This window comes from Phacochoerus africanus, chromosome 15 (assembly GCF_016906955.1).
Source record: "Phacochoerus africanus isolate WHEZ1 chromosome 15, ROS_Pafr_v1, whole genome shotgun sequence".
Taxonomy (NCBI): Eukaryota; Metazoa; Chordata; class Mammalia; order Artiodactyla; family Suidae; genus Phacochoerus; species Phacochoerus africanus.
The window spans coordinates 134,587,191-135,163,906 of record NC_062558.1 but is presented as its reverse complement, the minus strand read 5'-3'; the positions used below and the strand labels follow the sequence as shown (position 1 = coordinate 135,163,906).

The 576,716-nt window shown below is 47.4% G+C and overlaps 3 protein-coding genes and 1 pseudogene across 14 annotated transcripts; 2 read left to right on the top strand and 2 right to left on the bottom strand.

Moving 5' to 3' along the window:
- Window positions 1–288,234: 288,234 nt before the first annotated feature.
- On the top strand, window positions 288,235–289,185 carry LOC125116825 (UMP-CMP kinase-like; annotated as a pseudogene).
- A 48,518-nt stretch (window positions 289,186–337,703) lies between these two features.
- LOC125115484 (transcription initiation factor TFIID subunit 4-like) lies at window positions 337,704–339,815 on the bottom strand. Its single transcript, XM_047759508.1, has one exon. It carries the CDS (start codon window positions 339,803–339,805, stop codon window positions 338,780–338,782), a length of 1,026 nt encoding a protein of 341 aa, XP_047615464.1. The 5' UTR covers window positions 339,806–339,815; the 3' UTR covers window positions 337,704–338,779.
- Window positions 339,816–339,904: 89 nt separating this feature from the next.
- Window positions 339,905–498,859, top strand: CTBP2 (C-terminal binding protein 2). 5 transcript variants are annotated; one of them, XM_047759496.1, is made up of 12 exons: window positions 339,905–340,131; window positions 340,437–340,654; window positions 390,452–390,555; window positions 451,648–451,807; window positions 485,738–485,892; window positions 486,274–486,418; window positions 491,142–491,348; window positions 494,313–494,527; window positions 494,918–495,048; window positions 495,557–495,684; window positions 496,071–496,188; window positions 498,280–498,859. In XM_047759496.1, exons 4-12 carry the CDS (start codon window positions 451,750–451,752, stop codon window positions 498,458–498,460), a joined length of 1,338 nt encoding a protein of 445 aa, XP_047615452.1. In that variant the 5' UTR covers window positions 339,905–340,131; window positions 340,437–340,654; window positions 390,452–390,555; window positions 451,648–451,749; the 3' UTR covers window positions 498,461–498,859. The 5 variants fall into 5 exon arrangements, with proteins under 5 accessions (XP_047615452.1, XP_047615453.1, XP_047615454.1 ...); XM_047759497.1 differs by lacking the exon at window positions 340,437–340,654; XM_047759498.1 differs by lacking the exons at window positions 339,905–340,131; window positions 340,437–340,654 and adding an exon at window positions 341,065–341,122.
- Window positions 498,860–502,289: 3,430 nt separating this feature from the next.
- ZRANB1 (zinc finger RANBP2-type containing 1) lies at window positions 502,290–574,171 on the bottom strand. 8 transcript variants are annotated; one of them, XM_047759502.1, is made up of 10 exons: window positions 573,873–574,171; window positions 545,666–546,516; window positions 520,754–520,941; window positions 518,248–518,401; window positions 516,038–516,109; window positions 515,346–515,544; window positions 506,047–506,167; window positions 504,835–504,964; window positions 504,499–504,728; window positions 502,290–503,052 (listed from the first exon to the last, which is right to left on the bottom strand). In XM_047759502.1, the coding sequence occupies exons 2-10, from the start codon at window positions 546,477–546,479 to the stop codon at window positions 502,834–502,836; spliced, it is 2,127 nt and encodes a 708-aa protein (XP_047615458.1). In that variant the 5' UTR covers window positions 546,480–546,516; window positions 573,873–574,171; the 3' UTR covers window positions 502,290–502,833. The 8 variants fall into 8 exon arrangements, with proteins under 8 accessions (XP_047615458.1, XP_047615457.1, XP_047615460.1 ...); XM_047759501.1 differs by lacking the exon at window positions 573,873–574,171 and adding an exon at window positions 573,673–573,760; XM_047759504.1 differs by lacking the exon at window positions 573,873–574,171 and adding an exon at window positions 552,742–552,760.
- Between the last annotated feature and the right edge of the window lie 2,545 nt (window positions 574,172–576,716).

The following is a 576,716-nucleotide window of genomic DNA, read 5'->3' as shown; positions in this document are numbered from 1 at the left end:
GCCAGAGCAATGCTAGATCCAAGCTGCATCTGCGACCTACACCACAGCTCACGACAATGCCAGACCCTTGACCCATGGAGAGAGGCCAGGGATCAAACCTGCATCCTCATGGATCCTAGTCGGTCAGGTTCGTTAACTGCTGAGCCATGAAGAGGACTCCCCGAAAACAGTTTTTAAATCTTCATTTCTCAATTTAGAAAAATGAAACGTTATGATGAAATTAATGCCCTTACCTTTCTTTTGCTTGTTTTGCTTCTTTTCTTCCTTTTAATTGGTACATTCTGGTATATTTAATTGGTACTTATTTTAAATTCCAGTCTGTTATCATTATGTTTTTATTTTTGCACAAAACATTTACATTCTCTTTGTAATAGTACTTTTTTCATAATAGTTTTAAATTTTTTCATTAAAAATTTTAATTTTTTGCATACATATTTACCTTTTTTTTTTTTTGTCTTTTTAGAGCTGCACCCATGGCATATGGAGGTCCCCAGGCTAGGGGTCTAATTGGAGCTGTTACTGCCAGCCTACAGCAGAGCCACAGCGACACCAGATCTGAGCCACATCTTCCACCTTCACCACAGCTCATGGCAACGCTGGATGCTTAACCCACTGAGTGAGGCCAGGGATCAAACCCAACCCACAACCTCATGGTTCCTAGTCAGATTCGTTTCCTCTGCGCCGCAACAGCAACTCCTGCCTTCTGTTTTTAATAACACGGCTCCCATGATTATTTAACTGTATTCATGTGAATTCGGTGCCCACTCTAACCCTTTAGAGCTATGACTTCCTATTTTACCTCTCACTTCGTTAAGCAGACTTTTCTGATTCACGTATAAGGACAATGCAGCTCTTTCGTCCTGGCACACTTGCGAATGTCTTTGTGTTGTCATAACATGTGAATGACAGATTGGCTGCACTTCGAGACTTGGGTCCTTTTCCTCAGACTCTATAGAGGATGCCCCACTGTCTGTTGGCATTGACTCTCGCCACCCTGAACGCCAAGGCCGCCTTAACTTTTCGCATTCAGCGTCTCGTCCTATCTTTCTCTATGCTGAGTGTTCTTTATTTCTAAAGTTGAACAGGCTCCCCACACTATGTCTTCCTGTTGTTGATCATTGTTTTTGCATTTAACTTGGTGAGCCAGTTTGACCGCAGTGTGGCAGTTAACTTTATGCGTCAACTTGTCTTGATAGCTGGTGAAACATGTCTGAGTGTGTCTGTGAGTGTCTTTCCGAAAGAGATCAGCATTTGAATCAGACTGAGTAGGTAAGACCATCCTCAGCCGAGCCAGTGGGCCTCATCCAGTGGGCCTCATCCAGTCCTCCGGGAACCCGAAGAGACCCAAAAGGTGAGTGGGAGGGCAGACTGGTCCTCTTTGCTTCGGCTGAGGCATCCGTTTTCTCCTGCCCTCCAACACCAGCGGTCTTGATTCTCAGGCCTTTGGACTGAATCGTACCACCAGCTTTCTTGCTTCTCCAGCGTGCAGATAGCACATCATAGGAAGGTACAAGGTGGAAGACGACTTGGAACATGTATGGAACATGTGGATAAAAGTGATGGTTGTGGTGAGTGAGGGAAAGAACAGCATAACCTGAGGCTTGAGAGGTAAGCAGGAGACAGGGGCTTAGAGATCACACTCAGCGGTTGTGTTTTGTTTGGGTTTTAAGTTCAGTAGGAAATCATTGAATGGTTTTTATTCAAGGGACATGATCTGATGTTCGTTCAAAAAAATTCACCCTTGGAGTTCCTGACATGGCTCAGTGGACAACAAATCCGACTAGGAACCATGAGGTTGCAGCTTTGATCTCTGGCCTTGCTCAGTGGGTTAAGGATCTGGCGTTGCCGTGAGCTGTGGTGCCGTGAGCTGTAGGTCACTGTAGTGACCTACAGTCGCAGATGAGGCTCGGATCCCGAGTTGCTGTGGCTGTGGTGGAGGCCGGCGTCTACAGCTCCGATTAGACCCCTAGCTTGGGAACCTCCCTATGCTACTGGTGCGGCCCTAAAAAGACAGAAAAAAAAAAAATTCATCCTTGCTGAACATTGAGGAGGGACGGGACAGGACAGTGAGAATGAGTGGAACCAGTTGAGCTGCAAGTACAAGGGAAGCAAACCACATCTTCAGTCTTACACCGAAGGAGAATAGTCCAGTGTTTTTAGGTTAAATGTACCAGACGTGTTCACAACTACCAGCTAAATAGCTCTTCCTGCCTTTAAATCCCGAACAAGTCAATTAACAAGTTGTCTGAGTCTTTTTATGTTCGGTGTTTGTTTCCTTTCACGCCAGTGCTTTGTTAACTTCAAGCAGGAGTATTGTCCGGGTGGAAGATGATAAATAAATCACGAGCCCCTCTGCAGACACAGGTTGTGAAGCCTTTAACTTCAGCTTTAGCCAGTCAGCACGCATGGCCGTGTGCATCCCCATGGTTTGTTGACATCCCAGGCTAGTTCCAGAAGGGAAACCGCCCCAGGGTCCTTGCAGCTCCCTTGTGTTCCCCAGCTCCCCCTCGGTTATTACCAAGGTCACTGTGTCCTCACTTGCTCTGAGACTCTTTTCAGTTTTTCTTCCTCATTCTGCAGTCTCCGTTCCCTTTTTCCCGACCACCCACTCTGAATGTTGGGTCCTTCCATGTTTCCTGGGCCAGCTCTTTGCCAGGAAGGTAAACTTAAGTGGTTCAGCCTCCTCCCACACCCTGGCTGTTCTACGTCCCGCCTGCACCAAGTCCCAGGCTCCCACTTGCCCAGAAGTCAGGGGCACACTCAGGAACGATGCACGATGCACCGTGAGTCCTAAGGTAAGAGCCATACACATACTGCAACTTTGGGGTGACTCTTGGTTTTGATATTGTTGTGGTCTATGGAATTGAAAGACTTTGAGAGGTGTTTGAAAGCATTTCCTGACACTCATCTCTAGGTGTCTTGATTTCCAGTCATGGATAGAGAGAAAAGTGAGCCTGAGCCACGTGGGGAGGTAGACTGATCAGGAGGGACACAGTCTGCCTGACACGGGAGGACGGCATCGAGGACGCAGATTGTTCCGAAATAGGGGGAAACGCACCATCAAGTGCCCAATGAAACAAAATACAGTCTTCCCTCCATTTTTGTCATTGTCGCATTCTTGGACATTTCATTGTGTATGAAAACCGAGCAAAAGTATCTTGTGCTTACGTATTGAGCAGGGTTAGGCTCTAGGATTAGATAACCATGAGTGGGGTGTTTTCCTACCCGAATGTGCAATGGGACTTTTAGCGCTTATACCAAGTTGATGATGCTTTGTAAGTGGGACCATCCCACCCACTGCAGGACCTCGTAACCAAAAACCTGCCAGTGGTGCCAACCAATCACTGTAATGGCCCAAAATCACCAGTGCACATTTTCAAAATGCCCCCTAGGGGGTGGTACAACTCCCTCAAGAACTGCTGATTAAATAAGCTGAGTCCTCCTTGAGGACACCCTTCATAGATCGCAGGACGGATGAGCATCAAATGAGTTAATACCTATAAAGAGTTGGCAGCGATGCATGGCATGTCGTAAGCTCTGTACCTGTGTTTACTATATACATAGACGGTCAATGACCGTCTGCATGTGCCAAGTTTGTCTTGAGTTAATAAGCAGACGATTATGAGGGCGGGGCCCGTGTGACCTGCGGATTTTTTAATGGTGTTAAATATACACAACTTATGATGTGTCATTGATAAACAAAAGAGAGGAAGAATATATATTTAACCCATATCTTTGGTTTTATGTATAGGGACATTTAGGAAATTGGTCGTGTTTGCCCCTTCGGAGGGGACTGCATGCCTGAGGGATGGCCTCAGAGGAAGACTTCACACGGCACACATTTCGCAACCGGGGTATTTTGAACAACGTGAATGAAATGCCTCCTTCAAAATACGTAACAGAGGAGTTCCCATTGTGGCTCAGCAGAAACGAGTCCGACTAGGAACCATGCGGTTACAGGTTGATCCCGGGCCTCGCTCACTGGGTTAAGCATCTGGCGTTGCTGAGGCTGTGGTGTAGGTGGCTGTAGCTCCAATTTGACCCTTAGCCTGGAAACCTCCATATGCTGCGAGTGTGGCCCTAAAAAGAAGCAAAGAATAATAATAATAATTAATGATACATGCATACATTAAAAAAAAATTAAACAATTTCATTTAACACGTACTTCAGGATAACGAGATTCTGTGTGGTGATGAGACATGGATAGAATTTCCATCAGTGACAGTATCGTGTCCTTTATAACCAAACCAACCTTCTGTCGTTTTTCTGTTGCCTACTTGGTTCTCCATTCTCTGTTATTAAAGTCAGCGGCAACAATATTCCCTGATACACAATTTTCATTAAACTAGGATGGCACTTGTCTCATTGACATTCAAACCCAGCTCACTTCCTCCAATGCTTGGGTGTCTGGGACTTCGGAGGCTTGTAGGGAGTGAAAATTCAGAATACTGATCTTAACTCGTGGACCCGCCTGGAGAGCAGGACCACGGCCGCCGTGTAGCCCACAGATGGGAGAGCTGAGGCTGGCAGCACACGTGCCCAGTATAGCGGGCATAGCAAACGAGGGTTGAAGTATCTGGGAGTCTCAGGACCACAGACTCTCATGGGAAGGAAGCTTCAGAGAATATCCAGGTCACTCCTCTTCTCCTTCCCCGGCCCTGTTCCCCCTCTTCTGTCCTTCCGCGTCTGTTCCCTCTCCCTTCCTGCCCTCCTTCCTTCTTTAAGAGATAATGAAACAGAAGTTCAAAGAGAAGAACTTTGTTCCACGTCACCCAGCAAGTGAGTGGCAGAACTGGAATTCAGACCGACATCGTTCTCAGAAGGGTACAGGCTCTTTCCCCTCTGTCTTCTAGACCTTTCCAGGGGTCTGCTTTATTTCCCTTCCAGGGTGGAGGGCAGGGAGGGAGGGGAAGGGGGAGAGGGTGGGCGCAGAGGCTTTTCTGTCCTGCATCAAATTTTTAAAAACACTTGAGTGCATCTGAAGGACCCTCGTTTTCAAGCTGTGGCAATGTGACTGCAGGCTGGGGTTGAGATACAGGACTGAACCCTGTCCTGGCGTGAAGCATGATGCGGATGGGCTGAGAAGGGAGCCTTCAGGGCCCACCCGTGCTTGCCAAGCGCAAACAGGAAACACCATCTCAGCTCGGGTGTAAAGCCTCCTCTCCACGTTAACGTGTCGGAAGACTCAAGTCTGCCATTGTGCTCTGCAGCCCTTCTGTAACTCAAAGAACCTTTCCTACACATAACCTGTAAAAACCCTTATCTGCACAAGGGTCTTTGCCACAAAGAGTGAAGTGTAGGAGTTCCCCTTGTGGCTCAGTCGTTAACCAACCTGACTGGTATCCATGAAGGTGCATGTTCGATCCCTGGCCTTGCTTGTTGGGTTAAGGATCCAGCGTTGCCTTGAGCTGTGGGGTGGGTTGCAGACACGGCTCGGATCCCGAGCTGCTGTGGCTGTGGTGTAGGCCTGCAGCTGTAGCTCCAATTCGACCCCTAGCCTGGGGACCTCCCTATGCTGCGGGTGCAGCCCTAAAAAGACAAAAGATGAAAAACAAAACAAAAGAGTGAAGTCTAAACTGATACCCCAGGACCAAACTCATCATGGATTTGGGAAGCCCATAGGCCTCCCTTTCCGGCTGGGGGAGTGGAGACATCAGAAATTATCCCACGTTACTTCCAACCATTACTTACTTCCTGTAGGGCTTCCCTTTTTGGTCTCTTTTCTCTCTCCACTAAAAAGGATAAGATGATTAAAAAGATTCCCACGTCTATTTTCAAATTATGTCAGAAAAGTAGATTAAAGGTTTTGTGCCGAGGAAAACGGGGATAAATATTCAAACATAAATTATGGCAGTATTAATAATTGCACATTTGTGCTAAGTAACTAGAAAATTATTTGAGCATTAATTCCATTTACATATGTTCATTCAGATTTGTATCCCTGAAGCATGCACGTATTTGGGGTTTGGAACATTTAATCACTTAGTAAGCAGCCCTCAATGGGATTGCCATTTATTTATTGTCTTTATTGATTTTCCTACACAGGAGAACGCTTGTGGTGAATAGAAACTGACTGCTGAAGTGAAAGAACTCTATTTTTTCTAGTGCAGAACAAAAGTGTCTTTTTTTTTTAAAGAGCAACCTGTTCCCTTCAGATCATCCCAGCTCAGGGCCAGAATGCTGCTTCATTCATTTTTAGAAACTCTTTCCCATTATTATGGCATTGTGTTGTTTCTAGACAGACACATTACTATCTTGGTTTTCTGTTCAAGTTGAATTTTCAAAGGAAGTTTCTATCTGGAGCTCGGTGGAATCCCTAGGATCCCAGAAGCACATTTGGTTCTTAGCTGATACAGGGGACCCTCCCACAGGATGCCTGGAAGAACCTGGAACTCCCTTCATCCATCAGGCATACTGTCTTCCTTAATCTGTTTCCTGGATGACTTGTCTGTGAAGTTTTCTTTAAGCAAAGGACCTGGGAGTTCCTGTTGCGGCTCAGGGGGTCGAGAACCTGACTAGGGTCCATACCGACGCAGGTTCAATCCCTGGCCTTGCTCGGTGGATTAAGCTTTGCCGTGAGCTGTGGCGTAGGTTCCAGAGGTGGCTCAGATCTGGCATTGCTGTGGCTGTGGTGTAGTCCAGAGGCTGCAGCTCTGATTCGACCCCTAGCCTGGGAACTTCCATATGCCACAGGTACAGCCCTAAATAAATAAATACATAAATAAGAGGCCTGAAATAAGCCCAAAGTCCGAATACGGAAAACCCTGAGGCCTGAGAACACTCACTAAAACAGTCTGGGGTTCCCCAAGCCAGCTTAAGTGGAAAACGATTTCAAAGTTCAAGGATAACCTCTCAACTCCCACCCTTTAAACGTCAGCTATTCGTCCTTCCAAAGAACACAGGGTGGAAGGATGGGGGAGGTAATGGCGCAGGGGAGAGGCTTGGCCAGCGTAGGTGACAGAGATGAGTACTGACCAGGAGAAGGCACCTGACAGTCAGAGCTCCGTCTGGCTCTCCCAGACCATACGTTTCTTTGATGAAACCCAATCTCACCGAACACCAAACTCAATTATTCCAAGACCACCATTACATGAGACAAAGCCACGTTACACTTTTGTCTAAGCACAGGCAAAAAACGAGGTCCCTATGCCATCCACAAAATACCACACCCGCCCTCTCTCAGCCAATCTGAGTGACGGCGCCTCGTCACCATCACTGTGACAAGCCCCCCACAGGTGAGAATTAGATAGCTTTGTCTACGTAGGAAGATAACTGTAGATAAGGATCAATAGCCTTTGGCTAGAGATTTAGCATATCCTCCCTTGGAAGAGAGAGAAAAAAAAACGTAACAAGAAATAGCTAATTCAAAATCCAAATTCTGATTTTATAGGTGTAAAATATCCAGGCTGCTCCCAGATAAATACGACTTCCAGCCGTACTCAGCCAGCCGTGCTTTGTGCAGGATGTTCAGCGGCACTGCGCCTGTGAACAGGGGGAAAGGCCAGCCTTGAGGAAGGCTGTTTGCTTAGAAGAAAGCAGCACTAGTCATCTCCACCCCTTCCTGCTGTGTGCTGTCACCGAGAGCTTCAAGAGTTCAGTAATGACAGCTAGTCTAATCAGATAATGTAATTATGTTTTATTCTATAAGGTATCACCAGTGATCTATTTTGTTATCAGTTTTTCAACAAAGTTTTAATTATAGGAAGGAAAAATTTGTGTTAGAATCCTCTCCCTGTAGATACCAATCATAGAATGGTCCTGCCTTCTGACCCTCTAGTGTTTACAGTGCAGAGGAAACCCTGGATTCCTTAGCCCCACCCCCACACCATCCATCCAAAGTCCATAACAGGTTGTTTCCTGCGCCCTCTACTGAGACAGCCCCGCCCCCGGGTGTGGTCCCTCCATGCAGGGATAATAAACCTAACTCGTTCGGCCGCATCAGCATTCTTGGTGGGTTTTGATTGAAGGATATTGACAGCATCATCAGGGACAAATCATGTACCCTTGATGTAAAGTGATGATGTGTAGTCTTCCTCCCCAAACCCCATGACCCAGTAATAATGGTGAGAAAAGATCTGACAAACCACAATGGAGGGATGTATTACAAAATTCCTGACCAGTCCTCAACACGGTCAAAGTCAGAAAAACGAGGAAAGGCTGAGAAACTCACAGCCCAGAGAGGTCCAAGACCTAAAGGCTAAATGTAACGGGGTATCTTGGATGGGAAAAAGGCTGTGAAGGGAAAACGGATGAAATTGTGACGGAGAATAGAACTTAGTTAACAACCACACACGTGTTTTTGAGCTAGAGCTGCCTCCAGGGGACAATTTCAGTGAACCCTGATGATGGTCACGTTTCTCTCGCCATCCCTCCATGGTTTCCCTGAGTTGGCCATGTCCCGAAATTACCCTACCCAAAGCAATGAGGCGGATGCACCTGGGGCCTGTGCGGTCCTGTGGCTTGAGAAGCCAGGGAATAGATTCTCATCCTGCCAAGCGTTTCTTCCTAGAAAAGGATCCAGCCTTCAGCTACCCTCAAACCCCATGGACCAGGAAGATAATTAGGAATTGAGAGAGAGCTGGTTTCTCGGGGCACATTATGACACAACACAGCTGTAGCCCAGTGAGAACACGGCTTGATGGTCATCTGCATGTACCTACGGAAAGACACATCACCACCCCCCCCCCCCACTGCCTTGTTTGTAGGATGGGAGGTCTGCAGCAGGGGTCCTTCTGCCCAAGGTCACTCGTGGCAATAGAATGAGACCAAGTTTGGTTCAAAAGCAAAGGAAGGCTTTATTCTTTGATCAGAGAACAGGGAGGTGCAGGCCGTCCTCCACGGCTTGGTGGGCGGGGCTGCGGTAGGGCTCTCTGGGGGAGGAGGGAAGGGGGCGGGGTTCCCGTGGGGCGGGGCTCTCACAAGACGCGCCTCTTGAGGGGCGGGGCCGGGCAGCCGCACTGCTCATGCTCCGGACCTCAGTCCCGCGCAGCCTCCCTGCGCCTCCGCCATCTTGGGTCAAGGGGCGTGCGGTGTCCGCGCAGGCGTCTTGCTCTGGGAACTCTGGTCTGAAGCTCCAAGTGTGAGGCCTCTGCACCTGGCCTCCTATGAGCAAGTGACACCGGACTGAGCACCGAGGAGGAAAAAAGGTTAGACTTGACTTTGCTACCCAGACTGTTTTCATTTCCCAGGGACGCTTAATGGTCTTTGCTGGTGAGATACGCACGTAGACGCAAGGGAAAGATGGGATGAGTTAGCTTTTGTCCAGGTGCCTAAGACGGGTGATGCTCAGTGCGTGTGCGTTTGCTCTGCGCCTTTCCTACTTAGAGAATTAGCATGAGTGGTTCCATCTCGTGAAGAGTTAAGCATTTGTAAGAAGGCCGCATTCGTGCACTTATAGAACCGCATTGCTGCCATGAGGAGTGAAGAATCTTTTATGCTATTAACCTGTGTAAATTTTAGAGTTTTTAAAAATAGTAAGTTATATAGGTCACTGCGTTGTACCTGTAACTAATTGCAACATTAGCTATCAAATTCTCATTGTTGGGCTAATTTATCTTTAAGGACTCAAGAATGCAATCCGAGTAATTGCTACCTGTGCCGTATTTCATTTACGGTCTCTGAGTCATGCATCTTCTTTCTATAACTGAAAACATTTAATGCAATTAACTCAAGAGGTCTGCCACATATGTTGTATAACTAAACTTAACTCAGATTGCATAAATGTGTGCTGTATTTTATGACTGCATCCTGGAATTCTCACACAAAATATGACATCTCCTAGTAACACTGGTTGGTGGGGGAGGATCAAGAAGAATTATGCTTTTCTTTTCTTCATCCTAATGAAGGTTTCATTAAGTTTTTTCTTCAGCTGGAGGTAGAAACCCTTGAAATAGCTTTGCAATGTGTCTCTTAATTTTTTTGGAACTCCTGAATTATATAAACACACCTTGCTTCTACTTGATTTTGATTGCGTTCTTGGCCTAGTTTTCCTGCAAGCATTTGGTAAGATCGAATAGTTTTTAGTTGTGTTTTCTCGCTGTGTCTGTGCTAATCTACTAATGGTTGGTTTTTGAAGCATTGCTACAGTCTACCGTCTTTATCTTTGGCTGGATTTTTAAAGGGGTATTTTATTGCCTTTCATTACCATTCACAGTAGCTTCTGGGCACTGTCATTCCAGCAGCCTAATGCATATCCCCGCGTGCCCCTCGCTGGGCCCTCTGTTCTTAGAATCTCCTGCCTTCCCCAGGAGCCACATCTTATTCCTCCAACAGCTCTGTGTTTTGGCACACTCTCGATTTTTCATTTTAGGCAAGTTGTTAAAGTTTCAGTGTGAGAGATAATGCCTATTAAGGTGGGGATAAACTCCTCGATGCCTGTGATGATTTAATTTGCACAGTACGTTCCCAGCCTTTGCCTAGACTGCAGCATGACCAGTGATGTCACATCCCATGTGTGTGGCTATTGTGGAGTTGAGGCTTTCTCTAGTCATGACACCGTGATGCCCACCTCCTCACCTGTCAGGGGGCGGCAGTGTCCTTTTGCAAGGCATGTACTGAAGTTACACAGATGCGTTGTTTCTCATGGTGGACGTCTTTGTGTTGTTCTTGGACAGAACTGAATGGAAGCCCATGGTCACTAGATGTAGGCAGCGCACCTGCCTTAGCTTTGTGCTGCCCAGATTGGCTTAGCTGCAGGAAGAGACCTCACGTTCAGATGAGTGCCACAAATATTCCTTGACTGTCTGTAATGCACCCACCACCAACCACTGAGATGGCTGTGGCACAGAAGTAAGAAAAGCCCCGTGTCGTTAAGGAACTGGTATTCTCGTATATTCATTTGCTTGAAAGTTGCCATTTCTGTCCTCGTTCATTCATTCAAGAAATGTGTGTTGTGGAGTTGTCACTGTGGCGCAATGGGGATTGGTGGCATCTTGGAAATGATGGGATGCTGATTTGATCCCTGGCCCAGCACAGTGAGTTAAGGATCTGCGGCTTAGGACACAACTGTGGCTCGGATCTGATCCCTGGCCCAGGAACACCAGATGCCACGGAGGTGACCAAAAAAAGAAAAGAGAAACATTCCAGGAGTTCCCTGGTGGTGCAGCGGGTTAAGGATTTGGTATTGTCACTGCTGTGGCACAGTTTCAATCCCTGGCCTGAGAACTTCCATATGCTGTTGGTGTGGCCAAAAACAAGAAAGGAAGCCTATGTTTTGTGCCTACTGTAGGCCAAGCACTGAGCTTGGTGCTGTGGATACAGAGGTGAGCAGGGCCCAAGAGACATCATTCCTGCCCTCATGGAATTTAAATTGAGCCCTCTTTCTCGGGAAAAGACCCAGCAGAAAGCAGCTTAACTTATATCACTAGCCCTGCAGGCAGCATGCAGTTTTAAAGAATAGCATTCAAGGAAAAATCGAAATGCCTCCTTCATATCTGATAGCCTGATGACCACGGGACTGTTGCGGCTGCTTCAGTGTCTGATGGTAAATGCAGACTTCTCTCCCTCACTCTCATATGTACACTGTACCTGGCTTTCTCTGTATAGCTCATCAAGTGGAGAAAGCGTTGAACTATTTAGTTGCCATGTCCTAGAAGGGGGCTGGCCTGTGGTTTTATTTTGAGACAAAAAAGCGTGGCTTGCTACATGAATGGATAGGGAACGGAACACTTTCCCAGTTGTTTTAGGGTAGATGGAGAGAGAAAGCAGCAAAGAGATTTTGTAGAACTCTTGGAAACTGGTTATTTTAAACTACTCTCAGGCTACCCTCCAGATTAATTTGGTGTGCGATAAGACTTTTTGACCAAAATTAGCATTTGGTTATAATTAATGCTCTTTAAAAGGTGAAGTGCATATGATTACAGGGGGAACTAATTCCCTGGAGTGGTTTGTACTGTCACTTTCCTTTGTGGTAGCAGTTCTCACACAGGGGCAATTCTCCCCTCAGGGGGCTTTGGCAATGTCTGGAGACTTTTTTGGTTGTCACAGCCGAGGGAGCAGGTGCTAGCAGCAACTGATGGATAGAGGCCAGGGGTGCTGCTAAACATCCCTTGATGCATAGGACAGCCCCCACAACAAATAACTATCTGGCCTCAGATTTCACCAGTTCCAAGGCTGAGAGAGCCTCTCGTAAAATAATCCCACTGTAGACACGTGCTACCTGTGATGTGTGGGCGACGTTGCCAAAGCCAGAGGAATTTTGTGAAAGCGAGTCCGGCTTTCTCCTCCTGCTCTCTGATTATCTTCTTTGTCTATTTGGCCATCATTTAGTTCCCTTGTGTTATAAGGCTTTCTGTGTTTTTTTATGGACTCTGTACTTAACTATGTGAGCCTTTCATTGCCCATTCTACAGTCGTGACTGGTTGTAATGTAAATTGTATAAACCATCTCTCTGCAGCTTCAGATTCTGCAACTTAAACCTCCTAGGCTGCTTATCTGTCTTCCACCACCTACCTACGTTTTATGCACTGCACTTGGCATTCTTGATTGTTCCTTTCATATTAATTTCAATGGTGCCCGGAGGGTACCTCTCACCATATAATAGGTTGCTTTGTGAACAATTCCAGTAAGAGAACCATTCTGCCCAAAACGTGAGATTCTCTGGAATGTAAAAAAGATACCCCTCAGTGTATCATGCAGTTGCTAGTGTAGCACTGTATTCTGCAATTGTATTGAAATGAAAATGAAGATGAATTATTTGTCTCCCCTTTCACTTTAAAAGTGCCCCCAGGGTTCCAGGTAATGCTCTCCTCGTGCACATGGTTAGAGCTTGAAAGTTACCAGTTGGACATGGATGAATATTTATTTTGTACTTAAATTTGCAAATCATCACGTATCCCTTGTCCTGAGATCATTATTTTCATCATAATAGACTTCTGTTACATTCAAGTTGTTCCAGCTTCTGATTGACCATTTGGAATATGACAGTTGTTTGTTGCATTTCGTTTGGCTGCAGCTTCCCTTAGTTCATTTGCAATTGTCCCTCGAGCGCAGTTTGCTTTATGTGATGTCTAAAGGAGCTTGCCTCTGTCTTTTCAGAAACCTTTGTCCTGATGGGAAAACTAAAACGACTTTCTGAAAATGGTGATTTAAAAAAAAAAATGCAGTGCCTTTAGCTGGCAGGGAAAGTGGGACATTTCAGATTTTCAGAGATGCTGGACTGGGGTCGTTCACTTGAAAATCAAGTCTGTTACAGAACAGGAACTGGGTGGCATCACTGTCGTATCTGTGGATTAAGAAGAAGCACAGTGAAACACTACTTTAAAACTCAATAGTCTGATATCTTTAAGTTGGGTCTTTCTTAGCAGAAATGGTGTATTGCCATAGTATTCTGTCATCCTTGAGTTTAAGCCTTTACAATAAAGCTGGACACTGGTGGCATCATGGACTCCTCATCTTCTGGTTGCCCAGCACCCCACTGAGTGTCTGAGAAGAGCCATCTTCCCATCCCCCTCCGTGTCTGACCTGCTTTCCCATGCTGCCCTGGCTGGGCTGGCTCCTGCCTGTTCTTCCGTCCTAATGCCAAGCCTCTAAACTATCCTGTGTCGGTGAAGGCTTGAGTGGTCATCCCAAGATTTTAATTGTCTCACTCCCTGCACAATTTCAGAAAAACAAAGACCAAAATCTCTAGCCTGTCCATTCAGACCTTCTGTATTTGGGCCCTAGGACTGATTCTCTCCCCACATTTCATTTACCCATGCAAGCATCTTTCTTCTCTGTCCTACAGAAATGCCTTTTCCTTTCTTATCATTTCCCCCAACCAGCAATGGTTTTCTTTATGAAAATCCTGTGGCAATTCAAATGTGACCTTCTTCATGAGCCTCCCTTGACCACTCCAGTTAAAAGGGGGATCTCTTCCTTTGAAATTAATTTATAGGTCACTTGTTCTTACTACTAGCTTCGTTGAATTCAGGTCTCCAGTCCAACGTCCCTGCTTCACAAAGCCTTTCCCTTTTAAAATAGCACCCCAGTCATTCTCTGTCCCTTTCCCTGTTAAATCTTCCACTAAAAAGTAAGCTTCATTAAAAAGAAAAAGAAAAAAAGGAGTTCCTATTGTGGCTCAGTGGGTTAAGGACCTGATGTTGTCTCCCTCAGAGTGCAGGTTTGACTCCTGGCCTTGCTCAGTGGGTTAAGGATCCAGCATTGCTGCAAGATGCAGCATAGGTCACAGATGTGGCTCAGATCCAGTGTTGCTGTGGCTATGGGCGTAGGCTGGCAGCTGCAGCTCTGATTCAACCGCTAGACCGGGAACTTCCATATGCCACAGGTGTGGCCTTAAAAAAAGGTAAGCTTCATGGGAGGAAAGGTTTTGTGTCTGTCTGGTTCACCATGCAGCTTCACAGCAAGCAGAATAGGCCCTCAATATGTATTTATTGAATAAATACATTTCTGGGTCCTTATCTTCTTTGCAGTGTTAGTTGTCTTTACTCTGACTGTGACTGTATCTTCCTCGCTAGACTGTGAATTTCTTTGGAGGGGAGTGGCGTGATCAGGTCTTACTGCTTTTGCATTCTACACTCTTTCCTTCCACACTGCCCTTCCTGGGGGGCAGGGGAAAAGAGGGGGAGAGAGAGAAACAAAACCAAACCTCATGGGACCGAAAACATAGTAGGCAGAGTGCCTGGTACATGGTGGATGTTGAAAAAAACTGTTGTAGGAAGAGTCTTTTCAAAAGAATATTAATCAGATGTCTGCTTCTGGCCAACATGAAGTAACAGGTTTTAGGGATTTACTGTTTCACTAGAAACAACTAAAAAAGCAAGACAGACTATGAGAAACAATGGCTTTTAAGACATTGGACATGAAGCAATTAAGGAAAGAGATTCCTGAGAGATGAGGAACTAATGAGATGAGTCCTATAATTGCCCCAGCTTTCTGCCTGGAAAAAGTTTCCAGGCCACAGCACTGGAGGGGGAAATCTAGGTAGAATAGAGTGGACTTCCTGCCCTGTGATGCCAAGGCAACCGAGAATCAGTCAGGGAGGAGTATTGTAGATGCAAGAGCTACATGAATAGAGAGCTCTAGAGCTCTGCAGAGGGCCCCACTTGAATTTTCTTTTTTTTCTTTTTTCTTTTGTCTTTTTTTTCTGCCATTTTCTAGGACCACTCCCGCGGCATATGGAGGTTCCCAGGCTAGGGGTCAAATTGGAGCTGTAGCCACCGGCCTACGCCAGAGCCACAGCAATGAGAGATCCGAGCCACGTCTGCAACCTACGTCACAGCTCACGGCAGTGCCGGATTCTTAACCCATTAAGCAAGGCCAGGGATCAAACCCACAACCTCATGGTTCCTAGTCGGATTCATTAACCACTGCGCTACGACGGGAACTCCCCGCTTGAATTTTCAAATGAGAACCGATCAGGAAGGAAGTACTTGGGAGTTCCCCTATGGCTCAGCAGTAACAAACCCATGAGGATGTGGGTTTGATTCCTGACCTCGCTCAGTGGGTTAAGGATCTGGCATTACTGTGAGCTGCAGTGTAAGTTGCAGACACGACTCAGATCCCTTGTTGCTGTGGCTGTGGTGTAGACCAGCAGCTGCAATTCACCACCTAGCCTGAGAACTTCTGTATGCCACAGGTGCAGCCCTAAAAAGCAAAGAAGAAAAAAAAGAAAGAAACTACTCAAGGCAAGACATGTGAAAGGGTCAGAGAGAATAGTGCCTAAGGTTAATAAAGGGTGGAAAACAGTGCCTACTCCAAATAGCAATAGTGGAAAAACCTATAATTCATGGAGAATTAGTTAGAGTATTAAGAAGAGTCTTGACTCAATAGTGGGTTTATCAACCCTGGATTACATCTCTGGTTCTACCTAATAAAGCTTCAAAGCAAGACCCAAAAAGATCAGAGTTTTTCCAGATACCTATAAGTGCTCAAATGCTTTAAAGCTCAAGAATATTTTTAGGAATGAATACATAAATAATAAAAAAAATTTCCAACCATACAAAGAGACTGAAAAATACAATCCATATAAAGAGAAAAACCAATCAATTAAAACTGATGCAGAAGAGTTCCCACTGTGGTTCAGTGGGTTAAGAAACTGACAAGTATCCATGAACATGCGGGTTCGATCCCAGGCTTCGCTCAGTGGGTTAAGAATCCACTGTTACCATGAGCTGTGGTGTAGATCACAGACATGGCTCTGATCTGGTGTTGCTATGGCTGTGGTGTAAGCTGGCAGCTGCAGCTCTGATTCAACTCCTAGCCTGGAACTTCCATATGTTGCAGGTAAGGTCCTAAAAAGAAAAAAAAAAAACTGATGGAGAAATGACAGTGATAGAATTGGTAGACAAGGACATTAAAACAACTATTGTGACTATATTCTATACTCTATGTAAAGAAGCTAGAGGAAGACTGAATATGTTAAAAAGAAACATGGGGAAAAAAGGAAACAAGTCAAACTTCTAGATTCAAAAACTACAATTTTAAGGATAAAAATTACACTAGATGGGATTAATGCAGATTGAACATCAAAAGAAAAGATTAGTAAACTTGAAGACATAGCAACAGAAACTATCCAAAATGAAATATACATGGGAGGAAAAAAAAAAAAACCCTGACAAGAAAATGAATGAGCATCTGTGAACTGTGGGACAACCTCAAGTGGCTTAATTTTCCTATAATTGGAGTTTCTAAAGGAGAAGAGAGAGCAGGAAAGGAAAAAAAATGTTTGAAACAGTAATGACTAGAATCTTTCTGAATTTGGTGAAAACTATAAACCCATAGACAGAAGCTCAGCAAACCCAAGCTCAAGAAACATAAAACAAGTACATCATAACCAAACCATTAAATGATAAGAAAAACTCTTAAATAAGAAATAGGAGTTCCCGTCATGGCGCAGTGGTTAACAAATCTGACTAGGAACTATGAGGTTGTGGGTTCGATCCCTGGCCTTGCTCAGTGGGTTAAGGATCCAGCATTGCCTTGAGCTGTGGTGTAGGTCGCAGATGTGGCTTGGATCTGGCATTGCTATGGTTCTGGTGTAGGCTGGCGGCTACAGCTCTGATTAGACCCCTGGCCTGGGAACCTCCATATGCTGTGAGTGCGGCCCTAGAAAAGACAAAAAAAAAAGAAACAGAGAAAGACATATCACATGCAGAGAAACAAAGATACGGATGACAGCAGACTTCTTGGTGGAAATAATGCCAACTCTAAGACAATGAGGTAACATTTTTAAAGTACTGATAAAAGAGAGAGAGAGGAAGACTCAATCTAGAATCTTTACCCAGCAAAACTATCTTTTAAAATAAAGGCAGCACATACTTACACATACAAAAGCTGAAACAGTTCACCACCAGCAGACCTGAACAACAAGAAATGTTAAAGGAAGTCCTTCTGGCAGAACAGAAATGATGCAAGATGGAAATACGGATCCTTACAAGGAGATGAAGTATAACAGAAATGGTTACTACATAAATAAAGATTTTTTTCATATTATTTAGACCTCTTTAAAAGACAATCTACTGTTTAAATAAAAAATAGCAAAGTGTTATGGGCTTATAATACCTGCAGCTGTGAAAGGTATGACAACAATAGCACAAAGTCCAGGAGGAGAGAAATGGAAGTATATTCTTGTAGGCTTCCTATGACAAATGTGATACAGTATAATCCCATTGGAAGATTGACTGTGAAAAGTTAAATATGTATAATATAAACCCTAAAGCAAACATTCAAATAACACAATGAAGAGTAATAGCTAATAAACCAACAAAGATAAAATAAAAATTTTAAAAATCCAAAAGAAGCATAAAAGGAGAAAAAAAGAGAAGCAAGAACTGATGGGACAAATAAAAAATGAAAAACAGCCAAGTGGAAGTTTTAGACCCATAAATAGTTAAATGAGGGTCTCAGCAAATCCTCTCTCCCCCAAACAACATAAAACTAGAAAAATGGTCATGAACAATCATTTTGGGGCTCTAGGAATTAACCAAAAGCAGACCAAAAAATTGAGAAGTTATTAAAACGAAACAGGAGTTCTTGTTATGGCTCAGCAGGTTATGAACCTGACTAGTATCCAAGGATGCAGGTTCAATCCTTGGCCTCACTCAGTGGGTTAGGGAATCCAGCAGTGCCGTAAGTTTGTGGCATGGGCCAGCAGCTGCAGCTCTGATCCACCCCCTAGCCCAGGAATTTCCATATGCCGCAGGTATGGCCCTAAAAAGCAAAAAGCAAAAAAAAAAAAAAAAAAAAGAAAGAAAAGAAAAGAAAACAAGCAAACAAACTCTGAACCTTGACAGGAACAGTGGGGGGCCTCTGAAAATTTTAGCCTAGGACCACTGCCTTTCTCCCTTCCCTCCCAGCCCCACTGTGTGGTAGCTCTACCAGGCAGAGAGGCTGGCTTCATTTGAAGCAGAGTACAGAAAAATCTATGCTCAAGAAATATTGAAGGACGTTCTTCAGAAAATAATAACTCTAACTGAAATCCACACAAAGGAGTAAAGAGACCCAGTAAAGGTCATTATAAAAGTATAAATAAATACTCTCTGGTTAATTGATTTAAAAGCCAGTTACACAAACAGCCATTATAAAGCTGTGTTACTGAGCTTACAACATAAAGTCGTGTAACACACATGACAGTAACAGCACAAGGGAGGGGTAGAGAATGGAGGTGCCTTGGAGCAAGGCAATGACTCCAAACGATGAGTCCAACTGGTGAGAAGAAATGAAGAGCCACCTGCATGGTAATAATGTAGGTTAATCGCAAAGGCCATACATGCATTTTCTAGCCACGTCTTTAAAAGACATAAGACTGTGAAAAAGACAATACTTAAAAAAACTGTATGTTGCATCTGTAGCATAAGTAGGTAAAATTATGTGTTGACAGTGGCACAGAGAAGGGAGGAGGGAAAGGAGCTCTGTTGGAGAAAAGTGTTTCCGTTTCCATGGAATTAAGTTAGTATTAGTCGTAAGTAAATTGTGATAAATTAAGGCGTGCATTGTAATCCTCAGAGAAACCTTTGGCAAAATAATTCAAGAACAGTTAAAAAAACCAACAAAGGAATTAATAGAGTGTACTAGGAGATACCTATGTAATAAAAAGGAGCGCAGTAAAGAACCACCAGAGGGACCAGAAGGCTGTGAGACACGTAGAAAACAAATAACAAAATGGCAGATGTACACTCAACCGCATCAGTAATTACATTAAATATGAAAGGATTAAACTTTCCAATGAAACAGATTACTCGACTGGATTAAAAGCAAATACAAAAAACAACAAAAAATAGGATCCAGCTATATACATGTCTTTCTGTTCTTCAAAAGACTGGTAAGAGAGTGAAAAAATAATCTGTGGACTTGGAAGAAATATTTGCAAATCACACATGGCTAAAATGAAAAAGACTGACCATAAGAAATGTTGGACAGAATAAGGAACAACTGCTTCTCTCGCTGCTGGTAGGAATGCAGCGTGGTGCAACCAGTTTGGAAAACAGTTCAGCAGTTTTCTTACAGAGTTAAACATACATCTACCACATAAATCAATCATTACACTTCTGTGTATTTAAGAGAAATGAAAACTTAAATCTACACTAAAACTTGAACACAGATATTCACAGCTTTATTTGTAGTAGGCTAAAACTGGAAACAGCACAAATGTCTCTTGACAAGTGTATGGAAAAATAAATTATATGTCCTCACCATGGAATACTACTTAGAAATAAAAGGAATACATTATCGATACATGTAACAACATGGATGAATCTTCAAATAATTATACTAAGTTTGAAAAGCCAGACCAAAAAAATAAAAGAGTGCATACTGCATGATCCCAATTATATGAAATTATACAAAATACACATTAATCTGCAGTGACAGAAGTAGATCAGTGCTTGCCTTGGGGACTGAGGGGGTGGGGCTGGTAGAGAGAGATGGGAGAACAAGATTATAAAGGGGCGCATGGAAAATTTTTGGGTGATAGTTATGCCCATCATCTTAACTGGGATTATGATTTCACAGTTGTATATAAATGTCAAAATATACCTTAATTGTACTCTTTAAACATGTGCAGCTTATTGTTTGTCAGTTATTTCTCAAAGTTTTCTTTTAAAGGAGCACTAATCCATGAAGTATGCTGCCTCCAGTTTACCTACATCTTCCCCAAAATAATTAGCCTGAAGGTTTCTAGTAGTATCTAGTAGTTATCCATAAATGCTCCTTGAACTTGTGGATGGTGAACAAATGAATAAATGAGCCGAGTTACCAAGCTTATGTTATTTATCCTAACATAAGTTCCTCTATATTTTCGTCTCCCTTTGAAAAAATAGGAACACACAGTTTACTCTTTCAGGACAATTTTCATGTGTAGCTGGACATTGATTCCAGTTTCAAAACACTTCAACTATGGAACACGAAATAGCTTTATAATTTATGGCTTTGAAATTTGTAGCAAACACAAAGTGGGTGGCACGCTCAGTAATTAATTAGTGCTGTTCATTTTACTGTATGAAGCTATCCAAGAATTGCTTCTGTCTCCAAACCTGTTTCTTAGATCAATAAATTGATATCTTTTAGACTACAGTTCACATAAAATTAATCCAGATGATCTGTGCCTTTATAATATTGTTGTAGTTACTTATCAGAATTTAAGGTTCTAGCCCAGATAGTCCCTTAAAAATATGATGACTATAAAAACCAGAACTCTAGGACACATAGCTATTGAGCCTATGAAATATTTATAAACCACCTTTTCCACTGGACTCTAATATGCATCATGCTATCATTTGTCCAGCTTCTTCCAGATATTGGGCTCTTGCTCTTTAAAGAGTAATTTAAAGAGCAAGATTTGTGTTCAGGGTAATTTATGTAGCAGCTATTAAGCAATCAATAGTATTTCGATTTCTCAAACAGTTCCTCAGCTTAGTTTCATAAAGTATTGCTTTCATATTACAAAAATAGCGTCCTCCTTGAGAAAAGATCCAGGTCGGAATTAAATCGCCTTGAAATTTTTAACGGTGAAGTTGAATCCATGGGGTCCAATGAGAGGCAGTGTGCCTTTGGAAAAGAGCGTGAGCCTTGAACCCTGGTCCTGGGTTCAAAGTGAGACTCCGCTACTTGTGATCCTGGGCAGAGCCCCACTCTGGCTTCCTCCTTAGTTTAGAAAATGGATGTTTATTATAAGTACCTTGCAAAGTTCTTTTGAGGACAAAATAATAATTATTAAAAAGCACCTGCATGGTGCTTAGCACATTGTAGGCACTTGGCAAATCAGTAAATGTTAGCTTATTTGCTTATTTTCGTAGACGATTCAATTTTCACTTAGAGTAACCAAGTTCAAATATTAGCTCTGCTGCTTGCCAGCTGTGACTTTGGATGAGCTGCGTCTCAATTTCAGCATCTGAAAAATGAGAATAATCTTGTTCTAAGGATCAAAACTGAATAATTTACACTGAAGAGTTCTGTCACTTGTGGAGTGTTTGTAAAGGTGAGATGGTCTTTATTTCTCAAAGCTGAGGCCAGGCATGGTATTTGCTGGAGATGGGAGATGATTTTATAATGTCAGTGGCCTCTTTAGGTGGGATTCTGTGCTGAATGGACAGGCCTAAAAAAGATTGTCCCCAAAAATATGTGAATCGTTTGGCTTGGATTTGGGTCTGTGCTAGGACCTGGGATCCAGTGCTGAACAAACTGGACAAAGGCTTGTTCAGACAAAGCAAGGCTGGACCCCAGGCAGCAAAAGGCTGACCGAGGACCAGTCAAATCTATTTCCAAGATCTGTTGGTTCTGCTTCTAAGTGGCTCCTCAGTCCACTCTGTTTTTTCCACCTCCACCAACCACCCCAGTAAAACTGCCCTCACTGTATCTTTGCTACTGTTTATACACATGGCAGTTGCCATTCATTTCTAAATAATTATAAATAATAAGAACAAATTAAAAGGCTGTATTTTAACCCTCATTTCCAAAGTTTTTTTTTTCTTTTCTATCTTTTATTGCTAGTTTTAGATTTTTATGCCATATGGGCAGCAGAGATGGCCTCTGAAATGTATACGTTTTGGGATTTCTTAAGATTTTATTTTTAGCATAATTCATGTTTAATTTTTGTGAGTGCTTTACGGATGTTTGAAGAGAATGATGATTCTCTATTTTTGTTTAGAAAATTCTAGATAGCTATTAGATCAAGCTTACAAGTGGTGGTGTTGCAGTAACCCCTGGGCTCGTTTTTATTTTTGTCAACTTGATCTGTAGATTTCTGAGGACTGTCTCCCGCAGCCATGATTTCCTCTGCTCTCATTCCTCCTTAAATCCTACCCCAGCTGCTTCCTCTTAGCCAGGAAATCACTGACATTTCTTTTTCTTCTCAACGTCACAGAGAAGGAGAATAGAGAATGTTACAGAGTTAATATTTAAGAATTATTTTTCTACTATGTCTAGGCCTTGTGGACAGGAGGAAAAAAAGACACCTATTCCCAACAAACCTTCCCATCTGTTCTTAATGTGTGTGTCCAAAATTCCTATTGTGGAAAGTGCCTGTGGTGGGGGTGAGGGGGTCTTCCCGGGAATTCCAGCGTGTTCCCTTCGCTGCAGGTCCACTGTGCGCACATGCCGTGTGTAGAAGGCAGGCAGGTCTGGAGAGTGGCTCTTAGCCAAGTCCACGTTTCCCAGCTGGGTCACCTTAGCAGGTGTTCCGTCTCCTCTGCTCAGTTTCCTGATCTGTCAGATGGGCATCCCAATAGGAATGGCACAGAGGGTTGTTGTGGGGTTGCGTGAAATAGTAGGCATGAGGCACTCAGAAGGCTCTGGCACAGTGGAACCCTCAGCCCATGCTTCGCAGAGACAGTCGTGGTTCTCCAGAGCCTTTCACCCAGCTGAGCCTCCTCAGAGACCACAGGAGTGAGAGGCAAAGTCAAGCTCGGAAATCTCTTCCTATTTGCCTAGCTCAACACTGGATACAATTAGCGGCTGAATAAATACGTCCGATTATTAGGCTGAGTAGAAACATGGTTCCCATACTTGAGAAATTTCCACTCCAAGGGAGAAAAGAGAACAAACAAACACCCAAATTCCCAAGAACACAAGTTAGATTTACATAAATAGGCACAAATATATCTTACAAGTTGCAGGCTGAGGAGTTGCTAGAATAATTAGAGTTATCCACACAAGGGGGTTGTTTCCGTAAATTCACCTCCAACGTAGAATCGGTTACAGGTTCTTTGAAAGTATAAAGGTGAAAGAAGGCCTGCACATAGAATAGAGTTTAGGGAGTTCCCTTTGTGGCTCAGCGGAAACAAATCCAACTATCAAACCTGGGGATGCGGGTTCGATCCCTGGCCTAGCTCAGTGGATTAAGGATCTGGTGTTGCTGTGAGCTGTGGTGTAGGTCGCGGAGGCAGCTCACATCCCACATTGCTGTGGCTGTGGTGTAGGCCAGCAGCTGCAGTCCCGATCCAGCCCCCAGCCTGGGAACTTCCATGTGCCATAGGTGCGGCCCTTAAAAAAAAAAAATTATATATATATATATAATTTAACATGTATGTTTATTTAAAACTTTCTTTTATGAGTATGAGAGAGAAGACACCAAAAGGGTGCAAATAAATATATTAGAATGAATTCATCATGAGTCAGCACTCACTCGGTGTCACCTGAAGGTACACTTTGTTCAGTCACTGTTACTTTAAACTGTTTTCCTATTGTCTTACGTCAGGTTACTTCTCGATTTCATACAATCTGCCTGGAGACATTTGAATCTACGGCCCCTTCAGAATATTCCAGCCACCTCCACTGCCTTTAGAACGTGGGGAGTCATTCTGTTAAATGTATTCAGCTTATCTTAGTGGATATATTTTAAATATTTTTTTTAGACCAGAGACCTTTCAGAGTAGATGTGGTGAATCATAAGCATGATCAAGACGCGTGATTCATCCCATTTGGGGTCAAAATGAGATGCGAATATAGTCTGATCGTAAGAGCTACTGCTTATATAGTGTTCACCACTCACTAAGTGTAGATATTTATCAGAACACCATCGGTTATCTAACTATTAATTTAATGAATCCCCTTATAAAAGAACTCCGTGAATAAGCAGTAGAACTGGGATTAAAACAGAAGTAACGTGGAATTCCCATCATGGCTCAGCAGAAACGAATCTGACTGGTGTCCATGAGGACATGGGTTCGATCCCTGGTCTCGCTCGGGGGATGAAGGATCTGGCATTGCCGTGAGCTGTGGTGTGGGTCACAGACATGGCTCGGATCTGGTGTTGCTGTGGCTATGGCATAGGGCGGCAGCTACAGCTCCGATTGGACCCCTAGCCTGGAACCTCCATATGCTACTGGTGCAGCCCGAATTTAAAAAAACCAAGAAGACAAAACAAAAAACAGAAGCAATGTGACACAGATTCCGTGGCCTTACCCACTGCAGCACGTGGCCATTTGTAAGGAATTGGACTGCTTTCAGAGTGTGACTCAAAAACAGATTCCGTCTTGAGACGGTGCTGGGATTCCCAACAGCAGATACTGTGAAACAGATAGGCCAAGCGACTGCCTTAGATCCATGGACATGTGAGATGGAGATTTATGCTGACATCTCAAGTGCATCACAACTGGGTTTCAAGATTATTGGGGTTCATTCTACTTTCTAGTGGTGGTTTCCTTCCGAAAAATTATTTGGCTTTTTCCGGTTTCCTTATTTATAAGAGGCAGCTAGCGTCTGCCCACTGCCTACGTCGTGATGACGTGAGGAATAATTACACTCCGTGAGCTGGGGTTTGAAGAGCGCTGTGTTGGAGACATGATGTTCATTAATCCTGCTTCAGCCTTTATTGCACACTTTATGCTCCTTCTGAGACTACAGTCTTGACTTCCTTCACTGACGTTGCAACAAACATGGTGGAATTAGTTTTCTTTGATCCTTGCCTGTAGTGATCAGATAAAATTCTTTTCTGAAATATTCTTCAAGGGATCCTTGTCAGAGATGCAGCAGCATGCAGGGTTGAATGGAGACTTGCTCCCTTCCCAGAAGGAGATGGAAGCCAGGTCGAAGATCCCAGTCACCCCTGGGGGAGGAGTTGGGGGCGGACGCATGAAGAGAACAGCCAGGCAACTTCAAACAATACGTCTTGGGGGACAGCCGTTCCTGCTCATCCCAGATTTTGGAATTTGGGGATATCCAGTCAGGATGAGACAAATCAGGAGTCTGGCAGGCAGTGGTCATTGTTCCAGGTCTGCCCGTGAGCTGGGGTAGGATTAGGGCAGGATGTAGGCCCTGTGGACTGGAGCTTAGCTGGAGATAGATGAGGCCAGTGCACCAGGGTCCCGCCCCAGAGTGAAGAACTGGGGTACGGAGCAGGGCGGCTGTCCTGAGTCCGTAGCCTGTTCAGAGAGCCCTGAGCCAACCATAGCCACGGTGGCAGGAGTGCTGTGGTTCAGAAGCTACATGAACTCAGAGTTCAACTCAGGGGCAAAGGACCCTGGGGCTGGATACCATAACGTCACCTTTGTACCCCTGGGACCAGGGGAGACAGGAGCTGCAGGCCAGCCAGAGAGAGGATGGGTAACACTTTGCCTCCAGGGGGTGGGTCTGGAGAATGGGGTGTGCCACCTCAGTGCAGCACTCTGGGGGCCCATTCTCACTGCAGGCTGTGTGTCCCTGCCCCCCCCCCCCGCCCCGTCCCCAACCCCTGCTGTTGTGCAGTGCACAGCCTGCTAGGCTTTAGACAGCATTCCTGAGCCACGGTTCTTGCTGGGGGAAGCCATCTGCAGACCTCATTGCTGGCAACTGAAGGAGCAAGTCAGGGGCCAGCACTGCCCCTCCATCCCCAGGCACTGCCGTGCCAAGGTGCCAGACACTGTACTCACTCATCTTTCACTTTGTCTTCTTTAGCCGTAGAGTGGGGGAGGAGAACTAGGTAACAGGAAGAATGAATGTGGGGGCAGGAAAGGAGGTGCACAGAGATGCCATGCCTTGCCCACGGATTTTCCTGCAGACCAGGTTGGCGGTCTTCTGCTGCACCTTTCTTGTTATGTTGATTTCTGATACACAGATGTAACCCTGTTACACGGATATGACAGAGGTGTAAAGGACACTTTTTAGTCTGGTCCTGTTTGGTCTTATATGGTTCTGTTTATTCTGTACTTAGGCTTTCCATTTATTTTTAAAATAAGTCCTTGAACATGAATGGTCATGGAAAATTTACTGTAGCATAATTGCATATAATCCCCAAACTTCATCCAAAAACAATTCCTGGGTAGCAGAGAACTGTCATATTCAATTGTGTTTCTTCATCACAACAACCTTTGGGGGGAAAAGCAATTTCATTTGCTTCATTTTCCTACAGAGTAGAAGTCCAATTGTGCTTTTGTAATTAAGTTCCCTCACATCCAGAGAAAAGGATATGTCTACAAAATGTGCATTGAACCCAAATGGAAAAGTTAATTCAAAATAAAAAGCAGTGATTATCTTGTGTTTATTAATGAGATAAATATTTAATAAACTATCTCTGTTTTCATCTTTCTATTTAAAACATGGCAATTTAAAAGCATTTTTGGATCTAATAGCACATTAAGGGCGTGAGTTACTAATTGGATTAAGTACTCTGAATTTCTCAACCAAGTGCCTCTTGGCCATATCTTCACGGAAATAATGTGGGAGTTTGAGTGACAACAATCTCATCAATACCCTTTTGCCTGTCTTGGGATAAGGCCTTAGCTGAGCATCAGATCCTTAGGTGGAGGCTTCACAGGTTGGGTGGGGAAATCATAGGTAATGGGATACCAGGTTTCATCAATTTGTGATCTGACGTTTTAAAACATTCAGGTTTTGGCAAAGGTATTTTAAGCCTACTTGCACCTCCGCCAGAAATCATCCCTCACCCCCCCCCCCCTTTTTTTTTTTTTTGTCTTTTGTCTTTTTGTGTTTTCTACAGCCGAAATCGTCCCTCTCTTGACACCATCAGCCCTCGGCAGGCTCAGGAATTCTCTTGTCGGGAACTTGACTGGCATATCGGGTCCAGGGAAGGGCGAAGCCTGGTCCCTAGTCATTGCCACTGTGGCAAGACAGATTCACTCCTGGTTTGAGCCTCTGCACACCTTTATGTCGCTCATGCTCACGTGCACATTTCCCTCCCCCCCCCCCCGAAGCATCTCAGCCCAATGGAGAAAACATAGGTTCTGAAATACTATAAGCCAGATTCAGATCCTGTTTCCCTTCAGATGGGGTAGGCCAACAAGCTGGAGACTCAGGGAAGAGTTGCAGATCAGGTCCAAAGACAATCTGCTGGCAGAATTCCCTCTTGCTTGGGGCACATCAGTCTTTGTTCTGTGCAGGTCTTCAGCTGATTAGAAGAGGCCCTTATGTGTGGAGGGCAATCTGTTGTATTCCGTGTCTACCAGATTAAATGTTAATTTCATCCAAAAACGCATTCACAGAAGAATGTTCGACCAATTGTCTGGGCACTGTGACCCAGCCAACTTGTCACACAAAATCAACCATCACGGCATGACAGTCAGATATCCCATAGCTGCGAGGTCATAGGCATCTGGGTCAGAAGGGGACTCAGTACAGCTGCCCTATGGGACCCTCGGCAAATCATTCAGTCACTATGAGCCTCAGATTCCTCATTTTAACAATGGGGGTAACAGTCTCTACTTCTCAGAGTCATCAAGAGCCTTATATAATACAGCTGGCTCAGAGCTGAAATACATTTGAGTTCCTTTTCAGGGCACAGAACATGTGTTTTCCCTTCTGCCTGTTGCAGTTTTTGAAGCTATGGTTGTTACAGTTATTTCGGTTTCTGCTGGATTCATTTGTTATTAAACACATCATTCTTGAGCACATACTATGTGCCAGGCACGGTTGTGGATGGGGAACCTAGCATCGTGAATGAACAGAGCGGAGCTCTGCTCTCTGCAGCATCCGGGCCAGTGGGGCAGGGAGGGCAGACAAGACAAACAGCAAACAAGTAAACAAACAAAATAAAGTGTCATGAGGAAGGTACTTCCAGGCAGTGGAATAGAGCAGGAGTAGGTGAGCTGGTTGGGGAGGGACTCAGGGAAAAGGCAACATCTGAGCTGTCCTGCAAGCAGAAGGGGGGATCCAGCCTAGGGGCTGCATTCCCAGCAGAGGGAACCACAGGGGCAGAGGCCCTGAGACGGTCAGTGGACGTGAGGAAGAAGAGAAAGGCTGGTGTGTGGCTGGAATATGGTCAGCTGAGGGGAGAATTTTGGAAGCTGCGGTCAGAAACACGGGTGCTGTAGGGGGAAGGGGAGGCTGGGCTGTTCATGTTCGGTCTTGTAGGTCAGACTAAAGGGCTAGGTTTTAGTCTCACTACACTGAAACTTAGTTTGGTGCAGGGTTTAGCCCAAGGCAGTGATACAGAAAGATTTTTAACAAATCACACATGCTCAATCCATGTGGGTCTAGCCCATGCGTTGTAATGTACTGCAAGGAGCAAGAACAGGCTCAGGAGGACTGGTTAGGGGGCTACTGCCCCCATCTGCCTAAGGAATAAAGGTAGCTGGGACCAGGAGGGGCCATTGAAATAGAAAGATGTGCATGGATTGAGGATGTGATTTGGAGGTTGAGCCATTGGTGTCGGAGAGGCAGGTGAAAGAGGAGCAGAGAAGGAATGAGTGGGTTTAACCTGAGCAGGTGGCAGATGGTGCTGGTAAAGGCAGAAGCAGCACATGTGCTTCTCTCCTTGTACATGATTGGGTGTGTGGGTTGAGAAAGGGAGGTGCGGAATCAAGAGTGTTGTTTGGCTGTGCTAAGTGTGGGAGGCCTAGAAACGCCAAGCCCAATGCATGATGCCAAGACAGAGGTCAGGACTGGACAGTAAAAACCTGGCATCTCAATGGCCCACATGTAGCATTGAACGCTATGAAGCAGGATGAAGTTAACCAGGGAGAGGTAGTTAAAGAAGACAGTCTGCTGAAACTGGGGTCCACACACGTTTAGACTCGAATGGAGGAGGAGCCAGGAAAGGAGACTGGGGAGAAGCCATCACCGATTGAGGTGACCTTGAAGCCAAGAGGAGACAGAGTGAGGGGTGAACTACAGATGCTGCTAACAGATTAGCTGAAATGAGGAGAGAAAAAGACCGTTGTGTTGGATGGCTTGTTGGGTCATTGGTGACCCTGGCAACAACAGCCTTAGGGGAATGTTGGGGCAAGAGCCCAGTTGAGGGATGGCCAGGGAGAGGATGGGATGGGAGGGAGTGCAACACCCGTCAAACTTCCCAGAGCTTTAATGTGAGGGGAGCAGCGCAAGGGGTCTCTGGGGTCGGGGGAGGGTGTAGGTGGTGGCGTTTACCACGGGGGATAATCAGACATGCTCATGGGGTGTCCCGCCAGAGAGAAGCTGGCCCCACTGGAGTGAAGGAGTGGAATCACGTGATGAGGCAAGAGGGGCTGGAGGGCAGAACACGAGGAGGAGGACTGCTTTCCTGTCAAGCAGGGGCACTTCTTTCAGTGCCGGAAGGGCAGCTCAGAGTGTGGGGCCCAGTGCTGGTAACTGGGTAAACGGGCGGACGGGAGGAGAAGGGCGTCTCTTTAATCGTGGAGGTAGGAGGCAATTAGGAGCTTCGTGCATTTAAGGAACGGGAGAAAAACCAGTACAACCAGGATATGGTCAGCAAGTGGGAGAGTGTTGGTAGCCGAGGTCGAAGATGTGGAGGGAAGCAGCCAGCGAAGAGTTGCTGTTGAACAGAGAGGACCACTGAGGGCTGGGAGAAAAGAGGAAGCACCTGAGGTGGTTATTTTGGAGGTGAGGGAAGACAAAATGCTGAAGAAGTGTAGAAGAGTCCTCAGGTCGTGTTAGGTGCTGATTTTGAGGATGGAACCCAATCCAAAAACATATTCCTTGGTGTTGCTTGGTTGTTGGCTTGAGGCGAGCTGATGGCTGAGCATCGCTAGAGTTTGTGACTGGCCGGTCAGGTGAAAAGGTGTGGGGTTGGGGCAGGTGAGCAAGTGGAGTCTAAGCTGGGTGAGGAGGTGTATCTGCTCTGAAAGCAAACAGATGGAGCTTGGAGAATTTAACTGGAGGAGAGCTGGATGAAGGTACTATTTGTAGAGACAGGATGGTCAAAGCAACAACAAGGAATGGTGATGCTTTCAGGGACCAGCTGCAGTAAAAATCCATTCCCACTCCTAAATCTTATGGGGCAAAGGGAGGGAGTGGTGCCACCAGGGCCCAGCAAGGGCTTGGAAGAGGGACTTCCTACACCAGCTGCAACCTCAGAAGCCACCAGAGCTGTGATGAACAGGGGATGGGGTAAGACCTCTCCTACCCCTACCTCTCTCTGATCTCCTGTCCATGCTGTCCGTTGACCCACCAGGAAACCTGAGTGCAAGGAAACCAGGTGTGTGGTCCCCAGAGGTCAGACCCTTGGGCCACAGAGCAGGAGGTGGCAGAGAGCGTAAGGAAAAGAACCAGCCCAGGAGGAGAGAAGGGGCATGAGGAAGATGACGGAGGATGCGGAAATAGTCTAGTGACACCCCCCGGCTAATAGAAGGGTTGCTTGAGGCTTCGAAGGACGTCATCAGTTCTTTTTCTCCTGCCAAGTTTAGCACAGGGCGCTCCATGTAAAGACCCAGCAAGTGTTGGACCCAGTCGGGTGGTTGATGGGATGAAGGGCTTCTGGCTGCCTCAACTACCTCTGGTTAGTGATTTATGAGATCAGCATCCTCTAAATATACTGTAAGTTTCAAGAGCCCTGCATTCTTACCTGCTTTAAACCCAATAATTCCATAGCTCATGTTGAGTCAAAAAATAATTTAAAGCATATATTTAAAACCCCTTGGAGTTGCCTCATGGCTCAGCAGGTTAAGGATCCAGGATTGTCACTGCTGTGGCATGGGTTTGATACCTGGCCTGGGAATTTCTACATGCCACAGGTATGGCCAAAAAAATTAAAAAATAAAATAAAACCCCTTAACGCACAAGTTGCCATGCAGTTTGTAATGGGGAAAAAAGGCAACACCCGGAGACTCAAGCAGTGGGAGGATGGCCGAATAAACTAATGGCCACCACCGCTAAATGGAGTTTTCTGGAGAAGTGCAAAAGGATATCTGTGAACGATGTATCAGAGCAACAGCAAGGGTGTGTCCCGTGATGTTTAATGAAAATGCAAACTCGCATACACAACAAAATCTAAATTATGAAGGAAAAGAAGACAAAAACTATATACAGGAAATGGAATGGGGAAAACCCACAAAACTGAGATTATATGAGTGTTTTTCCTTTTTATTTTATTTCATTGAATATTTCGAATCTTCAGTAATTTTATTATCGTATGTCCTTAAGGAACCAGTGGTAGTCTGGAAGTAATGACGCCTTTTGCAAAAGTGTCCATGGAATTTGGCAAGTGGGACTCTTTCAGCATTTTCTCTCTCTGCCTCAGTTGCTCATGTATATACCTTATCTTTTTGTACCTGGGATCTCAGTTCAGAAAGATGTCTCATATGCACTGGAACTTGGTTGAAATAGTATTTAACATTTGAGATTCCAATGTTTTGTAGCTCCAAACATGCCTCTACCCCCATTGGTAATATCTAGTGAAAAATCTAGAAGAATTCAGGTGGCCACTAGAGTATGTGAAATTCTGGAAGTTCCCTGGTGGTGCAGCAGGTTAAGGATCTGGTATTGCTGAAGCTGCAGCTCAGGTTCATCCCTGACCCAGGAACTTCCGATGCCAGGAGGTGGCAAAGGGAGGGAGGGAAGGAAGGAAGGAAGGAAGGAAAAAGAACGAGAGAGAGAGAAAGAAAGAAAAGAAGGAACGTGAAATCCATATTCATGAGTTTCAGGGATAATGCCACTGCATATTTTAAATATGACCTAAATTGAGATGAAACAGGGAGGAGGTGTTTGGCCTGTTTTTAAAAACCTCCTCTGTTGAGTCTTGATTCTGGAAGAGACTATTAGTTCAGGCTGCTAGAACAGAGTACCATTAACCAGGTGGCTCATAAACAACAGATGTTTATTTCTCACCATTTTTGAGGCTGGAAAGTCCAAGATCAAAGGCACCAACAGATTCAGTGTCTGGTGCAACTTTGCTTCCTGGTTCATAGCTGGTGTCTTCTTGCTGTGTCTTCACATGGCAGAGGGATGAAGATTGATGCACAAGCTGCCATGCAATTTGTAATAGGGGAAAAAAGCAAACAACTGAAGTCTGAAGCAATGGGAGGGCACTAACCCCATTAGTGATTAGGTGACCTCGTCGCCTCCCAAAAGCCTACCTCCTATGCCATCTCACCGGGGGTTAGGTTTCAACATACAGATTTGGGGGGAACGCAAACTCTCAGTCCATAACAGAGACTGTCTTCCAGGAAGCACTGAGTGGGTCACACATGGAACTGCAGGGAAGGGGCTCCTTCTTAATCTGTCGGCCCTTCACAGGCTGAGAAACATACGAACTCCAGGGAGCTCGACAGTTTACTCGGGAGATGCCCAACAACCTCAAGTCTCCAGGTGGCTCCAGCTTCTTTTCACTTTGGGTTTTGAGGGACAATTGGAACCTGTGTCAGGTTGTACTGAGCTCTCATAAGTTGTTCCGTGCCATGTATGTTAAGGTGGATGCAACTTTTTATTATTACTTATTTGACGTAATATTTGAAGGCGCGCAATAGCATCTGGAAGGGTTTTTCCAGGAGGTAGTGATTGAGCACCCAGGAATTCAGCCATTAAAAAAAAGGCATTGCTTTAATGTTCAGCTTTGTCTCTCAGGCTTGACAAGAATACCCCTCATTCTGTCTGTCCTGCGCTGCTCTCTCCTGTATCAGTCTTAAAGAATAAGTCTCTTGAGGTGAATGTTTCCTACGCTTCCAGAAACTTCCACTCATGCAGACTCCAGACTAACACCTGGGAAAATCGCCAGCTTTATTCATCCTGAGTAGCTTTACTTCAGAGTCACAGTAGGTCTGAGGGAGCGTCCAGTGTGATGTCCGTATAACTGCCACTCACTGAGCACAGCTGCCCTGCTAGGAGCCATGTGCTAAACTCTGCATTTGACTTACAGCATTTTGCCCTTATTAACAATCCCATGTAGAAGGTATCACCCTTGTTTTACAGATGAGGAGGCTGAAATTTGCGGAGGTCAAATAACTCAGCTAGTAAGTAGCAAAAGCTGACCCCCAAACCCTGCGTGCTACCCTGATTCCTCAGCATCCATCCCCTGGGGTGCTACGAGCTCTAGACCACCAAGGACACACCCCCTCTTAACGAGGCTAGGTCTAGGTCTGTTCTGCCTGATGCAGCAAGGGAAGATGTCCCTCCCACCCCGCCCAAATTTGGGGACTGTCTCAGCAGGGAAAGATGCGTTTACGCTGGATGATTCTGAGGATGAATTAGAAAAGGGGAGTCTAGCCCCAGCTTGTTGACAAGATGTGGCGCAGCAGACAGCTGGTACCTCACTCATCTTTGTTCAGAGGAGGAGGACTGAAGGGGCCCGGGGCTGCCATTAGCAAGAGAGCAGCCACCACCCAGAACCATCCTGCAGAACACTGAACCGGCTGAAATACGGCCCCAGAGAGAAACCTTGTCTATGCAGCCGTGTCATGACTAGCTGGCCACTGGCTTTTATTTTGTTAGGAGCCTCACAGTCTTCCCATCAAAGCTGAGCTTCATTGTCTTACATAAAAATTACATGTTGACTGTACTAGGGGTTGGTGATGCAATAGTGAACATGGCGTGTCCCCCCAAAAAAGCCTGGCAGCCAGCAAGTCTTCTAAGGAACCAGGGAAGTGGGGTCCGTTGCTGAGGGCTCTCTGCCCCCACTTCGCAACCAGGCTTTGTGCTGTTTGTTAACTCTGCCCCTTCCTACCATTGGTGATGTTTGTGATGGTGACATTAAAGAGGCAGACACCTCCACTCCAGCCCTGGTCGCTGCCCTGGTTAGCCACTGGCATGGCCTCCCCGCAGAACCAATGGAGCAGCCCAGCCCCGGGCTCCTCCCCTTCTCCTTGTTACCCCGCCCCTGGCCCCTGCTGAGTGCGCTTTCTCACGACTCAAACCTGCTCACCAAGCCTGAATCCTCCATCCCTTCAAGGAGCATTCGGACTCTGCTTTCCTCTCACTCCCCTGCCTGATCAGCCTTAGTTCCCCGTGCTCCCCCAGGTATGGGGGTGACACCACCCCAAGTCACCTCTCGTGCCCCCAGAGATGTGGGCTCACATCCTTCTCCTGCTGTTTGGAAAGCCCTGCCCCAGACCATCCTCCGGCAAAGTAATTAATTATTTATCCTTCACACGGAGCAGCGCCTCCTGCCTGCACCCACCTCGGGCCTTTTCCTGCCGCCAAGGAGCAGGGCTTCCTGTCCGCTCCCGCTGGCCCGCGCTCAGAGGAAGTGTCCCCAAGTGGCAGTTCATTATTAGCATTTTTGTGGCGCCTTCTCACCAGACCCCTTGCATTTTCTCTCCTCTCCCACCATCAACCCTAAACACACAGAAGAGAAAGGGGCCTTAAAAATGCCAAGCTGGCCGCACCCTCAGCCACCAAAAATTCCCTTGCTCCTAGAGCAACCCTCAGAATCCTTAAGCTGGTCCCTCCCCAGAACCAGTCCAGAACGGGAACAAGGCTTTCAGCAGCCTGAAGTGCAGGCATGGGAATGGTGCCCGTCTACAAAATGGGACGAAAACGCAGATGACAAACCTTACAATAAGTGTTCAGCCACGCAGTAAAATTCTGATTTTTCAGTGCTTTAAACGTTATTTTTTCAAATATAATTCTTAAAAAAATTCTTTCTTGGGAGTACCCATCGTGGCTCAGCAGAAACAAATCCAACTAAGAACCATGAGGTTGCAGGTTCGATCCCTGGCCTCGCTCAGTGGGTTGAGGATCCCGAGTTGCCGTGAGCTGTGGTGTAGGTCGCAGATGCAGCTTGGATCTGACATTGCTGTGGCTGTGGTGTAGGCCGGCGGCCACAGCTCCAATTTGACCCCTTAGCCTGGGAACTTCCATATGCTGTGGGGCGGCCCTAAAAAGACAAAAAAAATTTCTTTCTTTGGTGGCCCCGCTTTGCTGGCACTGCATCAGCTCCTCGTGGTTCCTTGCATGTCTCCCCACCCAGGGGCTCATAGCACCGGCCACGCTCCACCGTAAAGAGCTGTGGACACATTTGTTTCCTGTCGTGTCTCATGCAGGACACCTGCACCCCTGAAGACAGAGATGGTCTGTCTTGTCCACCTCGGTCCCCTGCTGCCTAGCAGGCTGGGGACGCTGGCCCCCAGTGGATGTGTGTGGTAGATGAGGGTCTTCCTGACTGCATGCTCATCTCCTCGCTGAGACGTCTGCCCCTTAAGACGCAAGCCTGTGAATATCCATCGTGATGTCCGGCAGTTAGCACGGGACTTGTCACATGGTAGGTCCTCAGTCACTGTGTCCCATGAAATGAACGAGCGAGTGAACATTTTCCCTTTGATCGCATGGCAAATCATTTTAAAACCACGAAAAGGAAATAAAATAATCCTGTGTTCTTTTATTTGACTTGAATAGACAATTATAATCTCTCCGGAATTTCACCGTTTTCAAGTCTCAGTAGGCGTACGGAATTTTTGGAAGCGCTGCACTTTGAGTTTTCATCACAGTTCAAATCCCCGTGCTCCGTGTAAAATGGCATTTGTATTCCTTGATCCGTATGGGGCCTTAGGCTCTCAAAAGACAAACAGCGTCTCACTGAAGACGCTTTAACTCTGCATCTGAGCAGAACCACTTCTCTCCTCTCCGAAGGAAGTCTTTGAAAAGAAGGCATTGAAATGACTGACCTAGCAGATAAACAGAGCTACCCTAGACTTAACCTTCATTACTGGGCGCTTGAAGCCCGCGTCCCCCATTGTCAGGGAAGGCTCCGGGGATGAAAATGCCCTTCCAGCTGTGAGCCCTCCCAGGAGCAGGCCTTCAGCTGTTAATCTGTGCTCTCAGCCTCCTGTCTCCAGCATCAAAACACAGCCTCCGGCACATCTTGAACAAGGAAATTACTGGGGAGCTGGAGTGCGTTCTTTAACAACTACTTGCATGAGAGAGGCTGACAGTTTTAAACGGGTGCATTTCCAAGTGACCTTGTCAGATGTTTGGACACGATGTGGGATGAAGATGTAAGCGGCCCTGGGTCCAAGGAGCGCACAGAGCAGGCGTGAGAAGCACCCAGGCAGCCACGCCGGGGACACAGAGCTGACACACACCTGAAGGGAGCCCCACAGGCAGAGAAAATTGCTCTTTTGAAGATTTTTGCCTTTAAGTTTCTCGGAGATTTTGTAGAACCCTGGCCTTTCCTTATCTGAAAAGTTGAGATTGCTCCTAGTCAGACGTTTTAAAAAAGTGATAAAATGAGCTTTCAAAACAGTGACGTCTTCAGGTTCTTTCTCATTTCCTCTGCTTTCCTTGTGCTGCTTGAGCTGCTTGGGGCTGAGTGGTAAAGATCCCAGCAGAGGCGCAGAGCAAGAGAGGGCATTTCACACACCTGGGAAAACCCAGGCCCTGTCTCCAGTCTTTAAAAAGAAAACTCCTCTGGAGTTCCCGTCGTGGCTCAGTGGAAATGAATCTGACTAGCATCCGTGAGGATGCAGGTTCGATCCCTGGCCTCGCTCAGTGGATGAAGGATCTGACATTGCCGTGAGCTGTGGTGCAGGTTGCAGACACAGCTGAGATCTGGCGTTGCCGTAGCTGTGGTGTAGGCTGGCAGCTACAGCTCCGATTCGACCCTTTGCCTGGGACTCTCCATATGCCGCAGGCAGGCCCTAAAAAGACCAAAAATAAATGAATAAATAAATAATTTAAAAAATAAGTAAAAAGAAAACTCAAAACTGCTAAGGGCAGAAAAGCCGGCAATGTCTCATCCTGGTTTAATGACCAGGACAACTTGGTTTATTCCCATTCAGATCTGGTTAACATTCTCAACCCAGATCACATTGAAAACAAGCACCCGGTGGGCCAGTCACTAACTGAGCCTGCCTTCTCTCTCCCTTAGTAGAAGGTTAACTGCGCATCTGCCAGGTTGCTGACTAACTGGCGGTCGTTAAGGTCGTTATAGCTTGGCCCAGCAGAAGGCCCAAATGGAGAGACGAAAGCCCATCCCAAATCTGAGAGATGAAGCCAGGGTAACTGCATATGTGCAGCTGTGAGTCTCCAAGCTGTGTCTGTTGGTCCAGGCAATCCGTGGGCTATTTTGATGCTTCATAGTTTGATGAGACTTTGTAGAGTATTTTGCAATATCAGTTCCTCCAGTCATTTTTTCAGCACTGAGTACGGGGAAAAGAGTCATCCTATAGCATTGCTTTGAAGTCATACAAACACAATATTTATGAATTGATTATTTATTTATTCTACTGTCTTTTTAGGGCCACACCCACAGCATAGGGGGGTTCCCAGGCTAGGGGTAGAATTGGAGCTGCAGCCGCTGGCCTATACCACAGGCACAGCAACACTGGATCCTTAATCCACTGAGCAAGGCCAGGGATCGAACCTGAGTCCTCATGGATGCTAGTCAGATTCGTTTCCACTGAGCCATGACAGGAACTCCAATATTTGTGGATTTCTGGGTACAGTGCTTCTCAAACACGCTGATGGTCAAGGGCAACTTAAAAATAAATTGCTATTGGCCCAGTCTTACCCTTGGAAGGGGATAGTACAGCAGATGGGGGAGGGCATGATATTCATGAGCACACTTCAAGGCTATGGAATCGCAGGCTATCATAGCTTGTTACAAGGCCGCTGCTGGACCCAGAGGAGCCATTCAGTAAATACTTGTGGACTTGGCACTGATCAGATAGATGCAGGTCGCAGCCTGTCCTGTGGCACCTGTTGTGTTCGGAACAAGCCTCAAATACAGTTCTCCCAGGAGGCGGGGTCTGGGGCAGCCCACCAGGGTTAAGGCCCATTTAGTCTCCCACGCCAAATTTTCGTCAGCAAATATTCTATTCCCCACCCACTGGAGCTACACAAATTAAGGACTTTAAATACAAATAGAAGGTTATATGTTATACTTGAATAATGGACAAAGTGACTGAATAACACATTATCTCTTAATAAATATGTTCAATTAAAACTTCAAGCATTATTCTTATTTACTAAAAATATTAATAACGACAAAATTCATGTTAACTTGAATGGAGCACAATAAAGGGTTGTATTTTTATTGTCATGCATGCCCTTGCATCTGTTCAAAAAGTTAATCTCCTGCCCAGGATGTATAAAATTAATAGACCTTAAGGGCGAAGGTTATTAGTATCTAACTCATATGATGCAAGAAATATCACCAGTTGAATATAATGACCAAATGCCAGATGCTGGTTAAAAACAAAATATAAAAAAGACACTTGCAACATTTAGATGTCAAACAAAATAAGATATGCTGGCTGTATTTTCATTTAGTTTATCTTAAACTCATCAGTTTAAAAGTCAATGGTGCGAGGGTGGGCAGAAACAATTTAAGAAAATCAACATATTAAAAGGCGTGAATGTATTAAATACATTATTCAGCAGCAAAATTGAGCGAGGCTGTATTTGCTCCTGAAGTTCTTACCACCACCAGAAAGGAATTCTTTCTCCCTTAATCTGTTTTCTGCTGCCTGATGTTACCGAGCCGTTCTGACTTATTTTACAGATCAAACAGGCTGAGCAAGATAATTACCTATGCATGGATGCTCTGGTGTAAGAGACATCTCAGGAGCAGTTCAACTTTTCTAATTTTTAAAAACAAAAGGGGCAAAAGAGAGGGGGAAAGGAGCAAGAGTGCTTAATGCACAGCAAATGAAATGCTAATGTGCACAAATGAATTTTGAAAGAACACAAACATTGCTTTGAAATTAATTATACCTCTTCCATTGTCTTAAAAAATGGAAGATTGAAACCTGTGTATCACGATGTTTACTATGGTTAATTTTCAGTTGTTTCCTTGATGTTTCAGATAGAAAGATTTGCACCTGCAAAGAAAAAAGGCTCTGAACAGACTGCAAACACTTCATCAGGAATGTTAGTTGTCAGCCTGCCCCCAGCACAAGGGAGCCTTGATGATATCTTGTGTGCCTTTGACTCCTTTTGATTAATAAATGCAAACAATTTTTCTCAGTAACCTCTGTGGCATTGTGTGCATGACAATTAGGGACAACCTCTGGTGAAGGGATGCTCTGAAGTCTGTTTCTGCTTCCTCTGCTGCAAAATAAATAGTTGATGTTTAATGCTTTTTGACAATTAGAGAATGAAATCTCTGCAGCTATGCAATTTCAGCAACTATTTATTATTTCTGTTCCCTGCAACGAGGGATCAATGTTTATGACAATTTTAACTCCACTCTGGACAGACAACTTGATTATTTCTTTCCCCGAGTTTCGTGTCCTATTATTGAATTCTTGGGTGCAGATATCATTGGCTTTTCACAAAATGGATTTGTGATGTTCCCATCAAAACAGTGTGTTGAATGGGTATTGTAAGGAAGCCAAGTGTGACTCTCATGGAATATTCCATGTTACCCCCCAGGGCAGAGACAGCAACTGGAATTTGTGGGAGAGTCAAGTTTAGTCCTGCTCAAATCCCCGGGGCCTTCCCTTTGGACTGGCTAGCTGTACCTTAGCAAGCTATGTCCTTGTAGCTGTCAGGGCACTGGGGCATGTCTAGCCTTCTGGAATTGCAGTGGTTAGACTCTGCTGCTGCCAGGGAGCCTCCCTAAAATGTGGAGCTGTCAGAGGGAGGGCAGGGCTGGGGCACTGCCCAGCTCCAGGAGGCACCATCCCCAGGGAATCCAGAATGGACAGTGGCCCAAGGCTGTGCAATGCAGTCAGAACTCCGGTATGTTTCTGTGCAGCCCAAGAGGTCATGGCCTGCCGAGGACGCCTGAGCACAGAGAAAGAGCCTGAACCTTAGTGGCACTGGCAGACATGGGTTTGCATCCAGGGTTGGTGATCCGTGGCTTCTGCTGCTTATCCATTCGTCTTTCCATCACTTGGTGATTCATTCAGTGATTGAGTACGTGTTCACTGGGCCCTTCCAATAACCAAGTCCCCCAGGGGCGACTGTGCAGAGCTGGTGGCCCAGTGGAAAAGAGGATGGGTTGGCGCATGTCTGAGTACGGGCTCCTGTCACAAAAGAGCACCAACAGGTAACTTAGAAGCGACGCAGATTATTTCTCACAGTTCTGGAGGTTGTGCGTAGGGGCTCATGGTGCCAGTGTGGTCGGTGTAGGGCCCTCTTCTGGCTTGCAGACAGACGTTCTCTCATGTTCTCACACGGAGAAAGGGGCGAGGAGGCTCTGGGGTCTCACTTGTAAGGACATGAATCCCATTCCTAAGGGCTCCATCCTCATGACCGAATCACTCCCGAAGGCCCCACCTCCTAATATCGTCACACTAGGGGCTTGTATTTCAACATGTGAATTTGGGGAGAGTGCATTCAGTCCATAACATCAGGCTGTGGCTGGGCAGCGGGTTAAGGACTAGGTCAAGATCTGCTCAGGGCAGGGGGGCCAACAGGAGGCTTGGTCTGAGTGCTGGGAGGCAGCGCTGGGACATGCTGGGCAGAGCTGTCCAAAGGAGTGGCCAAAGGAGGCAGCGCCAGCTTTGAGGCCAGGCCAGGCCAGGAAGTGTGTTCGTCTAGGAAAGGGTAAGTCCAGAGGAAGGGGTGGAAGGTAAGCAAGGGATCCGAGGGGAGGGGGTAGCCAACAAGAACACGCAGAGGAAGGGAGCAGGTGGTCCAGCAGGCAAAGTCTGGAAAGAGAGATTTCCTGGGATGTGGAGGGCAGGACTGCTGGGGGTTATTTTGTGCAGCTTGTGTGAGCTGATCCTGCCGGGAGACACAGCCTTCCTAGGGCCTGCAGAAGTTGAAGCACGGCCATGTTACTGTAACCACGGGACTGTCACTCTGTCTTGAAGCGTTATGGTCCTGGTAGAATAATAATACCTTCCAAGAGGCTGGTTGGGTGGCTTTAATGAAACAGTGTGTATAAAGCAGCGGGAGCAGAGGATGCTCTGACAAATGGTAGATAGAATGACCAATACTGTTGTGATTAATCTCGCCTGGACATAGCACTTCGGTGAGGGTCTCCCTTGGCTGAAAACCGTATGTTCCTCTCCAGCGCAACCGTCCGTAATTTTAAAAATTTGTCTTCATGATCTTGGCATCTGTGTATTTGTTACCATAACTCACCACAGATAATTTTTAGAAATCGATGGGGGTATGTTATAAGTAAATACAGTTATCCGGGATAATAAGTAGATTTCGTGTCCTACTGATGAATCGACCCATTCATCTTGTTTTCAAAGTGCTTTCTATTCAGAAAAGGATAAAATATCTGGGTGAAAAATAAGATGGACGCGAGAAGAATCTCAATTTTAGGTTATTTTTTTAGTTAAATGAATGGATGGGAAAAAGTACCCAAATTTTGTGCAAAACGAGATTTATGTGATATGAATGTACTGCTGTCATTGGATAGAGCCATATTATGCTCCAGCCAGCAGTCAGTATGGCAGGAGTTCAATGTGAAGAATGACGGCAGGTAATAAATACCCCATCCTTCATATCAGAGCTGATGTTCTGGACCCACCAGCTCTGATCCTCGAGCACTTGCTGACCCATGGTATGGGCACTGCACGCAGCTGGGAAATGAGGGCCAGCCTGTGTGAGCCCACGTGGGGCCAGCTGGGGCCTGAGAGGTGCCGTCCTCTCCCAGAGGGCACATTTGGGGGGGAGCAGCCGAGAGCAGGACTCGGGCAAGCTTGGGCTTGCATCTCATCTTCCACTTGCTTCCCAGTGGCCTGGCCTCACAGAAGGCAGGGAGACACTCTCAGTCTCAGTTTCCTTATCTGCAAAATGGGTGAAAATAACACCCACCTCAAAAGGTTTTACAAGTTAAGCATGCTTGCTGAGCACTTACCCTTAGTCTAGTATACATTTAATATGTAATAAAAATAATCTGCTTAGGAGTTCTCTTGTGGTTCATCGGGTTAAAGATACGGCGTTTTCATTGCGGTGACTCCAGTCGCAGCTGTGGTGCAGGTTTGATCCCTGGCCCAGAAACTTCCTCATGTCACAGGTGTGGCAAAAAAATAATAATAATAGTAAAAAAGGAAAAAACAGTTCTTTTAAAGAAAGCGGCATCCTCATCGTGGCTCAGCAGAAAACAAATCTGACTAGTAACCATGAGCATTGCAAGTTCAACCCCTGGCCTCGCTCAGTAGGTTAAGGATCCGGTGTGACCGTGAGCTGTGGTGTAGGTTGCAGATGTGGCTCAGATCTGGTGTTGCTGTGGCTGTGGTGTAGGCCAGCAGCTGTAGCTCCAATTCGACCCCTGGCCTGTGAACTACCATATGCTGCAGGTGTGGCCCTGAAAAAAGAAGGAAAGGAAGGAAAGAAGGAAGGAAAATACTTTTGAATTTGGCCTGGTTGATACCAGATTTCACTGATATTATAAACCCTTAAGATGTTTTTAGAAAATAAAGGGTTTTTTTTTTTTTTTTTATTGTATGTGTGTGTGTGTGTGTCTTTTTAGGGCCGCACCCATGGCATATGGAAGGTCCCAGGCTAGGGGTCAAATTGGAGCCACTGCTGCTGACCTACGCCACAGCCACAGCAACACGGGATCCTTAAGCAACTGAATGCGGCCAGGGATGGAATCTGCCTCCTTGTGGGTACTAGTCGAGTTCGTTAGCACTGAGCCACCATGGGAACTCCAAAAATAAACTTTAGAACAAATTTGGAATATTGAAATGAAGTGCTAGAAGCCTTCTGGTTGTCTTGGATCTGCGTTAGTGAGTGGATGGCCATGCTTCCTAATGCCAAAGAGAATTCCGCAGGACTGTTTGGCTGACGCGGGTTTGGCCTTGGCCTGGGCAGCGGCAGTGGTGAATTTTGAATTTTGACTGGGCCACTCTTGGTGGAGACTGAGGCAAGAAGAGGATTGGCAAGGACCGTGTTCTTCTAGAAAATGTGTCCCCAGGGGAGGGGGATGTTCCATCCCCCCCGGTAGGAAGACCTGTGGGCACCCGCAGCCGACACGACTCATCTCCTTCTGGCCTCAGGACAGCTCCCCACGGAGGAAGGCTTACCGTTCCCGTCTCAGGGATGCCGTGGGAAACAGTCTCGGGCTCAGGGACCCAGACGAGTGAGGGTCGGCCCCAGTGGCGGCGGGGGGGGGAGGTCTCTTAGCCATCGTCCCTCCCCAGGTGGTGCCGAGCCTGTGCAGCTGTGCTCTGAAGCCACAGGCAAAGGTGGCCCCGCCAGCGAGGACCTTCCCCAGGGATGAGCGCCGTCACGGGTTCACTGCAGAGTTATCAATTCCAGTGTGGAGAGAAACAATATGAAATGTACCACAATAGATAAAAAATACCTTTCGAGGAGAAAGATAATTAAGAATTAGCAAGGGTGGAAAAGGCTGGATTATTTAAAGGAAAAATTGTTCGTCTGAAAGGCGATCCCCTCAGAGCAGCCAGCACGGGAGTAAGGAAATGGGTTCTCCGGGTAGGAGGAGAGCGTGCGGCCTTTTGGAAGCGTTGATTTGGGGCACGTCTAATGGAAGAGTCTGCGGTCATTATGGATGGAGCCCGCCGTGGGCTCCTGGTGTGAACTTGTTATCGGAGTATTTTATAGTCCACCTGACCGAAAAGAGCAACTGGACTGTGAAATGATAGAGCAAATAAAAAAAGCCGTAAAAGAGCCAGAGTGATAGTAATGGGAGATTTTAAGTACCTGAGCACAGAGCAGAGTGCATTAAGTGGATGAAATAAAGCTTGAAGCGTGCTTGGAAGAGGCTTTGGGGATGGGAGAGTGGGAGGGTGGGGAGGAGGGTGGGGGATTTCTCTGGAGGGACTGTTTAACTCAGCATCTAACATATTAGCACCTAACACAGAAGGCATAATTAAAATGAGCATCTGCATTAGCGTGCTTGTTCATTAGCTGCAGGGCCAGCCCAGTCCTTTCTCTTTTGCTCTGTGCCCAAGAAAAGTCTTCCATACCCAGCATCCTGCATCCTTCAGAGGTTTCTGCACAACCTCCAATTCATCCAGCCCACAGTCCCGGCTCTTGGAGAAGGGAACTGGAATTCCAAGATCAGTGTCTGCATCGGTTCCTAAATCCACCGCGTTGCAGCCTTGTGCAAATTGCACTGTCCGTGTATTTATTTAAAATTTAAATTACGTGTCTGGATTATAGTTTTCAAACATATTTCTGAATAAGTCCCAGAGCGAGTGCTTCTTGTACCAGTAAATTAATAAATGCATTACTTCAGGATGACTGCCAGGCCAGGGATCTTCAGCTCAGTCATGTGCCAAGTACGCATGTGCTGCCCCGAGGCGCTACGGCTGCAGGGTGGGACGCCCAGCACTCACACGTACAGAGCAAAGGTGGGCCCAGGAAGCCCCACCGCAGATCCTCGGTGATCCGCGAGGCAGCGAGCGTGGGGTAGTGAGGGAACTCTGGCAGGAAGTTCATTCGCTCTGTCATCGGCTCTGTTTTCAAGATGGCTCATGAACCGAGCTCCCCTGGGGTAAGCCCGATCTAAACGCTCAGTCTGGGTGGTGAGAAATCCCAAACCATTTGCCAGCCAAAGGTCCAGAAAACAGGACAGTATGGGGAGGTGCTCGGTCCCGCCGCGGCTGAGAGTGCCGTGCGTTATGGGGGTTGAGTGTTTCAGGGTGTAACCGAGAGGTGCCACATTCTGAGCTTGCAGATGCAGGAGGTGGCGCGAGTGGGGAACAGTCCAGCTGCCAGACCACCGCTCAGAGCGCCAGGCAAGGAGCTGGAGGCTGAGGTCTCCTGGGCGGGGCAGAGGGTCTCCCTTCTCTGCTGGCTCACTGTCCCCTCTCTGAGGCTGTCGCAGCTGGACTCAAAGATCATGAGGAGTGAAGTCTCCCCCTCCCACCCCATTCGGTTGTTTCCTTTGTTTCTCGAGCACTTTGTTCTAATGCAGCAAACTCCAAAGGGCTGCTTAGCGTACCCCCTTCACCACGTGGAAATAAAACCCTGGCAAAATATTATTTTAGCTGTTTGCTCTGAGATGATGCTTCCATTTTCAGGATGTTAATAATGGGCTCTGGGGGCATTTTTTTCTGGGCCCAATAGCAATATTAGAAAATTAAACATCCATGTGAGTGAAGGAAATTGAAGTAATTATCCTGCAGGGGAGGAAAAGCCTCTTCTACTCCAGAGCACCTCAGCCTGAGCGCTGCACAGTGACTGGTAACAGCCTCGCTCCAAAAGCATAATTCCTCCTCAGCATTAGGCACCCACACCATTTTGAAGCTTCATCCCTCTAAATTATGTCCCCACCAAGCACTCTGCCTTTCCTCGTGGCCCTTCTGGGTTCTAAGAGGCAGAAGCAAGAGCAGCGCGGGGGCTTGTGTGATGGACACCTCATCCCTGCAGGCATCACCCGAGGTCGACCCTGGCCCCCCCGCCTGGTGTGCACCGCTTCCCCGACCACAGTGGCTCAAGACTTCTGTTTTTGGCGTTTTAGAGTCGCACCCATGGCATATGGAGCTTCCCAGGCTAGGGGTCGAATCGGAGCTCCAGCTGCCGGCCTCCACCACAGCCATAGCAGTGCCAGATGCGAGCCACATCTGTGACCTACACCACAGCTCATGGCAACGCCGGATCCTTAACCCACTGAGCAAGGCTAAGGATCGAACCCGTATCCTCATGGATACTAGTCAGATTATTTTCCGCTGAGCCACAATGCGAACTCTGAGTCTGAGGGGGTTTTTTTTAAGTTTTATTGAAGTTTAGTTAATTTATAAGGTTGTGATAATTTCTGCTGTACAACAGAGTGACCCAGTCATACCTATACACACATCCATTCTCTCTCAGATTCTCTTCCCACATGGATTATCACAGAATACTGGGTAGAGCTCTCTGTCCCCGTTGGTCAGCCGTTCCATACACCTCAGTGTATGGAATGGTGGGGTGGGGAGGGTGATTTTCTAGGCAGAGGAAACACACAGACAAGCGGCCAGAGGAGGGAAGAATTTGGTAGGATTGGTCTGCTGCTAGGTCCAGAGCTGAGAGGAGATGTATGTGGCTTCTGTCCAGATCATCTTTGACCCTGGGCCACCAAGGGCAAGTGGACCTTCCTGAAGGGTCAGTTTTCTATCTTGACAGAGGACAGTATCTGCTTCACTCTCCTCCCGGAGACACTCTGTGTACAAATGAAATAATGGATAGAAGTACTTTTTCAAAGCACCATACAAATGCAAAGTAGCGATACCATTGTCTAGAGCTCAGATCAATCTGATGTTTTATCACAGTACAAGGGGTCACATTGGAAAAGTCCATTAGTAGAGTGTTCTGGGCTAGAAGATTCCAGTCTGGATTTTGGCCCAACCATGACAATTGTAAGCTGTCCAGCTAGTACATATTAAACGGTTCCATTTGCTGACTAAGGGTCATTTCCATCGCTGGCTTTCTGTTGCCACAATTGCTAATCCTTCGGCATAAAAATAGCTGCAGCAGCCCTACTCCCAAACAAAGCCCTATATTTATTTGCTTCATGTAGGTTGATTTTGTCATGTTTCTGTTAAGAAGGACAATTTAGGGTTTTTTAATAACTTTTTTTTTTTTTTTTTTGCTTTTTAGGGCCGCACTCATGGCATTGGAGGTTCCCAGGCTAGGGGTCAAATGGGAGCTACAGCTGCCGACTTACACCACAGCCACAGCAACATCAGATCTGAGCCCCATCTGTCACCTACATCGCAGCTCACAGCAATGCCGGATCTTTAACCCACTGAGCAAAACCAGGAATTGAACCTGCAACCTCATGGTTCCTAGTCAGATTCATTTCCGCTTTGCCACAATAGGAACTCCTATAACTTTATTTTTTAATTTTTTTTTTCGGGCCACACCTGCAGCATATGAAAGTTCGTTCCCAGGCTAGGAGTTGAATTGGAGCTGCAGCTTCTGGCCTACACCACAGCCACAGCAACACAGGATCCAAGCCACATCCACAAGCTGCACCCTTAACCTACTGAGTGAGGCCAGGGATTGAACCCACATCCTCTTGGATTCTAGTTGGGTTTGTTACCACTGAGCCACAGCAGGAACTCCAGGAAGGACAATTTGAGGAATACTGTGGGGTGCTTTGCTCTACTGCATGGTAGGTCTGTTCTTGGAGTCTGGGTTCACCATTCGTTCATGCGTTTGTTCAGTAAATACTTGAATCCTCATTATGTGTCAGCACAAATTCTGAGTTACGATTCTTTCTGAATAAATCTTATAGGGTTTATATCTCAAAATATTTTCTTAGATTCACATTTAAAAAAACTCTTCAAATTTATCAAAGAAAATTGGGGGACCAACCGTTAGTTTTCAATCTCAGCACCGCTGATGGATCTGCTGGGTAATTTCCAGCACGTCCTCAGGAGTACCATCTGTGTTCGGGGTTTCGTGCTCACTCTTCAGCCTCATTGGTCCCCACGCCAGGCAAGTTTGGTTTTGCAGCATCTTGGGAGGGCTTCACTCCCTGGGGACAGTGGCCAGCGGCCAGCGAGTGGGTGGTACCTGTGAACCTTACTTCCCACGTGACCAATGAGTTTTGAGCTATGGAGGGATGGCTGAGAATGGAGAGCAGGTTAAGTGGGGGAAGGTCATTGCTAGATTTTACCAAGAAGGATTGAAACCAAAGAATATTGTCAAGTGGCCGTATCCCCAGGAGAAACCCAGGGCGGAGGATGGAGAGGGGTCCAGCGTTTACCACCAAGGGCTCAAGCAGCGAGGTTTAGAGCCAAATACATAGAGCCTGCTCTCCATCCGTAGGACACAAGTTAATGAGGGGTGTTGATTTTATTTACTGCCATGTCCCAAGCCTTTTACGGCCACCCCACACATATCTTAATGTGCCAGCGGTCCCCGCCTGAGTACCTCCTGACATTTAATGCATCCCGATGACATTTTTCCCAGCAGTCACCAGATCCTGAATTGTGTTAATGAACCATTCCGTTGTACCCACCAGGCTGGTGCCTTACCTGAGTGGTAACCCGGATGCAGCACCCGCTCATCCTTTCGGCTCAGTGGGGACCAGTCAGCACCGCAAGGCTCTTTGTTTTCCTGGACCCATGGTTGGGGCGTCCGCAGATTAGCTAATGGAGGGTGTTCTGTCTTGCCAAATGTTAATGGCGTGGATGTGATCATTTTGCAGACAAATGTAAACAGGGTTCATTCCGACTTGCAGTAGAAATAATCCCTCAATTTTGCAACCTGGGAACAATAGATTTTGTTGATGTTGATGACTCCATTTCTAGCTCCTTCCAGTGGTACAGGGAGTCTTTCAATTGCAGCTTTCAGGTGATGTGTGTGTGATGTTTTCTCATTAGCATCCTAATGATAGATACGACAAATCCCGTGTCTACAGTGCACCATTTTATAACCGCAAATGAATGTGCTAGAGCAGTTGCTGCAAACACATTTCCTGTCTCCCTCTTGTTTTCTTTGAGAAGTTTCTTTTCCCTCCTCCAAAGTCACGAAGAGCTCAGAGGTCTGTGAGACGATGCCCCACCCTCGTGTGCTACGTTACACTTCAGTGCAACTCACCGGGGAAATGACTTTTCCGTTTAACCTTGGGTTAATATTAATAGTCTGGGAATTTTTCCAAAGAGTGTCATTTTTACACACATCTCCACTTCTGCAAATATGTGCAGAGTACCCCCCATGTGGCTCTCATTATGACATTTCTCCCCAAATTTTAGTGAAAGAACTGTATAAAATTACATAGGAATTTGGCATTAAATTCCATGCTTAAGGAGCCCACTGGTAGGACTCTGCTCGATGGCCTCTAAATTAATAACGAGGAATTCATTAATTTATATTGCGTTTCTACCAGTGTCCTAGGCCCTGGAGAGACCGACTGGAACGAAAACCCTCCTCAGGGAACCCATGAGTGGGTGGAAGAGAGGGAGTAACTGTGCTGATTGCAGAGATGAAGGAGGAGGAAACCCTGGTGAGGCCCGGCAGGAACAGGGGCTCCGAGAACCGGTGACCGGGCACCTGAGGTTGCCGGGGATGTCAGGGCAGGTTTCCCTGAGAGAATTCCCCTCGGGCTGCGTTCTGACGATGCTTCCGAGGGAAAGGGAGGGTGAAGACGCTCCCAGGTAGAAGGTGAGCCGAGGCCCAGGAGATGGGGGGAGGAAGGGGCAGAGGACGTGTATGTGGCGGCGGGAGGCCGGGATCATGCAAGCACTGCTGGTCCTGGTGAGAACGCAGGTCTCCATTCCAGCCGCCGAGGGAGGCGGAGCATGGACCACGGAGACACGACCGGATTGCCCCTAGTTTGCAAACAGTCACACTGCTCTTGACTGGAAAGGTTTGGGACATTTGAGATGGCATGTGGGTGGCCTGGAGCTTTCTTAGGAGTCCAGGAAGGAAGTGGTGGTACCTTGAACTTGGGGTTTCGGTGAAGAGGAAAGATGCACGCGGATTGGTTTCACCTTTGACAGGGAAGAGGGCAGGACCAGGTCGTGGACGTGAGAGGTGTTCGGGGCGGTTCTGTCGTGCTTGGCTGCTGCAGTGACTGATTGAGACAGGTGACACTGAAAGAGGACCTGCCTGTAGAGAAGGACCGAGTTTGAGGTGCCTTCAAGGTGTTTCAGTGCATCATTGGGTTTTCTTTATAGACTTCTGACTTGGAAATTAATGCAGATAGCATCAAACATGCATGTCTGCTCCTGATACACAGCAGTGGACCCTGTATTCAGGATTCTGGCTCCCAGCATTGGCAGGACAGGCAGGAGTTCCTCGTGTAGACGACAGAGCTGGTACAGAGGGGTGAGCCCTGGCTCCCCACGCAGCGGGGGGACGGCATTGTGGAGCACAGCGGGGGACGGTGGGTCCCATTATTGCAGGCCCACCTCTCCCCTCCTCCGCTTCCCAGAGAGAAGCCATGTGGCAGCAGCGGGGTGGGAACAGGGAGAGGGGATGACACTGACACGGTCCCTCTGGATCTGTCTCATCCTTGAAGCTCTTCTGCTCGCCTGTGTCATGTGACACCTGGGCAGCTTTTACCCCAGGGAGGAGGCCAGCAGTTTGGTATGGGGGGGTGAGTTTCTTGGGGAGTGGGTGTATTAGGGAGCCAGCCTGGGCCTGAGCATCAAGCCGTGTTCTCCAGGAGGGTTTTTATCAGCGGTCAAGCTGGTATTCTGATGGATCTCAGTCTGAGTCATGGCCTTCTGCCCTCGCTCCCACCTGCCTTAGTTCTGGGCTTCCGTCGAATCATTCCCTCTGCCTGGCCTGCACTCTCTCCTCCCCCACTGGTCCTGCTCCAAGGCCCTAAGCAGCATCAGGGCCTTTGGGGCCCTCTGTGACCTTCACTTCCGCCTCCTCCCCAGGAGGGTCGTGTGTCCATCCTTAGGGCTGACCCCCCTCATTCAGTTTTTGAGGCTCCGTGTATGTACCTGTCACCACCACCTTCCCACTCTGTGTCACCTCACCCTGTGCCAGGCTCACCGAGTCGGTCGAGTGGCTGATGGGGGCCGCTTTGGAGGTACAAAGTCTGGAGGGGCCAGTCTCAGTCGAATTGCTCAGCCGTGGTGGCAGCCTGGGCCGCGTCCTCTGACGCGTCATGTGCCACCAGCTCGGGAGGCACACCAGGGCAGCCGGTGGTCCTGCTCTGCTGGCACAGCTCCTCCTTGGGGCTCCCAGTGGCTCAGCCAAGCAAACGGCAGCAATTAGACAGCATGGAAAGACTTTCTGCTTGTGGTTGGAGTGTCAGCAACGTGGACTGGGAACGTTGTGACTTGGCTCTAAACACTAAGCATCCCAAAGGGTGTTGTCTCACTTGATCCTCATGACAACTCTGTGATAGGTCAGAGCCGTTATCCCGGAGGCACAGACGAGGCACAGAGAGGTTAAGTAACATGCCCCGGGTTCCACAGCTAAAGACTAGGAGAGCAGGATTCAAACCCAGCCTGTCTGGTGCCAGCGCCTGCACTCTGGTGTGACTTTAACAGAAGGGCAGGGGCTGAGGCATGTTTTAAAATGGGAAAAGCCTTCCCTCCAAGACTGGAAGCCCCTGTGTTGTTGAAATCAGATTATGACTGTGCACAGGCTTTTCATTATAAAGGCGGGCGTGGTTCCCGAACAATGCAAGGCAGGCTGAGCACAGATCTTCCCTGGAGAGAGAGCTGGGGTGGACTAGAGGGGAAGGAAGGAGTAAGCCCTTCAGGGAGCCTGGGCTGGGGTGGGGTGGGGTGGGGTCAGGCGGCACCGGGACAGCGCTCTCGGGATGAGGCAGTGAAACAGCAGGAGGGGGTCCGAGGAGAGAAGAAACGCGAGGAGTCTGATACGAAGAGGGTGCCAAGGAGCAGGCTGCCGAGGGAGGGTGTGCGTGGGGGGCATGGGGGGCGCCTGCCAACAAAGGGATGTGTCATAAAGGGAAGGCCCTGCACAGTGGGACAGGCATGGCACAGAGTGTCTCCTGTCTTAATCCCCAGCTACCCCCATTCATGCTGGACTCAGTGCCAGCCAGGCAGGTGCGAGGCCCAGGGATGAGGCAGGGGAGGCAAGGTCCTTCCCCGGGAACATGCCGTCCAGACACTGGATGATGGTCACCTCGTGGCTCAGACCTCATGTGTGCTAGCACATCACTTCCCGCAGCGAGTTAGATACCGTGAAGCCCCCTTCACTTTACAGAGGAGGAAGCCGAGGCTCATGGAGGCTGAGTTACCTTCCCAAGCTCACGGAGCTAAGAGCAGCAAGCGTTTAATGGAGGGCTTAGACCTGCATGTCTGCTTGGGGCCACATCTTGAACTGTGATGCCGAGCTGCCTCCCTGCCCCAGTGCAGCAGGACCATCCCATCAGATTCACCATCCCAGGAAGTCGGCTGGGGACCAGAACCAATAAAAGGCAGGGCAGAGGTCAAAATCATCTCATGGAACTGAAAGGCTAATGTGCCTAAATGCCAAGGTGATGAAAAGGCAGGGAGTTTAGCCCGATGATGGAGAAGGACTGGGAAACTGAAACTTGATATTTAAAAGACAAATAGTTAAATCAACGTAGCTAAATCGGGGGGGGGGGGAGCATTTTATTCTGGTAAAATATACATAACGTAAAGTTTACCTTTTAAGCATTTTAAAATGCGAAGTTGGCATTGCCGTTGTGGCTCAGCAGAAACGAATCTGACTAGCATCCATGAGGGTACAGGTTCAATCCCTGGCCTCGCTCAGTGGGTTAAGGATCCGGTGTTGCCAGGAGCTGTGGTGTAGGTCACAGACACAGATTGGATCTGCTGTTGCTGTGGCTGTGGTGTAGGCCAGCAGCTGCAGCTCCAATTGGACCCTTGGCCTGGGACCCTCCATATGCTGTGGGTGCGGCCCTAAAAAGACAAAAAAATAAAATAAAAAAATAAAATATGAAGTGGAATCAAGTGTGTTCACACCGTTGTGTAAGCATCACCATTATCCATCTCCACAATTTTTCATTCTCCCAAACCGAACCCCGGTGCCCATTAAATAGGCCTCCTCTTCCCACATCCCTGGGAGCCTCTGTTCTACTTTCTGTCTCTGTAAATTTGATTTTTCCAAGTACCTCCCATCCCAGGATTTGTCCTTTTGTGTCTGGCTAATTTCACTTTAATGTCCTCCAGTCTCACCCATGTCAGAATTTCATTCCTTCTTAGAGCTGAATGGTTCCATCCTGTGGCTAGGATACATGTGTTTATCTGTTGCCATCTTTTGCCTGGTGTGAACTGTGCTCTTATGATCATTGGTTGACAAATATCTGTTTAAGTCCTTACTTTTGATTCTTTTGGGTAGATATCCAGATGTGGCATTTCTGGGTCATACGGTAATTGTGCTTAATTTCTTGAAAGAATCACCATGCTGTTTTCCACAGCAGCTGCACCATTTTGTATTCCCACCAGCCATACACAAAGGCCCCTGTTTCTCAACATCCTCGTCCATATTTATTGTTTTCTAGGCTAAAAAATTTTTAAATAATAGCCATCCTAATAGATGTGAAGTGGAAACTTCTGGAAAAGCACAGAATTTACGTCTTTTAAAATTATTAGAGGAATTTCATATTCAGATTATACCACACTCAGTTCCAGTCTGGGAATCTAGATATCCATGTTACCATAAAATCTGGAAGCAATAACCAGCCAGGGACAGAATTTTGCTGTTTTCAAATACATGATTTTCATGCCTAGAAAATATAAAGTGCAAGATTGGAGGGACCAGCAGACTTATTATTGTGTTGCTCTGGTTCTCACTTTAGGGAGGAGGAAGCCGGGACAGTGGAGGCACAGTGACCTCACAACGTTACACAACTAGCGAATGTTAGAGGCAGAACTTGTTCTCAGAGTTGTTCTACTAAGTGTCATGTTCCTTCACCTACATCACACGTAGGTGAGTCTCAACGTCTAAGCAAATCCGGAAAATACAGTTTGTACACATGGCACCGTGTAAATATTTATAAATGACGTACACTGGCACGTGAGCACACACACGCACACAACACCTGTCCATTCTGGGTGCAGCCTGGGCTTTCAGACAGGTAAGCAGCCCCTCTGCCCTCAACTTGGGCCACATTCCGCTAGATATTTAAATGTAAACCGATTCTGAAACAGATTTGAAGAGGAAATCTGCGAGGACGAGGGTGAGGGGAGCTAGAAGTAAAGCATGTTTAGCTTTATCCAAGGCACCTGCAAGATCGTGTGAACTCAAGCGTGTGTGGACACCAAATATTACTACTCATTTAAGTCACCAAATCGCAGACACCACCAGGCCCGGTAGCATAAGTGAGAACAGGGAAATGGATCGTGGATGCAGCACACAGTCCGAGTCTGATCGACAAGTCAGTGGGTCCTTTAGGTGAGTGCTTTCACATCTTTCGTTCTCTCTCCGCCTCTGCCACCCCCTCCTTTCCCCTCCTCTGGAAGCATGGGTATATACTAATGGAAAGACAACCAATTGGGAAGTTGGTGACAAGACTAAAAAGTAGGAGATAAAAAGAAAAAAGGAGCATGATCGTCATTTGCAGGCGTTGTCTCAAGCACCCTGCAATGGGCTCCCGCCCCTCAACGACTTCTTATTTCCTTCTTCTTGGTTCTTAGTTCACGCCAGGTCCCAGACATGAGGCTGATTTCAGCAGAGTGTTGGCTGAAAATTGAGGGTTAATTCAGTTGCACATCAACAGCATAAGTGACACTGGGTCCTGCAAATTCAGGAAGAGTTTTCTTTAGTTCACTGTACCTGATTTATAAAGGCTCTCCTTTGCTTCCAGGAGTATAATAAATATTAATTAACTTGCGGTAGTCTTACTTAACAGTTTTATAGTAGCTTCATAAAGCATAATTAAGATAACAGACCAAAGACTATTATCAATACTAGGTATTATTATATTGCTTCATTAATTTTCAAAAATACAGTGTCTAAGCAATATCTTAATCACCTAGTTAAGTAGAGTTCAGTCACAGCACTTGCTGAGGGTCCCTTTCCAAGGTACAGGGGGAGTTAGCAGATCCTGGATTGGGGAGCAAGGCTGGAGAAGGGAAGTGAGCATTGCCTCATCACCAGCACCTCTCATAGATATTATGATGAAGAAACTGAGATTCATAGAGGCCGCTAGTCCCAAGGTTATACAGTGAATAAGTAGCAGAGCCCACTCCCCCACTTCCTGGGAACACCAGATCCTGGGCTCCTGGAAAGCAATACCTTTTCTCACAGTGAATTCTCAACCAGAGGCCCGGGAAGCCTCTTTCTGGGGAGACGTATGGGGACATGTGAAAAGCACAAACATAAGGATTATTTAGCTCAGTGTGCAAGGATGGAGTGTGATTGAATGATCCTGTCTCGGGGGGAATGAGTGGTTATTTTACAGAAGATGGTGATAAGCTTTGCTTCACTGGCTTTCAGGGAAGAAAAGGAAGAGAATGAGAGAAAGTGGAAACATTAGGGACTTGGAGTAGATAAGGAGGAATTGGCAGTGAAATCAGGTACCAGGGAAGTTCAAACGCCCCTTGGTAAACTGTGAAAATGAAATAGTCTCGTTGGGTTGGTCCTGCCTGAAGCTGTGCCAGACGAGAGGGAAAAGATGCAGGTGCACAATTCATTCTGAGCCAGGTCCTCTGAGATTTGAGGCTTTTGGAGGAAACAGGGAAAAGATAGCCACCATTTCTGTGTAGGGGTGTTCAAGATCCATGGGAAAAGCCCTCTGATCGCCCATGTATGGTGGGATTCATAAACTCTGCCTCATATCTCTTAATCCTAATCAAGAATCAGCTCATCACTTCCCAAGTATGTATATACAAGGATGGAGAATATGTCATGTTTTTCGAATTTCCTATTTACTTAAGTCCCTCTTTGTCCAAGAAATTATGCTTGCTTTTAGGGGGACACCTTTGGGGAGTATAATTTACATACACTGAAATTCACTCTTGTTAAGTGCATAGTTGGATGAGTTCAGGCAAATGCACACAGTTGCACAACCTCGACCACAATCATGACATAGAATATTATCCTCACCCTTGTGCATCCTCTCTGCTGCAGTCGACCCCTTCCCCCAGCCCTCCTGGCAACCTATTTATTTGATGTCGTTATAGTTTCACCTTTTCTAGAATTTTATATAAATGGAATTGTCAGCTGATAGTCTTCTGTGTCTGGCTGCTTTCATTTAGCATGATGTTTTCTGAGATAAATCTGCATTGTTATATCAGTAGCTAGTTTCCTTTTCATTGCTGAGTAATATTCCATTGAAAGGATAAATAGTGATATGTTTTTATTTCCACCAGCAACATATTGAAGTTCTACTTGTTCCACATCCTTCCTGACACTTGATACCATCAGTTGTTTAGCAATTCAGATGGTTGCTTGGTGGTCTCATGGTGGTTTTAATTTGTCTCTGTGAGCATCTTTTCATTTTCTTTTTTTCTTTTTATGGAATTTCTTTTCAAATCTTTTGCTCTTTTAAAAAAAATGGATCATTTATCTTTTTAAAATTAAATGAGTTGTAAGAATTCTCTTTATAGTAACACCAGCCACTGGTCACATTTGTTTTGCAAATATGTTCTCCTGGGCTGTGGTTACCTTTTCATTTTCTTAATTTTGAGGAAGAGCAAAAGGATTTTTTTGTGGTTTCAGTTGTTTGTTTACTTTTCTTTTGCTTTTTAAGAGATCTTTTAAATCCAACAGATAGAAGGGTTTTCTCTGGTGTTCATTTACAAAGGTTTTATCGTTTTAAGGGCAGGCAATTATGTCTATGATCTTATTTCACAGTAATTTTTGTATATGGTGAGAGAGCAGGATTGAGGTTCATTTTTTTGTTTGGCTATCCCGTTCTTTTGAAAAGACCAAAAGTTCACATTGACCTTGTGCAAATCATTTAACCATATAAGTAAGTCTTGGCCTATATATCTGCCCTAATGCCAAATACCATACTGTCTTGACTGTCGTGACGTTATACCAAACCATAAGATCAGACAGCGTGAGGTCTTGGGTCAGTCCCTGGCCTCGCTCAGTGGCTTAAAGATCTGGCGTTGCCGTGAGCTGTGGTATAGGTTGCAGATGTGGCTTGAGTCCTGCGTGGCTGTGGCTGTGGCTGTGGTGTAGGCTAGAAGCTGCAGGTCCGATTCGACCCCTAGCCTGGACCTTCCATGTGCTGCAAAAAAAAAAAAAAAAAAAAAAAATGAGATAGTGTGTGTCCTCCAACTTTTGTTCTTTTTAAATAACTATTTTGGTTGCCCTAGGTCCTTTCAATTTCCATATAAATTTTAGTTAGATTAGTTTGGCTTGCCAGTTTCTACAAAAAGAACTGCTAAGAGTTTGATGAGAAGTCTGCTGGATCCACAGAACACTGACAGTTTAAGGAACATTCACCTCTTCACGATGTTGGATCTTCTCATCCGCGCTTATATTATATATCGCGTGTCTCTTTAGGTTTTAAAATCTCACCTCTCCTTATGTTTTAAATTTTATCTCACCAATACTCTGAAGTGTAGAGTCTTTGCAACATTTGATTAAATTTATCCGTAATATCTTCATACTTTTATACTATAGTAAATGGTATTTTAAAATTTTATTTTCTGATTGTTCACTACTAGTACATAAAAATATCATCGGATATTATACTGACCTTATATTTGGGGATCTTACTAAAACCACTGATTAGTTCTAGTAACTTGATGGAGATTCCTTGTATTGTTTTCTGTGTACACGATTGTATGTCCTAAGAATAAAAATGGTTTTACTTCTTCCTTTTCAGTGTGTGTGTGTGTGTGTGTGTGTACACCTATTGCTTTTGCTAGAATTTCCATTATAAGACTGAATAGATGTGGTGAGAATGGATATGCTTTGACCATTCCTGATCTCAGAGAAGAAAGTGTTCACTGTGTCAACATTAAGTATGAGATTTGCTGTAGGTTTCTTCCATAAATCCTCTTTGATAGTTTGGGGGCGTTATATTCTATTGCTGGTTTGCAGAGTGTTTTCAGGAACAGGTGTTATATTTTGCCAAATGCTTTTTTGCTTTTATTGAGGTGAATATATGGTTAATATAATGATTTGTACTGATTAATTTTCTAATGATAGACCCACCTTGCATTCATGATACATGCATTATTATGGTTGTTGTTGCCTTAATGGATTTGATTTTCTAATATTTTTTCTTCTGGTATCTTTGGCATTTGTATAAAGATAATTCTAGCTTCACAAAGCAAGTTGTATGTGTTCCCTATTCTGTATTTCCTGAAAGACTTTCTTCAGGATTGATAGTATTTCTGCCCTAAATATTTGATAGAATTTGCCAGTAAAGTTATGACTGTGTAGACTCATCTTTGCAGGACTGATTTTAATAGAGATTTCAGTTTCGTGATCTGTGTTTTTCTTTCTCCTTGAGTTCATTTTGGTAAATCTGTGTCTTTCAAGGGATTTGTACATTTCATCTAAGTTATCGCATTCATTGGCAAAAAGTTGTTCATAATAATTCTTCATTCTTTTAAATACCTGTAGAATCCCTTCTCTCACGCATCATGGTACTGGTACATTTTGTCTTCTTTCTTTCTTGATCAATAAGATAGAGGTTTATTAAATTTGTTGATTTTTTTTTAAAAGCATTTGGTTTAAATTATCTTGCCTATATTTTTGTTGTCATTGATTTTCACTCTTCATTATTTCCTGCTTTTTACTTTCTTTGGGTTTAACTTGCTAATATATTTCTAGCTTTTTAAAGTAGATGCTTAGATGATGGATTTGAAAACATTTTCCTTTCTCACACAAGCCTTTAAAGATATTCATTATAGTTTATGCACTGCTTTTACTGCATCTCACTAAGTCTGATAAATTTTGTTTTCATTTTCATTCAGCCCAAAATATTGTCTAGTTTCTCTTAAAACGTTTTACGTAATCCATGGGTTATTTAGAAGCGTTTGCTTTAATTTCCAAATACTTGTAGATATTCCAGAGATAATTCTGTTATTGATTGCTGTTTTAATTCTGTTGTGATTAGAGTATTGTTTTAAGATTTTTAAATTTATCGAAACTTTTTTAGTTTATCTAAGTGAATGTTCCACATGTCCTTGAAAAAAAAAGTTTTCTGTTCTTATTAGATGGAATAAATGTCAACAGTTCCAATTGGCTGATAGTGTTATTCAAGCCTTCTATAGCTTTACTGTTTGTTGTTTGTTTTTGTTTGTTTGTTTGTTTGTCTTTTTGCCATTTCTTGGGCCACTCCCGTGGCATATGGAGGTTCCCAGGCTAGGGGTCGAATTGGAGTCGTAGCTGCTGGCCACAGCAACGCCAGATCCGAGCCCTGTCTGTGACCCACGCCACAGCTCACGGCAACATCAGATCCTTAACCCACTGAGCAAGTACAGGGCTGGAACCCGCAACCTCATGGTTCCTAGTCGGATTCGTTAACCACTGAGCCACAGCGGGAACTCCTCTTTACTGTTTTTTTAAATCATTACTAAAATAGAAGTACTGACATCTCCAACTATAATCCTGAATTAGTCTATTTCTCCTTTTAGTTCTGTCCATTTCATTTTGTGTATTTTGTAATTGTAACTGTTGTTACCTGTACCCACATTTAGCATAGCTGTACATTCCTGCTGTATTAAACTTTTGCCATTATGAATTATCCATCTTGGTCTCTAATAATTCTCTTTGGCTTAAAATTTGCTTCATCTAGGGAGTTCCTATTGTGGCTCAGCAGTAACGAACCCAGCCAGTACCCATGAGGATGCAGGTTTGATCCCTGGCCTCACTCAGTGGGTTAATGATCTGGCGTTTCCATGAGCTGTGGAGTAGGTCACAGACACGGCTTGGATCTGATGCTGCTGTGGCTGTGGCCTAGGCCAGCAGATGTAGCTCCGATTTGACCCCTAGCCTGGGAACTTTCATATGCCACGAGTGTGGCCCTGAAAAGAAAAGACAAAAAGTTAAAAAAAGAATCAATAAATAAAATTTGTTTCATCTAGCATTAATGTAGTCACTGCAGCTTTTTTAAAAATGATTTTTTTTCCATGATAACTGCTTTACAGTGTTCCATCAATTTTCTACTGTACACCAAGGTGACCCAGTCACACATACACATATACATTCCTTTTTCTCACGTTTTCGTGCTCCATCGTAAGTGACTAAATATAGTTCAACAGGATCTCATTGCTTATCCACTCCAAAGGCAATAGTTTGTGTCTATTAACCCCAAGTTCCGAATCCATCCCACTCCCTCCCCCTCCCCCTTGGCAACCATAAGTCTGTTCTCCAAGTCCATGAGTTTTTTTTCTGTGGAAAGGTTCATTTGTACCATATATTAGATTCCAGATATAAGTGATATCATATGGTATTTTTCTCTTTCTGACTTGCTTCACTTAGTATGAGAGTCTCTAGTTCCATCCATGTTGCTACAAATGGCATTATTTTGTTCTTTTTTATGGCTGAGTAGTATTCCATTGTGTATATATATACCACATCTTCTTAATGCATTCATCTGTTGATGGGCATTTAGGTTGTTTCCATATCTTGGCTATTGTGAATAGTGCTGCACTGAACATGCGGGTGCATATGGCTTTTTCGAGGAGAGTTTTGTCTGGATACATGCCCAAGAGTAGGATTGCTGGGTCATATGGTAGTCCTATGTATAGTTTTCTAAGGTACCCCCATACTGTTTTCCACAGTGGCTGTACCAGCTTACATTCCCACCAACAGTGCCCGAGGCTTCCCTTTTCCCCACACTCCCTCCAGCTTTTGTCATTTGTGGACTTATTATGATGGCCATTCTGACTGGTGTGAGGTGGTATCTCATGGTAGTTTTGATATACATTTCTCTAAGAATCAGGGATGTTGAGCATTTTTTCATGTGCTTGTTGGCCATCTGTATATCTTCTTTGGAGAAATGTCTATTCAGGTCTTTTGCCTATTTTTCCATTGGGTTTTTGGATTTTCTGCTGTTGAGCTGTGTAAGTTGTTTGTATATTTTAGAGATTAGGCCTTTATCAGTTGCGTCATTTAAAAGTATTTTCTCCCATTCTGTAAGTTGCCTTTTTGTTTGTTTTATGGTTTCCTTTGCTATGCAAAAGCTTGTCAATTTGATTAGGTCCCATTGGTTTATTTTTGCTTTTATTTCTGTTGCCTTGGGAGACTGACCTGAGAAAACATTTGTAAGGTTGACATCAGAGAATATTTTGCCAATGTTCTCTTCTTGGAGTTTGATGGTGTCTTATCTTACATTTAAGTCTTTAAGCCATTTTGAGTTTATTTTTGTGCATGGTGTGAGGGTGTGTTCCAGTTTCATTGATTTGCATGTGGCTGTCCAGGTTTCCCAGCACCACAAAGAATAGACTCTTTGTCCCATTTTATGCTCTTGCCTCCTTTGTCGAAGATTAATTGACCGTAGGTGTCTGGACTTATTTCTGGGTTCTCTCTTCTGTTCCATTGGTCTGTAGGTCTGTTTTGATACCAGTATTACACTGTCTTGATGACTGTGGCTTTGTAATATTGCCTGAAGTCTGGGAGAGTGATGCCTCCTGCCTTTTTTCTTGGTCCTCAGGATTGCTCTGGCAATTCCTGGTCTTTTGTGGTTCCATATAAATTTTTGGATTGTTTGTTCTAGTTCTGTGAAAAATGTCCTGGGTAGTTTGATAGGGATTGCATTGAATCTGTACATTGCTTTGGATAGTATGACTATTTTTTTTGGCAAGAAATAGATTTATTAGAATAAGACACTTATGAGAGATGCAAGTGGGCAGGCAAGGAAGTTCTGCTTTATGGCCATTTTTGTAATATTAATTTTTCCAACCCAGGAGCATGGAATATCTTTCCATTTCTTTGAATCCTCTTTAATTTCCTTGATCAATGTTTTTTAGTTCTCAGCATTTCACCTCCTTGATCAGGTTTATTCCCAGGTATTTGATTTGGGGGGGGGGGGCAATTTTAAAGGTATTGTACTTTTAGATTCCTTTTCGTTTTTTTTCTTTTTCTTTTTTTTTTTTTTTTTTGCCTTTTCTGGGGCCGCTCAGCGGCAGCATCTAGAGGTTCCCAGGCTAGGAGTCCAATTGGAGCCGTAGCTGCTGGCCTATGCCAGAGCCACAGCAATGCAGGATCTGAGCCACGTCTGCAACCTACACCACAGCTCACAGCAACGCCGGATCGTTAACCCACTGAGCAAGGCCAGGGATCGAACCCACAACCTCATGTTTCTAGTCGGATTCACCGACCACTGAGCCACAATGGGAACTCCTGTATTCCTTTTCCAATATCTCATTGTTAGTATACAGAAATACTCTGATTTCTGAATGTTAACCTTGTATCCGGCTGCTTTGCTGAATTTGATGATCAGTTCAGGTAGTTTTTGGGTTGAGTCCTTGGGGTTTTCTATACATATAGTATCATATCATCTGCATACAGTGACAATTTTACCTCTTCTCTTCCAATTTTGGTGCCTTTGATTTCTTTCGTTTGTCTGATTGCTGTGGCCAGGAGTTCCAATACTATGTTGAATAGCAGTGGTGAGAGTGGGCATCCTTGTCTTGTTCCAGATTTTAGTGGGAAGGCATTCAGCTTTTCTCCATTGAGTATTATATTTGCTGTGGGTTTGTCATAAGTGGCTTTGATTATGTTCAGGAATGTTCCCTCTATACCCACTTTGGTAAGAGTTTTTATCATGAATGTATGTTGGACTTTGTCAAATGCTTTTTCTGCGTCTATTGAGATGATCATATGATTTTTGACTTTTCTTTTGTTAATGTGGTGTATGACGTTGATTGATTTGTGTATGTTGAGCCATCCTTGTGAACCTGGGATGAACCCCACCTGGTCATTGTGTATGATCTTTTTGATATATTGTTGGGTTCGGTTGGCTAAAATTTTGTTGAGAATTTTTGCATCTATATTCATCAAATATATTGGCTGATAGTTTTCTTTTTTGGTGGTATCTTTGTCTGGTTTTAGTATTGGGGTGATGTGATGGTGGCATCATAGAATGTCTTTGGGAGTGTTCCTTCTTCAACCTTTTGGAAAAGTTTAAGGGGGATGGGTATAATTTCCTCTTTGTATGTTTGATAGAATTCACCTGTGAAACCATCTGGTCCTGGACTTTTATTTGTAGGGAGTGTTTTTATGACATATTCAATTTCATTTCTAGTGATCAGTCTGTTCAGTTGGTCTATTTCTTCTTGATTCAGTTTTGGCAGGCTGTAAGCCTCTAGAAAGTTGTCCATTTCTTCCAGGTTGTCAAATTTGTTGGCATACAATTGTTCATAGTATTCTCTCATGGTTTTTTTGTTTGTTTGTTTCTGCAGTATCCCATGTGATTTCTCCTTTTTCATGTCATTTGTTTATTTGGGTTTTTTCTCCCCTCTTCTTGGTGAGTCTGGCCAGGGGTTTGCCAATTTTGTTGACCTTTTCAAAGAACCAGCTCTTGGTTTTATTGATTTTTTTTCTATTGTTTTTTGAATCTCTATTTTATTGATTTCCTTTTTGTTCTTTATAATTTCTTTCCTTCTGCTGACCTTAGGTTTTGTTTGTTCTTCTTTTCCTAATTCATTTTAGGTGGTGGGTTAGGTTGTCGATTTGAGATTTTTCTTTTCTTTTGAGCACTGCAGCTTTCTTTTTTTCTTTTCTTTTCTTTTTCTTTTTTTTTTTTTTGTCTTTTTAGGGCCACATATGCAGCATGTGGAGGTTCCCAGGCCAGGCATCTAATCGGAGCTGTTGCTGCTGGCCTACGCCAGGGCCATGGCAACACCAGATCTGAGCTGCGTCTGCAATCTACACCACAGCTCAGGGCAACACCGGATCCTTAACCCACTGAGCAAGGCCAGGGACCGAACCCGCAACCTCATGGTTCCTAGTCGGATTCGTTTCCTCTGTGCCATGAAAGGAACTCCACTGCAGCTTTCTTAATCTTTCTGTTCAAATGCTGTATCACTCAGCGTATGATTTTAAAACAACAACAATAAGAACCACTAGGGATGATAGAGAATATGCAGTTTTTCTAAAGGCTTTGACTTTGAGCCATTTTGGGAGATCATTAGACAGTTTATGTCTGCTTGCTGCCTCTGCATCTCAGCACTGGCTTGGACAAGAGAAGTTGTAGAGACCTGGCAGGACTGCCAGAACTGCAGACCTAGCTGCGCCCACCCCATCAGCAAGGAGGGCTGGTAAATTAGCCACAGCACGCAGGCACTTCAGCAGTGCCCAGGGCCCTTGCACCCACAAAAAGAATGCACTTGCCATAGTTCAGCAAGTAGTCAAGAATTTATGCACAGTTTGTGCTCAGACTTTGGGACCCTTCCTCTTCATGGGCACTAACCTTCCGGTTTCTGCCAAGTTCAAGTTCTCCCCTGTGATAAATACTGTACCTCTCAGGAGACTCACATCAAGCTCATTTCTCCCTCTGAACAGCTGGTAACTTGCTGACACCCTGGCCCTCAGATTCCCCATTTGTAAAGTCAGGCCCTGGGGGAGGGACCAGGTGAGCCCCAGAGCCCTTCCAGTTCTGAATAAGCACTAAGGAAGCTAAATAAACAGGTATCCCCTCCAGATCAAGAAAGGTCTCATTTCACCACCTGACATCTTAAAGACCACCTCACCCTGCAGCATCTTATTTTTAACATGCAGTCCCTTCATATTCAAACAGCTCATAGTCAGAATGCAGATGGCTTCACTTACCCACATGGATTAAGAAGACTGTGGAGACGAGAGGAGGAGATGAGCCTGAAAGGTCCTTCAGGTTCTCGCACAGGATCCAAACTCCTTGGCTGTTTTACTCCCTCAGCTGTGTGTGCTATGCAGATTTGGTCAGTTAACCTGCTCTTGCAGGTCAAAAACACCCACACATCTTCCAGAAAAGAAATTCAGTCCTGACATTCTGCACGCTACTGTTTTTCTCATGGCTGCTGCGTAGCTGACTTTATAAATGAGCCAGGAGTAGTACTGTCTTATCATAAACAATACAAATTCCAGGAATCGTGTTAAGAAAAACATTGCTATGGTGCACTGAGCCTTTGTTATTTTTTATATGGAGCAAGGACTTCTTTATTCCACCAGCCTTCATTCTTGCATTCAGTAGAATAGAACAAAAATATCTTGTATGGTTCTGCTGAATCTAGTGGTTTATAAACAAATATACCTGGAGGCAAATGATTTTGAGCCCTTCATGCTTGTTTGGTAATTTTTTTTTTTTTGGTCTTTTTGCCATTTCTTGGCCCACTCCTGCAGCATATGGAAGTTCCCAGGCTAGGAGCTGAATCGGAGCTGTAGCCGCCAGCCTACACCAGAGCCACAGCAAAACGGGATCCGAGCCGCATCTGCAACCCACACCACAGCTCACAGCAACGCTGGATCCTTAACCCACTGAGCAAGGCCAGGGATCGAACCCGCAGCCTCATGGTTCCTAGTCGGATTCATTAACCACTGAGCCACGACGGGAACTCCTTGTTTGGTAATTTATATGTAGTATTTGTGTATGTCAGGGACTCGTAACTCAAAAATTCCCAAACAATTCAGAAGGACATCCACCCAGTCTTCTCAAAGGTTGCAGTGACCTTTTTTGTGGTGCATTGAAGGCAGGGTTTTCTTAAGTTTCTTGGGCTGAGAATGAGTGAAGGGGAGAGTGAAAGAGAGTCCTGGGCTATGTGAAGCTCGCCTCCTCTTTAACGGACTCTCTGAGGAAGAGAGATTTTTTGTTCCAGGCTTTTGTAAACTTTGTTGATAAAAGTAAAAATATTGGGAGTTCCCATCATGGCTCAGTGGTAATGAACCCAACTAGTATCCATGAGGACGCAGGTTCAATCGCTGGCCTCACTCAGTGGGGTAAGGATCCGGCATTGCATATGAGTTGTGGTGTAGGTTGCAGACATGGCTCAGATCCTGCATTGCTGTGGCTGTGGTATAAGCTGGCAGATGCAGCTCTGATTTGACCCTTAGCCTGGAGGCTTCCATGTGCCGTAATTTCCACTCTAAAAAGCAAAAAAAAAAAAAAAAGAAAAGAAAAAGAAAAAAGAAAAGCTAAAAAGCCCAGGGCTTGGGGGGATAGTTTTTATTTTCAGTTGCAAACCAATTTTTGCAAATGACAGTGCATTTTGATATCTTTTCTTTTTGCTTTCTGAGCTACACCCATGGCATATGGAAGTTCCCAGGCTAGGGATCGAATCAGAGGTACAGCTGCCGGTCTACACCACAGGCACAGAAATGCAGGATCCAAGCTGTGTCTGCAGCCTACACCACAGCTCACTGAGAGAAGCCAGGGATCACACCTGAATCCTCATAGATACTAGTCACATTCCTTTCTGCTGAGCCACAACGGGAACTCCCTTGATACCTTTTCTGATTTAGCCAGTAATTTGGGCCCATAGCTCTTTACTGGGATACAGTTTCATCCAAGGAATGTATTAGCTCTAGTCACCAACATGTTATTTATGTGGCAGAGGTTTATAGTGTTACATGAACAGACAGAACATCCAGACACTGGATGTAGCACACAGCTGCTAAAAAGCACAAGGAAGAGCTATATGTATGACCTGGGAAATGATAGAATTTAGAAAGACAAAAGCGATTTGCAGAGCAGTGTATATATATAGTGTTTTATATACTCGTTTTATTTTTTCAAAGGTATGCATGTCTGCATTCATATCCTTTCAGAAAAATAACTAGGAGCGTACACTCCAAACCACCATCAGTGCTTTTCTCTCAGGGGTGACATGGGACCGAAAGGGCTTTTTAGCTCACATGTCAAGTGTGAGATTGTGAGGATTGTTTTCCTTTGTGTGTGGTTATGGATTTTTCAAATTAAAGAAGGTGATCTTCCAGAAGAAGAAAAACATGATGGAGAGAGGAGGGAGTCTTAGCCCAAACAAGCTTCCGCTGAGGCAGTGGCTGAAGAGGCGGCTGGGAAGTTGCCTGGATGACCCAGGTGTGAGGGGCACAGCTTGGAAAGGAAGGTTCTCACTTGGGAGGCAGAAAGACAGGGACACGTGCAGGCAAGATGTGGCCACAGTTCCTCAACCTCAGTGCTGTTGACTCTGGGGGCTGGAGACTTCCGTGCCTTGCAGGATGTTTAGCAGCCAGCACTAGATGCCAGGAGCAGCCTCGCCCCAGCTGGGATGACTGAAGGCATCTCCAGACGTTGCCAAATGCCCCCGGGAGGCAGGGTTGTCCCCAGGTAAGAGTGACCGATGTAGGCAACACAAGTGATGGGACGGGGAGATGGGGGCACCTCTGGAGACGGATGAGATCACTCAGGATAAGGCAGTGGCGGCAGAGGAGCCCCAGGAGCCTGAACATGTAAGAAGCAAATTAAAAAGGGGTGGGAGGGAGCAAGCTAGAGAAGAAACAGCAGAGAGGTGGGCAGGCGTGGAAGGGCACGGCGCCGGGAACGCAGCATGGCCCGCCTCACCCGGAAAGAAAGGGTGTGCACCGTCACGCCACCACCGAGACAGCCTCTGATGGGCACGCGGGCTGGACACGGTGCCCTCTGGGGAAGCCCCGCCCCCGCCCCGGACAGCGCGCCCCGTGGAAACTCAGGTTCAGGCCCCAGCTGCGGTGCATATCAAAGAAACGATCCCAATGAGCCCAGGCTCTGGCTCTTCCCCAGCCCAGAAAAGCGCTACATTCCTTAACTTGAGATGTCTGGTTTTCTTGAATTAATAGCAGTATTTTTGATGTTCTGACGACCTGGTCTTTGTGGCAAAAACCCCTATACATCCTGGCGCCCCCGTCGCCTCTTCAGAGCCGTCTCTCAGAGCTGTCTGAGATGCTTTGTCCCAGGCTTACGTGCTCTGGTTTGCCCACCCAATAAAACAAAACTCTCAACTTCTAGGCTAGGTTTGTTTTTTCCCCCCATCAACAGTACCTAGAAGCTAAATAGAAGGTGGTGGACACAGAGCTGTCAGTGTTGGCAGGATGGTATCATGGCCTGGATTTTGTCCTCTCCAGTCTGCAGTGTGGATCCATCTGGAGATAGGGCCTTGCAGGAGGTGAAGTTAAATGGGGCCGTAAGGGCGGGGTGCCGACCCAGTAGGACTGGCGTCCGTTTAAGGGGAGGAAGAGCCGCAGAGAGGGTGCGTGCAGAGGAGGGGCCGTGGGAGGACCCGGCAAGGTGCCCATTCCTAGGCCAGGGAGAGGCCTCACCAGAAACCAACCCTGCCAGCACCTGATCCTGAACTTGCAGCCTCCAAAACAGTGAGAACACATGTCTGCTGGTTAAAGCAGCCAGGCCGGGCGTGCCCATCATGGCTCAGCATATAACAAACCTGACTAGCATCCATGAGGACACGTGTTTGATCCCTGGCCTCACTCAGTGGGTTAAGGATCCGGCGTTGCTGTGGCTGTGGTGTAGGCTGGCAGCTGTAGCTCCAATTTGATCCCTAGCTTAGGAACCTCCATGTACTGCAGGTGCGGCCCCAAAAGACAAAAAAAAAAAGCAGCCAGGCTGTGGCATTCTGCAGCCCTTATTGACTACAACAAAGAGGATTCAAACAGGAGGAGGTCACTGGGGATCTAACCTAGGACACTGTCCCTGGAGCTGAGGACTGGAAGTCAAATCATTGTCAGGACAGAGGAGCGGAGGTGCAGGGAGAAGGCACTCGTGGGAAACTCAAGAAAGCTGGGCATGAAAAGGGGGAAGACAGAAGTTTGCAGTCATCAGCAAGAGGCACAGTAAAGGGAAGCATTTTAGAATCGGGAAGGCTTGATTTTTTTCTTTCCCCACAGCTCAATGAGGATTCCCAGGGTAGCTGTCCAAGCTCTTAATCTACCTCGTAGCCCCAATATCTAGTTCCCGTTATTCTGAATATCTTCAAAATTGCCTTCTGATTATAAATGTGATGCATACATGATATTTGTATCACATGGCATATGCATCATATATAAAGATTCATTTGCAAAAAGTATGTAAAGAAAACATAGGCGTTCTCGTTGTGGCTCAGCAGGTTAAGAACCTGACACAGCGTCCCTGAGGATGTGGGTTCAATCCCTGGCCTCGCTCAGCGGGTTAAGGATCCGGCATTGCCACAAGCTGCATAGGTCGCATATGCAGCTCGGATCCTGTGTGGCTGTGGTGTAGGCTGGCAACTGCAGCCCCGATTTGACCACTAGCCTGGGAACTTCCATATGCTGCAGGTGCAGCCGTAAAGAGAAAGAAAAAAAAAAAAGGAAAGAAAACGAAGAAAGAAGAAGAATACCACCAGTCTCACCACCCAGTCTTTTTTCTGTAGATTTTAACACAAAATATATACAGTTTTAAACTCTCTTTTTTAAAAACTGGGCATGAAGTCATAGATGTTTACCTATCATTAAATATTTTCCAATATGATTTTAGTAACTACATTAAAGGTCAGCATGTGAAAATAACATGATTTAACTGTCTTCCTATTTTAGGAAGTTAGATCGTTTCCCAATTATCAGCACTCTGAGTGCACGGGGATAAACCTTCTTTACATAAAAGCTGGGGCACATCAATGATTATACCCTTCCATTTTTATCCTGGTTATGAATCAGACGGTCCTGAGAAGGCATCACTGCACATTCCTTTTTGCAGTTTGATCTTTAAAATGATCCTCAGTTCTTCATGCTACAAAATCCTTAGATTGCCTATCAGAAAGAACCCTGCCATTAAAAAAAAAGCAAAAAACGCTGCCTCTTGTGCTTGCGGCCCCCTCACCAATTTATCCCCTGCATTTCCTTTTCAAGGTTTTTAATTGAATTTTCAACATGGGCTTGAATTAGAATCCGCTCTAGAAAAGCAAAACTTGTAGCAGAATGTGCGGGGCATCTAAGTCTCACACACACACACACACACACACACACACACAGTCTCACGCACACACAGTCACACACACAGTCTCACACACACACACAGAGTCAGTCCCTAACACACACACAGTCTCACACACAGAGTCAGTCTCACATACACACACAGAGTCAGTCTCACACACATAGAATCTCACAGTCACACACACACAGAGTCAGTCTCTCTCTCTCTCTCACACACACACACACACACACACAGAGTCCCCAGGATTCAGAACTTGGTGCTGGGGAGCCGGGCAGGCCAGGTATTTCCACAGAGCGGAGGCAGGTGTGGCGGGGGCTGGCAGAGCTTTTGCTGCTTGTTTTGGTTTTGGTTTGGGGCCCTTCCCACTCACTTCATTCCCTGAATGGCACAGCCGGGTCCCACCAGAGTTGCAGAGAAAACAGAGGAATTCCTGCTACTCCACTGCCCGTTGATACTCGTATTTCCATCTCCTACTGACGCACACATCCTCTCCAGGTGCTTCCATCTAAGGGACAGTTTTATACCTGGGGTCCTCCTGGTTCTCGAACCCAAGTCAATAGCAGCGAAAGTGAAGATTCCCCAAGGGAGAAAGCTGAGGCCGGGGTGGGGGGGACCCTGAGCCACACCTGTGCCTCTGGCAGTTGCCGGGGTGCACAAGCTCCTGTCCCCACAGACCACCTGAACTCTGCTGTCCTCTGAGCTGCATGGTTCCGACCCCAGGCTGGGTCTGGGGACCTCAGATCACTGTTCAGATCCCCCCCCACATACACACACATCCATGTACTCACTTAGACACATGTTCCACACACATGCACACACACACATGTCCGTATGCTCACACGTGTTCCGCACACATGCACACATTGTGCTGACACAGGACATCTGTGAACCTACACTTGTCCACTTTTAAGGACACTTTGCCACCAGCCCCACGTTGTGATTGAATTATCACAGGTTTACAGTGTTGTTTTCAATTCAGGTGTACAACACAGTGATTCAGTATTTTTATAAGTTATCCTCCACTTAAAGTTATTACGAAGTAATGGCTGTATTTCCCCTTGCTGTGCCGTACATCCTTGTTGTTTATCTAATTTATACATAATATTTTATATCTCTTAACCCCATACCCTATCTTTTTCCTTCCTCTTCTCGCTTCCCACCAGAAGCTGCTAGTTTGTTCTCTCTATCTCTGAGCCTGTTTATGCTTTGTAATATATATTTGTTTGTCTTATTTTGTAGATTCCACATCTAAATGATCACAATGAGTATTTGTCTTTCTCAGATTTATTTCACTGAGCATAATCTTCTGTAGGTCCATTGATGTTGTTGCAAATGGCAGAATTTCAGTTTTTATGGCTGAATGATGTTCCATTGTATAGCTATACCAGATATACCACATCTTCTTTATTCATTCATCTGTTGGTGGATACTTAGTTTTCTTCCATATCTCGGCTATTGTAAATAGTGCTGCTATGAACACTGGGATGCAAAAATGAAATGGAGTTTTCATTTTCTTTGACTGTATACCCAGGAGTGGACTTGCTGGATTATATGTAGTTCTATTTTTAGTTTTTTGAGGAACCTGCATTCCGTTTTCCGTGTTGGCTGCCCAGATGTAGAATCCCACCGACAGTGTAGGAATCACCCTCTTCGCCACACCTTCACCAACACTTGTTATTTGTAGACTTCTTGATGATAGCCTTTCTGACAGGGGTGGGGTGATATCTCATTATGGTTTTGATTTGCATTTCTCTCATGGTTAGTAATGTTGAGCATTTTTCATGTGCTTATTGGCCATCTGTATGTCGTTTTTTGGAAAAATATCTATTCGGGTCTTCTGCCTATTTTTTTAATCAGGATTTTTTGGATATTGAGCTGTATGAGTTTTTATATACTTTGGATATTAACACTTTATTGGCCATATCATTTGCAAATGTTTTCTCCCATTCAGTAGGGTGTCTTTTCATTTTGTTGATGATTTCCTTTGTTGTGCAAAATCTTTTCAGTTTAATTAAATCTCATTTGTTTTATTCCACCAACCCCCTTTTTAAGAGGTTTTGTGACTATAGGATGAGCCAGGGATATTTATCCTAAACAAGCATAGTTCTTTCCCTGGCAAGTCCTGGAGCAGCCCCCTCCCTCCCCCTTGGACATCATTTTCCTCACTGTTTACCTCTGTGTTTTGGGAGTAGGTTAAAAACTGATGTGAATAACACCTAACATGTGATGAGGACTTCTGTTTCTCAGATGCCGGACCAACCACTTTACATGTATTATCTGATTTAATTTTTTACTTTGCTCCTAAAAACACTAAGATGTAGATATTGTCATGATCCCCATTTGACAGCTGAGGACTTTGAGGTCCTGAGAGGTCAAGCAACTGCTCAAGGTCACACAGTGAGAAAAGTGGTACAGTTGGGATAAAAACTCAGAAAAGAGCTTGCGTGTGTCTATCCTCTGTTTACTCTTTTCTCAGTGACTTCACCCAGTTTTCCTCTGGGAAATGCCACCCCAGGCCATGCCCTTCTGGTGGTGTTGGCCACACCCCTGGCTCTGAGGAGAGCATGTAACCTAGATGTCTAGGGATGCTTTGGGGATGGGCATCCAGCCGGTGGGAGCCAAGAGGATGCGGGCTTTCCTCTAGGCTGCTATGTTGCCACTGGGCTTGAGTGCAGATGTTCCGAGCCTGGGGAGCTGGTGGTGGCCATCCTGGGACCCGGGGGGAGAGGTGACCTGAGAAATAGTAAATGGGTCGGGGGAGCTAAGAGGAAGAGATAACCCACATCCTGGCCACGGATCAGAACCCTGGACCAAAACCAGCCCAAAGTACGTTTTTACTCCTGATCTACTTAGTAACAGGCACCAGTGCGGTCCTTTTAAGTTTTCAGCTGTTTGAATTGAGTTTTCTGCCCCTTACTGCGTGGAGCCCTGACCAGTGGGTGGGGCCTCTGAGCTCTCCTACAAACCACCTGTGGACATCACTCGCTCACTTACCTGCCTTCCTGGAGACCAGGTGTCTCCCCCGACAGCGAGAGCACGTCGTCCTAGGTGGGGGCGGGCAGGAGTGACACCGGAAGGCGAGAGAGAGTAGAGGCTGGCTTTCCTCCAACTAGAGCAAAACTTCATGAATTCCTTGGGTTGACCATAATTCTTTTTATCATAATATTACTCAAATATGTGCAAACATGAATTAAGTATAATTTCCTCGTGCTTACAGCTCCTATACATCTACAGAAACCAAATCTAAAGATTAAAATACAAACAAAACCATAAAACCTATGAAAGTCCAATTAAAAGCATGGATTTCGGAGTTCCCGTCATTGGTTAATGAATGGTTAATGGTTCAGTGGTTAACGAATCCGACTAGGATCCATGAGGTTGCAGGTTCAATCCCTGGCCTCGCTCAGTGGGTTAAGGATCTGGCGTTGCTGTGAGCTGTGGTGTAGGTTGCAGATGCAGTTCGGATCCCGCGTTGCTGTGGCTGTGGTGTAGGCTGGCGGTTACAGCTCCATTTAGACCCTTAGCCTGGGAACCTCCATATGCTGCGGCTACAGTCCTAGAAAAGACAAAAATAAATCAATAAGTAAAATAAAAATAAAAGCATGGGCTGAACGTGACAGATGATGTTATTGCGCCAGAACCAAATCACGGCTCGCAACGTGCCTCTCCTCAGGGTGCCCCCAGGGTCTCCCCTCCCTGCCGCCTCCTCACCTTCCTCTGTCCCAGGATCTGTTCCAAATTCACCCCCCAGGGATCCTCCGCTTGCCCTGCATCATGCTGTCACCTGGGGAGGGGTGCTCTTTATATCTGCCATCCTCTGTTTGCTCAAGGGTGGCCCTGACCCCAGCCCCATCCTACACACAGTTACAAGGGTGGGCTCTGGACACATTTGGTTACCTGGCAAGGTTCCATAATATGCTGACATGGATTTTTAGGAGAGTATTGTCAGAACAAAAGAACAAAAATTTTAACTTATCATTGAGACTTAGAGAGGAATCCCGAGAATATGACCTTGAACCCCAGGTCGAGAATACTGGGGTAGTGGTGAAGAAATGGAGCTTGAGAGACCAGGTTTGCACATGGCCACCTAAAACTGTTGGTCTTTGGGCAAGTGACCTACCTTTCTAAGCCTTAGTTTTTCGGTCTATAAATTGAGAGTAATAAAAGCATCTGCCTTGTAAAGTTGATGAGTCATACGGAATGAGTGCATGAATGAGAGCTCTATTCTCGGTTGACTAGTGTCCCCTTAAAATTCAGGCCCACCCAGAACCTGGGAATGTGCCCTTGTTTGAAAATAGGTCTTTGCAGATATGATGAAGAAGAGGTCATACTGGCTAAGGCTGGACGCTATTCCAGTGCCTGGTGTTCTTAGAAGGAGTGGGAAATTCAGACACAGAGACACACGGAAAGAATACACACACACACACACACACACACACATCTGTGATGACAGAAGCAAAGCTTGGAATGATGCTTCCACAATCCAAAAAATGCCAGGGATTTCTGGCAACCCCCAGAAGCTAGAAGAGAGACAGAACAGATTCTCCCTCAGAACCACGGAAAATGATCCAGCGCTACCGACACCTTCGTTTTTGGACGTCTGCCTCCAGAACTGGGAGACAATAAACCTGTGCTACTTTAAGCTACTCAGTTTGTGGTACTTTGTTAACAGCAGCCTCAGGAAACTAATGTACACACGCCACGGTGCTTGACATATGCAATAAACCACCTATGGAAGCTTTTTATTAGCAGGTGAGGCTTTCGGGCGCTTAGAAAAACAGGAGATGGTGTGCACATTCCCTTCCATTTCAGCCCCCGGGTTTCGCCCCCGGGTGACGTGGGTATCATCATCGTTCTTCAGTGTAGTGTCACACTTTTCAGTGTACAAAGCTTTTTCCTACAGATTTTCTCAGTTAATTCTCACAGTGACACTATGGAGTAGATAAAATTAACAATTTTTGCACATTGGCCAAGGACTCTTTTGGAGCTAACTCGCTAAATGCAGTGTGGTTTCCCAGATTAGCCCCTGGAAGAGAAAAAGGATGTTAGTGGGAAACCCAGTGAAATTCAGTTACAGTCTGTGACTTGGTGTGTAGTCATGGGCCAGCGCTCACTTCTTAATTTCGACAAATGTCGCACGTTGATGATGTAAGATGCTGCCAGTTGATGAAATTTGGGTGAATGGTACATGGAAACTATCTTTGCAACTTTTCTTTAAATCTCACATTACACAAAATAAAAACGTTGACTTTTAAAAAGTGAATGGGAAGTACTCTCCAGCGGATTTGACTCTTTTGGCGGATGGCACTGAGCAACCTTGGCAGATAAAAATATCTGACCTATAGGGAGTCGTGACCACACTCACCTCTGCATCCATATTTTTCTCTTTTTAAAACCATCATTGTTTTTGCCACAATTATTAAGGCTCCATTAGGGAAATTTGGAAGATGTCTGCAATTGAGGAGAAAAGAAATCTTGCCATGATCTTGTATCCAGAAGACGCCCACCACGAGCCTTTTGGTCTGTGTGCTCACCATCTTTTTGTTTGAGCTTTAGGGATATGTGAGCATCCTGACTCCCCCGCCACGCCCACCGAGCAGCTGGACATTGTTAGAGAGAAGCTCACAGTCACCCTGGGGTGGGGGGCTTCAAAATTCACCACCTGAAACTTAATGGACACCCAACACGTCCCTACTTTATAACTCCTTCCTTTGGAATCACACACACACACCCTCCTATCTCACCTGGTAGCTATTCTTAGTTAAGGAGATAGGAGCAGTGAGAGGAATGGCTCATCGTCCCACATCCAGCACCTCCAGCCTAGTGGCCCTGCCCCCACCCTGCGCATCCAGGACTGTCCTGCTCCCACCAGAGCACCTTCTCCGAGGCTTGCTTCTCCCCTCCTGAATCATCAGCATCCCCTCCGTACTCCCAACTGCTCCGCTCATGCTTCCATTGGGAGTAAGCCCTCCCTGGGCCCCCCAGTGCCTCTAGCTATCACCCCTCTCTCTCCCCCATCTCATCAAAGTCCTTGGAAGAACTGACTGCAGTCTATGTCTCCAGGTCCTTGTCCTGCTCCAGCCAGGCTGCTTCTGACCTGGTGTCGGGAGATACCTGCCTCTTCTTTGTATCCCCATCGATCTGTATGTTGTAAAAACCTGCTCTCCTCTGTCCCTACCGTCCTTACCCCTTGCTGCATGGTCCTCAGCCAAGGACTCAGTCCCGGCCTTGGGGTCCCACACACCACTCTCTCCTGGGGTCCCATCTTCATCTCAGCCTCCTGGCTGACTCCTGGACTTGCCAGGCCTCAGAATCTAGCCCTGCTCGCCTTTCCATCCTTCTCTCATAGCTGTTTCCCTGGCCCTTGGACCAAGCCCCCGTCTCTCCCTCAAATGAGCCACCTTGTTCCCACCTCAGGACCTTTGTACTGGTTCTTTCCTCTGCCTGGAGTGCTCATCCCTTTGCTCTTCTCACAGGTGTTTCCATCTTGTAGTTCAGACCTCAGCCTAGATATGTCATCCACAGAGAGGCTTTCCACAGTGGCCCTCTCTCTCTCCATCCTCTCCATGCAGCCCTCTTACACCCAACATTTCTCTTGTTTATTTATTTGCTGGCTTATTATATTATAATAGTTCTTCATGTTCCCTGCCACCTGGTGTGTTTGTTCCACTAGACCGTGGAGCCCACTTGCCTGGTGCACTGCTCTACCTCTGGGTCTGCAGCAATGCCTGGTATGTGGCACCTGCTCCAGAGGCATGTGCTGAATAAGTGAACTGGGGGGAGTCTACAATTGTGCACTGTTTTTCTCCCGCTGGGATGTGCAACTGAAGCACTTCCAGTCTTTTGGATACCGTTTCCAATACCCATAATATAATCTGCTTAGTTGAGACACTCAAATTTCTTTACTCTTTTTCCTCTTTGGGACATTGTTATTAGTCAAAACTTTCCCTTATTACAAGTAACTCTTCAGTGAACATCTTTACATAGAAAACTTTTGATGTATTTCAGACTGTATGTTAGGGTAGAGTCCAGCAATGAAAATGTTCATCAAAAGGTTCTTTTGTTCTTTGGAAGATGACTCATCCACAGGGAAAAACCACTTTGTATTTGGTATAGAATCTATACTTGCTTAGTGTCAAATGACCCAGACATATATAAAGTACTATAATTATGGAGCCCTTTCTGCCCAGCACTGTGGATGGTTCTGTGAGTGGAAAGGAGGACAGACAAAGGCTAATCTGCAAGAGAAGCCTGGCAGAGGAACATGGCACAACGTAACCATGACCTAACCCGAATACAGCAGGTGCAGCGGCAGTGGCGGGAGGGGGCCTGCAGGGGGGACAGACAGAAGCCGGCAGCCTGTGGAGTCGTAGAGGGAGGTGCGCGCGCGTCTGCTCCAGTTTTTCTGTAATGCATGTATTGCTCGTTAGAGCTTACAAGTGATTCCACCCTATTTTACCAGGTGGTCCTCAGATCCTCCTAGAGAGATGTTTGGGGGCAGACAAGGGTGTTCTCACGTGTAGACAGAAACTTGGAAGGGACTGCCCAGGGTCACAGAGCTGGACACCAAGCCCATAAAGTCTACTGCAAGCCCGGGGCTGGGACCCTCCCGCAGCCCCTGCAGCCCCCGCAGCCTTGATGCTCTCAACATCCCACAGAAGTGGCTGGATGGATTGTCCCGGGTGGGAGGGCGTGTTAGAGACAGACTCCTGTAAGACACTGGCAGAGTAGCCCACACGAGGAAGGAAATAAGGGTTTCATTTGACCTTCCCCCTCTTCGCTCCCAAACATGCTTATTCCTGGGCGTGGAAACTCATTCTGTGGCAAAATTATTAAAATCATAATGAACTAGAGGGAGACACTCCGAGTTGTTGGCCTGGTGGGCAGAGTTTTGGTGACACAGTTCCTTTTTTGTCTTCCCTCCATCCATTCGGTCCCAAATGACAGCCTTGAAGATTCCTCTCTGATATTCACCATGTTCTAAAGCATGACAACCACCATAATTCACATTTACGGCTGGGTGTGTGTGTGTGTGTGTCTGTGTGCTTTCTTTTTTTAAACTAGTAATGAAGTTGTAAATGCAGCATTTCTTTCATTACCTATTCATTAAAGATATGACATGAAAACAGAGTTTCCATGGAAATGGCTTTGTGGATTCTGAGTACATAATAAGAATTTCATTGTTTACACTACTGCACAGATAACTGATGGGTGTTATTGTTGCTGGTAAAGTCTTCTTTAGCTCCATGAATGCATGTAAGGGCAAAGGGGTGCTGTGGTGGTCCCCACTGCACGCCCATGTGCGAGCATGTGTGAGCAGAAGCCTCGTGATCATCAGGGCACCCGAGCTTTAGGGTGGAAAGTATGCGTTAGCTGTGCCTTTTCAACACACTTAAATGTTAAAACATTGCCAGTTAAAAAGCTGAAAAAGTTCCACTCAACAGTTAATGTGAGCCCATTTAACATAAAGATTTTTCTCTGCTAACCTTTGGGCTCTGACATGAGAGTTCCTGGGTTCAAGTCTTGGCTCTTGGATTTATTAGCTGCTAATAGTAATAAACCTCAACTAAGTGATTTAGTCTCTCTCCAAGCCTTAGTCTTCTTATCTGTGAAATGGGGGCAATATACATGCACAATACATTATATGTAGTATTTATGTATATGCATGTGTATATATATATCTATGTTCATACACATATACATATACACCAGGTTTTTGCAGAAATTAAAGGAGAAAATGCCAAAAAGCACTTAGCAGATACCTGGCTCCTCTAAAGTGCTCCCTAACTGAATGTGGTGTTGTCACCATTTGGCATTAAACGGGTGATAAAACCTGACAGGTACCAACCTTCAGGCCCAGCTAAAACACCTCCCCTTCCCCAAGGCTCTCCCTGGAGACAGGAATGCTGCCTCCTTGCCCCGAGCAGCCACAGAAGGCACTGGCCCTCTCTTGTAGCATCTTCCAGCCCCTTTTTGCCTTTAAGGATTTACGGGTTTATTCCTCTCCCCAGGGGGTCATGCTCTCCTGGAAAGCAGGGGCCACCCAGCCTGCTTCCTGTCATGGACCAGGGCCTGGCACAAAGAAGAAAACCCCTGGAAACAGAGGATTGATTTATGAAAAAATAAATTAATTAAAACCCACTATGTGACCTCAATTCAGGGAATGAGTTGTGTCTTCTTCTCTTTTGGTTCATTTGGTTTGGGAGATGGGAGTAGCAGAAGGAGGCCAAGTTTGTTTGTTTTTTTTAATTTAAAAGAATATAGAAAATGCTGAAAACAGTGTCCTTGATGACTAAGATCCTCTGCAGTTTTCAAAACATTCCCCAGCCAACTGTCCTGCCAGATCAGGACTAGGGTGAGGAGGGGGAGGCATGCAGGGTGCAGACTTTGATGTGGTTCTTGCTCTCAGACCACCCGGTGGCTATTACAGCGTATGCTCTAGGCTCCTCACGTCTTGACTCTAGACCCAGCCCTGCGTCCTGTGGTCAGTGGGGCGGGATTCTGTGTTTGTTAGCGCCAGGCTATGATACAAAACTCTCTTGGACTCAGTCACCTAAAGTCCTTTCCCTGTACTTCAGAGAGAAAAATAAAACAGTAAGGACAAGAATGCTTCCTAACACAGCAGACGGAGATGTAACCGGATGACACTGGCTGTTACACTTTGCAGACAAAGTGATACCATTTGGGTTTTATTTATAAAACAGACATTAATCCAGTTCTGCATGACTGTAGCACAATTTACTCAAAACATGGCAGGAAGCCTTCTAGCCTATTAAAATAAGTGTTCCACTGTCTTCATCTGTACCATGAATCCTGATTGCTGGCATCCAGATGAGAGGAAAAGATTCAACCATAAAGACATGCTTGACATAGACTATGACTGTATAACAAGAGTTTTACTTGCCAGAAGTCTTCCTGGCATGATTATGGAAGTCAGGGATAGGGGAGCAGGGAAGGAGAGAGAGAGACACAGACATTTCCCCCTGCCCATAGTTTTATGCAACAGAGGGACTGCACTCGCCAGCTTACCTAGGCGCCCAAGGAAACTGAAAGTCCCCAGATCCTTCATCATGCAGGAAGGCAAGCTGAAACTGGAAAACTGACTCTAAAATTTACATGGAAATGCAAAGGACCCAGAATATCCAAGACAATTTTGAAAAAGAATAAAGTTAAAGAATGTGATTACTCCTGGATTATAAGACTCATTAAAAACTCAGTTGGAGAGGAAGGCAAGATGGCAGAAGAGTAGGGGGATGTGCTCACCCTCTCCCACAAACACAACAAAAAAACCACATCTACATGTTAAACAACTCACACAGAACAGCAACTAAACACTGGCAAAAGAACTTAAGCCTCCATAATGGCAAGAATCTCGTGACACAGCCGGGTAAAACAAGAAAAAAGAGGAGAGTAAAAGAAGGGGAATCAGGACCGGACAGGTGCTCCCGAGAGGGACCTATGAAGGAGAAAGGGAACCTACACCCTGGAAAGTCACCAAGTCGACGGAAAGATCAACCCAGTTGGAGGGATCTCCAGACGCAGAGAAGAGCACAGCAGTAGGCCTTGAGATCTGGAAAGCAGAGTGAGAGCCGAACAGATCATCTGAACTACTGACGCAGTCACCAAAACCCGAGATGCTCGGGTGGGAGCTGGGCACTGAGACTGTGGCTTTGAAAGTTAGTCCCCAGGAGCGGGCTGGGGGTGGCGGTGCGGAGACCGCCTGAGGGGTTAGGAAGCAGTGTTTCACGGGTGGCGGGACCAATATGCTAAGGACTGGGGAGTGGAAAGCCACAACAGAGGAAACCTGGGAGAAGAGCTGGACCCGCAGGAGAGACAAGGTGCCACTGTTGGGGAGGGGAGAGGAGGGGGGTGGGCCGCCATAGAATACTTGTGCCCCAGCGAGCGTGCTTGCCCGCCAGCTAGCAGAGAGCAGTGCTTCCCAGTGCATCCCCACCTCCCCTCCCCTGCACGCCCCTGATGTGAGGCTGCCTTCCATCCCAGAGGGCTGGCCTCACCACTCACAGGAAGCTGACCACCTCAGGGGCTTTCCATTCCCTGGCCTACCCACCCCCTGGAAGAGCTCCATGGCCCAGAAACACCAGAGCAAGCTCTACCCAGCCCTGGGAAGTCTGCCTCCATCGTGGGGTGGTCCAGCCAGTTCCGGCTGCCCTGGGGAAATGCTCCCTTGTCTCCCAGCAGCCCGACTGGCTGCTCCCGCTCTCAGGAAATGCCCCGCTGCCTCAAAGAAGACTGGCCAACACTGCCAGCCCTCAGGAAACACTCCACAGCAGTGCCAGGGCAAACCCTGCTCGGCCACGGGGAGTATACCTCCACCAAGAAAAAGAAAATAACAAGCAAGATGAAGAAGCTCAGAAACCATTCCCAGTTAAACCAACAGGAAAACTCACCTAAAGCAGTCAACAATGAACCAGAATTCTGCAGTCTGACAGACTTGGAGTTGAAAAGGGAGATAGTGAAAATACTGAAGGAATTAAGAGAATATATGAACAGTAATGCAGCCTCCCTCAGAAAGGAAATAGAAAATATAAGGAGGAGCCAAGAAAAACTAGAAAATTCATGTGCAGAGCTACAAACTAAGCTAAGAGCAGTAAAAACCAGAATGAATAATGCAGAAGAACGAATTAGTGATGTGGAAGATAGAATAATGGAAATCACCCAGACAGTACAGCAGACATAAAACCAAATGAAAAAAACGTGAAAGCAAGATAAGAGACCTATGGGATAATACAAAGTGGGCCAATCTATGTATAAGAGGAATTCCAGAAGAAGTAGAAAAAGATAAGGGGATGGAAAATATATTTGAAGAAATTATCCTTGGAAACTTCCCAAATCTAAAGTATACTGATTTCAAGATACAGGAATCACAGAGGGCCCCAAACAAGTTGAACCCAAATAGACCCATACCAAGACACATTGTAATAAAAATGGCAAAAGTTAATGATAAAGAGAGGATCCTAAAGGCAGCAAGAGGAAAGCAGAGTGTCACTTATAAGGAAACCCCCACAAGGTTATCAGATGATTTCTCTGCAGAAACTCTACAGGCCAGGAGGGAATGGCAAGAGATATTTAAAGCACTGAAAGGAAAAAAAAGTGCAACCTAGAATACTCTATCCAGCAATAATATCATTAAAAATAGAAGGGGAAATAAAAAATTTTTCCAGCAAACAAAAGCTTAAAGAATACAGCAATACAAAACCCATTCTAAAAGAAATATTGAAAGGACTTCTCTAAATAAAAAAAAAGAGAGAGAGAGAGAGAGGAAGAACTAGGATTGAGGAAACCACAATCAGAGAGCACTCAAATAAGCCAGCATACAGATCTAATGATGAACATATTTAAAACAAAATAAAATTAAAAAGAAAAAAAAAGACATCAAAATCATAGAATGTGGGCAAGGGAAGTAAGGAAATAAATAGATTCTTTTTTATTTTCTTTTTTTTTAATTTTAGTGTAGTAATGAAGTGTTTGAACCTACAGGACTATTAGGCTAAAACACACAATTATAGGAAGGGGTTAACATACTTAAAAAAACAGGGCAACCACAAATCAAAACCAAACATTACATTCACAAAAAATGAAAAGAAAAACACTCAAGCAGAAAATAATTGGAGACCATCAAACCAAAAAAAGGAAGAATGGAGAATCATAGAATCAACTGGAAAACGAGGTTTTAAATGGCAATAAATAATCATCTATTATTTATCACCTTAAATATCAATGGACTGAGTGCTCCAATCAAAAGATTCAGAGTGGCTGATTGGATGAAAAAGCAAAAACCTTCAATCCGCTGCCTATGACAAACTCACCTTAGGACAAAGGACGCATATAGATTCAAAGTGAGGGGGTGGGGAAAAATACTTCATGCCAATGGACATGACAAGGAAGCAGGAGTGAGTAGCAATACTCATATCAGACAAAGTAGACTTTAAAATTAAAGCCATAAAGGCAAAGAAGGACACTATTTAATGATTAAAGGATCCATTCAAGAAGAGGATATTACTGTTGTCAACATATATGCTCCAAATACAGGAGCACCCAGATACATACAACAAATATTAACAGACATAAAGGGAGAAATCGATGGGAATACAATCATAGTAGGAGACTTTAATACCCCCCTCACATCAATGGACAGATCCCCTCTAGACACAAAACCAATAAAGCAACAGAGATCCTAAAGGAAACAATAGAAAAGTTAGACTTAATTGACATCTTCAGGACACTACATCCAAAAAAATAAGAATACACATTCTTCTCAGGTGCACATGGAACATTCTCAAGAATTGATCACATACTGGGGCACAAAGCTAACCTCAACAAATTTAGGAGCACAGAAATTGTTTCAAGTATCTTCTCTGACCACAATGATATGAAACTAGAAATCAACTACAGGAAAAGAAGTGAGAAAAGAGCTACTACATGGAGACTAAACAACATGCTACTAAAAAAAACCAATGGGTCAATGAGGAAATCAAGAAGGAAATTAAAAAATACCTTGAAACAAATGATAATGAAGGCACAACTGCTCAAAATCTATGGGACACTGCAAAGGCAGTGCTCAGAGGGAAATTCATAGCAATACAGGCCTTCCTCAAAAAAAAAAAAAAAAGAAGGAAATCATAAAGAACAAAGAGGAAATCAATAAAATAGAGATTCAAAAAACAATAGAGTAAAATCAATAAAACCAAGAGCTGGATCTTTGAAAAGGTCAACAAAACTGACAGTCCCCTGTCTAGACTCACTAAGAAGAGAGAAAGAACCCAAATAAACAAAATTCGAAATGAAAAAGGAGAAATAACAAGGGATACTGCAGAAATAAAAAAAAAAAGTAAGAGAATACTATGAACAACAATATGCCAACAAATTTGACAACCTGGAAGAAATGGACAACTTTCTAGAGACTTACAGCCTGCCAAAACTGGATCAAGAAGAAATAGACCAACTGAACAGACTGATCACTAGAAATGAAATTGAATATGTCATAAAAACACTCCCTACAAATAAAAAGTCCAGGACCAAATGGTTTCATGGGTGAATTCTACCAAACATGCAAAGAGGATCTGGTGCCCATCCTCCTTAAACTTTTCCAAAAGGTTGAAGAAGAAGGAACACTCCCAAAGACATTCTATGATGCCACCATCACATCACCACAATACCAAAACCAGACAAAGATACCACCAAAAAAGAAAACTATCGGCCAATATATTTGATGAATATAGATGCAAAAATTCTCAACAAAATTTTAGCCAACCGAACCCAACAATATATCAAAAAGATCATACACAATGACCAGGTGGGGTTCATCCCAGGTTCACAAAGGTGTTTCAACATATGCAAATCAATCAACGTCATATACCACATTAACAAAAGAAAAGTCAAAAACCACATGATCGTCTCAATATATGCAGAAAAAGCATTTGACAAAGTCCAACGTCCATTTATGATAAAAAAAAAAAAACTCTCGCCAGAGGGAGTATAGAGGGAACATTCCTGAACATTTCCATAATCAAAGCCATTTATGACAAACCCACAGCAAATATAATACTCAATGGAGAAAAATTGAAAGCCTTCTCACTCAAATCCGGAGCAAGACAGGGATGCCTACTCTCACCACTGCTATTCAACATAGTTCTGGAAGACCTAGCCACAACAGTTAGATAAACAAAAGAAATAAAAGGCATCCAAATAGAAAGAGAAGAGTCAAAACTGTCACTGTATGCAGATGAAATGATACTATACATAGAAAACCATAGGACTCCACACAAAAGCTACTTGAACCGATCAACAAATTCAGCAGAGTAGCAGGATATAAGGTTAACATTCAGAAATCAGTCACATTGCTGTATACTAACAATTAAATATTAGAAAAGGAATACAAAAGTATAATACCTTTTAAAATTACACCCCCAAAAATCAAACACCTGGGAATACACTGACCAAGGAGGTAAAAGACTTATATGCTGAGAGGTACAAACCCTTAATCAAGGAAATTAAAGAGGATGTAAAGAAATGGAAAGATATTCCATGCTCCTGGGTTGGAAAAATTAACATTGTAAAAATGGCCATACTACCCAAAGCAATCTACAGATTCAATGAAATCCCTATCAAATTACACAGGACATTTTTCACAGAATTAGAACAAATAATCCAAACATGTATATAGAACCACAAAAGACCCAGAATTGCCAAAGCAATCCTGAGGACCAAGAAAAAAAGCAGAGGGCATAACGCTCCCAGACTTCAGGCAATAATATTACAAAGCCACAGTCATCAAGACAGTGTGGTACTGGTATCAAAACAGACCTACAGACCAATGGAACAGAAGAGAGAACCCAGAAATAAGCCCAGACACCTACGGTCAATTAATCTTCGACAAAGGAGGCAAGAGCATAAAATGGGAAAAAGAAAGTCTTTTCAGCAAGTGGTGCTGGGAAATCTGAACCGCTGCATGCAAAGCAATGAAACTAGAACACACCCTCACACCATGCACAAAAATAAACTCAGACTGGCTGTAAAACGTAAATGTTGAGACAAGACACAATCAAACTCCTGGACGAGAACATAGGCAAAACATTCTCTGACACCAACCTCATGAATATTTTCTCAGGTCAGTCTCCCAAGGCAACAGAAATAAAAGCAAAAATAAACCAATGGGACCTAATCAAATTGACAAGCTTTTGCACAGCAAAGGAAACCACAAAAACAAACAAAAAGACAACTTACAGAATGGGAGAAAATACTTTCAAATGATGCAATGGACAAGGGCTTAATCGCTGGGATATACAAACAACTTATACAGCTCAACAGCAAAAAAGCCAACAACCCAATGGAAAAATGGGCAAAAGACCTGAATAGATATTTCTCCAAGGAAGATGCACAGATGGCCAACAAGCACATGAAAAAATGCTCAACACCCCTGATTCTTAGAGAAATGCATGTCAAAACTACCATGAGATACCACCTCATACAAATCAGAATGGCCATCACTAATAAGTCCACAAATAACAAAAGCTGGAGGGAGTGTGGGGAAAAGGGAAGCCTTGGGCACTGTTGGTGGGAATGTAAGCTGGTACGACCACTGTGGAAAACAGTATGGAGGTACCTTAGAAAACTATACATAGAACTACCATATGACCCAGAAATCCCACTCTTGGGCATATATCCAGACAAAACCTTCCTTGAAAAAGCCACATGCACCCACATGTTCAGTGCTGCACTATTCACAATAGTCAAGACATGGCAACAACCTAAATGTCCATCAACGGATGATTGGATGAGGAAGATGTGGTATATATACACAATGGAATGCTACTCAGCCATAATAAAGAATGAAATAATGCCATTTGCAGCAACATGGATGGAACTAGAGACTCTCATACTGAGTGAAGTATGTCAGAAAGAGAAAGACAAATACCATATGACATCACTTATAACTGGAATCTAATATACAGTACAAATGAACCTTTCCACAGAAAAGAAAATCAAGGACCCAGAGAACAGACCTGTGGTTGCCAAGGGGGAGGGGGAGAGAGTGGGAGGGATTGGGAGCTTGGGGTTAACAGTTGCAAACTATTGCCTTTGGAATGGAGAAGCAATGGGATCCTGCTGTATAGCACTGGGAACTATGTCTGGTCACTTTTTTTTGTATTTTGTCCTTTTACGGCCACACCCACAGCATATAGAGTTGCCCAGGCTAGGGGTCTAATCCGAGCTGTTGCTGCCGGCCTGCACCAGAGTCACGGCAATGTCAGATCTGAGCCGCATCTGTGACCTACACCACAGGTCACGGCAATGCTGGATCCTTAACCCACTGAGCGAGGCCAGGGATCAAACCTGCAGCCTCATGGTTCCTACTTAGATTCGTTTCCACTGCACTATGACGGGAACTCCTGTTTGTCCGCTTGTGATGGAGCATGATAATGTGAGAAAAAAGAATGTATACACTTGAAAAAAATTTTAAATATTGTCAAAATGACTATATTATCCATGGCAATCTAAATATTCAATACAACTTCTATAAATCACCAATGACATTCTTCACAGAACTAGAACAAAAAGTTTTTAAATTTGTATGGAAACACAAAGGACCCCAAATAGCCAAAGCAAACTTGATAAAGGAAAAAAAATTGCTGAAGGAGTCAGGCTCCCTGACTTCAGACTATACTATAAAGCCACTGGCAAGTAAAAACAGAAATATAGATCAGTGGAACATGATAGAAAGTCCAGAGATAAACCCACCCACCTGTGGTCAACTAATCTATGACAAAGGAGGTAAGAATATGCAATGGAGGAAAGACAGTCTCTTCAATAGGTGGTAATGGGAAAACAGGACAGCTACATGAAAAGAATGAAATTAGAACATTCCCTAACACCATATGCAAAAATTAACTCAAAATGGATTAAATACCTAAAAGTAAGGCCAGACACTATAAAACTCCTAGAGGAAAACATAGCAGAATACTCTTTGACATTAATTGCAGCAGTATTTTTTTGATCCACCTCCTAGAGTAATGAAAATAAAAACAAAAATAAATAGGATCTAATTAAGCTTAAAAGCTTTGAACAGCAAAGGAAACCATAAACAAAATGAAAGGCAACCCACAGAATGGGAGAAAACCTTTGCAAATGAGGTGAATGAGAAAGGATTAATCTCCAAAATATACACACATCTCATGCAGCTCAGTATCAAAAAACAAACAAACCCATCAAAAAAATGGTCAGAGTATCTAAACAGACATTTCTCCAAAGACAGATGGCCAGAAGGCACGTGAAAAGATGTTCAACATCACTAATTATTAGAGAAATGCAAATCAAAACTATATTGCAGTATCATCTCACACCAGCCAGAATGACCCTCATCAAAGTCTGCAAATAATAAATGCTGGAGGGTATGGAGAAAAGGGAACCTCCCTAAACTGTTGGTGGGGATGTAAACTGGTGTAACCACTGCGGAAAACAGTATGGAGTTTTCCTAAAAAACTAAATATAGAAATATTTTATTTTACAGTTATTTTATTTTATGGATCCAGCAATCCCACTCTTGGGTATCTATCCAGAGAAAACCATAAAGAGATGCATGCACCCCAATGTTCATTGCAACATCATTTACAATAGCCAAGACACAGAAGCAACCTCAATGTTGCATTCCATCGACGGAGGAATGGATAAAGAAGATATGGTGCATACATACAATGGAATATTACTCAGCCATTAAAAAGAATGAAATAACGCCTTTTGCAGCAACATCGATGGCCCAAGAAACTATTATACTAAGTGAAGTTAGACAGTGAAAGATAAACATCATATGATATCACCTATAAGAGGAATCTTAAAAAAAAAAAAACTATACAAGTGAATTTTTTGCAGAACAGAAACAGACTGACAGACTTTGAAAAATTTGTAGTTACCAAAGTGGACAGGTGAAGGGGTGGGAGGGATGGACTCGGGGTTTGGGATCGGCATATGCACACTGAGGTATATGGAATGATTGGTCAAATGGGACCTGCTGCATAGCGCAGAGAACTCTACCCAGTACTCTATAATAATCTAGGTGGGAAAAAAATCTGAGAGAGAATGGATATGTGTATATGTACGATTGGGTCACTTTGTTGTACATCAGAAAATTATCACAATCTTGTAAATTAACTATACTTCAATAAAACTTAAAAAAAGAAAAAATAATACGCATGCACCCCTATGTTCACTGAAGCACTACTCACAATAGCCAAGACATGGACACAACTTAAATGCGCACTGTCAGAGGCGTGGATAAAGAAGACGTGGTACAAATATACTCAGTCATAAAAAGAATGAAATAATGCCATATTGAGTGAAGTGTGACAGAGAAAGACAAATATCATATATCATTTATCTGTGGAACTTAATACAAATGATACAAAAGGACTTATTTATAAAACAGGAATAAACTCACAGATTTCAAAATCAAACTTATGGTTCCCACAGGGGAAACCACGGGGGAAGGGATGAATTAGGAAGACGGGAATAACATATACACACTACTGTTTAAAACAGATAATTAACGGGAACCTACTGTGTAGTACAAGAAAGTCTACTCAATAGTTTGTAATACCCTACATGGGGAAAAAAGAACGGATAGATGTATACGTATAACTGACTCAGTGTACTGTACACTGGAAACTAATACAACATTGTAAGTAAACTATACGCCAATAAAAATTTTTTAAAAAGAATGAATACTATCATAACACACACACACACTCACACACACGCACACTGGTCAGAAGATCTAAACAGACATTTCTCCAAAGAAGATAGACAAATGGCCAAAAAACCCATGAAAAGATGCTCAATGTCACTAATTTTTAGAGAAATAATAAACCACCATGAAGTATCACCTGACACCAGTCAAATGGCCATCATCAAAGTCTACAAACAATAAGTGCTGGAGAGGGTGTGGAGAAAAGTTGGTGGGAATGTAAATTGGTGCAACCACTGTGGAGGACAGTATGGAGGTTCTGAAAAAAAAAGAAAAAAATGTTCTGTATGGTGACAGATATTAACTAGACTTACTATGGTGCTAATTTCACAACATATAAATATGGCAAATCATTACGTTGGACACCTGAAACTAATATGCTACATCAATTATATCTCAATAAAGTGTTTTAATCTTAATAAAAATATACTATTTTATAAAAGGTAATCAATTTAAAGAAAAATATTAATTAATTAAGACGACAAGTGGTGCACAAAGTTCACCAAGATCTAGAGAACACTGGTACAAGACCTAGGGTGCAATCTTGGATTTGAACTCTGGCTCTGCTGTTCCCTAATCATGCAGGCCTGTGCAGATGATTTAATTTCTGTTAAATAAAAAGAGAATGGAAACAGAGTTCTCCTTGGAGTGTAAAAAAATAATCAATTATTATTTATTGTTATTTGTGTTGAATAGGTATCTTTAAATATGAGTATCGTATCTCAGTCATGCTTGTAGTTGTCATTTGTTGCTATGACAACTATGAGTGAACAAGGGGTGTCCAGAGAGCACTCAGATACTGCAGGATGCTGGATGGATGCCTGACAGCTAAGACCTGGGCAGGGAGGGAAGAGATGATTGTCCTGCTCGGGGGTAGGAATGGCAGAGCTGTTCATCAGGGAACAGCTTCATGGTGGCATCACGAGGACAATAGGATATTTGTCAGCTGGGCCAGGGACATAAACTCCTACTCTCCTGGGAAATGAAAGGGTCTCTGCCCATGGAGGATCCAGAGAGGGGCTCCAGGGCAACCCAGAGCTGGATGCCCGTCACTGTTACAGAGGGACCACCCCAGCCACCAGCACTGCCCACAGCAGAGAAGCCAGCCCCTCACTGAGGGGGGATCCCAGTGGCCATCAGGGTCCACCCTGAGGTGCTTGGACCCACTTCTGGTGCCTCTGGGAGGTGCTCCAGCAGGATTCCTGTTGGCCTCATCCTGGGGAAAACTTAGAAAAGGAAGGTTTCTGGGCTATTGTAAAGCTCATCCCATTTGGGGGCTATGACTAATACAATTTTTCTCATTCATCTACTACTTTGTTTCACCTTTAAAAAAAACAACACAACTTTTTGAATTAAAATCAACATACAGGAGTTCCCGTCGTGGCGCAGTGGTTAACGAATCCGACTGGGAACCATGAGGTTGCGGGTTCGGTCCCTGCCCTTGCTCAGTGGGTTAACGATCCGGTGTTGCCGTGAGCTGTGGTGTAGATTGCAGACGCGGCTCAGATCCCGCGTTGCTGTGGCTCTGGAGTAGGCCAGTGGCTACAGCTCCGATTCAACCCCTGGCCTGGGAACCTCCACATGCCATGGGAGCAGCCCAAGAAATAGCAACAACAACAACAACAACAACAACAACAACATCAACATACAACAAACTACTCATATTTAAAGTGTAGAATCTGAGGTATGGTGGCATGTGTATACACCCATGAAGCCCTCCCTGGGGTCAAGACAACGAACATATCTGTTCTCTCCAAAGTTCCTTTTAGTAATCTGTTCCCCCCAATCCTCTCTGCAGCCCTGTCCCAAGACAGATCAGCTTCCTGTCATTATAGATGAGTGTGCACTTCACAGAATTTCACATACACAGACTCACACAGTATACATTCTTTATCTCCTTTCTTTCAGCACAGTCATCAATGTTGTTGTAACGGTTATTCTATTATACCACATTGTATTACATTACAGCATATTCCATTATACTGCTGAGTCTGCCACATCTTGATCATACATTCACCTGATGATAGACATTTGTATTTTTTTCCAGTTTTTGACTATTACAAAAAAAACTGTTATGAATGTTGGAGTACAGTCTTTGTATGAACACATGCATTCATTTCTTTGGGGTAAATACTTAGGAATGGAATGGTAGGTTTATATGGTAGATTAGCTTTTTAAGAAACGGCCACAATGTTTTCAAAAGTAGTTGTATTATTTTATATTCCAACTGACACTGTACGAGAATGCGTTCCAGTTCTTCCAAATCCTCCACGGGACTTGGTATGGTCAGTCTTTTCCTGTGAGCCATCCTAGTGGATGTGTAATGATATCACATCGTGGTTTTAGTTTGTGTATTTCCCTAAATGAGTACTGATGCTAAAAGCATTTTTCATATGCATATTTGTCTCTTGCTTATTTGTCATCTTCTTTCATAAAATGTCAGTTGAAATAGTTTCCTGTTTTAAATTGGGTTATCTTATTATTCAGTTATAAAGGTTCTTTATGTATTCTAGATACGAGTCCTTTGTCAGATAAATTTTACAAATATTTACTCCCAGTTTATGGGTTGCCTTTTCCTTTTCAAAACAGAGGCTTTTGAAGAGCAAAAGTTTTAATTTTAATGAAAGTCATTATAACCATATTTTATTATATAATTTGGGCTTTTTGTTTATTTTTTGTTATGTTTAAGAAACCTCTGCCAAATCTGCATCATTAGGATTTTCACTTATGTTTTCTCTAGAAGTTTATAATCTTAGCTCTTACATTTAGATATATGATCTATTTCATGTTAATTCTTATATACGGTGTGAGGTAAGGATTGGGGTTTGTTTTTTTTTGTATATAAATCTAATTGTTCCAGCACCATTATCCTTTCCCTATTAAATTGCCTTAGCCCCTTTGTTGAAAAGCAATTGACCACATATATGTGGGTTGATTTCTGGACTCCTATTCTGTTGAGCTCTGGCTAGCTTTCTGATAGTACCACACTGTCTTGATGACTGCATGAAGCTTTTTTTTTAACATCATTTTATAGGTAGAATATGCTTAGGGATCTAAAAAAATATATTTTTTTTAATTTTTAAATTTTTAATTTTTTTATTTTTTCCACTATACAGCATGGGGACCAAGTTACACATACATGTATACATACTTTTTCCTCCCATTTTTGTGTTGTAAGTATCTAGATATAGTTCTCAATGCTACACAGCAGGATCTCATTGTAAATCCACTCCAAGAGCAATACTTTGCATCTGTTAACCCCAAGTTCCCGATCTCTCCCACTCCCTCCCTCTCCCTCCAGGCAGCCACAAGTCTATTCTCCAAGTCTATGATTTTCTTTTCTGTGGAAAGGTTCATTTGTACTGTATATTAGATTCCAGTTATAAGTGATGTCATATGGTATTTGTCTTTCTCTTTCTGACATACTTCACTCAGTATGAGAGTCTCTAGTTCCATCCATGTTGCTGCAAATGGCATTATTTCATTCTTTATTATGGCTGAGTAGCATTCCATTGTGTATATATACCACATCTTCCTCATCCAATCATCCGTTGATGGACATTTAGGTTGTTGCCATGTCTTGACTATTGTGAATAGTGCAGCACTGAACATGTGGGTGCATGTGGCTTTTTCAAGGAAGGTTTTGTCTGGATATATGCCCAAGAGTGGGATTTCTGGGTCATATGGTAGTTCTATGTATAGTTTTCTAAGGTACCTCCATACTGTTTTCCACAGTGGTCGTACCAGCTTACATTCCCACCAGCAGTGCCCAAGGCTTCCCTTTTCCCCACACTCCCTCCAGCTTTTGTTATTTGTGGACTTATTAGTGATGGCCATTCTGATTTGTATGAGGTGGTATCTCATGGTAGTTTTGACATGCATTTCTCTAAGAATCAGGGGTGTTGAGCATTTTTTCATGTGCTTGTTGGCCATCTGTGCATCTTCCTTGGAGAAATATCTATTCAGGTCTTTTGCCCATTTTTCCATTGGGTTGTTGGCTTTTTTGCTGTTGAGCTGTATAAGTTGTTTGTATATCCCAGCGATTAAGCCCTTGTCCATTGCATCATTTGAAAGTATTTTCTCCCATTCTGTAAGTTGTCTTTTTGTTTGTTTTTGTGGTTTCCTTTGCTGTGCAAAAGCTTGTCAATTTGATTAGGTCCCATTGGTTTATTTTTGCTTTTATTTCTGTTGCCTTGGGAGACTGACCTGAGAAAATATTCATGAGGTTGGTGTCAGAGAATGTTTTGCCTATGTTCTCGTCCAGGAGTTTGATTGTGTCTTGTCTCAACATTTACGTTTTACAGCCAGTCTGAGTTTATTTTTGTGCATGGTGTGAGGGTGTGTTCTAGTTTCATTGCTTTGCATGCAGCGGTTCAGATTTCCCAGCACCACTTGCTGAAAAGACTTTCTTTTTCCCATTTTATGCTCTTGCCTCCTTTGTCGAAGATTAATTGACCGTAGGTGTCTGGGCTTATTTCTGGGTTCTCTCTTCTGTTCCATTGGTCTGTAGGTCTGTTTTGATACCAGTACCACACTGTCTTGATGACTGTGGCTTTGTAATATTATTGCCTGAAGTCTGGGAGCGTTATGCCCTCTGCTTTTTTTCTTGGTCCTCAGGATTGCTTTGGCAATTCTGGGTCTTTTGTGGTTCTATATACATGTTTGGATTATTTGTTCTAATTCTGTGAAAAATGTCCTGTGTAATTTGATAGGGATTTCATTGAATCTGTAGATTGCTTTGGGTAGTATGGCCATTTTCATAATATTAATTTTTCCAACCCAGGAGCATGGACTATCTTTCCATTTCTTTGTACATTTTCACAATATTGATTCTTCCAATCCAAGATCATGGTATATCTTTTCATCTGTTTGTGTCAGCTTTTATTTCTTTGATCAGTATTTTACATTCTCAGCACAGGGGTGCTTTATCTCTTTAGGTAGGTTTATTCCTAGGTATTTTTTCTTTTTGATGAAATGGTAAATGAGATTGTTTCCTTCATTTCTCATTCTGATCTTTTGTCGCTAATGTATAGAAATGCAAGTGATTTCTAGCTATTAGTTTTGTAGCTGCCAACTTTACTCCATTCATTGAGCTATAAATGCTTTCTGGTAGCATCTTTAGTATTTTCTATGTATAGTAGTATCATGTCATCTGCAAACAGTGACAGTTTTATTCTTTTCCAATTTGGGTTCCTTTTATTTCTTTTTCTTCTCTTATTGCTATGGCTATGACTTCTAAAACCATGCTGAATAAAAGTGGTGAGAATGGGAGATGGGATTAAGATGGCAGAACAGAAGGACTCTAGCTCAACTTCCCTCCTAAAAACAACAAAATTCATAACTAAAGGCTGAGCAGTCTAAACCCAAATGGACCGGAAACGTTAAAAAAGATATCCTACTCCAGAGGAAAAAGAGGAGGCCACATCAAGAGGTAGGAGGGGCGATTTCATGATATAAAAAACCCCATACCTCCCGGGTGGGAAGCCCTGCAGACTGGAAACTAACTGGTTCACAGAGACTCATCTACAGGAGTGAACGTTCTGAGCCCCACATTAAGCTCTCACATGTGGGGACCTGGCACTGGGAGAAAGAGCCCCTGGAGCATCTAGCATTGAAGGCCAGTGGGGCTTGTGCGCAGGAGCTCCACGGGACTGGGGGAAATGGAAACCCCATTATAGAGGGGCACACAGACTTTCATGTGCACTGTGTCCCAGGGCAAAACAAAGTCTCCATGGGAATCTGGGTCAAACCTGACTGCAGTTCTTGGAGGCCATCCTGGGAAAACAGGGGTGAATGTGGCTTGTTCTGAGGGAAGAACATTGAAAGCAAAGTTCTTGGGAATATTCAGCAGCTGCCTTTCTCTGGAGGGGGCCATTTTGGGAAAATCTGGCCCCACCCGTCAGTCAGTGCTGAGAAGCCCCAGGCCAAACAACAATCCAGGTGGGATCACAGCCCTGCCCCTCAGTAAACAGGCTCCCTAAAGACCCCTCAGGCACACAGCTGCCTCTAATCCCATCCAGAGACTAAGCCCCACCACCAGAGGGATTAGAATCAGCTCCACCTACCAGTGGGAAGGCATCAGCCCCTCCCATCAGGAAACCTACAGCAAGCCCCCATACTGACTTTGGCCACAGGGGGGCACACACCAGAAGTAAGAGAGGCTACAAGTCTATTATCTGTAAAAAGGTCACCACACCAAAAACCTATAAAAATGAAAAGACAGAGAACTATAACTCAGATGAGGGAGAAAGGAAAAACCCCAGAAATCAGCTAAGTGATGAGGAGATTCACAGCCTCCAGGAAAAAGTCTTCAGACTGTTGATGCTGGAGATGATGCAAGACATTGGAAAGAAACTGGAGGCAAAGATGGATAACATACAGGAAACACTGAGCAAAGAGATACAAGATACAAAACTTAAGAAGAGATGCAAAATACAATAACAAAAAATTCACTAGAAGCAGCCACAGCAGAATACAGGAGGCAGAAGAACGAATAAGCGAGGTGGTGGACAGATTAGTGGAAATTACGGATGCAGAACAGAAAAGAGAAAAAAATTGAAGAGAAATGAAGAGAGTCTCAGAGAATTCTGTAACAACATTAAACGCACCAACGTCCATATTATAGGGGTTCCAGAAGGAGAAGAGAGAGAGAAGGGGAGAGAAAAAAATATTCCAAGAGATAACAGCCAAAAACTTCCCCAACATGGGAAAGGAATCATTCACTCAAATCCAGGAAGCACAACGAGTACCATATAAAATAAACCCAAGGAGGAGCACCCTGAGACACATATTAATCAAACTGACCAAAATTAAAGACAAAGAGAAAATCTTGAAAGCAGCTAGGGAAAAGAAACCAATAACATACAAGGGAACCCCAATAAGGTTATTGGCAGATTTTTCAGCAGAAACTCTGCAGGCCAGAAGGGAGTGGCATGACATACTTAACGTGATGAAAGGAAAAAACCTCCAACCAAGATTACTTTACCCAGCAAGGCTCTCCTTCAGATTTGAAGGAGAAATCAAAACCTTCACAAATAAGCAAAAGTTGAGAGAATTCAGCACCACTAAACCAGCCTTACAACAAATACTAAAGGAACTTCTCTAGGCAGAAAAGAACAAGAGGAGAAGGAAAGAAAAAAGAGCAGCAAAAGCAAATCCAAAGCAATTAATAAAATGGCAGTAAGAACATACATATCAATAATTACCTTAAATGTTAATGGACTAAACGCCCCAACCAAAAGACATAGACTGGTTGAATGGATACAAAAACAAAACCCTTATATATGCTGTCTTCAAGAGACCCACTTCACTTCTAGGGACACATACAAATTGAAAGTGAGAGGATGGAAGACAATATTTCATGCAAACGGGGATCAAAAGAAAGCTGGAGTAGCAATACTCATAACAGACAAAATAGACTTTAAAATGAAGAATATTTTAAGGGACAAAGAAGGGACACTACATAATGATCAAAGGATCAATCCAAGAAGATGATATAGCAATTTTAAATATCTACGCACCCAACATAGGTTCACCACAATATATAAGGCAACTGCTAACAACCTTAAAAGGAGAAATCGACAATAACACAACCATAGTGGGGGACTTTAACACCCCACTTACAGCAATGGACACATCATCCAGACAGAAAATCAATAAGGAAACACAGGCCCTGAATGAAGCATTAAACCAGATGGACTTAATAGATATTTATAGGACATTCCATCCAAAAGCAACAGAATACACGTTCTTCTCAAGTGCACATGAAACATTCTCTAAGATTGATCACATCCTGGGCTACAAATCCAACCTCAGTAACTTTAAGAAAATTGAAATCATATCAAGCATCTTTTTCAACCACAACGCTATACGACTGAAAATCAACAACAAGGAAAAAACTGCAAAAAACACAAACACGTGGAGACTAAACAATATGCTACTAAACGACGAGTGGATCACTGAAGAAATCAAAGAGGAAATTGAAAAATACCTAGAAGCAAATGACAACGAAGATACGACACTCCAAAACCTATGGGATGCAGCAAAAGCCATTCTAAGAGGAAAGTTTATAGCAACGCAAGCCCACCTCAGGAAACAAGAAAAAGCTCAAATCAACAAGCTAACTTCACATCTAAAGCAGCTCCAGAGAGAAGAACAGACAAGACCTAAAGTTAGTAGAAGGAAAGAAATCATTAAGATCAGAGCAGAAATCAATGAAATATAAACAAAGAAAACCATAGAAAAGATCAATGAAATGAAAAGCTGGTTCTTTGAAAAGACCAACAAAATTGATAAACCCCTAGCCAGACTTCTCAAGCAAAAAAGAGAGAGGACTCAAATCAATAAAATTAGAAATGTAAAAGGAGAAGCAACAACGGACATCACAGAAATACAAAGGATCATAAGAGACTACTATATGCAACTATATGCCAATAAAACGGAAAACCTAGAAGAAATGGACAAATTCTTAGAAAAGTACAATCTTCCAAGACTAAACCAAGATGAAATAGGAAAGATGAATGGACCCATCACAAGAACTGAAATTGAAACTGGGATTAAAAAACTTCCAACAAACAAAAGTCCAGGTCCAGATGGCTTCACAGGTGAAGTCTATCAAACATTTAGAGAAGAGCTAACACCTCTCCTTCTGAAACTATTTCAAAAAAATTGCAGAGGAAGGGATGCTCCCAAACTCATTCTATGAGGCCACCATTACCCTGATACCAAAACCAGACATAGATACCACAAAAAAAAAAACCACAGGCCAATTTCACTGATGAACATCGATGCAAAAATCCCCACCAAATACTAGCAAACTGCATCCAACAATACATTAAAAGGATTGTACATCATGATCAAGTGGGATTTATCCCAGAGATGCACGGATTCTTCAATATCCGCAAATCCATCAGTGTGATACACCACATTAACAAAACTGAAGAATAAAAACCATATGATCCTCTCAATAGACGCAGAAAAAGCCTTTGACAAAATCCAACACCCATTTCTGATAAAAACCCTTCAGAAAGTGGGCATAGAGGGAACCTACCTCAACATGATAAAGGCCATATACCACAAACCCACAGTGAACATCATTCTCAATGGTGAAAAGCTGAAAGAATTCCCGCTGAGATCAGGAACAAGACAAGGATGTCTGCTCATGCCACTACTCTCCAACATAGTTCTGGAAGTCCTGCCACAGCAATCAGAGAAGTAAAAGAAATAAAAGGAATCCAAATTGGAAAGGTAGAAGTAAAATTATCCCTATTTGCAGATGACACGATACTATACCTAAAGAATCCTAAAGACTCTACCAGAAAACTGTTAGATCTCATCCACGAATTTGGCAAAGTTGCAGGATACAAAATTAATACACAGAAATCAACGGCATTTCTATACACTAACAATGAAAGAGCAGAAAAGAAATTAGGGAAGCAATCCCGTTTACCATCACATCCAAAAGAATAAAATACCTAGGAGTAAACCTACCTAAAGAGACAAAAGACCTGTACTCTGAAAACTACAAGCCACTGATGAAAGAAATCAAAGATGACACAAATAGATGGAAAGGTATACCATGCTCGTGGATTGGAAGAGTTATTATCAAAATGACTATACGACCGAAGGCAATCTACAGATTCAATGCAATCCCTATCAAATTACCAAGGACATTTTTCACAGAACTCCAACAAAATATTCTAAAGTTTGTTTGGAAGCACAAAAGACCCAGAATAGCCAAAGACATCCTGAAAAAGAAAAATGGAGCTGGAGGAATCAGGCTCCCAGACTTCGGACTATACTACAAAGCAACAGTCATCAAAACTGTATGGTACTGGCACAAAGACAGAAATATAGATCCGTGGAACAGGACAGAAAGGCCAGAATTAAACCCACACACCTACAGCCAACTAATCTATGACAAAGGAGGCAAGAATATACAATGGAGGAAAGACGGCCCCTTCAATAAGTAGTGCTAGGAAAACTGGACAGCCACATGGAAAAGAATGAAATTAGAACACTCCCTAACACCATACACAAAAATAAACTCCAAATGGATTAAAGACCTAGATATAAGACCAGACGCTATCAAACTCTTAGTGGAAAACATAGGCCAAACACTCTCTGACATAAACCACAGCAACATCTTCTCAGATCCACCTCTTAGAGTAATGACAGTAAAAACAAAAATAAACAAATGGGACCTAATCAGACTTCAGAGTTTCTGCACAGCAAATGAAACCCTAAACAAAACGAAAAGATAAACCACAGAATGGGAGAAAATCTTTGCAAGTGAATCAACTGACAAGGGATTGATCTTCAAAATTTACAAACACCTTCTGCAGCTCCATGCCAAAAAACAAACAACCCCATCGAAAAATGGGCAGAAGATCTAAACAGACAGTTCTCCAAAGACATACAGATGGCCAAAAAACACATGAAAAGATGTTCAACGTCACTCATTCTTAGAGAAATGCAAATCAAAACCACTCTGAGGTACCACCTCACACCAGCCAGAATGGCCATCATCAAAAAGTCTACAAACAGTAAGTGCTGGAGAGGGTGTGGAGAAAAAGGAACCCTAGTACACTGTTGGTGGGATTGTAAATGGGTGCAACCACTGTGGAAAGCAGTATGGAGATGCCTCAGAAAACTAAACATAGAACTACCATTTGATCCAGCAATCCCACTCCTGGGCATCTACCCAGAGAAAACCACAACTTGCAAAGACACATGTACTCCGATGTTCATTGCAGCACTATTTGCAATAGCCAAGACATGGAAACAGCCTAAATGTCCATCGACAGAGGAGTGGATCAAGAAGATGTGGTCCATATACACAATGGAATATTACTCAGCCATTAAAAAGTACGAAATACCAGCATTTTTAGCAACATGGATGGACCTAGAAATTATCATGCTAAGTGAGGTCAGTCAGACAATGAGACACCAACATCCAATGCTTTCACTGACATGTGGAATCTGAAAAACAGGACAGAATGAACTTCTTTGCAGAACAGATGCTGACTCACAGACATTGAAAAACTTACGGTCTCCAGAGGAGACAGTTTGGGGGGGTGGGGGGATGTGCTTGAGTTATGGGATGGAAATCCTGTGAAATCAGATTGTTATGATCATTATACAACTACAGATGTGATAAATCCATTTGAGTAATAAATATATATATATATATATAAGTGGTTAGAACGGACATCCTTGTGTTGCTCCTGAACTTAGTGGAAATGCTTTCAGCTTTTCACCCTTGAGAATGATGTTAACTCTGGGTTCATCGTATACGGCCCTTAATATGTTGAGGTAGGTTCCCTCTATGCCCACTTTCCAACGAGTTTTTATCAAAAAATGTGTGTGTAAAATAATACATTGAAATTTCATGTCACTTCTGTAGACGGAAAATAAATATTGCTTGTCACAAATGGGAAAAAATAACTACAAAACAAATGCAGTGAATACAAAACAATGTTATTAACGGACAGCTTAAAGCTGTTGCCTATAGAAGGCTCTGGGCCTGGAACATTGGACAGGCGGTAAAGACTAACACCCAACTGGGGGTGTGTTTGTAGCTGGAATCAGAGTGATTCAAAGGGAATTGGAAAGAGGACAGCTGTCACTAAGTGAGTGCATTGGTAGTCATTGCCCCTCTGGATGCCACCAAAACCATTTCAGGGGCTTTGCACATCAGGCTCAGCCCCCTCTCTAGACATCTCAGAGCCCTGAGGGTAGGTGGGAGAGATCATCCTGTTGGGATTATCACCATCTTTCTGGCTCGGAGGGTCAGTCAGAAGAGGTCTGGCTTTGTGTTTTGAAGACCCAGGTCTGAGCCCTGACTCTGGAAATAGTCCTGTGGCCTCAGTCCTCTGTGTTACTCAGAGTCTCCAGAGAAACAGAAGCAGCAAGAGGTTATCTGTCCTCCCTCTCCCTCTCCCTCTCCCTCTCTCTCCCTCTCTCTCTCTGTCTATCTTCTATCCATCTACCTATTGTGAGGAGTTGGCTTAGATGATTATGGAGGCTGAGAAATCCCACGATCTGACATCTGCAGCTGGAGACCCAGGAAAGCTGGCAGTGTAATTCCAGCCTGAGCCCCAAAGCCTGAGACCTGGAGGAGCCAAAGGTATAAATTCTGGTGCCTCAGCAGGAGAAGATGGGTATCCCTCCACAGTCAGTGAGGCAGGAGGCAAAGGGGGTGAGTTCCTCCTTCCTCTGCCTTTTTGCTCTTCCACCCATGCCCTCAGTGGATTAGAAGATGCCCACCCTCATTGGGGAGGGCAATCTGCTTTACTGAGTCCACTGATTCAAATGCTAACCTCACCCAGAAACACCTTCACAGACACACACAGCAATTATATTTAATCTGGGCACCCCCTGGCCCAATCAAGTTGACGTAAAATAAACCATCTTGTCCTCTAAGCCTCAGGAGTCATCTCTAGCAGAAATCTAGTTCAAAGAAGCACTGTGTGTGGCAACCCGGGAGCTGGTACCTCTGGACAGTGGGCGATGTGAGATGTGCCCAAGGCCACAGGCTGGCCGTGAGCAGGATCCTGTCCTGGATCCACCCATGACCCACTTTTATCTGTCTTCCTGAGAGGAGACCCACGTCAACCAGAGTGTCCTGCACTGTGTAGGATGAAGCTGGGCAGGCCCTTAACAGGCAAAGCACAGTGACCCTCAGAGTCTCTGCAACAGGCCCTGGTGGCTTGGTTTCTGCCTGATGGGCACATGTGCTGCTCAGGCGTCCTCCTCATGTGACCCCAAGCTGTTTGAAGAGGCTGAATAGCAGCACACAGGGGCACTCACTCTCTGGCCATCCTAAGAGGCCTCTCTGGGGTAAGATTCAATTTGCTATAGAGCTTTCCAGCACAAAATCTGAACGACCAGTGCTCCTTCCTTACCAAGAATGGCCTGCACCTCTTGAAGCCCCCAGTGGTGGCAAGGAAAATAGTTCCCTGCATTTTCAAGGTCAGAAAAGAAAATGAAGAGCATAAATATGGAGCAGGCATTGCCATAGTCAGACAGACACTGGCATCAGATGCCCAAACAGAGAGATTAGCTACACAAAGCTGGTCACTAGCCCAGTGCATCTCCTCTTGTGAGTTTTTTGTTGTTGCTTTTTTCTCTAAGGAGTTCTCTGGAGCTGGCTGGCATCCTCATACTTCTTGGGTGGGGCCAGAAGCAAGACATGATTTCCTGAGGACTTTGTTTCTGTTAGATGTTATCCAGCCTCTGAACAAAATCTCAGGAAAGGCCACTTGTTCTCCCCAAGCTGAGGGTCAAGCAGACCCCTCCCCACAAGGGACGGCGTGGCCTCCTTCCACGGGTCACCTTCCCTTGCAAAGGCTGCTCCTCCCCTCCGCTCATCCCTGGTTCCTCTGGAACCAGCAGTAAAGGATTCACTCCTGGGGCTTCAAACCCACCTGCGTGTGAAGTCACTGCCTTAGACGAGTGAGGTTTGGGGAGCCTGGGATAGGACGCTTTTCATTCTATTTTAATGAGATTATTGTCCAGCTCACTGGGTTAGGAGGTGGGAGTTGGCTTGTGTGGATGAAAGAGCTGGGTGGGGTACCGGGCAGGCCAGCCAGCCGGGTCCTGGACACGACACCTCTGCGACTCTGAACAAGTGGCTCGTCTTCTCAGAGGCTTGGTCTCCCATCTATAAACGGAGAATGAAATTGTTCCTTACTCGGTACTGCGAGGCTGTGGCACCCCTGCTGTTCATTCTACAGCTTGAGTGCTTCTGATGGAGCGCTTCTGATGACAGTGGCCATGCGACAGGAAGGATGGTGATAGGAAGGGAGCGCTCCCAGGCACCGGGGCCTCCTGCCAGGTCAGTGTGATGCTGCCCATGCCCACGCTCCCCAGGGAAATGGGACATCACACGCAGCAGCCGTCACAGTCAGTTCCTCAGCAGAGCCCCCGCCCTCAGTGAGCCAAGGCTCATCTGCAGGCAGTTCTTCACACAGAACACCCCAGTGCCAACGGTTCTGTTGAGAAGAGTCAAAATAAAAACAGATGTCCCGGTATACCCGGTGCCCAGTGTTCCCTCAGTGGGTCACTCCCCTCTCAGAGCTCCATGCCCAGAGCGTGGATGCTCCCATGACCCTGGGGACACCCCCTTGAGACCCAGCAGTTCCCGACCTGCGCTCCTGCCGCCCCTGGGATGTCTGTCCATTTTTCAGGGCACGTGCACATGTCTATTCGCTTTAGGAAGCCCAAGGGAGGCAGCTTGCACCTAGTTTTCCAAGGGAACAATGATCCCAACAAGGCGGAGAGGTGTTTTTGCTCCCTTTGCTCTGCTTTCCAAGGGAGAGCGTGAGAAACCCTCTTTAGGCTGGAGGTGCTGGAATCCCCTCTGCCAAGGTTGAGGGGTCCTCCTGTGAAAGCTGCTCTCCGTCGTTAAAGAGGATGTGGTCCCACCGAGGCATGTATGTCACAGAGAGGGGCCTTCCGTGGCATCGAGGAAGATTGTCTATCACAGGGAGGGACATGTGGGTCTCGGAGAAGGTTCGGGTGGCTTCTGGGTGGCTACTTGTCTGGAATGGTTTTTTTCTACAAGAAATTCCTGCCTCGAGGGGTACCCTCGGTGGTCCCACCCTGCTCGAGTGTTTTAAGACTTGGAAATTGACAGACAAAAAAAATATTTTTTGAAAATGCGTCTCAGTTACAACTGGCGTATCCAGCATTCATCAGTAGAAAGCAAAAATAGGTACAATCTTCCTTCAGAATATAGATGACTAGTTTTTTTGAACTTTCTTTCTCTACAATTTAATTTTCCAAAGATTCCCTTCACCTCTGATAAATATTCCTCTACACATTCACAAATGCATGTGGAAATAAAAACGTCACTTCCCTAAATATAACTAACTTATGGACCCTGTATATTCTCGTGGCCATTTATTTTAGGGTTTAGAAACCACACTCAAATACAGGAGTGCCCAGAGTATAAAAGAACTTGAGGTCACATTATCTCCTTGATGGTGATGGGTACCATTTTTACCTGCCAGTTAGTCTCATCCAGCCCATTGATAACCGTGTGAAATCTGACTTCATGAATAATTTCCAAAGAAAAGAACCATACATTTTTTTCCCGAAGAACCATAAATTGAAGTGATGTGGTATTATGTATAATCATTTTCCTAGAAGGTGAGCTTTAAAAATTTATGCAGCACATTTCATATATGTTATCACAAAATGCTTAAATGTTTGGAAGGCAGGCATCACAGACTAATGGGAAAATTATTCCAAGCCCGAATTTTCAGCTCCGACCCCTGATTTGTATTCATATCGAATAGTAAAAGGTGAAATTCCACACTGTCAAGATAAAGCACAGTTCACTCCTAAACTGAAAACATACCTAAATCAACCTTCTCCCCAAGTTTCTCAGCCTATCCCATCCAAGAGAGTAGGGCTGTAGATGGTATTGATTTCTGGGGTTTTCTCTTTGCACAGTTAAATAACGCTGCTTCTTTGTTTTTCACTTTGGCGGAAATTCTTTGGGCAGCATAGCCAGCAAGAAAATAGTCCTAGAGCCAGCTTCCCATGACAGTCTTCTTTCCAGAAGGGAGCCTCTGCTTGCCCCACCCCCACCCCCACCCCCCGCAGCGTCTCAGGAGAATGGCTTTGCTCCTCAGCATCTGACAAATAAGGCCAGCGTGATAGATCTCTCGGCTTAAGGACATCTGACGTATTTATGCAACGACATCTTTTTCCATCGAGATTCATGATCTAGATTCTCAGCTACCAAGCAGGGCCTCGGCCCTTGTCCTAGGGAGTGTCACATTAAGATGGCCTTTGCGTTTTCCACATTCAGAGAGGAGAGTGAATCAAAATCAGAGGTCTCCAAATATATAGTCAGAGGGCCACAAAGACCACAACATCTTCCTCTTTCAGGCTTCAAAGGGAGCAAGGCATAGACCCTATTTCATCAAGCAAACTTTAATACAGTTCAGGGAGAGTTTTGTAAATAGGACTTCAATTTAGGATGCAGTATGTTTCTTAAATCCTGAATTAAAAGTGACTGTTCTTCTATTTAGCAAACTCCTTCAAAAAGATCAGTCTGTACTGTGTTATAATTACGAATTTTAAAAACATGATTGAGAGCTGAGAAACTAAATCGTGAGGTTAAAATTAAAATATTGGATATATAAGAGTTCTAAGATAAGCCTTCATTGTGCAACTAGGCATGTTGTAGCAAGCACATGCTGTAAATAGCAAACCGTATCTCTTACATGAAGGTTAGCACTTAGTAGATCTCAGGATTTGTATCAGGAGATGACTATTTTTAATGCAAATTATAGCTTACAAACAACTGTTGAGTGGCTGAGTCTGGGAGACTTCTTTGGTCTTATAACTGTTATTAGTAATTCATGGAAATTGATTACCTGAACAGCAGTCACATATTTAGTATTTTGTGGCAGAGATGATAAACACAAACTGTTTGTTGTCAGAGTGATTTTTTTTTTCTTTAAAAAAAAAAAAAACATTCATTAAAACTGCTGGAAATCATGTTGGTTAAAACAGGAGTTTGCCATTTTTCCAAGTGCTTTATTGCCTCTTGGAGGAGAATTCATTATAATAACAGAGTCCTAGGCTGACTCTGTTTGTGTGAAACAATGGCCTCTTTGGAAATGCTAGATGTGTAGCAAAACAAATGTACACTCTGCCCTCACAGAGGTAAAAATATTGATTGTCAGAAGGACCACAGCCTAGAGACTACAGCTTATTGGAAAATAATGAAATCTTGTCTTTCTCTTCCAGCATCTTAACGCCCCAGTAATGGGCAGAATTCTAGGGAGGAACAATCAAAAATTTCTTATTTGATTTTTTTTTCCTTGTTTTTTCCCCTAAGAGGTTGAAATTAAGTGCCTTCCTCCCTCCTATAATACATTCTTGGATCAGAGTTGTCAAGAAAACATGAAACTAGAGGTTAAGAGATATCTTAGTAAATTCAGGCCCACCTGGATAATTGGGTTTAAAATATTCTTCCTTTCATAGTAACCAGACACTTTCTTGGTTATAGAAACAGTTACCACTTTCACACGAGTTTTCTGGACCCATCTTGGTGTGATGTAATCTCTATTCTTAGTTGACTTTATTTAGCCTAATTCCATTGTATTTTTTTTTTAAAAAAGCAAGACCTAACTATTTGCTCTTTACTGAAGTTTCACCTTAAATATAAAGGTTATAAAGACATCACTAGGTTAAAAGTAAAAGGATAGAGAAATATATATCAAGATCTTAACTATGAATTATAAATTACAGAAAAACTCCATTAAGATTAGACACAGAACTGAAGACAAGGAGTAATATGAGATAAAAAGGGAGATTTTTTTTTAATTGAAAAAAGGGCCACTAATCAGGAAGACCTAGCATTTCTAAATACGTATTCCCCCAATCACAGAGCACAAGAACACATTAGAAAAGAAAATAACTGTAGTGAGAAGAAAGGGGGGAAAGTATAGTTAATGATCTTAACACTCCGCTCTTGGTCATTAGTGGACAGTAGACAAAATGAGCTGAATGGAGAAGACCGTTATCAACAAGCGTAAATTAGTGAATGTTTAAGACAGAGTTCTCCCAGCACCTACAAAATACAAGTTCATTTTAAGTGGACCTAAAGTACAAAATAAGCCTTGCTAAATTTGAAATTATACATAGCATGTTCTCTAACCACTGTAGAATTATATTGGAAATCAATATAAATAATATCTTCAAAATGCTCTGGAGTTACTGTCGTGGCTCAGTGGAAATGAATCTGACTAATATCCGTGAGAACACAGGTTCAATCCCTGGCCTTGCTCAGTGGGTTAAGGATCTGGCATTGCTGTGAGCTGTGGTGTATGTCACAGACACAGCTCGGATCCCACGTTGCTGTGGCTGTGGCATAGGCCAGCAGCTGTAGCTCCACTTCGACCCCTAGCCTGGGAACCTCCATATGCCGCAGATACAGCCCTAAAAAGACAAAAAAAAAAAAAAACTTTAAAAAATAAAATGCTCAAACATTTTAAATTCAGTGATACATTTCTGAATAACCCGTGAGACAAAGAAATACTCACAAGAAAAATTTTAAAAATTTCAAACTGAGTGATAATGAAAATGCAACATATCAGACTTTTGGGGTTGAAGTTAAAGTAGTGGTTAAAGGAAAATGTATAAGTTTAAATGCTTGTTTTAGAAAAGGAATCATAGTCTTATCTTAATGATCTATGATTCCCATTTAAGAATATAGAGAAAAGAAAAATTAAATACAAAGCAATGGAAGGAAATAATAAAGATATAGATAGAAATCAATAAAATACTAAACAAATAGTGGAAAGAAGTCAATGAGCCTAAAATCTACTTCTTTGAAAATATCAATAAAGTCATTTAAAAAAAAAAACCTGTCTGAATTTATCAAGCAAAAAGAGAGACGGCAAACATTGTCAATACCAGGAATGAAAGAAAAGACATCACCACAGATCCTACAGATATTAAAAATAGAATAAGGGATTATTATGAAAAATATGAACAACTTTAAGCCATTAATAAACTATTAAAAGACAAAAATGACCAAAAGTATAAAAAAAAGATAATCTGCACAGTTCCTTATCAATTTTAAAAACTGAATTTGTAATAAAATAATTCACAAGCAAAACTCCAAGTTTATATGGCTTCCCTTGTGAGTTTTATCAAACTTTAAAAAAGAAAAAGGAATAATACCTCTTTTACACAGTAAAAGAGACAAAGAAATAATATCCTCCAATTCATTGTATGAGGCTGGAATTACATTGATATCAAAATTTTAAAAAAATTTACCTAAAAAACCCAAATCCAGCATACCTCATTAATATGGATGCAAAAATTTTTAACAAAATATTAATGAGGAGTTCCCGTCGTGGCGCAGTGGTTAACGAATCCGACTAGGAACCATGAGGTTGCGGGTTCAGTCCCTGCCCTTGCTCAGTGGGTTAACGATCCGGCGTTGCCGTGAGCTGTGGTGTAGGTTGCAGACGCGGCTCGGATCCCACGTTGCTGTGGCTCTGGTGTAGGCCGGTGGCTACAGCTCCGATTGGACCCCTAGCCTGGGAACCTCCATATGCCGCGGGAGCGTCCCAAGAAATAGCAAAAAAAAACAAACAAACAAACCAAAAAAAACCCAAAATGTTAATGAATCTAGCAATATTCAGTGAATAATCCAATAATAAGTAAACAAATAAACAACAAACAGTTTACTTGAGTTATGCAAGGTTGATATAACATTCAAAAATTAATGTCTTCACCAAATCAAATGAAGAAACTATATGATCACTTCCGTATGTTTAGAAAAATCATTTAAGGAAATCAAAGATCTATTCATAAAGAAAGCTTTTAGCAAACCATGCATTTAAGGGAAAGTTCTCAACCTGATAAAGAGCATTTACAAAAACCCACAGCTAATATTGTACCTAATGGTGAAATATCAAGCATCATCTGATCTCACCACTTCTGTTTTACTCAGCATTATACTGGATGTCTTAGCCAGTACAATAAAGTAATAAAAATAACAATAGGAAAAAAATGATAGGCATATAGTTCAGAAAAAAAGAAGTGAAGCTGTCTTTAGGAAAGGGACCAGATGTAAATCAACTATAATGGAAAAAAAATTATTTTTAAAAAAATGAAAGGAGTTCCTACTGTGGCTCAGTGGTAATGAACCAGACTGGTATTCATGAGGACTCGGGCTTGATCCCTGGCCCTGCTCAGGGGTAAAGGACCCAACATTGCCATGAGCTGTGGTATACGTCACAGATGCAGCTCATATCCAGTGTTGCTGTGGCTGTGGTATAGGCCGGCAGCTGCAGCTCTGATTCAGCCCTTAGCCTGGGAACTTCCATATGTGGCTGGTGCAGCCCTAAAAAGCAAAAAAAAAAAAGGGGGGGGGGGGCGGGGTGGAGTTCCCATGTGGCTCAGCGGTTAACCAACCCAACTAGGATCCATGAGGATGTGGGTTTAATCCCTGACCTTGATCAGTGGGTCAAGGATCCGGTGTTGCCATGAGCTGTGGTGTAGGTATCAGATACAGTTCAGATCTGGCATTGCTGTGGCTGTGGCATAGGCTGGCAGCTGTAGTTCTGATTCGACCCCTAGCCTCAGAACTTCCATATGCAGAAAAGCAGAAAAGAAAGGGAAAAAGAAAGGGCCAAACTACAAAAGAAAAAACGATAAATTGCACTTCATCAAAATTTAAAGCTTCTGGAGTTCCCGTCGTGGCGCAGTGGTTAACGAATCCGACTAGGCACCATGAGGTTGCGGGTTCGGTCCCTGCCCTTGCTCAGTGGGTTAGCGATCCGGCGTTGCCGTGAGCTGTGGTGTAGGTTGCAGACGCGGCTCGAATCCCGCGTTGCTGTGGCTCTGGCGTAGGCCGGTGGCTACAGCTCTGATTGGACCCCTAGCCTGGGAACCTCCATATGCCACGGGATCGGCCCAAGAAATAGCAACAACAACAACAACAACAACAACAAAAAGACAACAACAACAAAAAATTTTAAGCTTCTGGTCATCAAAAGATACTATCAAGAAAATAATCTTAATACATATATCTGGCAGAAGATTTGAATCCAGAATGTGCAGATAATTTCCACAATGTAATAATAAAAAGATAATCCAACCAAAAATAGTCAAAAGACTTAAACAGCTATTTAATAAAAGATACATGAATGATCCCTAAGCACACAACGTATACACATCATTAATTATGTGGGAAATTCAGATTGAAACCACAGTAGGAAACCACTTCACACTCACTAGCTTGACTAAAATAAAAAACGTTAAATGTTAACAAGTATACAGAGTAATTCAAACTCTCCTACACTGGTGGTGGAAATGGTATAAATACTTTGGAAAACACATCAGTAGTTTCTTATAAATTAAACATGCGTCTCATCTCTGACTCAGTATTTTTTAGGGATTTACCCAGGAAAAATGAAAATACATGTCCACAAAAAGACTTGTGCTGAAATGTTCTTGGAAGATTTATTCATGATGATCTGGGGGGAAACTCTAAATATCCCTTAGCAGGTGAATGAATAAAGAAATCATGGTTTGGGAGTTCCCGTTGTAGTGCAGTGGAAATGAATCCGACGAGGAACCATGAAGTTGCGGGTTCAATCCCTGGCCTTGCTCAGTGGGTTAAGGATCTGGCGTTGCCATGAGCTGTGGCGTAGGTTGCAGACGCAGCTTGGATCTGGCGTTGCTATGGCTGTGGGATAGGCCGGCAGCTGTAGCTCCTATTTGACCCCTAACCTGGGAACCTCCATGTGCCATGGGTGCAGTCCTAAAAAAAAAAAAAAAAAAAAAAGTGAAATAAATAGATAAAAATTAAAAATCGTTGCAGTTCTCACTTTAAAAACACACACAAAAAAATTTAAAGATGTTCAAAGACCTCATCTCCCCTCTAGGAAAAAAAAAAAAGTGCCCTGATGGCTTTATAAAGTGTGTTGTACCAGTCTTTCATAGAATAATTTATTGGTATCTTAAAGAATTTGTTCCAGAAGTCAGTAAAATCTTCCTATATTACTTGATGAGGCTAATGTATTCTTGATTCCCAAACTAGATAAGAAAAACACAGGAAAAGAAAATTGCATGTTCATTTCACTATGAACGTAGATGGACAAGTAAAATATGAACTGAACCAAAGCTAATGAATACATTATCATCAGGTGAGGTTTCTGTCAGGACTGCAAGGATGGTTCATCCTCAGAATATCTATCAGTGTAATTCATCACATTCATGGATTAAAGGAGAAACAGCAAATGGTTATCAAAACTGATTCCTAAAAATTATGCTTATTTATGGTTTTTAGCAAACTAGCAACAGATTTTAACTTAGTAGAGGTAATATATCAAAAACCTACACAAAAACTTATACCCAATGAAGAAACATTACAGTTGTTCCATTTAAAAATAGAAACAAGGAGTTCTCTTGTGGCACAGTGGGTTAAGGATCTGGAATTGTCACTGAAGTAGCTTGGGTCACTGCTTTGGCAAAGGTTTGATCCCTGGCCCGGGAACTTCCACATGTAGCAGGCACAGCCAAAAACAAAAAAAGAAGAAAAGAATAAAGAAAACAGAAACAAGATAAAAAAAAAAAGCCCACTCTCACCAGTATTGTTTGATATAGCAATAGAGACAGGATTGAAAGAGGAGAGATTTATCTGCCATTATTTACGGTGATACATTAATCTCCTTAAGAAAAGAGCAGAATCAGTGAGCAAAATATCAAATTATTTCTGACATAATGAAAATTTTAAATGTAATAAAGGAATATTATGAATAATTGCATGAAACTGAACTTTTAAACTTAGAGGAAATAGGAGTTCCCATCATGGCTCAGAAGAAATGAATCTGACTAGCATCCATGAGGACGCAGGTTCGATCCCTGGCCTTGCTCAGTGGGTTAAGGATCTGGCATTGCTGTGGCTGTGGCATAGGCCAACAGCTACAGCTCTGATTTGACCCTTAGCCTGGGAACATTCACATGCCACAAGTGTGGCCCTAAAAAGACCAAAAAAGGAAAAAAAAAAAAAAAAACCTTAGATGAAATAAACATTAGGTATTAAATAAATATTTTTATTTAAAAATAATAAAAAGAACTAATAAAAGAGTTCAGCAAGGTTGCCAGATTAGGAGACACCAGCATTAACTCACTAGAAGACATAACTTAAAAAATAAGAGACTGTTTGCAATAGGAAAACTACAGTGTGTCTAGGAATTAACAAAGAGCATACAAGAGTTTTCTGGAGGAAATATTAACACACCAATAAAGTACTAGACCATAAATTGCAAAAATGGAGTGATTTTCATGCTCTTGGGTAAGATGATTTAATATTATAAAAATGTCAACTATTCCAAATTACTGTATAAATTCAGAGTAATATCAACCAGAGTTCCCTCCGGAATTTTTTAGGAACTCAATACACTTACCCTGATATGTAAATAGGGGGGAAAATCCATGATTAGCTAAATGAACTGTGAAAAAGAAGAGTTAACATTTGTCCAGACATATTACAAAGAAATAAAATGTGATATTGGTATAAAAGCCAGTAACAGCCTGACTTATGCAATGGAGACAGATCCATGTATATATAAGAACCTAATAGATGACAAAGGTGACACCACAAATCAACATGAACAGGACAAGTTATTTTATTGGCTAGGATTATGAAAACTTGTTCACTATATGGAGAAAAAATCAGGTTCCTATCTATTATCTATTACCATATTCAAAAATGAACTAGAGATGACTCAAACATAATTGTAAATAGAAATCGTAAGGTCCATAAAGTCAGGTATAGAACAGTGATGTATGATCTAGGAGAAGGGAAAGATTTTCTAAATGAAACTTCAATAGCCTAAATCATAAAGCATAAAACGAATACATTTAATTACATCAAAAGAGAGGGTTTCTGGTCCATAAAAGACACTATAGGTAGAGATTGAAGTAAGACGATAGACTTTCAGTGTCTAAAACCAACAAGAGATATCTGGGATAGTGAAGAAAGTCCGCAAGTCAAAAGAAGAAGCCCCAACAGAAAACTGGGAGAAAGATAATGGAAATGCAGTTTATAGAAAAGGAATCTCAAAAGGCTAGCAGGCCACCTAAAAGACCCTTGAGTTTATTAGTAATCAGAGAGCAACATTTAAACCTGCAATGAGGTATCACTTTACATCTATGAGACTGGCAAAATTGAGAAAGTGAGATGACTTCAAGTGTTGGGAGGAACATGGGAATAGGAAGAAATTTTCTTTTTTCTTTTTGTCTTTTTGGCATTTCTTGGGCCGCTCCCACGGCATGTGGAGGTTCCCAGGCCAGGGATGCAATCGGAGCTGTAGCCGCCGGCCTACACCAGAGCCACAACAACGCGGGATCCGAGCCGCGTCTGCAACCTACACCACAGCTCACGGCAACGCCGGATCCTTAACCCACTGAGCAAGGGCAGGGATCGAACCCGCAACCTCATGGTTCCTAGTCGGATTCGTTAACCACTGCGCCACGACGGGAACTCCGGAAGAAATTTTCATGTACCACTGGTGAGAATGTAAAATGTTACCACCAGTCTGAGAACAACCTCAGCTGTTCTTAGCATTAATAGTTCAAGCCCTAGGATCCAGCAGTCTCACCCTGAACATACCTGCTCAAGAAATCCTCCCACAGATCCAGGAAGAGATTTACACAAGTATTTTCTCAAAAGGACAGGGAGATGTTTTGGTAGGAGGGGAGTTGGAGGTCATCCAGGGTCTCTCAGTGGAGAGTGGACAGCTCACACAGGGTGAGGTGATTGCAAACTGGAACGTTTACGGCAGCCAGAGGTAAACCCACCAGTGTGGATGGCACTTAACCTTAGTGCTCAGTGAAGAAAGTAAGAAACGGGAACTGGGAGTTAGGGATAAAAGAAAACAAAGATGAAAAACCAGGAAACAGAAGAAGAAGAAAAAGAAAAACAGTATGCATGAAGGCATTCTGTACACACACAAAATTTAGACACAAGATGCACTTACGGTCATAAGGGAATAATTAGGTATGGTACATCCACTAAATGCATTGTTGAAGTTGGGTAGGAACTTTGTGAGTGCTAATGATACTAAATGCTACATTTAAAAAACAAGATACAAATTATATCACAATATGAATATAGCCATTTAAAAAAAGAGGAGTTCCCGTCGTGGTTCAGAGGAAGTGAATCTGACTAGCGTCCATGAGGATGCACGTTCAATCCCTGGCCTCACTCAATGGGTTAAGGATCCAGTGTTGCTGTGAGCTGTGGTGTAGGTCGCAGACGCGGCTCCAACCTGGTGTGGCTGTGGCTGTGGCATAGGCTGGCAGCTACAGCTCTGATTCACCTCCTAGCCTGGGAATCTCCATATGCTGCAGGTGCGGCCCTAAAAAGACAAAAACTGAAAATGAAAAAAAGAGAGAGGGGTGTGTGTACACACATAAGCATGTAGGAAAAAGGACCAGAAGGGAAAAAAAATTAAAATGCTACAAATAGGAGTGTTAAGATGCTGAAATTATGGATAATTGTTTCCTTTTTCTTTATTTATTCTGTTATATTTATGTTTGTTTTTATGTGCTTTTATAATTTCTTCATAAGCTTTTCTTCAAATAGTATACATCATTTATAAATAAACACAGAAAAAGAACAAATTTTTTCCTGAACTTAAAGTGTATCTAGAAAATTCCCAGATCTTACAAACTGACTTGAGAAGCTGGTCAGTTTGTCACTTAAGAGGAGCATGAAAACTGCTTTTGATATCGTAGCATGGCCTGCTTCTTTCTTAATGATCTTGATGGTGAGAGGGGTCTTACCTATTCTCCTCAACTGGGGAAAGGTCTGAAATTGGCTTTATGGGAACCTTAAGGTTAGGCCTTGAAATAATTCCATTAAAAAAGCATACAAATGAATTTACAAAACAGAAGCAGACTCCAAGATTTAGAAACCAAACCTATGGCTACCAAAGGGGATACGTGGGGGGAGGGGGGAATAAATCAGGAGGCTGGGGTTAGCATATATACACTACTGTACATAAAGCAGGTAACTAACAAGGTCCTGCTGTACAGCACAGGGAACTCAGCTCAATACCCTGTAATAACCTATATGGGAAGGGGTTTGAAAAAAAAACGGATGGGAGTTCCCGTTTTGGCTCAGTTGTATTCATGAGGATGTGGGTGCCATCCTGGCCTCACTCAGTGGTTTAAGGATCCGGCGTTGCCCTGAGGTCACAGACATGGCTCCGATCTGGCGTTGCCATGGCAGTGCTGTCAGCCGGGAGCTGCAGCCCCGATTCAACCCCTAGCCTAGGAACTTCATATGTCGCATCTGCAGCCCTAAAAAGAGAGGGGAAAAAAGGAATCGATATATGTATAACTGATTCACTTTGCTGTGCACCTAAAACTAATACATTGTTAAGTCAACTATACTCTAATAAATTTTTTTTAAGTCGAATCTTCCCACAGCTACTTGTCATTATTTATAAAGGACTTTGACCGTGTTCTCCAGGCCAGGCCAGGCCAATGTGGACAGGGAGTGCGAGTAGTTTGCATTTTTCCTTTCTCCTTTCCTTTCCAATGTTTATAGTGGTTTTCTTCCTATTTTCATGTGGATGGTGTTAGCCTAAAGACTTATTTTGAGAAATTGTGCGGTAGCATCTCTGTTTTCATTCTTCACTGTTGATCATTCTAAAAGCCAGAAAGAACCATTTCATTTTTGTTATTATTATTATTTTTTTTTGTCTTTTGTCTTTTTTGTTGTTGTTGTTGTTGCTATTTCTTGGGCCGCTCCCGCAGCATATGGAGGTTCCCAGGCTAGGGGTGGAATCGGAGCTGTGGCCGCCAGCCTACGCCAGAGCCACAGCAACGCGGGATCCGAGCCGCATCTGTGACCTACACCACAGCTCACGGCAACGCCGGATCGTTAACCCACCGAGCAAGGGCAGGGACTGAACCCGCAACCTCATGGTTCCTAGTCGGATTCGTTAACCACTGCGCCACGATGGGAACTCCAGAAAGAACCATTTCAGTGGGGGAAAGATTTGCCTAGTGTTAAGAAGAGACTAATCAGGGATGACTTCAGAATCTTTATATGTTCCAGTTTCGTTTAGACCCACAACCAAGACTCTTTCGTCACTTTCTAGTTTAAATTCCAAGGGTTATTTGCAGAGATGTATAAAGATGTATGAAGTATGTATTATAAATGAAGACAAAACTGTAGAATTTAATTTGCCAAGGGATCCTTTCACAGAAGCTATGCATAGCTCCAGACGTCAACTTCAGACCAGCAAGGAATCCCCTGAGAGAAGAAATAAATCTCAAATGTTGTCTGCAGATGTGCAGTAATCAGAAACCACCCATATAATACAGGACCATTCTGGTTTTTTCTTTATCCTCCTAATTTTTTTCCTATGTCTCTTTCTCCTCTCCTCTCACTTGTTCCTGTCTCTTAAGACACATAATGAAAGGATGTCTCTGGGTCTTATCAGACATCTGCGGTTTTCCTTTCCCTCCATAACTGTCAGAGAAAGGAAGGTGAATAGTAGTTATCTGCAACATATCCTGTATTTCACCTTTATTATCTGCATGCTACACTATCCTAGATCTAACCCCTTGACAGTAATAAAGAGAAAATCTTTTTAAGAAATTGATCTACCACCGCTGCCTATTCTTCATGAGAGGATGTGATTCTTTCATTGACTACATTATAGCCGTCCTCACGCCAGCGCGTGTGATGCAGTCTGCTAACCAACCGTGTTCCGAGCCATTCGTCAGAATTAGTGGCAGCGAAGCATGTGAAGGAGTTTGGTTGTCCTGCGTGGGTAGTGGCCAGGGGAGGGCTTAGGTCCATGTAGGTCCTGGCCACAGGAAGAGCCATAACAGTGTGTTGCCTTTAAACAGAGCACTCAGGAGTTCCCGTCGTGGCGCATCAGAAACGAATCCGACCAGGAACCATGAGGTCGCAGGTTCGATCCCTGGCCCCACTCAGTGGGTTGAGGATCTGGCATTGCCGTAAGCTGTGGTGTAGGTCGAAGATGCAGTTTGGATCCTGTGTGGCTGTGGCTGTGGTGTAGGCCAGCAGCTGTAGCTCTGATTTGACCCCTAGCCTGGGAACCTCCTTATGCCATGGGTGCGGCCCCAAAAAGCCAAATAAATAAATAAACAAACAGAGCACTCAGGGAAGAGACCAAAGAAATTGTTGTCATTTAATTCACCTAAATATAGTGTTTTTAATGAAATAGAATGATGGAAAGAGTTTGAGCTTTGAAGTCAGGAAGATGGATTTGAATTCTAGTACCATTATCAGCCAGTGTGTGGCTTTGGAGAAATGGTTGCGTCTCGGTGTCTCAGTTTGCTCATCTCTAAATTGGGGAGAGGAAGTGGGGATGGGAGGTAACCATGCCTACCCTATGGATACTGAGGGCTGACTGGGCCTTGGAACCTTCAATAGAGGGTCTGGTACAAAGTAGGCACAAAGTAGGCATTGTTGTGTACCTATAAATGTAATAAAATTCATGAAGTAATTTAAAAAAAGAGAGAAAGCAACTGACATCTTGACCAGTAGTGGCTAAAATATATTCCTTTTGCAAATTAAAAAAAAAAAAATGAGAGAAGAAAATCTTAGTAATCACTTAGTCAACTAATCATTCTAGTAATATTTATCAAGAGCGTCTCATGGACCAGATCCTGTGCCTGAGCCTGCATGTTTAAACTCATTTAATTCTCAAAATCACCATCCGGGGTAGGTACTATTACTACCTCCATTTTTGGGGCCTTGGCTTAGGAGGCAGGACTAGCTGACTAGGCCAGCTAGTAAGTGACGGAGTCAGGATGCAAATGCAGGCAACCTGGCTCCAGAGTCTACACCATTAACCACCACTCTATTTCTACCTCATCATCTTTATACTGGACTAGAAGCTTGTCATTAGCATTGAGTGACAACTATCTAAATACCTCCTTTATACTTAGTAATCTGCTAGGTATGATTGTTGTTCCAAGAAGTATAGGCAGATCGCTGCCCTTGGGAATTTATAGTTTTTGTGGAAATCAAGGAAAATGTACATAAAACAATTATTTCAAGCACCATCGAACAAACCTACAGACTAACCTACCACAGCCTGGCTGGTAGATGATGGGTAAGTGACAGTCTAGGCAAGACTCCTTTCAGTGGTCCCCCCACATTTGTTTTTCTAGGGAGCTGCAGATCCTGAGGGCTGACTGGGCTTTTCTCTGGCAAGGTCAGTATTTGCAGCTCTGCATTCCCTTTCCTGCTTGTTTGTCACTGCCCGAGACTGTCTTCTGCGGGGACTTTAGGTCTTTGTGCAAACCAGAGCCCTCCCGCAGTTGTTCTGAATTGGGCAAAAGAGATCATTTTGATTCATTTGGGGTTTAAGTCCTAACAAAGCAGTTCATTATTGGAGGTTTGGGGGGAGTTGGGGGGAAGGCATGTTCCTGGTTAGATATAAAAATAATGACTTTGAGTCTCAAAAAAGAAAAAGTAGAATTGGAGTTCCCGTCGTGGTGCAGTGGTTAACGAATCCGACTAGGAACCATGAGGTTGCGGGTTCGATCCCTGCCCTTGCTCAGTGGGTTAAGGATCCAGCGTTGCCGTGAGCTGTGGTGTAGGTCGCAGACATGGCTGGGATCCTGCGTTGCTGTGGCTCTGGCGTAGGCTGGCAGCTACAGCTCCGATTTGACCCCTAGCCTGGGAACCTCCATATGCTGTGGGGCGGCCCAAGAAATGGCAAAAAGACCAAAAAAAAAAAAAAAGTAGAATTTTTTTAAAAATTATATTTTATAGCCTGCGTAAATAATATTAATAATAATAGTCAGGAGCAGTGGTCCTCAGAGTGTTTTTTGGGGACCCCTGGAGATCCCTGAGAATATTATAATAATAAAGATGTTATTTGATTTTATTCACTCTCATTCTTTTACTAACATATAATACAGAGTTTTCCAGAGGCCACCTGATATGTGCAATACAATAGATTGAATGCAGAAGCGGATAAGAGAATAAGCCATCTTGCATTAAGCCACACATTAAAGAGCTTTGCAAGAATGTAAAATAATGCCATTCTATTGGTTATAATAAATATTTTAGTCAATATAGTTATATTTCATAATACTGTGTTATCTATATTACCTTGTAGGTTACAAATTAAAATTAATACACAGTTAGCGTTTAATAAATAATCAAAAAGCAGTTTCAAAATATGATTTAAAGATATATAATGGAAAATCCATGGCAGTAGCCAAAATATGATAACATCTAAGAATAAAGTTAGTGAAGAATATATAGGATGTACATGGATAAAATTATAAAAGGCCATCGAGGGACATAAAAAGTGATTTTTAAGATAGAGAAACATATTTCACTCTTAGGTAAAAATGCTCAGTACTTCTTTCTAAATCAAACTAGAATTCCATAGAGTCTCAGTCGTAATACCAACAGAACTGTTTTTGGAACTTGAAAAAATAATTATTAGAGCTCACCTGGAAGAACTAACTTTTGAAAAATAACGAGAAAAAAAACCTGAAATACAAGAATAATGGAGCACTTGCTCCGGCAAATACTAGAACTGATAATGCTGGTTTCCAAAACAATACGTACTGGCAGAGCAGTAATCAGACAAGGGGAACATACACAAGCAAACCTGAGGTGACAAAAGCAAACAGTGTTTAAGGACGGTGCCTGAAATCAATGAGGAAACGATCAATTACCTATTGGGTAGAAATGGGAAAACTTGCTATAGCTCTTGCAGCCTTGCCTCCATCCTAACACCAAAATAAATTACAGTTGGTTCAGAGGGTTCTGTGTAGAATTGTAACTGTAACTATAAAACTGTTAGAAGAAAACAGTGGGGAGTATTTTTATGCTCTTGGAAGAGATCCTTTCTCAATATAACACCAAGGCCAAAAACCTTTTAGGGATGATTGAATATTTTATTACATGAAACACTTAAATGTCTTCCTGTCAAAGATGTCAACAAGACTAAAGACAAACGGAGACCATTATCTGTAAGCTATATGACAAAGGATTAATATTGTCAATTTACAAATACGACAACACCTAACAGAATACCAAACAGAAAAATGGGCAAAGGACTTGAATAGTTTTCTCACAAAGGTACAAAGGTAAAAATTCAGCTTACTAACACTTAAGGAAATGATCATTAAAACTACTGTAAGATATGCTTTTCTACATCAGGTTGACAAAGATTTAAAAGGCTGTTGATACCTAGTGTACACAAGAGGAGGTTAGCCAGCACTTTCATATTCAGTGGATGGGAGAATAAAGTGTTACAAGCTTGTTACATGGGAATTTAGGGATAACTCTCAAATTGTAATAATGGTAATAATAACCAGCACGCTTGTCGTTTATTGACTTTCATGGGCATTACGTCTAGTGGTTATTAGTGAGCAGGATATGGGCTATTTTTTTAATTTTATTGGACTCTAGTTGATTTACAATGTTGTGTTAGTTTCAGGTGTACAGCAAATTGATTCAGTTATACACACATATATATCAATTGTTTTTCAGATTCTTTTCCCATATAGGTTATTACAGAAAATTGAGTAGATTTCCCTGTGCCATGCAGTAGGTCCTTGTTAGTTACCTGTTTTATATATAGTAGTACGTATATGTTAACCCCAAACTGCTGATTTAGTCCCCTCATTTCGCCTTTGGTAACCATACGTTTGATCTCAAAATCTGAATCTGTTTTTCTTTTGTAAAGAAGTATTTTTGTATCATTTTATCAGATTTCACATATAAGTGATATCATATTTGTCTTTGATTTATTTCACTTAATATGATCACGTCTAGGTCCATCCCTATTGCTGCAAATGGCAGTATTTTATTTTCTTTCTCATGGCTGGGTAGTATTCTATTGTATATATATTTACCATATCTCCTTTATCCATTTCTCTGTTGATGGACATTTAGGTTGCTTCCATGTCTTGGCTATTGTAAATAGTGTTGCAATGAACATTGAGGTACATGTATCTTTTCAAATTATGGTTTTCTCCAGATATATGCCCAGGGGGCTGTTTTGTGTTATAAAATACCCACACATAAAATTATATCTAGGAAACAGCCATTTATTTCTATTTTACCATGGGCTTTTTAAAAATAGAGTGGCAATCAAAATGTATCTAGTGAATTTTGGGTTTCTACTGACAATACATGGTGGGATATATTACTAGATTTCATAGTATTGAACCATCTTTGCTCTTCTGCTGAGAACTCTTGGTCATAAATCCTTTAATATCCCACAGACTTTATACTTCAATGGAAGATTCTGATTTTTATCCGGGTATTGCGTGAAATTGTCCTGTTTGTCTGTTGGTTGGCTGGTTGGTTTGTTGCAGGCTCTCTTTTACAAATTCTGGCTTCCTAACCAGATTTTAGAGGTTTTTCTTGTTTCTCTGTGCTCTGAAATTGCTAACAAAGTGTAGGAATTATCTTGAAGATCTGAGTGAGTGGCCCATGAAACCCTCCGGGGCTGGAAACTTGTAGGCTACAACTTTGAAACTACTTCCTCAGCCCTCTTGTTGGTTTTCAGCCCATTTAGATTTTCTGTCTTTCCATTGATTGGGGACTTGGGAATTGTCCTCAGAAATCATTTATTTCATTCTTATGTGTAAGTAGAGAAGCATAAAATTAAGCAAAGTATTATCTTAGAATCCTTCAAAGGTTTATGTTTCGTTTCCCCTTGTGATTCCTAGTTTTGTACACATGGGCTTTCTCTCCTAGTTTTTGACGAAGCTAGTTAGTAGATGAATACAATGCATTGACCCCCACCTCGCAAGAACTATCTCTTGTGTTTTTTGTCAGTGATAGTGAGATAGGCTGGCACTTGGGATCTGGGACGCTTTGCTGCCCTCCCTGTACCTGGACAAACATCTCCTGGAGCAACAAAACACCAAGAAACTATAAGGGACTCAAAATAGCTGTGCATGCGCAGTTGGGGCAAATTATGGGCAACAGATCCAAAGAAGACCAAAAGCCCAACTGCCAATTCTGAGGAGCCAGGAGCAAAAGCATTGATCCCCAAGGTACTGTGCATGCGCCCTACACCCAACACCACTAAAGGGCTGGGCAGACCATTAAGCCACCCCTCCAGCCAGACCCTGAGACCCAGCCCAGTTCTCACCCCATATAAGGAACCAGCTTATCCGCCGTCAGGGAGGGAGCAAGGGAAACTGTTATTGTTTTCACTCCCTGCTGCTGCAGCAGGAGCCCCATAAAGCCTTGCCTGAATTTCCTGTCTGGCCTCTTGTCAACTTTTATTGATTAAGAAGGCCAAGAACCCTAGTCAATAACAATATTGTTTTATAATCTATCAATATTTAATTTTATGTCTTTTTTTACTTCCATTTTCCTAAGACTTACAAAATCTTTATTTAATAGATTTTGGCTTTTTAAAGCAGTTTCAGATTCACAACAAAATGGAGCAAAAAGTATAGATTCTTTTTATTACTTGACCCGGATAGTTGAGTTTTATATATGTATGTATTTTTTTAATGACTTTTTTTCCCCACTACTGCTGGTTTACAGTGTTCTGTCAATGTTCTACTGTACAGCAAGGTCACCCAGTTACACATACAGGTATACATTCTTTTTTCTCACGTTAGCATGCTCCATCATAAGTGACTAAATATAGTTCCCAGTGCTACACAACAGGATCTCATTGCTTATCCACTCCAAAGGCAATAGTTTGCATCTATTAACCCCAAGCTCCCAGTCCATCTCACTCCCTCCCCCTCCCCTTGGCCACCATAAGTCTGTTCTCCAAGTCCACGAGTTTCTTTTCTGTGTAAAGGTTCATTTGTGCCATATATTAGATTCCAGATATAAGTGATATCATATGGTATTTGTCTTTCTCTTTCTGACTTGCTTCACTTAGTATGAGAGTCTCTAGTTCCATCCATGTTGCTACAAATGGCATTACTTTGTTCTTTTTTATGGCTGAGTAGTATTCCTTTGTATATATATACCACATCTTCTTAATCCATTCATCTATTGATGGACATGTAGATTGTTTCCAAGTCCTGGCTACTGTGAATAGTTCTTCAATGAATATGTGGGTGCATGTGTCTTTTTCAAGGAAAGTTTTACCGTAAGAGTGGGATTGCTGGGTCATATGGTAGTTCTATGTATAGTTTTCTAAGGTACCTCCATACTGTTTTCATAGTGGTTGTACCAATATATATTTTCATTTAATAAAGTGCTTAATAGAAAATGCCCTTAGAGTCCAACTGCAGCTGTATCTCAAAGGTTTTAAAGTCATATTTTTACTGTAGTTATTTCCCAGATATTTTATAGTTACAAGTCTAGTTCCTTTTTGGTTCAAAAAATGGGTTGGAAAGGAGGGTTCTTGTTTGGCTTAGAGGTTGGGTGGTGGGGGGGGTTGTTTCTTGTCCATCTTTGTTCTCAGCTCCCAGAATATTTGGCAGAGACTATGGTACTTTTTCTTTAGGGGACACATTAAGTTTTGTTGCAGTTTAATTGTAAAAAATCTATAAATGGCACCTGCAAAGGTATATACTGTGTAAAGTTAATACGTCTATTAGATCTGCCTTGTTAATTATACTATTCACATTTCCACATACTCACTTTTGTTTCCTGTTTGGTCCCTAAAGAGGAGTTTTAAAGACTTCCATTGCAGTTTATTTCTCCTTCATTACCTTTTTCTTTTTCTTTCTTTCTTTTTTTTTTTTTTTAAGGACACACCTGTGGCATATGGAAGTTCCCAGGCCAGGGGTTAAATTGGAGCTGCAGCTGCTGGCCACAGCCATAGCCATGCCAGATCCAAGCTACCTCTGAGACCCACACTGCAGCTCATGGCAACACCGATCCTTAACCCATTGAGCAGGGCCAGGGATCGAACCGCATCTTCATGGATAGTAATTGGGTTTGTTCCTGGTGAGCCACAACAAGAACTCCACTCCTGCATTTCTTGAGTTTTTCTTTATATATTTATTTCAGGTTTTATTTAGTTGATAAAGATTATGACAAGTTTATCTTAATTGTATCCTATACTCTTTGTATTAATAAAAACTGTTTATATTGCAAGAGATAGAAAACCCAACTAGGGAGTTCCTGTTGTGGCACAGTGGTTAATGAATCCTACTAGGAACCAGTAGGTTGCAGGTTCGATCCCTGGCCTTGCTCAGTGGGTTAAGGATCCGGCGTTGCCGTGAGCTGTGGTGTAGGTCGCAGACGCGGCTCGGATCCCGCGTTGCTGTGGCTGTGGCATAGGCCAGTGGCTACGGCTCTGATTAGACCCCAGCCTGGGAACCTCCACATGCCGTGGGAGCGGCCCAAGAAATGGCAAAAAGACAAAAAATAAAAAATAAATAAAAAGAAAACCCAACTAGAACTTTTTTAAACAATAAATGGAATGTACTGGTTCTTGTAACAAATCAAAAACGGGAGGCTTGGTCTAGCAGCCCCAAATGGTGCTAAAACAGCACATAAAAATTGACCAGCTTAAACTGGTTTTTCATCCTTAAAGCAGGTGGTTGCCTAATCAAACCTGGAGTTATTTCACAGAGACAGCACTGCGCATGTGCAAGAGGCAGCGGGCCGTCTCCAGGACGATCCTGAAACCGAGAATCTTCAGTCTAGGGAATTGGAGGAATGGAAATGTTGCCACTGGAAACCTGTATGAAGAGAGATGGCAGGGAAGTCCTCCGATAAGGAAAATCTGGCTTCCAGCGGTGGGAGTAGCTGACACAGACTGATTTGAGACTAGCCAATCAGCTTCTGCCCCCCTCTCCTTAAATTTCACCCTGAAGCCTGGACTCACCCCCAGGCCTGGTGACAGGTTTGAGGTCTTTGCTGCCTCTCTCTCTTGCTGGTTGACCTGGCGATGTAGGGCTTTCTTTTTGCAAAAGCTTGTGCCATAGCACTGGCTTCAGTGCCCATCACAGCAGGGTAAGGATGCCACCAAAGTCTGGTTTCTCTCCCTCTTTCTGCTTTCTGGGAATGTCTATTCTATGGGGGCCCATCCCCCACCTGAAAGTAGGCCATTCCCACCTTAAGACACACGGCTAATAATGGAAAACTGATAAACTGCTCAGGGGGGAGGGAACTGGGATAATACTGGCGAAACAGATTCCAGAAGAGCAAACAACAAATGGCCCTTCATTCACGGCCTTCCTAACAATCGCCTGACTCAGTGCCTCTTACCTTGAAGTCTTCTTTATTTGATGTTCATACTGTCATCTGCTTTTTAAAATTCTGCTTGCCATTTCTTTGTCTATCTGAATTAGTATGTTCCTACACAGTTGCCCATGTCCTGTGGAGATGAACCCCCATGCACTGGTTTGCCCCTTCGGAATAAAACGCCTAAATCATCTCTCCTCACATCTGCCCTGCGTGAGCAGCTTAACCTTTTTCCAGGGTAACTCCAGTGCTCCCTGTTGATCTTTTTACCCTTGCCATGTGTAGATTGCTCACGCTTGTAATGCCCCTGATTCTCTACCGCTGTGTCCAGACAAGTCCCAGTTACTGTCACAGCCGTCACCGTCCAAGCTATACACCTGTGCACCCCTGGCCACTTACTGCCACTGAGACCATATTTACTTATTGCAGTTGCCCTCCTGTTCTTTCCCCAAACCTTTTTACTATCTCAGGGCTTCTTTTCTCTAACTTAATTCCTCAAAGCTAAGTTCTACCACTTCTGCCTACGCTCCCATATTGCCGCTTCCTACCCACAGGCCTCTCATGCATGCTCTAGTGGATTCTGGAGGTGTCCCGGTTTCACCTCTACAAGCCGAAGGAGGCTTACCTGGATCGCTGCAACTCTCTGCCAAAGGGCTTTATCCCAGTCGGGGAGAGGCCTGGGCTGTGCACCAGACAAGTCAGAAGTTTTGAAAAGGGAGTGCTCGAGAAGCAGCGTCACCTGGTGATGTGGCAGGTGATATAAATGCCCAGGTGCCAAGCCCTGGTGTTGGGTTAACACAGAGGCTTGCTGCTCCCTTCCTACTAAAAGGTCACAGAGGGACTAAACCCACCCCAGTGACTGGCTCCATAAATCCTGCTTTTTATCTTCCTTCCCATCCCCAGCTCACTTCCCCACGCCTCTGCCAGTATTTCCTGGGATTACCTCCCAAATAAACTACTTATCCCTTGAGTCCTGATCTCAGGATCTGCTTCTGGGGGAACCCAAATCAGCGCAGCCCCCTAAAGAGATGAAAGCACTATTTAAGCCTTGCTATGAAGACCTTTGTAAAAATAATTTGATGACTAATAGTGTCCCCTTAACGTGAAAGCACGGTCATCCTGCTTCTCTTATCTAAGCGGCAACGCAACAGCACGTGCTGAACTCCTCCTGCGTGCCGGCGTGCTGAGTGAGGAGTTGACAAGGACTGGGAGGGGTCCTGTCTGCCCACAAGGGGCTTAGGGGAGAGAGCAGAGCCGTTTACACAGATGCCTGACTCCTGAGAATGAGTAGTGTTTACAGAAAGTGGGGGGGGGGGGAAGAGTTGTTGTCATGGCTCAATGGTAACAAAGCCGACTAGGATCCGTGAGGATGCTCATGGCTGCAGCTCTGATTCAGCCCCTAGCCTGGGAACCGCCACATGCCACAGGTGCAGCAATAACAAGCCAAAAAACAAAAAAAAAAAGTGGAAATGTTTGGGAGGATATTTTTCCTTTTCTTCTGAAAACCTGTAATCAAGTTTGAGTAGATACAAAAAATTACTGCTGTTATTAACAACTATTCAGGGATCATGTACCCACTACCCAGTTTAAGAAAAAAAATTCATACAGCACAGGGAACTAGTCACCTGTGATGGAACATGATGGAGGATAATGTGAGAAAAACAAGGTATGCATATGTGTGACTTGGTCACTTTGCTGTTATGGTAGAAATCAACAGACCTTTGTAAACCAACTATAATGGAAAAGATAAAAAAGCATGTAAACAAACAAAAAAAAAATTCAGTGACGTTTAAAATCAGTGCCCCCTCCCCCCGAATGCTCCACCCTAGTCTTCTGACTCCTGCCAAGGGACCATGGCCCTGACTTCTGTGTTTATAGTTCTTATTTTTTAATAATTTTATTGTGCATTTGTATCCCTAAACACAGTATATTTTAGTTTTGTTTTTAAACTTTTTATACATGGGTTCTTCCCTTTTTTCCCTGTATTAGTTTAGCAAGTATGAATCCCATTTTCATTATTTTAATCGTTATCCGAGAGATTTTCACACAGGCACTTAATTTACCAAAATGTATAATTAATGATTGTCCTTACTCTTTTCTCAGACAATACAAGACTTAACAACACTTTAATTCTGATCACCCCTCCAGACATTAGTGCTGTTTTATGTGTTCTTATTTATCTTTTTTCAATGCCGGGGGTGGGGGGGGTGTTAATATTGTTTTATTCCGTCCATGCCTGTTAAACTACAGATACTTTCTTCACTCTTTGTTCCCGCTCTCTCTCTTTTTTTTTTTTTTTTTTGTCTTTTGTCTCTTGTCTTTTTAGGGCTGCACCCGCAGCATATGGAGGCTCCCAGGCTGGGGGTCTAATCCGAGCTGTAGCCGCCGGCCTACACCAGAGCCACAGCAATGTCAGATCCAAGCCATGTCTGCAACCTACACCACAGCCCACAGCAATGCCGGATCCTTAACCCACTGAGCAAGGCCAGGGATCGAACCTGCAGCCTACTGGTTCCTCGTCGGATTCATTTCCACTGAGCCACAACGGGAACTCCTCTCTTGGATTTTAATACTAATCATTCTGTTTTTCATTTTTAAAGTTCGTCTGTTTCTTCATACCTGCTTTGTCATTATTTATAATCTCTTGTTCTTTAATCATATTTTCTCTCATTTTTTTCCTTAAACATTTATCTACCCTTATTTTGTATCCTTTAGGTGTTAATTTCACAACCAACGTCTTTGGGAAGCTGATTCTCTTCTCTCTCTCTGCTGGCATTCACTATGGATAAATTCCTTTCTTGTGTCCTTTACTATGTGTCTATTTCTCCAAAATTTGTATGTGTGAGTTATTGGAGGCCCAGGCTGTTGGTGGATTTGCCAAGAGATGAGAGAGGAGCTTTGCTTCTGCAAAGCGCCTGGGAGGACAGCAGATCTGTAACCACTTTAAATTAGCCTCAGGTAAATGGGAGAAATCAGCCTTGATTGGAAGGAATTTGAGGGGCTAATCTATATGGGGGCAGCTTGTGCTTATGAATTCTCACGGAGGTGTACCACCCCAGCACTACTGCTCAAAAACATAATTTTGCTCACATTTTGGGGCCTAGGAGAAAGGCGGTTTGATTTCTAGTTTATTCTTATTCTGATGAGGTAAAGCTTTCAGAGCGGGGTTTCTCGACCTTGACACTATTGACATTTTGCACCAGATACTTCTTTGTTGTGGGAGGTTGTCCCTGCGCATTGCAGGGCGTTTAGCAGCATCCCTGGCTTCTGCCAGTAGGTACCAATAGCAGCTGTCCAGCCATAACAATCAAACCTGTCTCCAGAGTTTGCCCAATGTGCCTTGGTAGGTAAAATCACCCTCAGTTGAGAAAGAACTCCTGGAGTTCCCGTCGTGGCGCAGTGGTTAACGAATCCGACTAGGAACCATGAGGTTGCAGGTTCGATCCCTGACCTTGCTCAGTGGGTTAAGGATCTGGCGTTGCCGTGAGCTGTGGTATAGGTTGCAGATGCGGCTCAGATCCCGCGTTGCTGTGGCTCTGGCATATGTCGGCAGCTGTAGCTCTGATTAGCCCCCTAGCCTGGGAACCTCCATATGCCACCGGAGCAGCCCAAGAAATGGCAAAAAGACAAAAAAAAAAAAAACCTCTTACTTTAGGATGCCAGCAAGGAGTCTTCTCCTGGACCCCATCCTTACATAGATCTTGAGCTTTGTCCCCTGTTCTCATGGAGCTATGAAAATCAAAGTTCAAGGTTATCTTGCTCAACAAGTGCTCTCAAGTAGAAAGCCAACCTGCTTCCGTGCCCTATGTTTTTTGTCACTGGGATTCTTAAAAGGGATGTGTGGAGTGGAGTGGGTGTGGGTGTGTGTCTCAGGATTCCTAGTCTGCCACATGACCAGAAATGGGAGCTGTTAACATTTTTTAAAACTGTAATCTTTTTTCACCCATCCCTCACTCTTTCTTTCTATTTCCATAACATTCTTACCATTAACAAGAAAATAAGAGCAAAATGAAAATTATAGATAATTTATTTTAATCAGCATTTTTAAACCTCCTCAGATTACAAAAACGGAGCTTCGGTTTCTTCCCCTTTACTTTTCTGTCTTGGTTCCTGAAATCAGTGGTGTTCTGGAGCCGGGTTATACCTGCTCTGGGGGGCTGACTCTGCAGACTTCCTCTCAAATCCCCGTCCCGTGAAGTCCCTTCACTATGCGGGACATTGGCCATGTTGGGAATATTTACACCATGGAAACCAGCAAATGCCACAAATCAGGTTTCTTATCTCTCAGAGTTGTTTGCCCATCCTTCACCAGCCCACCAATTACGGAAATGGACCCCAAAAACAGTGTAAGCAAAACAAGAGTGCTCATTTTATTCTTTGTCATGAACTATGTATCAACTCCAGCCTTGTCTTCTATTATGGGTAAGTTGTGTTCCCCCCCGCCCCACCCCGCAAATTGATATGTTGTGGTCCTAACCCCAGGACCTCAGAATGTGACTGTTTGGAGACAGAATCTTTAAAGAGGTAATGAAGTTAAAATGAGGTCATTGGGATGGGCCCTCATCCAATCCGTCGGATGTCCTTCTCACACACACAGAGGGAGGGCCAGGTGAAGACACAGGGAGAACATGGCCCCCCGAAAGCCCAGGACCGAGGCCTCAGGAGACCCCACCCCTGCAGACACCTTGATCCCAGACTTCCAGCCTCCAGAATAGTGAGAAAATAAACTTCTGCCCGTTAAGCCACCCAGTCTGCAGTACTTGTTATGGCTGCCCTGGCAAACTGATACATCTCTGCATCTTGGTTTTCTTATATTCATAGTGTATTTCTTAGTGTAGCCAGTATGCAAATCTGGACCAGTTGGTACCTGTGGTCAGAACATAATGCCAGTGAGACCAGGGTCACAGACTCAGTTATAGGATGGAAAGCATCTGCCACTGCAGAACCCTCTGATGCCAACTGTCGGCTAGGCCTATGTGTTTGCCCGATCACAAGACCAACCCAAGAGAAAGCTGGCCAGCCCATCAGTACTTCCTCTAAAAGTGCCTCTAAATTCCAGGCCCTGCTGGTGGTAATTTCCTCTTGTCGGAGTCAGCATATTCCATTTTTCATAACTGTTAACCTGACACTTCCTGGCTAGAATCCAAAAAGCCAGTTTTCCTGCTACTGTCCTTCTCAAACCTCCATCTTGAGGACAAGATTCTAATCTGTTGCAATGGTGAAGAAGAGACTTTCTCAAAACCTTTATTGTCCATGAGAAACTTCGAAATTCTTAATGTTCATGCTCATTGACAACTAATTTGGATAAATCCTCCCTTTCCTCACCTAGATGGGAAGCTGAACCTTGACTCCACTTATCACAGCAGAGACGGAGGAAACAGATGTAAGAGGGGCTCCCTCCCAGCCCGCACGCCTCAGCCAGTGGATCTTATTTCCATTTGACACTCTCCCGAGGCTCTGGCTTTTTTCTTTCTCTGATTTTTCCTTTCTTTATTATTTCTGTTCTAATCAATAACTCATGGAGCACAAAAGCAGACTTGCACTGGCTCTTTGATTTGCTGTATACATCACTTGAAGTGTTACACTTTAGAACCCAATTTTTAAAAATCATTTACACTTCAGAGTAGAAAAATAGCAACGTTCCTAGAAGATTCAATTAAATTATCCCAGGTTAATGTGTTCACTGTCAGCAGTGAATCACCACAAGAGTATAGCCAATGAATAGACTATAAAGCTCCATTTCTTTCACAGATCTATAGTCTATTTTGTGAGCATATTAAAATATATTTTCTAATAGGAAAAAAAAAATGAGATGCCCTTTTGTTTACTCCTTTTTACAGCAAGTTAGTGCCTATATTCCCAGGACAATGGTTTCCTTAAAACTACAATAGCTTTTATCTCTTCAAGCCCCAGAGGACACTGGGAAAATCTCTCACTTGGGTTAACTTTGCTGAATATATTTAACCAGTAAATTATTTGCCTTCCCAACTGGAAGAACCAATATACATTTATGTTCTAGGAATGGTTTGTTTTACTAACTTTATGAGTGAAGACCTCAAGAGTAGCAAAGCCAAGGGACATTTAATTAAGTTATATTTGCTTTTTCATGATCTTTAGCTCTAGCTTATAAATCAAGAATCAATGAGTACTTAATTTCCTCTTATAGCATTAAAAGTAATTGCTTCATAAATTCACTTTAGTAATCCAAATATTTGCACACAGTGCAGCACAAAGAGAAGTTGTTTCACTGATGAGATCCTAACTTTTATTTTATTAGTATAAAATGGAGCTTGCTCATTTTATAGCTTATGATTTTCCTGGCTGCCTCAAATTCCTTTTTGAAGCAGACAGGATATAAATTTAAAATAAATACAATTATGACTTTGCTTGAGAAAAAAGAAACCAGTCTACATACTTAAAATATAAAAAGAAATCATAGTTGTAGATATATTTCTGCTTAGTAGAATATAGCTATAATGAGTAAATTCTCTCCTACCAAATTGTGTATGCTCAAAAAGCAACAAAAATATTTTCAAGGCTGGTTTAACCTTTCCTTTACCTGTGTATTTTATTGTGGGGAAGGGGAAAAGGTATTAGTAAAATTGTTACCTGCACTGCTAAGGTGTTGACTATTGCTTGGTACCGGAGGCTGAAATTGTTTTGTATTCTTCAACTGCTCTGTTCACAATAGTTTCCTAAATGTAGACATGGCGTTAAGATTTACACAATAACTTACAACCCCTGCATCATGCAAGTTTTCATGAACCAGAGACCAATTTGCTGGCAGTGGAGATGAGGGCTGAAGTGACACGGAGTAAGAGCGCAAGGTCATAGAGCAAGATGGTGGCTGGGAAGAAACCCAGGTCTTCACACAGCAAGGCCAGGGCTGTGACTGTCCCACGGCTACTGTAATTTGCATGTTATTTCATTCAAAATGTACGTGTCAGCACCTACCGTGTGTCACATACCTAAGAAGGTTATAGCTACAGCATGAATGCAGGCTAGAAAACCTTATGCGGAAAGACGCCAACACGTGGACCACATAGTGTGATCCCGCATATATGAAAGGTTCAGAATGGGCAAATCTGTGAAGACAAAGTAGATTAGGAGTTGCCTGTGGCTGGGAGAATGGAGAAATGGAGAAGGATGGGAGGGAGCGCGGGGAGCAGTGTGGGGCTTCTTAGGGAGGTAGTAAAAAATGGTCAAAAATTGATTGCGGTGGTGGAGACCCAGCTCTGTGAGTACAAACCATTGAACTGTGCACTGTAAATGGGTATGTTGTGTGGCATTTTTTAAGAAAATAGACACAGTGGCTTGAGAAGCCACGCCTCCCACCGAAAGGTGGTGGGCGGGGGAAGGGGTCCTGACCTGCCCTTCCCCAACTGCACCCTGTGCCCTGGCCACCTCTGTGCCCACAGCCAATTTCCCCAAAGGCAGGACCCGCCCTGGCTCCAGAAACAGCCCTGGGGACAATGTGAACAACAGAGGTGCGCCCCCCTCCTGCCTCTGCCACCCCACAGTGTCCGCCACTCCAACTTTGATGAGGGTGTGGGGCACGCTGGGGTACGCATGCGCCAGCTAAGCGCGAGCATCACTTTAGCATTGCCAGACTCCCTTGGGACCAATGACGGCAACCCCAGACGGAGGGCGGGCAGCCATGGGCCCTTGCAAGAGCGCCCCCACTCGGACCAATGGCTTTCAGTGCCCCAGATCCTGTTCCCTGGCATGCAGATACACTTGGCTGATGCATGGTTTAAACGATCTCATTCTAAATATTTAGAATAGGGGTTCTCATCGTGGCGCAGTGGAAACGAATCCAACTAGGAACCATGAGGTTGAAGGTTCAATCCCTGGCCTCCCTCAGTGGGTTAAGGATCCGGCGTTGCTATGAGCTGTGGTCGCAGATGTGGCGCAGATCTGGCGTTGCTGTGGCTCTGCTGTAGGCTAGAGCTACAGCTTCTATTCGACCCCTAGCCTGGGAACCTCCGTATGCCACCGGTGTGGCCCTAAAAAGACCAAAAAAAAAAAAAACCCCTTAGAATAATGGCCGCTACAATTTGTCTTGCATAAATGAACCACACTCTTTCCGCCTCACTATTTTGTGCAGTCAAGTGTTTATGCCCTCAGCCTGCCTCCTGCCACCTGGTGAAATCTCATTTACATCTTCCAGGTACTGCTCAGGGTCACCTCCTCCCCAAACCCATCAGTGAGTCCCTTCTGAGGTCTCAAGAGTCCAGGGTCACTGAGGTTGTGATATGATCTGTCTTTGATGAGCCTGGGGCTCCAGGGCCAGGGTTCAAGTTGCCTGCTTCAACTTCCTGTGGCCCCAGCCCAGGGCCCTGCCGAGGCGCCATCCTGCTGGGATTATTCAACTTGAACTGAGTTCAGTCATTTACAAGCAGAGACTTGGATGGGGGGCATGTAGGCAGAAGCATCAGAGTGCTACTTCCAAAAGCCTGAAAAGAAAAGCAAGCATGTTTAGTGATGTATCAAATGAGACGAAGGAAGGAAGAAACCGCCTGAGGTCACGGACAGCCGTCAGAGGGGAAGACTTCCATCAGAGTGCGATGGAATACTCAAGATTTATTTTTAAAATATTGTTATTAAATAAACATTACAGAAACTTTTGCATATCCAACTTATTTATAGCTTAGGGCACGAAAACCCACATTAGTATGTTGAATTATAAGAATTCACTGCAGCCTGCTAGCTGACAGCACGTCAAATTATTTGCAAATATTTTCTGGAACAGTAACCTTGAAGGATGCCAGCCCCATTCAGTGTAACCTTATCACAAGATAGGAACCGAGCGTGGAGAAGGCAAAGGACAGGACGCTTTCGTTCCTGCAGCCTCTGTCACCTCTTTGAACAAGGCCTTTATCCCCCATCTCAGCTGCACGCCTGGCTTCTGTCTCTTGGGCATTTGCATCTCTCTCCCTTGCACTTTAAAAAGATGGTAGGCAGAAGGCCCCCTTGAGAAACCATGCTCTGGGCAGGAATTTGCGAGTGCATTAGTCACATTTAAGAGGCTTTCTCTCCTCCATCTGCAATGACATAGTTCTGCGAAAATTATGTCATCATTTTAACAAAGAGTCTCTAATTGACATGAAAAGGCAAAATCAAAATAAAAATGAATTTCGGGCTGAGCCGTACAGGCTCTTCCATTTTACTTGCAACCCTGTGGAGCATGGTCTGGGCGAGCAGCAAACCAGGACCTCATTCCTAGCTCCCGGTCTTGGGAAGACCACAGTGGCAGATTACTCCAGGGAGTGATTTTTCTTAAATATCCAATATCTCTACCTTACAAATGCCTCAAATGTGTTTCTTTTCTTCTAATATTCAACATTATCTTCAGTACTTTAAATATCTTTCTTTTCACCAAGGAAAATACCATTCTTTGGATGAAAAGCTATTATGGCCCATTTAAACAATCGTGAAGTGGCTGGGTAGTTTAAGAATTATATCTAGATCATTTAGCAAGGTTGGCACAACATCCGACTTCTAAAATCAGCTTTTTGCCAAATATTTTAGCCATATCACAGTTGCTTAGCTAACGAGAAAATGCTAATCGCTTGGCATAAATGTGGCCATGTTAAAATTAAACAAAATGGATTGCCTTCAAAATAACCTTTTGTTTTTGTCTCCAAAACACATTTGGTATAGGTAAGACCTCATTGCTCATCATGACACTAGCATCTTTCACGTCCTATACAGGTTCTGTGTGTTCCTTTGTTCTCCCGTCAATAACAGGGAGTCCATATCACACCACTATTCAGTGAATTCAACAGTTGTTTAAGCACCTACTGTGCACTCAGTGCTATGCTATTCGCTGTAACTGTACTCTGCTCAAGCACTACCATCATTTTAAATTAAGTGCCACCGAGGAAAAAAGCATCGAGGAGTTCCCGTTATGGCACAATGGTTAACGAATCCGACTAGGAACCATGAGGTTGAGGGTTCGACCCCTGCCCTTGCTCAGTGGGTTAATGATCCAGCGTTGCCGTGAGCTGTGGTGTAGGTCGCAGACGCGGCTCGGATCCTGCGTTGCTGTGGCTCTGGCGTAGGCCAGCAGCAAAAAGCTCCGATTGGACCCCTAGCCTGGGAACCTCCATATGCCGCAGGAGCAGCCCAAGAAATGGCAAAAAGACAAAAAAAAAAAAAAAGAAAAAAGCATCGAGTGATTCTAGTGCATTTTTGCTAGATTATAACCTTACCAAAAAAACTTACAGTTTAAAAGAACAAATTGTTTATTTAGCTAATCAGTTCTAATATGGTCTCAACAATGTATTTTTTAAAAGCAAATCTACACGCTTGCTATGCAGGTCCCGTGGTGAGCATGAAAGTGTCAGAAGACATGGGCCCTCCTCCAAAGGAGTTCACACGCTAGTGCAAGAGACAAAGTGTCCAGTTCACAACAACATGAATAATAATGAGCACCACAGAAATCACACCAGAGGCGCAAAGAATGCACCCAGAGAAGCGGGACTAAAATTCTTTGAACACCTACTGTGTGCCAGGATGTTTCGCACCTGTTAATGAATATCAGCCCTCGCAAATGTGGCTCCCAGGGGAAGGGGAAAATGTTCATGCCACAGAAAATGTCTGAAACTGTTCGCCACCAGAAGAGGACTTTTATCATATATGTCTTTGTAATTTTGTACTTTAGTGCATATATTTTCTTTTCACCTAAATTTTGTTGTTTTTTGTTTCTTTGCTCTTTAGGGCTGCACCTGCAGCATATGGAAGTTCCCAGGTAAGGGGTCGAATTGGAGCCACAGCTGCTGGCCTACACCACAGCCCCAGCAATGTGCAGGATCCCAGCTGCATTTGTGACCTACACCACAGCTCAAGGCAGCACCAGATCCTTAACCCACTGAGCCAGGCCAGGGATCGAACCCTCATCCTCATGGATTCTAGTTGGATTCGTTTTTGCTGCACCACAACAGGAATTCCTCAACTAAAGCTTCTTAATCAAAGGCATATCCACATACCTGAGCCTACTTCTGGTCTTCTGCATTGGAATCGCTCACATTCTGCAGTAAGAATTACTCGCATCTACTGATTATGCTGGTTATAGTGATTTAATTCTTTACTCTTCAGGAGAGTGCGGCTCAGAGTTGTCAAGGCATTAGCTCAAGACAACAAAGTTAGCAAGTGGCCGAGATGGGATTTGGGTACAGGGTCTGTCTTCATCAATGGAGATGATCATGGGGTTTGGCCTTTATTCCATTAATAGGGTGTTTTACATTGATTTTTCACATGTTGAGCCAACTTTTCATTCCTAAGATAAATCCCACCTGGGAGTTCTCTTGTGGTGCAGTGGGTTAAGGATCTGGCATTGTCATTGCAGCAACTTGGGTCACTGCTGTCGTGCACGATTGAACCCTGGCCCCAGGGAACTTCCACATGTTGTGGATGCAACAAAAACAAAACAAAGCAAAACAAACAATCCCATTGGACATGGAATATAATCCTTTTCATATGTTGATGGATTCTGTTTACTAGTATTTTGTTGAGAACTTTTGTACCTGTGTTTAAAGGGGATATTGGTGTGTAGTTTTTTCTTGGGATGTCTTTGTCTGATTTTGCTATTAGAGAAATACTAACCTCTAGAATGATTTGGGAGTTCCCGTCATGGCTCAGTGGTTAACGAATCCGACTAGGAGCCATAAGGTTGTGGGTCCGATCCCTGGCCTTGCTCAGTGGGTCAGGGATCCGGTATTGCCATGAGCTGTGGTGTACGTTGCAGACGCGGCTCGGATCCCGAGTTGCTGTGGCTCTGGCGTAGGCCGGTGGCTACAGGTCCAAATTGACCCCTAGCCTAGGAACTTCCATATGCCACCAGAGCGGCCCTAGAAATGGCAAAAAGACAGACAAAAAAAAAAAATAGATTTGGACAATAGTCCCCCCTCTTCTATGTTCAGAAAATTTAGTAAAGAATTAATGTTAATCCTTCTTTAAGATTTGGTAGAAATAACCAGTGAAGCCATCTGGTCCAGGGTTTTTCTTGGTGGGAAGCTTTTGGATTGCTAATTCAATCTCTTTACTTCTATTCAGATGTTCTATTTCTTCCTGAGTCAGTTTTGATAATTGCTGTCTTTATAGGAACTTGCGCATTTTATCTAGGTTCTCTGGTTTGTCGGTGCGCAGTTATTCATAGTATGACAGTATCATCCTTTGTATTTAGCAGCGGTGTCCCCTCTCTCGATCCCGCTTTTATCGAGTCTTCTCTTTTTTCTGATCAGTCTAAAGATTTTTCAGATTTTTTATCTTACTGGTTTTCATTGATTTTCTCTGTTTTTATATTCTCTATTTCATTTGTTTCCATTCGAATCTTTTTGTATCCTTTCTTCACTCTTTGCTAGCCATCTATTTATTGAGTGTTCCCTGCGTGACAGACTCTGTGCCAGGCGCATGGAGGTACAAGATATGGCCCCTCCTGTTGTGGAGCTCGCCTTCTTGATAAAGTTCCGCAAGCAATATGGGCAGAATAACATCAGGACCTGGGGAAGCCAAGGGAGAGACATTCAGTGATGTTTGGGGTAGGGAAGGGATTCTCAGAGAGGATGGTGTCTTACTTGAGCTTTAAAGGGACAGTAGTCTTGCTAAGAAGTTAGTAGGGGAGGGGTCTGCTCAGGGTGTCATAACAAAATAGCACAGACTGGGTAGTTTATTTTTTTTATTTTTTATTTTTTTGCCTCTATGCCTTTTCTTGGGCTGCTCCCGCAGCATATGGAGGTTCCCAGGTTAGGGGTCAAATAGGAGCTACAGCTGCCAGCCTATACCACAGCCACAGCAACACAGGATCCAAGCCGTGTCTGCAAACTACACCTCAGCTCACGGCAACGCCGGGTCCTTAACCCACTGAGCAAGGCCAGGGACCTTTCTCAGGTGGGTTAACCTTATGGTTCCTAGTTGGATTCATTAGCCACTGCGCCACGACGGGAACTCCCCAGACTGGGTGTTTAAACAAATTTATTTTCTCACAATTCTGGAGGCTGGAAGTCCAAGATCAAGGTATCAGCAGGTTGGTTTCTCCTGAGCACTCTCTTCCTGGCTTGCAGACAGCCACCTTCTCACTAAGTCATCACAAAGCCATGAGCCGAAAGCAGCCCCAGGACCTGAGTACCTGTACTGGACTTGCTGTGAGCAAAAATCCACCTCTAGTGCATTAAACCGCTGGGGTTTCAGGCTTTCTCTTTTACGACTACCTGTGTTGCCTTAACAAATACAATCACCTTAATCTCAAAGTTGTTTGTATTTTTTACAGACTTCCTTCCAGTTCTTATCAATATACATTCTTTTTACATGGCTGTAAGCAGAGTAGACAGACCGTTTTATTTATTTTTCAACATACGTACAGAAACAGTCTCCATGTTTACCTATTATCTTCATAACTGTCATATTTAGGGCCTAGATAATATTTCACTAAACACACTAAACCTGTCCCCAGTGATTGAACATTTGGTTATTTCCAATTATTCTGATCTTTAAAAAAAAAAAAAATCCACCATAGTGTCCTCTTGGGCAGAGGGGTGGAAGACCCCGTCATCAAACGGCTGTAGCATCAGTTTCACAGGGGACTGGGAAGCATGGTGCAGATGACCTACCCAGGCCAGGGCCCCAGGGCTTGGCACTGGCTCATCTTCTCTTCAGTTCACCTGAAACTCCTCGCCAGGCGCCAGCCTTTGGCTTGAGCTCTCAGGCCCCTTCCCCGCCTCCCTTTGGAGTCACTGGGGACTGGGACCCACCTTCTCCCTCCTCCTCTCTGCTTCTCACCCCGGGGGCTTCTCAGTCTAGCTTCCATTCTATCCAGTGCCATCAGGAGAACCCAAGGTACCCACCACGATCCCTCACCTCGTGCAGACGCGACACACACTTCGATTTCGGCTCGAAGCCTGGACGAAGCAATCAGACAACCCCCCACACCACCGCATCAGTCAGGGGCTTGGCAGGAAACAAAAGGGGCAGACTTTAATTACTTTACCCAGGAGAGTTTATCAAAGGGATGGCATAGAAGGTGTGAGCGCAGAGTAATAAAACCACAGCAAATCATTCAAAACCCAGGGGCTTGTAACAGCAGGGACAGGAGTAGATTTTGGAAATTGAAGCAAGGGTCTCACCCTTCGCCGTCTCTCACCTGACCATCTCCTTCAAAGCCCACCTGGAGGGTCTTCTCTGTGGGAAGCCTCCCATGCCCCCACTTCCTCCTCTGTGATGGCTCCTTGAGGGTAGACTCTGTGTCAGCAGAAGCCCCTGGGACATAGTAGCTGCCCAATAAATATCTGTCCAATGAATGACTTCGCAAGCGATTGAATGGGTAAAGAAGAAGAGGGAGAGGTACAGGGAAAACTAGGAAAATAAATATTCACTTTCGATGCTGTGTTTGCCAGTCTTTGTACTTTTACAACCTAAAAAGGGACCTTAAGGAGTCCCCACTGTGCTGCAGTGGGTTATAATCTGGCTTGTCTCTATGGAAGCACCAGCCCGGTGCAGTGGGTTAAGGATCTTGCTGCAGCTGTGGCATAGGTTGCAGCTGTTGCTCAGATTTGATCCCTGGCTCAGGAATTCCCATATGCTGCAGGGGCAGCCAAATAAGAAAAAAAAAAAAAATGACCTTAATTTGTCATAATCCTTAAAATGAGAAACTAGCTTATTGTACCTATTGGAAGACCAAATTTTGGCACCTTCCAAATGTGTTAAGCTGCCACTACCAGTATAAATATGTGCATTTAACAACCAGAGAAATGCAGGAAGACTTTTCCGGCAATTAAAGAGAATTTCTAACCCAACCTCTCAAATAAACATTGAAATCAGTTAGTGAAATTTGCTCAAAAAAAGGAGGGAAAAAAACCCAAAACATGACTTTATAATCCACGTATACACAAATACATATCATTTACTTAACGTAAAAGTATTTCTCTATGAAGTAATTGGATGATTGTATATTTTTAGCAGCTTTGGAAAAATCCATTTTGGGGACCCAGGACCTTATGATTTTTGTCTGTAAAATTTTCGTTTGCAGCAGTAAGTGTATTACTTAGCATCTCATGTTTGAGTGGAGGACAAAAGATGGCGGGGGCCTCCAGGCGAGGCTGCAGGTGCCCTCTTCAGCCTGGCATGGACAGGAGCGTGTGGCCCTTCCCCGGGACGAGCACCCAGGAGAGCTGAATGGGAGGGAGGCAAGTCAGGAGAAGACTGCCACTTCCACCACCTCACCCAGCCAGAGAGGACACAGCAGGCCAGGGGCAGGTCCCCAGGAGCCAGCCACAGAGGTGGAAGGGACGGGGTGAACGTGCTGGGTTCCCTGTGCTGGCAGAGTGAAAGGTTCCGAACTCAGGTGGAATTAGGGCTTTGGAAAGAAGTGAACTCCCAGTGTATGGGACGTGATCATCTTCATGCATCCCAATTTGTCACCGAGTAATGTGCCTGCAGTACCTGAAAATACAAGGATGCTGTGGGGCTTTGCATTTTGCAAGTTGTAATACAAATGTTTACCACGTAATATTAAATTGCTACAATCAAGCCACACTCCGTACACATTTACTGTGGACTACGTGCCAGATGCTGATGAAGGCGCTCAAAGTGCTGAAGGGGGGAAAGCAGTGAAGTCCTTGCCCACGAGGGGCTCACAGTCTGGCCTGGGGAGACCAACACAAGCAAACCCACAGGCGAGGTGCCAAGCATATCAGCTGGTGTAAGTGCAATGGAGGAAATAAGACAGGGGTCCCTCAGACAGTCAGGAAAGCCCTCCCAGAGAGAGGGTGACATCTGAGCCAAGCTCGGGAGATGAGGGACCACACGGCTTTGGGAACCAGCAAGTGCTGAGTCAGGTACACAGCACAGGTGTCTACAAAGAGGGGTCACCTAGGTGTGTATGGGAAGCAGGAGAGAGGGAGGGGCCGCAAAGGGGGTGAGGAAACCCTGCGGTAAGAGGTGGGGGGGGGCAAATCCGTGGGGGGCCCAGGCCACTCTGGGGACCTCTTTGATCCTGCATGAGATGAGGGCCACTGGAGAGTTTCAAGCAGAGGGACAGGACATGAAATGAATTCAGGAAGTGGCTGGGGGCTTCCCGCAAGGGTGCAGGTGAGGAGGAGGGTGTGGAGATGAGCCCTTCTTCAGAACACAGTGAACTTCCGTCCTGATTTGGTCTTTCCAATTTGTTACATTAGGGAAAAACCAAAGATGCGGCCTGACATCGCTATGGGAAAGCAGGGGCCACCGTAATTTGTTCATTTTATAGCTCAGGACACACAAAAGAGCCTGAAAGATTTGCCCGCAGCCATAAAATGGAACAGTGGGGGAGAGAGGGCCAGAAGCCAGGGCCGGTATTTCCATCCCTGCCACACTCACCTGACAGGTGCCACCTCCAGGGTGGGAGGGTCCTTCGGAGGGAAGGGGGGTGGCTGGGACTGAGTCCTTCGTCTCTACCCTCCTGCAGACAGCGGATGAGAACAGCCAACCTCAGGAGAGTGAGAAATAACCAACAAACGCAGGGAAGTGCTTTAGGGACGGCGGATGGATGCTAAATAACGTAATGCAGCAGGGAAGGTGCGGCGTAAGCGATGATGGGAAGAAGGCTGTCACTGTGACTCAGGCGTTTCAAGGCCAGCGGGGAGCTCTCGCCCGCACCACCCCGCCCGCCCGCCTCCAGGTGATGGGGCGCATCCTCGGCGCCCAGCCTGAGCAGAGAGTGGGGGCTGGGGGCGGAGGGTCGGGGGGCTCCGCCAGGACACCCCGCGGACGGAACCGCATAGCATCATCAGCAACCGCTCAGAGCAGAATTACGGGGCCCGGGCCATCTCCTCCCAGACGACGGCTCTCTGGTGGCTCTCCCCTCGCTCCTGAGGAAGCAACCCCACGCAGGACATCGATGTCCAGGGCTGGGACCACGGGCCGCCTTTCCTCCCTGTCTGCCCCTGCCAAGGCTGAGCACCGCCAACCAAGTGGCTAGTTCATCGATGGGGAAATGCCCGCCCGGGTGGAGCAGCGGTCCCTTCCTTTTACTTTGTTACCCTTGCGAAGTGCTCTGTGCGCCCCCACCGCCTGACCCTTCCCCGCCAGCCTGTTTTCACACGGATCCCTCGCCTGACCCTCATTCTCTCTCCCTTCACGTCCCTGCCCGCAGCCAGCTAATTTATTGATTGGCTTCTACCGAAGGCCAAATGAAGTTCTCCTTTATTGAGACAATTCCTCAAAGTCTGTAACTTGCAGACAACGGCTTCACCTCACGTTCTCTTTAATTAAAGGAGAGCCACTCACCAAGCCGGTCCACCGGCCACATGCGCCTCGCATCTTAATAGCCTCTCACCCCACCGGCTGCTCCGCGCAAGTTCTTGCCAAAAGGTAAGGACACAAAGCCTTGTTCACTCAGTTATTCCCTCAGGAAGTGCACGTTGCATGAAGTCCAACACTCCGTGTCCTTGAAAAGAGGGTAGGTGGGGAGTTGCCGTTGTGGTGCAGCAGAAACGAATCTGACTAGTATCCACGAGGATGAGGGTTCGATCCCTGGCCTTGCTCAGTGGGTAAAGGATCCAGCATTGCCATGAGCTGTGGTGTAGGTCGCAGATGCGGCTTGGATCCCAGGTGGCTGTGGCTGAGGCTGTGGCTGGCAGCTGCAGCTCTGACTCAGTCCCTAGCCTAGGAACTTCCATATGCAGCAAGTTTGGCCCTAAAAAGCAACAACAACAAAAAAAGGAATTCTCTTGTAGAAAATGAAGGTTTTCCTACTTTGCATCTAAATCTTTGATTCATTTAGAATTTATCCTGATGTACAGTGTTAAGTTTAGACTATTATTTATCCTTCCAGATGGATACCCTCCATCTCATCTGGTGACAAGCATTTTTGCTGTGTCATCCAGAAGAGAAAACAAGTGGTTCCCGTCAGAGGTTTTGTTTTTCATCCCTAGATCCATGTAGAGATTTAGTGATTTGTTATTGATGGTTCCCTTAATTGCTTCCCTGCTTTTTTTTTTTTTTTTTTAAGGCCACAACTGCAGCATATAGAAGTTCCCAGGCCAGGGACTGAATCCATGAGGCAGCTTCGGCAAAGATCACAGCTGCAGCACAGCCAGATCCTTTAACCCGGTATGCTGGACTGGGAATTGAACCTGAGCCTCTTCAGGTACCGGAGCTACCTCAGTCGGGGTCTTAACCCACTGCGTCATGATGGGAACTCTCCCAGCAACTTTTTTTTTTTGGAGGGGAGTGGGCTGTGCTCACAGCACGTGGAAATCCCCAGGCCAGGGAATGGACCCACGCCATAGTTGTGGCCAGAGCCACAGCAGTGACAAAGCCAGATCCTTAACCCTCTGAGCCACCAGGGAGCTCCTGCTTCCCTGCATCTCTGCTACAGACTCAAACATGGAGAATTCCTCGTCCCTGTTTTGTCAAATCCATCCTTCCCTCACTCGGCCGGTTTTGCCTTTTATCTTTTTAATAAAGCTTCTTATTGGAGTGTGACGTCATACAGAAAAGTGCACCGGTCATAAACAGCTTTGTGAAGTTTTACAAAGTGAGCACACCCAGACCCCCACCTGGTTGAAGATCGAGGCCATCGCAGGAGGCCAGAGCCCCTCCAGATCCCGCCCAGTGTCTGCACCCAACGACGACCACTCACCGTCCCTATCACCATGGTTGAAGTTCGTCTCCGTTGGATGCACTGTGGCTGCTCTTTTGCACCTGATTTCTTTCCCTGAGGTTGTGCTGATGAGACTGAACCATTGTTTTTCCATTGCAGTTCAGTGTTCTCCTTGCCGTGTAGTAGTCTGTTGTGTGAATGTAACACAGTGGACCTATATCTAATCTAATACTGACATGTGGATGTTTCCAGTTTGGGACTGTTATGATTACAGGTGGTGTCAGCGTTCTTGGCGTGTCTTTTAAAGCATCTGTGTGAGCTTTTCTGTCAGGTAAAGATCTAGGAGTGGGATTCCTGGGTTTAGGATACGCATATGGTTAGCTCTGGCCTCTATAGCTAGAGTTTCTTTTTTTTTTTTACACCCGCAGCATGTGGAAGTTCCTGGGCCAGGGATCGAACCTTACGCCACAGCAGCAATCCAAGCCACTGCCCTAACAACGCCAAGTCCTTAACCCGCTGCAGCACCAGAGAACTCCAGTTTTTAAATTCAATTTATCAAAAGTATAATCAGTTCATTCTTTGGGTATCCTCTGTGTTCTGATCCCTCATGTAAATAATCTCTCTAAATTGCCCATGACCCTGGATGCCAGTTCTATTATTGCACCATTTTACAACTGAGGAAACTGAGGAGCACGTGTTGTCTCAGTTAAGAAGTCTCACTGATGAATCTGTAAAATAGTGAGGCTGTCGTATTAAATCAAGCTATTTATCTATTCAACAATTTGAGTTTCACTCCAGTTTTTGAGACAGTTTTTAGAAGAGAAATGGGCTTTATTTATGAATACAAGAAGAAATTGCTAAGCATTAAAAGAGTGAGTGTTGTAACTCAATATATATTATACTTCAGGTATTTAAATCACAAGTCTTTACATCTTCAACTGGTTGAGTAAGAAGTATCAAAAAGACAAGAGGTGATAAGTGCCCTTTCACTTTTCAACAGTGTTACTGAGCCCATTCCAAGTATCAGAACAGGAATGAATCTATGTCAAAGTAGTAAAGTGAAAATATGGTGAAAGATTATGAATGTCGTAGACATTGAAAGCTAAGATTCTACAGGTTCCACGGACACCAAAGCAAAAAAAAAATTCCAAAGCATCTTGATCAGTACTATCAAAAACCATGCACAAAGAGCTATTAGAATAAAGGAGGGAGTTGAGGAAGACTTCCCAGGGATGGGTCATTTGGGCTGGGTTTTGAGGGATAAATAGGAGTCTCTAGATGACCAACCAGAAGAAAGAGCTCGTAAAAAAGGCACATGTTGCACACTCAGGAAAGGTGATTCGTGTGATTCAAGGTAAGTGAAGAGAAGAAGAGACAGGGAATGAGACAGATGTTGATCAGGTCTGAGAGAGCCCTGGAAAACTACGCCAGGGATTTCATTTTATTCTGTTTATGTACTTGGGGGCAGGGTAATGATTCAAGTAAATGGGCAGCCATGTATAAAATGTACAATTTTGTGTACTTTAACATATTAAGTTGATGTTTTGAGTAACAAATTACTTTTTAGGCCATTGAGGGATCCTCAGTAGAATTCCTAGTTTCTACCTTCCTGGCTGGGGAAAAAACTGCTTTAGGACAGAAAGATTCATAGTGGAAGCTATGGACATTCTCCCATTCACCTGGATTCTGAAAAGTCAGTTGATCAAAATAGTGCAAGTAGAGAATCAGAAAAAATCATAATTTCCATAAACTTTATATTTAAATTAAACCAAATAAATATGTATGTATTTGACGACATTCTACTATAAGTGCAAGACCTCTTCTCTGGGTGTAAAGTCCGCAGGGACATTTCAGATGTACTTTTTACATAGACCACACTGTTGATATACTGGCATACATTTTTATTTTGAGATACTTTTAATGGAGCAAGAACTAAAAGCTATTTGCAAATAATCTTTTTGAATAATATTCCAGATTACTGTGGTAATTTTCAATTATTGTGATTCTTCAGCCATTGTCTTGACCACTCCTAATTTTGTAGCAATTTTGTGTGTGTGTCTTTTGTCCTTTCTAGGCTGCACCCGCAGCGTATATAGGTTCCCAAGCTAGGGGTCTAATCAGACCTGTTGCTGCCAGCCTACACCACAGCCACAGCAATGCCAGATCCGAGCCGTGGCTGCGACCTACACCACAGCTCATGGCAATGCCAGATCCTTAATCCACTGAGCGAGGCCAGGGATTGAACCTGAAACCTCATGGTTCCTAGTCGGATTCGTTTCTGCTGTGCCACGATGGGAATTCCTGTAGCAATTTTTCAGTGACTCAACTGTGTTGAACCTTTTCAATAGCATTCAGCTCGTATTCTACAGACGCATGTATTTTCTCTACCTCTTCACATTTAATCAGGTCATTCAACATTTAATTAAATTACCTGGTGACAGTAACAAGGACGACTGAGCTAAACAGGTTTGGGAACTAACACTATAGACCTGGGTAATCACACAACCCAGATGGTGGGGAAATGCACAGGTGTTCTAGATGAGGAATTTCTAGACCAGCAATACTGGCATCACCCGAGAACTTGTAGGAACTGCGAATTCTCCAGCCCACCCCAGACCTATTAAATTAGACACCTTGGGGTGGAGCCCAGAACTCTGTGCTTTAACAAACCTTCCAGGTGATTTTGATGCTTCCTTCCATTTGAGAACTTCTGCTCTAGAGAGTAACCCACCAGTCTCAAGTGTTCTGACACAAGCATGGTCCATGTTTCATCAAGGGAGTAGAAGGCATCCATTAATCTGATCATAGTAGAAGCTTCTCGTGCATGACTTTATGTATATGTCAACTCTTTCTCTTAACCAAATTGAATCAGTCCGTAGTGTCCTCCTCTGGTACCCTAGATCACATCCCCTGGACCAACTCTGATTTCAGACCTGATTGACATGGGCAGGTCTGCGTGAGAGCCACCTCCTCTCACCTGTGCCATCCATCTTTTCATCTTTCCTCCCAGAGACTCTGTCGCCCGTCTTGCGATCGGGATAATTCTGGAACGATTCCATACTCTTCTTTTGAATCACGCCCCTGCTGCCTGTGTTATGTTATGATGTGCCCCTTCTGCTTTTCCTTCTCCCCGTCTTGCTCGCCCTGCTCCTCTTACTTCCTGGGACCTCATCCCAAGTAAAGTACATGCACCCGCATCCTTGTCTCAGGCTCTCCTTCCAGGGAAACTCACATTAAGACAAACCTTTCTTCTCTTATTAATATATCTTTGATACTTTTCATCTCAGCCCATGTATTTTATCTCATTGTATAAGGGTGACTGATACTGTATTTCGTCATATGCATCCACTGCCATTTAACTAGTCATCTACTGATAGACATTTAGAGTGTTTCAAATTACAGTGTGGTGAAAATTGTTTTTAAGAAGTCTTTGTGCTCCTAGACAAACATATCTATAGGGAAATTTTCAAGTGTAAAATTGCTGGATTTATATATTTAAATTTTAATTACTACTGCCAGATTTCCCACCAAAAAAGCCATGCTATTGAACTCATACCCAGCGTGAGTGATATTGCCGGATTCATCATCTCTTTCCTATCACTTAGCCTTATCAATCTTTTTAATGTCACGGGGGAAAAAATTGGTACCATATGGATGGCCAAAAAGCACATGAAAAGATGTTCAACATCACTCATTCTTAGAGAAATGCAAATCAAAACCACTCTGAGGTACCACCTTACACCAGCCAGAATGGCCATCATCCAAAAGTCTACAAACAGTAAGTGGTGGAGAGGGTGTGGAGAAAAAGGAACCCTAGTACACTGTTGGTGGGATTGTAAATGGGTGCAACCACTGTGGAAAGCAGTATGGAGATGCCTCAGAAAACTAAACATAGAACTACCATTTGATCCAGCAATCCCATTCTATCCAGAGAAAACCACGACTCACAAAGACACATGTACTCCGATGTTCATTGCAGCACTATTTGCAATAGCCAAGACATGGAAACAGCCTAAATGTCCATCGACAGAGGAGTGGATCAAGAAGATGTGGTCCATATACACAATGGAATATGACTCAGCCATTAAAAGGAATGAAATACCAGCATTTTTAGCAGCGTGGATGGACCTGGAAATTATCATGCTAAGTGAGGTCAGTCAGACAATGAGACACCAAATGTTTTCACTGACATGTGGAATCTGAAAAAAGGACAAACTGAACTTCTTTGCAGAACAGATACTGACTCACAGACTTTGAAAAACTTATGGTTTCCAAAGGAGACAGTTTGGGGGTTGGGGCGATGCGTTGGGGTTGTGGGATGGAAATCCTAAAAAATTGGATTGTGGTGATCATTGTACAACTATAAAGGTAATAAATTCATTGAGTAATTTTAAAAAATAAATAAATAATTTAAAAAAGGCCAACCCCTGGAAAAAAAATTTGATACCATGCGGTTGTTTAATTTTATACGAATTTATGAGCTTGTTTGAACATGAAAAATACTTGTTTTTATGATAGTCCTTCCAATTTTATTTTTTGTATTTTGTTTTTGTTTCCAGTCTTGTCCTATTATAAATCATGATATAGTAAACATTGTTCCTTGTAAACTTTGAAATTTCTAATTGTTTTCAGCATGGATTTTAAAAGTTGAGTTATTTGGTAAAAAGTATGAACATTTTAAAGTTTTTTGATACATACTAACAAATTGCTTCCCGGAAATGTCGAATTATTCTACACACCCAGCTTCAGTAGATAAGAATGACTATCTCACTCATTTGAGCATAATCATCCTTAGCATCTTCAGAAATGGAAAAATGTTATTTCATTGTTTTATTTATTTTGATTGCTAGTAAGAAAAAGCATTTTTATGTTTATTCTTCATTTGTATTTTCTTCATCAAGTTCTCAGCCTTAGCTTATTTTTCTATTGCGCTGAGTACTGTTCTTATTGGGCAGGAAGAACTATTTCTACATTAATTTTTTTAACATTTGGTCTTGGTCTTTTTTTTTTTTTTTTTGCTTTTTAGGGCCTCTCCCATGGCATATGGAAGTTCCTAGGCTAGGGATCAAATTGGAGCTACAGCTGCCAGCCTCCACCATTAGCCACAGCAATGCCAGATCCAGACTGCCTCTGCGACCTACACCCCAGCACACAGCAATGTTGGATCCCAGACCCACTGAGTGAGGCCAGGGATTAAACCCACATCCTCATGGATACTACTCAGATTCATTTCCACTGAGCCACAACAGGAACTCCAACATTTGGCCTTTTTAAAGTTTTATCTTTAAAGGGAAATCTGCTAGAAATGTGTGTGATCTAAACATGAAAAACATTAAAAAGCCTTTTAAGGAAGATAGTAAAGAATATCCAAATGAAGAGAAAGCATATGCTCAGAGATAAGACATCCTCTTTTAATTTTCTCTTTTATTTTTGGTAATATCATTAGAATATGCCTTTTTATCACACAAGAATAACAGTTTTGCTATGCAAATATAAAAACATTTCTATTGGGTTGATATCTTTTTTAAAGGATTTATAGGAGTTTTTAATATTTTCTTGACATTCGTACTTTATCATTTATCTCGTCTGAAGATATCTTCCGTTTGTTGGCTTTCCATTTCACTTTTCTCAAAGCATTGTTTTGATGAGAAAGGAGAGGGATTGGGGGAAGAGGAGGAGGAGAGAGGAGACTTTCATTTTCAGTTAGTCAAATTCAACAATCTCCCCTACTATGATTGTTTGGGTTTTGCTTAAGGCGTACATCCTGGTTCTAGATCGGAATGATATTCACCTATATTTTGAAGTTTCACTTTTGACAGTTAAGACTTTAATTTTTTTTTTTTTGAAGTTTACAAAGACTCAGTTTGAGTTTTCATCTGAATAGCCAACTTTTCAACTTCCTTTATGGCGTAGTCACTCTTTCCCCAGGAATTTCTCCTGGCCCCTCTGTTTTTTTTTGAAGTTCCTCACATGCAAGGGTCTGTTCTTGGTCTCTGTTCTGTTCCCTTCACAACTTAACGCCTCCCTGCCCTGATGTCACTGTCTTAATTACCATATGTTTAAAATAAGACATTAGATCTGCTAGGGCAAATATTCCTGTCTTCTCTTCTGAAGTGTCCTAACTGTTCATAGTCCTGCTGCTCTTACTGCTCCATATACATAGAATAAGCTTGTCAAGTTTCACAGAAAACACAGAATAGAGTTGTGCTGATTCTGCAGATCCGACTGGGTTGGTGGGGGGAGGAATGGAAATTCTACCCATGAACATAAAATTTCTATCAATTTACGTAGTTCCTGCAGATATGTCTTGTTGAAGAATTTTCTGTTTTTAAGATTTCGTCTTGCATCTTTTACAGATGTAAGTGAAGGTACTATGTTGTATTATTCTGCTGTTATAATGATGACCGTGATATTACATTTTCTAACTTTACTGCTGACATATACAAATGCCAGTGGCCTTTGTCTATTGCTTTCATATTTCCTACTCAACCCCCTTGCCAAAGTCACCCTCAATTCCAAAAATTTGTAGACTCTTTGGGGTTTTCTATGTACTCAGTAGTAACATCTACAAATCATGACAGTCGTATAGTTCTTCCTTTCCAATCCTAATGTTTGTATTTTTCACGTCATTGTTATTCCTTGATGGGAACCTCCAGGACAGTACTGAATAGCGGTGGCGTTATTGTCTTATTCCTACAAATCAATATGACAAAAACAACCTCGTTGAAAAGTGGAAAAGACACAAGCCTGTAAGTTCACAGGGGAGTAAACAGAAACAACCTATAAATATATGAAGAGATGTTCAGTTTCATTAATACTAAGGAAAATGCACATCAAGACTATAACACGATGCTATTTTATTCCCATCCAGTTGGCAAAACCAAGAAGACTGACATCTTAGGTGTCGGGCAGGATATAGACCAGTGGGGTCCCTTGGGCCTTGCTGGTAGGACCCAGGAGACATTGGGGGGGGGTGCAGGACCCAAGAAATGTAAGCTTATATTCTTGTTCAAGCGCTTGGGTTAGATGGTGGGCGATAGATGCTGACTGCAATCATCACGTAATTATTCAAATAAGCAAACAAAAGGGTAAATAAAAGGGACCAATTGTGAGTGTGTATCATGAACTCAGGCTTATAATTAATCCTATTCTGGGCATCGAAAGTCAAAAAAATAACAAAGGGGAAATGAAACATACAAAGGAAACTTTCGCTCATCATCCCATTGCGGAGGGTCAGCTACGTCAACCTTTTCTGAACATTCTTTCAGTCCATTTTAATGCACATTTGTAGACCGATTCAGTGGGCAGGTGAGAGAGACACAAACAACTGGAATAACACTGGGATCGTACTATATATGCTGCTTTGTAAGTTTATCGGTTTCTTTCATTTATTTTACAGGTTTTTAAAATTGCTGTTGTCTTTCATGACTTAATCGAATGCTTTTCGGCTCAGAAACGTTTTGAAAGAAGAGTCAATAAAAATGGTATAAGTACATGAAAAAGCAGTTCAAGAAAAGAAAAAAGTAGATGTGACTCTAATATTTCCTTTGCAGATAATTGAGAAAATGTGTTACTGACCGGGGCGGGGGGGAGGGAAATTCTAGTAGGGAGTTGGTTTAGGAGGAAAGATGATGTGTGTAACATCAGAGACTGAATTGAGGGCAGACATCCAAGCTGGCTATTTGGTTGAAGACTCCCGCTGAAAGTTTGGATGTGAAAATAGCAAAGATGTCCATTTGGAGTCATCAGAGGGAGGATGATGACTGAGGCCAGGAAAACGGACATTCGTGATGCCTAAAGAACAAGATGGATTTGGAGAGATGCTCGAAGAACGCTATTATTAGAGGATAAATGAGCAGAGACTTTGTGAAAATCCACTATTTGAAAAAGAGAAAAAAAGAGCAAGGGCCCTGGGCCGGGGGCGGGGGGAGATCAGAGAGATAACAAGAAAACACGGCAGTTTAAGGGGAGGGAAGGCAAGACTTAGAGGTCAGTAGGGTCCAGAATAGCAGCGAATGTGGTGGAAGATTAGAAAAGCTCATGGGTGGAGTGTGTGGAGAAGAAACCCAATCGAAAAGGGTCGGGGGGAGGACAAGAAATGGAAATAAACCAGAGGTGTCCTGGGGGCTACCCCTCTGTGTCTTGAGCCAGCTGTGGGGAAAGCAGTCAACCCCCAGCTTCTTGGGCTGTATACTGCCATCCCTGCTGAAGCATGGTTTGGTGAGGGGGCCAGTTGGAGGCTGTGCCCTTGCGGGTAAATACAGGATTCTGATCAAGCCCTTTCCTCTCTGCCATCCCACCAGGCTCGAGGACCTCCAGCTCCGACACTTCCTATTTCCCCAGGGCCACCTGCAAACCTGGCAGTAGTGGTAGGTGCTTAATCACTGCTTGCTGGGTGAAGGGAAGAATGAAGACATTTTAAGGAAAGTTCTCAGAGGCTCCTGGTTACACCCTGGGGAACGGTGTGTCTTTCACCAGCGCATATTAGCATACTGTCAGAGCTTGAACACTGGGCTACTCTGGCTTTGCTTAGAAAATAAACAAATGTATATTGGCATTCAGGGAGCAAACCGCTAGTGGCTAAATATTTTTTAATTTTAAATAAGTACCATGGGACTTTAGGGCTGGAGGATGAAGGCTCTTTAATTTGAACGTTAGCATCTTCATAGTTGTTATTTTTCTCCAATCTACAGTGCAGAAAATACCAAATGCATATGTATTTGCTAACGTTCCTGAAATGATTTGAAAATGAAAAGCCTTAAGAAATCGCATTTGCTGTTTTCCAAAAGAAATGGAAAAAATGTGATATCTGTAGCCTAGATTACACAAGAGAGTTATGTTTCTTTCTTTTTTTAATCTGTTTACTGACAGGAAGAAAAAAATAGCAATAATGGGGGAAAAAAATCTGCTTTCTGCCTAACACATGATTTGGCTGACAGCACAAAGAATCAGATAATTCTGCAGAAAACTGACAAGCTAGTGATTGGGATGGAGCCGTAGAGTTCTCTGAATATCCACAAATATTACTGTCTGATGCTTAACATTCACAAACCATTAGATCCAACACGTATATTTATGGTTTGATAATCAGCTGTCATTAACAGATGAATAAACAACATAATGCTCGTGTTGAGAAGGAAATGTACAAACGGAGACAGCGCCAACAACCCAAGAGCATTTACCTTGCTCCTCTCCGTGAAAAATGGAGAGAAATGAATCTCTATAATTTCAGTAGTTAAATCATATCTGATATTCTGTCTTATCTTAGCTGGCAGAGCTTCAGACAGATTTCTTTTTTACGATGTCAACCTGTCTCATCAGTTGGGAAAAGCTGCATTAAATTTACTAGATTAGAGATAATCATTCTATGGCTGCGTCGACGTCGTCACCCCACCACAGGGTCTATGCGAATACAACACTTGGACCACGTCTTTCAGGCCGACAGGATTATTCAGTAGTTGTCCTTGTAGCTCTCACTAGCTTGGGCAAGTCACTTAGCCTCTCGGTAGCTCAAACTCTTCAACTGTAGTGTAGACATAATGCCATCTGCATGGCCCACCCCCTAGAAGAGATGCATTGAGTAGAACTCTGTACACTGGCATATTACGTAGATGACAGTGTGATCCCATCCCAGGGCACAAATTACATCTCATTTGGAGCTGACCGATGGGGACCTCCTGCAGAGCAGCCCTTTCAAACCTCAGCAGTATGTGCACACCGTGTTCACAACAGCATTCTTCACGAGGGCCAGAAAGGTAGATGCAACCCAAGTGTCCATTGATGGATAAATGGATGCATGTGATACGTACATGAAACAGAATATTATTGAGCCTTAAAAAGGAAGAGATTGTGACATATGCGAAAACACAGGTGCATCTTGAGAACATTACGCGAAGTGAAATAAGCCTGTTACAAAGAGATGATGACAGTATGATTCCACTTATGTGAGGCACCTAGAGTGGACAAATACTTAGAGACGGAAAGGAGAACGTGGCTTCCAAGGAGTGGGAGGAGGGAATGGGAGTTGTTTAAGGCGTATGGAGGTGCAGTTTTGGAAGATGGAAAGAGGCCAGGAGAGGGATGGTTGGGGTGGTTGCACAATGTAAAGATACTTACCACTACCACACACTTAAAAATGGCTACGATGGGAAATTTCATGCTATATGTATTTTGCCACAATTTAAAACTTTTTTAAAAAACTTTAAGCAATGAAGCTATCAAAAAACACCGGGAGTTTCCATTGTGGCGCAGCGGAAACAAATCCAACTAGGAACCATGAGGTTGCGGGTTTGATCCCTGGCCTCGATCAGTGGGTTAAGGATCTGGTGTTGCCGTGAGCTGTGGTGTAGGTCACAGACGCAGCTCGGATCTGGCGTTGCTGTGGCTCTGGCGTAGGCCGGCGGCTATAGCTCTGATTGGACCCCTAGCCTGGGAACCTCCATATGCTACGGGTGTGGCCCTAAAAGGACAAAAGACAAACAAACAAAAAAACAACAACCAAAAAAACAAAAACAAACAGGAAGCCTCCACAGTAGCTTTCCAGGTCAAGAGTGAGCCCTGTCTTTCTCCTTTCTCTTGAGATTCCATTAAAATAATATTGAAAAAATTTTTAAATGTAGGATCCCACACCCATAAAGGGAACTAAAGAGAACCGTCAGAGAATAAGTAATTTAAACAAATTCCTAGATGCTGTAAGGGGGATGGGAGGGTCCTGGGTGAACAGAGCGGGGCTGAACCTGGACGTGAGTGGTGAGCAGGAGAGTTGCGTCGGCAGAGGTTCCCAGTCTTGAGACTTGAAAGGTGCGGACCTCCAGGGGGCGGCAGAGAGAGGTGGGGCTGAAAACAGGCTCTCGTTAACGATGTCTCTCTACTCTGCACGCTCACAAACCCCTTCTCGTCAGACCCCTTAGGGGTCTGCCAGGCGTTGTTACCTAAGGGGAGGAAAACAGAGAGCTCGCCACTCAATCAGTTTGTTCCCTAAAACTCAAGGGCGGCTGGTGAGCGTGCTCTTGGCCCAAAGGCAGCACTCACTCTGGCACGTGGGGCCATCTCATCCTGGAAGCTGACTCTCTGGCCTAAGGAACGCTACACCTGCAGGTCAGCAAACCCCAAACAAAGCCTCAGGCCCTCAAGCAGGCAGCAGGCATCTTTATCCTTCTTTCTTTTTCTTTCTTTCCTTTCTTCCTTCCTTGCTTTCTCTTTCTTTCTGTGTGGCGCCCATGGCATGTGGAAGTTTCTGGGCCAGGGATCAAACCCAAGCCTCAGGGAATGAATTCTAATTGGTCTTAACCAACTCTAATAAATTACATTCTCTTTCACCAATGAGTGTTACCTTCATTCAGGCTGCTATAACAAAATATCACAGAGTTTGGGGTTATAAGCAACGAACATTTATTTGGCACAGTTCCCAAGGCTGGAAGTCCAAGATCAGGGTGGCAGCATGATCAGATTCTGTTGAAGGCCCTCTTCCAGGCTGCAGATGGCCGGCTTGCTGCTGTGTCCTCAGTGGTGGAAGGCACGGTGGAGCTCCGTGGGCTGTCTTTTATAAGGGCGCCAGTCTCCTTCGTGAGAGCTCCACCCTCATGAGCTAGCCACCTGCCAAAGGCCCCATCTGCTGATACCTAATCATATCCTAATCATCTTGGGGGTTAGGATTCAACATGAATTTGTGCGGACACAAACATTCAGATCATAGCAGGTGTCCAGGGGTCAACATGTGACCAGACTCTGACCAGAGATGTTGAGGCCGTGTCTTGGGGATGGAGTGGGGCTGTTCTTTCATAACCAGACCCAGAGCCTCATAAAGAGAAGTGATTTTCCTCTGCTTAGTGCAAGGGTGGAATGTGGAAGCTGTCTCTCTCTCTCTCTTTTTTTTTTTGCATTATTTAAGTTTCTTTCCTTTTTTAACTTATTAACCATGCAAGAGCCTCTATATTGTGAAAAACACCCAAATGTTATAACTTCGTATGAGAATCGTCGTTAAATCAGCACCGCCTAAGTGTTAGAAACATCCCATGGAAGAAATACAGGCATGCGTTAGAGAGATGTAGGAAGCTGTCTCTCAGCCATGAAGTGACAGGCACAGGGATGAGAAGGTTCCTTTCCTTCCACCCTTTGTAAAGCAGGATAGGTAGAAAGGGCCCTTTGTGATACCACTGGATCGGTGTCTCCAACCTGGGACCGGATACCTCTTAAGTGTATTTCCTAAGCCATTGTTAATTGCTTTTTTTTATTATTATTTTTTTAGGGGGAGGCAGTTTTACTTAGAGCTAACAGTATCCCTAATGGATATAATATATTTTTGTAAAAATTCATAGCAGGAATTAACAAAAGAGCCTAATGGCTTCCAGAGAGACCAAAAAATACCTATAAAGGAACAAGAATTGGATTTTGGCATCAGACTTGTCATCTCCAAAAACAGATACCAGAAGGCAAGAAAGCCAGCTCTTCAGAATTCTGCAGGTGTAACGTTCTGAACCCAGCGCACTGATTGAGGTCCTGGCTGGAAGCAGACTGCACACTCAAGAGGGATCCTGGAAAAGCGTTCAGTGGAGTTGTTCAGATACCAGGTGGAGAGCGTTTATTCCTAATCTACCCTTCTGTGGAATTGATACGTAACTTCAGAAGAAGAAAAGGGCAGCCCTTCAGAGTGGATGCAAGAGGCCCAGACTTTTGTACCCCCACAATGACCACCCTCTGGATGTATGCTACTCTTAAGAGGGAGAGACTCCCAGAAAGGCAACACCTTTTGCCAAGGAGAGGCCTGAGAGCGACACACTGAGCATCCAGAGCCAACTCCTCCTGCAGCTGCAGGGGTAAGTGCTTTGTTCCTAACGGGGAGCTGGGCATGGCCCCATGGATCCACTCCACTCCATCCCTTTCCCACTGCCTAGAAATGTGTCTGACGTATAACATGCAGTTGGTAACCACCTTTGTTGAATGAATGAACAAACGAAGGAACAAATAGCAAACGAGGAGGCGGCCGCCACACCGGGCAGGCCCCTGCGCTTAAAGGTTCTTGCAGTTCCACGAGAAAGGGAGACTGGAAAGACTCTTCTCTTGGCTTTCTTGGCACCGCGAAACTGTCAGAGATTTAAGGCAGGGAAGCACCCTTAGCAATGACTAACCTGGTGTTTCCTGCCGGCATGGCGAAAAGGGGGAATTAGAATTCCATTTAAGGGGGAATTAGAATTCCATTTAAGGAGGAAAAAGAAAGTAATGGGTCACGTGCCTTCTAGACTGATCATCTTGCTTCATACTTACAGAGATTGTGAAACCGGTGTGTGTCCTCATGTGATTTACAGGGAAGGTGAGGCTCAGAGATGTTAGGTCGTCGTACGTGGCAGAGCCGGGCGTGGGACTTGCACCTGACTCCAAGCTCTGCTGCCTCTCACCTAACACCCTGCTAAGTTCCATTCTAGATTCAACAGAACTTATTATTTATTATTATTTATTAAACAGGCTCTTAGGGGCACCCTGGGAATATCTCACAAAGATAACATTGTTTGGCAAGGGAAGTGAGTTTGAAACACTGAGGTTTTTTTAAGTGTTTTGGCTCCCAAGACATGGTGACCTGTACAAAAGTTGGCAAAACTGATTCTATGGGGTCCTGAGATCTGGCTGGAGAGCCAGTGTCCTCTGACCTGGGTCAGCTGGAAATGGAAAGTAAGGGCAGCAGAGACCCAGAAAGCAGGATGTTCACACTACAGCACAAAAATTCCCAAACGTCACCGAAAAAGGACAGGAAAGGAAATGCCCTTTCTTTTGCTGATCAGCACTTGCTTTGCCAAGATGGCAATTCCTCATCTGCTGGTCCCTGGCACAAGGAGTCTGAAGTTCCCAGCAGCTGAAGCTTCTGGCTCAGTGAGCCCCTTGCTGTGTCCCCTAGCAAGAGTGGGTTCCCTCAAAAAGCAAAAACTTTCTTTTAATAAACTTTGTTTTAAATTTACAGAACAATTGTGAAAATAGGTCAAAGCCTTCCTGAAGACCCACACCCTGTTTTCCCTGTGTCGATGTCGTTCATTAATATGGCCCACTTATCGCAATTAATAAACCAATGCTCATACAGTATTATTAACTAAAGAAAAACGCATTATTTTGAATGATAACTAAAATATAGTTAACTAAATTCTTCAAAACAGTTACTCACATCGCCTTGGTTTTTCCCTAATGCCCTTTCGTTGTTCCAGGATGCCACATCTTGTCCCCTTAGGCTCTTCTGAGTTGTGATCATTTCTTAGACTTCCCTTGTTTCTGTTGACCTTGACAGTTTTAAGAAGTACTAGGTCAAGGATCTTGTAGGATGTCGCTCTATTGGAATTTGCCCAATGGTTTCTCATCTTAGACTTCGGTGTGTGTTTTGACGGAAGGAAAGTGTCATTCTCATCACGTCATTTCAAGGGTATGTGCTGTCAGTACCACATCACCATTGAGGTTAACCTTGATTCCCTGACCAAAGTGGTATTTGGCAGATTAACAGAGTCCAGAGCTGTGAAGACAGGAAGTACAAAATCCCCCAGGCAGTCACTGGGCATGATGGTCAACAGGGCTACACCCGCTTCCACGCCTTAGATCCTGGAAACATGCTTTCTCCCGCAGCAGGGCCGGCCATAAAGGGGTCTCTTATATAAGGCACATCCTGTGGCCTGAAGGCTGGTACAGCAGCCTTTCAAGAAGGCAACATCCTTTAGAAAGCTGTCCCTGCATTCACTGAGGCCAGCTGCTTCCGGGTGGTACAGAATAGGATGCAAGCAGTGGATCCCCTGGTCAGGGGCTCAGTCCCACGCTTCCCTCACTAAGAAGTGGGCCCCCACTTGAGTGCTGTGGTACATGTGATTTCATACCTACAGATCAGGCATTCCATAAACCACCAGTTAATGGGGCTGGCTTGAGCTTCTGTAGCAGAAAAGGTAAGCCCATACCTGGAACAGGTATCCTATCCCATGGAGGATGAGCCACTGGCCATCCCAGAATGCAAGGGCCCAATGACTTTGATGTGCCACCAAGCGACCAGTTGGCCTCTTCGAGGAATGGTGCCATAGCAAAGGTTTGGCCTGGGTCTCTGCAGCTGCAGGGTAGACATTCAGAGGCAACCATAGCTAGACCGACCCCGGTAAGTGGGAGTCCACAGTGCTGAGTCCATGTATAGCCTCCACCTCCACCATCATGGCCCCTCCACTCCTATGCCTATATTGTCACTACTGCATGGCCAGTGATGAAGTCCGGTTAATGGCACCTGTCTGAGTCATTCTGCCTACTTGGTTGTCCAGCTCTTTGTGGTAGATGCTCTCCAGGAAGCATTAATATGTGATATAAACATCGCCACACGTTGTGCCCACCACGTTTGTCACACATGTGCCTCGACACCACCACCTTGTCTCTGACCTTCTAATCCCAGGTGCCCAAGTCAGTGGCCACTGCCCAGAAATCCACAGATATTCTCACTCACGCCACTTTTCTTTGCCCATAAAGTATGACACTAGTCCCTTCGTAAATAGTCCTTTGTCACCCACCCAGAAGTTAACAAGAGGACTCAAGATGACGGTTGTTGTCTCAGAGTTGCTAGCTGTGGGAACTGTTGGGTTTTGTTTGGTTGGTTGGGTTTTTTGAGGTAGTGGTGGTGGGAGGTGAGGGGTTGGGGGTCTCCTAATGGCCCCCTCATGGGTCAATGTAAGACACATTTGTAGGAGTTTCCGTTGCGGCTCAGTGGTTAACGAATCCGACTAGGAACCATGAGGTTGCGGGTTCGGTCCCTGCCCTTGCTCAGTGGGTTCACGATCCGGCGTTGCCGTGAGCTGTGGTGTAGGTTGCAGACGCGGCTCGGATCCCGCGTTGCTGTGGCTCTGGTGTAGGCCGGTGGCTACAGCTCCGATTCGACCCCCAGCCTGGGAACCTCCATATGCTGCGGGAGTGGCCCAAGAAATGGCAAAAAGACAAAAAAAAAAGACACATTTGTACCAGAGCCAGCTGAATCTCTCTCCACGTACCTGCCCTTGGGTCTGCTATAGCCATGACACAAAAGGCAGTGGTCATGGTGAGCCACCATATTTAAAGTAACTCACCAACTTGACCCTACAGCACACCATGTGTTATGTATCGACCACTCCTATCATTCGTTGAGGCTTCTCTATGTACCAGGCACTGGGCCAAGCACTTAGCACATTTAATACTCATGGAAACCTTCTGAGGTTGGCAGTTTATTATTATTTTCATTTTACACATGAGAAAACAGAAGCTCCAAGAAGTTGCCCAAGTCGGTCTGAATCCATACTCTTAACTTTAAATAATACCCAAGCCTGTCTGACTCCATACTTTTAACCACTATACTACTGGGTTTCCATAGGTTCTCTTGAGAACAATTATGTTACATAGAAATATACATATGTGTGCAACTGTAGATACCTGATACAGATATCTACCCAAATAGGGATAATGGGCTAGATACTTGAGGAGCTGGAGGAATAAAAACCCTTCTTGCCTGTGCCTTCCATGGGCTGGACCCAATGGGAGGAAGTTGGAAACAAGAGTGTATTGAGGCAGCCCAGGTGGGTCACGGGAGCACAGAGCATCTCTGGTTGGGGTGAAGAAGGTGGGGAGTATGTGTATAAAAGGGAACTGTGACAGTGGGGTCTTGTGTGTCTCCCCAACCAAGATGTAAGTTCTAAGAGCACAGAGTTGTAGGAACTGTTGTTCACTGATATACCCCAAACACCTAGAACTGCTTCTGGTACAGAGTAGATGCACAGTAAACATCTGTCAAACAAATGAAAGATTTCTCGCCAGAGCCAGCTGACCAACCAACATCATCTAGGGTAGGACTCAGCAAACCACAGCAGGGAGCCAAATCCTGCCCGCTTCCTATTTTTGTAAATAAAGTTTTATTGACACAGAGCCACGCCCCCCCTTTTTTTTTTCCTATTGTCTATGGCTACTTTCACGCAGCGACAGGGGAACTGAGCCAGGTTCTGTGAGACCAGATGGCCTGCAAAACTGAAAATATTTACTATCTGGTCCTTTCTGGGAAAAGTCTGCTGAACCCCCTCCGGTTGTAGGACTGGGAGCCAGGGAAATAGTAAGGACCCAGGGGTCAGGAGCTGTTGGGTCTCAAGACCCGAGGGATGCACAGAGGGAAACAGCTCCTGAGCCCAGAATTCTGTGTGGTGCCTGACCTCTGCACAAGCCCCAAGGTGATCCTGGAGAAGCAAGTCTTCTTAGAGAGAAGGAAACTCCTTCCCAAGGACACCTCATCCATCGGCGAAAATAATGATGCTGTCAGTGACTAGGTGTTTTATCCGAAGATTTCTCACCTCGTGTATCCTGGCGACTTACCTACTAAAGAGGTGCCAGTAGATGGTTCTACCCAAAGAGCTTCCATTTGCCAAGCTTCTCAGGTCAAGCAGCCTAAGCCAATGGCAGACCTGCCCTCCTGATGCCCTCTGCTCACAGAATCCTCTCCTTCTAGTCTCCTTAGGGCTTAACCTCACCGTGAACCATATCTTCCCCCTTGGTTTTGGACCTAGAACCAAAAACTCTAGCTATGTAACCTTGGGGCATGGCGAGCTGAGGGACATGGAGCATAGGGCAGTTTAAATTTCCAAAGGACCCTCAACAGGGCAGGATGAGGTAGGGGAAAATTCTAACTGCCCTAAGCCACCAAAGCCTGTTGGAGTGGCTGCTTCTACACTGCTCATCCCCCTGCTGGTCCTTCATCAGCCGTCCTCTTAGTCTCCCTCCCAAAAAGCCATCTGTAATCATCCCTTTCCATTATGAACCGAATGTGTCTCCTTACAATCCACAGGTCGAAGCCCTAACCGCTGATGTAATGGTATCTGGAGATTGAGCTTTGGGGAAATAATTAGGTCATAACAGTGGACCCTCTGGATTGGAATCAGTGCTGCAAGACTGTATGGCCCACAAGACAGAAAATACTTACCACGTGGTCTCTGCCACATGAGGATACAAGAAGGTGACTGTCAACCAGCCAGGCAGGAGACCCTCCCCAGCACCTGACCATGCTAGAACCCTGATATTAGACTTCCAGCTCTAGAACTCTGAAAAATAAATGTCTATTATTTAAGCCCCAGCCCCCCACCCCTAGTCTAGGGTATTTATTATAGCAGCCCGAGCTGACTCATCTTCTCCATCTCAGTGGGGTTCCTCCTGACTCTAAACTCCAAAACGACGTGCAGCCCTCCTACAAAGCCCACCAGAATAACCGCCAACATCATCAGACTGTCATGGTGTGTGCTCAGAACTGTTCTTTGCATTCATAAAGTGGCTTCTTTATACCTGTTGACTCAATGAATCTATGACAAAGGAAGAAGGATATACAATGGAGGAAAGACAGTCTCTTCGAGTAAGTGGTGCTGGGAAAACTGGACAGCTACATGCAAAAGCACGAAATTAGACCACTCTCTACCACTATTCACAAAAATCGACTCAAAATGGATTAAAGACCTAAATGTAAGACCAGATACGATAAGGCTCCTAGAGGACAGCGTGGGCCAAACATTCTCTGACGTAAACCGCAGCAATGTCTCCTCAGATCTACTTCCTAGCGCAACAACAACAAAAACAAAAATAAACAAGCGGGACCTGATTAAACCTCAAAGTTTTTGCACAGCAAAGGAAACCATAAACAAAACAAAAAGACAACCCACAGAATGGGAGAAAATATTGGCAAATGAAGCCACTGACAAGGGATTAATCTCCAAAATGCACCCACCGACGGCCTGGACGTCAACAGTAAGTCACTTGCATCTGAGATCATCCAGCCAAAATGAATAACTGCGTTCTGACTCATGGGAGGAAGGTTCTGCTGACACAGCACTTTCCTCACATCTCCTGGCAGGCCTTCATTGGGGTGAGTGAATTATCCTCAAGGGTTTCCAACTCCCGGATCAATTTACGAGCATGGGGAATACACACCTACTATGTCACATGCATCGTGCTTCGGCAAACCTGCAGTGAACACAAACATTTTTGTAAGCACAACGGATTACTGAAAGCCTCCTACATTGCCAAAGGTAGCAGTAGTAATATTATTAATATTTCATTTGGAGGAGCCAAAACTACGAATATAGAAGACTCATTCCACCCACCGCTTCTCAGCACACGCTTTCAGAATATACGCAAGAGTTCAGAGAGACACTTGGGTAATTTGGGGTGACTTCATTGTAACCTGCACCAAGAGTCCTCTTGCTGTATTTTATCGCACTCTATTTTTGAGAGCCTTTGAAGAACGAGGCCCACGAAAAGGTATTTCTGGCGCCGTGGGGGTTGTCTATTTGGTTGTTTGTTGTGGTAAGTGCTTAAAGACAGTTGGGATGAAAGCTTAAATACTTATGTAATCTAGAGAGAAAGGCACTCACATCTGTGTGTGTAAAATAAGCAAGATAAAACGGTGCGCAAATGAGATCTGATTCTCCCCCTAGAATTGGCAGTGTGTAAATGAGGCTGGCAAGTGACGGCAGGCATCAGATGACAGCCGAGCGGCAATGGCAAAACTGCAGCGCCAGCTTGGTCCAGGCAGCTACTGTCAGGTGGCTTGCCCATCCATAAAGAAGCAAATGGAAAAGATGGCAACAGAGGGGATGCTGATGGCAGAACAGTGATCTGACGGCCAGCAGTCGTGTTCCAACCACATGGGTGTTTGTCTCAAGTGCAGTGGAACTGTCGGTCCAACACTGAATCACTTACCCCAAGTCCACGCGCCATTCCAGGCAGACTTAGTATAAACAAGATTGCCCTGTTCAAACGTGTCTCTCAGAAAAGAAAATGATCATTCTTACGGGTTCCATTTTACCAGTCACTGGGGAAATTGATATTTCTGGTACCATTTTGAGAAGATGAATCCAGCATAGGCCACACTGAAATGAAAACAAAAATGACTTCCTGAAGGTCCACCTTGGGAAAAAAATAAACAACTAAGGAAAAAGCATGAATGCTGTGTATTTATGAGCTAACGCATATACTCAGCCTTGCCCAGGCTTGGAGGTGGGGTTTGTTTGTTTTTTTCACACTGACATCTTGGCCCCAAAGACAAATGTTTGTTCAATTGTTTAGAATAAGAAATGAGATATGTTAGGCTGGTTTGGAAACTCAGAATGCAGTGGGGGGTTTTTTGTTTTGTTTTGTTTTTTTAGGGCAGAATGTATTACCTACCAGTGGGATTTGACGGGGAGCAGGGGTCTGGTTGAAAGTAAAAATAAGCTTCTTGCAAGGCCAGCTCAATGGCCTTCTTATGTACACACAGACAGATAAGAGAATTGCAAAGAAGTAGGTCCATTTAGCTTTCTCACTGTTCAGAAAACAAAGCACAGTTTCCTCTTCAGTTTTCTATTTTGTAAACAATTTGGTATAATCATACTGCCTCCTGTTTTCATTCGACTGACTCACAGCATGAGGTCAAATTGAAGAGCTAAAAGGATGTCTTTGGGAGGGATGGCACTGAAAAAAGTTCAGAATCCAAGGCTCTTCCAGGAGGGGTGGGGGGAGCTGTGGGGGAGGCGGGAGGAAGGGCTGGTTGACCATGGACTTGGAGCGCCAGGCCTCGCAGGCCCTGCACAGGCAGCGCGGGGAGCCATCTGCAGTCAAGCTTCCCCATGGCAAAGGACCGGGCTGCTGTGCCCTCGGTGGTTCCTGAAAGCAGATCCCCCGAGCGAGGAGGCCTTTCTAAGGCATTCTCCAGGAGGGCTGCCTGCCTGCCAAGGAAGCGCTGCCTCCCAGCCCAGGGTTCGAATTTGAAGCAAGGCTGACAGGGAGCCGAGAGGAACCTCTCTCTGCCAAAGTCGCTTCTGTGGCAGCGCCTCCGCTCTGCTGATACCTGCGTCCAGATGGACACTTTGACCTTGGCCGCAGCCACTCAGGACCTCTCCTGTCCATGCCCGGCCTGGGCTTGGCTGGACTGCATGGAGGGCAGGAGGGGGCGGCCATCTGGTGCGGGAGGTGTTGGCTGACAGGTGGCTCAGCGGCAGGAGAACAAACCAGGTTGAAACAAATCCGAGGACGCTGTGAAGCTCACAGAAACCTCCCAGGTCAAGGGAGATGGCAGAGGGAAAAAGCCGGTGACCAGGAACTGGGTCACCCCCACGCTACTGCCCTGGTGTGGCCCTGGGTGGAATCCCTGGACCACAGCCTGCCAGCACCCCATGGGGGGACGAGAGGACCCGGGGCCACGAACCAAGAAGGGGTTCTGTGCGCCGGACCCTATACATGGGCCACCGCCCACAAGCTTTTGTGTCCAAGCCATGTGCAGGGTGACCTCTGATAACCATTCCAGTGGCTTCTTTTGGAGGTGACTGTGGCTTGGTTTGATCCAAAGTGACTCTTGGGTCACTTGCTGCTGTAGGGAAGACATTATCACAGCATTGTAAATCAACTATATTTCAATTAAAAACAAAAACAAAAAACAGGAGTTTCTGTTGTGGCTCAGCAGATTGAGAACCCAACATAGTGTCCGTGAGGATGCAGGTTCAATCCCTAGCCTCGCTCAGTGGGTTAAGGAGCCAGCATTGCTGCAAGCTGCAGTGTAGGTTGCAGATGCAATTGGAACTGGTGTTGCTGTAGCTGTAGCATAGGCTGCAGATGTAGCTTCACTTCAACCCCTAGCCCAGAAACTTCCAGTGCCGCAGGTGTGGACCTGAGAAGAAGAAGGAAAAGACCAAAGAGTCTCTTGGGGTTGAGGATGCCATGAAGAGGGGGCAGGGGCACTAGGGTTTCTATACCCGGTGCTTGGGGACCTGCCCACCAACCTGGCATCACCCAGAGCCGGATGCAGTGCCAATGAATTCCAGCTGGCCACACCCTGACATGGCAAACACCTGGGGCAGGAGCAGCGCAACACTCTCCATCTTCAGCCATGGCCTCGAGCTCAGATCTATTCACCTGTCAGGCAGGTTATCGCCAGACTCCTCGGGAGGAATGAGGACTTTGGAGCCAGATAATCCTGAGTTGAGTCCAGGCTCCACCACTTGCACGTGACATGATCTTGGGGGAATCCCTTTCCCCACCTGTTTTCGCTCGTCAGTCAAGTGCTACCGCGGTGCCTCATTTAAGCTGAGCAGCGTGTGAACTGGAGCTCTCAGGCGAGCGGGGGCCACGTCGTCAGTTAGCCTCTTTTTCTGGTTGTCTTTTTTCCTAAGATCCCTTCTGTTGAAAAATTCCGTGATTCCACATGCCCCGGAGAACGCATCTTAATCTGCCCCGCCTTCGGGGGCCAGTTTCATTCGGGCTGACTTCATTTGCACAGGTAAGGAACCCGTAAGGAGCACGTGCCAGCGCCGTGCAGTCCACCTGGACAGGCTGCGCTTGGGGCGGTCACCTGGCCTTCTGTCGTCGCAGATGAAGCGCATCCGTGATTTCCCTTCTGGCTACAGAGCTGCTAAAGGCATCCCACAGACCCAGAATCCTGCTTGGCCCTAGGGCTGCTCCTTCAGGGGAGCCCAGCTCTCTTAGCTCACCTATCTGACGTGGGAGGGTGTGGCCGTCGCATCAGTGGCCCTTGATCTCGGGAGCACAGCAGGATCAGCCCGGGAGCTTTGCCGAGGGGAAGGTGGCTACCCGACCCCAAGCTCTTCTACCAGAGATGGGCAGAGAGGCCTGGGGGGTCTGCTTTTCCGAAAGCTAAGGTTTCATAGAAAAATGAAACTGCGAAGTGGAGGGCCAACAGCATTAAATGAAGATTTTAGAAAACAACAGAGGATTCGCTAAGACAGAGGAGGAGCTTGTCTAAGACTTTATTCTGAGGTTATCGTTGCAAAACGGCCAGATGGAGAATTCACTCGTATTAATTCCACGTCAATTTACTGATCACCTAGTAGGATATTTGTCACACCATGTGTGGGAGGCTCAAAATCCTAAAGCTGAACCACTCTTTGGAGATGGAAGGTTCCAGCCCCATGACTCTCCAGATGAGGAAAACGAGACCCAAGTAGGGAAGTGACTTGGCCAGGGTCCCACAGCCAGTGGCTTGAGAAACTAGAGGCCAAAGTCCACCCCTCCCCCAGCCCCTGTCCAACAGGGGACCACAGACAGGGTTTGTCTGTCAGCGTTCTTCTGCCAATTTCAAGGAAAATCCAGAGGTCCATTTTCTCCGAAGATCTGACCAAGTAGGAGTTCCTGTTGTGGCGCAGCAGAAATGAATCTGACTTGTAAACGTGAGGTTGCAGGTCAGATCCCAGGCCTCACTCAGTGGGTTAAGGATCTGGTGTTGCTGTGGCTGTGGTATAGGCTGGCAGCTGTAGCTCTGATTCAGCCCCTAGCCTGGGAACCTCCATGTGCCGCGGGTGCCGCCCTAAACAAACAACAAAAAAGATCTGACCAAGTAGGACGCTGGGCGTGTCTCCCACAGGCAGATCGGCGAGCCCTGCCTCCCTTCACAGGCAGCCAGGGCCTGGCTTGGCCACGGGCCTGCCCTCCACCAGGCCTTTATCTGCATCACCTGCCAGGCCCCTGCCACCTAAGAAATACACCACTGACCACTCTGCCCAGATCTGAGAGTGGGGAGGGGCAGCCAGCCAGGTCCACGGGCAGCCAGCCAGGTCCACATTCAGCCCTGTGGGACACACCTCGATTGGACATTCCATCAAAGAAGGGATGTTTTGTCAACATAAAAGTGAAGAGGTGCGATTGACATAATCACATTTACATTAGGAACAGCAGAGGTGGTCCTGGGATTTTCCATCGGCCAGTCGATGCCGTGAGTCCCAGGGTTCAGGGATTCTTTCCCAGAGAACCTGAGACCCCCAGTGGGACACAGTGGTTTAAGGGGGTTCTCTTGACCTTTTCCCTAACCCCACACAGCCTGCACTTCCCTTTCCTCCCTGCTGCCCCAGGCTGCAGGGACCTGCTACCTTATTGCCAGATGCTGAACCCACCAGCTTCTCCCCGCCCCGCTTCCCCGCCCTCGCCCCGCCCTGTTCCGCCCCCGCAAGAGTCCGTTGCAGCCCAGGGCCTGGAGCGTTCCGGGCGCTTTCTTTGGAAGTTTGGACAGGAATTTATCCGGATGCTGTCCACGAGGAAAGGGCGTTCATTCTGCAAGTTAACCGTGTTCGCAGAACAGAAGGTAAATGTTGAATCGGCAGAGAAGAGCGCTCTGAAAACACTTAGCCGTGCTTTTCTGCAGACAGTCCACGTGCTGAGTGTAAAGTTACATTAAAATGGCCCTGCCGTCCGCGTGGCCCCTGGCCTTGAACACCCACAGGCTTTCCCGAGTTTGCTCGGAATGAGTTGGGTTTTAAAGAACATCTGAAAATAAAAGCACAAGCTTCAAGACTGTTGAGGTCATTGCATTGAAAGGACGATGGAGTGGAACTGGGGCCGCGGAGACCTGCTGCCAGCCTTGACCGGAAACCATCACGGTCCTGCCCAGAAGGGCAGCGGCCCTGGAGCCAGCCCGAAGGACCATGGAGGTAAGACCTCCGTAAACACCCTTTCTACTAGTTCCTTCCAACAAGGTGGGGGAGGGGCTGCAACCAGAGAACAGAAGGACAAAACAGTGTCCTCTTGCTCTTTGAGTGTCTCCAATGACAAGATCACCGCTGTGCACGAGGTGATCTTTCTGCCCTGGCCCCTCGTTGCTGACCATCCTTCAGGCTCACGCAGACTGGCTCCCCCACATCTGCCCCCGCCCCCGCTCCGCTCCCGCCATCCACAGAGAGCTGCCTTGTGCTGGGCTCAGCTCCTGGAAGGCGGGGACCACATCTTGCTTATTGGCTCCCTGTTCCTCTCCCCACACTTCCCTGAGCGCCTTGGACAGGGCTGAGCCCCAAGCAGATGCTCAGAAGTGTCTGCTGAGGGAGTTCCCTGGTGGCTTAGCAGGTTAAGGATCCAATGTTGTCACTGCTATGGCATGGGTTCAGTCTCTGGCCTGGGAACTTCCACGTGCTATGGGCACGGCCAAAAAAGAAAGTTTCCTGAAGTGGAGAAAATGACAGAGTTTAGAACAATAGGGAAAGACGTGTGGAAATAAAGAATGATGTACCGAAGAAGGTTGGATAAAAAATATTCAGGGAGTTCCCGTTGTGGCTCAATGGTTATCGAATCCGACTAGGAACCATGAGGTTTCGGCTTCCATCCCTGGCCTCTTTCAGTGGGTTAAGGATCTGCTGTTGCTGTGAGCTGTGGTGTAGGCCCACAGCTACAGCCCTGATTAGACCCCTAGCCTGGGAACCTCCGTATACTGCAGGTGCAGCACTAGAAGAGGCAAAAAGATAAAAAACAAACAAAAATATTCAGGACCAGGGATTCCTATGGAAATTACCTTATTTGGAAGTAGTGAATTCTAACGTAATTGATCCAATTACCGTGGCTCTCTGAGCACCTGCTCTGTGCCAGGTACAAGTGTCTCAATTCTCTAGGGCTGGGTGAAAACCACCCAAACCGAATGGCTGAAAACCAGGGTCCAGGACTAAGTGAGTGAGTGAACCCTACGGCACTGGGTTTAAGCGGATGTTCATTTTTGAGGTCCAGCAAGCACAGGATGGGCACCTCCTTATATTTAGTGCCCTACCCGCCTTCTTGCCTCACCCCAGTCCTCACCCTGCTTAAACAACAGCCACGTTCTCTCGTGGTGCTGTGGGCTAACAGGCTCGGCCGGGAGGTTCTTCTGTTGGTTTCACCTGAGATCTCCTGAAGTTGCATCCGAGTGGCACCTGGGGCTGACATCATCCAGAGGCTCTACTGAAATGCTGGAACCGCTGAGCCATCTTGCTCCCCACATGGTCTTGCTATGCGGTCTCTCCAGAAGTGTGGTCGGTCTCCTGTGGTAGTTCTGACACCCAAGAGAAGTGTTCCAAGAGGGAGGAGTCAGGGTCACCAGTCCCTGGGAAGGCCCAGCCCAGAACAGGTGCGTGGCTTCACTTCTGTAGCATCCTCGTCCTCAATTCGGGACCAGCCAGGAGCAGAGGAGTGGGATAGATGTACCACCTCTCAGTGTGATAAAGAATTTGTGGACATTTTAACCCACCAGGATGAATTAGAGAATAAGCCACTCCCTCATTCCAGGAGGGATTATGCAAATAGGAGGGTACGGTGACCCGGGCTGGCATCCAGCTTCACCACCTTTTCTTTCATTTTTGTCTTTGTGAAACGGAGATACTATTACCTGCAAAGATAGATGCCTGCGCTGTGGTTGATAGTGGAAATACGGTGGCGAATAAGACATTGTTCCTAGGGAAACGATGTTCTAATCAAGGGAAGCGATTATTTTAAAACTAAGCATATCAGTAAATTGGTTACGAATTGGAGTCGTTCTGTGATGGAAAAGCAGAGGGTGATGAAATAAAGAGATTAAGGAATGGGGGGGTGGGGGGGGGGAAATCATCCAGGACAATTGCACTCAGCTGAGGCTGGAATGCTCAGAGTGGCTTAGGGTCAAAGGCTGCTGAGCCCCAGGGGAGGGACAGGGAAGGGGTGGGAGATAGAAGTGCTTAGAAGCTGGAGAAGGCTTTGTGGAGGGAACACCTTTGTGTGTTGGCTCACCACTAACCCTGAGAAGTGAAGTAAAACAAAACCCTGAACAATCAATTTGGACAGAATATTATGAGTGCAGAATGCCAAGTAGTAACAGCTCTGGGACTGCAAAGTAATTGGTGTTGACTGTTTTATTGAAGGCTCAAATGATGGACACAAATAATCCCCCTAATGTTCATAAGAGTAATAAAGCCAAAGCCTTGCCAACCCCCAAGTCCTGATCTCTTGGGCATGTTCATGCCCCATGTGCCAACATCACAGGGACAAGGATGTGGGGTAAGACTTCAAAGCCATCACTCTTTTACCTCCATGAACGCTCTTGTGGGTCCCTCACCACCAGCTGTACCAGCCCATCCCACGTCCTCTCACTGTCACCTTCTTATCCCCATGCTCATCCAGTGCTGACAACTGGTTCCAGTCTTTCTCTCCACCCCAGACCTTTCCAACCTGTGGATGAACTTGCTCATCCGCATTCGTGCTTGTCCATCTCAGGCTTTAGGACTTCTCTGCTCCCTTGGCTCCACTCACCTCCATCCACTTTTAGTGTCCTCTCCCACGGCTACATTCCAGAACTTTTCATCACACCAAACTGCTCCACTGTGGAAATCCTAAATGGCAGGGTACCACTCTGACTGCTATCACCTTCCCTCCTCCTGACCTGCTTCCTGCTTCATCCCACCTGATAGTTTCTTCCACACTTTAAGAACCTGGAGGCTAATTGCACTTTTACCTTTGGGTCTCATCTGGCTTCCCTTTTACCCTAATAATTCCAAGCATCATGTGCTTTTAAGCACCGCCCTGAAAATGCCCTCATCCTTACAATACACTCCTGATGAACCACTTCTAAATAAACCCTTGAATACCCCTAATCCTAATTTCTAATTTTGAAACCCACTGGAGTCAGGTGTTCACCACCAGCACTCCATCAAAAAGGCTCTCATCAGGACCAGCAATGACCTCCATGCGACTAAACCAGTTCTCAGTACCCATCCTACTTGACCTCTTAGAAGCATTTCCTCCTCTGTGATACATTTTCTTTGTATGGCCTGCAGGATACCACTCTGTCTCTCTTGGTTTCCCTCCCATACTCTTTGCTTTTTCTTAGTCTTTTGCTGGTTCTTCTCCCAAGTTGATGTTGGAGCCCAGAGGTCTGTCCTTGATGGTCTCCGCTGTGTCCACACTCACTCTCTCAATTATCTCACGCAGTCCCATGATTTTAAATAAAATTTGTTTGCTGAAAATCTCAAAACTATACATGCTTCTAGTCCAGCTGTATATCCTCAACTCAGAACTTGCACATCTAATGGCCAACTCTGCAGACATCTCAGACTCAACATGTCCAAAACCAAACTTCTGCTCTTCCCTCCCAAATCTGCATTATGCCCAGTCTTCCCTAGTTCAATTGGTACTGAATCTATCTTACAGATTTCTAGTTGAAACTCCTTGGAGGAAAACATTTCTCTCAATCCCCACATTCTAACTTCAAAATACATCCAGTTATGGTTACTGCTGAGAAGTTCCAATCAAATAGACTTGTGCAGATAATAAAATATAAAAATAAAATTAGGCATTCCCATTGTGGCTCAGTGGGTTAAGAACTCAGCACAGTATCCCTGAGGAGGCAGGTTCCATTTCCTGGACTCGCTCAGTGTGTTATAGATCTGGCGTGCCCAACACAGATGAGGTCCCATGTTGCTGTGGCATGGACTGGTAGCTGCAGCTCTGATGCTGCCCTTAGCCCAGGAACTTCCAGGTGCCACAGGTGCAGCCCTAAAAAAAAAAAAAAAAAAGTATATTTCTTATGTGTGTATATGTGTGTATATATATATTTCTTATGTATATATATTTTTTTCTTTTATCGAAAAGCACTGGAGAGCAACCCAGAGCAGACAGATTCTGGAAGAGAGGGAACACCTAGAAGAAGGGAGGGACCCTGGGCGACTTTCCCTCTATTGATGGGTGTTATCCAAGGGAGGGCTCCAATGTACACCCTATGGAGCAGTTAAAATGCAGTAGAAAACCTCTCGTCTTTCCCATTTGAAGAACTAGGAGAGTTCAGGGTGATTATGTCTGATAGAAAATGAGAGGAGAAAGATTGGAGGGAATCATAAAAATGAAGCCCCAAATTCTAGATGTAAACTCAACCCAGAGCCCTGGCTGATGCCAAACCACACATGAGAAGGCAGATTCGAGAGGCCCAGCTGAAGCTGAAAGAACTGCAGTGATATTTGAGCAGCTGTCCACCACGGGGCAGGCAGTTACACTTGGAATCGAGCCAGGCTGAGGGCCTGCTTACAAAAACATGTACTCTTTGGGAGTTCCCACTGTGGCGCACGGAAACGATTCTGACCAGTATCCATAAGGATGCAGGTTTGATCCCTGGCCTTGCTCGGTGGGTCAGGGATCTGGTGTCACCATGAGCTGTGGTGTGGGTCGCAGACACAGCTCAGATCATGCATGGCTGTGGCTGAGGCGCAGGCCAGCAGCTGCAGCTCTGATCTGACCCCTAGCCTGGGAGTTCTGGAAACTTCCATATGCCATGGATGTGGCTGTAAAAAGCAAAAGAAAATGTACTCCTCAAAGGAGTGTAATGAAACCCAGTGTCTCCACAACACAACATTCTCAATATGTACAATCGAAAATTACTCAACATCCAAAGGGAAAATGTGACCCGTTTTTTGAAGAAAAAAGATAATTTTTATTTGTTTTCTTTTTTTAAAAAAAGATACTTTTGTATTTTAAAAATGTTTGTAAACATATTGGAAAATGTGAGCAATATGCATTTCCAGAATCTGATCACATCTTCCCACCTCCATTGTCATTACGCTATGAAAATGGCAGGACACAACCAGTACACAAGCCTCCAAATGGATCTTCTGTTCTCATCTTTGCCCCCCTAGAGTCTCCTTCAACACAGCACCAGAGAAACCCTCTCAAAATGTAACTTAGATCATAGTGGTCCTCTGCTCAGAACCCTCCAGTGGCTCCTGTCTCACTCAGTCCATTCTGGTTGCTCTAACACAATATCGCAGACTGGGTGGCTTAAAGAGCAGAGATTTATTTCTCACAGTTCTGGAGACTGGAAGTCCCAGATCAAGGTGTCGGTAGACTCTGTGATAACCCACTTTCTGGCTCATGGATAGTCATCGTCTGGCTCTCTCCTCCCAGGGGATGTGGGAGCTCTCCAGGGTCTCTCTTCTGAGGGCACTAATCCCATTCAAGGTGGCCCCATCCTCATGACCTAATCACCTCCTAAAAGCTCCACTTTTTTTTTTTTTGTCTTTTTGCCATTTCTTGGGCCACTCCTGTGGCATATGGAGGTTCCCAGGCTAGGGGTCCAATCAGAGCTGTAGCCACCAGCCTATGCCAGAGCCACAGCAACGCGGGATCTGAGCCGTGTCTGCAACCTACACCATAGCTCCTGGCCACGCCGGATCCTTAACCCACTGAGCAAGGCCAGGGATCGAACCTGCAACCTCATGGCTCCTAGTCAGATTCATTAACCATTGAGCCAAGATGGGAACTCCAAAGCTCCACTTTCTATTAACATCAATTAGGGCTCAGGATCCCAACATAGGAATTTGAAGGGACACTCACATTCAGTCTATAGCAACAGCCCTGTGTGTTCTGGCCTTCTGACCCTCTTTAACCTCTTCTATCATCTCTCTCCCCTTTGCTCTGTGCCTATCACATCAGCTCCTTTGTTCCTCAAACACTCCAGACAGGCTCCCACCTTAAAGCCTCATATTCCTTCTGCCTGGACACTCTTCTTCCAGATACCTACTTGGTTAACTCTCTCCCCCTTCAAGTCTTTGCTCAGATTTCACCTTTTTACTTCCCTGATGCCCTTAGCAAATACTGCAACCTGCTTTCACCTCTGCCCACTACCTCCAGCCCCCTCAGCCTGTTCTAATTCTTTTTTCCATATGACTTATCATCTTCTGATGTACTATATAGCTTTTCTCTTTGTATGTTAATTATTTATTGTCAGTCTTCCTAGCTTCAAGGACAGGAATCTTTGTTTTGTTTCCCCAGAATGGTCCAAGTGCCTGTTCACAGTAAGCTCTCAATAACTAGCAAAATGCATACATACTTTAAATAGTGCCAGAGAAAACCATGTGACCATGAGGACTGAAACCACTGAAATCATGGCCAGGGTAACTACACACATCTGTCTCTCTTTCCTTGCAAGGTTCAGTTGAAATGAAAAAGAGGAATATTTTTTAAGCTTTGAAAAAGTAGTCTTGGAAAACCAGAAAGGGCATTTGCAGCCATGCAGAGGGTTTGAGAAAACTCTGGAAAATAAGTGGCAGGTGGAACTATATTGATGGTTACGCAGAAAAGATTATCAACAGACATGCCTCCAGCACCCTCTAGGATCAGGCACCGTCCAGAGTGCTGGGGTGGGCCATCAGCAATGTCCAGCTCTCGGGGAGTGGGGGAAAGACAGGCAGGAAATAACCAGGGCACAAACTCATATGGTTGTATACAGCTGAGGCTATAAAGAGAATAACATCTGGTCATTTGAGTATTTAGGAGCTTGGATCCTAGTAATAAGAGACATAGGAGGAGGAAATTAGATTTACAAGGTAGACAAAGGCTGCCTCCTATTTGAAACCCCATAACAAGGCTGGATTTTATTCTAGTTGCAACAGAAACCCAGTGGATGGATAAAAGCGGAGAACTGACATCATTAGATACATATGTTAAAAGATTTCTCTGGTGTCTGAGTGTAGGATGGATTATGGGGGCAGAAGGCAGGAGTGAGGCCAGGAGATGAGTTCAGAGACGGTTACAGTAATCCAGGCAAAGGAAGACGGTGGCAAGGACAGCATGTGGCAGTGAAGATACGAGAAGTGCTTTGACTTTTGAATACGTGTGGAGGTACCACCAATAGGAATTGCTAATATATTGGGTGCCAAGTGTGAGGTAAATAGAAGAACCAGTAGTGAATACTGTTTGGGGCCTGACCCACCAATGGTTGGTGATACAGTTTACCGGTACATGGAAGACGTGGGTGGACTTAAACACATACTGACTGGTCTTCCAGAAGGTTAGGTGTTCTCCCCAGAATCAAATATGTGGGGTTTATACATGGGCAGGTCTCCCTCTAAGAAATACTTGTGTGGCATTCCCGTTGTGGCACAGTAGTTAACGAATCTGACTAGGAACCATGAGGTTGAAGGTTCGATCCCTGGCCTTGCTCAGTGGGTTAAGGATCTGGCATTGCCGTGAGCTGTGGTGTAGGTCACAGATGCGGCTCGGATCCCGCATTGCTGTGGCTGTGGCATAGGGCGGTAGCTACAGTTCTGATTCGACCCCTAGCCTGGGAACCTCCATATACTACGGGAAGCAGCCCTAGAAAAGGCAAAAAGACAAAAAAAAAGAAAAGAAAAGAAAGAAAGAAAAGAAACACTAGTGTAAGCAGGCTGTGTTGGAATCCACAGTTAGCTAGGAATGGAAATCACAGGTCAATATCCTTCATCAACATAGATGCAAAAGACCTTAAAAAATGTGAGTGAATCAAATTCAGTGGTAACATCCAGCTTCTGGTTCTGCATGTCAAGAGTTTGGAAGTGGTCGCTCTATCCCAACAATAAGTAAAAATTTGAATAGAATGAAAAATCAACAAGTCTTCTGGGATCCATAAGAGAAGGGGTAACTCAGGGCAAACCTCTGCCCTCAAGATGGGAGATAAAGACAGGCAAATATAGATGGCTTACCCGAGCAGGGACTCAGAGCAGAAACCACCAAGGGAACCAGTGTCAGGGTAAGAAAACCTGAATCATAACTCACGGATTGCTGGAGGCTCAAAGGACAATAAAACACTTCCTCTCCCCTCATATCTCACCACCACATTACTAAAGGCCCATGTTCAGCAATTCCTTTTACCCAATACAACATGTTCAATTAAAAATTACAAGGCATATTATCCTGCTGTATAGCACAGGGAACTGTGTCCAGTCTCTTGGGCTAGAACATGAAGGGGGATGATATGAAAAAAATATGTGTGTGTGTGTGTACATATATATGTATAAATAAAACTGGGTCACTTTGCTGAACCGCAGACATTGGTACAACACTGTAAATCAACTATAGTTTAAAAAAATACAAAAAATTATAAGGCATACTAAAAGGCAAAAAACACAATTTGGAGAGAAAGCATCAAAGCAGACATGGCAGGGATGTTGGCATGATCAGGCTGGGCATTTAAAACTATTCTGATTAATATGCTCAGGGCTCTAATGGATAAAGCAGACAGCAGGCCAGAACAGATGGCCGTGCAAGCAGAGAGATGGAAATCCTAAGAAAGAACCGAAAAGAAATGCTAGAGATCAAGAACACTGTAACAGAAATGAAGAAAGCCTTGGATAGGCTGACTAGTAGACTGGACACAGCTAAGGAAAGAACCTCTGAGCTAGAGAATCTATCTGTAGAGTCCCCAGAAAGTTAAAAGCAGAATGTACGAAAGACAATATCCAAGAGCAGTGGGACAACTACAAAAGGTATAATATATGTGTAATGGGAGCACCAGAAGAGACAAGAAGAAACAGAATAAGTGTTTGAAGCAAAAATGACTGAGAATTTCCTTAAATAAATATCAGATCCTAAACCACAGATCCAAGAAGCTCAGAGAACACCAAGCTTGGTAAATACCCAAAAATCTACGTTTAAGCATCTCATCTTCAAACTATAGAAAAGATTAAAAAATCCTGCAAGAAGTCAGAGGGGGAAAAGAACTTTACCTGTAGAGGAACAAAGATAAGAATTATATCCAACTTCTCTTCAGAAATCATGCAAACAAGAAGAGAGTGGGGTGAAATATTTAAAATGTTGAGAGAGAAAAGCCATCAGCCTGGAATTCTGTACCCTGTGAAGGAGAAATAATGGCTTCAGACAAACAAAAGTCAAGGGAATTTATTGCAGTAGTCCTGCCTTGCAAAAAAATACTAAAAGTAGATCTTTAAAGAGAAGAAAAAGTATATAGGTTAGTTAGAAACTCGGAGCTTCATTAAGAAAAGAAGAATATCAAAGAGGGAATAAGTGAAGAACAAGTAAAAACTTACTTTTGTTATTCTTTTCTTTTAGGGCTGCAGGTGCAGCATATGGAAGTTCCCAGGCTACAGGTCAAATTGGAGCTGCAACTGCCGGCCTACACCACAGCCACGGCAATGCCAGATTCGGTCTGTGTCTGTGACTTACACCATCGCTGTGTCAAAGCCAGATCCTTAACCCACCAAGTAGGGTCAGGGATTGAACCCACATCCTCATAGATACTAGTTGGGTTCATTTCCTCTGAGCCATGATGGGAACTCTGTATTTTCCTTATTCTTTTTTTTTTAACTCAATGAATTTTATTATATTTATAGTTGTACAACCATCATCACAACCTAATTTTACAACCTTTCCATTCCAAAACCTCCAGCCCATCCCTCCCCCTGCAACCTGTCTCCTTTCATAACCATAGGTTTTTCAAAGTCTGTGTTCAGTTTCTATTCTGCAAATAAGTTCATTGTATCCTTTTTGGATTCCACATATAAATGATAGCATGTGACATTCATGTCTCACTGTCTGACTAACTTAGCATGATAATTTCTAGGTCCATTCATGTTGCTGCAAATGCCATTATTTCTTTCCTTTTTATGGCTGAGTAATATTCCATTGTGTAGAAGTACTACATCTTCTTTATCCACTCCTCAATGGACATTTAGGTTGCTTCCATGTTTTGGCTCTTGTATGTAGTGCTGCAATGAAAACTGGGGTACCTGTATTTTTTCAAGTCATGGTTTTCTCGGGATAGATGCCCAGGAGTGGGATTGCTGGATCAAATGGTAATTCTATTTTTAGTTTTTTGAGGAATCACCATACTATTTTCCATAATGGTTTCACCAATTTACATTCCCACTGACAGTGTAAGAAGGTTCCCTTTCCTCCATACCCTCCCCAACATTTATTGTTTGTAGACTTTTTGATGATGGCCGTTCCAGCTGGTATAAGGTGGTACCTCATAGTAATTTTGATTTTCATTTCTCTAATAATCAGTGATGCTAAACATCTTTTCATGTATTTTTTGGCTATCTGCATGTCTTCTTTGGAAAATTGTCTGTTTAGATATTCTGCCCATTTTTTGAGGGTTTTTTTTTTTTTTTGGTATTGAGCTGCAGGAGGTATTTATATATTTTGGAGATTAATCCCTTGTCAGTGGCTTCATTTGCAAATATTTTCTCCCCCTATTCTGTGGGTTGTCTTTTTGTTTTGCTTAGGGTTTCCTTTGCTATGCAAAAACTTTTAAGTTTAATTAGGTCTCATTTGTTTATTTTTGTTTTTATTGTCATTACTCTAGGAGGTGGATCTGAAAAGATATTGCTATAGTTTATGTCAAGTGTTTTCAGTCTCTTTTCCTCTAAGAGTTTAATAGTATCTGGTCTTACATTTAGGTCTTTAATCCATTTTGAGTTTATTTTTGTGTAAGGTGTTAGGGAGTGTTCTAATTTCATTCTTTAACATGTAGCCATCCAGTTTTCCCAGCACCACTTATTGAAGAGATTGTCTTTTCTCTATTGTATATTCTTGCCTCCTTTGTCGTAGATCAGTTGACTGTAGGTGCATGGGTTTAATTCTGGGCTTTCTATCCTGTTCCACTGATCTATATTTCTGTTTTGTGCCATTACCACACTGTTTTGTTGACTGGAGCTTTGTAGTATAGTCTGAAGTCAGGGAGCCTGGTTTCTCCAGCTCCACTTTTCTTTCTCAGGATGGCTTCAGCTGTTGGTAAATTTGGTGATTTGATAGGCATTGCATTGAATCTGTAGATTGCCTTTGGTGGTATAGTCATTTTGACAATATTTATTCTTCCAATCCAAGATCATGGTATATCTTTCCATCTGTTTGTGTCGTCTTGGATTTCTTTCACCAGCATCTTACAGTTTTCAAGTACAGGTCTTTTGTCTCTTTAAGTAGGTGTTTTATTCTTTTTGATGCTTTATTTTTTCTTTTTGATGTTCTATTCTTTTTGATGGTAAATGGGATTGTTTCCCTAATTTCTCTTTCTAATCTTTCATTGTTAGTATATAGACATGCAATCAATTTCCGTGTATTAATTTTGTATCCTGCAACCTTACCAAATATTTTGATGAGCTCTGTTTTCTGGTAGTGTCTTTAGGATTTTCTGGGTACAGTATGTCATCTGCAAACAGTGATCGTTTTACTTCTTCTTTTCCAATATGGATTCCTTTTATTTCTTTTTGTTCTCCAATTGCCATGGCTAAGACTTCAGAATTGAATGTTGAGAGTTGAATGGTAGTGGCAAGAGCAGACATCCTTGTCTTATCCCTGATCTTAGTGGGAATTCTTCCAGCTTTTCACCACTGAGAATGATGTTGTCTGTGCATTTGTCATATATGGCCTTTATTATGTTGAGGTAGGGTCCCTCTATGCCCACTTTCCTTATTCTTAATTTAGCCAAAAAATAGCAGTTTGTTCAAAATAATGGCACAATGTATTCAATTGTGTATGCTTAGATATATATCATACATATGTAAAATCATCTATATAATGTATCTTTACATAAAACTGAAATGCATGACAGAATGATACAAAGGCTAGAAGAGAGGAATTAGGATTATTTTGTTATTATAAGATTCTCAAACAACCAGTGAAATGATATACTGTTATTTAAATGTGGGCTGGGGAGTTTCCACTGTGGCACAATGTATTAAGGATCGGACTGCAGTGGCTCAGTTTGCTGTGGGTGCATGGGTTTGGTCCCCAGCCCAGCACAGTGGGTTAAAGGATCTGGCTCAGATTCAAGCCCTGGCCCAGGAACTTCCATTTACCATGGGTGCAGCCATTAAAATAAATAAATGAATGGACTGAATTCAGTTTAAGTATATACTGCAAATTCTAGGGCTACCTTTTAAAAAAATGTGGAAAAAAGTATAACTGACATGCTAAGAAAGCAGAAAAATGGAATCTTATAAAATGTTCAACTAAAATAACAAAAAGCAGAAAAAGAATGGAAAACAAAAACTGGAACAAAGAAGAAATATACATATATACAATGGAATACTACTCAGCCATAAAAAAGAAAAATTGCCATTTCCAGCAGTATGGATGGACTTGAAGAGCATTAAGCTAAGCTAAATAAGTCATATAGAGAAAGACAAATACAGTATGATATTACTTACACGAGGAATCTAAAAACAACAAACTATTGAATATAACAAAAAAGCAGGAGTTCCTGTGTGGCTATCGGGTTAAGGGTCCAACAGTCACTTCAGTGGCTCAGGTCACTGCCGTGGCATGGGTTTAATTCCTGGCCCAGGAACTTCCGCATGCTGTGGATGTGGCAAAATAAAAATAAAAAAGCAAACACATGAATCTAGAGAAAAAACTAGTGGTTACCAATGCAGGGGAGAGGGATAATAGAGGGATAGGTGAGTGGCTGATACAAACTATTAGTTGTAATGTATTGTACAATACAAGGAATATAGCCAATATTTTGTAATTTGTAATCTCTGTAAATGGGAAGTATCTTTAAAAAATTTATTAAAAATTAAAAAAAATAAAATACTTGAACACGCAAGGGAAAATAATAATAAAGTTAAAAGCCACCCCTGAAGGAGTTCCTGCTGTGGCACAATGGGATTGGCAGCATCTTGGAAGTATTGGGATGCAGGTTTGATCCCCAGCCTGGCACAGTGGGTTAAGGATCTGGTGTTGCCACAGTTGTGGCTTAGGTCACAACTGTAGCTTGGGTCTGATCCCTGACCCAGAAACTCCATGTGCAGCGGGACAACTGAAAAAGAAAAAAATAAAAATAAAAAAAGCCCTCCCCCCCAAAATAGGAACAAAGAACAAGGACAACAAATGGAAAACTGTTAGACAGAACAGAAAACTGTTAGACACATTAATGTCTAATGGTAGATATTAATCCAACTGTATCAAATTCAATGATAAAGATAATGCATCATTAAGTAGAGTTTATTCTAAGAATGCAAAGTTGTTTAACATTCTAAGTTCAATCAAAATAATGTACCACATTATCAAATTATATAATCATCTCAGTAGATGCAGAACAAGCATTTAATAAAATTCAACATCCACTCATCACAAAAATTAGAATAGTAGGAAACCTCTTTAAACTGAAAGAGTACCAACCAAAAAAAAAAAAACACCAAACTAGAACAAACATCATAATTTAAAGATGAAATATTAAAACCTTTCCCTCCCTTGAGATTAGAAATGAGACAAGATTGCACAGTATTCCTTTTCCTCAGCATTGCACTAAGAGATGCAATAAGTCAAGGAAAAGAAGTTTAAGGATAGAGAAAGAAAATAACAAAACTGCCGTTATTCACAGACGGGTCAAAATCTTAGAAACGTAAAAGATGATACAGCTAAGTGAATTTAAGGTCACTGGATATAAGGTCAAGATACAGGAATTGGTTGCACCAGCAACAAACACCTAGGAAACTCAGAAGTAATAACAGTTACAACAACATCAGAAAACAAAATATCCAGGAATAAGTTTAGCAAGAGATGGTGCAAAATCTATACACACCACGAAAGGCAAACAGTATCAGTGGATGTGAAAGAAGACCTGAGGGAAGAAAGAGAGGAGGGCCACGCTCATGGGCTTGAAGAGTCGATAGGATAAAGGTGTAACGTCTTCCCACGTGGAGTTATAGGCTCACTGCAATCCCGGGAAAGATTCAGACATTTATAAGGTGCATGTAAACTGAGAAGTTCCCTCTGAATTTCATGAGGAAATGATAAGGGTCAAGAAAAACCAAAACCGGAGTTCCTGTCATGGTGCAGCGGAAACGAATCCGACTAGGAACCATGAGGTTGCGGGTTCAATCCCTGGCCTCGCTCAGTGGGTTAAGGATCTGGCATTGCTGTGAGCTGTGGTGTAGGTTGCAGACGCAGCTCGGATCCCATGTGGCTATGGCTGTGGCGTAGGCTGGTGGCTACAGCTCTGATTATATCCCTAACCTGGGAACCTCCATATGCCATGGGTGCGGCCCTAAAAAGGACAAAAAGACCCCAAAAATGAAGAAGAAGAACCAGAACGGTCTTGAAGAAGAGCAAAGACAGAGGGCTTGTACTACCAGACATCAAAATTTCTTCAAAGCTGCAGCAATGAAAGCAGTGCAGTGCTGGTGCAATGATAGGCAGATGGCAGTGGAGCAGAAGGCAGGACCCACGCGGGTAAAGCACTGCGCTTATGACGGAGGAGACGCATCAGTGCAGCAGAAGATGGTCCTCTCAGTAAACGAAGCTGAGTGGGTTGGTTCTCCGTGTCGGAAAAATGCATCATAACCACCACTCACATCAGTAACAAAAGTAATTTCAGGTTAATTGAAGATCAGTTTGCGAAAGGGAAGGTAAAAAAGCTTTTAGAAAAAAAAAAAAAAAGAGTATCTTCATGGCTGTAGAGTAGGCAGAGATTTCTTAAGCATAACATTACAAGTGCTAACCTTGGAGTTCCCACTGCGGCTCGGTGGGTTAAGAACCCCGCTAGTATCCATGAGGATGTGGTTCAATCCCTGGCCTCGAACAGTGGGTTAAGGGTCCAGCATTGCCATCTGCTGTGGTGTAGGTCACAGACATGGTTCAGGATCTCACATTGCTGCCACTGTGTGTAGGCAAAGCCCCTGCAGCTCCAGCTTGCCCCCTCACTTGGGAACTTCCATATGCCATGGATGCAGCTCTGAAAAGACAAACAAACAAACAAAAAAGTGCTAACCTTTAAGGAACATTTTTAAAGATTTTTAATTCAAAAATTAAGTTATGAAGCTCCCTGGTAGCCTAGTGGTTAAGGATCCAGCATTATCATTGCTGTGGCTCAGATCCCTGCTGTGACACAGGTTCAGTCACTAAGCCTATAAACTTCAGCGTGCCCTAGGTACAGCCCAAAATAAATTAATTGATAAAAATTAGGTTAGACCACTAAAAACTAAGGACTTCTGGTCATTAGAAAAAAAAAAAACACCATTGATTAGCCAGTGGGAACTTGCTATACAGCACAGAGAACTCTACCCAATATTCTGTGATAATCTCTGTGGGAAAGAATCTGAAAAAGAATGGACGTGTGTACATGCGTAACTGAATCACTTTGTTGTACAGCAGAAATTATCACAACCTTGTAAACTAACTATACCTCAATAGAACGTAAATAAATTAATTTTTTAAAAGAGAAAAAAACACCATTGAGGGTATAAAAAAAGGCAAGCTATGAGGAGGTCAGAAGGGCACCATTTCCATGTGAAGAATTCCTATGAATCAGTCAGAAAAAGGCACAATCCATAGGAAATTGGGCAAGAGACTTGAGCAGAAACTTCACAAAAAGAAGCTACCCAAATGGCCCAGAAACATATGGAAATTTTCCAAACTCATTAGTCATGAGGGAAATACATTTAAGACTAGGATGGAGATTAATACATATCCACCAGAGTGATATAAATTAAAAAGACTAGTACCACCAAGTGCTGGTGAGGGTGGGATCTGGATCTTTCTTACAGCGCGGGTGGGAATTTGACAGGATCCACCATGGCTGAATATTCTATGACTCAGCAGCTTATCCCCCACTTACCAGAAATGTATACAATGTGTTCCTTAAAACATGTGCAAGAATGTTCATAGCAGTGCTTTTTTTTTTTTTTTTTTTGGTCTTTATAGGGCCACATCTGCAGCATATGGAAATTTCCAGGCTAGGGGTTGAATCATAGCTACAGCTGCTGGCCTCCACCACAGCCACAGCAACCCCCTATCCGAGCTGCACCAGCGACCTACACCACAGCTCATGGCAACGCCAGTTCCTTAACCCACTGAGCAAGACCAGGGATGGAACCCGTGTCCTCATGGATACTATTCAGATTCATTTCCACTGAGCCATGACGGGAACTCCAGCAGTGCTATTTTTAACAGCCCAAAGTTGGAAACAATTTTGGCAGAATTAAGTGAACTATGATATAGTCATATAATAGAATAATGCTTAGAAATGCAAATGAACAACTGATGGCTGTGTGTACAAAGTGAATTTCACCAACATAATACTAAGTGAAAGGAACCAGACACAAAAAAACACATACCAAATGGTTCTTTTCATAAGAAGTTCAAAACCAGGTTAAAAGTCAGAAGAGCAGTTCCCTTTTGGTGGGAAATCTCTGTGGGGGTACAAAGGAAGCTTTTGAGATGCTCCTAATTTTATTTTTCTTTATCTTTTGGTTGGTAAATGGATATATTCACTTTGTGAAAATTTATTGAGTTTTACACTTTGTGCTCTATCTTGTACTTGCGTGAAAAGCTTACTTAAAATAAAAATGAATGTTAAGCCCTAACAAAATAGTTGATCCATCTGATAAAAGAATACCAGAGAAATAAAGTTCTTAAAAAATAAAAATACCATTACAGAAAAATTCACGGGACCACCCGAACAGTAGGAGGAGCATGGCTAAACCCCAGGCTGGTCATCTTAATCAGGAAACTTGCTCTGAAAAGGACCAAATAGTTAATGTTTTAGGCGCTGCAAGCCACACCATCTCTATCACCACCACTTAACTCTGCCTTGGTAGCCCAAAAGCAGTCAGACAACATGTAAATGAGTGGGCAAGGCTGTGTGTCAATAAAACTTTATTTATGAAGTCGGAAATTTGAATTTTGTTCACTTTTCCCCTGCCTCGAAATATTTTTCTTTTTCTCTACAATTTAAAAATATTGAATCCATTCTTAGCCTGAGAGCCATCCAAAACCAAGCAGTAGACTAAAGTTGCCCCTTGGGCTGTAGTTTGCTGACTCCTGATCTAGAAGCTCAGCCAAGGAAATCTCAGATACTTTACAGCAGACCCAAGCAGTTAGAAAATTAGAAAAGGTGACAAAACAAATAGGATCGAAGGTAAATATTTGTTTGATTAGACTTCCAGAAACAGAGAAAATAAAAATGGATGTGAAAGTGACTGTCCAGAGGATAAGGGCCCACCAGGTGCCCAAGGAGGTGCATGAAAGAAGGGCCACGTCTGGATATTTGGGTGCATTTCAGACCTGCAGAGGCAAAGAGGAAATTCAGAACTGTTGCAGAGAGAACAGAACGTTGTCCCCCGATAGGCATGAGAGTCTGGCGTGACACTTCTCGCCAGACATGCCAGATGCTAAAAGACAGTGACCCGACCTCAGAGTTCCTCGGGGCAGTGCCTTCGCTTTGAGAGTCTATGAACCCAGTGAAAGGTCGGGGCAAATAAAGATTTCTTTGGGTGCCCTAGGAGTCAGCAGTGTATCATACAGGAAATGAAGATCTCAAGAAAATTCCTGGGCATCAGGATAGGCATTTTTTTTAATAGTAAATTGTATCTTTAACTATAATTGATTTACAATACTGTGTTAATTTCTGGCATACAGCCTCAGATTCTTTTCCATCATAGGTTATTATAAAACATTGAATATAGTTCTTTGTGGAATACAATACATCCTTATTATTTATTTTAATAAACGATAATCCCATTAATCCCACGCCCCTAGATTATCCCTCCCCCCTCCCGGCAATCATAAGTTTGTTTTCCTTGTGAGTCTGTTTCTGTTTTCTAAATAAGTTGATTTGTGTTATTTTTTAGATTCCACATATAAGTGGTATTATGTAATGTTTGTCTTTCTAAGTCTGATCCCACTTCGTCTGATAATCTCTAGGTCTATTCATATTGCTGCAAATGGCTCTATTTCATTCTTTTTATGGCTGAGTAATATTCCATTACCTATATGTACCACATCATTATTCATTCATCTGTTGATGGACACTTAGGTTGCTTCCATGTCTTGGCTTTTGTGAATAGTGGTGCTATGAATATTAGGGTGCGGGTATCTTTTTGAATTAGAATTTTTGTCTTTTCTGGATATGTGCCCAGGAGTAGGACTCCAGAATCACATGGTAACTCTATTTTTTAGGGGTTTTTTGTTGTTGTCTTTTTTAACTTTTTAGGGCCGCACCTCCAGCGCATGGAGGTTCCCAGGCTAAGGGTCTAATCCCAGCTACAGCTGCTGGCGTACACCACAGCCACAGCAACACCAGATCCGAGCCTTGTCTATAACCTGCACCACAGCTCACAGCAATGCCGGATCCTTAACCCACTGAGCGAGGCCAGGGATCCAACCTGCACCCCCATGGTTCCTAGTCAGATTCATTTCCTCTGTGCCACGACAGGAACTTCTCTTTTTTAATTTTTTAGGGAACACCCACACTGTTCTCCATAGTGGTTATACCGGGTTGTAGTCCCACCAACAGTGCAGGAGGGGTCCCTTTTCTCCACACCCTCTCCAGCATTTGTGATTGTAGACTTTTTGATGATGGCCATTCTGGCTGCTGCAAGGGGGTCCCTTTGCCCGTATCTAATAATTAGCAATGTGGAGCATCCTGCCATGTGCAAAATAAGCCTGTTGCTTAAGTTCACTGTCGTGATCAAAACGTGTGAGGCTCATAGACGTGGTTAGTCGCTTGCCCTGCAACCCTGTCTCCCCACTTACTTTGCTAATGAACCCCAGTTTTCTTCACTCTGAGATGTCAGTGACCTTCAGGCCTTCAGCTCAGAAGGTTAAGTGTGAGTTTCAATCGCTCACAGTAAATGCTTTCTCTTTGCCAATGATTAGTTAGGAGTGGGTGTGTGATGCAGTTCTGGCCTGTTAAGATATTAAGGGAAACTTCTAGAAAGCTCCAGAGCAAGATCTGTCAAAAAGAATGATAAAAGACGATAAAAGGAAACCCACAAGAGAGGAAGGCTCTTCCTGTGCCATGCATGTCCTGTGTCTGCCCAAGGAGCTGGGCACCGGGGTACCTCCTTGTAACATCAGGGGACAAGCTTGGGAAAAACAGGCAACAGGGGGGTTATGACAGAGTGGAAAGTAGAAGGAACCTGGATCTCTGATAATATCTGAGCTGCTTAATTAACCCAGCCTGAACCGGAATTCTACCTCCAGAATTCCTGATCCGTGAGGTAATCAGTATTCTTTTGTTTAAGTCACTCCTCGCTGGGGTTTCTGTTACTTTCGACAGAGAAGGTGTGTCTAAGCAGTGAGATCAGACTGGACAGCACTTACCCATCTGCATGTTTGTAAAACTGAGCCTCTGGGACCGAGACTAGGCCGCCTGTAGAAGGGCCACGAAAGTGATGCTGGTGCTACTGAGATCAGGCTGCAAGCGGGGCGCCTCTTTGATCGAGAAAAGCAAACTCTGAGTAAATGGAATCAAAATCCATTAAGAAAGAGCATCGTTGGTAGATCGGGGTGGACGCGGGTGCCAGATCCTGAAACACGGCGCAGCAAAAGCAGCGATGTGAAGGAGTTCCCATCACGGCTCAGCGTTTAAAGAACCCGGCTAGCATCCATGAGGACGCAGGTTCAATCCCTGGCCTCACTTAGTAGGTGAAGGATCTGGTGTTGCCATGAGCTGTGGTGTAAGTCGCAGAGGCAGCCCAGATCCCGTGTTGCTGTGGCTGTGGCCTAGACCAGCAGCTACAGCTCCCATTCAACCTCCGTATGCCATGGTTGCAGCCCTAGAAAGAGAAGAGGGGAAAAAAAAAAAAAAAAAAAAGCATGGGCGCGAACATCAGCCCCGTGTGAGTGGGCTGAGGGTGAGTCGGCTGCCTGAGCTCTGGGGAAGCAGTCTCTGAGCCCCTGAGACCTTCCCGGACTTCCGAGCTTCTCCATCCAGCCAGGTCTTAGAAGAGCAGCAAGCTTCCCTGCACACCACCCTGTAAGCATCTGGGTGATATCCATCCACCTTCCAGGAGCTGCGTATTAGACTCCACAGAACTGGGGTAAGGCGTGCCAGCCCCTGCGTAGTGGGCCATGACTCTGGGCCGTCAGGATCCAGTGCACCGGCACGTGGGGCAACCTCAGAGCATCTCCTCCATGGTCTTCTAGTGACGACCGAGGCCAATAGAAGCATTTCCTTGACAGGTGAACTTTGAGTTTTCAGTGATGCCTCTGGAGGACTCACCAAAATGCAGCCATCGCCATGAAGTCACTTTGTGTTTGTTCTCCTAGAGCTGTGATTCTCCACCCTGGAGGAAGGCTAGAATCCTAAGGAGATTTTTATTGAATTTGTCTAGACGGGAGCCCAGGAAAGCTGAGCTGGAGATATGGATGGGTGTCACCAAAGAAAATCCCTTTGCTGGGAAATAGGTCAGGAGGGTGAAGTGTGTGGGCCTGGGTTCTCTGAGGTCAGGTGTTGCTGGGAAGGCTGGGCCCTTTGGAATTTCTGTAGTAGTTCGGGTGGGAGTGGAGATCAGATCCTAGGTCTGCTTGGTTGTGGCCCCCTGGGCTCAGCATGGAGCATATACTTTGTCCTTGCAGCCTCCTCCAACTCTCCGTCGTTGTTGTTGCTGTTACTGATATTTTACTTGAATTTGGAAATAACCGTCCCCCAAAAAAGTCAGGCATAGCTGAGAAATATAAGTAGTTCCCATCATAGGAACAGCTATTTTCCGGTATTTCATTTGTAAGTTGGTTATTTGTTGTATAAAAAGGGTCGTGGAAGACTTCTCTTTTGATTCTGTTTGTTGTCATTTTTCTGCTTCTTACATCTTGACGGGGGAGCAGGCCTCCCACACTTACTTTGTCCTTCATTCCTTATTGTCACACAGAGAGTGCTGGGTCCAGCTGGCCCCGGCCCATGGGAGCTAGGCAGGGTGCGTCTCTTCCAGCTCTGCACTCAGGGACATTACACAGTGTGCCCGACATTGGCCATGGGGGCAGTATTTACACCACCGGTATAGGCACATGCTCCAAATCAGGGCTTTTTCCTCCGAAAGCCAGTTGCTCAGCACTCCCCAGCCGAGTACCAAGTTCACATCTTCATAGTTCAGGAACGCCCACTTGGTGGTGAAGGACTGACTCTGCATTTATCTTCCCGCTCCTGTTGCTGCATCTACGTCACAGTAAACACCACCAAAGAAAAAGGATGGCAAGGCGGCTGAGAGGCAGACCATCCACCAGAGCGTGCGTGGGAGTCCCCTCAGGCACCCTGGTTCTAGACACACCGGCACCAGCCAGCACTGGGAGGGCCTAGATCCGCTTCTGCAGGCAGCACGTCTTCCCTACTGATGCTGAGGCGTGGGATACTACCGGACCCCTCGGTCGCCCACACCCATGCCACCCGGAAGGGTGGGCTGTCAGTGTCTCATGGGATAAAGTTTTGGCCAGCGGAGGGGGGAAGCCATCAGACCCTTCACAAGATGGTCCTGTGAGACCAGGCAGTGCACATCCTCATCCCCTGTGTCACTCTCCTGGTACCTGGGGTTGCACTTCCTCATAAAGGGGTGGCTTGTTAGCCTTTGCCTCTGCTGAGCCTGGACTAGAACACAGTTGATGGAGGTAGAGAACAGATGGCCAGGTGGTGACTGCTGGGGTCCAGCTGACTGAGCTACACAAGGAGCACAGCACTGAGGCTTGAGAGCCCTGGAGCAGGAAAGGCTGGCCCACCTCCAAAGGACCCTGGATGCCCAAGAATGGGAAATGTGCATGATGGAGGGTGGGACAGAGAAATAGACACCAAAAATAGAGAATTTAATGCAGTCTGTAGCTTTGACCCAAGGTCTATGCTCTGTTCCAGGCAACTCTGGAGATATGATGTAGTGAAATGAGACCAGAGAATATTAACCCAAGTTCTACAGAGACATTGAACTAAACAGCTAGCCAGGACTCTTCCAAAGATGGATATCTTGGGGAAAACAAAATCTAGACTTAACCTGAAAAGGAATGACAATACAGTGCAATGCCTAAAACTTTATTGGACCCTGGTTCAAAAAAAGAAAATGAACATATGTATGACTTCGGGACAACTAGGAAAACTGAATATGGAGTAGGTATTATATGACATTGTGAAATTTGTGTTAATTTTCTTAGGTGTGATAATAGTATTGTGGTTACATGGGGGCAATGACCTGGCTTTTAGGAGTTACATACTGAAGTATTTAGGGATGAAGTACCATTATGCCTGCAACTTACCGTCAGATGGTTCAGAAAATAAATTTTTGTGTTGGTGAATACTGACTGATACACACATTCTACAGACAGGTCCACAGCTTACAGATAAACACATCAAGCAGTTATCAATGATTGAATCTAGGCAAAGGATAGCCAGGTGTTTATTGTACTATTATTTCCAATTTTCTATATGTGTTTCAAATGTATAGTAAAATGGAGGGGGGAACAATAAACCAGTGGCTTCAAGATTATGAAGGAAACGTCTTTGTTAAAAAAAAAAAAAGTATGTTCAGGAGTTCCCGTCGTGGCGCAGCGGTTAACGAATCCGACTAGGAACCATGAGGTTGTGGGTTCGATCCCTGGCCTCGCTCAGTGGGTTAAGGATCTGGCGTTGCTGTGAGCTGTGGTGTAGGTTGCAGATGCGGCACAGATCCCGCGTTGCTGTGGCTCTGGTGTAGGTCAGTGGCCACAGCTCCGATTCGACCCCCAGCCTGGGAACCTCCATGTGCCACGGGAGCAGCCCAAGAAATGGCAAAAAGACCAAAAAACAAAAAAGTATGTTCACATACATAACTACACATAAATGCATAAATAATATACTCATATCATCAGTGCTTTTTAAAATGTCTTATTTTTTGTTTACCTTTCTTGTTTGATTTGCTTTTCTCCTCCTTTTTCTTCCCACCTCTGTCCACTCTTCAACACCAAGTAACCTATGCTCACAATCTCAAATGATGTCTTTCTTAATTCTCCATACTCATAAAATCATATGCAGATTAAATATGCACATATGTGTACACATTTGCATATATACATACACATGTAAAAAGGGTGACAGTTTCTTTTACATGGATCACATTATTTTAATTTTAAACATTCTGGCAGGTTTAAACAATATCATAATGACACTTTAATTTGTAATTCCCTTACCACTGGTTTTTGTATGTTTGCTGGACTTTCGGGTTCATGAACTCCCCATTCAGATTACCTGTTTTTCTCTTGGATTGCTTCTTTTAGCTTTTTATTGTCAATTTATAAGAGCTCTTTGTGTGTAATATGTAGAAATAACTTTTGTCCTCACTGTTACATGCTTTTTCAAATCTATTGTTGGTTGACTTTGTTTATAATATCATTTACCATACAAAGGTTTTCAATTTTTATGTACTCAAATATGTTGATATTTTCTTTTGAAGCTTTTGAATTTTCAGCCTGGTAAAGAATGTTTCCTCACTTCTAAATTACACATGGCACCTGCTAGGTTTTGCTTCTTATGTTTAATTCCATAATACACCTGTAATTTCTTATTAAGTAAGACATAAGAATTCGCTTTTATTTTCTTCTAGATGTATGATGAGTCATAGCAGAAAAATTTATTAAGTATTTTATTTTCCCATCAGAGTGAACCATCACTTTAACCATGATTGAAATTCTCTCTCAGCTCTAATCTCAGATTCACTATTCTGTTTCACTGATCAATTTGTCTATTCTGTATAAATACCATATTATTTTACTGCAGAACCTTTATTGTATGTTCTGATACCAGATAAGGCAAACTTCCCCTTGTTAGGCTTCTCTCTCCTATGTTCTTGATTACTCTATAATACTTACTCTTTTGTGGAATCTTAAGGATTTTATCACTGTAAAAATTCCAGTGACATCTTTTTTTCAGAAATAGAAGACAACCCTAACATTACATGAAATCACAAAAGACCCCAAATATCCAAAGCAGTTCTGAAAAAGAAGAACAAACATAGAGGTATCACATATCCTGATTTCAAACTATATTACAAAGCTATAGTAATCATCGTCAAACCAGTATGGTACTGACATAAACACAGGTGTATAGACCAATGGAAGAGAAATGAGAGCCCAGAAATAAACCTTCTCATAGATGATCCATTAGGACTTATCAAGGGAAAAAGGAATATTCTATGAAGAAGAGGTAGTCTCTTCAATAAATGGTGTTGGGGAAACTAGATATTTACATGCTAAAGAATGTAACTGGACCTTTATCTTGTATCACTCACAAAAAATGCACTCAAAATGGATTAAAGACTTAAATGCAAGACCATAAAATTCCTGGAGTAAAACATAAGGAAAGAGCTCCTTGACACTGGGCTTGGCAGCGATTTTATCAGTTTGATGCCAAAAGCACAAGCAATAAAAGCAAAAATAAACAAGTGGAGCTGCATCAAACTAAAAAGCTTCTGCACAGCAAAGGAAACCATCGACAAAATGAAAAGGCAACCTATAGAATGAGAGGAAATGTGTAAACCATACATCTGATAAAGGGTTAATATCCAAAATATTATATATATTATATATAACTCAATCAGCAAAAAATAATTTGATTTAAAAATCTCAATATCCTATGATAACCTAGATGGGACTGGATATATATATATATAACTGAATTACTTTTCTATACACCTGAAATTAAAACAACATTGTAAATCAACTATGCTTCAATTTAAAAGGGGAAAAAATGGACAAAGGACCCAAATGGACGTTTTTCCAAAGAAAATATTCAAATGGCCAATAGGTACATGAAAAGATGTTCAGCATCCCTGGTAACCAGGAAACTGCAAATCAAACCCACCATGAGAGATGACCTCACATCTGTTAGGATGGCTGTTATCATAAGACAAGAGGTAAGTTCTAGCAAGGAGGTGGAAAACGGGCAACCCTTGGGTGCTGTTGATGGGAATGTAAATTGGTGCAACCACTAGGGAACACCATATGGAGGTGCCTCAAAAAACTAAAGATAGAACTGCCACATAATCCAGAGATTGTACTTCTGGATATATACCTGAAGGAAATAAAATCATTATCGTAGGGGAATTCCTGTCACGGCTCAGCAGAAATGAATCTGACTAGTATCCATGAGGATGCAGGTTCAATCCCTGGCATCACTCAGTGGGTTAAGGATCCAGTGTTGCCGTGAGCTGTGGTGTAGGTTGCCAATGCCGCTCAGATCTGGCATTGCTGTGGCTGTCGTGTAGGCCAGCAGCTCCAGCTCCAGTTGGACCCCTACCCTGGGAATCTCCATATGCCGTGGTGTGGCCCTAAAAAAGAAAAAAAAAAAAAACCACTATCATGAAGAGATATCTGCAGACCCATGTTCATTGCAGCGTTATTTGCAATATCCAAACATGAAAACACCCAAGTGTCTTATCGACAAATGAATAAGGAAAATGTCCTACACACACGGAATATTATCTAGCCATAAAAAAGGAAGTTCTGCCATTCGTGGCAACATGGATTTAAATTCTGCTTCACCTGATTTTGATAGTCCAGGTTTCCTTTTTATTGTATTTGCTCAGTATCGCTTTATTATTTTATCTCATTATTTTAGATCTTTTTCAATCACTTACCTTTAAATACATATACATTGTATTAGGCTGGCATTGGGTTTAAACACCTAATATGACAACCTTTGTCTTTAATGGTAGAATTTAGTTTGTTCATATTTAATATGATGACTGATGTAATTCCTGATTTTATCTGTCTTTATTATTTAAAGTATTGTGTCTGGAGTTCCCATCATGGCGCAGTGGTTAACGAACCTGACTAGGGACCATGAGGTTGCGGGTTCGATCCCTGACCTCACTCAGTGGGTTGGGGATCCAGTGTTGCCGTGAGCTGTGGTGTAGGTCACAGACGTGGCTCAGATACGGCATTGCTGTGGCTGTGGTGTAGGCCGGTGGCTACAGCTCTGATTAGCCCCCTAGCCTGGGAATCGCCATATGCCTCAGGTGCAGCCCTAAAAAATAAATAAATAAAGTGTTGCATCTTTTACATTTTCCTTATTTTTTTTGCAGGTTTGATCAATTTTGCTAGTCATTCCATTTTTTCCGCTTATAATTCTCTCAGTTCTTTTCATAGCTTGGGCTGCTATAACTAAATTCCATGAACTTGGATTATAAACAACAGAAATTTATTTCTCGTAGTTCTGGAGACTGGGAAGTCCAAGATCAAGGCATGGGAGGATTCAGCGTTTGGTGAGGGCCTGCCGCCTGGTTCATAGCTGGCATCTTCCCCCATGTCCTTACATGGCAGAAGGCACAGGCTAGCTCTCTAAAAGGCACTAATCTCGGTCGGGAGGTCTCCACCCTCACGACTCAATCACCTCCCAAAGGCCCCGCCTCCTAATACTGTTACCGCGGGGGTTAGGATTCCACATATGAATGTCAAAGGCATACAAACCTTCAGTCTATAGCATTGCTGTAAACCGAAACATATGGAGTTCCCATTGCGGCTCAGCAGTAATGAATCCAACTAGTATCCATGAGGATGAGGATGCAGGTTCGATCCCTGGCCTTGCTCAGTGGGTTAAGGATCCAGCATTGCCCTGAGGTGTAGGTTGCAGACAGGGCTTGGATTCCACGTTGCTGTGGCTGTGGGGTAGGCCAGCAGCTGTAGCTCTGATTCAACCCCTAGCCTGGGAAGGAACTTCCACATGTTGCAAGCACAGCTCTAAAAAGCAAAAAAAAAAAAAAAAAAAAAAAAGATGCATATATAAAAAGCATATCAGAAAACATATGACAGTGAGTTATTATAAAGTAAGCACCTTGTAACCACCATCCTAGTCAAGAAACAACTTCACTGCCGTCCCAGGAGCCTCTTTGAAAAGCCTTGTGTCTTTAGTGTTGAAGGACCAGAGCCTGGGCTCTAGTAGAGGGACCCATCCCTGCTGGGCTGGGTTGGTGTTACGGGCTGAATTGTGTCGTGTCTCCCCCGTAAATCCGTCTGCTGACTCCTAATTCCCACTACCTCAGTGTGTAACTGTGTTGAGAGAGAAGGTCTTAGAGAGGTAACAATGTTTCAGTGCGGTGATGGGCGTGGATGCTAATCTAATCTAACTCATGTCCCCTGGCGAGGAAGACATTACACAGGGAGAAGACAACCACCCACAAGCCAGGGGAGGAAGCGCCCTTCCGACCCCCCATCTCAGACTTCCAGCCCCCAGAACTGTGCGAGAGGAAATTCCTCTCGTCCCAGCCACCCGGGCAGGGGTAGTTTGTTAGGCCAGCCCTGGAGACTAGTACGGTCGGTCATTGCATCTAGATCTTTTCAGCAGACAGGGCAAGAAAAGAAACACACAAATGCACCCAGATATGAAAACTCAGGAATTCTTACTGTTACTTCCTCTTCTGCGTGACTCGGGCTCCTTCCTTCCCCACCGAAACCCCTGGTTTTCAAAGTCAGAGGGAGCGATAGAATTAGAACGTCCTACGATTGATCACTTGTTTTATCCCAGTTGTACAGACAACTCCCCAGGATAATATTAATGCCACCACCAGTATGCTAAGAATATTACATATTTTTAATCCCCTCCCCCATTTTGACAGTTTTACTGCGTCGTCAGAGCAGCCACGGCCGTTCTGCTCAGGATGCGCCTCCTCGCACCCCTCACTGAGTCTACCGCCCATGGGTAACTCTGTATTTAATGCTTGACCACCAGCCCTTTGCTGATCCCATCATTGGGGGTGTCTGAGGCTTGCTTCCAGGGGGCTCCTTAGGAAGGGCTCATGGGAGCAATGATAGCATTTGTCCATGTTCCGTATGCCTGCAAGTTAGCTTTGCTCGCTCCATATAAAATCTTTGGCTCACACTTTCTTTCCTTGGGTTGCAGTTTTGACCTGGTCCTGAGTATGCGTTTCTTGCGTTTCTTGCAGGGCTCTGTAGGGCTGTTATTCTGCTCTGTATACTCTCTTTTTAAAAATAATAATGATAATTTTAGAACACGGCCTTGATAATTTTCTGTTACTCATTTTCTTTTTACGGCCACACCTGCGGCCTAGTTCCCGGGCCAAGGCTTGAATCCAAGCCATAGCTGTGGCAACGCCAGATCCTTTAACCCACTGCACCAGGCTGGGGATTGAACCTGCATCTCTGCAGCGACCTAAGTGGCTGCAGTCAGGTTCTTAACCCTCTGTGCCACAGCAGGAACTCCCTGATACTCCTTTTTATGGGAAATTGATTCTCCTGAACTTTTATTGTCTTTTCGTCTTTTCTAGGGCCGCTCCTGAGGCATATGGAGGTTCCCAGCCTAGGGGTCTTGTCGGAGCTGTAGCCGCTGGTCTACACCACAGCCACAGCAACACCAGATCTGAGCCATGCCTGAAACCTACACCACAGCTCACGGCAACGCGGGATCCTCAACCCACTGAGTGATGCCAGGGATCGAACTTGCCACCTCACAGTTCCTAGTTGGATTCATTAACCACTGAGCCACGATGGGAACTCCGATTCTCCTGAACTTTTAGAATGAGGAACGTTCCCAAACAGCTTTCCCAGCCTCCCAGAGCTCCCTCTTCCCTTTCCGTCTGTGGCGCCCAAAACAACATGGCTTGTTTTCTGGGCTTTCCTGCCTCTGTTCTCTCCCTACTTTTGCCCTGGATTTTTTCTTTCCCTCTTTCCTCTTGTTCCTGTCTTGCGCAGTCTTTGTGATATGCCCAGCATTTTCTCCCTCATGTGGGACCCCTCCTTTCAGTTCTTACCACTGGCCCTTGCCCTTGACTTATTGAGAGAGGGCCACCCTACCCCTGCCACAGTTCCAGCTGCTGCTGCGCAGCACCCCCACTGCCTTTGCCACGAGTCCCTCCTGTATTTGGGGTCTCAGTGGCACTGCTCCACCAACCCCTGCACAGACACTGCTAACCTGCAAGTCTTAAGGCTCTTGGTGTTTCTCCCACTCTTGTGGGGTTTGGGGTGGATAGAGCAGCCGGGTGTTAGCTAGTTTTGCTGTAAATGTTTGTGGATTGGGGATTTAACATCATTTCTCTGTTTTGACATAGATTTAGGGAGATTGAAACCCCGTGCTGTATTCACAAGTCCATACTAATAAAAATGAATGATTGAATAAATAAATACATGGGAGCAGATCGACGAAGTCCGTGTGCAGAAGAATCCCAGACAACCTGTAGATATATTCTGCTTTCAGTGAGGCAGAGCCTGACTCCCACTGTGTGGTGTGGGCTGCTCATGGTGACTTCCTCCCAAAGAGGACAGCCAGGGGGCTGGGGAAGTCCCTTGACAGCAGAGAAACCTGACGGCACAACCACAGCCAGGCGGTCAAGGTCAACATCGACGGTGAGAGTCACGCTGGGGGTCTGTCCCCTGGGTAGGATGTGATCAGCATGGCACTTACCTCTGTGATCTTCCTCCCCCAAAGCCCAGGACCCAGCGTGATCATGAGAAAAACATCAGACACATTCCCATAGAGGGGCACCCTGCAAAATCCCTGACCCGTCCCTAAAACTGTCAAGGTCACCAAACAAGGAACATTTGAGAAACTGTCACAGCCAAGAGGAGCCTGAGGAGGCATGATGACTGTATTGTGGTTTCCAGAACAAAATCGGACAAAGGACATCACATTACAACTAAGAGAATCTGGGAGTTCCCACTGTGGCTCAGCAGGCTAAGGGCGTGACACAGCCTCCTTGAGGATGGTGGGTTCCATCCCTGGCCTCCCTCAGTGGGTTAAGGATCCGGTGTTGCCATGAGCTGTGGTGTAGGTCACAGACACGGCTCAGATCTGGCGTGGCTGTGGCTGTGGTGCAGGCCAGCAGTTGCAGCTTCAGTTAGACCCCTAGGCTGGGAACCTCCATATGCTGCAGGTGCAGCCCTAAAAAAGCAAAAAAAAAAAAAAGTTGAAGAGGGGCGGAGGAGGAGGGAGATGGAGTACTGACAGTCACCTCACACAGGAGGAAACAGCACTGCTTCTGTTTGATGGAGCAGGAAGCAAACCATTATGTCATTTTTTAATATTTTAACAGCTTTCTTGAGGTATCATTTACATACCATCAAATTCACTCTCTCAATGAACAATTTAGTGCCTGTGAATAAATGCCCAAGGCCATGCAACGCTTCCATCCCCTCAGGAGAAGCCTTCGTGCCCACTGGCAGTTATCCCATGATCCTACCCCCAGCTCTTGGCAGCCACCAGTAGTCGCATAGAGGTGCCTTTTCTGGGCATTGGGCACACGTGGAGTCATATACAACATGTGGTCTCTTGGGTCTGGCTTCTTTCACGTGGCTTAATGTTTTAAGTTTTATCCATGTTGACATCGCCTGTGCCTGTACTTCATTCCTTTTTCTTGGTGAGTAATACTTTTGTAGGCATATGGTACGGCTTGGTTATCCCTTCAGGAGTTGATCTGCATTTGGGTTGTGTCCGCCGTGTGGCTGTTATGCATGGTGTTGCCTTGGACATGCTCAGGCCAGTCTTGCTGTGGACAGACGTGTTTGTTTCTCTTGGGGGAAAAACGTAGGAGTGAATTATTCTTTGAACGCATGGCAAATTTATGTGTAACTTTTTAAGAAACTGCCAGACTGTAGAGAATTAAGTACAGGGTCCAGACTATTTTTTAAAAAGTAAAGTAATGGTTATAATTAAACGGGAAGGGAAAAGGGGGGTATAAAGTTAATAAATGGTGATTTAATGGTTTGAGTGATTTTCTTCTGAGGAGCAAGACTGCGTTTCAGTTTCCCTGCACAACTTTCTTTTCTGACCATGTACGTGTGTTACTTTGATTTGAAAATTTTTTTAAACACGAGATAAATAATTCAGCCCAAGAGGGCAGCCGTAGGAGCTATCCAGAAGCGAGGTGGTGGGTTGGATGCTCATGGAGGAAACTAGAAGGGGGCAAATTCGAATGATATTTAGGGGGCACGTTTGGGAAAAACTGGGAAAGGTGGGGTGTCGGTCCACGCCAGTTATGCGGGAAGCCCGCACGCACTCAGCGGGTAATGTCAACACTGAGAAACCTCCAGGCTGAAGAGTCACCTTTCTGATGACTCAGGCTGGCTGGACTTCTCCAGAGTGAGACAGCGTCTCTGGTGTGGTACCAGGGGGACTGGGACTTTTCAACGGACTTCCTTTGTTGTTGTTGTTGTTAATCACAGCATGCCTTGGCATATTTCAGCTCAGGTTCGTATATTCAAGTGAAGTGGCTTAGATGCAGAGTTGATTTCTTTCAAATCTCCAAGAGTGGAAGGATGCGTGGGTGCCAGGGTTGGAGTGGCTTCATGGCATCAGGGCTCTGGGGCCGCGCCCTGGAGACTCTCTCGGCCTTCCCCAGGGGGCCCGGAGTTGCCTGCAGCAGCTCCAGGTCCGCGTCCTCACTCGATAACACTGGAAAGAAAGAAGAGAGGGGTGCAGGGTTCTCCTCCACGCCTGTGTCTCTGTGATCGGGAGCTGGGGCCGCGTGCTCGTGCCTGAGCTGCAGGGGGGCTGGGATTCCCTGGTCGGGTGGATCTGTTACTCTGCTGGGGCTGTCGTAACGAGGTGTCACACCCTGGGTGGCTTAAGGAACGGGACTGAATCTCCCCGGAGTCCTGGGAGCTGGAGATCCAAGCCTAAGGTGCCGCAGGCCTGGTGCCAGTGAGCTCCCCGCCCCCAGGCTTGCAGTCGGTCACCTTCTCGTTGTGTTGGTGCAGCCTTTTCTGCTCTCTGCGCAGCCCTGGTGTCTCCGTGTAAGGTCACCAGTCACAGTGGGCAAGCGCTCACGCCTTTGACCTCATTTAACCCGGATTACTTCCTTAGAGGCCCCGCCTCCAAACAGAATCACTTGGGGGTTAGGACGTCCACATCTGAATTTGTGGGGACACAATGCAGTCCCTAGTGTGGGCATCTGGGATGAAATGTCTGCCACCACCGGGTGATTCTGGCTTCTGTTCCTCACGCACTGGGCTGTTCTTGATGATTCATTTTATAACAATAAAGATCTTGGGAGGTCCCGTTGTGGCTCAGCGGAAACGAATCTGACCAGTATCCATGAGGACACAGGTTCGATGCTTGGCCCTGCTTGGTGGGTTAAGGATCCGACATTGCTGTGGCTGTAGTGCAGGCCAGCGACTGCAGCTCCACTTCGACCCCTAACCTGGGAACCTCCCTTTGCTGCCGGCACAGGCCTAAAAAGACAGAAAAAAACAAACGAAAAAACAATAAAGATCCTGGTACAACAGATTTCCTGGAGCACCAGCAGCAACCGGTGCTTCTGGCTTTTGCCACCAGAGCCATGAACTCATCCACTGTCTGCTCTGTCCCAGAAAACACCCTCTGCCTATCACTTAATATTGCTTACAGGGGTCTTGACTTTTAAGCAAGGCAACATTCTGTGTGTATTTAAATGCCATCCATTACCATTAAATAGTGACATTTACTTCATTTGTAATTCAGAAAAAGGAAACATCTCTGAATACAGCAACGAGACACTCATATCAAAGATAATGGACCAAAACAATTGTCGTCCCTTGTATTTCAAGTTTGGAGAGCAGAACTAATAAAAGATTAAAGAGAAGGCCCAGGAGCCATAGGAACAAGTTTGAGCAATCACTTGTCACTTGAGGTTAGCACAGAAGTTATTTTAACAAGATATTACTTGCAGAATTTCCACCATAAATCTTTTATTAAGTCCAAGAATCTCAGTCAAGACATTTCCCACGCAGGATTGTCAGAAATAATGTTCCTTCATTGCTTCCTTTAAAACCTGCAGATGAGAGAAGCTGAGTGTGTTGAACCGACTGACCTGAACATAAACCTGATATTATTATTGATTTTCCTCTATGCAAAGGCAAAATATATTTTTTGGAAGCGACCATTAACAAGCCTGTTTGGGTAAGTCTGGAAAAAGCCCACAAGTATTTCTTTGGCCCTCCTATTGCTTGGAGCAGAAGCCCCCTGGTCAGGTGTAATAGACCCAGACACCTTCTGATTGCTCTGCGTCACCCCTGGGCACCGTAAAGGAAGAGCAGCAGAGGCAGTCTCGACAGAGGGTCAGAAATGCTATAGAACTTCCGCAGGCTTAGCGGGCAGGCCGACCTGCCCAATTAGTCAGGGCTTCTTAGCATCTTCCGGAAAGACGTCCTCGCCCTACCCTAGCGTGTCATCCAACTTCTCTGCCTTTCAGCATCTAAGAAGCTGCTTCCATCCCCTGCAAATGTCTAGATTCTTTTTCTTTTCTTTTTTTTTCTTTGGGCTTATGGATGTCCAGTTGTTCCAGCTCCATTTGTTGAAAAGACTATCTTTTTTTTTTTTTTTTTTAGAGCCACACCAGAGGCATATGGCGGTTCTTAGGCTAGGGGTCTAATCAGAGCCGTAGCTGCCAGCCTACACCACAGCCACACCAGATCCAAAACAGGTTTGCAACCTACACCACCCTCACAGCAACATAGGCTCTTTAATCCACTGACCAAGGCTAGACATTGAACCCGAATCCTCATGGATACTAGTCAGGTTCTTAACCCACTGAGCCACAACGGGAACTCCTTGAAAAGACTGTCTTTCCTCCAGCGTTTGCCTCCGCTTCTTTGTCAGAGATCACTTGGCTTTATTTATGTGGGTCTGTTTCTCCATCTGTTCCTCCTCTGTTGATCTCCTTGTCTCTTCTTTCACCGATACCACAGTCTGTAGCGTTCTAAGAAGTCTTGCTGTCAGGTGATACCTTCCGACTTTCTTCTGCAGTATTGTGTCAGCTGCTCTGGCTCTTTTGCGTCTCCATATAAACCTGTCTACACTTAGTTGCCGTTCACAGAATGACTTGCTGGAATTTCAGTGTCCATTTTGCACGTGTTTTATCCTTTTACTTGCATCTTTTTCCATGTTTTTTTTTTATTTTTAGAAAAAAGGCACTTTTGAAGAAAATGCAAGACTCTTCCCATTTCTTACCAAAGCAAAAATTTTTCTTTTTTTTTTTTTTTTTTGTCTTTTTGCGATTTCTTGGGCCACTCTCTTGGCATATGGAGGTTCCCAGACTAGGGGTCTAATCGGAGCTGTAGCTGCCAGCCTACACCAGAGCCACAGCAACGCAGGATCCGAGCCATGTCTGCGACCTGCACCACAGCTCAGGGCAATGCCAGATCCCCAACCCACTGAGCCAGGCCAGGGATGGAACCCCCAACCTCATGGTTCCTAGTCGGATTTGTTTCCGCTGCGCCACAACAGGAACTCCAAAGCAAAAATTCTTAATGGCCTTGATTTGGTCAGCAAGTCTGGGGCCAGAGCTGGGTCTCCAGAGACCATTGTGTCGCTGTCAGCTTCATCCTGACAGAACTAGGCTCGTGGTTTATCACTGGTCAACTGCCAACATCTTCTACATTAAGATCACTCTCCTGGAATTTAAGACTAATTAAAATAAAAATCCATCCGTTTAGACAATGAGGATGCTTGAAATGGAGCAGAAACAAACACTGAAATAAATTATATGTGTAATATATACGTGATAAATTCATCCTCTAGGCCTTTGGTTTTAAAAAAATTTTTGGTAAATAGGTTGTTAATGTCCTGATGCATGACTTTTTTTTAGGTCTTCCCAAACCTTCTAAATTGGATAATTAAAATATATGGTATATTAAGCAAGGCAGTTATAAGAGGGGGAAGGATTTTTAAAATAAACTAACGGACTGAGTGAAGTATAGGCTGTTTATGTTACGCCACATAAAGTGATTTTAAAATACTGTTAAATTTTAGCCGTGCAGGTACTTGTTGTGGACTCAAGCCCAACAAGAACAAAATTCATTATCATCCATAATAACTGCCTTAAATATGCCCTCTCTTCTGCCTGTTAACACTCGCCAACTCTAAAAGTAGATGTGCATGATTCTTACAGACCTTTGTAATTCCTAGGACTCAAAAAAAAAAAAAAATGTATGCCATGTTTGAGTTTCGTTCTGCTAATTTTTTTTTTTTTTTTTTTTTTTTTGCTTTTCAGAGCCGCACCTGAGGCATATGGAGGTTCCCAGGCTAGGGGTTGAATCAGAGCTGTAGCAACCGATTTGTTGTTACCTACACCACAGCCACAGCAGTGCAGGATCTGAGCCACATCTGCAGCCTACACCACAGCTCACGGCAACCCTGGATCCTTAATCCACTGAGCAAGGCCAGGGATGGAAGCTGTGTCCTCATGGATGCTTGTCAGATTCGTTTACCACTGAGCCACGACAGGAACTCCTTGTTCTGCTACATTTTAATTTTTCAAGGTAAAAGGCTTTGCACCTCTCCTATTGATACTGAACAGTTTCTCATGCACTGGTGGTAGACTCTGGATTGGAACCATGTCTGTGGAAGACAATTTGGTGACATCAATCAAAAATGGAAATGTCCATCCCCTTTGACCTAGCAGCTCTGCCTGCAGTGATTGCCCCTCCAGATTGATTGCACATATGTGCAAAAAGGTGTATGGACAATGATATTTTCAGAGACACTGTTTGTAATAGCAAACAATTAGAAGCAAATGCCACCTTCTTCAACAGGGAACTGGTTAAGAAAAATTATGGTACTTTCATAAGATGGAATACTGTCCATCTCTTTTTAAAGAGTGAAGAATCTCTGTGTGCAGAGATGCACCTGTCTTCAAGAAGCTCTGTTAAATCATGGACGTGGAGAACAGACTTGTGTTGCCAAGGGGGAGGGGAAAGGAGTGGGATGGACTGGGAATTTGGGGTTCGTACATGCAAACTATTGCCTTTGGGATGGATAAGCAATGAGATCCTGCTGTATTGCACTGGGAACTATATCTAGTCACTTATGATGGAGCAGGATGGAGGATAACGTGAGAAAAAGGAATGTGTGTATATATGTGTGTGTGTGTGTGTGTGTGTGTGTGTGTGTGTGTGTGTGACTGGGTCACCTTGCTGTACAGTAGAAAGTTAACACTGTAAACCACCTGTAAGGGAAAAAAATTAAAATCATTAAAAACGAAAAAGAAGCTCTGTTGAGTTTAAAAGAGTAAGTTATGGGAAAGAGTATGTAGAATGCTTCCATTTATGCACAAGATACACATGCATCAACTTGGACTTTCTCTCTGGAAAGATTCTTAAGAAACTAATAACAGTTGGCTAACTGTAGGGAGACGTCGGCAATGGGACTTTTTCATCCTGAAAACTCTGTGGCTGGAGGCAGAGTGGGAAAATGATCTTCCTTTGTATAATCGTTGGTAACTTTGAATTTGTATAGTGAGCCATTTTACTTGTGGGAAAAAAATAATTGGTTAATAAGATGTAATTTGTTTTCATTTAACACATTAATTTATAATAAATAATAGAAAAGGTAATAGAAAACTAGATTAAATATAATAAATAAATAGAAATAATTACCACCTATAATTCCAGTGCCCAGAATTAACCACTTATTAACATTTTGACATATTTGCTTCTGTTTGTTTTTTTTGCCTATGTTTATTATTTTTGAAGATTATACAACCCATATGAACTCGTTGACCTTTTCTCAAAATTAAAATGTTCTGGGTAAAGCTAAACTCCTTGACCCTCAACCCATCCAGACACTCCCTCCCACCTCCAAAGAGGAGGCATTCCTATGGCTTGTGTTGACCCTTGCACTCTTATTTTTGTTTTTTTTTTATTTTTTTGTATTTCTTTCTGACTCTTGCAGTCTTGCATAAGGCTTCCACCGACCTGTCCACTTAGAGAAAACACTTTGTGCCTTTGAAAATGTACATAAATGATGTGATGGAATAGTCGTCATTTTCCAACTCAATTCCTTTACTGCAGTTCTGTGGTTCTTACTGAAGTTCATTCGTGTGAGCGTGTATAGATCATGAGCACGACTCTGCTTTCTCGGATGAAAAATTCCATTGTTAAGTTATCACTATCTTAAAGGCATCTTCTCGGTTTCCCAGTATCTTAAAGGCGTCTTCTCAGACTCATCATCAGAGTGAGCTTCTGTTCATGCAAGTCTTTAGTGCAGAGTTCTAGCCCACCTGCTATGCGTAAAGCACCAAGGCCAAAGGAAGACGATGGTTTCCAGCTTGAGAGAGCTCAGAGGATGGGGTGGAAGGCCTGACATGGACCACACCTGTCACACAAGGTGGGAACTGCCGGAGGAGGGGCTGAAGGTGCCGCCAAGGGTCAGGGGAGGGCGCCATCACTGTGGGCTGGAATCATTATTGTTGTGACATGCAGACAGTGTTCCAGGCATTGTTCCTTCTGGTTTACAGGGATTTTCTCATTAAATATTTATGACACCCCGCCCCCGTGAGGTGGTGCTATTACTTGTCCCACTCAGTAGATTCTGAAAATGAGCCACAGGGAAGTTGAAGTAACTTGTTCACAGTCACACGGCTCAGTGGTAGATTATCTCTAGTCTTTTCAAGAACCTTCAAGGCAAATATAATTCTCATTTTCCAGATGAAGAATCAGAGGCTGAGAGGTTAAAGAACCCCCAACCAAATCACTCAACTCTTGTTCTCTCCCACCAGTCCCCTGAGTCCTCGCCGTCTCCTGAATCCAGTACCCTCATCCTGGCTTTGGGCATGGCAAGGCCACCCTCACGGTGGGTCTGCCAGGGGTGCAGTGGCCTGGCAGGGTTGGATACAGGCATCCATTGGCATCCATCCACCAGCTGCCTCCAGGGGTCCTCCTGGGTTCCCTGCTCCTTGACACCCAGACCCTCACCTGAAACTTTCTTCCCTTTTTCCGCCTTTAGTCACATGACCTCTTCCTTTTTTTAAAAATTCCGTATAATTTTTATTTTTTTCCATTATAGCTGGTTTACAGTGTTCTGTCAACTTCCTACTGTATAGCATGGTGACCCAGTTACACATACATGTATACATTCTTTTTTCTCACATTATCCTGCTCCATCATAAGTGACCAGACATAGTTCCCAGTGCTACACAGCGGGATCTCATTGCTAATCCATTATAAAGGCAAGAGTCTGCATCTCTTAACCCCAATCTCCCAAGCCATCCCACTCCCTCCCCCTCCCCCTTGGCAACCACAAGTGTGTTCTCCCAGTCCATGTATTTCTTTTCTGTGGAAAGGTTCATTTGTGCCATATATTAGATTCCAGATATAAGTGGTATCATATGGTATTTGTCTTTCTCTTTCTGACTTGCTTCACTCAGGATGAGAGTCTCTGGTTCCATCCATGTTGCTACAGATGGCATTATGACATTCTTTTTTATGGCTGAGTAGTATTCCATTGTGTATATATACCACGTCTTCCTAATCCAATCATCTGCTGTTGGACATTTGGGTTGTTTCCATGTCTCGGCTATTGTGAATAGTGCTGCAGTGAACATGTGGGTGCATGTGTCTTTTTTAAGGTAAGTTTTGTCCGGATGTATGTCCAAAAGTGGGATTGCTGGGTCATATGGTAGTTCTATGTATAGTTTTCTAAGGTACCTCCATACTGTTTTCCACAGTGGCTGTACCAGCTTACATTCCCACCAACAGTGCAGGAGGGTTCCCTTTTCTCCACACCCCCTCCAGCTTTTGTTGTTTGTGGACTTATTAATGATAGCCATTCTGATTTGTGGGAGGTTGTGTCTTGTAGTAGTTTTGATTTGCGTTTCTCTAAGAATCAGCGATGTTGAGCATTTTTTCATGTGCTTGTTGGCCATCTATATATCTTTGGAGAAATATCTATTCAGGTCTTTTGCCCATTTTTCCATTGGGTTGTTGGCTTTTTTGCTGTTGAGTTATATAAGTTGTTTGCATATTTTAGAGATTAGGCCTTTATCAGTTGCGTCATTTGAAAGTATTTTCTTCCATTCTGTACGTCGTCTTTCTGTTTTCTTTTTGGTTTCCTTTGCTGTGCAAAAGCTTGTCAGTTTGGCGAGGTCCCATTGGTTTATTTTTGCTTTTATTTCTGTTGCTTTGGGAGACTGACCTGAGAAAACGTTCGTAAGCTTGATGTCAGAGAATGTTTTGCCTATGTTCTCTTCCAGGCGTTTGATGGTATCTTGTCTCAGTAGATGCAGAAAAAGCATTTGACAAAGTCCAACATACGTTCATGATAAAAACTCTTACCAAAGTGGATATAGAGGGAACACACCTTAACATAATCAAAGCCATTTATGACAAACCCACAGCAAATATAATAGTCGATGGAGAAAGGCTGATAGCCTTCCCACTAAAATCTGGAACAAGACAAAGATGCCCACTCTCACCACTGCTCTTCAACATAGTTTTGGAACTCCTAGCCACAGCAATCAGACAAGCAAAAGAAATCAAAGGCACCCAAATTGGAAGAGAAGAGGTAAAACTGTCACTGTATGCAGATGACATGATACTATATATAAAAAACCATAAGGACTCTATGCAAAAGCTACTTGAACTGATCAACAAATTCAGCAAAGTAGCAGGATATAAGATTAACATTCAGAAATCAGTTGCATTTCTGTATACTAACAATGAAATATCAGAAAAGGAATACAAACATACAATACCTTTTTAAATTGCACACAAAAAAATCAAACACCTGGGAATACACTGACCAAGGAGGTAAAAGACTTATATGCTGAGAGGTACAAACCCTTAATCAAGGAAATTAAAGAGGATGTAAAGAAATGGAAAGATATTCCATGCTCCTGGGTTGGAAAAATTAACATTGTAAAAATGGCCATACTACCCAAAGCAATCTACAGATTCAATGCAATCCCTATCAAACTACCCATGACATTTTTCACAGAACTAGAACAAGCAATCCCAAAATTTATATGGAACCACAAAAGACCCAGAATTGCCAGAGCCATCCTGAGGACCAAAAACCAAGCAGGAGGCATCACTCTCCCAGACTTCAGGCAATATTACAAAGCCACAGTCATCAAGACAGTGTGGTATTGGTACCAAAACTGACATACAAGACCAATGGAACAGAATAGAGAACCCAGAAATAAACCCAGACACCTATGGTCAATTAATCTTTGACAAAGGAGGCAAGAGCATAAAATGGGAAAAAGACAGTCTTTTCAGCAAGTATTGCTGGGAAACCTGGACCAGAGCTGCATGCAAATCAATGAAACTGGAACACACCCTCACACCATGCACAAGAATAAACTCAAAATGGCTTAAAGACTTAAATATAACACAAGACCTCTTCCTTTTAACTTGAGTTTTTCTCCCTCTCTTCCTGTGTGTTTGTCTTCCACATGTCTGTGTAGCAGCCAGAACTCTTGTTTGATGTTTTACGTGTGTTGTATGGCACTAAACCTCTGCCTGCCCCTCATCTCCCACTGCAGGGCCACCTTCCTTTCATCCCCTAGATGGCCTGCCTCCCTGTGATGCCAGGGGGCTGGTCTCACTCCCTCACACCCACCTGAGCCCCAAGATGGGCATACCCCACCTGGGCTTACCCCTGGCCACGGTTGTTTGTTCAGAGATGGACACTGTCAGGCCAACTAGAGTCCTGCTCAGACTTTTCTCTCTCTTTGGGAACTTCCACGTGCCAAGGACACAGCCAAAAAACAAAGAGATCTTTGCCTAACCCGGGATCATGAAAACAGTCTCCTCTGTTTCTGTGGAAGCCTCTCAACTGGCCCGGAAACCCCTGAAGATGACAAGACAGACTCCACTCTCCACGAGCAATGGAAATCGTGCCCGCCTTCAAATCAGGGGGAGATCTGTCCTTCATTGTGATGATGTACAGACATTTATAACGTTCTAGAAAATGTGCAGCAACAGTCAATGCAGATTTACAGCTGCATCCTCAATGAGGCTTTAAATATTTATGCCATTGCTTAACTTAAGTTACTCCCTGAATTATATCGAACGCCATCCTCATGCCTTCCGCAAAATGTTGATTAAATACCCACGACTCTGTGCAGTGTTCAATATGAGGAAGTTACATTCTTGGGGACAGCAAACAGGCAGTGAGCAAACCAACCCCAGTGAAGGCAGGTTAAACTGATGCTTCTCATCCTCCACACCCATGCTGGGGGCCACAGAACTGTCGAGAAGGGAAAATAAAAGTAAGACGTATCATGGGAGTTCCTGTTGTGGCTCAGTGGTAACAAATCCAGCTAGTATCTGTGAGGATTTGCGTTTGATCCCTGGTCTCACTCCATGGTTGAGGGTCCATGAGCTGTGGTGTAGGTTGCAGACACAGCTCAGCTCCTGCATCGCTGTGGCTGTGCTGTAGGCTGCAGCTGTGATTCAACCCCTAGCCTGGGAACCTCCATGTGCTGCAGGTGCAGCCCTAACAAGAAAAGAAAAAGTAGGATGTGTCAACCTGCCGTCCTAGTACTATTGTCATTTACCATATGCTCCCAATCTTGTGGGGAGGATGTGAATGAAGAAACAGCCTGGAGAGTTTGAGTAACTTCTGCAAGATAACACGCGGTTCCTGGGGTGGGGGTTGAGGACAGGGACTCCTACTCACGTTTCTCTCATCACCAATTTTTTTGTGTGCCTGGTGGCCACAGGCTGGGAGAAGGAGGTGGAGCTGGGGCTGCCTGAGTCAGCTTGCTTTTCGTCGGCTGTTTCAGGGGGACCTCAGTGGATTTAAGTCTGAATACACTGGAGGAGCTTTTGCTTGGGCCTCGAGATCCGTGGATTTCTCTTACCGAGTTTTACCATCAAGGCAAGTGTTGCTGCCATTCAACGCTCGTGGGCAGCATCTTCAACTTCCCTTTCATTCCTGGAGATACCATTTAGTACATTTCTTTGATGGCTGGTGATGCTCAAGTCAGTTTTAATATCAATAATGTCCCATTTGGAAAACATTCCGTTTCTAGGCCCGCCAAAAAAAAAAATCTCTCCCTGTCAGGATTTATTGACTCCAGCCCTAGGGGGCTACGGGAGAGGGGGTTCCTTAAGCAGAAGTGTAAACAGATGGTCTTTGGAAAGGGCCTGCGTTTGTAAGCCCTGAATTCGTTTTGGACAGAACGGAGTCACACGTGCCAGTGCTCGTTGGCCAGCAGCGTGAGGACAGAGATACATCAAAACTGTCAGGACATTCTTCAGTCCTTTGGGCTGGATTTGGGTCTCGGTGCCCCAGTAGAAATGGTTGCAGACTGCCAGGTGCCCCCTGGGTTGGAGGTTGGAGGGAGAGAACACAGGCCTGGCAGACGGTAATGAGATTCCCCCAAGGAGCTCAAAGCAGCGGAGAGCGTTTGATGCTCAGCTCGTCCTTCAGGGCTGCGTCCCCTCCAGTCGGGAATCAGCAGAGCTGGGATTGCCAGCCACTGGCCTCACCCAAAATAGTAACCCCCGAGGCAGGGGGCCACAGGACAGGGCAGGCCAGGTTCAGAGGCCCTGGTTGCTCCTCATTCAAGGCACCCCCCATCACCCCCCCCCCCAGTCTCTCCTCTTTTTGGGATCTTTTCTCCTCCATCTCTAATGATTCTCCCATCTTTTTTCCCCCCTTTTCTTTTTTCTTTTTATGGCCATACCCACGTCATATGGAAGCTCCCAGGCTAGGGGTTGAATCGGAGCTGCAGCTGCCAGCCTATACCACAGCCACAGCAATGCCAGATCCAACCCGCACCTGTGACCTACACCACAGCTCACAGCAATGCCAGATCCTTAACTCGCTGAGTGAAGCCAGGGATCAAACCCGCATCCTCATGGATGCTGTGTCAGCTTCCTAAGCCACTGAGCCACAGTAGGAACTCCCAACGCACCATCTTAGCACGAACATGCTCATGGACCCTGCAGGCCCAGCCAGACCCACCTCCAGCCTCCTGTCCCTTTGCAGCTGGTGCTTCTGCTGCATGTCCCCACCCAAAGGACTAAGGCCTGGCCTCCCTCCCCGGCATGCACGAAAGTCCCTTCCTCAGAATGTGCCCAAATCCCTGTAGCCAGCTCAGCGCCTGGCCTGGCTCAGGAGCCCAGTAAAGATGTCGGGCAGGTAAACCAAGGGACCCGCTGGGCACAGCTTCTCTTCTGCTACCTGCTTTACTGCGCTAAGCACTGCCGGCTGCCTGCTCCCCACTCCTGCCTCCTCCCCAGCTCCTGGGACAGGAACCTCGAGGTTCCCCTTCTCCTCCTCTAGCCACACCTGTGCTTCCCTCGCTCGTCCCCTGCCGCCTCTTCTGCCCTGGTCACTTCTCTTCTTCTCTTGCTCTCTTGACAGGAGCCATCATCCGCAGGCCGTAATTCCCAGACTCCGCCCCCTTTTAATTTACTTTTATTTTTGTATTGCGGTGAAATTCACGTAACATAAAAGGGACCGTGGGAGTTCCCTGGTGGTCTAGCAGGTTAAGGATCCGGCGTTGTCACTGCTGTGGTGTGGGTTTGATCCCTGGCCTGGGAACTTCTGTATGCTGCAGGCCTGGCCCCCCAAAGGAGGGGCGGGACCACGTTGCAGCGCACAGTTGGTGGCGTTCAGGATGTTCACGGTGCCATGCAACCACCACTCTATCCAACTCCAGAACATCTTCACCCTCGCAGAGCAGACCCCACGCTCGCTAAGCGGTCACTCCATTCTCCTGTCTCCCTCACCCCAGCAGCCCCGAAGCTACTTTCTGTCGTGATGGATTCACCAGCTCTGGATGTGTCACATGAACGGACTCACACACCACGTGTCCTTCTGTGTCTGGCTTCTGTCACTGAGCAGCAGAATGTTTTGCAGGTTCATCCGAGGTGTGATGGCTGAGGAATACCGCATCACACAAACGGACCACGTCATCTGTCGATGGACATTTGGGTTGTTTCTGCCGTTTCACTCTCAGGATGGTGCGGCAGTGAACATGGGTATACAAGTTTTTGTTTGAAACCGGCTTCAATGCTTTGGGGTGTACAGCTAGGCATGGAATCCCAGGATCCCATGGCAAATCTATGTTCTGTGCTCACGGCAACGCCAGATCCGTAACCCACCGAGCAAGACCAGGGATCACACCCGCATCCTCATGGATACTAGCCGGGTTTGTTGACCCTGAGCCACAACAGGAACTCCTTATGTTTCTTTCTTTGAGGTGCCCCCAAGTCCCTTTGGCAGCCCTCGTCTGGTCCCATGGGTCTGCTTTGGTAGATGGGGTGTACGTCCTCGCGGTGGGGGTCTGGCCCGTTGTCCCATCACACTGAGTCCAGAGGTAGCCTTGCTCCCTCTGCTCCAGCCCCTTCCTGTGCTCCTGCTGGTGGTTCTTTCCCAGGCAGGGGCCACCATTTCTCCAGCTTCCTAGGCTAAAACCCTCGCAGCAGCCAAGTCTTCTCGAAACACAACTTTTGTGGTCATTCCAGATTTTTCTCCCACCCCGCTGTCCGTATCCTAGCATCTGGGACCTTCCAAAGACGGAGCCCGTTGTGTTCCCTCATTCATTCATTCCACCACCATCTAGCAAGGCTGCACCCTGGGGCCAAGGGCTGCAGAAGGCAACTCGTAGGATGCAGAGTCCCTGCTTCCAAAAGTGGAGTGTTGAATACAACAGTGACCAAATCAGGGTCTATAGAGGCCTGAAACAAATTGGCCCCTACAACTGCAGAGGCCGAGACAGGCCAGTAGAGCAGGAGGAGGGCAGGGGGCAGCGGGCCGCCCCTCAGCTTCATGGTCTGTTTCTTAGAGGCAAGAGAGCAGGATCAGGTAGGGTGAAGAGAATGGCGTCACCCCGGCTCTTCTGAGCAACAGCCTGTGCAGTTTGTTAAAGGGCTCCCTGGCTCAGAAGGTGCCTCTCCGGTCAGAGGGTGAGGATCCAGGGTGAATGGCAGAGGAAGGGGGACCTTCCTTGGGGCGCAGTGGGGACCCAGTGAAGGTGTTGAGAGGATAGATGGCGTTGCTATGGCAATGCTTCCGGACAGCTGCTTCATGTTGGTGCGGAGCATGCACGTGGGGGCCATGTCTCATGGGGGGGCCCACCTGGTGGGTCAGCATTTCCCATCGTGGGCTCCCTGGGACCTCAAAAAAGTGTCATGTGAGAAAAGGGTGCTGAGTTTTTTTTAACCCGAAATGATTTGAGAAAACGTTAACCCTGAACGTGGAGAGCGTTGGACACCAGGGTGCTCGCACGCGTCTCAAGACTTCCCTCCTGCTCAGAATACATCACGGTAATAATTGATGAAAGGAGCCAAACTACAACCCCAAGAAAGGGTAGTTTTATACGTTTCCCGCACACTAGAGTGAACCAAGTTAAGCCGAGTGATTGATAGCAGTCCTTCTCAGAGCCCCTGGCAGTCACATGTGGGCTCTGAATTTCCAAAGCCTGAGTGTTGTGGGCAGCGACGCCGCCACTGACTTGACCCCAGAAGCCTTCATCCAGACCCTGATACTGAGCAGCCCGGACCAGTGTTCTGCCTTCTCCAGGCTTCACCAGTATCTGGGGAGACAGGTCTTAGGCACATTCTCGTCAAAAATCTTAAGAGTCCGTGGGGAGCGAGGAAGATTTATTAACAAGTGATGGGAACCCAGAGTCTATCGGAGCCCAGTAAAGACACGGCTTACCTGGCAGCAGGCTCATTACTCAGCCCCTCCTTCAGAGCATCACGTTTTATATATTTGTGTAAGAGAGGGCTAGAAGAAATTCTATTAATAAGAATAGCATAGCTTGGGAGTTCCCATTGTGGCACAGTAGAAACAAATCCAACTAGTACCCATGAGGACGCAGGTTTGATCCCTGGCCTTGCTCAGTGAGTCAGGGATCTGGCATTGCCGTGAGCTGTGGTGTAGGTCACAGATGCAGCTCAGATCCCACGAGGCTGTGGATTCAACCCCCAGCCTGGGAACTTCCATATGCCACAGGTTCAGCCCTAAAAAGCAAAAGCAGAAGGATAGCACGGCTTTTTATGGTTGATACAAGCTCTTTGTTGCAGGTACTGAACATAATGTTACAGCTTCTTTGGCACTGCCTGTCCTTCAGCCGATTTCTGAGACACCCCCTGCCCCAGGCTGGAAAGCATCAGTCCCTCACTGCACTAAGGAGAGAGGTGAAGACGGCACCCAAGGCTTTTACTCCAAATGCCCTTGGACGCTCTCCAGGCCGTGCTGCCCGCAGGGAGGGCATTGCTGCCGCTGCTGCAAGGTACGTTCCTGTGATTTGCCAAGTCAGACAAGTGTTAGAGGAACAGGGTCATATTGGACTGTGTAAGATGCAGGGAATGAAAGAAACCCCTCATTCACGGTAAATAGGACTATGCCAGGACCTGCTCTGGTGTCATAATCTTGGTGTCCCTAGATCGCCGTGTCCCTGATGAGCCTGAAGCTAGAGGTATGGCTGGAGGTTGCTCTGCCCCTTGCTTGTGCCAGAGGCGCAATTGCTCCATGAGTTGACACTAGCGAGGGGTTTTCCATGACACTGGCTTGCTTTCTCCATTAGCGGGAGTGGGACCAAGTTGCAGTTCAGCTGTCAGGGAAGGGGTTACATCTGGATACATGCATTAACTAGCGCCGATCTGTGGCTGATGCCAGTGATATGCTGCAGAAAATGCAAGTAGCTCCTATGCCTAGTCCCTGGTCCTTTCACTGTGATGGAACTTTTGGCTGGACTCACAACCATCGAGCATATGAAGACAACATTTCCTAGACGGCTTTTCAGTGAGCTAAGGTTATTTAAGTTCTAACCAATAGGGAGCGAGCCGGAGTGAGGGTGTACCTTAAAGGGACGGGAGAAGCGCTCCTCTTTCCCTCTGCCCCCTCCTGCTGGTCAAGATGAGGACCTGGTGGTCAGCCGCCTTGCGCCATATGGACAAAGGCAACACACCAGGGGCTGTGGAGCCACAGAGGGAAGGAGTTTGTACCCTGACGACTTCATGGAGCAGAACCACTTTCCTGCTCAGGCTTCACATAAGTGAGAGATACCCACTCTCTGTTAAGCCACTGGTATCAGGTCTTGTCACAGTTGAAACCATTTCCTAATGATGCTGATCCCTTAGAAGCTGCCTGGCTGGTCTCCTCCCCTTAATCAGTGCACAGTGGAGGCATAAAGAGGGTGTAACTCCCCTCTTAGGAGTCAGGAAGATGACATTGAACTGGGTCTTGGACGATTCAGTGCTCAGACAACCCAAATGGGGGAGAGGAAGAAACTGGGAGACACAAGATGGAGAAGGGACAATTCACTCATCAGCTTTTTCCAACAGTTCTGGAACAATAAGACCCCAAAGAATGCAGGAAGGGATGGTGGGAGAATTCATGAGAAGCCGGAGAATGCCTACCCGACAAGAGAAAAGTAGGGTCTGGAATCCAGTAGGCTACAAGAAACAAAACCCCTCTACAAACTGGAAGTCATGGGCTCAGGGGACACCAAACTCCTGGTAGATGTGACACCGGGTAGGGTTGACCAGGCAGCAACAGCATCCCCCAAATCTGGGGTCTCCCATCTTCATCATCAACTCCGTCGTCCTCCAGGGGTTTGCTCCTGGTTCTAGAACAGTTGGCTGCGGCATTCAGAGCATCTTTTGTTCGCCTTCAGCAGGAAAAAGAAATCTGGGCCCTCTTCCAAGTCGGGAAGAACTTCCACAGAAGCTGCCAGGAAAACAACTCTAGTCTCGTTGGCCAGAATTGAGTCCCCAGTCATGGCCAAGGGGAAGCCGCACCTTGGGCTGAGACAGTTCCCAACACTGCTTGCAGCTGCACCTTGTGAGAGGGTGGAGTGAGTATAGGGGAGTCACCCCGCCGCACCCCAACCATCCACTTAAAGGAGGTGGGGCGGAATTCTGAAATACTTGTGGCCTGGTGGCTCCGGGCCCCTGAGGCAGGAGCGTCTTCGGCTCGGAATCAGACGCAGAGGAGCCTTAAGGCCTCCCTTCCTTTTCTCCCTTCTTCCATTTCGGCTGAAGACATCGGCTCAGACAGGGAGGGGAAGGCTGAGAAATAAATGCAACAAGGAAGCCCTGGCATGGGGTCCCAGGAAGAGCAGGTATTCGCCTGGCGCTGTCGAAGGGTAAATACAGAAAAAATGACGCCGGACGCAATTACAGCTGTTCACTCTTCTGCTTAAAGTGGGGAGTAAAGGTCACAAACCAATCACCCCGTTAGGTCCAGCAGTCACCTGCCTCCAGTCACCTCGGTCCCTTGGTTAGGGAGCCACGTGGACATCCCTGTCCCCGTTCATTAGAAGGCCAGGGCCCTCCGGAAGGTGATCACGGGGCTGCCAGGTGCCCGTCACTGGGCCTTTGGGTTAATTGCCCCACAGAAGCCACACGCTCTGGGGTGGCTGCCACTCCACCGAGTTTGCTTTGGGTTAAAGCACAGTGAGAAGAAGAAGTAAAAACACGTATTCCTGCCAGATTAACCGCATTCCTCGTAAAGCACTGTCCTCCGTTATGGGGGCTGGTCCCTCCTACTTTCATGGCGGAAAGTCCACTGTTTTCTAAAATGACGGTGAGTGGAGAAGGGGAGCTTGGGATTTTTTTCTTTTTAGGGCCTCACCTGCGGCATATGGAGATTCCCAGGCTAGGGGTCAAATGGGAGCTGCAGCTGCCAGCCTACGCCACAGCAACTCGGGATCTGAGCTGCATCTGCGACCTACACTGCAGCTCACAGCAACGCCAGGTCCTTAACCCACTGAGCGAGGCTAGGGATCAAACCTGCGTCCTCATGGATGCTGGTTGGCTTCATTTCCGCTGAGCTGCAGTGGAAACTCCAAGGATGCTGGTTCATATTTTTTTACAGCTTCCAGCCCTTGCTTCAGATTCATTCTTTGCTCCTGGGGGAGCTAGAAGGCCCCTGAGCTGAGCCAGTGCAGGCCCCTAGCAGCACAGCCCAGGCACACTTCCTGCCACCTCTGTATCTTCGCCGTCACCACCAACTCCTTCTCTGCCTCAGTCCAACCCAGCCTCCCAGACACTCCCTCCTCAGCACTGCCTGAGCTGCCCCAGCCCCACCAAACGGTGCCCCACGCATCAGCTCTGTCCCCCCACCCCCATATCCCCAGCCATCCTGACTGTAAGGAGAAGGCCTCTTAATGCAGTGCAGCGCTCCACAGCAGTTTCCTTGAACATTCTCAAGGTGTAAGTTCAGGCTCTCAGCTCTAGAAACAGCCCTAGAAACCCAAGAAAAAGTGACCACAAATGTGCCCTGTGTTCCCAGTTGAAGATCCAGTTGGTACCAAGGTGAGATGCCTGTGGATTCTGGACTTAACTGCTCTTCGCCTTACACCTGTTACCTGTCAGCCACCCGCTGCTCAGGTGCCCCTGGCAGTCACACTTCTTTCATGAATCTTAATTCCGCTCCGTGTCTGGCAGGCAAAGGCCTTTCTGTGGATCATGGCCACAAAACTCAGCATAAAGGAGAGGGATCAGTTCACGTGATCAGCATAGACACATCTACTGAGGGTAACAGAAAACAGAACCAGTACATCCCTCGAATCTCATGTTGGGGCAGCTGACACCCCACCCTGAGCTGACAAACCCCCTGGAAGATGGCCAAGGGGTCTGCTTCTCTTTAAGCAACAGCCTTGTGTTTGAGTTGGGTTTTGATAAATCAGTGCTGGGTTGGTAGAGCAGGAGATGAGATTCAAGAAGTATTAGGAAGTGTTCCAGATGCTCTTTCCCTCTGACACTCATGAAAGTTGATGCCAAGACATAGCTGTGAGCCTCCGTGCATGTCACTGACCACCTGCTCTGAGAGGTGCTAGAGAATCCCCTGACCCTGGAAGCCTCTAGAACAGACCCTTGATTTCAACACAGCTTGAGAAGATGGTGCTCTCCTGGCCCAGCATAAGAAATAACCTTTTATTTTGGAAAATACCACAGCTATTCTTAAAAAAATATTGCAACGGTACAATGCTAAGCACTCATATACCCTTTTCCCTACGCAACTGTGCTCATCAGTTACTATTTAGCCACATCTGTGTGTGCTCTCTCTTCCTCCCTCCCTCCCTTTTCCCTTCCTCTCTCGTATGCAATGGGTTTTTTTTCTGAACTAAGAATAAGTTGCAGAACCATGACCTGTCACCTTTAAATATTTCCACATAGATTCGTCAGGACAAAGACCATCTCTCATGTAACCACAGTATAATTACTAAATGTGGAATCATTGACCTTGACACAATGCTACTCTCATGAAGTTTATACCCAGATCCTCAAGAATGTTCCAAGAATGTCTTTTGAAGCAGCATTTTTCTGACTCAGGAGCCAGCCTGTGGGCATATGTTACATTAACTGTCATGGCTCTGGTTTCCATTAACTAACCTGGACCAGCTCTGCAGCTTGTCTGCCCCTCTTGACACTGACAGTTTTAAAGAGAACAGACCAGTTGTTTTGTAGCGTGTTCCTCATGGGGAATTTGTTGGATGAGTCATTACATTCGGGCCATGCATATTGGGCAGAAGCAGGACACAAGGGACAGTGGGTCCTAAGAACTCGTATTAGCTCGTCCCTCTGTTGGTGACATTGGTACTGATCACGGAGGTAGGACACCATCTGCTGAATTTCTCCACTGTACAGGTACTTTTTAAAAAATTATGATTTTTAAATAATGTCTGGGGGAATGCTTTGAGACCTCAGTTCAGAGGTCTCAGCTACATACTGGAAGGGAGAGGCCTAAAGTTAAATAGGTAATGACCTCTGCCATCAAGGATCCAGCCTGGCATCAAACACAGAGGGAATTCCTATTGTGCCTCAGTGGGTTACAAACCTGAATGGTTTCCATGAGGATGTGGGTTCGATCCCTGGCCTTGCTCAGTGAGTTAAGGATCCATGTTAACCTGAGCTGTGGTGTAGGTTACAGACGCGGCTCAGATCTGGTATTGCTGTGGCTGTGGTGTAGGCTGGCACCTGCAGCTCTGATTCGACTCCTAGCCTGGGAACTTCCACACACCATGGGTGCAACCCTGGGGTTTGGCGGGGGGAACCACACAGACCAACACTACATATGATGCAGCCTCCTAACCTTAGACAAAGGAAACAAGAAGTGGACAGATTCATGAATTTCCCACATGCAAGACCAAACAAAACAAATGCTACGGTCAGGGTCCGGGCTAACCGCAGGTGCCAGAGGACTGCACATCTAATTCCAGATGTAATGACTGAGAAAGGTTTCCCAGGGACGTTCCAGGAATGGGGAGAGTCTGTGGGCAAAACACCTGCAATTGCAACAGGCAAGTCACAGAAGGAAAGAGGCAGAGCAACAGTAAACGTGAAAAGATGCTCAACCCCATCAGTGGTCAGGGAAACGCACGTGAGAATAAGGTTCCTAACCCATCGTAGAGTCAAAACTTTTAAAATGTTGATGCCTTCCAGTGCTGCTGAGGGTACAGGGAAGCTGGTGGGAGTGTGAACTGCCACCTCTTTGGAAAGGAATCTTGCAGATCTACTAAAATTTGAAGCATCAATAGGTTTTGGCCCAGGTCTCTGTTTGAATCACTCCCTGAGATCAGAAAGAGAAAGATGCCTGAAAACCAGGTGTAGGTGGTAGAATTTTAGTCCATAGCAACAAACACTCGTTAAACGTCATCGTCTTTATTTTTCTGAGTTAAATTTAGTCTTGTCAGAGCCCCATGGACAGAGTTAGCTGGTAATTCACTTTCAGTCGTTTTAGGAGTTCTGACCCTCTTCCTAGGGACACTAAGGCCCTAGAGGTCTAGCATTATCTAGAACATTCTTGGAAGAGCCGTCTGGTCTACAGACCACGTTGGCCTCTATGGTGCAGTTCATGGGCCCCGGAAAAAGAGTTTGGGCATAAAGGGCTCTATAGGGCTGCAGCCCTGTCCACCCTGAGGGCCACCTCACAGGAAGTCTGAGGGAATGGAGTCTAGATCCCAGAACAAAGTCCTTTTTTGCTGCCTAGTGTCAGAGCAAACAACCAAATCCTTTCCCCCTGCCCCATCCAGGAAGTTTGTTTCTCATGTTCCCACACACCCTCTCAGCCAAAGCTCTCCTTACACCCCTCCATGAGTCTGGGTGGCAGTCCCAAGGTTGCCACTGGGTTACTAGGCTGCCCCAAGCTGCCAGCACTCCTTCTCTGGGGGAGGGATGGAGACAGCGTCTACTGTGAACTTTCTGAGGGTGGGGATGTGTCCTGTACCTTGGCACCAACCAAGTACTGGCAAGTTGTAATTCCCTGTCACCGTTTTTTGGCGCAAATGAAGAAACAAAAAGGGCAGTTGGATGGATGCAGGCATGGATATGTGGGTGGATGCAGGAGTGAGTGAATAGATGGACTGCGGGCGAGTGAATGGCTGCACGGTGGATAAGCATTCACGTGGGTGGATCGATGGGTGATGAACAAATGGGTAGGTGAGAGAGTGAATAGGTGTTCGGGGTGGATGAGTAGATATTTGGGCAGGTAGATGGGTTGATGGATGGTGGTTGGATGGATGGATAGATAGGTGGATGGGTGGATAAGTGGATAAATGAGAGGTTGGGTTTGTAGATGGGTAGATAGATGGATGGGTAGGTAGATGAACAGGTGGTTAGATGGGTGGGTTGATGAATGGATAGACCACTGCTGGGGAAAAATGCGATTTGAAAGTCTTCAGGCCACACTACTTTTAAGAAGGCCAGAACAAGGACAAAACTTGTTTTCCCCAACCCCTTTATTAAGCAGGGATCCACCTAAAAGCCCCCTTGGTGCTGGCGCATCAGCTGTATCACTTGCTTCCCCAGGGTTTAGACCGTTCACCGTGGACGCCGAAGGATTCTCAGCATGGCCGGGGCCCCATGCACTGAGCAGCTTACCAGCCCGTTCAACAGACCTCACTCAGCACACGCCTCACCCAGGACACACCCCACTGACCAAAGCTGCTTCATAGAGCAAGACAGGTAAGATGCATTTGCTAGATCAGCAAAAATGTATTGGAGCTCCCGCTGTGGTGCAGTGGGATCAGCGGCATCTGGGGAATGCAGGGATGCAGGTTTGATCCCCACCCAGCACAGCGGGTTAAGGTTCTGCTGCGGCTTAGGTCACGACTGTGGCTCAGATCTGATTCCCGGCCCAGGAGCTTCATATGCTGCAGGGCGGCCAAAAATGAAAAAAAAAAAAACCAAAAAAACACATATATATATATATCAGCAAAAATGTAAGTGATCACCCCTAATTCTGCCATCTAGGAACAGAGCAATAGTTACTAATTTTGTTTTTTCCCATTATTTTTAATTAGCACGTGTGTATTTCAGTACAAAATGGATCATGCTGTGATATATACCACTCTGTAATCATCTCATGTCATAGAACAATATTATGGAAATTTTTCCCTTCTATTCAATATTCTCCAGAAACATAATATGCCATGACATGACTGTAGCATAATTTATTTAACCAGCCTCCTTTTCTTGTTTCCAATTGTTCCTCATGATAAGCTCTGTTATGAAGGACAACCTTATAACGCTCTGAACATCCAGGGTGGTTTCCATAGAAGAAATCCCTATTTGTAGACTTGCTCCATCCAAGGATGTGCAGAATCGCAGGGCTTCTCTTGAGTGTTGCCAGATCGTCCTCTAGGAAGACTGGCCTCATTCACACACCTCCCTGCGGAGTCACAGAATCCGCGCGTCGGGCATACTCACCCACGCTGGTTTTTAAAACCAACATAGAAGCATGTTGTGGTATATTCTTGAATGTCTGCACAACTGGTATTGAAGGCAGAACTAGGCTCGGGGTGTTGAGGCAGCTCTTGGGAGAAAAAAGAAACAGTCAACACTCGTGGTGGTTTTACTGAATGCAGGATAATTTGTCTACACAAACTTATTTCTAATAAATGATCCTCATCATAAAAGCAGTAATTTTCACATTAAAGAAAACTGTAGACATGGAAGGAACTGCATGGGTGTGCTTACCTATATTTCCACCCCCAGAAACCACCAGTGTACCATTTCACAGCATTTCTAAGATTTTTTTTTTTCTGGGACGGATCATTTCTTTGTGGTTGTGATAATACAGTAAAGTAAGCGGGGTATCCCCTGTTTTCCTTTTATTCACCCACATGCTGTAAGCACTTCTCTATCTTATTACAAACTCCCAGTAAACTAATTCTAACGAATGTATAATATTCCTTCAAGTAAATGGGACCTGGCTTAACCCCCCCCCCACTGGGCACCTAAGTTACATTCAAGGTCATTAACAGCAATGGGATGTGTCCATATCTATGACTTTCTTACTTTAAAGATACGTGGTGATGACTGAGGGATTCAGTTCGGAAAAAAGTCACATTGGGAGATCTGACCCCTTGGCAGACAAGCAAGTGAAGCTATAAATTGGTCATCTGTAACTTTGGTCACATGCCGTCAGATGCGATCTTGAGCATTTCTCAGCAGGATATTTCCCAAATCACGAGACCTAGGGCCATAGGCCAAGAGGTTAAAGTATCCCCCGGGGACCCCCACCTGGGATCCCCAGAGACCCTTCTGTCTCTGCACACAGGTTGCAGCCACCAGAGCACAGAGACTGGGCATTCATGAACCCCTGCTCTTGCTGTGGATGTGATTAGAAGAAAAGCAAATGCTGCATCTGGTTTTGTACCAAGATCTCATTTTGCTTATTAATTTCTTCAGCCACTTCAACTTTACAGATAACCAGCGTTGTGCGGTTGCTGGCAATCATTGGGTCCAGGTGTATAAGCCCATTTTACAAGTAGGCCAATGGGCGGGCAAAATACATAAGCAAGCAGGCATTGGTATGAAAAGTTGAGTTGCTTCCCATGTGAAAAATGTTACATGCACAGGCTAGAGAACATAGTATAAATACAAAAACTAATGCACGTAAGAAAAATTGGCCAGTCTCACCAAGAATCAAAACAAAGAAAAATAAAACAGTACCACCTTTATGTCTCACATGAAATCAGCAAATGCTGAAAAGGTGTATTATGAAGTGAATAGCTACCTTTCTTAAACGAGACACTGGCTAATGGAACCTTTTATCCTCAATCAAATAGTTTTCTTGCTTTATCAACAGCTAATTGGATGTTAATGAATTTAAAGGCAATTAATATGAAAACTGAGTAGCAGGCATGGAGCTCACTGTCTTCTGGAAGGGCAGTATTCTCGCCCTTATGGGAAGGCTCCCAAGAGCTGGTAAGATGAACAAGTCTCTGGCTCATTGTCTGGCTCCAGCCTCCATGAGGACTGTTAAGATTCCCTTTGGGGATGTCAGTGAGAGAGAGGCTATGTGTCATTCATGGAGACAGGGCTCACCGCAGTCGGAGTATAGGCAGGGCGTAGGTGTGGGCACAGACTGGGGATCCAGCAGCAACAGGTCTAGGGGAGTGGGTTGCTCTGTTTTCTGCCCCTGAGCTCACCATGACTTACCCTGAGCCATGGAAGAGAGGTCAAAGAGGAGTTCCCTTGTGGTGCACACAGTGGGTTAAGGATCCGGTGTTGTCACTACAGCAGCCTAAGTGGCTACTGTAACGCAATTTCGATCCCAGACCCTGGAACTTCCACATGCCACAGGTACTGCCAATTTAAAAAAAAAAAAAAGGAGAGAGAGAGTGGTCAAAGCAGGACATCTCTGTGAGATGCAGTGAATGTTCTGAGCTGATGTGGGCAGCAGGGATGGTCCAAGATGCCAAACAAAAAAGATTCATCAGACATCATCAGGTTTACAAGAATGGGAATCAACAAACACAGAATATCCATACAATGGAATATTATTCAGCCATCAAAAGAAATGAAGTCCATATGCTATGACATGGTAAAATGTGTAATAATATGCTAAATGAGGTAAGCCAGACACAGAAGGACTAATAGTGTATGAATCCACTTATATGAGGTACCTAAAGTAATCAATTCATAGACAGAAAGTAGAGTGGAGGTTACCAGGCAGTGGGGGAGAGGAGAGAAGAAATGTTATCACTGCCTAACGGGTACAGATTTTCCATTTGGAGTGATGGCACATTTTGGAAATAGATAGCAACAAGCATTGCACCAGATTGCGAAGATAATCAATGCCACTGAATTGTACACTTGAAACTGGTTAGGATGGCAAATTTTATGGTTTTGTGTGTGTGTGTAGCCACAATTTTTAAAATTTTTAGTGCAGGAGTTCCCATTGTGGAACAAATCCGACTGGGAACCATGAGGTGCAGGTTCAGTCCCTGGCCTCTCTCAGTGCATTAAGGATCTGGCATTGCCCTGAGCTGTGGTGTAAGTTGCAGACGCAGTTTGGATCCCGTGTTGCTGTGGTTGTGGTATAGGCTGATGGCTGCAGCTCCAATTTGACCCCTAGCCTGGGAACCTCCATATGTTGTACATGCGGCCCTAAAAAGCAAATATATATATATATACACACACACACACACACACACACACACACACACACACACACACACACACACACACATATATACACACACACATACATATACATATATATAATTTATACATTTATATTACATATTTGTGCAGAAAATAAAAAGATAGTGAAGGAGCAGAAGACATCATGGTAGTGACAAACCTGCATCCTTGTCTCACCTCACGCTGCTCTGCTCTGTTGTCATCCATGTTTGGTCCTCAGCAGGAGCAGGGTTCATCCTTCACCATCATTTGGGGGCCCTTTCACCTCTATCCTTGGTGCATCTCCAGGTTCTTGTCTCCCAATCTTCCTTTATTTTAACTTTGTTATTTTGGTAAAATATAAACTGCAGTGGCTTCCTGAGAAAGGGGCGTATGGGATGTAAAGTTTTTCAGACTTTAAAATGAAAGTCTAAAAATAAGTTTATTCTACTCTCAGATTCAGTTGACAGGCTGAGGAGAATAGGGGGTCGGAAATCATTTTCTTGCCGTATTTCGAAGGCACTGCTCACTATCTTTGAGCTTCCGGGTTGCTTTCAGTTGGATACCTGCCCCTGGGGATGTACATTGTTTCCTTGTAATGAGTTTGTTTTCTTTCTCTGTGACAGCTCATAGCTTGTTTGTCCTCAGTGCCTTGAAATTTCGTGATGTGGCTCTACTTTGATGCATAGTAAGTTCATCAGTTCTTTCAATCTGAAACATATGTCCTTTCATTTGGGAAATGTTCTGGAAACTAGTTTACTTATTATTTTCTCCTTTATGTTTCCTCTCTTCCTACTTTTTAAACCAGTATACTAATTTTTTCTTTTTTAATTTTTCATCTGTTAGTCTTTTTGCTCTATTTTTGTGAAATTCCTCAACTATATCTCCCAGTCCTTATTTATTTCCAGCCACAGCAATGCCAGATCCAAGCTGGATCTACAATGCATGGCCAAAACTTGTGGCAATGCTGGATCCCTAACCCACCAAGCAAGGCCAGGGATCGAACCCACATCCTCATGGATACTAGTCAGGTTCTTGATCCACTGAACCACACTAGGAACTCCCAAGCAGTCTTTTTTATTGATTGGCTTTTAATTATTATTTTAGGAGTTCTTTGTATAATCTGGATAGAAGCCCTTTATCTAATGTATGAGCTGCAAAAATCTAGTCTCACACTCTAACTTTTCATTCTCTAACTGATGTCTTTTGAGGAGCAGAAGTTCCAAATTTTAATGAACTCCAAATAATTAATCTTTTATCTTATAATTAGTGCTCTTCTGTACCCTGTTAAGAAAGCTTTGCCTACCTCAAAGTCATGACAATATTCTGTGTTTTTGTCTGGGAGCTTTGTAATTGTACCTTTCACGTTTAGATCTATGATTCATCCCACACTGATTTTTACGTGTGGTGTGAGGTAGGGGTCAGTATTTCTGCATTTGTTTTGGCCTCTGTCTTTAGATGTCTGGTAATCTTTGGTTGCCTTCACATGCTTAAACATGAAGAACTAAAAATCTGTTTAGAAACCCTGAGTGTGTGGGTAAAGAAGGTTAAATATGAACTTCCCTGTAAGTGCATCTGGAATATCTGCATTAGCATCTTTGCAGTCTTTCCTCTAGCGCTGGACAAACTCCCTAAAGAAAATTCCTTCAGTCTCCATCCTAGAGGACCCTGGCTGTCCGTGTTCCAGGAGTTGGGGGAGAGAAGAACTGGGGGTCCCAGCAGCCACCCTGTGTAGGTTCACTTCGCCCATCTGGTGGCATAAGCACTCACATCCTAACTGTGTCTGATGGACCAAAGCAGAATTGCTCAGACAATAATGTCTACACTTATGCAAGGTGGAGGGGTGGGGGGTTCACTCTGCACCCAGTCAACAGAGTAGGGGGCCAGATCTAGGGATCTGACTGCTTCTGGAACAATGTTGATCTTCCCTAAGACTCATTGTGCCCCCTACTCCTGCATATTTTGAGGATTTGGCTGCACACGTTGAGTTGGTTTTCTGATTTTTCCACCACCAGCTGGGGATTCAGTCTTCTCAGATCTGCTAAAGCAGCTACCACTTGTCCATCTGCTCCCCAGATTCCCAGATTGAGCTGCTGCTCTCCTTTCGTGTTCTTGCAAGTTGATGCCTTTTTAAAAAAAAAAAAAATCCCCTTTCTGGGGTTGGGGAGAGGAGGCAAAAGTAATGTGTTCAATCTGCCACCTTTACCTGGAAGTTAGTGCAAACGTCTTTAAAAAAAAAAGCGATTATGGATGTGGCTCAGGAACCTTAGAAACATTCATACCCTTTAATTCCACGTCTAGACTTCTAGGAATTTATGCTCAAGAAATCACTAGAAATCTGGAGAGAAGTTCTTATTTTGGTGTTCATTGCAGTGCTATTTATAAGGCAAAAAAAAAAAAAAACTGAAAACAAACTAAATGTTCCACAGGAGAGACATGGTTGAGGAAATGTTGGCACATCCATATGATAAAATATTAAAAGTCAGTAAAATAATATCTCTGAAGACTCTTTCATGATGAGAGAAATGTTCATACTAGAACCAGCAAGTGATCAAAGGGTCTAAAACTATACATTCAATTTCATCCCAACTCTGGAGCCAGAGGCTGGAGATAAGTGATTAGCAGGAAGCACAGCCATAGAAGGAGAGGAGGAGGGGTGAGAGGAGGGAGGACGTGGCAGAGAAGGAGAACCTACAGGAACACCGCAAGTTAACCATCGTTATCTTTGTATATTTATTATCACAACAATCGGAAAAGCGAATTGTTTTGAAGTGAAACATAGGGTCCTGTCTTGTTGCCTCCATGCTGTCACCCTTATGTCTCCCCAGATTTGCAGTTTGCTTGCGTGCCTCCACGCCATGACCCCTGAAGCCCCCCTGCATGGAGCAGACTTCATTCCTGGCTCACGCCTAAGCCCCTTCGATTCCCAGCTCAGGTGTCCTTGGCCTTTGATTCCCGTCCACTCCAAGCTGGCTTGGGAGTCTGCTCCCTCGTTCCTAAGCCCCTCATGCACGTCTTGATTAGAATGCCTTCCACGCTCGTATGACCAATGGTTTCATTTTCTAAGAACTTCTGGAGGGGAGACACACGTCCTGCTCACCGTACGTCCTCAGTCAGCCCCAGGCTGCACACCTGCGGCAGAGCAGAGCTTCCCTAACAGTCCTAGGCGTTTGCATGGAACAGAGTCGATGGGGTGGAGCAGAGGAAGGAATGACATCGTCACGGACGACCATTGGGGTCTCGGTGGTGTGTTCATCTGGGCTCTTCCAGTTTCCCATGACTGTGAAAAGTCCAAACTGTTGGAACTGTAAAGCCACACTCGGGATGTCTGTGTTCATCGGGTGACACCTACCCAAATGATTGTTACAAAGTTTAGGAGGAAATGATGTGCGAACATCTGTGGACCAGCCTCGCCAACCAATCTCAGAGAGAAATGGCAAACCCCAGAGGCCACAGCTGTCGTTGACAAGAGTGGCTCCAAGCACAGGGTTCCGTGATAATTATCATTATTTAACGTCATTCCACAAGGAACCATTAGAGGAACAAGGCTGGAAATTAGAGTCAAATGATTCCTCTTTCTCCTCAATCTACACACACAAGACCCCAGCAGTGCAGCGAGAGGGGTGGGAAAGCTGTGCTCACTGATACTGTAATTATTTCTAACTCTGTCCCCAGCCCCCAAAATACCATCTTGTCACATGGCTTGTCATTTTTGCCTGGCTTGGTCTATCAGAATGTCTGTCATATTTCCCCAGCTTTTATTACGGTACTCCTGGTAGAATAATGGCTTGTGCTAGAAGAATTTTGTTTTTTAAGCTGCTGAAATGTGGTTCTGTCTTTGCTTCCGCAGAGGCTTGGGAACAATTGTCCCCTGTTTGATGTGGGTCTGCTGTGGCTAGGATGTGAGCCTTCTGCAACATGGGGGCCCTTGGACAGCCTGGCCCAGAGTCCCAGGCCACCAGCCAGTGTGGGGCAGGTGGATACTATGCGAGCCACCAGGGCAAAGGACACACTGTCACCCTGCTGATAATATTCTGGGAACCAGGTGTGGGTCACAGCCTCTACAACCAAGTATTCAGTGCTGGTGGCCTCTGGGGCAGCTCAGGGCCACCCCTCCCTCCTTTCTAGCAGCATCCCTGTCTCCTGGGAGAACTCACTGCACCTGTAGGGTTGTAGGCAGGCTGTCCTTCCCTGAGCCTCAGGTAGATATGTGGCTCCTGTGAGGCTCTGAGGCTGAGCCCCCACTGAGGGAGACAGTTGCCCGGGAACAATGGGGATCCTGGCGTTTCCAGCACAAGGCTGTTCCACTGTCCGCTTCCTCTCCCCCCACCCCCAGCAAGCGTCCTGGGTTCCCGCCTCGTTCTGAGCCGTGCCTCCCATCTTCCCATTGATTCTCACACATTCACCGTAAATTTCCTTTGAAGTCCAGAGTTAACTTCTGTTACTTATGACCTCACCCTGCAGCTGACCCATTTTTTCCTTCCCTTTTCCCAGGGTCCTTAGAGGCTGCTGAGAAATCCTGGGAATGCTGCAATAAAGCCTTTTCCTCCTGGATCAGAGCAGCGGGTCCCATCCCTTAGAAGGGCCCCCTCCTCACGAGCCCCCTCCCTAGGTCTCCAACCTTTACCAGCCTCTCTCCCTCCTCCTGTCTCATCAGTGCCCACTCCCTCTGCTAGCTGATGAGGGTCACCCCATTTGGTGGCTTCTGCCGATCGATGACCACCCCAAAGCTAAGGACCCACCTGCCCCTCAGAGCCGTTCCTTTAGACCCCAGAGGGCAATGCCCATGCATTTCCACAGATGTCCCTTAACTCCGCAGGAGTGATGTGTCAGCAGACTGTTGGAGAAGCCAGAGCCTGCCCGCACTGTCCTGCCACCTGCCAGCCATTGCTGGGGGGCAGCGGTTGGGTTGTATCTATAGATAGACTCAGCCAGACACCAACAAAGTCCCCGAAACAGACGCCAGACCTGTCCACCCCCCTGACAGCATCAGCTCTGTAAGGATGTGTGCTCGTCTTGCTCACCTTCTCTTGCAGACCTGGGCTCTGTTGTCCATTAAATGTCAAGTCCCATGGTCCACTGTGATCGGAAAGGACAGGCTCTCACTGCCATTGAAATATCTTATTAAAAAGATGGACGGATTTGGTAATAGAGAGTTAAGAGGTGGTTTAGGTTTAGAGTCTGCACCTGGGAGATAGGACCGCTTTCTGCAGAATCAATCTCAAAGGGCTTGGCCAAGCTTTCCACCGCCCCCGTCCCCGACACACACACACACACACACACACACACACACGTGTGCGCACATGCATGCACACACACCCATGCACACACTCAGGCACGCACAGCCGGTACCCAGCTGCATCCCAGCAGGACGCTGCTCCTCCCGCGCCCTCACCCCCCTGCCTTATGCTCCAAGCAAACTGCCCTCTTCCCTCTCCACTCAGTAACACCCTTTTGGTCTCTCCGAGCCCCCTGGTAAAATCCTCCACTGCCAAGAAGCCTTCCTGCCACCCCTAATCTAAGTGAAGCCCCCTCTCCTCCCAGGACCCCGTGTGGCCCTGGGACGGGCTTCCCAGCCCGCTCCTATTCACAGGAACTGGTGCGTGTCAGTACCTCCCACCAGATCATAATCCCCAAGGGAAAAGAGGGTCACTGCTCTCCCTTAGTTTCCTCGTGTGCAAGTGGGTATAATCATAGCCACAGGACGCTGTGAGAGTTAAATGAGTTAACACAGGCAAAGCACCTGCAGCCGGTGGCACACGCTGTGCCTTAAGGGTCACTGAGGCCTGAGTCACAGGCCCGACCTGTCTGCTCTGGGTCAGCTCCCTCAGCATTAGGAGGAGGAAGCAGGCACCCAAGGTCAAGTGCTTGTCCCAGGCCATAGATGTGCTGAGTGGGGGGCGGGGGCCCTCAGGCCCAGGCCCGGCTGGCTTTGAGGTCCACGTTCTCCCTGTCCTACCCACTGTCTGGACCAAGACCGTCTCTGCCTCACCCCGGGTCGGGCCCTTAAGTGTTGCCTTTTTGAATTTTGAGGGAGGAAATGACCAGGCCGACCCACCTTTTTCTTAAGACGACTCCCCCCAGTTTAGGAGCGCAGCAGAGCTCCAGTAGGCTCCTGGCACTTGTTGGCCTGGCCAGCAGCCCATCAACAAGGGATCCCAAGGCCACAGCCCACCAACCTGACGCCCTGTCCAGCAAGCAGAATCACCCCATTGGTCGGGCTGGCCAGGGAGAGAGCAGTTCAGCATCCGTCTGATGAGATAGCTTCAAGCCCAACTTGCTCTGAATTTTCACTGCTTCTATTCCAAAACTTAGACATAATTTCTCTCCCCTGCCACCCCCACGCACCTCTCTCCCACGCACACACTCACAGAAACATTCCTTCTTAGCTCGTGGCTGGCAGCTTCCTCATATAGATTGTTTTCCAAGGTTAGGGTTGCCAAATAAAATACAGGATGTTCAGTTCAATTTAAATTTTGTATAAACAACAAATTATTTTTTTTTGGTCTAAGTATATGCCAAATATTGTCTAGGATATACTTACACTGCAAAATTATTCACTGTTTTTCTGAAAATCAAATTTAACTGAGCATCCTGTATTTTGATTTACTGGATTTGGCAACCACCCCCTCCCCCTAAAAAGCCATGATTTCAGGCGCAGGTGGCCCTGGAAGGGGCAGAGGCTGGGGAGCTGCGCCCTGCAGTCTTAGTGCCTCAAGAAATGTTTACCGCCCGTCATGGCCTCTCCATCTGGGGCCACAGGCCTCGGTAAAGTCAGAAGAGGAAGAGGGACAGGGCCCATTGCTGCAGAGCTCCATCCCCTGCATCTTCGCCTTCCCTCCTCTTTGGCCCCACCTCCCCCAGACCCCCTCTGCACCCCGCTCTGCCCTGCCTTCATTGTCCAGTCCTTAGGCATTTGCAGGCCACCCTGCCCTCCCCACTCCAGTGGCCCCATGCTGCTCCCGGTGGTCCCCTCTCATCCCCTCACCCCTTCATCCCTGGGGGTCTTGGCACCCTCCAGTGGGGTCTCCTTACTTCCTGCCTCACCGCAAACCTTCCATCCCACCCACTGCTGCCCTCATCACACCACTCCCCTGTGCGCCCACCTGCCTCGGCTCCCCGCTGCTTGCTGCTAAGACGCACTGTCGTTAGCCTGGCACTCAGGCTCGCTCCAGCCCCACTTCCCGGTTCCAGTCTTCCCTCTCTTTCATGGCCCTCTGCTCCTGCCCTGCTTGTCCCCTCACTCCGCTCTGTCTGGAGTGTCCTGCCCTTCTTTTCTCCAAGGACCCAGTTCCACACATTCTTCAAGAACCATTTCCCTTCCCTGCTCTTAGCACTCTCCACAGAGTGTCCTTCTGTTTACTTGTGGCCTCATTCATTGCCTGTCTCTGCTCCTCAGCCCCGCTATTATACACACTCCGCAAGAGCGGGGACCTTATATCCCAGAGCCGATGACAAGCAGGGAGTCCTAAGAGATAGGCTGGGGAAATGCGTGCTGTTGAAGGAACATAATGCCACCTCTTCCAAGAAGTCCTCGGATTACCCCCCAGCTGCCTATAATCCCTCGATGCTCAGAACCCTTGCGGCCCTGGGGCAGCCCTCTCCAAAACACCAATCATTTCTGACTCAGATTACAAATCACGTTCTATTCCTCCCACTGGACTGCAGGTTCCCAGAGGGCAGAAACGGAGCCTTACCCAGCACATTCCTATGCAGGTTGTAGAACCCCCTGTTTTGAACAAATGCATCTGGGAAAGCTTGAACAAGTAGAGACAGTTGGACTAGGTCCCCACAAGGACACCAGGCTCTAGCTCTCAGCCCCAGCTCTTCCCAAACAAATCCCTGCTTCTTCCCCACGCTGGCCAAGATCCAGATCCACCAGCCTCACCTCCTGGCACCGCCCTGGCCTGGGCCCCGCCAAAGGCGGCAGCAGTCCTCCGGGAACCAGGCATCTCCCTGCACACACAAGCCAGTCGGGGAAGAAGAGCCTCCCTGATTCATGGGTGGGCGCCCTCTCAGGCCTGAAGGTCCTGGGTGGAACACAGCCGCGGGTGGGAAGGCGAGCCGTGGCATTGGAAGCAGCACTGGTGGGAGCCTGGCCAGGGCTCAGTGCCCACGGAGGAAGGGACTCAGTGAGTGCATGTGTCTCTCCTGGGCTTTCTCTGCTGCCATCCTGGAGGCTGATGGAATGCACACACAGGTCTGTGCAAATCCACACCCCAGACCACCCAGCAGTTCCACCGCTGGAGCAACACAGCGTCACACCCACTCCGGTCAACGCGCCCCCGTGCTGGGAATGCCAGGGCTAAAGCACCAAGAGGGGCACTGTTCTTCCCGGGTTCGTTCATTCAACAAGTATTTACTGACGATGACCCACCGGGGCTGAAATGCCATCTTCTGCCAACACCTTCCCCGTATTGTAGCTGATTCACACCCACGCCTGTTCTATAGGAAACAGGATGCGAAACGTGCTATTACGTGCCCCATATCACACCTTCAGTGTGTCTGCGTCCGTCTGATTCCCGCACGTTTAATCAGTGTCACCAATGCCTCTTACTGGTTTTTCATTGTGTTTTATTCGGAAAAACATGTGCTGCTTTCTGCATGCTCTGCAAGTATACCTTCGAGTCGTTCCATTGGCAAACAGTTCCTGAGTGCCAGCTTTGCATCAGGTCTGGGAATAACCTGCCAAGAATGCCTCTGGGCATGAGCAAGCTCGGTGCCTTCCCCACACAGCTGGCAGTCCAGCGGGGATCAATACAAAGAGTGGCAGTTCCAGTGGCCACATCCTCAGGACGGCCACGAGCTTCTGTTCTGGCCCCTGGGCTTTTCCTCTAACCTGTCTGAAAGGTTGGAATGAGAATAACGGGTAGGTGGTCTTTAAACCCCATCTCTGTCTCACACACACACACAGGAGCACATCCCATTGCAACGAGCATCATCTTGCTTTCAAACCTGTTTGCTTTTGCACGTCACAGGCGAGGGTTTCCCTGTTGTCTTTCTTTTTCCAAATCCCTTCTTTTCCTTGTGTCCCTGATATGACAACCCTGTTGGAAGAGTGCTGGAAAAATCGGGCTGGATGAGAGCTGTCATTAGAAGTGCACTGAAATTATTTAAGACAGGGCTCATTAAAACACAATAATAAAGATCCAGATGATAACAGGGAAAGCAGGTTGTCTGGGTGCCACGGCACAAAATACTTCGTTAGTGTTCCTAATTAATACTAACCCCTGTCATGGAATAAAAATATCACCTTCTTTAAGATCTGCCTGCCCATCAGGCGCTCTTCTGGCTGAAAAGCCCCCACGTCTGTTTCACCGTGATCCCTTTCTGAAATAATTGGTGTGGTCTGATTGATAATGCAGATTCCTTTTTAAAAGAAAACACACTATTTCTCATAATCAGAGCCGGCATGCGTAATGAGCAGGCGGGTGATGCCTTCAGCATCAGGTCTGTCAAAGCGCGTGGTTATTTCCATATTGATGCAAACTAAGATATTACACTCGCGCGTTCCGTCGACATGGCACATCTTTCAACAGTCAGCTCCGAATCATACATTCCTTGCAAACAAAATTACCTTCATTTTCTCCTTTGGTTCGGCGCAGCTAGCAGTTAAAATGTGCCCTAACAAGCTAATCAACTAATTTTTAGAATATGTTGGAACCGTTTAATATTCTAAAAGAAAACAAGAAAAAGTTGCTAATGGGTCTGCAGGCATAAACAGAAATAAATAGACAACTGGTTCATTGAGCATTAGCATACTTAAGTTTGAGTCAGTCACGGTGGAATTCATTTTGCAAGTCAAAAAAGCCATATCTATTTGTATCTATAAGCCAAACAACCTCATTTACTCGGTACATACTTGAGTGGATAACCTTGGCGTGAAGGTAACAAGGAGAAAGGATTTTCTGAGAGTGGTGTGTTCTCCTGGGGAGGAGCTGAGCTGCGCGGCCTGGGCTTGGCTTCCCAGCTCTGCCATGAGGAAATACTCAGCTTTGTCTGGGGGTGGTCCAAGCGCCCAGAGGCACCCAAAGCCAAGTGCATCCCAGGGAGGAGGATGAAGGGCTCTCTCTCGAGTGGGCATTGGTGACAGAGCGTGGCAAGCACCTGTTGAGGGCCTGCACCTGGGGTGACCTCAGACTGGTTGAGAGGAGTCAGCAGACGCAGACAAACCTGGCATGTTGGCTTGGGCTGCTGTAACAAAAGACCACAGCGTGGGGGGCACAATACACCTTTATTTCTCCCAGTTCTGGAGGCTAGAAATAAATCAAGGATCAAGGTGTAGTTCATTAGGTGCCTGGCGAGAGCCTCTCTCTGGCTTTGCCTTTGTACTATGTCTGTATATGTTGGACACAGAGAGGTCGCTCGTTCTTGCTCTCCCTAGAAGGCCACAGATCCCATCATGGGGCCCCACCCTCATGAACCCATCTAACCCTAATTACCTTCCACAGGCCCCTTCTCCACAGACCAACCTACTGGCTGTTAGGGCTTCACCAATGAATTTGGGAAGAACAGTTCAGTCCACACACCTGGGTTTAAATCTCAGCGCCCCTGGGATCTCACCAGCTATTTGCCCCAGGCAGGTGCCTCGGTGCTCTCATTGTGAAGCAGGGGGAAGGTGGCAGAATAGCTCCCCTTCATAGGGGTAGATGGGGGCTCGTGTGTTGTCATGGATGCAAAGGGCTTAGCACCTGGTAGGCCCCACTTGCGAGTAAGCCATTATCCCCCAGTCCTGCCTTATGGCCACCCTGTCCTCCAGGGAAACCCAGCTCCTCTCCAGCCCACAAATGTGCGCAAAGGGGGTCTCACCTCCTGCCGTTGCTCACACGTCTTCTTCCTCCCTTGCTTCCTCCGTCATCTTCCACCCACCTGAATCCTACTCATCCCCATCTGGGCCCTTCCCAAAGATACTACTCCCCCAAATCCTCTGGATTAACACACTCACCAACAAGCACAGTCTCCCCTGACTTTGAGCTCGATGTCATTTTCATCGAGTTCACATCGGCAGCTGTCTCTGTCCACTGAGCTCTGCGGTCTCAAAGATGAGTTTGGAGTCTTGGTTTTTCTAGTGTCAGCGTTGGATGTGGCGCTCGGCACAGAGTAGGCACTCAGGCCATGGTCACAGGATGGACACATGAATAGACAGATGGGTGGATGGATGAAGACCTGGTAATTTACATCTTTATTAGGGTGCTTTCTGTCCTCGTGTTAACAGACCGTTGGTGGCTTCCATATTCTCATCTCTTTCACGACTCTCGAGGCCCTGCCCACCCCACCCACTTAGCACCTGTGATCCCCTGGGTCCGCCCCGCCCCCCCTTTTCCACTGTGTACCTGACACTGTTGGAATGTGGGCATTACGTCCATGCAGGGTGATGCATCACCTGTACAGCACCCGCCTGGACAACTGGCACTGATGCTGGCAGACATGCCAGAGAAATGTGGACAGCCTACATGCCAGCAGGAGCCCAGCCAGGCCCAGGATCAAGCCCCCTCTGTCCCCAGCACAGTTCCTGGTGCAAAGAGAGTGACACTCAGTGGATGGAGCGGAGCTGCCCCAGGCTGGCCTGGCCACACGGAGGTGCCCGGTGCCCCTCCCCTCCCAGAGGTACAGCCACGGCCACCCTCAACCCACACAACAGACACTTCCTGTCCTCAGCCAGCCCAGCTTTGCTAGAAAGTGAATGTCAAGGACTAAGTACTGCTTTTCATTCTGTCACTGATCCCAAAAGGCACTTTTTTTAAAAAAAATTTTAATGAAATATTATCTTCTAGGCAAATTGCTCCTTATTTTCCCCGAAGATCTTAATTCTAGCTCTTGGCTTAGGACTCGGTTATCTGAGGTTAACCAGGGCCTCCCCTCGGCATGGCCTTTTGCCATTGGTTCCATCACACTTCACATCAGACCTGGTACTGTTGTTCACTTTTCAGAGGGGGAAAGCAGACGCCCTTGATGTTGAGCCACTTAACCCTAGAACTTCATCTGGAAGAGCTGGGCTCGCGTCTCGGCCACCTAAGTACGGTTGCTTGTCTGTGTCCCATGGGCTCCCCTAGAATTTGTGGAATTCACTCATCCCTTAGCAAAAAGTTCCTGAGTATCTGCTCAGTGGTTTGCCCTGTTCTGAGAACTGAGGGGGTAGAAAGAGCCCCTAAGACAGAAAGGAGCCTGCATGTTCAAAAAGAAAAGAGGGGGCTCAGGCTGCTGGAACTGGGACCACGGAGAGAGAAGTGAATATGGGCAAGAACCAGGCTGATTTTCAGATCGGAAGACTTTTAGGAGGTTTGTATAACTTATCTCCTCTTGAAAACTGCCGTCCAAATTTATAAGTACAGCCATCAATTTCCCTCTTTTGAAGAAAACCATTAGCCCATGGGGAAGTAGGAGCATCATGCACTGGCTTGAAAAGGAAATCTTCAGAGCTGATCCCTGCCACCACAGTTTAAGAAAGTGCTTGTTTGGGAGTTTCCCGGTAGTACAGCAGGTGAAGGATCTGGCATTGTCACTGCTGTGGCAGTTTCACTTCCTGGCCCAGGAACTTCTGCAGGCTGTAGGTGCAGCCTAAATAAATAAAGGGAAGGAAGGAAAGGAGGGAGAGAGGAAGGAAGGAAGAACGGACTTGTTTTACGGAGATAAAACTATACGGGGGGAGTTCCCCTGGTGGCGCAGTGGTTAACGAATCCGACTAGGAACCATGAGGTTTGCGGGTTCGATCCCTGGCCTTGCTCAGTGGGTTAAGAATCCGGCGTTGTCATTGGTGTAGGTCGCAGACGTGGCTCCGGTGTCCGGTGGTGTAGGTCGCAGACACGGCTCGGATCCCGAGTTGCTGTGGCTCTGGTGTAGGCTGGTGGCTATGGCTCCGATTAGACCCCTAGCCTGGGAACCTCCATATGCCGCGGGAGCGGCCCAAGAAATGGCAAAAAGACAAAAAAAAAAAAAAAACTATACGGGTACCATTTTTTTGACAGTCAGCTTGGCAAAGATGAACATGCCAATGGCAAGTAGGTATGAAGCTGGTGGGGGCGGGGGTGCGAAGCAGGGTTGGTAAGAGAGAAAAGGGGAGTCTTCCTTCAGCAGTGGCAGAGAGCCCTGCTTCCTCGCAGCTCCACAAGGTGATAGGTTCTCATTAGGAAAATCCAGAAACATTTAGAAGATAGAAATCTCTTCCCTTTACTCATATCACTAAGGCAGAGGGATGTCATCCTATTTTCACTTTTCTGATCCCTTTTAAACACTCTTAAAAAATAAAAGCTATTTAAAGGACCAAGCTTCAATTTTCTAGAAAGGGAGACATAAGAAATTGTTATAAATAGACCCTCTTAAGACTGCATTTAGAGGTCAGAAGACAGCTAAAGTTGATTTAGCGGGAACACCAGCAGATCCACTTTCGGATGTTATGGCAACAAAACTGTGCGATGCTACAGACGCAGGAAACACACATGTCAGTGTTCCAGGCTTGCTCCGTCCTTTGTGCAGCCATGACCTCCAATGCCCACGTGTGAAGGGGTTGTCATGGAAACAATAGCTCACTCTCTGGACCTGTGAGTCAAATGGCCCCAGGCCTCTGAACAACCAGCTGGGTGGGTGACCACAAGGAGAAGCAGAACCGGGGCAGGGACCATGTGACCCACTGTGCCCACCAGGATGCCTCCTTCCTGGGTCCCTGTGGGAGGTGCTGGGGCAAGAGCGACCAAGAAGGAGGCTCTGGCTCTGCCTTCAGGAGGTACCCAGACCAGAAAGAGCCACTGGAGTGTGTATAAATCACCCCACTCGAGGGGGCATGGTCATTGCCAGGACAGGTGTGGAGAGCAGGGAACAAGGGTGCCTGGATGCTTAGGGAGGCCTTTTCCCCAAGGCCGTGGACTTTCGGCTGGGTGCCAGGGGAAGGGTGAGGCCCTGCATAGGAGCAGTCCGGACATGGGGACCCGTGTTCAGAATTTTGTTTCACTGAATGAAGTGTGTGCTGGGGGAAGACGTGAAAGGCCCATCTGGAGAGGCAGAGCGCAGCTCCACATCAATGAATGGCTGCAGGAGTTCCCGTTGTGGCGCAGTGGAAATGAATCTGACTAGAAACCATGAGGTGGCAGGTTCAATCCCTGGCCTTGCTCAGTGGGTTAAGGACCAGCGTTGCCGTGAGCTGTGGTATAGGTTGCAGACGCAGCTCGGATCCCGCTCCAATTGGACCCCTAGCCTGGGAATCTCCATATGCCGCGGGTGCGGCCCTGAAAAGACAAAAAAAAAAAAAAGAAAGAAAGAAAAAGCCAAAAATAAAAAATAAATGGCTGCAGTGCAAAAACTGTATGATTTTTGTGTAACTCATAAGATTCCTGCAGAGAAAATGCTTTTTTAAAAATACAGGTTATGCTTTTTGGGGAGTTAACTATGAAAAGTTAAGAGTACAAAGATTCTGATGTTGAATGTTTCTAAATAGTTTAATGGTTCCTTTAATCTCTTGACTTGTATATGATAGCACCCACAGTAAATTTGGGAAGTTTTAGGTGGCTGCATTTTGGGGGTTTTTAATTTATTTTGTGACCAAATTATGTGTATTTTTTACAAACCAGATGGCATGGGGACAGGGCTTCATTATAAGAACCAATCATTATGAAACGAGGAGTTCCCGTCATGGCACAGCAGAAACGAATCTGACTAGTATCCGTGAGGATGCAGGTTCGATCCCTGGCCTCGCTCAGTGGGTTGAGGATCTGATGTTGCCGTGAACTGAGGTGTAGGTCACAAACATAGCTCACATCCCGTGTTGCTGTGGCTGTGGTGTAGGCCAGCAGCTGTAGCTCTGATTTGACCCCTAGCCAGGGAACTTCCATATGCTGCAGGTGCGGCCCTAAAAAGACCACAAAAAAAAATTATGAAACAATAAGCACTAGACTCTGTCTTCACAGGGAGGCTGGAGCCCCTCCCTCCGTGTCCTAGCTGTGGGACCGTCAGCTGTCCGTCCTCTCTCTGGTAATAGGCTCATGGTGACCTGCACATGTAGCCTCAAAAGCTATGCATGTGTCTTTCTGTCACAGTCATTCCAGGCACCTGGAAGACATTTGAGTTTGATCCAGATGGCATGTCTGAAAGATAACAGGATGGGATGCAGGTAAATCAGGTGAGGAGAAGCAGGTCTACTCTTGGCTGAGCTCTCCTGGGGGCCTGATCAGTTTAAGCTGTACCATTTGTGAATTTCAGGCTGAGAGATATATGGTTTGGGGGCAACCTAGAGCCAACCTTTGGGCCCTCCAAACTTTTTTTTTTTCCTTTTTAGGGCTGCACCTGCAGCATATGCAAATTCCTGGGATAGGTAGGGGTCCAATTGGAGCTGCAGCTGCCAGCCACAGCCTCAACCACAGCAACGCCAGATTCGAGCCATGTCTTCGACCTACACCACAGCTCACGGCAACGCCAGATCTTTAACCCACTGAGCGAGGCCAGGGATCAAATCCACGTCCTCATCATGGATACTAGTCAGGTTTGTAACCCACTGAGCCACAACAGGAACTCCCAAGCTCTCCAAACTTTTGCTTCAGGAGATGAAAAAAATATGCCCTGGCCAATCAGGAGAGGCAGGTGTAGGGGTTCCACTGGGGTACAGTGGAGAGAATCAGTGATTGTGCCCAGTGGCAGGCAGGGCATGCTCCCTCCTGACTCTCAAAGCTCATCAAGCAGCCACTGGACCAGACACACCCAAAGCATCTGCAGACTCGCCAAGGACTCCCCACCCTGAAGCACTGTGGCTGCTTTGCTCAAAATACGCTTATTAACTATGGCATTCCGTCTTGTTTCTTAATTAGTTCATATTTTCAAAATGCTTTGATGATGAAAAGAGCCGCTTAGGAGTTCGGTTTCTGCGGTTATTTCTGCTGTTACTTATACAATGCCGCACAGACCATGTGCCCCGCAGCCCTGTGGATCATGGGGCGCTTTAAAGCAAAGAGGGAAGTCCTGCCCCAGCAGAGTTGGAAGATTCTGGCACAAAAGCAAAAACAAACCAAAATGAAACACCAGCGAAATGGAGCTCAGATGAATGAGACCCTTGGCGGGGGGCTGGAGGTCCATGGGCATTGAGGAATTACCGGGCCTTGGGCCGTCCAGGAGCGGCTGTGAGGAGCGCTCGTGGCCTGGACTCTAAGGCGTGAGAAGCATCTGGAACCAGAAGCCCTTTTGTTGCTCTCAAAGCTGCTCCCCATGAACCCCGGGAGGGCCCTCAGCACCATGAGTTCTCATTCCCACAGCTTCATCTGCGTTGCCCCCATTCCCATGGAAGGGAAGCCAAGGGGAGCCCCAAGCAGGGTGCCCCTCTCCGCACCTTGTGTTGCCCTGATGGATGATCTTGACATAACGAGGTGAAGGAAATACTCTCCTGCAGCTGACATGTGCGTTTCTCCCGAGAGACTCTCAGCTTCCCTGGGAAAAATGGGCAAATGCACTGGGAAGAGGAGCAGAGGTCCCAGAGCCTGACGGGCTTGAGCTGCCCCGTGAAGGTGAGAACTGACGGGGCAGAGAGCGAAGAGGCGGGACGGAGGCTGGTGCAGGACCCGGCAGGGGCTGTGCAGAGCGCCACGTGGCAGCTCAGTAACCTCTAAAGCCCTCGGTCCAAATGCATCTTTCGTGGAGACCAGTGAGAGAGGTGGAGCTTGTGTGCAGGTGAGGGGGACAAAACGGAAACCCGACGTGCAGATTCAGATGGGACATGATGACAGAAACCAGGGAGAAGGCCCCCGATTCTCACAGGCGTGGCCTTAGGGCTTCAAGCCGGGTTTACCTGAATCTCTGCCGGATAGAGAGGCCCATCCTTCATCAGGGGACCCGTATCTGAGCACTAAGAAAGCGGGGAGCACAGCTGCAAGGGAGGATTGGCCAAGAAGCCAACGAAGCTTCAGGGCTCCTCGCTCACATGGCGCCTTCCGAGGCGGTGAGACAGCTCTAGCAGTCTTGTGGTTGTGAGTTTGTGTTCTTCAAAGAGGGCGCCCCAAGGTGGATGAGCTGCAGGTCATATAAACCGGGGGCCACCCCTGCTCAACTGCCTCGTTCACTGCTGTATCCTCAAAGCGACTCGCACTGAGCCTGGCACACTGTACGTGACTTCCGTCTGTATACGAGACAGGCGGGTGGAGGGAGCAAAGGAGATTTGCACGAAGGACAGATGGATGGAGCAAGGAAGGGAGGAAGGAAGCCTAAATGAGCGCATGGGTGGATGGAGGGAGGAAGGGAGGGGCGGATGGTTGGAGGAGGGGGTGGACGGATGGATGGATAAATGGCGAGTTGGTTGACGGGGAGGAGAGAAGTGAGGTGGGAGGGAGGAAGGGAGGCGAGGACGCATAATAGAGATAAACTGGGGATTATGGATGGTTGGATGTGTGGATGGGTGGGTGGGTGGATGGAAGGGGGTGCAGGTGAAACAGTGATAGCCAGTTTTGGACTGAAGAGAAATTGAAAGCTTCTGACTAAAGGGGAAGAGTTCCATTTTAATTTAACTGGTACAGTGTCAGAAAATATCTCAGCTGGAAAGGACCTCAAAAATCATGTGGCTCAAAAAAAAATTTTTAGGGGGTTCCCGACATGGCTCAGTGGTTAACGAACCCAACGAGTAACCATGAGGTTGTGGTTTCGATTCCTGGCCTCGCTCATTGGGTTAAAGATCCAGCGTTGCTGTGGCTGTGGTGTAGGCCGGCAGCTATAGCTCCAATTCAACCCCTAGCCTGGGAACCTCCATATGCCGTGGGTGCGGCCCTAAAAAGACAAAAGTGTTTTAATAAAAAATAAATAAAATAATAAAATAAAATTTTAAAATTAAAAAAAAATTTGAAAAAGGAGTCCCTGTTGTGGTGTGGTTGATGAAGGGTCCAGCAGTGCCACAGATTACAGCTGCCACTCCCTTTTGCTCCCCGGCCCAGGAACTTCCATATGCCCTGGGTATAGCCCCCCAAAATAAAACAAAATTCATGCAGCTCAAATCCCTCCACTTCTACACATGCAAATCCCAAGATCTTCATGTAGCAGAGAGATGTTCCCATGAAGAGCCGCCCACACAGAGATGCTTACAGAGAGTCCTCCGCAGCCACAGGTAAAACATCAAGTGACATTCAACGCAGGACAAACAAACTACAAGTCCTGTTTCTATTCCTAGTTTCAAGGTTAACCTTTCAAAGGTTCTATCTTGATGGGTCCGTTGACCACCACTGGCAAATGTAGAAGCGCTTGAATTTGGAGAAGAACGTTTCTTCTCTCCAGCCTTTGACGGCCCGGCCAGGCCTTGGGAGCCTTTGCTGACGTTTCCAGTGGAGCCGAAAGCAACAGCTGATCCCTCGTTCACACCAGCAGCTCCCTGAGGAGATGAACCAAAGACGGACCTGGGACGCTGGAATGTTCTTCTCTGCCCCTTTTGCCCATTGCCCCTTGTCTTGGAGAGGAAACCCGAAGGGTGCCAGAGGGAGGAAGACGCCCCCCATTTGCAAAGAGTTAGTGCTTATTGCAGTGCTGATGGTGATTGGCCGTCCAGCTACCCTTACAAAGCTCCACGTGGGAAAATCATGCTTTACCAGGTTGAATTGTGCCCCCCCCCCGAATATGTTCACCAGAACCTAAAATGGGGCCATACTTGGATCCCGCGTGGTTGTGCCTCTGGCGTAGGCCAGTGGCTCCAGCTCCGATTAGACCCCTAGCCTGGAAACCTCCATATGCCGCGGGAGCGGCCCAAAGAAATAGCAAAAAGACAAAAAAAAAAAAAAAAAAGCTAATAATTGAGGTTAAATTCCTTATTCCTCCAGGAAATAGAATCCCCACTTGCTGGACAGATGTAAACACTTGGAAAAGATGGTTCTCTCCCTGTCTTTGCAGGATGTTTCTGTGTGGCCTTGGTCCCACTTTCTTATCTCTGTAATCAGGCTGATAAATATTTGAAACATGCACTCACATCACTCATATCCTCATGGAGTAGTTGCATATACCGCCTGGTACCCGCTATGCAGGAATTGCCCAGTAATTCTTTACCAGGTGTGGTTCCGGTGTCTTCACATCAGAGGTGGTACCTGCCCCCATCACTTTCTTCACTAGGAGAACAGTCCAAATTTTAATTTAAAACTGAGGACAAATATTTATTCCTTTGGAAGAAAACAATCTTGTTTTATCAGAATGGTGATTTCCAAATTAGACATTCAACACTTTGATTTGGCCAAAAAAATAAAAAGGAAAGAAATCTGGGGATAATTTCAAAGTCATCACGCGTTGGGTATGTTTAGCAGTAACATTAGGCTTGACAGCAACTGTTTGAAGATTGTGACGGCAGCAATAAAAATAAGCCACTCTTGCCCGAGTGGCAATAATAGCTACTGTTGAGTGTGGACTCTGCAAAGGGCAAAGCCAGATGCTCTGCCTACTTAAGTGGTTCACAACCAGGGGTGGCTTTGTCTCCCTGGGGATATTTGGCAGTGTCTGGAGACATTTTTGGATGTCACAGTTACAGGGTCAGGAATGGGGGGCAGTGCTCGTGACTTAACCAGGGGTGCTGCCAAACATTCTACAATGCACAGGGCAGCAAGCTCCCCCCCCCCGCCCCCGCACCGCCGCCCCGACCCAAAGAATTATCCATCCCAGAATGTCAATAGCATGAGGGTGAGAACCCTAGTCCACCAGTAATGCCTTCAGATCAGGAGACTGAGTTTCCGGGACAATAAATAACGTGCGCACGTTCCCACGGCAACTTCGAACATCCTTAGTTTCCTCTCTAGGGATAGGAAACGAAATAGCCATCATTGACGTTCCATTGCAGCTCAGCCGAAACGAATCCGACTAGGATCCATGAGAATGCAGGTTTGAGCCCTAGCCTTGCTCCGTGGGTTAAGGATCCCGCATTGCCATGAGCTATGGTGTTGGTCACAGATGCGGCTTGGATCCTGTGTTGCTGTGGCGGTGGTGTAGGCCAGCTGCTGTAGCTCTGATTCGACCCCTGGCCTGGGAACTTCCATATGCCATGAGTGCAGCCCTAAAAAGCAAAAAAAAAAAAAAAAAAAAAAGGCCATCATTAGCCAGTAACAGGAACCCGGAAATGGGTTAAAGAAAGAATTTGCAAATACTCTTGGTGTCCGACAGCATGGTAACGCGATGAGATGGTTTTCGTGGCTGAACACGTCTCGGGTGTTGACCATGAGGGATCGCGGTACCAAGGAAGCACCTTCTTTATAAGCTGCCCACCCACGTTTGCCTCTCCCCGGAATTTTTCCTCTGCTTTATCATCCATAATTGGATAACTTTTCTCCAATTTTCTCCTTGGAACAGTGAAGATAAGGTTTCTGTTTAATCATCCTCCTCTAAGCACTTGCAATCAGGCAGGATATTGCTGCTTTTAAAATAAGACAATGACATTTAATGACTTTCATTTCTTTCTATACAAAAGATTAATTTATATGCTGGAGTCATCGTTTCATGGAAAACTCAGCCTGTTCTTTGTGAAATGCTGCAATATGATGAACAACTCAATCCCTCCCTTATGTTTTTAATTTTGTGGCTTTCTCTGTGTATATTTACCTTCACAGTCTAATTTCGCCTTTGCTTAAGCATTAGGGTAAAATTGGCTAATGGAGCAGAGGAGCGATGCTGTGGTCTCTCGAGGGGCCCAAGGAATCTTCTTCCCCAGCTCCAGATACCACTAGTGCACGAGCAAGACAGGACCGCGTTGGCGAGAGACGAGTGTATTTGGGAACTCGCGCGAAATGCCCGCTTAGCCCAACAAACCGAGGCCTCCTGTGAGCTGACCTTAACGTTCCCACGCCCCTTGCATCCTTCCAGACACTGTGAGCTCTGACCCCAGCAGGTAGCCCCTTTTCCCCCAGATCGCCAACATCTGCTCACATTTCTGCGTCTCTTCTCAAGACTTTTCCTTCTGCCCAAATGCGTTTTCTTCCTTCTGTCTTCCATCGAAATTCTCTTTATCAGAGTTCCCAAGGTGCAGCAGGTTAAGGATCTGGCATTGTCACTGCAGTAGCTCAGGTTCGATCCCTGGCTCAGGAACTTCCACATGCCATAGGCAAGGCCAAAAAGAGGGAGGAGAAGTCTTGTTTATCTTTCAAAGCTCGTCTCAGATGCCTTTGTGGGTTCCCCTGTAGAATGACTCCCTTCTGGGCTCACACAGTCCTTGGTATGGAGGCCCCGGTTTGATGCTGTTTTTTAGGATGATGGGAACAGCGCTGCTTGCTGACTGTTCCTGGGGGCCAAGCACCGTGTTCTCCTGACAGGTCTGCGCTGCCAAATCATCTGTATCATTTTGCAGACGAGGAAGCCATGATTCAAGTTTACAGTCATGAAGAGGGCTTAGTGAGCGGTGGGTTCAAACACTTGGACACATTTTCCTCCTTCTAAAACCCAATGGATACATGTAAGTGTGACTTGGCCCCCATGCTGTACAGCAGAAAAAAATAAATAAATAAATTTTAAAAAATAAAAATATTAATAGACTCCAAAAAAAATAAAATAAAAAAATAAAACCCAATGGAATGCCCTTTGCCGTGTGAGAGAGAGGAGGGCGTGAAAGTTCCCCCGACAAGGAGGGTCACGCTGGCTGCAGCCTGATGCCTCCAGGGCAGTGGGGCCCCCCCCCTCTCCGAACTCACTGCAGAAAGAGGGCTGGACCTCTCCCCAGGCCCCCTGGGGACCTGATTCCACTTAGAAATGACCACATTAGGAATGCCCTCATGGCTCAGCAGGTTCAGGAACTGGCATTGTCACTACTGTAGCTTGAGTTCAATCCCTGGCTCAGGAACTTTCACATACCACGGGCACAGCCAAAAAGAAAAAAAAGAAATCAGTAGTTTCCGTTGTGGTTCAATTTTTAACGAATCCGGCTAGGAACCAAAAGGTTGCTGGTTCGATCCCTGGCCTTGCTCAGTGGGTTAAGGGTCCAGCGTTGCCGTGAGTTGTGGGGTAGGTTGCAGTCGCGGCTCGGATCTGGAGTTGCTATGGCTCCGATTCGACCCCTAGTCCTGGGAACCTCCACATGCCACGGGTGCAGCCCAAGAAATGGCAAAAAGAGAAGAATAAGAGACATCACCGCCTGAAACAGGCAAATGTGAAACCCTCTAAAGTTTCTAAAATGTTAAGAAAATGTGTTTATCTATCACCAACGACAAGATATATGCCTACCCACCCCCCAAAAGAAATCACATCAGTTCATGTCTCAAGCAAACGGCAAGTGTTCAGCAGATCCTCGGGCTAAGTTCTGGCTTCAGCAACTTGCTTCTAATTCTTCCTGATGTTCATGGCGAGTGTGACCTGTTTCCTAAGAGAAAAGATGCCCTTTTGGGATGGAGGCTCGGAGCTCCTGCTGTCCGTGGTGCTTATGAGTGATGGGATCCATTGTGACAAGCTCCTGGTGCCCCCAGAGCTGTACATCACGGAAACCAGGAATCCTTACTGCACAGGCTTTCGCAGATGCTGTCAGGAAACGCGAAATGGTAACTGTAACAGTTTTGCCCAAGAAGAGAGGCTGACTCATCTCTGACACAGGAAGCCCTCACGGCCCCCCTCCGTGCACGTTCTCTGAGGTGACACAACCCCGTGATTGTGGATAGAAGAGGGGTCTCAGCTTCCCTTCCAATGCCCCCTACACGCCCACTCTCTGCTTGCCACCGACAGCTCTAAACCCATCCTGCTTTCGACCTGGCGCCACCCAGTCTAAGATGTGCCCTCTGCCCGATTGCCCGCAGCCCAGAAAATCACAGCAGGCAAAGCCCCAGGTGCCTTGGAGATTATCACGTGTGTGACGCTAAACCTTTTTAGGTTGCAGACACCTCAAAGAATCTGGTAAGGAGCTCTGGCCCTCCCCAGAAAAATGCACATACACACTAACTCACAGCTTCCAGGGATCTACAGACCTACAAAGCCCACCCTTGAAGCCCCATGCGTGAGAACCCGTGATTCAGACCAAGAGAGGCCCAGAAAACCATCCCAACTAGCTAAGATCCTGCAGCCAAGGGCAGAAATAAGGCAAAAATTCAGATCCTGTGTCTCTTGGGCAGTACCAGTAAATCTGCTCCTTGCTGCCCTCACTCTACCCTCCTGGCGGCAACCCTGCCCTCCCCCCACCACTGAATCAGACACGGTTTTCCCATGGTCATACATGGATCATTCATAAGAATGAAGTATAGGGAGTTCCTGTCTTGGCGCAGTGGAAACAAATCCCACTAGTATCCATGAGGATGTTGGTTCGATCCCTGGCCTCACTCAGTGGGCCGGGGATCCTGCGTTGCCATGAGCTGTGGTGTAGGTGGCAGACCCAGCTCGGATCCCAAGTTGCTATAGCTGTGGTGTAGGTCGGCACCTATAGCTCCGATTCAACCCCTAGCCTGGGAATTTCCATATGCCATGGGTGCAGCCTTTAAAAAAAAAAATGAAGTGTAATACAAATAACAAAAAGTACACAGCTCAGTGGATGTTTACAAAGGCAGCACACAACCAAAGCAATACATAACACATTCTGATTTTTTTTTTTCTGTCTCTTTGCCATTTCTTGGGCTGCTCCCGCAGCATATGGAGGTTCCCAGGCTAGGGGTCGAATCGGAGCTGTAGCCACCGGCCTACGCCAGAGGCACAGCAACGCGGGATCCCAGCCGTGTCTGCGACCTACCCCACAGCTCACGGCAACGCTGGATCCTTAACCCACTGAGCAAGGGCAGGGACCGAACCCGCAACCTCATGGTTCCTAGTCGGATTCGTTAACCACTGCGCCACGACAGGAACTCCGCATTCTGATTTTAAATTTGAAAATAAACACCCTCCTGACTTCTAGTACCATAAATTAATTTTGTTTATTTTTAAACTTTATGTAAATGAAAGCAAGTAGAATATAATACCCTTTTGCATCTGGATTCTTTCACTCAAAATTACGTTCGGGAGATTCATCCGTGCCATTGTGTATAATCGCAGTTTGTCCTTTTCATCGCCGTAGCGTGTTTCACGGTATGAATGTACCAGTCATTGTCTGCTCTATCCTTGAGGGGCAATTGGGGTATTTCCAGTTTGAGGCTATTACAGATAGTACTTGGGTGAACGTCCTCATGAATATCTTTTGATGAACCAATGTCCCCGACTATGTTAAGCATATACCTGGAAACTGAAGCACTGGGTCACAGGATATGGACAGGTTCAAATTTAGTAGATAATGACGAAATGTTTTCCAAAGAGTAGGTCCCAATGTATATTCCCACAAACAGGGAATAAGACTTCTAACTGTTTCACATTAGAAGTGTGGTAGTATTTCCTTTTTTTTCTAGTTGTTTTATTTTATTTTTTTGTCTTTTTAGGGCCACACCCTCGGCGTATGGAGGTTCCCAGGCTAGGGGTCTAATCGGAGCTGTAGCCACCGGCCTATGCCAGAGCCACAGCAACACGGGATCCCAGCTGTGTCTGCGACCTACACCACAGCTCATGGCAACGCTGGATCCTTAACCCACTGAGCAAGGCCAGGGATCGAACCCGAAACCTCACGACTCCCAGTGAGATTCGTTAACCACTGAGCCACAACGGGAACTCCATTCCAGTTGTTTTAATTTTAAACATTCAATTAGGTATTTAACTGTGTCTTTAATAGCCATTTCCTTTGTGATTAAGAAAGCTGAGTACCTTCTTAGATATTTATTAGTCGTTGGGGTATTTGTTACTCTTTTTTCTAAAACACTTATTCAGATTTTTTGCCCATTTTGTTATTTGTCTGTTTTATTGGTTTATGGGATTTTTTTTGGTAATTCTGGTATGAGTCCTAAGTCAAATATTATCATTGCAAACATAGTCTCCCACCCTGAGGCACGCTTCTTATTCCCTTGTTGGTGTCTTTTGGTGAACAAAATCTTAATTATAATAAGCCCAACTTATTAATTTTGTCCTTTATAAAGAGTGCTTTTGATGTCCTAGTTTAGAAATGTTGGAGTTCCCGTCATGGCGCAGTGGTTAACGAATCTGATTAGGAACCATGAGGTTGCAGGTTTGATCCCTGGCCTTGCTCAGTGGGTGAAGGATCCAGCATTGCCATGAGCTGTGGTGTAGTCCGGCAGCTACAGCTCCGATTAGACCCCTAGCCTGGGAACCTCCATATGCAGCACTAGAAAAGGCAAAAAGACAAAAAAAAAAAAAAGAAAGAAAGAAAGAAATCTTTGCTGAGCCCAAAGATTAAGGAGATATTCTCTACATACACTTTTAGAAGTTTTATTAATTGAATTTTCACATTTAGGTCTGTGAGCCACCTGGAATTATTTTTTATTTATGGTAGACAATAGGGTCAGGTTTCACTTTTTCCATGTGGATGTCCAGTTGATTCAGTACCACTTGTTGAGAAGGTTATTCTTTCCCTAATGCACTGCAGTGCCACTCACCTTTGATATAAATCAGCTGATCTGGAGTTCCCCTTATGGCTCAGTAATGAACCGGACAAGTATCCATGAGGATTCGAGTTCGATCCCTGGCCTCGCTCTCAGCGGGTTAAGGATCTGGCATTGCAATGAGCTGTGGTGTAGATCACAGATGTGGCTCAGATCTGGTGTTGCTGGGGCTGTGGTGTGGGCCAGCAGCTGTAGCTCTGGTTAGACCCCTAGCCTGGAAACTTCCATATGCCATGGGTGCAGGTCTTAAAAAAAAAAAAATAGCTAACCTTACACTCTGGCACTCTGGGTCTATTTCCAGATTCTATTATCTTCCTTTGGACTATTTGTTTATCCTTTTGCTGATACCTATGTTATGTTGAGTATGTTCCTTCTATATCTATTTTATTGAGAATTTTTTATTATAATGGATATTGAATCTTGTGAAATGCTTTTTCTGACTCTATTGAAGTGATCATATTATTTTTATCCGTCTTTTTGTTAGTGTGGTGTATCACACAGTTTGATTCATGGATATTGAACCATCCTTGCATCTCTGGAATAAATCCCACTTGATCATGATGTATGACCCTTTTAATATATTATATTAGGTGTGGTAATATTTCGTTAAGTATTTTTGCATCTGTGTTCCTCAGATACACTGGCCTTTAACTTTCCTTTTTTTAGCCTTTAGTTTTCCTTTTTTTGTCTGGTTTTGGTGTCAGGGTAATGTTGGCCTTATAAAATAAGTTAGCAAGCATTCCCTCTCCTGTGATTTTTTTTTTTTTTGGAAGAGTTTCAGAAGCATAGGTATCAAATCTTCTTTGAATGTTTGATAGATTTCACTAGTCACGCCTTCTGATCCTGGACATTTGTTTGGGGGGAGGTTTTGATTACTGTTTCAATCTCCTTACTAGAGATCAGTCTATTCAGGTTTTCCATTTCATCAAGATTCAGTCTTGGAAAGTTGTACGATTCTAAGAATTTATCCATTTCTTCTAGTTTGTCCACGTATGTTAGTGTGTAACTGTTCATAGCAGTCTCTTAACAATCCTTTGTGTTTCTGTGGTATCTGTTGTAACTTCATCTCTTTCATTTCTGATTCTTTTTTTGAGTCTTTTCTCTACTTTTGTTAGTAGGTCTAGCTAAAGATTGGTCGATTTTTTTTTGTCTTTTTAGGGCCGCACCCGTGGTATATGGAGGTTCCCAGGCTAGGGGCCTAATCAGAGCTGTAGCCACTGGCCTATGCCAGAGCCACAGCAATGTCAGATCCAAGCCATGTCTGCAGCCTACACCACAGCTCACAGCAAAGCCAGATCCTTAACCCACTGAGCGAGGCCAGGGATGGAACCTGCAACCTCATGGTTCCTAGTCAGATTTGTTTCCGCCATGATGGGAACTCCCCAATTTTGTTTATACTTTCAAAGAACCAGCCTTTAATTTCTTTGGTCTTTTCTGTTATCCTTTTCATCTCTATTTCATTTACTTCCACTTTGATTTTTTTTTTTACTGTTTCCTTCCATCTCTTGATTTTGGGCTTCATTTTTTAATTTTTCCTCTGATTTCTTCATTGACCCAATAGTTCAGTAAATGTTGTTTAGTCTTTAAATATCTGTAATTTTTACAGTTTTCTTCTTGTAGCTGATTTCTAGTTTCATACTGCTGTGGTAGGAAAAGATGCTTGATATCTTAAATTTATTGAGATTTGTTTTGTGCCCCAACATATGGTCTATCCTGAGAATGTTCCATGTACATTTCAGAAGAATATATACTCTGCTGCTTTTGTTGGTGGTGTTGTTGTTTTTTTTTTTTTAGGGCCACACCTGTGGCATATGGCTAGGGGTCAAATCAGAGCCGACCTATGCCAGAGCCACAGCAATGCAGGATCCAAACCATGTCTGTAACCTACACCACAGTTCACAGCAATACTGAGTGAGGCCCACTGAGTGAGGCCAAAGATGAACCCGCAACCTCACAGTTCCTAGTTGGAATTTGTTTCTGCTGCACCACGACAGGAATTCCTACTCTCCTGCTTTTGGAAGGACTGTTCAATATATAGCTATTAAGTACAGCTGGTCCAATGTTTCATTTAAGGGTAATATTTCCTTGTTAGCTTTCTGTCTAGATGATCTATCCATTGATGTCAGTAAGATGTTAAACTTCCCTACTATTGGAGTTCCTGCTGTGGCACAATGGGATCAGCAGTGTCTTGGGAGTACCACAGCACAGGTTCCATCCTCAGCCCAGCACAGGGGGTTAAGGATCCAGCATTGCTACAGCTGCAGCTTAGGTCACATCTGTGGCTTGGATATGATCCCTGGCCTGGGAACTCCATATGCCATGGGGTGGCCAAAAAAGAAAAAAAAAAAAAGTTCCCTATTATTATCGTGTTGCTGTCAGGAGACATGCACTTCAATTCTACTTATATCTTAAACCCAAAAGAAAGTATTATTGTTTCATGCAGTCACTATTTCTTTACATTTTATCTTTTCAGTGCTCTTCATTCTTTCCTGTATTTCCATATTTCCATCTGGGATTATCTTCCCTGTACCTTAAGAAATTCCTTTAGTATTTCTTTTAGTGCCACTGTCTTGACAGCTAACTTTTTACTTTTGTTTGATTCGAAATATTTTTATTTCACTCTTACTTTTGAAAGTTTTTTTTTTCTATGTATAGAATTCTGGGATGTCAGTTTATTTTCTTATAGCATTTAAAAATTATTATTCCATTGTTTTTTGGCTGCCATCATTCGCATTGAGAAGTCATCTTTCAGTCTTATTACTGATCTTTTGAAGGCAGTATCACTTTGCTAGCTGTTTTAAGATTTCTTCCTAACTTTTCCTGCAGTTTTACTATGTTGTAACTAAGGTAGTTTTCTTTGTGTTCATCCTGCTTGGGGCTTGCTGATCTTCTTGAATGCCTGGTCCAGGGTATTTCATCAGTTTTGGAAAATTCAAAATCTCTTCAAATACTATCTCTGGAGTTCCCACTGTGGCTCAGGGGGTTAAGAACTTGACTAGTATCCACGAGGATATGGGTTTGACCCCGGCCTCGCTCAGTGGGTTAAAGGATCCAGTGTTGGGAGTTCCCGTCATGACGCAGTGGTTAACGAATCCGACTAGGAACCATGAGGTTGCAGGTTCGGTCCCTGCCCTTGCTCAGTGGGTTAACGATCCGGCGTTGCCGTGAGCTGTGGTGTAGGTTGCAGATGCGGCTCAGATCCCGCGTTGCTGTTGCTCTAGCGTAGGCTGGTGGCTACAGCTCCAATTCGACCCCTAGCCTGGGAACCTCCATATGCTGTGGGAACAGTCCAAGAAATGGCAAAAAGACAAAAAAAAAAAAAAAGGATCCAGTGTTGCCACAAGCTGCAGTACAGATCACAGATGTGGCTCGGATCTGATGTCGCTGTGGCTGTGGCATAAGCCAGCAGCTATGGTTCTGATTCAACACTAGCCTAGGAACCCCCATGTGCCATATTATATTATTACATAATAATACATATATTATTTATGACAATGCTCCCTCTTCTTCCCTTCAGCTATTCATAAGTTAAACCTCTTCACCACTATTTCACTTCCCTCTTGTGTTTTTTAAAATAATTTCCATCCTTTAACTCTTCAAGCTATGGTCTGGATTTGTTCTACTGACCTATCTGCCAGTTTATTAATCTCATCTTTAGCTATATAAAACCTGCTATGAAATATATTGATTTCTTAATTTAAATTATTGGCTTGTCAGTTCTATAATTTTCATTTGATTCTTTTTCTGATTCAATTCAGAAAGCTGAAATTTATCTTTTTTAAGCATATGTAAAGGTTCATGTCTGAAAACTGTAATATTTTGTTTACCCATGGGTCTATTTCTATCACCTACTTTTCTTCTTCTGATCCTATTTCTTTGTATGCCTACTAATTTTCCACGGAGAGCTAGACATGATGTATGAAGAAACAGAAGGTGTGCATAATATCTTCCTTTGCAGAAGATTCAACCCTATCATCTGGCAAACAGCTAGAATAAAGCAATCAGGGACATTTCTAACCTGAGGGCAGAGTACAGTCTTTTTAAAAAAAAATTGTATTGGAGTATAGTTGATATACAGCGTGGTGTTAGCTTCCGGTGTGCAGCAAAATGAATCAGCCATGCATATACATATATCCACTCCCCTTGAGATCCTTTTCCCTTGTAGGTTATCACAGGACATTGAGTAGATTTTCCTGTGCCATACAGTAGGTCCTTGTTAGTTATACATTCCGCACATACTGGTGTGTGTATGTGTCTGTCCCAGACTTCCAATTCACCCCTCCCCTACCCCACATTTCCCTTTTGGTAACCATAAGTTTGGTTTTGAAATCTATGAATCTGTTTCTGTTTTGTAAGTAAGTTCATTGGTACTATTTTTATTAGGTTCCACATATAACTGATATCAGATGATATTGGTCTTTCTCTGACTTAGTGTAATAATCTCTAGGTCCATCCATATTGCTGCAAATGTCATTATTTTGTTCGTTTTGTGGCTGAGCAATATTCCGTTGTATTTATGTATGGACCACATTTTCTTTATCCATTCCTCTGTTGATGGATGTTTAAGTGGCTTCCATGTCTTGGCTATTGTAAATCATTCTACAGTGAACATCGGGGTGCATGTATCTTTTTGAACTATGATTTTCTCCAGACATAGGCCCAGGAGTGGGATTGCTGGGTCATTGGTAGCTCTATATTTAATTTTTTAAGGAACCTCCATACTTGGAGTACAGACTTTGTAAAGCTCCAGTTTACCCCATCTAAAGCTGTAGCCCTGTAAGTGTCCAATTCAGAGGCTGAAGTACTTTCTATAGCCCCTCTTTTTCAGTGGCTCCGGAATACCAATATTTGTCTCCTCAGTACCATAAACTGCCAATAACTTGGGAATTTTTTTTCTTTGATTTTTAGGGCCACACCTGCTGCATGTGGAGATTCCCAGGCTAGAATCAGAGCTACAGCTGCCAGCCTACACCACAGCTGCAGCAATGTGGGATCCAAGCTGCGTCTGTGATCTACACCACAAGTCATGGCAACGCCAGATCCTTAACCCACTGAGGGAGGCCAGGGATCAAACCTGCAACCTCATGGTTCCTAATCAGATTCGTTTCCACTGCACCGCAATGAGAACTCCAACTTTTTCCTTGAATTTTTAGCACCTTACCCTGTATAACTATGATTTGCTAAATGCTAAAAAGTGAAAAACATCAATAGCTCGGCTCACTTCTTTTCACTTCTCTTCTCTTTGTAATCTTGATTCCTTAAGTTCTGGCTGCCTACGCAACCCCAAACTCCAGTCTTTGCTTGCCCAGCCCTACAAGGTTACCATAGTTCCTGCTGGTTTCTCTGCCTCTTAGCAGGTGCCTTCCACCAAGCTTCTCAGCCTCATCCCAACCAAATATCAATAAAGTACCCAGAAGTAAACGTGACGTATAGAATGTTGATCGACCCTCCATAATCCCTTCACTTTAAGATCTTTGCCACGCAAATCCTGGCTACTGCGACAGCTTTATGCTGCTCTCAAACAGGTGGTTTTTTTAGGTTTTAGGGGTTTACTTAATTTTATGTGGATTTTCTAGTTGTTCCGTGGGATGGTTGATCAGATTCAAGCTTCCGCATCAACCACAGAATAGGAAATCATTACATTTTATCTCAGCCCAGAAGTCAGGATCCAAAGAACATGACCCCAACTCTTTTTTTCTAGTTTTATCTCCTAACATCTTCTTAAATGTGGAAGCAGTCTGCTTTCCCTGTCAGCAGGTGCTCTTGCTATGTTCTTTGCAGTAACTGTCATCCCCTGCAAATCCCACCTGTCAAATTCTTGGTCATGTTCCAAGTCTCATTAGAAATATCACATCCTCTATGAACCCAGTCCTCAATCCACAGGAGGAATGTGATCTTTCCCCTCCCCGACCATCTATTCTGCACTGTCTGTCCGTGAGACTTTGTGGTCCTGCCCTACACTACATGGTCCCGAAGGGAAGAGCTAGGATTCATTCATCCACTGCAGTGCTAACCGGGGACCTTAGCCATCCACATAGGCTTCATGATAACATTATCCCATCCAGAGCTCTTATTTCACTTGAAACTTAGTATCATATTGGGAGTTAAGAACCTTGTTTATAAATAGCAGAAATCCAAAGCACACTGCCTTAAGGAAATGTATATATGTATACACACACACACACATACACACACACACACAAATTCAAGGGGAAGCACCCTCAGCAAGGGTTCCCAGCAACCCCAGGCTACAGCCTCCCAGCTATAACTTCAAAGGCAAAAAAGGAGCACCTTTCAACAGTTGCTCAAACAAAAGTTCCAAGATTCATTCTGAGCCAGTGAACTTGGTCAGGTATGGTAGCCTGTTCTGATTATCTGGTCTAGGTGATGAGCCGTCTCCTGGATCCCAAGGATAGAACCAACCCGATAAACACCAGGCAGACTAAGACTGGGAAATAGCAGTCTCCTTAGAAAAATTAGGGAGCTGTTACCATAAGACACGGGCGGCTACGGAGACATTCGGAGACATCAGAAATCCTAGACTCCTGTTGAAATGAGAGCCATAAGGAAATACATGGTCAAAGCCAGCTCGTGAATTACACCTGGGGACCCAGATGTCCTCTAATAAGCTGAAAAGAAACAGCTTTCAGCCAATATACCACTCACTTTCTGGTGCTGATAACCCGCAGAATTCTACCCAGTGAAAACCTGACACTCTATAACCTGACTGCATAAAGCATCTAGAGCCTTCTGTGATCTTGATTCTGGCCACGGTGCTACTGCAGCCAGTTCTATGCAACAGCCACTTCTTTTACAAAGCTCCAAATCCCATTACTCTATCTTGACTGCATCATCTTTTACAGATAGAGAACCTTGGCTGTGCCCCCTCCCCACTGACGATTTCCTCTGGTTTGGGGAGGAAGTAACAGTCGCTTGTCCAGGGAACTATGGCTCCTGGAACACTTTGTCTCTCTCTCTCTCTCTCTCTCTCTCTCTCTCTCTCTCTCTCTCTCTCTCTCTCTTTTTTTTCTGGCTTTTTAGGGCCACACTTGTGGCATATGGAGGTTCCCAGGCTAGGGGTCGAATCAGAGCTGCAGCTGCCGACCTACACCACAGCCACAGCCACACCAAATCTGAGCCGCATCTGCGACCTACTGCAGCTCACGGCAACGCCAGATCTTTAACCCGCTGAGTGAGGTCAGGGATAGAACCAACGTCCTCATGGATACGAGTCAGGTTTAATACGGCTGCGCCGCAGTGGAACTCCCCTTCATCGTTTTCTGTTCTCTCTGGGGAGGGTCCACCTCACCTCCAGCCAAGGTGTTTTACCTCAGTCCTACCAGTGAAGCAGGGTTGTCTTGAAGCAGGTTGCTTCTTCCACCAAGGAAGATGCTGCTTTTAAGAAGAAGAAGTGGTAATGTCCACGGGCATAACCTTTGGCACAGGAACCCCATTTCTAAGAATTTACCTTAAGCGAATTACGGTACACACGCCCAGAGTCGCCTGTAGGAGGATGCTCACTGAAGCATCATACTTAACAGCAAAAAGAAAAAAAAAAAAACGAAGAGCCTAAATTCATGAGTATTGAAAAGACCGCAGAAACAGGGGCTCAGCTGAGTGAGGGAATTTTTGGCAACCATTAAAAATCATGTGCCCAAATATCCACTGACTTGGAAAAGCGGTCAAAGTAGAATAAGCAAGGGAAAAAAGGGCAAAAAGGATTAGATCCAATTTGCTTTTAATAGATTGATCTTTATGTATAAAATGTACATCAAGCAGGTCTAAAAGGACATGCATCGGAGTTCCCGTCGCGGCTCAGTGGTTAACGAATCCAACTAGGAGCCATGAGGTTGTGGGTTCGATCCCTGGCCTTGCTCAGTGGGTGAAGGATCCGGCGTTGCCGTGAGCTGTGGTGTAGGTCGCAGATGCGGTTCGGATCTCGCATTGCTGTGGCTGTGGCGTAGGCTGGCAGCTACAGCTCCAATTCGACCCCTAGCCTGGGAACCTCCATATGCCGCAGGAGCGGCCCAAGAAATGGCAAAAAGACAAAAAAAAAAAAAGGACATGCATCAAAATAGTACCAGTAGTTGTAGGATGGACTGGGAGTCTGGGGCTAATAGGTGCAAACTATTGGATCTGGAGTGGATAAGCAATGAGATCGTGCGGAATAGCACAGGGAACTCTATCTAGTCACTTGTGATGGAACAGGATGGAGGATAATGTGAGAAAAAGAATGTGTGTGTGTCTGTGACTGGGTCGCTTTGCTGTACAGTAGACATTGACAGAGCACTGTAAACCAGCTATAATGGAAAAAATAACAGTCATTTAAAAAAATACTACCAGTAATTAGTGCTGGGAAGGAGAACAGTGGTGCATGTTTGGCTTTTGTGTGTGAAGAACCATCATTTCATCCTCTTCTTTGGAGATGGGGAAACTTCTCACCTCTCCAAATGGCTAGTGCCTTGTCCACATCAACAGCAGACCGCAAACACATCTGTTTTAGAGGATTTGCTTCTGTTAACTGGGCTCCAAAGAACAATTGTATGTTTTAAAGCATTAATAGTAGTTCTGAACATGGTTTTATTGGTAGGAAAAAAAAAAATTTTTTTAATGTTATAAATGCTGGGAAGGGACCAACTTTCAAAACCAGAAGTAGGCTTTTGAGGCCAGCAGTCCCAGCTTGGACATAAAAGTCAGAGGCAGGCCTCCCATCGGGCTGGTATGTGAGACAGCTCGTCTTCAGCTGCTAGACGGATGAGTGTTTTCCAAACTCTGAAATGCTAGTCCATTGTCTACAGTAATACATTCCCAAAGGCTAAAATATGTGACACAGATGAGGCTCCAAAGGTCCCTTCCAAGCCCAGGGTCTACTCAGAGATGATGCAAATCCAGCAGAAGTTTGGCCAGAAAACAGAAGGAGGGCAAGAAGGACTCAGAGAGGTGTTTGACAGCTACAGGTGATGAAGGGTGCCAGGAGGGAAATTTACTCCTCATTTAAATATGTAATTTTGATTCTCCCTGGATCCCTTGATTGTTTGTTTTTTTCCTGCTTCTTGCTACATCTTAAATTTGAGCATTACTTTAAGCAAAGTTGTAGTATGTTAATTTACTTTACCAAACACACAGAGCCGTCTTGAGGGCGGACGTGATAGATGGTACCTGTGCTGGCTATTGGCCCCAAAGGCGGTAATTTGTGTTTTGAAATTCCTTAATTATATATGTACACAGTGACTCTAATAGCCCCCGCAGAGGCTCTGGGCCCCGTCACAGTCCCTAAATACCATCTCGGAGACAGGAATAAAAACTCATCAAGGAAAAGGTTTGAATCGGTGACGGGGATAAATCGTATTTAAGAATCTGGAACACAAGACATTCTTGCATCCCAGGCATTCGGATCATCTCATCTATAATTACAAAGAAGAGAAAATCACTGGAAGCATGAAGTGTCCTCAGTACAATAAGGGAAAGATAACTTTTGACTTGAAGTCGCCATCCTGGTATCGGTCGACTTGGGCCAACCCTTGGGAAATGGACAGGTGACAGAGGAAATCAGTCCTTCCGACCTGGAAGGCGTGTGCTGGTGGCTTCCGCAGGGGTTGCGTCTTATTTTTTTCACACAGCAAGACAAATAAATGCGCCACTAAAACAATCATGCCTGTGAGGATGCCTCTGGGTCAACACCCAACTTTAAAAACCAAAAAAGCAATTCCGCTTCCCAACATCAACTCCTGATTGATCAGCGGCGTGTATGTCTCTTCACAACACTCAAAGCGTTTTCACACCGAGCTGCTGGTGTGGGCTTCCTGCAGCCCCGTGGGCCCAGCTGGGCAGGCAGCAGGGCCCCATGTGACAGAAGAGGAAACCAAGCCTCCATGGGCAGCTGCCTGGCACACACAGCGCCATGGTCAGGGGCGATGGAGCCTGGGGCAGAATCCGGAACTCAGAGCTGTTCTCTGCAGGGCAAGGGCCTTCAGTCACCTGTGCCACAAGGCACTGGCCCAGGCCGGGTGGCTGGGGGAGGGAGGGGTCCCAGAGAACTGGAGCTCAGAAATGCTGTCACTGAGTGCCAGCCCCTACTGGGGGGGGCCAGTGAGGAGCATGCCCACTCCTGCTGCTGGCCCCCGCTCTCCTCCAGGGGGCAGTGGCAGCGACCCGGGGACAGATCCGTCTTGCCATCGGATACCTCAGGCAACACACTTACCACTGCTCCACACAATCAGTTTCTCTGCTTTGCAAGCAGGTAAGTTTCGCAGGATTTGCCGTGACGGCGAAGAAGAAAAGCCAGGTCCTGCACATGGCCCAGGAGGAACTGTTTGTTTCACTGGAAGGGAAGCGGTGGAGAGTGGATGAAGCATGCGGAGGCGCTCGTGAACCTTAAAGTCTAAACTCGGGAGTTCCCATCGTGGCGCAGCAGAAACGAATCTGACGAGGAACCGTGTGAGGTTGCCAGTTCCATCCCTGGCCTCACTCAGTGGGTTAAGGATCCGACGTTGCCATGAGCTGTGGTGTGGGTCACAGATGTGGCTCGAATCTGGCGTTGCTGTGGCTGTGGTGTAGGCTGGCAGCTGCAGCTCCTCTTCAGCCCCTAACCTCCATGTGTCTTGAGTGCAGCCTTCAAAGGCAATAAATAAATAAATAAGTCTAACCTCAGATGAGGGGCTTTGGGGATTATTCCTTCAACAAAGAGTACTGAGAACACATCACTGGCTCTGCACGGTCCTAGGTGTGCGAGGGGGTACCAGGGATTGTGTGAGGTGTATTCCCCGGCCTCCGGGGAAAGGTTTATGCAGTTAAACAAAACCATCCTTCATCTGCAGAAGAAACAACAATCCCAAGCTTTTCTGTGGGGCTGCAAGAAAAAATTATCAGAAATAGCTCTGGAGGTGGGTACAGGGGGAGCCCCCAAGGGGCTGAGGGCTTTGGGGGTGAGGCAGCACCTCACATCACCCAGGTCCTCGTGACTCAGATGTGGACCAGTGACCAGCAGCGTCAGCATCTCCCGAAGGCTTCGCAGTGCTGCAGACTCTCAGGCCCCGCCCCAGGTCTGCTGAATCAGAATCTGCAGTTTAACAAGAGCGCTGGTGATTCACGTGCTTGTTACCCTTCGAGAAGCCCTAGCTGGTGGACTCCAACTTCTTGAATTCCAGACTGGCTGACCTCCACCCAATAAAACCTACCCCTTCAACAGCATCCCCCCATCTACCTACGGCCCCCCCACCTGGAGACACCCAGGGGGAAGCAGCGTGATGCCACTTGCAGCCTCTGGCTTATGAGTTTGGACTCAGGTCCCGTTCCCTGGCCACAATGTCCTAATAGGCAGGCCTTTCCCTAGCAGTCACCACAGGGGCCTGCTGACTCTGATTTTAGCTTCTTCAGAGGCTCACTGATCAATCATTTGAGGGAGTCGGCTGGTGGCCCCCAAAGTAGATTTTACCCCAGCTCCATAGCCTCAAAGTAAGATGACTCCGAGCATACCCTTCAGCTTTGGTGAATGTCCACAAAGCTGTATTTCCCCGTTGTAGTAACAAGCAGAAATGCCATGAGGAAACTAACAGAAAGTTAGCCCATACTCATTTGTGATGGAACCAGGGCTATGGTTCTGGTGACAACGCCCACCTGAGCTTCCTCACCTCCCCTCTGCAAAATGAGCCTCTGCTGTCTTAACGGGTCTGGGAGTCCTGGTGGCCCTGGTGGAGATGTCTAGGAGCAGCTTCTCGGGGACTTGGCTTCTTCTAAGAATGTGCTTAAAATTACCTGGGGTGACCATAGTGAGATACACTTCATACCACTCGGATGGAAGAAAGAGAAGAAGAGAAAGGGAGGAAGGAAGGGAGGGAGGAAGGAAGGAAGGAAGGAAGGAAGAGAAAGAAAAGAAAGAAAGGAAGAGAGAGGAAAGAAAAGGAGGGAGCGAGGAAGGAGAAGGAGGGAGGAAGGGAGGAAGAGAGTGAGAAAGGAAGGAAGGAACTGGTGGCCATGTAAGCACAGGGATGGAAATCCTAAGAGAGAAGCAAAATGAAATCCTAGAGATTAAGAACCATATAACAGAAACGAAGAATGCCTGAGATGGGCTTATTAATAGATTGGACACAGCTTGAGGAAAGAATCCCTGAGCTTGAGGATATGACAATAGGAACTTCCAACACTGAAAATCAAAGAGAAAAAAGATTGCAATTAAAAAAAAAACCAGAATATCGAAAAACTGTGGGGAATTCCCTCCTGGCACAGTGTGTTAAGGATCTGGCTGTCACCACTGTGGCTCTGGTCACTCCTGTGGCCCAGGTTCAATCCTTGACCCAGGAATGTCCACATGCCACAAGTGCAGACGGAAAAAAAAAAAAAAAAAAAAAAGACTATGGGACAGCTACAAAAGATGTAATAGAGTTCCCATTGTGGCTCAGTGGAAACGAATCTGACTAGTATCCATGAGGACGTAGGTTCAATCCCTGGCCTTGCTCAATGGGTTAAAGATCCGGTGTTGCCGTGAGCTGTGGTGTAGGTCACAGATGTGGTTCAGATCTGGCATTGCTGTGGCTGTGGCATAGGCCAGCAGCTACAGCTCTGATTCAACCCCAAGCCTGGGAATCTCCATATGCCTTGGGTGTGGCCCTAGGGAGAAAAAAAAAAAAAAGTAACATATGAATCACAGAAATACCAAAAGAAGAAAAAAGAGAAAGAAACAGAAGCAATATTTTTTTTTTGTTTTTGCCTTTTCTAGGGCTGCACCCGTGGCATATGGACTTTCCCAGGCTAGGGGTCTAATCGGAGCTGTAGCTGCCGGCCTACGCCAGAGCCACAGCAATGCAGGATCTGAGCTGCGTCTGCAACCTACACCACAGCTCATGGCAACACCGGATCCTTAACCCACTGAGTGAAGCCAGGGATCGAACCCGCAACCTCATGGTTCCTAGTCGGATTCGTTAACCATTGAGCCACAACGAGAACTCCTCAGAATCAATATTTGAAGCAATAATGACCAAGAATTTTACCCAAATAAATACCAGACACCAAATCACAATCAGGAAGCTCAGGGAACACCAAGGAGGAAAAATGCCCAAAAGACATCAAGGGCATATCATTTTCAAACTACAGATAATCAAAGATAAAGAAAAAAAAATCCTGCAAGAAACCAAAGAAAACCGTACCTGTGATGGAGCAAAAATAAGGATTATATCCAACTTCTCCTCAAAAACATGCAAAGAAGAAAAGAGCGGACTGAAATATAGTGTTGAGAGAAAAAACCACCAACCTAGAATTTTGTGCCCTGTGAGATCATCCTTCAGAAGTGAAGGAGACGGGGAGTGCCCATCATGGTGTAGCAGAAATGAATCCAACTAGCATCCATGAGGACGTGCGTTCAATCCCTGCCCTCGCTCAGTGGGTTAAGGATCTGGAGTTGCTGTGGCTGTGGTGTAGGCTGGCAGCTATAGCTCCAATTGGACCCCTAGCCTGGGAACCTGCATATGCCATGGGTGCAGCCCTAAAAAGCAAAAAAAAAAAAAAAAAAAGGAAAGGAAAGGGCCATAAAACCTTTCTCAGACAAACAAAAGTGAAGGGAATCTGTGGCCAGTAGACCAGCCTTGAAAGAAATGTTTAAAAATTCTTTAGAGAGAAGGAAAGGGTGAAGGTTAGGAACTTGGATCTACGTAAAGAAAGGGAAAGGGGGTTAAAGTCCACATCTGCCCTTGTAAGGTAAGTAAGTCATGGGCAGATGAGAGGTAAGGTCCAGCCTGATGGCCATAATCATAACGCGGCATTGAGTACTGCAGAGTTGCTAAGAGAGTAGATCTTAAAAGTCCTCATCACAAGGGAAGGAAAAAAACTTCTGTAGCTCTGGGTAGTGACAGATGTTGACTGGATTTATTGTGGTGATGGTTTCACGGCATACAGCCATCCCTCAGGATCCCCAGGGGATTGGATCCAGGACCTGCACAGGTGCCAAAATCCACTTATGCTCACGTCCTACAATCAGCACTTTGTACCTGCAGGCTCTGCATCTGCAGATTCACCCAACTGTGAATTGCAAGCAAATGTATACGATAGTACATGTTCTGAAAAAAGGTCTCTGGGGAGTTTCTATCATGGCTCAGTGGTAACAAACCCAACTGGTAACCATGAGGACACAGGTTTGATCCCTGGCTTCAATCAGTGGATTAAGGATCCAGCATTGCCGTGAGCTGTGGTGTAGGTTGCAGATGCAGCTCAGATCCGGTGTTGTTGGCTGGCAACTGTAGCTCTGATTCGACCCCTAGCCTGGGAACTTCCATATGCAGCAGATGTGGCCCTAAAAAGAAAAGAAAAAAGTCTCGCCTAAGTGGACCCATGCAGTTCAAACCCATATTCAGGGTCAGCTATACAAACATCAAAGCATTATGTTCTACCTTAAACTAATATAACATAAAATATCAATTTTACATCCATTTAAAAAATGATGAGGACCAGATGTGAAACTACTCTATCCCCAACTGAGCAGAGGTGATAACAGCTCTCATCCTAATTTAAATATATGCTTCAGAAGCCTCTAATTCAGTGACAGATATTACTAATCATTAAATAATAGACTAGATATATGCTTCATGTTTCTTCACTAAATATTTGATTATCAGTAAGCAAAAGGTTTGCTTTCTCCTGTTTTTAAAAACAGTGTAATAAAGCATTAATATAGCAATTTAGATAATCTAATCTAATTATATAACACATAATATAACAAATAATAAAACTAATGATAACTAAATAAGAAATATGCACACACATGCACAGACACACATGTACCAGCATACACATGGCAATATGTGACATTCCACATTTACTCTTAGGACCTGGGAGATAAGAGAAAATAATGAAGGATGTGATAAAATAGAAATTACAGGAGTTCCTGTCATGGCTCGGTGGTTAATGAATCCGACTAGGAACCATGAGGTTGTGGGTTCGATCCCTGACCTTGCTCAGTAGGTTAAGGATCTGGCGTTGCCATGAGCTGTGGTGTAGGTCATAGATGTGGCTCGGATCCTGTGTTGCTGTGGCTGTGGCGTAGGTGGCAGCTGTAGCTTCAATTCAACCACTAGCCTGGGAACCTCCATATGCCACAGGAGTGGCCCTAGAAAAGGCAAAAAGACAAAAAAGAAAAGAAAAGAAATTACATGTCCTTACAGTAGAAAATTAGCAGAACACCGTAAACCAGCTATAATGGACAAAAATTAAAATCATTATATTAAAAAAAGAAAGAAGAAATTACATGCCCAGTCTAGGGGAGCTGGTCTTTTCTTAAGCCAAATAAGGAAGGAAGGAAGGAAAAGAAAGAGGTGCATTAAAGAAGGAGTAAGTGAAGATAAAATTAAAACATATTTTTCTTCTTAATTGACCTAACAACACTATGTTCAGAATAATAGCAACAATGTATCAGATTATGTATGCTTATGTATATATCATGTATATGTGTGTGTATATATATGTTTATGTATGCTTTTACATAAGTGAAATGAATGACAGCAATGATAGAATGGAAGGGAAGGAGGAATCAGGATTATTTTATTATTATGAGGTTCCTATGAAACAGTATGGTATTATATGAAAGTGGGCTGGCCTTGCTCAGTTAGTTGTAAATAAATGCATATCAAAACTGGTATAACCATTGTAAAAAACACCCCACCAAAAGTGTAACTTACATGCTAAGAAACAAGAGAAAATGAAATCATATAAAGTGGTCAACCACGAAAAGCAGAAATGGAGTGAAAGAAAAAATAGAAACAAAGGATAGAGGCCAAAAATAATAGAAAACAGTAATGAATATGGAGATATTCATCCAACTAGATGAATAATCACTCTGAATGTCAGCGGTCTAAATGCACCAATTTAAAGACAAAACTATCAGAGTGAATCAACAAACAAGACCCACTACATTTGGTCTACAAGAAATCCACTTTATAGAAATACATGTAGATTGGAATTCCCGTCGTGGCTCAGCGGAAACGAATCTGACTAGCATCCATGAGGACACAGACTTGATCCCTGGCCTCACCCAGTGGGTTAAGGATCTGGTGTTGCTGTGGCTGCAGCATAGGCTGGCAGCTGTAGCTCTGATTCGACCCCTAGCCTGGGAACCACCATATGCGGCCATGGGTGCAATCCTATAAAAAGACAAAAAAAAAACAAAAACAAAAACCCATGTAGATTGAAAGTAAATGGATGAAGAAAAGTATACCATGTTACCACCACTTAAAAGAAAACTGGAGTAGCTGTAGTAATTTCAAACACAGAAGACTTCAAACAAGGATAGTTATGAGGGATAAAGAGGGTATTACATAAAGAAAATGGGTCGGAGTTCCTGTCATGGCTCAGTGGTTAACAAATCCGACTAGGAACCATGAGGTTGCGGGTTCGGTCCCTGCCCTTGCTCAGTGGGTTAAAGATCTGGCGTTGCCGTGAACTGTGGTGTAGGTTGCAGACGCGGCTCGGATCCTGCGTTGCTGTGGCTCTGGCGTAGGCTGGGGGCTACAGCTCCGATTAGACCCCTAGCCTGGGAACCTCCATATGCCGCAGGAAGCGGCCCAAAGAAATAGCAAAAAAAAAAAAAAAAAAAAAAAGAAAGAAAGAAAATGGGTCAATTTTCCAAGAAGACATAACAATCCTTAATGTGTATGCTTCTAATAAAACAGCATCAAAATATGTGAGGCAAGAACTGATAGAACTGCAAGAAGAAACAGGTGAAATATGGAGGAGACTTCTACACCCCTCTATCAGAAATGAACACGTGCAGTAGGCACAAAATTAGTAAGGACATAGCTGAACTCAAAAACACCATCAGTCAGCTGGATATAATGGACATCTCTTGACTACTTCATCCACATTCTTCTCATGCGTACATTTATCATTTGTCAAGATAGATCACATTCTGGACCATGAAACACACCTTAACAAATTTAAATGAATATAAATCATATAATATCTGCTCTCAGACCACAACTGAGTTAATCTTGAAATCAATAAAAGAAATATAACTGGAAAATCTCAATAAATGTGGAGATTAAGCAACATACGGGCCAAGGAAAAAATAATACATTGGTCAAAGAAATCTCAAGAGAAAAGTATTTTGAACTAGATGGATATGAAAACACAACTAATCAAAATTTATGGGCTACAGAGAAAACAGTGTTTAGAGGAAAATTTATAGCATCAAGTGCATACACTTAAGACAAAAAGAAAGATCTAGCTAGCACTGCCGTCCAGAGTGCTTATACCAAGCCTCTCCATCAAAGAGGTCTAGGGAAAATTGAACTTCTTGCATGGCCTGAACTACTTCCAGGGAAGAAGATGGAAACTGCATAGCCTTTTATGACCGAGCTTGGGAAGACACATGGGGGCACTTCCACTGAAATCTATTGGTAGAAGCCGTCATCAGCCCACCCAGACCTGCAGGAAGGAAACGTAGACTTGATAAGAGGAGTGTCAGATAATTAATGGCCATTTTTAAAATGCTATGTTTTATTACTGTTTTACAGATGAAGACACTAAAATCTAGGGAAATAAAAAAATTTGCAAAAAAAAAAAAAAGATGACATAACCAGTCAGTGACAGAGTAGGTATTAAATCCAGGGACTCTGGAACCAAAGACATTGTTTTTAATTAATATGTTAATAACATCATCACCACTGGGGAAAAAAAAATCTAACATCAATTATCTCAGCATCCACCTTGGGAAATGAGAAAAGGAAGAGCAGGAGTTCCTCTTGTGGCTCAGTGGGAACAAATCTGACTAGTACCCATTAGGATGCAAGTTTGATCCCTGGCCTCACTCAGTGGGTTAAGGATCCGGCATTGCCACTGAGCTGTGGTGTAGGTCACAGACGTGGCTCGGATCTGGCATTGCAGTGGCTGTGGTGTAGGCCAGCAGCTACAGCTCCAATTCGACCCCTAGCCTGGGAACCTCCCTAGGCCGTGAGTGCGGCCCTAAAAAAAGAGAAAAAAGAAAGAAAGAAAAGGAAGAGCAAATTAAATCCAAGGTAAGCAGAATAGGAGTTCCCGTCGTGGCGCAGTGGTTAACGAATCCGAGGAACCATGAGGTTGTGGGTTCTGTCCCTGGCCTTGCTCAGTGGGTTAATGATCCGGCTTTGCCGTGAGCTGTGGTGTAGGTTGCAGACGCGGCTCGGATCCTGCGTTGCTGTGGCTCTGGCATAGGCTGGTGGTTCCAGCTCCGATTTGACCGCTAGCCTGGGAACCTCCATATGCCGCGGGAGCGGCCCAAAGAAATAGCAAAAAGACAAAAATAAATAAATAAATAAATAAAAATAAATTCTTTAACAAAGTAAGCAGAATAAATTGTAAGAATTAGAGCAGATGTCAGTGAAATTGAAAACAGTTTCTCAATAGAGAAAATCAATGGAAACAAAAGCTGACTTTTGAAAAGATCAGTGTAATCAATAAGCATTTAGCCAGGCTAACTAAGGGGGGAAAAAAGAGAGAGGACGTAAATCACTAATGTAAGAAATGAAAGAGGGAACATCACTACAGATCCCATAGACATTAAAAAGATAATAAATAATAGGAACAACTTTATGCCCACAAAGTTGATGACCTAGATGAAATGAACCAATTCCTTAAAAGATGCAATCTGCCAAAACTCACACGAGAAAAAGCAGACAATCTGAATAGGCCTATCTCTATTAAAGACATTGAGGCAATAATTAATAATCTTCAAGGAATTCCCATTGTGATTCATCAGGTTAAGAACCCAGCATAGTGTCCGTGAGGATATGGGTTTGATCTGGTCTTGCTCAGTGGGTTAAGGATCCAGCATTGTCACAAGCTGCAGCATTGGCCACAGATGCAGCTTGGAACTGGTGTTGCCATGGCTATGGTGTAGGCCTGTGGTTGAAGCTCTAACTTGACCCCTAGCCCAGGAACTTCCAAATGCTACAGGTGCAGCTGTAAAGAGAAAAAAATAAGAAAAGAAAATAAATGGTATATTTATTGGGAAGGAAGAAATAAAACTGTATATTTGCAGATGGCATGATTATCTATGTAAAAAATTCAAAAAATCAAAAGCAAAAACAAAAAAATCTTCTGGAACTAATAAGCAGTTATAGCAAGGTTGCAAATTCAAGGTCAACTTGCTTTCCTTTTTAGCAGCAATGAACAAGTAGATTTTGAAATTAAAAACACAGTGCTATTTAGCACCCCACAAAATGAAATACTTAAGTATACATCTAACAAAATATGTGCAAGATTTATGTGAGGAAAACTATAAAAGTCCAATGAGCAAAGTCAAAGAACTAAATAAATGGAGAGATATTCCATGTTCATGAATAGGAAGACCAAATATTGTCTAGATGTCAATTCTTCCCAAATTGATCTAGAGATTCAAAGCAATCCCAATCAAAACCCCAGTAAGTGGGAGTTCCTGTTGTGGTGCAGCGGAAACAAATCTAACTAGTATCCATAAGGATGCAGGTTCAATCCTGACCTCGCTCAGTGAGTCAAGGATCTGGTGTTGCCATAAGTTGCCATAAGTGGTATAGGTTACAGATGCCGCTCAGATACCACATTGCTGTGACTGTGGCATAGGCTGGCAGCTGTAGCTCCGATTTGACCCCTAGCCTGGGAACCTCCATATGCCATGGGTGCGGCCCTGAAAAGCAAAAAATAAAAAAAAAACAAACAAGCAAGTTATTTCATGGGTATTGACAAACTGATTCTAAAGTCTAAAGTTTATGTAGAGAAGCATAATGCGTAATACCCAGGATAGCCAACATAGTATTGAAGAAGAAAAACGAAGCAGACTTACTATAAAGCTGCAGTGATCAATACAGCACAGTATTGGTGAAAGGATGGGTAAATAGACCAATGGAACAGAATAGAGAGAGAAATAGAGAAATGGAATCACATAAATACAGTCAACTGACCTTTAATGAAGAAGCAAAGATAATACACTGGGGAAAAGATAGCCTTTTCAACAAATAGTGCTGGGACAACTGGACAGCCACATGCAAAAAAAAAAAAAAAAAACTGGACACAGATCTTATGCCCTTTACCAAAATTAACTCAAAATGGATCACAGATCTAAATGGAAAATGCAAACCTGTCAACCTCCTAAAAGATAACAGGAGAAAATCTAGATGATCTTGGGTTTGGCAGTGACTTTTTAGACATAACACCAAAGGCTGTAAAAGAAAGAATTGATAAGAGGGATGTCATTAAATGTTTTAAATTTCTTCTTTGTGAAACACACTGTCAAGAGGATGAAAAGACAAACCACAGAACTGGGAGAAAAATTTTGCAAAAGACGTGATAAAGGACAGTTATCCAAAATATACAAAGAGCTCTTGGAGTTCCCGTCATGGTGCAGGGGTTAATGAATCTGACTAGGAACCATGAGGTTGCAGGTTTGATCCCTGGCCTCACTCAGTGGGTTAAGGATCTGGTGTTGCCATGAGCTGTGGTGTAGGTCACAGGCGTGACTCAGATCTGGCGTTGCCGTGGCTGTGGTATAGGCTGGCAGCTGTAGCTCCAAATCGACCCCTAGCCTGGGAACCTCCATGTGCCTCAGGTGCGGCCCTAGAAAGCAAAAAACAAACAAACAAAAAAACCCAAATATACAAAGAGCTCTTAAAACTAAATAATAAGAAAACAATCAACCCAATATAAAAAATGGACCACGGAAGTTCCCCTGTGGCACATGGGGTTAAGGATCCGATATTGCTGTAGCTGTGGTGCAGGTCACAGGTTCCTGGCCAGGGAACTTCCGTAAGCCACAAGTGCAGCCAAAAAAGGGGAGAGGCATCTTAACAGACCAAAGAAGATATGCAGATGGTGAATAAGATTATGGAGAGAGGCTCCACATCGTATAGCATCAGAGAGCACAAATTAAAATGAAAAGACACCAGAGACCTGGTGGAGTGACCAGATCTGGAGACCTGACAACACCCAGTGCCGATGAGAATACAGAGCAATAAGAACTCTCATCCTCTGCCGATGGGAATGGGAAATGGTACAGCCACTTTAGAAGATGCTCTGACAGTTTCTTATGAAACTAAACATACTCTTATCATATGATCCAGCAATCGTGCTCCTAAATATTTACCTAGAGGAGTTGAAATGTTATGTCCACACAAAAGCCTGCACATGATGTCTGCGGCACCTTCAGTCATAAAATGAGATAACAAAGCACCCAACCTGCAAGAGCTATAGACACATCCGCTGGAATAAAGCCAAATCATGCCCCACAATTGGTGATGACTGCTATTAACTTCACCCCACGCTGGCCCAGGAGGAAGATAATGCTAACTGACCCCTATAGGTCCTGTAGGGCAAGGTTCAGCTGAAGGGTCACATCCACACCCAAAGCCTGCAGGGGGAGGAGATGTGGACACAGGGTCCGCATAGGAGCTTGGAGGGTCAGACCTGGGCAGGCTGAGGTCAGGAGCCAAAGAAGATGGACCAGTGAGGAGAGCCCGGGGCAAAGGGGGGCCAAATCAGACACTGAGGGAAGCCCATCGCCACTGAGACCCTGCCAGCGCCAGCCTCAGAAGGCTGCCATTCAGACCTTCCATCCTGAGCCCCCAGCCCCACATTTCCCCACCCAGACTGCTCAGGCACAGAGCAAGCCCTGAGTATAGTAGAAGGAACAGTGGATGTGGCCCCTGAGGACCTGGGAAAGGCCAGGGCCAAGGCCAAATTCATACTCAGTTCATAAACCAAGATCCATGCTGGCCCAACTCCAGAATGGACATCTTCCCATCAATTTCCCTCTATAGCTTGCAAGCTCATCAGCAGGTGCTAACCCTCCTAGACTGTGAGGCTGTGTGTCCAGGGCCTCCGTCCCTTCCTTTTGAGCTCCTCTGTCACACAGACTCTCCCACCAAATACGTGGTACACTGAGGCAGGATGCCTGGTGACAGGAGGCAAGCATTCTGGGATGGGGCAGAAAGGAACCCAGCCCACGGGCTCTAGCGAGTCCACCAAAGCCTCCCCTCTCTTCCCGCCAAAGCTTCTGGGGGTCTGGCTCCGTCTGACCCCCACCCTGAGCCCCTGGGGCCCAGGAGGCAGAAGGTACTGATCAAAATTGTCATCACAGCTCACTTAGCCTAATTGTGAATCTTCACAGAGAAAGGGCTGAGCAGGGAGCTGACAAGGACGGTAAATCATTTCTGCGGGAAGAGGAGAAGCTTCCCTTGGAAATTAAGGGACGGCTGTTGACAGGCCGGACCATCAGAACGCCAGCTGCCTAATGAAGCAATAAAGGCCTTTGTTCTCCCCACTTCTCGCTGCCCTGCTCTTACATGTACAATTATTACAAAAATCAAAGAGAGGAATGTTGCCTTGAGATATGATTTCCATATTGGTATGGATTTTATTATACAAGCAGTACAATACGCTCCATTATCATTTTGATTATATGCGCCTTTCATTTGCACTATTGGACCATTATCTGCAGTACATTCATTACATTATAAGAAACTGGAACTCTCTCCTTAAGATGAATTGTAAAAAAGGATTTCTATTTTTGCAGATTGATATTTCAGGGGAGAACATTAAACAGCAAACATTATTTGTAAAGTTTTTTTTAACATAAACTCTTAAAAGAAGGAAATAACCCTGATATTTCTAGCAGACAGAAAAGCCCCAGGCTAGATGCAATAAATGATTGCGATTTAGAATGCGTGTACTATTAGGACTCCTGATTAAATTCTAAGTTCTTTGAGAGAAAGGAAGTCAAATAGATGAAGCTGGGAATTCAACCTGCTGGTTGGAAGGGAGCAGTACTTGGAGAGCAGAAAGACATGGCTTTCACCTTGGCCTCCAGACCAGGAGGTTAGATTCACAGAGAGCGAGGGAAGTTTCCGGTAGGGCTGGTGCAGGTAGGACGGTTATCATGAGTCTGCGTGGGATGCTTGAGGTCGCCAAGTTCATTTCTCCCAATGCAGACCCCCAGAAGAGGGGTCATCTGGTTGTGACTCAGGGGAGCCAGGTGAGGTCTCTTGGAGGGGGACACGGCCTGCTCACGCTGTCCGAGGTACCCAGAGCATCGCTAGAAAGGCACCAGCAGGAGCACTGGGAAGGAAGAACTGCAGAGAAGACCTGTCCGAGCCAGTGCCTCGTGGTTTCTCTCAAATGCAGCTCCCAGCCTCCCATCCCCAGAAGTGAAGCAGAACTCAGTTTTCTTGCTGCAGGGAGGTGGGGTCCCTGGGGGCTGCCAGGCAGACAGACCTGAGCTCAAACGCAGCTCTGCCACAGTCTAGGAGCTGTGTGTCCTTGGGCAAGGTCCTTTACCTCTCTGACCCTCCATATCCCCATTGATAAAACGCAGCTAGCACCTCCTCTAGCTTGGTCTCAAGTTTGCTAGGAGGATTCAATGAAGCCAGAGGCAGGAAAGCCCTTTGAGAAGGGTAACATTGTATATTGTATTAGTAACAGAAATGCAGTAATATAGACACTATTACAAATATAATTTACTCTTCCTGACTCAGCCTGTCTAAATTCCAAGCATCACTGCATCATTCAGGGCTCAGCTTGAATGCCACTTTCTCTGTGAGGCTCTCCCTAAATCCCCAAATCCCAGCCAGAAGGATCTACCCGCCTCTCTGCTCCCAACCATGGCACTTGCTTTCTTTCAAGTCACTTTTCCCTTCGACCCTTCCCTTTGATCAGAGATTTCAAACTTCTGGTCACTGACCATTAGTCGTGGGTCATGAGATCAGTTTCAAGGGTTGCAAGTAGCCCATTTCCTCTTTCAGTAAAAGAAGCTGGAATAGAAAATATCAGAGTCCATCATGCAAAGTAAAAAAAATGAGTCTTGTTTCATGAATTTTTGTTTCGGGTTGTACAGAAATGTATTTCTTCTGACGGGTCACAGTTAAAAAGTTTGAAAACCGCCACATCAGAGTTGAGCTCCCTGAGGGCAAAGGTCATGCCACGTGAGCTCTATATCCATCCCTGTGGCACTGAGCCCAGCCCGGACTCACAGCACAAACCCAACATGTGTTTGTTGAATGAATCTTTGTTAGTATGGTTACTACATTGCTGCGAAATCTGCAAGGTGGACCCGTTTAGGGTCAGGGAAAGGGTACGCTTACTGCCTCAGGTGATGGGAAGGTCTGAGGCTTTAGTGTCTGTGCCTGTAGAAGTAATTAGAACTCTTTAGAAACAGTTTTTCCACTGCCATCAAGAATCACCCCAGTACGCCCCGCCTCATTAGCTGCACGCTGGGGAGGACGGCAAAACCCTCCTCTTGGCTCTGCCCTGCAGCCCACTTGGCTGCGGATGGGACTAACTCCGTCTTTAGAAGATCCTTTGATACACAGTTACATTGATTTTTAAAACATTTTTAGTCCACACAATGAAAAGCTCACCCAAGGGTCTTCCCTCAACCTCAGAGTCAAAAATCCATTTCTTAACCCCTTCCTGCTGGGAACCTCCTCTGCCCCAGAGTGGCTGCAGCAGAACTAGATTTCACCTGCGTGGTTCTCCAACCCCTTTTAGGATAAATATATTGATTTCTGAATAAACATGTTCATTTACCCGTTCTCTTTGGCTTCCTAATTGCTTGACGTGGAGCCTCCTGGGGTGTGTTGCACGTTGATCTTTACCTCATTTAAAAAAAAAAAAAAAAAAAAGCCCTGAGTGTTATTTTTAGAGCTCATAGCTTTTTATTTATGGGAACCTATGTCTCAAGTACAAGTTCATCAATTACTTTAATTCCCCCTAAATGTGGAGCTGGATTTCGAGGAGGGCTGGAAGGTTAATGCAGCCTTTTAGCTTCAGTTGAGATTGGATGAGGGTTGAGAGTGAAGGTTCTTTACCTCCCCTCCTTTAGCCCATCCCCAGGCCCCGGGGCCTGAGCCGGCGGGGCTCCCTAATCCCTCGGGGAGGGCAGGGCTCGACTCCAGACAACCAGGGAGAAGGCAGCTAGCTGTGGAGTCTCTTTACCCTGGAGGCCTCTCATGCGGCTTCGCCCTCTGCCCAGGGTTTCGGGATGGCACTGCCTTGCAGGGACGGCAGCCTTCCGGTCTGAGCTGGGGGCTCGCGGGACAGCTGATCTTAGGAGACATGGTGGGATCCTTTGAGGATGACGCCCTGGCCCAGGAGACTGAACAGAGGGCGTCAGCAGGACTGTCTAGGACAGAAGCACAAAGGGCCTGATTTTATCTTATTTTATTTTATTTTATTTTATTTTATTTTATTTTATTTTATTTTATTTTGCTTTTTAGGGCTGCACCTGCAGCATATGGAAGTTCCCAGGCTGGGGGTCGAATCGGAGCTGCAGCAGCTGGCCTACACCACAGCCATAGCAACACAGGACCAAGCGGCATCTGTGACCCACACCACAGCTCACAGCAATGCCGGATCCTTAATCCACTGAGCGAGGTCAGGGATCGAACCCGCATCCTTATGGATATGAGTCGGGTTTGTAACCCGCTGAGCCATGAGTAGAACTCCTATTTTATTTTTTTCTCTTTTGGCCTCTGTGCAGCATATGCAGTTCCCGAGGCCAGAGATCAGATCTGAGCTGCAATTGTGACCTATACGGCCGCTTCGGCAACACTGGATCCTTAGCCCACCATGCCCCACCTAGGATCAAACCTCATCCCAGTGCTGCAGAGACCATCCCACTGCAACACAGGGGATCTCCATGAAAGGCCTGCTTTCAAAGGGCCAGCTGTGGGGCAGGAGCCTGGGAGAGAGGAGCCATAGCCAGGAGGAGGGAGTCACAGAAGCCCCTGGAGAGAAACCAGAAGAAGGCAGGTTCGAGACAGCGCAGCCACGTCAAGGGAGAGACAAGCTGGGGAGGGCCATGGAGCTCAGCGATAAAAGGCCATCACAGGAGTTCCTGTCATGGCGCAGCAGAAACGAATCTAACTAGTATCCATGAGGACGCAGGTTCAATCCCTGGCCTCCCTCAGTGGGTTAAGGATCCAGTGTTGCCATGAGCTGTGATGTAGGCCACAGATGCAGCTAGGATCTGGCATTGCTGTGGGTCTGGTGTAGGCCAGCAGCTACAGCTCTGATTCAACCCCTAGCGTGGGAACCTCCATATGCCATGGGTATGGCCCTAAAAAGACAAAAAAAGAAAAAAAGAAAGAAAAGAAAGAAAAAGGCCATCATGGCTGCGGCAGGGTTGTTCGAATGAAGCCAGGACAGCAAAAGCCAGATGCAGTGGGTTGGAGGGGAAATGGGGAAGAAGGACATGCAGGTGACGAGTGTAGACACTACTCAGAGCACGAGGGACCTGGGCATCACGTGGTTGGCAAGGAGGAAGCATGACGGGGTGATGAGGAGCAGCCGGGAGAGTGGAGGGACCCCAGGAGGAGTGAAGAGCTGGGGGTGGCAGCTGGGGTTGGGGCCACACCAGATGCCGCTGGAAGGAGGGGACAGAGCTTCCAGAGGAGCACTTCCCCGACTGCAGACTGCGGTCCCGTGAGGTGTCAGTGGGTGTCCGGTTGTCGACCGAGTGGGAGCAATGCCAGGATACAAAAGCCAGTCGACTTCTATGTAGCAGGACTGCCCAGGACCAAAGTCAGGCCCTCTTGGGGTTAGTCCCGCTCAAAGGGCAACAGTGGTCGGACATCAGAAGGAAAGAGGGGGAGTTCACACTAGTTGGTTAAGAATCCAACTAGTATCCATGAGGATGCAAGCTTGATCCCTGGCCTCGCTCAATGGGTTAAGGATCCTGCGTTGTCACAAGCTGCAGTGTAGGTCAAAGACGAAACTCACATCTGGCGTGGCTGTGGCTATGGCTGTGTCTAGCAGCTGCAGCTCTGATTCAGCTCTTAGCCTGGGAATCTCCATATGCTGCAGATGTGGCTGTAAAAAGACAGAAAGGAAAGAAAGAGGGAAGTAGGAAAGGAGGGATGGAGGGAGCGAGGGAGGAGCTTAACTCTGTCCTGAAAGTCTTGAAGGTGTGGGGGGACCTGTAAGATACCTGTGTGCTTCTTGTCCACTCTCTGCCCCCTCCAGCAGCTGGCTCCCCAGCAGCCCCCCTCCAGGCACCCCGAGCATCTGCCCCCTCCAGCAGCCACCCCTTCCAGCTGCTGCCCCTCCAGCAGCCGCCCCCTCCAGCGTCTCCTTTCCTCTTTCCCTCCGCTTCCTCTCTCACCCTACACCCTCCCCCACTTCCATCCCCATGGGCTCTCTGATCTCATTTCTTCTTCATGAGTGTCTCTGAGCCCCTCCTAACCTGACCCACTCGATGTTTTTCCAGCTCTTTCCAGTTCTCACCCCACTGTTAACTTGACCGCAGAGCAGCGGACTAGGTCAGATTGTTAGACTTTTCCCTGGAGGATGGCAGGGAGGGGTGGGGGATGAGGACATGGGTTTGCCGGTGGTTCCGTAAAGATGTGTGTCCCTCTCATGGCTAGTGCACGTTTTCAGGTCTACGAGGGGCCGGGGGAGGGGGGCAGCATTTTCTGATCTGCTTGAACTAAGGATGTTTTTGCTTGGTAACCTGTGGCTGGAGACTAGTGTTCTGTCAATGCTGTCTTGGAAAACGCTCTCCAAGGACCAGTTAAGGCAACAGAGAGAAAGGTGGTCAAACAGTAAAGGAGTCCCTACCTGTGGACCCCAGTTCCGCTGCGAAGTGGGTGATGGGTCTTCTGCCACAATGTCCAGAGAGCCGGGCGAGCTCCGTTTGGGAGAACACGGCATCAGAGGAGGAGTGTGGGCTGGGAGACCCACAAGCCACCTTAAGGACCATTTCTCTTTCCAATAATTGTGGGGTGATTTTTCTGCAGCAGCACCGAGCAGAGCATGAGAATGGAAGGGGCGCTGGACCGGGAGTCCAGGAAGCGGGAGTCTAGCCCCAGTTATAACAAGCCCATCGGCCCAGGTGGGCTGTTGCAACTCTCCGACCTTTGGTTTCCTCCTCTGCAGGCTGGGCTTGACCCATCCACCCTGACACCTGCCACAGAGATGGATAGGGATGTCCTGGGCAAATTGCAGAACGTTCGAAAGGGCTTTGGTTGGAACTTGGGTCCTCTCCCTTTAGGCGCTGGTGTTACTTCGAGTCCAGAATCAATTCAAGCTGTTTCAAGGCTGGTCATCCTGCCAGTGCCATTGGAGCGCTGACCCTTAGACTGCCAGCTCACCAGTCAGTGAAGCACAGGCAACTTGACCTACGGTTTGCCTCACGAGGCTGCCACTCAGTCCTCTGGGGGCCTGGGTCATCCTCAGCCAGAACTCTGACTTAGGGGCTCCTAAGTCCTGCCTCACTCCGTTATTCACTCAACAGATCTTTGGTCATTTTTGTCTCTGTGCTGGACGGCAGGGCACAGGACAAACACAGTTGCTGCCTCTGCACAAAACCCACAGGCTATATGGGTGCCAGTGGGGGCAAGAGTCAAGTAAACGGGACCATAGAGAGGGCAGGTGCTGTGACGGCGACAGAGACAGCGCAGTCACACGGAGGCACCAGCTCCAACCCCAGGGGCTCAGAGGAAGCTCCTAGAAGACCAGGTGTGTGAGCCGAGAATGCAAGTTAGCCACAGAGGGGTCTCGTGGGGACGGCTTTCAGGAAGGCACAGATGTGAGAACTGTGTTTTGACATCCTGGGAGGAGTTTCTGAGGGCAGAGAGTGGAAGAAAGAGTAGGACCTACGAGCCTGGGGCAGGGAGCACAGTGTGTAGACCCGCCAAAGATGCTGGGGTTTGTCCTTAGAAGATTCAGAGCCAGCTAAGGGTTTTAAGATGCAAAGTGACTCCACTGGAATCACATTCTTCGGTATCTTTTAGACCAAGAGGCAGCAAACGTTTTCCTGTGAAGGACCAATGAGTCAATAGTTTAAGCTTTATGGGCCGAGAGGCAAAATCAAGGATATTCTATAGAGACATGGATAACGAGAGAAAAGATAAATTTCCACAACTTTTTTATTTTTTATTTTATTACCTAATGAATTTTATTGCGTTTATAGGTGTGCAACGATCATCACAACCAAATTTTATAGCATTTCCATCCCAAACCCTCAGTGTATCATACCCCCACCCCTCAGCCTGTCCCATTTGGGAACCAGAAGTTTTTCTTTTGCTTTTTAGAGCTGCACCTATAGCACATGGAATTTCCCAGGCTAGGGGTCTAAACTGAGCTACGACGGCCAGCCTACACCCCAGCCACAGCAACACTGGATCTGAGCCGCATCTACGACCTACAACGCAGCTCATGGCAATGGTGGATCCTTAACCCACTGAGCGAAGCCAGGGATCGAACCTGCAACCTCATGGTTCCTAGTCGGATTTGTTTCCACTGTGCCACAACAGGAACTCCCTGGCAACCAGAAGTTTTTCAAAGTCTGCGAGTCAGTATCTGTTCTGCAAGGAAGTTCATTGTGTCCGTTTTTCAAATTCCACATGTAAGTGTTAGCATTCGATGTTGGTGTCTCATTGACTGACTTCACTTAGCATGATAATTTCTAGGTCCATCCATGTTGCTGCAAATGCCGTTCTTTCTTTCCTTCCACAACATTTTCTATTGATGAGTTCGGGGTATACTTTTAAGCACAGGGCTACCACTGAGAAGAAAGGAATTCTTTTGGGGGAGGGTAGCGTTTTGCTTAACTGAGGTTCAAAGTTATTATTCCCTATCATCCTATGGATTGCAAATGTCCTCTGTAAAAACTGTTCTCTGCTCGCACAAAAATAGGCAGCGGGCCCCTGACTTAGAGCATGGGCACTTAAGGATGTGAGAAAGTCCTGGCCTCTCTGGCAGAGAGGAGGCAGTGAAGCTGCGGTCCTGGGACAGCTGGAGTCAGCCCCAGGGAGTTATCCAAGGAGTTACCCAGGAAGGCTTCCTGGCAGAGGTGAGATTCAGACAGAAGTTCAAGGTCAATGCACAGTGCAAGGTCCAGAGGGTGACCAGAGAGAAGGGACAGTTGGCTTCGAGGTAGAGAGTAAACTGGGGGTCACAGCTGGAGTGCCGAGGGCTCGTGAGGAAGGGACCAGCTCTGCAGAGCTCACAGAACAGACGGGGACCCAGAGCCTCCCTGAGGGCCAGCGGGACCACCGCCCTATTGTAAGCAGCAAAGGGCCTGCTCGCATAGGCATCTCAGCAAGATCTTGCTCCAGAGCAGGGAAGAAGCTGAGGGAGCTCAGGTTGGGGCGCAGGAAAGGCTGTGCCCCGGCCCGGTGAGCGGGAGCCGTGGAGCAGCAGAGGAGGGGTGTGTGAAAGACAGGTGAGGGTGCCTCGGGGTGCGGGGACACCCAGCTGCCATGCCGACAGGAGGCGACACCAGCCTGCAGTGAGGGAGACCCAGCCGGGGCCTTCAGCCAGGAGGTGACCAGTGACCCTCGGGAAAGGTGCAGGCAGGGAAGAGGGGCTGGCCGCCGAGAGCAGCCCTTGGAGACGGAGGGAAACGGGAAAGTGATGCCACAGAAAGAGAACATTGCCAGAGGAAGGAGCAGACCTCTGCAGGGAGGCCCCGCAAACACAGACGAGGCGTCCGCCCTGCCAGCCCCGCGCAGGCCGCAGTGGGGGTGGCTCAGAGAGGTCTCAGGCGGAGGCGGGGACGGAATCAGGGAAGACACGCAGCTCTTTCCAGAAGCTTGCCTGGGAAAGAGAGGAAAGCTGAAGGACAGGTGTGACTGCTGATGGGAGGCCAGGAGAGGAAGAGGTCAGGGGAGGGGAGTCGTATGTGGATGTGAGATCCTCATTCTATACAGGAGGATGCTCGCAGGCCCTGGCTGCCCGGCTCGGTAGCTGCTGTGAAGCCCGAGAGACCCGGCTCGTGAAGAGATGTGTTTCTCTTAAGTGATGTATAGGCCCTCCCCTTTTATACAGCAAGATATTTTTTCCTTTTTTGAGACAGAGTGAATTTGAAAATTTAAAATGTCCCTCGTGGAGCTCCCGTTGTGGCTCAGCAGAAATGAACCATGAGGGCACAGGTTCAATCCCTGGCCTTGTTCAGAGGGTTATAGGATCCAGCAAATCCTATAGTGTAGGTCACAGTCGTGGCTCGGATCTGGCATTGCTGTGGCTTGGTATAGGGCAGCAGCTACAGGTTCCATTCGACCCCTAGCCTGGAAACTTCCATATGCTGTGGGTACAGCCCTAAAAAGACAAAAAAGAAAAAAAAAGGATCTGGCGTTGCTGTGGTGTAGGGCCAGCAACTATAGCTCTAATTCTACACCTCACCTGAGAACTTCCACATGCTGCAGGTGCAACCCTAAAAATAAATAAATAAGTAAATAGATAAAATGTCCCTCTTTTTGCTTTGGCCCCCAGGAAGCTCAGAGCTAAGTCTACAAGGCAAATTTAAAACTCTGTGGAAGAATGGCACTTGCCCATCTGAATATTTTCTCCACTTAGTCTTTTTCCACTCCTCTGTCTGCATTTCCTGTGAGCCCTGAATGCTATTTTTTATTTTTAAATTCCTGTCTATGTTCCATTGTCTTCTTCTAGCAGGCTGCTTCAGGTGTTTGTGGAATGAGGCAGTGTGCCTCTAAGTGATTTTGTTTTCAGCAGGACCCTTCCCCATTAACCCTGGTCTCCGTAGTGCTCTGAGGCCCTGAGTTTTCCCAGGTCACTGCAAGGTGCCAGGGGGTTTGGGATGGAACTGCCTGTCCCCACTCGTGTCCCTGTGACCCTCGAAGCTCTCCAAGCTGAGCCAGTGTTCTTCAGCTACTGCTTACACATTGCTGAGCAAAAAGGGAAAAAGCCAGTGTGATTTCTAACTAATCCTGAATAAGTCAGATATAGGATTTTTCCCCCCACCTCTGGGAAGATTGTCAAATGAAACAATGTGGCTTTGAGCTTCTGACAGATGCTAATGAATTGTTGTTTACATTTTTGATTTACTGCCTAAACAAAGATAAGACATGCTCTTGAAAACACATTGAATGCACAATCCAAACACATCCATTAAATCTGTCACAATAAACATGACAGCTTTCTTCTAACCTAACAACTGGCATGCCTCATTTGCATATTAATGAGAAAACCGGGATCAGGCTGCACAAATTACTTATATCTTGCGAAGGGGCTGCTCCTGATGACAGCGAAGCACTTGGGGGTGTAAATACACCAAGTTAATACCTTTGCCATTTTGATGCCTTTTCTGTCCCTTTGCGTGGGCAGCCCTGGAGTCCTGGACCGGTTACCTCCGCCAGCTGTGTGGGTCTAGGGATGCACGCGATCGGGGTCAAGGTGGGCTCAGAAAGAGCTGGGTCAGCCTCTAATCCCGTCAACACTCTGGGGGTACTTACTGAGCATCTACTGTGACCGAGTCAGCACTTTCCAACTGAGATGCCAGCTTGATCATTAGTTGCATCAGAATGAACCAAAGGGTCCTGCGCACAGCCCAGGGAACCATAGCCAGTCTCTTGGGACGGACCGTAATGGAAGATAACATAAGAAGGGGAATGTGTATTTATATGGGTGAGTGGGTCACTTGGCTGTACAGCAGAAATTGGCATAACCATGTAAATCAGCTCTACTCTAGTGATTAAAAAAAAGGATGAATCAAAAGAAAAATGTTAGATATTTATTACCAGCTGGATATGAGGAAGCTTCACTTACATTATCACGTTTAAACCTCAAGGGCACCCTTTGAATGGAGTTGACAAAAGCCAAGGAGTATAGGAGTTCCCTTGTGGCGCAGCAGGTTAAGGATCTGGTGTCATCACTGCAGCAGCTGGGGTCACTGCTGTGGCATGGGTTCGATCCCTGGCCCAGGAACTTCCACATGTGGCAGGTGTGGCAAAAAAAAAAAAAAAAAAAGCCAAGGTATACATACCCTCACTACTTTCCCTCACCTGTGGCAGACATGATTAATCAATGCCAGAACTCCTTCCAGCAGAGTCTAGCATCAAACACACAGTCCTTTCCAACCCAGCACTCCAGGAGGCTGCCTTCATCCACAAGGGCCCACCCAGGCAATGAAACCCATTGGTACCAGCCTTAGGATGAATATGATTATTGCCGTTAGAAAAATAAGGAAATACCACCTTAGAAAGGTTAGGGGCCTGCCAGATCACCCTGTTGGTAAAGGAAGGAGTCAAGTTTTGAGCCGGGACCCTCCAGCTTCCAGCCCAGTTTTCCTTCACTGATCTTCCATGGACCCAGAGCACCTCACAGCCCCACTCTGCATGGCGCCACCTGACCCAGGCTCGTGGGTAGGAACTGAGTCAGTTGTGATTGAAGGTATCGGCAACAAGATAACTCAGATTTCAGTAGCCAAAGAAGATAATGCTTCCAGGAGGGACAGTCTCAGCACTAACAGGACAGACACCTGGTGATTTCTTCAGGGACACCACTGCTGAAAGACTGGGAAGTTCTGCCCTCCTGGAACCTGTCAGATGACCTTGGTTTGCGGTCTCACTCTCGGGGACCTTGGGCCATTTACTTTGTTACTCTAAGCCTCACCTGTAGAAAGGAAACAACAGCTCTCACTCCCAGCATCGCTGAGGGCATAAGGAACTTGGCACAGAGCTTGGCACATAGTAAGTGCTCAGAAAAATAGTGGCTTTAAAATGCCACACCATGGAGTTCCCATGGAGTTCCCTGGTGGCTCAATGGGTTAAGGATCTAGCATTGTCACTGCTGTGGCTTGTGTCACTGCTGTCATGCAGGTTCAATCCCTGGCCTGGGAACTTTTGCATGCTACAGGTGAGGACCAAAAACTAAATAAATAAAACAAAACCTTAAAAATTGCCAAACCATCAACCGCATTGGGTTTTCTAATTCATTTACAACAACTAGATCCACCCCAGATGCTTCTTCTTTGATATGAATCAGGGTCAAGGGCAAACAGTTGCTCCCATAGGTGCCGAGCCATCTTAAGGGGCTTCCCGCATGCTCCCTGTCTTCCCTCTGCCCTCCCTCGTCTTGTCCCAGGAAGGCCTGTCCCTGAGCTGGAACTCCTGGTTAAGGGTAGTGCCATCCACCCACCTACCCCCTTCCCAAGATCAGGGAGCCCAGGTCTTCTGTATCTCTTTGGAAGTCCCTGTCCTTGTCCTTGTCCTTGATTGCGTTTAGCATCTCAGGCTATGGCCTCCAGGCATTGAAAGACCCTCAGGCAGCCAAGGTCGTGTTCCCAGAGGCCAAGTGCTCCGAATCTGCTGACAAGACCCCAGGTTACAAGATGAAAGAGGCCGGGTCAAAAGCATTCCATAAGAAAGGGATTCTCGGAGTTCCTGTCGTGGCGCAGTGGTTAACGAATCCGACTAGGAACCATGAGGTTGTGGGTTCGGTCCCTGCCCTTGCTCAGTGGGTTAACGATCCGGCGTTGCCGTGAGCTGTGGTGTGGGTTGCAGACGCGGCTCGGATCCCGTGTTGCTGTGGCTCTGGCGTAGGCCGGTGCTACAGCTCTGATTCGACCCCTAGCCTGGGAACCTCCATATGCCGTGCGAGCAGCCCAAGAAATAGCAAAAAAGACAAAAAAAAAAAAAAGAAAGAAAGGGATTCTCTTCTGGGCACATATTCCAGATTATCTTATCCACGTCACCCATAAGAGAAAAGAATTCTGTTCCAATTGAATTAAGATGCAAATGGAAACAACCTGTTCCTCTTTCCCTCCACTCATCTTTCACTACCATCTCTTGGGGTCAGTGTGCCAGACACCACACAGGATGTTACATGTCATAGGAGGAAGCTCCTCTGATGGACCTCAATGTCCCCAACTCCTGCTTGTCATGCCCTCCACTTGAGGGTAGGCTGGACTGGAAAGCTTGCTTCTCACAAACAGAACTTGGCAGGGGCGATGAACTCTCACCTCCAAGACTGAGTTACAAAGAGACTGTGGCTTCCACCTGGGCTCTGTCTCTCCCACTGCTCGCTCTAGGGGAAGCCCGCTCCCATATCCTGAGGCAGCTCCACAGAGAGGTCCACATGGTGAGTAACTGGAGTCGGCCTCCAGCCAACAGCCAGCAAGAACTTGGTGGGTCCATCAGCTCCCACCAACAGCTATGCCAGCAACTGACATTGCAGTTGAGCCTTGGATCCCTCCCCATTCGAGTCTTCAGGTGAAAACTCAGCCCCGGCAACAGTGTAACTACAGTCTTGTTGGAGACCTTGAGGCAGAGGCATCTGTGATCCCTAACTCACAGAAACTAAGGGATAATAAATGTTTGTTGTCAACAGTTGTTAAATTTGGGGGCAATTTATGATGTGGTAATAAATAACAAATACATGCGGGGTGGAACCATGTGAAATTGCTGTTTATTAAATTTTTAAGATAGCTAAATAGGAGTTCCCATTGTGATTCAGCGGGTTAAGAACCCAAATAGTATCCATGAAGATGCAGGCTCAATCCCTAGCCTCGCTCAGGATCCTGTCAAGCTGCAGTGTAGGCTGCGGTGTAGGCCACGGATGCGGCTCAGATCCCGAATTGCTGTGGCTGTGGCATAAGCTGGCAGCTGCAGCTCCAATTTAACTCCTAGCCTGGAAACTTCTATATGCCACAGGTGCAGCCCAAAAAAGAAAAAAAAAATAGCTAAATCTCAGCAATTTCCCATGGGTCGAAGTACTTTATCCTGTTTATTGCTCCTCTGTGCCAAGAATCATGCTGGGACCAGAGAACAAACACATGAGGCACAGTCATTGCCATTAGGAAAGCAGAGGAGTGGGAGTTCCCACTGTGGCTGAGTAGGTTACAAATCCAACTAGTATCCATGAGGATGTGGGTTCAATCCCTGGCCTCAGTGTGTTAAGGATCTGGTGTTGCCATGGCTGTGGTGTGGGCCGGCAGCTGCAGCTGTGATTCAGCCCCTACCCTGGGAACTTCCATATGCCATGGGTGTGGCCCTAAAAAGTAAAAGAAAGAAAGAAAGAAAAAGAAAGACAGATGAGCTCACATCAGGCTTCAAATAGAGAGCCAGAGCTACCCAGAGCACAGTCGACTGGGGTGCCCTGCAGTGCCCCCACCACCCGGAGGGGCAGGCATGACACACACAGACATCTGATGGTAATTACACGGAAAGATCAGACCTGTGACATTTCTGCCAGAAGACCGATTCTGCTATGATTCCTTCCATCTCTTAGTCTCCGCCTCACAATTATTTTGCCTTTCCTAATCAGCAGGCAGGCTTTTGAAGCCCTTTCTTGAATACATTTATCATCTCCTATACTATGTGGAGAGAATCAATTTTATTTACCCTCGCTGAGCCCACCCGGCTCTCATTTGTAATTAGAGAAGTGCGCGTGAGGGAGAGGATTTGTTGTGGCTAAATTAGGTCAAACGTCCTCATCCTTGGAGTGTCCGGCGTGTGTGTAACATGCCCCCGATCCCTGGCTGTGGGCGATCTCAGGCTGCACAGACCCTTCCTTCCCTAAGGCAGTATCCCGCATCCTTTTTCCTATCTGTGGAATTGTCTCCACTGCCCCCCAGCCTGTCTGAGGGATCCACAGATGAAGGGAGGTTGTCCTCTATCCACTAGGACCAAACCGAAAATGGATCGTGCCAAGCCACGTAGACCTACCAGCAAGAAAGAAGCCAGGGTGACTTGGTAGCGCCTGAGAAGTGATGAAGTGCCGAGAACAGTGCCGGATGGATCCACAGCGTCTCCTCCTTGGGAACCAAGAGGGCTCATCTAACTACAGGTGGGTCTCTTGGGGGAGCAGTGAGGAGTTTTTTCTCCTTGAACCCTTGGTGGCATGAGAACTCTGCTTCACCTTGGCTGGAGGCTCCTTCTGGTGTCACACACATGGACACTGAAGAGTCACTATGTCTCAAGACCCAGTGTGTGGGAGTTCCCACTGTGGCACAACAGGATCAGCGGCATATGCTGTGTGGGGCAGCCAAAAAATTAAAAAAAAAAAAAAAAAGGACCCAATCTGTGTCCTAACTGCCCTCGTCCTAACCCTGCCAACTTCCCCATTCAGAGTGGACACCTGTTCTGGGGAACCACCTCTCTCATGGGACCTTCACTGCGAGTTGTTCCAGGAAGGAAGAAAGTGAGAAACCTGCCCTCAGGCTAACAGGTGCGAGGGTGATCCGGCAGCAGCCCCCAGCCCCGCCTTCTCACAGTCAAGTCACACCTGACAGCTCACCCCATGGAAAAGCCTCATAAAAATTAAGATACTCTGGATAGTCTTAGGAAAATGAAATATTGAAGAATGGCTCCCTGAGCTGATAATGGTAACGCCTTTGAAAAATAGACCAGAGTGCCGTGTTTAAAAGCCTAGAGTCGTAAAAGGTATTATGAATGGGTGGACCGGGGACCTCTACAAGCAGACCTCATTGATGTCACAGTACACGATGAATGCTGTCACTCTTTCTTATATAGAACAAGAAGATCTGCTGCGGCATCCAGACCTCATTGTGGAAACTGTCAGGCTCGCTGAAATGGCATCGCGTAAGCTATTTATGACGCTACGAGGGAAAATACAAGGTTAAGAGATCTTTATCTGCTGTCTATGGAAATGTGCTTCCACACTGAGGCGGGTACATGAAATAACCTTCCGGATAACCCGTGACATTGGGGGGACTGGGGAGTGAGATTAACCATCAGAGACAGATCTCTGCATCCCAAATATGCGTCTGCTCAGCCCCAATGCCTTAACTTCCGGAAACACGAGTGTTTTTCGAGCTTCTTTATGCCTTACCCACTCAATTTTTTTTCTTTTTTTTTCTTTTTTCTTTTTAGGGCTGTACCTGAGGCATATGGAAGTTCCCTGGGTTAGAGGTTGAATCGCAGCTGCAGCTGCCAGCCACAGTCACAGCCACAATGGCAACAGATCCCAGCCATGTCCCCAAGCCACACCACAGCTCACGGCAAGGCCAGATCCTTAACCCACTGAGCCAAGGCCAAGAATCACATCTGTGTCCTCATGGATACTAGTCAGTTTCGTTACCACTGAGCCACAACTGGAACGCCCCCACTCAAATTTTACAGCCCTCTTGGTGTGACAGATTCATACGTGATCCAACAAAAAATTCACCCCCACCCCAACCCTACCCCCTCCACAGCTCCCAGAAGGAAGCAAGGTTGCCAAGAACAGCAGCGCAGTTGGAAACCACGTTTCCCAGCCCTCTGGCTTCGGTCGTGGCCTCGGGGGTGGTTTACGCCAAGGAAATGTGAGCAGAACCGTCTCACCTCCAGGCCACAGCTTTTTGGAAGCAGCTGGCTTTCTTCCACTTCCGATGCCTGGAGGTGGAGGAGTCCCAGGCTCTGTGGGATGCCGGAACTACAGCACCTAAGAACCCTGAGGAGAGAGGCCCATCCACATTGCACTTGACATAAATGGGAAGCGGACGTCTATGGCACTGCTAAGCCAGCAGGAATTTGGTGGTTTGTTTGTTACAGCAGCTAGTGTTATCCTTACGAATACAGTTTAGTACCTTCCTAAGAGTCTAATTCATTCAGTTATGCACTCATTCATTCAATGAACGAAAGGCGACAGAGTGTATCAGCCTCCTATAAGCCTCGCCTAGACCTGCCTTGGCCATGACCAGTTTTGTGACTTGAGGACACTTGGGAAAAGGGCTTCCTTTCTCTCAGCTTCTATGTCCTTTATTGTAAAATAAAGATTTAAAAAGTCCTGACCCCACGGGAGTTCCTGTTCTGGCTCAGCTGTAATGAACCCAACTAGTATCCATGAGGACTAGGGTTTGATCCCTGGCCTCGCTCCGTGGGTTAAGGATCCGGCGTTGCCATAAGCTGTGGTGTAGGTCTCAGACGCAGCTTGGATCCCACAGCATTGTGGTGGCTGTGGTGTAGGCCGGCAGCTATAGCTCTGATTGGACCCCCAGCCTGGGAACCTCTATATGCTGTGAATGTAGTCCTAAAAAGGCAAAAAAAAAAAAAAATCCTGAGCCCATGGGAGTTCCCTGGTGGCCTCGCAGGTTAATGTTTCAGCACTGTAACTCCTGTGGTTCTGGTTACTTCTGTAGCATGGGTTTGAGCTCTGGCCTGAAAGCTTCCATATGCCATGGGATTGGCCAAAAAAAAATCCTGACCCTGAGTAGGGAAACCATCTGACTTTTGCTGTTTTGGAAGGAAGAATTTAGAGGAGTACGCATTGATAGCTGCATTTGAAAAGCTACATTTGGAGTTCCCATCATGGCACAGCAGAAACAAATCCGACTAGTATCCATGAGGACACAGGTTCGATCCCTGGCCTCACTCAGTGGGTTAAGGATCTGGTGTTGCCGTGAGCTATGGTGTAGGTCGCAGACACTGCTCGGATCCTGCGTTGCTGTGGCTGTGGTGTAGGCTGGCAGCTATAGCTCCAGTTTGACACCTAGCCTGGGAACCTCCATATGCTGAGGGTTTGGCCCTTAAAAGCAAAAATAAAATAAAAGCTACTTTTGATGCTTAAGGCATAAAACAGAGTCAGGGAGTATTGGTTATGTACTGAGGGTTTAGCCTCTTGGAGGAAAACTTGGGAAGACAAGTAAATGAGAATTTCTAGACATTGTATCTGCTTTCACTTGAAACCTTTTTATTACCTTTTTCACTGTCAGTCCTGATTTATCATCCATTTTTTCTTATGTGGTTTTTATTTTTTTAATCAGCTTTACCTAAAATCACACGGTGGTGGTACACGCATTCCATTTCAGCCTGTTTTACTATTTTAACTCATCTCTTGGTCCTCTGGTTGTGATTCTTTTGCTGGATGTATCAAAAATTCTTAATCCTTCTTTGTTCTTTTCATTTTACTTCCTATATCCCCTTCTCTCACCTGATTGTATTGTTCTCAGTCTCTATTTTGACCTTTTTCTTTTATACCTTTTATAAAAGTTTTTAAAATTAAAAAAAAAGAAAAAGAAAGAAAGAAAGAAATCCCGACCCTTATTCTCAGTAACCACAAGGTGGAAGCACTCAAGGGCCCCTCAACAGATGAATGGATAAACAAGGTGGTACGGTCCAAGGGAATATTATGCAGCCACATAAAAGGAATGAAGGCCTGAAACACTACACCACAGATGAGTCTTGAGGACATTCTGCTCAGTGAGATAAGCTAGATGCAAAAGGACAATATTGTGTGAATCTGCCTAAGTGAAGTACCTAGAGTCTTCAAGTTCAGAGAGAAAGCAGAATAGGTTGTCAGCTCCCTCAGCATGAGACCAAGCCGACGTGCATGCTGAGCTGCTGTGGCTGCCTGCTGCTGCACGTCCTAGGCCTTTGCTTCCTGCTCCTGACCCGCTGGCCACTTTTCCTCTGCCCACACCGCCTCACGATGCCGAAGGTTGGGTTCGTCCTTGGCGGTCCCAGCACCGACAAGGGGACCCAGTCACCTGCATCATCGAGAAATCCTTTCTGCCCGAGAATGTCTTCGTGATGAAAGGAAGAACCCAGATTCACAGTGTGGAGAACTGATTGAAAAGTGCATGTAAGATGGAAAGATTGTGCCAGTTGAGATCAGATCACCATCAGTTTGTTAAGGAGGGAAATGGATCAGACAATGGTGGCCAAGGCTCAGAAGAATAAATTCTTTTTTTTTTTTTTCGTCTCTTGCCTTTTCCAGGGCCGCTCCCTCAGCATGTGGCGGTTCCCAGGCTAGGGGTCTAATCGGAGCTGTAGCTGCCAGCCTACACCACAGCCACAGCAACGCCGGATCCGAGCCACATCTGCGACCTACACCACAGCTCATGGCAACGCCGGATCCTTAACCCACTGAGCAAGGCCAGGGATCGAACCTGCAACCTCATGGTTCCTAGTCAGATTTGTTAACCACTGCGCCACGACAGGAACTCCAGAAGAATAAATTCCTAATTGATGGGTTTCCAAGAAATCAAGACAACCTTCAAGGTTGGAACAAGACCATGGATGAGAAGGCTAAAGTATCTTTCTTTCTGTTGTTTGACTGTAATAATGAGATCTGTATTGAACCATGTCTTGAGAGGGGAAAGAGTAGCAGTGGGTGTGATGACAACAAAGAGAGCTTGGAAAAGAGAATTCAAACCTATCTTCAGTCAACAAAGCCAATTACTGACTTCTATGAAGACATGGGGGAAGTCAAGAAAATGGGTGCTTCTAAATCTGTTGAAGTTTTGATGAAGTTGTGAAGATTTTTGACAAAGAAGGCTAACTCTATATCTGAAAGCATCCTTGCAATCATGCTTGAATATTGCTTTGATAGCTGCTATCACAATCCTTTTGAAGGCACTTTCAATCTTTTGTAATTATATCTCAATTAACAGCTGGAAAGCTTGTCATAAGACAAATTTTTTTATCTTCAAGACTTTTTTAATTTTATTTTATTTTGGTCACAGGAGTAGATCGTGAATTCAAGTCTAACTTCATCATAGCTGTGGTGCTCACAAAACAAAGAAGACTAGTAGCTAGTTTTCTGATTTTATTCAAAAAGAATAGCGGCTCCTAGTTTGTGCCTTCTGGGAGCATAACTTTTTAGTATGTGTGTCTATCCCTTTAGTAATCACAACGTGTTTGGCTTAGGGAGTCCCCACGTCTTCTTCCTTTTGCAGATTTTAAATTTCCAACCTGTTAAAGTGAATTCGTGGACCAAATTCCCAAGGACTTCTGGTGTAGTCCGTTCTCGCACAATGTGTTTGATAAACAGACTCATAAAGTGAATTTCTAGAAACGTTTTTAGTATTTATCAAATAACTGACCATCTACTACAGAAAAGTAAGAAAACTTAGGCTTTGTTTTTCTACAGCCTGTACAAAGCTGTGTGACGGGCATAGTCTTTGCTCCCAGGGGTTGGGACGGAGTTCCTGGGGGTTCAGAGCCTGGAGGAATCGTCAGCTTTATTCTGACATAAAGCTGAGGGTGAGGGGCAAAGGTCGCATCTGATGATCTGTGTTCCTTATGCTCTGTTGTGTCGTGTTATTAATGATTACACTGATCTTAGCAAAATTCCTAGCAGGGGAACCTTGAAATGCATGTCCCTATTAGATTGATGGCAAAATGATTCGGTTAGTGTTTTAGTAATACTTCAAAGGTTTTTTTTGTTTGTTTGTTTTCTAGACTAAGGATAGGGTTAGTACAAAGCAGAAGAAATCTAATGGTTAAAGTTCCCATTCGTATTTTATTTTTCTTGAATTTTCTTTTTCATAGTTGTTTAAGAAGATTTAAAAATCATTGCAGGGAGTTCCCGTCGTGGCGCAGTGGTTAACGAATCCGACTAGGAACCATGAGGTTGCGGGTTTGGTCCCTGCCCTTGCTCAGTGGGTTCACGATCCGGCGTTGCCGTGAGCTGTGGTGTAGGTTGCAGACGCGGCTCGGATCCCGCGTGGCTGTGGCTCTGGCGTAGGCCGGTGGCTACAGCTCCGATTCAACCCCTAGCCTGGGAACCTCCATATGCCGCGGGAGCGGCCCAAGAAATAGCAACAACAACAACAAAAAGACAAAAGACAAAAAAAAAATTTTAAAATTAAAAAAAATAAAAATCATTGCACTTTGCTCAGAAAAATAATAAATTTATCTTATAAATGTTTAAACAAAAAAGAAAGAAAGAATAATGGTTGCCCGGAGGTCAGGAGGGGAAAATGGGAGTTGTTACTTCATAGGTAGAACTTCTATTTAAGAAAAAGAAGAAAGTTCTACATAAATAGTAGTGAATTGTACAAAAAAGTTGGAAATGGTAAATTTTATGTTAGGTATATTCAACCACAGAATTGTTTTAAAAACAATTCTGGAGTTCCTATCATGGCTCAGTGGTTAACGAATCCGACTAGGAACCATGAGGTTGCCGGTTCGATCCCTGGCCTCGCTCAGTGGGTTAAGGATCTGGCGTTGCCATGAGCTGTGGTGTAGGTTGCAGATGCAGCTCGGATCTGATGTTGCTGTGGCTGTGGTGTAGACTGGCAGCTGTAGCTCCAATTAAACCCCTAGCCTGGGAACCTCCATATGCCTTGAGAGCAGCCCAAGAAATGGCAAAAAGACAAAAAATAAAAATAAATAAATAATTCTTTTTAAAATCCTGACCTTATAGGGTTAATGCGAATATTAAATCAAATAATGTATGTAAGGTGCTTAGCACAGAGCATGAGAACATAGTTAAAACTCTTGATAAGTAGTGATTATTGTATACATGAAGTGCCTACTATGTGCCTGGCACCATGCTGAGTTCTGCAGATTCAAAAGCAGGCAGAGACTCCCACACCTTTCACAGTGTTGGTCTGGGGTTGGGGGAGGGTCCGGCCAGTCAAATGACCACAGATGTGTGACCTGCTTGAAAAGAACAGCTGGTAGGGCCGGTAGACACCTACTGAGACCTCAGTGGGCGGTCACCTGGGAACTGGAGCCCGACGAGAGCTCCAGAGCACCCAGTTTGGGTCCAGGTGTGTACATGTCACAGGTTCGCAGGCAGGATCAGGCATCCTTCTCACCCCTGCATCCCTAGCCCTAGCCCAGCACCATAAGAAGTGTCCATCCCTCTGTTTGCTTCTCTGTCACCCCCATAGAGTTCTCAAGTTGGTGGCACTCCCTAAAAGCAAGATTTACAACTTCAAGTGACAGCTTTGGAAGGAAAAAACATAAACGCTCAGCAGTAATGAACCCAACTACCATCCATGCAGATTCAATCCCTGGCCTCGCTCAGTGGGTTAAGGATACAGTGTTGCCATGAGCTGTGGTATAGGTCGCAGGTGCAGCTTGGATCTGGCGTTGCTCTGGCTGTGGCTGTGGCGTAAGCCGGCAGCTTCAGCTACAGTTCGACCCTTAGCCGGGGAACCTCCATATGACGCAGGTGCAGCCCTAAAAAGACAGAAAAAAAAAAGTAAACACATAAATATACAAGGACACGTGGCATTTGCTGCAAACAACCCTCCTACTCAGAGCTCAGACCCTCCCGGGAGGAGAGAGAAGTGAAAGGCCCATCACGGGCTCTCCAGGGCTCACAGGGCGGAAGAAACAATTACATTCCGTGGGGAAATGGTTAGAAGGGACACGGGGTGCCAGGAGGGTACAGAGGGGTTCCCCCAGCCTGGGTAGGACCTGGGGAAGGCAGCGTCCTGACAGATGAGCTGGGTCCCCTGGACCCACCCAGCATCCTCACCTCCAACAAGAGTACCCAGCAGTCCCTGGGGAATCACCCCCCTCCACCACCCATCTGCGTAGAGCAGGATGCAGGCCCCCTCCACCACCCATCTGCATAGAGCAGGATGCAGGACCCGGGCCTGAGCAGTCAGGCAGGGAGACAGCTCCAGAAGCCTGGCCAGGCCTGGAAGTGAAGTTAGGAAATTAAGGGTCTCCTTCCACAGGGGGCGCTGTGCTCACAGGAATTGCAAGCCTGGAGCTGCGGGCCGCTGTCTGTCCCCACCCAGCCAGCCCTGCCTGAAAAAGGCAAGATACCTCCGCTTTGGGTTACCTGAGCCGGCGCACAGTCCCTTGTGCCTAAATCGAGTTCCCATAACATACATCAGTAGCTGTATTTCTCGCCTCCCAGTCCTGTTTCTGCACCCCTGGGAGCTAACTCGGGGGCATGGAGTTATATAGCATCCCCATGGTTGTTCCTCCAGGGGGTCACATTTGTAAGGTACCCAGCCATCCTGGTTTTCCTGGGATAAAGGGATTCAGACCTAAAACTGGGACAGACCCAGGCACACTGGACCCATTGGTCACCCTAGGTTTACTCCCTTCTCTCGCTCTCTCCTGGTTCCCAGCTGTGGGTCAAAAGCAGTGGGAGGTAGGGAGGGCCGGAGAGGAAGGGCACAGGCTTAGGAAGCCAGAGTCAGGCCCGCCCTCCCTGTTCCTGGCTGCTGAAGCCACTAAATCCGAGGACCAGGGGACCCACAGCTGGCAAGGTCCAGAACCCTGCAGAACCAGAGCCTCACACCTACGTGCGCAGTATGGCTGGAACCATCAGCAGGGTCCCTGAAAAGGAACACCCAGCCCCAGCCATCCACCCACAGGGCTGGGGCCTCCAGAAGGGCCCCACAGAGCAGTTTCCAGGCATGGCACTGGCCTTTGCAGTAAGTGGGGTCTTTTCCTGGTGATGCACTCTTTGCGATTTGATAAGCAAAAGAGAAAAGGGTGTAGGCAAGAGGTTTCTAGAAAACAAAGTTCTTTCTGGTTCCATGTGCCACCAGCCCCCAGGAAGTCCTTTTGAGGGTGATGCAAGGGGAAGAGTTCATTTCACATCCTCTTCTGAATTCTTAAAGCGTTTCCCCCGACCCCAGCCCCTCAAAACAGGAGGCTGGGCCTCCATCAGATGCTCAGGGAGGAGTTCCCACTGTGGCTCAGTGGGTTAAGAACCTGACTCGTATCCGTGAGGCTGCGGGTTCGATCCCTGGCCTTGTACAGTGGGTTAAGGATCCAGCATTGTTGCCAGCTGTGGCTCGGATCTGGCACGGCTGTGTCTCCGGTGTAGGCTGGCAGCTGCGGCTCCTATTCAGTCCCTGGCCTCGGAACTTCCCTATGCCCAGGGGCAGCCCTAAAAAGAAAAAAAATGAAAATAAAGATGCCGAGGGAGTCAGCCTCCAGGACCAGGAGATGACTGGTTTGCGAGGCGGAGGAGGAAGGAGCAGAGGCTGCCGTTTTTTGAGCAGGAAATGAGGGTGGAGATCCTGCTGGAAAGCTTCGCAGCCAAATAGAGCTCAATTCCCCCCACTTTCAACGATCTCTTTGCCTTGCTTTCTCTTTCTGTCAATATGCTATTATCTCCCCTGACTCCTGCCCTCCCAAGAAAAATGAGGCAGGAAATAGACAATATAATGGGAAATATGGCAAATGCACATTTCCTGTCAACAATATGCCTTACTAATAGATCGTCAGATGAGTATTTTATTAGAACAAAGATTATGACAGCTACAATATTTCCAGAGACAAACTAGGGGGGGATCAGAGTTAGAGGAATGTGGAAAGGGCTTTGCCAAGAATCAGCATGCCTTTGGGGCTTGGCTGTGTACCTCGGAGTCAGAAACCTACCCGTTCTAATCTTAGATCTGGCTCCAATCTCCGTGTGGCCAGGAGCATCTCCCTCCCTTTTTCCCTCTGGCCTGAGGTCGATGACACCCAAGCCTCATCCCCCTCCCCGCCCCCAGGCCTGAGGATAGGGGAGCCTTGGGGGGACGGCCCTGTAGATGCTGAGGCTTCCAGAGGTGGCTGTGATGGGTAGCCTGCCGATGCCCAGCTGTTCTTCCTGGGCCTGGCTGAGCTCTGCCCCAAGCAGATAGGTCCCCGGCCGTGCTCCTGCTGAGCTGGGGCTCTGAGCCCGAGCCCAGGGGCCCCCTTGGCCTGCCCTCAACCCACGCAGTGGATCCCCTCCAGGAATGCAGATGTCTTCAGAGTGCAGTGGGAGGGGTGTGTAAAGGGCAGAGTCTTCATGAAACTGCCTCCGTTGGTGTGTGCCCCAGAGAGCAGCTGGCATAGTCCCCATTTCACAAAGGAGGGACCCACTCACTCCCAGAGCTGAATTCAGAACCTGGGCCCTTGACTCTGGGCCCACGTGGTCCTGCAGAAGTGCTTCCACCACCCAAAATATTATAATGCGTGTGGTTAGCAATGGATACGCCCCCTCCCCCGAGAGACCCGAGTGACCCACATGTGTGTCCCATTCCTTGAAGCCAAGAGCCAGTTGACCTTCATTCGTCACTTCTCCCTGGAGCCTATGGCAGCACCCAGCACCTAGTGAGTGCTCAGTAGCCATTTAGTGAATGAATGCATCCTGCAGGCATGTACCATCGAACAGAGCAACTGCCCTGCTGTGGCCGCAGGGACAGGCAGAGACTCTCTCATGCCCTGGTTTGAGGACAAGACAGAAAGCTAACAAGTGCCGCCAACCCAGACGCTCAGAATCCAGTTTCCTTTCACCTCCCCAAAGAGGAGGAGGAAGGCTGGCTTCTCCCACGTCCGGGAGGACCGCGTGTCCAGAAACCGGAGTTCTCTCTGCTTTCTCAGCACGAGGAATTAATGAATTAATGAGCTCAAAGGTCTGTTGCTGGGGAGGAGCGGGGGGAGGGGGGGTGGACGGGGCGGGGTGGCGGGGGGGGGGGCTCCTTTTCTTCGGAATTTCGAAGAATGAGCCAAAAAAGAGCGCACACTTGATGGTTCCTCGGATCCCGAACAGTGACTGGCAATGATGACTTCGTCTCGTGAGGGGAGCGCTGAGACGAAAGCAAAAGGCAGAGACAGTCACATCCGTGGGGGATCTTAATTTCCTTGGTAGCAAGTTTATTTACGATGCTCATCCCGAAGTGAGACTTGTCTGTGTGTGTTCCTTTTCAAACTTCACCAGGTTCTGAGGCAATACAGCCAGACCCAGCAGGTTAGCAGAAATATCAAAAGGAAAGAGAAAGGAAAGAAGAAGATCATTTGGGGGTTTTACCAAAAAAAAAAAGAGGGAGGGGTTCATCTCCAGAACAGGGTCTATGAATAGACCCCCCCAAAAAAAATAAGCAAGAAATAAAAATAGATTAAGCAAAACAAGAGTAATTTACTTATTTATTTTAATTTAATGATTTTAATTTTTTTCCATTATAGCTGGTTTACAGTGTTCTGCCACTTTTCTACTGTACAGCAGGGTGACCCAGTCACACAATACACGTATGCATTCCTTTTTCTCATGTTATCATGCTCCATCATAAGTGACTAGATACAGTTCCCAGTGCTATACAGCAGGATCTCATTGCTAATCCATTCCAAAGGCAATAGTTTGCATCTAGGAACCCCAAATTCCCAGTCCCTCCCACTCCCTCCTCCTCCCCCTTGGCAACCACAAGTCTGTTTTCCAAGTCCATGATTTTCTTTTCTGTGGAAAGATTCGTTCGTGCCATATATTAGATTCCAGATATACGTGATATATGGTATTTGTCTCTCTCTTTCTGACTTACTTCACTTAGTATGAGAGTCTCTAGTTCCATCCATGTTTCTGCAAATGGCATAATTTTGTTCTTTCTTTTTTTTTTTTTTTTTTTTTTTAGGGCCGCGCCTGAGGCACATGGAGGTTCCCAGGCTAGGGGTCCAATCGGAGCTATAGCTGCCGGCCTACACCACAGCCACCACAATGCTGTGGGATCCAAGCCACGTCTGCGACCTACACCACAGCTTATGGCAACGCTGGACCCTTAACCCACTGAGCGAGGCCAGGGATGGAACCCGCAACCTCATGGTTCCTAGTCAGATTTGTTGACCACTGAGCCATGATGGGACTCCCTAGTTTGTTCTTTTTTAATGGCTGAGTAGTATTCCATTGTGTATATATATATACCACATCTTCCTAATCCAATTGTCTGTTGATGGGCATTTAGGTTGTTTCCATGTCTTGGCTGTTGTGAATAGAGCTGCAGTGAACATGCGGATGCACATGTCTTTTTTAAGGAAAGTTTTGTCTGGATATATGTGTAAGAGTGGGATTGCTGGGTCCTATGGTAGTTCTATGTATAGTTTTCTAAGGTACCTCCATACTGTTCCCTGTAGTGGTTGTACCAACTTACATTCCCACCAACAGTGCAGGAGGGTTCCCTTTTCTCCACCCTCCCTCCAGCATTTGTTATTTGTGGACTTATTAATGATGGCCATTCTGACGGGTGTGAGGTGGTATCTCATGGTAGTTTTGATATGCATTTCTCTAAGAATCAGGGATGTTGAGCATTTTTTCATGTGCTTGTTGGCCATCTGTATATCTTCTTTGGAGAAATGTCTATTCAGGTCTTTTGCCCATTTTTCCATTGGGTGGTTGGCTTTTTTGCTGTTGAGTTGTGTAAGTTGTTTGTATATTTTAGAGATTAAGCCCTTGTCAGTTGCATGATTTGAAACTATTTTCTCCCATTCTGTAAGTTGTCTTTTTGTTTGTTCTTGTGGTTTCCTCTGCTATGCAAAAGCTTGTCAGTTCAGTTAGGTCCTATTGGTTTATTTTTGCTTTTATTTCTGTTGCCTTGGGAGACTGACCTGAGAAAACATTTGTAAGGTTGATGTCAGAGAATGTTTTGCCTATGTTCTCTTCCAGGAGTTTGATGGTGTCTTGTGTTACGTTTAAGTCTCTAAGCCATTTTGAGTTTATTCTTGTGCATGGTGTGAAGGTGTGTTCTAGTTTCATTGATTTACATGCCGCTGTCCAGGTTTCCCAGCATCACTTGCTGAAGAGACTGTCTTTTTCCCATTTTATGTTCTTGCCTCCTTTGTCAGAGATTAATTGACCATAGGTGTCTGGGTTTATTTCTGGGTTCTCTATTCTGTTCCATTGGTCTTGTATGTCAGTTTTGGTACCAATACCACACTGTCTTGATGACTGTGGCTTTGTAATATTGCCTGAAGTCTGGGAGGGTGATGCCTCCTGCTTGGTTTTTGGTCCTCAGGATGGCTCTGGCAATTCTGGGTCTTTTGTGGTTCCATATAAATTTTTGGATTGTTGGTTCTAGTTCTGTGAAAAATGCCATGGGTAGTTTGATAGGGATTGCATTGAATCTGTAGATTGCTTTGGGTAGTATGGCCATTTTTACAATGTTAATTTTTCCAACCCAGGAGCATGGAATATCTTTCCATTTCTTTACATCCTCTTTAATTTCCTTGATTAAGGGTTTGTACCTCTCAGCATATAAGTCTTTTACCTCCTTGGTCAGGTGTGTTCCCAGGTATTTGATTTTTTGGGGTGCAATTTAAAAAGGTATTGTATGTTTTTATTCCTTTTCTAATATTTCATTGTTAGTATACAGAAATACAACTGATTTCTGAATGTTAATCTTATATCCTGCTACTTTGCTGAATTTGTTGATCAGTTGGAGAAGTTTTTGAGATGAGTCCTTAGGGTTTATATATATATAGTGTCATGTCATCTGCATACAATGACAATTTTACTTCTTCTCTTCCAATTTGGATACATTTTTCTCTTTTGTTTGTCTGATTGCTGTGGCAAAACAAGAGTAATTTCTTCAAGTACAAAAAGATTTTGTACAGCACTCATCTTCTCAGTGTCTGGAACCGTTTCCAAATGAGTAAATGGAATGACCAGAACTGAGTTCCCGCCAAGGACTGCTGGCCACATCCCAGGCTGCTCTTGTTCTGTCATGCAGCCCTGATGCCAAGGCCCCCCTGCCCGGGTCCTCCCAGGGCACTAGGGCTGACTTCAAACGAAGTCCTTAACTCCATTCTTTCCTAGTAGTTAACAAGGTCTACATGTCCAAACGTGAACTCAGTTTTCAGAGCCCCAAAAGTGAGCTTAAAGAGCCAGTGCGTAGCCTTTGGGGGTTTGGTATCTAATAAGAAAATAGAAGTTCCCCTTGTGGCGCAGCGGGTTAAGAACCCTACATAGCGTTTGTGAGGATGTGGGTTCAATCCCTGACCTCACCCGATGGGTTAAGGATCTAATGTTGCTGCAAGCTGCAGCATAGGTCACAGATGCAGGTCTGATTGGACCCCTATCCTGGGACCTTCCATATGCCACAGGTGCAGCCCTAAAAAAAAAAAATAAATCAGTAAGAAAATGGAGAGAGGTGCATCCTCAATTTTAAATCATGGCAGGAGAATCCTCCCTTAAAGATATACGGAGGAAAGCTCTGTGCTTTCTTTTGAAGAGAAAGCCGTTTGTCATCAAGAATAAAGACAGCCCTAATTGTAATGTATACATGTAAGGATAACTTGATCCCCTTGCTGTACAGTGGGAAAATAAAATAAAAAAATTTTTTAAAAAGGCAAAAAAAAAAAGAATAAAGACAATCCAAATACTAGGAGACCATAGAGAAGTTTTAAATAATCTGTCAACCACCAGCCAGAGCTAATCACTGTCCACCTTTTGACCTGTCTCCTTCCAGCCTTTGTACAGACATAAAATATTTATGTTTTATACATTGCCTACACTATTCAGATATTATATCACAAGCAGTTTCCGTGCCATGGAATGCTCTTTGAAAACACGGTTTGTAAGTGGTGTGTATTTCATCACATGGCCATGCTGACATCTATGAGCCAGGACCGTCTCTATCAACATCTGAAGTCTAGACTCGAGGGAGCTTATCAGCAGCATCGCGGAAAATCTCCTTACATAGGAACCTTTCATAGCACATCCGATTTTTTCCGTGACATAGATTCTTAACAAGTGGACTTCCTGGATTTAAGGAGAGAAGTCTAGAATCTTCTGATACATGTGCCAAAAGCAAAAGTGGGTTTCTAAATGATTGTTATCAGTGTACACTTTACGGGCAAGGGGAGAGGTTGCTTACGGCCTGCTGGCCAACTTGGAGTGCTATTAGGTTTTTTTAGAATTCCTAAAAAAAAAATGTTAAAGTTGAAGCGGTCCTTCTCAAAGGCTTAATCAGGAGTTTTCCTGGAGGAAGTAGGATTTGCACTGGGGCCTAAAGAGTAGCGAAGAAATTCTGATGGAAGAAAATGGGGAAATGATGCTACTGGGATGCTCCAGGCAGAAGGAACTCTGAGCAAATGGTCAAGGGCAGGCCTGGCCATGAGAATTCCAAGGACGGGGGGCAGTCCCGTTTGGCTGTTGAGGAAGGGATGCAGGATGGACTCAAAAGAAAAGCTGGCCAAGTAGGAAGGGCCTTGAATGCCAGGGTAAGTGGGCAACTTTCATGGTTCATTACAAATAGTGGGAGACACAAAGCTTGGTGGGGGTGGGGTGCAAGCTGTGAACAGCGCTCCATCCAGGAAGACCTATGGAGCCAGATGGGCTGGAGGGACCAGGCAGGAGAGGCACCAATGCACAGAGAACATTTCTGAGCCACCACAGTGGTCCAGGGAGAAGGTGATGACAAGCTAGTCTTTGGGGATGGACAGGGTAGACGCGTTAGTCCCAGTACATGCCGACACAACGGTGGATCGCTGCGTGTGGTTTTCTCTCTGCCACAAAGCTCTTGGCTCCCAGGGTTGGGGCTGTGTCTCCCTCTCTTTTCTAGAGTTCGCAGCCTGCACCCTGATGCTTTCAGTACATACTCACTGAACTGAAAGTGAGGATTGCTCCCTCTGATTAAATTTACTCCGCGAACACATGAGAAACACCAAACGAACCAGACACCGTTCCTGGACATGTAAGGACACAGGCACAACCTCGGGCCTGGAGACTGTGGGGAGATGGCATCTCAAGGGCTGTAAATCTGCTTCTCACCCCTTCTACCATGAGCTCAGGAGAGGCACAGGCAAGAGCAGAGAGTTGGGGGTGATTTGACTGGCTGGACCCTTATAACGGTGACTTGGGGTTGTCAGCCATTGATTGATACATTCTTTCTCTGGGACAAAGCCAAGGTCAGAGAAAGGCTGTGACTCGGAGGTTTGAGAAGAGAGGGTGTTGTTTGGTATTTAGTGGCCAAAGGGGGCCACTAATGGTCCGAGATGGAGGCCCAGTTGTGCGAAGGGCCCTGAATGGCGGGGGTGATGCAGAAGGGAGTGAGAGAAGGTGGGAGATGGGGGTGAGCTACAGAGGAGCAAAGGAGAGAGGAGCAAGCAGTTCTCCAGTGGAGTCGGGTGCAGGGACAACGTGGGGACGTGCTGGGCACCTGGGGGACCAACTAAAGAGAAGAGGCCGGTACACAAGAGGCCTGAGTCCACCAGGCCCTGCTGAGGTCACCCTGGGGTGAGTTTCAAAGGTTTCCAGGGAGGTCGAGGGGACCCAGAGCAGATCCCTTGCTTGAGGGAGTCGCGCACTGCTCACCCCCGCTGGCCAGGTGGACCCTAGTGACGGGGGGTAGACTAGAATTCTGGAGCAGTGCCACCTGCTTCATGGCCCCACCTCTGGGAGGGGCTCTCGTGAGCTTAACAGGAAAGCAGAAAGGTCAAGACCTTCTTCCTCCTCTGCCCCTGGCTGGGTCCAATGCAGGGACCCATTTCTTTTCTTTTCTTTTCTTTTTTCTTTTTTTTGTCTCTTGTCTTTTTAGGGCTGCTCCTGCAGCATATGGAGGTTCCTAGGCTAGGGGTCCAATCGGAGCTGTAGCTGCCGGCCTACACCACAGCCACAGCAGCACAGATCCAAGCCGCGTCTGTGACCTACACCACAGCTCGCAGCAACGCTGGATCCTTAACCCACTGAGTGAGGCCAGGGATCGAACCCACGTCCTCATGAATGTTAGCTGGGTTCATTAACCACTGAGCCACTGCAGGAACTCCCCGTGACCCACTTCTGAATCCGGTACCTCTGGACTCTATTCAAGCAACGTCACTGTCCCCTATCTACACGGACTATCTGGTTGACAAGCTGATCCTGTGCACTGTCTCAGGGAGGTCAGCGTGGCCAGCCTTGCTTTGCAGATTAAGAGACTGAGGGAGTTCCCACTGTGGCTCAGCAGGTTGAGAACCTGAAGGACATAGTGTCCATGAGGATGCAGGTTCAATCCCTGGCCTCACTCAGTGGGTTAAGGATCTGGCCTTGCCACAACCTGCTGCCTAGGTTATAGATGCAATTCAGATCCAGTGTTGCCATGGCTCTAGCATAGGGCACTAAGTGGCACGGGGTCCAGATTTGCATCCAGATCCTTCATCCCTGCCCTGCTTCATCCTAGCATCTCCAGGAGAGTGTGGTGCCTGTTGCTTCGTAGGCTCTCAGTACCCATTTGCCATTTGGATGGAATGAATGAATGAGTTCCTGGATCCCTGAGCAGAATGGGTATGGATGTTGGAATCACACCTGGGTTTGAAGCTTCATCACTTAAGACTGTGACCTCACATCTCTGAGCTTCAGCTTCCTCGTCTGTGACTGGCGGGTGATCAGAGCACCTCGCTAGCAGCCCTGATATGAGTGGTGCCTAAGATAAGGCACACAAAGTGCCAGGCACCGAGCGTGCGTAAATACTAAGGGTCGTTATTATGGGTGATACGATATATGATTGAATGCATAGACTGTGTTCAGGTCCTCTGGTCTGTACTCGTCTGCTCTTTGACACAGGAGAGGTGAAAAGGGGCAACATTAAGGGCTCCCCCTTCCTGCTCTGTCTGAAGAGTCCCCTCTCACTTCATTAGTCATGAGCGTGGAATCAAGCAATGAGTTAATTTCTAACTGTGGCACTTGATAAATTTTCCATTTACCTCATTAGTTTTTACAGCCTGCAATATTGGTGAGAACACTTCCAATTAACCATATGGGAAGCTTCAGTATGGAATCACAACAATTTTTTAAAATGTGTTATTTAACCAAATAAGAATCACAGCCCCCAGAAAGAAAGATGCTCGGAACCAGCACTTGATTCCCAGGGAAGAGGTGCTACGAGGAGGCCCATCAGTGGGAGTCCTGAGACAGGGCCTCACTTGGGGGGGAGGGGCTGAGCTCGGCACTCCCCCCGCTGTCAGCCCCTAGGGAGCTCTGGGAAGGACTCAGGGACCTGGCAGAAAGGCCAGATCATGAGACTGGGTGTCAGGAGCCAAGCAAGAGCTGTAGATGCTCCTTGTTGGCTGAGCTTCTAAGCATTTCTCGACTTCTTACTTGATGGTTACAAGAAGTCTGTGTGATGGGAAGTGGTCTCCCCGTTTCATAGCTGGGCCACCAAGCACCAGGGGGACACTGTCGAGATCAAAGGGTAGCACGTGGTCAAGCGGGGGCTCCGGCCAGGCCAAGCCAGGCCTTCTCAAGTTGACTCCTCTCCCTGTGTCATGGACCCTAGGACAGGTGCAGGGGGCCTGTCCCAGTCCTCCTGCTTTCCTAGGGGCCATCATTATGCTTTCCCTGGAGATCAATCCCCAGGCCCTGAACTGAACTTGTGACTGAGGTTGGGCCATCAGGGCCATCAGACCTCCCGGTCCCCTAATGCCGTGAGTGGTCCCCTCTGGGGGCATAAGTTCCAAGCCCATCCTCAAGAGTCTCCATCCTGGAGCTGAGAAGGAGGCCTTTGGAATTCTGTCCCTGGGCTAAGCTGGAAGAGGCCTGCTCAGCGATAACAGCAGCCGCATTCTTGACCACAGAAGAGAACATGATAAGACCTGATGGAGCCACAGCATGCAGGCCCACGGATACGGGTGGGCTGTGGGCGGGGAGAGAGAGGGGGCGTCCTGGGCAGCCTGAGGACATCCTAATGCAGGCCCCCAGGACCCGCTCTGTCCCATCAGGGCCTTTTTTTTTTTTTTTGTCTTTTTGGGGCCACACCTGTGGCATATGGAAATTCCCAGGCTAGGTGTTGAATCAGAGTTATAGCTGCAGCCCTACACCACAGCCACAGCAACATCAGATCCTTAACCCACTGAGTGGGGCCGGGGTGGAACCCACGTCCTCATGGATACTAGTTGGGTTTGTGACTGCTGAGCCATGATGGGAACTCCCTCCTGGGGGCCAATTTTATCAGACAAGCTAATAAACCAGTCCCCACCACGCAGGCTGCTGGGGGCTGTCCCTGCAGTCAGCTAAGAGAACCTAAGCCTCGGTGTCCTTGCCTGCAAGGGGACCTGGGTGGACCAGCGCAGTTGTTCTCAAGCTGTCCTCAGAGCTCTGCAAAGACACAGGGCTGTGGTGTTGGACTGCGAGGGGGTGCCTGGGGCTCGCAGTCCCACTTTGGGCTTGCAGAGTCTTTTTGATTCTGAGTCTCAACAAAGCATGAAAAGGAGTGGCCCAGGCGACCCATCTGGCTGATGTCCTTCACCTGTCAAACGTGAGACGCAGCCCCACGGGCAGCTTCTATCAGCCGTTCTGTTTGGGGCCACCAAGCTCCCTTCCTCTTCTTTCCTTCTCTCCCGTCAGTGACTCCGAGCAGGTCTCTCTAGGAGAGCGGTTCTGCCGTGACAGTCCGACTTTCTCTGCTCTGCCAGCTCCACCTGTGAGTGAACCACAGATTCAGGTCTCTGGCCTCTGTCGTTGTCCTTGGAGGATGGAGTCTGGGCTGAGGACTGCGAGTCGGAAGACGCGGGTCTGGCGCTGATTCATCTGCAACAATGAGGCTGCTTCCGTTGCAAGAATCAGATCTGTCCAAGTCCAAGTGGCTTTAAGAATTCCAACCTTTCTTAGCCCCAGGACAAGAAATTCAGCCGCAGGCTGAATGAGGCTCAGTGAGGTCATCAAAGGCTTGGTGGCTTCCCTCCTTCTGCCCTGCCATCCTCAGGGTGGTGAGAGAGAGGGTCACTGGTATTTGCTCCCATCCCTCGCTTGGCTTGCATTTCGGGGACCTACAGTTCTGGGGCGGCTTGGCCAATGGGAGGCACTGATGGAGGACTGGAGGCAGGAGGAGGGGAAATTGGGCATCTCTGTGTATGTGTGTCCCCGGGCATCCTTGATAGTGATTGAGCCTCTGTTGTGGTTCAAGGTCCCACCAGACAACTTTCCTCTTCCCCTCCCCACCTCCAGCTCCTTCCAAGAGGCTCTTGCCATGATTCTAGATTGCTTCCAGGCTCTCATTACACTTTTCCTCCTCTGTCCCTGCAGTCCTGGAAGTGTTAACAGTGTCCTATGATTGCCAACCTCTGGACCAGGGGGAGGGGTGGGGTGCCTCATCATTCGCTTTTTTTTTGTTAGCTTTTCCATCATCTGTGTAAGTGATCCCTGCATTCGTTTCCTCTGTTTTATTTTTTTCTTTTTTATTTTTTTGTCTTTTGTCTTTTCAGGGCCACACCCGCAGCACATGGAGGTTCCCAGGCTAGGGGTCTAATCGGAGCTGTAGCCACCAGCCTATGCCACAGCCACAGCCACGCCAGATCCGAGCTGCATCTGTGACCTACACCACAGCTCATGGCAACGCCAGATCCTTAACCCACTGAGCGAGGCCAGGGATCGGACCTGCAACCTCAGGGTTCCTAGTTGGATTCGTTTCCGCTGCGCCATGACGGGAACTCCCAGTTTCCTGTTTTAATCACTTAGAGGGGCTCTTGTTTCCTGGCTGGATCTCAGCTAATACAATGGTCATCCTTAAGTTTGCTTGCATGGTTGCAAGATAGCTGCTGTAGCTCCCGTCATTACATCCTCACTATGGCCTCATTGAATGTCAAGAAGAAAGACAATTTTTCCCTCCTTTTTTGTCAGGGAAATAAACCCATCACAGAACTGGGCAGACCTGAGTCAGTGCCTACACTCTAGCTGAAAGAGGTTGGAAAAGTGAGTAATCCAGCATTTTTAACCCCTGAAAGGTGAAATGGGCCCTTCAAGCAAGAAAAAGGGAGTTGGGCAACGGCTGCTGAGAGGGCAACCAACTCTGTCCACCACATTTACCTGGAGTGTGATTGTGGTCAAGTCAATTTCTCTCTCTGAGCCTCAGTTTCCTCATCTGAAAAATGGGGGAGTTCAAAGAAAGACCAGTGGTTTCTTTATTCTCCAGGGCCCTTGGGTTTCAAGGAGGTGCCGTAGGGGCCACTGTGGGGGAAAGGGAAGTGGGGTCTGAGCAGGTGGATCCTGCTCCTGCTTCATCAAAAACAGCCTCACCTCATCTTTGTGGAAATGGGAATTCTGCTGGATTTGCTAGTTTCTAATGTCCCTTGCCACTCTCTCTAGGACCAGGATTCAAAGCTATATAGATCAATTTATAAAAATGAGGAAATAACCAGGATGATGTTCTTGCTAGAATGATCCATTAGCGCTGGAGGTTATTCATAATAAACTTTGGAGATTGATTAAGCTCCCTGGCTTTGTACCAACTGCTAACCCGTCTGCAGGATGACTCAGTGCCACGGAGCAGAGACAGTCTCCCTGGAATGTTCTTGACTCCTTCTGTTCTTTTCAGTTATGAGAAGGCAGACCCCTTACATATATAGAATTATTTTAAACTATTTATCTTGCACAGAGGAATTGATCTTTGCAGGTCTTTCTCACCAGCCTCGACACTGACGAATTGCCTCAGAGATGGGCTCAGAAAGCGAGACACGGCCCTAATGGATGGCGCTTCTCATCTTAATTTTCTGCCCCCCCTGAGGCTCTTCTCCTTTTGGAATCTTCTTTGTTGCTCTTTGTGGACTTAACTCTACACATGCCATTTCAGGTACACCACCCACTCTGGTCCTGTTGTCCCAAGCCTCCCAGAGGGTCAAAGGCACAGGCAGAGAAACTCTGGGAAACCTCTGGGCCTTTGCCAGGGGAGGCCAAGCCCTCCACTGAGAATAAGTGACACCTCATTGAAGACAGGCAACTTCAAGGAATAGTTCTGAGCACTTCCTCTGCACCTGCTCTGGTCTGTTCGCACCTCACACCCTGCCTGGCACAGTGCAAGTGAAGCCATTCCCATTTTACAGAGGAAGAACTGAGGCCCAGAGAGGCCAAGGGATTAGGAGTTCCCACTGTGGCTCCATGGGTTAAGAATCCGACTAGTATCCACGAGGATGTGGGTTTGATCCCTGGCCTCACTCAGTGGGTTAAGGATCCAGTTGCCATAAGCTGTGGTGTAGGTCCCGGAGGCAGCTAGGATCTGGCATTGCCCTGGCTGTGGCATAGCTGGCAGCTGCAGCTCCAATTCGACCCCTAGCCTGGGAACTTCCGTATGCCGCAGGTATGGCCCTAAAAAAAGAGAAAAAAGAGAGGCCATGTGGCTAAAAGTTTCACCCAGGGTCACCCAGGGAATAAATGACATGGCCAACACTTGTACATGACGTCAATGATTCTGGTGTATTGCCCACCTGAAGACAGAGCCTAACACGGGTCCAGTACACAGCAGACGCCCCACCTCTTCCCCCTCCTTCCCTGCTCATCGCATCTGCTGGCCCCGGGTTGCCTCTGAGGACTCAGTGGAGATGAATGAGGCTGTGTCCAGCCTCCTCCCTGATGTCACAATCTTCCTTTTAAGGAATCCATATGAAATAAGGATGCAGTGTGTCTTGGTCAGCTTGGGCTATAACAAAGTACCACAGACCCGGTGGCTTATAAACAGCAGAGTCACATTCCTGGGAGTTCCCTCGTGGCTCCAAGGGTTAAGGATCTGGCATCATCCCTGCTGTGGCTCTGGTTGCTGCTGTGGCATGGATTCAGTCCCTGGCCCGGGAACTTCTGCATGCCACAGACTTGGCCCAAAAAAAAGCAAAAAAGAGGATGACGGGTCACTGTTGCTATTTATTGAGATTGGGAAGAATGAAGGAAGACGGCTCGAGAAGACAAATGTTTGGCGGCCAAGAAAAAAAGAAACGCATCCTTCACAAATCTGGAGGCCGGCAGTCCATCACCAGCACTGCATGTGGGCAGGTTCTGGTGAGAACCCCCTTCTGGGTTGCAGACTGCCCCCTTCTATTCTCACATGGTGGAAGAAACAGCAAAAACAAGCTGGCTCCATCTCCCTCTTCTTTTTTTTCTTTTTAAGGCCACGCCCATAGCATATGGAGGTTCCCAGGCTAGGGGTCGAATCAGAGATGTAGCCGCCAGCCTACACCACAGCTCACAGCAATGCCGGATCCTTAACCCACTGAGCAAGGCCGGGAATCAACCTGTGTCCTCATGGATACTAGTCAGGTTTGTTTCTGCTGAGCCGCGATGGGGACTCCCAAGCTCTCTTCTTCTAAGGGCACGAATGCCGTTCGTGAGGGCCCCACCCTCCTGACATCATCGCCTCCCAAAGTCCTGCCTCCCGATACCGTCATCACATTGGGGTTAGATTTCAACCTATGAATTTTGGGGAGACGCAAATATTTAATCCATAATATGATCTCATTATGAAATATTCCAATAATACAGATAAAATAATACAAATCATACTACTAATAATAGTACAAAGAATTCAACCCTGTGGCCCTCATCTTCGGTTCCAAAACCTCCCCCCCGAAGTAACTACCAGCATTTGTGTAGTGTGGATCCTTCCAGATCTATTTCCTGCCTTAATAAATACATGCATGTAAAATACTGTATAAAGAAATATGTAGTTGAAGGGCTTTTATCTGCTGGGATTTTATTAATTTTCATGCTATCACGCTATACACATTCTTTTGCAACTTGTTGTACAGAACATTCCAAATCAGTATGCATATATTGGCCTCCTTTGTCTTTTTTCTGCAGCTTAGTTGTCCAATACTTAGTATGGATGTGTTGTGGTTTGTTTAACTAGTCCCTTATTGATGGACGTATGGTTTTTTCCCAACATCTCACTATTAAAAAGTGCTGCAGTGGGCATTCTGTCTTGGCTTCTTGTGTTCAAATGAGTATTTCTCTGGGGAAAAGAGTGAGTATTTCTGTAGGAAGAAAAAAAAAAGAAACTGGAGTTCCCGTCGTGACTCTGCAGAAATGAATCCAACTAGTACCCATGAGGATGCAGATTCAATCCCTGGCCTTGCTCAGTGGGTTTGGGGGTCCAGTGTAGCCATTGAGCTGTGGTGTAGGTCTCAGGGGCAGCTTGGATCCCATGTTCCTGTGGCTGTGGTATAGACCAGCAGCTGCAGCTCTGACTGGACCCCTAACTTGGGAACTTCCTATGCCACAGGTGCAGCCCTAAAAAAAACAAGAAAAAACACAAACAGTAAACTAAGTTAAAAGAGAAGTCGACTAAAAGAAAATGTTTGCAACATACACAAAAAAATATTAATAGGAGTTCCCGTCGTGGCGCAGTGGTTAACGAATCTGACTAGGAACCATGAGGTTGTGGGTTCGGTCCCTGCCCTTGCTCAGTGAGTTAAGGATCCGGCGTTGCCATGAGCTGTGGTGTAGGTTGCAGACGCGGCTCGGATCCCACATTGCTGTGGCTCTGGCGTAGGCCGGTGGCTACAGCTCCGATTGGACCCCTGGCCTGGGAACCTCCATATGCCGCGGGAGCGGCCCAAGAAATAGCAACAACAACAACAACAGCAACAAAAAAAGACAAAAAGAGAAAAAAAAATAATAAAAATAATAATAATAATAAAACCTCTTAAGTGCAAAAAAAATTAATAATCAGATTATTTGAAGAAATGCTTCATCTTAATAACAAAGAGACAAACAACCCAATAGAAAATGGGCAAAGAGAAATTCCTGTCGTGGTACAGCGGAAACGAATCCGACTAGGAACCATGAGGTTGCGGGTTCAATCCCTGGCCTCGCTCAGTGGGTTAAGGATCCGGCATTGCTGGTAGCTATGGTGTAGGTCACACACGTGGCTCGGATCTGGCATTGCTGTGGCTGTGGTGTAGGCCAGCATCAACACCTCCAATTAGACCCCTAGTCTGGGAACCTGCATATGCCACAGGTGCAGCCCTAAAAGGCAAAAAAAGAAAAAAGAAAAAGAAAATGGGCAAAGAGTATGAAGAGGCACTTCGTCGAAGAAATGAGAAAGGCAAACAGCCAATATGCATTAAGGAAAGTTGCCTGTCTCACTGGTAATCAGAAAAAAAGCACAGTAAAGCCACAATAAAATACCTTTTCACTCACCAGCCTTGCCCAGATTTTCAGCCGAGGGACATCAGTTATGGGCAACAGTTTGGGGAGAGGAGTTCCCGTTGTGGCTCAGTGGTAATGAATCCAACCCATGAGGATGCAGGTTCGATCCCTAGCCTCACTCAGTGGGTTAAGGATCCCTAGTGGATTAAGGATCCTTGCCCAGTGGGCTAAATAGCCAGCAGAGCTGCGCTGGAGGTCGCAGTCACGGCTCCAACCCACACGGGTTGCTGTGGCTGTGGTGTAGGCCGGCAGCTGCAGCTCTGATTCCCTAGCCTGGGAACCTCCATATGCCACGGGTGCAGCCCTAAAAGGACGAGAGAAAAAAAAAAGAGTTTGGCGAGAGATGCTGTGGGCACAGCCTGAGCCTATGCCTTTGGAGGGCGGTGCGGAAATGTGCCCGCCCACAGCCCCACAGCTTCCCTTTGGAGGTCACCAAACAGAAAAACCGTGTTTAGCCTCGTCACACAAGCCTGCTGTCCAGGTCTGAGTGGCAGCTGCTGCGTGCTTGGTGGGAGAGAAGTGTGACCAGGACTCCAGGGCTGTCCCCAGCCCAAGACAGCAGCAGCATTTTTTACCCTGTGCTTTGGTCCCTGGGCCTTTGAGCAGAAGCAGGGACAGGGACAGTGACACTAGGGATGGGAGAGGCATTTCTCCAGGGTGGCCAAATGGTTCTGAAGGGCCCCCCCACCCCCACACACACACACAATGATCAGACTTGCACGGTCTCCGTTGAACCTAGAATGCTGCAGTCCTGCACAAACAGCCAGACTGTGGACAGAGCAGTGAGCATTATGTCTTCACCACAGACAGAGCAGGGCTCCTGGCTCCTCCTCAGCTGCCATCCCCTTGCAGGCCCCCAGCAGTCTCCTGGGGTGGGGGGCAGGGGGTGCATCCCCCTGGCAGGCCTGACACCACATCCTCCCTCTACCGAAAAATGGCCTTGTCTTAATGCCCCACCTGGCTCCCAGAGACGCTGTCCTCTTACGAAGGACTTGGGCCTGGGCTTGGCCACCAATAATCCCCTCCAACCCTCCCGCTGCTGAGGCGGTGGAGGATGGCCGTCAGGCCCGGGGCCCATGCGTGACAGTCTTGCCAACCCCATGCTCCCTGGAGCCACATCGAGCCTTAGAAAAGCTGTGTAGGGGCTTCATTTGTGAACTTGACATAATCCTGTGACGGTGAGTCAGGAAGCAGAGGTGGAAGCCTTACTACTTGTAAATGCTCCAGGCCTTTCCAATAGGATGGGCAAAAATAAAAGCCAGCGAAGGCCATGAAGTCCAGTTATGTGAGAGGAATGACAGCCTATAAAGTCAACCGGAAGCTTAATAAGCTGGAGTGCTCCAGCTCAGGGGACACTGGGTACAGAATAGAAAGATACAGGTCTTTAGGAAGCTTCTCTCCTGAGTTCCCAGGACCAACCTAGGGACCCCTCCACCACCCACAGCCCCCGTCACACCCAGCCCACTGGTGCTCCCACAGCCCCTGCCATTCCCCAACAGAGGTCTGCCTGCTCCTTGACCAGGAAGCCAGAATGCCAGATTCCAGATGCAGCCTCGCTGCCAGTATTAGGTTCTCTGTAAAAATACAGTGATCTGAAATATCCCTGCAAATATTTCCTATTTTTAATAACATGGTATCAATTTGCAAACAGAGTAATGATCTCTGTTACTTTTCAGGAAATTATGTTTAATATACTTTACTAGAGCAAAGGAAGAACAATTTAATTGAAAGAGCTGCTGTGAACCATATTTAACCTCAGATGTACTAAATGGAGTGTCTCGGAGATAAGTTATGGTTTTTAATTTAACGTAAACTATTCTGTGCATAAGCACGGTGTTTTTTGCCACTCTAATAACGACTGGTTTGGGTTTATGAACTATTTTTTCAATCATCTTTTTCCGCCCATGAACACGGCGCATGAATGTTAAGTCCAATCCAGAGATTTTCCCGCACAGAACCTGACGCTAGAGGCTCTGCAGGCCGGGCCGGCTCCACAATCTGGGGGGCAGCTGTGCCTCAAATGGGGTGCGTCCCCCAACTGGACAGGACCCCCTGGTTTTTGAGACCTGCCCGTATTTCTTCACCCAGGCTGATCCTGCGCCTGGCTGGCTCCTTCACCGCTCTGATTAATGGATTCCAGCCACTGTACCAGCACTTTAAATGAAGTTTCGTGCTCACCAAGATTAATTGCTGAATGAAAAATATTGAAACTTTATTATTCATATAATTCATCTGAGGGGACGGTCCCAGGAAAATGTAGTATGTGGTTGAAGTTCATCATTTGACGGTAATTGAAGGGAAGGAAGATAGAAGGACGCACGTGGCAGGATGTCACGGCCTGACCCCCTGCGTTGCTCAAGGCACAAGGGAGCCGAGGGAACTGGCCCCCGGGTGCTAAGAAAGATGCTCCTTCAGCCCATTATATAGTCTAACACTTGCTTCTTTGGTCCTACCTGCTCCCAGCAAGGCTTTTGATGGGTCCTCTGGTGGCCAGCCTGCTGCCCTGGTTTGTTTTATCTCTTCTCTCGTTTATTTATTTTCTTTTTTGGCCATGCCCGCAGCATGCAGAAGTTCTCCGGGCAGGGATCGAACCTGCGCCATAGCAGTGACAATGCCAGGTTCTTAACTGCTAGGCCACCAGGAAACTTCTCTTGTTTTTTTATGTTTGCTTGTCCGAGTAGGCATTTATTTATTTGCCAAAGGGCACCTATCTCCTCTTATTTGGGTAAGGCAGCCGATTTCCCTTTGAGCAGTTGTGGGCTGAGAGCTTCAGATGGGACTCCTTGGGCAGAGCCTGTGACCAGATGTTAGCCAGGGAGACCCTGCATTTCCTCTGGCCAAGGTGACTGATTCAGAATGGATGCGGGGACATCAGGGCCATGGCAGGCCAGTGAGTCTTTCCCTTGAAAGGCTGATGCAGAAGCTGACACTTTCTCCCTCCATTGTGAAAGCTGAGCGAGGGAAAGGCTGGAGCTGGGGGAGCCGTCAAGGCAGCACAAGGGAAGAACAACCGAGGACCGTGGGGGATACTCAAGTGAGAGGTGGGAGAGTCAGAGTCCTGCTGACATCATTTGGGCCCTGAATCAAGCCATACCTGAAGCCAGCCCTACTTCTTCTTTTTTTTTGTCTTTTTTTTTTTTTTTTTTTGTCTTTTTAGGGATGCACCTTGGCACATGGAGGTTCCCAGGCTAGGGGTCGAATCAGAGCTATTGCTGCCGGCCTACGCCACAGCCACAGCAACTCAAGATCCCAGCTTTGTCTGCAACCTACACCACAGCTCACAGCAGTACTGGATCCATAACCCACTGAGCAAGGCCAGGGATCAAACCTGAATCCTCATGGTTGGCTCGTTAACCCCTGAGCCACAACAGGAACTCCCAGCCCTCCTTCTGAACACGGGACTTTTTAGTTATGTGAGCCATATAGTCTGCCTTGGTTTAAGCCAGTTGAGTAATGCTTTCTCTCAGGGACCTTGAACCTTGAGTGAAATGACAAAAGAACAAAAAGTGCCAGCCAGGGGCCTTCTTCATTCCAGCGGCTTCGTGAGCAAGGGTATGGGTTAGTTCCTGTCCCCTCACCCCCAGATTCCTGGAACTGCCATTACTGTCTGTGTCTATTCTTAAACCCAGTTCTCTAGCCTCCCTTCAAGACTTTATACTACCTGAGAGCCTGTCAGTAAGTTCATTTTCTGCTTAAGTTGGCTGGGTGTTGGCTTCTGTTGCTTGCAACTAGAGATGCCTGGTATAACACAGAGGCAGTCACGGGGGACAGTCCCCTGGCTCCAGGGCTCTTTCACTGCTGTCTCAGACTGCAGGGGCCCCAGGGCCTCGGTCACCTGGTCCACCTGCAGCCCTGGATCCGAAGGCCTCACAGTGGACCGGGCTCAAAGAGACAGTGGAGTGAAAAAAAACATCATACAGCACGCTGTCACTGATGTCCAGTTAAAAAATACACAAAGCACTGTAACTTGTTTACAGATGCAAACACAGGTAGTAAAAGTACTGAAACGGGATGGGAAAATGCATTCCCAGTTCCTGTCCGGGGTTCCTTCCCGGGAGGGGAGGAGGGGAACGAGGGCTGAGGGGCGGCTTATCTGCTTTTCTGTCCTTGGGTAAAATCAAATGAAGGCCCTCCCAGCTCTCAGGTGCAGGGAGCCCTGGGCTGAGATCCTGGCCCTGGGAGGGGGCCTGGTGGATACAGAGGGGGATCCTGGGCCCCAGCAGCTCACCGCACAGGCACTGAGGGTCAGGCCAGGCCAACCAGGGGGCAGGGTGTGCGTGTGTGTGTGCGCGTGTGTCAATTAGGACAGAGAACTCGGGCGCACAGGGTGGGGGAGGGTGGGGAGATGACCGCTGTGGGAGTGGGCGCAGCAGTCAAGGGAAAGGAGCCAGGACAAGTCTTCTGGACTCATGACCACGGCCTGAAGGACATCTAAGCTCTGGACAGGCAGATTGGTTCTCACATCAGTACTCAGAAGCACACTCGTTTGTCTTGTCTTTGTTTTAGCATTGCACCTTTTTTTTTGGGGGGGGGTCTTTTTAGGGCTGCGCCAGTGGCACATGGAAGTTCCCAGGCTAGGGGTGAAATCGCAGCTGTAGCTGCCGGCCTACATAGCAACACAGGATCGGAGCCGTCTGTGACCTACACCACAGCACATTTTGCAAGTAAAAACCAAGGCAAACTAAAAACTGCGAAAAAAGACAAAGAAGAAAATGACCACCCATACTCTGATCACACAGACATAAATATAACCACTTTGAATGTTTTAATGAGGCTCCTCCTGTCCTGGCTGCGAAGAGATGGATTTTCTCCCTGAGTCAGGAAGTGGCATAAATAGCCTTTTAAACAAAGTTCGTGGGAGACCATTGAGCAGTGGTTTTTTCCTTTGGAAGCAGGATTATGGCCTGGGGCGGGGGGGGGACAAAAGCAATAGTAGGAATGATGGTCAGTAATTATCATTTGATGATGGAGGGACTGTTCTAAATGCTTTACATATGTTACTCTCTCAATCCTCCCAAGCCCGAGAAGTAGGTCGTTATTATGAATTCCCATTTCACAGATGAGGAAAGCGAGGCTCAGAGATCTGACCTGGCCCGTCCAAGGTTACCAGGCTGATGTTTAGATCCAGGTTCAGAACTGGTGAGCCAGGCTCCCGAGGACCTTTCTGTCCTTCCCTCACAGTCCTGCTGCCTCTCAAGGACACTGCCTGCGGCTGAAGGCTCACGAGTGACGGAGCTGCTCCCTCTGCTCAGGGAGGCATGTTGGGCGGTGTTGCCAGCCTGCTCTGCGGGGGAGGCTCAGATCTGCCTGGTCACGTGGCTGCAGGGCCAGGATGGACAGCCTCAGACCCCAGCCCTTCCCTTTGCCTGGCCAAGGGGACTCAAGGCCATGGGCTTTCCGGACCGACCCTCCCACTGGCCACCCAACCCAGTAGGCTCTTGACTGACTCTTAAGGATTTTCCCACGCTGAGCCAGGCAGCCAGAAAGCCCTGTCCCTCTTTTCCAAACATCTCCTTGGCAGAGGTTTGCCCGGAGGGTGGCACAGACCCCTTCATGCCAGCCATCCTTGTGCCAGCAAGTTCATCTGAGCACAACTTTGCGCATCCAACCAATGAATAAAAATTTAATAATTAAAGAATGATTAATTACACCTGAAACTTCTCACTTGGGGGTACAACTAGCCTCTGGCACCTTTAGAACGAGTTGCCAATAACTAATTGTGCCCTCAAGGAGGCATTTGTAAGTACAATTAGTTGTGTGCAAATTGAACCCACAAATACTGGGGAACATAAAATGTATTCCCACAAAAAGAGTTTGTTCCAAATCCAGGCCCTGATTTTCTTTTAAAGAGTCCTGTGGCGGGTTCGCCAGCGCCATCCAGATGTGCCAGGGTCTCTGTGGGAGGCCACCCTCTCCCTGGGCGTGAGGGCCACCTGGGCTCAGAGGCTGCACTGCTCGGCAAGGGACGCCCAGGCAGCCACTTGGCAGAGCAGGGCACTGGCTCATAACTCGGGTAGTTGGTTCTTTAGAGCCAGGGCACAGGACTGGAGGAGCAGGAAGGAGGAGCCAAGAGTTGAGGCCCCAGTCTGCCTTCTTCGCCTCTTTCCAGCTTCTCAAAGGCCTCCCAAATTGGAGATGATCTGTCTCTGGGGCTTGCCCCGTGGCCTTGGTCAGCCTCCAGGGAGCAGCCCCCAGGTGGGGGGTTGCTGTTGGGTGACAGACCTGCTCTGGCCACGTTGCTCCCTTACCCAGAACTTCAGTGACCCTCAGGGACCGGAGATTCAATCGTGGCCCTTCAGGCGGCACCCAGGGAACAAAAGAACTCAAACGCGGCCCTCCATCTGCTCTCAAGCCGCACACTCTTCCTGATACTGTCCGCCCGTCAGCGGGTGCCATCTGGTCTGCCTGGTGTGCCCATCAGTTTACACACACATACGCGTACGTGCATACGTGTACAAAACGTATACATGCGTGCGTGCAGATGTGCCTGTACACACATACACACACGTGCCTACATCCATGTACACATATACACCCAGATATAGACGCGTGTCTGTACACACACATGCAAACCACATACACACGTGCACACACATGCACACGTATATATGCATAGGCCTACATAAACACAACACCCTCTGCTCATGCACATACATGCACTCACACATGTATGCACAACACATCTGTACACCCATATACATATCCATACACACACACAGCCACATAGAAAGGTGCACATACATGCACATACACACTCTGCACACACATTGCCACATGTCCTCAGTTTAGCCATTGTCCTAGACTTGGCTTCAGCGCCGCCCTGGCTGCTTTGCCCTTGTAACCCCCCCCACCCCCGCCCTGAGTCAAGCCCTCTCCCGTCTGGGCCAGCACAGCTCTCAGACGCTGTCTGCCTGTTCCCAGCTCCGACTCTTCCCTGGGCCAGAGGCCCTGGAGGACAGGGCTGGTGGCAGTCCTTTTTGCAGCCCTGTCACAGGGCACACGTTCCAGATGTGTCTGGGGCATGAGTGATCAACGAGGATGGAGTTTGGGTCCTTGTGCCTGCATCAGAGTCCCCCTGGAATCCCCCTTAGAACACACCTGTGGGGGACTCGGGGGCAGGGCTCGTTGCCAGGAGTTGTGCCAGGGAGTAGCAGGGGAACCACAAGTTCATTCCTCCAGCTTGGGTCCAGCGGATGCTCTCATGGCTCCTCCAGCAAAGGGGAAGGCGGTGTCCTCGCCCCTGGGGAGGGCTTGCCACCCCCCCCGCCCCCCCGCCCCCGCCGGGAGAGATTTCTCAAGGCAACCCGACCTTCCCTGAGCTCCCGCTCTGCTGGTGCGGAAGGGGCTGCCTTGGCGACTGCGATGGACTCATCATTGCAGCAGGGGGCGGGGAGATGAAGCAGGAAGAACCCCTGAAAGTGTCCATGGAGGAGGGGAGGGTCCGGACAGAAGGCAGGTGCACGGGCTGGAGGAGGGGAGAGATGTCAGATGATGCCAGGAGAAGCAGCGCGGCGGAGGCCTTGAATGTGCGATGGGAATTTGTACTGAGCTGAACTGGGAGCCACCGAAGACTCCAGAGGAGGTCGGGAAGGCAGATGGAGGAATTTGGACCAACTTTGATGGCTAGGGATTGGCAGGCACTTGACAGCCTCTTTGCGCTCCATTCCTCTCTGGTCCCCTATCAGCCCACCCTGAAACCCTGTCCATCCTTCTCAGTCCCCCTCAGATGCCATGGCCCACAGCCCTTTGTCCCTCCAGGGGAATCTCGGAGCCTTTAGGTTCGGGCGCTGCCTCTCCTGGGTCTTCTCCTCCAGGCACTGGCTCCGTGGGAGGGAGGGCCAACCAGTGCTTGCCGAGGCTCAGACACTTCCGATGGCAGAGGTGGAAGAGCTGCCAAGGGGTGGCTGTCCCCTCGCTGCTTGCGGCTGCTCTGCCAACAAGAAACGGCTGATGAGAAGTTTTACAAAGTCGAATGCTTTATCCTAGTAATTTTCATATTATTTCTGGAACGTGAAGCCCTGTTGAGGGCACAACAATTTTGTGCCCCGGGTCTCTGGTTAAAGAGATTTGCATTACTTTATTAGATTTCCTCCTTGACAACCCCTCAGTATGCTGCGTCGTGGTCTTCTGGTGCCAGTGTGGGGTCCCAAGGGCTGCCGAACATCTAGAAGCCTCTGGAAACTAGCCAGGGAGGGACTCAGCTGCCACGTTTCTTGTTTGCAGTTTCAGAGCCCTGGGAAGGCTTCATGAACCCTGGGTATGGGTTCAAGTGCAAAATGAGATCAGGGCTTACACAAGCCTGATACTCTGTGATATTCTGCTGTTCACTATGCACATAGGACACACATTTGAGTTGGCGGGCCCTGGACAGAATGCTCCAGATGCAGAGGTGGGTAAGACCAAATCTTTCCCCAGAAGCTCCCAGGCTTGAGGGGTGAATCCCAAAGCAATGGGAGCAGTGGTGGGGAGAGCCAGAAGGCCCCAGGCAGGGAGTTCTGACCTCTGTCTGAGGGGGCAGGCAAGCCTCCCAGGGGAGGCGTGCTCTGAAACAGGTGCTGTAAGATGAGTAGAGACTTGGCAAGGAGAGACACAGGGATATGTGTGTGTGTGTGTGTGTGTGTGTGTGTGTGTGTGTGTGTGTGTGTGTGTGTGTGTCTGTGAGGACGGTGGGCCTGGGCTCATGAATCAAAGCAAGAGTCAGCTTGTTTTGCCAGCCCTCCCTCTCTTTGCCCTTGTGGCGTCCAGGCCACTGGCTTCTGGTCTGTAAAACTTTTATCAGTTGCTGCCAGCTGATAACAAAACAGAGCAGAAAAAGGAAAGGCCACAGGAAGTCTGTGGTCCAGGTACAAGAGAAAGCCATGCTTTGCCGATGCTTGTAGCTCCCCGTGATGCCACTAAGACCTTAATTGGGAGGGTTCCGAACCAACCCAGGGCACACCCTGCTCTGTCTGCAAAACAGTGTTTTCTTCTGGGCACATACCCTGAAAAGGGAGTTGGATCAGAAAAGTTCATTAATCAAACCCAGCCTTCCAGAGCTTCAAGTGAAACTGTGGGATGGGAAGACCCCTCCAAAGCTCCCAAACACCCCACACCCCTCCCACTGCACCCCAAGCTCCCCTTCCAAGACAGCTCAGTGGACTGGGGGTAGAGGTTGCCCTTGGGAGGGTAAGCCACCCCGGGCCCCAAGTGCCAGTGACAGCAGGTTGTCAGAGGCCCCGCCAGCCCAGTGAAGGGCTGCTGAGGAGGTGTGAGCTGGGGAGTCCCGATGGCCCATTGTTCTCGTGGGCAGAACAAAGGGTGAGTCCCTATTGCAGGCAGACGCCATGTGTATACGGCTGCCCTTAGCCTGGGTGACACAACTCAGATCCAATCCACATGTCTCCCTGTCTGACCCTCAGCATCTCAGTTTTTAGTCCATGTTGAAAGTCCTGCCTCATTAGGAGGCTTCCTGCTTCCTGTGATACTGGCCTTTTGGGCAGAATTCATAATTAGAGTGTTGGAGTGGTACTCCGTTAACAGCAAACATTGCCATTCTCAGATTGAGTTAATTGCTGATATCTGTATGCAGTGTTCCCCCAAGATATTTCACATTACAGTAAACAGACTTCCCATCTGAATTCAGAGATGCGACCAGAGGTTTTACAAATATATAATTATACTTATGGAAAGCCAGGTCCTCTGGGCTCCCTTCGCCAACACCCTCTCAAGCCTACTCTTCAAAAATCAGCAGCTTCCATGGTAGGTAAACCACAGGTGGAGTCCCCGTTGTGGCTCAGCTGTCAACCAACCTGATGCGTGTCCATGAGGACGTGGGTTCGATCCCTGGCCTTGCTCAGTGGATTAAGGATCCGGCGTTTCCTTGAGCTGTGGTGCAGGTCGCAGGCATGCCTCGGATCCACAGCGTTGCTCTGGCTGTGGTGTAGGCCGGCAGCTGCAGCTCTGATTCGACCCCAACCCTGGGAACGTCCATAGGCTGCGGGTACAGCCCTAAAAAGCCAAAAAAGAAAAAAAAAAAAAAAGAAGCCACGGAGATTCTTTTTCAGAAAGCAGCCCCCAAACCACCAAACAGATCCATCAAAATTCTTGGCACTTCTCCTGGCTAGAAACGTCTCAGTGAAAAAAAGTAGGACATTGCAAATGGTTTTCCTTGGTCATGAGACGGATTGTCACACACTGACAGCGGGAGTGGGTATTATTGGTATAAGCCATTTGGAAAGTGTTTTGGTAATAGGAGTCCAAGCCTTAAAAATGTCTAAACTCAGTTTCATAGAGTATATCTTCGTACAGCAGCTCACTGTGCAGTTCTGAAAAATTATATAATCCTCTATTAAATTATTAGAAAGGAGTTCTCTTTTAGTGCAGCAGGTTAAGGATCTGGCGCTGTCGCTGTAGCAGCTCAGGTTGCTGCTGTGGTGAGGGTTCCTTATGCTGGGAACTTCTATATGCTGAAGGGTGCAGGGAAAAAGAAAAAAAAAGTAAGTTTTATGATACGTGATTATATCTCAATAAAGCTGTTTTGTTGTTGTTGTTGTTGGGTTAAAGTTCCGTAGCAGAGGCAGGGAGTGTGGGTGAAAAGCAAATTTCAGAGTTCCCCTGTGGCCTACCGGCCAATGATTCAGCGTTGTCACTCCCTGGAATGCTGGTTCGTTCTCTGACCCAGGAATCTCCATATGTCTCAGGCAAGGCCAAAAAATCCAAAAACAAAACAAAAATAAATTATTAGAAATATGTTTATGCTATGTTAAGAAAAAATAAGTTAGAGATGAGCATGTATAATTATTACTATTTTTATTTATTTATTTATTTTTTTGCTTTTTAGGGCCGCACCCGTGGCATACGGAGGTTCCCAGGGTAGGGGTTAAATCGGAGCTACAGCTGCCGGCCTACACCACAGCCACAGCAGCACAGTATCTGAGCTGCGTCTGCGACCCACACCACAGCTCAAGGCAAGGCTGGATCCTTAACCCACTGAGCGAGGCCAGGGATCCAACCTGCAACCTCATGGTTCCTAGTTGGATTCGTTTCCGCTGTGCCATGACGGGAACCCCAACATATATATTATATATATTATATTTATTTATATATTTATATGCACAAAAAGAAAATGTTCTTTACATTTAAAAAAAATCTAAATTATTTACTTTAAGTGGGTACATCTTTTACAACTATGGAAAAAGGCCTTTTTTTATCTTAAAAAAAGAAAAGACAAATAAACAACATGAAATGAAATTTGACCAAAAAAAAAAACCCACTAAAAAATGTGCCTACCTTCGACCTAGTGGTTTCACTTTTGGAATCAGTCCTAAGGAAATTATCTGAAGTGCAAACGAAGCTTAATGGCACAAAAGTATTAACTGCAGTAACATTAATATTAATAAAATTGCCAACAACTCAATAGCAACCAAAGGAATAATTTATGGCACAGTCAGATGATGGGATATTTTATACCATTTTGGAGATTTTTGAAGAATTTGTATCAACATGAGAAATATGCTTATATCACAATCATAGTGAAACGCAAGATCATAATAACCAAATTTGCCCTCCGAATGAAGCACCCTTGAGGAAATGCAAAATGAACTTGATAAAGCAAATTGAGTCCAAGTTGAAAACCAAACCCTCCCCATCTCAGAGTTCCTTCAAAATGATCCCAGCCAGTTTTGCCAGAGCCTGAAATTCCTGCGAAGTCTTTAATGGGCTCACCCCACTATGTTCCTTTATAGGTGGAGCCAGGGTGACTCTGTGTCAGCACAGTGCCCAGGCTTCCCCTCTAGCATGTTGACAATGCAGCCCTCAGTGCATAAGAGAGAATGCTTCTCTGAGCACTCAGGCAGCACTCCAACACCCAGCTGGCTCCTTTGTCAAAACAGAAACATCACCCTAAGTTTTTTGCTGCTGATCGAAGTTTAGATTCTGGAAGTGGACAAGGGGGTGCTCCCACTGAATGCTTAATTTCCTTGCCGGGGCAGGGGGTGGGGGGTCAGGTCCTTCTCTCTGGTTCCATTCCTCTGGGGACAGGCCCTTGAAGAGGGGCCCCCGCCCAATCCCTGCCCACTTGGGCTATCACCTCACTTCTGAGCCTCTGCTGGCACTTACAGAGGGACATTGCCAGTCGTGGGAGTTTCCAAACCTGCACGGTTGGCAGTTGCTTTTCATATTTATGCTCTTTTCAGCCATGACCCTGAAAAGACATCTGGAGGGTTGGGATTGGAAAAGAAGAGGGCAGGAACTCCACTCTGCTTTGCCTTTATTTTTCTTTTTCAAACTATAAAACTCATGTGTATTTTTGTTATATAGACAAAGTATGAAAGGTACATAAAGGGGAGAATTAAAGACGTTTTTCCACCCTCCCCATCTCGGCTCCCAAAGTGCGACACAATTCTCTTGGGAATTCATTCTTATGCGTCTCTTTAAAAAATGTTTCTTTCTGACGACAAAAGCCGCGCATGTTCATCTCAGAGAATAGATACAAACACACAGAGAAAAACATAAAAGTTTGCCCAAATCCTGATGCCCAAAGATGACCTGTGTTTACACGTTTGGTATGTGTCTTCCACTCTTTATTCTATACATATGTCTGACCTATGGCAAAATTGGGACCGCATTATAATTCTAAGGTCTAATGTGACTTTTTTTTTTTTTTCCTGTTTATGGCCACACCTGCAGCATGCAGAAATTCCCAGGTTAGGGGGTGAATCGGAGCTATAAGAGCCGGCCTAGGGCATAGCCACAGCAACCAGGGGTCCAAGCTGAATCTGTGACCTATGCCACAGCTCGCAGCAACGCCAGATCCTTAACCCACTGAGTGAGGCCAGGGATGGAACCTGCAACCTCTGGGGTACTGGTAGGATTCTTAACATGAGGAGCCACAACGGGATCTCCTACTGTGCTCTTTCATTTACTATGTCATGACCACTTTCTGATGCCACTATTCTTTTTTTTTCATTTTATCTTTTTTCAAAGTATAGTTGATTTACAATGCTGTGCTGTTTTTTATTTAAATTTTTTTTTTTGCCTGTGGCATGTGGAAATTCCTGTGCCAGGGGTCGAACGTGAGCCACAGCAGTGACCCAAGCCCCTGCAGTGACCATGCCAGATCCTTAACCCACTGCAGCACAAGGGAACTCAATAACTAATATTTTATGACAAAAATTCTTAAGGGCTTCAGAGTATTCCACTGGGTGAGTCATGATAATTTGTTTATCCAATCCCCTATTGCTGAATATTTAGGTGGCTTCTATTTTCTTCACTGTCGTATGTCACCCTGTGACAAACTATGTGTGCCTAAGTCCCTGGAGACTCAGGACACATTTCCAGAAACAGAATTCTTTGGCGAAGGGTAGGAACATTTTTGAGACTTTTAAATCTTTTTTTATTTTCCTTTTTTATTGTGCTTACAAACACATCACATTTAATTTAAATGCTTTAAATTAACCATCTCAGACATGTTTGTGCGCCGTTTCGTAGTGTTCTGTATATTCCCGTTGTTGTGCAACAAATCTCTACAACATTTGTATCTTGCAAAACTGAAAACTGTGCCCACTAAACACTGTTTCCTCCCCCCCCCTCCCCCCAGCCCTTGGCAACCCTCTTTCAAGTTTGTGTTTTATGATTTTGACTACTTTGGGGACTTCAAATGAGCAGAATCCTACAGCATTTGTCCTTTAGCGACTGGCTTATCTCACTCAGCGCGATGTCCTTCAGGTTCATCCTTGTTGCAGCCTGCATGAAAATTTCCTTTTTTTTTTTTTTTTGTTGCTTTTTAGGGCCATGCTCAAGGCATATGGAGGTTCCCAGGCTAGGGCTCGAGATGGAGCTACAGCTGCCGGCCTACACCACAGCCACAGCAATGCAGGATCCAAGCCTTGTCTGTGACCTACACCACACCTCAGGGCAACACTGGATCCTTAACCCACTGAGCAAGGGCAGGGATTGAACCCGCAACCTCATAGATACTAGTCGGATTCCATTTCGTTGAGCCACGATGGGAACTCCAACACTTCCTTCCTTTTGATAATACTCCACTGTAAGTCTATTCACCTCTCCTTGCTCTACTCATCCATCCCCCATCAACAGGCATTTGGCTTGGTTTCCTCTTGGCTGCAGTGAACAAGGTGGCTATGAAAATGGGGTACCATCTCTTCAAGGCCCCACTTTCAGTTCTTTTGTGTGTATACCCAGCAGTGGAATTGCCGGGTCATAAGGTAATTCTACCTGTGATTTTTTGAGGATTGCCCTACCGTTTTTCCTCGTGGCTGCATCGTTTTCTGTTCCCACCAACAAAGCACAAGCATTCTAATTTCTCAACATCCTCACCAGTACTTGTTTTCTGTTCTTTCAATAGCCCATCCTGATGGGTGTCAGGCAATACTTGTTATGTTTTTGTTGTTGTTGTTTGTTTGTTTGGGGCCACCTCTAGGCATAGGGAGTTCCTGGGCCAGGGATTAGATCTGAGCTGTAGTTGTGACCTAAGCCTCAGCTGTGGCAATGCAGGATCCTTGACCCACTGCACTGGCCTCGAATCGAACCTGCGTCATAGCGCTCCCAAGACAACACAGATCCCTCTGGGCCACAGTGGGAACTCCATCTTGTGGATTCCATCCACGTTCCCCTAATGTTTAGTGATGTTGAGCATCTTTTCATATGTCTGTGGGCCATTTTTTTGAGACTTTTAATGCCTATGACCAAAACTTCCTCTAGAAAGTGAGGCCGGCTAAAATTCCCACCAGAAAGGTGACAGCAATTCTCCGTGCTTCTTTACAGCACTCTGTGCCCCTCAGGTTTGAAATATTCCCCAAATGATGCAGATGAAATATTAAGCAAGTCCTTCACATTTGCCTTGTAATGGTAGCAGCTAAATGCTATCTTTGAAGATAAAATTTCCTTGAGCCCCGCAATGCCTCAATTTTCTGCTGCCAGTAATCCTGGGATCCACGTCTTTGTTTTGTAGGGCTTTCAGAATCATTTTCCTGCTCTAAACAGTTGCACTGCTCCTGAGTTTTATCATTAAGATTTAAATGGCCCTCGGAATTGGGGGATTGGGGCATTTTGAGCATTCACACCAAAGATTACTCCAGAAAGAAGCCCTCGGGTTTGAGTGACAAGCTTAAGCAAATCTTGGCTTGTTATTCTTGGTCCTCCACTACGGGGCTCATTGTCTTCCTCAGCAGTTCCTGCCAACTCCTCCATAATACAGTAAAAATCAAAGCCTTAAGTAATAGGAGGTTATTTGCAAATGGTATTCTTTTTTTTTTTTTTTAAGTAGAGCAGTTCCTTGTTAATACATGAAATTTATTGAAAACTCTTTTGAGAATCCTCAAGAGTGGCAGAGGCTGGACAGTCTGTTCCCAGCCCCCAGTGGAGACAAGATGAAAAAGAAAACGGCTCTCTGTCGGCAACTAATGTCCCTCCCAAGGAACCTGCTTTTTAAAATGAGAGTTCTACCCATTTCCCAAGTGTATCTCCGTGTGAACTTAAACGTTGTGGCCACTTTTCCGTCCGGCAGTTCACTAGGAGGTCTGTCCACGTTCCCTTGAGCCAAGCAAGTGAAGCTACTTCCAGACCGCAGCCCAGGGCCAGGTTTTCCCTCGTGGGTGTGTCCAGAAACCCCCTCCCCACGAGTTCTTAAACAACACCCAGTGACCTGGTAACAGGCAAGAGCTGTAAGGAAGCGCCAACCACCAAATTCCATGTGATCAGCAAACCGATCATGTATCTGATTATTTCCATCCCAACACATCATGAGAAAGTGTGGGAGTCATATTCTGGAAATCCATACAAAATATAAACACTGCACAAGGACCCTGGGTATCAGAGTCTCAACAGAAGACAAAGGCACCCTCTTAATAGGCTCCCTTAAGGAGGGTTATTTTATTTTATTTTATTTTATTTCATTTCATTTTATTTTATTTTTGGCCATTCCTGTGGCATGCAGAAGTTCTCAAGCCAGGGGTCAATCAGTGACCTGAGCACAATAGTGACAAGGCTGGATCCTTAACCACTAGGCCACCGGGGAACTCCAAGGAGGGTTACTTTTTTGAAACACAGGTGCAGCTAATGCAGCAACTGGGGCTGGCAGAGGGGGCGCTGTTAACCCCTCTAGGCCGAGAGGCCTGGGAAAGCAAGAAGGTCCTAGAGCCCAGAAAGAGAACTGTGTGACACAGGACCCTGGAAAGGAATGAAGGGCTGCTGGTACCACTGCACAGAGGGACCTTGAAAACAAGCCAAGTGAAGGAAGCCAGACAAAAGGCCACACGTCATATGATTCCATGTATAGGAAATGTCCAGAAAAGCAAACCATTGAAAAAAGTAGATTTGTGGCTGCCTAAGGCTGGAGAAAGCGAGGAATAAAAAGTGACTCCTGGAGTTCCCATCGTGGCTCAGTGGCTAATGAACCCGACTAGTATCCGTGAGGATATGGGTTCAATCCCTGGACTTGCTCAAGTGGGTTAAGGATCCAGTGTTGCCGTGAGTGGTGGTGTAGGTCGCAGATGCGACTCAGATCCCATGTTGCTGTGGCTGTGGTGTAGACCAGCAGCTGCAGCTCCGATTGGATCCCTAGCCTGAGAACCTCCACATGCCGTGGGTGCAGCCCTAAAAAGACAAAAAAAAAAAAAAAAAGGTTACTTGATGGGTTACAGGTTTCTTTTGGGGGTGATGAAAATGTCCCAGAATTAGACAGTGATGATTGTTGCCCAAACTATGAATATACCATAAACCACTGAAATGCTACTTTTAAAAATGGAGTTCTCCTGTGGCGCAGCAAGTTAAGGATCCAGTGCTGTCACTGCAGTGGCTTGACTTGCAGTGGCTTGCTGCTGAAGCACAGGTTCGATCTCTGGCACAGGAATTTCCATGTGCCGTGGGTGCGACCCCCAAATGGTGCAGTTTACAGTATGTGAATTATATCTCAACAAATATTTACTTAAAGGGGGCGGGCAGGAGGAGTTCCTGTTGTGGCACAGCAGAAATGAATCTAACTAGTAGCCATGAGAATGTGGGTTTGATCCCTGGCCTTGCTCAGTGGGTTAAGGATTCAGCGTTGCTGTGAGCTGTGGTGTAGATGGCAGACACCGCTTGGATCCTGTGTTGCTGTGGCTGTGGTGTAGGCGGCCAGCAGCTCCGATTCAACCCCTAGCCTGGGAACCTTCCTATGCCACACAGGCAGTTCTAAAAAAAGGAAAAAGAAAAGAAAAATAAATAAATAAAAGGGGGGGCAGAAGTGTGACCTTAGGTGAAAAGGCAATCTGGTGGGGGCAGTGGGAGGAGGGAGGGGAGGGAGGGGACCGGGGACAAACCCCCTGACTCCCTTTCCTCCCTCCCTCTGCTCCACTAAGGGCTCCCCAGTGGCCAAACCCAACTGGAGGTCAGCAAGTGAGCAAACCCTGGTGTGGCCTGTGTGAGTCTGTCTCTAAGACAGACAGCAGGTGAGGAAGGAGGCAGAGTGGATCTGGAGGGCATAGGGGGGGCCACGAGAATACGGGGAAATGCGACTGTGTCGATGAAGCAAGGGCAGGAGTGAGGCGAATATATGCAATGCGTCCAGGAAAACACTCCCTAGCTGCTCGTGTTAGTTCAGCCTTGGGGTAGGACGTCCACCCCAAAGGAGCTGGTGGTGTCCCTTGGGTAAAACCAAGCTCCAGAGATAACTTTCCGGGGAAGGATGAACACAGCGGACAGGCTCTCTGTTTACCAGGAGGCAGTGACGATGAGGGGCAGGTGCAGAAGGAAAGTGGGAAAGCCTGAGCTTCGCTTCTCTGCCAGTCAAGAGGCGCAAAGACTGCCCTCCCTGTGCTCGCCTTAAGTCTTCTCAGTGTCACAAAGTCACGGAACGCCACCCTGCGCTGGACTATGGCCCCAGTGCACTTGCGAAGGGCTCCGTCCCGGGCCAGGCCTCTTGAGCGCCAACCCCTGCTCTAAGGCTGAATCCTCCAGGACCCAGAGAAATGGACTTAATCACCCTACTCCTTAGTTTCTTTGTCTCTGAGATGGGAATCATTAAAATGCACACGCATGGGGTGGTTGTGAAAAGTAAATGAAATAATTGCGTGGCAAGGGCTTAGGGCGGCGGTGGCACACAGTAAGTGCTTAATAAAGGTCTGGGTTGGCCCTTGACCCTAAGGACAATGTGGTCATAGTGGACAAGCCTCGCGGCCTCACCTTTCGTTTGCTCCCTTTTATAGGAGAGGAGAAGGAGGCCCAGAGAGGGAAGTCACATGATCAGAAGAAAGACAAAGGTGAGTTCGCCCTGGGGGACCGTGGGTTAAGAATCTGACTGCAGCAGCTCGGGTTGTCACAGAGGCATGGGTTCAATCCCTGTCCCTGCACAGTGGGTTAAAGGATCCAGCTTTGCCACAGCTGCCATTGCAGCTGGGGCTGGGATTCAATCCCTGTTCTGAGGAACTTCCATATCCTTCAGATGCAGAGAAAGGAAGAAGGGAGGGAGGGAGGGGAAAGAAAAGAGAAGGAAGGAAGAAGGGGGGAATGAAAGAAGGAAGGGGAAAGAAAAGGAAAGACAAAATCAAGAAAAGAACCCAGGAGTTCCCGTCGTGGCTCAGTGGTAATGAATCTGACTAGTATCCATGAGGATGCAGGTTCAATCCCTGGTCTCGATCAGTGGGTAAAGGATCCGGTGTTGCTGTGAGCTGTGGTGTAGGCCGCAGACGCGGCTTGGATCTGGTGTTGCTGTGGCTGTGGTGTAGGCTGGTGGCTACAGCTCCAAGCCGACCCCTAGCCTGGGAACCTCCATATTTGTAGGTGCGGCCCTAAAAAGCAAAAGAGAAAAAAAGAAAAAAAAAAACCAGCCTCCAGTCCCCCACACCCTGGTCATTCTCAGCAGAGGCTCCTGTGTTTGTACTTGTCTGGGAACAGTCCCTGGGCGGCCCACTCAGACAAGAGACAACAAAAGCCCAGAACCCAGGCCATGCTGTGCATGCAGCAGGCATTCAGTAAATGCACCTGGCATGAACTTGTGAATTTCTGTAACCATCGCCTGGCACGCCACAAACTCTTTCAGGACAGGGTCTGTGCCCAAATCTTCTTTGTCTCTTTAGTGCCTGGCACAGGAGCCTGGCATAAATTAAGTGCTCAATAAATATTTTACATGTATTAATTATTAACATCTGAGGCTATTTATAAACAGCTATGTGGGAAAAGCCCAGTTGGGATTATAGCCTGTATCAGAAGTTAACTTCTCAGCCCACTTACAAAGAGCCATGTCAAAACACGGCTGCAATCGGCCCAAGAAGTCTGGCTTCCTCAAAACGACATAAAAAGGAAAATGCCATTTAAGGTGACATGTGAATTGATCCCAGTTTGCTCATTCTGCCAGTTTATCCAAGAAAAAAAAAAAATCAAGCCCTAGGCCTAAGTATCATGGATTTATTTTATTTATTTAAAATTTTTTTTTTTATTTTTATGGCCTCATCCATGGCATATGGAAGTTCCCAGCCTTGGGTGGGATTTTCTTCAAGCCCCACAGGGTCTTCTAATGTACAACCAAGTTTGTGAACCATTGCTCTAGGCTAAAGCTCCTCACTGAGTATTTGGATGAGGAGTTCCCATCGTGACGCAGCGGAAATGAATCTGACTAGGAACCATGAGGTTGTGGGTTTGATCCCTGGCCTCGCTCCGTGGGTTAAGGATCTGGTGTTGCCGTGAGTTGTGGTGTAGGTCGCAGACTCAGCTCGGATCTAGTGTGGCTGTGGCTGTGGTGTAGGCTGGCACCACAGTAGTAGCTCTGATTAGCCTCCTAGCCTGGGAACCTCCATATGCCATGGATGTGGCCCTAAAAAGCAAAAAAAAAAAAAAAAAAATTGGATGAAAGGATTAAAAAGTTCTCTTCCTGGTGAGGTGATGGCTCCCCAGAAGACCATAGGATGGTGGTAGATTAAACAACAGTTACCCCTGGATTTTCTAAGCCCCCCCCATCATCCAGTCCTGTCATTTCTTTCCTTTTCTTTTCTTTTTTGGGGGGTGGGCTGTGCCTTCAGCATGCAGAAGTCCCAGGCCAGTGATCAAACCTGAGCCACAGATGTGACAACGTGGGATTCGTGACTCTAGGCCAACAGGATACTCCCTGGAGCTGTCATTTCTTCTCTTTTCATTGCTGCACCTACAGCATATAGAGGTTCCCAGACTAGGCGTCGAAATGGAGCTGCAGCTGCCAGCCTAACAACCAGCCTCAGCAACTCTGGATCCAAGTCACATCTGTGACCCATGCCACAGCTTGCACCAACACTGGACCCTTGACCTAGCAAGCAAGGCCAGGGATCAAACCTGCTCCCTCATGGATACTAAGTCAGGTTCTTAACCTGCTGAGTCACAATGGGAACTCCTGATATATATATTTTTGGGGTTTTTTTTTTTAGGGCCGCATGTGTACCATATGGAGGTTCCCAGGCTAAGGGTTGAATCAGAGCTGCAGCTGCCAGCCTATGCCACGGCTCACGGCAATGCCAGATCCTTAACCCACCGAGCAAGGCAAGGGATTAAACCCACGTCCTCATGGATACAAGTCCACTGCGCCACGGCGGGAACTCCCCTCTGATTTTTTTTTAAGTACAGAGTTTCCCAGGGAGGAGGGACTCTCTGAAATCAGTTCCATTTTTAGGGCGGTTTGCAGGTGATGGAATTACAGGCCGCACGACAGGCTTTAGACCCTCAACCCAATTCTCGTTGAGGCTGAATAAATGCCTCCTTGGATCCCCTGTGGGCAGCAAGTCCAGGAGGCTGGCCATCTCCAGTCTCCCCCCGCCCCCAGCCATTCCCAGCAGTTGCCCCTCGTGGCCCCACCATGGACTGTGTCTGAGTCACACCAGTGGCCTGTATGACTCTGGCGTTAGTCATGATGGCTAACACGTCTGGAGGTCTGCATGTCACCGGCCTGCCTGCTGCAAGAAAACTGCCATCAAAATGAACATTCCAAAGATGGGGCCCCGGGCTGGGCATGTGAGGAGGTGGCCTCACCAGAGGCCAGGGCACTTTTTACTCATGTTGACTCAGTTGGCCTTCACAGGCCACTGAGGGAGAACTCTAGACTTTCCCATTCTGTGTGCCACCGCACAAGGTCTGGGCATGTTTTAGCTGGTATTTCAATGAGTTTCCCAAAGCAACTGAAGTACAGTCAACTCGGAGGCTTGAAGGCCCGCCCTGCAGTCTAGCTCTGCACGTTGCTACCTGAGGGTCCTTAGGCAAGAGACTTAAATAAGACCAACTACTAATCTGAGGGACCCCGTGCAAAATAAAGAGGCAAAGTCCTTAGTTCAGAGTCTTCCGAATTTTACGGCAGCAACCGCAGGGCATTTACAGCAAGTGCATGGCCCTTCTGAGTGGGGGGACCCAGGGTCACAGTCACAGCCCGTGGAGCTGGCCCTGCACCTAACCCTCTGGGAGCTTCGTTTTTCCACAGACAACTGTAGGGTTACTCCCCACGTCTAATTAAGGTGAGGATTCAGTGGCATCAGATTTGTGCAGGTGCAGTTTCTCCAGGATCCTCTCTCCTGTGAGGTAACAACCAGCTCGGGTTAATCTATTCCCAAGGGTCCAGCCCAGGCCCTCTCTCAATGTTGGGTGAGTAGTAATAGCTCAATATGTTGGCTTACTTCTTCCTGTGTTACACTACAGATTCGCTCATTTCTGCAATCAGCACACTTGTTTTTGTTTCTCCAGGACTGGAGTTACTGTTTTTCAAAGGATTCAGGCAGTGTGTGTGTGTGTGTGTTTAATACAAAAATAAAAGTGATGGACTTAAACCCAAGGGCCAATTAAATCCTGAAGCTGAGGGCTTCAACCACTGCGATCGGTACCCCTCCCTGCACAGGGCGGGAGCATAGGCGTTTTAACGCAAGTTTGGAAAGGGCCCAGGGATCTGCAGAGGCAAAATGTACTCGCCGATTCGAATTAATTATGAATCATATCATGATCATCTTATAGCCGCAACGAACAGCGCTAGTCCGCAAAAATAACACGGCAGAATTCCCACCTCCCTTCAGGACAGCCCTGAGAGCTGCAGATAATGTGTTTCTGAAGTGAGCTGAACCCTGAACACGGAGACAGGTGAGTGACAATTGAGTCCAACTCCCAGCGACTCTCGCTGCACAGACCCTTGAAATACTCAAGTACACACAACTAGTCCATTTTATTGCACAAAACAGTTACCATAAAAGAACCCAGTATTATCTAGGGCTACTATCTTTTTTTCTACGTCGGTTGTTGGTTCCTGGAAATGAAACAGGAGAGAGATAGGCAGGGGAAAATAAGGACCTCAGTCAGAAGTCTTTGATTAGGGCAGAAGCGAAAGCTCCCGCCCTCCAGCAGTGGGCTGGTCCCTTTGACAGGCCCTGGGTTCCAGAGACATCAAAGCTGCTCTGAGAGAGGCACAAAGCAGGGAAGGAATTATGCCTTCTGTTTAAAGGCTGCTAAACAGGAGAAAATAAGTGCCTTTCAAACTCCACACTTCACACTGTGGCTATGGATTTTTTTTTTCACTACTTTTTAGAAAACAACAACTTTATTTGGAAATAATCGTTAAATGTACAGATAAGCAAGCTGTTAGAATTCCCACATACCCATCACTCAGACTTACCAGCTTTTTTTTTTTTTTTTTGTCTTTTTACTATTTCTTTAGGCCGCTCCCGCGGCATATGGAGGTTCCCAGGCTAGGGGTTGAGTCGGAGCTGTAGCCACCGGCCTACGCCAGAGCCACAGCAACGCGGGATCCGAGCCGCGTCTGCAACCTACACCACAGCTCACGGCAACGCCGGATCGTGAACCCACTGAGCAAGGGCAGGGACCAAACCCGCAACCTCATGGTTCCTAGTCGGATTTGTTAACCACTGCGCCACGACGGGAACTCCAGATTTACCAGCTTTTAACATCAGTACCTTTGCTTTATACAGAGATTACTTTTTCGGAACTGTTGCATACATCATTTTCTTTCGTCCCTTTTTTTTAGTTGTAAAAATAATAGAATGAAGATTAAAAAAAAAAAAAAACAACTTCAAAAGATAACCCCAAATCCTACCTCCCTAATACGATACTGTGCTCACTTAAAATTTACCTTATTCTATTTGTCAGTTTGCATATATGACTTTTGTACAGCTGGGGGTCTCTTGAAATACAGGCACTGAAGGATTTGTCCATTCGTCTAAGAAATAGTTAACCAAGCACCTCCCACAGTCCAGGCCCCACAAAACGCATCACACCATCACACAATGGCATGCTACAAAACGTGGTGACTGCGAATGAGGACAGTTCTTGCAATTCTCTCCAAAGAAAGTCCTCGCCCTAAGTCAGGCTGTTGATGTGGTTGGGGCGTCTGTGGTATTTCTTAATGATTTCCCACCAGCTTCCGAAAATATATTTTAGGTGGTTATAGTGAGAACATATATGCAAAAGCCTCCAGTTAATTAAAAAGCCAACATGGGCATCAGAAACTCCTTCCAGGAGTTCCCGTCGTGGCGCAGTGGTTAACGAAATCCGACTAGGAACCATGAGGTTGCGGGTTCGGTCCCTGCCCTTGCTCAGTGGGTTAACGATCCGGCGTTGCTGTGAGCTGTGAGGTGTGTCACAGACGTGGCTTGGATTCCGCGTTGCTGTGGCTCTGGCGTAGGCCGGTGGCTACAGCTCCGATTCAACCCCTAGCCTGGGAACCTCCATATGCTGCAGGAGCGGCCCAAGAAATAGCAACAACAACAACAACAAAAGACAAAAGACAAAAAAAAAAAAAAAGAAACTCCTTCCAACCGTTTCCCAGTCCGGTTTTTTCAAATCCAGGAAGTGATCCTGTGGCATCAGGGTATCATGGCCAAGCAAGAAGATTGTATTCAGGGTTATTTTCCTATTTTCCATCATTTGTATTATCCAAACAATTGCTATTTTGCAGTCCAGATATAAAATTGTATGAGAATATTTAGCATGCCTTTTCAGAAAACACAGACCGCTCTCCTCTCATAGCAGAGTCACAATCACTTTTCATGGAGGTAGGAAAATGTTGCTTCCTAGAAAATGTCCTTAGGCTGATCGGCACTCTTGTGCATTCTGTTTTACTTCGAGCTGCCTATGAGCCAAGGCAACAAGGAATCATGACGGTTTATGCTTTTTGTTGTTGTTGCTAGGGCCACACCCGAGGCATATGGAGGTTCCCAGGCTAGGGGTCTCATTGGAGCTGTAGCTGCCGGCCTACACCACAGCCACAACAATGCCAGATCCGAGCCTCGTCTTCGACCTATACCACAGCTCACAGCAATGCCGGATCCTTAACCCACTGAGTGAGGCTAGGGATCGAACCTGCAAACTCATGGTTCCTAGTTGGATTCGTTTCTTCTGTGCTGCGACAGGATCTCAGGTTTACACTTTTTAATTATCTGTTAAAAGCAACCATTAGTTCTTTGAGAAAGATTGATTGATTGATTGATAAACAGAGCTGAGAGGACAGAAACTCCCATGCACTGAGGAAAAACCTGGACCAGCTCTTGTTGCCTGTCTCCATCCACATCCTGAGTGTGTGGAGGGAGGTGGTGCTGCGGGAAGGGCCCTGATGGGTGGTCTGAGGTAGGGGTGCTGCCCTGAGCCCGTGTGGTTTGGATGGAACCCATGGCTTCCTGGCGGACACAGTACCTGAAACCTAAGAGGTACTGAGCATCTGGGGGGGTGGGGGTGGCCCTGTGGAAGGGGCTGGGGCCGGTGGTGTGTGCTGTGGAAGACAAGGCAGCATCTCAAAGGCTCAGCTGAGCCAGGCCCAGTGAGCAGGGGGATGGCTGCGTGGATGATACACTCACGCCCACACTGCAGCACTGGGGCTCCTGTGGGCCAGAACCCTTCCAAGCCGAATCCCAAACTTGAGAACCCAGAAAGGAGGGGAGAGAGTCCCTCTCTTAACGGGAGGAAAACAGAATCAAAGGGGAAGACACAAAGTCATAAAATTACCGGTCACTTGCCGACATCCAGCTGGGATGGAGGTTCCTGGGCAAATAAGTTGAGAATAAAGAAAAAGCCTCCTTGGACTTACTGTGATGGCTCAGCGATAGCGAACCCAACTAGTATCCATGAGGACACGGGTTCTATCCCTGGCCTCGCTCAGTGGGTTAAGGATCTGGTGTTTCTGTGAACTGTGGTGTAGTTCAAAGACACAGTGTGGATCTGGTGTGGCTGTGGCTGTGGGGTAGGCCGGTCGCTACAGCTCCGATTAGACCCCTAGCCTGTGAACCTCCATATGCTGCATGTCAAAGGCTTAACCTGGTGCCAAGCACCCTAGTAAGACACAGACTGATATTTGTTGCTGATATTGTTATTTTTAAGACCCCTTTTTGTGTGTGTCTGTCAAAATCCATGTTGGGACACAGAAATTATACCTGAACAATTAAATAGGATCAGATGGGATAGATCATGGAAAGTACTGAAAAATTAGCATTTCAGTACTACATTCTATAAAGGTAACTGGCAGAGATAAAAATTTAGAAAAGGCATTTATTCTGTCAATTAACTGAAATATATATATATACATATATATATATATATATATATATTTTTTTTTTGTCTTTTTGCCATTTCTTGGGCCGCTCCAGCGGCATATGGAGGTTCCCAGGCTAGGGGTCTAATTGGAGCTGTAGCTGCCAGCCTACGCCAGAGCCAGAGCAACGCAGGATCCGAGCCACATCTGTGACCTACACCACAGCTCAGGGCAACGCCGGATTGTTAACCCACTGAGCAAGGGCAGGGACCGAACACCCAACCTCATGGTTCCTAGTCGGATTCGTTAACCACTGCGCCACGACGGGAACTCCTGAAATATATTTTAAAACAAAATATTTTCTCTTTATCATAATGTTTTCTTAATTGAAAAATACCTTTATCAGAGTCCCGTTGTGGCTCAGTGGTTAACGAATCCCACTAGAAACCATGAGGTTTCGGGTTTGAACCCTGGCCTCGATCAGTGGGTTAAGGATCTGGCATTGTCGTGAGCTGTGGTGTAGGTTGCAGATGCGGCTTGGATCCCTCGTTGCTGTGGCTCTGCCGTAGGCCGGCGGCTACAGCTCTGATTATACCCCTAGCCTGGGAACCTCCATATGCCGCGGGTACGGTCCTAGAAGACAAAAGACAAAAACAAATAAACAAACAAAAAAAAACCTTTACCCTGGCCTTGCTCAGTGGCTTAAGTATCAGGCATTGCCATGAGCTGTGGTGTAGGTGGTAAATTCGGCTTGGATCCAGCGTTGCTGTGGCTGTGGTGTAGGCTGGCAGCTGTAGCTCCAATTAGACCTCTAGCCTGGGAACCTCCATATGCCATAGGTGCGGCCCTAAAAAGCAAGCAAACAAACAACCCTTTCAATATAATCATAAGCATAAACTAAGAGGTTTGTGAGACATAAGCTTCTTTGCAACATTTCTTTCACTTTTTTTTGGTGCTTTTCAGGGTTGCACCCTTGGCATATGGAGGTTCCCAGGCTAGGGGTCTAATCGGAGCTACAGCTGCTGGCCTCCACCACAGCCACAGCAATGCCCGATCCTTAACCCACTGAGCAAGGCCAGGGATCAAAGCCGAAGCCTCATGGTTCCCAGTCAGATTCATTTCCACTGCACCACATCGGGAACTCCACAATGTTTCTTTAATATTGCAGTAAAATAATATGATTTACCATTTTTTCCATCTTTAGGTGTACAGTTCTGTGGCATTAAGCACATTCACAGTTGTGCAACTCATCACCATCATCCATTTCCAGAACTTTCATCTTTCCAAACAGAAACTCTGTGCCCATTAAACAATAGCTCCCCTCTCTCCTCCTCCTTGTCCTTGGTCATTTGCCTATTCTAGAAACCTCATGGAAATGGAACCTTTTATCCTTTTGTGTCTGGTTTATTTCACTTAGCACAGTATTATAAAGCTTTGCCCATGTTTAGCATGTTGGAATTTGCTCCCTTTTTAAGGCTGAATAATATTCCATTAATGTGTGTGTGTGTGTATAGACACTTTTTTTTTTAAATTATTTATTATTTTTTTTTCCCACTGTACAGCAAGGGGGTCAGGTTATCCTTACATGTATACATTACAATTACATTTTTCCCCCAGCCTTTCTTCTGTTGCAACATGAGTATCTAGACAAAGTTCTCAATGCTATTCAGCAGGATCTCCTTGTATAGACAATTTTTTTTATTCATCCTTTCATGGATATTTGTCTTATTTCCACATTTCGGCTATTGTTATGAACACTGGTGTACAAATACTTGTCTGAGACTCTACTTTCCATTATTTTGTGTCTATAACTAGAATTGCTGGACTCTATAGTAAATTCTACATTGATTTTGAGGAACTACCAGACTGTTTTTCACAGTGGCGGCAACAATTTGTAGTTTGTACTTTTACCAGCAACGTACAAGTTCTCTAATTTTTGACTTTTTTTTTGGTCTTTTTTATCTTTTTAGGGCCATGCCCAAGGCACATGGAGGTTCCCAGGCTAGGGGAGTAATTGCAGCTGTAGCCACCGGCCTACGCCACAGCCACAGCAACGCCAGATCCGAGCCGCGTCTATGACCTACACCACAGCAACGCTGGATCCCCAACCCACTGAGCGAGGCCAGGAATTGAACCCAAAACCGCATGGCTCCTAGTCGTATCCATTAACCACTGAGCCACGACGGGAACTCCTTATTTTTGACATTCTTACCAACATATTGTTTTCTGGGTTTTTAAAAAAATTTTTTTTTTTATAATGACCATCCCAACAGACATGAAGTGGTATCTTACTGTGGTATTGATTTGCATTTCCCTAATGATTAGGGAAATTTTCTCATGTGCTTATGGGTCACTTCTGTATTTTCCTTTGAGAAATGTCTATTCAAGTCTGGCCATTTTTTAATTGGACTGGTTTTTTTTTTTTTCCTGAGGGGGGGATGTCTTTTTTAAAAAATTGGAGTTTGTGGAGTTGCTGTTGTTGCTCATTGGATTAAGAACCCGACTCGTCATCATGAAGATGCAGGTTGGATCCCTGGCCTCACTGAGTGGGTTCAGGATCCCGTGTTGCTGTGGCTGTGGTGTAGGCCAGCAGCTGCAGCTCCAATTCCATCCTAGCCTGGGAACCTCCCTATGCCATGAATGCAGCCCTAAAAAGCAAAATAAATAAATAAATAAATAAATAAATAAATAAATAAATAAATTAAATAAAATAATTGGAGTTTGAAATAACTCACATGTTGGAGGCAAATGGACTCGACATTTCAAAATATAGGGTATCAAGTTGAAATGACAAATGATTTTTTTTTGTCTTTTTTTTTGTTGTTGTTGTTGCTATTTCTTGGGCCGCTCCTGCAGCATATGGAGGTTCCCAGGCTAGGGGTTGAGTCGGAGCTGTAGCCACCGGCCTACGCCAGAGCCACAGCAAAGCGGGATCCGAGCCGCATCTGCGACCTACACCACAGCTCACGGCAACGCCGGATCGCTAACCCACTGAGCAAGGGCAGGGACCGAACCTGCAACCTCATGGTTCCTAGTCAGATTACTTAACCACTGCGCCACAGCGGGAGCTCCGACAAATGATTTTTGCTCCCAGGATGACTTTTTTTTTTTTTAAACATTTTCAAAACAACACAGCATTTTCTAAGTTAGGTCAAATTGGTAGTAGCCATGAAAGTGGAACAAGTGATGTGAAAAATTAGCTGACGTTCCCTGTTTTCTGAGTGGAAAGAGGGCCACTCAGGACCAAAGATCATCTGTGAAATAAAGCAGCAGGAACTCGTCATGCTTGTTATAGCTCACACCTAAGAAAGACAGAAAAGCCTGTACCAGGAGCCCAGTACCCTGGGGGTGGGCGGGGTCCGTGTGCAGCCCAGAACTATCTTAGGCTCGGTGACCTTGAGTCAAAGCTGATGCGGAGGGGAGAGCCCTGAAGAAGTTTCTGGGGATGCAGGGTCGTCAGAAGATGGAGACCCCAGACACAGCAGGAGTCTGGCAGTTTTTCACCTGTTCCGTAGACTCCGGAGCCACTCAGCTGGCCTGGCCCGGGCCTATTAGGACAAGTAGAAAACCAGCTTCGGACATCTTAGTAACTGAATTTTCTGAGCTAGTGCGTTTTAAATGCCTGGCCCCGCACTGTCAGCACTTCTAGGAGGTCTTCAGTGGGGTTTGAAAACCTATTGTTTGATGATAAGACGGTCATCCGGAGTCAAGGCCCCCACATTGCCTGTCGCACAGGCCAACCTGGGCGCAGCTTTAGCAAACGAGTAGCGAGAACTCACCCCCCGCTGCGGGCGGGCGCTGGAGTTTTAAAAATGTCAATAGACCGAGAGGCCTAGAGCAGAGCTCTTCGGGATGCAGAAGAGGGTCCAGCGGTTCGGTGGCCCTTTCTCTGGCCCCAGGCCCCAGCCCAAGTTTCCTCCGGTTGGTAGGGTGTGGTGCACTCCGGGTACGTGGGAGGCTAAACTCCGCCACTCAGATCCGGGCATGGCAGTCCCTGCGGCCTGCAGAGGCCAGACCTCACACACCCCTTCCCACGCCTTTGGGGCTGAACATCTCAATCCAGTTCCTAACATCTCAATATGGTTTTTAAACAGATCGAGACTAAGGGCTCAATTCAGCCCAAGAGGGGCTCTTGGAGGACGCGCGGCCGATCTCAGAGACGTGAGATGAGTTTGGGGGGCTCTGGGGCGCAGGCAAAAGAGCCCTCCCAGCCCGCAGCCGCTGACTCCTTTCCGCAAACTGGGCTCCCACACCGCGGGTCACGGGCGTGCAATTTCGTCTAGGTGCGGCCGGCGCTCGGCCTGGATCCTGGTGTTCAGACACTAACCTCGGCGCGTTGGGGCGGCGCGCGAGCCCAGGTCCTTGATTCTCTGGAGCCGCTGCGGCCGCAGAGCGCCTTCGTCCCGCGAGGCCCGGAGCTCCCACCCAAGGCGAGGCTTTAAAAATAGCCCCGGCGAGATCCAAGCAACAGGAAGGAACATTTTTTTTTTTTTGATGTGTAAAAAATGTTTTTGCTTCTTGTAGGGAACGCAACCGCTGCAAGTTCCAGCACACAGGGCTCCCTCTGCGCGCACCCACAGCTATCGCCGCCCCTCGGGCCAGGCGCGGGCACCGTCTCCCGGATCCGGATTTGGGGAGCGCAAGTGCCCCCTGTGGCCGGCCTGCGCCTGACCCCGCGGGCCTTGAGAAGGCACAAGCAGCCGGCGCGGGGGCCCGGGAGGAAGTTGGAGCCGTGGGGCCGGGAAGGGGGCAGGTCGTCGGCGCCGTGGGCCCGGCGGGGGCCCGAAGGAGCCAGGGCCGCCTCGGGGCGCCGCGCCGCGGTCTGCCCGGGCTCGCGTCCCCCCACGTGGCCGGCCGCCCGGGGCCCCACGTGGAAGGGGCGGAGGAGGAAGGAGGGCGAAGGCAGGGCCGGACTCCTGGCCGCCGCCGCTGCTGGACCCCCACCCCTGCCGCCAGGGCCCCAGCGTTACGCGAGGGCCTCCCGGGCGGGGCCTGGCCGGGGAGTGCCCGCCGCGCCCGGCCCCCTCGCCCGCCCGCCGCGCCTGTGTGCACTTTCGCGGAGCCACTAATCCCCCGAGAGAGCCGATTTGTAGTGAAGAGTATCCGTAGGGGGCGAGGCCGGCCCATGTGGGGTTGTGTCATTGGTTTGCAAAGAGAGACCCCGCCTTTGCCCAAAAAAAAAAAAAAAAGAAAGAAAAAAGGAGAAAAAAAAAAAAAAGGAGCGAGGAGTGAGCGGGCGGCGACCCTCACCTCGCCTCCCGCCTCGCTCCTGCGCAGCCAGCGGCCACCGGGAGACGCAGTCGGCGTCGCTTCTTTCCCTTTCCTTTTCTCTCCGTTTTCCTCCTCCTTCCCCGGAGGAGAAAACAAATAAAGAAGAGCAAATAGCCGGGAGGCGCTCGGCATCCAGGACGCTCCCTCCCCCGATCCAAGTTGGAATTAGCATCCTCTTGGGGGTGAGCGAGGCGCGGGGCGAGGGCGGGCCGGGGACCCCCAGCGCAGCCCCCTCCCGGCCGGCGGGCGTGGGGCCGGGACGGAGCTGGGGAGGATCGGGAGCCGGGTGGGCGGAGGAAGGGGGTGGGGTGGGTGGGGAAGTAGGAAGAGGCTCGGCGGTGAGGGGAGGAGGAGGAAGGGAAGGGGAGGGATAGGGTGGGGAGGGGAGAGAAGGGGGAGGAGAGGGAAGGGCAGTAGGGGGAGGGGCGGGGAGCTGGAGAGATTAAGTTTTTGTGTGTGTGTCCCTGTGTGCGTGTGTCATTTTAAGGTGGCCCGGGAGCGGCCCAGAAGAGCCGGCGGCGGCCCAAGGAGCGAGGGACGGAGCCGGGAGCCATGCCGCGCTGAGGGGGGGGCCGCACAGCCGCCGCCACCGCCACCGCCGCCGGGTGGGGTGGGAGGGGCGGGAGCCGCCGCCGCTGCCGCCGCCGCCGCCGCCGCCTCCCTGGTGGGCGCCCTTCGCCTTGGACGCCGGCGGCCCAGGACGAGGTAAGGGGGGCCCCGGGGGAGGGCTGGGGCCGCCGCCGCCCCCGCCCCCGCCTCACCTGCGGCCACGGGCTGGGGGCGCCGCGCCCGCGCCTCACTGCGCCACTGGGGGAGGAGGAGGAGGGCGAAGGACACGGAGCCGGCATCCGAGGACATCTTTGGTCTGCGCCCCCGGCCCGGTGTCCCTGCTCGGCGCTTGGGGGTGGGCGCCGGCCTGGGGGTCCTTGCCCGCGCCCCCCCCCACCCCCGCCACCGCGGATCGCGCCCGCTGGCCGCCGTTTGCGCCAGGATTTTTGTTGTTGTGATGAGAGTTGATGAATGCGAAGTAGGCGGTCACCTTCCTTCCCATCAGGATTGGGGAAAAAAAAAAAAAAAGAAACCCCGAGTGCGGCGGCGTCCGGAGGGCAGCGGCGGCGGCGGCGTCTCGGCGACGGTTTCCTAGGTGCCCCCGGCTCCCATTCCCCGAGGCCGGTGGGTGCGCGCGCGGGGGCTGCCAGCGACCCAGGCCGAGCGCGCGGCACGCCGCGGGGACAATACACCCGGATCCCTCGGGACCGGGAGTCCGAGCGCGACGGGCCTTTCGCCTGCGGGGCGGGGGCGGGGGAGGGGAGCTGAGGGTCCACTGGGAAACCGGGGCGCGCTCGGCTCGGGGCCCCCAGGGGAGCGGCCCTTGCCGGCAGGGGATCCCGCGCGGCGCCCCGGGAGCGCAAGTGAAAGACGGGAAAGGAGGCGAAGTGGAACCCTTTTGTTTTGCCGGCCCCGCATTGTTGGCTTCTCCGGGCAGCCGGGCCACATCTGCCGCCGCCACCACCACTGCCGCGCCGGGCTCGGCCCGCCAAAGTCGCAGCGGGGCGGGGGCCCCGGGCGAGCCGGGCGGCGGGCGCGGGCGCGGGCGGGGGCCGGGCTGGCTGGGCATTTCCTCTGCCCGGCCGCGCTCCCGCCAGCACCACTTCCTCCTCGCCCGCCGCCGCCGCCGCCGCCGCCGCCGCGAACCCGGCCCGCCGGCCTCCCCCGCCCTGGCCGCACTTTTCGGGTGGGGCGATCCAAATAGAAAAAGTTTCGCAGGAGGGGCTGGCGGGGGCGCGCCCCGGGCCGCGGTAACTCGGCGCGGCGCAGCGACAGCCGGGCGGCCGCGGTCGCCTCTTCCTCCTTGTCCTCCGCGGCGCCGGACGGACCCGAGCGACCAGAGAGAGGGACGCGCCTTTCTTTCTCTCCCTCGCGCTCTTCCCAACGCCCCGGGGCAAGTTGGGCAGAGGCGCCTGGGAGCCGAGGCGCGCAGAGATCTTTCACCAGCTGGAGGCCCGCGGCGTGGCCGGTCGTGCACAGCCCACGCAGCGCCCTGGTGCTGGGAGGCCGCGGGCCCGGGAGCTCGGCGCGGTCACCGCTGGCCGCGGCGAGACACACACACGCGCACACACTCCCTCCGGTGGCTCGCTTGCCGCCGCCTCCGATGGTCACGGACACTGTGTGCGTGTGCGCGAGAGTGCGTGTGGTGCTTGCAGCCCCCGAATACTTTTTCCCAAGGCGGCCCAAGCAGCAGTTGGCTCCAGGGGTCCCCTTGTTTAGTATTTTACGGGGGAAAGGAGGAATTTTTGGTAGAAATCCCCGCTTGTTCTGCGACCTTGCGGTGGAGGCGGCTGGCAGTGGCCTACGTCGTGAAGCAGGGCTCACTTGCCCTATCCGGGGTAAACAGATCATTCTGGATTTTTCCCCTCTTTAAAGACTGGAGGATCGGGTTAAGTTCTTAGAGTCAGATGTGAATGGCTCGAAGGGTAGACAAGAGAATTCTATAAATATGCATTGGGAATTTAAAATGCTAAGTGCCTTATTTGCAATTCTGTTGGATATTGTAGAGACTGGTATATTTTTATCTGACATGGATAATTTGGCGGGGACGTTTATTTTGGTTAGTTTACTAAGTGATTCTGCCTTCCGACTTTGGCGAACTATGTATCAAATTCTCCGTACTACTCTTTCAAAGAAGACACTCTTCTTTGCTGGGTGCTTGGGTTCAAAGACAGTCTAAAATTTACCTCTTGTTCTGTACCTAAGACTGCTGTTCTGCCTCTAGGGTTCTCAAAGTAGAACTTGGTAGATTTCATGTACTTCGGAGTATTCCACTGTTTTGATTTTTTGAATAACATTTTTTACATGTTGGAGTAATGGGAGCTTAAAGGATCTTGTTTTCATAATTTGATTTCAAAGAGTACTTCTTAGAGCAATTATAAAGTAATATTCAAAATGCTCATTAAACAGTTTCAGTCAAACAGGCTTTAATATTGAAACAGCATTTCTTTTCTCTTTTTCAAGTACGAGGGTCTGCATCCCAGAGTTGAAACACTAAATATCCTTTTGTCTAGCATCAGATCTCTGAGCTGCTGCCACCGCTCCGGTCAAAACCCCTTTTTATTGCCCCCCAAAGAAAAGTTAACGAGAGGGTAGATTTCAAGCAAAAAAGCAGGCCCTCCTTGCAGAATAGGCTTCCATTTGCCATCGAAGTTGAATGTTAGCTGTGAATGCACTTGCCTTTAATGAAACCAGTTTAATCGTTCACACTTGATCAAGTATAACAGGACCAAACAAAGGAAATAAGCCAGCATATTTCTGTAGAGCATTGAGGGGTTTAGTGTAAGTGTTGGTGTAGGGTCACCCCCTCCCCCACTCTGTCCCCTGTACAGAGTGAAGGCAGAGAATTTATGGCATTGATTGGTTTTCTGTGCCTGAGGGGGTAGAGGACCCCAGTTTGTCCTGGTAGAAAGCAGCTATTAGAGGGAAATAAAAAATCTTGGTTTTGGAGCTTGCTTTGGACCGGACAGGGTGCTTTTGGGTTTAAATCTTTTTCATGTTTGGGAAGATAAAAAGCTAAGGGATATTTCCTCCCTCCTTTCTGATGGTGGGTTAATAAGGCTGGTGGGGGCTTTGGGTGACTCTGCAGATGGAGCTCAGAGCCCTGTCACTTTGGAGTTGACTTGGATCTTTGAAACTGGCCCTTGAGTGGGTGTTCTCCTGGGGGCAGGGGCAGGGGCAGGGCGGATTGTCTTTTCTTAACAGTGATTTCAACAACAAGGACAACAACAGGGGGAAAAACATCTCTTTGTCCCTAAAGTGTATTTTTTTTTACCGCCAGGCACGATTTGCAACTTCTGTTTGGGACTTGGTCACTGACTGTGTGAAGAAATACTTGCAAAGTGTGTCTCTTTAAAGTTAAAAAAGTAGAAAAGCTTGGCTACTTAAAAACAAACACTACTAGCATTGTAAAAATACACCAGTGACATACTTTGTGAGATATTTTGGCCTTTTAAGACTCAGGGCACACCTGTTCCTGTCGCTGTGGAGTCCAGTTTGCTTTCCCTGGCATTGTTAATCTGGCCTGTACACAAGATGAAACAGGAAAACTCGCTAGCTGTATAATTATTAACTAGCCCATCAGGTGCCCTTTCAGGGAATAATCAATAACTTTACTCTTGACTTTTAAAACTCCCAAAAGAAATCGTTTTCATCAGTCTGAATGTGTTTTAAAGGAGATAAAGTGAAACAAACAGCCACAGCAGCCACAGCACACAAAACTGCAAGATCAACCTGTAGCTTTTTCGGTGTTCTGAGAAGCTGGCTGCCGGGCCTATGAAGAATGAGTGGGTAACACGGGTACTGAACAAGCCTGGCGCTGGACTGGAAAAGCCCATTATCTCTGGGAACTTTGAAAATCCTAAAGCAAAAGGAGCTCAGGATGGCTCGCACCATTTGAAATCCTTGAGATTCCGAACAAAAAAGGGCGGCCCCGCTGAGGTCTGGCACCAGAATGCCATTTGCCAACCGTTCTCTTCCGTCATGAATCATTTTTGAAGGCAACGTTATCCCCTTTGCACTAGCGCTTTCCCTAAATGGAAAAAATTTAAAGAGTTTACAGCAGCGGTAGAATGGCCACCCCAGTTGTCATTTTTTACCACTGTCACTTCAGTGTAGAAGGGCTGTCATCGTAACGTATGTGAGTCCAGCCGGGGTCCCTCTGTTAATAATCTTTCTATCAGTGAAAAGCAGCAGCCCAAGTGTCTCATGTCCCTGATGCAGGCCACAAAGATGTATTCATATAGTACATGATGGGGAAAGGAAATTTATCTGTTCGGCAGGTCGTATTTCCACCGCCTGGCTGATACTTCAGTTTCAGAGGGTGGAACACATTTTTGTAGTAATTAAAAAGTGGGAGTGCAGTTTGTGTGACCCTTTGAATGGAAGTACTTGTACTTCACACCGTGTAAAATACTGGGGTGCCTTATCCCCCAGGAATCACTAGCTAAGGAATGTGTGTATGGACTTCCTTCACTGCACACGAAAATGCTGGAATGGATATGCTCTCAGAGGCTGTACTGCCTGGGCAGGTATCACTTTTCTTCCTTACAGCTGGTAACCAGCATGTCCTAATTTACACTGCTACAGTTAAACTTACAGCATCCTGGGAAAGAAGGAAAAATGCAAGCCCTCTTCCCCCCCCCCATCTTTTGAAGTTAATTTTTATTCAAGTCTGTGTGCTTGATGGAATATGTATCAAAGACTTATGAAAGGATTTTAAAAAGAAACACACACCTATCTCTGGGTTTGGAAAATTATATTTAATCATCGCTAAAAACTTCGGAACCACTTTTAAGGTGTTCAGGGTTTCTTTTGATCATGATTTAATGGAGCGTAGCCAAAAGCCATCAGTGCAATTCTAATGATCTTCCCAAATTAACGTTTGGGCTTCATCTGGAGTTTGCTTTTAGCCAGCATTATTAGTGTTTCAAGCCTAAATTATGGCTGCACTTGGGCCTTCAGGACCTCACCAGTGAAAAGAAGGGCTTTGCACATTGTGCAAAAAAAAAAAAAAAAAAACCCACAAAAAAACAAAAAAACCGGGATTCACAAATGAATACAGAATGTACAATAGGGAGAGAGCCAGGCCATTGTTTGTGTGGAATGTTGACAATGGGAGCCGAGGGGCAGTTTCGCCTTCATTCTTCTAACTGCTCGAGAACACAGAAACTTCAGGAGCTTCGGACAGGATGGGAACCAGTCAACAGTCATCTGTCTTTGCCAGGCGTGGAAATCGGGGCTGCCGGCCCGCTCCCTCGCCAGAGTGTTTCTTAGAAGGCGGTCTTTTCTGGACTGCTCGGGAACTCGGTGTGCTTTTTCTCCGCTGTGAGCTGCTTTTTTGAAGAAAGCTTCTACAAGCAGATAGTAGGGTTCTTCAAAGAAAGTGTTAAAAAAACCAAAAAAAAAAAAAAAAACAACCCAGCAAACGCTTCTTCCCTTGAAATGCAGTTTTAGGAAATCATATTCAAAGCTTGCCAGAAATCGAGGCATCCGAAGTCACAGGAAGCAGTTGTGTTTATTTTTATTGCTCTCCTCACATTAAAGTAGTTTTTAATCTGTTTGTGGTGTTAGGGAAAGTGCAGCTAAAATGAGTATTTGTGGGGTTTTTGTATTTTGTTGCACAGCTGCTGCCATTTCTGAAAAAGCTCCCGGGTACCGCATCTTGCACCTCCATTCGCAAAGCGTTCTGCCTCCACGTGGGGGCTGAGGGTCCAGAGTGGCCCCCACTCTGATGCTAAGGTGGCCGGCACGCTCGAGAACTTTTTCACCCTTCCTGGAAGCGGGATGGGGGAGCCGCTGACTGCTGCTGGGGGCCCATGCCCGTGCTGCCTTGAGGGAGGTGCTTTGGTGTAGAACTTTGCAGGCCAGTTGACGTTTCCATCTGTATCTAGCCTCGTCCCTCCCTGAGTGAATGTTTTAGAAATGATCTGCTTTAACTGTTTCTGTAACTAGATTTAACAGATGGTCGCCTAGAGTTGGCTTAATATTCACAAAAATTGTGATAAAACGGTTGAGTTCTTATTCATGGAGCAAGTGATGCTTCTGCTTTTATGGAGAATTGTGACTTCTCTCCTAGGTAATAAGAGGCTTCCTTTCTCCCCAAGATGGGATGGTGTTTAGGACAGGTTAGTCCCAAAGAGCTGTTATTGCCTGAACTTGAGGGGCAGCCTCACCTTTGGGTGTTGCTCGGTGAGCGGCCAAAAGTGTCCTGGGGTGAGGGGAAGGTGGTGCTTTTCGACAACAGCGGTGTGGTCCTTAAAATTCATCCAGCTTGTAAGATGGAAAAACAAAAATCAAGGTGTTCCCTTGTGGTGCAGCAGGTTAAGGATCTGGCATTGTTGCTTGCAGTTGCTCAGGTCGCTGCTGTGGCACAGGTTCGATCCCCGTTTGGGGAACTTCCACATGCCGCAGGTGCAGCCAAAAAAAATAAAAAAAGTTTCCTTTACACTGTTGCTTTTTCTCCCCTTCAAAAGTGCTCAAAAATGTGCTGATCGCATTGAAATAAATCCTTAATTATGACTTGAAAACACCATTAACTGGCTTGGAGATTGATGGGCAGTAGCGACAGTGTTGCCACGTCTTATTCCAGCCCAGGTTGCGCCAGAAACTTGGAAGGGCCTTTTTAAGGAACTTACTTAGCGGTGTGGGTCTTTCTGCAGCGCCAAGGCCGGCCAAGGGCTTGTAAATTCACTGTGAGCTCCAACCATGCCTGAAATCTAGCCTCCAGCACAGGACAAACAAAAACTTCATTATGGAGTCATGGAATCCCTGGAAGTTTCTTTGGGAGGAAATGTAGACTAAGCAGAAAGGTCACCTCCTTAGGCCTGATGGGATCCCCCTCTCCCCCCACCGCCCGCCCCCGTAAGGCAATTAAAAAAGCCTACCTAATGTGCAGGCTAGCAGAGGATCCTTTGATAGGTGAAAATGACCCGAATCAAGCCTCGAAGTGATAGTATTATCACAGCCCCAGGTGTGGGGGGTGGGGGGAGAGGGGGAGGAAGGGAGGGACAGCAGGTGGAGTTCTTTGCTGTAGGGGGTAGAGGCACCTTCCTAGCTGCCTGAGCTCTGGCTGGGACTTTTATTCTTTTGCTGATGGATGTCTTTCGTATGGTGGGTCTACAAGTGCAAAGCAAGTCGCTGCTTGCTGGGGCCCAGGTGGGTCTAGCCAGGGGTAGGGGCAGTGCCTGCACGCCCATCTGGATCGTGGAGAGCCTGAAGGATGTTGCAGCTTCCGGGCCTGCCCACCTGGAGTGCAGCCAGAGCCAGCAGCGAGCTGGGAGGGCCTCGAGAGCTCTTAAAACCCTGTCCAGGAATGGTCGAGGGCACCGGGAATGTTCACCCAGGACTGGAGCGGCCTCGCCTGGTCACATGGTCTTGCTTAGCTGGGAGGGACAGAGTGCTGGTGACACAAGGGAGGCCTCGCTGTTGGAGCTGCCAGGCCAGCCAGATGGGCCGCGTGGGCTCCTAGAGCTGGCTGGCCTTGACTGACCACTGGGTCCGGGGGTGGGGCAGAGCTTTCCAAACAGCAGAGACCCCAAGGCCTGCGTACACTGGGGGGTGGGGTGGGGGGTGGCTGTTTAATGAACTGAGGGGTGGGAATGTGGCCATTTCTTCCCAGTAGGTGGGACAGATCTTTTAAAAGTTTTCTGCCAGCTTTTCTTCAGACATTGCACTGTGGACTGCAGTGCTGGCTGATTCCTCCATCTGCCCCTCCAGGACTGGATGGAGCAAGGGGCATGGATGCCAAGTTTTCTACCCATATTGCTTAGTAGTCCAGGAGGACACAGATGTACCTGATTCCTTTTTCTCAGCGCTTTCTGGTTACGGACTGGAAGTCACTCCAGGAGGGCAATCAATAAAGAGTATATTTTGCTGCACAGATATCAATATGCACATATAAGTGCCTGCGAGTAAAATCTCGGAATGTTTTTGATCTTAAAAACATTTCACAGTCATTAATCTTCACGACGCTCCTGCGGGCTAGGTAAATAGAGCAATTCCTACTTTATGCGAGGAAGAAATATCGAATTGCCTCCCTCGAGTCATAAAGAGGCTGGCTGGTCTCCGCCTCCTCTTTCCGTAGCTCGGATTTGGGGTTCTCGGGCGCAGGGAAACCCCTACGTTCGGCCCAGATTGACCGCAGGGCGACTTCCGGGCTCCCGCACGACCTTCTGCGGCGCAGAGGGCCACGTTGGGCCTGGGTGAAGGCCAGCCGGCCGCACCTGGCTGCCCTCTACCTGGAGGGGGCGGGGTCTGCGGCTGCACTGCCCCGAATCCGCCCCGACAGCACGGGTGCTGGACCCTGCTTGTAAGGCCGGGTCTCCCGGCGTCAGGTTCCGGGGTTCTAGGACCCCAGGCCGGAAGGCGAGGTCCGTCTGGCCCGGGGGCCCGCGGGCCTGGCCGTTCCCCCCGCCGCTGGCTCACCTGGAGGCTCCGCCCCCGAAGGCCGCCTACCAGGCGGCTCTAAAGCCCCGACCTCCCCCCGGGTTTTCCGTGCGGTTGGCACTCTTGGCCGCCCCGCCCCTCCCCCGTCCCCCCCCCGCGGGCCCCTCCCCCCCCGCAGGCTTGGGTACCTGCCCCCCACCCCCACCCCATTCCCCCCCTCCCCGCGCGGTACCTGACTCTGCCGGAAGCGCCCCTCCCCTCGCGCTTTGCCCTTTCACTTGCAAATAGGGGGCTGCTTCCCGCCGCGGGGAAGTCGTCGAGAGGTGATAGAAATGGCCTTTACCCCCTAGTGCCCACTTCCTCCTGCAGCCCTTTGTGCGGGCTCCTGCCCCTAGCCGCCTTCCACCCGCGCCTCGGGGCCCGGACCGGGGAGAAGCCTGGAGACTACGCAGGACCCCGAGGTGGGGCCTGAACCCGCGGACGAGGCTCGGAACTGAACCAGGTACCCGGCTCGACTGCGCCTGAGGCACCCCCAGCGATCGCGGGCTTAGGGGATCTAAAACTAAACCTGTGGTCGTTGTCCCCTTCTCCACCTCTCACTTCTCAGTGGACAGGGAGGTTCGTTGATTGATTGCTCCTTGGCGGCCCAAATGCAGCAAACGGTAAACGGCCTTCCCGCTGTGCTTGCTCTTCTTGGTGGAGGAATTTTTGTGTGCTTGGCTCTTTCTGTCCTTATAAATTTAATGTGATAGTAAAGAAATCCGTGCAGGTCTTTTATATAGGTTTTTAAAATTTTTGTTAAGGTAACTAAGTAACTACCATTTATTGAGCATATACTTAGTACCTCTTGCCCTGTTATTAAGGCTTGGCCGAAGTTGCATTTGATTTTCACCAGACGGGTGAGACCTCAGGCACATGGAGCTCTTGAACGACTTGTCCATTGCCCTCGCTGCCGTCTAAGGGACAAAGCTGGGATTTGAACAGACTCTTGGCAGTGAGGACCAGGTGGGTTTTTTGGTGGAGGAGGAACTCTTGGGAGCTGCTGTTCCTGCCGCCACCCTGAGAGAATTCAGGCTTGCCCCGAATCTGGCATGTTCTCCCCAGGATTCAAATGGCTTCTCAGAAACAATTATCTTTCTCAGGCTCAGAGTTGCTTTCCAGATCACATGGGGCCATGAGAAGTCTGGCTTGTTTTAATTTCCTTCTTTGATTAGTGGTCTTTTGTTAGGATCTTACAACCTAATGCCAAGGAAGGATTTCTAGATAGTTTCCTGGACCAGGCCTGTTTTAAATTCACTACACTTTCTGGGTTAATGAACAGCATGGCTCCTGATCAGAAGCCTGAGGCAGGCTCGGTAGACGGGGGGGGGGGGGGGGGGGGCCCGTTGGCTGCACGGGGAGAATTCTGCCCCTGGACCACAGACTCACTGTCCCGGCCAAGACCAGACCCTGGAAGGACTTTGGGGGGGGGGGCGCTAGGCGCAGTGCGGTCCTTTCAGCCTCCCCGAGGTAGAGGTGAGGGTCCCTTCTTCGTTCACCAATGAAGAACCAGTGTGGGGGGGGGTGTCCAGCAACTGAGGGGGCGGGAAGCCAACTCACTTGGCTTCAGTTTCTCTGCAGTTGGTTGAGGCTGCTTTTGGCTTTTGATTGGGCCTTGGGTAGTTTCGGGGTTGGCTTTGCTGTGCTGGGCAAGTTCTCCTGATCTTGTTTTTTCTCCCTGGCCTCCATCTGGGTGTCTCTGATGTGCACCCCTGTCCCCCAACACAGACGTGCGTGCATGAGCGCTCACATACACGCCCTGAGAGTCTTTGGGTAGCCTTCACAGTGTTGAGGATTTGGGGTGGTAACATTGGATTTAGCAGTCAGCTACCATTTTTATCACTAGGTGAGGCCGGGACTTACAGGTCCGTGGTCTGGGCTGGTGATCTCCGTGGATTCTTCGCAAAGCGAGCCCCTCCTTCCCGCTGTGTGACCCTCGCTTGGGAGGGGCTGGAGGTGGATGGGGCGTTCTGACTGCCTCGCACTTTCCCGATTCATTAAGCTCGGCTTCCAGTGGGAGGTGGTTCTGGGTTTCTACACGGGGGAACTGGGCAGAAGAGACGGAAGATGGTGAGGTTTCACCTAATTGGAAGAGTCTGTCTGCACCCTTCCTGTAGAAACTGGCGAGAAACTTGATTCTGCTGGGTAAACCTTTTCTGGGTTGCTTCCCCGCGTTTGTGTTGGCCTTGGAAAGGAATTTGAATGAATACTCCCGAACAAAAGGAACAGCTTTCTTTTCAAAGAGGCTATCAGAATTGAAAGGGAATGGCACACAGTTGGGTGTGTCCTGCAGTCTGGAGACGGGCCCTGCCTGCGTGATTAACTCACCTGAAAGGCGCACCCGGAGCAGGTGATGTGGGCGCTCTCTGACTGACCTTGGCTTCCTTTAGGGGAAGGTCCCCACGAGGTGGAGATTTTCCTGAAAAACAGGCTTTCCTTTAATTACGAGATTACCTTCCTGCCCTGTGCTTCTTTTCCTTTCGTGAACACGTGTGTGCTTGCAGACACGTGTGTGCTTGGGAAAGAGGTCCCTGAAGTCTTTGCTGGGGCCCCAAGGCCCCAGGGGGCCCGGGGGTGGTGGGGACCCAGAAGACAACATGTCTCAGCCTTGGGGTGCTGCCCTGTTTCCTGGAGGGCTCAGGTAAGCAGGATGGGGGGCGGGGGGCGGGAGGGGGTGGGGTGTCTCATGACCTGTGAGCCCTGCGTGCTGGCTTGGCTCCAGCTTGGGTCATGATTAGGTTTGGTTTAAGTCGTCCTGCACTTTTCAAACAGGTCTCCCTTCTGCTTCGGCCCCCACGGGACAGAATGTAGCCCGGCCAGGATCAGCCTTGGGCCAGCTCCCGCCTCTCGGGCCTCAGCTGTGCTCAGTGGGGCCCAAGAAGGGGGAAGCTGCTTCCTTCAGGACCCGTTCGGCTGGTCGGTCACCCCGTGAGTGGTGGTGTAGTGGCTGGGTGTTGAAGGCTCAGAAACGTGTTCTGATGACCCATGTAATTTTGTCAGCTGTGGCCGGCTGAGAGCCAGGATTTGTGGGTGTCCCAGAAGCTTTTTGGGGTCTGCAGGTGTGTCCCTGTCCTGTCCCGGGTTTCAGGGATCCCGGGCTCTGCAGAAAGGCCCCTGGCCTTGGCATCCCAGAGTCCCCGGAGCATGAGAAACCTGATCGGTTCCCCACGTGCCCGTGTGGATGCCATGGTGAGGGCAGGTTTCCCGGGGCCCTGCTTTTCTCGGCCTTGGCCTTGTACAGAGTTCTATTTATTTCCCCTCTTCCTCCAAGATGTTTGTTGCTCTTCGTTCAGGCCTGAGGATTTTTCTTTTTTTCCACACAAACATCCTTTCTTCTCATTTCTCAACTAAGCCTGGGATTAAGAATGTGGCTTCAGCTGACAAAAGCCAGGAGATTTTAGAATTAACGTTGGAATTCTATCTGTAATGATGTCTTCCTGAGTATTTAAGGAGGGCTTTGAACAGTGGGTAATTTTTTTTTCTTCCCTAAATCGGCCAGATGGGCTCCAGTAGTGGGCAAAGGCTGCAGCTTAGAGTGAGTTTTCTCTGCGAGAATTGTGAGCTTGCCTTATTTGAGTCTCCTGTGTCCCAGGGGGCATGAAGGAGGAGGGTTGTGCGTAACACTTGTTTGGTCTGTGCTCTTTTTTTTTTTTGGTCTTTTTTTTTGGGGGGGGGACCTCACTTGTGGCTTCCCAGGCTAGGGGTTGAATTGGAGCTGCAACTGCCAGCCTACCCTGCAGCCATAGCAATGCAGGATCTGAGCCACATGTGTGACTTATACCACAGCTCACGGCAGCACCGGATTCGTAATCCACTGAGCAAGGCCAGGCATCAAACCGGCGTCCTCATGGATGTTAATCAGATTCGTTTCCGCTGAGCCACGATGGCAACTCCCTGGCCTGTGCTTTTCCCTGCATCTCAGACAGGGCCCTGGAGCTTAGAGGCCGCCCTTCAGCTCAGCAGAACCATTTGAAATTGAAGGGCACATTGCAAGCCCAACTCTGGTTCGTAAAAAGCCTTCTCTGCAAGGGAGATTAAAGGGGGTTTTCTAGTTTATTGCATTTTCTAGAGCAGCAGTGGGCAAGCTGGGGTCTTGGAGGGAGAGTGGGAGTTGGATCCGGGAGCCTTGTCATTAGTGGGGAGCAGGGCAGGGTCAGTGCCAGGACCACTTTTTGGCCAGGCCTGTAGCCGGGAGTTTGGTAACCTGGTCGTTATTTCTTGCACATCAGGTTCTGGGCTCAGATCCAAAAGCTTTACTCTGAGCCACCCCCAGCCTGCTTTGGAGCCCTGGGCTGACCTCAGTGTTATCTGAGGTCCCATCAAAAGGCCGTGAATGTTGCCTCCCTTCCCAGGGCTGAGGCTGGACCCCAAGGACAGGTGGCCCTGCCTGCCCTCAAAGAGCTTAGTAGAGGCAACAGGATCCACACATCTCCAGCAGCAGGGGATGTGGCTTCAGATGGACAGGCTGTCCTAGAAAGTGTGGGTCCAGGTGCATGAGTGCTGTCAGGATTTCCTGAGCCCTCACAAAGGGCTTCCATTTCTTCCTTTCTTTCTTCTTGCTTTTTATGGTCACACATGCGGCATCTGGAGGTTCCCAGGCTAGGGGTCAGATTGGAGCTGCAGCTGCTGATCTACACCACAGCCACAGCAACACCAGATTGGAGCCGCGTCTGCGACCTACACCACCAAGCACGCCAGTGCTGGATCCTTAACCCACTGAACAAGGCCCAGGGATTGAACCTGCATCCTCGTGGATGCTAGTCAGATTCGTTAACCGCTGCGCCACGACGGGAACTCCCCGTTTCTGAATCTGAAGCAAGGGTAAGAATAGGATGTGCTCCAAGGATTTGACAAGGTGGAGTTTCCTTGTGGCTCTGTGGGTTAAGGATCTGGCGCTGTCACCGTTGCGGCTCTGGTTATAGCCATGGCACAGGTTCAGTCCCTGATCTGGGAACTTCCACATGCTGTGGGTGCGGCCAGAAAAAGAACTTTTGACGAGGTAATATTTATAAAGCACTTAGAACAGGCCTGATCAGGTGTTTGTTAAATTTGTAAAAGTACGAAATAAAGGGCTTCCCGGGTGACACGGTGGGTTAAGGACCCAGTGCTGTCATCGCTGTGCCTTGGGGTGCTGCGGTGGCGCAGGTTAGATCCCTGGCCTAGGAATCTCTGTCTGTGTGCGGCAGGTGCAGCCAGGTAAATAAGTAAACACACAGGTTATTCAGCCACTCTTGCCCTGAGGTGCTGTGTGCCCCCGGGTTTCCTTGTGCAGCCCTCACTGCCTGCATGGAGCCCAGGGCATCCTGATAGAGGACTGGAAGGAGGGGTCTCCCTCAGGGAACACCCCAGAAGGCTCCCTGGGCCTTGATTGCTTTGGTTGTGCGGGTGGGAGCTGGGGCTTGCTAGGCGCAAAGGTGGTAGGTGGTCTTTGTCCTAGGTGGGGTTGGGCGGATGGGGGATGGGGGGTGAGGGGTTATCCTTTGCATGTAAATAATGGATGGGCTTTATGGAGGCAGGTGGAGGGGGTGGGGCACAGCGAGATGTGTTTAGGGTGGGCCATCCGGACCCTGGTGGGAAGTTTCCTTTGTGACTCAGCAGTAACAAGGCCAATGAGTATCCATGAGGATGTGGGTTATATCCCTGGCTTTTGCTCAGTGGGTTGAGGATCTGGCGTGGCTGTGGTATAGGCCAGCAGCTGCAGCTCTGATTCCATAAGCTGCAGGTGTGGCCCTTTAAAAAAAAACAAAAAAGCCGAAAAAAGCCCCAAGTCTGCATGGCACCCGACAGGGAAGGATAGGTGGACCCTGGCATGGTTTGGGGAGCAGCTCATATTTCTTGATTCCTGGGGCCAAAGTGACGAGCTGAAAACCCTTCAGGAGGTTGTTTTTAGACCGTGGAATGTTACTCTGTTAGGTCACTCAGGAAAATATTTACTTTCTATTTAAGACCTACTTTCCCTTCTCAGAGAAGGAAGAGGCAGCCAGTGGTTGGGTGCTGCCCTCCTTTGCCCGTGGCAGTCAATATCCATGACAGGTAGGGCCTGCAGGTGTGGGCAGCCCAGTTTGTAACGTACCCCCGAGGCCCAGCACCCTCTTCCAGAGCAGGCAGGGAAAGCTCTGAGCCGGCAGGCACGATGGGCCTCGTTCCTGGGGGAGTTGGTTAGTCAAGGCGCTCTTTCTGCTCTTTTCACGTGCCCGCCCCCCCCCCCAGCCCCCCTGAGCCCCATGGGCAGGGGACTTGCTTCCCAGGGAACAGCTTGATGGGTTTGTCTTCCTGTCACATGATGGGCACTTGGTCAGCAGCAGCTTTGGGGCCTGGCCCAGGTGCAGCTGGGTGGCCAGTGTACCATGTTTGCGTGTCCCTGACCTGGGCCTGGAAAGTCGGCCCTTTCCAGGGCATGCATTCACTTCGGGGGCCAGCCCGGGCGCCCCACAGGGCCACATATGGACATGACCCCCCCCCCCCAAGTGTTGCTGCTCCTGCTGTAAGGTCACGTGAGCATGATGGTGAGGTGGGGGCTGGGGATGCGTTGGGGAAGATGTGTCCTTCCCAAGTCTGGGCGAGAGACGGATTGTCGCCTTCAGGATGGCCGGTCATTTCATGGACCAGCAGTTTTCTTCGGGCTTAATTCATACCCTGAAAGAAATCTCACTTGGAAAGGGAGATGATCCCTGAAAATGCCCTTGGGAGGCAGCCAGTGGTGGAATGCAAGGGCGTTTCGGGGGTCAGGGGCCAGAATGTCCTGTTTGCACCTGTGCAGGTTCTAGGGGTGTGCACAGCAAAGAAGAGGCTGAGGCAGGTGGAGAGTGTTCACTTGTTAGCCGTTTGTTCCTCTTAGGACGTGCGGTCCTGGTGGAGGGTCCAGGAGCAGTGGCGAGGGTAGCTGACAACATGCGGTAAGCACTTGGCTGCCCCGCCTGGTTCACGCTCCTCGTGCCATATCTACATCCCTCTAGAACAGAGAGTTGAAATTGGGGTCTTCCCGGCAACAGGGAGAAGTCTTTTGTGCCCTGCCGCGTCGGAAGGGGAGCAGGTGAGTGCTTGCACCCCTCAGCCTCCCGCCCCCAGTTGGTCATAGTGAGTGCTTTTAGTGGCAAGAAGCCGGCTGGGGGGCTGGTGGTTTCCACGTGAGTGACTTGCTCAGTCCCCAGGGAGGGCTGATGGCTGTCCAGGAGGGTTGAGAGGGTGGCTTCCAGAGCAGGTGGATCCTTAGGGCACCCCTGGCCAGGAGTCATCCTCTGGGGACCCCACCCAGTGTCTCCTTGGAGAAGCTCCAGAGGGGCTTAGAACATGGGTATTTTGCAACTGGTGGTTCTCAGCACAGCCAGCCCAGAGCCTGCCAACAGCACGCAGACTATCTTTCTTGAGAAACAAACCACTCCCCCAACACACAACCCACACACTCCCGAGTCTAGTTATTGAGCAGTTGGCACGACCAATGATTGAATGACTTTATACTTGAAGTCTCTGCCCCCCATCTGAATGAATAGATTAGGAAGTGCAAATGCAATTGCTGCCGTACCCAGTCTCAGTGTTGTGGTGTAAGGGAGATCCCACCCCCTCTGTCCCCTCCCAGCTTTCCTAGGGATGCGAGTGTGCCATTCAGATCGGAGCTGGTTCCGTATCTGGGCGCTCTTGACATTTACTGTTGTCTCTTGACCAGGCAGCAGTGCTCATTGCGAGGAGGCTGGGCTACGTGAGTGCCACAGGGTAGTGGCAAGGAGAAAAATTGTTTTCGCACATTATATTGCAGTGAGATGGGGGCCCTAGAGTGAAGCACACGGAAAGTCTCTGCACAAGTCCGTGTTGAGGATGCTGGAGGGATGACTTTGGACTCAGAAGAGCACAAGGCAGGTCCACCTTGCCGTGTGAATGAAACCCACCTCGGGGAGCTCGCTCCTGCATTATTTCATCCGTGGTGCTGCACACACATTTGGGGAAATGACATCTGTTGTTTTTGTTTTTGTTTTTTTTGTCTTTTTGCCATTTCTAGGGCCGCTCCCACAGCATATGGAGGTTCCCAGGCTAGGGGTCGAATTGGAGCTGTAGCGGCCGGCCAACGCCAGAGGCACAGCAACGCGGGATCCGAGCCGCCTCTGCAACCTACACCACAGCTCACGGTACGCCGGATCCGTAACCCACTGAGCAAGGGCAGAGATCGAACCTGCGTCCTTGTGGATACTAGTCAGGTTTGTTAACCACTGAGCCACAACTGGAACTCCCACTCTTTTTTATCACGATTGGAGAATTGATGAATTAGTGGGCTTCAGTGAGGCTGAGAACTTACATTTCCGTGTAGATGACAGCTTACCTCTGTTCTGTGGGTAGAAGTGCCTCGGCACCCATGTGCTTTTACTAACACTCGCAGTAGAGAGGCAGCGTGGGTATTTCCCAGTTGCGGGCTCCGCAGGGGCGATGCAAGGAGGTGGGCTCACAGTGGATAAATGATTGAACAGGAGCCGGAGATTCTTCCCCACCAGCACCAAGCTGCTTCAGGAATGGATTCAGATAACCCTGTTCTAGAGATGGGAGAGTGTGTACAGATGTGAAGGCGGGGACTGAAGAGCACCCAGTTTAAACGAGTCTGGAGCCGTTGGCACGTTCCCTGTTGAGGAGAGAACATGAAAGACCACGCCTGGTGTCCTCAGATGAGGATTGAAGGGCTCTCCCTCTGACGCTTGGTACAAGGCTGCTAACTACGGTTTGGGGCAGAAATTATTTGCCCTGTTGGTTTGGTGGGTAACTGCCTTTTGGGGGGAGTTTGGGGTACTTTTGGCGTTTACCCCAAGCCATTTACCGTGAGGGAATGATAGCCATTACCTTAGTAACTTTGGCGAGGTGGCTAGGAGTTTGGGGCCCCTTGTTAAAAGTCCTCCAACTGCTTGACTATGAGGTGTGAGACCCTCTGGGGCCCTAGCAATGTGCGGGGTGGGGGGCTGCTTTTGGACTTGGGTGAGCAAAGAAATGACATTATGATTTATGGTGTTTATGAAGACAAGCATACATATCTGTTTTCACATGGACGTCTTAATAGAGATTAAATACAAAATAAAGCAGAATGCATGAACAGAGATATTCCCTTAAGCAATATTGTAGTGTTAGGCAGTGTAATTACATTTTGTACACTCCCCAATTAAGCAGTTATGCATTACTGAAAAAAAAAACACCTTTAAGAGTTGAAGGAAAGCTTTATAACTTAGTCGTTCAAATAAAAGTAGACACATACCATTTTATGCGTAAGGTTTTAAATGTTGACAGTATTAAGATAAGGTAGCTCAGTTGGGATTGATGTGGAAATGTATGCAGTGACACTGAGATGCGTTTGCTGCTTCTGAAAATTGCCTGCCGGAAAAAAAGATCTTTAGCAAGTAGAGCTCCTACGGTGTGCCCCATGCCAGGGCTGTGTGCCAGCACAGGGATTTGTCCTGAAGTTCATTCAGGCTGGGATGAGGCAGGATGCTTTGCAGGTGCTGGGTGGAGGGTGGGCTTCTTCAGGCTGCGGGGTCAGGGGAGGGTGGAAAAGCGTTCTTGGTGCTGTCCTGTGCCTGAAGAAGTGCTGTGTAGCACTTGAGAACGTAACCTCCAGGGAGTTCCCATTGTGGCTCAGTGGGTTAAGAACCCGATGTACGACAGATGATTGGGTTCAGAAGATGTGGTATATATACACAATGGAATACTACTCAGCCATAAAAAAGAATGACATTAATGCCATTTGCAGCAACATGGATGGAGCTAGAGAACCTCATACTGAGTGAAATGAGCCAGAAAGACAAAGACAAATACCATATGATATCACTTATAACTGGAATCTAATATCCAGCACAAATGAACATCTCCTCAGAAAAGAAAATCATGGACTTGGAGAAGAGACTTGTGGCTGCCTGATGGGAGGGGGAGGGAGTGGGAGGGAGTGGGAGGGATCGGGAGCTTGGGCTTATCAGACACAACTTAGAACAGATTTACAAGGAGATCCTGCTGAATAGCATTGAGAACTTTGGCTAGACACTCATGTTGCAACAGAAGAAAGACTGGGGGAAAAATGTAATTGTAATGTATACATGTAAGGATAACCTGACCCCCTTGCTGTACAGTGGGAAAAAAAATAATAATAATTAAAAAAAAAAAAAAAGAAAAAAGAAAAAAAAAAAAGAACCCGATGTAGTCTCTGAGGATGTGGGTTCAATCCCTGGCCTCGCCCAGTGGATTGAGGATCTGGCATTGCCACACATTGCGGTGTAGGGTGCAGCTGAAGCTCTGATTCGACCCCTAGCCTGGAAACTTCTGTCTGCCGCAGGTGCTGCAGGTGTGACCCTAAAAAGAAGAAAAAAAGAAATGTAACCTCCAGTGTCCACTTCTGGTCCAGTACCCCCAGGGAGTTGCTGAGGGTCTGGGGAAGGTCCCCCCACCTGCTTGTCTCCTGTGTCCTCCCAGCGGGGTGGGGGACCTTCTTTGTAGCCACACTCTTGTATCTGGTGTGTGTGTGGGGGGGGGGCGCTCCGTGGGTTAGTGCACGGCAGAGCCTTCAGCATCTTGAGTAAGTTCTCAAACGTGGGCATTATGATTTTCTCTCCGTTGCAGTCAAGAGTATCAGGTGTGGGCAGTGGGAGGGGCTGGAGCTGGGGAGGCCAGCAGAGGGGCACAGGGTGGCTCTGAGGTCATATCTCCCGCCACCAGACATGTCACTTTAGAGCAGTAGTCATGACCCTGGGGGACTCAGCCAGCAGTGGATCCACTGGTGGATAACGCTGGCTGTGAGGAGCTGTCAGTGGAGTGTCTGGGATCTGACAGGTGCAGGTCCCCCACCGGCTCTGGGGCAGAGAGGGAGGTGGTGTCTGCTCCAGTTCGTGGAGGTACTTGGGGGCTACCTGGGTGGGTCAGTCAGTTTCAGCCCAGCTTGTCTCACACGGAAGTTAGAGTTTCCGTCTTGTTGCCAAGCCCCTGCGTGTGATCCTGCCAGGCACAAGGTAGGGCTGAAAGCTCTCGAGTCCCTTTACCCTCTGCTCCCTATAGGTCATCGGCAGGGGCGTGAGTGGTGGCGGCCTCCCTAACGAAAGGGACCTGCAGCGTAGAGCTCAGGTCCCTTCCTGACTTCGTCCTTAGCTTCCCATGTGACCCTGGGTGAACCCATGTCTGTTTCTCTGGGTTTCCCGGATGGTATCACACCTGGGTGTGGTGCCACCAGGTGAGGACATGGCTGGGTGTGGCCTCTGGAGGGACTCGGGGAGCTGCTGGCCTACCCTAGGCATGCAGGCTGCAGAGTTCTCAGGATGCCCAGGGCAGCAAGGGTGACGCAGCCCCACGGGCTCTTCCTGCAGGGAGCCGCTCCAGTCTTCTTGCTCACAGGTGGCTTTGGGGTTAGGCGAAAGGAGTATGATGAGGCTGACTGTGATGGGTGGAGCCCAAGTAAGAGCAGTTAAGTCAGGCCTGGGACTTGAGCGGAACCTCACTGGGAACTGCTGGAGGTACCGAGACCTTCCTGACAAAACTGAAGCACAGCTGAGTTTCAGGGAGCCTTCCTGCCACCCTGGAGGCTCTTCTGTGTGTTGCTCTTTGGGAGATCCTGGGGCAAGCTGGTGGGGGGCGGGGGCAGGTGGCAGCCCCTGGCAGCCTCCCTTTGGTTGGAAAGGCGGCTCTGGCTGCAGTGGGATCGCAGTTTACTGCACGGGGTAAGTCATTTGCTTTTGTTTTGGTCTCTTGAGGGGGAATTAACTTTGAAATGTTAGAGATCCAGTGTTCCAATGCGCACATTTTGAGAGTGTAAAAACCACGCGGTTCAGGGCCTTCGTGGTTATGCTTCGGTCCCCCCACCATGGATGCATGGATGTTTCCCCCCCCCCCCCCCCCCCGTTTTAGAGCCACACCCAGGGCACATGGAAGTTCCCAGGCTAGGGGTCGAATTGGAGCCTTAGCTGCCAGCTTACACCACAGTCACAGCAACACTGGATCTGAGCCGCATCTGCGACCCACACCACAGCTCACCGTAGTGCTGGGTCCTTAACCCACTGAGCGAGGTCTGGGATTGAACCCACATCCTCAAGGATACTAGTCAAGTTCTTAACCCACTGAGCCACAACAGGAACTCCTGGTTGTCCCTCTTTGATAGGTGAAAGGCCAGCCTAGGAAACTGGGGGAAGTTGGTTGATGTTCCTGCGAGGTGCCAGGGTTTGCTAGGATGTCTGTAATACCAAGGGTTTCGAGTGGCCCGAAGGACACTCCAGGCACAGCAGACAGACTTGCCTGAGCAGCATCCTTGTCATCCCAAGGATGCCTGGGACTTAGGAAGTTGGCCCAGGCTGGGCAGGTTGGCTCCGAGGCCAGTCACTGCAGTTGGAATGCTGTCTGTGTCTTTAATCTGCCAGCACCTCCCTACCTCCAGGGCTCCCCACCTCCACCCCAAGAGTGGGCAGTTCCAAGCCCACACCTCAGGCCTTGGTGCATCACAGGGCATTGTCCCTGGCCCTGCTGGGGACACATGCAGTAGCAGCTCCCCTCCACAGGGTTCACCAGCCCCTCTTGGAAGGTACCTCCTCTGTCCACCATGGCCCCTGGCTCCAGGTCCAGGGGGACGGAGTGAGCCCTGGGCCGCTGGCTGCTTGCTCTTTGCTTGGTGGCGAAGTGGCTTTGGAGAGCGTTCCCGTCCCTCCAGGGGGGCGCCTGGCATCCCCCAGGTCCCTGTTCATTTTCCTGCAGGTAGAGACCAGCCGGGCCAGCCACCTTTTTGTGGCCGAGGAGGGCGGTTTGCCGAAAGCCTGGAGGAACCGGTGTGCTTTCCTGTGGGAAGGTCAGTGGCTGCCAAGGCCAGCACTGGGTCCCCGGGGTTAGGTCCCACCTGGAGCCAGAGTCCTGGGCTCCACTCCTACGCTGCCCGCTGTGTGTGTCACACAGGATCCGGGTTTTTCTCAGAGGAGGAACTGTGTGCTGAGGGTGCTGGGCGTGCTGCACCCAGAGAACCTGACATGCCCGTGGGTGTCCGCGGTGGCGCTTTGGGGAGGGAGCCAAGATGTATCAGGTGGGGGAAGGGGGAGTTTTATGAAATGAGCCTTAGAATCTTTAAAGCTGTTAACTGGGGAGCGCCGCATTTATTGATTTTTCTGGCTGTTGCTGGAAAAGTCTTTTCGGGGCTCACTGTTTGTCATCCTCCCATCACCCCAGCTCTCAGGGCAGCAAAAGCGACATCCTGCTTGGCGTGCCACTCACTCTCAGGACACCCTTTGATGCCTGCAAGCTCAGACTAGTCCTGACCTTGATTCCTGCCCTGAAATTCCTGTCTAGGCATCCTTGACCTCTTGGGGGTGGTCGTCTGTGAACTGCTGTTGTGCGTGCTGTAGACACTTGGCCGTGTGCTTAGAAGATTCGGGGGAGCTTCTGGGTGCAAGGGGATTGGAGCCTCGGGTTAGTAGCAGAAAGGTTGCCCCCCCCACCCCCCGCCCTCCCCGGACAAGGGCTGTTTACACCAGGGTTTGGAGCTGGTCTGGCGTGTGTGGCTTCTGTTCCCTGGCTGTTCTTGCTTGGAGGGGAACACACCAGAGCCCGAGGGGAAGACCTGACCCCTCCCAGCTGCGAGGTTCTGGGGCTCAGACACGGCCACCAACTGTCCTGAGATAGTGTTCCCCCACCCTCCTTGCCCAGGGGAGCAAAGTTGCCCAAAGGCTGAAATTTATTTCAGGAAAAAATTGAATACTGGGTTTTATTTAACGCGAAGGGAGGAAAGTGTTTTACGTCCTGAAGGACTCCTTATCACGCCTTGGTAGTGCCATCCACGGCAGAGAAAGATGCCTGGGGATCTTTTCACCCAGTCAGCAGCTCTGAGCTCAGAAGGGCTGCCAGCGTCCTGCACTCAGCATGCCTTTCCACGGTCCTCCTCGGGCTCCACTCCCGTCTCCACGGGTAACTGGTCAGGGTAACACAGGTAAGACGAGGGAAGCCGCTTCCCTTGGGTGGGTCTTAGGATCCCTCTGAGTTCCAGCGGACTTGGAGGGACGTGAGTGAGGAGCTTAGGTCTCATGCCCAGGCCCGGCTGGCCAGGAAGACATGCCTGAGGCGTGCAAATGGCCGGTGAAGAAAGAAAGGCCTTTGCCTTCACTCAGGACTGTGAGAAATACATTAGCTTGGTCGGTAAATTATAATACAGCTAGTTTTTCTTGAGTTTCAGGAATGTTCCAGGAGGGTAGAAGATGAAAGTAGGTGTGTTTGCTGCATCCATAGTAGAAGCAGCTAGTGTGTGCCTCTCGCAGGCTGGAAGGTGATCTTTGGCACCCCGGGCTCTGGGCAGCCCCGTAACTTGCAGGGACCCAGCTCCCCGGGACTTGAGTCACAAGCCCATTGTTTTGCGCGGCTCCCCGAGCGAATCTCCTCCGTCTTTGGGTTCCTAAGTCTTAACATCTCACACACAAGAATCAAGGTCCTGGAGTAAACTTTCAAGGCTCCAGAAGCCGTTGGGCATTTAAGAGGCTGGTCCTTTCTGAAAACATACATTTTTTTGTTTCTATGTGGGTAGTGGTTTGCTGGTCGAATTTTTTTTTTTTTCAACCTTCTGGCTTGGAGAAGTGTTCCCTTTGGTGACGGTAATTATCCTTTCCTGATATGTAAATTGATTACAGCAGCTCTGCGAAGGCTTTCACATTTGATGATCCACGAGCCTCCTGCTTGGCTCTCATTTAAACGTATTTTTAGCGCAGTCCTTGAAGCCTCTGTGCGAAACTGTCCATCTTCTTCGGGTGTTTCTGACCTGCCGAAGGTCGTTTTAATCAGCTGCCTCACAAGCAGGATGCGGCGTGGGTTTGCTCTGGTCATTTCGAAGTTCCGAGCCGTCTTCCCTCCACTTGGTCAGCATGGGGACGCCTGAACTTGACCGGCAGCCTCCTGCATCCGGAAGCTCCACGACCCTGGGATTTTAAGGGTGGGAGAGGGGAACCCCAGGCGCGGTGGTTGACACCACCTGAGCCCAGGTGAGAGGAAACCTGAGACCCTGTCACCCACCTGGATAGGACACTGTTTCATAAGGCTCATGGTTTGCTCCGGATCGAATGAACGCCACGTCTCTGGCTCTGTTTGCGAAGCCCAGTGCCAGCCGCAGGTTTGTTTGTGTGGCAGGGGCTGCAGAGATTCTTCTCAGGGGCACCGAAGTCACCAGCCCCGGCGGACTCCCGGATGTTTTCTGAGCCTCACGCCGATAAGAATAAAAACGTTTTAGTGCTTGATTTGATTTGTTTGCAAGAAGATTAGTACAAAAGCAGGAAGGAAAAGGAACGAGTGGTGGAGGTGATTGCTGGAGACTGCAGAGGGTTATTTACGGATTTTTGCTGACAGTCCTTGTTTAAAGGAATTCCCTGTGAGATTTATGAAGCCTTTCCAATTTATTGTCTTTCCAAGGAAGGTAAGCAAATAAATAGGTTATTCTCTTTTATTATAAACCTAGCCAACCTGAGATTAAAAAATAAGAGGAAACAGGGCTCCGTTTTTTTTTTTTTTTTTTTCCAGCCCAGTGTGTTTCTGGAATTTGGAAAGCGTCTTGGAAAGGCTTTTTGTTTTGTTTTTGGCTCGAGCACATTGTGCATGTAACAGATAAAGTCTGACCCTTGATATTGTGCGTGCTGGTTGCCATCCTTGAAGGGAACCCGCCCGTGATCTGGCCGGGACGGGTGGGGGAGTGGGTGGCGGCCCTGGGTGTGGAGCCCACCACAGTCAGCAAGGCCTTGGGTTCCCAGGACCCTGCTCTGGGTTTGGTCACCACTGCTGCACCAGAAGGGACACTGTCTCTGTGGGCCTGTAGTGTCGCCTTTGGTGAGAGCAAAACCCACCTGTCTCCCTACCTTCTTAATCTCCCCGTCCCTTTTCCTTTTTAAACCCCTTCTCTGAAATTGGGACCGCTTTTGATGTTTTGGTGGGTTGTGATGATTTGGGTGCCATCGCTACGTGAAGACCCAGATGGGACATTTTTATTTTTCGGGAAAGAATAAGCCAGAGCATGCGACCTTGTCATAAAGAAATCAGCGTCTCGTTTCCCGGTGGTGATGTCAGCGCTAAAGATTTGGGTGGGGAAAGTTGGTGGCCTGTCCCCTCCCAACGGTAGCTGTCCCCTCCCTTCCTCTGCCCAGAGCCCATTGGAAGTCATTCCTGGCTCCTTGCAGGCTGCAGGCAGCGCCACCATGGAGACACCCTGTTGCCATTTTGGGAGAATGCGTTTTATGTCTCTGTCCCTAGATGTCCGGGGCCTGGTGACGCTATTTTGGGGGGATTAATAGTCAGCGTTTTGGGTGGTGTCTTGTAACAGACTGTGCGCTCCAAGGGCATGCGCCCCTGGCGGGTGGTAGGTGAACACTGTGGGTTCTATGGACTCGTCCCGGGTGCGGGTGCAGGAGTCACTCACACCAAGCAGGCAGTCTCGGAGGGGCCGAGGGCGTAAATCCTGCAAGAATCGGCTCCGTGGGGCCTGTACCTTCCTGCCCTTCCCTTCACGGAGCCTCCTCTGTCTCTGAGCGCACCAAGGGAATGGACCTTTTCGTCATCTCAGGGTGGATGAGCCTTGGGAGGAAGGCAGAAGCGTGTGGCCATTGCTGTGCAGGCCCTGGGGTGCTGGCTTGAACAAGCCTGACCGGTCCCCATCTGCAGGGAGCAGACCACGGAACCAGAGGGCACAGGGCACCCAGGTGCGCCAGGCGGAGCAAGGGGCACGGTGGCCCCAGCACTGGGAGCTGGGGTCCCCTCCATACACCTGGAGGTCTGGGAAGGCCTCTTTTTTTTTCTTAAGGGCCACACCTGCAGCACATGGAGGTTCTCAGGCTAGGGGTCTAATCGGAGCTACGGCTACTGGCCTACACCACAGCCACAGCAAGATCCGAGCCACGTCTGTGACCTACACCATAGCTCATGGCAACGCTGGATCCTTAACCCACTGAGCGAGGCCAGGGATCAAACCTGAATCCTCACGGTTCCCGTTTGGATTTTGTTTCTGCTATGCTGTGATGGGAACTCCTGGGAAGGCCTCTTGCAGGAGGTGGGCTGTGGGCTGTAGGCTGTAGGCGCCCCCTGTCCTGCCCTCTGCCTGGTCCCTCCAGTTCCATCCTTCTCATTCTTGCCTGGACCTGCGATCCCCTGGGGGAGCTTTGCAAAAGGCTGTAAGCCCCACCCCACCCTCAGAGATTCTGAGCCAGTGGTCATGGGGTGGAACCTGCCTGCTAGTTTTCAAAACTCGCAGATGATTCTAATGGGCCGCCAGGTAGAGAAGCACTATCTGGTCAGCAGCCCTCAGCTGAGGCCGCTTGCCCCGTTCTGGCCGTGGGCTGGAAGGCACAGGCCCAGGGAATCAGGCAAGTCTTAGCTTCCCTGCCCCACAGACCCGGGGGCGGGGCAGAGAGAGGCTTCCTGGGCGTCCCAGCTCCTCACCCACGTATTGGACGTCACGTCGTCACAGGTTCGCCTCCGCTGCAGGGCCAGGTGCCAGGTGATCCAGGGACCGCTCAGCGCGGAGTGTCCAGGGCGGGAGTCCTGTGTGGCCTGGTTTCCCATCAACAGGTGAGGGTCTGTGGGCTGCATCGTTTCCTCTGCCAGGCTCTCCGGGAGCGCGAGTGGAGTTGGTCTTGCAGGACAGGTGCCTGTGAGCACAGGAGAGAGTGGGGTGAACTGGGGGTGGGGGCCTGTGAGAGCCAGCTGCTGGAGTCCCGTCCATCCCAGAGTCCTTCCTGCCCACAAATAAGGGGGGCTGGTCTCTCCGCCCCTCGAAGAAACTCCATCCAGGAGCGGCAGAATCTTCCTGCCTCGGTCAGTGTGCGGCTGCGAGGAGAGAGTGGCTGTTGCCTAGGAAACCAGGCTGCAGAGCCTGACTGGGACCTGTGGACCTCTTTGGGCCCCACATGCCTGGGTGGGGGCACGAGTTGAGGGGGATGGGATGGAGCGGGGAGGGTCCTTCGTGCATTTTTGTAGGCACAGAATCCAGCTCTCAGCAGTGTCTCGGGGGAGCCTAGGACCTAGCGTTGCTCAGCACCCCTGCGAGGGACGTCTTGGCCCACAAAGGCTGAGTGGGGGCATGCGCTCTGTGAATTCACCAGGATGGGAGGGAGACAGGGGACCCAGAGGTACGCGGGTGCGGGGTGGGTGCTGAAGGAGGAATAAAGGAAGCCCTGGAGGCGTTTCCAGTCATTGGGTTTTTGTGGGAGGCCCTGGGGGAGGGGGAAGGGGGGTGGTGGTACCCCAGGTAGGAGGAAGTGAACACTTGAGATGATTTTAACTGGGCCAAGGGGCTTGGGGATGCCCCAGGGCCCTTCCTGTGTGGGGGCGTCCAGCTGCTTCCTCTTACTTTCGATTGGGTAAGTGTTTGAGAGTCTAAAAATCACCAGTAACATCCTGGGTGACTGAATGTCGGGTTGAACCCATGGGGCACGGGGGCGGGGAGGGGGAGACAGTGAATGTGAGTCTGGGAGGAAGCTGACCAGCGGGCTGGCCTGAGAGGCCTCAGCTGGGATGGAGGAGGAGGAGGAGGAGGAGGATTCCAGGTTGGGGCGGTTTAGGTTGGCTTGAGTACCTGCGGAGGTGGCACTTAGGGTGGGAGTGCTTCGGCTTCATTCATCCTGAAGGTGCTCCTTGCTCCATGGAGCAGGCACCTGGAGCTGCTGTGGCAGCCAGGTTCTTTGTCATCTCTTCTCTCCCTCGGGAGCAGGGCCGCCTTCTCTCAAGGAGGTCCCAGCACAAGAGGGGACCAGTCGGGTGGTGCGGCCAAGCAGGTCCCCCATCCCTCCCTGGGTTGCATGGATGGTCCCTAAGCTCAGGTCAAACTGTGCTTTGACAACGTGGGTGAAGGGGAGCAGGGGTCCTGAGGCCCCAGGGGTCCGTCTTAAAGCTTGCTGACTTCCTCCTGCCCTGTTGCCTTTGGCTGTGTAGGTTGCAGGTGGCTTTCCACTGGTGCACTTGAGTTTGTGGGAATCTCTGCTTTTATTGCCGTGAACTCTGGCACAAAGCCCAGAGCCTCAGTGCGCCCCCCCTCCCCCCAACCCCTGAGTTGGGAGTAACACCAGTTGACGGCGTGTCTGTTGGAATGAAAAGAGGTAACGGTTTAGGAGTAATAGCTGGATAGGGCTGGTCTTTGGGGGCCCCCCTTAGCCTTTGCCCAGCGAGTGGGAGCCCCAGGATATGGCTTTTGAACGCGTGCTTCCTTCTGATCAAGTGCTTTTTCGTCTCATCTGTAGTCTTTTGTTTCTTTAACATCCTACAGGTGTCATCTTAAGATGCCTTTGTGTCTCTTTTTCTGGAAGCAGATTTCATTGCTTATGGAGGAAAGAAAGCTGCTTCATTCATTCTTGGGGCCCCGGCCAGGGAGTGCCTGTTGCGTTCAGTTAAGCCCATGCTGATTCTCACGGGATCGGCTCAGGGCGGATACACGGGGAGTGAAGCCCTTCCTTGTCCCCAGGTACCCGCAGTCTGGGGAGATAGGGACACTTGGGTTTTAAGGAAGCTGCTAACTAAGCTTTGGGATTCTGTCTCAAAACAACTCTTTTTTTTTTTTTTGTCTTTTTGCTATTTCTTTGGGCCGCTTCTGCGGCATATGGAGGTTCCCAAGCTAGGGGTCTAATCGGAGCTGTAGCCGCCGGCCTACGCCAGAGCCACAGCAACGCGGGATCCGAGCCCCGTCTGCAACCTACACCACAGCTCACGGCAACGCCGGATCGTTAACCCACTGAGCAAGGGCAGGGACCGAACCTGCAACCTCATGGTTCCTAGTCGGATCCGTTAACCACTGCGCCACGACGGGAACTCCTCAAAACAGCTCTTAAATGTGTTAATTTGGGTTTGTTATGTCCAAGGCGAAACGTTATTTCAAAAGACCAATCTCGTCTTTCTATAGCGAATTATAGTTTACAGTTGTGCCACAGCCTCCAAACAACGCCTGGTTTTCAGGTGGAGAAAATGCAGGACTCAGGTCAAGTGACTGCCAGACACCTCTGGGGAGAGATAGATGCCCCTCCCTGCTCCTGAGTTCCCTCTGGGGATGCCAGTGCTTCCCTATCTCCTTTTAACAAAGTGGGAGTAACCTCATGGCCAAGACTTAACTTGGGTACCACTTTCAGAGTGATGACAGGATTGAGATATAGATGCAGGGATGGCTGGGCATGTGAGCAGGGCTCTGGAGGAGTCTGGGCTCACGGTGGCCTGTCTCCTTCTGTCCCCAGACACCCAGGAAGACCCCCACCAGCCTGCTCTTGACACTGAGGGCCGTAACGAGATGAGTAGAGGCAGAAGCCTACCCTGGGCAAGACATTGACCAGAAACCTGTGTGTCATCTCTTGCGGTTACTGACCACCTGCTGTTACACTTACTGGAACACACCAGGCACTTGGTATCAGATTGTGCCTGGCAGGTTGTGCAGGATTCAGGGGCCAGAGCTCCCCTCCTTGTAGCTGCACTGGGAGTGCAAGGAGCTCTGTGTGTGAGTCAAGCCCAGGGCCAGGTGCAGATCCCTGGGCCACAAGTGCACCCTTTGAACTCTCAGACTCCTCTGTTCTGATTTTTCGCTTCTTGTGGTATCCGTCACTTGCCGAGAAGAGTTTGTTTTCTGGGGCTGTCATTCAAAGCATCCTTTTGCACCATACCATTAAAATTTTCAGAGTGTTTGCTGATTTGTGTTCATTGAAACTAAATTCATTAGGATGATGTGAAAATAGCGCTCAACTGTTTACCAAATCGGCTTCTTGTTTTTGATATCTCACTACATCATCTGTTCTCACTTGAATGTCGTGGAATTTGTTGGGAAAGTGTTATGCAGATGAAAACTCATTTTAGTGTGTGTTTTTTTTTTTTTTAAATTCAGATGCATTTATAAGACTGTTATCTCCAAGGTGCATGATTTGTCATTTGAAGCAGAATCTGTATGAGTGTGAGGATATGGGAGCTTGGCTTGGTCTTTCAGGGTTTTGGGATGTGCTGGGATCTTAACCCAGATCCAGGTGCTGAGTCCAACAGGTTGGAAACCCCTCCTCTCCTAACCCTGTTCCTCACCAGCTGAGCGACCTCTGGCAAGTCACCCACCCCTGGGCTGGGCTCCCTATCTGAGAAATTGCAATTCCCGTTTTTTGGGGTTTTTTTCTTACTTTACAAGGGGATTGGAAGACTTCAACAAAAGCGCTGTTATTTCAACGTTTTCACATCTCTGGGGTTGAGTTCAGTCATACAGTTAATCTTGTGGCATAGTTTGAGTCTTTTTTTCTTTTCTTAGTGACTTACAAAGCGGTGCTGGGTCTAACATTTGATGGTGTCTTAGACTTGACAGACATGAAAGCATTTTGCAGACTTTAACGTCTTAGAACTGGGCATTTCCCAATCAAAGGAGAGTTGCCCCGCTTTGGAAGTTGATAATGGAGAGTCCAGCTGTGACCAGATTGCTGCTTTAATGCTCTCTATGACTGTGCAGAAACGAAAGCGTTTAGTGGATGCATTTCCAGGGTTGTTGGTGTCCCTTTTTGGGTGTGGTTCAGTGGTCAGCTAACCTTGGATTGTTTTGTTGAGAGAGACCCAGAGACCCGTATTGCTTCCAAAGCAAGCCTGGCCCGAGACTGAGTCGGGCGTGAGTGTGATGGAGACCCCTGCTTCCCTCACTGGGGACTTGGTGCTGCAGGGGCCATGCTGCCCCCACGCAGTTGGCCAGCGGAGATCCGCGGAGAGTTCCTGCCAACGGCAGTGGTTAGGAGGCGGGTGTGCTTCACTCGGTGGTGGTGGTGGTGGTGGTGGTGGTGGTGGTGGTGGTTGGTTTTTAATTTTAATCTTTGTCTTTATTTGGGGGTTTTTGCGACTTTCGTTTTTTCCGTTGTTGTTGATTCACAGTGTTCTGTCCGTTTCTGCTGTGCAGCGAGGCGACCCCGTCCTGTGTTGGTTTTCTCACGTCCTCCTCCGTCACGTTCCATCACGAGTGACCGGATGGAGTTCCCAGGGCTATGCAGCAGGGTCTCATTGCTTAGCCACTTAGCATCCCTTGCTTGGGCCCCTGAATGGCCCCGAGAAGTGTTTCCCACCCGTCAGGGATACTGCTCTTTTGTGATACAGAAATAAGCTTCTCTTGTGTGGAGCTAATACTCAGTTTGGTGTTGGTTTGTTTATTTATTTTCTCTTTTTGCCTTTGAGGGCTGCACCTGCGGCGTGTGGAGGTTTGCAGGCTAGAGGTCAAATCAGAGCTCCAGCTGCCCTCCTGCACCTCAGCCACGGCAACACGGGGTCCTTAACCCACTGAGGGAAGGATTGATCCTCATGGATACTAGTTGGGTTCATAACCCGCTGAGCCACAGTGGGAACTCCGGTGTTAATTTATCGAAGCAGGTCGTGTTAACATATCTAATACAGTGAGTTTGGGTAGTTAGTTAACGTGATCCTTGATCTGAACCAGCCCCTGCTTCCCACTAGGCTTCAGTGAGCTGGTGGGTAGCTGCTTCTTCATCCCGGGTCTCATGGTCCCCGCCTCAGCCGCGTGGCTTTCCCTTCTCCATCCGCTGTGTCCATTTACTCGCCGTGTCCTGGGCATCCTGTCTCTCTGCCACGCTTGTTGAGGGTGGGCATTTCTATCTCTGCAGGGTTTCTCTGCCCCACGCCTGCCAAATGACAGCCTCCTTAACCCTTTGTACAGCCAGGTGGCCCTGAAAGCTTGCTTGTCCATCTTTGGAGAAGCTCAGAAGCAAGTCTTGGGTCATTCATCAAAGTGTTCCAGCGACCTGGCACACGGCGGCAGCCGTGAAAAGGTGCCTTTCTTCCGGGAATGGACTTGATGGGCGGCCCCAAGCCCGTCCCACACCTGGAATCCAGCACGGCATCCACAGAGCCTGTGCTCCTTACTCCTGGCCAGGGCCTGAGCGAGGCAAGGATGCTCAGCTGCTCCGCGGGACCAGGGACCCCTCCTGACAGCCCGCCTGCTCCGCCCAAAGATTCCCCTCGGCCTTGAACTGCACAGCAGGTCGGGTTCTCTCTTCTCCGTCTCCTCTGCAGGAGCCAGTCCTGCATCTTCCCTCTGTCCCCCGAGAAAGGGTCTCTCGCACAGTCTCTCACTGATCTTGTCCTGGCATCTGTGTGTGGAGGACCCAAACTAACACTGATTTTAAAATAGGGCAAAGCGACAGTGCCCCGGTGTTTCTTCCAGTTTGGGAAGCAAGCTGATCTCCTGTTCCAGGTTGCAGGGCCTGCCTCTGCAATGCCAGGCCTCTGCTTGTGATTTCTAGGACCTGCCCAGATCAGCGATCTCAGATTCTGTCAAGGCTTATGATTCTGGAACTCCCACTGTGGCGTAACACGATCGGTGGCAATTTTTTTCTTTTTCTTTTTAGGGCTGCCCCCACGGCATATGGAGGGTCCCAGGCTAGGGGTCGAATGGGAGCTACAGCTGCCGGCCTCCACCACAGCCACAGCAACGCAGGATCCAAGCCGTGTCTGCGACCTACACCACAGCTGACGGCAACACTGGATCCTTAGCCCCCTGAGCAAGGCCAGGGATCGAACATGCGTCCTCATGGATACTAGTTGGATTCGTTTCTGCTGAGCCGCAAGAGAACTCCAGGATCAGTGGTATCTTGGGAGTGCTGGGATGTGGGTTCGCTCTCTGGCCCAGCACAGTGGGTTAAGGATTCAGTGTTGCTAGCGCTGCAGTTCCGGTCACCACTGCAGCTCAGATCTGATCCCTGGCCCAGGAGCTTCATAGGCTGCGGGGGGGGGGGGGGCCAAAAATTTTTTTTTTAATTTTAAAAAGGTTATGGTTCTGTTGCTCTCGCCTTCTAGCACAGTGACTCTTCAGTGTGCTTTTATCGTGGCCTCCCTGCCGTCTGGGTGAAGCATCAGTGAGGAAACTGGAGTGGATGCCGCGTTGACCTTCTGCAGCCTCCATGGGCTCGATGTTTAACGGGGAGGGTGCGTGTGTTTTCTGTACTCAGTACTTTAAAAGCCTCTTGGGTGATAAGAGAGGCTGGTAGGCATAGCCCGTGCGTGAGCTGCGCTGGGAACAGCCGGGGACCGGGAAGTCCAACTTTTCTAGGACACAGCATCCAACAACAACCGTGTTCAAAGTCACATGGTGTTTGGCTGCATGTTTCCAGAGGGGCCTGTGTCATCCGTTTGCTCTTGGGGAGCTGTTTGTGGTCAAAAGGCTGCTCATGGGGGTTCTTTTCACCTGCCTCCAAGCACTGAAACCTGCAGGCTACAATGTGGCCACCCTGAGGGTTATTCTGACGGGGCAGGGATGTCCTTAGCATGTCCCAGGCCTCCTTGAATTCCTAGATTTGCTCGCAGAGAGTGGACCTTACCTGGACACACGCTGTACCCACATTTTGGTTTGGAGTGATTATTCCCTTGGGCTCCTGGGATTTCAGCTCTTGGCGGGGAGGTGACACCGGCCTCGCAGGTGTTTCTGTGGTCCTCATTCTGACTGCCCACCAGTCGTTATTTATTTGTGTATTTATTTATTTTTAGGCACGCACCTGCGGCATATGGAAGTTCCCAGGCTAGGGGTGTAATGCTGCTGCCACCCTACACCACAGCCACACCAGATCCCAGCTGCGTCTGCGACTCACACCACGGCTTGTGACAACACCAGGCCCTTAACCCACTGAGCAAGTCACACCTGCGTCCTCACGGATACTAGTTGGGTTCTTAAGCTGCCCCGTCAGTCCAGCTGTACTTGGCAGGGTTTCTCAGTGGCCTTTAGGCCTTGGTCAGCTCCATCCCCGAGGCCTTCAGCTCGCATCTCGTTATGATGTTGACTTGCTGCGGCTGCTTTAGGCTTTTTTCCCTTTGGGGTAGAACTTGGGAGGGTGCTGGGGGGTGTAAGTGGGGGTGTGTGGTAAAAGGAAATGCATGGATATTAGGCATGCCGGTTAAGTTGTTTTGACAGGTGCATACCTGTGTATCCTGGTTCTATCAAGATCTAGAACGTCCCAGTCATTCTAGAATGTTCCCTCATGGCCCTTTCCGAGCAGTTCCCATTCCTGTCTCTGATCATCTCAGCCACTCCTCACCCCACACATGATTAACTTTTCATGTTCTAGCGTTGAATAGACGTATATACACGTACATACATGTATGTACAGGTGCAATACCACATACATGTATATTGTAGCACTTACGTGTTTTGGCAAAAGCTTTTAAAATTCGCCATAATATGTTTGAGATTTTCAGCGTTTTAGCCTTGTTCCTTGTGACTTGCTGGGTAGAAGTTCACTTCCAGAATCGTCCACCGGTAGGGTTACCCGTTCGTCTGTTGATGGACACTTGGGCTGTTCCCAGCTTTCGGGATGAAGCTGCAGCGACCCGTTCTTTTACGTGGCTTTTTGGGAACATATGTTTTCATTTCTCTTGGGTCAGATCCTAGAAATGGAATTGCTGGGTCATAGAATCGTTGTACGTTTAGTGTTATAAAGCAGTCCGAGACTTTACACTGCTACCAGTCCTGTGTGGAAGATGGAGCTGGTTTTTAAACCGCTGAGCAGAATGTCGGCTTTCTGCTTTGGAGGGTGGTCCTGCGGGGCTCACCCTCCCCGCCCCTGCTTTCTCCTCAGCAGGACAGACGCACCATTTGCTCTGCTGCCAGGGCGGGGGAGGGCTGTAAAGTGACCTGCTCTGGGAGCGGCAACAATTTTTATTTTGTTTAGAGGTGGGCTGTTTGCTTCTCTTGGCTTTCCCTCGATATTCAGAACCATTCTTGATTTTTCTGGGCCCTGCCTCCTTCCTCCCTCCACTCTCCCCCAAATGCTGTGCTCTCCAGCGAGGCATGAGGGTCAAGCCCTTTGGTCCCTGGCGTTTTCTTTTTACATCTGGGCCCATGATTGTGCCTTCATGGTTGGCAGGATTTGGAGCCCACTGCAAACCAGCGCATGCACTTCTAGTTTGTTTCATTGTGGGGACACTGGCTGAGCGGGTACGCAGCTACCTGCAGGTTGGCTGCCCCGTGAGCTGGGCCATCCAAGAACCCAGTGGTCTGGGTGTGCTGGCCCCACTGGCCTTGGGGAGGCTGCCGCCAGCTTCTCCACGTCTCTTTAGGGCCGATGCCTTTGAGACGTGAGTTAGCAGACCCTAAAAAGTGTCCTCCCGAGTGGATTCCATTTTACTTATATCTTGTCTCTTTGAAGAAAGAACTTAGGCACTCGAAGGAGGCTGTAAGAGGAGATGACATGAGGGAAGGGCCAGATGGGTTTTTTTTTTTTTTTTAAGAAGGTGAAGCAACCGCAAGCTTCAGGACAGTCGGCTGTGAACAGCTCTCTTTCTCTGTCGGAGTTTAGAAAGACCGCCTGTGTCCCTGAGCGGATCCTAAAGAGAAAGGCTGCCTTCCAGGGGTCGTGAGGGATAGACTTCTTCCACCATCCCAAGGCCTGGTAACAGGTGTCAGCCCTGGCATCCCACAGCCATTTCCTGGGCGCCCCGGGAGAGTCCGGAGCACCATGTCGAGGGGCAGTTTGGGGAAAAGCCATTTCACGAGGGGCCCTCCTGAGGGTATCATTTGATTGGGGGTGGATTTTAACATGCTTCAAGGACAAGGCCATTTGCGTTGGACGGGGTCCTTCTTTCCCAAAGTATTCATCTCAGCCGGGCTTTTGATGGGTGTTGGATGGGTGAAGAGACCGAGGTTGGAGTTTTCTTTCCTTCCTGCCAGGAGCTGATGTCCAGGAGTAACACTGGGGCTCCTTGCTGGCCTCTGGGGTGTGGAGGTGGGCAGACGGAGGGGCAGGTCTGGGTTCGGTTTGGTTGGAGTCAGGGACTCGGGATAAAGCAGTGATGCCCATGCTTGTGGGTGGGCTGAGTTTAAGGGGCGCGTGGGCTGAGAGGAAGTATCTAGAAGGCAGGGGGTGAGGTGCAGCAGAAGCTGGTCTGGGCATTTGGGCCGAGTTGCAGTCCTGCGTCTCCCATGTCTGCCTCTCTAGCCCTTAACCTGCTGTTCTTGTTTCTGTGGGAACGCCTTGAAGACAAGGTTAGGTCTCCTCTCCAGATCTGCCTCTGGGTTGGTGCAGTGTCAGAAGGGATGGAGGGGTGTAGGTGGTACAGCTGGGAAGATGGATGGCAGCTGAGAAAGGGCCGCTGGCTTTGACCCTCAGGAGTGTCCACAGCAGCTCTTTTGGATGCGCACGTGTGTGTGAGTGTGTATAGGTATATGTGTATATATGGGGCTCGATAAGCTTGATAGCAGCACTGGAGCCAGGAGCATCTATGGTGGGGATGCGGGGAGACTGGGCTCGTTACTTCTGTGGCGGGAGAGGCTAGGCTGGTCACTTCTGTGGACCCCAGGCCTGGGGGGGGGGTTGGAGCATGTGGGCACTGACATGCACTCATGTCAGGAAGGACCCCCTCTTAGGAGAGGCTGGAGGTACAGGAACCAAGCAGAGGGCCAGGGTGGCTAAGAAGAAACAAGCACGTCACTTGGCAGAGTGATGGGCCTGGCCCCCACACACTTGGGTGCGTCCATGGTGTACAGGTCGGTGTGCAGGATCCGGGCTCAGGGGTGGTGTGGACGGGCCCTTCGCATCCACGCAGTGGGGGTGGAGCCCACCACCCAAGTGGGGGGGGTGCACCTGAGTCCAAGACAAAAAGAACATCCCTTTGTAACCCTCCTCTCTCTACACTCGTGTTCCTTTCACGTCCCAGTGGCGCGAGAATTGGTTTTAATTGGCTCAAGTGCCTGTTTTAAATGAAATTAGAACTTGAGCAGCAGAACCCTGGTGTCTCCGGGTAACATTCCTCTCCTGTCCCCATGAGGTGGGTGTCCTAGGGGCAGAGTGATCTGCCTTCGGCCACACAGTTGGATAAAGCAGGAGGGTGCCTGCAGCTGAAGTCTCCCACCTCTGGCCGGGATCCGGGCTTTGGTTGTGAAGTGTACTCACCCACCGCGGTCCCCTCCCCGGCTGCTGCTGCCCTGTACTGTCCCAGTTGTGCAGGTCCTGGCCCCTCCCTGGTCCTGGCCTGTCCTTCCCACCCCCTCCCCCCAAGTGCAGCTCCCTTTCCCAGAAAGAAGGTAGCTGGTGCAGTGTTGGGCTGTGTCGGGCATCTGCTGTTTGGTCTCCCAGCCCACTGCCTTGATGCTTCTTGAGATGTTGTGAGGCTCCTCTTCCAACACAGTTGTGTGTGTGTGTGTGTGTGTCTGACTTCCCACATGTCATCGCATTTTGGTGAGATGCAAAATGGTCTCACCAGTGTGTATGTGTGTGTCTCCCCGCCCTGCCCTTGTCTTGGAACAGACTCCAGAGAGCTTTCTGCCCCTTTTGTTGTCGTCTCTGCTGCCTCCAAGATCATTCAGTGTCCCTCTCTAGTCCTGAGGTCGAGCAGTTAGGAGGAGGCAGCGTTTGCATCCATCCCCTTTGGGCGCTTGGTATGCGACATGGTCGATACTCACGCTTAACTGACTTGAAGTCATTTGGTCTGTTTTCTTTGTGAGCCTTGCTCTTTGCCCGGTGCTGGGGAGGCAGGCTTCGCTCTGCTTACATTCCAGTAGAGATGCTATTTACCATTACTTTTTCCAGAAATGACTGCTGGAACCTGATGAAAATAATGACAGCAGGGACCATCCCTCTCTCTTTGGAGTTGCCTGAACAGTTGATGTTGAGAAGGCTGGCCCTTCTCAAGTTGAGAAGAACAGGAGGCTTAGAGTACGAGGCTCATCTGTATCTCAGAAGAAAGATAGATCCGCGCTCTGTGTTTAAATATAGCATGGTGTTTGCTACAGAGTCGGAGAATAAGCAATTGAATATGTAGGTCATTGACTTGGGAGAATGAGTTTGGAGTTTTCTTTGCATCTGATTAACACTGTCTTGCGATTGGGCCATGGATGCTGGGAGGAAATTGGGTTACACAGAGTTCAGCAAGATATCCGGGAGGGAAACTGGAGGACTCAGGAGAGCATACCTTTGCCCTCTTCGGGCATTTCAGGGGTGTGACTTGGTGCTGGGCCCTGTGCTCTGTATCCAGCCGGGAGGCATTAACTGGAGTTGCATGAGCGAGGCTGGGTGCTGGGTGCTGGGCCCCTGAGCAGATCCATCAGGAGCCAGGGGCGAGGGCTCTGCTTAATCAGGATAAATGCCAGCGGTATATTTTAATGCGGGCTTGATTCAGAACGCACTGTTTGGAATTGCATATTTAAAAGGAAACTGCCATCCCCTTTGGAAGGTACGTGACATTTAAAGATCTGTAGCGGGAGGTAGGTTTGACAGCTTCGAATTATATTTGAAAGAGTTTTTCTTTTAAGAAAGAAAATGATTACTTCTATTTTAAATGTCATCACAAAGACATAAACATGTTTAATCAAATTATATATTTAATTTATGTAGAATGTGATTTTTTTATTCCCGTGGAAGAGCCGATGGTTATTTCTTTATCAGCTTTGAAGCGGGTGACGTTGGTGATTTGAAAGCAGGTTAGCTTTTTGAGTGAACGGGCTCTTGAAGGGTTGATGGAATCTGGAAAAAAATAGTTTTATAATGTAAGTGCTTTTCTTCGGTACACTTGTAGCTAATGGCACATTTTGGGGAGAGGGAGGTACCTTGGTTCTTGTCTCTGGGAGGACTCGAGGATACACTCCCACTCCCGGGGAATGGATTGAAAGGCGTGTGACCCTGAAGACAATAAAAGGTACTCGGCAATCTCCGCATCCTGCTCCTGTAATTGTCTCCATCTGGATTCTTTGACTCTGCGGGGAGGGACCTGGGAGTGCTAGGATTGACGGTGCCAGCTCTCCCTGAAAGGGAGGTGATGGGAGCTCGGAGGACAGACACAGAATGCCACAAGTGACCTCGAGGCTGATACAGTGTGGTTTAAGTTTTGTCACAAAAGGCTGGGGTGGAATTCAGCAGTGGCAGCAAGGCCCCGAGGCTGCTGGAAAAGCAGGGGTGTAGCTGTGGGTCCGCTCAGGCAAGTGGCTCACTGGCCCTGGGGCCCCACTAGGACACTCCAGCTCCAGAACTTTCTCTGAGTGAGCTAGGTGTTGGACAGCGGCCAGCCCGACATACAACCAGCCGTGTGTGTGTGTCAGCTAGGGACAGTCTTGGCCTGTTGCAGCCTGCTGCCTCGAGTTTCGATTTAGCCAGGCGGGGTCAGGGAGCCTGGGCTTCCCTGCCCCTGTGCCCACTGGCCCACACGCACCAGCCCTGGGGGCCGGTTTTCTCTTGTCCTCTCTGGGGCTGTTCTGGCAGAGGTGACCTGGGGAGCCCTGGGCATCTGGCAGCAGCTGGGAGAGAGACACCCACTGTGCCCTTTCCCAGGAAAGAACTTACGTCGTAAGCATCTCTGCCAACTCCAGCGGAGAAGGTCAGGGTTCAGGCTCTCGAGAGGCGGGACGGGCTCCAGGGCTGATCCCAGCTCAGGGCTTGAATCTTGTCAACAGGCTGGGCTCCGGGTAAACACCAATCCGCCCAAGCAAGGAACTGCCCTGTTTATTTATCGGTCACCTTGAGCCAAACTAAACAGACAGACCCCCATATGGGACAAACCTGCTTGTTATGTTTGTAATTAAACTTGTTGTTTTGACTTTGATGTGCAGCGCTAAGAGCAACGAGACCTGCTCTCCCCCAATTGGTAACATCTTGCAAAACAATAGTGACAGTAACATGACCCAGAAGTTGATATTGCTACGATCCACAGACACTGTGCTGATTCCCAGTGTTTCTTGGATTCATTTGGGTGTGTTTTCACTCCTAGCTGTTGTGTCATGTGTAGATTCCGGTACGTCCCACCACAATCAAGATACACAACAGTTCTGTTCCCCAAGGCTCTCACCTGTTGCCCTTCTCACCTGTTCCCACTTCAGGGGGTCCATGGCCAGCGGACATGGTTGGAGACAGGACTGGCTTCCTAGACCCAGCTCACCAGGGAAAGTTCTAGAGTTGGAGTGTCCTGTCTGCTCCCCTGACAACTGGCAATCTGTTCTCCATCTCTGTAATTCCGTCCCTTAAGAATCTTAGAGAAATGGAGGTCCCGTGGTGGCTCAGTGGAAACGAATCTGACTGCTAACCATGAGGACGCAGGTTTGATCCCTGGCCTCGCTCAGTGGGTTAAGGATCCCGTGTTGCTGTGGCTGTGGTGTAGGCTGGCGACTACAGCTCCGATTCTTGACCCGGCATATGGGAGCTTCCATAGGTCATGGGTGTGGCCCTAAAAAGAACCTCAGAGAAATGGAATCAGATCATATGTAGCCTTTGGGGATGGGGTGTTTTCGCTCAGCACATTTCCCTTTGAAATTTGTTCAGCTTGTAGTGTCACCAGTTTTTTCCTCTCGTGGTGAGGCCTAGCCCATCCCAGAGGTTTGCGACCTCGTCTCAGACTGGAACACTGCTAAGAGGAAGCGGGTCGTGGAGGCCCAGGAGGAGCCCGAAGACTCTGATCTCAGGACGAGCAAGCATCACATCTCCTCTTCTCAGCCAGCATCCGGGGGACGATGTATGAAGAAGTTTGTGCCACGACGGTGTGGCTGTTTGGGGAACCAGTGGAAGAGCCCTCTTCACCTTTGTTTTTTTTTGGCTTTTATTTTGGCCTTTTTTTTTTTTTTTTTTTTGTTTGTTTGTTTTTTGCTTTTTAGCGCCGCACCTGGGAACTACCTATGGAAGTTCCCAGGTGAGGGGTCAAGTTGGAGCTGCAGTGCCAGCCTACACGACAGCTCACAGCCACGCTACATCCAAGCCTAACTGTGACCTACACCACAGCTCACAGCAACTCCGGATCCTTAACCCACTGAGTGAGGCCAGGGATTGAACCCTGATCCTCATGGATGCTAGTTGGGTTTGTTACCACTGAGCCACTGAGCCATGGCAGGAACTCCCAAGACTGGAATTTGTTGCTTCTAGAGGAAAAAAATCTGTTGGACCCATGAATTTACGTTGTTAGATTTTCGGGGTCTCCACTCATATCCGTATGCTCTGTACAGTTCTCTGTAACAAGCCCAGCCCTGTAAATGGATTTTGGAAAGTTAAGTCTCTCTGAGCTGCAGAATAGCTGCCGTTCCATTTGATGGCAGTGATTCCTTCATTTTAAGCTTAAATCTCTCCTGAAGCCTAATGTTCAGGTTTGAATAAACATAGTTTGAAATAAAAACGGAACCGAATTTCCTTTAGGCCTTTCTTTCTTCCCAGGACTCTGAATTCTTGAATTCCCCTAGTTGCATTAGGAACACATTTGTTAAAACAATAGAATTGTTGACACATATTTGTGAACAGTTTTTTTTTTTTGTCTTTTTAGGGCCGCACCAAGGGCATATGGAGGTTCCCAGGCTGGGGTCTAATTGGAGCTGTCGTCTGCGACCCATACCACAGCTCACAGCAACGCTGGATCCTTAGCCCACAGAGCAAGGCCGGGGATCAAACCCACAACCTCATGGTTTCTAGTCGGATTCGCTAAACATGTGAGGGCTGAGCACTTTACCTGCTGCATCACAGGTAACCCCATAGCCCAGGAAAGAATGCTCACATCCTAGGTTCTCAGTGAAGAAGCCGAACTCGGGGTGAGGGCGCTTTTCTAGGGCCGCTCATTCCAGTGCTTTTCATTGTTGGTCCGTCTCCCAGTTCTGCAAGATAAAAACCCTACTCTGTCCCTGCTCACATGGAGGCAATCAGCTAAACCCATCACAAACCTGGCAGAGCAGCTGAAGCCTTGGACAGTGGATGCAGGGTCAGGGGGAGGGATGCAGGTGGTTGAGCAAGGGTCTGTTGCAGCCAAATTAATTTCACTCAGCTTTCCTGCCCTGCTCAGTATTCCGTACGTTGTCCATTGGTCAGTAGTGTTCTTATCTGAAGCCTGTCACTCTTATGAATAATTTTTCAGGGCTTGTGGACATGGCCGTTTGGTTCTCTTAAGTTTTATAGACCCACACTCACGCTTCTCTCTGCTCACTCTCTGCAGTTTAATCTGTGGCCAAGAACTTGGCTGCAGCCTTGCCTTTCCCCCGCCGTACTGCCGTGCTGGTCCTTTGCCTTCAAGCCCTGGGCGAGGCTGAGTTCTGAGCGCCTTAGCTCCCCACCAGGGCCAAGGGTTCCCTCTGCATTGGTGCCCCCGCCCCTCTGGGGTTCTCCCAGGTTGATTGGCCACTGGGATTCAGGTTGATGCATGGGTATCCCTGAGAAGGAGACACCCTGTTTCTGGATTAAACTCACACGAGGTTTCGGTGGGGGGCGGGGCGGATATCATCTTCCCTTCCAAACTGTCTTCAGAACTTTTGGTGATGGCAGTTGTTACTTAAGGTCGTAGATCCTAAATAGAGCCACTCTGTGGGGGTGCTGGGCCCGGGACCAAGGCAGCATCTCCTTGTCAGCGTTCCCAGCTTCAGCTCCCTCTTCTGATGTAGAAGCCCGCTCTGTATAAATTCACTGTGCATTTGGAGTTCTCTTACGGCACCATGGGTTAAGGATCCCATGGTGTTACTTCAGCGACTTGGGTGGCTGCTGTGGCTCAGGTTCCATCCCTAGCCCAGCAATTTCCACATGCTGTGGGTGAGGCAAAAAAATATATATATATATGTTCACTGTAGGAAATCTGCCTTTTGCAGAAAATGGAGAAATAGAGAAAGCTATGAAGAAAATGAAAACAATACATACATTTTATGACCTGAAAGACATGTTTTCAAAATGATCATATATCTTGGCATGGAAAAATAACTTTACTGCTTCAGGTGTATTTTCTGTCTCATGCATAGATGTATGTACTAGAAAACAGACATCACTGTTTCAAGAACGTTTTAAGAATTTTGGAGCCTTGAGTTTTGTTGGTTTTTCCATTTAATCTTGTGTTTTCCTGAAGTTGTGAAATGTTTTTGAATTTTTGAAACCAAAGAAATCCGTTGGGATACAGGTATCATAATATACATGGGTATAACACGATAGCTATTCCTATATCTCTGTGGTGGATCAGGAGAAACAGCCCAGTGATTTTTCGGGGGGGGGGAGGAGGGGTGCATCTCGGGTGACTTGTTTTATGTAAATCTTGATTCCTCCCCTCATTAGTCCTTAGGGGAAGAACGAGGTGTGGATTGAAACCTAACTTTGCAGAAAAGGTGCCCAGGGCCATGGGGGGTGTTTGTCTTCTTGTCTTGCATGAATTTTGTGTTACTGTCAGCTTAGGGAGTTCCCGTCGTGGTTCAGCAGTTAATGAACTCCACTAGTAACCATGAGGACGCAGGTTCAATCCCTGGCCTTGCTCAGTGGGTTAAGGATCCCACACTGCCATGAACTGTGGTGTAGGTCGCAGATGCGGCTCAGATCCTGTGTTGCTATGGTTGTGGTGTGGGCCGGCGGCTACAGCTCCGATTGGACCTCTAGCCTGGAAACCTCCATATGCCGCGGGTGTGGCCCTAAAAAGACAAAAAAGAGAAAAGATGGTCAGCCTAGGAATTCCTGCTGCGGCAGTGTCTTTGGAGAGCTGGGTTCAATCCTCGGCCTGGCACAGTGAGTTAAGGATCCAGCACTCCTGCAACTGCTGCTTAGGTTGCAGCTGCAGCTTGGATCTGATCCCTGGCCTGGGAACTCCATATGCTGCAGGGTGGCCAAAAAAAAAAAAAGACTGTCAGTGTCTAGGTTTCTGTAACTGTCCTGAGCTTCTGTCTGCGTGCTGTCTGACCCCGGGCCCCTTGTTGGAGGGATGTCAGCGGGGAGGTGCCTGATGAAAAGGGATCTAGGCAACACCTTTTTTTTCTTCTGAACTCTCTGCTCTACCAGGGAAAACACTGAGGCCAGGACGTTTTTTCAAGGTGCCATCCTGGGGAGGGGAGGGATGGACTGGGAGTTTGGGGTTGGTAGCTGTAATATGACATTAGTAAGGGCAAGCAGTGAGGTCCTGCTGTGCAGCACAGGGAACTGTAGTCTCAGGACAGACCCTGCTGGGCGATACTCTAAGAAAGGGAAGGTGTATGTATCTACGTCTGGGTCACTTTGCTGTACAGCAGGAATCGGCACAACATTGTAAATCAGCTATACTTTAAAAATTAAAAAAAAAAAAAAAAATCCTTACTGGTTCATGGTTACTGCTCGCAGGCTCTGTTCTGAGGCCAGCCCAAGTCCCTCTTCCCTCATGGCCGGTTCCAGGGCCTCGTAGAGGCTATGCTGGTAGCTTTCTGGTTCAGTGACTTATTTGGAACCACACATGGCCACCTACAGGTGTCATTTTTTGCCTTGTGGGTTTCCACCACCACTGCCTGATAACGTGAGGCTGAGACCTCAGTGGCCAGGTTTTTACGGGGTCATTCCCCTCCCCTCCCCTGCCCCAGGCCAGGCCTCCTTCCCCTCCTCCGGGCATTTCAGAGTTAGCAGGGTGGCCTCCCAGCTTGTCTGACATGTGGATGGATGCCCGGCCAGGCCTCTGGGAGTGGGGGCCAGACTGCCTGGACCAGCTGTCTTCACCTCCAAGGGTAGCAGGGCAGTTTGGGGTGTGGGAACACAGCTTGAACTCACAGCCAGACGTCATTGTGTGCGTGGGTTGCTGCTCATGGATCTACTTTTTTTTTTCCTTCCAAAACTTGGCTCGCGTCAGGCCTGATGTACAGCGCGCGTTTATTGATTTGGTTGCTGTGTTCGCTCTTCCAGTTGTTTCCAGGCATCCACCTCCCCCCCCCCCAACCCCCCGCCCCAATCTGGCATCCTCCTGTCCTTGTTTATTTCCCCATCACTGGTGCTCCTGAGCACGAAGCCCTGCCCCCGAGGACTGGAGCCAGCTAAGGCTCCGTGAGGCTAGGCTGCCCCTGGTCCCCTGGCCCAGCTCAGATCCGCTGTAGGTACCGTAACAAAGGGCTGGGGGACAGCAGAGGAATGGACGCATTAATTGACTACATCTGAGACAACACTGGGACAATATCCTATTTTGTTTTCCTTAAGAAAGTGGCCGAGTTCCAAGAGGTCGCTTCCAGTTTTCCCCTGGCTGTCCTTACATGTGAACACGAGAGTTCTGAAATCTTGGCGGTTGGGCTTTTTCACATTTTTTAGAACTTCGACCCAGCTGAACGTATTTAATACAAAATTTCATTAGACTTTCTCTCCTCAAGACTGTATGTGAAGTTTTTGCCTGGAGGGCGTTTTTCTTATTGAAGTGGAAACTCTTGGACCTGGAGGGGGCGGTTATAACTAAATGTTGATTTAACCTTAGGTGTCTTGATAGCAGCCGGCCTAAATAGAGACATGCAAAGAATTTGCTTTCAGGATCCCCTCCCCCTCCCCAAAGGGTCGTTGTTGCAAAGCTAGTTAATACGGTTTATCCGTTATTGGGTAGCAGTGAGTGGTTGGATCCCGGGCAGGTCTCGTGTGGCTGTAACATGCGGAGGTGAAGGGACCTGAGAACACACAGTGTTAGGGTCCATCTTCTGGGCAGTGGACGTTTCCTTTCTTGGGAAGATCTTGTCATTTCCTTGGTTTTCCCAGTGTGACAACCAAACTAGACATGTCTGTTGGGCTAGGCATGAGTTCATGGTTAAAGGCTGGGCAGGTACATAAGTACACAAGAGAATGGGTTCCTAGTGGACTTGGGTTGGTGCCATCACTGTGTCAGCCTGAGGTCCTGGATGGGGGCAGATCACACATGCTGAGCTTGAGGGTGGGCAGAGGCTACAGTCCCAGCAGCTGCCAGCCCTCCCTGCCCCGTGTTGCTCAGAGATGCCCATCTGTGCCCCCAGCAGTCCCCCAAGCTTGCTGCTCCCCCTCCACCTCCCCCAGTTGGCTGAGGGCAGCCCAAAGCCACCCAGTTTCTCTTGTGGGTCATTGTGCATCACTGGTTGTGTGGGACACCTGCTGAGGGTGGTCAGGGGTGGATCGGGAGCCAGAGGGGTTGGGGAGGGGCCCAGGCTGCTCAGGTGTCCTGTGAAACGGACTCCAGGAGCTGCTGCCTGTGGCCTTGAATTGACACCTGGCACCCTCTGCCTGGGCATGTCCCTTTCTGGCCAGGACTTCTTGTTGATACGGATGGGTCGGTTTCAGGGCGTGGGCCTTGGTTTCTCTGTGAACTGGGTTCCAGGTCCACTTGAGGCTTTCCCCTGCCCACCACCCTTGAACTTGAGACAGTAGTGAGGCCCCGCTGTGGACATAGGGGATAGCCCCTGGCATCCACTTCCTTTGCCCTCCCATGCCTGTCGTGATCCCACCACCAAGGGCCACTCCCTCTCAGAGTCTGAAAACCCCAGAAGAGTGCAGTGGGGCTCGTGTCTGCAGCAGGAGGGGTGAGGAGGTTAACCCAGGGCTCGCTTGGGGCTGCTTTTGAACTTCAGGTCACAGTGGCTCCCTCTGGGCCGGGCCTTCTCTGGAGCTGAAGCAAGTTGCAGGAGACCCTCTTGGAGAAGCCCCTCGGCAGGTGGCTCCTTCTGCCCAGAGGCGGAGGCTGGGCAGCAGGGTTGCCCCATGGTGGCCCCGCAACTGGGGGAGGGCTGGCATTACCTCCTGTACCTAAGCATCCCTTCAGCACCACGCCAGCTCGGCTCAGCTGTCGATTTAACAACAGGCTCCCTTCTGAGAGGACCGGCCAGGAGAACATTTTTGGGGGAGAAGGCTGGCATTCTGGATGGCTCTTCACCCAGTCCCTTGTCTCTTCCTAGGCACAGCCTTGGGCAGACTCCCAGCAAGAGGAGGGCGGGGCCCCTCTGGGCGAGCGTGGGGCTCCCTCAGTGACCTGGCGAGGAGTGCTGCCCTCTTAGGCCAAATATGAGCCCCTTTTGATTTGCGCAGAGGTGGGTTTGGGTCTTAGCAGGTGCTGCTGATGACAAGCTGTGGTGGAGCCTGCCGTCTGGTGACCGCAGTGACCACTTCCTGAATACTTACCCACGCGAGCCTGGCGTTGTGGATTTGAAAGGACCCGCCCGCCTGCCCGTAAGGTGGTTGCTGTCTCCCCTGCCCCAGTGGCCAGAGTCCCAGGGCATTGGTCACCTCGCCCCCCGGGGAGCCTGGGGTTCCCCTCTGGTGTCCTCCTGCAAGTCCACGCTCTCCCCCTGGTCCCTTCCCAGTAGCCCTCTGTTGCAGTCAGTTCCTGATCGCCCAGGAGACCCTCTGCAGGGTCCCACCTTCTGGATTTAGTAACTGAACAGCCCCTGGATCCAGGAGGGGCACAGTGAGAAGGAGAGCAGAGTCCAGATAAGGCCAGGGTTCCCCCAGCACCCGGGCCTCCTGCTTCTGTCCACATTTCCGCCTGAGGACCGCTCTCCTGCTTCTAAGTGCCCAAGCCAGGCCTCGCTTTGGCTCACTGGCCAGTCTGGGCCCACCTGTTCTGGCCACAGGGCCAGCCTGGAGAAGAGGAGGCAGAGGTACTGACCTTGGAAGCAGCAGGTGGAGCGGGCCCCACCGGTGGCCAGACAGAGGGCAGGCGTTTGAAAGCCTAGATGACCCCAGTGTGAGTCAGACCAGAGACTCCAAGTGGGGGTTCACGCGGGGCCAGAGTGGTAACAAGAGCTGGCACATCAAAGCTTTAAAAGCAAGAAGTAGTTCCTGCAGAGTAAGTGCAAGTAGGTGGGTACCTCCGTGATGCAGCAGGTGGGGCGCAGGAGCTGGACAGAGCTGTCTGCGCCTCTCAACTCCGGTAGGATGGCACAGGCCAGGCCTCCGTGAGGGCACAGGGCAGAGCACCAGGGGCCATTCTGACAGAGGGCGGAGTTCAAGTGGGGGCAGGCCTGCACCCCCCCCCCCCCCCCCAGTGAGCTGGGGCAGAGCCTCTCAGGCCCCCTTCCAGACATTCTGAAAGTTCAGCTTCAGTTTTAGCAACGTCTCCTTAATGCCTACAGACATCAAAGGTCATTTTATATGCCCAACTTGGTGTAAGAAGAAACTAAAAATCCAGGTGGTGAGGCCCTGTCTAGGCAGTGCGTCCTGAGTTGTAAGTTTCCTGTGCGAAAGCCCCAGCCCTGAATTGGATTGTTCCAGGCTCTAGGGGCTGCTACCCCTCCCCACCTCTGTCATGGTGTGTGTGCCTGCGCGTGTGCGTGCGAACACGTATTAGTGCCACGCACATACCTTGATCTTCCTCAACTCTGGGTGGAACACGTTTGCCGAGTGAGGTTTCATAGATTCACCCAGGTTGGTCGTACCAGCCAAAAAAAGAAGCCCTCTTCCTTGGTCCGAAGCTTGGAGCTGCCTGGCATTTCCTGGCTGAGGCTGGGTGACTTAATGGAACTGCTTGGGATTCTGTGGTTGCTGCTTTAGGAGCAGTGGTGATTTTATTTTTCTTTTTAGGGTCACACCTGTGGCATATGGAGGTGCCCAGGCCAGAGGTCTAATGGGAGTTACAGTTGCTGGCCTACGCCACAGCCACACAGGATCCGAGCTGTGTCTGTGACCTACACCACAGCTCATGGCAACGCCGGATCCTTGACCCACTGAGCGAGGCCAGGGATCGAACCTGCAACCTCACGGTTCCTAGTCGGATTCGTTTCCGCTGCGCCATGATGGGAACCCCACCTAAGCCATTTCTTTGTCTTGTTGTAGACTTCTGGAAGTTCTTTGGGAAATTCTGCCCCCGAAACTCCCCCCGGCACATCAGTGCGGCGTCTCCTCCCCACTGCACTGTTCTCGAGGAATCACTGAAAGAAGTGGTTTTGAATTTGTTGCCTTTCTGTAGCTCCTCTTTTTAAGTACTTCTTTCCACCTTCGAGTCACAATGGGCACTTGATTTCAAGATTCTGTCTACCAAGCCTTTTCATGTTCTCAATCCGCTAAATAAGCTGTCACCGTTCACTTGGGCAGTCTGCAGGCTCTTCTGAATTTCTGGCTTGAAATCCTGTGAAATGTCACCTCCTCAGTGAGGCCTTTGCAGGCAAGGTTATTGATTCCCTACTTAATTTTACCATGAAAATGCTCAAGGAAGGAATCCATACCCACCAAGTTTCAGGAGGTGTTAACCTGTTACCTTTGTCTTCAGACCTGAGTTTTAAAAGAAGGTTACAGGCAGGCGTATGTTTCTGTATATGCAGTTAGTTAAATATTTGATTTCCTACTGTCTTCCAGACGTGGAGGAATTTGGAGATCAGTAACATGTGATCGAGGCATTTAAACATTTAGACTTTGAGACAGGCAGAATTTGTCTTTGCTGGCAGTCAGCTGTGGAGGTGTTAGACTATGCCTATGGTATGGGGTTTTGAAGGGTGGATAAGAGTTTGCTAGGCTGCCTCAAAAAGATGGTTCCTTGGCTGTAGTAGTTGCTTAGCATGAAACTCTATAATGTGTCATTAGAGGCTTGGGACCATTGAGAGCCTGTGCTCCCTAAGGCTTTAGAGACTGGAATGTCTTCGCTTTCCCTACCCACCCAGACACGGGAGTCTGGGTCTCTTTTGAATGGTTTGTAGAGTAGAGTGCTGGTGGGGAACTGTTGACACGAATTTCATACGTTTAAAAAATGTCCATCTGGAGTTCCTGTTGTGCTTTCGCGGGTTAAGAATCCAACTAGTATCCATGAGGATACAAGTTTGATCCCTGGCCTCGCTCAGTGGGTTAAGGATCCAGCATTGCCACCAACTGTGGTGTAGGTCGCAAATGCGGCTCAGCTCTGGCATGGCTGGGGCTGTAGTGTAGGCTGGCAGCTGCAGCTCCTATTTGACCCCTAGCCTGGGAACGTCTATAGGCCGCAGGGGCAGCTCTAATAGGGAAAAAAAAAGATAAAAAGAAATTTGAAGAAATAAAAAATATTAATCAACCATTTGACTCCTGGTCGCTAGTCAGGTGGGCTTGGTGGTGGCCAGGGTTGGCTGGAGCAGTTCATTCCTGCGGAGCGTTGCTCTCCTTTCTCCCGGGACGTGAGAAACTTTACCTTAAAACACAGGCGCTCCAGGTGCAGGGCCGCTCCAGTGTTGACACTGTGTCTGTCCTTCATGGGAAAGGCACGAAGAGACACCTGGACATGCCTGCCGCGCAGGTGTTTGGCTTTTCCGTCAGCCCGGGAGGAATAACCCCTCTAGAGCCCTGTGTGTACGGGAAGTGGTTCAGATAATGGGGATGATACCATGTATTTCCTCTTGGTTCCACGTATAGTAAAATAAATGTGAGTGCCGTTTAATGCATCACCTCATTTCATATTGCATTTGCCAAGAAAGTGCAATTTTATTGAACATTAGGATTGAATTCTTAACGGAGTAATCAATTTCAGTAGTAAGTTAAAATGCCTTCTATTAATGGACAACTGCAACCGTTAATCAGAGTTACAGTGGATTAACAGTTGTCAGCATTTATGCTAATGGCACTTAGAAACCATGGGCTTATGAATTGCACTTTATAATTCCATATTTCTCCAAGAGTCGGTAATACTTTTGGCTCGAAGGTATTGATTGTTTTGTCTGTTTGCTTGCTACTTGGAGATGTAAAGAAGTTAAATGCCCTTTTCACGGTGATGACACAATATCACCTTCTGGTTTTGCACACTTGGCTTCGCGTCAAAATAGATGGAAAGGGTTCATTTGTTCTGGTGCTTCGCTGTTTAATTTGATCTGGTGTGTGACTAAAGCAAGACAAATAGTATTTTTAATGAAACCATTTAATAACCTCTGGTAGCTTAGAATCGAAGGCATTGGAAAAATGCAATTAAAGGATGGCTAGATGTAAACAACGAAAAAAAAAATCACTGCCTCAGCTTCACTGACCCAATTCATTTTGCTTTCAGGGTTTCATCGCCTTAAATGGTTTTGAACCAATGAAGCTGGATTCTCTTCAAAAGACGGACAGCCCTTCGTGTGAACTATAGAGTTTGTGGACAAATTTATATTGGTGAGTTATTGTGTAATATCTCCAGGTAAAAGTGCAGGGTTTTGAAAATCCCCTTTGGAATGTGTTTTCAATTAGTTGATGACTATGGATCGCCAGTGGCCTCTGGATATTTCATCGGGACGTCTAAATAACAGGATCCTATTGATTGTCTTTCAATTAATTGCATCTGGTATTTTCATTTATCAAAAGCAAAATACATGTAATTAACTCTGAAGCAACAGAGTTCAGTGTAAAGTGATTTTTGCTGCCGCCACGGCTGCTGTAGAGATAAGTCAACGGAAATTACACTACTAGGAAACTCGGATCAGGATGGAGCCGTGGTAGGACTTCTTGACATATTAATTACGAAGAATAAAAATGAATTAGGCCAACAGCCTCCTGCCACCCCAAGTGGCTCAAGTAAAAGGGGGTAGATGGACGTCTTTAGGAAGAAAGCAGCTTGCTGATGATGGCACATCTTTCATGAGCTAAGATTCTGAGAGTTACCAGTCTCTAGGATGTCTTGAACATAGAACGACCCCCCCCCCCCCCCGAATGGATTAGGAATATGTGCTGAGAAGAGCGTTTGGTGTCTGCACTTATGTGGAGTGTGGCTGAGAAAATAGCGACGGAGAGCCTCCTGTTCTCCCTCCATAGCAAGCACTTTGGGGGCTCTGAGCTTCGTTTCAGCATGCCTTTAGCCAATTTCCGCAAAACCTAGATCTCACTCCAAGTCTCCAAGCCACAGCTTCTCTCAGAAATGATTTTTAGGAGTTCCCGTCGTGGCTCAGTGGTTAGCGAATCTGACTCGGAACCATGAGGTTGCGGGTTCCATCCCTGGGTTAAGGATCCGGTGTTGCTGTGAGCTGTGGTGTAGGTTGCAGATGCAGCTCAGATCCCGCGTTGCTGTGGCTCTGGTGTAGACTGGCAGCTGCAGCTCTGATGAGACCCCTAGCCTGGGAACCTCCATATGCTGTGGGTGTGGCCCTAAAAGGAACCCCCCCCCCCCAAAAAAAAAGAAAGAAATGATTTTTATCCTGCTGGAAAAAAAAAAAAATGTTTTCTCCTTGAACTAACAACGTTGTTTTAAAGTGAGGGAGAAAAAGAGCATGTGAGCCAATTTTCTCCGCGTTCTTTCTGTCAAACCTCTAGGCTTGTTCTCTGCAGTACGAGGAGCACAGAACTTTCAGTTGGAAAAGGTCAAAAGCCCACAAAGAATTGCTACGACAGTGCCCTCTCCTGAGAGCCCTGGGGAGTTTCTGACCCACAGGGTCTAAAAAAAGCTTTCTTTTAGAAGGAGTGAAGGCCAGGAAAGAAAGAAATATTGGCCTTTAGATGCTCCCCTGGCGGGCGGCTCCCCGGGGGCCTCAGCCCCAACCCAACCAGTGGAAGAAGGGTCTCACTGTGTCTCGGTCCCCTTTCCCATGGAGGAAGGTCAGTCGTGGACACTGGGCTGCTGCCTGGAACCTGGGCCCTCGGGGCCCCCTCCCCCGCAGGGCACTTGGAAGCCTTGTTTGTGAAATGAGTAGTTGAGCTGGGCTGGTCCCCACAGTCCCCCCGTCTTGTAGATTTCCGGAAACCTTTCCCCAGAGGGACCTGAGAAGGCTTGCCCGGCTGGAGCTCACAGCAGAGGGTTACTTAGCAGAGCCGACTCCGTAGGCTTTGAACACTTCGGAGCATCTCTGAATTGGGGGGTGGGAGACTAGGAATACACGTGCACCTTCTTTGGGCGAACGTGGGTGTATCAGTGAGTCACAATGGCCACCACGTCCATTTCGCTTTCCACACAAAAGGTGACAGATTTTGGCCAAGCACCACGCGTGCTCGGACAATTGGCCTTGGACAATGGTTCCCAGCACTCAGGGTGTTTTCGGCATAATTTGGGGTAACCGTTTTCCGTAGCTCTTGGAAGAGCTTGGGAAGCCCGGTCCAGCCCTGGAGGTGACCATAACTGGAGCACGGTCACCACGCCTGGAGGATGCCTCGTGGTGTCTGCGACCCCACCCATGTTGACTGTGGCCCTCTTGGCCTGGCTGCTCCCCAGCTCTGGGCACCCCGCCAGTGGGTTAACCTTCGCCCCTGAGCACCCTCGTGAGACTCTCAGGGTGTGGTTCTTGCGTGTCCTGGAGGCAGGTGCTGGCTTTTTCCTCTGGGGCTCATCACCTCACTCAGGATATGGTACCCCGCTTTTTGGTTCTTGGCTCTTTATTCTATGTCCCATCACCATGCCTGGGGTACTACTGTACCTCACTTTTTGGGTGGCTATTCACGCAACCCCACTTGCAGTTGATAGGTAGCCATAAAAGAGGGCTATAACTTGAATCGCAGCCTGAGGAAGGGACCACATGTTGATTTCAGTCTGGTAGCTCACTTGTTGGGATCTCCTTCTAGACAGATCTTTTTTAAATGGCCACACCTGTGGCATATGGAAGTTCCCAGGCCAAGGCTTGAACCCCTGCCTCTGTAGCAGCCTGAGCCTCTGCAGTTAGATTCTTAGCCCACTGTGCCATAGCAGGAACTCCAACAAATCTCTTTTAATGTGGACAAAGGAGAGGGAAATAGATGAAAAACAGAAAATTCACAAAGAGTCACAGTCTTGGGATGGCAAACCTTTGTGATACTAGAACTGTTTATGTGCCATTGTCGTCCTCTTAGTATATTTAAGTGTATCCATTTAAAAGCATTATATTGCTATTATTCTAGACTTGATAATTCTGGCTTGTGGCCTTTTCTTTTCATAACTTCAGACATTTCAACTTTTCCCCCTCAATGGGCCTTATTTTGTCATCACTAATGAATGAGAACATGCTCCCTTTATTTATTTATGTTTGGCTTTTTGGGGCCGCACCTACGGCATATGTAGGTTCCCGGGCTAGGGGTCTCATCAGAGCTGCAGCTGCTGGCCTACGCCAGAGCCACAGCAACACGGGATCGGAGCCGCGTCTTCGACCTACAACCACAGCTCACGGCAGTGCCAGATCCTTAACCCACTGAGCGAGGCCAGGGATCGAACTGTCACGATGGGAACTCCAACATGCTCCATTTAGATCTGTTGCATTTTGTTCTGCTTTTACCATCCGTTCTGTACGTTGAGAGCCCAGCATGCTCTTTGGTTTGCTGACTTCTGGAACCAGAGTCTCTTCTCCAGGGGTTCAGACGGATCGTCATTTTTCTTGTGCCATTTTTATTATTAAGTGTAAATATTTGTAGCGGTACCACATTACCTTATAATTTTAACAAAAGTATCAGGGAAAAATCCGTGCTTTTGGCTCCATGTCTACAACTAAGTGGAAATACAAACCCCAGCCCTTAGCTTTTATTCTGTAAGATGATGGTGGAGTGAGCGGTGGCTGTGGTTTCGCAGATGTGGCAGCATCTCTGGCTGCCTGCACCCAGGGAGGCCTTATTTTGACAGACTGTGGTAATGATGTGGAGGTGTGACCTGCCTCCCAAAGCCCCAGGGAAAGGTGATCTGAGCTTCCCCAGGTGCTGGGGACTCAAAGGGGAGGGCCTGGCAAGGTCCGATGTGGGGACCTTGCAGTTCTCCTCTAGGTGTAGCTTTAGTGGGGCTGGGGAGGAGTCGCCTCTGTGGGCAATAGGGCCTCTGCCCTGTTTCTGCCCATCCAGCCTTTTCCTTCCGAAACGGAAGGGAAAACAGAAGCACAAAACTACAGCTTGCAGTGAGTCTGGGGATGGTTGAGCAGTGGTGGTATCTGGCTGTGGCCATGCTGGATCTAGAGTTCTGGCCCCCGCGGTCCTCTGGAGCTCTCGGCCTGCTCTGGTCTTCCCTCGTCCAGGGTTTCTATCCAGCCTGCACTAGGGACCTGTGAGCTGCTCCAGTTTGTAGACAAGAGGCGCTCTGCCAGCATCGGAAACCACAAACCAGAGAAAGATACCCTGGGACTTTCATCTCCGGGGGATGAGAAACAGCCAGGAGGCCGAGGTGGGGGCGGTAAAGATGCAGGCGAAGCCCCCAGGCAGCCCTCAGTGGACTCGGGAGGAGGGGCCCCAGCTGGAGCTCTGTGTTCTCGGTTCTGATGTGTGTTGGATTCCTGAGCTGCAGCTTCAAGGTCACATAGGAGCCCGTCTCTGGGAGATGCTGGTCCAGACCTAGTCCTTTCCTCCTGAAAGTCTCCAGATCCCAGTAAGGCTCCTGGGTAGGACCAGAAATATCCTCCGCCTGTCCTTGTCGTGGGCACACGGGGTCAAGCCCCTAGCCCCCAAATTCTGATGGGTCATTTTACCCTCTGTTAGTGCTGTCCCCCGCCTCCTTACCCCTGAAGATTGACTGCTGGTTCTTTTTTTGTCTTTTTAGGGCCGCACCCACGGCATAAGGAGGTTCCCAGGTAAGGGGTCTCATCAGAGCTATTGCTGCCGGCCTACGCCAGAGCCACAGCGATGCCAGAGCCACAGTGATGCCAGATCTTAGCCGCGTCTGTGACCTACACCACAGCTCACAGCAACGTCGGATCCTTAACCCACTGAGTGAGGCCAGGGATTGAACCCGAAACCTCATGATTCCTAGTTGGATTCCTTTCCGCTGTGCTACGACGGGACCTCCTGACTGCTGGTTCTAATCAAAGTTTGTCTACCGGCCGGGGAGGCTGGAGCTCTGTCATCCATCCATGTGTCTGGAATAAGCGGGCCTGCCGCTACTTTCTGGGGTTCCTGGCTGGGGAGGGGCCTCAGCCAGACTGTGCTCCTGCTGGAGGGCCCTGCCTGGGAGTGATGGCTCCGTGCAGATCTTCATGAGCGAGGCCACTGCCCTCGCCTCCTCCTGGTGGGCAGGGGTCATGACCAGGCATACCGTCCAGCATTAGGCGGGATCAGGCTATGGACATGACCCTTTCTCCCCAAGATCCTTAGACCTTGGCAAAGGCCCCCATTTGATTCCTGAAGAACTTGGTACTGAGGTCATAGGCCAGCTCCCAGGGCCCCCGAGCAGACCTGGGGCTCAGACACTGACAGTGTAACCCCAGACTCCAGGTTCCCGTTGTCCCTGCCGCCGCCTTGCCGTCCTGCGACTGGCTTTGTCAGAATGCAGGGTCCCTTTGTAGTCACGATCTGGTCGGGGATGACCCCTGGGGCCACGTGTTCTCATGTATGTGTGGAATGAAGCCGGTCTCTGCCCCAAGCACTTGGTCCACGGGAAGGGGGGTGCCGACCATGGGCTGTGGCTCATCCCCGAGGGGGGTGGGTGGAGAAAGCCCCCCTGTGGCCAGAGGGGGCGGGGACCGGAACAAGCCGCACAGCGAGGCCTTCCTGCCCCTGGGCTCCCCAGCAGCCCTAGGTGATGGGACCACCAGAGGCACATGTCACCGCTCGGACGCTCGTCATTCCCTTGCGAGCGAGGAAGAATGGGAGGAATGGATGGAGGTGAGGGCCCTGCTTGTTTGAAGGAAGTGATATTTCATGTTTACTGTAAATCTCAGATTGAGGATGTGTATGTGGGTGCGTGGGTGGGAACTGAGCTTTCACGGATAAGACGTTTGGGTCTCAAACAAGCGTACCGGGTGTGATTAATGGGAGAGGAAGAGGTTATTTCTTTGTGTAAATATTTTTGCTTAGCGTGTATGTGTAACCACGGCGGCTGTAACTACTTCTAGAATGCGTTAGGCCAATCCCATCTTTTCAAAAATACAGTCTTGGTGTTCGGTTTTGTCAGTTGTAATTCCACCTGGGTTTTTTTGTGGAGGAACACACACCACCTCCCCAGGTTCAAGTGTAAATCTGGCATGACTTTCAACTTAGCGGCACTCCCCCAGCCACAGATGCTAAGGAAGTCCTCCACGGCTCCAGAAGCATCCCACGTGACAGACACTGACAGAACCTGGGTACTTTCAGAACTCTCGCCGTCAATTAATTTCGGGACCTGATTCAGTGCACTTTGCTAACGTCAGGCTTTAGAAAGTGGCCGCGAAATCAGACATTCCGAAGCTGCCCAGGCGTGTTGCCTGTGGCTTCCTCTTCCCCCGATGTCCATCCAACACTCAGCTGAAGGCATTTGCTTCGTGTATTGATCGATTCATTTATGTTTGGCAAACTTGGCAACTCCCACCTGGCCCCATGCTGTAGAAATAAAGTCTTCTTGGTGAACTGAAGACAGTTGCAATTCATTCTTTCCACGTAGCAATTCAGACCATTCCCTAGACTTGCACCCGGTAACGATAAATAGGAGGTTTTCAGAGAAAAATGCTGCGTAGTTCACCGGGTTGTGTGTGTGGGTAGCTGGCTAACACAGGAGAAGGTCTGCCATGAGTGGACTCCCGTGCGAGGAGGTGAGATGGGACGCTTTCCTCCGCTTCTCTTAAGCAGCCCCGAACAGTGACATTTATGCATATTTCATGACATGGTTTCTTTAGGCAGAGGAAACAGACAAATCAATTTCTCCGCAGTACACTGTTTAAAGGAAGCTGCAGCAACCTGTGGGGTAAGTTGCAGGAGCTGTTAAAATGAATTACATTTGGCAAATATATAGAACAGTAAGGGGAAAAAGCTAACATGTGGGGGTAGAATACACACACACACACACACACACAGCCACGGATGAGTAGCAGTTCTGAGCATCTGATCCCAGCATTGAATTTCCATGTCTTCCTGAGCATATCACTGATCAACCCCAGTGGCTCCCACCTAGCACCCCAGTTCCCTTCTCTGTGCAGGCTGATGGGTCAGATGTCCCTGTGAACTTCCCGTCAGATCCACTTAGAGCCCCCTTGATTTATTGGACAGTGTTGTGCTGCCCTTTACTATAGGAGATTTGCAGAAAAGGAGTCTTCCTGCTAAAGATGCCTTGTTCCTGGATCAGTGTAAAGCAGCACCTGGCCTGTGGTTGCCTCCCCTCTTCCAGGTCGACTATACATTGTTTAACTCAGGGGAAGCCTTTGTTGTCCTGGGTGGTGTAACCCGGAACTTCTTGAAAGATGGAGCTGGAGCAGTGCAGGGCAGTGGTCAGTCTTGTGGGGGAGGGCTCCTGGCTGGGTTCTGCTTTTCGTGCTGGATACCAGAACCTCAGAACGGGCCTTGCCCCCCTCGGGGAGCTTCAGGGCTGTGCAGGTGTACTGGATGTCCCTTGGTTCATGAGACGGTCATGGCCACCTGTGTTCTGCCCCTGTTGTAGACTGAAGACAGGTGCCCACCACTGAGAAAGTTGTGGGAAGGTGGGTTCTGTGTTCTGAGATGGTGAGTCTGGTGGCCCTTGGCCTCATCGGCATTTCTTAATCAGTACTGATAACCTACTGGGCTTGTCTTTGCTGGGCGCCCATCACCCCCATGCCCACCAGCCCCCAACATGTTCGAGTCTGCCCTTGTGTTCCCTGAGTGCAGGAGGGCCGCCTGGTTATCACAGCACAGAAACCCAAGCCTTCAGGCCCTCCGATGACAATAGAGCCTTCCGACTCTATCAGGTGGAAGTGGACAAAGGTTTTGTGAGCAAACTCGCATTCAGGAGCAGTGCTTTGTTAACAGAACCTTCCAGAGTGATTGCTGAAAGCTCTCAGAGGCAGAGGCCACACCTGATGCCCTCCTTGTCATCTCGATTTTCTGTACATGGTCTGAATATTACGGGCGCCGTAGGACTAATTTTGAATGAACGAATCCCAGGCTGTGGAGGCACCAGGGAGGTATGGGGTTCCTGGGCCGGTGGATGGACCTGCCCAGCATCTGCTTGGAAGGAAGAGTTGATTTTGCGTTAGCCTAGAGTGTTTTCCACGGACAGAAGGCGAACCAGCACGGTACACTACCTGTTTGGAGTAGGTGTATGTGCCCTGAAATGATACATCCGTGGTCCTGAGCTTTCTTAGGTAGAAGAGCATCCTCTGCCTGCCCTGCTCACAAGGTGGGGTGGGCGTTTGAATTCTCTGTGACTTGGGGACCCAGCTGTACTCTCCTGTCATTGGGGCGCTGTGTTTGTGGCAGCTTCGTGGGCAAGGGGAGTTGTGATTTAGCTGCCTTGATGGCATCTGAGCTGAGATTACGAGGACCCGTAGCCCTGGGTCCTCTGGGACACAAGGACAGATGGTGTGTGTATCAGATTCCTTCGTGGACCCAGCATGGTGGCTGCCCGCTGTCTCTGCCTTTGGATGTCTGGAAGCCCCAGTCCCATGTTTGTTCAAAACCCCAACTTGGAGAGTCCAGTACTCCTGGCTTTTCGTCATTCAGTCAGACTCTCTGCCACTTCCTAATTACAGTGACCTCTAGACCGCGACAGAAGGTTGCAACTTCCTCTAGGAAGGAGGATTCATATTGATTTGTACTCTGATCTCCCCCGGGCTTAAGTGGCAGCACCGAGGAGGCCTGGTTAAGGCTGGAAAGCCTCCTGCTCGCGTGTTGAAACAGAGCAGAGTGACGCGGTGTCAGCTGGGAAGCCACCCAGCTCTTTAGTCTGGGGTCGCATCATAAGAGGCATCTTTCCGGAGCCCGATGGCTTTGGCACCTCCTTCTTGTGCTTGCATGAGGCTTGACGCAAGGCCATGGCCTTGGAGGGGCAGGGGGAAGGGTCCCGGTGGCAGTGCCTGGCAGTGCCGGGAATCCTTGACCTGGGCTACCTTGGGCAAACTCAACTGCTCTGTGCTTAGAGCCTCAGGCTCCCCCTGTGTTAAATGGAGGTGAATAGTAGTGAGGTTTCAGTGAAACAGGCATTGAGGCAGGCTTGGCAAATACCTGGTACATTGTAAGGGCTTAATAAGGAATGATGGGCATTGTTAATTACCATCGTCCCCATTAGCAACAGCCGTAAATGAGACAGTCATTCGTTTCGCTGGGAGGGGAACCCTGGTGGCCTGCCTGTGGCTGGAAGAGCACAGGGTATGGAGCCTGTCTCCAAGGAGGCACCTGCAGTTGGGTTATAGGAACATCGAGATGAAAGATGACCCCAACGGTAGATCTGCTTGTTTTCCTCCTGGGTGTTGGAAGTGGAACCACATTCCCCACCAACCTGGTAATTAGTGATGGCTCTTCATCAAGGGATGAAGGCTGAGGGCCCCGGAGGCCTTTCCCATGCATTGCATGTTGAGTTTGCTTTTTCATGAGGGTGAGCTGATCTGAGCCACTGCGGGGATGCTGGTGTTGGGGTACTGCATGAGGTGGGACTGGCTACCTGGGTACCTGTCGGAGGATGGGCAGCCTTCTCCGGGGGGTGGGGCTCCTGTCAGTGGCTTGGGTCTCAGCAGTTTGCCTGAACATGGAGTGTGACCATCAGGGCTGAGGCCGAGCCGGCCCCTCTCTCTTCCCGGTGGTGACCGGGTCAGCGGCGGAGAGGGGCAAACACATGGGGCTTATCCCGAGATTGGTGCTGGGAGAGGCCTGTTAGCACGGCCACTTCACATGAAAGGCTGTTAGATTCAGGTCACCGGGTTTGGACTCCTGCATTTTATGGCAAAGTCTAAAAACGCAAATTTGTAACAACCAATGTTAATGAATTCAGACTGTTCGAATTTCACACTGAATAATGGCTGGAATGATCAGAGCCAGGGGCTTAGGAGATCCTTGGATCTCTGTAATCTTTTCTCAAGATTCAATTGATGTAATATCACATTACTTTTATTAACAGTCCTGGCCATGAAAGAAACACACCTATTAGGGCAGGAGAATTTAGTAAAAATAGTCGTCATGACAAGACAATTCGGAATCTGTAATATATTCAGTAAATTGCAAAATGCCACATCTCATTTAAAATGCAGTGTTGTGCCCATAGATACAGAATGCAATACCTCTGTACCCTAGGGCTTCCCTTTTTTTTTTTTTTTTAAACATTAACAGTGTTCTATTTAAATGCAGATTTTGATTTGCAATCTAGGAAGAGCCTTGAAGGAGTCTAGGGAGAAGAACAAGTCTGCATCTATTAAATCAATTTTGGTTTTGTGTTATTTTTGCTCTTATTCTGCCTGTCCTTTTGTTCCTGCCTTCTCTTCCCCCTGCGGGTAATTTCTAAACCTACAGGTTAGGAAAATGCATACAAAGTTCCAGAGGATAACGATGTTATATCCCTCTGTCTTAGAGTTTTTTCTTGCGACACATCCCAGCATCGCCAAGTTAACGAAGCCCAGAAGGCCCCCAGATTTCATCATAGGACAGAAGCTTGAGGATTTCTCTTTAAATGGAGCTAATTGCTACGGGAAACGAACAGAGGAACTGCATTAAACTGTAGATACATTTGTCATACTTAAACTCTTTTGGTTTTAGAATTTAGAACTGAGTTCTAGCCTTCCATTGCTTTCTCTCATGCGTTTCGAGTACCTTACCTGGAAAACCCACGCGCCAGCCATGTTGCTTGGTGCAAATGTCAAGAAGATGCTCGGGCTTCCCTTCCACCCGCAGAAGTGACTTGTTTGATGTCGAGCTTCAGTTACCAAAGAAATGGATTTATAGCTTTTGACATTCTACTCTTAGAATTAATTAGGTGGCTAATCATTATAAATACTATTTTCTTTTGCTGTTGTCTCCATTTAATAGAGCATCTCCGGCTATATGCACTTGTCAGTTTCAAACTGAGCGTTGTGTTTTGGCTTTTATGCTCTGTCAAGGGAAAATGAAAGTAAATTCTTTATACCTTGCTAATTGATCTAGTTGGGAATTTTTCAATGTAGGCAACATCTGTGCTTGCCCGTAACAGTTAATAGCATCTATTCTTCAACTCCAGACGAAGTTTTCTCTCTATTGACCTTGCTAAGACATACGGTGTCCTCCCCAGGGCTTGGCAGTGTGGCATCTGGGCACCTTTTCTTGGGACCCGAGACCCTGGAGAACCTTATTTCTGAAGGTACCTCTAGCCAGAGGGTGCCAGGATCCTGTTGTTTCTGGGAAGAACCCAGGACGCTGGTTCTCCTCTTGTGGCCCCGTTCCCCACCCCAACCTTGACCATGCTGGCTGGAGTGATGGCTTCAGAGCAAGCGACCTCGGGTGTGGGCCGTCCACAGACCCTCTCTGTCCTCCCTGAAGACAGAGTAGCTGGGCACCTTTGTGTTTTCTCTCGGGCAATGGTTTTGGCCACTCAAGGGCTTATTTTTCTTGCACACCTGTAGCCAGGAAGTGTCCATTCTTTCCTGCACCTTTGCAGTGCTGCTTCCTGGGAAAGGAGAGTCTCCCCAGCCATGGGTGGGAGAAGCTCCAGGCTGAGTGGGGGGAAGAGGAGGGTCCCCTCAGTGTGCGCCTGGGTGCCAGGGCTTGTGTCACAGGCCTGCCTTGGCCATGGAATGTAGAGTATTTTATTCGGAGCCCAGAGTGAGTGGTCCAGCACTCGCCCTCAGAAGGGAGCCAGGTGAGCAGAGTGTCCAGAGTATATGCTGCCCCATCCCTTTTGGCCTCGTTCAGTCTCATGTATGTGGCGGGTCCTGCGTAGTTGGGGGGCGGGGAATCTATATATATTCTTACTATTGTAATGGATAATGGAGGTTGCTGGCAGGGCCAGAGCTGGGATTTGAACCTAGATCTGGGTTGGACTGGCACAGCCAGCCTGTTTTGCTCCCAACACAGTTTGGACCCTGGCTATAAAAGATTTGATGTTGAGTGTACCTGACCTGCTGGCTTGATGGCTGGTCTCTCACTGGAGACCCCCAGGGTTGTTGACAGACAAACCACCTCTAGGAGGGGGCTTCCCCACCTAAAGGCCCACAGTTAGGCGAGCTTGCTGCCTTTTCTGCGTGGGGTCCAGAGCTCCATTGCCTACGGACCCAGCCTGGCCGTGGACAGGCCTCTTGGACTTTGTAGTCGCCAGGCTCCCAGGCTGGACCAGTGCAGGGAGGGGAGCTCAAACCCTAGAGTGTCTGTCTGTCCTGTTTTTGCCTTGCCCTTTAGCGGAAGTGACTCACTGAAGGTGTGGCTTGGGTGGGTGCAAGTCAGGAGAGAGGAATGACTTGGAAGCCCGATCCTCTTATTCCCCACGTCCTGGCCTTTCTGGGGGCTGCTGACCACAAAGACTCCAGCCAAGTGATGTACGAAGGGCCAGCCGTGCCCTGGACACTGCTCAGTGCTGTCCTCCTCCTGGTGTCACCCGTTCTCGGCTGCCAGTGATGGGGTATCATCATTGCCAGCCCAGGGAGGAACAGGCTGACTGCTGAGGTGACCTGCCCCAGGTCCCGCAGCCTGCTTCACCCCTGCCTGGTGTGAGATCGCAGGAGGTCCACCATGAGTGGTGGCTAGTGACCATGGCCACTACTGCTTTTCCTCTTGGCTTCTTTCCCCTTTGGTTTGAACCTAGTCCCTTAGGCGAACACTGCAGAGGGGGTGTCAGGACCCCTTCCTATTTGTCTCTGGCTGAACTTGTACACTCAGGCACACTTAAGGTACACCCCAATCCTCATGCTCCCACACACACACGTGCCCACATGTGTACACACGCACATTCCACGTGCACATGCCAGAGAGTGGACCTCCTGTGGCCTGTGTGCCCTGATGGAACCTGCGCCTGGCCTGGGTGACAGGTTTCGTGTCCCTGTCCTTCTGGGGCTCTCCGTGGCTGCTTCTCAGGATTGGCTCTGCTCAGTGCAGACTCTGCTCCCACGGAGGTGAGCTGGGGTCTTAGACGAACACTCATCTGTCTTGGCTGTTGGCTGAAAGGTGTACGGAAATGGAGTCGGGGGGATAATTAGACTCTGCGGCTTCTTTCTCTGACCACCCACCCCACCCCCGTCCCCTGTCCCCCTGTCGATGAGCGGGGGCGTTTAATTTGAGACTTTTCTAATTGGGTTTAAAGGAGGAAAGCAAGCAGACCTGGCTCACACCTTACCTTTGGCGCTGCGGCAAGGGGAGCCTCTCATCAAGGATGGACAAGATGATTTTATGATGCCAGCCTGAATATCTGGGCGCGCACACATAACCTAGAGTCAGCAGGTTCAGACACTACTATCTCATTAAATTTTCAGGCAAAAGCTGCAAAAAATTAATTGGAGGCGTGTAATAGTTTAGAATGTGAGCCGGCTTATGGCAATCAATGTAAATTATATGAAGAGGAGACAGTTTTATATACTGAGAGGGGGGAAACTGGTTTACTTTAATGAGAAGCGATAGAAATGCAGAGCTATTTTTTCATTACAGATGCACTCGAAAGTGTTTGGACTTCGTTGATGAATAGAGTTAATTCTCTGCTACAGTTCCAATAATTCATGCCACACAGTTTAATGACTTCTAGATAAAAACAGGATTGAAATGTTAATTTCTCTGAAGAAATTGGGGCACCCTTGTATATCAGGCTTTCCCCCCCTGTTAAACTGCTGGTTAATTTCACTAAACAAGTCTCCTAGAGATACTTCATGCTACATAGATTTTGTATTTCTTACCTGAGTTAGCTTACTTTCTTTTTTAAAACTGTTATGTATATGGTCATCTTAAATGAGAGAATTTGTTGGGCAGAGCTGTGTCTACGCAATTGGACTCTGTAGAGGATCCTGCCACGTGGAAATCTGTAAATAACCACATGATTTTATCTGTGTTCTGGTGACTAATAACTATTTTTTTCTTTGTTTTTGTTTGGCTTTGTGTTTGGTTGGGTAGATCTGTTGACCCTGTTTTGGAGCTAGAAAATAAGAAATCTTGATGAGTCAACATTAGATAGATTCCTGTGGCTTTGTCCCCAATCATGCAGGAATGGTGTTTTGTTTTGTTTTGTTTGGCTACATCCCTGGCATGTGGAAGTTCCCAGGCGAGGGATTGAACCTGCACCGCAGCAGTGACAACACCGAGTGTTGTTAACACCCAGGCGGGAGTTTTATCGTCATTGTCATATTATTTTACTTTGCACTTTTTCGCTTTTCATAATGTTGGACTTTTTTCCTGTAGAGCTGATTCAGATCTGAGTTCAGTCTCTTTCCTTTCTTTCTAACCTACCCCTAGAGGAAAGATGCGTAGGAACTATTAATTTTAGTAACAGAAAGTTAAGTGGTTGTGGTACTATGTAATTAAGGAATGTTTGCATTTTATTATTTATCCCCAGATTTTTTACATGTTTTTCTTTGTGGGTTTTTATTGTTGTTGTTGTCATTTGTTTTGGCTTCATTGTTTCACCACGGGGACAAAAACCAAATCCCCAGGTATTTGAAAGGGAGCGAAAAAATAACTCCAAGCCTGTTCTCTGTTTTCCTGGTTGGTTGGTTCTATTTGAAGGGCTTCCTAAAAAGGACTCCACTGGGGCTGAGGACAGACTGGCAAGAACTGACTTTTCACTCCCAGGGGGCTGGACTTCACGCCTCCCCCCCCAACCCCAGTTAGCCACCACTGGGCCCATAGGAGGCCCCCTTCTGTGGGAGGGCAGGTGGATGCGAGGTATGGGTTTTTAGGTTCTTAACTGTTGAAGTTGGCTTTCTGAAACCCTCCATCCCGCTTGTGGCCTTTGTCAGTTAGTGTCCTACTAACTTTAGGGATTGGGGATTTTTTTCCCCCGAGACCTGTTTGTAGGTGTGTGTCCCACGTTTGCTCACATAGTCCCGGGCGCGCTGGGAAACGGGACAGGAACTTTGAGTGTGTCAAGGGACTCACCCTGGGAGGAGGAGCCCTCCACCGCTGCTCACCAAGTGTGCCCTTTGCATGCCCGGCTTCTGCTTCAGCTGCGCTGGGTGAGCCGTGGGTGGGGCACGGGGTCAGATTGGCTCCTTTGCATTTTCAGGGTGCCACGCCCGACGTCACCTGGCCCCACACCCTTGGTTACGAGATCCTCCTTCTCCGTGTGTGTCTTTCTCTGCGCTGCTCTCTGGACACACTGTTCCCTTCTTTTACCCCCACGTGGCCCTTTCCTCTGCTGCTTTCAGGTCAGCGATGCCTTGTGCCTCATGTCTCATGCTGGTGGAAAATTACCATCAGTAACTTCCGCTGAGGATTCCTTCGAGTTTCTCAGATTTGGTGTCGTGGACCTTTTGGAGCTGCTGATTGCTCTCTGATTCCTTGTTGGGAAGCTGTCATGTGTGGTGTAGGGGCCACATGGCAGCCCTGGCCTCTGCCCATCGGATGCCAGTAGCAGCTTGTCCCCGTCCTGGTCTGACAGCCAGCATGTGTCCCCAGACAGCACCCAGGGTGCATTAGGTGTGAAGTGTCCCCACTTGAGGTCCCTAGTTTTGGGGTGGAGGTCTCCTCCTTGCCTCTGTTACCTTGCCTTGGAATCACATGGACCAGCCCTGTTCAGGTCAGCACACAGCCTGGAGCTGCCCGGGGGGGTCACCTTAGAGCCAGTTCTGCGCCTTCTGGGAAACGGATGGCCTGTGTGCCAGTGTTGGCTTGCCCTTGGTCCCTGGGAGCCTGTTGGCCGAGGCCAGGCCCGGTGACTGACACAGGAGCTGGTGGAGGAGAAGGAGGGGCCCTGGGCAGAAATGCGTCCTGCCCCTGTGCTCGCCCCCAGACTCATGGGCCTTTGTGACAGTGCATCTGACAGACAGATTTGTCGCCTTGTCATGGCGACATGTTGGGATGGCCTCGCTGCTCATGTGCCGTGGACACTGGGCCGTCTGAAATTGGGCAAAAGCATCGCTCTGACTGAGCTGAAAGAGGCTTATCAGTACCAGGCATAACTTACCGCCTGCTTTTCCCTGTTTCTTTAACTTTTAATTGAAACCATTTAGTTACCACCCCTGCTGCTAGGAATCTGGGGACAATTAGGAAAGTCCCATCTGTCCTTTGAACCACGTTATATTGCCTTTCCCTCGCTGTCTGGAGAAGACGGCGGGTTTGAACAGCCCTGTCTCTGCTTCCCACTGGATGCTTGCTTGTTATCTCACTTGAATGAGTTACGGCAACTCTTTAATTCAATTATTTTCTCCAACGCAGGCTTTGAGATGATTTAGTTGAATCCGACGCCCGGTTTTCCAATGCAAAGCGATGACTCCGCTGAGGCCGTGGGTGGATTTTAAAGTTTTCTAGGAGCGCCTACACCCCCCCCCCCCCCGCCCGAGCTGCCTGGCATGAGCCCCTGTTTACCATTTCAAAACAAAGATTGGAAATGGCAGATGCCATGGGCTTTGCCAGTCTTCTCCCCGAGGCGAGGAATTATCTGTCCAGTAATATTAGGTCAGTGGATTCCTACCCAGCTGCGTCTGAAAAGCAGGGAGGGGGCGGGGCCTGCCGGGTGCCAGTCCGGAAGGCCGGTTATAAACCTGTAAACGGGCTGAGCGGTCCACTCTCCCGCTTTGCTGTTTGACTTTGAATTAAACAAAGCGTCATGAGCTGGAGGTGTGTCAGCCAATCCTTTTAACCCATTTGCTTTCTAATGTGGAAAATCTGCCCAACACAGGGCCTGCTGCAGAGGCTGTCCGTGGACAGCCCCTGGGACCGGGGGCATTGGGGAGAGGCTGCCTCTTTTGAGACAGAACTCTATTATTGAGCCTATCTTCTCTTTTCCTCGTGGGCCCCAAGGTCCCTGTGGATGTCGCCTCTGATCACAGGACACAGGGTGTTTCTAACTGACTCCTAGCGATGTCACATGCTTGCCAAGAAAGCAGCAGCTAAGATGGTTCTGACTTATATGTAGGTTGTTCCAGTTGCTGAGGAAAAGGCGGGAACAGGGAGACCGAGGCAGGAAAGAGCGTGGCCAGCTTGGGTCCAGGAGTCCCTGGGTGCCGGTTTGTGGGGCGCCTCTGAGCTCTGGGCACCGTTCATGCCACCACCCAGTGGTTCAGGCTGGGGTGGGCCATGGGCACCTTAAACTCCAGGACCAGGAGCTGCCCGCTGTACCTCTGCAGAAGATGGGCTGTGTTCCCCTGGCTGGTGCTGGTTTATGTGAGATCTCACTGGGTGTCACTGTCTGGGGGTGTGAACCCAGGTGTTTTCTGAGCATCCTGGCTCCCAGACATAGACTAGCACCCGCATCTGGGGCTTGATGGAAGAAGCCAGCGTGGGCGTGTCTGGAGGCTGAGCACCTGCCGCTGGTGATGTCACCACCTCTGCTCTACTCCAAGGCTCTCTAGGGGTCTGGCTTGACTTTGGAATTAAACCCAGTGGGACAAGTCTGTGTCCTGGCAGGCTGGCACATCTATGGCCATGTGTCTGTGGGAGAAATGTCAGTAAGACGCTGTCAGAGATTGTGACTAGGAAGTGGTTCTTAGACATGGAAACCAGCCTTGCCTCCACCCCCCCACCCACCCCCCAAAAGAAATTGCATGTGTGCCCTTTGACCTACTAATCTCCTTTCCCTTCCCAGAGCCAAAAAAGGTTTAACACACCAAGATACTTCATCGTGGTGTTATTTGATGGCAGAAAGACAGATGCCTCAAGCATCCAGCAGTGGGAAAATAGCTCATTCTTTTAAAAATGATGCTTTCGCAGTTTGAAATAACATACGCAGAAGGCTTGTCTTAAGTGGAGAGGTCCAATATTAACTGCACATTTATGAATAAAACCAGAGAAGTACTCATGGGGGGGATTTCTGATGGTGAATATTTTATGATGGTTATCTTTCCTGGCTCCTCAGCCCAGTCAGTGTTCTGTCATGAATATATATATATATATATATATATATATATATATATATATTTTTTTTTTTTTTTTTTTTTCCCTTGTGTAATAGGGAGAAAAACGTGGTCATCTTAATATTGTTAGAAGGGTCAGTCCATATGCTTAATAAAGAGGGAAGAAATGCAATACAAGATGTATAAAAGCCCAGCTAATTATTCTCATTCAGGTTACTGTCCCTCTCCCTCCCAGCGTCCTTTGTCCTGGCGTCTCCTAAGTGTGTACGAACCTGCAGAAGGGCTTTTGGTTGACTTTCCATGCAGAGTCCTGCCAGCCCCGCATTCCCCTTTGAAACAGCAGGTCATGGACGGACACATTCCTATCTCCCTGTGATGGTGTCCGGGCACATGTGCGGACACAGGCGTCTATGTTGGCGGGTCGGTGGACCGGCTTTATTTCAGGTGTCTGTACATTGCTCCTCTCCCGCCTCCCCCACTGCCATTTTCCTCTGGCAGAACGTGTGCTAGTGGCCCGCTGCCCTTCGTTAGCTGAGCGGCTCTGTGTCCCTTTCCTCTTTGAAAACAGGGACAGGAGTTCCTATCCAGTAGGCTTGTAAGGACGCAGTGAGTTCATGCCTGTCAGGCTTGTGCATTGGGTCAGCCAGGACCTGATCATCGTACCAACCTGCTGTCTTTGGTGGTGGTCCCATCTCAGAGTTTTTTTTGGTTTTTAAAAAGTTATTTATTTATTTATTCATATATGTATTTACTTATTTATTATGGCTGCCCTTGCAGCTTTTGGAAGTCCCTGGGCCCAGGATTGAATCCGAGCCACAGCTGCAACCTACACTGCAGCTGCAGCAGTGATGAATACTTTAACCCACTGCGCCAGGGATCAAACCTATGCCTCTGCAGTGGCCTTTGTTGCTGAAGTTGGGTTCTTAACCCACTGTACCAAAGTGAGAACTCCTTCCCCGTGTTTTGACAGCCAGTGTTCGTCCGCCTTCTCCCCGTGTTTATGATCATGCATATACAAGCATAACGCTTTGCAAGCATGGAGTTTGGTTCATAAGACATCTTGTTTGCCTTGAACTGCCCTCATGCATCAGCCAAACCCTGTCCTCCTCAGAGCCTTGCACAGTTTCTGTTTTCAAAGGAAAATCTGGTTTGGGTTGTGTCTGCTCCTTCCCCTCCGCCGGCCCCCCTTTGCCTACAGGGGCAGGTGTGACCTGTCTGCAGCAAGTAGGGTTTGGGACTCTTGCATTGCAGCTGAACCCCTGGAACCAATTCATTAACGTGTCCCAGCAACACCTGGGAAGAAACGTGGAGGTGGATGTGGGCGTGGACCTGGCTGGAGGTGCTCCCGAGGACAAAACGAGTGCAGGTGTATGGGGGAAGGGGTGTGAAAACAGAGCCAGCAGAGGCCAAGGTGGGAATCCTACCACGGGTGCCCCATTATGGGGTTCCCCTGAGCAACCGGATTGCAAGTAGTGATAGAGGAGGCATCGACTGATTGCCATGCGCCTGTGCCTGGGGCACGCAAAGGTTCCCAGAGGGATTGCATCCAGGCCACAACAGTGACAACGCTGGGGCCTCAACCCACTGAGCCACAAGGGAACTCCTAAAGGCATGTGTAGGCTGGAGCTAAGCCTGCCAGAAATGACATAAAAGCAGTTCAGGAGGCTGCCCCGCCCGCTCTGGCCTGCTTCGAACCTCCCGATTCCTTGCCTCTCTCCTCTTTGCTGAGGGTTTGATAGGTTCTCTCTGTCACCTGGGGTGTGGAGCACCCGCCGTGAGCTGTGCCTGGAACACACACTTGTGCAGCAAGAATGGTGGCCAGGACATCTGTCAGGAGACCTGTGTGGTGGGTGACAGGGCTCTCGGTTGACGAAGCTGTCATTTACTACCCCCACATGGAGGCTTCTGGTCTTGAGTCAGGCTCTCTCTGGTCAGGCTGTCACTTCTCAAGTTCACCAGGTTTGGTGACCTTTTATAGAGTAATTTCACTGATTCCATCAGGCATTTTTGTGGCTCTTGTTTAAAATTTTTGCAACAACTTTTGATAGCATCGGAACCTCTGGGTGTTTTGCATCAATCGTATCAGCCGTGTTCACCTTTTTTTTGCAAGAGTTTTGAACAGGGAAACAATTTTTATTCTTTCTAGTCTAAAATTTGTTGTCAACAGCAAGTATCTTGAAGTAAAAAAGAGAACTTGGGCAGCGAGTTTGTCAGGCCAGAAATCCTCTGTGGAAGGCGTGGCTTCTTTGGGGGCACACATGATAAATAGGCTTTGTGAAAGCTGTTATTTATATTCTATTGCATAACTGGGGGGAGAAATGAGAATGCAGCCTTTGGGTCTCCGATACCAGTTTTATATCTCAGGAACCAAATTGATGAATCCCGGCAGGAGTAAAAGGTGCATTTGATAGGCTACAAAATTAAAAACGGTTTCCTTTGGTATTTTATCTTGTCTCAGCCAGTTTGCGGAATTCATCATTGAATTCTGTGGGTTTAGGACAGAGAGCTAAGAGGAACGGTTTCTCCCTTCTGATTGGGTCTCCTTATTGGGGGCATTTCTTTCTTTTCTTGTTTTTAAATTGAAGTGTAGTCGATTTATGGGGTTCTCGTCGCGGCTCAAGGGTTAACCAACCTGACTTGTAACCATGAGGTTGCAGGTTCGATCCCTGGCCTCTCTCAGTGGGTTAAGGATCCATTGTTGCCGTGAGCTTTGGTGTGGGTCACAGACTCGGATCCCTTGTGGCTGTGTTGTAAGCTGGCGGCTACAGCTCCAATTAGACCCCTAGCCTGGGAACCTCCATATGCCATGGGTGCGGCCCTAAAAAAAGACCAAAAAAAAAAAAAATGTATAGTTAGTTTATAATGTGTTAGCAAAGGGATTCAGATATATATGTATATGCACACCTTCTTGTTAAATTTTTTTTTTCATTATGGTTTATCGTAGGATGTTGCGTATAGTTCCCTGTGCCACACAAGGACTTTGATAGTCCATTCTGTGTATAATCGCTTCCATCTGCTAACCCACCTCCCATGCCATCCCCCCCACCCCCTCCCAGGGCATTTTTTGAAGGTGGGTTTGCACACTGGTGAGAAGCGGGAACTCCCACCTCTTTTGGGTGTACTTTCAAGAAGCTCGACCTTCTCAGACCTTTAGGCAGGACCGTAGGGCTTGTTCTTTTGGTTTGTTTGTTGTTGTTTTTTCAGGCCGCACCTGAAGTATGTGAAAGTTCCCAGGTCAGGGATCCAATCCAAGCCGCAGCTGCAACCTACACTGGATCCTTAACCCGCTGCGCCACAGCAGGAACTCCAGGACTGTTGGTGTGTCACAGGTGGAAATAGTAAGTAATTTCCAGAATAGAGACATTTTTAGATGCCTCTGCCTCATATAGCAGAGTCCGGAAGGTAATGGGCAGCAGAGAAAAATCCAGAGGTTATCAGGGTGATTTTAGGCTTTTCCACTTGTTACCTGAGGCTTGGGCTCCAACACTTAGCCGTGATTGAGTGACCTAGAAAGTACCAGAGGGCTACATTGATACTTCCAGTCACGTGTGGAGGGGTCCAGTAGGCCTGCGTGTTGGTAACTCTTCCTTTTGGGTGGAGCGTAGACCTGCCTGTGTGTCCCTGTGTACAGAGGCCCCTCCCGGGCCTCCCCTTCCCTCTGACCAGCAGCAGGACTCGTGCCTCTCGCCAGCTTCCTACTCCGTGTATCTTGGTTTTTTGCTGCTTTTCTAGCTGCTCTCCTAGCTGCTCTCCTGTTCTGTGAGCTCCACATTCAACACGCAGGAGGTTCCAGTTACGTTTCTGTGGACACAAGGCCTGTGGCCTCCTCTCCAGCAGGCAGAAGGGGGCAGAAGGAAAGTAGAGGCCTGTTCTCAGTGGGCCCTGCAGCCTGGGGTACCAGGCTCAGATTCCAGGGCCAGGTGTCAGCCGCACCTCTGCCTCTGAAGAGCTCAGGAGAGCAAATTGGGATGGAGGGGGCTGGACTGGGTTGTGGGCAGAGCGGAGGAGCCTGCATCCTCGTGTCTTGTGAAAGGAACAGGGCAGAGCGCTGGGAGACAAGAAGCATGGTTCTTGTAAGCCTAAGGAATTCTTTTTGTCTTTTTTTGGCCACACCCATGGCCTCTGGGAGTTCCTGGGCCTGGGATCAGCAGCTGTGGCCAAGCCAGGTCTTAACCTCCTGACTTGGGCTGGGAATCAAACCTGCGCTGCGGAGACAATGCTGGATCCTTATCCTGCTGCGCCACAGCGGGAACTCCTGAACCTAGGATGTTATTACATTAGCACATTGGCCAGCCACCGAGTCGGACCCCCGTGACTTGGGAACTGCCAGCACGCAGGGTCATGCATGTCGAGAGAGTCTGCGTCCAAAAGTTCTCCTAGACTCAAATGCATTGGGGATGTCAGCCCACTGGGATCTTACTTGTCAGTCACACAAAACTCTAGGGGAAAATAAATACAGAGCGGGGTGCAAGGTGTTGGGTCAGCAGCATTGGAGCGGTGGGAAGCTGGGGACCCTTAGCTGGCAGGCCTCACCCCAGAGGGGCCGGCAGGCCAGCAATGGCATGAATGGATGGTCCATCCCCAGGGGTTTCTTTCTTTTGACCAGTGTAGGTTAGTCCCACTGACCCTCACAGATGCTTCTGTCCGTAGCAAGAAAGGCCCTTCTTTTCAGGGTTGAGGTTGGGGCCGGCCTGCTCTCTATAGACTCAGGGACATGTCGGTTCAAAAACCGACACTGTGAAAATTGCACATGCATGTGTGCTGTGTCCAGCCGGGGCTGGACTAGGCTCTGTGTACTGTGGACAGGCTGTCACTGAGCTTGTTCTAGAGGATGATACACCCTGGTGGCTTGTCTTCCTGTGAGGTGTGTAAGTGTCCAGCTGTCGGTCTGGACAGAGCAGCAGCTTTGGTGTGCATGTTGAGAGCAGGTCTCAGGGGAGGCAGCTGAGGGTGGGATGGCGGGAGGTGGGACCCCTGTGAAGATGTGGGTCCATGGACCCCAGGGTGACAGCGGGTGTCACTGCAGCGCGGTGACCATCAGGGCAGGAGCCATGGTTGCAAGAGCAGTGTGATGTGGTCAGACTGAAGTTTTACAAAAAGATACACCCCTCCACCCCCAAGAGAAAGATCCCGAAGTGTCTCTGGAAAGTGGTTTGGAAAGAGCCAAGAAGAGATATAAGGAGACCATTTAAGCGGGTCCATATGGCCATGGGCCCATGTATTAAGATGACTCACATTTTAGCCAAGAATGTCCGAGTTAACTCAGAGGTGGCTAGTTTGAAATCAATAGTCGATGGCCTTGAGGCTTCCTGCTGGAGGGTTGTGCGCCCCCAGAATTCCTTGAGGTTTTTTTTCTCTGCCCCAACTTCAGTCGTAAAGCTACCAGCTCTGCCTAGAGTCTGAGACGGAATTGTCTCTGGTTAATGGGACCTTTACAGCAGCGCCGTCCCCCCCACTGAACCCTTCTGGTGCACACGGGGCAGCTCCCCTGCCATATGTCCCCGGAACTTTCTCGCATTGTCATTAAAGAGCGTCAGACGTGCGGATGCCAGAGAGACGGGCTCCCGCTTGCTGTAATGACTTTGTCGTCACCATCTCTTCTCAGCTGCTTGAATTGCTGCTGGGGCCTGTACGAGTCTTAGGCGAGGGAGTTTTCTCTGATATAATTATGCTCTTAGTAAGAATGTTGGCGCCTTTTCTGCACTTTTCCCTCTTAGCCACCAAAATAAAACTTTTATCTGAGAGCGGGCAGCTGTGTGCCATCTGCCTCATGTTTCCTCCAGACATACGGGTGCCCCAGCTCCGGCGATGGCTGGGGACGGGGGATGGAAGGGGACTGCTGTCCTGGTCCTGGTGGTCAGGAGCCTCGGGACGCTTAGCAGCTCCAGTGTCGCCTCTGGGTTTGGCTGTTGCTAAGGAGAGGGCTCTGTTTGCTCGGGGCCTGGGGAGCGACCAAGGGCAGGTGCTCTTAGGCAAAGATTTGCTAATGTGGCGAAGGCAGACCTCTGGGATGGTGTGCCAAGCCTGGTGGATCACAGGTGGTGAAGCTGGCACCTCTGGGTTCAGAGCAGGGACATGTCTTGGGGACTCCCCAGGTGGCTTGGTCAGCAAGGCAGGGCTGAAGGAGGGCAGGTCACAGAGAGAGGGAGGTGTGATGGCCTTGCTTCCTGGGTGGGGCCGGGACCTGCCCTGTGGTCCACCCTCTGCCAGGGAACAAAGGGTGGCCAGGAGAGGGGTGTGGGTGCTTCTGAGTGGCCTGGAAAATCCTGCTCAGACGGGTGCCACCATCAAGGGCCTCCAGTTCCCAGTTGGTGAGGGCCTGGAGGCTGGGGAAGTGGCTTCAGGGGACCACTCCCAGGAATGCCCTCCCTTCCTGCAGGGGCGAGGCGGGGTTGGGCGTGGGATGGGTGGGTGGCTGCAGGCCTGCGGGAACACACCCTCGAGCCAGGCTCTTCCTCTTGCTTAGTCACCTTTCCACGTGGCTGCTGTGGGCTGTGCAGAGTCACAGGGAGGGTGCCCAGAAGCAGCCGGTGCGCCCTGGCTCCTCGCTCGACGTGGACCTGGACAGAGGACTGTGCGGGCGCTGTCGTCTCCCCCAGCCACAGCCTTGTTAGCATGGCCTTGGTCACGGGCGTCTTCTCCATCTCCCACAGATGAGGGAACTGCGGCTCAGAGCATCGGGTCCTCCAGGGCCAGGAGCCTGTGATGGTTTCCCAAGACTTGCTCCCAGCCCAGCCCCCATGTGCCGAGGCTCCTTTGGATCCAGAGTCACATTGAGAACTTTTTCCTAAGTGAGCAGGCTGTGCTCGCTTCCAGTTTGGGAAAGTATGTTGGGATTGTGTGTGGCCCCAGTGGTGCTGTTACCGTGCACTTGGTGTCCGACAGAAACCTTCAGTTGGAAGGTAAAATCTTAGTGTAACCTTGTTGGCACTGGCTTTAGCTGACCTTCATCAAAGCATTGGCCCCTGGGTCACCCCACTCTCCTGGGTCACGTCCTTACAGGATGTGGGGATGACCCCCCCCCCCCCCCACCCGCCACGAGATGGCCTTTGCCTGGGGGTCTGAGGCAGGCACTGCCCTGTGTGGCTCAGAGGAAGGGACAATACATTTTTCTGTTTTCTGGGCTCCCAGAAGCCCTCTCCTGGAGAAATCACTTCTCAGCTGAATTTTCTAGCAGCAAGGGTGAGGTCGACTGACCTTGTCCTTTGAAAACGGGCCATCGGAGGATTATCACGATGCTTTGCTGGGCCCACGGTGATCTGGTGATCTCGTTGCAGGTGATCTCGTTGCAGGGCGGAGGCAAAATTAGCTGAAGATGTTACTTGAGGCAAAAGGTGTATTCATTTTTGTTTTATTTTAGGGCCGCACCTAAGGCATATGGAATTTCCCAGGCTAGGGGTCAAATAGGAGCTACAGCTGCCAGCCTACAACCACAGCCACAGCAACATGGGATCTGAATCGCATCTGCGACCTCCACCTCTTCTCGGGGCAACGCTGGATCCTTAACCCACTGAGCGAGGCCAGGGATTGAACCCGCGTCCTCGTGGATACTATCTGGGTTTGCAACTGCCGAGCCGTGATGAGAACTCTAAGAACTGTATTACATTTTTATAAAGATTGATTGAATGATGAAACGTCAAGGGGAAAGTTTTTTGTTGAAGCTACTGACAGTTTTATGTCTCCTCCAGAGCAACCATTTGGGCTGCATCGAAATGGGTGGGGGGGTTGTCATTTAGCTGTGAGGATTGCGGGATTTTGAAGAGACAGCACTGCCCAGTGCCTGCGAGCTGCTGCCCGAGGAGGGCAGTCAGCCCACCTGTATGTAGCTGGGCGCCTGGCTGGGCCTTGTCCTTGGGCCCCCAGGGAGGGCTTGTGAAGCCTGGGGACCTTCACATCTGGCCCCGGGTCCCACCCTTGCCCTGGGCTAGTTCTCCCTTTCAGTGGTCCTGGAGCTCGGTGGAGTCTGAGCAGAAGGAGGTCCAATGAGTTCATGAGCCCTGGAGCCTCAGCACCCAGGGGCCTCCCCCTCCTCCCTGAGGCTGCCTGACGGTAGTGGGCCTTACAGGCTGATGCCAGACCCTGGGCCAGTGGCTGGCCTGGGCTTAGTTGATGGCCTGTCCCTAAGGAGGTCCCCCTCAGCCAGAAGCAGGGCAGTGAGGAGACGGTGGCCCTTTCTGCTTGGTCTCTCCAGGCCTTCCTCAGAGCTCAGCTGTTCATGTAAGGTCCTCAAACTCCTGACTGACCTGGCAGAGTGGGGGCCTCTCCTGCTTTTTTGTCTTTGCCCATCACCCCCTGTGGGGCAGGTGGAGAACGGAAGTCTGGCCTTTCTACCTCAAGCCCCTGACATGCTGTGCATCTTACTTTTGATCGTTTTTTCTTTAAGAGGAATCAAAACGCCTTGGGCCCTGTGGGGAAATAATCAATCCATCTTGATCCTAAAGTTTAATCACAATCACTGTGGGTATGTTTTTTTCTTTAGTTTTGTATTAGATATACTTTCAGGCTTACGGAAGAGTTGTAGGATTGGGATAAAATGAAGACTGGCTGATTACCCCTCAGCCGGACATTCTGACATGTGCGAGATGCTATTTTGCATTTGCTTTGCATGGACCCACAGGCTCAAAAGCACTGGTTTCCGCCAGAACCCTCCAAGAATTATTTGTAAACAGGTTAACACAGGAGTGTTTACAGGTCAAGAAGTTAGCTGCTCCTCAGTACCAGCAAATTCTCTTACAACACGCGTACCAAGCCTGGGACCTTAACCCTGATGAGAATATTGGCCACTCCTGAGGCCTTCTGTAGGTTTTGCGAGTTGTTGCCATTACGTCCTTTTTGGCCAAAGAATGTTGTTGCCGTGTCTCCTTGTCATCTTTAGTCTGGAGCAGTTCCTCACCTGCCTTTGGTCCATAGCATTGATGTTTTTCACCAGGACAGACCGGTCGTTTGGAGACGGTCCCTTTCTTTGGGTTTGTCTGGGTTTTCTCCTGATGCGATGAGGTTTTAGCACTTGGGCAGGAAGGCTTGCGAAGTGGTGCCCTCCGTGCCTCGCACTGCTGGTGAGGTTAACGTCACCGGTTTCAGTGGTGTTTCTGGTTTCTCTCCTGTAAAGCTCTTTCACTTGGTGACTCATGACCTTGTTGTGGGGAGATGTTTTAAGGCTATGTCGCTGTGCCGTTGACCTTCACCCTTGCTCACCCACCGGCCCAACATGCACTGGTGATTCTCAGCCAGATCAGTTATCACTATGGCTTTGCCAAATGGTACCTTTCCAACCCCATCACTTCTTCGTTCATTTATTTGTTCATTTCCTGCTTTTCACAAGACACTTAGCTTCTCTTGTTACATATAATAATAGAAATGACTTCATCTATCCATGTGTATATAAAGACGTGGGATCTTGTTTCATTTAGTGGGTTCCCATCATCATTCATGCTTCAGATTCAGCCAGGGGGTGCCCGGCTGGCTATGTACAGAACAGTACATAGCATCTTGCGTTTTTGAAGTGCGGCTTTCCTTCTTTGAGTGTTTCCTTACTTTCTGATTCAATCTTTCTTTCCCCCAAGCCATCCTACGCATGCTTGTGCGTATCTTCATCGCACGCCGTAGTCCGGGGGGTAGGCACGGTTGGGTAGTTCTGATTTGTGGGTGGGCACGTGTGTGCCTGTGTGCTCAGAACATAGACGTGCTCCTGGGCCCGTGAATCAGAGGCTGCTGCCTCAGGCCTCCTTTAGGCCGGCAGAGCCTCCCGCAGTTGACCTTTGGGGTCTAGCTTGAGACCCGCGTCTGGTCCTTCCAGATGGACCATGGCTAGGGTTCCCTTAGTACAGTAAATAATTTATGACTTCAGCTGCTGTAGGCATGGGCTTCTTCTTTTTCACTCTCTCTCTTTTTAAAAATGTCTTGTGTGCGCCTGGAGACCTTTCTGGCCCTGGAGTTCATTTGAGCAGAGATCCACAGGAGATCGTGTTTCTGCTGATGACAGTCGAGATGGCACAGATGTCAGCCCCTGTGGTGTAAGGGGAACTCTCAAGTCAACCCTGGTCAATCCCTGTCCTTCCAGAATGGTCGGGGGCTGGGACCAGAGGCGGGGGGGGGGGGGAGGGCGGGGAGGTACACTCCGACAGGCCAGCCTGTCACCTGCCCACACCTGCCCTGGTCCAGGTGTGCTTCTGGCTGCTTGTCCTTGAAAAGGAGGCAGGTGCCAAGGGGAGATGCATCGTGGAGGGTGTAGGAGTGTGTGTTTACCCCCACAGCCAAGGAGCCTTGAGGGGTGTATTTCTCTGTAGAAGTTTTGACGGCTGTTCCCTTAAGTCGAGTTATATGGAAGCTTGATTTATCTGCTCCGAAAAATATGGGCTCCTCAGAGAAGTTAAGCAGAGTATAAAATGCCTTCCTGGTAGTTAAATTTACGCCCTGTTAAAAGGATTTGTGCATTTTGCAGTAAGCTGTGATATCACATGCATAAATACACAGCACAGTTAACTCAGACGCACATTTTATTTGACCAGGTCACTCGTGCTCAGGTACCCTATCAGCACCTTTTTAGCACAGTTCCTGGGATTTTTCACGTCCGCCTAAGACACTCAAAATCAAAGGCGAAGATGCGAGCACGTCTCCACGGAGCTCTTAATACTGGAAGTGGTTTGTGTCTCTCTAAATCCGTCGTCTGTAGTTTCATCTGAGAAAACGCCTTGTAAATAAACTCGCCATTGAAGTCGTGTCCCCGTCCTCGCTTTGGAGCTGATTCTATTCAAATTGACAACTGTCATAGATATTTTGGTCTTCTTTTTGTAAAGGAGAATGAGTTTCCCTCTGGGAACGGGCCGTTGGTTCACCTTGGGACGTGGCAGGAGAATTCGTAATTCATGCCGGTGCGTGGCCACCCTCCTCTCTGGAGCCAGGGCTTGATTTAATCTTCTGTGTATAGCAGGCGGCTTGAAAGCAGCTTTTCCTCATTGTTTCTTCATATCTTATTGAAACCAGCCCACTATTTGTTGTGGGAGGAGAGCCCGAAGGGTGTGGTGTCCAGGAGACGAGCTGCCGCATCCCCAGAGTGGATCGGCCCAGGCGGCTCTGTGGCACCTGCCTGGCCTCTCAGACTCAGCAGCCACCATAGACGGTGCTGGTCTTCTGCCCACGAGGGGCCAGGTGACTGACTCGGAGCTTTCGAACTCGCCGTGGAGGGTGGAATGGACTCACCAGGTGCCGGAGCTTGGCATGCTTTTCCCCCAGTTTTGATTGGCCTGCAGAAGACACCGTCTGGCTAAGACCCCTAGCAGGAAAACAGGGCTCAGGAAAGAACCTTGCTGGAGTTCCCGTTGCGGCGCAGTGGGTATAGTATCCGGGGGAGATTCGGGTTTGATCCCCGGCCTCGCTCAGCGGGTTAGGGATCTGATGTTTAGGATCCAGCCTAGGTCGCAGACGCAGCTCGGATCTGCCCTGGCTGTGGCTGTGGCTGTGGCTGTGGTGTAGGTGGGCAGAGCTGCAACTCCAGCCTGGCCCCAGCCGGGAACTTCCATATACAGTTCAGCCTGGAAAAGAAAAAAGAGAACCAGATCGAAGTATCTGGGTTCTCCCCTGGGAACTAAGGCTGACTCCGCCCCCAGAGTTGCCCCAATAAAGATGTGTTACCCCCACCTCCCCCCAGCCCCTGCCCAGGCGGTCACCGCTACAGCCTGGCCTGCCTCTGCCCCCATGTCTCCTTCGCACTTTCCCTGTGCACTCAGAGTTGACCTTGCTGGAGCTTTCCAGGACCTGGCCAAGCCGCCTTGGGTTGAAACAGCAGTGGAAACAGAAGAATCATGAGTTGGCTAAGAACACCTGGTTCTGAGTGATGGCGTGTCCTTGTGAACACAGCAGGTGCAGCTGCAAATCATTTCTGTATTTGATAATAAGACTTCACTTCCATAGCAGTAACCCAAGTTGCTGCAGTGACAACACCAGGTCTTTAACTGCAGCACCACAAGGGAACTCCTTTCTTTCTTTTTTTGGGGCTGAGACATTCAGCCGCTTGATGTGGGGTCTCAGTTCCCAGGGCAGGGATTGAACCTGGGCTGCCGCAGTGAAAGCGCCAAATCCATACCGCTAGACCACCAGGGAACTCCCCTTGGGTTGTAACCTTAATGCCTAAGCTCCTGCCAGGCCACCTGTGAGAAAGACTCTGCTGTGGTTATTGCGGGCGTTGTGGTGTTGCGGTCAGAGCAGGTGTTCTTCCACGGCCTGGGAGATATACGGCATTGGAGTGGCCACCCCGCCCCCGCAGCGCATCCACCGATGTCACCTGTGTCTGGCTCAGATTCGGCCCTTTCAGCAGCAACCCAAGGTAACCATGCGTTAAAATCCCAGAGGTCACCAAGACACGCCAGCTGGTGGCCCCGTGTGGACAGTGCTGCGGAGATGACCTGAGGCTGATGGAAGGCACAGGCAGGAAGGAATACCAGCTGTGGGCACAGCTGCTTCATGGGTGATCTTTGCAGCTGACCTGGGTTCCCTTTCTTCCAGGGAGGTTCCCATTTGTCTGCCCCAGGGGGCCCTTTTTGTTGGAAATCCCAAACACAGAACTTTCCACAGCGTTTTTTAATTCAGAAAATTAAAAATACCCTATCCAGTGTTGGCTGCCGGGCGTTGGGAGGGAGTCACTTTGTTCTTGGAGCCAGTGGAGCCTGGAGCCAGCGGCAGGGTGGTCCTTCCCCTCTCATGATGCTGACCGGGGACGTGGGTTCTCTCCCACACGTGTCCCCGTCACCCACAGGCACCTTCATATCCCGCAGATGCCAGGAACGAAAAAACGCCCCCTCTTTCTAGCGCCTCCGTGCTGGAGACCCTGAATGTCTTTTTCCTCTACGTCTCGTTGCGTGTCCTGAAAATGGGGCTTTTCTTTATGTATATAAACCTACATTCACAGCTTTACACAATCGATGGCTTGTTTCCCCTTACAATAGCCACATTTTGGTGGTAGCAGTGCCTGACACACATTTTATTTTTATTTAACTTTTGGGGCCGGGCGCCTCTGTCGACACACACGCTTTCGTGGAGTGCATGAGCCATGGCTTCGTTCTTTCTAGAATGGAGGCACGACGCAGCTGGCCTTCCAGCTGACCTGTTGGTTCACTCCAGGAAGTAAAAGTTTGGATGACATCCCTGCAGGGTTATTTCTTGTTATGTAATTAATGGAGCTGCAGGAAGTAGCGAGACAGATGATGCTTGGCAGAAGCGACCATGGAAAGGGGGACGGATGAGAAGAGGGTCTGGGAAGGAAGAAACCTCTCTGCACGTTCGAGGTCCCCTGGGAAGACGTCTGCAGATCTGCAGCCAGTCCTGAGAAATGAGCTGCCTCTGGCCAGCAGGGATAGGAAAGTCTTAACCCCTGTAACAGCTCCATTTCTCTTCTCTCTGCCGCCCAGAGCTGGGCTGACCTGGCTGGCATTTGGTTCTGTGAGGTTTGCTGGTGCTATAAATGCGTCGTGTACGTCCAGGTGTTGGCAGGAGGCTGGTGAAAGTGCGCCTGATCTGTGTGTTTGTCTTAGGACTGGATGGAGGGGGCAGGGAGGACGGGCGGGAGGCGAGGAAGAGCGGTAGCAGAGGGTCTGGGAAAGGGGCAGCCTCATGGCCGCGGTCCTGGCAGAACAGAGGCTTCTAGACCTGGTAGAGCAGCTGACTCTTCCTCGGGTTGAGCTGCCCATGGGTGCGGCAGACACGCCAGGGCACCATGGAGGTGGTGCTGGAACCTGGGAGTCCTGCCTGTATGTACTGCCCCCCAGGACAACCCAGCTTCCTCGTCCCGAGTGGATGTAGCCCAGCTGAGTCCATAGACACCCTCACTCAGGGTCATGCCCTGGACTGCCCGCTCGGAAGGGGCCCGAAGTGGGCACTGCCTCTGCTGTTGGGGATGGCGTCTGCGTGATGGGGATTTGGAGCTAGGGAAGAGAAGGAGTTCCCGTCATGGCTCAGCAGGTTAAGAACCCGACTAGGATCCATGACGACCCCTGAGTTCATTCCCTGTCCTCAGCGGGTTAAGGATCTGGCGTTGGCAGGAGCTGTGGTGTAGATCGAAGACGCAGTTCGGGTGCTGCGTTGCTGTGGTGGTGGTGTCGGCCGGCGGCTGTGGCTCTGATGCGACCCCTTGCCTGGAAACTTTTATATTCCTCAGGTACAGCCCTAAAGAGCAAAAAAAAAAAAAAAGGAAAAAAGGGCAGTTCTTAAGGCAGCTGTAAGGAGGAGGGGAAGGAGGGTCCAGGATGAGTGGTGAGATGTTTTTATTCATCTTTTAAAATTGCAGTGACCATAGGATATATAAAAAGAGCAGTGCAGTCACTCTAAGTGTACAGCTCTTTGGATCTACACACACAGTACATTATCACCCCCATCTAGTTCGAGTTCTAAAAGGTTGCCAACCTCTCAGAAGCCTTCCTTGGCGACCCTCCAGGCGCAGTTCCCTCCGCCCAGAGGTACTCTTCCAGTGTGCCTTAGATTAATTTTGGTTTTTGTTTAAAATGGAATCAGTTTGTACTCCTCATGTCATTGGCATCGTGTCAGTGAATTTCACCTGTGTTTTGTGTGAATGGAAGTTCACTTTCCCCTGCTGTGTAATATTCCCTTGTATGAACACACTCCAGTTTCTGTATCCATCCTGCTGCGGGGGTGGGGACATACATTTGGGACTTTATCGCCTGAGGCCTGAGGCCATCCCTGGGGTGAGAGGCCTCTGGTTTGGGCAAGCTCAGCCCGTGCAAGTTCTGACATTTCACCTAGTGAGGCCCCTCTGCCTCCGTGAATCTGTAGCTGATGTGGTGGAACCTCTCCGGGTGATGGAGATTTGAGCTGGTTCGTATTTTGAAAGGACCAAGGCAGTCGAGAGACAGAGAAACCACTGGAGAATGAGATGAGCAGATGGATGTGTGTTTCAGAACGTACCCCAGATCATACTTACCTCATTGTCCAAAGGGCAGTGCCCTGCGGTCTTTATATCATTCCTGGCAAGGGCCCAAGTTATCCCTGTGGCCACTTGTACGGCTCCTTGAGGGTTCTGTTCTGTCTGTTCTACTCCTCGAGGGATTGCTGTATGATAATGCAGCACTTTTCCCAGCACTGCTGATGTGTGGTTTCTGTGTTTGCTGTCACTTACTTTGGCTCGCGACTATTACAGCCTACCACACACACCCCCTTTATTATTTTTATTTATTTACTGATTTCCCCTGAGACTCTTGACTAGGTAGGGTCTGAATTATATAGAATATTGTCTCGAGAAATTGTCTGGAAAAGAAAAAGAATGGTGCTTTAAGCTTCTTGTTTCAGCTATTCTTTCTGTATTCCTCTCGTTCAGAATTACAAAGTGGGGCATTCCCACCGTGTCGCAGTGGGTTAAGAATCCCACTGGTTTGTGGGAAGTCTCAGGTTTGATCCCAGGCCTGGTGCAGTGGGTTAAAGGATCCAGCGTTGCTGCTGCTGTGGCTGTGATTCAGTCCCCAGCCCGGGAACTTCTATATGCCGTGGGTGCAGCCGTAAAATTACAGAGTGGCCTGGAGGCTTTATGAAGCCACAGCCTGCGAGGATTCAGAGGAAACTTCTGAAGGCCATTGCGTCACCCGCTTTATTTCCAGGGTAGAAAAGCATCTGAACTCTTTGAGTTATGTAGCTTTAAACTGCTTGCATAGATGGCCCTTTGCATCAAGATTCTCGGGGAGCTGTTGGGAGGGGAATTTGGGGGAGAACAGTTACCTTACAAGTTCCCTTTTAGGGGGCGTAAGGAGTAGAAAGGGTTGATTTTGGAATAAGCGGTGTGAATTGGAGGCTCATTCTCCCAAAGGGTAAACCTGTCCCCAAGATCATGGCCGGGACATCTACCCCAGGCTCCTCCCATCACCATGGTAACAGCTGACACAGGCTGACCCTGCTGATGCTTAGGTGATGTGATGGCTGGGAATCCTAAGAAGACTTTGTTTTCCTCAGCCTGGGTCACGGTGGTGTTTTATAGACAGAACCCTCAGTCCTGTGAACAGTGTTGATATTGTTTTAAAAGGAAATTCTCTTGGAAAGATCATCAGCTTGCCAAGAAATTCAGAGTGGACCCTTGGCATTAAAAATACATGTGTGTGTTTTTATGTAAAGTTTTTTAAAGGACAAATCATCAAATTGGGCCAAAATTTTCCTTAATCTAAAAACAGTGATAATGAGGAAGTGTCCCCCCATTTCCAGTGGGGTGCCCCCCTGGCCCAGCATTACCCCCACGCCTGTGCCAAGGGCGTGGTCGGGGTTGGAGCCCTGCAGGGCCACAGTGCCAGGAGGATCTCAGAGTGGGGGGTGGGGAGGGGTTGGACCCGCTTTGTCTTGAAGGGTCCTGGCTGGACTTGCTGGGACACCATCATCCTCCCAGCCCCACAGCGAAGTCACAAGCACGGCGGGTATTGGCGGCCAGTTACAGGCACATGTAATTAGCAGCCTGGGCCACAGTGAGAAGGGCTGGTCCCGAGTTCGCCCAGCTTCACCCAGCGGTTCTCAACCTGGCCAGCTTTGCCTGGAGAGATTTTTGGTTGTTATATGGGAGTGGGTGGTGCTACTGGCCTCTAGTGGGCGGAGTCAGGAGTGCGGCTAAACATACCATGCTGTCCAGAGCAGCCCCCGCAATAAACAGTTCCCTGGCCAGATGTGGCAGCTGGGAAACCTGAAGATGCTCAGATGACACTCAGCATCCTGTGGTGGTGGACACCTTTGAGGATTAAGGTTCAGGAGATTTGGGCTGGAGACTGGCCTGGGGCAAGTCCCTGCAAACTCTCGGGAGCTGGTTCACGTGGGGACTGTGGTGGATGGAGGACAGACCATCCTGGGCTCTGCCTGAGCGAGAGGGCGTTTCCCAGCCTCTCAGCCCACCACCTGCCCCCGGCTGGGCTGAGTGTTCATTTTGGGTCGCTCAGGTGTCACCGACGAGGTGGACCCACACGCCACACCAGGCAAGCCTGTATTCTAAAGGAAATTTAATTTCACCTTTCTTTTGAGAACTAAGTCTGTCGTAGCCATCGTATTAGGTAACCTCCGTATGAATCAAGGCACCTGACTTGCCATGTAAGATTGGTTTGCTGGGGGAGTTCCCATCGTGGCGCAGTGGTTAATGAATCCGACTAGGAACCATGAGGTTGCGGGTTCGGTCCCTGGCCTTGCTCAGTGGGTTAACGATCCGGCGTTGCCGTAAGCTGTGGTGTAGGTCGCAGACGCGGCTCGGATCTCGCGTTGCTGTGGCTCTGGCGTAGGCCGGTGGCTACAGCTCCGATTCAACCCCTAGCCTGGGAACCTCCATATGCCGCAGGAGCGGCCCAAGAAATAGCAACAACAACAACAACAACAAAAGACAAAAAAAAAAAAAAAGATTGGTTTGCTGAATCAAAGTTGGTTTCCACTTTCCTTCATGTGTTTGCTTTCTACTCAGTGTTCTGTAATCACTTTGCTGTAAACTGGAAACTGACAGAACGTTGTAAATCTGCTATACTCCATTATCAAATAAAAGTCAAATTAAAAAAAAAGCACATCCAGGAGTTCCTGCTGGGGGCAGTAGCATCGGTGGAATCTCTGCAGTGCTGGGACGTAGGTTCGATCCCTGGCCCAGCACAGTGGCTTAAAGGATCTGGTGTTGCTGCAGCTACAGCATAGGTCCCAACTTTGGTTGGATCCCTGACCCGGGAACGCCATATGCGGTGGGGCAGCTGCTTTTATGTTCAGGGCCCCTTTGGAAAAGATAGGGAAGCCATTGGGGAAATGCAATGCTTTTGAGCTTCTGAGTGGGCATCACCAGTTTGAAGTTAAAGGGGATAAAACCTCTGTCGAAATGTAAACACAGCGGCCCCTGTGAGTACAGAAACAGGACAGGATCATCAGGCCGGTTTCTCGGAAGTGGGGGTTTGACCGAGGACCACGCAAGCCCTTTTGGGGCCACTGCAGCCGTGGCCTTTTTCTGCCACGCTGTACCCGCGCTCCGGAGGTGCATCTCAGCTGCTTGCCATTCTGGCCTCTCTTTATTGCATCCAGCAGTTTGCAGGGATGGGTTCACTAATGATTGCCAGAACTGCTGGCAATGTTTCTGTTAGTGAAATGGGGGGCCTGGCTTAGGAAATAATCAACCAAGCACCTATGGAGAAGAATATACCTCGTCTCCGAGGGCAGCTTTTGATTGATTTTGAGCTTTGGGGCCAGGTGGGAGAGACCTGTCACTCTGCATCTGCTCTGTGTGTCCCTCTGGAGGTTTTCAGCTACTTAGGTCATCAGCACCGCCAGGCAGCTGTTGGTGGTGGTGCTGGGGGCCCTGCCATCCACTTCCCACGAGGAGTGGGAGGCTGGTGTGTGTTAGACCCTGGAATCTGCATCTATTGCTTTTCCTCTCGGAGTCTTCTCCTGCAGCCCTTTCTTGCTGGGCACAGGGTCTGTCCTGGTGTTGAGCATCTGGCCCTAAAATCCCAGACCCAGGCCCTGAGGCAGTTGTGTGTCACGTGGCCTGCTGGCCCCAGCCACCCTCAGAGCTGTGGGGGGGCGCGGGGGGCAGGGGGGCAGCTGTCCTGACCTCCTGCAACTTCTCCATCTGGACACAGCCGAGCGAGTTGGCTCATCCTCCCCAGTCAGTGTTGCCAGATTCCGTTTCCTGCCCTCGTTCTGAAGTCGCAGCCTGAGGGGGGACATCTTTGCAGAGGTGTGGTGTCTGGGTTTGGCCGTGTGTGACAGCGTGGTGTGCCCATTTCTGGGTATCGGAGAAGTTGATTTTTGGCTGATTTAATTGTTGATGGAAACATTAGGGAAAGCTATTGGACTGTTGGCTCTGGTTTCAGAGATTTATGGTCTAATCTGATAAGAATTTTATTTTGCCATTATTTTCCTCCTGGCTGTAGTCAGCCTTGCTTCTCTAAAGGGCTCTTTAAAGAACCTGGCCTGACCGGTCCCTTCTCTGGCTCCTTGGCCGGCTGTCATCACCATTAGCTCTGTTTTAATTTGAGTCTTGTACGTTTTTACTGCCATCTTTCTGGTCTTACTTCGCTTTGGGGGTGGGTGGGTCCCCCCTGCCTTGTTCCAAGAATCGGAATGTGAGTCTCTGGCACGTTGGATTAATTTCCTGCTCCACATCGGCTCATGCTCGCTACACAAATGGCCCGTTTGTTAGCGGGCTTTTCCGCTCCCTCCGTCAGTGCCGTTCTGCCTTTATTTGCTAGTTTTCCCATTCATTCCCCCGAATCCCTGGTTGGCCCCTGCAGTCTGGTGCCCGGGGCTGTCTGTCAGCTCTCAGATTGTGGACACCCTTCCCCCATCACCTGGGCTCTGCCAGCCTGTCTGCCGCTGCCCTGTCCCTGCCTCGCTCCCCCTCAACCCGCAGAAGCATCTGGACGCGGATGGAATACTGCTTTAACGCACTCAGCAGGTGTGCTCAGGAGGGGCTTGGAAAACAGGTAATTGCTGCCATTGTGGGGTTATTCTTTACTGGAATGCATGCAGCGTCACGGAGGTTTTGTGGGAGCGCGTGTGCATGGCACATGTAAGTTCCAGGACCAGCATCAAACCCATGCCACCGCGTGACCCGAGCCGCAGCCGTGACAGGCCGTGACAGTGCCCAATCCTTAACCCACGGAGCCACCGGAAAGGTCTACAAAGAATAGTTTTTAAAACATTTTTTTCCTTTGATTTACATTTTTTTCAATATATTTTATATTTTTTAAGGTGTGGGATTTACAGAAAAATTAAGAAGATAATTCAAAGATTCCCATATGCCCTGTACCTATCCCTACCTTTAGCATCTGACATTAGCATGATAAGTAAATGAACCAGCATCGATTCTCTTTTTACTCTTTTTTTTGGGGGGGGTGGGGGGGTGTCACACCTATAGTATGCAGAAGTTCCTGGGCCCAGGGATCAAACCCCATGCCACGGCAGTGACCCTGCCAGGTCCTTTAACTGCTAGGCCACCAGGGAACTCCCAATACATTACTCTTTTAAGTAAAGTCCATAGTTTATTTAGAGAAGGTGATTTTTTATCTTTCTATAGTATTCAATTCTTTAAAAGTTTTTTGGCTTTTGTGCCTCCTGTGGGGTCCCCCCGCCCCATATGATGCAGTTTCAATGCAACTTCTGGGGTGTGGGTATCTGGGGAGCAAACAAAATACTCTGTATGAAAACCTCCATTAAAAAGGAGGTTTAGTCAGCAAAAGTCTCCATTTCCTGATTAAAGAACAAAACAAACAGAAGTGCCCGTGTTGTCGCGGAGGAATTTAGCACTGGAAAATAGAATTGCCTGCATGGAAACTTTGAGCCAGTACGTGCCGGGAGAAACGCTTTGCTGTGGATGTTGTGTACGTTAGACTTGTCCTGATTCGGATGTTGGAATTTTAAAACTTCACGACACCATGTCGCCGTTGCTCTGCAGTACTGGTGGGGCCCAAGGAAGGGCCCCGACTGGTGGGAGCCGGTGGGAGCTGGGGGTGACAAAGTAGGGGGATGGGACAGTTGAGGGGAAGTGACACTGGCCCTGTGGCTGTTTGCCGGCAGTGTGGGGACACCTGCTCGGCCCAGGCCCTCTGTGAATCTCACTCCATTTGATTCTTGGGGCTTATCTCGAGGAGCCAGAGGAACAGACCAATGGATGGAGTCATCCAGGGTGAGGCCGTGGGGTCCTGAGGAGACCCTGAGTCCACTGCAGAAAGAAACAGGCTGAGGCACGACTGGGGCCGCAGAGGAGAGCAGCCCTGGGCCTCCCCTGTGGGCCTCCGCTCTGCAGGGGAGTCGGTGATGCAGTGAGATGCAGCAAGTGCCTCCGAGAAGCCCTGCTCCCCCCACGCATCCTCCTCTGCGGGGCCTGGGCCCTGGGGGGGCTGGCAGAAACCGATACCTCGCTGTCGCCCTTGGTTTGTATTACTCCCTCGGTACATAAGTTCATTTTTTGGTTTGTTTGTTGTTTTGTTTTATTGGTTGGTTTTAATACACGTAAATTCAGCCTCCAGGGATAGTCATTCTGGGCACTTGCTCTCTGCCCAGCGGTTGGTGGGAGGACCCAGGCGCAGACCCTGGCCCTGCCCCGAAGCGGCCGGATCAGCTGGAGTTCGCTCCAAGGGGATGCCTACTGTTATCTTGGTGTTCTAGTGCTTCCCCCCCCTCCCACCAGGTGAGACACACCTGGCACCAGGTTGTTTGAGGCAGCAGGTGTGCCCCAGTCCTATCGTGATGGGACCTGAGGGCATGGCCAGGGTGAGAACTGCTGCGGAGTTTGAGGGCCTGACCACTGGCTCCAGGGGGTTGATCCTGTGCTTGGCAGATGCCCAGGTGAGGCAAGCTGGTGCCCCTGCCTAAGGTTGCACCCTGTTTTAGGACACTTGCACTGTATTTGGGGGGCTAAAATACAGGCCAAGTTAAGATGGTGAAAAATTTTGAGAAATGGCACACATGGGAACCTTTTTTTTTTTTTTTAAATCAAGGGCCACATCCAGGACGTAGGGAAGTTCCACAGCCACAGCCACACTGGATCTGAGCCGCCTCTGCCACCTCCACCACAGCTTGCAGTAAATTTGGATCTTTAACCAACTGAGTGAGGCCAGGTATTGAACCTGCATCCTTATGGATAATAAGTTGGAGTCGTTACCGCTGAGGCACAACGGGAACTCCTTTCTTAGCTTTTTAAATGGACTTTTTTTTTCTTTAAGATTTGCAGAAAGATTTGGGAAGGTGGCCTGGCGACCCATTTGCCCCATGCTCAGTGTCCCTCCTCCTAAGATGTCACATTTGTGTGGTACACCTGTTGCAGTTAGTGCTGCGTCAGTCACTTGGGTCCACTGTTCGTCCAGACCATCTGATATCTTTGTCCTGTCGCAGGGGCCCGTCCCGGACACCTGGCGACACTTGGTCCTGCCAGTGTCTCAGCCTTGGCTTATTGTTGAGGACCAAGGCAGTTGTGTGCCCTGTGGTCGTGTATTTTGTGGAGTTGACCCTCTCCTGTGGATTGTCAGATTTTTCTCCTGATTAGACTGGGTTATGGGTTGTGTGGACGCTGTTTCTTTTCTTTTTTTTTCTTTCTGGGTTTTTTGTTTTGTTTTGTTTTGTCTTTTTAGGGCCACACCTGCAGCATATGGAGGTTCCCAGACTAGGGGTCTAATCAGAGCTACAGCTGCCAGCCTACACCACAGCCACAGCAATTCCAGGTCTGGGCCGCGTCTTTGACCTACACCACAGCTCACAGCAGCACTGGATCCTTAACTCACTGAGCGAGGTCAGGGATTGAACCCGCAACCTCACGGTTCCTAGTTGGATTTGTTTCCGCTGCGCCGCAACGGGAACGCTGGAAGCCCTTTCTTTTGTGGTTTGTAAATGAAGAACGCTTTCAAGGTAGAACTTGGCCAGGCAGTGACCGGTGTACTTGGGAACAGAGGGCTGTCCCTCAGGCCTCAGTGTGGACTCTGAGCATGGACCCCTGACCCGGGTCCGAGGACGTAGAGACTCTGCTGGCCTTGCTGGTGTTCAGTTAGCCAGACGTTTCCCTGGAGCCAGAAGGACGGTGCAGGAAGTAGAGGCAAGTCATGGTCATCCAGAACAGACTGATCTCTTCTGGAAGCTTCTGGAATCCCCGCAGCTTGCTCTAGCTGCCCCATGCAAGCTGCTCCCTTGTTATAGTGTTAAAAGCCCAGAGAGGCGGTTCGTTTTATGGGTCAGGAACCAGGGGGTGGAGGGCTCAGGAGACAGGGCCACACACCTCCCCGGGAAGCGGCCAGAGTCTGCTCCTCCTCCCCGCGTTCAGGTGTCACCCCTCCACCGTGGGACAGAAGGGGCGCCGTCCAGAGGGTGTCCGCGCCATCCCTGGGCCGTTCGCACAGCCCCCGTCACCACCGTGCTTTCTGGTGCCCTTTCGTGTGCCTGCCTCCCCTCTGCACTGCTGCCCAAGGGCAGAGAGCCCTGCTTCCTCATCCCGTCTGCCTCCCACCGCGGCCAAGCGCGCTGTGTCTGACTTGAGGTTTTGTGGACGGACCGCAGTCGCCCTCAGAGCCTCTTGCTGTGCGGGTTAGGGTCCTGGGCCATTGCTCCGCAGAGGGGGGCGCCAGGTGTGCCGCGTTAATGCAGGCTGTGGCGGAGGCTCCCGGGCCTGACCCTCTGTCCCTCAGCCACCGTCGGCCTGGTGACCCTTCTCTGATAGCCTTACTGGGCAAGCCAGGCAGGACCCAAATAACCTGGAGGGAGGAACCACTCGCCTTCTTCGGGCGGCCGTGGAATGAATGTTACCTTGAGCCTCAAGCCTCGTTTTCTTGGGGGGCTGCCATGGAGCCAGCAGGTGCTCCTGTAGCCTCCCCGACTTTACTCCCCTCCTTCTCTGGGCCCCACTCAATTCATAGCTCAGAGACCCACCGAATCCAAACCCTGGTGCCCAGAGGGGTGGGTGTGGCATCTTGTAGCCAGAGCCAAGCCCCTCCCCTCCAGTTCCCAGCCCCCGAGGGCTTCACAGAGACGGCGCAGCCTCATGGCAGTGGTTCCTTCGATGTATTTTTTTGCTAAAGTCACTTGACAGCCAGCCAGGTAGGAGTCGATTTAAAATGTTGGCTCTCTCTTGGATCCCTTTTAACCTAAAAACTTGTGGCTGTGCCCACAGAGGGGTGTGTCAGTCTGAGCCACAGCGTGTTGAATCATCACATCAGCAGGCCCTGTGGAGCTGTGAGCTCCATCGAGCTCCAGAGTTGTGGGATTTCCTTCTGGGTTTTGATAATGGCTTGGCCTTCCTGGAAGGATCAGATGCCAGGGGTCAAAGAACATTACGGATTGTAGCTCATGGTGGGGAAGGTGGCTTTTCGTGTGTGCTTTGTTTGTGGTCACAGGAGAACCCGGTCTCTTCCCAGCAGCTGAATCTCTGGGTGTTTCTTTGAAGCTGCTTCCTGATGGATCCACGGCTTCTAGAGCAAGTGGTTCCCATCCGAGACTCAGGGGGCAGCCCGGTTGCTTCTAGTGGCGGACGTTCCACCGCCTCTCCGCTGCCTTCGTGTCCTCAGCGCGTTTCGTGTTGCACGTGAAACGGTTGTGGTTACCTGCGGGGGCGTTTACGATAATCATTAGGGAATGCTCTGCGTGCTCGGTAGTAAAAACCAGCGAGGTAGGGAAACCTGTGAAACTAAAAACCCTAAATATGCAAAACTTGGCCACGAAAGAAGAAAAGAACAAAACCAGCTTTGAGCCAAGTGACCAAACCAGAAAGTTTTCATTCTTTCCTTCTTCCTGTGACCTTGACCACAAACCCAGGCTGTGACTGTGCCATTCCTCCCTACCTGGGCAGGGAGGGGCTGAGGGTGACACAGAACCAGCTCCGACGGTCAGAAATGGGGAAGAGCAGCAGCCCGATACTGAGAAACGTTTCTGAATTGGGGGGAACCAACCTCTGGGTTTGTGTGTGTGTTTGGGTTTTGGTTTTGCGTGATCTCAAGATTCTAAAATGGATTCAGAGCCTCCACTCAATATAAACAGAAAACAAAGGACACTTGTACAGTGGATTGTGATTTTTTTTTTTTTTTTTTTTTTAACTGTAACTGGAGTCCTTTTTTTTGCCATTTCTTGGGCTGCTCCCTCCGCATATGGAGGTTCCCAGGCTAGGGGTCGAATCGGAGCTGTAGCCGCCGGCCTACGCCAGAACCACAGCAACGCGGGATCCGAGCCGCGTCTGCGACCTACACCACAGCTCACGGCAACGCCGGATCGATAACCCACGGAGCAAGGCCAGGGATCGAACCCGCAGCCTCATGGTTCCTAGTGGGATTCGTTTCCACTGCACCATGATGGGAACTCCCGTAACTGGAGTCCTTGAGTTGAGGTTTAGCGAAACGGACGTCCTTGAGCTGGGGTTGCGTTGGAGCTTTGAAGCTCTACCTTTGAGGAAGGATCCGTGACCTTCCAGGGTTCGCCTTGACAACCTCTCCCCCTAAGCCGGCCCCCCAGTTGTTTTTTCTCCAGAGCCCTGACTTTAGGGGGTTTGGAAGACGTGCGTGCCTGTTCCACCGATGATGGAAACTGGAACGTGGTTTACCTGTTTGTGTCTGGACCGATTCACTTAGGGAAAGACCCACCCCTTGCGGTCCCGCAGGCCTGGGCTTCGGGTCTGGAAAACAGGAATAATGGCCCAAGAAGTGGTGGGGATGCCCGGGCTCCCGGGAGGTGACTCAAGCTGGAATAAAGTGTCCTGTGCCTCTGAAGAGCCTGGCGCTGCTCCCCTATGGTTTCCCCAGAGTTGCTCGTCACCTCATTGTCTGCGGCACCATATAAGCTATTTATAGATGTATTGCCCTGGCTGAAAATAAAAAAGCCATGAGCAATGATTTATTTATTTCCGTGCATTTTAAATACCTGGGTGTCTACAGTTGGGCGGAGTTGGACGATAACGTTACAGTGGGTTCTAAAGGTCAGAGTGCTGAGGTTTCAGGGTGTCCGAGGCCGGTACCCCTGGGAGGGGCTGGTGCAGGTGAAAACCCTGGGTTCTCCACCCCAGGCCTGTGCGAGGAAAGCTGTGTCTTTCCAGCCATCCTCTGGCTTCGAGAAGGGATGTGACCTGGCTGCAGGGGAGTTGTGTCTGCTCTGTGCCTTTGTTGACCTGGGACGTCTCCTCCCTGAATGAATCTGCAAAACTTTCATCCCCAGTAAAGCTGTCACGGATGCAAAACACAGCAGTAACTCAGGTGGGGTAGTTAAAGCGCTATTGAGTTTGTGCCGACCGCGAGTTGATAAACCATAGTGCTTCATTTGGTAGGAATCAGCAATTTTATGTGGCAATTAATTTTTTACTACTGGCGAGGAGCCAGGGGCCTAGATTTTGACCCCTGTTTTGTGTGTACAGAGAAGAACTCAACAGGGTGGCCTCAGGGAGCAAGGGTTCCCCCTGGGACCAGTGCCAGGCTGTGAGCAAACATCACCCCTCGTTGGGGCGTGACGGGCCTCGTGACGTGTCTCATGACGCATGTGTGACACACCCGCATGCGGCTTCCTGATTAGCAAATGATGACCTCAGGTGCGGTGTTCCTTCCCGCCGGAGTCATCGTCCACGCGAGCTCCACATTGGAAAGAAAGATGTGCCAAGAGGAGCAGTGATTGGCCCTCCAGATCTCTTCCGGGGGAGGAGGATGTGACGCCGTGTTCCTTGTTCTGTCTTGGTTCCACCGACGTCAGCTGTTTGGCACAGTTTATGATTGAGTCCTAGTGCAGGCTGATGACGCTATTGGGGGGGGGGGGGGGGCTCGGAGATGTGGCAGGAGGGGACGTCTGGCCAGGATGTGGTCCTGCTGAAGCCCGGCCTGCTCTCTGGCACCCGGAACCCTCATCCCAGCGCAGCTGGCTGTCCCCTCCACTGCCCTTAGAGCCACCAGGACAATGCGGGGCGCACAGTCTTCTTTGGTGTGGAAGGACGACTGGCGCAGGAGCAGGGGCTGCCTTTGTCGGGCTTTAGAAGTGCACTGGGGGTTCACCTCGGCCGTCCACCACCCCGCAGATACCTGCCCCCCACACCAGCCCCACCAGACCACGTTAAAGCAGACACTCAGTGTTGCTTCAGTAAATGTTTATGTTCCTAAATGATAAGGGCTCCTTCAGTTTAAAATACAGCAATAATGGCATGAGGACACCTAAAGAAATTTGAACAGTTTGTAACCTTGATGAGCCACTCCTGTGCCCGGCACCCCTTTCTTGTTTGTGGCTGCCTTCTAATTATCCGGAGCTGAGGAGTGTAGACCACAGAAGCTGGCCCCAGTCCGCGCTTGGCAATACTAACAGATGCCTTTGAACTTAGGAGACCAGTTAGTGTGACCAGAGCCTGACTGGGCTCAGGGTCCAGCGCTGGCACCAGCTGTGCTTCTTGAGCAGAGCTGTTTTCTGCCCTGGGCCTCGGCTTTGTCCCTTTAATGCTGAGAACATATTTCCCAAGAATACTGGGGAGAAGGAGGCATCAGGGTTAAGACCTGCAAAGCACTGAGAATAGTGCCCAGGATGCCCAGGAGGCTGGTCCTGCATTGCTGCCTCCCCAACCCTCGCCAAGATGCTGCTAAGGGTTTCAGTGGCTCTGCGGGGCCTGGGACCTGCTGTGGTGTGTGTGGAGCCCAGGTGTGCCAACCTCAGCCCCTGGGGTGCCAGCGCACCCCTGCCCTTGCTGGCTCTCTTCTGTCTCTCTCTGGTCCCTGGGCATCTGTGTTCCAGGCCACCCTAGGAGGGACTGGGGTATATATCTCCTCCAGCAGAGATAAAGAGAATTGGTGTTTGGTTTCGAAGAGTGCTTGTGCCTTGGAGCTTGGAGCCAGGAGGAGCAGGAACATTCCCCATGCTGCTGGGGTGGCGCCAGAAGCAGAAACCACCCCCGGGAACGGGTGGGTGCCCCACACCTCCACCTCCAGAGATGGAGCGTCTTCCCTGAGCAGAGTGCCTGGTCCGACGGCTCCACCAGAGGGGGCAGTTCCACTGGAAGTCCCCGCAGGAAATATTTTTACCCTGCTTGGCTGTCCTAGCAGACAAAAATAAGATGTTTGCTTTAGCGATTTGCTTAGTCCTGAAAACATTCCTAGACAATGCCAAGGCCTTGGTTGGAAATAGTATGCTCAGCTTGTTGGGATGGGCCCAGGAAGGATGTTTTGAGTGAAAATAAAAAGGTCACATACCAGGGCTGTGTGCCTCCGCAGGGATCCCGTGAGAGTTCCGAGTGACAGGGACCTCCGGGGACCTGGGCCCAGTGGGGGGCCAGCTGTGGGGTGTCCTTGGGCCCATCTCTGGGGCAGCACCAGAGGTTCTAGAACGGGGGACACATCTGCAGGGGTGAGACCGACCGTCATGCCCCTCCACCCCCATCCCTTCACCTCAGCACCCGCACCCCGACCCCCGTTGCTCAGGGCGACTGCTGCCTGCCGTCAGGCCTGGCCCAGCCTCCGTTCCCCGCTCCCCCCATGTTGGGCAGAGGGGGCGTCTCTCAGGGAAAGTGTGGTTGGCATCACGGGGTCAGCCTTTCCTTAACTGTGAGAACCTTCTTTGTCTGTCTGAGATCTCTTGGCTCCCTCGCCCTCCACGGTCACGGTTCTGCCCTCACAGGATACGTGCAGTCCTCGGTCTGCCTGACTGCCCTGCCCGTCAGTGCAGGCAGAGGTCACAGCTCCAGAACCTTCCCTTCCGGGGCCTAAGCATGGCCCCTTCTTCCCATAGCAAGTGTCACTTGCTCAGAACCAGTGTGACAGTCGTGGGCTGTGACACGTGCGCGTAAACACACACACACACACGTGTGCGCGCACACACACACGCGACAGGGGTGCAGAATATCACGGCCAGGGGTAGAGGATAAGAAAATTGCATTCCCATTAAAAGCCCCTTGTGACCTTTTCAGTTTGGGGTGGGGGGAAGAAAAAGATACAAGTACTTGAACTTGAATAATTTGGAATGCCTTCTTTCATGACCTCTGTCTCGGGGGAGGTGCTGGACATGGGTGCTGGTCCCTTGTGTCGAAGCGGGAGCCCGCAGTGGCCCCAGCGAATCTGTTTCCTTTGCGGATCCCCTTGGCGAGGTTTCGGGGGATGTGAAAATAGCACACGAGGCCTTAAAATAAACGTCGGCGTGGCGTGCTTGTGTGCCTCAGCGGCGTGCTGTCACATATGCTCAAGCTTTCCATACCGTTCCCTCTTCAGAAGTGGGACTTCATGCCGCAGGAGCGGCCCAAAGAAATAGCAAAAGACAAAAAAACAAAAAAGAAGTGGGACTTCAGTAAGTGGCTTGCTGTGGCCATGGTACAGCAGCTCTTCCGCTTCAGGGAAGGGGCTTCCTGGCCTTTGGCCCCTGGTGAGGAGCACCCAAGGGGGGGGGGGGGGGGCGTGCAAGGCAGGGGAGCACGTTCAGAGGGTGACAGCCTTGTGGCTCACTCGTGAGTCCTGGGAGCACCTGTTTGGATCCTGAACCCCACTCCATCCAAAGTGTCTCTCCCAGGAGAGCAGCAAAAGTGAGACCTGACTTGGGCTCCCAGGTGTCCCCTTTCCTGGTTCTGCAGCTCTTGGGCTCCAGGGGAGCAAGCCCAGGGGCTGGCCAATTCTCTGATCCCTGAAAGCTTCTGCCCAGCTGGTGGGGGAGGGCAGGAGATCAGCAAGATGGGCTCCTGGCTGGGTCCACTCCAGCATTGGTGTCCTTGGGGCGGCCCGCTGGCCCTGCACGCCCGCCTCCGGCCACAGCCCTCCTTGAGGTCCAGGACTCTGGGAGTTTGGATGGGTGGAGGGTGGCAGGTCTTGGGTCCAACCTCAATTTCATCTACATCACCTTGTTTTTTAAAGTTATGTATTGTGCTTCCCCCCACAGTTGTCCACATACCCGAGACTGAGTTTTAAATTCTCATTTCTGACATGAAATTGCATGTTTCTTGCTGGCTGCAGTGGGCAGTCTTGGTGGGGACCCCAGGTCCCAGACCAAGGATGGAGCCCGGGCTGCAGCGGCGAAAGCGAGTCCTCCCCACTAGACCAGACCCCCAGGGAACGCCTATGGGTCTTGCTCTTGATGGAGCAGCAGCTGCGTTTCTTCTCCGGAAAGCAGCAAACCCCGCCAGAATCCCGAAACAACTAGCATTTTCTCCTTAAGCCTGGGTGTAGAAAAAGTCACTTAGTGCAACACAGCAGGTAGTTTCCAGGTGGCTGTAATGTGCAGAAACTCGTCTACCTTCCCTGGGGGTAATGGGATGCTGCTCTGCAGGTCCTGGAAGAGCAACAGGCCCTGGGAAGCGGAGTTTGGTGGTGGCGGGCAATGCTCGAAGAACCTGGCTGACTTGATTCTGTGATCTTTCTGTGTACACTGTGTGGTTTCACCTTTTAACACGGGTGAAATTAGGATACAGCTCACGCCATGCTGTGTGCACACCGTCTGTCTGGGGCTTGGTGGTTTGTGAGGAAAAGGCAGAGATGAGTGGGAAGGGAGTGGCACTGGCTGTAGTTGGCGAAGGCTGGCACATGCACACACAAGGCGCCTCCCAGACACAGACATGCACGAGGATACCTTTGTCCGTTGACGAACTTGTAGTACGTTTTGCAGGTTTTCTCTTGCCTGTGATCTTTAAAGTGGGTGTCTTTGGGAAGCGTGGAAACTGTGAATTCTGGCTTCTTTCCTGCCTGGTCTGGAAGGAAAAAGAGGCTCCATCTTTCAGACGTGGATGAAGCCGGACGCCCTCTGCCTGCTGTGCAGGGATTCAGGTCAGGTCTTAGCCGGGGAGTTTTTGTCCCACTGTAAGGCTTGTGTGTAACCCAGCTCTGTCATTGTAACCGACAAACAGAACTCTGCTCCCGGAAGGCATCCGCTTTTTATGAGAGTCCAGTGAGAAGCCTGAAACAGGACCCAGTTCATGAAAAGCCCCAGGCCTGGTTTCTGCACCAGCCAGCTGGAGGCCGGCTCCTCCTGGGTCTTGTGGACAGGAAGCGGGCTGGCTGGCTGGCCAGCCCAGCCGGTGCCCTGTGTCAGAGGAACAAAGGCCAGGCCAGCCTGTCACCCGAGGGAACAGGATGGGGTCCTGAGGAGGGTTAGAGGGTACGTTGGAACTGGACAGATCTGGCCAAGAGGCTTTGGGGGCCGGGGTTTTTTCCACAAATGAACTTGGCCCTATTTTAAGCCATGTTATGTACCAAGACTTCCTGTTTTTCCAAAGAAACCTCTTGTTTTGGTTTTTGCGATGATGGATTTATTGAAACATGGGCTATTCAACTGACCCACGCTGTTTTCCAACCAAAGAGTCAAGCTGGAGATGTTGTCAGCACCCCCTTCCCTAGAGATTGCTGCTCCTTCAGGAATATTTTAGCCAGGCGGGGCCCTGGTTGGATGTCATAGCTGGGGGCTCGGCCTCTTGTTTAGCAGGGGCGGGGGCTGGGCTGGTCAGAGGACAATTGAAAGGGGGTTTTTGTTGTTCTCTGGGCTAAGTTAAGCCATGTGCCTCTCTCTTTCTAGGAGTGCTGGGCTGGCCAATCCGAGCCGCCTCAGTCCCACTCACTTCCTGCCGACCTTTCGACCCCGACAGATGTTTTTTCTTACAAGTGTCTTTAGGCCGCCCTACTCGCTGACCTCATCAAATTGTATTGGGGCCATTTTCATAAGTTTTGTTTCTGAACCTCCCTTTAACCCTTGCTGAGTCCGTCTGAGAAGAAGAGCGCTCTGCCTGCTGTTTGAGCTCGGGCTCGTCTCTCGTCTGTCCCCTTGTCTGTCCCCGGCGTAGTAAGGGGCTGAGCCCACCCCGTTTCCCAGGGCCGGATGGATGCACAGAGGGGAAGCCTCAGCTTCCACGAAAAGCTAGAGTGGAGACTCACACACCAAGAATGCCGTGAAGGCCCCGACAGCTCCCTGAGGGACCCTTCTAGAACTGCGGGCGCTGCATGTGGATCCGAGCCGCTGTCACAGCTCATCAAACTTGGGGGGCCACGTGTGCCTGGGAGATGGGACCCCAGTAGGTACCACCTCTCAGCACCTGTGTGATCCAGTAGGTCCTCGCCTGTGTGGGGGTTGGGAGTGATCTCGCTGAAGAACCCAAGCCCATGGATGTTTCTGTGGCCTCTCCGTCCCTCGTCCGAGAGACCAGAACGTCATCTGCCCGGAGGCTGGGTCTTTTCTGGAGTCAGGATGATGGTGCCAGTATCTTGGCCTTTCTGCATGAAATGGAGTATAGCTTGGGGACCAGCACATTCCCAGAGGGGCGCTGGGTTGTGACTCCATCCGAAAGGACGTGGGCATTCTCTAGGCTCAGCCTTCTGAAATCCCCGGCATGGGGGAGCACCTGGGATGCTGAGACTTGCCCAAAGCCTCGCCCAGAGCAGGTGCGGTGACTGAGATGGGTGACTGTGCTGGGTGTGCTCTCTGCAGTGTAGACGGCTTAGTGAATGCGGCACAGCAGAATGTGTTCTCAGGCCAGCTGTGTACAGGTTGGTGAGTTCATGCTCAGAAAGCTCCTAGAGCAGTGCCCGCCTCACATGAAGCTCTTGGGGAGCCCTGGCCCTTCCAGTGACACACGTAAAAACCATGGCAGCCTTTCAGGACCAGACAGCAGGAGTCACCGGTCCCCCCTCTTCAGAGGAGCCGTGTCAAGAAGGGCCGCCTACCTTTCTAACTGGACTTTTTTTTTTTAAATAAGTTTAGTTTTTTCTTTATTTTTTTGATCCTTCTCTTGGCTGTTCCTCGCTTCTGGTCTGGGGGCTCCCCAGGAGGAGGCGGGCGTGTTGACAGGGTTCAGGGCTGGGGGTGCGCCTCGCTGCAGTGTGGCAGCACCTTTCCAACCTGGCCGGTGTGCCTTGAGCTGGCTCCAGATTTTTCCCAATAACTAACACCTCTGCAGAGCAGCTGGCTTGACCTGGGAGTTGTAGGAATGAGCAGAAAGCTGGGCTAAGAGTGACCTGGTGGGGTTGAGTCTCCCTCCGGCTCTCTATCTGTGAGGCCAGCAGTTTGGATTTGTCAACTTGTTAAATCTTGGAATGTTCCAGAAATGCCGTGGTTCCAAGAAACCACCGAAAGCCACAGGAGCATGTGTGGACGTGTGTGTGTGTGTGTGTGTGTGTGTGCGCACGCGCACGCACTTGCATCCGCAGTTACGCTCCAGGGCCTTTTCTGACTTTTGGGCTCCTTGCAGGGTGGCTGGTAGGTCAGCTCCCCTCTGTCCTTTCACGTTTTGCAGGAAACTGAAGCTCTGTGCGGGCTCCCTTTCATGGTCCCTGCGTCCTTTCTGCTCTGAATCGGAGAGCTCGCCTTTCATAGTTGCGCTTCAAGGACCTCGTCTAAGATCAGAAAGCAGGAGGGCCTGTGTATCGGGTGCGTCACCCTGCAGCAGGCGGCCTCGAAGGCCGCGTGCTTCCTGGAGGGCCCCGTTTTTGATAGAGCTTTTTAATGCCCCGGATTTATGGGTGTGTGTGAGTCAGAGCGGAGACCCCAGGGCGCCCTGTGTAGTGAGCGCAGCCTTGGAATTGACCGAAGCGACTGAAAATCTCAGCAGACTTTGCGTCTCCGGACCTGTGGGCACCACGATGTGTGAAGAATGCAGGTTACAGAACTGGGCTTGTCAGACAGACCTGGTGGTGTCCGCGCCGGTGGCTGAGGATTTGTAGCATTTTGGTGGCTTCTGGTTAACATTCTCTGTCCTGGAGGTGAGAGATGCGTGGTACTGCCGCCGGGCAGATGGGTACTGTTTTTCCTGCTGGACTGACCGAATGACTGATCAGTAACTTTGATCGATTGGGTAAAAGGGATTATTCGTCTATTGCTGTGTGACAAAACTTCAAAACTTGAGTGTTAAAACAGTGGGACCTTCCCGGAGTGTCCTTGGGTCAGCTGGGTGCCCTGGCCGGAGTCTCTGGTTATACTGCCACCAGGATGTCAGTCCAGCTGCCACCTCAACGGAAGGCTTGACGGAGGGAGGCTGCTTTTGTGGTGGTTGGTGGTGGTTGATGGGATTCGGTTCCTCAGTGGCCATTGATGAGAGGTCAGTGTCACTTCTCGTGGTCTCGGGGCAAAGCAGCTCATGGGAGGCAGCTGGCATCCAGGTAGAGAGGAGACGCCCAGAGAGAAGCCGCGTGCGTCTCCACACCGGCACTTCCCTGTACTTAGAATAAAGTCTGTTTGCCGGGCGCAGAGATTACCCAGGACACAGGTGCGGGAGGTGTGGTCACTGGGGGCCGTGTGTGTGGTCGCTTTTTCTGGCTCCCATGGCACGAGTGAACCTGCCCCAAGCAGAGGGGGGCCGCGTCGTGGCACCGAAAATCCTCCATGGGCCCCTGAGGAGTGGTTTGGGCTCCCTAGGCAGGAGGCACAGCCCTTGGGCGACCTGCCTTTCCCTGGAAGGTCATCGTGTGTCGTTTTCATGGTTCCTGGGTTGTCTGGTCTGGGGTCTTGAGCCTTATGTCTAAATGTCTGAGTCCTTGGAGGCTCCTTCTCTGATCTGTTTTGTCGGAGAGTCCCCAGAAACCAGCTCTGATTTGTAAATGGCCGTCCCCTCGTCAAGTGTTCTTACATGGCGTTTGGTGTAACGTTAGGAACCTGGGGCCTTAGCACACAGTCAGCTGTAATTATCTAAACGGGTGACTGTCCTTGTGTCCCGTCCCCCCCCCCCCCCCGCCCCACAGTGTTTGCCCCGTTTATAAAGCACCCAGTTGTTCCAGACAAGGATGCACACCTAGAAAGTTCTCGCAGTGGCAGTGCTTCTTCCTTTCCCCTGTTGGAGCACCTGCTCTACACCAAGTGGTATTTCAGCCCTAGTACAGAGCCGTCGAGGTAAAAATGCCGTCCCCTCAGGAGACCAGAGCTGGAGGAAAACAGGTGAGATAGTTCTAGAAAACTGTTGAAGCTCAGGATGCCTGAGAACAGACGGAGAGAAGGAGCGATTTAAAGGCACCCGTTTTCCCTTCTGGCATTTGATCAGGAAAGGTGAAGTCCTGTGACACACGAGGGTCACAGCTGCTTCTGTCCTCCCCCACGTGAGCTGCCCCCTCCCTGCCCTCCGTGGCCGCTGTGGATGCAAACAGAGCCTGCCTCCCTCTGGGCTCCACGACGCTCCCCGTCCTCCACGTTCAAACCACGTTAAGCAGATGAATAGCTGCAGGCTGTTTTAGTTTATGTTGTTAAATAAATGGCTACGCAGAAGATGAAGATTTTCCTTTCTGTGACTCAGGTGGAAAAGATAAGGTCTGGGAAGAACCGCTTTTCCATCCAAAGATTCTCAGTGGTTTGGGATGCTGCTCTTCTAGCTCAGCGTCTCCATGAGACTCTCGCATGGAAACACGTCACATTCGCTACGCTTGTGGCTGCGTGGCTTTGCTGGGAGAGAAATATTATGATCGAATGTGGGTATTTGTTAGGATCCAGATGCAGAATATCTGTCCGCCTGAAACAGACTCACTGCTCTGCTCCCAAGGCCTGAGCTGGCTTTCCTGCGTGTCTGCCTTTGTGCAAACATCACCTCCTTGGAAGTAAAGGATGGGCCGCCCCCAGGCGCATGGAGCACGGCTGCCCTTGCCTGCTTTGGGACATGGGACGTGGGACTTGGGGAGGTGATGGGCTGAGCTGGGTGTGTCGGGTGCCACGTCAGGCTGGGCTGCCGGTTTGGAGCAGGGCTTTCATACAAAGCAAAGGGCTTTCTTGGGTTTGGTTCTTGAATGACCCCTCAGGCACTGAACTTGGGAAGCTGGGTCCCTTCTCCTTCGGGCACGCGGTTTGGTTTGGAGTGAGCTCTTCTGTTTGTTTTTGAGGTAATCTTCGTAGACACATGCTTTCTGAAACCGACAAAGAGCCCCAGCCAGCCATCCTTCACATTGATAACTTTATCTCTACCCGGCCAGCTTGAATCCCCTCTGCTGACAGTCCGACCTGGGCCTACCTGCTGGCCTCTCTCAGCCTCTCCTCGGCCACCAGGTGGCCCACATGCGTCACTAGCTTGTCCACCCTGAAGTAGGCTGTACAGAATATCTGCCTCCAGGAGGTCAAAGCGAATGCCACTTACTGTGACTTGGAGCAAGACGGGGAGGGGCCTGTGGTGTCAGAGGCAGGGCAAGAAGAAGAAGGGCAGAGGTTCATCCAGGAGGCTTCCTGGAGGAGGCAGAATCTCACCTCAGGATCTCCCTGGGTGGGATCCTTGCAAAGGCATCACCTGCCGAGTCAGGTCAAGACGAAAAGCCAGGTCGGCCAGTGACATCTGTTGCTATGGAAACTGCAGTTTTGAAGTGCTGGTGGGAAAGGGTTGCTGGTGCTGTGGACGTGTTGGAATTGGTTGGGGCATGTGTGTCCCCCACTTCAGCCCTAATGGACTGTACCTGCCCTTTTCCTTCCCCAGCCTGAACCATTTGGTGCCCTGCAGGTGTGGGAAGGGGCTGACTGACTGCATCGCCGTGTGGGCTTAGAACTCGGTGATCAGAGAAGACCAGAGAAGTCAGCTGTCAGCCAGCATCATAAAGCTCTGGCAGGTAGAAAGCCAGCATCCTAAGGCCCCTCCTCCAGCCGATGCCGCTGGCCAGAATCAGTTCCTGAATAAAGTTGGAAAAATGTCCTTTTTTCCACTTTCCTCTCCGATTGAGCGTTTCCTGAAGAGGTTGTGTATTCTGAGGTCATCTGTGTCTCATAACAAACGGATTCCGGGGTGGAGGAGAATCGAGCAGTCACCAGTTAGCCGGGGCCTGGGGTGCCCCAGAAGCTGTGGTTTGTAATGGAAAGCCTGACGGCCTTTGCCCAGCCCCGCCTCCGTCCTTCCCTCTGCTTATAAATGACGTCTCTGCCAAATGGTTTCCACCTTTCACCACTGCGGCTCTTTCCTGGCTGGTGTTTCTTTAAACAAGAAGTGCAGAGAGACCGGAACATCATCCTCCAGCCTGGCCCCGGGCGTTTCTTGGATCAGGGACCCCAAGCCCGAGCAGGACTCCCTGCTCCGGGACCTGCCTCTCCAGGGCCTGCACTTCAGCTCCCTCAGCTCACACGGCAAACCCCGGCCGCCAGCCCCCAAGGTGGATGGCAGGAGGGCCGCCGCTGTGTTGCTCTGCCCTGGCTGGCCCTGTTCCTAAAAGCTAGACACTTGTGGCTTTAAGGGAGATGAAAGGTCCCCTCCACCCCTTTCGATTGAGGGGAAATGCAGGTTTCCGCCTGAAGCTGTCTCTGGCCTTTCCTTTTGGAGGTATCTGGTCTCACCCTCTCCAGGTTTTTGCAGAGTCCGAGTTGGGATGGAGAGGAGCAAGGCCCATCCTGGCAAAGCAGCTCCAGGTCTCTGCAGCCTGGAGACGGCCCTGCAGGATGTGCAGCGCCCTCTGCTGGCCCAAGGGCCCCATGGCTGGGCGCCAGGCCGCCTCTGGGTGGGCTTGCTCCAGGGACGGTCCGCCCTGCATGGTGGTTTCCATCGGCTTTGCAAGTGAGCCAAGATTGCAGAGAGCGTGCGTTTGCACATTGATTCCAGACCGCACAAGAGGTGCATGGGCTGGGATCTGACAAGGACAGCAAAGCAGTTGTGTCCCCTAAGGAAAGCCATCAGGGCTTTAGGGCCTCCCCGTGGCAAGAAATCAAGAGGCAGAGCTAGCATCATCACTGATAACCAACTAACTCCTGTCAATACAAGTGCAATGAATATATGTTAGAATAAATCGGATAATCCAGTGTTGCCTTTTAAAATGTTAACCCTTCCGTCCTTTCACCTGGCAGCCCCCTTCTGCTCTATAGACAGTTCTAGAGTTCAGCATAGCTTCAGCACGTGACCTCTGTGCAGTCTCCCGATGGCTCCTGCCTTGGTGGCATCCCCATCCCCTAGTGGCCCTCAGTTATCCCAGCTTTTACTCAGCACTGGACCACAGTAAATGCATAGGCTGCAGGCATCACCTGCAGGTGCCTTTGGGGGCATGGAGTGGCCACCCAAAAGATCTCTTCATGGCCGAGGCCCCCCCTTGCAGGCATTCCATGAGACCCTTCCAAACGTGAGGACATTCTGGATTCCTCCTCTGTGTGATGTTCCCTCTTACTCAGATATAAGCATCCTACCGTCATTTCTTGCATCCAGTATGTGACAAAAGGTGAGTTGTTGGGTCAGAGTGAAACTTCCTCTGTCCCTGTGGAATCTGAGGACTCTAATCCCTTCACCCTGTTCAGCCCAACCTCTCAGCAACAGATCCCCTTTGCCAAAGGAGGGAAGGGAAGGGTCACCAGAAAATCGGGAGCCTGAAAGTTCATCTGTGGTTCTTTGGACTCCTGAGGCCTAACACCATGGAAATAAACGGGTCCTTTTATACGTCTTTGCTTGGAGGAAGTTTTGCTTATTTGCCTTTATCCTTTTTCTGGTTTCGTTTTGTTTTGCTTTTTTATTTTTAAAGGCTGCTTTGGTCTGAAAATGAATATGTTTATTTCTAAAGCATACTTGTAAGTCAGGTGCTTAAAAATGTGTGAAAATTCTTAACACTGAAGCGTCTCCTTTTCCTCACCAACACTTAATTTTCATTATGTCACCAATAAAACAACCAATTAGGAAAAGCAAGAATTGTTTCTGCCCAAGTTCCCTGTTCTTGATGCAAGCTTTTAGCAAGTGAAAATATTTAGAATTCTTGAGTTTTGCATTTAACTCCAGAAGATGCAGTTTCTAAATCTAAACCAGATAGAAGGATTCACTCAGAAGTTGTTTGCTGGCCCAGGAGATGGTCCCCCTGGAAGCATGGTTTTCACACTTGCTCCCTCCTCAGGCAGCCTGCGAGTTCAGGGGAGACGTCTCCACCAGCACTGGGATTCCTTTTGCTGAAGACTCGCTTACAAGCTGGACACAGATTACAGGGTCTTCGTTTTTCATTTGTCTTCTTCAAAGCCACGGAGAATATTTTGATGGAGCTTAGGTGGGAACAAATAAAATGATAGGGCGTTCCCACTGTGGCAGAGTGGATTAAGAATTCCACTTGCAATGGCTCAGGTTACTGCAGAGGCTCAGGTTCGATTCCCAGCTCAGTAAAGTGGGTTATTGCATCCAGCAGTGCTGCAGCTGTAGCTCAGATTCAGCCCCTGGCCCAGGAACTTCCATATGGCCATTAAAAAAAAAAAATCATGGGCCCACAATTCCTTAACCTCACATCCAAGCTGTAGAAAACTTTTATTATATTAAATCTTTTAAATCTTCAAATCTTTAATTCTTTGTAACTTATTTGGTGGCAGCTTTTGACCTGGCATGAATTGTTGAGAGGATATTATATTTGTGACTATAATATATTTATTTATATTAATCCAGTGGGGGTCATATATGCATGTTCATCTGTCCTGGTGCAGAAGTGCTAGTGGGTGGCTCCGGGGTCTGTTAGAACATGGCACAGGCCCTGGCTGCCACCTGCCTGGCCTCTGGTGTTGGACAGGGCTGTGGACCAACCCTTGAGCTGTCTGTGCCTGTCTCTCTGGGACACGGTGTTGCATCAGCCCCAGGGCATCAGGCCCACGGCTCAGATCGAGGCCATGTGACCTGGGTGTGACCTTGTTGCATTAGTTAGACTGCTGGGCATTTGCGGGGGGGGGGGGGGGGGGGGGGGGGGGGGGGGGGGAATATGAGCAGCCTGGTGGGGTGGAGGAGGCTCCAGGAACCCAAGTAAAGCTCCAGGCTCTATTGAAGTGTAGATGGGTTCTTTTTGTTTGGTTTTGGCTTTGGTTTTTGTTTTCTTTTTTGTTTGGTTTTGGTTTTGGTTTTGGTCTTTTGTGTTTATAGGGCCACACCCGAGGGCATATGAAAGTTCCCAGGCAGCTACAGCTCCATTAGACCCCTAGCCTAGGAACAGTGTGGCCCTAGAAAGGACAAATAATAATAATTCTGTTGTTAATTGTGGTGTTATGTCAACCAAAGGCTAAACCCATGTGTTGCCCACTGCGTGCTTTTGTTTATCTGGACTTTAATGGGTCCTTCCGGTGCAGTTAACAAACTGAAGCTCAGATCAGAGTCCAGCCACCTTGTCATCTGTTGTTCATGGTTGTCTGGCTTCTGAAGCTTCTCAAACAGGTTCTTTCGAGGCAGCCCGAAGCCCTGGCTTTCTTCGGGGTCAGTGAAGCAGCAGCAGGTTCTTTGGGCGTGGGTGGACCAGCATTTTCAAGGCTCTGATAGTGGGTGGTACCTGATCTGCTGGATGACACCCCTCCCCTTCCCCAACCACCAAGGGTCCTCGCCTGTGGCAGTGGGTGCTGTGCTGCCGGGTCTTTCAAAGGTTGGGAGGCTCCATGGGGAGAGCCTTGTGGGTTATGGTCAAGAGGACTCGTTCCTTCAGGGGCTCCAGGCTCTGGAAATGCGAGGGTTCAAGGACCATGCTGCTGGGTCTGCTGGCACCTCTTCTTTTGTTGGTTCCCAGCAACCTCTCAAACTTGGAATCTACCCTCTTTGCAGGTTTCCCAGTAGAATGTACTCTAAAGCCTCCAGGGGCTGATGCGGAGAACTTGACAGTACTGTTAATTGATTAGCAGCATAACTCTTAATCGATTAGCATATCATAGAAGTTGGTCTCAATGAGCATAATGTTTAAGTAGATTTTCTTAAAGAATTGAAGGCGGTTCCCATGTTTAACGGGTCTTAAAGGAATTTTCATTTCGAAAGGCATCATTGAAATCATCATTTACTTTGTGTACATTCCTTCATTGGCCTAATCTTTGCAGACTTGGAACCAGAATCAAGAAACTTGAGGGTGTCTTTAAAAATCACCTGAGGTTTTAAGAACGTAAATCCATGCTGACTGGGTTTCTGTGCACTGTAGCGGTTTGGTCCAGGCAGGTAGGGCTGCTAATGGTTATTGAGTAAAGTTAATCTGCCCAGATTTTAGACTGCAGTTAGGAGGGGGAACCTTCTGGGTTTTTTCTCTTGCCCTCACTTCTGGGTGTTTGTTTTTGCTCCCACGTGGACAGATCTCAGCTACCTGGAGCTTCTTTCTAGGAAAAACCAAGAAAGTCCGAGTAGCTTTCCTTTGCAGGCCTCTTTGCCTTTCTGAAGTAAGATCAGTTCCCTAACCCCCAAACCTTCAGCCCTCCGCCACGCCTCCCATCTCAGGCTAATCAAACCTAGGCAGAGCTTTCTGTGGTTTGCATTATTCTTTTGTTCCCCAAGGCAGTGTTTTTTTCTTGTAAGGGCAGCAGTGCACCCTTCCTACGTGTGAAAAGACCTGAGTTTCCTCTTGACCTTTCTTTTTTTGCTTTTTAGGGCGGCTTCAGTGGCATGTGGCGGTTCCCAGGCTAGGGGTCCAATCAGAGCTACAGCTGCCGGCCTACAGCACAGCCACAGCAGCACGGGATCCGAGCCGAGTCTTCGATCTACACCACAGGTCGTGACAACGCCGGGTCCTTAACCTGCTGAGAGGAGGCCAGGGATGGAACCCGCGACCTCACGGTTCCTAGTTGGATTTGTTTCCGCTGCACCCCGACGAGAACTCCCCTTTTGACTTTTCTTGAGTGTGTTGGGGGTTACCTCTCAGGCTGAGTGGAGGGGAGTGAGGGGAGTCGCTCCTGTGAGTCAGGGGGCTGCATCCAGAGAAAGGCGCAGCGGTTCTCAGAGGCCTGCTGTTGGGCACCAAGTGCTTTCCTGCACGTTCTCCTCGGATCCTCTCAGCTACTTGGGAACAGAAGTACCACCGTCCCCGCTGTACAAATGTAGGGCCTCCCAGGCCACGGCCATCGTGCAAGTAGCTTCTAGAACTCTCTTCCCACCCACAACACCATGGTTGGAACAGTGTCACTCAAGGTGGGATCGTATGATAATACATCCATCTCTGATTTTTCTTTGCTGTGTGGACCTTTATTCGTGTGGGGTTAAACATTGATTAACCAGATGGTATCATCAATTGATGATAGCAATGCATTCAGCGGCCAGAACGTTCGTGACTGAGGAGTGGAGTCTGGTGTAAAGTGAAGCCAGAGATTGGCTTGTGTAGGTGTTCCTGGAGGAGCCCAGGGCCAGGGTGGATGGCGGGGTGCTGGCACGGACCCCAGCCCCAGACTGCTGCTCCCAGCTCAGCCCTGAGGAGGGCTTGTCCCTGTCACCAGGAAGAGGGCTGTATTAATTAAGTCCTCGCAAATAGCCTGCTCCCAAGGATGAACAAGGAAAATGCCACATCGCACACATTCTTGCTTCGAAGGAAATACTGGGGGGAGCAGATTGAGCCGTGATCGCGGCCGCGAAGTCCACACCAGGCTCCACCTGCTGGCCTCTCGAGTCTGAAGACTTGGGTGGGTGCCCCAGCTGGTCCAGGCCCCGCGGGAGGGCCGGCCACTGCCAATACCTCCCCAGCCCCCTCTCCTCCAAGGGCCAGTCACACAAGTCAGTTGCCTTTTAAAAAAGTAAATACTAGGACGCCGACCGTTTGTGTAAAGCTGATGCCTGATCTTTCCTTTGATTGCATAATCGAGATTCGACTTATCAGTTTTTCAGGAAGCCATCTAATTATACAAATTAAAATTCAAAGGAAAGCAAAAAGAATGATTATGCCTCACTCAGGGAGCTGGAGGAGGAGGGTGTGAAGCCAGCCCATCTTGCCTCGGATGATAATGCTGTCGTTTCTCATCTCCAAGTCACTTCACAAATATTAACTAATTAATTTCTCTCACCCCCAGATGCGGCGGCTAACGTGGGCTCTGTCTCCACACCGGAGCTGAGGAGGGGCTGCACTGCAGCCCGATGTTGGGGGTCTGAGCAGATGCAAACTGCTGGCCAAGCTCTGAGCTGGCCCCTGGGTCTCCGTCTCTGTCTCTCACAAACCGTCGGGCTCTGAGGTCGTGCTTCTCTGTCCGTCTGTCGAGTTGGCCAGTTAGGCCCCACCTTCTCCCTTTTGCGTGGTTGCCTTTCGTGAAGCCCAGCACAAGTGAAAGCAGAATTTGAGAAACCTGCCCCCTCCATCACCGTCCACCTGGCTCTCCCCCGCTGCCCGGCACCCTTGAGACTGCTCGTCCAGTAGGGGCCTTCCAGGTCTGCAAGGGTCTGGCATCTCCCGGTTTTTGCGTTAATTATGCATGTGATTTGAAATGGTGCTTTTTTTTTTTTTTTTTTTGGTTCCCCTAGCTCTTTAAAGAAAAATCACATAATCATTGTCATAAATCTTTAGGGTACTTCTTCAGCTTCGTTGCTGAGAAATTAGCCATTAATTTCCAGGAAGTCACCTACCTTTTCTTAGTCAGACTTGGTATTTCTGACCTTAGATGAAGTAACTCCCAGAATTTTGCATAATTGATGACCATGCATAGTAATCCTTATTGTTAACCCAGGAGCCTCACTTTTGTCTTTTGCCCCCTTCTCATTTGCTGGATAACCAAGGGAACTCGTATGTGTGTGTGTGTGTGTGTGTGTGTGTGTGCTCGCGTGTGCAGGCGTGCGGTAACTATCGTTGTTTGAGTATGACTAGCAATGGGTCGAAAGCAGTAGGACTTTGGGGTTACAGGTAATGGTTTGTGGCCTCAACTGATACATTGGGTGAACAGTTAATGCAGGTCAGAGCCTTCCAGAACACACAGCCCTGGCTTTCTCCACAAGCTAGGCACCTGCTCAGGTGGCATGTCGAGTTCCCTCTTGAGAGGCCCAATACCCCAACCCAGATGGGGGACCCTTCCTCACCCGCCTCACTTCTGCCTGAAACCCCACAGGTGTGGGACAGGCACAGGCAGCCTGGACACTGCCCGTGTCGATGCCAAGCATCCCTCTGGATGCAAGGAAGGCTCCAGAAGATGGCGCTGGGCAAACCTTGGTTAGGTGGTATGTGCCTCCTGCCCCCTTTCCGTGCAGTGGGGAAGGGGGCTGGTGTGCTGAGCAGTGGCCAGAGGGCAGGTTTGGAAGGTTCTGTGAACCGCCTTGGGAGAGTCTCCCTCTTAGCCACATCGGGTGTCCAGATGCCCCTGGGACACGCTCCCAGGGGGTCTGGGCTGGTCCCTGAGCCCACCTCTTGTGACTGTCTTTTGGGGTTCCCAGAAGTACAGGGCCGGACCACCTGGCTGTCGCTTGGTCTCTGTCACTGGAGTGCAGAATATTCCGACTCAGGCTGGTCAGTAAGTGGCGCTTACAGCCCCGCAGTCAGAAGCTGCAGTCAGAGCTCCAGAGGCAAACGCTTACGGCTTCCAGAAGCCAGGGACCGTCGTCCTGCGTGTCTTTGCTCGCTTCCTGTGTGGAGGCAGGTGGGAGAATGTTGAATGGACGTGGAGCAAATGGGGCTCCAGCGTTTCAGGAGGAGAGCAAGCCGCCCCTGCAGTCCCCTGTAGAAAGTGGCAGCCAGGCTGAATGACCTGTTGTCCCTGCCCCCAGGCTGCCCAGAGAGTAAGGATTCTTTTCTCCTCGTTTCAGGGTGCATAGTGGCGTAATGCCCGCAGACTCCTGCGAGGGCCCCTAAGTTCTTAGAGGACCGCTTTGCCTTTTGAATCAGAGAGGTGCAAAGTTCCATAAAGAATGGCCCTCGTGGATAAGCACAAAGTCAAGCGACAGCGATTGGACAGAATTTGTGAAGGTAAGAGCCAGCGTGGTTGGCGGTTTCGAACCAAAGGTGGACTCCTCGACCCTGTGCCCTAGCCAGGCTGCGTCCCAGCCCTCACCCTCCAGCCACAGGCCCCTCCGCCCCCAGCACCTCTGCCTGTGTCCTCGACGTGGTCAGCGGGCCTGATCTCCAAGGAGGCTGAGGTGGGGCCGGAAGGGCAGCTGGGAAGGGAGGAGGCCCTCAGGTCCATTTTTGTCCTGGGATCATTTTGCATATGAAAGACACGGCCTATGTGAACCATCTTTTTTCACTTCCTGAAGTTTCCAGACTTTATCTGTTTCGAATTAAAAGATTTACCGCCCCGAATTCTAAGATATTCCTGAAGCGTCCAGCATAGCCCCTCAGGATGTGTTCACATCCCTCGTATCTTTGAAAGTGTCTGGAAGCATTTTATTCATGAAAGGGAAAATAAACATAATTAAAATCTAATGGAAACACGGGGACAGAACTCTTTCATGTTGATTAAGCAGCATCCTCTCCTAGTTAGGGCTTGCGGGACATCCGGCACAAGCAGACCTGGGCTTTGCAGGAAGTGCTTTTTTGGTCGCTGCCACCAGGCTGGTTTGGCTCAGCGTGGTTTTTGCTGCAGGGTTTGTCACAGAAGTATTGGCAGGGAAGCTGCCAGGCAGGGTGGGCTCAGCAGCCCCCCTCCGGACTCCCAAATGCACTAGCATCCAGGATGGCTGGCTAACTTGGGCACAGGAATAGCCATCCTGTAAACTGGCCATGTGGAATTATCTGTCCCTTCAGTAGCTGTGGTTCAGACACATCTTCGTGGAGGCATCAAAGATGTGTGTTCTCCGGTGTGGCTGCGACCTACAACAGCTCTGCCGAAAGCATTTAAGAGCACCGGCTGTCCCTGTTCCCAGCTCCCCACATCCCTGGCATTCCCCTACCTGTCGGGAGGGGGTTTTTTTGTTTTGCTTTGTTTTGTTTTTTAAATGAAAACACTTTCACGCCTATAGAAAGGCAGTGGACACTGATGCTCCTTTCAACTATATTCACCCGCTGATAACATTCGTTATGTTTTTCTTTTTATAGTTAATAGCGATGGCGGGGCGTGTGTGAGAGAGGGAGAGGGAGAAAACGGATGGAGGATGGCTGTGTGGGGGTTTCTAGAACCATCTCAAAGAAGGCTGAAGATACGTGGCTTTACTGTATCCCACACGTCACCGTGGTCACCCCCAGGCCTCACTAGGGCATCATTGCACGTGGATGGCACAGTTCAGGTCTCCCCCACGCATTTGTTGGCTGCCACAACCAATCAGGGGCCGTGCGGCATTTAGTCGTCTTGTCTCTTTGGCCTCCTTAGTCTAAACGTCACTCCCTGCCCCCTTGGACTCTCAGAAGCACTGACGTAGTGACGAGCCTGAGCCAGCTGCTCTGTACAGTGTCCCAGTCTGCGTTCGCCTGATCAGGCATTTTTGAGATTTACTTGTGGAGGTCCCTTTGTGGCTCAGCAGTTAACGAACTCAGCTGGGATCCGTGAGGATGCGGGTTCGATCCCCGGCCTCAGTCGCTGGGTTGGGAGGAAGGTCCTGTGTTGCCGTGAGCTGTGGTGCAGGCCGGCAGCTGTAGCTCTGATTTGACCCTGAGAACTTCCATGTGCTGTGGGTGTGGCCCTAAAAATTGGGGGAGGGGGGGATTTACTTCTGACTTCCTGTTGAAAAGGTGCTTCCTTTTTGGTACTGAGTCCTCATTCCAGAAAGCCCTAGTGGATCAACTTTCCAGGGTTTGTATCAGGAATGTCTATGTGGTTGATTTCTTCTCCCACAACTCGCAGATTTATCTAGAAGGGACCATGTCGGGGACAAGAATGGGACTGAAGCGCCGGTGACATGGTCTCTTTTTTTTTTTTTTTGGCACCTTTTCTCTCCTCGTCCAGCAGAACGGTTGACAGTCCTTTTGGACTCTCTCTTCCAGGCGTGGTTCCCCATCCCCAACCTATTTTTATAACCAAAATCCCAGCATCTCCTCTGTCCACGAACGGTGTTCCTGCGACAGTTAGTTGCACTTGGTTTTGTTTTTTGTTTTTTTTTTAACCTGTAATCCCAAAGATTCATGTGGTGTCCCTTGAAGTATAACCACAACTGTGCCACCGTGCTTCCTGGGTGCTCCTTGCATTGATTAGCCTGTTTAGCACCTTTAGAGATCGGGGCAGGTGGTGCCTATTTCCGAGGTGCTCCCAGCAAGGGGCAGCTGGTGATTGGCACTGGGCAGCCATGCACGCTGCTCTTCTCTGGCCATTCCCTCAAATTGGCTCCATGGATTCCAGTATTTCTTCCTCCTGAAAGCCTCCCCCACTTCTGTTCCCGTGGCATGGGAGTCTCACCAGTCTCTCTACAAACCTGCACTAAGTGTTCTTGAATGTTCTGCTCAGAAATATAGCGAGCCCAGGGAACAATATTCTCTGTCCCCCCGCCCACACACCCACCCCAGGGATTTCCTGTATCCGTCATTGATTTTGTATTTCACAATTAAAAGCGTGATGCCACCCTGCTCTGCTCTGGGCTCTAGGAGATGTGTCTTTTTGCTTTTGTTGTTTAGAAACACACTTTCCCTTTCAATTCTAACCTTCCACCAGCTGCCAACCCCCACAACCCCCCCCCCCCCCACAAATCCCTGGCTGGGGGATCCCAAGCAGACAGGCCTTCTGATGCCCCCCACGCCCCAGTGAACCCTCTTTCTCCAGGTGAGCCAGTCTGGTGGAATATGCACGTTATCCCTGCACAGGGACTACTTCCAGAATCCCTAGCTGCCTCCCAAGGCCAGTCCCTTCCTCCGTGAAACTTTCACTCAGGCCCCAGTGCCCTCGTGGCGTGTTCCATCCATCTCCATGAGCTCAGACTCTGCAGCTTCGCCCCTGCCAAGGGGATGGTTCTACCTAAGGTTGAGCAAAGCAAGGTGTGTTGCTTTGCTTCTCACCACCCAAAGTCTTTGGCATGTGAGCTAAGATCTAATAGGATAATGGTCTTTGAAGCTGACTCTAAAGGTAGTTTTTTGTTTGTTAGTTTGTTTTAAGGAATTCTTCTGTTCTGATATTTGTATTTTGTTCTCTGCTCTTTCTTGATACCTATTATCAAAGAATCCTTGAATGCTGTTGTGTAAGGATTTTGTGGAGCGGGGTCTGCTAACCGGCTGGTCAGATGAGGTTGCCATCTCTTCTTTTTGCTGTCTGGTGTAGGTCTTGTTGTCCCCTCTGTTTAGTTTGCTGGCATGATGGGCATTTTGCATTTGTGACGTGCACCAGTCATGATATGCAACTGTGCTGTGGCGGAGCTGGTTGGATCTTCCCCGAGTATTTGTTGGCCAGAGAAGAGGGCTTGCGATCTACTCATCATTGCAAAAGGAACCTAGAAAAGCACTTCCTAGAGCTTTCTTTGGGTTTGTTGAAGTGTAATATCCCACAACAGCCTTGCTGATGACTTTTCTGCTAGAACAGCTTATGGTGGGTTATGGTGGAATAAATCACGAAACACCGTCCTTTCCTGTGGCTATTGAAAATGTGATTTGGAAAAAAGGAGATATTTCATTTGACTTCCTTTTGTTTGAATGTCTTATTCTCATGGAAAAAAATGGTCCTGAGGATTTTATCGGCTGAGCTGCGTGATAAAGTCCGCTTCATAACATAACTCAGAAGAGGGCTTCTGCTTTCCTCCATAGGAAAAAGAGAAGCGATGGGAACCTTTTTAAAAATAAACAATCACATGTCAACATCCCTTACCTCTGGGGTGTTCTCACAAGCACAGGGAATAACAGGCGGTGAGAAAGATGGGCTGGTTGCTTGCATGGATGTAGGGGGAACAGAAGCTAACCCATGTCTGTTACACACAAAGATAGTTACACATCCTGGGAATCTTTATCCACCTCAACTTCATCCCCAAGGAAAAGAAGAAAATTCCCCGAGAAAATGCTGCCGGGATGAAGTGGGAGAAAACTTTGTCCCCAGTGTCATGCTGCTCTTCTTCTTCTTTTTTTTTTCTTTACTTTTTAGGGCCGCACCCACGGCATATGGAGGTTCCCAGGCTAGGGGTCGAATGGGAGCTGCAGCTGCCAGCCTACACCGCAGCCACAGCGATGCCGGATCCGAGCCGCATCTGGAACCTACACCACGGCTCTCGGCAACGCCGGATCCTTAACCCACTGAGCAAGGCCAGGGATCGAACCTGCGTCCTCATGGTTCCTAGTCGGATTCGTTTCCCCTGTGCCATGACGGGAACTCCATTCTGCTCTTCTTAGTGGGATCGCCTTGCCATTGTGAAAGTCCAGCTCAGTGGGACGATTCCCCCAAGAAGACTCCTGTCATGGTCCCAGAATGTTCAAGAGGTAGAGCTGTTGTCCAAGGGCTTCTAGCTTGTGGAAGTGGAGCCTCCAGGCCAGGCCAGCTGAGCTTCCTGCAGGGAGGATTGGCGGTTTGTCCTTGCCTGGCCCACACCCATCCGAGCTGAGGATTGCCCTCCCCGTGGGAAGGGCATGGTCTTTTTATTTGCATGCTTCTTGTTGTACCCATCTTTAAAAAGATGCATTATCGCGTCCCTACTTGTTTTGTTTCTTAAAGCGCTTGGGGCACCTTTTCGGCGGCTACGCTGGCCCTCTCTAGGCAGTCCGTGAGCATTTCTAATAAATGCCTTTAAATAGCCCCAAAACGTAGATCTGAAAATTGGGATTCATAATGTTGCTATACGTTATAATTATATGTTTGGATCAGGCAATTATGTACATTTCCAGTAATTCTGTGATTAGTGATAATTGCATTAGCTATGTAAATATACAATAGTCAACCAGACACAACTTAAAAACTCTGTGGGATAAATGAATATAATGAAACAACATTGTGCCCTCAGAGGATCAGGAAAGGGAGAGAGGTCACGTCGAAGCTTCGTAAGTAGTGTTTCGGAGGGTAGAAATTCATATTTTGCCTCATCAGGTCCTGATTTTAGGATCCATTTGGAGCAGCAGCCCCCCTCCCCACCCCCACCCCCAGCCCTCAGGGTACCAACCGTCCTCTAGGAATTGGGCTCCTGCCTTCCTCCCTTCTTTTCCTTCCTTCCTCCCTTCCCCAGGGCATATAGGAGGTCTGTGTATCCCCCAGGGATGGAATCCAAGCTGCAGCTGCAACCTAGGCTACTGCAGTCTGGTTCTTAACCCACCGGGCCACAGCGGGAACTCCAGATCCTCTGTTTCTCCGGCTGAGAGTCAGGTTCAATGTTGCATTATTTCCCGATGGCTTCTCATCTGTAAAATAGACGTAGACTACTCTTTGCACTCATCGGCTGTGGATGAGCTCTTGCTGAGGTGGCGGCTTTAAATCTGCGCATTGTTTGAAGCAGCCCATTAAGGCTGCTCTGTGTGCACCTTGGGTTTTGTGGGTGCTAGTCTGCGGCCAGGCGGGGGTGTCTCTCAGGCCCTGGGCTTTGTTTTATGGCTGCTGCTCCCTGACTCACCTCCTCCACGGTGCGTCACGCTCTCCCTGGGCTGGGGGCTCCCGTCTCTGTGGCGTTTGGGACCACCTTCCCAGAGCATCAGCCGCCTCCCTTCTTCCCAGCCTGCTTGGCCCTGGGTGCATTTGATTTTATCCCCTGCACCTTCAGAGGAGAGAGTGTTTGCTCCAGGGCTGAACCAGGGGGCCACCACACCCAGGCTGAGCCTCCTCATCAGAGTAGGTCTGAGGACAGCCAAGCGATCTGGCCTTGAAGGGCTGCGGGCCGAGGACAGAGCCCTGCCCAGACTCACAGGACGTCCCACACCGCTACGCCGCATCCGCAGTGTTTGGGGTGGTTGTGGGTTTGGGCTTCCTGGTGACTGTCCACACCTCCCTGTCCCCTTCCCCGTCCCTGCACACGGTCCGCGAGAACAAGGACGGGCTGTTGCCATCAAGTCCTGTTCCTTGTACGGAGAGTCATATCCTATAGGTCAGTTTTTACAACCCGTGTGTCAAAAAATGAGCATGTGATGAAGTTCCTCTTGTGGCTCAGTGGGTTAAGAACCCAATTGGTATCCATGAGGATGCAGGTTCGATCCCTGGCCTTGCTCAGTGGGTTAAAGAACTGGCGTTGCTGCAAATTGCAGTGTAGGTTGCAGACACGGCTCAGATCCTGCGTGGCTGTGGTGTAGGCCGGCAGCTGCAGCTCTGATTCGACCCCTAGCCTGGGAACCTCCATGTGCCTCGGGTGTGGCCCTTTTTAAAAAAGGAGGGGAAAAATAATGAGCACGGGGTGGATGGTGGGAGGGGGTTCCATCACCTTAAGAGAGCAAACCAAGGGCTGTCTGCAGATGGATGCACTCCCTGGATTTTCTTGGCGGTGGGTGTTTTCACCTTGACAGGTGGCAGATTTCTTTGGACTGAGGACAGAGGGATGGAGGGGGGTAGAGGAAGCTACCTGGAAGCAGGTTATTGGAGCTGGACGCTGGTGGGTAGAATGATTGGGGCACCCACCAAGGTCAGAGGAAGCCATTCATTCTGGCTGTTCTGACCGCAGTAGAAATGAGGGGGCCTGCGCCATGCCTGTTAGTTACAGGGAGGGCAGCAAGGTCACTGTCAAGGAGGCTGAGGTTTTGCAGGAAGTGCAGTTACTGGAGGAGTTTCAGGAGGAGAAGGAGGCAGTGTTCACCCAGCACCTGCCTGAGGCGGGCCCTTGTGTTGGCTGCTGTCAAGGGTCCAGCAAAGCCTTTCCAGGCCCCTCCGAGGCCCTGCATCTGAGCTGGGGTCACAGCTCCCACGTTCTGCTTCACCAACACTTTCAAAACACGCCACAAAAGAAACGTTTTAACCCCATAACAAGCCACAGCTCCCGTTAAGTTTTATAATCTAGTCAAGAAATTGAGTCAGGAGCGAGACCTCAGCCTTTGTTTTCAAGGGCTGACTCGAGTTAGAGGAGGGCCGGGACGCTTCACGGCGCAGCTGGTCTGGAAAGGGCTGGTTTGGTTGCCAGCTCGGTCTCGGGTATTCTCTGGATTGTGCTCGTGATTCAAAGCCTCCCGCATCCAGGGTCTCTGGTGCTGCGCATTGATCCTGGGACCACTGAAGGGCCTGGTTGGTTCCGCTTATTTTGTCTGTGTACTCGTATCACTTAGACGAGAGCTGACTCAGAGCCCTGCCAGGCCCTACCTGCTGTTTCACCACTGCCCTGGCACTTGTTTGCCCCTCTCTGATTTAGATTCGCCAAGTGATCTACACTAGTCATCTAAGAAGGGGCACTGGGGGACAGAGGGAAGAGAGCTACCTTAAAGGCAGAAAGCGGCTTCTAAACATAGATTCCAAAACACTCGACAGAAACAAAACCCAGCGCAGCCTGTACACATTTGAAAGTAGGAAGTGGGCTGTCAGAGCCCTATTTTTGGCTGTCTCTGCCGGAAAACAGTGTGTGACCCACTAACCTCAGCAACGTCCCCCAAGAGACGCTGCCTGTGGGAGGCAGAGGGCGAGGGTGCTGCAGTGGCTTCGTCCTGGGAAACAACCTCGCAGAGAAGCATCTGGGGAGGGGGGGTGGCAGTCTGTTTCCTCCTTTACTTTCAGAGCTGCCTTGGGTTCCTGGCTCCAGGGACTGGAGAACCAGGAGATGCCGAGCCCTGGGCTAGTTCTGGTCCAGCACAGGGAAGGCTGGCCAAGCACGGCTCCAGAGTCTTCTGAGAAGCCAGCCTCACTGCCAACCGGCAGAAGCAACATCACTCTCAGGGGACAGGCAGTTAGACCCAATGACCTTCATCTGAGTCAGCCTTTTTTTTTTTTTTTTTTGGTCTTTTTGCATTTTCTAGGACCACTCCCGCGGCATGTGGAGGTTCCCAGGCTAGGGGTCTAATCAGAGCTATAGCTGCCGGCCACAGCCACAGCAACTCAGGATCTGAGCCACGTCTGCGACCTACACCACAGCTCATGGCAATGCCAGATCCTTAAACCCACTGAGCAAGACCAGGGATCGAACCCTCAACCTCATGGTTCTTAGTCGGATTTGTTAACCGTTGAGCCATGACGGGAACTCTGAGTCAGCCTTTATAGCTGCTAATTCCAGCATAGACTTGCCTTTTTTGTTTGTTTGTTTTTAAGAAAACAGTGATGGGAGTTCCTGTCATGGCTCACTGGTTAACGAACCCGACTGGGAACCATGAGGTTTCGGGTTCACTTCCTGGCCTTGCTCAGTGGGTTAAGGATCCAGCATTGCCGTGAGCTGTGGTGTAGGTCACAGATACAGCTCGGATCCTGCGTGGCTGTGGCTGTGGCGTAGGCCGCCGGCTACAGCTCCGATTAGACCCCTAGCCTGGGAACCTCCACATGCTGTAGGTGCGGCCCTAGAAAGACAAAAAGAAAAAGAAAAACAGTGATGATTAGACTCCAGAGCAGAGCATTACTTGTATTTCCTATTGTTCTCAAGCAATTTCCCAGGTTATTGCTGTGATCAAAATGTGCAGTGGTCTTGGCAGAGACCATGTTGGGAGATACACAGAAGGGGGGAGTGTGTGTGTGTGTGTGTGTGTGAGACTGGGTCACTTTGCTGAACAGAAATTGACGCAACACTGTTTATCAGCTATAAGTTTTAAAAAAATGAGTTACCATTGTGGCTCAGTGGAAATGAATCTGACGAGCATCCATGAGGATGCAGGTTTGATCCCTGGCCTCGCTCAGTGGCTTAAGGATCTGGCGTTGCCGTGAGCTGTGGTGTAGGTCGCAGACGTGGCTCGGATCCCGTGTGGCTGTGGCTGTAGCGCAGGGCGGCAGCTGCAGCTCCGATTGGACCCCTAGCCTGGGACCCTCCATATGCCGCAGGTGCGACCCTAAAAAAAAATGAATGAATAAAAGATGAAATGCTTGTGGTTTATTGACCTGCGGCGTGACCCGTGGACGGTCCTCTCCCTCCTTGCTGTCGTCCCCCGCTCCTCCGGAACCGTCTGGCTCATCGCAGGCGTCTTCAGGTCTTGACAGTTGTGACTTGATGCCTCATGTTGCACAGGGAATTCCAGAATTGGCTGTGTGGGGCGTGGTTTGTGAATAACCCCAAGGTTACCATTCAGATACCTGGTCTCCTTTATCTGGGGCTTCTTGTGTCCATGAGAGAACTTGGATTGTCTGTTTCTCAGTTTTCAGAAGATGGCTTTTTGCTTTATGCCATTTTCTGTAATGATCCTCTTTGCAGGATTAAAAAGTTAAGTCTGCGAGACGCGTTAATCTTTCAGAAGTGGGTCCCATCTCACTTTATTTAGTCAACACAAGATTTTCAGCAAATCGCCCTTTCCTCAAGACTGCTGTGTGCTTAAAAAAAAAAAAAAAAATTCGCCAGTGTTTAGGAAAGTGCAAGTCTATGTACAGGTGTTTTTACCTAAATAGAAAAACATCTGTCATAATATTTGGCGGATTGCAGGGCTGAGGCTGTGAGTTTGGGTGGCCTCCAAGCAGAACGGGTTGGAAATCGATGGGCAAGGACCTGGGCTTCCTCGTTGCCAACCGGAGGGTGACACCTCCCTGAAGCTGCCCGCTGCTGTCCTGTGCCTGGCACGATCCCTTTCTGCCCTTCCCCAGATCCTTTTCCTGGTTCCTTAGAAGCTCTGGGGTTCACACTCGCCTAGGTCGTTCTGCTTAAATGGAGAACTGAAAACCGGTTCTCCCGCCGCTGGTGAGGTACCAGCAGCCAGCCCGTGGCAAAAAGGTTCAGCACAGCCAGCTTCCGCTCGTCTCTGAAGGGACACAAACGGGGTGTCATAGCCTTAATGCCACACAGTGTTATGTTTCTTTATGACCAAAAGGAAGGAAAGGAAATGTCATATGGGATAATACTATAGGTCCCTTTGTGGCTCAGTGATTAATGAGCCCAACTAGGATCCACAAAGATGCAGGTTCGATCCCTGGTCTCCCTCAGTGGGTTAAGGATCTGGTGTTGCCTTGAGCTGAGGTGTAGGTCACAGGTGCAGCTTGGATCCCACGTTGCTGTGCCTGTGGTGTAGGTTGGCAGCTATAGCTTCGATTCGCCCCCTAGTCTGGGAGCCTCCATGTGCCTTGGGCACGGCCCTAAAAAGAAAAAAGAAAAAAAAAAAAGACGGTGTAATATTGACCCGTCAGGCCAGTGCCACCCCTCGGCTAAAGGCTGGAGACACCCTGACACCCTGACTGATGCGACCGCGCTGTACCGCCTTTTGAGGGCCTGGATCAGTCACCTGTTCAGCAGTTACTTTCTGATACTCACATGGTTAATTTTATGTGACATTGAATAGACAAGAATAGTAAGATTTATTAGATACTATATCTATATATAGTGCAATAGATACAGATATAATCACAGATACAGATATAATAGCGTCATAGAAATGAGTAGAATTACTTTGTTACAGAGGTTCCACTTTTCCAGCGCCTGCAGGGCTGTTAACCCCAGGTGGGCGCAGGGACTTCTAGAAAGTGTTGGCTTCAGCCTTTGGCCTGGGTCTTGTGTACTGTGTGGCTCTGGGCAGGGCCCCCACCCTCACCATCCCCAGCCTCTGGGATGTACCATAATCATACCTGTCTGTAGGGTCATTTATGGGCAAAACACCCAGCATGGGCCCCTGTGCAGACATGGAACAGCTTGTCGAAGCCCTCTAATGAGGATCCTGGGGGAACATTCTGATCTGTTTCTGGTCGCCTTGAAGGGTCCCCCTACCGGCCCAGCCAGCCCTGTTCCCTGACCGGAAGTGCAACGAGGGAGGTCGCATTGGTGGCAGCAGTGGGGTCACCTCCCCACGGGAGCCCTGAAAGGCCCCTCTTGGCCAAAAGAACCAGGACTGGGAGAAGAGTGCTTTCAAGCGGGCCTGGGCTGGGGCTGCTGGAGGTCGTTGGATTGGGGTCTTGCCTTGTTGGAAAGTCCGTCCTGCCTGAGAGATACACCAGGCTTGTTTCCACACCGTCCTGTGTCATCCTTCTCAGAAGGGCCCCCGGCGAACCCGCCCGTCTCTGTCCACCCTCTCCTCTCCGGAGCAGAGGAAGCTCTGCCCCAACGAGAAAACCTTGCGAAAGTGGGCCCGCCCAGCCGTGCCTGGAAACGATCTGCTCTGCGGTAACCAGATAGTGCTGTTTCCATTTAGTTTGGGGCTCTAAGGCTTTCCTGTCCTTTTTGATGTATCTTCTAAGTGAACACATCCTCAGGCTGTTGGTGAGACGTGTAAATACTGTCTTGTGTGTGGCCAAGCCCGTTGCCTCTTGTCTCCCCTGCCCGGGCCTTTCAGCCCCTGATTGCGAATGTGCCAGCTGAGGAATCGGAGAATTCGGTGCCAGCAGGCTGCTTTCAGGCATGGAAACCCAGCGTTTTGCAGGGTGGCTGGTTCATTTTTTCCTTTTTTTTTTTTTCTCTGATCATGCATCCTAGGAGGTGGTGGAGGGGTTGGAGGCAGATCCGAGGGTCTTTGCCAGGGTGTTTTTCCAGTGACGTGGAGGTGTTATTGGCATGTGGGTGGGGTCATAAATGGAGGCCTTGGTGCTCCCGTCATGGACTGTGGTCCTGGTTCTGTGTCCCCAGGCAGTGCTTTGCCTAGTTCTTCTATAATCACATCACACAGGGGTCCCAGAGCTCTGGCTTTTGGAACCAGCCCTCTTTGGGGGAATAATGTTGGTTTAAACAGAGCTTGTCCCGAAGTTTAATCTGTGCTGCTCAGGATGTGGGACAGGGCACTGCCCTTACGTGACCTTGTACCCTTAGTTCCTGGAAATGGATTTGTACCCCATTTCCTTCTCACAGTAGATTTTCACTATTTCTCATTCAGGAAAAAAAAAAAAAAATTTAAACTCGTGATTCTTTTTTAGCCAAGGAATCTAGTTGCATCTTAGCTGGAGGATGATGTGGGTGAGGATGAAACACTGAGATTTCATGGCTGAAAACTGGCATATCGTCTCATTTTTAAATGCTCAATGTACCCACACCCCTTGTAGCTTTTGTCGTTGTGTGTTGAATTCTTTGTCGTCAAACCTGCGGTTGCAGGAAACTGTGCTTCTCAGGGACTTGCCTGTGTGTTTAAGGAAATGTTTTAATACTTCTGTGCAGGGCTTTCCTTTATCCAAATAACTGCTGTTCTTTGCATCATTGCACCTGAAACGTAAAATCTTAATCCTTGGGAATATGGAAAATGATCTGTAAGATCTCAGCCAGGCTGAGCCTGCTGGAATTATGCTTTCCTTGCAAACATTTAAAGGAAGACACACCTCAGACGCAGCCTCCTCCCGCCTCTGCTTCATAATGTTGGGGTTTGGTTGCTGACCACTGTAGCAGCCTTCAAATGATAAATCCTAGGTGACACTCGGTTGGTTTTCTTTTGGCGGTGGTGTAATTCTGGGCAGTGTGAAAGGGTCTGTGTCTCACGGTAATACGGTAAAGAATCCATGTGGACTCAAGCAATGCAGTCACTCGTTTGATTTGTACCCAAAGTGCCGTCTCCGAGCCAGATTTCTACATTGGCCAGGCGTCAGGCTGCAGACCTGGCCCATTGCTCCCAGTACCTCTTGCTCTAGAACCATGAGTGAGATTTTTTTTTTCCCTTTTTATCCTGCCTGCCTGTTCACATTTAATTTGTTCTTAGCCATGTGCAGTGGATTAACATTTCATCAGGGTGGATTAAGATGGAATTGACATTAAAGCAGTCTTTTTCTATTTTCCTCCTGTCATTTTTAGGCCATCAGGGGCAGGGGGCGGGGGCCCCTTTAGGGCAGGAGGAGGGGGTGCGGGGCGGGGGAGGGCAGTGCTCCTCCCAAAAGTGAGGACGAGGGAGATAAGCCCGAGCCGCGGGGTGAAAATAATTCCCAGTTGCAGGTCGGGGGCCTGGATGGAGCCCGCAGTCGGCTTCATCAGTCTGATGAGATGTCACATGGAACAAAAGCTTTAGGGGTTTTATTTAGCTCCTAATCCGCACGCTGAGAGAGCCGAGGTCCATGTGAGCACACTGGCCGGGAGGGGGGCGGCCGGGCTGGATGCAGCCTCCTTTCTGGCCTGAGCCGTAGGAATAGACCTCTGGTGCTACCTTTGGAGAGTGAGGCAAAAGTTACTGTGAGTGTTGTGTTTTGTCTACTAAGGTTTCGGAGGATTAATAATTTAGGCCGTACTTTGAAATAGAAAACCCAGTTGGTTGTTCTGCTGTCTCGGAAGGGTTAGAATCCAGCCAGGTCTGGTTTTGATGTATGTAATTGAAGATTTATAAAGAAAGGCTTCCTCTTCGGCCTCGGCCACAGTCATTTTTTTTCCGATGCCGGTTCCCAGCAGGCATATAAATATTGGTCGATCTCAGAGCTGGGATGCTGCCGGGTGGTACGCGGGCCCCTGGGAGATCGCCGAGCCTCCGGGGAGGAGAAACTCATTGACGGACGGAGGCGGAGAGGGCCCTTGGCACGAGCGGCTGAACCCTGGGCTGCAGGATGTCTCCATGCCCGGGGCCGCCGAGCCCGGCCTCTACCGGGAAGCCTTCTACGACTCGGTGGCCGGAAGGAAGAGCTCCGTTCCCGACTTGGCCCTTTACGACAGCAGACAGGCGGTGATGTCGGCTCGCGGAGCCCTGCTGCCGCGGGATTACTGCAGTGACCCGGCCGCAGCCCCCCGGGCGCCCAGAGAGCCCCGGCACCACCGCGACCTGGGAGTCGGCCGGCTGCTGCCAGGTTACGGAGCCCCGGGCAGCAGGATGACGTGGGAGCCAGTGCCAGGCCAGGTCCCCGCCCTGCAGGACTCTGGTCCCAGCTACCGGGATCCCGGAGGTAAAACGGTCCCTCAGGGGCAGCGATCGCAGAGCCGGGCCCCATCACCCGCAAGGTACACTGGGGAGCCAGTGGATGGCAGGTATGCGGCAGAGGCACCCATCTACCCTGCCAGCCAGGTCTACAACGATGTGGGCGAAAGGCCTGTGGATTCTGCCCTTGCCAGGCAGGTGGCCCCCACGTGCCTGGTCGTGGACCCCAGTGCCGTTGCTGCCTCCGAGGTGGCCACGGGGACAGTTCCGGGCACCCTGAACCGAGGCTATGGGCCTGCCCGGGAAAGCGCCCACCCCAGGATGGCTTACGAGGATTGCGAGGCTGACCTGTCCGCCTTCCGGGGACCTGGCGGTGGGAAGAGGAGCGTGATGCCTGAGTTTCTGGCCCTCTTGCGGGCGGAGGGCGTGGCGGAGGCCACACTGGTGGCCCTGCTGCAGCAGGGCTTCGACTCCCCAGCTGTTCTGGCCACGATGGAGGACACGGATGTCAAGTGTGTGGCGCCCAACCTGGGCCAGGCCCGCGTCCTGAGCCGCCTGGCCAGCAGCTGCCGGACGGAGATGCAGCTGCGCCGGCAGGGCCGCGGGGGCCCCCTGCCCCGGACACGCTCCAGCAGCTTCAGCCACCGAGGCGAGCTGCACGGTGACCTGTCTGCTCTGGGCGCCTCGGCCCTGCAGCCCCCGCCGGTGGGTCCCCTGCAGGCGGCGTCTCCCCGGGCAGGAGACCACGCTCGCCGGCCCGCCAGCGCGCCGTCCCAGCATCTCCTAGAGACGGCAGCTACCTACTCTGCCCCTGGTGTGGGCGCCCAGGCCCCCCACTTTCCCCCCAACTCTGGGTACAGCTCTCCCACCCCTTGCGCCCTCACAGCGCGGCTGGGCCCCGCGTACCCCCTGCAGGCCGGGGTGGCCTTGACCAACCCGGGCCCCAGGACAGCCTACTCCACGGCGTACACGGTGCCCATGGAACTGCTGAAGCGGGAGTGCAGGGTGGCCGCGTCCCCCCTGCCCAGCCCTCACGGCAGCCCCCAGCTCCTGCGGAAGCCCGGCGTCCCCGTGGAGCCCTCCACCCTGCCACCGGCCAGCCAGAGCCTCCACACACCTCACCCGCCCTACCAGAAGGTGGCCCGGCGGACGGGGGCCCCTATCATCGTGTCCACCATGCTCACACCGGAACCAAGTAATGCCCTTTCCTTGCTGGGGACCTTGAGGGCCACTGGGGGCGGAGGTTTGAACATGGGGCAGGTGGTTGTTGCTCTCTGGACAAGCCCGGGGAGACCAGGTCCACTCCCTGATGGCCTCTCAGGCACACACACACACACACACACACACACACACACACACGCCCACACACACACACACACACGCCCACACACCCCAAACAGCACTGCGACCAGCGAGCCAGCTGACAAGGCTTCTCTTGGGTGAGACGGGTTTGCAGTCCAGGTGCACCCACTGGGATGGCATTGCCTCCCCAGCCTCTAGGACTCAGGTTGATTTGTGCTTTTCCCTTGATGGTGAGGATGGCGAGGAAACACAGCTGTGTGGAGGCAGAAATCCCCAAACCATTCAGAACGGGATGAAGCCGTCAGCTCACAGGGGTGGCGTTTTCTGCAGTTCACATTCAGTGGCTCTGGAAGAGGCAGGGTGTTTCTCCAGGGCTTCCCTTAGATCGTGCGGCGTTCAAGTGAAGGGCGTTAGAGCGAGGGACGCACCTCCGCAGCATCAGAGGTAGGAGTTTTCACTGCGGAGTCAGAACGGGTGTGCTTCCAGACTTGTGTGTTCAACAAAGCAAGATGTTGAAATCCCTTAGAACTCCCTGTTTCAAAAACAGACTCAGCCTCGCAGATTGGAAGACACAGTTGGGAATTCTGCTTACTGCTCGGAATGAAAGTATTTCCAAGTGGAGCGGAGAGAGAACGATCCTAGCTGGTTCTCTTTAACACATGAAACAGGTGGGACCAAATGCACGTGTTTCCCGGGGCGTTTGTCTCGAGTTCCAGGTGGACATCCTCTGAGCCACACTTCGGAAGTTTTGTTTCTATTCTAGAGTCTTTACTGGCCATTTAAGCTGTAAACCAGCTTTCTTCCTGTCCTCCCCTTGTCTTCCCAACATAATTTAGAAAACGAAATCCTTTTTCAATGAATGCTTCTTTTCTGAATAACTAACATTGTAGGATAGAGATGGTGAGATGAAAATTGGGGGTGAAAATGAGATGTGCCTTTTTGAAAGTACCTATGTGTAGCTGTGGGTGGGTCTGGGAGCCTGATCCCGCCTTATGTTTATCTGTTATGTTGGTGGAGCTGGTGGTGATTTGGCTATTAATAGGCTGATGGCTGTTGTTGCTTTATGAGGTGCCCCCACCTACGTTTTTTTGTTTTGTTTTGTTTTGTTTTTCTTATTTCTAAAGGGACGTTGGACTGGCTGGATTTTCCTGTTATCTCTCACTGTAGAGTCTGGTTTTGTCTCCTGTATGGATTTTTTTTTTTTTTTAAACCCTTATCACAAAATTTATTTGACTTTTTTTTTTTTTTAAATCAGTGTGTGACAGGCAAAAAGTCAGATAATGTTTCCCAGGGCCCATGCCTTCCCCCTCACAGTCAAACATTCTTTCTTTGCAACCAACTAATTTGCATGGCGATGACATTTGTTGCTTCAGTAATTTCATCTGATAATGGCCGGGCTTGCAAAGCGGATCTGAAAACATATTCCTTAATTATGTGTTGCTAAGCAACGGGAGGGTTTGGTCATAATCACAGAAAGATTATCTCCCCGCTGAAGTCCTGGAAAGGTTTTGCTGAAGGAGGACCTGTTAAATTGCCTTATTTTCTTCTTTTTCTGTTGATTTTGCACTGCCTCCTAACAGAAACAGCCACTGTTATTTGGATACGGGGTGAGGGATCTTATTTAAGTTGTTTGGAGTGTGATTTTGTTAACACGCGGTTTTGCAGGCCAGGGGATATTGATTTTTGTTTCATTTGCATGGCAGCAAGCCAGTGCCCAGAAGTCTGCCAGCAAATAAATTTCTCTGTCAGATGATCTATCCCATAGCAGTGGTGCCTCTCATTCCTTCTCGTGTGTCATTGTAGCCCTCCCCGAAAGCAGTGCAGAAGGGACCAGCAGGGTGGGAGCTTTGAGCCGCTATAAATGGCATTTTGTGTGGCAGGCTTCATGAAGTCAAGAGCCAGATTGAGATCTGCTGGCACCCGAAGTCTCCCTCCAGGCCGTGGCTCTGCTCCCGAGAGGATAACATTTACGGCTACAGAAAGCCCCGAAGACCTCGGGTCTAGGAACCTGAAGCTCGCGGGGGCAGCCCCTCCGCCTGGGCTTCTGAGCTGAGCCGAAATGGGGGACGCGATCCTTAAATCCAGATGGAGCCGCCTGGGTCGTTTGCCGCCCAACCAGCACGAATAAATCTCTATTCAGGTCTCCCTCTAACTCCCTCTGATCTGGAGGGGGCGGATGCTGGCAAGTGGACCCTCCCTTTGGGGGGCGAGCTGCGCGCTTTTGCAGGGAGGGGGTGGGTGCCGATTTGTGCGTGCTTGGTTTTGTTTTTGTGTGCTTTGGATCTTTGCATTTTTTTGACTCTTGCACATTTTTCAAGGTGACTTTCTATTTACAGTTATGACAAAACATTGGCTGTCTGTCCCCTGCGTTGTACGATGCATCCTTGAGTGGATGTTTTCATTGATGATTTGCTTTTCTCTGCCCCCGAACTGCCTGCCTCATCTTGGTTGCTGCCTTTGTTGGTATAAATAACAGGCTCCCGTTTGCTAGTCTGTGGACCGGGCAGTGGAGGGTGACCAGGTGAGGCGAGGCCCCAGGACAGCCCCCAGCCCCCGAGCCCTGGGATTAGTCGGGCCCCATGTCAGACCCGCGTGAGTGTCGGCGCCTGGTGGGTCTCCTGCCGTTTACACACTGACCTGCTTGACTGCGGCACAAGCCTCGGAACCTTCTGGCCGTGGCTGGAACCCAGCGATGTCTCCCCCACCCCCACCCCACTCACTGCTCACGTGGTGTCAACCACGGCCAAGGATTTGCTGTCACCCTCGGCCTCAGTGTGACGGGTGCAGCGTGTAAACAGCAGCTCTGCAGCCATCTTCACGGTGTCGCCGTCCCCAAACACAGCAGCACGCAGAGGCTGCAGGGGCTCAGCCAGGAGCAGACCCCTCGCGCGCGCTCAGAGCTCCTGCTGGGAGACACGCAGCCCCAGCCCACTTTCAGTTTCCTTCCAGGCATTTTTCTGGATGCAACTCGATTGATGAGGTGCGTTTGTGACCCCTTCTAGTTGCTGGGGCACTGCCCAAAGACCCTTCAGGACAGGGCCAGGGTGGTTGGGGGTCTGCAGTGGCAGAGGCTGGTTGTGTGACTGTGCTGTCACCAGGCCTGGTCACTTTGTGGCAGTGTTTGATGTGGTGCTGACATCCCAGCCCTGCTCACCAGGTCTCCTGGAGAGGAAGTCACATCAGAATCAGATGGGGGATCGTTCCTGTTGGGCCCTCGCCCTCCTGGGGACTCCTCACGTGTCCTTGCCTTTGTGCATGCAGATCTGTGCTGGGGAGGTGGCTCCAGCCCATTCCCTGGTTTTGAGGGTGATAACCCCCGCAACTGCCAGCCTGGAGGAGGTCACCGAGAGGCCTCAAAGATACCGTCCCACCAAACCAGTTGATCACATCCGCTCCCCACCCCCAAAGCAGAGCCAGCCCAAAGAGGGTGAGGTCGGCCAGCCCCCGCCCTGTCACGTGTAGGAGCTGGGTGTGGGGACGGTGCCCCCGAGCTGGCCCTGCAGAGCAGCAAGATGTTGAAGCAGCTCTTCCACCGAAGAGCCCCGTGTTGTCAGGATCCTGCAGCCTAAGTGGCTGTGCAGGGCCGGGACCCCCACCGGGGCTGCTGTGCAGGACCGGGTCCCTGAGTACAGACCACTGGCAGGGCAGGCCTGAGCTCGGCCAGTTCCCTCAGCATCGTTCTGGGCCTGGGGGGAGATGTTTGGCCCCCAGCCTGGTCTTCAAGTGCATCTCCTCTGCCTGCACCTCTCCCCGCCCCAGTTAATACAGTTAACTGAGGTTAAGGACAGTTACTTGCTGTGAAACAAGAGTCGGGATAGGGACACGATGGGGGAGCCTGCAAGGCCTCGGAAAAGCACCCCCCAGGAGCCTTTTACACCAGCCGGGAAGGATGAGCACAGAGCTCAAACTCCGGGGTGACTGTCAAACTGCAAACAGGGGGGTTGGGCAGGGTGTGGCTGCTGCCTGAGCCAGTGCGGGGTGGTTGTGTGCGTGAGACATGCAGCCCACAGAGGCAGGTAAGGGCTGGCTGTGACTCTGGGGCGTCTCCCAGGCTTTTCTTGTAGAGTGATATGTCCGCCACCACTGAGAATCCCAGCCTCGTGGGGCTGGAAGGGGAGCCGGCGAGGCCCAGCTGGCAGGTCTCCCCTCTGGCCAGGTCCCTTCTCTCCCAGTCTCCCTTCCTGCTGGAGCCCCGAGAGGGAACCTGCACTCCCGCGATGTTGGCAGGTGGGGAGGCCCTTCCAAATAAAGCACCTGGAACAAGCCCAAGGTCAGCAGAGGGGACGGCCTCTGGGGTTGCGTGGCCTCCGGGGTTGCGTGCGTACTTGGTTGGCCTTTGGGGCTGGCCACGTGCGTGGGGTTGGAGTCGACGGTGCCCTCCGGCTCACGGTGCCCCTTCTCGGGTGCCCCTTCGCCTGGGCCTGCAGTGACACCAGTGCTTTTGTCCTTTGTCATTGTTTCTTGGCCACTTCTCAGGCCGGACTCTGGGCTGAGACCCGGCTTCTCCTGCAGCCCCCTGGCCCTCAGAACTGCCTCCTCTGACCCTGGGGACTTGGTCCTTCTGGGCCCGGAGGGCAGCATTAAGGGGAGCAGGGTCCACGCTGGGGCAGAGGTCGCACCACCAGGCCTGGGTCATCAACAACCCTTTCGCAGAACTGGGCATCCGGCCGTTCCTGTCAAGCCCCCTCTGCTTGGCGTCCCACCCCCACCCTGAGAGCGTTCACTCCCGCTCTCGGGGGCGCGTGTCATGGGATGAGGGGTGTAGTCTCCGGGGACTTGGTTTGAACCCCCCCCCCCCCCCCCCCCGTTCTCTGCCTCGTAGGCTGGAAGGCCCCCAGCCCTTGCTGGTGAAATGGCCCCCTGGTACCTGCAGGGCTCTGAGGGCAGTGAGAGTTTTCTGCCCGATGTCGTCATGAAGTTGCTCCTTGCTGTGTTTTTCCACAAGTCAGTTTAAAGGAACTGATTCCTGTTCTCACGGGGGTAGATGAGCCCTGCCCCAGCTGCTGTCACTAGACCCTCTTGGTGTGGCCTGAGCGGCCCCATGATGCCCAGCACAGGCTGGCCCTGCCTGCTTATCTCTCGTTGGGCATCGTCCCCAGGTTTAGAAAGTGGCTCCACGCAGGAGCGAGGCCTTGGGAAGCTGCCTGTTGGACACAGCTTTTTGGTCTTTTAGATAATAGTTTTGTGTATTCGTATCTCTTCCCAAACTCCTCCCCCAGGGATGGTTCACTCTGAAATCTGTGAAAGAGGTGGCAGTCTGGTCCATGGCACAGGCCAGGTTTTCCAGCAAGTTCTGCAGAGTGGGAGGCACAAGTGCCTGAGCCTAGTCCACAGACAAGACCAGGCGAGGCCAACAGATGTCTTTACCTGGTTGCTCTCTCCCGTGACCCTTGCTTTTGGGTGTCCGGCCAAGACTCCACGCTGGGCTTCTTGCACTTGAACTCTCCTGGGTGGACCTAGGTGGGCCTTGGGCCCAGGAAGCAAACCGCGGGGTCCGCGCCGGCTTTCCGTACCCGGTCCTTGATGTGCAGATACGTCTCCCTTCCTGTGGTTGTCTTTTCATGTCCTTGGTATTGTCCGTGAGGCTCGCAGGCTTTGACATTGATGATGCCATTTCTTTTCCCCCCTCTCTGGTTGCTTGTGGATTTGGTGTCCTCATTCAAGGTCTTGAAGATTTGTGCCTGCTTTCTTCCTGAGGCTTTTGTAGTGTCAGCTCTTCCACTTTTGAAGCTGGAGTGAGGTGGGGTTCCCACCGCATCATCCTTGTTGTGCCAGCACCGTTTGCTTTGTTTTCAGGGAGCTGAGCTGGGTGAGGTTGGGTCTCACTTAGTAACAATTTTTTCCAAGAGAAAAACCAACAGAAATTAAACATCGAAGATTCTCAGGTGTTTGGAACCTATTTCCTGTGCCCAAGGTTGTATGAGGTTGCCCAAGGTTGTATGAAATATTCCAAAGATATTTCGCAGGTTTCTGGCTACTGCATGGGATTTTGTGAAAGGGAAACAGTGTTTAATCTGTAACTGATTAGCCCACGTTAGCAACTCAGCACTGGAATGTAATGAAGTGAAACACACTGCTGTAGGGTGTGTTTACCCCATCTGAGGCTCACTTATACAAAGAACTTTCTTAGTTGTTTTTCTCGTAAAGGAGAAACCACAAAGATTGTTCACTTCACCTGCTCCCTCCTGCTCGGGGAACGGGAAGGTACGGGGCAGTGAAATCGATCCACCGTGGTGCCCAGCAGAGGAATGATACAGCCGTTGCCATTGTTCGGGGAGCACAGAAGCCAAAGCTGTAAACACTCGTCCCCACGGAGAGGGCGGGCCGCGTGTTCTCTGAGCACCGTTGAGAATTGATCCCAGAAGGGAGAGTGGCCCAGTTCCTCCTTTAAACGTGGGAGCGCTTGGTGAGGGAACTCCAGTGCCGCGTGTCTACCAGTCACAGGCCTCTGTGCCGAGCTCCCGGGTATGGTTCCCGTATGCCCCCTGCAAGTGTGGGAAGTGCTGGGGGGGGGCCGTGGGAAATGGGGCCTCTCCCAACACAGACTTGATAGGATCACGTCGCCCCCTGCAGGGCTCGCGGGGGAGCCAGCCTCGAGGGAATCCAGCACTTATCCAGCCCAGTAGATACTTGTAAATGTCACTCTTGGACCAGGAATTGCCATCCAAATTTGCAGGAGGAATCTCAGGATTCCCCCTTTGAAGGCGACAAATCCGAGGCTCCGAGAGGTTAGCCGTCTTCCCCTGGTCACACAGCAGGGCAGGGACTCAACCCAGCCTGTCTGACTCCAGACTTGGGCCTAGTCGCTGTGTCAGGATAAACCACCAAGCACAGCACAGCGCTGTAGACAGCATGGGAAGCTCAGCAGTGGTGGGAAGTCGGGGAGGGGGGCCCATGCTGGAGGCCAAGGTCAGTGTCAGCGGGAGGAGTCCCAGGGTGCTCCAAGGCTCCCTTCCCTGGGTGTGATAGTGGGGAGACAGGCACACGCATCCCCAGGGAGCCCTGCAGGGGGCGGCCCAGCCTTTGCACATGGATGGGGAGCCTGGGTGGCATCCAGGGCACCCACAGGGCTGTGCGTGGGTCCGTGCTGCTCTACCTCAGAGCCAGATCCAGTTGCTCTGCACGGTGCTGCTTTCCAAGAGTCAAGGGAATTAATTCTTCTGGGTGATTAAATGGAATGCAGACTGTTCTTTGGTCTTAAGAGGATTTACGCCTGAGTGTCAGGAAGGGCTCCAACACACACAAGGGCAAAATCGAGTAGATGGAAAAGTACATGCGGGAAACGAAGCAAGGTGACCAGGGCCAGAGCACAGGGAGCGTGCCCTGCAGTCCTGTGCACCAGGGCGGGTGAGAATTTCACTTGGAGCTTCCTGGCAACCAAAGTAAAGTGGGAAATGAGATCCCTTGCAAGATTTACATTGTGCCTAAGATGGGACCAGGGAGCCCATTGCTCCAAAAAAACAGCTTACGGAGCAGTCACAAGCGGCCCTTGAGCACACATCCAAAGACTCAGCATCAGCTCTAGATTTGCAGTGTTCCCTCCGCGTGGTATCTCAACCTGCACTTTCCCTTTCACAGGCTCCAGGTGCTGTGACAACTTCCTGCATCTCATCTAGAAACTTTGTTAACATTTTTACTAGGGCCTCATTCTGTCCAAGTTGCTAAATCAGCTCACAGGCGCTTGTTTGGGGCCCGGCCAGGCTGCTTCTGCAGCTAACAGCTGACTTCCTCCCTGGGTGTCTGCCACTTCCGCAGTCCGGCCCCCGGTGGGCATGGCCAAGTCCGTGGGGAAGTGGAAGGGGCTCTGCCTGGCGGGTTGGATGTTCTCACCAGCAGCCCGGCCCCTTCCCCCTCCACCCACAGTGCTTAAAGCTGACCTCCCAGCCTAACCAACTTCCCTGCTGGGGCGTTTTCTATTAGATGCTTTTTATTCGAAGGAATAAATATGACTTTGTGATGGGTTCTCGTGTCTTCCTGTGAACTGGGCTTTGAGCCTGGATCGCTTTAGAAGTCGTTAGAGTTTAAGAAAAAGTTACAGAGGAAAAGAGCAGGGCGGGGACATCCGACCAGCTGTGGGGCTTGGGAAAATTAGCTTCCTGGCTTCTCTCGGGCCTGAGGGCAGCACGCTTGGCCTCAGCCCACTGGACAGCAGGCCCGTTAGAGGGTCCTTAGGAATCACTCGGTCTTTAGGGTCCCATGAAAAAGGAAGTGAGCTGAAAGCGTTGGCCTTTTTCTGTCTCCATCCCGGCCTTGGCGGCTGCCATACTAAGAAGCAGGGCAGTTTTTGAGTTTTAGGGGTCCTTGGCCCAGGCAATTTGGTTAGAAGAATAAGCCTGGACCCGCCAGGCTCTTCCAGGGCCCCTTAGGGAGGAGGCCATGTCACCTGTTCCTCAGGGGCGCTGGTGGAGTTGAGGTTGGCTCATTGACAGGAGGGCTCCGGGCGCCAAGCGTGCAGGGCTAGGCCTGCTCTCCATGTGACACGTCAGCTGTGGCCCCAGGAGGACCTTGGCCAGGCAGGCCTGCAGAGCCGGGGTCATACCGCTACTGTGCTTTGGAAGGACAGCCCCTTCCAGGCACCAAAAGAGTGGGGTATCCTTGGCCTGGTTGGGAACCCCTCTTAGGGTTTTCCTGGCCCTGCTCTGTCCGATGGTATGAAGCCCACCTACTGGGTGCCAGGCTCACCTGGAAGAGGGGTCAGGGCATGTGATTCATGCTGGGTTGACTGCGGCCTCCCGGGTCCCGCCGAGTCCTGCCTGCCGTGCGAGAGCCAGTCACGCACCATGGCACCCAGGCCAGCACGTGGTCGAGCAGCCCCTGCCTCTGCCAGACTCCTGGCCTCAGTTCATTCCTTTCTCATCTTTATTTCACTTTATTTTTCTCAAACATCCCCTTCTGTTGTTGCCATGGTACATTTTTAGAACTGAGAAATAATCCAACGAAATATCCCATGCCTCCGCTGGCAGGCCCCCCACCGTGGGCAGGGCCTCCCTGGATGTCTCCAAGGCTCAGCCCCGTCACGCCAGGGGGAGACCATGGCTCTGGGCTGCTCGGCCTCCCTGCAGGGTGCGAGTCTCTGCACCCCCGCCACCCAGGGAAGGAGAACAGACTCGGTGCACCTTGCATGCGGCCCTTGGGTTTGCTGCTGGGTTTTGTGTTAAGAGAACCCATGATTGCTCCCCATTCTGGGATGTTTCTCGGGATGGCAAAAAGCACTTCAGAGAGGAGACCCGACCTGGGGGGTCAGAGATGGCTTCCTACTGTGATGCCCTGTCGTCCGCGCCACGAACAAGCTGAGTGTCGAGCGAGTCTCTACACAGTGACAGAGAGAGGTCCGAGGAGCTGGTCTCTGGCTAGGCTCTGTCTGCAGGTGTAGCTAGATGGCCCGGCGGCACCTGTGCCTAAGTGTGTGGGACGTCCCCCTCGGCGAAGCCCTGGAAACAGACAGATGGCACCTGGGAAACTCCCTACGTATGTCTAGGAGGATCCTGGCACTCTGCCATCAGAGGGGGTGGGTCCCAGGCCCGGGGTGGCCTTGTGGCTCTGTTGCTGTCAGGTTGCACAGTGGATCCCCAGGGTGACGTGGTTGTCGCCATGAGGCCCGGGGTTGAGGCCGAGCCACTGGTGGGAGACAGATCTGGGTTTGAGTCTGGCTGCATCATATTCACTCCGCCACCTTGGTCAAGCTCCTCTCACCTTGGCCTCTGCTTCCTCGTGGGTGATACAGCAGCAATCAGGGTTCAAACACGACAGTGCCGGAGGACGGCCCAGCCCAGCAGCCTTTCGAAACAGGACTGGTTTGATCTCTTCATCCTGGCACCGACCATACAAGGCTTTGCCTGCTCACCGTGCCGCAGCTGCCCAAACCTGGGCTTCCATGTGTGGCTCACCTGTGGCCCGTAGGTGATTTTATTGATGCAGTAAAAGTCAATTGAGGAACAATGTCCAAGAGCAGCAGTGCCAGCCGCGGGACTTACAACTTGGGAACGCTGGTGTTTCCAGCTTCCAGGCAGGTCACTGTGAGGTCCAGGCCGATTCCCGTGGAGGAGGGGACTCTGGGCTGCAGGCTGCTGTTGGCATAACCTATCTGCAGGTAAATCTTAGCCGAGGTTGGCCTCTCCGTTGAGCTCCAGAGCAATTCAGGATTTGGAAAGCCGGGCCCTTGAGTTCAGAACCTCAGGGTTCTGGGGCGTGAGCTGGAACCAGAGGTGGCAGCTGCCACTTCAGGGTAGAGCAGGCCCCAGATGCCCACAGCTGAGCCCTTGGCCAGTCTTGGCCTCCTGCTGTGGAACCGCCAGCCAGGGGCCGGGAACGACAGGGTGAGCCCCAGCTTTGGGTCGTCGCCCGCACAGAATGCAGAGACGCAATGGTGAGGTCCCCAGGGCCCTGTCCGCAAGTGTCCTGGGAGCCCCCTTTTGTCCTCGAGACGTTCATGCTTTATTAGCGGTAGTCTCAGCTGAGGCCCTGGAAGTCATCTCTTGGGGGAACTGCCACAAGGAAGAAGCATGTGGGGGAGGCACAGGCCCCTGGGGGGTCGTATGACCCTGGCCATCCCCAGCAACAGTAAGAGACCGAGCCCCAGGGAATTCCATCAGAGCCCTGAGCTGGAAAGCTGGTGTAGGAAAGCAGGCAGGGCAGCGGTCCAGCCTCACCTGGGCTGGAAAGCCAGTGGGTCCTTACACCTGGGCATCCGCTATTCCCCAAGCCCCGAGTCTGCAGCCCTCGCACCCTGGCCACATCCTCCCTCTGGTGCTGCAGGGCTACCACGGGGGCTGGATCTGGGGGGGACGTACAGACCCTGTGTCACCAAAGGCAGAAGCAGAACCACGTGTCTTCAGCTGCTTCGAGACGTGCTCCTTGGCAGCGTGTTTGCTGCTCTTCCACTCTCCGGTGGGTCATTCTGGCCCAGTCACATGGTCTGAGTGGGTAGTGTTGGACCTGCCCCAGCGGAAAGCAGCAGCTTTCCAGACAGAACATCGGATGCTTCTTCAGGGCAAAGGGAACACAGGAGGCTCCCTTGGGACGAGTGAGAGTGCCTGAGCCCAGCCGCTAAAGACCAGGAGCCAGCCTGGAGAGGGTGCGTCCAGCAGCAGCAGGGCTGGGGCGTCTGGCCCTGCAAACAGCCCGCATGGCCGACGTGTGAGTGTCTAGGAGGATGATTTTACACGAGTGATCAGTGGTTCTGGGCTTTGTTTTAAAGTTCGGTTGGATAAAGGAAAATGCTGCTTTTCTCCATTCACATTCCCCGGGGTGGTGTGGACACTGCAGGCTGGGCTGTCGGACAGTGCCCTTTGGTTTCTCTAGCAAAGGAGCCGGAGAAAGTGACAGCAAATGCTTGTCTTTCTGGAGGTGCCGAGGTAGTATCTTGTTGTTGTTGTTGTGTTGTTTAATTAGATGATGTGCTTTCTTCACGTGAGACCTATGCTTCCACTGCAGGAGATCCTTGCACACCCACCTGTGCGCACACACCTGCCGGGTTAGCACTGGTCACTCGGCAGGTCTTAGGTGGAGAGGCTCCTGTGAGGCTCCTCCTCGGCCGGCTCTCTGTCCAGCGGATCCCTGAGCTAGAAGGGAGACGCCTGAGAGCACTCGCGGGGAGGGCCGTGACTCATTAAGGGCATGTTTTATTTACGAAGCTAATCTACGTATCGAGGCACTCCCGTGGCCATCTCTGGACCAAGCCTCAGCTGACTTTGCAGAGACCGTCGAAAATCAGTGCTGAGGAGTGGCTTAAATCCAGAGCCCCCCCCCCCCCCTTGGAGCCCACCCAGCCTTCTGGGGGCCCCCCTTTGTGCGGGTCACCTTCGAGAGCCCAGCTCTGGGTGCTCAGAGGGTCTGAGGAGGCCAGATTTCCTCCACACTGAGGTTTTTTTCTTAATAGCGTTACTGAGCTGTAACTCAGCCTGTGCTGTTCACCTCTCCGTGCGGTGGTTATCAGGCTCTTCGTGGACCTGACTTTGGAGACAAACAGCCTTCAGGGTGCCAGGGGTCCTGTGTGTGCTGGGCTTTCTCCCTGCCCGGCTGTGCCTCCCATCACTGCACGACCTGTGGGCAGTGCCGCTCACCCAGGGCGCCACCTAGAAGAGTCCAGGGACACCCCAGCTGCACACCCTGGTCTGCTCCTGACTGGGGCCTTTGCATCCTTCCCCAGGGGACGCCCTACACCTCCCCCCCCCCCCCCGGCTTCTTCCCATACTCACGGGAAGTGCTGTGACATGGGGGGCGTTGACTTTCACCTTCTTCACCCGTTCCTTGAGGCAGGTGGGCACCCTTGGGTGTGGCCGGCAGATGTCAGCTAGCCTTGCAGGGTGACAGTGGGATCAGCAGCAACTCTGAGCACAACAGTGCTGGGATCAATTAGTGATGCCTGCCACGAGCACGAAAGGAGGTAAGCGGTTGTGTGTTTGCTTTCCTGGTCCAGGTTTGCATTACTTTCGCCTCTTCTGCCCTGAACACCCTAAGGATCATAATGGCCATTCGTCCAGTTCTTAATGGCCATCGAATTTCGAGGTGTTCACGATCTGGACAGGTCGACTTCCACGTCTTGGCTCTGATTGAAACCGACTTCATGTTCCTGACTTTCCAATACCTCAAGGAAAGCGGTTTCTTCCATAGGTCAAATTCCCTGTGTGTTTTGAGCTCCCTGTGGGAGCAGCCACACCTGGCTCACTTTGGGTCCCTGTGAGAACCAGGCTGGAGGTGAGGGGTTGGGAAGCAGTGAGGACAGGTCGGGCAGTGAGGACTTTGGCCTCAGCCTGCCATGCGAGTAGAGCAGCCGGAAGCCGGTGTGCTGGCCGTCCTCTGAGTCACTGCCCTTGCCTTCTGCCCCAGGAAGCACGCTGTAGTTTTCTCTAGCAACACGTAAAGCCAGAAAGCACTCTTGGTCCTCAGCCCCCAGGCTGCAGGTGCACCTCTCTTCGGTCATTGCCTCTGTCCAGAATCCTGGGCCAGCGAGAAAGGGCTCGCTTCCCCTCCTGCTGGCCAGGACTCAGGGGACTGCGGTGCGGGGGACGGGGGGTGGGGAGGTGATAGCAAAACAAGACGTGAAAAGAGGGGCCACCTGAGAAAAATCGGTTCTCCGCCATGTGGGGCCAAGATGTCTCTCTGCACGAGTGGGTTGTCCCCATCAAACCGCTGCCTGGTGACATCCCAGCCTGGCCGGGACGCGTGGGAAGGAAGTGAACCCAGCTCCCTTGGCCTGGGAGAGCTGCCCGGGGACACCACGGAGAAAAGCGAGTTGGCCAGCTGAAGAGGCGCTGTGGGGACAAAGGTGACCAGACCATCGCTGGCTGCCTTTTTTTCCTTTTTTTTAAAACTTAAAATAGTGCCACACTCAGCAGTCTGTGTTTTTATTCCAAATCATTGCCTGGCAGCTGCTCTGCCCGCCCTCCTTCATTTGCTCCCGTGTCTTCCCGTGAAGGGCGAGGGGTCCTCTGGGCAGTGGGCACCTGCCAGGGCTTCCAGGACAGTCGCTGTCTTCACTCCCTTTCCAGAACTGCTTCCTGGATTACTTCCAGCCAGTTGAGAACAGTTTTTATAAGGTTACAACACAAGGGAGGTATCCCCCACCCCCACCCCTGGCCCGACCCGAGGCTCCACAGCCTCCCTTTCTAGGTGGGATCCTCTCCCCCACCCCGCAGACAAGCAAGCGCCCTGGGGGGATGAGTGGACCCCACACCACAGCCAAGTTTGCGAGTTTGGAGCCACGTCTCAGATGGGGGCTCATTGACTCCCCAGGGTCAGCATCTGATTCCTGAGATCGGTCCCGAGTTGCAGCTCTAGGGCATGGAGATCAAGCCTGTGAAATAACGCTGCTTATCAGATCCTGCTCGGACTGTGTCTGGCCTCCTGGGGAGCAGGACTGTTGAGCTCAGCCAGTAAAGACGGGGCCGAGCTGGGCTACAGGAAGTGGTCTTTAACTGGGGAGCGTCTGCGCTTAAGGGGAGGCTGGTCTTCGGGGGTGGGAGACAGGCTCAGACATGGTCCAGGCCTCTGGCTCATGGATGTCTGAAGCATCTCATCCCTGCCCACTGCAGGCCTCTGGGCTTTCTGTGGCTGTGGCATCGTGTCCCCTCCCCTGGCCTTGGCCACCTGCACCTGAGGGTGGGAGTACACCTGCTGCCACCTCCCTTCTAGGCCGCCCTGCAGGTCCTGGGAGCCGAGGACCCATTTGAGTGGTTGCCTCAGAGCCTCGTGCTAAGGGTGCGGGGCAGTGTGCTTGCTCTCGGGTCGTCCTAAGGCCCGCACAGGTCTCCCGTCTCTGGACCTTTCCGAGCACTCATTTGGGTGTCAGCCATCGAGATGGTTGATGCCGCCCAGCTGGGTCCCACCTGCGAGGCTCTTCTCTGACCCCCCCTGAGCAGCAATGAAGATCTGGGGGTGGGCTTGGTCTGCCTGGAAGGACCTTTCCCCTCTGGGGCAGCCCCACGTGGGTGTCCTGTGGGGCTTGTAACTATCAGGTGGGTGGGAAGGCGGCGTCCGCATGTGGTGCCGTGATCCCGAGATCGTGGCCAGCCCCGCGTGGGTGTTTGGAGGCTGCGCATGGTCGCGATGGGCCAACTGCAGACCCGCAGGCCGTGTCCCCAGAAGCCGGAGCAGCCCCAAAGAAGAGGTCTGGTGCTGTGATCCAGTAAGGTGGCCCCAGGGCTGGGTGACCAGAAAGTCACCCTCCCTTTCTACCTGGGAATTCATGAGGCCTTTGGGACTTGGCAGCCCCTGGACCACTGGCCGCTCTTAACAAAACTCCAGCAACTCAGCCTGGCTTCTCCTTTGTTTTCCACGGGGTGTCTCATTTCACAACTCTCTGTGTGAACAACGGCAGCTCTAAGCATTACCAGGCCCCGGGCAGACGTCAGAGCTGCCCTGCTTGGGCGAGCCTGAAACGAGCGAGTCAGTGACACCAGGGGCGTCGGCTGCGCTTTCTGCGCTGGGAAGTGAATGCCGGACAAGTTGTCAAACGTGATGCACGGATACGCTTTCTGTGATTCGCCCAGATGCGCAGGAATTACCCTGAGATGGGCAGAGCGAGTTGCTCGGTGGGAAGGGGGATGGTGGACGGGGAAGTGTCTTTTGACCCCAGGGCCACCAGGACCCTCCAGCCCTCAGCAGCGGGGTGTCCTTGGGCTCTGCTGGGTCCTTGTGTCATGTGAAGTGGTTCTAATTCCCTCGGCTTTTGTCTCTTTGACTGTTTGTTATAAGCGGGCAGAGAAGCAACACTGATTTTTGTCAGCCTTGGAGCTCGCAGGGTTTGAACAGTGTCTAGAAGTTGGTAGCCTAGCTTTTGATCACAAACCCGTTTTTAGGGAATTCTCATTAGACACTGTGCTTTGCAAATGTCCCCTGAATTCCCCTGACCTTAGAGGAAATAGGGCAACTCCCTCCAGCCTTGGGACCAGCCCCCAAGTTTGATGCCCTGTTTTCCAGAGTCCTTTAAGGGGTTATTTGGCATCTTAATCTGTCTGTACAGCTCTTAATCCACGATGTGTCGTTTCTATGCTAATAACACTGAAAATTGTTCAAATGGTCAGAGGCCTTGAAGGGTGTGTCAGTTAATGTGAGTGAAATTACGAAGTCGCATTGCAGCTTCATCTTCCTAGCATTTCCTGGGGGTCTCCTGGGAATTTATACCTCCAGCAAGACGGTAGTAGGGACAGAGGGTGCTGGTGGCTTGAAATTAACTGGATTCCAAGGTGTGCGGGTGGACGAGTCCCTGCTGGGACTGAGGGAGCATGCATATATAGTATGGCCCCTTTTGTTATAGAAGCAAACCTTTGCGGTGATTGGGCTAAGCTATCTCATTCTCAGTGCTGGGGGTCTCCTTTGGCCCCCCTTAGAGCCTGGTCCTCAGCGCCCTACACTGTGGTCCCCAGACCTCATACAGAACACCTGTGAATCTCGGCCACACCCACCACCCACCCAGCTGGCCCCATGGCGCATCCTTCTCCAGCCTGAGCACCTCTGAGCTTCATGATCCCTGCTGCGTCTCCACCTCCTGCCTTGGCATAGAGAGCTTGCAGCCAGCAGCCAAGCCTGGGGGCCCAGGAAGCCCGCGGCTCTCAGCTGTGCTCTGCCTGTCCAGCCCGAAGGAGGGCAGCGGGTGGGTTTCACCCAGGAGGAAGGCTGTCCAAGCCAGGGAGGGGGGCAATCGCTAGGCAACCCGGAGTTTGTTTCCCAGGTAACAGGATGCACGCGTTGGTGCTGTCAGTGGACATGTTGTGGTGACAACCCCTCGGCCTCTCCAGATGCCTGCCTTGTGTCCACTGTTGTTTCCCTGGGCGGTTGCTTTTTAATTAACACCTCAGATTTCTAGTCATAACCGTGAACTTGGCAAACATTGTCGGATCGACCCTCCTGCCGGCACCCCCCGGGGTGAAGTCGGGGTGAAGTCGGGGTGTTCCCCTGCAGGAGGGACAGCCTGGGCCAAGTGAGCACATCTGTCCACATGTGCGGTCCTGGAGGAGCCCAACCTTGGGCTTGGTAGTGGGTGTGTGGAGGGAGAAAGAACCTGGGACCTTTGGGGGTGGCCTGTCACCCTTAACTGGGCAGAAAGGGCAGAAGTAGGAGCTTCCGTGTCCATCCTGAGCTGGCAGGGGACCGCCCACCCTTCTGCTGCTTCTCCAGTGAAGCTGCCAGCCTCCGTCTCCCTTTCTGTCCCCCCACTTGTCTGCAGGGTCTCCTGGGGTGCTGTCTGAAGACGTCACTCCAGCCTTTGGGGGAACCTTCTTCTCATTGGCACATAACACCTTGACCTCTCCTGGGCCTGTCAGTTGGGCAAAGACTGGGTACTAGCCAGGGGCTGGCCAGTGCCCCCAACAAACAGGCTCAGTGCCCTGCTGCCCCCTGCTGTGTGGGTTGAGAGCGGGTGAGGAGGTGGGGTGGGGGACTCCTCTTCCCACTCAGGACAGATGGAGTTGGGGCTCAGCCTCACTTGGATGCCCCGCTTTGGGGACCCAGGCCCTCAGCAGGCTGGGAGTTCGGCCGCCACTCCAGGGCTGGGAGGGACCTCGATCACTTGCAAGTCGCAGCCCGGAGGTGGCCTGCTCCCCCCACAGCCTGTTCTTCCGCGTCCAGGACAAAAGCCTTTGCTCTGCTCTGCGTTCAAAGCGACGATTCTCCCGGGGCTCAGCCGTGGCCTGGGAGCTCTGTCCAGGGCAGCGGTCGTGCAGGTCGGGGCCACCCTCCTCCACTATGTGCAGAGCTAGTGGGGACGTGGCCGCAGCTCCCCATTAGGAGGGGCGGGGGCGGGGTCCCTCTCTCAGCACCTGTCTCAAGTGTGCGGCTGACCGGGCCCTGAGCCCTGGTGGCCAAAGAGGGGCCTTGCCCAGTGGCTGGTCAGCCCCGCCTGGTCAGGGAGCCCTTTCTGGGCCCGAGGTGAAGGCCCCACAGGTGAGCACCCGGCAGCTGCCGCTTTGGCCTCCAGGAGCCGGACCAGGCCCGGTGGCCACCGTGGCTGCCGGAGGAGACGGGTAGATTGTATGCAGGAGGAAGGAACAAAGCGTGCCGCGCCGCGCCCTCGCACCCTCGCACCCTCGCACCGGGCTTATCTGAACACCTGCCGACCGCAGGTGCCGGGAACGCTCTTTTGTTCTAACCTGTGACCTCTGATTGATGAGAAAACGGGAGTTGCCCTGGCCTGGCCGCCTGGGTGCTGCAGTCTCTATTGAAGCCCAGGGCTGCGTCTCACATGCCCAGGGGGAGTCGTGGTACCTCAGCGTCGGGGCTAAAAGCAATGACCTTCCAGTGGGAATTTGAAGGGAACGGCTTTGTGGGAGAGGAGGAAGTGCCTGGACGTGTGCTGCCCCCTGGGCTGGTGTGTGTGCCCTCTTAGTGGGTCCGTATATCAAACAGAGGACAGACTTACCTCCCTCGTTCTCACCGCTGGAGAATCTATGCTTGGTTAGGCAGCATGTAGAGAGCCCCCCCATACACACTCACACACACTCTGTCTCACACACACACACTGCCCTGGGCCCCACACCTGTGGGTTGGGGCATCCTTGTCTCGGACAGAAGGTCTGGTTGGTGGTCTAGGTAGCTGACGAGACACGTGCTCTGTGGTCTGTTGAGAAATTTCCATTTGGTCTTTTTATTGTTGGTCACCCTGCGGCATATGGAGTTCCCGGACCAGGGATGAGATCCAAGCCACTGTCCCTACCTAAGACACAGGTATGGCCACACCAGATCCTTAACCCACTGTGCTGCGCTGGGGATCAAACCTGGGTCCCAGCGCCCCAAAGACACTGCTGATCCCATTGTGCCACAGTGGGAACTCTGCATTTGGTCTTTTCAGTCTCTCACACACACACACACACACACACACACACACTCACACCCACACCTTCTCCACCACCAGCTTCCTCTGCTCACCTGGCCCAGGGCCTGTGAGCTGTCCCCAGGGCTCTTGTTTCCTCGTGATGGGGCCCCAAAGCTCCCCCAGGATTCTGGCACCATAGCGTTTCCGTCTTGTTTCACTTTAGCCCCTCAGGCTAGTTTGGAAGAGTGATGGCGCCGGTGGGGACAGGGAGGCCCTGCAGAGGGACCTCGATGAAGAGCCTGCTCCACCTGGGCGGAGGTGGGGAGCTGTGGGCCAGGCCTTCCCCGCCCCATGTGCCCCAAAGGTCTCTGGGCCTTGGTCGTCCAGGGGCAGACAAGCAGCTGCCACACTGTCCCTGGCGCCAGGGACAGTTGTGTGCTTGACCCAGTTCCAGGCCCATGTGGCCTGTGTGTGGTCCAGCGTGGAGGCCTCACAGGTGGCACCTTAGCTCCTGCGTCAGATGAACTGCACACATGCTCCCTTGGCTGGTCCCCGAATCCTCCCCAGTGGGAGCATGTGGCTGGGGGGTGGGGGGACTTCCCTGGGACCCTCTGCAGGTCGGGGAGACCTGGCCCTCCGGGGGGGTGGAACAGGCTGCGGCACACCCACCACCTACTTCCCTCCTCCCAGGCATCCGCCCCCAGATCATGAACGGCCCCCTGCACCCCCGCCCCCTGGTGGCGCTGCTCGACGGCAGAGACTGCACCGTGGAGATGCCAATACTGAAGGACCTGGCCACCGTGGCCTTCTGTGACGCACAGTCCACGCAGGAGATCCACGAGAAGGTGGGCCGCCTCCCCACCCCGCCTCCCCAGGGCTGGTCCCCCCAGGTCAGGTGGCAGCAGCCGGCATTCAGCAAGCATGTGCTCGGCGCCACCCCTGCCCTGACGGGTCCCTCCTCTTTCCACCCTCCTGTCTCTGCTGCCCAGTCCCTCTCTGGCCTTAGGCCTCCTGACCACGTCCCCCCTCCCCCCATTCTCCTTGCAGCCCCCAGAGTCACCAGCAGGCCCCCAGAGCACGGCCATGGGCTGCTCACCGGGGGCGGTGGGGGGGGAACTGTCCACCCCCAGACCCACATCCCGGCTGGCAGGCTTCCCGCAGGCCGCCTCTCCTGTGTGTTTAAGGGCAGCGGGGCCTCCAACGGTGCTCTGCTCGTCTCGTGCCAGGTTTTAAACGAGGCTGTAGGCGCGATGATGTACCACACCATCACCCTCACCAGGGAGGACCTGGAGAAGTTCAAGGCCCTGAGAGTGATCGTGCGGATAGGCAGCGGCTACGACAACGTCGACATCAAGGCCGCGGGCGAGCTCGGTAAGCGCCTGACGGCCGCCCGCCGAGTCAGGGCTCCGTGGGGCAGAGTGGACTCGAAACCGAGCATGCAGCGCCTGCTCCTGGTTGGAGGAAGGTGGCTGGTTTCAGAGGACACCTGGCCAGGCACACCTGTGAGGACACAGGTGGAATTGTCCCGCTGGGTTCGGAGTCCCCGCCTGGGTGCCTCTGGGGCCGGGCCGGGCTGTCCCCTCATGGGAGGACCCTTCCCTGCAGAGGGCGTGGTGTGGGCAGCCATACGTCCCGCCAAAACCCATCAACCTGAAATTGTGCTGGGTAGGGAGCCTGGGGGCCGGGGAGGCCCCGTTCCTGGGTCTCCTCCCCAGGGGCTGCGTCCACGGGGGACCCTTCCCGGGTCAGCACCCGTGCAGATCGGCCACCGCCCAGCACCTCCTGCCCAGCCCTTGCCATTTGGAGGTTCCAAAGCGACTCACAGGCAGCAGGTAGTCGTGCAGAGGCAGGGCCCCCGGCTGCACCCTGAGAAAGGACCTCGACGCGGTGGCCTCCTTGTCCCAGAACCTGGTGTGGCCTCTGAGTGTTGGAGCATTTGCAGAGGCTCAAGGGGCCAGGCCTGGGCTGCCCTGCCGTTTTCGGAGGGGCCAGGAACATCCTTCCAGACAAGCCCCTCCCTGGTCGCCACCCTTGCTTGTTTTGAAATGTGCCAGCCTGGCCCCTGGTGTATGGGGCTGTGATCTGCCGTGAGGCTGGTAAGAGCACCTCAGAATGGTCAGGAACCGAGGCCCCCACCCCAGTCAGCCTCTCAGCCCCCACAGAGCCATTGCTCCAGGGCCAGGCTTGGTGTACTCAGCGCTTTGCATCATACACTGAGCGCCTGTTAGCACGTGATGTGACGGATGGTTCTGGCCACAGACACCTGCTGGCTGCCTTTAAAGCCAAGGGAAGCCCAGTGGGCATCAGATCCAATCACCGGAGCCCCAGCCTGGGGCTTTGTGAGCGTTGGGGGTCTTGCTTTAGCAGGTAGTTGCCCTACCTGTATTGAGGCCACACCCACCCACAGGAACCGCAGGGTAGGGGTGGCCCTTGTCCCGCGGGTTCTTCCCCTCCCCCGTCCTGGAAGTGGGGGGCCGTGCAGCACCTGGCTCAGAAGATTGACCTTGGCTTCTCTGGGTCCTCTCTGTTCTCCATCACCTCAGCTCCCTTGGGGCTCCTTTGACCCTGTACGAGAGGAGAAGGGGTCTCACGGGATGCCAGATTCGTGAGAGCGTCTGGGGAAGCACGGCTTCCCGCCTCCAGCCTCAGCGTCACCCTGAGCCCCTCTCTGGCGCCGCAGAGAAGCTTGGGAGGCTGGGAGGAAGCATGTTGAACATAAACTAAAATTTTCCATTTTTCCCTGGCACCCAGAAGAATGTTTTTGTTTGAACACAAATGTCCTTTGTGCTCTTGATAGAGCTGAAATCTCAAGTTCGAGCAGCCGCAGAGATTGTGGCTTGACGCCCCAGGGGCTCTCCCATCCGTTCCGTCACACCACCCAGCTCCCAGCATCTGTGGCGTCTGGCCTCCTTGCTGGGACCGGCCACCGCTCCCTGGGGTGGGGGCTTCCTGTCTCTGCAGGTGCAGGAGCTGCCGCCTGGGCTGGGCCGGGTGGAGGAGATCATGGTCCTGGAGCCACGGCAGGGGCCTGCAATTTTGCAAGATGAAAACGGCGAGTCCGCAGTGGCCTTTTCATTGATCCTGGTCCAACCTGATAAGGGAGCTGTTAGGGAGACATCGCCGGGCCATTTGGAAGGGCGGTTTGCGAAGGTGGTGTCTGCAGAAGGGAAACGGGCCTCTGTCCCGCTGGGTCCTTTGTCTCCAAGTGCCCTTCATGGCTCGCTGGGTCATCTGACCTGTAATGAGGACAGGAGAGCAGGTGGCTCAGGTCTCTGTCCCTCCTGTCGAAGTCTGGGCCCACCTGTGTGTTCCTGGGAGGGCAGCTCCCCTCCAGCGTGCCCCGGAGCCCATTTCTTAAGCCTGCAGGGCACAGGCCCCTCGCCTCCAGCCCTGACAGGTCTGGCGAGATGCTTCCCATTCAGAGGAGGGCTCGCGGCCACTGGCCACATGCGAGGACAGCCCCTGGGCAATAGAGGGGTTTCCTCTGCCCCCCGGGGTCCAGGAAGAAGCAGCAGAGGGTGAAGGGTACTGGGAGAGCCAGAGCCCAGGACCCAGAGCAGAGCCTTTCGGCACGTTCGTTTACCTGGTGTTCAGAAGGCATTAGGGCAAAAAGCTCAGGATCACCAGCAGAAAAGCAGCTCAGCTCCTGGGCTGGGACCTCGGGGTCCACGGAGGCTGCAGTCCTGCAGTGCAGGTGCCAGCAGCCTGTCCCGGCAGCTTTAGGAGGATCACGCTGGTGCTGTGGAGGATGCGGTAGGAGGAGTCCCCCTCGGGAGGGAGGTTGAGGCTACCGAGCTTCAGCCACTGGGGCAGGAGGTCCCAGGGATGCCACAAACCAGTGTGTCCGCACTCCCAGACCTTGGCCTGGGGCTCTCCTCGCAGGCACTGAAGCCAAGGAGCCGAGTTTCAGAGTTCTGGAGTGAAGGCGGAGGGCTGGTCCCTGGTGGGCTGCAGCACTGCGTCCGCTTGCGTGGACCCCGCCCCTAGCAGGGCGCAGCCCGTGCCCTGGGCCCAGGCCGCTGGCTGTACCTGCACGGGAGGGTCTACACTCGGCTCTCAGCCCCGCGGAGGAATGGAAATTGTCCAAACCGCCGAAAGATTTCCTTAAACCTCTGGCATCCGCCTCCTTCTCGCCTGACTGCAGCAAGACCGCCTTCTAGTCCAACCCCAAAGTTCCTGCTTGGTTGTATCCAATGAAGTGGGTGACTTCCAGCTCATGGAAAGTGTGTCAGCCTGCATCTCGCCCCCTGGTGGGTGCCTGTGACCAGATGCAGTCCTGGGCACTTGGTTGCTCTCTCTGGGGGCTTTCTGTCCTCCTGAGGGGTCACTGAGGCCCTGGACCTCAGGGCAGACCTTGTGGGAGGGTACACAGCTGCTAGAAGGCGGTGCTACATGCAGTTGCTCCTGTTCCCTGTCCAGCGGCGTTGCAGCGCGGCCTTACAGGTGACCCAGTCCTGTGTCCCTGGGTGTGTCTCTTGGGTCCCAAACTTCCGATGAAGAGGGAGCCTTTTCAGCTGGGCCAACATGCTGCCTGGACACCTGTGTCCCTCCTGGAAAGCTGCAGGTCCTGGCCCTGGCCCTGGCAGAGGGGCTGGGTCTAGGCCTGCCAGGCAGCGGGGAGCAGCCGTCCCCAGCCTGGACCTCCATGTGCCTGTGCAACACCCCCCCCCGCCCACCCCGCATCTTGCAGATCTTCAGTTTCTTCCCCCAAACCCTCTCCCCTGAGGAAGGTCAATGCCCAGGTCTTGCCTGCCTGCGCCCTCCGGCTGTTCTCCCAGCAGCCCAGCCCGCCCTGTCCCTGGCTCCACCGTCCTGGCCTCTGTCTCTTTTCCTCACGCAGAATGTGAGGGCTTGTTTCCCCAGCTGCTCTCAGCCCTGAAAGCCTTTTTTTTTTTTTTTTTTTTTTGCTTTTTAGGGCCACACCTGCAGTATATGGAAGTTTCCAGGCTAGGGATCAAATCAGAGCCATAGCTGCCAGCCTACACCACACACAGCAACACCAAATCCGAGCTGCATCTGCGACCTACACCACAGCTCACGGCCAGATCCTTAACGCACTGAGCGAGGGCAGGGATGGAACCCTCGTCCTCAATGGTTCCTAGTTTCATGGATTCCTTTCCTCTTTGCCACGACAGGATCTCCCCTGAAAGCTTTTTTTTTTTTTTTTTTTTTTTGAAGGAGAAAACAAATAGCTTTATTGCTTTGCCAGGCAAAGGGGGCCACAGCAGGCTAATTTTTTTTTTTTTTGAAGGAAAGCTCTTTCAAAATGCAGGGCAGACACCTGTCTGCTCTGTTTTCCTTCTGCCAGAGTGACGAGGGTCTGCCAAACTCCTGTGGGGCTGGATTCAGACTCTGGCTCCACCCTGTCCCAACCCATGGGCCTTGAAGGTGTCAGTTCCTAATTTTTCTGTCTCGCCCTTTTAAAAAAAACAAGTAACAACATGTTCATTGCATTAGACTCTTAAAATACTGTAGGGAGTTTCCACTGAGGCACAGCAGGTTAAGGATCCGGTGTTATCTCTGCAACAACAACGCAGGTTCGATTCCGACCTGGCACAGTGGGTTAAGGATCCAGCATTGCCACAGCTGCCACCCAGGTTGCAGCTGCCGCTCAAATTCCATCCCTGGCTTGGACACTTCCACATGCTGCAGGTGTGGCCATAACATTAAAAAAAGAAAAAAAAAAAAGAACAAAAATCTTGTCTCCATTACCCGATCCTAGAGCTTGTATTCCAAGGAACCTTGGTTTTCTGGATGCCATGGGTTGTCTGGGGGGTGGGGATGGGGGGCTTTGTGCTGGCTTCCTGGCCCCGCATATGGATGGTGGACAGGGCTGGGAGTGATTCGTGCCCTGCACAGAAGTCCTCCTGGGAATGGCTGTGGGGGGGGGGGTGGCCCCTAAGCACCTGAGCCAGAGGGTCTGTGTCCTCCAGGTGACAAGCAGGCGTCAAAGACCCCGACCTGCCCCGAGCCACACACATACACGGTGGCCGAGCAGGCCAAGTCTGTGGCCTCTGTCGCTCAAGCTGGGCAACCCTGGAGCCTCCCGCCAGAGCTCGAGATGCCCATCGCAGGGCCGTGCCGTCTCTTCCAGGCATCGCCGTGTGCAACATCCCCTCTGCGGCCGTGGAGGAGACGGCCGACTCCACCATCTGCCACATCCTCAACCTGTACCGGCGGAACACGTGGCTGTACCAGGCCTTGCGGGAAGGCACGCGGGTCCAGAGCGTCGAGCAGATCCGGGAGGTTGCCTCGGGAGCAGCCCGCATCCGCGGGGAGACGCTGGGCCTCATCGGCTTTGGTACGTGTGGCTGCTCCGGCCCCCTCTGCCCACACCTCGGGGGCTGCCGCCAGGACCCTCCGGGGAGGCTGGCCCGGCCCTGGCAGCAGTGCCTGTGGGAGGAGCTCTCTTGGGCCTGAGGGCTTTGGCTGCCCACTGAGCTGCCTGGGCTGGGAGGTCAGACTGATCTGGACTCCAATCAGAAGTAAGATCTGGGCTGCTTCTGGAAGAGCGGGTCTGGCGTGGCTGGTCAGGGAGGATGTGGCAGGAGCCTGTGCTCAGGAAAGGGCCATGCCCGCTGACTGCCCCAGCAGAGGGTAAGGGGCAGGGGCTGGCGGGCAGCTTACCCAAGGCTGTTGGCAGCGGAGGTGGGGGGGGGGGGCTAAATCCCAACGGGAGGAGCCTTTCTTGTTGCTGAATATCAGCCCCACCACTTACCCGCTCTGTGACCTTGAAGGAAATACTCGACCTCTGCCTCGGTTTCCCAGGCTGTAAATTGGGACTGAGTGTACACAGTGGCTGCCCCTTCGGACCCAAAGGCTTGGGGTGGGTGGTGACTTCAGGGCCCTGCACGATGCCACTCGGCCCTTAGCTCAGAGCTCTGTGCTTCCAGCCACCTGGAGGCAGGGCCTCTGGGATGGTCGCAGGGCCTCCTCACCCCGCAAGCCCCTGCCTGGGTGTCAGCTTGAGCAGCTAGGAGGAGCTGGGCTTCTTCCAAGAAGAGCTCCCACCTTTTCCATCACCTGGTCTGAGTGTAAGAGGTTTCAGAGGTGAGCATTCTTGGGAGCTAATCTTTTTCCAAACGTTGGTTTTCCTTGAGGGGAGGATACAGGATGCCTGTGCGAAATGCTGGTGCGGTGTGAGCCGCAGCGCCCTCTGCTGGTGCCTGCCGGGCTTCCCGCTGTCCAGGAAGGGGGTCTCGGAGATGGGACATTACACATTCTTTAAGCCCCCGCAAGGGCCTCAGGTGGGCTCTGGCCAGGATGCAGGGTCATTTCCTAGGCTGTCCTCTTTGCCACCCATCTTTTGAAGGCCAGTCCCATGATTTCGGCCCTGTGGACGCAAGAGTGTAAGCCAGGCACGGCTCCATCCCTGTTTCCCCCACACCTTCTTCTCGCTTCCTCTTCTGGTCTTGCCACAGCCTCCCAGAACTGTAGGCAGATCTGACACAGGAGTGGCGGGGACCCTGGCTGCCACCCTAAGTCCAGACCCAGTTCCTGCTGTCACACAGGGGTCTGGATGGGGCGTCCCAAGCTTGACCCCGGGCCGGGCTGCTGGTGGCTGGTGCTCAAGGCCAGCCTCCAGGTTGGGAAGAGGCTCAAAAGTTTGAAGGGAAAGCCTGCCGGCGGTGGCAGTGTCTTTTTTTAAAGGTCAGGACAGGGGTTTTTTTTTTGATCAAGTCAGTAAGACAATTAAGTCATCAGGTCGTGTAAAATGTAGTCAGGAAAACCTCATTGTTGAACCTGGCCATTGCTTTCAGGCCCCGGCACTGCCCCAGCCGCCATCACTGGGTTAGGACACAGGGGAAGGAGGGAGTCGTGGAGTTGGATGTGAGTCCTTAATGCTGCATCTCAAGCACATGCCAGGGGTGGGGGGTCTTGAGGTCACGGCTGCTTCCCTGCCCCCATCCCTGCCCATCGACCCTGTGGCTGTAGATCCTGGTTCACTGTGTCCAGCTGGTGACACTGGGGAGGGGGTGACGAGCCACTGGCGAGCCTGCCGCTGCCCCTTAATCAGAACAGCCTTTTTAAACTTGCGCGCCCGAACCACGGCAGTTGTGTGTCCCGCACGATTAGATGGCAGTTCAGCCGGAGGGGGGCTGATCCACGGCCAGGCCGCCCTCCTGCTGGGGAAGGCGCCTCTTGCCTCGTTCCCGTCTCCGTCCTGCACATTCCAGCCATGGTTTCGATAAAGACTCATCCCATGCTCTCCCGTCAGCCCCTCCAAGCATCATTCACACCATTTTGTGTTCAGGCTGAGAACTGCTCTGAGAAGCGAGAGGCTGTGTGTGGGGATCCGTGGGTTTGCGTCCGTGATGGCCACTTGGGACTCAATTCAGGCCAGACTGCGGTGGTCAGATTCCATCATCTTTACCCCTTTCATGAGCAAACCCAGTTGTAGCAGAAATGAGAGAACAGTTCCTGTTAGACATTAAGAGCAATAAAGGGATGAAGCCCAGCTTGTTAAGAAGCGCCAAGGGAGTTCCTGTTGTGGTGCAGCAGAAATGAATCTGACTAGGAACCAGGAGGTTGAGGGTTCGATCCCTGGCCTCACTCAGTGGGTTAAGGATCCGGTGTTGCCATGAGCGGTGGTGTACATCACTGATGCGGCTCAGATCTGGCGTTGCTGTGGCTGTGGTGTAGGCTGGAGGCTACCGCTCCTAACTGACTCCTAGCCTGGGAATTTCCATATGCCACAAATGAGGCCCTAAAAGGACAGAAGACAAAAAAAAAAAAAAAGTGCCATGAGGGGAAAGGGGAGTTCCTGCGGGGTGGTGGCTTGCACCCCTGGCCCAGGAACTTCCATATGCCATGGGGGCAGCCATTAAATTAAAAAACATTTTAAAAAGCACGCTGGGTAAACAGAAAAGTAGACGAAAGGTAAATAAGGATGGGATATTGGTGGCGATTTGAAGTTCACTAGATCGTTCTGTTTATATTTGCAAAAGTGCATAATAGGAATTTAAAACACACACACACACACCCCTTCATTAGCAAGTCCAAGTGATATGCATGGGGTGCTCACTCAGGAAGCTTGGCCCAGCTTTGGCCCCAGGGACCTGGGGTGAAGTGCTGGCCTCAGGTGTCCCCAAGCTTAAGGCACGACCTTTCCAACAGCACTTGCCACCATTCGGGTCCACCTGCCAGCAGTACAGCAAGTGCGGGCTCCAAGTGCCAGAAATCCTGAGGCTGAGGCCGGAGCGGCACCCAGGCGCTGGCGGGAGCGGCCGGGGACTCGCTCACCCGATGCTTTCTTCCTGCACAGGTCGCACAGGGCAGGCAGTTGCTGTTCGAGCCAAGGCCTTTGGATTCAGCGTCATATTTTATGACCCCTACTTGCAGGATGGGATCGAGCGGTCCCTGGGCGTACAGAGGGTCTACACCCTACAGGACTTACTCTACCAGAGCGACTGTGTGTCTTTGCACTGTAATCTCAATGAGCATAACCACCACCTCATCAATGACTTTACTATAAAGCAGGTAAATCAAAACAGATGGTCTCAGACTCGCGAAGTTTCTGTCAAGACAAAACGGGGGATGGGAAGTGGTCCATGGGACACACCGATGAAGAGGGAGCAAACTCCCCAGAGCTACCAGCCCCAAGCTGGCAGGGGCCCCTCGGTAAGATGGGCCGTGGTGAGTCGCGAGGGATGGGAGCTGGGCCCAGAGCCCGGCCCGAACCTGCCCTAACCAGGCCTGGCCTCCAGCTGTCGCCGAGATGCTGCACTCCCTCCCCCCACTGCTGCGCAGGCGTCAAATAGCCAGACCTCAGCCCGCCTCTGGCCCCTGGCATCCTTCTGCCAACCACTGCACGAGCACCTGCCGAGCCGGTGGCCGCATCCTCCTAACCAGCTGCTTTTCCTCTCGCAGATGAGGCAAGGAGCGTTCCTTGTGAACGCAGCCCGTGGCGGCCTGGTGGACGAGAAAGCCTTAGCCCAAGCCCTCAAGGAAGGCAGGATACGAGGGGCGGCCCTCGACGTGCATGAATCGGAGCCTTTCAGGTAGCCTTCAGCCGGCGCGGACGTTAGGAGCCAGAGCTCAGGACGCACACGGGCGCTTGTGGGACCCATCTCTACACCTGAGCCCTTCCTTTGCACATGGAGCCGCAGCTTCCTAGACAAAGTGTGCTGGGTTGGAAACTGGAGATCCGGTTTACAGGCTCCATTCTTCTAAGGGCTCTGCTGTGTTCTGTCAAAGGCCCAGAGATAATCAGGGGAGAGTCAGAAAAATGGAGGGAAAAAGTGGGCTCCCTCTGTATCCTGGACTGTTTGGTTAGACGCTGGCTGGCCTTTTATCGACTCGTCCCTTCTTGCCCCCGTGTCCCTGATTGCTCCTGACACTAATTACAGCACAGTTCTGAGAAGTCCCAACCCTAGGAGGTATTCTAGAGCATTCCCCTTTATCTGTGTAGCTAACATTCTGCATGGCCAAGAGCCCCGTTTTGACGAGGACAGGGAAGGACGTGCATCCAGCGTTTCCCATTGACTGTGTTTCTGTACATTCATCCAGCTTTGCTCAGGGTCCCTTGAAAGATGCACCGAATCTCATTTGTACGCCCCACACGGCCTGGTACAGTGAGCAAGCCTCGCTCGAGATGCGGGAGGCCGCAGCCACCGAGATCCGCCGGGCGATCACAGGTGCGTCCTGCCGCCACCGTGCAGCTGCCTCTGGGAACAGACGCGGAAGGGGTTCTGAGGGCCCGCCTGGGCGGAACGTTTTTAGGGGTCGGCTTGATGCAATTTTGCATGAGCTGGTGGTCTTGTTTATTTCAGAGGAAACCAATCCCTTTTGTGTGAGCCAACATAAGATTCGCGAGCCATGGAGGGGGGCGCCCCTAGGGGAGCAGCGGGGAGCTCCTTTCTCTCTGGCGGAAGACCAGGGGTGCTCAGGCTTAGACCCTTCACATTTTATGGAAATCTAAGGGCCGGCCCCTCCTATCAAAGAATAGTTCATTATAAGTAATATTTAAGTCGCTGGGACCTTAAAAAAATCCGTCTGCTTTATCCTAACCGTCTCTTTCCAGGTCGCATCCCAGAAAGCTTAAGAAACTGCGTGAACAAGGAATTCTTTGTCACAACAGCTCCCTGGTCAGTAATAGATCAGCAAGCAATCCATCCAGAGCTCAATGGTGCCACATACAGGTGAGGAGCGCGGCGGGAGCCTGGCCTGAGCCCGCTCGGGGCAGGAGGGGGCAGAGGTGCGGCAGGGAGCGGACCCGAGCACTCACAGACTTGTACCAGGGCCTCAGTTCTTCCTTGGAGGTCCTGTTTTAAAGGGGATGTGAGGCGGGTGGGGTGGGCTGGCCTGGCCATTTCCCCCCTGGGCCGAAACTGTGCGAGGAACCCTCCTTCATTCCAGAGCCGCTTCAAAACCACAAGGTTTTCCAGTACAGAGGTACAGAGAATCTCCAGGATTGTTTCCTAATTTGGAATCTTCTATCCAAGAAAGCCCAGTGCACTTGACTGGGGAGTGTCCTTTCACACCTGGGAAGCAGGACATGGCGAGGGGTGTCAGGGAGGGAATATCCAAGTCAAGAGACACCAGCCCAGACCCCAGGGAAGGGACCAGGGATTGTTTGTGTTCATTTTCCAAGGCGTTCTTCCCCCAGCATTGCTGGTTCCAGGGAAATAGATCTTCCTGCAGGAAGGGGGGAAGCCACAGCTTCCAGTCGCAGCAGGGAGACCCAGGGTAGACCATTCTCCCGCCCGTGCCCGGCCCCCACCCACTGGGTGCCAGAAGCACCTCTCACTCCCAGCTGTGACAATCATAAACGTTTGCAAATGTTGCCTGAGCTCCTGTTTTGAACCGCTGCTCTGGAGGGGGATTAAATAGAGTGTGTGGAATAGAACCAACATGTGAAGGATCTAAGCTGTTTCTTCCCAAGCCTCGTGGCTTTATTTACATTTATTCAGCATGTTCTATTCAAGTCCCACTTGTGTTTTACCCTCGTCAGCACGTTCAAGCATCACTTGAGCCCCAGATCGGATTCCATGTTCCAAGGTGCTGGGGGCCTACCCTGTAAGGGCCGTGTGCTAATGATCCCTTTAGAGCAAGGCCCCCGAGCCGCCCGCTGTGCGAGAGGGGCTGCGGCTCACAGGCATCCTGTCCATGAGATGCCCTGCACAGTCCTTGGAGATGTCTGCAGCATCACTGTAACAGCCCGGGGGTCTGGGCAGCACAGCTTGTCTCAAGTGGGAAGGGTTTGACAACCTTCAGACTGATTCTAACACACCTACCTGATTATATGTCTTGTCCTCTTAACGAAAATGTGGGGGGTTTGTTTTGTTTTTGGGGGGCTTTTTTGTTTTTGCTTTGTAGAGCTGCACCCGTGGCATATGGAAGTTCCCAGGCTAGGGGTCGAATCGGAACTACAGCTGCTGGCCTACACCACAGCTCACGGCAACACCAGATCCTTAACCCACTGAGGGGCCAGGGATTGAACCTGCAACCGTATAGTTCCTGTGCCACAGTGGGAACTCCCAAAAATGTTTAAACACAGAGTCACATGGTTCACACACACACACTTCCTGGCACCCAGAGCCACTTGTGGGCCTGCAGTGCAAAATGAGCCCACTTCAGATGCCTGGCAGGCATCCATGCGGCCCATCACTGGCCACCCTGTCCCCTTCCTCATCGCAGGCCACAGGAGCATATAACTAACCCACCTAGCGAGTCACACTTGGTGTCAGAGTACTTGGTGCTGTCTCTTAGGAAATCACAAAACCCAATCATTGACAGAACTGATGAGTTCTTTCTCACGTGACCTGTTGTCTGAAAGCTACAAAATTCGTGCTTGGATTGGCCTCAATAGGCTTCGGTGTTGATGAATTATAGACCTCAGTGTTTATTTTTTTTTTTTTTTTGGTCTTTTTGCTATTTCTTGGGCCGCTCCCTCGGCATATGGAGGTTCCCAGGCTAGGGGTCGAATCGGAGCCGTAGCCACCGGCCTACGCCAGAGCCACAGCAATACCAGATCCGAGCCGTGTCTGCAACCTACACCACAGCTCACGGCAACGCCGGATCGTGAGCCCACTGAGCAAGGGCAGGGACCGAACCCGCAACCTCATGGTTCCTAGTCGGATTCGTTAACCACTGCGCCACGACGGGAACTCCTGGTGTTTACATTTTTGACGTAGACTTGTTTGAAGTATAACAAACTGTCCTATTAAGAGAAGCAGAGTCAAGAGCTTGCCAACCTCCGTAACCTGCTGTCTCTCTCCCATGCTCCTTAGATACCCGCCGGGCATCGTGGGCGTGGCTCCGGGAGGACTGCCTGCAGCCATGGAGGGCATCATCCCTGGGGGCATCCCGGTGACCCACAACCTCCCCACAGTGGCACACCCTTCCCAAGCCCCCTCTCCCAACCAGCCCACAAAACACGGGGACAATCGAGAGCACCCCAACGAGCAATAGCAGAGAGTGACGAGGTAAATCATTCAGACACACCCGGGACCAAGAGACTGAGAAACAGATGAACGGAGAGAAAAGGGATTGGACAGTCTTTGTAACTGGGTCTGGACACAGCATCACTGGCGTTGCAGCGTTAAAGCCACAGAAGAGCTGGAAGCCGAGACGTGGGAAAACGGAAGAGGAGGCCCTCTGCTCACGGAAGTGCTGAAAGAGACTAGGACGTGACGTAGTAACGACCAACTTCTGTTATTGTGTGTTAAGTTTTTCATCTGTGCATCAAATCACAAAGAATAAATAGATCTTTTTCCTTTTAGTCCCTTGGGCACAGCAGGTCCTGAACGCCTTGCTCTAGAATGTTGCATCAAGAGTTCCAAACATGAAAATAAAAATATTAAGAGGAAATCCCCACCTTATGACTCTAGTCCCTTCGGTCCACGGGGGCTGGTTACCTCTTTGCTAATAGGAAGATTTAAGTCCTACAAGATGGGGAGACCACTGCGAGCATAGGATTGAAGACAGTACGGGCTCCTGTACAGCAAAGCTCTCCCAGCCGAACTGCATACTGAGCGGGCAAGTTGGTTGTGAGTTCAGTAATACCCTCTGATGATGCAAAAAAAAAAAAGAAAAAAAAAAGAAAAAGAAAAAGAAAAAAAGTATTAAGTTTCACAAGCTGTTTGTACTCAAATATATTTTCTCAGTTTCAGATCCTCAGCTATTTTATTGAGTGGAAAGTCTTGAACTGAAAGGGTTCAAGAAGAATAATGTTGCATTTCCTTATGTCTCAGGAAACACTTTTTATGGTAACTTGTCAGATTGTCTATGAACAAACCCACTTTTTTAGACATTGATAAAGTCTTCTTTTCTTCACGTGATATTTTATACAAGAACACTTCAGGTGTGTTATTAGATGTGACTGATTTTAACAAATCCTATTAGATTTGTATCAACTAGTTACATGTTATATTCATAGTCTTTTGTGAATCATCGCCTTTTTGTTTAAAAGATGGCCTATTTTGAGCCTTTGTATAGGTACATTCCTGTTTTTGTGACAAAAAAAAAAAAAAAAAAAACCTTTAAAACTGTCCCAAACAGAAAAATAATGGCTATCAGAAATATGTTTTGTTTTAGTGTGAGTTACCGTTACTGTATTTGTTTATTGTAAAGGTGGACATTTAGCGTTCAGTGCAGTTTTCAATAAAAAGTAATAAAAATTTCTGTTAAGCTCTGAAATTTAAGTACCTCTCCCCAGGGTACAAGTTCTCTCCTTGAGATGTTTAAAGGCAACTGCATTTTCAATTGGCCCATTTCCCACCTCTCACTATTCCGAGGCTCGAGGAAGAGCTGACCTGTTACATCCACAACCAGACTCAAGGATGCTGGTGACGGTTACTTCATGTGACGGTTTAATTGCAAAACAAAAACTTCACAGAAGTCCAGCCTCAATCCAAATCAGGAAACAAAGCTGATCAAGTCTTTTAAGAGTTTTGATTTTAATCTGTCCCAGAGCACAATTACCTGGCTCAAGCATTAATGCAGGAAGGGAGGTAAATCTCAAAAAAAAAAAAAAAAGTTTTTAATAATATTTACAAAGAAATGTTGCAAAATAATATCAGCCATTTCCATATGTTAAGAACTTTCAGTTGATTTAATGGAGCTTCCCTTTTAAATAGTGTTCAATCCCTATTAGTGGTATCTGCAACTGTTAGTTGGTAAGTCCAACAATTCCAGATACCAAACTCCTTTAGGCAGCACCCCCACGCCCTTTCCCATTTAAAGAAAAAGTGGCATCGACCTCACATTGGCTCATTTTAAGGTGGTGGTCTTCCCATCCCAGCTGTCCAGTGAAAAGTCACATTAAAACCATCTCACGTGGATACAGGTATGCAGCTCCCGGTTACTGAACTGTCACTGGGGAGCAGAGTGACGTCCTCATAACCACTTGCCAAGGAGGAGGTGGCAGGTGCACAAAAGGAGCCCCCAACCGCTCATGAACGGCACTATAACCTTTAACCTTATAACACACATTAAGCCTGCGACACAATGTGCCCAAAATGTTAACATAAAAAGGCAGGTCCAAACCCATGGCGCACCTGGGTTTTAATTAGAACAGAGAACACAGACAACTGTGTTGTCCCTAGAAAAGAAACGATACCGAAAGACAATTACCTGTCACCCTGCCACACATAAGGACTATACTCTGTCTTGGGACAATGGTTATGGCTGTTTGATAGTTCAAGAGCTTAACAAAGCATTGATTCACCCCAAATTTTGGCCTTTACCAGCCAATCCGAAAACCACTTAAAGTCCCATCCCTGTCCAGAGCCTAGGAAATGGGGTCACGTATGATTTTTTTCCCACAGGGAAGAGAGCTGTACCTGCTAAACTAAATGTGGTCACTGACGTGTGAATAAATAAAGAGGCACCTCGGGGAAATCACAACACACACAGCCTGAATACTGAGCTTGCAGTTTTCTACACAGCACGGACTGTCGCACACGCACTAGCAACTGATGCTCATGTGTTTCTCTTTGGCTTCTTCAACCAGGAGGGTAGTTGCTGAACACCAACTAGAGCAGGGTGTCTGGCCACTAAAGAATTCCTCCTATATAATAGGAAAAGTCTGCTATGCTAAAGTCCGAATGGCAGCCTCCTAAAACCATGAACTATCCAAAATGAAAGCAAACCACAGAGTCAATTTGCAAGAAAACATTAGCCACTTGGAACAGTAACATACACCATTATTTTATCAAAATTCATTTATATGGACTCAAACTGCGAATCTCTTTCCTGCAAGTTTCAGCATGCATCCAAAGCCACTCTTTCATCTTGGGAACACCTTTCAGTGAGTGTTCAGAGAGGAGAGAAAACCACAGACATGACATCTCACAGGTACTGTTCTCTTTTTAGTATTCCAGCATCAAATCTGAGGTTGTGCACATTTCAAAACCATCTAAATAGAACTTGGAAGAAAACATTTAAAGCAAGTATTTAAAGGTTTTCACAGCCTCTTCATCAAAGGGAAGGAAGAGTGTGTGTGTGTGTTGCGTGTGCTGTCTGTGTGGGGCGGGGGGGGGGGGGGGCATCAATAATCTACAAAGTGCGTATCAGGACACTACGTCTTTCTGTGTTCCTGAGATGGGTCTGAAACTTTTACCCAGTATTGAATGTATACCTGAAATGGTCAAATAATACTTTATATAGAAAATTTTTCTACCTAAGACTAAAGTTTTCAAACTTTAAATAAGAATGGCCACAGTTAACCAACATGCAAAAATTCTCAGAATATTCACTGAGAAATTCATTATACAATGCGTTTACCACCTTAAACTGCATTCTTAAATCTTATTCTCTACTGAACTAATAGTCCCAATTAGCCCAAGCAAAGGCATGCCTTTCTAACACGATTTGCTTAAAGCAGAGTTGATAAAAGACAGTAAGAATCCAAAGACCTTCTGCAGGGAAACTTGGGAGTACAACATCGTCTGAACCGAGTCAAGGGAGCAAATTTCACACGACTCGTTCAGTCACTTGCGAGCAGGCCAGCTCCCCAAGCGCGCCCCCAGTTTATACCCAGGACTAACTGCTCACAAAGAGACTCCTGCCCAGAGTCTGGTGGAAGATCCCTCATTTTAACGGCACTCTTCCAAACAAATAAATACCTACATACTGAAAAGGGGCATATCGGAAAAACCTTAAAAAGACAAAATAATAGAAACCAAAACGCAGGAATGAGGTCTATGTGAATGCACTCGATAAGCAATTCTTACTTTCCTTACAGTCTGTTCCTCAAAGATTCGATTTTATTTTATTGGGCACAACAGGAACTAAATTATTAATAAAATAAAAGCTTGTTTTTATTTTTCTGTTTTGCTGTGGATAATTTGTACAAAGACGTTCCAAATCTCCAGCGAGCTCTAGCGAGACGTGATGGACAATGGATCTCTTAAGATGGAAGGAGAATGCCAGGTTCTACTTAAAGAAGAATTATCTCAAAGGAACAGAGAGTCACGTGCCATGTGCTTTTGGAGGTGCCCGTGCTGTAAAAACTTCTCAATGATAAGAAGATGCTGGTACGACTTTTCCTATCACACAACTTCTTACACAACCACATGCGTTACATTTATAGACAGATTTACAATTTGAAAGGAAAAAAGTTCTGTCTTAATAAAATTAGTTTTTTACAAACTGGAGTCCAAAGGTCTCTGTCTCCTCTTGCAGCAGATGCATCATCTCCGCCGGGTGTGGATCAGAAAACCCTTCCAAGCAGCTGCTGCCCAGTCCCTTCATGCCATGCCGTGCGCTCTGCCTGCAGCACCACACTGATGGTGGGGTCGCAACAGAGCTGGTACCTTGGTCTTCTGCTCTTGGGTTTGTCTTCACTCGTCTTCATCATCTTCATCCTCCTCTCCGTCCGACAGGGACGTACAGGGCCGGATCTGTCGGTAGCGGTCAAGCCACTTTTCTACCATCTGCGTGACCAGGGGGTGGTTTCGGCGCCGAGAGCTCTTCTGCATGGCGACCAGAACGCCCCCCTCAGTCACACAGCAGTCCAGCCACTCCCTGAGCAGTTTTTCCTGCTGTTCCTCGTTACCTAGCTTTTAGAGGAACGGGAAGAAAAGCAAAAATAACACAACAGATCAGAGACTAGATAGGAAATTTTTTTGGGGGGGGGGGTCTTTTTATAAGTCCACACTCACGGCATGTGCAAGTTCCCAGGCTGGGGGTCAAATCGGAGCTATAGCTGCTGGCCTACGCCACAGCAACACCAGATCCGAGCCACATCTGTGACCTACACCACGGCTCACAGCAACACCAGATCCCTAACCCACTAGGCAAGACCAGGGATGGAACCTGCGTCCTCATGGATCCTAGTTTCAGATTCGTTTCCGCTGAGCCACAACGGGAACTCCCTGACACGAAAATTAATAGACACCTACCAGCTCGTATGAGTAATGAAAAGGCCAGAGCAACAAAGTGTTTCAACATGGTTTCCTCCTATCATCACTTTTATGATTAAAACCCAGTTTCCTATGGTTAAACAGAAAACACCACTAATGGGAAAATCCACAGAAAAACCTAGAGGGGAGAACAACCCAGTAATAACTTAATGTGTCCAATAGCAAAAATCACATGCTCTCAAGTAAACTGATCCTGGCGAAGGAAAAGCTAGAACGTTACAGCTTCAAACCAGACAGGCTAAGTTTATTCCAAGCTATGCAAAGGCTGAAGTTTCAAAAGTTATCTGAATCTCTTTCTTAATGCCATGGTTCTAACAGTTCTGTAAGAATCCCTAGTGTATTAAATAAAGGACCGGTGATCTTACAGGAAGATGGGTTTTCTGAGAGTGCCCTTCACGTCTTCACACCTCCCTGCCTGCTCTACACCACCTTCCCCGCCGCATCTACGGCCGTCTCCTACGTGGTGTGCTGCTCTTGCCCCACCACTGCCCAGGGTCTAGTCTCAACTGAGCAGCCAGGGTTCCTCTTCTGGATGAACTGGCTGTTGGCTCCCCAGCTCACCCAGAGTAAAAGTCTGAGATTTAAAAGATCCACTGACTGACTCCGAGCCCCCCCACCTCCACCCCCACCCGTCTCGTGCCCATCCTCGTACACCACCTGGCCTGGCACGTCCCTCCACCAGGAGCTCTCCCCCAGGTGTGGCAGAGCTCCTTCCTCGTGCGGGCCTCGTTCAGGTGTCACCTCCTCAGCGAGGCCTTCCCGACACCCAAGGGCATCCCAAGCCCCACGGCCCCTCCGTCCCCTGCTCCACGTCTGAACTGCTCCTCCTGAGCACTCATCACCACCCAGGCCAGGGACTCTGGTCTTCACGGCGTCACCTCCACCTAACACATCCCATACAGCAGTTCTGAAAGGTAAGTTTCAAAGCCTATCTAACCACTATTTATAGAAAATGACCATTACTTTGACCAAATTCAGAATTTTAAGTGGTGGTACAGCTAACCACGCCTGAAAGACACCCTAAGGCTGGCTCTGGCACAGCGCCGCTGCGTGAGGTAGCTAAGAGAGAAACGGGCTCCTCACCTCCTGAGCAGAAAGAAAGTGCACGTGGAGGAGCTTCCTCTCACTGTCCACCAGGGGCAGGAAGGTGACCGTGACGTCGTCATCGGTGTTCAGGTTAGCACCAGCGCCTCGGTTACCATAGCCGTCGTTCTCCATGGCAACCAAGGCAGAGAAGTGGCCCCTTGTGTAGCCCAGAGCAATCGGACTTTTCCAACAAAAACTCTGTTCCCACAACAAAGGCAAATAAACACCTGACAAGAGTTAAGAACATCACAATGGGATTTTCAGGATGCGGCTGCAAATGTGCATTAAAACAAGAAACAAGAAACTTCCAAAATACTTTTGAAAATGGCTTACCTTGAAACCGAGTATATCCTAAAGTTTCTCCCCGGAAACTTTTATAATATTTTACTCCATAAACTATAATTGGTCGCCTAAGAATATGCGCAAGCACAAAAATGTGGGTCTGTTCCAAACTTGCTCCAGGCTGTACAGAACAAAAGAAAAGAAAGCAGTTTCTCGTTAAATTATTTGTGACCGCCCTGGACAACTGCCACGCATAACCGAATGCCACCCTCCTTCAGCAGATTATCCGCATCCATTTCACCAGTGGAGGAGCACGACTGCTAAGCTAAAGAAGAGTTTGATTCCTCAAGGAGCAAAGTCCAATAAAAGAAATCTGCCAAGTTTATGTGCAGGTATCCTTCACTATCCAAACTTAAGAACTGAACAGATTCGGCTGAACACTCATTGCAGGAACCTGGAGCGCGAAGGAAACTCGATTTACATGACTGCCTCTGGTTAAGTTAGCTGTGAAAGCACCTCCAAGGACAAGGTCCTCCCAGGGAGGGTTATCTCACAGGAATGCGAACGAACGGCCGCATCACCTAACGCGAGAGGACACTGACCAGGCCCGGCCCCCACAAGGAGTACAGGAGCAAACACAGGCCCTGGGGCCCCTGCCCAAATGGCTCAAAGACAGAAGGTACTTCCTCCGCAGGGATTAACGAATTGCGGTGCACATGTCTGAACTTTAGTTCAGGACATTAATATGCTTCACAAAGTAAACCTGGCATGAGCCTGAGGAACAATCTCTCACAGTTCACCTACAGAAGTTCACCGCCAAGGTGGTTCATCATTCCCAGCCACTGGACAGAGCCTCCCCTCTGGGGACCCTTAGGAAGATCACGACTTGATCCTCAGGGCCTGACAGCTCAGCACCAACACAAGAGCGCCACTACCAGCTCAGCGATCTTGGGCAAGTGGCCCCTTGGACACAGAATGGGAGCTGACCTGGAGGCGGGTGAAACAGGCATCAAGCCACCTTTGTGGGAGGACAATGTAATTGAGGAGCAGCCTGAAGAAATACTCAAGTGCCTAAAATCATTACGTGCACCTTGCACTGTGACTGCAGCAGGCCTTGCCGGATAAACAGCAGTCACAACTAGAACCCGAGTCGCCTGACGTCACGTCGCGCACTCATGCTCCAGCACACACTGCCTCCAACGGGGCCTTCGGGTAAAGCGCGGCCTCGCTTCTCAGAGAAGCCCATGCCCCAGGCATTCTTACCTGACTGGCTAGAGAGAGTATAAATGCCCAGTCTTCTTGCCACTGTTCTTCTCTCAGGGAAAAATGTAAACCAAAGCTCTGAGAATACCAGGACTCCCAATCTTTCCAACGTGTATAAAACCTAAAGATAAAGAGGAAAAAAGAAGCTTTTCTATAAACAGTTCATTTAGCATGGTCTTTAAGCAATTCACATGAAGAGATTATAAGAACTACACGAATTTAACCTTGGCTATTTTTCATATTAAAAATGCCTCCATTCTGCTATCAGACATCTTTCAACATATCCTCAGACAAAATCTGATTCACCACCCACCAAATTTTCATCAAAACTTCAAACACTAGTGATGAGAACAGTTGATTTCAATCGTCTACTATTGGTTCGCAACCTAAAAAGAAAACCACTCAAAATCAGCCAAGAGGTTGGATAAAATCAAAATCATTAACACTTCTCCACTAATGAATAGTACACGTTGCTTGGTCACGGTACAAACGATAGACTAGAAACAGCCCATGAGTTTAGAAGAGTACCAAAATCACTTCCCTGAGATTTCATTCATTAAATAAAATTACTTGATCACATGATAATAAAAAAACTACAAAACCCCTTCTTCATGCTTATTAATGTCCTCCTAAATACTTCAGCCTAATAAACTGTGAAGATTAAAAATGAAGCTAGGGAGTTCCCGTCGTGGCACAGCAGAAACGAATCCAACTAGGATCCCTGAGGATGCGGGTAGGATCCCTGGCCTTGTTCAGTGGGTTAAGGAGCCGGCGCTGACGTGAGCTGTGGTGTAGGTCATGTGTAGACACAGCTGAGATCTGATGTTGCTGTGGCTGGGGTGTAGGCCGGCAGCTATAGCTCTGATTCAACCCCTAGCCTGGGAACCTCCATATGCTGCAGGTGGGACCCTAAAAAAGAAAAAAGGAAAAAAAAATCAATGGTAGACCACTGGTAGACTGAGTTACTAAAAATATTCTCTTTACATCAAGTATAAAATTAAATAAAGCCAGGTATCATTACGCTCGAAACTGTGATTCACTGTCCTACAAAACGAACCACGAGACCCCGAGGACAGACATTTAACCCATTTGTACCATCACATTCCTCTCACTTTTAAACAACCAGTCACCTCCAATACGTTCATGGATTTAAATTCTAGGTAAAAGAAGCAAAAGATCAGAAAACTTTCTTTTGCTACTGTTGAAAAGTTCATGTAATAAATGTCTTCGTGTCCCATGTTTCTTTAGAGTATCTTAATGAAGGTCTCCATAAAGAAATTAGGGGTTCTCTTTGTGGCACAGTGGAAACGAATCCCATTCGTAACCATGAGGATGCGGATTCAATCCCTGGCCTCACTCAGTGGGTCGGGTGTCTGATGCTGCCGTGAGCTGTGGTGTAGGTCACAGACGTGGCTTAGATCTGTCATTGCTGTGGCTGTGGTGTAGGTCAGCAGCTATAGCTCCGATTGGACCCCCAGGCTGGGAACCTCCACATGCCACAGGTGCACCACGGAAAAGAAAAGAAAAAAAAAGTAAACGTATTTTACATTTTCCAAAAGGACTAAAAATGGAGTACGCAGGTTAAGGATCAGGCGCTGTCACTGCTGTGGCTCTAGTTACTGCTATGGTATAAGTCTGACCCCTGGCCCAAGAACTTCCACATGCCATGGGCCTGGCCAATAAATAAATAAAAATTTTAAATAAAAGGACTAAAAAAGAATGTGGCAGAGGCTTAACTCTTATTTGATTTGGAAAAAAAAAATTTCTATTCCAAGCAACCACAGGTTTTTTTGTTTTTGTTTTCTTTTCAATCAGGAATGTTTTGATGTCAAATGTTTAACAATAAAACATGGAGTTCCTGTTATCGCTCAGAGGAAATGAATCTGACTAGCATACATGAGGACACAGGTTCGATCCCTGGCCTTGCTCAGTAGGTTAAGGATCCAGCATTGCCGTAAGCTGTGGTATAGGTCGCAGACATAGCTCGGATCCGGAGTTGCTGTGGCTGTTGTGTAGCCAGCAACTACAGCTCTGATTCAACCTCTAGCCTAGCCTCCATTTGCTGAGGGTACAGCCCTAAAATAGAAAAAAAGCCAAAAAAAAAAATAAAGTAAAATATGGAGGAGTTCCTGTTGTGGCTCAGTGGCCACGACTAGTATCCGTGAGGATGCAGGTTCAATCCCTGGCCTTGCTCAGTGGGTTAAGGATCCAGCGTCGCTTTGAGCTGTGGTGTAGGTTGCAGGTGCAGTTCAGGGGCTGTGTTGCTGTGGCTCCAGTTCAACCCCTAGCCTGAGGACTTTCATATGCCGCAGGTGTGACCCTAAAATAAAAATTTTTCTAATAAAAATAAAATATGGATATCCCTCTTTTAAAATACCCGAATACTCAGAGATTTGAGTATTTGAATGCACCAATGACAAAATACATTGTTTTGATAAGTTCAACAAGAAACATCATGAAACATAGAAAGCTATTACAGGATGTTCCCTGGTGGCTTCCCAGTTAAGCTGTCACTGCTGTGGCCTCAGGTTTAATCCCTGGGCCAGGAACTTCTGCATGTCATAGATGTGGCAAGGAAGGAAGGAAGGAAGGAAGGAAGGAAGGGAGGGCTGGATGGAGGGTGGCCAGGAGGGAGGGAGAAAGGAAGCTAGCTGTTACAAACAAATATATATGTAGTTAAGAAATTTCTTGGTTAGTGCCTAGAACCACTTAATGAGCAAGACAGCTAAATTTGCCAGAAATTAAATAATGATTGCACTCAAAGCTCAAGAAGACTGCAGAATAAGGGGCTTCAAAAATATTTTTTAAAAATAAGCATGTTCGAATAATCACATCCACCACACAAAGACCTAAACTCTCAAGCCACCTGGCTCGTGTCTGTTGATAAGAACAGAGACAAGCAAACTCAATTCAGGAACATATGGCCAAGCGAGACAGCAAGACAAGTTTGGTTTAACACTCAAAAATCAATTCCACATTCATGGATGGTAAGACTCCATACTCAAACTGGTAATACTCCCTAAATTAATCTCTAGATTCAGTACAATCTCTATCAAAATCTCAGAGGATGTTTTGCAGAAGCTAGAACCTAAAATTTATCTAGAAATCCAAAGGATACAGAATAGCAAAAAGAATCTTGAAGACGACGGGGAAAAGACTGGAAAGACTTACATTCCTAGTTTCAGAACCTACCTCAAAGCTACAATCATCAGGACAGTCTAATGTTGGCGTAAGGACAGACATAAAGATCAACAGGAAAATACTGAGGGTCCCGAAACAAACCTTTACTTTTTGACAAAAGCACCTAATAGGTGTTTGAAAGGGGAGAAAGCCCAGTCTTTTCAATAAACAGCACCAGGAGTTCCCATCATGGCTCGGTGGAAACGAATCTGACCAGCATCCATGAGGGCGCAGGTTCAATCCCTGGCCTCGTTCAGCAAGTTAAGGATCCGGCGTTGCCATGAGCTGTGGTGTAGGGCACAGTTGAGGCTCGGATCTGGCATGGCTCTGGCTGTGGTGTAGGCCAGCAACTAAGGCTCCGATTTGCCCCCTCCCCTGGGAACCTCCATATGCCGCGGGAGTGCCCATAAAAAGACATAAATAAATAAACAAACAGCACTGGAACAAGTGGATATCCGCATGCAAAACAGATGACTTGGGTCTTTACTTCACATCTTAAACACGAATTAGCTCCAAATGGGACAGAGAGCTTAAATGTAAAAGCTTAAAGCTATGAAATTCTTCGATGAAAGCACAGGCATGCTAGGGGCTCTAACGGATAAAGCAGACAGCAGGCAAGAACAGATGGCCATGTAAGCAGAGAGATGAAAACCCAAAGAGAGAACCAACACACGGGAGCAGAAGTGAAGACTATTTCTGGTGGACTTAGTAGCAGTCTGGACGCGGCTAAGGAAAGAACCTCCGGAAACCACATCAATAGAAACCGCCGCATCTAAACACAAAGGTAATACAGAAGGCAAAAAACAGAGGAGAACGGCAAATAACCACGGGGCAACCACAAAAGCTATTAACATACAATAACAGAGATAAAAAAGAAACTAACACAAGAAATATCTGATACAGCAATGACCAAGACTTTCACCAAATTACTAGCAGACACCATATACCACAGATCCAGGAAGCTCAGAGAACATCAAGGAAAAAAATGCCAGAAAAACTATACCTAGGCATGTCATAGTCAAGCCACAGAAAACTAAAGACAAAAATCCTGAAAGAAGACAAGAATAGAGGAACAAAAGATAAGAATGACATCCAACTTCTCAGAAACCACGCAAGCAAATAGAGAATGAACTGAAATATTTTAAAAGTTGAGGGAAAAAAACCCCACCAACCAAGAATCTTATGTATACTCCAGGAAATTCTCCTTCAAAAGTAAGTCCTGGAGTTCCCATCATGGCTCATGGTTAACGAATCAGACTAGGAACCATGAGGTTTCGGGTTCGATCCCTGGCCTTGCTCAGAGGGTTGAGGATCCAGCGTTGCCTTGAGCTGTGGTGTAGGTCACAGATGTAGCTTGGATCCTTTGTTGCTGTGGCTCTGGCGTAGGCAGGTGGCTACAGCTCCGATTCGACCCCTAGCCTGGGAACCTCCATATGCTGCAAGTACAGCTCTAAAATGACAAAAAAAAAAAAAAACAACAAAAACAAACAAACAAACAAAAAAAAACTTAGGTCTAAAAATTTATATAGAGAGCCACAATACTAAGCTACAGATACTACTTCTAGAAGACCTGATTTCTCTCCCCTTTCAGATTAATTTCTCCCACTGGGCTCTTTGGATTGACATGTCAATCAGAGGCAAGCACAGATTCTTTCTTAAGCACTTGAGTCAGCTCAAATCACAGCACAGCTACCAGCACCAAAAAATGGCCTCTACTGAAGTGATGGGTGAAGAGTTTACCTAAAAGAAAATTACTTTCCCAGTTCTCATTTAGATATTTTATATGACTTAAGAAAATGTCTCATCCCAGCCGATTTGGACTATGAGCAAAGGTTACACTAGCAAAAAGCTGATTAAAAAGGAGACTGCACGAGTGATATGCCGGCTGCTCCTCTCCTGTCCTAGGGCAGGTCCCTCTCATTTACCTTCTAACAGTCATCTAAGAGCCCAGGCAACAAACTTGCCACAACTCCAAATAATCAACAGTTTACTGCTTATTTACTGCTTATTCACACGTTTGACCCATGACACTGACGCCCTGAATCTATGGCAACAACGCTTCCTCTCCCTCCATTTGATAATCTTCACCCCTCCCCACCCCAGGATAGTGAAAAAGATGCCTGTGGGATCACTACACTCCAGGCAGCTTCCCATGCCAGGTGAAGACCCTGGACGGCAGGGGCTGGAAGAGGTGGTACCAAGGCAGGCACACTTTAGCTGAAGTATCCCCTTTAGAATCACGGCCTCCATCACCCAAAGATGTGCTGCAACAAGGCGTCGCAGCGGTTGCACGCACACAGCCTAGCTCCTTCTACTCTAACAGCCGTCGAAGCCCATTTACTACCTCAGTACTCTTTTTTTCTTTCCCCCTTACCTTCCCATTAGGCCTTTGGACATCAAATGACTCAAAACTAGAATTTCAGCCCTAATACAAATGTTAATGGCCAACTCCCATCCAGATCACCCACTGCCAACTTTGAGAAACAGGTAGCATAAAGTCCCCAAACTGTTATTACTGGCCACTAATGTCTTGGGGTTTTGTTTGTTTGTTTTTAAGCCCTCCCATTTGGGAGAAGAAACTATCACCTAATGAAGCTTACAGTACACTTTCAACCTTACAGCAGGGTCAGGATATTAACCACCAGAGGAGAAGCTCTAGCATGCCTTTTAAAAAGCACTTGCAAAGTGGTAGGTTTACCAAGGTTCAGATCAGCCTCCAGGCTGAGCAGCTAGACCTCACCCATGCCTGGAGGACAGATCCATCTTCCAAGGACAGAATCAAATTAACTAAACCTGTAAGGCAAACTTGTAAAACCACAATGCCCAAAATTCATTGTCAGAGGAACCATCCCACTATCACGCTCTCAGTGTGGGCAGGCCCATCCAGACAGCCAAATCGCCCTCAATCACAGTGCTGTCTGACGAGCACACAATCCAGTCTAGAGAGGCCAGACAGACTGAGCATTTAATGGCATCAGGCTAACCCACTGTGGTAGGGCCACACCACAAAAGGAATGGTAATGCCCACAGTACCAGATCAACCCACAGCATCAAACAAAAGTCCTCCCCCTAGACAAAGGCTGAATGACCTAAACTAACAGTTCTCTTTGTTTTTCTTTGCTTTTTTTAGGACCATACCTGCAGCATATGGAAGTTCCCAGGCTGGGAGTCAAATCACAGCTGCAGCTGCCAGTCTACACCAGAGTCACAGCAACTTGGGATCTGAGCTGTGTCTGTGATCTACACCACAGCTCACCACAACGCCTGACTCCCAACCCACTGAGCGAGGCCAGGGATTGAATCTGCATCCTCATGGATACTGGTCGGGTTCATAACCCACTGAGCCGCAATGGGAACTCCCTAAACCATCAGTTCTGACTGATAGATTCTTTCATTAAGCTAATGTTACACATGCAATCAGGATACCATCCAGGCTTGCAAGCTAGGCAGCTATTTTATTTTTCAGGTGGCCACAAATATTTACTCTATTGTCTTATGCTTTGATCCGTAGTATAGCTCTCAAGAAGGTAATCGTAATGCTCTCATTTTCAAATTCTAGAGACTATTATCACTCGGTAAGTATTTACTGTGCACTTACTATGTGTCATGCTATTGTAGGCACAATAAAATCCTTTCCAGTGTTCCTGTCATGGCTCAGTGGTTAACAAATCGACTAGGAACCATGAGGTTGCGGGTTTGGTCCCTGCCCTTGCTCAGTGGGTGAAGGATCCAGCGTTGCTGTGAGCTGTGGTGTAGGTCGCAGACACAGCTCAGATCCTGCGTTGCTGTAGCTCTGACGTAGGCTGGTGGCTACAGCTCCAATTTGATCCCTAGCCTGGGAACCTCCATATGCTGTGAGAGCGGCTCTAGAAATGACAAAATAAATAAATAAATAAATAAATAAATAAATAATAAAATCCTTCCCTCAGAGTTCTCACTGGCTCATTGGAAATGAATCCAATTAGTATCCATGAGGATGCAGGTTCAATCCCTGGCCTCACTCAGTGGGGTTAAGGATCTGGCATTGCCACCCGCTGTGCGAAGGTCAAGCAAGGACCCAGCTAGGATCCCGTAGGTCAGCAGCTATAGCTCCGATTCGACCCCTAGCCTGGGAATCTCCATGTGCCTCGAGTGAGGCCCTAAAAGAACCCCCCCACCAAAAAACACTTTTCTCATGGCGTTTATAGTCTAATGGATCTCATATAATCCTTAAATTTACAACTAATATACGTTCAAAAAATTATATACAGCAATAAAGTTATTTAGAATAGAGCCATTAGGAGTTTCTGCCACAGCACAGTGGGTTAAGAATCCAACTACAGCAGCTCGGATCGAGTTGTGGGTTTGATCCCCAGCCTAGCACAATGGGTTAAAGGATCCAGCTGCAAAGGTCACAGCTGCACTTCAAATTCAATCCCAGGAACTTCCATATGCCATGGGTGCAGCCAGAAAAAAAAAAAAAGAATATGCTATTATCATTATTGTGTAAGTATTCAATCAGGTGAAAGAGAAAAATAGCATATTTTGATTCTGATGTACAGAAAATAGCACAAAATTTTAAATGACTTCTGCTATTTCCTAAAGTCAACAATGGGCAATTTAGCCTCTTTCACTCTCAATTTTCTCATTTATGATATAATAACTAAATGAGACAAGGTATGTACAGAACCAAGAACATGTCCTACATTAAACAGACATAAAGACAAAACCACTGACTCACCAATACAGTGATCATTTCCAGTAACGATACCGCGGTGGGTGAATGTACAGTTCAAGACTAGTCATATACTTGCTTGGCTATCGGATTCTTAAAAAAAGATATTTTCGAGACAAGCAGAAAGTGAGATTTGGATTGGATGCTGGATAACTGAGTCAATACTGATTTTCTCAGCTGTGGTAATGAGGATGTGGTTTAGCAGAATATCCTTGTTCCTAAAAGCCAACAGGCTAAAGTACTGAAGGCAAAGCACTACCACGTCTAAAACTAACTGGCAAAAGGGAGCATTCATGTAAGAAGAGATGGGAGAACATACGGCAAAATATCAACAACTGGAGGAGTTCCTGACGTGGCGCAGTGGTTAACGAATCCGACTAGGAACCATGAGGTTGCGGGTTTGGTCCCTGCCCTTGCTCAGTGGGTTAAGGATCCGGTGTTGCTGTGAGCTGTGGTGTAGGTTGCAGACATGGCTCGGATCCCACGTTGCTGTGGCTCTGGCGTAGGCCAGTGGCCGACTGGACCCCTAGCCTGGGAATCTCCACATGCCGAGGGAGCAGCCCAAGAAATAGCAAAAAAAAAAAAAAAAAACAACTGGAGTTCCAGCTGTGGTGCAGCAGTTAACGAATCCAACTAGTATCCATGAGGACTCGGGTTCCATCCCTGATCTCGCTCAGTGGGTTAAGGATCCAGCGTCAGCACGAGCTGTGTAGGTTGCAGACGTGGCTTGGATCCCGCAATGCTGTGGCTCTGGTGTAGGCCAGAAGATACAGCTCTGGTTCGATCCCTAGCCTGGGAACTTTCATATGTGGCCCTAAAAAGACCTCCCCCCCCCCCAAAAAAAAACCCCACAATTAACAACTGGTCAGACAGTTCACTGTGGTGCAGCAAGTTAAGGATCCAGCATTGTCTCTGCAGTGGCGGGGGTTCAATGCCTGGCCTGGGAACTTCTATGTGCCATGGGTGCAGCCCAAAAAATTTGGTCAATTCAATGAAGAAGATACTGGGGTCCACTGGGCTAAATTTTTAAAATATTTCTACAGATTTTGAAAATTTGCAAGATACAAAAATGTAGTTTTAAGACTACCTGTCTTGGGAAGAAAAACTTTTAGTACATTATTAACATAAGCTTTTAGAGTTGAACAAAAATATGAAATCCTAGGTACTTTAAAACATGAGCAAAGACCTTGTTATATTTAAGGCTACAACTTCAAACATTTCTAATTCTACGCTTAGCAAAAAGAGGCAAAACCAATGAGATGGTCAAAGTGTCTCAATGTCTAAAACCAAAGAGCCCCCCCCCAGCTTTCAAAGAAAACAGGACAGACAAAAAGCACCCCACCACTGCAAGGAAATGATTCAGCCAGCGCACGCCTGAATTTAAAAAGGGAGGATGGCAGCTCACCAATGTGAACAGTCATGCAGGCTGTCATGCAGGGCTTTCCGAAGCACCGAGTCCTTGTCATAAATGCCCCAGGTAGCTTGGAGAACTGAATCAAGTAAGCAGTCTCCTGCGGTTCGGTTCCAAAGTGCATAGAGTCTACTGTCCAAACGTGTAGCCAATTCCAAGGACCAATTTATAATTGGAGATTCTTCTTCTAACTCTATACAAGGAATTTAAATAACATGTTCATTTTCATGCCTCTGCAATTAAGAACTACTCAGTGGAAGAAAAAACCTATTCTCTAGATGTAAACAGGTTGATATGTAACTTAGTCATGAACACCTAAATATTTTTGATCAACTGAAATATAAACCGTGAGTAGCTGAAACAGTTCTAGAATAATTTACTCAACTTTTAAATTCTTTACATTTTCTAAAAATGTTTAATATGAAAATACACTCATTCTAGAAGGAAAACAGAAAACCAAGGTTTAAAATTTTTATCCCTTTTTTATTTGTTCGCTCTACTATAATTAAGAGCTGTGAATGAGTATTTTTAACAGCACAGTACAACACTGTGCTTAAAGAATTTAAATTTTTAATTTAGTAGAAATGAAATGCGTTGACCATACACCAAACTACTCTAAACCTTACAAAGCAAAAAGTTCACTGAAATGATAAAAGTTCAATTATACTCATTAATTCAATGCTTACCTTTTTGAACATCTCTATCAAGCACCTCATCAAATAATTTTTCTTGGACTGTTGGAGGCAAGTCTTCAATATCTATAAAGAAAAGCCAGATTTAAAAGATCTTTGTATATCTCACAACTTAAAAAATCTGATACCAGCATTTAACAGTAACTTCCTCTAAAATAGCTCCCTTTCTGCTGAAGGCTGTCAAGTCACTTCTTTTAAAACACATGCATGTATGTATGGGGGGGGGAGTATTTCCCTTCTGTACTTTATCATCACAACAGTTAAGTATCTACAAATAATAGGACCAGTACTTATATTTAGCTCTCATCAAAAAGACATGGGGTCCCAAATGCTGAGGAGAACATGGAGAAAAGAGAACCCTTAAGCACGGTTGGTGGGCATGTGAGCTGGTACAGCCACTGTGGAAAACAGCATGAAGGAGCCTCAAAAAATTAAAATAAACTATCATAAGATCCAGCAACCCCACTTTTGGGTATACAGCCAAAGGAAATGACAACAAGATATCAAAAAGCTATCTGTACCCCCGTATTTGTTGCAGCGTTACTCCCAATAGCCAGTACACGGCAACAACCCAAGGGCCTATCAGGTGGAAGGCTAAAAATGAGCAGGAGTGTACAGCTATACAACGCGGTCCTGTTCAACCAGGGCGACACATGGAGGGACCTTGGAGATACGATGCCAAGTCAAATAAGCTCGACAGAGGAAGACAAATAATTGCATGCTACCACTTCTATCTGGAATCTTAAAAAAAACAAAGTCAAACGCAGAGAACTAAAGAGTAGAAAAGGGGTTGCCAGGAGCAAGGCAGAGGGGCAGGGGGTAGGGGAACTGGTAAAAGAGAACGCACTCAAAGCTACACGATGAAGATGGCTTGGGATTTAATGCGAAACAAGGTGACCACAGTCAGTAACAGTGGACTGTACAAAAGCCACCAAGAGAACGGGAATGTTCTCACCCCAAATACAGACAGATGGGAAAACTGGGAGGTGAGGAATGTGTGGATTGTCTAAACGGGGGAGAATCCATCCCTTCACAACGTATGTGTGAATCCAATCACCACAACGTACACTTTCAATGTATTACAATTTCCTATGCCAATGATGACTCAATAAAGCTGAAATAAAAGAAAAAGGGAACAGGACTATCCGATATTTGAGTTAAATAGTAACAACAGACAAATTTTGTCCTCTTCCCTTTACACTTTCAACCTCTGCTCAGGCCTAAAACCTCAGACCTCGGGTTCTTCCTGCAGAAGTGAAGGAACCGTTCATTCTGGCACACAGCTCTCTGTTTGTGCCGTCTTCTTCAAGTTCTCTGTGTCCTGTTCAGTTTTCTAATTGAGTAGTCTGAGAAGCATTATTACTCTTACAAAACTGATTTAAACTGTATTACTATACTCAATTCAAAATAAAAATCTAATCACTTAGGGTAACAAGTTTAAATATATACAGTGCATTTCAAATGAAATTTATATGATTTTAAAAGACTTAATTATTTCCTACCACTGTGTAAATATCTGTTTATATCTGAACATAAAAAAGCTTAAAACACTAAAAGCCAAAACATAAGTTTTACTTAGAAACTTTTGCCATTTGGTACATTCATTCAATGCCTTCCGACAAAAAACCATCCTGGAAGATATTTCCACTTGGCATGGAATTGAAAAATAAAAAGTTGCTTCACGGGAGTTCCTGTTGTGGTTCAGCAGGTTATGAACCCAACTAGCATCTATGAGGACTCAGGTTCAATCCCTGGCCTCGCTCAGTGGGTTAAGGATCCATCATTGCCATAAGCTTTGGTGTAGGACACAGACACGGCTCAGATCCTGTGTTGCTGTGGCTGCAGCGCAGGTCGGCAGATGCGGCTCCAATTCGACCCCTAGCCTAGGAACTTCCATATGCCACATGGGCAGCCTGGAAAAAGACCAAAAAAAAAAAAAAAGTTGCTTTGCAAATATCATAGACATTGATGTAATGAACGAAGAAAGTAATGACACTTCCAGCTGCTGTCTTCCTTTAGATCTGAAGTATTAGCTCATGCGTGGCCCTTGCACTAGTCACTTCCAGTAAAACAGGATAATTGAGTAATTTGAGATCCACATATAGTAGCTAAGTTATCCGTTTTCTAACACAGACATTTTCATTCAGACATTAAAAAACTACAATAAAGTGGAAATTTGTTTTCACATTGAAATTTGGAGTTACCTGCTGGCAACGTAAATGTTACAAGGTCAGTTAGAAAATAGCAAGCAAAATCCCCCTTTCTCTGATGCAGAGAAGCAGCTATCTCACGCCGGATTTGCTCTGTCAGTTCAGGACACACCATTGCTGGAATACACTTTGCAGCTTGTTGAGACACCTTAAATACAAAAGAAACTTTCCTCTACATCTCGTTTATCATCAGTGGAAGCAGAAAACAATAGTATTCAAAAGAAATTACCAAAATCTCCCAGTAACTCAAGGTGTTTTGTTTTTGCTCTTGTTTTAAATATATGAGGTATTGGGTGTTATTTCCTCAACAGGTAAGTATATACCAGTACAACTTTCCTGAAAAACAGTGATAAAAATGCTTTACCCTCTCGTCTCAGTAATTCCACTTCTTAGTAGAGTTTATCCCAAGGAAATATATAAAGATGCATACAAAAATTTATGTAAAATGGAGTTGTTCACAAAGATTCATTATTGGAAGGGAAGGGATGACTAAAAAAAAAAAAACCGACTTAAGAATAACATCATGCCCCCAACACAAACATCCTTTTTTTAACTTTAAAAATTTTTTTAAAGTTTTACTGAAGTATAGTTGATTTACAGTGTTGTAAAAAAAAATTCTTAATGGAATTCCAGCTCACAGAGAAAGGAAAATACAAACACTCTTCTCCTGCTCTGTTAAGAATATTTCAAGTACCCAGACACAGAATAAAGAAAAGCGTGACCCTTTTAAAGAGTTAGTTCTCAAGGACCTCAAGTCCCTCCCCACTTGTTTTAACTCCGAATTTTTAAAAAAGCATCTGGCTTCTTCAAGCACAGAACAGGCAGAAAACCTCCCACGTGGTACAGCTCAAGAGGAATGAACTCCGTGCACCACCACAGAGCCTCTCACCAAGGACTGGCCAGAACTTTCCCATCCTTTTTAAACGATGAACAAACAGTGAAAAGCTATTATCTTACAGTTAACTCCTATTCCTATTGTGGAGCTTAAGAAACCTATATAGAGAACTCAGAAATCAAAAGTGAGCATCTGCTAGAGAGAAAGTAAGTCTGGAGTGGCCCTGAGGGAGCCAGTTAGCTCTGTGCTCTGCTGTCACTACATATGCAGCCACTAACCTTGATGACCTTCCCGAATGCAGACTTCCAGTCACAAATGGGGCCTGGAGCAGCAGATCTTCCAATAAGCCACACCAAGAATAAGTTTTGCTGATAATGTCGTCTACCTAAACATCCGTGGACAACTTAATTGTACGTGCCATTAAGGTAAGTAAGCAGTGTTTTGAAAACCCTGCATGACCATCAGACATCCTATTCTGAAAACTCCTGTGTGAAAATTCAATTCTCCTCAACTTTATTGGCCAGGATTACCAGTAACTCCACAAGCCTAATCAAAGCAACACTCAAAGTATGGAAAACCAAATATTTAAAAAAAAAAAAAGGAAATTTTTGCAAAGAAGTCCATGGCTTCTACCAAACTACAAACAAGGTCTATGATCTAAAATCCAATTAAAACCCCAGTCCCAGACACATATTCTCAAAACAGAATGTTCTCCTGTTCTCGCCCCAAAAGTACTTGGCCCTGCACCCTCTCTCAGGCACAGCCCTCAGTCCGGCTCACACTCTCCCCTTTGCAGTCTTCCTACTGGCCCTTCTGTCCTGGCCCCTGGAGTCCCTGTTCCATTGAGAATAAACACCACTGCCAATTTTATTACTTCCCTAGAACACGCCTCCTTCCTACCTCCCCCATCATGTACCAGAGCTGGTCTCTGTGTACCACAGACTATGGCAGAAATGCTGGCACATCACTTCCTACCTTAAGTTACATCTAGAAGACACCTGACTCACCCTCTCACGCTCTCCTTTCTCAGCCCACTTGCTCGGGGTGAAATCAACTACCACATCACAAGCAGCCCTACCAAGGGGCCCAAGTGACAAGAATTTGAAGCCTCCTGCCAACAACCACATGAGTGTGCTTGGAACCAGATCCTCTAGCCCCAGTTGAGCCTTTTGACAACCCTGGCAGTTTGTAACCTCATGAGACCCTGAGGCAAAATCATTCAGCTAAGCTGCTCATGGATTCCTCACCCCCAGAAACTGTGTGAGATAACAAGTGTTTGTTGTCTTAAGCTGCTAAGTTCTGAAGGGATTTATTACACAGCCGTCAACAATAAATACACTGGGGCTCTATTGTCCTCCCACTGTTAGTCCCCAGAGAGCTCTCAGGAGGCCGGGGACTTACACCAGTCCCTCCAGAACCTGCTCACAGTCCTCGACCAGCCTTGCAGCCCTTGGTTCACAGCTGCCTTCTCTCTCCGTTCTCCAGACACCACCACCAACCAAACTCCACACGCTTTCCCTGCCAATACACAACCCACTTTAAAAGCAGAGTACAAGACCAAATCAAAAACATTTAAGAACTGAGACACATTATAACATCAAAAACGAAAGCTAAAGAACACATTCCCCTCACAGACAAGAATGTTTAATGGAGAGCCACACTCACCTCTGTGAGCAGTACTGCTAGCATATCCTGCCTCTGAAAGCGTATAGCCAGATGGACCAGCGTATAGCCAACGTCGAAAGCAGAAGGCCGGTTCAGCAGGCGCACTTCATCTGCAGTGAGCTGGCGGGCGATGTCCCCTCCTGATGATTTGTATGCTTCTATAGCAGCTAAATCACCTTCTACAACCCCTGAAACAAGCATCAAAGACAGAAAAAAGTTTAACTGTTTTTCGTCAAAAAGCATAAACCTGTAGCATTCACTCTAAGTTCTTTGATTCTCTGTGCTTCTTGGATTCTGTGGCATCATTCAAATGTCCTAAAGAATATAAGGAAAGTTATGGCATATTCCTTTCCCTTTCATTTCCTTCCAGAAATAAAACTGCCTAGTTAGGCACTTACCATCACATCAGTGCCAGCTCCATACTCTGGTAAGGTTTAGAGAAATTATCAGAATACATTAACTGGATCAAAATCAACAATCTGGTACGAATAATTAGATTTCACAAAAGGCACTAAACTCCTGCTCTGGTCTTTAGACAGGGATGTGCTTCCCGTCTGTGTTGGACTGCTTCTCCAGCCCTTTACACTGCCACTGTAAAGCTGAGTCAAGGCGTTCCTGCTGTGGCTCAGTGAATTACGCACCCGACTAGCATTCATGAGGGTGCGGGTTAGATTCCCAGCCTCACTCAGTGGGTAAGTGACCCGACGTTGCCTGAGCTGTCACATAGGTCGAAGACCCAACTTGGATCCAGTGTTGCCGTGGCTGTGGCATAGGCCAGCAGCTGCAGCTCCAGTTTGACCCCTAACCTGGGAACTTCCATGTGCCACAGGTGCGGCCCTAAAAAAAGCAAAGACAAACAAAAAAACAAAAATGCTGGGCCTTCCATACTGTTGTTTTGTTAGCTTTGAAATAACTTAGAGCAGTTGAAACCACTTTTAACAGAAGTAAACGTGAGCAATACTCTGATTTCAGAAGTTCCCACAGCCAGGTGTTCTTTACACCCATCGGGAATTATTAACACAGAAAGACTTGAACTAGATGATTCCGAACAGAAGCAGGCTAAGATAAAACATTAAAAACCAGCTGGGGGTAAAGATACAAAATAAGTATCAATTTTTTCCAAATCCATAAAGAACTTTCGGGAGTTCCCGTCATGGCTCAGCAGTAATGGGCCCGACTAGTATCCATGAGGATGCAGGTTCAATCCCTGGCCTCGCTCAGTGGGTTAAAGATCTGGCGTTGCTATGAGCTGTGGTGTAGGTCACAGATGCAGCTCGGATCCCACGTTGCTGTGGCTGGGGCATAGGCTTCAGCTATAGCTCCAACTAGACCCCTAGCCTGGGAACTTGCATGTGCCACAAGAGCAGCCCTTTAAAAAAAGGAAATGCATAAAAATTTTCCATTACCACTGAAATATGTTATTAATTAATACAAATTAACATTAGGTAATGACAACAATCCTATTTATTAAGCAGTACAGTGCACCTATGGATAATAAATAGCCTTGGCAAAAAATGAAATTGTAGGTCAGTTTCAAACTTATATAAATAATGTTAAACACACACACACAAACCCAAGACTATAAGCACTAAATAATTTTAAGTGTTTCCTTAAATTACATCAAGAAAAATTTGTCACATAAAATGCTACTACTAGCGAAAAATATTCTTAGTGCAGAGTTCCCTGGTGGCACAGTGGGTTAAGGGCCTGATGTTGTCACTGCTGCAGCTTGGGCTGTTGCTATGGCGTGGGTTCCATCCCTGGCCCAGGAATTTCAATGTGCCATGGACACAGCCAAAAAGAAAAAAAATTTAAATAAATAAAATATTCTCAGTATACTTTTTGAAAAGCATTTTAAATTGCTATCTTGAATTAGGACTTAGATAAATAAGAGCTACTCCAATAACCCCCCTCCCCACTGTCAAAAATAATGACAAAGCTTTATATATTAACACATCCTCAACATTAACACCTAAGGACAACTGCAGCCCCCACTCCAACGCACCCTTATGAGGCACAGGGCCCGCCCTGGAGAAGACATCAGGGCTAAAATGTAACACAGCTGGCATGGGACAAGGGAGGGGCGTGAATCTTTTCAAAGAGGCCAAGCCTTAAGAAAAGACACAGAAAGTAATCCTTGAAATAAAAACACATCTACAGTTAAAGCGTGGAGTACACAAAGACATCTAAAACTTCTGCTTAACTTGCTTTAATGAACAGAGGAGAAAAATGTGGTAGGGCTCATAACTTTCTGAATAATTTAACGTAATTTATTTTTTTCAAACTGAACATGCCCTATTCCATGTTCTTTTGTAGATACAGTATTTTCTTATGAAGGCAACTACCTCTCACTTCTGGTCTATCAAAGCTATGAACTATTTCCAGGTGCAAGCACTATCACCACACCTTTTACAGTTTCTAGCTTTAACTTAAAAAGACGTATTTATAAAATCTCTTTACATGAGGTAAGGAAGTTCTAAGCAGGAGTTCCCTTGCAGCACAGTGGGTTAAGGATTCAGCATTGTCACTGCAGAGGCTTGGGTCATTGTTATGGTGCAGGTTCCGTCCCTGGCCTGGGAACTTCCACATGCCTCAGGCACAGCCAAAAAAAATTTTTAAAAATGTTCTAAGCAGGAATTCCCGTCGTGGCGCAGTGGTTAACGAATCCGACTAGGAGCCATGAGGTTGCGGGTTCGGTCCCTGCCCTTGCTCAGTGGGTTAACGATCCGGCGTTGCCGTGAGCTGTGGTGTAGGTTGCAGACGCGGCTCGGATCCCGAGTTGCTGTGGCCCTGGCGTAGGCCGGTGGCTACAGCTCCGATTCAACCCCTAGCCTGGGAACCTCCATATGCCGCGGGAGCGGCCCAAGAAATAGCAACAACAACAACAACAAGACAAAAAGACAAAAAAAAATGTTCTAAGCAATTCCAAAAGCAACCAAAGGACCAAAAAGTCTCATCAATTTATCTGAATATATATACAGTATATGTGTGTGTACGTGTGCGCGCACACATTTTTTGTGTTTGTTTCTCAAAGATGAAGATGAGGCAGTCTAAAGCTAAGTACCAACTCACTTTGTTCGTCTGGCTGGTGGGAGGGGAGAGCTTCTAAATCACTGTCTTCACTATTTTTAGCTAACTCAGAGCTGATGTCTGGAAGAATCTCAGAAATATTTGCTCAAAAATTCATTTCTTCTCTAATGTTTCTGAGAGATTTCTGGAATCAGAGACTAATTATCACCATCAAAGATGAGGAGGGATACAGACCAAAGAGAACAACAAAAGTCAGCAGCTGTGCTTTGGAATTACGATTTATAGTCTGCCTTCAAACCAAGCTTTTTTAAAGACAAACAGAACTTCAAATGATGAATATAAAGCTGGCATATGCACACACAAACTGGATTTCTACTTGGCCTAATCCCAAGATATCAAGAACAATTATTCCCCTGACCATAGGGATTCCACCTCTAGCATGGAATACACACGAGAGAGCAGAAAATGAGGGTGAAGAGGATAGAGAGTCTGTTCTCTTTTATTCACACAATAAAACAGCTCCAGACTTCTCAGAATATGAAAACACAAATTTAAGTATAGGGACAAAATGATATTCAAAAGAAAAATATTTTATTGTCTAATGTTTTGGGAATACACAATCCCATTCTTTTCATTAACCATAATTAAGAGCTCATAGTTTCAGTTACTGGTCAATTTTCAGCCACAAAGATGAGGAAATTTATCGAAAATCAAATTTCACAAGAATGTCACCAAACTGCCCAAGTTTTTGCTGTATCTCTAGTATATACTGTTCAAGGGGAGCCAGTGACTACAGTTTCTTCACAGATGAGTTTTCACTGTAAACATGATGTCTAAAGGATGGGGTCTATACTGAGATAAAGTTTCAGCTACCACATTGTTTACTCTGGGGGAGGTGAAGCATGAGCTTATTTGCAAAACAACTTAGAAAGTGTCTTTGAGTTATTCACATACATCACATTTTTACCACCATTAGGTACTGTGGGATAAAAGGAAAGCAGGAAGAATGTAAAAGAGTTGGAGCTAGAAGACGACAATAAAGAAATCTGAGTGGTAAGATCTCACTTAACAGAGCAAAGACCGGGAGAAAATGGGAACATACCAGCAAGAGAGAGACGTGAGGAACATACCTCTCTCTAGGCTACTGGTATCTCACACTACCTCCAAGAGGAACTGAAGCATCTTCTCTTAATAGGTTTTCTGAAAATTTAACAAATGCACATTACACATTCTCTCCCTTCCTCCGCCACGCAAATTAAAGGTAAATTAAAAAGACAGCTGGGAGTTCCCGTCGTGGCGCAGTGGTTAACGAATCCGACTAGGAACCATGAGGTTGAAGGTTCGGTCCCTGCCCTTGCTCGGTGGGTTAACGATCCGGCGTTGCCGTGAGCTGTGGTGTAGGTTGCAGACGCGGCTCGGATCCCGAGTTGCTGTGGCTCTGGCGTAGGCCGGTGGCTACAGCTCCGATTCAACCCCTAGCCTGGGAACCTCCATATGCCGCGGGAGCGGCCCAAGAAATAGCAACAACAACAACAAAAGACAAAAGACAAAAAAAAAAAAAAAAAAAGACAGCTGAAGGCACTCTGAGACAATTAACTTTATAAAACTAACTTGCAGTATCATTACATATCCAAAACTGACTGAGGAAATCTAGCTAAGCAGTGCTGAATAACTACAGAAAAAAGCAAAGTTAATATACTTTTAAAAACATGAAGACCTGGGAATAAGCAGAATTTTTTTAGGAAAAAAAATTTTAATTAAGTAATAAGCTCACATTATTCTGTAAACTGGGCCAGGAGTAGAATTTTGAAGTCACAGGTCACAACTCACTGGGGACTTACTTCACAGCTACTATGGAACTCCGTTGGTTAGAATATGGAGCTGGCTCATAGATATTTAGAAAACAGACTTATTTTTTCCCCCATATATGGCACAGTTTTCAAAGTTTTGCCTTGTTTTCTTTTAACATAAAATCATAATGGTAACTAACTTTGAAAAGAATGCCAAATGGTAAAAAAAAAGCCAGGACTTACCTGAGCCCACATGGGCCAGCTCAACACTACCTGGAGTTCTATGGTAGCTGTGACACCACAGCATGCTTTATGCTGTGGGGTCAGGGTGGACCTGGAGTCAGCTGGCACAATGTCAGGAGCCCTTAAAGAGAAAAGTTAGTTTTAAGTGGTAATGCTCAGAATGTCTGTTACCCTGGTCAGCAGAAGATGCAGGGGGGGCGGCTAAGAGGTCTGGGGAATTGCCCTCAGTTTAATTCATTTAACTGGTTTTGCATATTACAAAGGAAACTCTACCACCCAGTAATACTTTTTCTTCGTATTCCATTTGGCTATAATTCAATGACGAACTTAGCTTAGTCACAGTAATCTCTTTCAATATTCAAACACGAGCTGCTTTTTAAGTAAAATGACCTCAATATTTTTAAGTGTATCTTAAGGAGACACAAGTTCCAAAAATAGTTGGAAGAGACCAAACAAAGCACCTCTTAGATGCCGTTTTCACATAATAACCAATGGCAACAGGTTAAAAATCTACCATTTCTATTCCTAGAATAGCGCTACTGAACAATAACCTTTTCAAAAAACCAGGAGAGGAAAATCACAAATTGGAAATAAATTCTTAAACCAATCTATATGCTTTATCAAGATGCGTTTCTATTCATTTCATTCAACGAACTTACTCAATTATGAAAACATCTTTAGAAAAATTAAAAATTCAAATGAAGTGAAAATATTCTCTAAGTAAGGCCTTCAAGGGTTCTATCATTAATCATGATAAACGATGCCAATGTAGTCTATCCTTGGGAACTCTCTCCTCCTCCTCTCTTGGATCGACTGCGGCCGTGGTACGCCGCAATGGCTTGATATGGGGTCTCGGTTCCCAGACCAGGGACTGAACCTGGGCTGCAGGGGTGGGAATGCCGAGTCCTAACCACTAGGCCACCCGGGAACTACCTTGATCAGACTGTTAACAAGCAAACTGCTGTGGAAATATAAATCCCCAAAAGTCATGAAAAAATATCTGAATTGATAGCACTTCGTAAGAAAGATGATCTTGCCATGCAGGGAGCATTACTACTGAAAGCACAATGGAAGGATGTAAAGGAATGTGTCACAAAGTTATCTTTGGGAAGGTGCTCAGAGATGAGGACCAGTGCTAATGAGCTAAAGATCAATGTGAGTTCAAATTATAAAGGTTACTTAAAATACTGCCAAAAAGTCAACTGAAGGGATACTAAGGTTCTTAAAAACCTGAGGGTCCAGTCAAATAAAATGAGGTACGTCAAGACCACATTCGGCACTGAAATCAAGTCATCATCAAGTTCTGACTTCAACTAAAAATGTCATCTGCTATATGGTCACATTATCCCGACCAAATCCGAAACCAAATTTTTTTTAGAATATTATCTATTTTAGACTGGCCTTCTAAGAGGGACTGAATAGTATTTCTCACTTTACAAGTGAGAAAACTAGAGGGTAAAGAAACATTTTTAAAGGGGCAGATAGATAAACGGAAAACCTCCCATGACATAACTTTACACTATTTCACATTATGTCCACACAACTTTTTCTAGCAAAAATACTGATAGAATTAAGACAAACATCAAATTGGAGGACATATTTAAAAATCACTAGCCCATCTTGATAAGGTCCCCAGGTGGAAATATAAAACAAGAAAGTTCCTATAATTTGTTACCGCAAGAGAAGGTTCTACAGCTTCAGTAAACATTCATGGCCCTGCAATTATCCACATAAAACTGCACAGTGGATTTTTCCCCAAGGTTTCAGGCCCCTATCTTCAACAACCTGTTAGAAGTCTTCACTGCAGCACGTCTAAAGCTGAACCTCATGACTTCCACATTTAAGAAAAATGATTCTCCTACCCGATCCAAGTGTCCAAACCAAAAACCAGGGTATCTTTTTTCTTTTCTTTTCAATGATGGCACCCATGGCATGCCAAAGTTCCCGGGCCAGGGATTGAATCCAAGCTGCAGCTGCGGCAAAGCCGAATCCTTGTAACCCATTGCACTGGGCCAGGGATCGAACCCTAGCCTCTGCTGTCAGATTCTTCTTCTCGTTTTTTATGGCTGCACCTGCAACATATGGCAGATCCTGGACCAGAATCCTTTAACCGGACACTGAATCCTTTAACCCAATGTGCCTGGCCAGAGATCAAACCCGTGCCTCTGCAGAGACCGGAGCCACTGCATCAGCCTCTTAACCCACTGCACCACAGCAGGACCTCCAGTGAGTATCTTTCTTAACTCTTTGTTTCTCCCCTCAGCCCCAGTATCAATTCTTCCAAGTTTTAAGTCACTATCAAATACACGTCCCTTACACCAGTCTTCACTGCCTAGCCCTCAGGCACGCCTTCTCACTGGGATGTCGGTCATTTCCCCCTAAATGGTCTGCTGGCCTCCAGGGCTGCCCCTCCCAATGGAGTCTCCAGGCTATGACCTGAGTGAGCTTCCCAAACCACAAATCAAAGAAACAGTCTCCTTCCAAATGCTTACCACTGCCCTTACCTGAAGAGCTAAAATCCTTAACCAGATTAACAGGCTTCTCTCTCACAGCTCCCATTCTTACTCCAACCTGGCTGACTTCTTTCCATTTACTGGACAGGCCATGCTCTCCTGCTTCCTAACAAATGCAATGCTGACCCTTCCCTCTTCTCTGTGAGGTTCTGGCTCGGATGTCATTTCTTCCTGAAAGTCCTGCCCCAGTCTCCAAATAAGGTTAGGGTGCATACTCCTCCTCCAGCACCTATACGTCCTCTCCTGGACTTACCGCACTAGACTGACCTGCCAGACCATCTCTCCCCAGACCATGAGCTGAGAGAAGGGAGCTTCCTCTGGAACCCGGGAACACAATGATCATACGAATGGACAAACAAACAAAGAAAGGGTGAAAATCATGACAAGTCTGAAAAGGAAGGGGTGGGTGCGGCAGGATGGACGTTTGCCCTATGAGGTTTTAAGATCTCTAACAAAGCCGTAATTGTTTAAGTAAAAGTGTGATAACTGATGTAAAAAGCAAACATCAAAATAAAGAACCTCAAAACAATTGAAACAATCATTTTATATACGAGAGAACCACCCAAATCAATGGGGAAAGAGTTTATTTCATAACTCATATTAATGGAAATTCTTTGGAAAAAATATTTTGATCATTAGTTCAATCCAAAAAACTGTGAAAGCCAAAGATAAAAACTCTTCTCACCAAAAAAAAAAAAAAGGTAAAGAGAATTTGTAACAAATCTAACCGGTACATGCTTTTCGTCTACACATTATTTATATCCATATAGATCTCATATAACTTGATAAAAATCACAAAAAAAAATGGATGAAAGACATAAATCAACAATTCAAAGAAAAAATACAAATGACCAAGTAAAGGGAGAGCATGCCTTCCTTAAAAATAAGCTTCAGCAAAGACAAAGCTGCTCAGGTAGTCTCTCACACTGATAATCAGAATAAAATTGGTGCCCTCCTTCCAGGCAGCCATTTATCAACATGTATAAAATACTTTTAATGTGTTTATAGCATTTGATCTTATTATCTCATTTCTGGGAACCCAAGACAGTCATTAGAAATGCTGACAATTCATCAAACCACTATCAGATTTAAAAAATTTTCAAATAACCCAAAGGCCAATAATAAGGGATAAGTTAAAGTAGGGCAACTCAAAGTCACATTACACATTATTCATTTTTTTAAAGACTAAAATATTTTAATTACTTCAAAATGTAAAATTCAACCAGAAAGAATGTACGTTATTTCAGTCCAAGAAGAAGATATAACAATTTTAAATATCTACACACCCAATATAGGTTCACAATATATAAGGCAACTGCTAACAACCTTAGAAGGACAAATTGACAATAACACAATCATCGTGGGGAACTTTAACACCCCACTTCTTTGCCGCCCCTGTGGCACATGAAGTTCCCAGGCCAGGGATCAAATCTGAGTTGGAGCTGAGACTTATACCAACCACATCTGCGGCAATGCCAGATCCTTAACCCACTGCGCCAGGGACTGAACCAGCACCTCCAGAGAGACAAGCTGGATCCTTAACCCACTGCACCAGTGGGAAACCCAATTTTCATACACTCTTAGAGGAGGTTAGTATATAATGCCAAATTTGATGAAAGAAGAAATACTGCCATGTCCATCAGTAGATGAATGGATAAACAAAATGAGGCATATAAATATAGCAGAATATTATTCAAACTTTAAAAAAGGAAACTCTGACACAGGTTACAACATGGATAAATCCTGAAGACATTACACTAAATGAAATAAATAAGCCAGGCCCAAAAGGACAAACACTGCATGGTTCCACTTACATGAGACACTAGAATAGTCAAATTCACAGAGAGAAGCTAGAATGGTAGTTACCCACACTGGGAAAGGGATGATGGGGAGTCACTGCTCCTGTATACAGAGTTTCAGTTTTGCAAGATGGAGAAAGTTCTGGAGAAGGATGGTGATTACTGCCGTGTAACAATGTCAACGCACCAAAGCCACCGAACTGCGTGTTTAAAACAGTTGGCGTTCCCACTGTGGTACAACAGGATCAGCACATCTCTGGAGAGCCAGAACACAGGTTCAATTCCCCAGTCTGGTACAGTGGGCTAAGGGTCCTGCATTGCCACAGCTGTGGCACAGGTCACAACTGCAGCTCGGACCTGATCCCTGGCATCTGAACTCCATATGCTGTGGGGAGCCAGTAAATAAATAAGGAAATAAGTAAGTTAAGATGGCAAATATGTATATTTTACAATTAAAATAATTTTTTTGAAAAGGGAAAAATGACAAAAGGACATTATTCAGAAATATTAGAGGTCCTGCTTCAAATAATATCTCCCAGGTAGTATTCCTCCCTCTCCTCAAAAAGATAAATGTTTATAACAAGAGGAGTGTGTGAGTGTGTGTGTGAATGACTGGGTCACTTTTCTGTACAGTAGAAACTGGACAACACTGTAAATCAACTATAATGAAACATAAATTTAAAAATAAAAAGCAAAAAAACAAAAAAGGTTAATATTTAAATATCATCTAATCACATCCAAATTGAGGCTCATTCTATAAAACAAATGGCCTGACCTCTTAATAATGTTAATGTCATGAAAGTAAATAAGAAAAATGAAAACAAAACCAACTGAGGCACTGTCTTAGAGGAGATTAAACAGATAAAACAACTAAATAAAATGTATAATCCTTGATTGAATGGGGTTGGAGCAATAGCTATTAGTGAAACTGAATATGGACTTCAAGTATTAGTTTCTAGATAATTACACTGTGTGATTACATAGGAAAAATGTGTTTTTAGGACATACCGTGCTTAAGTATTTAGGGGCAAAATGTCATGTCGTCTGTGGCTTACTCTCAAACGTGCAGGAAAAATTCATACAGAAACAGAGAGACAAACAGATAGGAGGCACACAAACATGGCCAAGTGCTAACAACTGGAAAATCTAGGTCAAGGGCAATTGGTGTTTAACGTATTTATTACATTTGTTATTTTTCTACTGGTTTTGAAATTTTTCAAGATGAAAGGTTGATGGGGAAAAATATGATTATCTCTGTACAGTAGGAATGAAGGTGGAGAGAAGAAAAAGAAACTTGCTTTTCTTTATAAACTCCTTCCATAACTTAATTTTGATAACCACGTGCATAGTTTACTTTAATAAATGTTTAACAACTAAAGTTATTTTATGGTAAACAGTAAAGCTCTCTGGACTCTAAATACATCTTTTTATACTTAAGATTTAAATGATGCTTTTGGATTTCATACCTCAATGCATTCATTTGATATAGAGCTTTTAGAAAACAATGCATACTCAAAAGTCAGTATCACACAATCAAGAATCACTAGACATATTCTCTTTCTCAGCATAAGGAGGCACATTATTAGCTGGCAGGCCAGGGTAATCGATCATTTCTAACAGCCAGGAATTATGTTTCAGACAGACTAAAGGCAACCCGAAGAATACTGCTGAGGCTCTATTTCTGCCTCTGCTGTCCATTTGCCTCAACACGTTCACTCCTAGAAGTTTCTTTCTTATTCCAGGTGTCAAGAAACACTCTGAAAAGCCAGACTGAACTGGCCATAAAATGTGTGTGTGTTCCCTGATGGTTAGAATCTTACACTGCTGGGAATCACCACAATTCACTTAAACAGCCAAGACATAAAATGTTATTTTAAATCCAGAGTCCCAAAAGCACAAGAGGAAATCCTTGGAAACTTAAAGAAAAACAAGACCAAACCTAATTACAGATAATACTCCTTTTACAGTGTAAAATAACTCTATTACTTGCAATGACCACCTTGGAGAGGAAGGAGATCCACAACCAAGAATGTGTGTGGCGTGAAAAGACACTCAGTTTTTATAGCTGCATGCCCATATCCCACGTAAGCATATCATACAAAGCTAACCACGGACATACAAGGCACCACCAGCATTCCAGCAGCTTACTTTCCTTTTATGGATGCAGTGCCAAAGATCTGCTGCAGGAGTCTGCACACATTTTGGATTCTATTAAAAGCTTTTAATTTTAACTCAAACCATTTTTGTTTTTTAAAAAGTTTTAGGAGTTCCCGTCGTGGCTCAGTGGTGAGCAAATCCGACTAGGAACCATGAGGTGGTGGGTTCGATCCCTGGCCTTGCTCAGTGGGTTAAGGATCCGGCGTTGCTGTGAGCTGTGGTGTAGGCTGCAGACACAGCTCGGATCCCTCGTTGCTGTGGCTCTGGCGCAGGCCAGCGGCTGCAACTGCAATTAGACCCCTCGCCTGGGAACCTCCATATGCTGCGGGTTCGGCCCTAGAAAAGACAAAAAGACAAAAAATAAATAAAAAGTTTTAAAAATGCAATGATTTTACATATCAAAGACTAAAAAGACCTTTTTACCAGGCTTTGCATTCATTCACATGTAAAGCAATGTATTAAGGAAAAAGGGACACTTATTAAATAAGAGTATCTTTCAGTAGGACAGTCTGGTTATCAATACAAAATCAGGTTCACAAACAAAACGGTCCATCAGTATCCTGAAATAAACCCAGCACTTAAAAAATAACCATAACTTAAAATAAATCTATCAGAACAGTGAGCAGTTTTATTAGCTTCCTCTCTAACCTCTCAGAAGATGATCTCCAAAATTAAATATTATAACACAGACCTGCTGCTGGGCTACTAACTCAGAAGTGATCATTCTGAGAAGCAGTTCCACAGGGCAGGAAAAATTCTAAAGATGGAAAATAGATTTTCCAAACAGCTGTGGTATACCAAGTATTAGCAAACACAAGCAAAGCACACAGAACAAGTGCTAGAAAAATGCTACACTAAAAATCAAGTTTGAATAATGTGGCCTAGCCATGGAATGCTGAGAAATATTAGCAAGTGAAATTACCTTGGGACAATCAACTTCATATAGGCATACTCATTTAGTTGACGTAGAAAAAAGAACCAAAAACATTAATATTCACAGACATCATTCAAAAGTTCCAGTAATAGTACTCCTTTCACCCATACCAAGCAAAACATCATTGTGAATAAAAAAATATATGGTCTTCATCTACTGTTCCTGGCACATAGCTCCTAAAAACCCTTATAATTTCCTACTTAAAAGTCATAAGGGGAGTTTCCGTCGTGGCTCAGTGGTTAACGAATCCGACTAGGAACCATGAGGTTGCGGGTTTGATCCCTGGCCTTGCTCAGTGGTTAAGGATCCGGCGTTGCTGTGAGCTGTGGTGTAGGTCGCAGACAGGGCTCGGATCCCGCATTGCTGTGGCTCTGGCGAAGACCGGCGGCTACAGATCCGATTGGACCCCTAGCCTGGGAACCTCCATATGCCGAAGAAGCGGCCCAAGAAATGGCAAAAAGACAATAAAAAAAAAAGTCATAAGGACATTTTTTGTTATAATAATTAGTTTTGTTCCCATTTCCTAAATAGTTCCAGAATGATAAAGATGAAGTAGGAGTCTTTAGTTACTCATGTAGCACGTCTCTTTCCATCACCTGAGTTTATGTTAATGAGGTGACTTTTGGAAAAACCCTAAAGATGGAGGCTGGTTGCCATGGGAACCAACCAAGTGACTAGAAGGTTGGAACCTTCAGCCCCACCCCACTCCCATCTCCTGGAAAGGGAGGGAGAAACAACTTGCCTCCATAAAAAATCTCTGCTATGCCAAGACACATGTTAATCAAAATGGCCAAAATTAAAGACAGAGAAAATATTGAAAGCAGCTAGGGAAAAGAAACCAATAACATACAAGGGAACCCTGATAAGGTTACCGGCAGATTTTTCAGCAGAAACTGCAGGCCAGAAGGGAGTGGCATGATATACCTAACGTGATGAAAGGAAAAAACCTCCAACCAAGATTACCCTACCCAGCAAGGCTCTCATTCAGATTTGAAGGAGAAATAAAAAGCTTCACAGATAAGGAAAAGCTGAGAGAATTCAGCAACATTAAACGAGCTTTACAACAAATACTTAAAGAACTTCTCTAGGCAGAAAAGAAAAGGCCGCAACAGGAAACAAAAACACCGCAAATGACAAGGCTCACCAGTAAAGGTATATATAAAGATATGAAATCATCCAAGCACAATTATGCAACCAAAATCAGAAATCATGAGAAGAGGAGGGTACAAATGCAGGACACTGGAGATGCACTTGCAGTTAAGAGACCAACAACTTAAAAACAATCTCACACATATACAGACTTAAATCAAAACTTCAGAATAACTGCAAACCAAAAATCTGCAATTGATACACAAACAAATAAGAAAAATCAATGCAAATACAACACTAAAGATAGTCATCAAACCAGAAGAGGAGAGAACAAGAGAAGAAGAGAAGAAAAAAGAGCAATAAAAACAAATCCAAAGCAATTAACGAAATGGCAATAAGAACATACATATCAGTAATTACCTTAAATGTTAAGGGACTAAACGCCCCAACCAAAAGACATAGACTGGCCGAATGGATACAAAAACAAAATCCATATATATGCTGTCTTCAAGAGACCCATTTCAATTCTAGGGACACATACAAATTGAAAGTGAGAAGATGGAAGAAAATATTCCACGCAAATGGGAATCAAAAGAAAGCTGGAGTAACAATACTCATAACAGACAAACTAGACTTTAAAATGAAGAATATTTTAGGGACAAGGAAGGTCACTACCTTATGATCGAAGGATTAGTCCAAGAAGATACAACAATTTTAAATATCTACACACCCAATATAGGTTCTGCTAACACCCTTAAAAGGACAAATCGACAATAACACAATCATAGTGGGGGACTTTAACACCCCACTTACAGCAATGGACAGACCATCCAGACAGAAAATCAGTAAGGAAACACAGGCCCTGAATGAAGCATTAAACCAGATGGACTTAACAGATATTTACAGGACATTCCATCCAAAAGCAACAGAATACACATTCTTCTCAAGTGCACATGGAACATTCTCTAAGATTGATCACATCCTGGGCTACAAATCCAACCTCAGTAACTTTAAGAAAATTGAAATCATATCAAGCATCTTTTCTGACTACAATGCTATACACCTGGAAATCAGCAACAAGAAAAAAACTGCAAAAAACACAAACATGTGGAGACTCAACAACATGCTTCTAAACAATCAATGGATCACTGAAGAAATCAAAGAGGAAATTAAAAAATACCTAGAAGCAAATGACAACGAAGATACGACACTCCAAAACCTATGAGATGCAGCAAAAGCCATTCTAAGAGGAAAGTTTATAGCAATACAAGCCCACCCCAGGAAACAAGAAAAAGCTCAAATAGGATGGACCTAGAGATGATCATACTGACTGAAGTAAATCAGAGAAAGATAAATATCCTATGGCATCACTTACATGTGGAAATCTGAAATACGACACAACTGACCTTGTCTGTAAAACAGAAACAAACTCACAGACGTAAAGAACAGAGTTGTGGTTGCCAAGGAGGGGGTGGGGGAGGGCAGGAGTGGGAGTTTGGGAGTAGCAGATGCAAACTATGATATTTAGGGCCTACAATACAGCACAGGGAACTACATTCACTATCCTGTGATAAACCACAATGAGAAAGACAATGAAAAAGGACATACATGCAACTGAAGTACTTTATAGTTTATAACAGAAACTAACACAACACTGTGAATTTACTATACTTCAATAAAAATCATAAAAAAAAAAAAAATCCCTCCTATGGGGTTTGGAGAGCTTCCTGGCTGGTGAACACGTGGTGGTGCTAGGAGATATAAGGAAGAGAGGGCATGGAAAGCTCCATCCCCTGCCCTGTGCATTTCCTTACCTGGCTGCTCTGGGACACTTCCTTCTAAATTAAACCAGTAATCCAGTAAGTAAAATGTTTTCCCAAATTCTACAAGCCATTCTAACAAATTAATTGAACGCAAGGAGGGGATTGTGGAAATCTACAATTCACAGCCAACAATCAGAAGCGCAGAAGACAACCTGGACTGGCGACTGGCATCTGAAGCGGGTGGGGAGGAGGGGAGAGAGTCTTGTGGGACTGAGTCCTTAACCTGTGAGATTTGATGCTATCTCCAGGGAGACAGAGCAAGAACTGTCTTGAATTGTAACTTGTCCTGTTGGTGTCTGGAGGAGCTGAGAATACCTTGGTTTGGGATTTACACACACACACACAGAGTTTTCCTTTACAAACACATACCACCTATGACCAGAAAAGGATAACAACACGGCTACATCAAATTCAGCAAGTCAGTAAGCCTCTCTCTGCCTCAATTCTACCATTATATAATAAAACAGCAACTCTAATTTTGTCACTGAACCAGTGAAGGTTAATTTTTTTGAAACTGTCAGATTAAGATGCTATTTGAGGGTTTCTGTTTTTTAGTTTTTGGTTTTTTGCTATTCAGGGCCAAAACTGCGTCATATGGAAGTTCCCAGGCTAGGGGTCAAATTGGAGCTGCAGCTGTCAGCCTACACCACAGCCACAGCAATGCCAGATCTGAGCCAAGTCTGCAACCTACACCACAGCTCACAGCAACACCGGATCCTTAGCCCACTGAATGAGGCCAGGGATCGAACCCACATCCTCATGGATTATTAGTCAGGTTCATGACCCGCTTAGCCACAATGGGAACTCTCATGAAGTTTTCTAAAATGTTATTTCTATTATTTTCCTACTGCTGCTAACAAATTCCTACAAATTTGGTGACTTAAAACTGTACAAATTTTGTATCTTAAGATTCGAGAGAGGTCAGAAGTTCCACATCGGTCTCACTGGGCTAAAATCAAAGTGCACTCCACAGGGAGGTTCTAGGGGAGCTCGGCCCTTTCAAGCTTCTAGAAGCTGCCCACTTTCCTTAGCTCGCGGCCCCACATGGCTAAAACCTCTGCTGCTCCACTGTCTGGTCTTCTGTGACCCGTTCTCCCACCTCTCTCCTTCACTGATCAAAGATCCACATGATACACTGGGCCCACCTGGACGATCTGGGCTAATCCCTCCATCTCAAAGTCCTTAATTATTTCTGCAAAATCTCTTTTACCATGTAAAGTAGCATGTTCACAGATACTGGGGATTGGGATTTAGACATCTGGGGGGTGGGGCAGAGGGCATTACTCTGCTGGCCACAGTATTTACATCAGTCATGTAAACCAGAGAAAATCCAAACTGGGTGGGAAGAAGTGCCTATAAGGAACTCAAGTCTTGGGCAAGGAAAAATACAAATTTGGGAGTTCCCTAGTGCTCAGCAGGTTAAGGATCTGATGTTGTCACTGCTCTGGCATGGGTTTGATCCCTGACCCATGAACTTTTACCTACTGTGGGCACAGCCAAAAAAATTTTTTTACAAATTTGGACACTAATTCATCAATATTGTATTTTTCAAGATACTTAATATTCTGTTTTTTTTCAGACAAGTTATCAATAGAATACCTCTGAGACGAAAATTAATGATTTTCAAGGTTAAGGAATACTTACTGAACTAGAAAACAGAAGCTTCTTTTTATTCTTTGTCTTTTCAGAGCTGTATCTGCAGCATATGGAGGTTCCCAGGCTAGGGGTCTAATCAGAGCTGTAGCTGCTGGTCTACACCACAGCCACAGCAAGGCGGGATCCAAGCCTCATCTGCAACCTACATCACATCTCACAGCAACAACGCCAGATCCCTGACCCACGGAGCAAGGCCAGAGATCAAACCTGCTTCCTCATGGATGCTAGTGAGGTTCATTAACCACTGAGCCATGATGGGAACTCCATTTTTTTTTTCTTTACAATAATTTATATGCTCTGAGTTTCCTCTAAAGTTAAAAAGTCAGCCACAATGACTTCTGCATAAATGGATAAAATCACCATTGTGTCTTATGTTAAGGATTTCTTTTACTGTTTTGATGTGGTAATTTTCTTGGTAACATTTCACTGGTATCATTTCTTATTATTGGTCCAGTACACAGTATTATCTTCTCTCAAAAACTAATCCTACAAGACTTTTTCTTTCTTCTTTTTTTTTTTTTTTGTCTTTTTAGGGCCACACTTTCGGCACATGGAGGTTCCCAAGCTAGGGGTCCAACTGGAGCTACCGCTGCTGGCCTACGCTAGAGCCACAGCAACACGGGATCCGAGCCATGTTTGCGATCTACACCACAGCTCATGGCAATGCCGGATTCCTTAACCCACTGAGCAAGGCCAGGGATCGAACCCTCAACCTCATGGTTCCTAGTCGGATTCGTTTCTGCTATGCCACAACAGGAACTCCGACTTTTTCTTCCATCGAAGTTAATTTTGTTTGGGTTACTGCACAACACTCCTTTCATGCGACCAGACGCTGTATCTCAAAAACTAGGAATTAGAAAAGCTAACTGTAGAAGATTATATCTTGCAAGAGATTTGTTTTTCTAGATACAATACTTTAATTTATAGGAAAAATCATCATTCAGATAGCCAAATATATATTACACACACACACACACACACACACGCGTGCACGTGTGCATGTGTGTGATCTTGACTGACAGTTTCTCGCTCACAACTTCCAAACCTTCAGAATTTCTGGAATGATAAAAGTGGTGGGATAATATTTGGTCTCTGGTCCTCAGGTCCTAAAATACTCCAGGGAAGGTGACTTTTAGATCCCACCACAGGGTAGAGGCTGGGTGCCAGAGGAATCAGCCACATGATTAGAGGGTTGGGGCTTTCAGCCCTACCTCCTACATCACCCCAAACTCCAGGGAGGTGGACCAATCACCAGTGGCCAATGATTTAATCAACCATGCTCAAGTAATGAGGCCACCATAAAACCCCAAAAGGACAGGGTTTGGAGAGCTTCCAGGCTGGTGAACACAGAGTCGTGAAGAGAGCCGCACCCGTGGCAAGAGCGTCACGGAAGCTCCGTGCCCTTTCCTCACACCCTGCCCTCTACGTCTCTTCCATTTAGACGTCCATCTATATCCTTCAGCATATCTTTTTATAATAAACCAGTAATCCAGTAAGTAAACTGCTTCTCTGAGTTATGGGAGGTGTTCTAGCAGATTAGCCAAGCCCAAGGCAGGAGCTGTGGGAACCTCTAATTTACAGCCAGTCAGAAGTACCAGTTCACAACCTGGACTTGTGACTGACGCCTAAGTGGAGGGAGTCTTGTGGGGCTAAGCCCCTACCTGGGGAATCCAATTCCATCTCTGGGTTGTGCCAGAACTGAATTCTCAGACACCCTAGTGGTATCTGAGAACTGCCGGATGGTGTGAGGAAGTTCACATACACCCATGTCGGAACTGGGTCTGGAAACCCTTTTTCGCAAGAAGAAAAATAATACTAATAACAACCTTAACGGTTTACATCCTAGAGAAAAACCATCCATATACATAACATTTAATATCAATGCCAAAATAAAGAAAACTTTTTTTTTTGCTAATTTTTGTTAAAATGAGGAAAAGTTAGTGAAAGAAAAGCAAGTGTACAAATGCACTCTGACATATTTAATGCGAGACTTACATCTTTTCAGTTACATCTGACACTCTGGAGTACATACGCGACACCGTATACAGGTTTCCAGCAAGGGGGCCGAGATATAATTGGCATCAATATGGAAAATAACTGCCCCAACTACTCATTTTCAACACAATTAAGTTATGAGAAAGGTGGAGACACTATATCAAATACAACAATACTTTTGTAGACAACTTGCAAGAAAAAGTTGTCTAATTTATTTCCTATGTTTTAAAGTATCATAAAAATTTTTAGAACATGAAAATTTTGCTCAGTAATAAGAATATAATCCTCAAGATCCCATTTCAACATGCTCCTTAATAACGAGATTCTGCTTGAGCTCCTAAGTCAGTGATTCTCAACAGGGTACACCAGTAAACACTACAGGTCACCCCAAAGCGCGGGAGTGGCAGAAGGTGTTACTAATGCCTATGTTCTCTATAATTCTCTAAAATGCCATTGTCATGAGGCAACTGAACGTTTCAGCACAAAACCCCCAGTTTCAACATGCACTTGTCACACAGGCATGACTCCTTCCCCCATGCCTTTGACTGCACTCCCTCCCGCTGCCCGCCAATCTCAAATCCTTCTCCTCCTCGTTAGCAGAGTCACCAGACAAGCCAAATGTAAGAAAGATGCAGCTTTTAAGGTAAAATGCCAAATAGGAAGCAAGTGGTCCAGTGACAACTGAATAAAAATTTTTCAAGTAAAAAATTTTATTTGATTTAGGACTCTAGGTATAGCAAACACAAAGAATGAGTTTTTTCCTTTATATATCCATCAAATTACCAAATACTCATCAAAAAGGTAGGAAGATAGAGAAGTCAAATATAAAGAAATTTGACTTCAGACTTTTCACATCCACAGACTGCCTGGTGATAACGACTGAGGACTCCCTGCTCTTTCCAATGAGACCCAACAGGACCGACTTGCTCTGTCTTCGTCGGACAGGGAGAAGTCAAGCTGGCTCCCCACCGAGCCACGCCTGGGGGGTAGACTAAAAGGTGAAAAGCATGGAAAGCTAAAAAGAAAGAAAAAATCTAGAAATTCAGGAGTTCCGGGTGTGGTGCAGCTTAAGGATCCGGTGGGTTAAGGATCCAGTGTTGCCATGAGTTGTGGTGTAGGTCTCAGACACGGCTCAGATCTAGTGTTGCTGTGGCTGTGGTGTAGGCCAGCAGCTGCAGCTCCGATTTGACCCCTAGCTTGGGAACCTCAATATGCCATGGGTGCGGCCCTAAAAACAAACAAATAATCTAGAAATTCAGAAGAGAAGCAAAAAGCTCTATTTGTAGAAAGGTCTATTTGTTCAGATCCCAATTTCGATAGAAGTTTATTCACAGATTGGTTTAACAAAAAATCTGAATGCCTGCTATGTATCAGGCACTGTTTTAGATACTAGGATACAGCTGTGAACAAAACAGACAAAATTCCCAGCCTTGATAAAGCTCAAATGCTAAGAGACTGATAAGATGCCTTCTACTAAGTGTTTTAGACAGTGACTGGAGTTGCGGAGAAAATTAAAATTGGAGGAAGAGAGTCCTGGACAGGGCTGAGATTTTAGGTGCAGCGACAGGGAGCCCTCAGAGGGAAGGTGATAGGTAAGAAAAGAACTAAATGAAGTAAATTAGCTAATCCTGCATATAGAGAAAACAATCCGGCAGAGCAAAGAGCTGCTGCAAAGGCCTGAGTGTCTTCACAGAAAAGATGGCTGGAGTGAATGAGGGAGGTGGAGAGCAATAAAGGAGGTCAGAGAAAAACTGTGTGTGTGTGTGTGTGTGTGTGTGTGTGTGTGCGCGCGCGCGCACGTGCGTGCGTAAAAATGGAGAAAACAGTTGTTGTACACCTATAAACGTAATAAAATTCATGAAGTAATTTAAAAAATAAAAGATAAATAAAAATGTGGAAAGCAGGTGTTCCTGTCCTGGCGCAAAGGAAACAAATCTGACTAGGAACCACGAGGTTGAGGGTTTGATCCCTGGCCTTGCTCAGTGGGTTAAGGATCCGTCATTGCCCTGAGCTGTGGTGTAGGTCGCAGACACAGCTTGGATCTGGAGTTGCTGTGGCTGTGGTGTAGGCCAGCAGCTGCAGCTCCAACTGGACCCCTAGCCTGGGGAACCTCCATATGCCACGGGTACAGCCCTAAAAAGACAAAAATAGAAAATAATAAGTAAATAAAATTGGGGAAAGCAGATGTGGGACAGAGAACAGAGAGCGCCGATAAAACTGACTTTACTCTGACCAACACAGGGCATCACTGGAGGGCTCTGAGCAGTTTTAGAAGAGCAGCTCCTATTCAGAGAACAGTTTATAAAGGAGGACAAAGGCAAAGAGGGGATCATGGCTTGGACAAGGGTGGTAAGAGGTGGCCAAATTCTGGATATATTTTGAAGAGAGAGTCAATAAAAATGGCATGTAAGGAGTTACCGCGGTGGCTCAGAGGGTTAAGAACCCAACTGGCCTCCATGAAGATAGGGGTTCAATTGCTGGCCTCGCTCAGTGGGTTAAGGATCTGGCATTGCCACAACCTGTGGCAAAAACTGCAGATATGGCTCGGATGTGGCTGTGGTGTAGGCTGGCAGCTGCAGCTCTAATTCAACCCCAGGTCCAAAAGTGCAACCGCAAAAAGGAGAAAGATGGCACGTAAGAGGAAAATCAAGGATGACCAAGGTTCTGAACACAGCAAATGAGCAATGAACTTGCCATTAACCATGATGGCAGAGTGAGAGAATGGTTTTGAGGAGAGACCAGTTCAGTTTTAGCTTCAATGAGTTTGAAATTATTATATATTCAAGCGAAGATGTTGTCTAGGCAGCAGTTAGATATAAAAAGTCTAGGGTTCAGAAACACTAGAAGTTATTACATAGATTTGAGATTTTTATCTGATACTGTATCTTTTCAAGGAATCAATTTAGGGTCACAAATTTAAATGCTCTTCTAAAGGACAACTGATTCCATAAACTAAACTAAGATGGTGTTGGCGCTGCCCTATTCTCCGGGTACAGTATCATCGAGCCAGTGCGAAAGCTAGACCGTGACTAGCGCTGACATGACCTCCCAAAAAATGACGTGGCACCAAGGTGCAGACATCCCAGAGACAACTGCACATCTGAATTCACACCTCTGCCTCTACCACTTCGGTCCCCACCCCAGACTCCAATTTTACCGGTGTCAGGTTTTGGCACTGCTGTCCCCAACATCCTCTCACCACTTAAGATAATATGGCTTATGGGAAACTTATACCCACAGTCATGTAAAAGATAGCGACTTAATACTGTGGAAGCTTTAGCTTGCTTTTGCCTTCTCAATACTGACTCTTCCTCATTCCCATTTTACCAGCTACCAAGCCGGCCTCAGGTTGAGATTTTTTATTTCAATTCCAAATAGGGAAGACTTACATTTTACACTTAAGATGAATTTTATATGCAGTATACATTTTACACTTAGTGTATATACTTTGGAGATAATTCTTCCAGCATAAACTCTGGCAAAGCTAGTGCTAAGATGGTTTTTTTCTCATGTCTAACATTGATAAGCTATAATATACCATATCTAATGAAAACCGGAAAGCACAGGCAGACAGAGAGAAGATTAATTTTCAATATATGCAGACTTCTGTTAACTAATTCAACACAATGCAAACAACTAAAACAAAGTTTTTAACGTATTTCAGTGACATTTACAAATCACGTGACTGCCCAATAAAGACAGGGCTACAATCTTTCATCTAACAGTTCAGAACTATATTACGTAGTGAATAGCCAAAAATATTTGCTGATAGGAAAGACAGAATCCACATTAGCAAGCACCAAATACAATCAATCCTTGGCCCTAAGAACCCAGAAACTCTAGAGTGGGTGGGAATGAGGACTTAATGACAAAGAAACTGTTTTGTAAATGAAACAAGACTAAATCCAGCATTAGTCCTACTGGGAGGAGTTTTTGTTCTGCTATTAGAAGGCACAGAGATACAAGGATGGTTATCCAAAAGTAGATTTATGGAAAGAAATAAAGGCAGCACCAAGCAGACACAGTAGACAAGACGACAAGAAATAACAGTCATAAAGACAAAGTTACACTGACTGGTCTAACTTGCGTGTGTCAAGGAAAGAAACCATCTCAAAGCAGGAGTTCTTGTCATGAGATCTACTAACTTGAAGAAACAGTGAACCTCTGCTCTCGAAAGACTCCATGGCCCCAAGAGGCTAGGATTCACTGCCCTCTATAAACTTATGCGCACTACACCACCACCACGTAACTAACATATACGTAGTACACTACTGCCTGCACAATGGTTTGAAGAGTGTTCCAAAAGGCATACAGATCATTAATGGACAACCACACCCCGACACAAAAGATCACATATTCGAAGAGTCCATTTACATGGGATGCCCGGAATAGGTCTACCCACTGAAACAGAAAGCAGACTAGTAATTACCAGGGGACTCGGGGGGAAAGGATGTGGAGCAACAGCTTCAACGGGCACAGGGTTTCCTTTGGGCGAGGAAACTGTTTCGGAACTAGACAGAGGAGGGGCTGTGCCACACTGGGGAGCACCAAATGCCACTAAACTGTTCAGTTTAAAAATGGCGAACTTTATGTTATGTGAACTTGACCTAAAATTTTCAAAATTCATAATAAATAAAACACTTTTGCATCTCCTGAGGTTTAACATCAACAACAAATCCATGGGATGTAATGAGACAGCACAGACAGCAGAAGGACAACTCAGTGTGCTTTCAGCCTCTGTCCTCAGGACAGGAGAAAACTGGAGCTAAGAGTTACTAAGTATCTGCTGTGTCTGATGTTCAGATGGGCTCATATGCTGGGATTTTTATTTTATTTTATTTTATTTTTCCCCAGAGCAAAACAAACAAAAAACTTGAAATTTCCTGAAATCTACTCTTAGGACTTGCAGGTTCATATAGTTAGCTATTTCATATTCTTGGGGCTATATTCAGAGGAAAAGTAAAAGAAATTAGTACTGGAGAAAAAAGCACATGTACGCAGTTAAGCCATGATTAAGGCTTAGCTATTGTTCCACACACGATTTAACTTTAGAAGTCACTCAAAAAGTTTACAAAACTAAATGTCAAAGTAAGCACCCTATGCAATTTAAATTATATAATTCAAATAGCTAACCTACTCAGAAAGAAGCAAGCAAGAAAGAGAGAGAGGAAGGAAGACAGAGAGGAGTCAAGTAACTGCTTTTGTAATTTACATCACAAATAATTATCTCACAGGGTCAATAACTGGAGGGAAAAACCCTGCTCTCACATGTCTTTGTCCCTAAACAGCTCTGACCCAGTAGCTGGGACCAATATCCAGAATTTTCTTAGAAAAGCACTAAAACACAACACACTCAAGTCATAATCTGAACTATGGAATTAGCTGGCCACGTGAAATCAGTTTCATAAAGTTTGCAAATATTCACTACAAGGCATTCATGTTAAATTAATACCAGCATTTTCAAAGTCAATGTTATGTTTATTTAACTTCTTCGAGTCACACATTTTTGTGATATTTTTAACATCTAACTAAAGCTTCTATCATCACAAGATGCTCACACTGTTTACAAACACTGAAGCAGCAGCTGGTGTTCCTCAGTCACGTCTTGTTACAATAAATCGAGTAGCAGCTTTAAACTTCAGGTATGTATTTTACTACTGATGTGTACAAAACTTTGCTTTAACCTTACAAGTTTTTCTCCCTAATGATGGAGAGACACATGCACAATGAAATGGGAGGTAATTCAGGACAAAGTTATGACAAGATCACAAATAGCTATCATGCTGAGTGAACTACAATGATAATAATATTGACCTTCCTTGTATCTACTGTATCATTCTTAATAGCTTTTCCCATTTCATTCAAAAAAATGCAGAAACTTACCCACACAAGCATTAAGGAATAGCCAATCAGTCTTTTTCATCCTGTTTTTAATTTGCTTTAGTTTTTTGAAGTCCACTTCAAGTTCCTCCTTGCTGCCAACAGCACCAGCCAGTTCGATCCTCTGAAAATCCATTTTCATCTCAGAGTCCCGTTTCGTAGTAGGCGGAGATCTTCTTTGGCTGTTGCCACTGCTACAGCTTCCTCTCCATCGAGCTCTGTCTTGCTCATTTATTATTGAAGAAGCCTCTTCAGTCTCTGCCAACTCGATTGCTTCAATATTATTAGGTCTGGGATGATCACAAACAACGCATTTTTTTGCTTTGGCCCAGTTTTCATACGTGCAAATAGAACAAGTCCAATGCTGGGTCCTTGTGTTCAGTTTATTTCTATCATTGTATTCCTCACAAGGATCAACAGAAAAAGCAACTGGTCTTGAGCCGGATCCTGAGGATTGAGGAGATTCTGTGGGACTCCTGGTCCTACGCTGGGATAAGCACTGAGTGCATCTGATTGCTCTTGGCCAGTTCAAATATGTGCACATGTGACACGACCATTTATTTGCATTCTCCATGCTGTACGAAGACTTAACCCTTGGTCTTGCACTAGAGTCTGGACATATCAAAGGACTACTTCCTCCTTCGGTGCTGGAAGGGTCCCAGTCTCTACCAACATCACTTGAACCACTTTTAAATGGATCTTCTGTAATAATTGTTCCACTGGGTCTCTGGGCACGACACATAGTACACTTGATTGCAGATGGCCAGTTTTCATACGTACAATACTCACAAGCCCACTTAATTCCACGTTCTGACATTGTGCACTTCTTGAAGTGAGTTATGTCAGGCAGGAAGCTATAAATAATTAGGACATGGTTATTAAAACAGTAACTACATTAATTCCACATCTGAAAATATGCCCAAAATATAAAAGTACTCCTCAACTTACAAAACATCAACTTCTCAAAAGACGCATGTAACATTTCATGCTGAACACCTTTTTACTTTTTTATTTCCTTGGAGACACCAGAGATAAGTTCCCAAAGAAAAATCCTAGACTGAGGATTTAATCCAACTGTATTAAATGCAAGAGAGAGAGGCAAAAGATAAAGGGATGTTTGTTCTAAGAAGGAAGGAGATTAAATCAGCAAGCTTCTAACAGAAATGTTTAATTTCAGCCAGAACATCACCATCAAATTAGGAAAATAACCAATTGTTAAAAAATTCAAAGGGAAGGGACAGAACACAAACCAAATATCTTAAACACATAACCCAGTCCCAAATTATGAACAATATAGATTATTATGCTATCTAGGTATATCACAATGTTTGATTCACTAAAGAATTGAAAAGATCAAAGTCAATTTTATCATTCTTGCTAAGAAAGAAAAGGAGCCTAGATGTGCTAATTAGCCAGTGCTTTTAATAAACAAAGGTAGAAAAGAAAGATGTTGAGAAATAATCCTTACAATTTTAACAAAGTAATAGAGATAAAGTTCCTTGAAAGCCTATAACCTCAAAATCTTGTTCTGTCTAGAGCACAAAAAAATAAAAACTGCACATCACCTATACTTGGGACAATCAATTCATGAGACATCCCTGAGATAACAACTAGTATGATCAATATAGTTTTGAACACTTATACTCAAAAATAACTCAATATTTAAAACATACTCAAAGTTCAATTCACATTAAAAATACATTCACTATTTAAAAGGTTGCTAGTATGCTGGGCGTACTAACACTATACTTTATTATTTTAATGATAACTACTTTATAAATGAAGTACCTTGCAGAGCAAATTTAATAATGATTTTTTAAAGGCCTGAATTTAGACACTGGACACTAAAGCCAGCCTCCCCATTTTCTTCAGTCCCTTCTGCTCAACTAAATTAGCATCATCCCGCCACATATTTGTAACCAGAAAAGTGAAAGAAATTTTAGGCAGAGTAATAGAAGCTTTTCCTTCTGTTTCTCAGGGACTTTTTCCTGAACCTGGAAAGAAAACTTTCACTTTTTTTTTCTTTTTTTCAAAATTTATCAGCTGCCCCGTGGCATATCAAGTACCCGGGCCAGGGATCAGAGCTGAGCCGCAGTTGTGACCTACACCAACCATAGCTGCAGCAACACTGGATCCTAAACCAACTGTGCCCAGCCGGGGACTGAACCTGCGTCCTAGCACTCCAGGGACACCACTGATCCCCACTGAGCCACAGTGAGAACTCCAAAATCTTTCACTGTTTAAGAGTATTATTATGTCCCTACTTGCCAAGTTCTCACCCCACTGATGGCGTTAACTTTGTTAAAAGGACAAATTCACTCTAAGAAAGGCTTACTACTTAATAGCTAAAATAAAAATCACACTTACTAAGATTTTAGTTTCCATGCTATAACCTCCACCTTGTACATGGTTAGAATAAAGGTATAGTTTACAAATCAGACCAAAGACAAGATTCAGTCTTCATGCGAGCTCAGATTCTGACTTCCTCAGGTGACACTGCAAAACGTGATAAGTGGTTCTGTATGACTGTGAATAGCTATTCCTGCAAAGGAGACCAAAACTGAATTTCACTTAAAGCCTACTACTTTATCCACAAGTATTTTTTTTAAAGGCTGTATTTTAATAAATGCTCTATTTTAATCCTACTCATTTAATAATGACTACTATTATTTAGTTTAATCTAACACAATATATGAGCTAACTGATTGGACTGGTCAAATGAGACACAGGAAAGATATTTTCCTGTGAAACCTTAAACATGCGTGTGGTACGCTAACATTATCATTAACTTTAAGTTGGTAGTGCTAACAAGTCAATTCCTACCTCTGCTTGTTACTATTTAAGGGGGAAAGGTGATATAAACCAAATAAACAGAAAAAGCCAAAAAAAAAAAAACCTGCTTATATTTAACTTTAAAGACTTTTTCTCTTTCAGCAACTGTATTTTTCTCTAAACTAGGTAATTTTAGCTGATTAGACTTTTTTTTTCTTTGGGCCATACCCGTGGCATACGGAAGTTCCCAGGCTAGGGGTCAAATCGGAATTGCAGCTGCCAGCCTACACCACAGCCACAGCAATGCCAGATCCAAGCCATGTTATGTGACCTATGCCAGAGCCACAGCAACACCAGATCCTTAACCCACTGAGTGGGCCCAGGGATTGAACCCACGCTGTCGTGGATACACATTCAGTTCATTAACACTGAGCCACAGTGGGAATTCCCTGTTTAGATTTTTAAATTTAGTTTGTACACACCGATTACACACAATCTGACAGCAATCCAAAAGTGTGCGGAAGGGTAAAGACTCTAATCCATAAGATGGACAGTCGAGATCAAAGGGCAGCGTTCATATTCATTAGGCAGTTTTTTCCTCTAGTTTCTCAGAAATGCCACATACATAAATTACTTGCTCATGCTACTAAAAATTAAAACGAGCAAGCAGAAACTTATGACAAGAACAAATGAAAATGATGACTATATATGGGCCATACTGTAAGTAATTTCGGTATTTTTGTTAGTAATTTCAGTATTTCATTTAAAATATTCACATGCAAAAAGTCATGCCTGCTTTGATAAGTCTTACTCTGATGCAGGTTCAACTAAGCAATCTGTGGCCTTATGTTATCTTAGCTAATCTTCATGGAATTAATGTGTCAGCATAACATACTTAAATTGTCCATGTCTGACAAAAAAATAAACAAAAAGATCTGCCATTAAAAATCATTTAGGAGTTCCCATCATGGCACAGTGGAAACGAATCTGATTAGGAACTATGAGGTTGCGGTTCGATCCCTGGCCTCATTCAGTGGGTTAAGGATCTGGTGTGGCTGCGGCTCTGGCGTAGGCCGGCAGCAACAGCTCCAATTCGACCCTAAGCCTGGGAACCTCCAAAGGATGCTAGTGTGGTCCTAAAAAAAAAAGAAAAAAAAAACAAAAAACATGATTATATATGCCTGGTAAATAGCCTAACCCTCCCCCAAATTTAGGTAATTAAGCAGTACCAAAACCAAGCTCAAGAGTTTTGAGTTAAAAGTGAGTTACGTTAGATAATGGTATATACAGTACCCACTCCATGGGCATTGAGACTTTGCAGGAATATTGGTTTTCATAACTGACAGCTGAAATTCACTGGCGAGGATTATCTGAGAGCCGTCTGTATCTGTGGTAATCAGTAAGTGGGACAGAACAGCAAAGACAACATCAGTTCAACTACCTGATTTTGCATTACTGAAATGAAGTTAACACTAAGTACACTTCTTCTACCAGATGTCAAAACATCCCCAAAAGAACATGAAATGACTCTTTTATCAGCAGCCAGCTTGAGACTTAACACTATACACTGAAATAAAACCCTTACTAAATATCTTTCAAGTTAACATATATTCATATATCCAAATAGACTTAATTTACAAGACTAATTCTGCATAAAATACAGATTTCCAAATCCTATCTAAGTATATCATACTTCAGTTAATCAGTACACACAGCAACAACAAAATCTGTGTAATAAGAATCTTCTTTAAGGGGAGCTAGACACAATTGCTTCTCTTAAAACAATATTCTTTGGTTCAAACGTAATATCAGCAGTTCCCACCCTGCGGACCAGAGTCCATGAATCTAACTGCACATCAAATTCTACCTGGAGACAGACTGAATAATGTCTCCAAATATGTCAACATTTTCCAGTATTAAATTCATAATTGCTTTTGGAATTCCCATTGTGGCTCAGGAGTAATGAACCCACCTAGTATCCATGAGGATGCGGGTTTGATCCCTGGCCTCGCCCAGTGGGTTAAGGATCTGGCATTGCCATGAGCTTGGTATGGGATGAAGATGCAGCTGGGATCTTGTGTTGCTGTCTGTGGCTGTGCTGTAGGCTAGCAGCTGCAGATCCAATGCGACCCCTAGCCTGGGAATTTCCATATGCAGTACATGAGGCCCTAAACAGCAGCATAAAAAAAAATAAAAAATAAATTCACAACGGCCTTTGGTTATATACTCTCCAACTCAAACAATAATAAAAGCGTAAGTATTATGGTGTACAGATTAACAGCAAGGGAAAGGTTCATAAATGAACACTTTTTATACTATCATGTTTAGCAATGAATGAATTAGACCGTGCCTGTGAAGCATTACTTGACACTACAGAATACCTCTACATTTAAGTCACTCCCTCAAAACTGTAGTTACACTGCAAATTCACCCAACCAGCTACTAATACCTTATGAAGGAGAACTAGAGAAGTGAAAGGATCCCACTAAGCACAAATTCCTTGAGAAACAATCTGAGAGAAGCTCAGTTGCCAGTTAGTCTCAAATGATGAGCAGTTATCCAAAGGATGGACTGACAGTCTATTAGGTTTTGCATTAGCTTTATTAGTATAAGTCTATATTTAGTAATATTAATATTAGTAATGTTAATAGGTATTAATTTATTAACAAATTGATAGAAATATTAATTAACATCAATCTCTAGAAATTTACAAATGCTCTGAAAGCATTTTAGGGGGACTAAAGATGAAAGCTAAATCTAGAAGAATATTCCAACCATGCTGAATTTTCATGTTCTATTAAAATATTACAAGGTAATTCTTTTTTTTCTTCTTCTTAAGGCTGCACTTGCAGCATACAGCACTTCACAGGCTAGAGGTTGAATCAGAGCTACAGCTGAGGCCAATGCCACAGCCACAGCAATACCAGATCCAGACTGCATCTGGGACCTACTCCAAAGCTTGCAGCAATGCCAGATCCTTAACCCACTGAGGGAGGCCATGGACCGAACCTGCATCATGGATGCCAGTCAGGTTCTTATCCCACTGAGCCACAAGTGGAACTCCGTAAGGTAATCCTGACCTGCAGTATTCATATAACTCAAAAGTACTATCCGCAACTCTTAAGCCAAAAATCCTGCACAGTCATTTCCTCTTCTCTCCTCAGCATCTCTCTGCATCACTGTCTTCCTCACAACAGTCAAAAGAAAGAAGAACCGGTTTGAACAAGACCCTGAAGACTGATGATACGATGAACCCTCTATCTACAAATCTGACCTCATTTCAAGGCCCCAGTAGCTTATCACATCCTACATTAAACCTCATCTTCCTCTCACAACAAACCCCTAGCCTGACTTCTCCAGTTTCCACTAATGCTTCTGCACCCAGTGTAGGAACTCAGACTCATCTTAAATTCTGCCTTCTCCCCATAGATTTTCTCGGGTGGTCTCTGTATAATCAGTTCTTTTCTTTCCATGTCAGGGACCATCACCTCTTTCTCAGTTCAGGTCAGAGCTACCATAATAGCCTCCGAAGTGCATCTTCCCTTTCTAAATCTATTCGGCTCACGATTACCAAAATAATCCTCCTAGTAACAAGTCTCTCATTCTGAAGCTCTTCTGTAGCAGTATAAACTCTCAACTCTCCCCCAATACAAAAACAACCACGCGTACCCCAGACTCATTCATGGACCACCACCCCGCTGTGACACACACAAGGCGGCACTACCTTAGAGTAACAGGCACCACAGACACACACACAGTTGTGGCAAATCCTACCCATCCTCTAAGGCCCAGTTCACATTTCAGCGCTCTTGTGAAGTTTTTCAAATCATTTCGAGTACACGCCAAGCAACCTCACTTTTATTAACGTCTGGACCTACTGTATGCCCTCCCGAGGCCAGGCTCCGGAACACTAAGTTGTGGTCTTCCTCATGTCATTTCCTCCCCTCGGTTTTTAATCAGGTAGCCAGGCTTTCAAAAACTTCCCCAGAGATGCAAGGATTCTTCAATATACACAAATCAATCAATGTGCTACACCACATCAACAAACTGAAGAATATAAACTGTATGATCATCTCAAGAGAGGCAGAAAAATTCAACACTGAATTTTGATTAAAAAAAAAAACAAAAAAAAAACAAAAAAACTCTCCAGAAAGTGGGCACAGAGGGAACCTACCTCAACATAATAAAAGCCATAAATGACAAACCCAGAGCTAACACCACTCTCAGTGGTGAAAAGCTGAAAGCTTTAACACTAAGATCAGGAACAACATAAGAATGTCCACTCTCACCACTTTTATTCAACATACTTTTGGAAGTCCCAGCCAGGCAATCGGAGAAGAAAAAGAAATGAAAGGAATCCAAACTGGAAAAGAAGAGAGAAAACCATTACTGCCTGCAGATGACATGATACTACTATACACAGGAAATTCTAAAGATACTACCAGAAATCTACTAAAGCTTATCAATGAATTTGGTAAAGTTGCAGGATACAAAATTAATACACAGAAATCACTTGCATTCCTATACACCAACAATGAAAGATCAAAAAGAGCAATCAAGGAAACAATCTCATTTACCATCACATCAAAGAAAATAAAATACCTAGGAATAAAACCTACCTAAGGAAGCAAAAGCCCAGTATGCTGAAAACTGTAAGACACTGATGAAGGAAGCTGAAGAGGACACAGACGGAAAGACGTACTGTGCTCTTGGGTGGGAAGGATCAACACCATACCACCACGGCAGTCTACAGATTCAGCGAAATCCCTGTCAAACTACCAATGGCATTTATCAAAGAACTAGACCAAAAAATGTTTAAATTTGTATGGAAACATAAAAGACCCCGAATAACCAAAGCAATCTGGAAAAAGAAAAACGGAGCCGAAGACAGACTTTAATACAAAGCTACAGTCATCAAAACAGTGTGACACTGGCACAAACACAGAAATATAGATCAGTGGAACAGCACAGAAAGCCCAGAAATAAACCCACTCACCTATGGTCAATTAATCTACGACAAAGGAAGCAAGAATACACAGTACAGAAAAGACAGCCTCTTCAATAAATGGTACTGGAAAAACTGGACAGCTACATGTGAAAGAATGAAACTAGAACACTCTCTAACACCATGCACAAAAATAAACTCAAAATGGATTAAAGACCTAAACATAAGACCAGGTACTATAAAAACCTGAGAGAAAAACATAGGCAGAACACGCTGATAGAAATCACAGCAAGATCTTTCTTAATCCACCTCCTAGAATAATAAAAAATAAAAACAAATGGGACCTCTTTAAACTAAAAGCTTCCGCACAGCAAAGGAAACCATAAACAAAATGATAAGAAAACCCAAAGCATGGAAGAAAATATTTGCAAATGACGTGGCCGACAAAGAATTAAATCTCCAAAATATACAAACAACATATGCAGCTTGATATCAAAAATAAATAAATAACCCCATCAAAAAAGTGGGCAGAGGATCTAAATAGACATTTCTCCAAAGAAGACATACAGGTGGCCAAAAAAGACATGAAATGATGCTCAACATCACTAATTACTAAAGAAATGCAAATCAAAACTACAATGAGGTATCACCTCACACCAGTCAGAATGGCCGTCATCAAAAAAATCTACAAACAATAGATGCTGGAGAAGGTCTAAAGAAAAGGGAACTCTTATACACTATTGGTGGGAATGTATGCTGGTCCAACCACTAAGGAATATGGAGGTTCCTAAAAAAAAACCCTAAATATAGCACTACCATATGATCCAGTAATCTACTCCTGGGCTTATATTTGCAGAAAATTTGAAAAGATACATGCACCCCAATGTTCACTGCAGCACTATTTACAACAGCCAAGACATGGAAGCAACCTAAATGTCCATCAACAGAGGACTGGATAAAGAAGATGTAGTATATATATACAACAGAAAACCAGCCATAAACAAGAATGAAATAATGCCATTTGTAGCAACATAGATAGACTTAGAAATCATCATACTAAGTGAAGTCAAAGACAAATATATGAGCCCACTAAAAGGTAGAATCTAACAAAAATGATACAAAAAAACTGACAAAACAGAAACAGATTCAAAGATTTGAAACCAAATTCATGGTTACCAAAGGGGAAATGAGGCGCAGGAGGAATAAATTAGAGGGTTGGGATTGACAAATACACAGTACTATATAAAAAATAAATAGGTAACAAGGACCTACTATATAGCACAGCATAATCTACTCATTACTGTGAAAAGAATGTGAAAAAGATATATGTATATGTATGCATAACTGATTTACTCTGTTATATGCCTAAAACTAACACAACTTATTAAGTCAACTATAATCCAATAAAATCTATTAAGAAAAAAAAAAGAATCAGTAGTAGTGTTTCAAAAACATGCTGACCTTCCTCCCACACAGAGATCACTGTTATCCATGTCACCTACATCTAAGGAGGAAGTTCGAACTAAACATACGTGCTAAGGCCCCATCCCAAGAATGCTTGGACAAGCTGGACAAAATAAATTTAGTTAAAATAATAGAACATTTGTCATGGTGACCTTGGCCTTACTGGCACATGCCTTAATTAACTAGGGCAATTACCAGTAGAACCAGTACATCTAACTTCATTCCAACCAAACCTGTCTTTAAACTATAACAGATGGCCAAGAAACACATGAAAAGATGTTCAACCTCACTCATTCTTAGAGAAATGCAAATCAAAACCACTCTGAGGTACCACCTTACACCAGCCAGAATGGCCATCATCCAAAAGTCTACAAATAATAAGTGCTGGAGAGGGTGTGGAGAAAAAGGAACCCTAGTACACTGTTGGTGGGATTGTAAATGGGTGCAACCACTGTGGAAAGCAGTATGGAGATGCCTCAGAAAACTAAACATAGAACTACCATTTGATCCAGCAATCCCACTCCTGGGCATCTATCCAGAGAAAACCACGACTCACAAAGACACATGTACTCCGATGTTCATTGCAGCACTATTTGCAATAGCCAAGACATGGAAACAACCTAAATGTCCATCGACAGAGGAGTGAATCAAGAAGGTGTGGTCCATACACACAATGGAATATTACTCAGCCATTAAAAGGAATGAAATACCAGCATTTTTAGCAGCGTGGATGGACCTGGAAATTATCATGCTAAGTGAGGTCAGTCAGACAATGAGACACCAACATCCAGTGCTTACACTGACATGTGGAATCTGAAAAAAGGACAGACGGAACTTCTTTGCAGAACAGATGCTGACTCACAGACATTGAAAAACTTATGGTCTCCGGAGGAGACAGTTTGGGGGGTGGGGGGATGTGCCTGGGCTGTGGGATGGAAATCCTGTGAAATCAGATTGTTATGATCATTATACAACTACAGATGTGATAAATTCATTCGAGTAATAAAAAATTTAAACTATAACAAAGACTACAAAGTTTTCATTTCAATAAGCCAACGCATGAATTAGGAAAAACAGTAATAAAGGCTACAATGCTATTGGTTTTTCTTTTAAACATAATTAGCTATCCATTGATTAGAATGGAAGAAGATATAGACACACAAAGTTAATCTACGGTGTGTCAAATCTCACATGAAACAATAGCAATGCTCCTTTTAACTTATCTTCTAGTCATTTCAGGGGGAATTCTACCTCTTGACATAGTAGGGCTTTATCTGTAACTTCACTAATTTCCTCTGTGCCCTTCAGTTCCCACATAGTAACAAGAAAGGAAGGAAGGGTGACAGGTAGATAGATTGATCGATCTTGAGCTACTGGAGAACCTATCTTAGCATGATTCCTTTAAACAATTTCAGAGACATCACAGGTCAATCATGTACCCCCAAATTATAACCCCTAACAAATAGTTAACAATCTATGACAAGTTACTGAAGGTCTACTACACACTCAGAAACTTGGAGAGATATGACTAGATAAAACACTGTCCTTGTGCTCAGAACACCTGCAATTTAATTAGATGAAAGATAACTACAGCTTTTTTTTTTTTTTTTTGTCTTTTTGCTATTTCTTGGGCCGCTCCTGCGGCATATGGAGGTTCCCAGGCTAGGGGTCCAATCGGAGCTGTAGCCACCGGCCTACGCCAGAGCCACAGCAATGCGGGGTCCGAGCCGCGTCTGCAACCTACACCACAGCTCACGGCAACGCCGGATCGTTCACCCACCGAGCAAGGGCAGGGACCGAACCCGCAACCCTCATGGTTCCTAGTCGGATTCGTTAACCACTGCGCCACGACGGGAACTCCAACTATAGCTTTCTTAAGCATGCACAGAAGTAGGGAGATTATCTCCAAGAGCACATATCAATCCAGCATTTAAAATATAATAAAACAACTTTTACAAGAGCTTTGAACATGCTACTTCATTCAGAATTTGATTTCTTTCATTATCTTATCCATTCTCTGTTCACAATGAACAGAATAGTCCCAATTAACAATATCGATAGGAACCAAGATTCACTACTAAACCCAGTTCAACTAAAGGCCCTTACCAAACACTACGTTATCTGTGTGACAGAGAAAAGGAGGGTTACAAATAATGAGTTCTGGTATAAAAGAAAGAAAATGATGTGAAAAGTAGGCAGAACCAAATGAATGAAATATTCCAAGGCAAAACTAACTCAGAGCTACCACCTTGTCCAAAAACATCTTTGTTCCCAACACTTCAATTCTAACAAATTTGTCATTTTTCCTAATTTCCAATCCATTAAAGTTATCTGACTTAAAATACTTATTTTAGGAGTTCTGGTGGTGGCTGAGGGGTAATGAATCCCACTAGGATCCATGACAATGCAGGTTCGACCCCTGGCCTCACTCAGTGGGTTAAGGATCTGGCATTGCCATAAGCTGCAGCTGTAGCTCTGATTCGACCCCTAGGCTGGGAACTTCCATATGCCATGGGTGCAGCCCTAAAAAAAAAAAAAAAAAAAAAAAAAAGGCAAACAAAACAAAAACTTCAGTGTAAGCTATTTAAAAATGTCATTTATTAATAATGTGAAGTCATTCAATGAGATTACTTTTCTCACAATTCCTACTGTACTGAATAACAGGAAAAGAAGGCAGGGATTTTGAGTTGGATTTTCATTGGAGAGACCAGGAGAGTAAGTAGGCAAACATTTAGCAAAGGGCAGCCTGGGAAGAAATGCCAAAGGTAGCAGAGGAATAAAAGGACTGCTTACCCAACCATTAGAGGTGGGTGAATGTCCTGGCCAACTCTACTTCACAATTTTGCCAGGGTTGGCCTTGTCCAACTGAGAAGAAAATAGCTAAAACTTAAGCGTTTACTGTACGCAGACATTGTTCTAAGCACTGTACACATACATTAATAAAATCCTCAGAACCCTATGAAACAGGTGCTTTTACTATCTCCAATTTTAAAGACTGGGAACAGGAAGAGAAAAGTTGTGTAACTTGCCTAAAGTCACAAAGCTACTAAATGGCAAAGCCAGGATTTGAACCTGGGCCTTCTGGCTCCAAGGTCTGTACAGCAGACAACATAATAAACATACATTTATACTACGGCCCATGGTCACTTACTCCCATTATCCAGAATCTGGACTACTACTAAACTGTACCGAGTTTCTCACAAAATAGTCTTTCCCAAATGACTAATGACAGACAATATCTAAACAAGTAAACTTAAAAAAAACAAAAAAAAAACTTTTTAACACATACTTCACTAAACTCCAACTTGCAAAGACTCGTATTCTTCTACGTAAAGACTCACATTAAAATCTTGTTTCTTGAATTCACTTTGCAAATACTTTATTTCCAAAGATAATGAAAACATCTTCCCTGCTCCATCTGTGACAAGTTCTGACAGTCAAGCTCAAATTTAAAAATATACATTTAATGTTAAGTTAATGTTATCACCCAACAGATCTATTTAAAATCCTGTTTCTAGGAGTTCCCATCATGGCACAGTGGGAAACGAATCCAACTAGGAATCATGAGGTTTCGGTTCGATCCCTGGCCTCGCTCAGTGGGTTAAGGATCCTGTGTTGCCGTGAGCTGTGGTGTAGGTCGCAGACATGGCTTGGATCCTGCGTTGCTAAGGCTGTGGTATAGGCCAGCAGCTGTAGCTCCAATTAGACCCCTAGACTGGGAACCTCCATATGCTGCGGTTGCAGCCCTGAAAAGAAAAATTAATTAATTAATTAATTAAATCCTGTTCCTAAAACAAAGCTATCAGAACTCCCATGTGGCACAGTGGAATAAAGATCCAGTGTTATCACAGCAGTGGCTCAGGCTGCTGCTGTGGCATGGATTCTATCCCTGTTCCGGGAACTTCTACATGCCACAGGCAGAGCCAAAAAAGATTAGAAATTAAAATAAAGAAATAAACAAAGCTATCATACATTCATACATGATACCACTTATGAATTATCCATGCCTAATGATAATAACTATCAGACCTGAATGTGATCAAGCTTCCAGATCTAACTACCAGTTTATAGGATCACAGGGGATAGAGGCTCAGATTCTGCACAGATACAACCAGCAAATCCCTATGGGTGTGTGCATATGAAAATTTACACACACACTAAAAAATAATTTGAACACTGATTTTTTTTTTTTTCTTTTTATGGACAAACCCGCAGCATATGGAAATTTCCGGGCTAATGGTCAAATTGGAGCCGCAGCTGCAGGCCTACACTACAACCATGGCAACACCAGATTCGAGCCCCATCTGTGACCTACACCACAGCTTGTGGCAATCCCTGATCAAGGCCAGCAACTGAACCCACATCCTCACTGACACTATGTCAGGTTCTTAACCTGCTGAGCCACAACAGGAACTCCTGAACACTGATTTGATAATAAGAAGTTATTAAAAATTTTAAGGTGTTACTACAGTATGGTACCTGTTTTTCAAAGAATATTTTTCTCTTAAAAGACATACTCAGTTATTTACAATGTTATAAGATGTCTTGAATTTGCTTTAAAATAATTCACTGGGAAGAAGCAACAAGAATATAAACAAAAAAAAGACTGGCCACTGGTGATGGATACATGAGAACTCATTCTCCTAGTCTCTCTATATGTGTATGTTGAAAATTTTCATAATGAAATTTTAAAAATCTATCAAGAAAGAAACAAATGCTGTTCTAGGCTAAAAATTAAAGCTTAGATTGCTAAAACTAGAAAAGAAGCAGTAGAAGTTCCCGTTGTGGCTCAGTGGTTAACAAATCCAACTACGAACCATGAGGTTGCAGGTTCGATCCCTGGCCTTGCTCAGCGGGTTAAGTATCTGGTGTTGCCGTGAGCTGTGGTGTAGGTCACAGAAGCGGCTCAGATCCCGAGTTGCTGTGGCTCTGGTGTAGGCTGGTGGCTACAACTCTGATTAGACCCCTAGCCTGGGAACCTCCATATGCCGTGGGTGTGGTCCTAGAAAAGACAAAAAGAAAAGAAAAGAAGCAATAATCAGTATACTGTATACTGTTAAGACTACTATTCAAAACTTGGTCCAGGGACCTATAATATTCTACAAGTTGTTTACTAGTCTGTAGAGAAAATGAGAGCAAGCATTTGCAAACTTTTGTAGCAGTTTTATAGAACAATTTTATGATTGTTGAATCTACTAATAAAACATCTCAGTTTGTGTTCGGGAAGCAAAGTTAAAACATTTGGAAAACTTACGAATATAGCTTCTTTTTACAACTCACAAAAGAGAAGAAATATATCAAAATACGAACCAAAGTTCCATTCATGATAAACTTGCAGATGAATATCACACTTCATTAAACTAAGATAGACTTAAACTGAAATGACAAAAATCTGTCTTTTCAATGTCTCTCACAAACACAGATGCAAAAACCCTCAACAAACTATTAAGAAATCAAATCCAGGGGTGTATAAAAAAGGAATTCTACATGACAACCAAGTGGGGTTTATTCCAGATGACCAAGACTAAGACTAGTTCGTTGTTCAAAAATCAATTAACATACCAAAAAGATAATAAAGGAAAAAAAATCACAAAAGCACATTAATACATGCAGAAAAATCCAACAACAACAACCAAAAAAACTCCCAGCAGGTGTCAGGGGAACCTTTTGTGTGTGTGTGTATGTGTGTGTGTGTGTGTTTTTAGGGCGGCACTCGTGGCATATGGAGGTTCCCAGACTAGGGGTCGAATCAGAGCTGTAGCTGCTGGCCTACACCACAGCCACGCCAGATCCTTAACCCACTGAGTGAGGCCAGGGATGGAACCTGTGTCCTCATGGATGCTAGTCAGATTTGTTTCCACTGAGCCATGACAGGAACTCCCCAGGAGAAACTTCTCAATGTGATAAAGTGTACAAAAAACCTACACCTAATATCATACTTAATGGTGAGAAACTAGAAACGTTCCAGCCGATATCAGTAATAAAACAAGGATGTTCCCTTTCGCCATTTTCCAGCTAACACTGTAAAACAAGAAAAGGAAATGAAAAGAAAACAGATTGGGGAGAAATAAAATTGTCTTTATTCAGAGATGACATGATTCTCTATGTAGAAAATCCAAAAGAACAGACAAAACTCCTACAGCTAATACATGATCATAACAAGGTTGCAGGGAACATAGCTAATTGCTTATGAAATTTTAAATTAAAAACATAACACCATTTACATTAGCACCCCAAAAACTGAATTACTTAAGTACAAATCAAAATATGTATAAGATCTATATGAAGAAAACTAACAAACTCTGATGAAAGAAATCCAAGAACTAAGTAAATGCAGATACTCCATGTTCATGGATAGAAAGACTCAATATCACCAAAAGTTCAGCTCTCCCCCACTTTATCAAAAGATTCAATACAACTGCAATCAAAATTACAAGTTATGTTGTAGGTATCAACAAACTGATTCTAAAATTATGTGGAGAAGCACAATGCTCAGAACAACCAACATAGTAAAAATAACCAACACAGTACTGAAGGGGGGAAAAAGTCAGAGAACTACCCTTTTTTTTTCTTTTTATGGCTGCACCTGCAGCATACGGAAGTTCCCCAGCTAGGGGTCGAATCTGAGCCACAGCTGAGGCCTATGCCACAACCACAGCAATGCTAGATCCAAGCGCATCTTGGACCTTTGTGGCAACGTTGGATCCTTAACCCACTGAGCAAGGCCAGGGATGAACCCACATTCTCAAGGACACTATGTTGGGTTCTTCACCCACTGAGCCACAACGGAAATTCCCTACCCTGACTTCTAGACTTACTATACAGCTACAACAACCAAGACTCTGTAGTACTGAAGAAAGAACCGAAAAACAGATCAATAGAAAAGAAAAGAGAGCCCAGAAATAGATCCACATACACAGTCAACTGATCTCTGACAAAGAAGTAAAGGAGAAAAGAAAGTCTTTTCAAGAAAGTGCTAAAACCACTAGTCACCTACATGCAAAAAAAAAAAAAAAAAAAAACTAGCTACAGACCTCACATCCTTCATAAAAACTAACTCAAAATGGACCGCAGACCTCAATGTAAAATGCAGAACTATGTAAAATTCCTAAAAGATAACATGAAAGGAAATCCAAATGACCTTGGCTTTTTAGATAAAACACCAAAGACACAATCCATGAAAGAAACACTTGATAAACTGATTTGTTAAAAGTAAAAATTTTCTGTTCTACAAAAGACACTGTCAAGAAAATGGCAAGATAAGCCAAAAAAGAGAAAATATTTGCAAAAGACATATCTGATGAAAGACTACTGTCCAAACTATACAAACTCTTGAAACTCAACCATAAGAAAATAAACAACCTAATTAAAACATGGGCAAAGATCTAAACAGACACCTCACCAAAGAAGATATACAAATGGCAACAAGCATATAAAAACAGATGCTCAACATTATACCTCATTAGGGAACTGCAAATTAAAATAGCAATAAGCTACCACTACACACCTGTTAGAATGGCCAAACTCCAGAACAATGACAACAGCAAATGCTGATGAGAATACAGAGCAATAGGAATTCTCATTCACTAATGACAGAAATGCAAAGATGTACAGGCCAGTTGGTAAAAGAGTTCTGTAGTTTCTTAGGAAACTAAACATATTCTTACCACATGACCCAGCAATTGTGAATGTCGGTATTTACCCAAAGGAGCTGAAAATTTATGTCTACACGAAAGCCTGCACGTGGATGTTTACAGCAGCTCTATTCATAATTGCTAAAACACTGCAAGCAACCAACATCCAGTAGGTGAATAAACTGTGGACCACCCAATAAAATATTATTCAGCACTAAAAATAAATGAGCTATCAAGCTATGAAAAGACATAGAAGAATCTTAAATGGACATTACCAAGTGAAAGAAGCCAATCTGAAATGGCAAAATACTGTCTGATTCCAACTACATAACATTCTGTAAAGGCAAAACTACAGAGACCAAAAAAAAAAAAAAGGAGAGAGAGGGATGAACAGGCAGAACTTGAGGATTTTTAGGGCAGTGAAACTATTCTGTATGCTACTACAATGGTGGGTATGTCATTATACATTTGTCAAAACCCATAAAATGTACATGCAAAGAGTGAGCCCTAATGTAAACTCGGGAGGGACTCCAGGGATAATTATGTGACAAGGTAGATTCACCGCCATAACAAGGGTACCATTCTGCTGCAGGATGTTGATAGTGGGAGAAAGTATACTCGTGTGAAGGAAGCGACGTAAGAACTCTCTGTTCCTTCTGCTCAATTTTGCTGTGAACCTAAACTGCTATAAAAAATAAAGACTACTTTTACTTTTTTCCCCCTCTTTGTGACTGCACCTGCAGCACACAGAAATTCCCGTGGCTGGGGTCAGATCTGAGCCGTATCTGAGACTCTGCACTGCAGCTTGCAACAACAGCAGATCCTTAACTCACTGAGCTTGCATCTTCAAGGACACTATGTCGGGTTCTTAACCTGCTGAGCCACAATGGGAAATCCAAGACTACTTTTTAACAATGCTTTTTATTTTTTTTATTTTTTATTGCCTTTTTGTTATTTTTTTGGGCCGCTCCCGCGGCATATGGAGGTTCCCAGGCTAGGGGTCGAATCGGAGCTGTAGCCGCCGGCCTACGCCAGAGCCACAGCAACGCAGGATCCGAGCCGTGTCTGCAACCTACACCACAGCTCACGGCAACGCTGGATCGTTAACCCACTGAGCAAGGGCAGGGACCGAACCCTCAACCTCATGGTTCCTAGTCGGATTCGCTAACCACTGCGCCACGATGGGAACTCCTAACAATGCTTTTTAAATTCACAACTAAAATTTTGAAATAAAAAAACAAATTAGCATGAAGGGCCCCTACAGGCCAAATCTTGATCAACTCCAGCATTCACATAAATGACAGCAAAAAAATTTTAAATGCAAAATAAATAACTGGATCGGAAACTCACTATTTGGCAGTCCTTACAATAGATTCAGAAAAGAATCACCAACCAATATTAAAATTAGTGGGTGAAACTTTGAGGATTAACAGGATATTTACACAGTCGCCAAGTATTTCCCAATAATGATAGCTGGTATGTTACAAAACCTGGTAAACACCTTAACCAAAGTAATCAGAGTTAACCACACCAGTAATGACATCATTTGCCTTTTGATGTGTTGTACTAAGAACACAATGTCACCTCTTCGGTATTCTTGCCAAAAAGTGCATCCTCTGACTCTAATCATTAAAAAACATCAGAGGAAGTTCCTGTCATGACGCAACGGAAACGAATCCAACTAGGAATCATGTGGTTGCGGGTTCGATCCCTGGCCTCGCTCAGCAGGTTAAGGATCTGGCGTTGCCGTGAGTTGTGGTGTAGGTCGCAGACACGGCTCGGATCCCACGCTGCTGTGGCTCTGGTGTAGGCCGGCGGCTACAGCTCAGATTAGACCCCGGGCTTGGGAACCTCCATGTGCTGTGGGTGCAGCCCTAAAAGGACAAAAGACAAAAAAAAAAAAAAAAAGAAAAAAGGAAAACATCAGAGAAAGCCGTATTAAGAGACTTGATACAAAATTACTAGTACTAGTCTTCAAAAACATCAATATCATGAAAAACAAGGACTTTATTATTCTAATTAAAGGAACATATTAAACATATTAAAAACATGGCAACAGACTGTAACCCATGATCTGAGACCTTTTGTCTTTACAAAGAACATTAATGGAACAACTGACAACACTTATTAATAAATAAGATTTATAGAATCTTATTCTTATAAGAATTAATCACACAATGTTTATTTCCTGACTTTAATAATTATATTGTAGTTACATAAGAGGAAGCTCTTGTTTTCTCAGAAAAACACACTGAAATATTCAGAGATTAAGGGATATCAAGTCTGCAACTTACTTTCAAACAGTTCTGGGGGAAAGATATATTTATATTTACATTCTATCCACACCACATAATAAACCTTATGATTTAAAAAACTTTCATATACCTCTTTTTTTCTGACAAAAACCATGAAATAGGCACACAACAGCCCTTTTACATGAGAATAAATGTGGCCTCCTGTATCCCAAAACCTTCTCAAGAACTGTCCCTTCTTTCTTCCCTACCACTAAGACCTAGTTCGTCATTGCTCTCCTCAACTCTTTTACTTACTATTCTAACTGGTCCACGTCTCTGCCAGAGACTCTGTGAAAAAGCATCATCATCATCGTCATCCTGGTGCGGCTATTCGGCAGCTTTAAAATTTTCAACACCCACTAAAGTTAAAAATCCTAAACAGGACAAAAAAGAGCCTTCCAAACACAAACACACATGCGTGTCAATAACACCCTACAATATTTTCCTTCAGTGATTTAGTGCTGCCTTTCACCAAAGCATTATTTAGGTGAAATCTACTTTATTTTACCATGGGAAGATCCAGTTCCATCACTTGACATTTCACAGAGAAAAATGTACTGCACTTCTCAGATGCGACTTCGTGAACCTCTCCACCTCTTACTGAATCAGGGATATTGGCCAAATCCTTAAAACCCAAACCTCTTCATGAGAAAAAATTATAAAGCCTTGTCTTCACACAGGGGCTAACAAACACCAGTAATCTCAAGATCCATATCCTGTAATTAATATTACGAACAAATGTCAGCTTGAAATAACACCACCTTAAATTTTATACGCAGCTTAGGTCACAGAACACTTGTTTTATCTCACTTAATCCTCAGAACCCTCAGGTACTTTCCTATAAGGTATCCCAGCATCCCCCTGACATGTAAGTCTTTTCATTTTCATAACAAGGAATCTGTGGCTCCTGGAAAGGTGAAATGACTTGTTCATGGTCACAAAGTTTAGGACATAAAGCCCAGGTTCTGACTCCTGTTTTCTCTCAGACATGCACCACAGCCTTCCAAGGTTACAAAAACATTTCCCCAGAAGAAAACGTGAGTATTAGCTTACAACTGGATTGACTGTATAGTCACTATCTCTAGCTACTACAAGGCATTGATACCCCCTGAAAAACAAGTCCCGAAATTTGAATTTTTCTCCAGATGACCCTACCATGCCCCTACCCAAGTCACCACCAGCTCCCCTGTGGATTACCACATTAGCTTCCCTACTAATCTTGCTGCTTCCACTCTAGCCAGCACCTCACATACAAGCCAGATGGACACTTTAGAAACATAAACCAGGTCACAATGCAAGGACTTAAAATCCTCCAATGGCTTCCCAACCCACTCAGAATAAAACTGAAATTCCCCAGCCTTCCTTGCAAATCTTTACATGAAAGTGGATTTTATTCTGTTCCTTTTACAAGCAAGCTCATGCTCACACTAAGAGCTTTCTATTAGAAATCTCTGCCTAGATTGCTCTTTCCCCAGATTTTCAAACAGCCAGCTTTTGTCACTGAAACCAGGTTTAAATATCACCTCCTCTGAAAGATCTTCCCTGACCAGACTGAGGTCATTCTCCAGCACATCACCCAACTTTCGTTACATTATCTGTAGAGCACTTAGCACTGTCCCGGCTTGGTCTGGGTTTTTTCTTTTTGTTTTACCGGGTTTGCGCTCTCTACACTAAAATCTAAGTACAAGTAACAGAGACCATGTCTTGCTTGTAGGAGTATCTCAGCCTCTAGCAGAGTTACTCTTTAAAATGCATAACATTGAGCAAGCCATTACTAAATGTTCTAACTTGGTAAAATAACCTTTCAGGTGATCTACCTTATGAAAATCCTAAACAATCTTAGATCACATAGCAGATGCCCCAAAATTATTAACTTAATTTGTTGAATGAATTTCTATAAAAACAATGCCTTCACATTTTAAACTTAATACAATATCCTCTAACATCTCCCCCCACACACACACACACACGAAAGAGAGAACCTTTCCTCTTCCACCTGTGAAGATGACCCACACTGAAGAGCGTCACTTCTTTCTAATTCCCAGCTCCAGTGACAACACTAGCTCTAGGGGAAAATGAGGATCAGGGACTGGAGAAGGAACAAGACACTCACATCCAGGTGCTTGAAATGCCATTCCAACCTCTTCCACAGCTCCGCCACACTGTTCCTTCTGCTGGTCCTTATATGTATATGTGACATGTAATTTTCACGTCTCCATGCCTTCACTCATATGACTGCTTCTGCACACATCCCCCCCACCCCCCGCCCTGCCCCCAACCTCCCATTCTTACCTGGTTTTATATACCTAGAAACCTATTATTCCCTCTTCAAGGACTAGTGCAAATGTTCCCACGTCGTTGTCTTTTTTGTTGTTGTTGTTAAACAGCCACACCTGCAGCACATGGAGGTTCCCAGACCAGGGGTCAAATTGGAGCTGCAGCTGCAGGTCTACACCACAGCCACAACACCACCAGATCCAAGCCGCATCTGTGACCTACACAAAAGCTTGCAGCCACACTTAATTCCTAACCAAATGATCCTCACAGAGACAACATCGAGTTCTTAACCAACAGAGCCACACAGGAACTCCAAATGTTCCCACTTCTGTAAAGCCCTTCTTCACCCAATCCTAATCTTGTGCTAAATTTAGTTGTTTCTTTACCACTAAGACAACACTTAGTTTAGTGGATTATGGTTTGTTTCCAATGATCAACCGGAAAAAATTCACTTTTATGTCTCTATAAACAGTGTCTGCTATGAGAAAGTTGCTCACAAATCATTTAGTCAATAAAAAACAAATGAATATTCCACTGGTATCGAAGGATAGTATTCTAAACAAAGACTGGTCAAAAGTAGTCCTGCAAAATGCTATTGTTCCCGGTTAAAAACAAACTTTAGCGTCATTAAATATCAAAAAAAAGAAGTTAATTACCCAAAGTTAATTACCCACCCCAACCAGAAAAGGATTTAGAAGTGGTTTGTTAAAAATTATAAAAAATGGAGTTCCCATTGTGGCACAGCAAAAACAAATCCGACTAAGAAACGTGAAGTTTCGGGTTCAATCCCTGACTTTGCTCAGTGGGTTAAGGTTCGGGCTTAAGGTTGCCATGAGCTGTGGTGTAAGTCACAGACGAGGCTCAGATCTAGCGTTGCTGTGGCTACGGCAGAGGTCAGCAGCTATAGCTCCAATTCGACCCCTAGCCTGGGAACCTCCACATGCTGCAGGTGAGGCCTTAAAACGCAAAAAAAAAAAAAGTACAGAAACGATGTCTTGCCTTCAGAATAACAATCACCAGGATACTGCTGCAACGTAACGTGCAACACTAAGGAAAAATTCTTTTCTCCATCTTCAAAGTAAGGATACTTTCTTCATACATTGAGGGAATGCTGTCTTGCAATAATAATTTATAGTTGAGAATAATTACATTATTAAAGCTAACTAAATTTCAGCAAACAGTGCTTGGATAACTAGACAGCCATATGCAAAATAATTAAGCTGGAGCCCTCTACCTCGTATTATATATAAAGCTTAACTCAAAATTATCAAAAACCTAAACATAAGAGCTAAAACTAAAATTCTTGGAAGAAAACACAGATGCAAATCTTCTTGCTCTTAGATTAGACAATGGTTTCTCGGAGATGACACCAAAAGCACAAGTCCCTTGGTGGCCTAGCAGTTAAGGATTCAGTGCTATCACTGCTGTGGCTTGGGTTTGATCCTAAGCCTGGGAACTTCCCCATGCCATGGGCACAGCCAAAAAACAAATAAAAACACAAGTGACAAAAGAGATAGACTGGACTACATTAAAACTAAAACCTTTTGTGCTTCAAAGGACACCATCAAGAAAGTGAAAAGATAACCTACAGAAAAGGAGGAAATATCTGCAAATCATTTGCAAATCTTATATCTAACTTATATCCAGAATATATAAATAATCTTACAATTCAACAATAAAAAGACAACCCAAATGAAAAATGGACAAAAGACTGGAATAGACATTTCTTTAAAGATACAAAAATGGCCAATAAGCAAATAAAAAGATATTCAATACCACAGCCACTAGGAAAGGCCAATAAAAATGAGGAGATGCTACCTCTCTAGGAGACTGTAATAAAAACAGACAGTAACGAGAAGGGTTGATGCAGAGAAACGGAACCTTCATACTGCTGGTAGAAATGTAAAATGGTGAAACCACTTTCGAAAACAGTCTAGAAGTTCCTCAAAGATTAAACACCGAATTACCATATGACCCAGCAATTCCACTCCTAAGCATATACCAGACAGAAATGAAAACTGATGTCCACACAAAAGCCTGTACACAAATGTTCATGGCAGCCTATTTCGTTAAAGCCCAAAAGTGGAAACTACCTACGTGTCCGTCAATCATTTGAATATAAACAGAATGTGATATATATCCACATATGGAACATTAATTTTCCAGCCATAAAAAGGAATGAAATACTGATACATGCTACATGGATAAACCTTGAAAGCATTAAGCTAAGTGAACAAAGACAGACACAAAAGGTTATATACAGAAAGTTCCAAACAGCGAAACTTGAATTATGTGCGCCAACAACTACTTACACAGCATTTATACTGTATTAGCTATTGTAAGTAATCTAGAATGATTTAAAGTATACAGGAGGTTGTGTGTAGGTTATATGCAATGACTTCACCATTTTATATAAAAGACTTAATTATCTTTGGATTTTGATATCCAAGAGGGGTCCTGGAACCAATCTCCCACAACTACCGAGGGACAGCTGTACTGTGTGATTCCGTTTATAGGAAAGGTATAGCACAGGCAAATTCACAGACACAAAAAGTAGATGAATGATTGTCAGGAACTGGGGACCAAAGAGGAATGACTGCAAACGGGTACAGTGTCTCTCTCTGGGGTGAGCAAAGTGTGCTGGGAAGTGCTAATGGTTACACAGCTCGGCAAATACACTAAAAACCAATGAGTCGTATACCTCAAGCTGTTATTTTTAAAAATTATTTTAAAAAACTAGAAAGATACGCAACTGATTTTCAACAATGCCTTATCCATTGAGATATTTTTTATTTACGTTAATTCAATCCACATAAAAATTTGACTTGCCAAAGAGTACAAAATAAAAAACCAGAATGCTGTGTTGGTTGAGAGGGGTGGGGCGGTTTGCCCTACAAAAATAAAGGAAGTTAGTGGGTTGTTTTTTTTTTTCTTTTTCAGCCCCACCTGTGGCACATGGAAGTTCCAAGACTGGGGGTGAATCGAAGCTACACCTGAGGCCTAACCCACAGCCACAGCACCAGATCCAAGCCGCATCTGTGACCTATGCCACAGCTTGAAGCAACGCCAGATCCTTAACCCACATCCTCACGGAGACCACAGATCCACAATGGGAACTCCGGAAAATAGTCTTTTTTCATTATTAAAAAGTTCAATTTACTAGGCACCTGGAAAACTATCAAATTTATATTCAATTTACCTAATCAAGCTCCATTTTAAAATTCAAACTATAGGGCTTTTGTCAAAAATTAATCTTAACCAAAATACCACCCTCCCAGAAAGCAAAGAATGCTTACTGATCCAGATTTCTCAAGTGGTGAAATTACTAGTGTAATTCTATGAAAGTGCCTTTTACAAACACAAGTAGCCTAAGTAAAAATGCTTAGTATTCTGGAAAGTTAACAGACTAACGTTAGCTTCAATTATACTAAAAATGTTTCTCAAGTTTAAAAAAAAGTTTTTAATGTAAACTACTTCCTAAAAACCAGTCAATTTCAGGGGAAAAACTATTTTGATGAACTGGAGGAAGCGTACAAGTTTCCACATAGATACAGTGGATGAATCAAGATGACTTACTGCTAAGAGCCTATGTATCCATAAAAAATCAGGCCTCCCACTCCCACTCAGAACACAACAGGAAGATACACACCTATTTTCCAGCTACATCAGCAACCACCCAGGTACTACATAATTACATGTATTATCCTCGGTTTACAAAAGTACTGTGGACCTGCTTGTTTGTGTCTTCTTCCAACAGTGTTGACAGGTAGCCGTGAATCACACGTTCTCCTGAGTCTCCTCTGCCTCATGATCAATGACATATGCTGCCAACATCTAAGGTTAAGGATGCAAACTGAGACTACAGATTATTTTCTCCTCCACATGATGCTAAATGTACCCATATACAAATATGGAATGATACCCCTTAGTATCCTGGTGCCAAACTCGAATCAAAGGAACTGCCCCAGACTCAAATTTGAAGTAAACTACAGGCCTGTGGTACTTATTTTTATTTGAGTAAGACATCATTATTACCAAAGTATGAGCATCCCCTACAGAAAGAGAACTACATTAATAGATATAAACATTCTGGCAAATAAATAAATAAATAAATAAATAAATCTTTTTTAGAGACAGCCATAGTTTATAAATCATCATGGTCCCACAAACGGCATATTCTAGAACACGACTATAATTAAAAATACTCTGTCAGACCATGTGTCAGTATTTTCAATGCTCAATATATGGTCTCCATAGATACAGGGTTAGGGTTCATACCCATTCCTCCTAAGTCTTATTTGGGAAGCAGAATAAAAACATGAAAAGGCAGTAGTTCCGTGTAGCGCAGCAGGTTAAGGATCCAGAGTTTTCACTGCAGCAACCGGGGTTGCTGTTGTAGCACAGGTTCGATCCCTGTCCCAAGAATTTCCACATGCCACACACACAGCCAAGAAAACAAACAAACAAACAAACAAACAAAAAAAAAAAACCACAAACATTAAGAGATAAACTAAAATCCAGGATAGCATATGCTAAGGAAAAAACGGAAGAAGAAAGAAAACAGTCTCTCAAAGGAGAGAACAGATCCCTTGGGGTTAAAGTAGCTAAAAAGGCTTCTCAAGAGACAGGGCCCAAAGTAAAGGGAGTATCCTTGAATAGAGTACAAAGAAAGGCACAAAGGAAAGCCAAGAGGAGGGACTTCACAGGAACAACAAACAAATTAGTCTGGCTGGAACTAAGGATTCACAAAGGGAAGAAATAAGAGTTAAGACTGAAGAATGGATCAGGGCCAGATTATAGAGAAACCTGAAAACCACACCAGGGAGCTTAAACTTTACTTTGCATGTGACAAGGAGTGCTCTGGAAGTTTTATGTTGAGATGTGAGAAGGTGAATATTAAAATATGCAAGATATTATTTACCCAAAGCATTAGTGGAGCACAAATATTCCAGGTGAAGCACCACATCGCCGTAAGAAAAGGTGTTCAAAGCCCAGGTCCAAGAGCTCATTATCGGGAGGGAGGAAAGTGAGCAGCAGGGCTCAACACTGAATCAAATTAAATAAAAAGCTACAGTGGTCTTCTTTTGCAATTCCCAAGTATTTAAAGTTTCCATCTATTATAAAAGTAATATAAGCATAAAGTACACTGAACAGCTCTCACTATATCAATTACGCACAGGAGGCAATTTACCTCAAATATACAACTGGATCACGAGTTCTGAAACTATGCTAATCCAGAGACTTTAAATGTTAACATGCCCTAACCCTTATCAGTGCACAAGGGCCACAGGATTAAAATTATACTACCAAGAATGAGTTATCTACTATCCATGCACATTTCAAGAGTAAACAAATGGGTGTCTCAATGCTCTGAAGCATTCATAAAAGGTGTTGAAGCATCAACAGAAATAAAAACCCCTCGTGGCATTCAAATAATATCCTCCCCAAAGATTAAAATGTGCCATTGCTGTCCTCTTAGTCCCCCAACAGCCCTATAAAAATTTTTAATAAAATTTTAGTATAAGGAGGATACGGCATATCTCGTTACACGAGCCAAAGTCAAGGGACCAGCAGGTTTCTACATGTCTTTACAATTACCTCATTTAATTCATAAGACTAATAACCAGGAAGAGCGATCCGGCTTAATTTTTCACGAACATAGTTTAGATTACTTTGCTAAGGCCCTTGGCACAAGCCAAGATCAAAATTCCTTATGGTTTCCCCTGGTTTATGTTCTGAACACTGAGTCATCCATGTTTGATGAAAACATGGGTACCCTTGAGGTCGCACAAGTGATAAAGAAATCAACTAAAGAGAGACCTCAGAGAGAAAAGCCACTCATTATGTAACGTTTCCCAGAGCTAAAGATTTCTCTTCAACTGTGTTCCTCAAAGAGTATTTTTGTACATTAAATTTACTGACAACAAAATATCATACGGCGAGCACACAGACCAAAATACTGGGCAGAGGAGAAGGCGTTTAACCTGATGGTCTACAGGGTTACGGAAAAGGAAATCAATTAACTGAAATACTAAATTCTCAACGAGAGAGTTTCAAAACACCAGCGTATCTCAAAGATAATGGGCCGGCTCAAACTTCCAGGCTGAACCTAAACAGGTCCCTGGTGCTTAATGCAAGTATGCATTACAGTCCTTTTGTCAGTGAAATGACCCACACCAAGCCACAGTGGAGAAAATAACACCCAGTCGCACTGTACAAGCGTAACTGCGAGGAGAGGGGCAGACAGTCTTTCCACCAGTTCTCCAGCTCCTCCTCCCCAGCCCACCCCCGTCGCCCTCCACCTTTATTTCCTTAGACAGAAAAGGCGACCAGTGGAGGCCACCGCGGGAGGCGGAGAGGAAGCCACCAAGGGACCGAAATCCAAGTTTGGGAACCTGCACCAACTTGTGGCGACGGACCCAAGTATTTCGGGCCTATTGCAGAATGGGAGCAAAATCCCACTCATCTGCCCGTAGGTGGCAGGAAAAGAAGGTGGGGGGAGGGGGAATCTGGCGGAAGAGAGGTGGCCGGGCCGGCGGCGCGTCCAGCCAGCGCGGCTGATCGATGGTCGGTAAACAAGCCGGGCGGACCCACCCTCCCACAGCCCCGGGCCTGTCCCCGCACCTGGAAAGCCCAAGATGGAAGCAGAGCGGGGCCGGGCCGGGCCCCCTCCCCTCTCCCAGCCTGCGAAGCCGCCTCGGGGGGCGCGGGCGGGCCGCCCGGGAGACCGGCGGCCTGGGCGCCGTCAGGGAGCGAGGGGCCAGGCAGGCCGCGGCGGGGCCGCGAGGGGCCTGCGGCGGGACGCCCTCCCTGGGCCCGGTTACCTGGCGGCGGCGGCGGCGGCGGCTCCTCCTCCAGCTCCTGCTCCTCCTCCCTGTCCGACGCTCGGCGCCCGGCGGCCGCGACGGCCGCGGCGACTCCCGGAGCAGCCCGGGGCAACGAGCCGAGCCCGGCCCCTCTCCGCCTCCCTCCGCGCCGCCGCCCGCCCCGCTGCTGCCGCCTCCGCCCTCTTCCCTCAGTCAGGACATGGTCTCCGCGGGCCCGCGCGCGGCTCCCGGCTGCGGGAGGCAGGGGCAGAGGGGCGGAGAGCAGGCGCGGAGACGGGGGGAGGGGGGCGCCGGGGGAGGGGGGAGAAAGGGGGGGGCGGCCTCGGACGCTGCGGGCTCCTAATGGCGGCGGTGCGGGACCCCGGAGCCAAATAAACCCCACGGCAAGCTGCACAACGTCAAGGCCGGACCCCGCCGCTCGCCGCCCTGTCATTGGCCCCGAGGCCGCCAGCGGCGCAGCCAATGGGAAGCCGCCTCTTTCCGGGCGCAGAAGGCGGGCCGCGGAAAGGTGACGTCACCCCGGCGCCGGGCCCGATTGTGAGGAGCCCCGCCCTCTGTGCGGCGGCCGGCCCGCTGGGGCTGCAGGACCTCGGCGACGGGACAGCGCGGCGTGAGCAGGGTTTGGGGACGCAGACTGGGCGGCGCGGAGGGCGTCGTGGCAGCTGCACTGCTCCGCGTGACTCTTCCCTGCGACTGATTCACCACCCTTCTAAGTCCACCGCGAAGTCTCCCCGAGCGGACTCCTTAGTGCCCGATTCGGCCTCACTTTGCCTTAGGGAGTTTCAAAGTCTTGATACCAGGGAAGATAAAGATTTAGGTTTTGAAAGTTTAATCTTTATGTATATTTTACGTCTGTTTTTTATTCCTGCTTTCGAGACGGCTATCCATTTGTGTGTGTATGTGTATATTTATAATGTATGTATTACATATATATGTACCCATATACATCATGAAAAAGCATGAAGTTATATGCCAATTATATCTCAATTTAAAAAAAAAAAACTTTTAAGCCATGGAGACTGCTTTTTGTGCAGTCTCCACTACCACCACTACCTCCACTACCTCCTACCTAACTCTAGTTTTGGGTAAACTGATTTTCTAGTGGTTGCCTTCTCTGTGAAGTCCAAGAGTAAGAAAGAGGATACGTTATAGCCGTGGAAAAAATACAGCCAGGAGAATTAGCAGAGCCCAAGTTCTAAAGAGACTATGTTAAGGAGTTCCCTGGTAGCACAGCAGGTTAGAGACCCCTCCTTGTTACTGCTGTGGCACCGGTTCCATCCCTGACCCGGGAACTTGTACGTTCCCAGGGAGGCCAAAAAAATAAAAGGATTTATAAAGAGAATATGTTATATGGTGATGTATTTTGTGTATTTCTTTTTTAATGTAGCCATAGCCAGATAGTCTAAGTCATTTTGCTATTTGCTAAGACCCCATGAGTATGTCATATTTTTCTGGCTGGAAAACCGTTTTTCCCAGTGAAACTTCACCCTGCACTTGTCACAGTTCAGATTTTATTTCGAGAGTTTGAATGACACAAAATACAGCAGCTCTTTAAAAGTTGTAAACCTCTTTAAAAGTTATCTGTTGAAGAACTACAGCGCTATCAAAGGGCATTTAGCAGTTCTATTGAACACCTCAATAGAAAGAATGTATTTTTTCAGAGTTTAATTGGATTTTTATAACTTGGGTGGAGACTATCTAGCATCACTGTACCTGGTATTCGTAGTCTCTCTTTGCATGTGTATGGCAAAGGATGTGTGTGCTACTTCACTATGGCTGAAGAGTAATAATCTATATAGCTTCCTTTCCCCAACAGTTTGTTTTGTAATTATTGATATGTTTTATCCTCGTAGCCATTTCTATGATAGATTTTTCGATAACCACCACCTTTCCAGAGAAATATTATTTGCTCAAGGATGCATCAGTAAATTGAAATGCAATAGTCTTTTGCCTACAAAACTTAATACACATTCTCAAACATATAACTAACACAATGGTACATAAAATTACATCACGTTATTGTGTAAGAACAAATGATTCCACCAACATGTCACTTTGAAAATATTTTAAGAGCCTTCCTGAATCTCACCTACAAGTTAGCAAGAACCACAGGATTGGGTGTTCTGCTTAGCTGGGGTTGTAGTTCTTTTTGTTAAAGGAAAGGGATATTGTTTGGGTAAGCTTATTAACTCCTCGCTCAATTTAGCTAAGTACCATGTGCCAAGGAAGAACAAGCACATGAAAATGCGTAAGACACATTCCGTGTTTGGGGAAACTACAGCATAGGAAAGAGGGCAAGGCAAAAATAACCATGATTATAATATGAGGTAGAATGTGCTAAGTAGATTCAAATGAGAAGCATCTTGTAATTGAGAGGAAGAGCAGATCCAAAAATGACTCTGTGTTAAAGCTGAAAAGGTACTTGATACCAGGCCAGTGGGTCTCAGCCCTGGCTACCCATTAGAATTACCTGAGGAACTTTTCAAAATATGCATATCTGGGCCCCACCCAGACCTACCGAAACCATCCCCAGAAGGAGAGCTTGCACTGGCTATGCTTTCAACACACTCCCCAGGTGACTAGAATGTGCAGGCAACTACTGACACTGTCCCAGCCCTGCAGCTTGCAGATTGGGAAACTAATGCCTAGAGATTTTAAGTGACTTACCAAAAGCCAGACCATCGAGGTCTAAAATTAGAACACAAAGCTCTTGATTCCCCTGTCAAATCTTTTTTCCATTGCACCACATTTGTAAAAAGGATATCAGCAAATAGAGCAGGCAGCATTGTTACAATGAAGGAACTGATTTGTCTGTTTGGCACAGAGACTAAATTATCATTC

Coding starts and splice junctions, on each gene's coding strand:
- CTBP2 (XM_047759494.1), top strand. CDS start 465,023: ATGCCGGTTCCCAGCAGGCATATAAATATTGGTCGATCTCAGAGCTGG. Junction 495,685..496,070: donor GATCCGCCGGGCGATCACAG/GTGCGTCCTGCC, acceptor GTCTCTTTCCAG/GTCGCATCCCAGAAAGCTTA. Junction 496,189..498,279: donor CTCAATGGTGCCACATACAG/GTGAGGAGCGCG, acceptor CATGCTCCTTAG/ATACCCGCCGGGCATCGTGG.
- LOC125115484 (XM_047759508.1), bottom strand. CDS start 339,805: ATGGGCCGGCCTCGCCCCCTACGGATACTCTTCACTACAAATCGGCTC.
- ZRANB1 (XM_047759500.1), bottom strand. CDS start 548,070: ATGTACAAGGTGGAGGTTATAGCATGGAAACTAAAATCTTA. Junction 504,729..504,834: donor AGGATATACTCGGTTTCAAG/GTAAGCCATTTT, acceptor AACTCTTGTCAG/GTGTTTATTTGCCTTTGTTG. Junction 503,053..504,498: donor ACTTTCTTTCTGCTCAGGAG/GTGAGGAGCCCG, acceptor TTCCTCTAAAAG/CTAGGTAACGAGGAACAGCA.